This window comes from Rattus norvegicus, chromosome 11 (genome assembly GCF_036323735.1).
Source record: "Rattus norvegicus strain BN/NHsdMcwi chromosome 11, GRCr8, whole genome shotgun sequence".
NCBI lineage: Eukaryota > Metazoa > Chordata > Mammalia > Rodentia > Muridae > Rattus > Rattus norvegicus.
This window is the reverse complement of record NC_086029.1, coordinates 52,140,399-52,717,114: the sequence shown is the minus strand read 5'-3', so window position 1 is coordinate 52,717,114 and position 576,716 is coordinate 52,140,399. Positions and strand designations below refer to the sequence as shown.

Below are 576,716 nucleotides of genomic sequence, written 5' to 3'. Positions count from 1 at the left end.
AAATTATGATAAAGGCCATGTTGTAATTAGTTAGGTCTTATGGTCCTCACAAATACACTTAATGATTTGCACTTGGAAGCCAAGGACATGACCTGAGATACCTGTTCTCTATTGAATGTGATTCCATTACTGAAAGCAACCTCTTCCTGAGTGCTATCTGTAAAGAAGGGCATGATAGAATTCTACTTTTATATAAGAATCTATGTATATAATAACATTGCTTGAAAATAGTGAACACTCTTACTGACCTTGGTGGTTAGGAGAAAATAAATTTTCCTGGCATGGCACAAACTGTCACTCCTCAGTGCAAATCATTCCCTAGTCTAATGAGTGACTTCATGCCCATAATACAGGACTGAGAATTGCTTATGTTGGTGGTGTGCAGCGTGTCATTGACATTCCCTGATAAATAATAAAACATTTCTAGTGGCAATGCAATTTCATTATCCTTTCTATTATACTCTGTGTCCACATGCAAATTGAATTTCAAATTTAAAATCTACTCTGGCCTATTGCAGTTTTAAAATTAAACTTGAGTAACTTGGGTATAAACTTACATTATTTAAACAATTTATTGAGGAAATGTTAAATGCACACAGCAGAGCTTGATTATTATCAATGATTAAAATAAATGAAAAAATTATCTTCCATTCAAACAAGGAACTGAACTAATAAATTCTTTACAGGTAGGATATTCAGTGATTTCTATTCAATATCAGTAAAATTGCTTTAAATATTCTATTGAGTACTACATTGAATCCTGTTCTTTGATGCATAAAATGTCATTTTTTCATCTCATTTTGAGTAATATTTCACCCTTTATCCAATTAGATTCAAGAACTTATGTGACTCAAATAAACTAGTCGCATATATGAGTATCACTACCTCAAGGAGACTATGCCCTCGGTGATTTATCAGGAAACATTTTTAACTCAGATACATGATACATAAGTCACTATGCTTAAAAGCAAAGCTGAACATTTCATAAGAAGAGAAGTTGGCTGCTGTACCTGTAAAAGTTTTAGTAAGTATCAACAAAATTAATTCTCTAAATTATCTCTAAGTATATCACTAGACACAAAACACTTCTATTTAACGATCTCACTATCAAAACTTTGTAACTCATGAATCTCATCTTAATGGTAAAGAGCTATGTTACTCAATTATTTTTATGAATAGTATGCTTTAATAAGCACTTATTTTATCAAAGGCTTATTAATGAAAATTTCACTTGCCTAATGGATGTATTATTCACAACAAAAGAACAGGACAAGCAGGACAAGTTCTTTCTAATCCTTAAATATGTATGTAGGAGTTATGTAGAAGCTACATTGAAATATAAATGAAGGGGCTAGGGATTTAGCTCAGTGGTAGAGTGCTTACCTAGGAAGTGCAAGGCCCTGGGTTCGGTCCCCAGCTCCGAAAAAAAGAAAAAAAAAGAAAAAAAAGAAATATAAATGAATAAAATACCACACACACATACATATACATACACACACACACACACACACACACACACACACACACACACACACACACACACATATATATATGTGTGGTGTTACTTTGAGAATTTCACACAAGCATATAGTGTATTTTGATCAAGTTCTCTCCCATTCCCTCCGCTCTAAGTTTTCACAGAACTACCATTTTCTCCCAACTTCATTTTCTAGGTTTTCAAGACAACTGATTTCACCTCATGTTATCAATATGTGCATGAGTATTGGAAAATTGACTGCTCATAGACATACATCACAGAAGAAAACTAGTAAGAGAAGTTTACAACTACATACAGTTACTTAACAGAATTATTACATCACCTTCCCATGCAGTGTTGTGACCAATCCTGTCACGAGACTTTGCAGCAGTTCACAGTCCAGTCATGGGTTACATAATGTGGAGTAAATCTTAAATCTAACCAGAGTTCGATTACTCTCATAGTATTGGTATTGCTACTGTATTTGGATGTACACTATGTACCCTGTCATTATTGTAGCTTACAGAGTTTATAGCTAAATATTATTGCTTTATTGATCTTCTACCTCAACCTCAGTAGACAGCATAGTACTTCTAGTTGTATGGAAGCTAGCCTCTGGAGAGCAAGTTGCCAAATGGTACCATTTTCATTAGTTTCTGTGCGTGTAGTATTCAGCAATAGGGACTTACAATTGAGTTCTTGAGGGCCTCCATTAGCAGTGATAATAGCTTGTATCATGTGGCAGTCTGTGGGACCTGACTATACTATGACTCCAAAAAAACTATCCCTTGCCTGCACTGGGATTTCATTTAAAAGTCTATGAATAACTTAAAGGTAACTATGTAGGTCATTATGCACTGTTCAAGAGTTCATATTTGCATGCTGATATTTCTTGCTTTTTCCATTTGAAATGCAGGTATGATAAATGATAAAATCACATTTTTATTCTCCTTTTTGTTCTCAGATTAATGGATAGTGCATATATTTGATTTCTAGACAACTTTTACTATCATTATGACCTGTTTCATTTTCCCAAACATTTCAAAGTCCTGGGATTATTAACTGTAAATGTAGTATTGTTTGGAAACTAACTGTGTTTAGGCAACCTAGTTAAGATTATATCAATAGGGTAAGGCTAATCCTATATGACATTATTGTGATGTGCTATAAGAAGCTGAAGATTTAGACAAGTTAATGTATAGAAAATCACAGCGAATATAAAAGATTGTCAGAGTAACAACAACTGAATAGACACTCAAGGAAGCACCGATTTCTCAGTTTCTGGAATCTGCTCTGTCAGTTATTTAGGTGTTTTTAGCCTCTAAATGGGTGAAGGAGTACATTCTTACTTTCGTCCCAATCTGTAGTCTATTGTTAAAGCAGTCAAATCACACTGAATATTAAATACTGTGGAGTTTGCCTGAAGCCAGACGTAGGTATTATATTTCAAAAAATACTGAATTAATACAATGATACATTTAATTAAGAAAGGCAAATTCAACCAGGGACTATGCCTATCCACTGGATGTGGTTATGGATTCTTAACTCAAAAACAAACAAACCACAGAGTTAAGCTAATTTCCTCTTATAACCCTAAAATGATAATCATGTTTGAGCATCACTTGAGGTTACACTACCTCAAAATGCAAAACAAGACCTTCTCCCTACCAAGACAATGAAAAACAGACAGAAGGAAACAAAAAGAAAAATCACAGTATTTGCAAGAAAAAATACATCTATTTAAATCATGTGACTACTAAATATGTGACAGAGATTTAATATTTAATTTTCCTTTAGATTTCAAAAACTAAGTATAACTATATGATTAATGTAGATATTTAATTTGATGGCTTCTGGTAAGGTTAAATTGTGCATAATTCATTAATTATAACTTTTTACATATTTTCTTTAGTGTCACAATTTAAAGTATTTATCAATTTACCACACATACATACATATGTGAAGGTAAAATATATGCAATGTTTCATAATATTTCTAAAGAAATTGCTTTTTAAGTTAACTCAACTATGTTCCTTTTTTATAATAGCCCAGAGCTGAAAATAACCCAGACATCCTCAACAGAGGAATAGACACAGAAAAAGTGGTACATTTACACAATGGAGTACTACTCAGCCATTTAAAGCAAAGACTGCATGAAATTAGCAGGAAAATGGATGAAACTAGAAAATATCATCCTGAGTGAGGTAACTCAGTCACAGAAGAACACAGATGGCACACACACACACACACACACACACACACACACACACACACACACACACTGATAAGTAGATATTCTGCAAAAAACTTGAAATACGCATGATAAAATTCATAGACCATGTGAAAGTCAAGAAGAAGGAAGAGGGACATGTGGATGCTTAAGTCCTACTTAGAAAGGGGAACAAAATAATCATGGGAGGTAGAAACAGGGAGAGACCTGGGAAGAAGAGGGATGGGAAGGGAGAAAGTGGGCAGGATCAAATGTGAGAGAAGACAGGGGAGAAGTACAGAGGGTCAGGAAATTGAACAGAGGTGTATAGCAGTAGTGGATGGGGAACAGGGGGTAGCCACTAGAAAGTCCCAGAGGACAGCAAAGCACGAGTCTCCCAGGACACAACAGAGATGGAATTACCTGAAATACCCAAGAAGGGGGAGTGGAAACCTGTAGAAACCACATCCAGAGGTTAGGTATGCCCTGGTTAAGAGTTGGGCCACCCATGTATCTCAAAATATTAACACAGAATTGTTTTTGTCTAAAGGAAATACAGGGACAAAGAATGGAGCAGAGACTAAAGGAAAAGGCATCCAGAGACTGCCCCACCTGGGGATTCATCACATCACATCACCAAACCCAGACACTATTGGGGATACCAAGAGTCACTTACAGACAGGAGGTTGGTATGGATGTCACCTCAGAGGCTCTGCCAGATCCACAATGCATATGTGGATGCTTGTAGCCACCCATCAAACTGACATGAAAACCCCAATGGAGGAATTAGGAGAAAGACTCAAGAAGCTGAAGAGTTTTGTAAACTCATAGGAAGAACAACATTATCAACCAACCACAACACCCAGAGATCCATGGGACTAAACCACCAACAAAAGAATATACAAGATTATACAAGGGGGAAACCTTGACTCGAGTTACGTATGTTGCATTATCTGGCATCAATGAGAGGAGAGACCCTTGGTCCTGTGAAGGCTAGGTGCTGTAGTGTAGTGGAATGCTAGGGCAGAGAATTGAAAGTGGATGGGTGGGTGAGGGAGCACCCTCAGAGAAGGGGAATGAGTAGGTAGAGTGTTTTGCAGAGGGGAAAATGGGAAGGGGGATAACATTTGAAATATAAATAAATAAACAAAATAACCAATAAAAATTTAGAACAGTTTTGAAAGTAGCTAATCACTTTTATTTCTATTTTTTATCATGGGAGAAATTATTTAGAACTTGAAATAATGCTTCTTACCATGCCAAAAGGAAAGGTGAAGGAGCCTAGGCTTTTCAGATCAATAGCTCTAAATAAAAAAAAATACCTTCATGATTAGAAATTTTTAAATCAATTTGTATTGCTTATTATTGGCTAACAAACATCCCTCCCAGTAGTTTAACACCTCTTATACTCATAAGCACACACATACATGCAGACATTCACCCACACACATACATGTATACCTACACACACACAGCGTTTGCGTGGACTAATTACTCTTCAACCTGAATCCTGCCCTTGAATACAGTTGATATTTCCAGTGTCATTCCATTGAGTAAAACTGATTTCCAGAAGTAAGTTCTTAATCTCTCTAATGGCATTATTAAGCAGCTTTAAAAGTTATGAAACAAAAGTAAATAATTAAATACAGTTTTAGAGTTGTGAGCATAATTGTCTGAATCTTTCCATAAAGTGCCAATTGCACATGATTCTTGGTGAAAAATTTTTCCTCACTATTTTTGACGTAAGACTTTTCATTCTGTTGGAATGTCATTTATTTTTATTACTGTCAGCTTTTTCTATGTGAAATGCTAGGCTTACACCTAATCTGTTTAATGTCATAGAAATATATATGCCCACATATTATTTTTTTACTTTTTTCTTTTATTGGATATTTTCTTTATTTACATTTCAAATGTTATCCCTTTTCCTGGTTTTCCCTTCAGCAAATCCCTATCCCATCTACCCTCCCCCTGCTTCTATGAGGATGCTCTGCCACCCACCATCCACCCACTCCCGCCCTCCTCCCGGCCCTGGCATTCCCCTACACTGGGGCATCAATCCTTCACAGGACCAAGGGCCTCTCTTTCCATTGATGGCCAACAGGGACATCCTTTGCTACATACATGGGTGCAGTGATGGGTTGTTTGATGTGTACTATTTTGTTGGTAGTTTAATCCCTGGTAGCTCTGGGTTGTCTGGTTGGTTGATATCGTTGTTCATTTTATGGGGTTGCAAACTCTTACAGGTCTTTCATTCCATTCTCTAACTTCTCCACTGGAGAGTGCATTCTCAGTTCAATGTTTGGCTGCTAGCATGTGCCTCAGTATTTGTCAGGATCTAGCAGAACCTCTCAGGTGACATCTATATCAGGCCGCAGTCAGCATGTACTTCTTGGGATCCATAATACTGTGTACATATGGGATGGATCCCCAGATGGGGCAGTCTCTCGATGGCCTTTCTTTCAATCTCTTCTCTACATTTTGTCTCCATATTTCCTCCTGTGAGTATTTTGTTCTCACTTCTAAGAAAAACTGAAGTATCCACACTTAGAAATTCCTTCTTTGTGATCATCATGTGGTCTGTAAATTATGTCTGAGTTTGGGGCTAATATCCACTTATCAGTGAGTGCATACCACGTGTGCTCCTTTGTGCATGGGTTACCTCACTCAGGATGATATGTTCCAATTGCCTAAAATATTATGAAGTCATGTTTTTACTAGCTGAATAATCATCCATTGTGTAGATGTACCACATTTTCTGTATCCATTCCTCTGTTAAAGGACATCTGGGTTTTTCTAGCTTCTGCTTATTATAAATAAGGCTGCTGTGAACATAGCGGAGCATGTGTCCTTTTTGTATGTTGTAGCATCTTTTGGATATATGCCCAAGAATTGTATTGCTGGGTCCTCAGGTAGTACTAGGTTCAATTTCTGAGGAATTGGAAATTGCTTTCCAGAGTGGTTATACCAGCTTGCAATCCCACCAACAATGGAGGAATTTTCCTCTTTTTCCACATCATCATCAGCAACTGCTGTCACTTGAGTTTTTTATCTTAGCCATTCTGACTGGTGTGAGGTGGACTCTCAAGGTTGTTTGGATGTGGATTTCTCTGATAACTAAGGAAGCTGAACATTTCTTTAGGTTCTTCTCAACCATTCAATATTCCACAGTTGAGAATTCTGTTTATCTCTGTAGCACCCATTTTTTAAATAGAGTTGTTTGATTCTCTGGAGTCTGACTTTTTACTTCTTTGTATATATTGGATATTAGCCCTCTCTCATATGTAGTAAAGATCTTTCCCCAATCTTTTGATTTCCATTTTTTTCCTATTGAAAATGTCTTTTGCCTTACAGAAGCTTTGCAATTTTATAAGGTTCCATTTGTCTACTGTTGACCTTAGAGCATAACCCATTGGCATTCTGTTCAGGAAATTTTCTCCTGTACCCAGGTGTTCTAGGCACTTCCCCACTTTCTCTTCTATTACTTTCAGTGTATCTAGTTTTATGTGGTGGTCCTTGATCCACTTGGACTTGAGCTTTGAACAGGGCAGTAAGAATGGATCAATCTGCATTCTTCTACATGCTGACCTCCAGTTGAACCAGCACCATTTGCTGAAAATGTTATCTTTTTTTCCATTGGATGGTTTTGGCTCCATTGTCAAAGGTGAAGAGACCATAAGTGTGTGGGTTCATTTCTGGGTCTTCAATTCTATTCCTTTGATTTCCCCCGAGAAGTTCTTCTATTGTTCTATTGTTGAGAATAGTTTTAGCTCTCTAGGGTTTTTTTTTTTTTGCTATCTCAAATGAATTTGCAAACTGCTCTCTACACATAATTATCTCATTAGATGCTGAGAAAGCATTTGACAAACTTCAACACCCCTTCATGATAAAAGTCCTGGAAAGATAGGGAATTCAAGGCCCATATCTAAACATAGTAAAAATCAATATACAGCAAACCAGTAGCCAACATCAAACTAAATAGAGAGACACTTGATGTAATCCCATTAAAATCAGGGACTAGAAAAGGCTGCCCACTGGAACTCCTAACCAGAGCAGTCAGACAATGAAAGAAGGTCAAAGGGTTACAAATTGGAAAGAAAGAAGTCAAAATATCACTATTTGCAGATGATATTATAGTATACATAAGTTACCCCAAAATTCTGCCAAAGAACTCCTAAAACGGATAAAAATAAACTAATTTCATCAAAGTGACTGGATATAAAATTAACTCAAACAGTTGAGTAGCCTTCCTCTACTCAAAGGATTAACAGGATGAGAAACAGGACTCTTCACAGTTGTCCCAAATAATATAAAATACCTTAGTGTAACTTTAAGCAAGAACATAAAAGATCTGTATGAGACTGAGACTGCTTCATGATAAAAGTCCTGGAAAGAATAGGAATTCAAGGCCCATACTAAACATAGTAAAAGCCATATACAGCAAACCAGTTGCTAACATTAAACTAAATGGAGAGAAACTTGAAGCAATCCCACTAAAATCAGGGACTAGACAAGGCTGCCCACTCTCTCCCTACTTATTCAATATAGTTCTTGAAGTTCTAGCCAGAGCAATCAGACAAAAAAAGGAGATCGAAGGGATACAGATCGGAAAAGAAGAGGTCAAAATATCACTATTTGCAGATGACATGATAGTATATTTAAGTGATCCCAAAAGTTCCACCAGAGAACTACTAAAGCTGATAAACAACTTCAGCAAAGTGGCTGGGTATAAAATTAACTCAAATAAATCAGTTGCCTTCCTCTATACAAAAGAGAAACAAGCCGAGAAAGAAATTAGGGAAACGACACCCTTCATAATAGACCCAAATAATATAAAGTACCTCGGTGTGACTTTAACCAAGCAAGTAAAAGATCTGTACAATAAGAACTTCAAGACACTGAGGAAAGAAATTGAAGAAGACCTCAGAAGATGGAAAGATCTCCCATGCTCATGGATTGGCAGGATTAATATAGTAAAAATGGCCATTTTACCAAAAGCAATCTACAGATTCAATGCAATCCCCATCAAAATACCAATCCAATTCTTCAAAGAGTTAGACAGAACAATTTGCAAATTCATCTGGAATAACAAAAAACCCAGGATAGCTAAAGCTATCCTCAACAATAAAAGGACTTCAGGGGGAATCACTATCCCTGAACTCAAGCAGTATTACAGAGTAATAGTGATAAAAACTGCATGGTATTGGTACAGGGACAGACAGATAGACCAATGGAATAGAATTGAAGACCCATAAATGAACCCACACACCTATGGTCACTTGATTTTTGACAAAGGAGCCAAAACCATCCAATGGAAAAAAGATAGCATTTTCAGCAAATGGTGCTGGTTCAACTGGAGGGCAACATGTAGAAGAATGCAGATCGATCCATGCTTATCACCCTGTACAAAGCTTAAGTCCAAGTGGATCAAGGACCTCCACATCAAACCAGACACACTCAAACTAATAGAAGAAAAACTAGGGAAACATCTGGAACACATGGGCACTGGAAAAAATTTCCTGAACAAAACACCAATGGCTTATGCTCTAAGATCAAGAATCGACAAATGGGATCTCATAAAACTGCAAAGCTTCTGTAAGGCAAAGGACACTGTGGCTAGGACAAAACGGCAACCAACAGATTGGGAAAAGATCTTTACCAATCCTACAACAGATAGAGGCCTTATATCCAAAATATACAAAGAACTCAAGAAGTTAGACCGCAGGGAAACAAATAACCCTATTAAAAAATGGGGTTCAGAGCTAAACAAAGAATTCACAGCTGAGGAATGCCGAATGGCTTAGAAACACCTAAAGAAATGTTCAACATCTTTAGTCATAAGGGAAATGCAAATCAAAACAACCCTGAGATTTCACCTCACACCAGTGAGATTGGCTAAGATCAAAAACTCAGGTGACAGCAGATGCTGGCGAGGATGTGGAGAAAAAGGAACACCCCTCCATTGTTGGTGGGATTGCAGACTGGTAAAACCATTCTGGAAATCAGTCTGGAGGTTCCTCAGAAAATTGGACATTGAACTGCCTGAGGATCTAGCTATACCTCTCTTGGGCATATACCCAAAAGATGCCTCAACATATAAAAGAGACACGTGCTCCACTATGTTCATCGCAGCCTTATTTATAATAGCCAGAAAATGGAAAGAACCCAGATGCCCTTCAACAGAGGAATGGATACAGAAAATGTGGTACATCTACACAATGGAATATTACTCAGCTATCAAAAACAACGAGTTTATGAAATTCGTAGGCAAATGGTTGGAACTGGAAAATATCATCCTGAGTGAGCTAACCCAATCACAGAAAGACATACATGGTATGCACTCATTGATAAGTGGCTATTAGCCCAAATGCTTGAATTACCCTAGATCCCTAGAACAAACGAAACTCAAGACGGATGATCAAAATGTGAATGCTTCACTCCTTCTTTAAATGAGGAAAAAGAATACCCTTGGCAGGGAAGGGAGAGGCAAAGATTAAAACAGAGACTTAAGGAACACCCATTTAGAGCCTGCCCCACATGTGGCCCATACATATACAGCCACCCAATTAGACAAGATGGATGAAGCAAAGAAGTGCAGACCGACAGGAGCCGGATGTAGATCGCTCCTGAGAGACACAGCCAGAATACAGCAAATACAGAGGCGAATGCCAGCAGCAAACCACTGAACTGAGAATAGGTCCCCTATTGAAGGAATCAGAGAAAGAACTGGAAGAGCTTGAAGGGGCTCGAGACCCCAAAAGTACAACAATGCCAAGCAACCAGAGCTTCCAGGGACTAAGCCACTACCTAAAGACTATACATGGACTGACCCTGGACTCTGACCCCATAGGTAGCAATGAATATCCTAGTAAGAGCACCAGTGGAAGGGGAAGCCCTGGGTCCTGCTAAGACTCAACCCCCAGTGAACTAGTCTATGGGGGGAGGGCGGCAATGGGGGGAGGGTTGGGAGGGGAACACCCATAAGGAAGGGGAGGGGGGAGGGGGATGTTTGCCCGGAAACCGGGAAAGGGAATAACATTCGAAATGTATATAAGAAATACTCAAGTTAATAAAAAAAAAAAAGAAAAAAAAAGAAAAAAAAAGAAAAAAAAAAGATCTGTATGAAAAGTACTTCAAGTCTCTGAAGAAAGAGATTAAAGAATATCTCAGAAGATAGAAAAAAACTTCAATGCCCATGAAATGCTCACATATTTTTAATAACTTAGATACAACATATATTTTATTTGTGGCCCAAGCAATTATTCTCCAACTCAAGGGTAACCTAGGAAATTTCTTCACTTCTGACTAAAAGCTTCTCCACTATTAGCTGCTATGTTGTAATTTAACAGAATAATAACAGAATAATAGACACGTGTTTTAAATAGCCAGTAAGTTGGTTGATGTTTATTTTAATAGATATTCTAATAAATATCTTTTATAAACCAAAGGTCTTTATATATGCAACTCAATTTACTGTTGACAACAAAATTATTTTGTGCCAAAATGATATTTTGATATAGCATTTTATAATTAGTAATGCTTGCTACTCTGACAACAAGTACCAAATATAGCAAACTTCACTTTTTATCTGTTTAGTGAAGTCAAAACTGCATTTATATTAATGTAGATTATAGTAATATACAACTAAATATATTTTGAAAATAAAAAGTCTGTACTCATGGTTGTGACCATGTATTTCCCAAACTCACTAAAACGTTTCTCTCATTGCTAAAAGTATATTATTATATATTACATTAATTGATGGTAACTTTCTTATTTCCTTAAGTCAGTTACAAAAAAATCATGCATAAACAAACAGAAATAAAAGGAGCAATTTTGAGATGACAAAGTTTATAGAACTGTCGTGTAGTTTTTATCTGATAATCTTTCTTCCTAGTTGTCATTTTTCTCATGATTTGATATAATTTGACAGAATATACAAAATATTCTTTTCTAATTATCATTAAACTTCTAAGAATTAAAAATTCCCTTTTGCTTTTTGTCATTAAACCACTTATTCTTAAGTATTTTAATTAATATTCCTGACACGTGCCCTCTTCCTATGTGAAGTGCTGAAGTAATTGTGGCGAATGAACTAGATTTTTGCTTTGCTTATTTTGCCATAAGGAGCTTATTTAAACATTAGCACCCTTTACTGAGTAGTGGTGTCCTCCTTAATATTAATTATCTTCTTTGTTAGTGTTAATTCTATTTTTTATGCAAGGAGTTAAAGAAATACTTAAGACCAAAGACCAAAATATCATAATAAATTACAATTTTTATTAAAATACTGTAACCTTATGAATATGGGCTAAGTTCGATTATGGTATTCTATTTAGTTTAATTGATAATTTGACACAATCTAGGTTCAAGTTGAAAAGCTCAATTGTGGCATTGCTCAGCTTATACAGCCTATGGGATGACATAATTTACTAATTAATGTAGAAGTGTCTTGTCCTATGTGACTAGCACATTTGCCTGGACAGGTGGTAACAGAATGTCTAAGAAGCTGCCCATGCATGGATCTGTAAGCAACTCAGCAGGCAGCATTCATTGATGACTACAGCTTTCTTTCTCATATGTTCTCTTCCCTGAATTTCCTCATTGATGGAATATGACTAAGCCTCTGACTTCGCTCACCCCAAAGAGGAAAGAAATAACTTTCTTCTTTAAGATTATCATGAGGACCTGAAGATTTTTTTTTTATCTTGGGCCCAGTTATTTGCAATTTACTTACAATTCCGCCTTTGTATATCTTCAGAAACTGATGTCGTGTATCTATTTAAGCAGAATTTGTTTATGTAATGTATGTTTACATTATTCTTGAAATCCAATGCTATCTTAATTAAATTGCATTTCAGTACTACAAGGTCCTGAGGACTTGGGAAATAGAAGAGTTCTGTAAATCAAAATATTATTAATAAATATGATTTTTTATTTATTAAATGTCTCTGAATACCTTGATATAGAAAACTGTCTACATTCATCTTGGGTTCCTACTAAAGAGCTTTTCTTCCATTCATTGCCAACTTTTACTATGTTGCAAAAAAAATGCATAAACTCTGATTAACTTTTGTTATACTGTTAAGGTGATGCTCAGTACAGAGTACTATAAATAAAATAAAATATAAATAAAAATTCATCCCTATTTTAGAAAGCTTCTGATATCAATCTATGTCAAACCTTGAATAATGACTGGAAAGCTGCTTTTAGTTTTTGAATGTATTTTAAATTAAAAAATTGTGCATACTTAATTGGTTTTCAAAATGATATACAGATTTTTATTATTGTTCTATTTTCAAATAAGCATTTCATTTAAATATTTATTGGCTATCTAGTTATCTATCACTATATTCATTTATGTGCTGAAAGCTTGCATTTTACATTATGAATTTTAAGCATTAAAGTATATATATATATATACATATATATGTATGTGTGTGTGTCTGTGTTTGTTATTTTTATATTTATATACTGGTCTTAAATGAGCTACATTTATTTGGGTTTTTTTTGTTCATTTGATTAACTAAGTAAAAATAACTAAGAAAGCAAGAACTGCTGATGTTGGGAGGATATATGCGTAATTGCATGTGCTGCATGTTCAGTGATTTGTCTCTAAGGAACTAAATTTTAAATGCGTGACTTTAAATTTGACAATACCTCAATACCCACTCAGTGCTTTGGTGTAGTAATTATATTCCTTCCGTAATAAATCATTACTTGTTTAGAACAGCCATTTTAATCATGCCACGCATTGAAAAGTTAAAGCATGCATAGCATTTTAAAAAATATCAAACTTGTTTTCTAGTAAGAACTGTGGCTTGTACACAACTTACTAGATAATATAGTACAGGAGTAAATACTAGTTTATTATAGGAAGAAACAACCTGCCTGTGAGATTTAACAGCGATGAACACCTTGACAGGATTTTCAGTGTCCTAGAATAAGTCTCTGGGTATACCTGTGAGGGATCATTTAAATTGGGTTACATCCGGGAATATCTGTAAAAAGTTGTATAGACTAGGTAAATTAGAGAGGAGATAATGGCATGCATAAGTAAGAAGCATTACACTGATACTCAACTCTCCCTTTCCTTGGGTACAGATAAACTGTGACCAGCCAGATCATGACCTATTACTGTGACTTCCAAAACTAACATAACCTACACTTTTTTTTTTTTTAACTTGAGTATTTCTTATATACATTTCGAGTGTTATTCCCTTTCCCGGTTTCCGGGCAAACATCCCCTTCCCCCTCCCCTTCCTTATGGGTGTTCCCCTCCCCATCCTCCCCCCATTGCCGCCCTCCCCCCAACAGTCTAGTTCACTGGGGGTTCAGTCTTAGCAGGACCCAGGGCTTCCCCTTCCACTGGTGCTCTTACTAGGATATTCAATGCTACCTATGAGGCCAGAGTCCAGGGTCAGTCCATGTATAGTCTTTAGGTAGTGGAAGCTCTGGTTGCTTGGCATTGTTGTACATATGGGGTCTCTAGCCCCTTCAAGTTCTTCCAGTTCTTTCTCTGATTCCTTCAACGGGGGTCCTATTCTCAGTTCAGTGGTTTGCTGCTGGCATTCGCCTCTGTATTTGCTGTATTCTGGCTGTGTCTCTCAGGAGAGATCTACATCCGGTTCCTGTCGGCCTGCACTTCTTTGCTTCATCCATCTTGTCTAATTGGGTGGCTGTATATGTATGGGCCACATGTGGGGCAGGCTCTGAATGGGTGGTCCTTCAGTCGCTGTTTTAATCTTTGCCTCTCTATTTCCTGCCAAGGGTATTCTTGTCCCCCCCCCCTTTTTTTTTGGTTCTTTTTTTTTTTTTTTTCTGCGCTGGGGACCGAACCCAGGGCCTTGCGCTTCCTAGGCAAGCGCTCTACCACTGAGCTAAATTCCCAACCCCATTGTTCCCCTTTTAAAGAAGGAGTGAAGCATTCACATTTTGATTATCCATCTTGAGTTTCATTTTTCTAGGCATCTAGGGTAATTTAAGCATTTGGGCTAATAGCCACTTATCAATGAGTGCATACCATGTGTGTTTTTCTGTGATTGGGTTACCTCACTCAGGATGATATTAAAACTAGGAGTAGAAATAAAATTTCCTTTCTTTAGGTGGCGATTTTTTTTCATTGAGTTATATATTACAGCGACAAGAAAAGGAACAAATGCAATAGGATGATTAGAAAACTTTAAAAAGTTGAACTACAGATGATATATGAAGTTAAAATTACAAATGTGAGACAAAAGAATATTACAAGGAACATGAAATAAATACCATGAAAAAATGTTAAAAGACATTGTACTCTTATAAAAAAAAACATTTGTCTAGTTTGATTTATTTGATTAATGGTATGAAATTTAAAGAACATAAATTTATCTTACCTTTACTTCATATTGCAGGATAGCAGTTTGACTAAAAAGTTTGAGATGCATGAATTAATATATATTTAATAAATATTAATGTAACATGTAATTTATGATACATTATAGACCAAGGAAAAGTCAAATAAGCCCTGTATATATGTGTCAATGCCATCTGTAATAGGATGGATGATATACTGCCCAAGGAAAAAACCCTCTGTATAATTTGATTTTCCTTTCTTACAGTTTATCTTCAAATTTCAATCATGTTTATTACAACAGACTTCAAGTTATATTTCAATATAAGAAACATATGAATGTTTGATTTATTGACGATGTAAATCCCTTTAAATTGTATAACTTCTTCATATATACCGCGTATCATAAGACAATTCAGAATTTTTTTGAAGCTATCCATTATGTCATCATTAGTTCACTCTAACTTATTTCTTTTCTTTTTTTTTTCTTTTGAGGATGTGGACAACTTTTATTGGAATTAATTTTGATCATATTGTTTCATCCCCCCCAGTTCTTTAAAGATCTTCTCATCTCCCTGCCCACTGAACTTGTTTTTTTTTTTTTCTTCATCTTTATTAACTTGGGTATTTCTTATTTACATTTCAATTGTTATTCCCTTTCCTGGTTTCCTAGCCAACATCCCCCTAGCCCCTTCCCCTCCCCTTCCACATAGGTGTTCCCCTCCCCATCCTTCCCCCATTACCACCCTCCCCCTACAATCATGTTCACTGGGGGTTCAGTCTTGGCAAGACCAAGGGCTTCCCCTTCCACTGGTGCTCTTATTAGGCTATTCATTGCTATCTACTAGGTTGGAGTCCAGGGTCAGTCCATGTATAGTCTTTGGGTAGTGGCTTAGTCCCTGGAAACTCTGGTTGGTTGGCATTGTTTTTCATATGGGGTCTCGAGCCCCTTAAAGCTCTTTCAATCCTTTCTCTGATTCCTTCAACGGGGTCCCGTTCTCAGTTCAGTGGTTTGCTGCTGGCATTTGCCTACATATTTGCTGTATTCTGGCTGTGTCTCTCAGGAGAGATCTACATCTGGTTCTCTAACTTATTTCTATAAACCAATGACCTCTTACATACAACCAATTAACATACAAGTAGCTGAAACAGCAGAAGCCAGCTAGTGCATACTATCAGAATATCAGCAGTTATGCCTATATGGTATTGATCTTACTATAACCAATTGTCGCTCAGTCTCTAATCCTATAGATGGCTAAATCTTGACAAGTTGGTTTGGATTTCCTTTTGGTTTTTTTTATGTTTGTTCCTTTTAATGATTTGAATATTTTAAAAAATTCATCCATAGGCACTGTATCTATATATCTTCTGCCCCTCCCTTTCTTCATCTAATTCTTCCTCTGCTGATCATTTTCTAATTCATCATCTCTTCATCAAAAATCACTATTGCATATACAGCTGAGGGTGTGAATAAATATGACTAAGCAGTATTTTTGTAATCCTAGTGTTTAAATGGTCAGCATGGGAGGTACTAGTCACATTCTTTCTTCTATATTTATGAAATCATTTTCCATATTTGAATACATGGGAGGAGTTGCAGATATAAAAGAAAGGGGGAAAGTGATATAATTATATTTCTATTAAAACCTTTTAAAAAACAATTTTCTTTCACTCTTAATTCTTAATACTATAGAGCACAAATTAGTTATCAACATCTACAATGATCTGAGAAGAAGCAAAGACTATACTACAATAATATATTGATTGGAATCATTATTAGGCCCCACATTCTATTCATTACTTTTTATAAAAATATTAAAACAAACATTAATGCTCATCAATACATCCATGTTTTTTCTCCCATAAAAATTGCTACTAGATCATAATGAATTATTTGGCTCTACTAACACAGAATAAAAGACGTTTACTCTAAATACCATGTGTGACAAGATTACAATTAATATTGAGTAATGAGTCAAGTTAATTTTTGAGAATGTTTCAAAATACAGATATTTCCTTGACACAGGAAATATTCTCGCATTATGCTGTTTTTCCTTTTATTGTGCTTCATATACTTTGCTGTTCCACCAAACTTCACATAAACAAGATAGTTACTTCTCCGACATCAACAACTTCAAGGTTGGTACCTGCCTCCCGTAAACTACTTTAGTGAGGGGGCAGTGATATTTTAATAATTCATATTTAACAAATAGTCAAGGAATGGTCTAGAGTCTGTGGCCATTTTATCCTAAATGAGATACTCTGTGTTTACTTCAAAGGTTCTCTTTCTCTTGTTCAGGGTGGGTTTGTTATATCTCACATTTTCTATTTCTCTTCCCAAGACAATCTCTCCTCCCCTTTTTTAGTTCTTCATTTTTTAAAATGCACTTTTAATTGTAAAATGCCTATATATATATATATATATAATATTTATGACCACCCCCAAAGAAAACATCCCAACACAGAGGAGCTAATGAAACACAGACAAATAGATCTGCTGCTTCTTCAATTAAATATGAAATATCCATGCAGATGTAGCCAACATTTGAACATTGAAACATGAAATTATCATCTGGAAACTTCATGCTTGAGGACTGTGTAATCAAGTTATGAAAATATCACATGAGATTTTCCATAATGTTTTAAGTAAGTGTGCAATTTTGTATTGTGCTGAATTAATAGTTGTCTTGGGGCAAATCGATTCCTTGGTGGTTTGTTTGGACATACAAAATAGAAAAAGGGGGGCTGGGGATTTAGCTCAGTGGTAGAGCGCTTACCTAGGAAGCGCAAGGCCCTGGGTTCGATCCCCAGCTCCGAAAAAAAAAAAGAACCAAAATAGAAAAAGATTAAGATCACAAACATGTTAACTATTTCTTTCTTTCTCTCTTTCTTTCTTTCTTTCTTTCTTTCTTTCTTTCTTTCTTTCTTTCTTTCTTTCTTTCTTTCGGCAGACAAATATGTTGTAGATATTTATCAGAACAACAGAAAAACATTTTAAAAATGGGAAGTAAACGTCTACACAATCAGATGAAGCCAAGTACATTCTAACATACATGTAGTAACAAATTTCAGAACCTGTGCATATCCAGTCAGGTCAGCCAAGAAGAACCTATTTAATAGAATACAGGGTCAGCTGCATCCCATAGTTGAACTGGTTGTTGGGTTTCTCACAGTTGATGGTATTGAAGAGATAAGGGACAGCGGCCCTCATGCCACTCACCTTGAAGTAGAAACATTGCTGGTGCTAGAAGCTATTCATATCAGCACTGATCAAGTTATACTCAAACTCACCCACTTGTATGGCTTTGTGAAGATTTCCTTATTCACACTTGGAGTGGAACCTTAAGCAATTGGAAATGATGCCTTGCAGAGGCCAGGGCTTGTCTAAAATGAAGACAACTTTGTTTATAACATCACTTGGCAGAAGGAGCTTTCAGACATTCTCAAGTATCTTGATCCACTATTGACTATGTCAACTTTGCAGCTTGGATGGCTCCAGTAAGACTTTCTACATTGTATTTATTCTGTACATTTGTGTTCTTTGGACTGTCTGTTCTAGCAGGCTGTTGGTCAGTCTTCTGTCTCTGTACTCCTGATGCACGATACAGCATGGGTTGAGCAGTAAGTAGGAGGTGGACAGTGACCCCAGAGATCAGAAAACGCCACAGTTTTGATTCCCACAGCACATCTTGTTTTCATAGCATTGGCCATAAAAAGAACTACTTCTTAATGAAGATATACAGAAATTACAGAGGGTAACAATTTGTATAGGTGATTATCTAGTCACAGAAGCTAGACACTTCCTTCCCTCTGTTTCTTGGAGATGCTTTCTATGGGCATTGAGTCCTTTGGAATGTACAATGGTACATTGCCATTGGCTCAGTGAGGCAATGTATTAGCCTCTGTTTATATCAATTTTGGCATTGTTTCACAAAACTTTAATATACACACACATACTTGTACATTGCAACATAAAAACTTCAACCATTCATTTCTCATCCCATCATTTTTACATGCAAACCATGCAATAGTCTTCACATTCCTTAATTTTCCAATTTAGATTATTTTTCTATTATAAACTAATGTTTGAAATATATTATTCATTTCAAAACCAATCAAAAAACTATTGATCAATTAGCTGGCAACTATGTCTTATCTATAAAATAGGAAAATTGGGCTAGTCTGCCCTACATTGGAGAAAACCACAGTCTTATTCATATTACAAGTAAATGAACAAGCAAAATAACTGTTGCAAGATAAAGACATGTCAGAAGCACAGTGGGAATGTAATTAAATTTCAATTGGTATGTTGATCTGTGACTATTATTCTTTTTTTAAATGAGACTAAAAACGTATATACATGCCCAACACTTTAATATTGATGGTGTGCCAATATTGTGCTAGTTATTGAGAATATTAAAGTAAGTCAGTGGGATACTATCCTTCCCTTCCTTCACAAAGCTCAAGGTGTAATAGAATTATGGAGAAATAACAGAATAAAAGTGTGTAATGTTATGGTAAACAGAATGGAAAAGAGAAAGAGAGCAGAAAAGGATTGAGAAATAAATTGTAAATCACCATATTATTTACTTAATCATTTGCTTATTACTAAAAGGGGAACCCAGAACTTTGCAGTTTTCAAGTAAGAACTCATCACCAAACTCCATTTCTAATCCTAAACACCAATTATTAATATTTAGGCAGATGTCTCTAAGATGTAAGCAGGTGTTGAAATCACTATTGTAGTCTAGGAAACAATTGAACTTGTCTTAACTTCATAAATAGCTTAGATTGCAACCTTCTGCCAGAACTAAATGCTTTGTTCTTTTATTTCTAAGAGAAATATTAATTTAATATTTTGAGAACATTGTTCTTAAGTGTTTTGTGTACATTGTTCCCATACTGACCTTACCCCATAAAACTTCTCCCATAGCCCTTTCTCCAGAATTCATCATGTTCTTAAATCCTTATTGTTACACACACATATGCACACACACACACACACACACACACACACACACACACATACACATACACACACACGTGTCTATACAGCCTACCAAGCACAAAGTATTCAGTTAATCACTCTTTCTTTAAATGTCCTGGTAAGGGGAGGTTTACTGATAGATTTTTAGTAGAAAGTATTCTTCCAGAAAGAAGTTGATGTGAAGAGCAAAGAAGTCATATGCTTGGTGATAAAGATAAAGATATTTCTTTTTCCTGTTTTTTTTTCTTTATTAACTTGAGTATTTCTTATTTACATTTCAATTGTTATTCCCCTTCCTGGTTTCTGGGCCAACAACCTCCTAACCTCTCCCCTTCCCCTTCTATATGGGTGTTCCCCTCCCCATCCTCCCCCCATTACCACCCTCCCCCCAACAATCACGTTCACTGGGGGTTCAGTCTTGGCAGGACCAAGGGCTTCCCCTTCCACTGGTGCTCTTACTAGGATGTTCATTGCTACGTATGAGGTTGGAGGCCAGGGTCAGTCCATGTATAGTCTTTGGGTAGTGGCTTAGTCCCTGGAAGCTCTGGTTGGTTGGCATTGTTGTTCATATGGGGTAAGAATAGTGATAGAGAATTTGGAATAGAATCATTTTTTCTTTATTTTTATTTTATACACATGTATTTGCCTACATAAACTTCTATGCACCACAAACTTGCCTTGTGCTCTCATAGGTCAGGTATGGATGTAGAATATCTGGTAATGATAAATGATTGTGAGCTAGCATTGGGTGCTCAGAATCAAACCAAGGTTTCCTGGGAAAGCATTCAGTGCTATTACCTATCGAGCCATCTCTCCAATCCCTGGCATAAAATGTTAAAGGAACAGATTAAAAGAAAACTGGCAGAAGTGAGAAGCGCTCTCTAAGAATCTACACTCTGTAGAATGTGAAGCTGCAGCTCATCCAGGGAACAACAAAGAAGCAGCAGCCCATACGGCAAGCAAGGAAGCCGCTGCAGCACTGGGGCACATTTGTCTGTAGAACAATAAGAATTTATTAAATTATATGATTCATACTGCCTTCCTTTGGAGCCTAATTTCAATAATTAAGAAAAGTATTGATTTTTCATTTTCTAATTTAAAGTTGAACAACATTAGGAAAAGGGACCTTATATTTTGTGTGAGTTGTGATACATTTTAATATTTAGTAATTTAAGGAAATTAAAATAATATTTTTATATGTGGAAACCAATGCCTATAGTTTATATCTTCATTAACACAAAAAAGTGATTTACTCCATGATTACTAATTTTTTTCTTTCTTCTTTTTTCTTTCCTCATATTTTCTCCCCCATTTCTTTCCTTTACACTCACCAATGTGTTTGTCTCCATTGATAGTTATTTTTATGTAGTTATATCTAAAAGTTGTAATGTTCAGTGTTGGAATTAAAACCAAATATGGGAATAGTTGTGATCAACTTTAGGAGCTCTTTTATGACTTGAACTTAAAAACCCATTTCGAGATGACTTTGTATTCCCATTGTTGAGACCTTAGATTAGGGTATAATATTTTTGTAGTTCAAAAAAAAAATACATGTGTACTCTTTTAAAATAACTGGTAGAATAAAATATGAGTGAGTCATAAGAATCCCTTATGTTAGACAACAAGGAGGGAATGTTATAATTAAACATGATTTTCACAACCTTTCACAGAGTCAGTTCAGCTTAGGTTATGCAATTATTTTCTGAGCAGAAACATTTTTAAAAATCGTTGGCATAAGGATTTTATTCTTACTTTATTTTAGAAGGCTTCAAGTAGCTAAAGGTTTGAGAATGGAAGAATTGAGAGGTCCAAATCATAATACAGTTAATCTTTTCAGGTTTATATGTTTAGCTGACTTCATCAGTGTTTAAAGTCAAGACCTTTAGTATTACCTAAATATAAATTTACTAGCAACATCTTATTTTCTGTTTGCTGAATTACATTTTATTCATTTGATTTGAAATATCCACTAGTTATTTTAAATCAATTGTAGGGTTGATTTAAGTTTTAGAACTCATATATGATTGATGCAAGCCATGGATGCAAATCAAATACAAATTCGTAAATTAAATGCACTCTAAATTTGTGCTTTACCATCTTCTCCACATAAGAGTTGTTCCATGTTCTTTTAACCTTTACTATTAAGGGTCAATATAGCCCAATGAACCATTTCACAAACTAATCTACAATTGTGCCTTAGCCCTCGAATCTCAGGGTCTTATTGACCAATGAAGGAAAAAAATAAACCTCCTTCAGATTGAAGGGCAAGGATTCCTAGCTTACAGTTGTTTCTGGCCTCAGAAAGCAGTTATTGCTCTCAGGATCTCGGTAAAACTGTTTCCAGAATATCTGCAGTCCATCTAATAATGTGTTTGATGTTTAATGACCAAAAAGACAACAATAGATTATGCTAATGAGATGCTCTGCTAGAGTCTAACAAATGCAAATGCGGATGCTTGCAGCCAAACATTGGACTGAGCATTAGAACCCTAATGGAAGAGTTAGGGAAAAGACTGAAGGAGCTGAAGGGGTTTGGAATCCCATAAGAAGAACAACAATATCAACCAACCAGACCTCCCGCCAGAGGTCCAGAGGGACAGAATTACTAACCAAAGAGTACACATGGACAGACCCATGGCTCCAACTGCATATGTAGCAGAGGATGGCGACTTCTGATATCGGTGTGAAGGGAGGTCCTTGGTTCTGTGAAGGCTTGATGCCCGAGTGTATGGGAATACCTGGGCAGTGAGGTGGGAATGGGTAGATGGGTTGGGGAGCACCTTCATAGATGCAGGGGTAGGGGGATGGGATGGAGGGTTTTCGGAGGGGAAACCAGGAAAAGGGATAACATTTGAAATGTAAATAAATAAAATATACCGTAAAATTAGGCTAATTTAAAATGAGCAGAATTAAACTCTATTCAATATTTTTACATGTTTTGACCACAGCTTAATTCATAATTGTTTACCTCTATTTCTTCTCTTAGCTAGATTAGCATACGTCTTCAAACTCTTGCCCTTATGAAGCACAAACACAGATTTCAAGAATCTCATACCATGCTTTTCATATTTATTTATTTATTTATTTTTGCATTTTTCCATTTTCATTAAATTGGGTATTTCTTATTTACATTTCAAATGTTATTCCATTTCACAGTCTCCTGTCCATCAGCCCCCTAACACCTCCCCCTCCCCTTCTAGATGGATGTTTCCCCCATCCATCCCCCATTACCTCCCCCCAACAATCCCCTATACTGGGGGTACAACCTTGGCAGGACCAAGGATTTCCCCTTCCACTGGTGCACCAACAAGACTATTCACAGCTACATATGCAGTTGAAGCCCAGGGTCAGGCCATATATAGTCTTTGGGTAGTGGATTGGTTCCTGGAAGCTCTGGTTGGTTGGCATTGTTATCCTTATGGGGTCTCAAGCTCCTTCAACTCTTTCAGTCCTTTCTCTAATTCCTCCAACGAGGGTCCTATTCTCAGCTCAGTGGTTTGCTGCTGGCATTCACCTCGGTACTTGACATGTTCTGACTGTGTCTCTCAGGAGAGATCTATATCCGGTTTCTGTAAGTATGCACTTCTTAGCTTCATCCATCTTATCTAGTTTCGGTGGCTGTATGTATATGGGCCACATGTGGGACAGGCCCTGAATGGCCATTCCTTCAGTCTCTGCTCTAAACATTGCCACCCTATCACATCCTATGGATATTTTTGTTCCACTTTTAAGGAAGGAGTAAAGCTTCTGCATTTTGGTCATCTTTCTTGAGGTTCAGATGGTAGTTGCATTGCATCTTGGGTAACTCGAGCATTTGGGCTAATATCCACTTCTCAATGAGTGCATATCAAGTGTGATTGGATTACCTCACTCAGGATGATATTTTCTATTTCCATCCGTTTGTCTATGAGTTTCAAGAAGTCATTCCTTTTAATAGCTAGTAGTACTCCATTATGTAGATGTACCACATTTTCTGTCTCTATTCCTCTTGAAGGGAATCGAGTTCTTTCTAGCTTCTGGCTATTATATATAAGGCTGCTATTAACATAGTGGAACATGTGTCTTTGATGCATGTTGGAGCATCTTTTGGGTATATGCCCTTGAGTTATAACTTGGTCCTCGGGCAGTGCAATGTCCAGTTTTCTGAGGAATCGCCACACTAATTTCCAGAGAGGTTGTACCAGTGTGCAATCCCACCAACAATGGAGGAGTGTTCCTCTTTCCCCACATCCTCGCCAGCATCTGCTGTCATCTGAGTTTTTGATCTTAGCCATTCTGACTGGTGTGAGGTGGAATCTCAGGGTTGTTTTGATTTGCATTTCTCTGATAACTAAGGAGTTTGAACATTTGTTTAGGTGCTTCTCAGCCATTCCATATTCCTCAGTGGTGAATTCTTTGTTTAGCTCTGTATACCATTTTTAAATAAGTTTATTTGGCTCTCTGGAGTCTAACTTCATGAATTCTCTGCATATTTTATATATTAGCCCTCTATTGGATATAGATTTGTAAAGATATTCCCCAAATCTGTTCGGTGCCATTTTGTCGTAATGACAGTGTCCTTTGCCTTACAGAAGATTTGCAGCTTTATGAGATCCCATTTGATGATTCTTGATCTTAGTGCAAAAGCCATTGGTGTTGTGTTCAGGAAATTTTCCCCACTGCCCATGTGTTCAAGACTTTTCCCCACTATTTCTCTATTAGTTTGAGTGTATTTGGTTTGAAGTGGAGGTCCTTGTATTTTTAATGGATTTTTTTATTTACATTTCAAATGTTATAGACTTTCAAGATTTCCCATCCATAAATCCCCTATCCCATTCCCCATCCCCATCCCCTATTGCCCTGCTTTTATGAGGGTGATCCCCCACTTACCCACCCAACTCTTCCCAACTCCCTGCCATGACATTTGCCTACACTGGGGCATTGAGCCTTGGCAGATCCAAGAGCTTCTCCTCCCACTGGTGCCCAACAAGGCCATCATCTGCTACATATACTACACACACACACACACACACACACACACACACACACACACACACACACACACACACACATATATATATATATATATATATATATATATATATATATATGCTGTATCCCTACAGAGAACAGGCTTTGAATGGTCATTTCTTCAGTCTTTGCACTAAACTTTGTCTCCCTTTTCCTTACTATGAATATTTTTGAACCCCCTTTTAAGAAGGAGTAAACAATGCACTCCATTGTGTAGATGTACCACATTTTCAACCAAAAATTATCAAAAAAGAAAAGGAAGGGCAATTCATATTCTTCAAAGGAAAAATCCAAAAAATTAACACTCAATCATAAATATCTATGCTCTAAATGCAAGAGCAGGTATATTCATAAAAGAAACTTTACTGAAGCTCAAAGCACACATTGCACCTCACACAATAATAGGAAATTTCAAAACCCTGCTCTCATGAATAGACAGATCTTGGAAATAGAAATTAAACAGAAACATACAGAAGTTAACAGAAGTTTGAATCAAATGGTTTTAACAGATATTTATAAAACATTTCATCCTAAAACAAAATACCTTCTCCTCAGCTCCTCATGGTACCGTCTCCAAAATTCAACATATAATCTGTCATAAAACAGTCCTCAACAGATACAAGAAGATTGAAATAATCCTATGCATCATATCAGATCATCACAGACTAAGGCTGGTCTTCAGTAACAACAAAAATGACTGAATTTTTCATTTAGAATTTAATGAAAGTGAAGGCACAACATTCCCAAACTTATAGGACACAATGATAGTGGTGCTAAGAGGAAAAATCATAGCTCTGAGTGCTTCCAAAAAGAAACAGGAGAGAGAGAGCATACATTAGCATCTTGACAGCACATCTAAAAAGCTCTAGAACAAAAAAGAAACAAATGCACACAAGAGGAGTAGACTTCAAGAAATAATCAAAGTCAGGGCTGAAATCAACCAAGCAGAATCAAAAATGACTATACAATGAATCAACAAAACCTGGATCTGGTTCTTTGAGAAAATCAACAAGATAGATAAACCCTTAGCTAGACCACCACAGGGCACAGAGACAGTATCCAGCTTAAGAAAATCAGAAATGAAAGGGAGACACAACAACAGAATCTGAGAAAATTCAAAAAATAATCAGATCCTACTACAAAAGTATATTCAAGAAAACTGGAAAATCGACAATTGCCTAGGGGAATTGGACAATTTTCGACTCAAATACCAGGTACCAAAGTTAATTCATGATCAGATAAACCATCTAAACAACCCCATAACTCCTAATGAATTAGAAGCAGTTATTAAAAGTCTGCCAACCAAAAAGAGCCCAGGTCCAGTTGGGCTAAGTGTCGAATTCTATCAGATCTTCATAGAAGATCTAATTCCAATATTGTCCAAACTATTCCACAAAATTGAAACAGATGGAGCACAGCCCCAATTCCTTCTATGAAGCCACAATTACTCTTATACATAACCCACACAAAAACCAAAAAAGAAAGAGAACTTCAGACTGATTTCCCTTATGAATATTGATGTAAAATGCTCAATATGGTCAGCATGTAGAAGAATGCAAATTGACCATTCTTATCATCCTGTACATACTAAAGTCCAAGTGGTCAAGGACCTCCACATAAAACCAGATAGACTCAAATTAACAGAAGAAAAAGTGGAGAAGAGTCTCAATAACATGGGTAGCAGGGAACACCAATGCCTTATGCTTTAAGATCAAGAAGCAACAAATGGGACCTCATTAGACTGCAAAGCTCCTGTAAGGTAAATAACACGATCATTAGGATAAAACAGCAACCAAGAAATTGAGAAAATATCTTTAGCAATCTTACCTCTGATAAAGGGCTAATATCCAAAATATAAAGAACTCAAGAAGTTAGACTACAGAGAATCAAATATACCTATTAAAAATGCGGTACAGAGCTAAACAAAACATTCTCAGCTGAGGAATATTGAATGGCTGAGATGTAAATAAAGTAATGTTCAACATCCTTATTCATCAGGGAAATGTAAATCAAAACAACCCTAAGATTCCACCTCACACCAGTCAGAATGGCTAAGATCAAAAACTCAGGTGACAACAGTTGCTGGAAAGAATGTAGACAAAAAGGAACACTCCTCCATTGTTGGTGGGTTGCAAACTGGTACAACCATTCAGGAAATCAGTCTGGAGGTTCCTCAGATAATTGGATATTCTACTGCCTGAGGACCCAGCTATACCTCTCTTGGGCATATACCCAAAAGAAGCCTCAACATATAAAAGAGACACGTGCTCCACTATGTTCATCGCAGCCTTATTTATAATAGCCAGAAGCTGGAAAGAACCCAGATGCCCTTCAACAGAGGAATGGATACAGAGAATGTGGTACATCTACACAATGGAATATTACTCAGCTGTCAAAAACAATGACTTTATGAAATTCATAGGCAAATGGATGGAACTGGAAACTATCATCCTGAGTGAGGTAACCCAATCACAGAAAAACACACATGGTATGCACTCATTTATAAGTGGATATTCAAATTTGGGGATATTCAAATGCTTGAATTACCCCAAATGCACAGAACACACGAAACTCAAGAAGGATGACCAAAATGTGAATGCTTTACTCCTTCTGTAAAAGGGGAACAAGAATACTTTGGGAGGTAATAGGGAGGCAGAGTTTAGAACAGTTTTTATGCCAGAACTATGCAGTTTTATTTGCTATGACTCTAGTACAGCTCGAGATCAGAGATGGTGGCACCTCTAGAAGTCATTTTATTGTACAGGATTGTCTTACTTATCCATGGGTTTTTGTTGTTGTTGTTGTTGTTGTTTTTTGGCTTTTTTTGATATTTACTTGACTATTGTTTTTTGAAGGTATGTAGAGAATTGTGCTGGAATTTTCTATGGGAATCAAATAGAATCTGTAGATTGCTTTGGGTAAGATGGTCGATTTTACTATGTTAATCCTAATGATTCATGAGCATGGGAGATCTTTTCATCTTCTGACATGTTCTTTAATTTCTTTCTTCAAGGACTTGAATTTCTTGTCATACAGGTCTTTCACCTTCTTTGTTAGAGTTACAACAAGATATTTTATATTATTCAAGGCTATTCTGATGGGTCTTCTCCCCATGATTTCTTTCCTAGCCCACTGTACATCATTAATGTACAGAGGAATATTGAGATGTATGAGTTAATTTTGTATCCAGCCATTTTGCTAAAGGTATTTATCAGAAGTTGACTTATTCCTTTCCAATTTATATCTCCCTGATCTCCTTTAGTTGTCTTATTGCTCTGCTAAAATTTTAAGTTCTATATTTTATATATGTGAAGAAAGTGAGTATATTGTCTTGTACCTGATTTAAGTGGAATTACGTTGTCTTTCTCCATTTAGTTTCATGTTAGATATTGCTTTGCTGCATATTGCCTTTATTGATATTAGTGTGCCGTGTACTCCTGATAACTGAGAATTTTAACTTGAAGGGTTGTTAAATTTTGTCAAGGGCTCTTACAGCATCAGATGCTATGCCAATGTTTGGAGGGTTTTCTGTTTGTTTGTTTATCTTTCTGTTAAGGTAGATTTATACCGATGAATTTTCCTATGTTGAACCATCACTACCTTTCTTGTCAGAAGACTACATTTTCATGGTGATTGTGTAAATATTTTTGAGTATTTTTATATGAATGTGAATAGGAGAAACTGGTCAGGAATTCTCTGTTGAGTCTTTGTATGGTTTATTTTTCAGGCTGACTGTGCCCTCACAAAATAAATTTGGCAGTATTCCTTCCATTTCTATTTTGTATAGTAATTTGAGAAGTATTGATATTCTTTAAAGATCTGGTAGATTCCTGACTAAAATTATCTGGTTCTGGGCTTTTATATTTGATGGGAACTGCTTCTACTTCTTTAGGTGTTATAGTTCTATTCAGATTGATTATTTCATTTTCCTTTAACTTTGATAAACAGTATCTATAGAGAAAAATATCCATTTCATTTATATTTTTCAATTTTAAGGAGTACAGGTTTTTGAAGTAGGGCCTAATAATCTTTAGATTTCCTCATTGTCTCTTTTTATATCCCATTTTCACTTTTGTCTCTCTCTGCCTTTCTGTTAGTTTGGGTAAAGATTTGCCTATCTTGTTGATTTTCTCAAAGAAGCAACTCATCTATTGTTCCTTTGCATTGTTCTTTTGTTTCTATTTTGTTGATTTCAGACATGAGTTTGATTATGTCCTGAGGCGTAATCCTCTCAGTTGCATTTGCTTCTTTTATTCTAGAACTTTCAGATGTCCTATTAAGTCACTGATAAGAGACTGTCCTGAATTCTTTAGGAAGTATTAATGCTACGGAGATTTTTCTTAGAATTGCTTTCATTGTTCCCAATGACTTTTGGTATTTTATGCCTTCATTTTCACTGAATTCTATAAAGTCTTTAATTTCTTTTCTTATTTCTACTTTGACTTAGTGGTTATTGAGTAGAGCTGTTTAGTTTCCATGAATGTGTAGGCATACTATTGTTTATGTAGATTTAATTATGTCATTTTTAGTCATAGGATCTGTTAGTTCCATTATTTCTCTATTTAGTTCATTTTTTTTTATTAATTTGAGTATTTCTTATATACATTTCGAGTGTTATTCCCTTTACCGGTTTCCGGGCAAACATCCCCCGCCCCCCTCCCCTTCCTTATGGGCGTTCCTCTCGCCATCCTCCCCCCATTGCCGCCCTCCCCCCAACATTCTAATTCACTGGGGGTTCAGTCTTAGTAGGACCCAGGGCTTCCCCTTCCACTGGTGCTCTTACTAGGATATTCATTGCTACCTATCAGGTCAGAGTCCAGGGTCAGTCCATGTATATAGTCTTTAGGTAGTGGCTTAGTCCCTGGAAGCTCTGGTTGCTTGGCATTGTTGTACATATGGGGTCTCCAGCCCCTTCAAGCTCTTCCAGTTCTTTCTCTGATTCCTTCAACGGGGGTCCTATTCTCAGATCAGTGGTTTGCTGGTGGCATTTGCCTCTGTATTTGCTGTATTCAGGCTGTGTCTCTCAGGAGCGATCTACATCCGGCTCCTGTCGGTCTGCACTTCTTTGCTTCATCCATCTTGTCTAATTGGCTGGCTGTATATATACGGGCCACATGTGGGGCAGGCTATGAATGGGTGTTCCTTCAGTCTCTGTTTTAATCTTTGCCTCTCTATTCCCTGCCATGGGTATTCTTGTTCCCCTTTTAAAGAAGGAGTGAAACATTCACATTTTGATCATCCGTCTTGAGTTTCGTTTGTTCTAGGCATCTAGGGTAATTCAAGCATTTGGGCTAATAGCCACTTATCAATGAGTGCATACCATGTATGTCTTTCTGGGATTGGGATAGCTGACTCAGGGTGATATTTTCCAGTTCCAACCATTTGCCTACGAATTTCATAAAGTCATTGTTTTGATAGCTGAGTAATATTCCATTGGGTAGATGTACCACATTTTCTATATCCATTCCTCTGTTGAAGGGCATCTGGGTTCTTTCCAGGTTCTGGCTATTATAAATAAGGCTGCGATGAACATAGTGGAGCACGTGTCTTTTTTATATGTTGGGGTATCTTTTGGGTATATGCCCAAGAGAGGTATAGCTGGATCCTCAGGCAGTTCAATGTCCAATTTTCTGAGGAAACTCAAGACTGATTTCCAGAATGGTTGTACCAGTCTGCAACCCCACTAACAATGGAGGAGTGTTCCTCTTTCTCCGCATCCTCACCAGCATTTGCTGTCACCTGAGTTTTTGATCTTAGCCATTCTCACTGGTGTGAGGTGAAATCTCAGGGTTGTTTTGATTTGCATTTCCCTTATGACTAAAGATGTTGAACATTTCTTTAGGTGTTTTTCAGCCATTCGGCATTCCTCAGCTGTGAATTCTTTGTTTAGCTCTGAACCCCATTTTTTAATAGGGTTATTTGTCTCCCTGCGGTCTAACTTCTTGAGTTCTTTGTATATTTTGGATATAAGGCCTCTATCTGTTGTAGGATTGGTAAAGATCTTTTCCCAATTTGTTGGTTGCATTTTGTCCTAACCACAGTGTCCTTTGCCTTACAGAAGCTTTGCAGTTATATGAGATCCCATTTGTTGATTCTTGATCTTAGAGCATAAGCCATTGGTGTTTTGTTCAGGAAATTTTTTCCAGTGCCAATGTGTTCCAGATGCTTCCCTAGTTTTTCTTCTATTAGTTTGAGTGTGTCTGGTTTGATGTGGAGGTCCTTGATCCACTTGGACTTAAGTTTGTACAGGGAGATAAGCATGGATCGATCTGCATTCTTCTACATGTTGACCTCCAGTTGAACCAGCACCATTTGCTGAAAATGCTATCTTTATCAAGTGACCATAGGTGTGTGGGTTCATTTCTGGGTCTTCAATTCTATTCCATTGGTCTATCTGTCTGTCTCTGTACCAATACCATGCAGTTTTTATCACAATTACTCTGTAATACTGCTTGAGTTCAGGGATAGTGCTTTCCCCTGAAGTCCTTTTATTGTTGAGGATAGTTTTAGCTATCCTGGGTTTTTTGTTATTCCAGATGAATTTTAAAATTGTTCTGTCTACCTCTTTGAAGAATTGGATTGGTATTTTGATGGGGATTGCATTGAATCTGTAGATCGCTGTTGTAAAATGGCCATTTTTACTATATTAATCCTGCCAATCCATGAACATGGGAGATCTTTCCATCTTCTGAGGTCTTCTTCAATTTCTTTCTTCAGTCTCTTGAAGTTCTTATTGTACAAATCTTTACTTGCTTGGTTAAAGTCACACCGAGGTACTTTATATTATTTGGGTCTATTATGAAGGGTGTCGTTTCCCTAATTTCTTTCTCCGTTTGTTTCTCTTTTGTGTAGAGGAAGGCTACTGATTTATTTGAGTTAATTTTATACCCAGCCACTTTGCTGAAGTTGTTTATCAGCTTTAGTAGTTCTCTGGTGGGACTTTTGGGATCACTTAAATATACTATCATATCATCTGCAAATAGTGATATTTTGACTTCTTTTCTGATCTGTATCCCCTTGACCTCCTTTTGTTGTCTGATTCCTCTGGCTAGAACTTCAAGAACTATATTGAATAAGTAGGGAGAGAGTGGGCAGCCTTGTCTAGTCCCTGATTTTAGTGGGATTGTTTCAAGTTTCTCTCCATTTAGTTTAATATTAACAACTGGTTTGCTGTATATGGCTTTTACTATGTTTAGGTATGGGCCTTGAATTCCTATTCTTTCCAGGACTTTTATCATGAAGGGGTGTTGAATTTTGTCAAATGCTTTCTCAGCATCTAATGAAATGATCATGTGGTTTTGTTCTTTCATTTGTTTATATAATGGATCACGTTGATGGTTTTCCGTATATTAAACCATCCCTAGATGCCTCGGATGAAGCCTACTTGATCATGGTGGATGATTGTTATGATGTGCTCTTGGATTCGGTTTGCCAGAATTTTATTGAGTATTTTTGCGTTGATATCCATAAGGGAAATTGGTCTGAAGTTCTCTTTCTTTGTTGGGTCTTTGTGTGGTTTAGGTATAGGAGTAATTGTGGCTTCATAGAAGGAATTCGGTAGTGCTCCATCTGTTTCAATTTTGTGGAATAGTTTGGATAATATTGGTATGAGGTCTTCTATGAAGGTTTGATAGAATTCTGCACTAAACCCGTCTGGACCCGGGCTCTTTTTGGTTGGGAGACCTTTAGTGTCTGCTTCTATTTCCTTAGGAGTTATGGGGTTGTTTAGCTGGTTTATCTCTTCCTGATTTAACTTCCGTACCTGGTATCTGTCTAGGAAATTGCCCATTTCCTGCAGATTTTCAAGTTTTGTTGAATATAGGCTTTTATAGTAAGATCTGATGATTTTTTGAATTTCCTCTGAATCTGTAGTTATGTCTCCCTTTTCATTTCTGATTTTTTAGTTTGGACACACTCTCTGTGTCCTCTCACTAGTCTGGCTAAGGGTTTATCTATCTTGTTGATTTTCTCAAAGAACCAACTTTTCGTTCTGTTGATTCTTTCTATGGTCCTTTTTGTTTCTACTTGGTTGATTTCAGCTCTGAGTTTGATTATTTCCTGCCTTCTACTCCTCATGGGTGTATTTGCTTCTTTTTGTTCTAGAGCTTTTAGGTGTGCTGTCAAGCTGCTGACATATGCTCTTTCCTGTTTCTTTCTGCAGGCACTCAGCGCTATAAGTTTTCCTCTTAGCACAACTTTCATTGTGTCCCATAAGTTTGGGTATTTGTACCTTCATTTTCATCAAGTTCTAAAAAGCTTTTAATTTCTTTCTTTATTTCTTCCTTGACCAGGTTATCATTGAGAAGAGCATTGTTCAATTTCCACATATATGTGGGCATTCTTCCCTTATTGTTATTGAAGACCAGTTTTAGGCCGTGGTGGTCCAATAGCACGCATGGGATTATTTCTATCTTTCTGTACCTCTTGAGGCCCGTTTTTTGACCAATTATATAGTCAATTTTGGAGAAAGTACCATGAGGAGCTGAGAAGAAGGTATATCCTTTTGCTTTAGGATAGAATGTTCTATAAATATCTGTTAAGTCCATTTGGCTCATGACTTCTCTTAGTCTGTCTATGTCTCTGTTTAATTTCTGTTTCCATGATCTGTCCATTGATGAGAGTGGGGTGTTGAAGTCTCCTACTATTATTGTGTGAGGTGCAATGTGTGTTTTGAGCTTTAGTAAGGTTTCTTTTACGTATGTAGGTGCCCTTGTATTTGGGGCATAGATATTTAGGATTGAGAGTTCATCTTGGTGGATTTTTCCTTTGATGAAAATGAAGTGTCCTTCCTTATCTTTTTTGATGACTTTTGGTTGAAAATTGATTTTATTTGATATTAGAATGGCTACTCCAGCTTGCTTCTTCCGACCATTTGCTTGGAAAGTTGTTTTCCAGCCTTTCACTCTGAGGTAGTGTCTGTCTTTGTCTCTGAGGTGTGTTTCCTGTAGGCAGCAGAATGCAGGGTCCTCGTTGCATATCCAGTTTGTTAATCTATGTCTTTTTATTGGGGAGTTGAGGCCATTGATGTTGACAGATATTAAGGAATAGTGATTATTGCTTCCTATTATATTCATATTTGGATGTGAGGTTATGTTTGTGTGCTCTTCTTCTCTTTGTTTTGTTGCTAAGACGATTAGTTTCTTGCTTCTTCTAGGGTATAGCTTGCCTCCTTATGTTGGGCTTTACCATTTATTATCCTTTGTAGTGCTGGATTTGTAGGAAGATATTGTGTAAATTTGCTTTTGTCATGGAATATCTTGGTTTCTCCATCTATGTTAATTGAGAGTTTTGCAGGATACAGTAACCTGGGCTGGCATTGTGTTCTCTTAGGGTCTGTATGACATCAGTCCAGGATCTTCTGGCCTTCATAGTTTCTGGTGAAAAGTCTGGTGTGATTCTGATAGGTCTGCTTTTATATGTTACTTGACCTTTTTCCCTTACTGCATTTAATATTCTTTCTTTAGTTGTGCGTTTGGTGTTTTGACTATTATGTGATGGGAGGTGTTTCTTTTCTGGTCCAATCTATTTGGAGTTCTGTAGGCTTCTTTTATGCCTATGGGTATCTCTTTTTTTAGGTTAGGGAAGTTTTCTTCTATGATTTTGTTGAAGATATTTACTGGTCCTTTGAGCTGGGAGTCTTCACTTTCTTCTATACCTATTATCCTTAGGTTTGATCTTCTCATTGAGTCCTGGATTTCCTGTATGTTTTGGACCAGTAGCTTTTTCCGCTTTATATTATCTTTGACAGTTGAGTCAATGATTTCTATGGAATCTTCTGCTCCTGAGATTCTCTCTTCCATCTCTTGTATTCTGTTGGTGAAGCTTGTATCTACAGCTCCTTGTCTCTTCTTTTGATTTTCTATATCCAGGGTTGTTTCCATGTGTTCTTTCTTGATTGCTTCTATTTCCATTTTTAATTCCTTCAACTGTTTGATTGTGTTTTCCTGGAATTCTTTCAGGATTTTTGTGACTCCTCACTATGGGCTTCTACTTGTTTATTTATGATTTCCTGGAATTGTTTCAGGCATTTTTGGGATTCCTCTCTGTAGGCTTCTACTTGTTCTGTAAGGGAGTTCTTCACGTCTTTCTTGAAGTCCTCCAGCATCATGATCAAATATGATTTTGAAACTAGATCTTGCTTTTCTGGTGTGTTTGGATATTCCATGTTTGTTTTGATGGGAGAATTGGGCTCCGATGGTGCCATTTAGTCTTGGTTTCTGTTGCTTGGGTTCCTGCGCTTGCCTGTCGCCATCAGATTATCTCTAGTGTTACATTGTTCTGCTATTTCTGACAGTGGCTAGACTGTCTTATAAGCCTGTGTGTCAGGAGTGCTGTAGATCTGTTTTCCTGTTTTCTTTCAGCCTGTTATGGGGACAGAGTGTTCTGCTTCCGGGTGTGTAGTTTTTCCTCTCTACAGGTCTTCAGCAGTTCCTGTGGGCCTGTGTCTTGAGTTCACCAGGCAGGTCACTTGCAGCAGAAAAGTTGGTCTTACCTGTGGTCCCAAGGCTCAAGTTTGCTCGCGGGGTGCTGCCTATGAGCTCTCTGCAGCAGCAGCAACCAGGAAGATCTGCCTAGTTCATGTTTTAATGACCAATCCATTGGTAAGATTGGGGTTTTCTTCTTGCCCATGATTAATATGTGGGGTACAATGTGTCATTTAAGCTTTAAAAATGTTTCTTTTACAAACTTAGATGCTCTTGCATTTGGAGCATATGTATTCAGAAATAAAACATACTCGGAATTTTTTAATATTTGATAAATGTGAACAGTCCTTCTTCATCTCTTTTGATTACTTTTAGTTTGAATTCTCTATTATTTAATGTTCAAATGTCTACACTAGCTTGCTCCTTGACTCTGTTTCTTTGGAAAATCTTTGTCTTTCCTTTCTCTTATATAATGTCTCTTTGATGTTTAGATGTGTTTTTCATATGCTTCAGAATGATAGAAAATGTTTTCAAATCCATTCTGTTAGACTATCTCTTTTTATTGGGGATTTGAGTCTTAATACAGCTATTGAGAAATATTAATGAACAATGACTATTAATTTCCGTTATGTTGATGGTGGTGATGGTGGTAGTGTGTGAGTGTGTGTGTGTGTGTGTGTGTGTGTGTGTGTGTGTGTGTGTGTGCACTATCTGTCTTTTGGTTTTGCTGGTGCAAACTTATTTTTTTTCTGAGTTTTCTTTTATGTACTTAACCTTCTTGGGTTAGAATATTTCTTTTATTATATTCTGTAGAGCTGAATTTGTGGATAAGTATTGTTGACATTCAGTTTTATCTTGGAATATCTTGTTTTCTACATCTGCAGTAATTGAAACTTTGGCTGACATCTGTGATCTGTTAGAGACTACAAGATAACAGTGCATGTCCTTCTGGATTTGAGATTTTTTTTATTGAGAATTCGGTGTAATTTTGATAGTTCTGCTTTTATATGTCATTTGGATTTTTCCCTTGTAGCTTTTAATATTCTTTCTTTGCTCTGAATAATTATTGTTTTGAGTATTATGTTGCAGGAGAATTTTCCTTTTGCTCCAATCTATTTAGTGTTCTTTAAGCTTCTTGAAAGTAAGCATCTCATATGAAACTCAAGACAGATGATCAAAATGAAAATGCTTCACTCCTTCTTTATAAGGGGAACAAGAATACCCTTGGCAGGGAATAGGGAGGCAAAGATTAAAACAAACACAGAAGGAACACCCATTCAGAGCCTGCCCCACATGTGGCCCATACAATAACAGCCACCTAATTAGACAAAATGGATGAAGCAAAGAAGTGCAGGCCAACAGGAGCCGGATGTAGATCTCTCCTGAGAGACACAGCCAGAATACAGCAAATACATAGGCAAATGCCAGCAGCAAACCACTGAACTGAGAACAGGACCCCCGTTGAAGGAATCAGAGAAAGGATTGAAAGAGCTTGAAGGGGCTCGAGACCCCTTATGAACAACAATGCCAAGCAACCAGAGCTTCCAGGGACTAAGCCACTACCTAAAGACTATACATGGACTGACCCTGGACTCTGACCTCATAGGTAGCAAAGAATATCCTAGTAAGATCACCAGTGGAGGGGGAAGCCCTTGGTCCTGCTAAGACTGAACCCCCAGTGAATGTGATTTTTTTGGGGGAGGGCGGTAATGGGGGGAGGATGGGGAGGGGAACACCCATATAGAAGGGGAGGGAGGAGGGATTAGGGGGATGTTTGCCCGGAAACCAGGAAAGGAAATAACAATCAAAATGTAAATAAGAAATACTCAAGTTAATAAAGAAAAAAAGAAAAAAAAGTAAGCATCTCATTTTTTGGATAGAGCAATTTTCTTCTATGATTTAATTGAAAAATATTATCTTGGTCTTTGCACTGGGAATATTCTTCAATTCCTATTCTTCTAAGGTTTGGTTTTTTTCATAGTGTCCTTCCAGCAGTTGTTTTAGAAAAAAATTATTTTGACTTAATTTTTACTTGTTAATTTTGCCTTTGGGAATTAGAGGAAGAATTGAAAGAGCTAAAGGGGCTTGCAACCCCATAATTATAACAATACTAACCAACTAGAGCTTTCAGAGACTAAACCACTACCCAAAGACTATACATGGACTGACCCAGGACTCCAACTTCATATATAGCAGTGAATATCCTTGTTGGGGCAGCAGCGGAAAGGGAAGCCCTTGATCCTGCCAAGGTTGGACCCCCAGTGCAGGGAATGTCTGGGGTGCAGTAAGGGGGGATAGACGGGAGAACACCCTTTTGGGGGAGGGGGAGGGGATAAGGGGCTAATGGACAGGAAACCAGGAAAGGGAAAAAGGGAGTAACATTTGAAATGTAAATTAAGAAATATATTCAATAAAAATATGTAAACCCCACACACCGAAAAAAGATTACAAATTTGTAAAGAAACACTCTTCTATTTTTTTTCTACAAACTGTTTTCTCTTCACCAAAAGTTTTCTTTCACTATTTCAATTTCTATAATGATACAAAGGTCTGAAATTCATGTTTTTGTTTGTTTTACTAATTTCGAGCATTTCTCACTTTTTTCCTTTGTGGTTCCATCAAACTTCCTTTATGTTTAATAATGCTCAAATTTCATCTTCTCTTTCACTAGAAACATTGGAAAATATTTAAAAATAATTAATGTTTAATGTGCTAGAAAATACATCTAGTACAATGTTAATAATATTGAATATGAAATCATATTCATTATGTTGCTATTGTGTTAAGAATAGTTCTATTTCAATATTTATTAAAATATTTTATATTAGTTCATTTAGAGGCCTATACTTAAGACTAAAATAGAAACTATATTTAATATTTGTATTTGAAACAAAGTATAATATAAAGAAAATATGTAATAAGTATTTAATAGACCAATTATTTTCTATCACATAAGGAAACTTTTACTTCATAGCCAAATAATCACCTAGATATGGTTACCTCAAGTGTTCGCTATTTTATTTAGAGCATAGTGGTTATACCTACTAGAATGCTGACAAATATTAACGTATTGAGTAAAAACAAATATACACTAAGAATTAAGATATTATAAATATCTACTTGTAGGTAAGTTATAATTTTTATAGTTGTGTAAAATAACATTATTTAATATCATACAGATTTTTTATGAAATATCCAAGCACAAGAAAAATAAAAGATGAACCAAAAAGGAGAAAAATTATTGAATGGGAAACCACCAGTCATGTTTTCTATAAAATGATATGTTGCATTACATAAGATAGTTTTCTTACGTTTTGCACAGATGAATAAAAATTTAGGAACAGAAAATGTGTCATCTTCTTACATCAACTCCTTTTTCCAATTCTGCTTTCACAAATGGCTTTCATTTATTCTCTGCCATGTACCTTTGGCTTGTGGTGATATTTATAATGAGTCAATCAGCAAAGGTGACTGACTGAATTGATTTACACTCAGTGGACCTCTCCCCTTCACATAAAATGGCATGAACTCCATAAATCTAAGTTCTAAAGGTGCAAGCCAGCTTTAATGAGAGCAGAGGCAAACTCAAGAGAGTAGTGAGGAATGCCTTTCCCCTTTGTCATTTTCCCAGCGAGGAGCAGAAGGACTTCTAAAATCTCACTAGTGAAACGTTCCTTTCTGGGTAGTCAATGGTTTTATTTTGAAAGTTTTGAATTTTTATTTATTCCTAGGAATATTAATATGAGACTTTAAGGAATCAATAAAAATAGGTAAGAGTAAAGAGACTTAACATGATTGGGTATTCACTTTATACCTGGCATTTGGGTGATTAGTGTATGATCACATTTTTTCTCCATAGGATACTTGAATGACAAGTACTAAATTGGCCCATGTCATTTAAAATTTAAAAAGTGCCTTAAACAGTGAACAATACAGCAACTTGTTTCCAGGGTAAAATTTTGAGCAATAATTTATATCCCTATGTCTAACTTCTAGCTCATACTTAAAGAGTATAGTAAGCACCATTTATTTCTACTATTATAGCACTGTAGAGTACGTAGATTCTTAAAATATTAAAATTGAAATTAGAAATATGCATACAGACTTTAATGTACGTTGTAATAGAACCTATTTATGTGTTAAATGCTTAATTGTTCAAAATTACAAAAATAAATATGGATGACTGTAGATATCAAAAATATTTAGAAGAATATAGAAATGACCAAGCGAGTGATGAAAGGATAATCTATAAAACAGCAGAGTTACACACAGAAGTTAGCTGAAATATCGTGCTTCATTAAAATATGTAATTACTTTGAATGTATGTCTTGTTAGACTTATTTTTCATTCAAAAACATAAAATGAGAGCAAATAATCAAAAGAAAGTTCATGTGATTATTCCTAGTTATGATGTCAAATTAGTCAAAGAATCGAAAACAGAAATAAACCTGACTCATGGGCTCAGTGATTATAACTGACAACTCGATATAAAATGTTCATTCTTATAAGTGTATCAAGTTATCACTTTGTTTTCTAGAATTACTTTTTATTAGTTTATTATAGCAACTAAATTACTCTTAATTTTCATAGTTGTTATCTATAAATGTATATGGTTTTATATATATATAAATATATGTATTTATATACAAATATAAATAAATATATGTATATATCTAAATATATGTTTTTATATATAAATTTAAATACACACACATATATATGTATATATATATATATATATATATATATCATCAGAGAACTACTTAACCTGATAAACAACTTCAGCAAATTATTGGGGTATAAAATTAACTCAAACAAATCAGTAACCTTCCTCTACTAAAGGATAAACAGGCTGAGAAAGAAATTAAGGAAATGACACCCTTCACAATAGTCCCAAATAATATAAAATACCTCGATGTGACTTTAACCAAGTAAGTGAAAGATCTGTATGACAAGAACTTCAAGTCTCTGAAGAAAGAAATTGAGGAAGATCTCAGAAAATGGAAAGATCATCCACATTCATGGATTGGCAGAATTAATATAGTAAAGATGGCCATTTTGCAAAAAGCAATCTACTGATTCAATGCAATCCCCATCATAATTCCTACTCTATTCATTATAGAGAAAGAAAGAGTAATTTGCAAATTCATTTGGAATAACAAAAAAGCTAGGATAGAAAAACTATACTAAACCATAAAAGAACTCCTGGCGGAATCACCATCCCCGAATTCAAGCAGTTTTACACAGCAATAGTCATAAAAACCTGTATGGTATTGGTACAGAGACAGGCAGGTAGATCAGTGGAACAGAATTGAAGACCCAGAAATGAACCCACACACCTATAGCCACTTGATCTTTGACAAAGGAGCTTAAACCATCCAGTGGAAGAAAGATAGCATTTTCAACAAATGGTGCTGGTTCAACTGGAGATCAGAATGTAAAAGAATGCAAATGGACCCATTCTTATCACCATGTACAACATTTAAGTCCAAGTGGATCAAGGACCTTCACATCAAACCAGATACACTCAAACTAATAGAAGAAAAAGTGGGGAAGAGTCTTAAACACATGGGCACTGGAGAAAATTTCTTGAACAAAACACCAATGACTTATGCTCTAAGATCAAGAATCATCAAATGGGACCTCATAAAACTGCAAAGCTTTTGTAAAGCAAAAGACACTGTCATTAGGACAAAACAGCAACCAACAGATTTTGAAAAGATCTTTAGGAATCCTACATCTGATAGAGGCTAATATCGAAAATATACAAAGAACTCAAGAAGTTAGACTCCAGAGAGCCAAATCACCCTATTAAAAATGGGGTACAGAGCTAAACAAAACATTCTCAGCTGAGGATTATCGAACGTCCAAAAATCACCCAAAGAAATGTTCAACATCCTTAGTCATCAGGGAAATAAATATCAAAACAACCCTTAGATTCTACCACACACCAGTCAGAATGGCTAAGATAAAAAACTCAGGTGACAGCAGATGCTGGCGAGGATGTGGAGAAAGAGGAACAGTCCTCCACTGATGGTGGGATTGCAAACTGGTACAACCACTCTGGAAATCAGTGTGGAGGTTCCTCAGAAAATTGGACATATTACTACCTGAGGATCCAGCTATACCTCTCTTGGGCATATACCCAAAAGATGCTCCAACATACAACAAAGACAAATGCTCCACTATGTTCATAGCAGCCATATTTATAATAACCAGAAGCCAGAAAGAACCCAGATGCTCTTCAACAGAGGAATGGATTCAAAAAATGTCATATATCTACACAATGGTGTACTACTCAAATATGAAAAACAATGACTGCGTGAAATTCATATGCTAATGGAATGAACTAGAAAGTATCACCCTGAGTGAGGTTACACAATCACAGAAAAACACACTTGGTTTGCACTCATTGATAAGTAGATATTAGCCAAAAAGCTCAAATTACCCACGATGCAATCAGCAGAAAACAGGAAGCTCAAGAAGGATGACAAAAATGCAGATGCTCCGACTCCTTTTTAAAAGGGGGGAAAATATTCATAGGAGGGGATATGGAAGAAAAGTTTATAACAGTGACTTAAGGATTGGCAATTCAGAGCCCGACACACATGTGGCCCATATATATACAGCCACCAAACTAGGTAAGATTGATGAAGTTAAAAAAATGCATATACCCAAAAGATGCCCCAACATATAAAAAAGACACATGCTTCACTATGTTCATCGCAGCCTTATTTATAATAGCCAGAAGCTGGAAAGAACCCAGATGCCCTTCAACAGAGGAATGGATACAGAAAATGTGGTACATCTACACAATGGAATATTACTCAGCTATCAAAAACAATGACTTTATGAAATTCAAAGGCAAATGGTCAGAACTGGAAAATATCATCCTGAGTGAGGTTACCCAATCACAGAAAAACACACATGGTATGCACTCATTGATAAGTGGCTATTAGCCCAAATGCTTGAATTACCCTAGATGCCTAGAACAAATGAAACTCAAGACAGATGATCAAAATGTGAATGCTTCACGCCTTCTTTAAAAGGGGAACAAGAATACCCTTGGCAGGGAATAGAGAGGCAAAGATTAAAACAGACACAGAAGGAACACCCATTCAGAGCCTGCCCCACATGTGGCCCATGCATATACAGCCATCCAATTAGACAAGATGGATGAAGCAAAGAAGTGCAGGCCGACAGGAGCCGGATGTAGATCGCTCCTGAGAGACACAGCCAGAATACAGCAAACACAGAGGCGTATGCCAGCAGCAAACCACTGATTTGAGAATAGTACCCCCATTGAAGGAATCAGAGAAAGAACTGGAAGAGCTTGAAGGGGCTCGAGACCCCATATGTACAACAATGCCAAACAACCAGAGCTTCCAGGGACTAAGCCACTACCTAAAGACTATACATGGACTGACCCTGGACTCTGACCTCATAGGTAGCAATGAATATCCTAGTAAGAGCACCAGTGGAAGGGGAAGCCCTGGGTCCTGCTAAGACTGAACCCCCAGTGAACTACATTGTTGGGGAGAGGGCAGCAAGAGGGGGAGGATGGGGAGGGGAACACCCATAGAAAAGGGGAGGGGGGAGGGGGATGTTTGCCCGGAAACCGGGAAAGGGAATAACACTCGAAATGTATATAAGAAATACTCAAGTTAATAAAAAAATGCGTGTGGAAATGGACTGGATATAGATCTCTCCTGATACACACATCCAGAGCATGTCCAATACATAGGTCAATGCTAGCAGCAAACCACCGAACTGAGACTAGGACCCCCTTGGGGGGAATTAGAGGAAGTATTGAAAGAGTTGAAGGAGCTTGCAACCCCAGAAAAACAATGCCAACCAACCAGAGCTTCTAGGGACAAACCACTTCCAAAAGACTATACATGGACTCACCCAGGTCTCCAACTGCATATGTAGCAGAGAATAGTCTTATTGGGGTACCAGTGGAAAGGAAAGCCCTTGGTCTTGCCAAGGTTGGGCCCCCAGTGCAGGGGATGTGGGGGAGGGTAATAAGGGGAATGTATAGGGGGAATACCCAAATGGGGGAGGGTGATGGGAAGGGATGGGGACTTATGGACAGGAAACCACGAAGGGGAATAACCTTTGAAATGTAAGTAAATAAATATATAATAAAAAATTTTAAAAAAAGACACAGCCAAAAAAAGACACTATGCTTTATATATACTGTTTTCTTTCTGCCTTTTCTGAGTGTTGTCTGGTATTTGAAACCAATTTCTGTGCCTTCTGCACCCATTCTAGTACCATTATTGTTTTTCTTGTTCCAGGTTCCATAGGAACTTTTGGAATTGTTTTCCCTTTTATATAGCAATTTTCTTTGAGATTTCATGAGAATTTGCATTGAAGCTTTATTTCACTGCTTTTCAATAATTTGATCATTTTAATAACATTGATTTTTCCAGTCTACCAGCTTAGGCTATTTCCCATTAATTTTTGCATTGTCAGTTTCTACTATAAATGCTATGTAGTAGTGTGTAGATATTTTTACATTGCTCAATGTATTCCTAAATGCCTATATAGTATTACAAGTGGTATTATTTACTTGATTTCTCATTTTTTTTACTTTGATGTATAGCTCAACTTGTGGAAATACAAAAGTCTAGTCAGATAGCTTAAGCAATACCGGGTCACATCTCATAAGGCTACAGACCGTGAAATGGAAGACAGAAATTCCCTGGGAAATCTTCACTAACAGCTATATTTTTCTACATCATCTCCTGTGGGAGGAAAAGTGTCTTGATTTATTTTTTCCTATTAAAAATTATTTAGTCATATGTGATATCTTAAAAGACTAATTTGTCAGAGAAAAGGTGATTCTATTTTTATCGTCTGAGATCAGTGTTAGCTTGACTGCCCAAATACACTTCTGCTCATATGGATAAAGGGCAAATATAAAGCAGGCGTTTCATCTTTTTCACTCCTGGAACCCCAGTGTCATCTGACCATTGCTATAGTTCTCCACCTGCTTGACTACTTTGATTTCGGCTCTCACTCTGAGATCTGTGATGGTTCTCTAAATGCCAAGCTACTTTGGGATTGAGAGACACCACTTAGCCCCTGCCACTTTGGAATCCAATTACTTCCATTTCATATAGATTTTCCAGTTGAGAGAATGTAGTTCTTAAGATAAGGCCCAGCATAAAGTAACAGACAAACATAAAGCCTGTTCAGGGTTTTTTCTCACCTCCCTCACAAATTTATTTTGTCAAGTATCATTGACTGTTACATCTTTTAGGTACATCAACAGTTCTAAAAATGCCTTAAAAGCAAAGCCACTCTGATATTACAGCCACCCTCAAACTTTGATTCCTTTTTTCAATGCTTAAAACCATTTCACATATAAGGGCCACCTATTGGTCTGTGTTTCAGTCAATCTAGCTGACAACACGACTAATAACCTGCGCTAAAATATTAAACACAAATCTATTCATTAAAACAGCACGATATTCTCTCATTACTCAAATTATGATCTTAACTCTGAATCTCTTTCTTAAATACCCTTATGCACTCAGAAAGATAACATTATACTAGGTATCATGGCTCACAAACCAGCAAAATGATTTTAACTAGTTTTTGTAATAAGTTAACTGCATATATCTTCTTTACCATCTGCATACTTCCTCCAGCCTCATTTTGCCCATCATCAAAAATGAAAATAAGAAAGCTAATTATTATACTTGGGAGCTCTGTGTGGTCCAGTGAGTTGATATCAATATTCATATGGGCATACTATACACTTTAGCTCCTTTAGCCTTCCCCTAGTTCTTCTATTAGGGTCATCAATTTCAGTCCAGTGGTTTCCTGTTAAGTATCTGCATCTGCAGTAGTCAGGTGCTAGCAGAACCTCTCAGGGAACAGCTATACCAGGCTCTTGTAAACGGGTGCTTCTTGGCATCAGCAATAGTTTTTGGGTTTAGTGTATGCAGATGGGATGGATCCCTAGGTGGGGCAGTCTCTGGATCACCTTTCTGTCAGGCTCTGTTTCATTTTTTTGTCCCTGTCTACCAAAGAGTATTAATGAAGGGATCCATGGCTCCAGATGCATATGTAGCAGAGAATGGCCTTCTCTGGCATCAACAGGAGAAGAGGCCTTTGGTTCTGTGGAGTCTTGATGTGCCTGCGTAGGAGAATGCTAAAGCAGTGAGACAGGAGCGGCTGAGTGGATGGTTGAACACCCTTATTGAGGGAAAGAGGAGGAGGAAGAGGAGGGATGGAACAAGGAGGTGTGTGGAGCAGAAACAAGGAAGAGGGATAACATGTGAAATATAAATGAATAAAATGATTACTAAAAAGCAAAGATAAAAGCTAATTATGAAATTAATATTAGTTTTTGATAGAAACTTATCCTGGAAAAAAAGAAAAGAAAGAAAAACACTGCTTTCTTGGAACATTTCCCAAAGCTTTTAAAATAGTACCAATATATAAAGAGAAACTTATTTATTCTATGAGAATGTAGTATAATATAGTTACATTATTTATTACATTTTTGCATCCTTTTTCACCCTCCAAACTCTTACATATATTTCTTCTTGCTTTTATTTCAAACTCAAGATTTCTTTTTGTCAATAATTTTCTCACACCCATACACATATGCACACATACATATGTCATATATTTAGTATGTGCATGTATATTTATACATACATTAATACACATATTTATAAATACATACATATATAAATACTCATACAAAATTCTACAATATTTTTGGTTTAACGTTAATTGTATCTGTGTATGATAGGCTGACAATTTGGTATTGCATAACCAATATTTTTTCTTGTCTCTCTTCCCTGTTAAACAATATTTCTTTCACTCTCAGCATTACCTGGTATCTATAGTTCTTTGTGTAGGGTTGAAGGCTCTTGAGCTTTCTCCAGTAAAAATTATCACATCTATCATTCTTATCTTTTCTCAGCTCACATTTAGAGAGTGACATTGGTGAGACTTTATGAGTGAAACTTGTGACATTGCTAGGAGACACAATCTCACACAGAAGTTCCTAGCCTTCTTGCTATGAAAAATATTTCCACCACTATCAGCAATGGTACTTCAGCTTTAGGTCTGAAGTTATATTGTAGATATTGATCCTGGATTCTGCAAAACTATATTTGAAAATTGATTGTGGGTTTCCATATTGATCTCTGTCAGTTACAAAGAGAAATTCTGATGGGTATTTGCAATTTCTATCACCCAAGTACGTTCTAGGACGGTAAGAAATAAGTCAATGTGGTGTTTTGATTAAGAATGACCCCCACAGGTTCATAGATTTGAATGCTTGATCAATATGGAGGGATACTACTTGAGGGAGAATAGTAGATGTGGCCTTGTTGGCGGTAGTATGCCTCTAGGGGTGGCCTTGGGGCTTTCAAAATGCTAAGCCAGGAACAGAGTCTCTTTCTTCCTACTGCCTGCAGATTCGAATATAGAACTCTCAAATGACTTCCCAGCACTCTGTTGCCTGCTATGTTCCCCACAATGATGAAAAATGACTAAACCTCTGAATCTTTAAGCAAACCACAATTAAATGTTTTTTATTTTAAGAGTTATTGTGATCACGTTGGCTCTTCACAGCAGTAGGAAACTGACTAGAACTACATACCCCCCAAAAAAATCAAGAATAAACCCAACTTTACATGGCTAAATATGTGTTACAGGCATTTTTAGGGAGTAGACATTCGTGTTGATAAATATTTAGTGTATTATATACTTAATTCCACATATATGTATTCATTTATATTAAATTAGTTAAGATAATTTAAAGAATTTCCAAAGTTAACCTTTTGAAATAACAAAATTAACCCCTTCAAAAAATCATGTAGATTTGAGTTATCCAGAATAATAGTTGCTTAAAGATAACCTGATATTTAATTTCTTTTTATAAAGTTTATACTCAAAATATATGTCCTGTTTAATTTATGTTAGCAAACTATCATTTTATTATATTTCTCAAAAATCATGAATAATGTGCATAATATCTCTTGTAAGAACATGCAAAACACAAAATAATTAAAATATAGATTGCAAAACAAATTATTTAAATATACATAATACTGTGAAAATATTATCTTTTTGAAATCCTAGTAATTAAGACATTAAGCTGACATAAATAAATGGGTTATTTATCTCAAGTGTCCAAGTGAAGTATATGGAAAATCAGTTTTAGTGAAACAAAGAACAGATGGTAAAGGACACGATTGCCTTGAACTGACTGTGACAGTAGTCACCATGTAAAAATAAGCACAGGCCTCCTTCTAAACCTGAATGTTGAAGAATACAGAAGAGACTTATCACACAGGAATGAGAACAAGACACATATAATTTCTTTTTATTACCGGCATAGCAACCAGCATCCGCCTTTTCATAAGCAGATGAGTAAAGCCGAGCTTCACAATATGTTATAATAGAGGCAGATCGTTAAAGAAAACATTAACGTCATTTCCTTGGAAAACCCGGAATGAAAATGAAAACAAAGGAGGTCTAATAAATATTTTAAATGAATAGCTTATTTAGTTACCTGAACACAAAAGATCTATTATTCAATGACGTAAATGACACTGTGCATAGTTTTCAGTGCCAGTGCATTGCTGCTAGCATTCTTCTGCACTGTTTATATTGTATTCCTTATTGGCTTGTGAGCTGATCCGGGCTCACAAATGTCTCATAACTCAAAGCAGAAAAAAATTTCTCAGTGGAGTAAAATGAGTAAAATCCAAACTACTGTCACAATATTTGGAATAATACGTTTCCTTGTATTCTCATGGTTGCTTAGGGACTTATTTGGCCCAAAAATCTAATGAAAATTTAGAATTTGCTTGGTAGTCAAGACTTTAACGATTTCCTTTTTCTGTCTTTCTGTACAATTTGTAACATGCCATATAACTCTGAAAGCATAGCACCTGTGGATAAAGCCAACATTTTCTCTTACATTTTCATCTTTTTTATTTCTAGTAGCAAAGAAAAAGAGAGAGCAGGGAAGAAGCAGGAGGAAGAAGAGATAAGCAGAGAAGACAGATATTAAAAGTAGCTAAGCATCTCAAAGTTTCTGAAATTTGAAATACGCTGATCAGTAAGACTCACATGAGGAAAACTATTTACACACTATTGCATTTTATTCAGATATGGAAAACACCTATCAGCAAAAGGAAGTCTTCATGGGTTCTTATAATGTGCACTACTTGCAGTTACAAAGCTCCGACTGCCAATGAGCTGCAAATTCACGTGATCACTGCATGGCTTTGCAAAGAGAGCAGGATGAAAAGATACTGTCTCAGCACCATCAAGTCCTTCCCAATAGAAGTTCTCTTTCCCTGTTACACTCTTATGCATTCTTTTCCCCATCACCGCTTTCCTTCAGCCAGCCATAGTCTGGAAATCAATTTGTTAAAACATCTGCTGGGGTCTTTTTTCATAGTGGACGCTGTTTATTACTGGATTCAAATAATCGTGATATTATCAAGAATTTTTTCTTGAAGAAAATAATATAAAGAAGAGATTTGCTGGATTTCTGTACCAGCACTAGCATTCACATTACTGACTCTGCCCATTGAAGAGAGCCTCTGTACTGAGACAGATGCTTCAGCAGGGTACAGGGACCATGTCTTAGAGAAAGACATGTTTCTCTATAGTTGGCTTTAACTTATGTGTCATTTCCCATCATTGGGTCTGGAACCCTTTATATATGTGTTTCAGATAATTAAAAAAATCTTTGAAAGGAGATCTATTGCATTCTACAGACATGATTTTTTATTTGGTATTTAGCCAAATAACTTTGCAGATGCAGTTAACATCTATAGAGTCAGCAGGAGAGGTCTCACCCTGCGCATTTACAATTGTTAAGAGTAACACCAAAACCAAGAAAACAAACAAAAATCTCCCAGACTATGAGGAAGAAACACAAAACCTGTGGAGTCTGTGTTCAACTAACTCTATACATGTGTCCTGTTCTGGGGTGTTTGAAATACGCAGTGTCTCTGCGTTGGAGAAAAGTGATTTTTAGTGTGAAGTTGGTAGGGAGGAGGAAAGGTTGTATAAAGTCCCGAAAGATATTAAGAACATGCCCAAAATCTATTTAAACTTAAAACTAGTTTTATTTAATCTTTTTTACAGTACAATTTTATCCCCTTCCTTGTCCACCCTCTGACTGTTCCATATCCCATACCTCCTTCCCCCATCTCTACAAGAGCCCCCCAAACCCATCATCCTCTACCCCAGCAAACCTTCTCACTAATGAGAACTGCAGTCCCTTGAGGGTTAGGTACATCTTTTCTGACTGAGTCCAGGCCCAGCAGTCCTCTGCTGTATATGTGTTGGTGGCCTCATTTCAGCTGGTGTGCGCTGCCTGGTTGGTGGTCCAGTGTCTGAGAGATCGCGGTGTCCAGGTTAGTGGAGACTGCTGATCCTCCTACAGGGTCGCCCTCTTCCTCAGTTTCCTCCAGCTTTTCCCTAATTCAATCAGAGGGGTCAGCAACTTCTGTTCATTGGTTGGGTACATTTATCTACATCTGATTGTTTCAGCTGCTTGTTGGGTATTTTGGAGGGCAGCCATGCTAGGCCCCTTTTTGGGAGCATACCATGACCTTAGTAATAGTATCAGACCTTGGGGCCTCCCCTTGACCTGGATCCCATTTGGGCCTGTTGCTGGATCTCCTTTTCCTCAGGCTCTTCTCCATTGTTGTCTCCACAGTTCTTTCAGAGAGGAATAATTATGGGTCAGACTTTTTGACTGTGGGATGGCAACCCCCATGCCTTCCTTGATGCCCTGTCTGTCTGCTGGAGGTGGGCTCTGCAAGTTCCGTCTCCCCACTGTAGGGCATTTTATCTAAGGTCCCTCCATTTGAGTACTGAGAGTCTCTCACCTTCCAGGTCTCTGGTACATTATGGAGTGTCATCCCCACCTCCTACCTCATGAGGTTGCCTGATTCCATTCTTTCTTCCTGCCCTCAGGGCTTCAGGGTTCCTGACCGCCATTAAATTTCTGATCATGCTCCCCTCTTCCCCTCCCTGTCCCCTATCCCACCCAGAGCCCTCTCTCCCTCCCACCTCATATTGTTGCTTTCTTCTACCTCCCAAGTGAGATTGAGGTGTCCTCACTTCAACTCCTCGGTTTGTTTACCTTTTTGAGTTCCGTGGATTGTATGCTGGGTATTCTTTTGGCTAATATATACTTATTGGTGAGTACATACCATGCATGTCCTTTTGGGTCCGAGTTACTTCACACAGGATGATATTTTCTAGTTCCATCCATTTGCGTGCAAAACTCCTGATATCCTCTTTCTTAATAGCTGAGTAGAATTCCAAATGGGCCACATTTTCTGTGTGCAGTCTTCGGTCATGGGGCATCTGGGTTGTTTCCAGCTCCTGGCTATCACAATCAAGCCTGCTATGAATATAATGGAACTTGTGCTCCTGTGGCATTGTGGGGTATCTTTTGGGAATATGCCCAAGAGTTATATAACTGGATAAAGCTGGTTTTAAATAATAAAAATTATAGCAAAGAACAAGAAAAAATGTGTAATTCTTCGCAGATGGAAGAACGAGCTAGAACATCTAATCAACACTAAATAGATATTCTTCAATGATTTATCTAAGGGTTTTTGCTTGTTTGTTTGTTTTATTTTGTGGCAAAATTTCTGTAGTTGACATATTCAAATTCCTGGGATTTTCATTGAAATTTAGGAGTTTACCTAGTAGCTTCTAAATTTCTCCTTATCTTGAATCTTCTCTGACGTGCGTACCTGCTTTTAATGACTGTCTATATTCTATAATACTGTTAATTTTATAAATTGCACAAAAGCATCCAGTTCAATAAACATGTAGGCTGATAGAACATCTAATTGATGATGTTTGGGGAGCTAGGCCGTATTCCCACTATGCTAGCTTACAACAGGAAACAGAACAAAATGGAAATATTACCTTTCTAAACTCTCAAAACATACCACAGTGATGTACCTCTTCCTGCATGGTCATACCTTCTAAGCATCCCAAAGAAAGCCACAACTTGGGCCAAAACATTCAAATACCAAAGGCTACAGGTGTATTTCTTATTCAAACTACTGCAGCATAGTACCCAGGACAGAGCAAATTAAAGCTATTAGTTGAGAAATTCAAAGAATTAACGGATATGTTATTCTTTTGCCAATTTTGCATATATCACTGTGGGACTCTGAAAATCATGATAACACACAGAAATAAAGGATAAATAGTTAAGAAGCCAAAGGGTATATATCAGACACAAAAACACACACATATATGTTAGATATAATATCAATAAGTATGTGATATAACAGACAATAAACCACAAGACAAAAACAATATATTATGGAACGATTCTATGCAACTACAGCCAGATGTCTACTGTTGCCATTTGATTTGTTGAAATTAAGAAATGAATTTGGGGTTTCCCAAAGTTCCCAAGTTCATTAGATATTAATATGATTTTGACAAAAACAAATTAGGACTAATTATTTCTGGATGTTCCAGATGAGAGAGTTATTACTAGACAACCTAGTACCTCCCACGACCAATTCTCTTTCACATAGGTACACTTTACTATGTGTCTGATTCATGTGGCCCTTACCACAGCAAAGATGACACCATCCGTATACACTTGATTCCTGGAATGCTGAGCTAAATGAGCTTTTTTTTCCTTTTAATATTGGATTTTTTTTACATGAGTTATGTGGCTGTGAATATATGTATAACTAATAATAAGTGTTTGGGCTTAAGCACATGAACATTTGTATGCAGAGTCAAGTTGTTGACGACAGTAGTCCCTCCCAGTTACCTCCCAACTTGAATAATGAGCGGGATTCTCTTCTTCGAGCATAGAGTTAACCAACTGAACTTTAGTTAACTAGCTAGCACTGAGGACCCCCCATTTATTCTCTTAAGTGCTGGGATTATACATGGGTACGCTGACTCCTTGGAGATATGTAGGTTTTTGAGATTGAATTGTAAAGATGATTTATTCTGTCCCTATTTACTTTGTTGAAGACAGAAAATAACCTAAAGTTGATCTGGAGGGTAACATGGAGGATTGTGATTGCTCACTAAAGATATCCTTTCCATCTTCCATCACTTCCTCTCCCTCCCTACCTCTCACTATGTAATTTATAATTTATATAGATATAAATTCACTTATATGCATAAAGTCTTATGGTATACATATATATATATGTATATATATAATTAGTTATAATACAATTGTATGTTTAACATATAACAATACTAAATTTTAAGCACATAAATAAGGGAAGAAAAAATTAACTATTTAAAATCATTTCACATTTTCATGAACTATATTAGATTTAGAAGAGCTAGAGTGTCAGGAATTGTCCTGCATAATGAAGATGTTTTATGCTTGTTATAGTCACACGTATTAAGAGATATTCATGTAATAAGAACATGGGTAAAATGATAACTTGTGCTTGACAAGAAGCCCAGGTAACAGTGAATGCAAAGTAATATGCAAATGAATTTTTATAATCATTCTCCTGCTGTAGCTCTCCCTTTATAACCCAAAGCTAATGAATTCTCTGGAAAACATTCATAATCCACAAAGAAGTAATAAATTGCTGAAAGAAAGTGAGATGAGACGTCCCTCTTTATATGACTTGCTTCTAACTTTCTGCAAGTATCACTTAATGTTATCAGATGAGACAAAAGAATAAAATGTATCCATTTTTATCTATTTTAATCATAGTCTCGGGGGGATATTCTAAAATCCATGCAATATGAAAATTGTGATCAATATTGTGTCCGTATAAAATTCGTTCTGAGAACGTGAAGGAATCCAGGCTCCATGAGCTTTTCATAGCTTCATGAGCTGCACAAATCCCATCACACCTGCTGGATAAATCAGCATGCATAATTTTTGACAAATCTTAAAACTGTGAGCATTAACTTTTCATTTTTGAGAAGATTATTTGAGCCTAGAAGATTTTTATGAAGCTTTTCAGTTCATAATTCCTACGGATGTATCCATGTACTGAGTATAGAAACAGCTGTCTTTTTGGAAGTCCTTTTGGTCTAAATTGAGGTATTTTGCAAAGCAGAACTTAGGGAACTATACTACTTCTCTCAATCTGAGGAGAACTCGGGTATGTTACCTGAGAAAACAATTGCTCTCCTGTACATATGTGTGTTACTCAGGTCATTTAGGTCTAAAGATGTTATGGAAAATTTGGATAAAAAAACATAACAAACTGAAATTGAAATTGTTGAGACATCGTCACTCTAATTACAGCTAGGTGACCCTTAACACTTCTTTGTAATCACCAGAAATCACAGACTATGACACTAACAATTATTAAATCTATAACAGTTCACTTCTATGACTATCCCCAGGAGAAGTTAAATTACCTAAAGTTTTATTGGAATGTTTTAAGGTACTGGCAACTTTATTTTCTTCTTCATTTGTAAGTCTAGTTTTCTATTTTCTTAGCGATAATAAAGTATTTTAAAAATAATTAATTATGAATTGAAAACTACATTCTAGTTAACTTTACTCACTGTGTTAATACAGAAGAGACAACAAATATTGATAAGCGGTCTTGGAGTTCAAATAGTGGTGAATAAGATGAATGTTTAGTTGTAACTTGTCAGTGTTTATTCTCTTAATACTAAAGATATAAACATTTCAAAGAAATCAAGACATATAATTTTGTTTTCTTAAAATTATAGCTTCTAGACTTACACTTTGAAATATTCCCAAATTTAATTCTTATTTTACATTTCAAATATAGCATTATCTACTTGAGGAAAATTTAAAGTTTCAAACAAGTCTCTTTTCAAAAATATTGAAATCATTAGATGGTATTCCAAAAGCATTATCTAAACTATAAAAGGCACTTTGAATAATGTCAAAAACAATTCGTTGTTTTGGACTGCATACTATGTAGTAGTGAAATAAAACTATACTTTTCTTGATTAAAACAGCCTTTTTCACTACTAAAATGGGATATATTTTATTCAAGAGGAAGTAGCTTACATCCTGGCGTCTTTTGGTGCCCATTATAATCAGACTCACTGGTGCCGCCATTTATAAAATATTTATAAATCTAAAAGGCACTCTCTGATGACATGTAAAGAAATTGTCATTAAAATCTAAATGTGTTGTTAACTTTGCAAATATGGTTTAAAACAAAATAATTGTCATTTAAAATACAATTTTCCAAACCACTTTCATTAATAATTGTTCTTGTTGAGCTTAATTTAATAGTAAATGGACTTCAAGTGGCATTTTCATTAAATGTCTCACTCATAAAAAAATATGTGATGAAAATATTTAACCAAAACTTTAGCTTGAATGATTTGTGAGTTCACGATACTATATATAGTTATAGAAATAATTATTATGACTTAATGCATTTCATTGTCAATATTATAAAAACAAAGATTCAAACACATTGAAACAATTTTTATTTAGTTTATTAAAATTGATTACATTGACATTTAAAATTATTTGCAAAATAATAGTATAATTATAAAATATATAGCTATGTATTAAAATAAGGCAAATACATAATAATTTACTAATTTATATATTTAAAATAAGTTAACTGAAGTTAATGAGAGTCAGAAAATATATTGATTGAACTCGTGGCAAAGGCCTGTATTCCCAGATACTGGGAGGGACAATGGGAGGTTTAGACATTTTTATTATGTCTACGTCTTTGTGTACATGGTACTTGCCAAAGCCAAAATTTTCAGATCTCCTAAAGCTGTAATTATAGAAAGTTGTAGGTGACCACACAGAGACCAAGTTGTATCCTCTGTGAGAGCATCACACTCTTAAACTAGCCACTGAGGAACCTCCCTAATCCCAAGCATTTGCAAGTTAGAGAGAACAGCCTCAAAATAAGTTAAAAGCAGGGCTAGCTACGTACTCAGTTCAGTGACAGAGTGTTGCTTTAGCTTGAGCCGAGGTTCAAATCCTTTTCCAAGAAACAAAAGCCAGAAAAGCACATGGAAGTAAAGAAAGGAAGAAGAAGGGAGGAAGGGAAATAGGGAAGAAGGGAGGAATGGAAGGAGGAAGAAATACAAAAACAAGAAACATGGAATTACAAAATTAGCGGCACCAGAACTTTCAAACAGGAAATAAGTGACTAAAAGACATAGCGAACCAACAAATTTATTCTATTTAATTATTATTCTATATAATTGGGTATCAGTTTTGAACTATTGAATCTTTTTTTTAAAAAAAAAAAACATGGGTGATTTTTTTTTTACCAAGTCTCACTCTAGGAAATTGAAAGTGCTTTACCTGGCGAGACACACCAGGATAATTTGTCATCACTGCACCAATGCCCTTTGCTGACATAAGCAGTGATATTTATCACTTTCCGATCTCCAAAAGCTGTAGTAATAGAACGATAGAGGAATCTTCAGTCTGCTCAACTCTTCGATGAGCTTGACCTCTGACTTTTGGAACTTCCAGTTGGGGGCCTTCTCATGCACCCCTCTATCTCAGCGTAGTCCTTCTCAACTTGCTTCTTTCTACTCTCCTGCTCCTGGCTCCAGGACCAAGAACTGTATAGGATCTTCCTGCTTGACACCTGCTATGTAGTTAGAATCTTCTTGATTTCCTCCACATTGACCAGAACCAATCTAAAATAGACAAAAATGAAATAATTGTGCAGTAGTTTACCGTGACGAGATAGGGAAGGATCGACATTACCTCTACTTTACCTTCTTCTTTATATCACAGTTTTTGTTTTCCAGGTTATATTGAAATTTATGATGGATGATGGTTCATCTCTCCTCGGCTCTACTGAGCTTCGAACAACCAGTCTAAAAAAAGAATAAAAGAGCACCCTATTCAAAAAGGCTTAGAAATTATTTTTAAATTATTTTACACAAAGATAAGGAGAATGAAGATGAAAACAGATCTTGTTATAATACTGTGTTTACATAGTGCTGAACTTCAATGATTTGAATTGTAAGGACCTGGTGCTTGAAGACTGCAAGAATAGCACATATAGGGCATGGACTCAGGATGATAACATGTTGATGGTTCTTTTCAAGTCTTCATGATTGTAGAGAAAAATATATAGGGCCAATTAATCTGGAATGGTCAATACATTTAAATACAGACTGTGTCTTTGAAAATTCAAAATAGATAGCTCAAATATACTTAATAGCAACAAGTGTATTTATCCTGAGAATATTCTGACTAAACACATATGTATAAACAATGCTTCTTTTGTACCTTAATTAAGAAATGTTATAATTAATTTGTGCTCTGTTGCTCTATTTACAAATTGATCACCTTATATCTCTCACATTTCAAGCCCAAACAAGAATATAAGTAAATATATCTATCATCTATCATTAATCTACCTATCCTCTATCATCTATCTATCATCTATGTACATATATAGAATCTAAATATTATTTGATCCTGCCGTCCTTTTCTAAGTCATATATATATATATGAACTTTTTCATGGGAATGACTACTAGGTAGCGTTTTAATTTTTTAACTCATCTTTCTGATTTCCCTTCCTACTACTTTTACACAATTTTAATGATTTAGAGGCATTTGTGATCTTTTCTTTTTGAGCTGTGACTTCACTAAACATGTCCAGGAATGTGTCCGTTGCCAATTCCCTTCCCCACATTAATGTAAGCATTTCCCATAAATTTCTCACCTTGCTTTTTTTGAGAGTATGTCCTTTTTGCACACTGTGCCTTACTCTGTGTTCTCCTGCAAACAACACAATCCTACCATGATTAAAAAAGGCTTTCTGTGGGTTATATGTGCTTGCATAATTCCCAGAACTCTGAATCACATAAAGAATGCCCTGATTATACTGTATTATGACACAGTTCACTTCAGCATAGGTGATCAGTCTTCAGGGTCTTAAGTTAATCACAGGTTCCCTTTAGAAGCACAGTTTTCTCAAGGCATTTATGTGAGAAAGTCAGACAGACCCACTGCAACTGGCCTGGAATAAAGAAAACATGACTTACTGTAGGAGAAGGGCAGACACTAGGAGTTAAGATGCCATCTGACAATCCCCAGAGTTTTGGACTCGAGAACTAAGACAATAGATTAATTAATTGAAGCCAACAGCTAGCATATTTGAAAGAGGAACAGGATCCCAGGTGAGAACATTAGTCCTGGCCTAACTCTTGATATTGATGTAGTGAGTCTATAATCAGTAACCACAGGCTCATACTTCCTAGAAAACAACTTGCAGCTGTTGACTCAAGCAGCCAGTTTGTTTCACTATAATATTTGTATACAACTTTAGGTAGCTTAGAAAATGAAGGAAAAATGTGACAGAAGTTTATAAAACTGTTATAATAGAAACAAAGACTGTGTCTCAGGGGAACGGAATACAAAACAGAGAAGAGATGCTTGGGTCCTAGTAATGGCTGTGAATGTCAAACTCTTAATTTTACAGAGCAACGTGGGCTACAGGGTAAAGGTGGGTAAAGGCAGCTCCCCCATGTCTGAATTCAAACCCAAGCAATCACAAAGAAGCTACAGGGAACCGAATCCTCAAGTTATCTTCCACCTTACCAGCACTGTATATGCATGAGGACATATGCACATAGTACAAACAAAACTAACGACCTAAGGACACATTTTTTCGTTTTGTTTTTCCACTCTTCCACATTTGTTTTCTCCTTTTGCTGAGCTATTGGCCGTGGATAGCTGCCAGGAGAGGCAGAATGGCTTTATTTTTAAGTTATTACTACATACCAGTCATTTTCATACACGGTAGATAATTCCACACCCGTTTTAATAAAGGCAGGATCCATTGGACATCATAGGCTAAGACAAATAAGTGTATAAATAAATTTCACAAAAGAAGACATGCAGGTAGAAGGAAGATATAACTTCCTTGAGGAAGATAGAGAGGGACTGAGGTATTTCATGATCAACATATATTGTATTTATGTGTAATATTTATAAGGACCATATAAGGAGAAAAATGTGTCTAAATCTGTATCTTCTTTGTTTATCATTTCTTCACAGTGGATATATTTGTTTTTAAAAGACAATATTTACCACATTTGAAAATAGACTTACTTAAAAAAATCATTAAATCAAATTCCATAGTGTTTCTTTGAAGTGTCAACTTTCTACCTAATAAAGCTATTTCATAATCTATAATCTTTTTGAAAAAATGGAAATCAATTTACATATTTATGTCTGGAATGCATATAAAATATATCTTTCTAACATTCCCTTTATACTCTTACAGCTGTCTTTCAATAAAACATTAAATTATGAATCAAATTAAATATAAAATCTTTCAGAATAACATGTATTTTATTTTTAGTAAAAGACATGGGAATAAATGAATGCTAGTATAAGAAATGTAAATGAAATATGTAACGAAGGCTAGTGTGCTGATCCACTTCTCTCTGCATCAAAGGTGGAGAATGAGAAGAAGCATTACCATGTGGAGGCTAACGGGTTACATAGTAAGTAAAAGGCCAGTGTGGGTTAGAAGGACTGCTCCTAAATATACAACACACACACACACACACACACACACACACACACACACACACACACACACAATTACCCAACTACTACCACGAAAACAACCAAAGGGGCAGGGGGTAGGGGAGGTCAGCCTTGATTATTTTATAATATGAACTATCCTAGATGTTACAGTTTGGCTAGTATTAGCGTAATTAAATTTATCCAATTTATATATAAGGCTAGTGGAATATTTCAGAGAATGTATGTATTTTTAGCTCTTATTGACAAACATCATGCCTTTATTATTGTCTCAATCATAAACGACAGCAGACATACTTCATAAACAAGCTTCGTGAACTGCTAGTCTGTCTTGTTTGATAAGGTTTGAAGGCAGACCCATATCAACATACCATGGTTCTGGTGTACACCACATACTTAGGTACATGCTTTTAAGTTGAAAAGAAACATTAAAATGTGTAACATAGTTTGTCAGTTATTTTATTTTTCACTTGTTATTTATCATCAATGCAAAGTATTCTAGTGACTAATAAGACTAATAAACATTGAGATAAGTTGCTAAGCTAAGTAAAAATGAATTATAGCCAAAGGAAAACTCAGAATTCTAGTTAATTCACTCCTTGAAAGACAGACAAAGTGGCTGGAGTGTCTGTTTACTGAACTTTAAAGTTAGTTGATAATTAAGAGGTTATTCTATATAATTTGTTTTGTCTTTGTATTTCACCTGAACCAGATTATGCATCAAGTAGGCTGTTATACTTCTACCATATCTTAGCTATAATTCAAGTTATAATAATTCATGGACCTATTTCCTATTTAATATCCACAGATCCCAACAGTAGTCTTTCACACATAGAAGGTAAATAGAAAACTCATCACTAGATGTGACTTTTTTTTATCAAGTACAAAGAACATGAGGTTAACATTGTAAATGGCTTTAATCCAATTTAAGCTGCCCTACATGATATTCGACTTATTAAGGACCCTGATAGAGAAACTTTGTGATGAATATGTGTCTGTCTTTTTAAGTTTAAACTCATTCTTCAGTAAATGTACATGTGTTTGTATTAAGAACATTCATATTAAAGTTTGCCTATATCACTTCTACTTAATATTGTTACTGTTGTGATTATAAATTAATAAATCTGATTAATATAGCTACTTCAGTGTCTTTCAATGTTTTTCTAGTATAGATGCCATCAATAAGTTTTGCAGCTATATTTGTAGAGCTAATATGTATTATCAAAGTATTGTTGTTTTTGCCTTGGATTTTTCTTGATAAGCATTGTCATTTACAGTCAATAAATAAACAGAGTGAACGTAATAGCTAATGATAGTGTAGTAGAGTTCTTGTTGTGAAAACTCATGACTCCTGTATAGCTCCTAAGTGTCTGTCTTTTTTTTCTGAATGTTAACACCTCTCTGTCTTTTAATATGATTTCTAGAAAGTTCTTGAACTCAGAATAATTTAGGTATTTCAGTATAATTGTATTAATAAGTAATTGGTCTCCAACCAGTTACTACCTATTAACAATGGTTAATAGGTAAACAGTTTCTTTTTGAGAAATTTTCGTGACAATGGTTTTATAGAATTTTAGTTCCTTACTTTATGTTTTATATTCTTAAAATAACAAAAGTATTTTTAGTCTATACATACTATATACGGATGTACAATTATTCATAGTTGGCTTAAGACATTCAAAAATCAATCGACCAGTAGTACATAGTGATTGATATTTTGTTTTCCTGAGGTGAACAATTTTTACATAACTGATGTTTGCAAAAAAATTCTTAGATAAGATTCACATTTCAAAAATCATGGTAAAATAACCACTTACAATCTCTTCAAAACAGTGATTGTAAGATTTTGTTTCAATGAATTTGTTATACTGTGAGCTATTTAAATATAATAGCTTTGATTTTGGAAAAGGAGATATGTCAAAAGAATTTCTAATTATTAAATTTGTAGTGTTTTAGATTGTTGAACGAGTTTCAATTGAAATCACTGTTAATTTATGTCACTTTCTTCAAAATAAAATATATGTATTCAAAGTAATTTCTGCTTAATATGTTCTGTATAAAATTTATATAATCTGGTTCATACATAATTAAATTTAAAGATTACCTTCAAAATATAAATTATGAAATAACTTTTATTCAGGATTGTGGCAGGTATTATGTTCTACTATGGGGCATGTTAAAGCTCTCAACATTTGCAAAAATGCAAAATTTTATACTAATAATGTAAGCATAAGTTAACTTTCCAAGGTATAATCAGCTTAGGCATTTGCTATATTTCATTTTATATTTTACACTGTTATTTCCTTCTAAAATTACAAATCTTAGGCATAAATTCTTGGAGTATTTTATTTGCATGATCAATTATTTAGTAATGCTATATATAATTTGAATTTTAGTTATTATGAAATTAATCATTCCTTAGGCATTACTCTGAATATACATCATTTCAAATAGCTTTATATTTAGATTCAATAAACATAATATTGTTAAATTCTATAGGACATGTGTGTGCAAATGGTGAATGTGTGTGTGTGTGTGTGTGTGTGTGTGTGTGAGAGAGAGAGAGAGAGAGAGAGAGAGAGAGAGAGAGAGAGAGAGAGAGAGTTGGAGAGACAGAAAGAGACAGAGAGAGACTGACCAAAGAAGATGCAGATGCACAGTCAAACATCAGACTGATCTCTGAAACCCCAATGGAGGAGTTAGGACTAAAGGAGCTGAAGCGGTGTGTAACTCCACAGGAAGGACAACAATATCAACCAGCCAGACCCCGCCCCCAACCCCTGGAGCTCCCAGAGACTAAACTACCAACCAAAGACTACACATGGTGGCACCAATGACTCAAGCTGCATACATAGCAGAGGATTCTCTTATCTGGCATCAATGAGACAGGGGCCCCTTGGTCTTGTGGAGGCTTGAAAACTCAGGGTAAGGGAATGCTATGCTGTTGAGGTGAGAGGGTGTGGGTGGATAGGGGAGTATCCTCATAGATGCAGAGGTGATGGTGAGGGGATAAGGGAAATTTTTTTATATTTTTATTTTTTCACCAGCTAGGTTGAGTTTTACACTAGGTTTACAGACTCTCTAGTTCTCAGTTCTTAGAGCAGTGCTGGATACGGCTTTTTTCTCCTGGAGTAGGTCTGAAGTCAAGTCAGCCATTGTTGGCTACTCCCACTAGTTACGAGTCACCACTGTCATAGCATATTTTGTTGGCAGGATAGATTGTAGGGCAAAGATTTTGTGGCTGGATTGGTGTCCTTGTTTCTTTTTATGTAATCTGCATGGTGCCTTCCAGCACCAAAGAATCCAGAACCTAGGGTTGAAGGCTTACAAGCTTACAAGTAGGCACCAATTTTAGTTCTCCTTGTTCAACAGCAATGGGGACACACTCTCAGTTTGCCCAGAACAACTGTTTTAGTATCAGCCTGGGTTGTTTCGGGATTTGTATGGAACCCCATTGGCCAACAACTCAAATGAATGTATCCCATATACTTGCCTAGTTACGAACTATAACCAACAGATTAGACTTTTTCCCATTCTGTTCAATCATGTCAGTGTATCCAGTTTTATGATGAAGTTTTTGATGCACTTAGACTTGAATTTTGTGAAAAGAGATAAATATGGATAGATTTGCATTCTTTTACTTGTAGACACCCAGCATGACCAGCACTATTTGTTTAAATGCTGCCTTTGTTTCCAATGTATATTTCTGACTACTTGAATGACTACTGGAATGCATGCAGTCTTCCAATTGATTCCATTGATCAATTTGTTGTTTTTATGCCCAAATATAATTTTATATTATTATAGTTCTGTATTAAAACTTGAAATCAGAGATAGTGATATATCCAGCAATTTATTTTTTACTAAGGGTTGTTTTAGCTATCCTGGTTTTTTTGTTTGTTTGTTTTCTAAATAAAGTTTAATTTGTATTTACAAAGACTATAAAGAATTGTTCTTTAATTTTTGATGGGGTTGGTATTGAATCTGTAGAGTGCTTTTGATAGGAAGGCCTTTTTTTACTATGTTAATTCATGGATACATGAGAACTGAAGGTATATTTATTTATCTTCTGATATCTTCAATTTCTTTCTACAATGTCTTGAAGTTTTATCATACAAGTTTTTCACTTTCTTGGTTTGAGTTACACTAAGATTTTTATTATTATTTAATGCAATTATGAAAGGTGTTATTTCTCTGATTTCTTTGTCGTACTGATTGTCATTTGTATATAGGAGGACTACTGTTTTGTTCTGTTTATGTTATTGAGTTAATCTTGTATCCAGCTAATTCATATTAACAGCAGTAGATTTCCCTGGTGGAAATTTCCCAATCACATATATAATAGTTTCTTATCATCTGCTATTAACAATACTTTGACTTCTTTCTTTCCAATATGTAGCACCTGTTCTCCTTCATTTGTCTTATTGATCTAGCTAAAACTTCATCACAATATTGAATACATATGAAGAAAGTGGACGATATTGTCTTTTTCCTGATTTTGGCGGAATTTCTTTTAATTTCTATCCAATTAATTCGATGCTTAATTTAAAGTTGATGTCAATTCACTTTAATATGCTAAGTATGACACGTGCGTGGAGGGTGGTAAGAAAGGGACAGTCTCTGTAGATCTGTGCAGGGAAGGGAGGCTGCAGGTGCTAATCTGTTACCACACTAAGGACCAGACATGCACTGGGTCTGGAGGCTGGTGATCCTCATAATGCAAATGCCACTTTTTCATCTGAGTATGTGTTCTCATATCTGTCTTTGTTGCAGTTAGCATAGTTTGAAACAATGTAAAATTGTTGATGACAAATCCTAGAAACCTGAGTAGCACCATTCAGTATGACAGGAGAGCTGCCAGCAGGTAGAAAGTTTCCTGGTTCATACCACTGTGATCCCTCCATGTTCTATGATCAAATTTTGTGGTGGCTTCATCGAGATTCCTGCTCTGGAGTACATAAAGAGCAACAACGATAGACCGTATTGTTTGTGAGTATCCTGGACACCTTTAATCACTCACTTAAGAGCAAATAATCTTTGTTGTAACTGAGCTTTTCATCTGCATGTATATATGTATGTATCTATACACAGGACGGTGTATTATTATGCCTTTCTTTTTCTCACCCTACTAAACCTTTTTCCATTAAATCTCCCTATCACTATTCCTCTTTTCCATATTTGTGCTTCTTTAAACATGTTCAAAAACAGTGGAAAGAATTCAAAATTAGGGTTTTGGAGAAACCCTGACACAGAGACTAACAACCAGATCTCCCTACTCACTCAAGTAAATATTTTTTATTTGATAGACAAATCATTATAGAAAATATTATTAACACTTCATACATTTCTTTCTGAGTGTACTCTATGCATATACATGTGTATACATGAAAGTCAGAAAGCAACATATAAGACTATTCTCTCCTTCCACCGTGTAGATTAAATGGATCTAATTCAGGTTGTCAGAATTTACAAGTTATTAAGGGATTTTATGATCTTACTTATAAATGCCACATATTTCCTAGAATTAAATTAATACTTTTTCAACAGTAATAATATTTAATATTATAATTATTACTCATATATGACTTTATTAACACTATATTTATAACAGTATTAAATCATTCATGAACGGATTGATTTTCAGATTTCCAAGGACCTATTTACTTCTTATAAATGAAAATCTGTCTATACTAATCTGAAATGAATGATGAACTCAAAGTCTTTATTTTATTTGTCATTTAGTTTAGTTTGCTAGATATACAAATGTTCTTTGTCTCTGTAAAAGAAAACTTTACATAAAAGAAATGTTAACAAAGTACCCTCAAGAAAGCCCAACTGTAAAGATTGGGTTGAGCCCAGATTGATGAATAAATGCTAAAGATGTTCCTCGTTATGCATTAAAGTGAAGGAAATTGATTTGAACAAGATCTTTAGTTCTTGGTATATTAAAGAACATTTTTATCATGGCCCAGGATATTAATATGGCTCCTGGAGGAAGCACAGGCCATGGACCACATGGCCTTCCATAGTAACTTGGGTCACATAGGCCACTTACTTCTGAGGACCATGGACACAGTCCTGGCTCCTGGAGCCAGCACAACCCACTGAAAGTCTTAAGAATGTCTGTGGTCTGTGGTCTGTGGTCTGTGGCTCCACTTGAGACCATGTGGATACCCATGCCACCTGGATATTTGTTGGTTTTTGAGGCCCATACTGCCAATGGAGACTATTCTGAGGTCTGTGGCACATGCTGATGCTGGAGGCCCGGTCTAAATCTGTTCCCTGAGCTGTCAAAGCTACTTAGTGGAAGTCCATGATTGTAAATGACAATGGAGCTTCTTCTGCAAAGGTATCAATGACTGCAGATTCACAGTTAAGAAAGAGAGACATAGAAGGCTTCTGTGACAACCACTGTGATAAAAAAAAAGTAGCAACTGTATAGGAAACAATTGAAAAGAGTCTTAAAAATTATGATATCATAATATAATATGAGGCAATATGAATGACAATAACCATCATTAGCAATGACTACTTCATTTTCTATAAAAATGTCTTTTTTTTTGATTGAACATAGTTATTACCCACAATTCCCATTAAGAGAATAAGCATTTATGATGTGAAATAAAGTAAAGAATTTTCAACCTAAAAATTGAATGAAGGAAAATGACTTTTAAATCACTCCAAACCACTGAAATTACTTTTCAGTGTCCACTCACACAGTACATTGTAAGCTCATTATCACTGAGACATGTGCTCTACTAATTGCAATATTAACATCTAGGAAATAGCCTTTTAAAATTGATGGTAGAATCTATTTGAAGACTTACTGAGAAAATTTTATTAAGAGATAATGTAAATGTAATGGTTTTAGGGGAATGCAATTTCTAAGCAGTAATTTAGACAATATTTAACTTAAAGTTATAAAAGTTTAAGAATAAAATGTTTCTGATAAAATCCTACTTTACACTTTTTTTTAGATGACTAGGTATTTTATTTTATCATCACTGGAAAAAAATTCGCATTTAAAAACTAATTTACATTTTGTTTAAATTAAATAACGATTAATAGTATTTCTTACCCATTAGATATATATATCATATATATTTTAATAAAATATATTTCTAAAGCGCCAGACAGATGGACAAGCATCTAAGAGCAGTGACTGCTCTTCCAGAGGTCCTGAGTTCAATTGCCTGAAACCACATGGTGACTCGCAACCATCTGTAATGGGATCTGGAGCCCTCTTCTGGTGAGTCTGAAGAGCGTGAAAGTATACTCACATACATAAAGTAAATAAATACATCTCTTTTTTTTTTAATTAACTTGAGTATTTCTTATATACATTTCGAGTGTTATTCCCTTTCCCGGTTTCCGGGCAAACATCCTCCTCCCCCCTCCCCTTTTTTATGGGTGTTCCCCTCCCCACCCTCCCCCCTTGTTGCCCTCCCCCCAACAATCTAGTTTACTGGGGGTTCAGTCTTAGCAGGACCCAGGGCTTCCCCTTCCACTGGTGCTCTTACTAGGATATTCATTGCTACCTATGAGGTCAGAGTCCAGGGTCAGTCCATGTTTAGTCTTTAGGTAGTGGCTTAGTCCCTGGAAGCTCTGGTTGCTTGGCATTGTTGTACATATGGGGTCTCGAGCCCCTTCAAGCTCTTCCAGTTCTTTCTCTGATTCCTTCAACGGGGGTCCTATTCTCAATTCAGTGGTTTGCTGCTGGCATACGCCTCTGTGTTTGCTGTATTCTGGCTGTGTCTCTCGGGAGAGATCTACATCCGGCTCCTGTCGGCCTGCACTTCTTTGCTTCATCCATCTTGTCTAATTGGATGGCTGTATATGCATGGGCCACATGTGGGGCAGGCTCTGAATGGGTGTTCCTTCTGTGTCTGTTTTAATCTTTGCCTCTCTATTCCCTGCCAAGGGTATTCTTGTTCCCCTTTTAAAGAAGGAGTGAAACATTCACATTTTGATCATCCGTCTTGAATTTCATGTGTTCTAGGCATCTAGGGTAATTCAAGCATTTGGGCTAATAGCCACTTATCAATGAGTGCATACCATGTGTGTTTTCTGTGATTGGGTTACCTCACTCAGGATGATATTTTCCAGTTCCGACCATTTGCCTACGAATTTCATAAAGTCATTGTTTTTGATAGCTGAGTAATATTCCATTGTATAGATGTGCCACATTTTCTGTATCCATTCCTCTGTTGAAGGGCATCTGGGTTCTTTCCAGCTTCTGGCTATATAAATAAGGCTGCGATGAACATAGTGGAGCACGTGACTTTTTAAAAATATTTTTTTCAGAGGCTCTGCCTCTGAAAAGATGAGGATACTTGTAGCTAACCATCAGACTGAGCACAGACTGCGTTAGAGAAAGAACTGAAGGAGCTGACAGGGTTTGCATCCCCATAGGAAGAACAATATCAACCAACCAGACACCAGCCCTACCCCCCTGAGCTCCCAGGAACTAAACCACGAACCAAAGCGTACACATGGAGGGACCCATTACTCCAGCCGCATATGTAGCATAGGATTGCATTGTCTGGCGTCAATAGGAGGAGAAGCCCTTGGTCCTGTGAAGATTCATTTCCCCAGTGTAGGGGAATATCAGGTTGGTAAACTTGGAGTGGGTGGGAAGGAGAGAGAGCATTCTCATAGACGCATGGGGAAGGGGCATGGAGAAGGCAGGGGAACTGGGAAAGAAGATAATATTTGAAATGTAAACACATAAAATAAACAATAAAAATGCAAAACAAATTTACACGAAAAATATTTTTTTCCTAAGAATACCGTAACACTACAATTCATCACATAAAAATCCCTAAGGGTCAACATTTACATTGTTAAACGAATTATTAAATACTATTATATAAGGCTAACCATGTCACATCCTGTTAAAATAACAGTAAATTATCAAAATTCCTTATCATTTCACTATTGTCCAGATGATTTGTAGCAATGATCTTACCAACTTGTTTCCCCGTTATGCTATTTGGGAAAACTCCAAGTTTATTTACACATTGCTAGACTGGTTTTCATAGTATACATATGTGTTTACAATGCTAATCAACACAATAATATCCTAGTATTATCCAATGTACTTCAAAGTTGGATAGTGACACAAGTTTAATTTTCAACTTATAAAATAATTACTTAAATTAATATTTTACTTTTTAATGAAGAATGTCATGAATGAAAGTTATAAATTTTTGAATGAATCTAGGCCGATTTTTATTTAGAATTATTAGCAAAGAAGTCAAAAATACTTTCTACAAATACTTTCTAGAATATTTAAGCAAATACTAATAATCAGCAAGAACAAACAAAGGAATCACATTATAATAAAATAAACCTCTATCTTACAATTAGAAATTCTTATAAGTTTATGATCCAAAATTACTGTCATATGGTGACAGTTTTACTGTCATTATGTCTTACTATGAGAACACAAGAATTTGACATTACTGAGAAAAGAATGAGTGGCTTTGAATAAATTAAAGATATCAAAATGACAAAATGTTTAATCATTGAGGACACTCTGGATTCCAATAATATGATTTAGACAAACTAAAAATTATTCATATTCCCAGTGAAGAGAGATGCTATAGAAATAGTGTAAATGTATGGAGCAACCTGCTGAGGAATGCTTCATGTCTACCTTAAAGCACACTTGAAGGCGGAGACGGGGAGGAAATGTGCTTTCTTAGGAAGTTTGCAGGAAGCATGAAACTGTAGAACCCTGGAGGTTATGTTTTGAGCCTCCAAAACCAAAAAGGAAAATAGTTTTTGTTGCTGAAAACAACCCAGTTGATGGAAGTTTGTAGAAAAAGCCATAGATAAAATAACTGTCAATTAGAGCTTCCAGGGACTAAGCCACTACCTAAAGACTATACATGGACTGACCCTGGACTCTGACCCCATAGGTAGCAATGAATATCCTAGTAAGAGCACCAGTGGAAGGGGAAGCCCTGGGTCCTGCCAAGACTGAACCCCCAGTGAACTAGACTGTGGGGGGGAGGGTGGCAATGGGGGGAGGGTTGGGAGGGGAACACCCATAAGGAAGGGGAGGGGGAGGGGGATGTTTGCCCGGAAACCAGGAAAGGGAATAACACTCGAAATGTATATAAGAAATACTCAAGTTAATTAAAAAAAAGGAAAAAAAAGAAAATTAGAAAAGATAATGACTTATTAATTCACACATAAACAAGCTAAAATTTCAACAGCTGTCAGTGAAAAGACAAAGAAAGTCTCCTGGATAACAAACTAGCTGTGAAGAACACCAATATAAATGTTTAGAGAATGACATATGTGTTTAGAAGTTAGTGAATCTGACATCCAATTTCTAGCTTCATAATTTTCAACTTTTACATAAAACTCAATGTGGCCATTTAAAATGCAAATTGTACCTCACTGTGGTAGTAAAGAACACACAGAATTGAAAACAAAGTTCATGTTCATTTTTAAGGAAAAAGAATTTAAAACAAGATATTATGATACCTAGAGGATATAGATAACAAAAAATACCCTTTTTTCACTAATAACCAAACAACGTATGGGTATATTATTATTGTACATAAATAAATACATACTTCATTAGACAAATCAATGAACATATGTAAAATGTATGAGGTATATTAAAATTGTATATAGGTTAGATAAATTTTATAGAATGTGGGCTTCATAAGAAATGAATGACTGTATACTACAGAAAGAAATTCTGAATATATCAATGAAACCAATACTTAAAGTATTACTGAAGATGATTATATTCTTTAAGAGACCATATGTGGAACTGGAAACCTAGGTAACTGCTAAGTGCTCTGTGAACTTGTGACTATTGGAGGAGTATCGCCAACCTCTGAAACTGCATAATCCCTAGTAATATTCTATAAGCATTTGTCCTTATATACAAAAATAAGTGCAGTCTTCACCCCTTATCAAGGAAGCTTCTTTTAACAAAAGGCAGAGTTCACTACTGACAACCAAAATTCATCTAAAGGCAGAACAAAACAGTACCAAAGAGAATCAAAGAAAACAAAACAAACAAACAAACAAAAAAAATAAGGACAAGTTAGAAATAGGTGAGTTCTAAGCACGGGAGTGTTTGGGACTGAGATCACAAAGAAAAGCTGGATTTTGCCAGTTGCTAGTGGTAAACACTGAGGCACATCCTTTTAAAAAAACAAGGTAAAAGAAGGGCCTATCCTAATGAAACCGTAGGGTCACCATTGTTGGCTTGAATGTCCCACTAATTGAAAGGGCGAATTAGTTGTAATCATTAAAAGAAGATAGAATGACATTATTAATCTTTGGAGGTAAGGCTATGGGTTTAAATTTCCCACTGGGCAAAATACCAACTTTTAAAGATTTAAAAAAATGAACATCTAATAAATCAAATATTTATATCTTACACAAGGTTAATGGAATCCCCAAGACTCCTATGTCTACTACCTATAGGGTAATACTAAAATAACATAAAGATGAAAAAAACCAGTCCTTCTAATTTAATTCAGCATAGAAAACTAATAGAGCCCAAAGGTTAAGAAAGTCTAAATTGATACATGAGACATCATGAATCGGGAGAGCTTCTATGAAGCAAAGGACACAGCCAATAGGACAAATTGGCAACCTACAGATTGGGAAAACACTTCAGTAACCCCATGACTGAAAGAGGGCTAATATCAAAAATATATGAAGAACTCAAGAAGCTATAATGATCACATAACCAAACAATTCAATCAAAAAATTGGGTATAGAACTAAACCCAGAATTCACAACAGAGGAATCTCGAATGACCAAGAAGCACTTAAAGAAATGTTAAAAGTCCTTAGTCATTAGGGTAATGAAAATCAAACGGACCCTGGGATTCCACCTTATACCAATCAGAATAGCAAAGATCAAAAATTAAGGTGACAACACATGTTGGTGAGGATGTGGAAAAGAGGAACACTCCTCCATTTGTGGTGTAATTGCAAGCTGGTAAAACCACTTTGGAAATCAATCTAGAGGTTCCTCAGAAAATTGGAAATAGATATACCTGAAGATCCATCTATTCCACTCTTGGGCACATATATAGAAAATGTCCCAGCATGCCACAGAGGCACATGTTCCAATATTTTTATAGCAGCCTTATTTGTGATAGCCAGGAGCTGAAAACAACCAGATGTTCCACAACAGAAGAATGGATACCAAAAATGTTCTTCATTTACACAATGGAATACTACTCACCTATTAAAAACAAGGACATCATCCTTTTCTGTCCAGTTTTTTCTGCTGGGACCGACTGCTAGCTAGTCTGCTCCCCTAAGACTATATCCTGAGGCATACCTGAAAATTCACTGAACTCAGAGCATTTGATAAGAACTCTTCCAAAGTCTCACAGCTGCTACTGGGAGCCTAGTGAACTTGGGGACCCACCATCCCCTTAATCTCCTGTTCACTGAATTCCACCCCCGCTGAGCCCAGACTTTTCTCCTGGGGCAGACTGCTATCTAATCTAGTTACCCCAAAGACCCTATATCTTGAGGAATACCAGAAGATCCACTAAAGTCAAAGCATTTGGTATCATACCCGGAGGCATCCCAGGAGATCTGCTACACTCAAAGCATCTGACACCACAGCCAGAGACATCCCAGGAGATCCACTGCACTTGGAGCACCATGGTTTGAAGTCATCCCATAAATTCTTCTGTACATAGGTCAATTGGAAAACTGACATAACAGTCTGAAAACATACGAGGGCTCTGTGGCATGCAGGGCAACTGTCCCAAAAGACTGAAAGTCTACCAGGAATTCTGCTGCACACAGAAACCACAGTGCATAGATGTCCCCTCCCCTCCCTCAGAGAATAGCTTCACACAGCACAACAGTTTGACTGTTCCTCTGAATAACCAAAAATCCGAAGAACTTCCAGGAGATGTACTGCAGCTAGGGCAACATTTCAGCAGTTTCTCTACCCCACTAAAGATCCTCCATTTGGATGGCTCCAAAGGAGATTTGCTATAGCCAGGGCCACAAGCCTACCAGGGACAAAAGAAGCAGACTCCAGACAAAGTCATCCAGAACACAAAACACCAGGGATAACTAGATAGCAAGAGGCAAGCACAAGAGCAGAACCCACAGAAGTCAATATACATGGGCATCATCAGAACCTAGTTCTCCCACCACAGCAAAATCTGAATACACATACACACCTGAAAATCAGAAAGCTGACCTAAAAATCCTAGCTGATGAAGATAATAGAGCCCTTTAATAAGGATATAAATAACTCACTGAAAGAAATATTGGAAAACACAGGTAAACAGGTAGAAGCCCTTAAAGAGGAAACAAATAAACCCTTTAAGGCAAAATTAAACAGCCCAAGAAATTGCATAATACAGCCAAAGACCTAAAAGTTGCAGTAGAAACAGAGAGAGAGAGAGAGAGAGAGAGAGAGAGAGAGAGAGAGAGAGAGAGAGGCAAATCTGGAAATGGAAAATCTAAAATCTATGAAAGAGGTCAGGAATTACATATATATATATATATATATATATATATATATATATATATATATATATATATCTCACCAACAAAATACAAGAGATAGAAAAGAGAATCTCAGGTGCAGAAGATGCCATAGTAGAGATTGACACAACTTTCAAAGAAAATTCAAAACATAAAAATCGCTAACCCAAAACATCCAGAAAATTCAGGACACAATGAAATAATAATTCATTATTATTGGAATAATTGGAATAGAAGAAAGTGAAGATTCCCAGTTCAAATGGCCTGAAAATATCTTCAACAAAATCAGAGAAGAAAACTTCTATAACCTAAAGAAAGGGATGATCATAAAAGTACAAGAAGCCTATAGAACCAAAACAAATAGGACCAGAAAAGAAAATGCTCTTATCATAAAATAATTAAAACACTAAATGCACAGAACAAAGAAAGAATATTAAAAGCTGCAAGGGAAAAGACCAAGAAACACTTAAAGACAGACCTATCAGAATTAGACAAGATTTCTCACCAGAGACTATGAAAGCCAGAAGAGCCTGGTTAGAGGTCATGCAGACTCTAAGAGAACACAAATGCTAGCCAAGTCTACTATACCCAGCAAAATCTCAATCAACATAGATGGAGAAAACAAAATAATCCAGAACAAAACCTAATTCAAACAGCATGTACCTATCAATCCAGACAAACAGAGGAACCTGAAAGGAAAACTCCAACACAAGGAAGGTACATACACCAAAAAACAAAAACAAAAACAAAAACAAAAAAAAAAACAAAACAAAGCCAAAAGAGAACCACAAGTACATAAAGCTACATACACAAACAAATATAACATGAACCAACAGTCATTTCTCTTTAATATCTAATATTAATGAACGCATCTCACCTATAAAAAGACATAAACTAACAGACTGAATACACAAACAAGATCCTGCATTTGGTGTATGCAAGAAATATACTTCAATAACAAAGACAGACACTATCTCAGAGTAAAAGGATGGAAAAACTCTTCTAAGCAAATGGTCCTAAGAAATAATCTGGAGTTGCCATCCTAATATCCAATATAATAAACTTTCAATAAAAATTTATCAAGCATTATGAGTAAGGACACTCGATATTCATCAAAGAAAAAGTCCACTAAGAGAAAGTCTCAATTCTGAACATCAATGCCCCAAATGCAAGGGCACCCACATTCATACACAAACTTTACTAAAGCTCAAAACACACATTGACCCCACACAATAACAGTGGGAGACTTCAACATTGCCCTCTCACCAATGGACAGGTCACTGAAACAGAAACTAAACAGAGACACAGTGAAACTGATAGAGGTTATGAACCAAATGGTTTTAACAGCTATCTACAGAACATTTCTCTCTAAAACAAAAGAATACAATTCCTCTCAGTCCCTCGTGGGACTTTCTCCAAAATCGACTATAAAATTGTTCACCAAACAACCCTCAACCAAGAGAAGAAGATTGAAATAATCCAATGCATCCTATCAAACTAAAGTGGCCTAAGGCTAGTAGTATTCAATAAAATAAAAAAAAAAAACAGAAACCCCACATACACATGGAAAATGAACAATGCTCTACGGAATCATAGCTTTGTCAGGGAAGAAATAAAGAAAGAAATTATAGACTTTTAAAAATTAATGAAAATATTGAGACATCATACTCAAACTTACGGGACACAGTGAAAGCAGTGCTAAGAGGAAAATCCATAGAACTAAGTCCCCTAGTAAAGAAACTGGAGAGATCTTACATTAGCAACCTAAAACCACACCTGAGAGATCTAGAACAAAAGGAAGCCAACCAAGAGTAGTAGAACGCAGGTAATGGTCAAACTCAGGGGTGAAATAAACCAAATAGAAACAAGGAGACCAATACAGAGAATCAGCAAAACCAAAACCTAGTTATTTGAGAGAATCAACAAGATAGATAAAACCTTAGCCAGACTAACTAAAGGGCTCAGAGGCATTATCCAAATTAACAAAATCAGAAATTATAAGGGAGACATAACAACAGAAATGGAAAAAAATAAAAATAAAACAAAATCATAATCTACTAAAAAACCCTATACTCAAGAAAACTGGAAAATCTTGATGAAATGGATCATTTTCAAGACACATACCACATACCAATTTTAAATCAAGAGCCGGTATGCTATCTAAACAGGCCTATATCTCATAATGCAATAGAAGTGATTAAAAACTTCCCAACCAAAAAAAAAAAAAGCCAAAGGTCAGATGGATTTAGTGCATAATTCTAGCAGACCTTCAAAGAATAACTGATACCAATATTCTGGTCCAATCTATTTGGAGTTCTGTGGGCTTTTCGTATGTTTCTGGGCGTCTCTTTCTTTAGGTTAGGGAAGTTTTCTTCTATAATTTTGTTGAAGGTATTTACTGACCCTTTAAGGTGGAAGTCTTCACTCTCTTCTATACCTATTATCCTTAGGTTGGATCTTCTCATTGTATCCTGGATTTCCTGGTTGTTTTGGGCTAGGGGCTTTTTGTGTTTTACATTTTCTTTGATGGTTGTGTCAATGTTTTCTATGGTATCTTCTGCCCCTGAGATTCTCTCTTCTATCTCTTGTATTCTGTTGGTGATGACTTCAATATATGACTCCTGATCCCTTTCCTAGGTTTCTTTCTCTAGGGTTGTCTCTGTTTATGGTTTCTTTATTGTTTCTATTTCCATTCTTAAATCATGGATGGTTTTGTTCAATTCCTTCACCTACTTGGCTGTGTTTTCCTGTATTCCTTTAAGGGATTTTTGTATTTCCTGTTTAAGGGCTTATACTTGTTTACCTGTGTTGTCCTGTATTTCTTTAAGGGAGCAATTTATGTCCTTTTTAAAGTCCTCTATTATCATCATGAGATGGGATTTTAAATCCAAATCTCACTTTTGTGGTGTTTGCTTTGCTGGGAAATTTGGGCTCTGGTAAAGCCATGTAGTCTTGGTTTCTGTTGCATAAGGTCCTGCACTTGCCTCTTGCCATCAGGTTGTCTCTGGCGTTAGCTTGTCTTGCTGTCTCTGACAGTGGTTTACCCTCCTATAAGCCTGTGTGTCAGCATTCATGTAGACATGTTTTCTTTCTGGGTACAGAAAGCTGGGGGACCGGATCAGCTCTGGGTGCAGGCAGAAATCAGAAGGGTCTTGTTTCACACTGCTCCTGGGTTTGTCCTGAGGCCTCCACGTGGGACATTCGGAGCCTAAGAGGTGGTGTTACCTCTGCTCTCAGGTGTGTCAGCACTCCTGGAAACTGGCTTTCAGTTCTGAGTCCAGGTAGAAGTGGGAAGTGTCTACCTTTGACTGCTCTTAGGCTCCAGTGCCCAGAGGGTACAGGGGGCGCTAGTTGGGTTCCTCTTAGGCCAGGAATGTGAGCAGAAGTAGTTGTCTCCTCTGAGTTTTCAGGATTGGCCGCACTTCTGAGAGTCCAGCTCTGTCCCCCACGGGATTTGGGTACAGAGAACTGTGGGAATGGTTCAACCCTGGGCGCAGGCAGAAACCCAAGGCTTCTTCCTCTGACTGGTTCCTATATCAGAGGGCACTAGGCAGGTTCCACTTCCACCAGAAATGTGAGCAGAAGTGGTGGTTTTCCCTGAGCTCTCAGGATTGTCCACACTTCTGAGGCTCTAGATCTCTCACCTGGGATTTAGGTACCAAAAGTAAAGTTTTATAGAAACAAACTGTGAATATAATTTATGTAAGTGGTCAAAACTCCCATATCTGACCTCAAAATTATCATCAGTTAATAACTACTTAGAAAGAAAAACAGAATTGTCCAACAGAGTCTTACTAGGCATTTAAACCACTGCTAAGGACAGACCCCATGCAATACTATGTTTTGTCAATACTATGTTTTTTGTATTTTTTTTCTTCTAATGATACTTTCTCTGACAATTGTGCTTTTTTTTAAGCTATAGTTTTTCATTTGTTTGTTTTGCATATATGATGTAGTTTCTGATCTTGTGTTTTTATGGGATTTCTCTGTGTGAGAATATATATGTTTGTGAATAATTATGTGGTTTTTGTAGTTTTTCTTTGGCTTGTTTTAAGTTTGATTGCTTATTTTGTCATATTCTGTTTTTTATAATACTAATAAGATAATGGTTATTATAGTTAGTATTAATTATACATAATTAACATTATAATTATATTATTGCTATAAATATTTATATTTCATTTGTGTTCTAATGAAAGCAAAGAAGAGTAAGTATTTAGGTGACTTTGAAAATAGGAAGGATTTGAGATTACTTGGGGAAGTCAAACCATAATCAGAAAAGATTATGAAATTGAAAACAAAGAAAACAATCTATTTTCAGTTTTAAAAGACTTATTTAACAAATGGTATGATAGTAAAAGTTTTACTGCGATGAACAGATACTATGACCAAGACAATTCTTATAAGGACAACATTTAATTGGGGCTGGCTTATAGGTTCTGATGTTCAGTCCATTATCATCAAGAAAGGAACATGACAATATCTAGGCAGGCCTGGTGCATGAGAAATTCAGAAGTCTACATCTTCATTTGAAAGCTGCTAAGAATACTGACTTCCAGGCAGCTAGGATGAAGGTCTTAAAGCCTATACACCAACTCCAAGAAGGCTACACCTACTCCAACAGGACCACACCTTCTAAAAGTGCCGAGCATATATAAATTATCACAAATTGTATCCTTGATTCTAGATTTTTCCAAAGGATTCCAGTTTCATTTTTCCCTTTGTAACATGTAAAGTATAAATTTAATGAAAACTAATCAGTATTGTAAATTCATGTAATTAAAAACACTGAATATGTAACAATAAAATAACAGTTTTATAAATATATTCTCATTACAAGTGTATATGCTTATTACACACTGGTCTCAAACTTGTAATTCTCTTGTATCAGCATTCTAAATGTTGGAATTGTAGGTTAGAAGCAGTGCCTGCCTGAATATCTATCATCAGTTTAATAAAAATAAAAATCTTAAATTATCAGAAATATTTGTTTTATACCAATAACTTCTGCTAGATAAATAATACTTGACTAGTTTTGTCTCATAAAATGCTAAGGCTCCTATTCTCAGCATATAAGAGAAAAACATGGAGGCATTTGTGGTTGTCATGTTTTATTATATTTTGTTTTTATTCATTTTTTTAATTTGATGATATTTTATTATTTAAAACAAATTTTAGCTTTATGTACATTTTGATTATACTTTCCCTTCTCCCTAATTCTTTTCAGCTCGTTTTCCCTTCATTATAAGAGAATGTTACATTTCTTTCTCAATAGTCAAACAAAGCTCCAATATAGTAACAAAACTCCCCAAAACAACCAAACAAATAATTCACCCCAAAAAAGCCCTCACTATGCTATAACCAACTGGTATCACACACAAAAAATGAAAATGTTGAATCCAATTGTATGTTAGTTAACTATTCTTGAATTGATCATGAGCTCTGCCACAGCGTAGTCAATATACTCAGTTCATTGACATTTTTTAATGGCCTTTAGACCGAATCCAGCCCTTGAAGAATGTGTGAAAAAAATGGGCATTTTTTCTACATTTTCACCCTTTTATAGGTGAATAGATTCTTTTCTCACATAATATGCCTGTTTTCTTCCCTCTGCTCTTCCCAGTTTCTCCCCATCTCTCCTCCTTTATCTACACCTTTCAGGCTTTCATTATTAAAACAAACAGGAAGATATCTAAAGGGTAATAATACAATATAGCAAAATAAAATATACTATAATAAGATAAACAAGTGCGACAGAGATGCAAACCACATAGAAAAGGAGAAGAACCTCCCGAAAAAGCATAAGCATCAGAGATCCAGTTGTTTGCACATTCAGGAATCCCATTAAAACATTAAACTGAAAGCCACTGTGTGTGTGTGTATGTGTGTGTGTTTGTGTGTGTATGTATACATATATGCAGAAGACTGGTGAAGACATGTGCAGGTGTGCAGTCTCTGCATGATGTTCCTGTCTCTTTGAGTTATTATGAGCACTTATGCTCTAAATTTAGATGACAGTCTAGTGTTTGTGGTGTCCTCTACACTATCATGCTTCTACACAGTTTTTTTGATGGAGACGTTGCATTTAAGGCCAACTGTCTGGTTGTGGGTCTCTGCATTTGTCCCTATTTGCTGCATGAGGAAAGTTCTTGGACAATGGCTGATAATAGGAGTATATGAGAATGCCAAGTCATTTTGTCCATAAAACTTTTTAGACTAATAGTCTTGGTTTTACCCTATGTCCCTGAGCTATCTTGTCTCTGGTTCTGGATGACTCAAGCAATGTCAAGTTTGTTTCACCTTGTGCAGTGGACCTTAAGTCAGATAAAATATTACTTGGTTATTCTTACATGCCTTAGCAAGCATAGCAAGTATAACACTGATCAAAGACTTGTGATTGGCTTCATGTTTCCATTTCTCCATTGGTAGCATGCAGAGAACCTTCCTGTACCAAAGAAACTAGAACACAGGGATTAAGGCTCTACTCAGGCATCAGCTTGACGTCTCCATGTTCAATGATGTGTAGGTATGATCTTCAGCAGTGGGACCTCGCAATAGATTTGTGTCACACAATCTATGTTCTTGGCAACAGACTTGGTTTCTTGGAGCTTTGAAAAGGACCCCATTTGGTCAACAACTTCAATATATATATGTGTGTGTGTGTGTGTGTGTGTGTGTGTGTGTGTGTGTGTGTGTGTGTGTTTCTACTGTATTAAATTGCCATACCACTCTTCAAATATACCTTAATTTTAAATGTCTTTTCCTGCATTCTCTTCTTTATCATCCTCAAAACTTGATACCCTGTTCTATCCCATGCATCCATAGCTATCTGATTTATCTTTTGTAATGATATATAACTGTACTCAATAGCACTTTATTCTATACCCAACCATTGTAGTTCTAGAGCTTTTGGGTTGATATTATTATTATTATTATTATTATTATTATTATTATTATTTGTTGTTGTTGTTATTGGTGTTGTTGTTGTTATTATTATTATTATTACATTTATATTTTTACAGTTGAGTCCAGTTGTTCCCTGTCTTCCCATTCACCCACAGTTCCCCATCCCATTCCTCCTCCCCATCTCCACGAAGATGTCCTCACCCCACTCAACAGCTCTACCAACCCACCCAACCCACCCAACCCCTCTAGACCTCAACAGCTTCTGAAGTCTCAAGTTTCTCCAGCATCAAATTTGTATTCTACCACTGATACTAGGCCAGGCATTTCTCTTGTGTGTGTGTGTATATATATATATATATATATATATATATATATATATATATATATATATATATATATATATATATGCATGCTGGGGGATTCGGACCAGCTCATGTATGCTGCCTGATTGGTGGAAAGATCTGGAAGATCTCAGGGATCTGGTTTCATTGAAACTGGTGATCTTCCTATGGGTCACTACTCCTCAGCATGTCCCAGTCTTTCCCTAATTTAACCACAAGGATTCCTGACTTCAGTCTAATGGTTGGGTGTAAGTGTCTGTCTACAGTGAAAGCTTTAACAATTTTGTGAAAATATTAAAGAGTATGTTAAAAAAGAGTGCTAAATATAAGGACATTAAAAATCTAAGCTTGCATTAGTAAACTGAGAGAAGCCAGTTATATCAAAAAGAACAAATACTAATGCTAATCATTTAAAATGTGAATGTATCTCCTTGTACAAAGTTCAAGTCCAAATGGGTCAAGGACCTTCACATAAAACCAGATACACTGAGTCTAACAGAAGAGAAAGTGACAAAGAGCCTCTAATATATCAGCACAAGGGAAATTTTCTTGAACAAAACACCAATGTCTGTGACTCTAATATCAACTACTGACAAATGGGACCTCATAAAATTGAAAAGTGTTATAGGGCAAAGGGCACTGACAATAGGATAAAAAGGAAACCTACAGATTGGGAAAAGATCTTTACCAACCCTGTATGATATAGAAAGCTAATATTCAAAATATACAAAGAACTCAAGAAGTTAGACTCCAGAGAACCAAATAACCCTATTTTAAAAAATGAGGTAAGAGATAAGCAGAGAATTTTCAATTGGGGAATTTTAAATGTCTGAGAAATACCTAAAGAAATGTTCACCATCTTTAGTTGTCAGGGAAATGTAAATCAAAACGACTCTAAGATTCCAAACATATCAATCAGGATGGCTAAGATCAAAAATGCAAGTAACATCAAATACTGGTGAGAATGTGGAGAAAGAGAAACACTCCTTCATTGCTGGTGGGAACGCAAGCTGGTAATAACGCTTTGAAAATCAACCTGGAGGTTCCTCAGGAAATGGAAATAGTTCTACCTGAAGACCCAGGTATACCACTACTCAGCATATACCCAAAAGATGCTCCAACATGCAACAAGGACACATGCTCCCCTATGTTCATGGCATCCCTATTCATAATAGCCAGAAGCTGGAAACAACCCAGATGTCCCTCAACAAAAGAATGGATACAGAAAATATGTTACATAAACATAATGGAGTACTACTCAGCTATTAATGACTTCCTGAAATTCATAGGCAAATGGATAGAACTAAAAAATATCATCCTAAGTGAGGAAACCCAGACACAAAATAACACACATGGTATGCACTTACTGATAAGTGCTTATTTAACCAAAAGCTCAGAATATCCATGATACGACCCACAAACCATATGGCTCTTAAGAAGAAGGAAGAACAAATTGAGGATACTTCAATCCTACACAGAAGGTGAACAAAATAATCACAGGAGGTATCAGGGAAAGAGGGATCTGAGAGGGAGCAAGGAAGGAAAGCAAAAAGGGGGCAGGATCAGGTATTTGAAGGGGCAGGAAAGAGTACAAAAGGTCAGGAAATCAAATAAATACATGGAGCAGTGGGGGATGAGGAACTGGGGTTAGACACTAGAAAGTCCTAGATTCCACAGAAGCGACAGAAAGAAATGTGTATGGACTTGGAGTTGGCTGTGATAGCACATGGGGAAATAATCTAGGTAGAGTTAAGGAGAAAAATTATGAACGGAATATATTGTATGAAAAATCAATAAACACTCACAATACAACCTTAAAAGTAACATATGGCCATGTAATTTGGAATGCTGCCTTTAAAAGTTATATTTTATATATATGCATATATATGTGTGTGTTAATACATATTAGTGTTAATATATATTAGTTGTATATTAAAATTGACAATAGTATATTTCTTCATTTTTACACACAGTTCTTCCTTCTTGTTTCTGCTGCAAGTTTCCAGGAAAGCTGTGGATCTTCAAGAATGCATTGGAAACTTAAAGAAGTGCACTCTAAAGAAAAGGAAGGAATACTTCAACAACAGAATAGATGAACTCACCAATGAGTTCTGATAGGAGCAAAAATTCTGATAGAAGAACATATTTCATGTCCAGGATTTCTAAACACTTTTTTTTGGTTCTTTTTTTTTTTTTTTTTCGGAGCTGGGGACCGAACCCAGGGCCTTGCGCTTCCTAGGCAAGCGCTCTACTACTGAGCTAAATCCCCAACCCCCTTGAGTATTTCTTATATACATTTCGAGTGTTATTCCCTTTCCCGGTTTCCAGGCAAACATCCCCCTCCCCCCTCCCCTTCCTTATGGGTGTTCCCCTCCCCATCTAAACACTTTTAAAATTCTGCTTTGGTGGTCTAAAAAAAACCTTAAATTGACCAGATTAATTCCTAGTCATTCTCTGTTTTATAGTCTTAGTATGTTTATTTTTCCACTATGTTCAGTCTTTCCACCATGTTATAGATAAATTAAAGATTTGGATCACTTCTCTCTTCCTAGATGAAGCATTTTTATATCCCATGTCCTTGCTGAAATATAGTGAAATATGTTATTTGTGCCCTTTTGATTAACTGAAGACATCAGTTCACAGAGAATAATTTTATGCAAATGTTATGTGGCAAATTAATATATGGTACGTTTCAACACTTTGTCCTTTTTCATTGTATTTAGGTAATTAAGTAATAAGACAGAGCAGACTGTGAATCATTTTCGTGGTGTAGGTTATTATAGTTCTGAGGCAGGATGAAAAAAACGAAAGCTAGAAGTGAGTGAAGTGTGAAGAAGCCAGCGCACGCCTCAGTTGGCATGTCTAAATGCATTGTAAAATGTGAATCAGAACATCACATTAACACATGTAGAAATAGTTTAAAATAAGAAGCCAGTTTATGTCAGCAAATGATAACTCTGAGTCTTGTGATTTGAGCAGTGTTAATTAAAATTTAAGAATTCTTGATGAAAATACAGTTGGTTTTATTAATTTTTTCTATCACTTGTTCCTTTTGGCTCCGAGACTCGATTTGTTAGCATTGATGTTGACACAGTGCATCAAATTACCAAATAAATCTTACAAGTAGATTTCACACTATGGCCATCTTTATGTCACTCAGATGCTTAAAGGATTTTTTTTTAAATCTTCATTTATTCTCTTAGAATCTCACACATGCTAAACTATATCTCAAATATATTCATAAAAATATTCCTCTCTAGTTCCTTGGGCACTCATTTTATACACTCTAAAATTTATGTCTTTTCTCTTTTAAAAAATAATGTATGTGGTAAGTGTATTTTTTATTTTCTCTCTCTTTCTCCGTATATGTGTATGTGTGTGCATATGTGTGTCTTCTTTGGTTTTGTTTGCTTTTTTTAAAAGTTGAATTGTTTATTTTTATTTGATTGCCACATTTTTATATATTTGGGCTTTTTTTACAGAGAACTGGAACATTCTGGAAGGATTTGCTATGAGGTGACGAATATGATCAAAATATATTGAATTATATTTTATTGTATTGTATATTTACATATGTGTTATTTTGCCTATGAAGTCCTTTGAAATTTTTTTACCAATATTCATTCTATTTTTATTATTTCATCATGTACCAAGTGTTTTCAGAATTGTAGTTCTTAGGAGAATGGACCATCTGTACTGTCATGTTTATAATTCACATATTATTTAGATGCAGGCAGGGGGTGGGGCACAGCCCCTGCTGCTCTTTCTTGGTTCTCTCTTGAAGGTAAGCCGATGGGGAAAAGCATCAGCAGAGATGAGCTATTTAAAGTTGCTTTTTAATAATAAAACTTAAGTCTAAAGTCTAAGCTGACTTGCCTGTCTGAGTTCCTCTAATGCCAGAAAACTGCCATCTCTAGTGAAGCACCTCTTCCTAAAACAGTTGAGAATAAGTAGAGTAACCTTCTTTCTATCTCCACAGAATGAGCATGGTTTTAACTACTAGTCAACTAGATGAAGTCTCAGAATCAGGGGTACTTTGAAAAGTGAGTTAAGCCTTTATTTCTATGCTCTTCCACTCGCCACCAAGTTCTCTCAAAATTCTCACTGCTCTATTTTCTCCTAATCTTGCGCTTTCCTCCTCCTCTGATGTAACAAGATCCTTGTTCTGAATTCCTTACTCTCGATGCCTTCTCTCCCAATGCCTTTACTTCTAAGTTCTTCTTTTTTATATTTATTTTTATTTGATTTTTTATGTATTTACATTTTAAATGTTATTCCCTCCCCCCCTTCTCCTGTACTCCCTCCCAATTTCCCCTGCTGCTAGGAAGATGCTCACTCCCACCTACCCACATCCACCTCAGCACTCTGCCATTCCCCTACATTGGGGAAATGAGCCTTCACAGGACCAAGGGTTTCTCCTCCTATTAATGCTAATGCCATCCTCTGCTACATACGCAGCTGGAGCCATGGGTCCCTCCATGTGTACTCTTTGGTTAGGCTCTGGGAGCTCTGGCTAGTCTGGTTGGTTGATGTTGTTCTTCCTATCCGGTTCCTTTAGCTCTTTAAGTCCATTCTCTAACTCCTGCATTGCCATCCTCTTGCTCAGTCTAATAGTTAGCTGCAAGCATCCTTATCTGCCAGTAAGATTCTGGCAGAGACTCTAGGGTACATCCTGATCAGGCTGTCAGCAAGCAATTCTTGGCATCAACAATAGTGACTAGGTTTGGTTGCTGCATATGGGATGGATCCCCAGGTGGGACAGACTTCAGTTCCAGCTCCACTCCTTGGGCCTGTATTTCCTCCCGTGAGTACTTTGTTGTCCCTTCTAAGAAGGACTGAAGCATGAAATCACATTTTGTTCTTCCTTCTTCTTGAGCTTTATATTTTCTATGAATTATTTCTTGTGTATTCTGTGTTTTTGAGCTAAAATCCATTTATCAGTGAATGCATAACATATGTGTTTTGTTTTGGCTTTTGTTTTTGTTTGTTTGTGTGTGTGTGTGTGTGTGTGTGTGTGTAAGGCTGTTATGAACATATTGACTCGTGCCCATGTTATAATTTGGAGCATGTTTTGATTATAAGCACAGGAGGCAGAACTAAACTCAAGAAGAACTTAAAGTATGGGACTGTTTAAATGGTTTATATGTTCCTGATTTAACTTTGGTTCCTGATATCCATTTAGAAAATTGTCCATTTCATCCAGATTTTCAAGTTTTCTTGAGTTTAGGCTTTTGTAGTGGGATATGATAATTTTTTTAATTTCCTAAGATTCTATTGTTATATCTCCCTTTTCATTTCTGACTGTCTTTCACGGATACTGTCTCCATGCCCTCTGGTTAGTCTGGCTAAGGGTTTATCTATCTTATTGATTTTCTCAGCGAACCAATCCTGATTTTTCTACATTGTCATCAGCACTTTTGCACCTTTCAGAATACATGATCACATGATAAAAAGTTCACCACAAGTTTCATCTAAATTTAAATCACAAATCAAAAGGAATTTTACAATAGAGAGTATTTACATGTGTACTCATCAAGAGTAATTGTCTGGTTAAACTTTTATTGTCTGTCACAACCTCAATGGAAGTTAAAAACCATACCTTTTTTGACTAAGTTTCATATCCACAAACCCAGACAATATTTTATTTTCTGACTTTGCTCACATAATAAATCCTTAATTCCCTTTTATGACCTAAGGTTAATGGTTTTACAACCTCTTGAAATGTGCTTCAAGTGGCAGGTACCTGCTTGTCATCTCAAAATCAATTATCTGTTGATATTTAAAGACTGGCAGAGTTCTCATTGCACTTTTGACATCAGAAAGAACTTGATAGCAATCCTATTATAAAAGAGCTCAATAATTACTGATATAATTTTAACAGTACATCTTCATTGTTCTGTGGAGATCCGCTCAAAGGATGGGCTAATATCTAGCATTACCTAGGTACAGCATAATACCTAGTATTATACATATTTAATAATAACATGAGGAGCATATTAATAGCAGGAATCTTTCCTAAAATAAAATTTTCTCAGCTTTGCCTAAAGAAGCAATCCCATCACTAACTTTAACAGTCCATGACAAAAACATCTCAGCAAGATCATTTGCTAGATTTTAGCCTCTCCTTGATGCCCCCTGGTGATTACTTAAGTATGTAATGTTGTGTTTAGCTTAATATGCCAAATTTTCTATTTTTCACCCAGCTTTCCTTTATATTAACATATTGTAGTCATAAAGAAATCAGCAAACTTAATATTTTCATAGTAGAACATTTTGAGTAACATTCAGATTATTTATTTTAATTTTTCATTATATATCTAGGGTCATAGTTCATTTTTTCTGTCTTTTAATTTCCTCCTGTGATTTTCTTCTATCTTCTGAGGACACTTTGAAATTCTGAAATTTTACTTTATATTAGTTTTGAACAATGTCCAAACTTTGTGATTGTCTGACTTATTTTGATGTTACTTTTAAATTAACATCATTGGACAAAAAATAATAGAGATGTTATGTTCTCCATTTGTATCTATAAGTGCCTCTCTACTATCAAGTTATACATTATTTTATATGAATTGTATTCTAATGGATTATATGACTTTTCTCAATATTTTTTTCTATTATAAGCTTGGATTTTCTTGTATAATTACAAAGTGGCTACTCAGAAGACATATTGAAATGATGTGCATATTTCATGTGTGTTCTTGAACCTACAGGCATAATCTTTATATGCTTTATATTTATTAAGTAAAATTCTCATATAATGAGAGAGAGAGAGAGAAAGAAAGAGAGGGAAAGAGAGAGAGGAAACAGAGACGTATCTAGATGCTTAGGATATATTTGGTTTGTTTTGCTTTTTCTCACAATGCTTTATGCATATTTCTTTGCTAGTTAAAATTTAATCTATCATTAATGCTATTTAGAGATATTGTATCCATACCTCTATGGAGTTTGAATGTATATGTACCTTTGTACCAGTCATATGCCTTGTCTTGAGCAGAGAATATGGGAAACAATCATCTGGACCTGGAATTACAGAAGGTTTTGAGATGTCATATGGGTCCAGGGTATTAAACCACAGTGTTCTGGAAGGACAGGCAGACATCGTTCTTTAAAACTGAATAACCTCTACAGCCACAACTCTGCTGTATATTTCCAAATTATAGTGGGGAATTCATACTCAATTATTAAGATTAAGCCAGAAAATTTACATATTTTATGACCAATTTATTGATGTCATCAAACGACAATATAATGAATTGAATTAGTTGACACTTAAAAAGTTGTATAAATCAATGTAGCAATAATTCATATTTTAATATTGCTAACAAACATTTTTTAGGTAGAATAAGTATAAAATGGTATACCATTGTTTTATGCAAAATGAAAATTTGAAGAAATTGACTTATTAACTATACTTTTCTAACAATGTTCTTTGTAAACTTGAAACTTAAAAATAATATTACATGAAAAACTAGTAATGCCACATTGTTTTAAATTGTTATGACAGCCTTTAAAAACAAAGAATTATGTTAGACATACATAGCAGTTTAAATAATGAATGAGAGAACAAAAACACATGGATAATAAAGAATTGAAAACCTGCATATTTTATGAATTACTTTCTGAATATTATTGAAAAATTATGCCTCCAGGGTAAATGTGAACACTGGCACATATGCTGTACAAAAAAAATGATTGCAATATATTTTGATTTCTGAATGTATTGCTTAAAGTGTGAGGCCATTTCCTTGTAGCATTAAACACATATTTAATAAGCACACAGAACACAGAACAACATGAAGTTGAATCTACAGTAAGATCAGGACTTTTACTGTTGATTTTCCATTAATAAAACCTGTGTTCCTTACTAGTGATGTACCCTGTAGAAAATATTGTCCCTTCCCCTGTAACCACTAACTGCAAACAGTTACCAATAATTGTGTGTGGGTCCATAACCGCAGGGCCCACGTCTCAAGTTAACTAACATGGTCTATTTTATGAAGGTGTTTTGCTGATAATTATAGATTCTGTGAGATCCTGAGTGTCATGACAATGCTTATAACCAAGAAAGAATTCCATTCTACTTGTCTGTATTCCTTCCCTCAACTCTTTCATTCAAACCACCTGTCCTAGATACTACTTACGGATCCCTGGAAGGGACAACACAGGTATCCCATTTTTGACAGAGTATTCAACAATCCCTTGTGTTTGAACTTTACACATTGCATAGTAGTGAGTCTCTGTAGGTCCTGCTGCCCACTGCTCATGGAAGTTCTCTGATTAAACCTGATGGTAGCATTTATCATTGGGTACAAAGAATTAGATGGGAATTGGATGGGCACATCATGTCCGTTTAGTAATAACAATGGCAGTAGCTTTCCTTCTTGGACCTCTGACTAAGAAAGCTAATTTAATTCTATGACAGGCTTCAGTCAGGCAGTTCAGGGTTCTAGGACTAAGAACCGGGCAAATCAAGCAAGTCATTTACAAGGAAAAAACGTCCCAGGCTTCAGGCATCTAGTGAGAAACTGCCCTGCCATAAGGAGCTGCCCTGCCACCTGGCCTAATTCAAGGATAATGGGTCAGCAGCAGTTTCCAGACTTCCTCAACAAGTTTCCAGCCCCCAGGCCCCAGTAATGTTTGTGGAATGTGTTAGAGATGAGCAAGGTAAAGGTCACTAACTCCAGAATTCCCCTAATGTGCTTTATGTCTGGCCTGCGAGCTCACTTGGTTGTATCCATCTTGGGATGGGAGACCACAGAATGCTGTACTTCTATAGAATAAATCACCCTATGCATTTACAGACTGTTTGAGTAACAGTTATCATTCTTCTGTGAACTATGGACTCTTGCATTCGGAGGGTCATCCAGTATTTACTGGAGAATCCCTGACCCAAATAGTGCAGTGTTTTGCCAATAGGTGACTGGTTGTCTTTGTCTTGTCCATCTCTTTCTTTCTGTTTCTGCTTTTGTTTAATCTCCCTTTCTGTTTTGGGTTCAATTTGGAGGCTGAGAGGGACAAATCAGACATATATTTTGTCACCTGGCCAGGAGCAATAGAGGACACTCCAGACTCCCTACTAGAAGCAGGGAACTTGCTAGTTCTCATCTGAATTCTGAATGGGTGGTGGGTCTATGGGTCCCCCATGCAAAGAGAGGAAGACCTTCTGAGACAGCCTTTTCGTTTTGTTTTTGTTTTCTCAGGAAGTCCTTCTATGACTCTGTGTATTCTGTTGGTGTCTTTTGTCCTCTTGTACAACTGCTTCTTTGGTTCCTAGGATGGGACAGGCACAGACTACCTGACTGGACTTAGTGCTGAAGCATATTAAGGACATTCGCCAAGTTGCAGAAGACTAGGGGGTGGTTGTTCATCCCCACAAACTAACCATGATTGGTAGGAACGAATGGACCACCTATAAAGTAGGGGACTGACCATCTCCCCATCATTTGCAGGGTAAAGGTTTAATTTATGAGAACTGGGGTCACCCAGACCCAGGCGCCATATATCACCACATGTCAATACCTGATTGATATGTCCTCTGTTTGGAGGAGACCTTTTGTTAATGGGCTTCATCTCTTCTCATCCTTCTTTTTCTAAAGTAGGGTCAGCTTTGGCCCCCTTGCCTTGTTCCACCAATGCACGAGGACTTGGGTATCAGCGAGCCTGACCCCAAGCAATTATACTACAATGTAGAGATGATTGAGGGCCCCTGACTTAGAGACATGCCAGGAAGCCCCATGAGACCTGCTACAGAAGCTGAGTCAACTTGGCTGCCAACTGTCTGCTACCAAGACCAGCTTTGTCAACTTGAGGTCACCTATCTGGGGTACATATTCAAGAGGGACCAGCCAACATATGCTGTTGTATGCCAGTAAGCAGTCCACACTTTGCTTCCCAGTTCCATCAATCTGAAGGCAAGTACAGGAATTTCTGAGATCCGCAAGCTTTTGTAAACTTTGGAAGCCAGGGTACAGTGACACAAGCCAAACCATTATATGAGGCCAGAAGGGGCCAAGAATGGACCCTGACATGGATGTGGCTTTTAAGACTCTAAAAGGAGCCTTATTGGAGGTGCCAGCTTTGGTCCTCCTGAACATTTACACACCCTTCCAATTGTATGTGGATGAGAGAAAGGAGTTGCTCACCCAAATTTTGGGACGACAGAAAAGACCTGTGGCTTATTTATCTAAAAAGGTGGATGGACCTAGTCATCCAAGGATGACCAGTCTGTCTCCAGATCATAACTGCCACAGGCCTGCTAGAATGATGCTGACAAAATAACCATGGAGAAGGAACTTGTTATCGCCAATCCCATGCTATTGAGAGGATCCTCAGGAGTCCATCAAGCTCGTGGCTGTTCTACATCAGACTGGTGCACTTTCAGGTTCTACTTTGAGTCACCCTTGTATAAGATATAACCCATCATCTGTTGTTAACCAAGGTACCCTGCTATCTGACTCTAATGTGAAGAATAATTGGTCTATAAGTCTGGGACACATCCAGAACATCAGGCCGGACTTGACTTACATACCCTAGCCAGACAGGGTATCATTCTGTTTAGAATCATGGAACCTTACATAACCTTCCCTACTATGGAATTTGATTAGGCTTACAGATATAGTCATGAACTTATGCCTGTGAAGCAGACCTCAAATCCAGTCAGAGTATTAGGGGTTGATTACACCCAGGACAGTTCATCCCCCATGGATATGCAAAAGTAATTTTCCACGTGCTTTATTTCTCCTTAAATTTGCTGGGCATAATTCGAATCTCATAGTTTAGAAATTAATGTAATAACATTATTCTTTTTCTCTCCCTCAATAAAATAAGAATACATTAAAATGTCATTTCTTAAAAATGTATATTTATTTAGGGAATAAGAGAAGGCAAATCTATTTGTAGATACTTTTCTTTAAACTTTACCTGTTATCAAAAAGTGGGAAACTATAAATGTTCAGAAAACATATACATTAGAGATAATTTTGGGGAGGCCTGGGATTTATTTAGACCTGTGTTTTCTTTGTTGGTTATTTTGAATATAAATATAGGATAGGCACGTTAGCGCATATCACAAAGCACATAAAAATATTAAAATAAACCAATGAAATGGTTATTCATTGATAGTGTTTTATTTTTCTAAGAAGCTACATTTTTTCATTTCTTTGCTGCTGGGAAATTTCCTAGAGATTAAAAGCTTAATGTCCAGTGTGAGATGGTGACACATTCTGCTCTACAAGATCATCTGTCTAATAAGATAGCAAACTGCAAAGAATTGAGAAATTGATTTGCCAAGTTTTAACTTAATGAAAACAGCCTGGTTTCAATCACAGCGGAAGGTGAAAGATAGCGTTGCTTATTAAGACCCAGAGACTCTGGGAGGCAAGCAACTTTCTGTCTGTGGAGATAAGATGTAACTGAAGAGAGTGGCCCTCAACAAAACAAAAGCACAACAAAGCTTGTCAACAGGAAAGACATTGCCATGTCTAATGTGATTTGAAAACTGTCAATATGTCAGCTGAAGAAAATCACCTCTGAATCCTCTTACTGTGTTTACTTTTAGCTCAGCAAAACAGAAGACAATGGATTTATTTGCATTGTTCTTTGACAAGCATGGAGAGGTTTATTGATCTCTAAATCTGTTTAGTTTCACCTTTCCTTCCTACTTCCTTTCTTTGTCTCTCTTCCCTTCCATTCTGTCCATTCTCAATCTCTCCTCCTCCCTCTGATCAAATCCTCATCCAAAGCAAATGAAAAATATGCCTTGGTGATTTATTTCTTGTTTTCTTTTTTGTTTTTAACCCACACACACATTTTTCCTAAAAATAGCAAAAATTTCAATTTGTTAAAATCTATTTTTAAGAAGAAATATGAATTTCATGATTCATTTGGTAAAACTTGATGGATTTGTGCTAATCTTGGATCTTAATCATAAACTCCAATATAATAAGTTAGGACTTTGCTTGCAAAATTTCTTTAATCTGACAATAGCCCATAATTAAGAACAAAGCTAAAATTTAGCATCGTTTGATCTACAATTTATGCAGAAGTGTGTAACTCTGTTCTATTTTAGAAACGTTAAACGATCCCAGAAAAGCAGATTAATAGTTCTGAAATATCCTTTGATGACCGCGGAGGGTTCGTGCTGATAATAAGAGTATGTTACTTAAAAATAACGGTATTTCAGTACTGTATACATTCAGATTTCATTGTTTTTGGCTAATCATTTATTTACTGAGTTTGAAACAGTGTCTCACTAGGTAATCTATGCTGACTAAAAACTCTTCTGGGATCTCCCGCACGCAACTTCCCGCCGGCAGGAAACACGCGGGTACACAGAAATCCTTACTGTGACCAACTTTATTAATCTTAGAAGAGGAAGCAGGCCGCCATGGCGCGCTTATAAACACCCTAGTGTGGCGCATCCACACCTGATTGGTTGTTTACCCATGAGTTCATAAGGCACGCCCCGGAGTGGGCAAAGACCTGGCACGAAGGCACTCTTGCACATGCGCACAGTTAAGTTCCTGAAAGGGAGCCGGCTGGCGCGGCGAAGGCTGGCGCCATCTTGTAATGGTGGAGGCTATCCTGGCCTTCCACGTAGGGCGCAGTGGAAGCCAGCGCCATCTCGTGGCGGCGAATGTTATTGCAGCCCTCTACATGGGAGATTTTATATGTTATCTTCCAAAGTGTTGTGTGCACAAGCCGGTGCTACAATTCTCAAGTGTTATTTTTATCTAAACTTTGAATTTATTCTACACATGGCTACTTTGCATTTCACTTACTAATTTTTAACAGTGTTGCCTCCTTGTATGTTTGTGCATCAAGTGTGTGTATGGGGCCCGTAGAGTTTACAGGAAGGCATCACTTCCCCTGGGATAGAGTCACAGAGAGCTAAGATATGCATGTGCGTTCTGGGACTCAAACAGAAGTCTTCTGTAGAGAGCAGTCAGTGTTTTGAACTTCTGAGCTACCTCTCCTAGATTATGGCTATTGTTAAATGTCCTTAGACATTAAACCAGAGTTCACAGTCACAGCTACTTTGCACAAGACAGTGTAATATAACCATGGATATCATATACATGTGGAGTATAATATGGAGCAAAATGTACATGTAATACAGTCCAGGGACTTGTTCATCCATTTTTTCATTACTGTTTTAAACATTCTCTCTATTTAAAAACTTTTTAATATTTTACAAAATGGAAAAATATATTAAATTATCTCTTTCTTTCTTTCCTTCTTTCTTTCTTTCTTTCGATGATATCAAATCCTCTCCCAGGTATCTATGTACACAGGACATTAAACTTCCTACTTATTCTAATGAAGCAGTTGTTTGCCTAAATGACCAAAATATCGCTTACTTTCCCTAACTTTTTTAGGTAGAGCTCTCCAAATATATAATATATTCTTACCATTTTAAATCTACAGAATGGAATGAAGAATCATTTTAGAGCATATATATATATATATATATATATATATATATATATATATATATATTGTTTCTAAGTAAATGTGCAATACACATAGAAATTCTGAGCTTTTTTTCCAGTCGACTCAGTCTTTCAAACTGAGGAAGTCATTGTTTAGAACTTCAATTAGCAAACTAAACATTCACCTGTCAAATCGTTCAATAAAAAAGTAAAAGTGAGGACATCCATAACATATACACATACATATATACACACATAATACATACATGTCTGCATATAAGAATAAACATTAATGTTTGCTATGTGTTTTTAGACTGTGTTCAGTTCAAATAAAAGTTTTTCATTAGTCATTAACTTGGTATTTTACATAAATATAGCACTGATATCTAAGACTGTCTCTGAGCAGTAATTTTTTAATTTTGTCAAATCCACTTTCTTTAAATAATAGAAATGATTATACCCTATATATGGCGACCTTCTTAATTACATATTAGCTATGGTAGGTATGGAGGCTCTTGAGAGAAAATTTTTAAAAATATGAACTGAATTTTGTTTCTATATGCAATTTAGTGCACTTTCAAATAGGTTTTCTAAGTCTTTGTAAATGATAGTTTTTGAATTGTACAATTGTTTACAACTGTAGTCAAATCAGAGAAGGCCAAAACTAACTACCCTTAAATTGCTGGCTTGAAAAACATTTTAGATTGGTTTATGATCAATATAAAATAATATCATTAATAAGAATTGCACGCTGGTACAACTTGATGGTTGTTCTGATGGTTGTTCAGAAAATTGGGCATAGTACTACCTGAGGACCCAGCTATACCCTACTGGGCATATACCCAAAAGATGCTCCAACATATAACAAAGACACATGTTCCACTATGTTCATAGCAGCCTTTTTTATAATAGCCAAAGCTGGGAAGAACCCAGATATCCCTCAACAGAAAAATGGATACAGAAAATGTGGTACATTTACACAATGGAATACTACTCAGCCATTAAAAATAATGAATTCATAAAATTCTCAGGCAAATGGATGGAACCAGAAAATATCATCCTAAGTGAGATAACCCAGGAACAAAGGAACACACATAGTATGTACTCACTGATAAGTGGATTTTAGTAAAAAAAAAAATCTCAGAATAACTATGATTCAATTTATAGTCCATATGAAAGTCAAGAGAAAAAAAGACCCAAATGTAGATGCTTAAGTCTTTCTTAGAAGGGTAAGAAAATACTCACATGAAGCTGAGGGTTGGTGGAACTTGGGAGGAAGTGATGAGGGGAGGGGGAAAACGGGTGGGGGATCAAGTATGGGAGGAGTCAGGATGATTTAAAGAAGGTCAGGAATTTGAACAGAGGTGTGTAGCAATAGAGGATGGGAAACTGGGGGTAGCCATCAGCAAATCTCAGATGCCAAGAAAGCAAGAGAATCCCAGTACCCAACAGGAATGAGATTAGCTGAAATGTCCAACAAAGAGAATGGAGAATCTGTGGAGACCATATGGAGAGGTAGACAAGGCCCCTAGTTGGAAGATGGGGTCACTCACCCTTCTCAAAATTTTAACCCAGAATTGCTCCTCTTTAAAGGTAATACTGGTACAAAGAGTGGAGCAGAGTCTGAAGGAAAGGTCATTCAAGACTGCCCCACCTGGGGGTCCATCTTATCTGCAACCACCAAACTCAGACACCTGCTGATCCTGGGAAGTGCTTGCTGACTGGAACCTGATTTGGATTTCTCCTGAGAGGCTCTGTCAGAGCCCTACAGATGCAGATGTGGATACTTGCAGTCAAACATCAGGCTGAGCACTGGAGCTCCTAAGGAAGAGTTAGAGAAGGACTGAAGGAGCTGAAAGGATTTGCAACCCTGAGGACAGAACAACAATATCAAACAACCAGACTCCCCCAGAACTCCCAGAGAAGAAACCCCCAACAGAAGAATACACATGGAGGGACCCATGGCTCCAGCTGTATATGTGGTGGAGGGTGGCCTGGTCTCGCATCTATGGATGGTATGCTCTGGGTACTATGAAGGCTTGATGCCCTAGTGTAGGGGAGTGATAGGGCGGTGGGGAAGGAGTGGGAGTGGGTGGGTGGGAGAGCACCCTTGTGGAGATAGGTGCATGGGGATGGAGTGGGATGTTTCCAGGGGCGAGGGACCAGGAGGTGCAGGGGGATGGAGTGGGATGTTTCCAGGGGTGAGGGACCAGGAGACAGTAACAAAAAAACAAAAAAACAAAAACAAAAACAAAAACAAAAAGAAAAAAGAAATAGAAAAAAGAAATCAGCATAACTTTTTGGTTATTTATTTATTTTTAACTTTGTAGCTTTTGTTGCTAATGTGCTGTATAAGTTTTAATTTCACGGTTTGGATTTAAATGGTAATAAGTATATATAATGATAAAATGGACAATACCAAACATTACATTGGAGTGACTAACGTTAACAGGCTTTTGTATCAATTGTCAGGTAAATTGCACCTTATTGTTTAATATATAGTTAGCTTGGTAATCTGTATGAGAGCTCAATTCAATTTAAAAACATTACAAGCTTGTGTAGTTTATTAAGAAATTACTCCAGGAGGGGTTGGGGATTTAGCTCAGTGGTAGAGCGCTTGCCTCGGAAGCACAAGGCCCTGGGTTCTGTCCCCAGCTCCGAAAAAAAGAACCAAAAAAAGAAATTACTCCAGGAAAAATCCAATGATAATAAACAGTGTCCCTACACAAATTAATCAAATTTAGATATGTATAACATTGTAACATGACATATAAAAGCAAATAGTATTCGTTTTATAACAAACTGAAGTTGAATAAATTTATGATTGATTTGTTTGGAGCAAGGGAGCCTGAATACCTGGTTAGTTAGTATCTGGTTGTGGAAATTGACCATAAAACCTTTATCTTCATTCTTCCTCCTCCCCAGAGTTAAGGTTACAGGTATATAGCATTACAACTTGCTATTTTTTCTCTTCTAATATAACATTTACATTAAAAAATATCACTAGTCATCACTTCGCCTTTTGGCTAAGATCAAGTGTAAAAATATCACTAGTCAATCAAAGTTTACCATTTCAATTTACTTTCTTTATATACACACCTTGATTAATGTCTAGTCTCTCCTCCCCTCCTCCCTCTTAAGTTTGTATCAAAATGTTATAAAGAAAATTTTCATATTTTATTTTACTGCTTCATATCAGTCTCATAAAGAAATACTGGGCTAATTAGTAATTCTCCACGAGTAATTACATTTCTTTCTAAAGCACTGTTTTTGAAGTACATATTGATTTGCAGTAGAATCTAGAGTATTAACATTAAAAGAAAATTAAATCTTTTCATGTTATAATCACAGGTACATAATAGATTTAATATTTATCTCTGCATACTCTTTCAGCTAGAAGCCCTTCCTAATGTAATTATCCAAGCTTTCATTTTGTTTGTTGAAGAGAATTTAAGAAAGTTTGGTGTATGGGATTTTTTTATTACAAAACTGATACAGGACTTTAGAACTTAATATATCCTGGTATGTTTGTGTGTGTGTGTGTGTGTGTGTGTGTGTGTGTGTGTGTGTGTGTTTGTGTGTGTGTTTATATGTATGTGCATGTGCCACAACATATATGTGAATGTTAGAGAAATCTGTTTGAATTTGTCCTCTCCTTCTACTTATAAATGGATTGCAAGACAGAGAACCCAAAGAACGTTAGGGGAGTACCTTAGAAGAAAGGTATCTTAGAAGAATTTGAGGAGGTGGTGTAAATGGTCAAATACATTGTGTTAAATTTGTCAAGAATTGATTTAAAAACATTACCATTACCGCCCTCTCCCCAAGAATCCCATTCAATGGTGGTCCAGCCTTGCTTGTACTATTATTAGCAGGAGACACTTTACTTACTAACTATCCAGTGGGTTTATTTTTATAATTTCAAATATTGAATTATTTAAAGTATACCCAGAGCTAATAATCATGAAGACAAAAATTGCATGGACTTTATATTTTGAAGCTGAAATTTTAAATTTTTATATGATGCTTTTAGTATATTTCATTGATTTGTTCTAATATTTGTCACTATGGAAATTTTGTCATTTCTGTTTTATTACGAATACAAAATTTGATTGTGAATATATCCCTTATCCCTGGCCTGACACTGATGTTCCTGAAGAATCCAACATTAAAGGTTCTTTAATAAAATATAGATCTCAAGAACTCAGAAAAGATACTTTCTCCTTAAAACCACAATGATTTCTTATGACTTGAAGAGCACTAATTAGTACAGAATTGACTTAACTAGTCTAAATTTATTGGTTGAACTCTACTGCAGAGGAAAATTGACCTTGGTGTCTCTAATACTTTTATTGACATTCATTTAAATAAGTGAAAATTATAATACATCATTGAATATACAAATCTTATTGATCCCCTTCTAAGATATAGGACATAATAAAATAATACTGTTTAAGTTTCAGGGGTTATATTTAACAACTAAAGCAAATTGAATTTTATTTTACTTTGCTTATTTTTTTCAAGAGTTCTTTCACTCATGAAAACATTTTCTTCATTACTGTGGGCAAGACCTTCCTCATGGTCTCTGTTTTCTTAGTCCTGTTGAAATATAGTGTTTCTGTAGTTCAATGAAATCAAGAAAAATCATTATTTTGTAAGAAACTCGATTCTTTCATATAGGATTCTTCTTTCAATCAAGGTCTTTTGAAACTGTTAATATTTTTTTTTGTTGTTGTTGTTGACTTACATCAGCAAGGACAGTCAAGCAAAGTGTAACCTTGCAGAAAAAAATAAAGAAAAAGAAGAAAAAATGCTATGAAAATGGAATTGTATTAAATGCTTACAAAGAGTAAAGGCCTATTTCAACTGTGTAAAATTTTGTTTTGCATAAAATTGTTTCTAGGTGAAAATTTTTATAAAGCCCTTTAGAAAATATGCGATAACCTTGACCGTCTGTCATATGGTTTCTGTTGCTATTTATAGCAGCACAAAAACTACAAAGCTTCTTAAACTTGATAAGAAATTTAATTAGGTCTTTGTCATCAATAATTCAGGCTCCGAATTGTAGTAAATTGGCAGCTGGTGATGTGAACTGCAAATGAAATCAGGCCAATTCCAACCAAACCAGGCATAAAATTATATTTAATAAACTTTGATTCTACTTCCTATTACCCTTTTCTTCTTATCATGCATGCCTGAGATTCAAGTGTGATTTGCGTCCACGGATGTTGAGCTTTATTGAGCTCATAATTTAGAAATATGACTGTGGGAAGAGAGACTAGTAGTGTACAACCAAAAGTCTAACAAACTTTCTTAAAGACTGTGATGGAAAAAAGATAGTCTATCCTTTCTTTTCTTTACGATGTTTTTCCATTTTGAAATGATGTGAACTGAACCTAGAGTTTCATATATTCTACTTCAGTGCTCTACATTGATCTGCATTATTGGCCTCCTTGATACCAGTTGTGTGAAGAAAACAATGACAAATGTACTGGCATTTGCACCATAGCTAATAGGAAAGTTTAAATAAGACAATCTTCAGGCCTAAAGATGTATAAGGCCTGAGACCAGAGGTTAGACCAACTTTTCCACTCCAAGTGACCTGCCTGGTGGACTCAGGACACAGGCAAACAGGAACACCTAAGACCAGTAGACAGGAACAACTACACACCTGAAATCAGAACACTCTGTTCCCATAACTGGCTGAAAGAAAACAGGAAAACAGGTCTACAGCACTCCTGACACACAGGCCTATAGGAAGGGCTAACCACTGTCAGAAATAGCTGTCAAGGTAACACCAGAGACAATCTGATGGTGAGAGGCAAGCTCAGGAACCCAAGCAACAGGAACCAAGTCTACATGGCATCATCGGAGCCCAATTCTCCCACCAAAGCAAACACTGAATATCCAAACACACCAGAAAAGGAAGATCGAGATTTAAAATCACATTTGATCATGATGATGGAGGACTTCAAGAAAGACATTAGTATTCTTTTTATTTGTTTTTAGTATATAATTACATTATTTATTCTTTTCCTTCCTCCCTTTAAATATTTCCATATTCTTCTTCATACACTCTTTCAAATTCATGGCCTATTTTATATTAATTGTCCATGCATATTTGTATTGTGAATGTGTTTATGTGTATGTATATGTGCATATATGATGTATATATTTATACATGTATAGTCCTAAATTTAACCTACACAGTCTATATCATTTTATTTTTTATATATGTTTTGATATATAGCCAATTGGTATTTAGTAACTGTTTTATTGCTTTTACCTAGAGAAGAAAATTTCTTCCAGTTTCATCATGCCTTTGTTGCTTATAGATCTTTGTATGGCGCTAAGGGTTGTCTAGTCTACTACTTTCAATTTGTCTATATTTATTTTGTTCTTGTTCATTTCATGTTTAGAAAGTCATATTGATTAGACATTATGGGTGTAGCATGTGACATTTTCAAAAGACTCAGTTTCACAGAAAATTCCATGCTCTTTTTTGTCTCTACAATCTTTCTTTCCCTTCTTCTGCAATGTTCCTTGAACCTTTGTTAGATAATGTTACAGAAAAACAAAACTAACAAAAATGCATAAATGTGGGACCGAGTTCCAGTGGAGATGTGTACAAATAATTCTTAAAGTATTCTGCTAAACACCAGCAAATCTTTTGTTAAGTTCATGCATAGGGTGGCCGTGTTGGACATCAATGGGGGAGAGGCCCTTGGTCCTATCAAGGTTTGATCCCCCAATGTAGTGGAATGTCAGGGCAGGGAGGTTGGAGAGAGTGGTTCCATGGGTGGGGGAGCACCTTCATAGAAGCATGAGGTGATAACCAGTTTCTAGAGGAGAAAGCAGGAAAGAAGATAACATTTGAAATGTAAATAAACAAAAATATCCAATAAAAGGAAAACATTTCAAAAAAAGTAAACATCATCAACAACAACAACAACAACAAACTAATAGTGTGGGGAAAAAAGATGTTAGAAGGAGAATTAGTTGCTCAAGTTGATTTTCAACATAAGTCAGGGTGAGGATTGTGACCTATGTACAATGGAAGAAGTGAAATTGAGCACAACAACATTGTATCAGTATGTGGTGGAGACTTAAAGATACTTACACATTGATCTGTGCTTTGGATATGCCTCTATGAAACAGCAAGATGCAGGTAGGACTCGACAAAGGTGTCACTATGCATACAAACTTCTGAGAAAACAATTCATAAGTAACAAATTAGCACAGTCACACAGTTCTTTCATCTTTGAAATTGATCTTGGAAATTCTCTTCAACAACCTAGGATTGTTATTTCAACTATTATTATACAGCCCTCTTCATAAGTGAAAAACACTGAAGGTAGTAAAGTAGGATGCTTCTGCAAGTTTGAGAAAAATAGAGTCATAAGCCATTAGTAAGACCTATAACATGTGAGTTATTTATAGATATTGATGTGAATGGAAACACTACATATCTATGACAATACAAAAATGCACTGAAAAATAATACTGAAATAGGTTGCTTCTGCTTTTAAATCAGAATTTTTGCATATTAAAATTATACATAATCATGAAGGATAGGCAAAAACTACAAAAAACTAAAATAAAAAAACTTGAAGAAACAAAACAAAACAAAACAAAACATACAAAAAACCATGCCAGTCCAAGTACCTCTTTTACCATAACATTTTGATGTACACTCTGGCTAAGGATATAAAAACTTTAAGTAGCTATTGAAGTCTGGAGTCCAGTTTAGTTTTTTGTATCAAACTCAGGTGGTAACTTTGAATCATCTTAATGTACTTCAAAATGAATCAATATGTAAATATACTGTGAATATTGCTGACAAAAGTATACATAATTTTTTGATGTACAGAGTAGATTGTTCTAATTTACCTTTTGGATTACTCTTGTCATTCATTTATAAATCTCATGTCAGTCAAAACCCTTGTCACTTTTATATACATGTGAAAACCTTCCTTAAGTGAACCCCTGAGGGGAAAAATCTACATTGTAAATTAGATTTGTATATGTTCATGGAACATATGTTTAAATTATTGTACATGATCCAATAGCTACTCCTTGCTATCTGCTTGTAGTTTAAGAATAGTGATGGAAATAACAGATTCAACTTAATAGCTCTCTAGTTTTCAAGCCATACATGGTAGCTTAATCTATGCAAGGAGCAATAAATCAAATCAAGCAAAATTAATTTGGGCAATATGTATCAGAGTTTCATGAAGTTAGTTAAGTACAATCAATTGACAAAATTATTTTGTGAGTTAAAGTGTTTGTGTTAATTTTTTAAATGGTGATATATCAAAAAGAGTAATAGAATAAATTAAGCTTAATGAATCCAAACATTATACTAATTAGATTCATTTAAATAAATGTCTTTATGATGGGATTTTCATAAAAATATTTATGGAGTTTAAATAACCACCAAAATGTTGTGATTGCCAATGAACTTTAAATCCAGTGTATGTGATATGCAATTTTAGAGGCATAAGAAAGTAAGGGCTGGAATAATTTGTTAGGCAATGAGACCTAATACATATGTTGTAAGGAAACCATGACAACGTCTTGGAAGAAATAGTTGGCTTATCAACATAAAAGTTACAATACAATACATATCTTCCCAGAAAGTTATTATGCCAAAGTTTGGCACACAACATAAAAAGCTCTCCTATATAACATAAAGATGTGTCTGAATCTCTAGGTTTCATAGTGAAATATTAATTTTGTTTCAGTGGTATTTGTAAGCAAAGCTTCCTTTGAAACATTATAAATACTATAGCTGTACTTAAAACTTTGTTGGAAAGATGGATATTTCCCCGACTCTCTTCATAGAATTCTTAGAAATATTATATTTTCCAAATAACTCTGGTTCTATATTCATAATAAATATTCCAGACTGGTTCAAATTTTGTCTACTGCTATTTTATAGATTTATTTCAGGATAATTATAGCACAAGACTTCTCAATATCTGTTAATTCACTTTATCCATAGTACAATGCTAGTGAATTTCATGGTCATTTTTTATTAGTTGCTTAGATATTTTTAAAAAGTAATCATTCTGGTATAATGAAATGTGGTATATATACACCATGGAATAATAATCAACTGTAAAGAAAAATGAAACTATGAAATTGACAGGTAAATAGATGGAAATAGAAAAAAATCATTGAACTAGATATGTAAGACCCATAAAGACAAACTTCACATGTTCTCTCATTTGAGGTTCATGGTTCCAAACCTTTAGATATGAGTACATATCTTAGAATAACTGTAGAATTTGGGAAATAAAAAGGGATGATTGATTGTGTAGGGGGCTGGTGAAAATAGAGAGGAATTGAACATACAAGGAATATAATTGGGCAAAGGTAAAAAAGAAAGGACATAATTTAGGGAGGGGGAGTAATATTAACATAGAAGAAAAACAGAGGCAGGCAAAATACAGTAAGGATGTCTGAAAACAGTCATAAGGAATCATACTATTGAAAATTCATCTGAAAAAAATTAATACTCATAAATCTGGGTCTAAATATTCATATACAATTTAAATGAAATTATCTCATCTGGGCAAAGGAACACCTAATGAAAATTTCAAAATCAGGTGTGAAAAGCCCTCTTTTGACTTGTTGGTTAGGGTTTCCCAAGAGACTTCCAAAATACATCAATTTTAGTTATAGTCCTTTGTTGGCCCCCTTGAGTTAGAAGGTAAATCCCTCCTACTGAAGTGCCATATATTTCATATACAAGGTGAGTGGCTCCTGAACCTGACCTGAGTGCTTCCTTTCTGAGGAGATCTCATGCTTACTAGAAGCTTATTAGGTAAGCCTATAAAAGACAGAATAAACCAGCAGTCTTACCCAGCTATGATGTATACAAACCATGGCACTATAATCCTAAGGGTTTAACAATGGCATGCATACATTAGCAGTAATTAGTACCTCTCTAATGTACTTAAGACAAAAAAGGAGAAAAGGAGAAAATTATACCTGATACTGGAAACCTATCCAACTACTGAAGGCTAGTAAAAGCATGACACTTGGGAGAAAACCAGCCTTATCCCCAACCACATTTTAAATATTTGCCTTTTACCCACATATAAGTCTAGTTCCCTCCCATGATTAAGAGAACTTGTCTTTGGAACAGATGCAGACTAGTACATAACACCACACTGCACTTAATGAAAAAGCTGAGTTGAGTCCAATCCCAGTGAATATATTCCCAAAACTATTGTCCATCAGGATATAGAAACACTGCTGACTAGGCTATAGAATGATTGTAAGAACCAGAATATAAGGGAGTTTGCTGTGAGACTGTGTCTCCTCACAATGTTAAAAGCTATACTTATATATCCTCACCACCATAACTGCTAACCATGAGCTACACAAAGACAAAAGCAACAGACATGCTGAAAGGGACGGAGGAAAATCCTTTGAGGGCTCTAACCTGACAAACATCTACTGGCAACTAGAGAATGTGAAGATAGAGATTAGCATTTCTCAGAGAAGAGCACAGATTTGATTATCCAGTACCAAGTGGTCATCCCTCATAACACATCTATGAATTACATTTGGGGACCAAGCAGGTTATATTTTAGAATATTTGTGCATGAAGTAACAATGAAATGAAGTAACGATTAATGAAATAAAGAAATCACTTATTTGAAAGAGAATGAGAAATGGTAGACTGAAATTTTTGAAGGAAGGAAATAAAGAAATAAATGGCATGATTATATTATAACCTTAAAGAATAATAGTTCTGTTTTTTCCCTCTCCAACATATACTTTTACCAACTTTTAAGAAGGTAGCAACATGTATTCTTCTCAAGGATTGCTAAGGTTAGCTTTCTTTCCCATTCCTTGTGTCTATTTTCAGTAATAACTACATTTCTTTTCCATGGATGTGAAGTTGTATTGGCTTTTAGGATTCTGTTTCTATTTACTAGGAAACTTCAAAGAAGAAAATTTAAGAATGTATAAAGCATTCCCTGATGTGACAGTGGGTCGTCCTGTACACTTCCTGCTTTTGATTCCAGTCAATTATAATTAGCATCTTTTATGAGAAAAATAACTTAGCTAATGGATGATTCGTATAACTTTTTAACAAAACTCTTCACAGGCTATATAATTATACATATTTTAATTATATATATAAAATGTCTTGTAATTTTTAGTAAAACACATCTCTTTTTTGCATGATCCCCACCTAGTCAAGATGGAATCCCTATTATTTTTTCCATGACTGTTGACTCAGCAAACCCAAGACAATGGGAAAAGTAGCCATGAGTATAAGTTAAGTGGTGCTCTCTTGGGTGGTTGTAACACTTACATAGGCAAGTCTCATCTCTTTTTCTCCATCTTTACTAAATTGGGTATTTCTTATTTACATTTCAATTGTTATTCCCTTTCCGATTTCCGGGCCACCATCCTCCTAGCCCCTCCCCCTCCCTTTCTATATGACTGTTCCCCTCCCCATCCTCCCCCCATTACCGCCCTCCCCACAAGAATCACGTTCACTGGGGGTTCAGTCTTGGCAGGACCAAGGGCTTCCCCTTCCACTGGTGCTCTTACTAGGCTATTCCTTGCTACCTATGAGGTCAGAGCCCAGGGTCAGTCCATGTATAGTCTTTAGGTAGTGGCTTAGTCCCTGGAAGCTCTGGTTGCTTGGCATTGTTGTTCATATGGGGTCTCAAGCCCCTTCAGCTCTTCCAGTCCTTTCTCTGATTCCCTCAACGGGGGTCCTGTTCTCAGTTCAGTGAATTGCTGCTGGCATTTGCCTATGTATTTGCTGTATTCTGGGTGTGTCTCTCAGGAGAGACCTACATCCGGTTCCTGTCCCCTGCACTTCTTTGCTTCATCCATCTTATCTAATTGGGTGGCTGTATATGTATGGGCCACATGTTCGGCAGGCTCTGAATGGGAGTTCCTTCAGCCTCTGTTCTAAACTTTGCCTCCCTATCCCCTTCTGAGGGTGGTGTTGTTCCCCTTTTAAAGAATAATTGAAGCATCTGCATTTTGGTCATCCTTCTTGAATTTTATCTCATCAATTTATATGATTTATTTACTATGCAGAGAGATTTCTTAGCATCTATGCTATCTTTTATCTATGAAATAGTTTGTTAAATTTTTATGGATGCTGAAGAGTTGTGATGAGATTTAGATATTCCCGTAACAGAGATAAAACAAACTTTCTTTAATTCACTTTTCATGGAAATATATATATATATACACATACATACATATACATATATATACATACATATACATATATATATATATTAACACATCAATTATATATGTATATTTACACTCATATTAGTGAAAAATTTATCTATATATTGTTATAATACTTCATAAACAGCAAGTACATAAATTAGACTGCAGCATTTTAAATAACCAAATATTTTGTACTATGAATTAGTGGTATTATGTTGAAATACTATACAAATACAATATAAGGTAAATTTTATAGTCATATAAAGGGTGAATCTAATTCTTTATTATAAATTGATTTTTAGTAGTTTTGGCTGTTATAAGTAATGTAAAATTTGGTCTAAAATTAATTTTATCACAGTCAGTCTTTGTTTATATATCAAACAATGCCCACTATTAAAATAATGTATTAAAGCACTGTTTAGATAGAAAAGGGATTATATTTGTTCTCTACAGATTTTTGACAATTCTTTCAACACATACAGTCCAAAGATAATAAAAAACACTCTTTAGATATGTTTCAGAGGGGGAATACCAGTATGGGGGAGGGGGAGGGAGACGGGAGGGGATGGGGGCTTATGGACAGGAAACCAGGAAAGAGAATAACCTTTGAAATATAAGTAAAGAAATATATAATAAAAAATTTAGAAAAAGAAAGTTTTAAGAACAAAAATGACTTGGATAAAGTTAATTCTAAGGATAATCTGGCAGTTTATCCAAATTAATATGGTTCATGAGCATCTCATTATTCAAATTTTCAATATTAACTGGGAACATTTTAACTTTATACATGTTTATTGATCAACATGAAATGTTCTGTTGTTGTGGTGATCTCATGTTATACAGTGATCTCATGTTATACATCTATACAAAATGTATGAGTAATTTCTGTTGATCTGTACAAGGTTTAGAAACTACTGATATTTCTAGAGATTGCAAATTAAATAATAAACAGCAAGAATTAACCTGTATGTAGATAGATTTATTGTGTTAAATTAACTGTAAATTAACTCTAAGTTATTTGTCTGAAAAAATACATCATGATCTTTTTCTTTTTCTTTAGAAGATTTTTCAATATTTTATTTAATATAATTCCACAACTTATACCTTCCATTTCCTCCTTTCCAAACACTGCCATGTTATTACTCAACTCTTCTCAAATTTATAGTCTCTTTTAAAATTATATACATATAACAAATATACATATATACCATATACACAAGTATAGATATATGACATATATACATGTATACAGAAAAAACACACAAATTAATAAATACAACCTGCTAAGTTCATTAAGTGTTCCTTGTTGGATAAGATGTCAAAACTGACCTCTTTGCATAGCATAAACAGATAAGATGCTAATTCCTGATAAAGACTAATTCTCCTTTCCTTAGCAGTGCTTAACTGTGAGTCTCTGGGTGAGCCTTAGAAAGCCATAGTGTTGAGATACCATGGGTGGAGCTTAACTGCCATTTCTAGCATGTTTTAATTTTTTTCGTTAGTGATATTTACAGATAACATGCCAGTGCTTTCTATTTTATTTCTATCTAATCTGTATCCTAAAATAACCTTTTTAAAACCTATGTAAATTTTCAAAAATAGCATTTTAAAAAGTCAACAATTGTAGTTGTATTAACATTTGTAGATCCACAAAATTTTTCAAGAAAAACTACAGTTCTCATAAGTACTTAGATGATCTAATTGAGTCTATTCTTCAGTAATTCAATTTATGCCTAATTTTCATATTGAATATTATTGATGACATTTAGTATTCAAGTTTATGATAAATGATTCCTGAATAATATATGATGAATTTCTATCTGTGTTGCTATAAATCACTGTAATTTGAAGGTTCAATACATATATTATTGCAATTACTATTCAGCTTAATAGTAAAGATATGTAAAATTCATATTTGTAATTCAGATAGTCTTGATCTGTATCCCACTTGTTCATAAACCTAATGTTAAATAAGTCTATAAAAAGCTACTTTAAAAGAGTTAGCACCTTAGAACAAGTTTGAATACTTTGAAATATTAAAACTTTTACAGCTTTAAAAAATTATTTTTTCCAGAAAGTTCCTGAAGATTTAGATTATAACACTGCTCTATAATTATAGTTCAGATGGTGCTGTTATTCTTAGCTCATATTTTCATTTGTACATAACTTCATGACAAGCACCTTTTCAGGCTAGCATTTCTCACATATTTGAAGCAAAAAATAGATTTTTTTAAACTGTAGATTGTTTGAGTAAGAAACAGTTCACCAACTGCTAGAATAAAATGCCTGCTTTTTGAAGTTCTGTAAAAAAAGTTTCTTTTTCTTGCTTTTATAACAATAACAGTAGTTTGTGATTGATATCGGCTTCACACTTCATTTTTGTAAATTAAACCTTCATACCTTGTCATAAAAAGATTCCTCAAGTTGTAAAAGTAGTGTAGGAGAGAGTATTGCAATTAAAAATATTAATGAGGTTTTTCCATGCAGTACTTCAGTGCTGAAGGAGTAATTTGGCGCAGGTTACCTCAATTTTGGATATATCTGAGATTTACTCTTTTGAATTTTATGTCTATTTTATGTCAGGTAGATGGTCACTGTCGAGTCAATCAATTTGTGGCAAGATTTTTAAATTAGGATCATTAAAGTATTAACAAAGCCCAGCTAGAGCATCATGCTTAAAGTAAATATTTTGAGATCATACCATGTAATCACCAAATTGGGAAAAGAAAATTGTATTTGAGAGACTGTAGAGACACATGGAAAGACACTAGGACCCAGATCTTCCTGGCATGCAGTAGGCACTCCACAAACAATGTAATGAAAGGCTCAAATATGTCTACAGATGGTAGAACAACCAGGCTAACCAATCCTGTACAGTCTGCTAACACCATACTTCCCCAGTCTACATTGCTTGGTATCTGTGACAGAACCTTCCGGCCAAGCTCATGCAAAATCATCTCCATGTCATGGAGGTTCTTTACAGATTCTGCTTGTATTTACCGGTCGACATATTTACCTGTAACTAAGCACTTACCGAAACATTTATAATATACTTCCTTTCTTATGTGCTTCATCATTATTTCCTGATGCTGCGTACTCTACATCACACAAGCATATACTCAGACTGGGAATAGTGATGAGTTCCTACTGAAAACTTCATCAGGTCCTGGACATCTTGTCAGTTCTTCACTTGTTAGTGTTAATTCATCCTGCAATGTAACCGCAGTCATAAAAATACAAACTAGTAATATGTACCTTCTATGGACTGGATCTACACAGAATGTACACATTTATGCACATGAATTATCCTCTATAAATTATTAAGAAACCTAGAGTTCTCATAGTCTTAATGTAGTATTGGTAGATCATCTTTGGAATGCTGAGTTTTTTAGAATTATAATCAAATGATTTATCATATTATTATTTTATTATTATTAATCAAGTTTGTGAAAATTTGTTGCAATGGCTATAGGAAAAGACTACATTTTATCTATGCTATATCCCTTATTATGCACAGTAGAGAAATGATCAAAATATAGACAAAAACAAATTTTTTAAACAGATATCTGATGGACTATGTAAAATATTATAGATTCTTACCTACCTATACTGAATTTTGTGCCTTAAATATGGATCTAAAGAAACTAATAATAGTTTTAGAACAAGACAATGTGGTTACTGTTATCAAATTGACAGGATCTAGAAACAAATCTCTGGGCATATCTGTGATGGATTATCTACACATTATATTATTTTAGGTGGGATGACCAACCCTATTTGTAAATTCAGTCCTCCCACGGGGCAGAGTCCTGGGCTGAATAAGATGAAGAAAGGGAGTTGAGCACTAGCATTTCACTTTTTAATTCCTGGATGATTTGTGATCAGTCATGCAGTTCTCTAACTAACTATAGTGTCTTGTCACCATGTCATTCTTACCACCATGCCATCCCCACCATCATGGAAATCAAACCCCTACAAATAAGAATTAAACAAGTCCTTATTTCCTAAAGTTTCTGTCAGGTATTTTGTAATAGCATGAAGTTAATTCAGTCACACAAAAACCCAGATACAAAATGAGATCCAAGAGAAGTTAAGGAACAAATGTACTTAAAATTATGAGTAAATGAGAAAACAGAAGTTACTAACATGGGTTTTATTTCTATTTGTTCAATTTCCTGGTAGAAAAAGAACACTTTATTAATTGATTAATTTGTTTGTCTTATTAATTTAGCCAGCATTTTGCTATGCTGCTCTAACTGTCATGACATTGTCCTCAAACTCTCAGTGTTTCTCCTGCTCAGTCTCCTAACATTGAGTGTGCTGGTGTTCCTGACAATGACTCGCTGGAAATTTTGGAGACTGACACATACAGAGTGAGGATTATAAAGAAAGAAAAAGGCAATTAGTAATATATAGGCCCAACAGAGAAAGCTGGGTATCACTGTGATACCCAGAAAGAGCCAACAGCCAACACAGACTTTCACAACTAACATCGAGAGTTATGGGAAGTACTTAATTTTGAGCTCATAGTCCTTGAAACTTTATTAGAATATCCCTAGTAGTATAATATTTCTGTATAACATATCAAGTGGAACATATTCAAATATCAGTGTTTTCTTCGCATTAACAATTATCTTTTCAGTGGTTTTGTTTGAAAGTTAAGCAGAATCACATGTTTAATATAACAAGCATCTGACTAAGCAAATGATGTAATCTACAAAAATTTAAATGTTGAAAGTCATTAAAATAATATTGTTTAACTTGTAAGTAAAAAGAAAAACTACAAATCAGCAACCTATTTTTTTTAGTGAAATCTCCTAAGGTTGATTATGCTATGGGAAAGTATTGTCTCCATAATGTTATAGAAACTATTTGGAAGAAAAGAGAGCAGTTTTCTGGGAACATAAGGACAGGCAAGCACAGGATACCAGCCGGAAACAAGGAGGCAAAGTGTGGAATTGATTGAAAAATGAGAATCACCTCAGGAAAACATGTGTGGCAGAAACGCGGTGCCTCACAGTGACAGACTCTAAGTGTGCATTTCTCTCATAATGTATTCTAGATAGCCCTGAGTGAAATGGACCACTGCCCAGCAAAGGAGGAAGTTGTTGCACATTCACACTGCCACATATGGCCTGGTTTCTATGCCTTATGAAATAGTAAAAGCAAACATCTATTCATTTGTTTCTCTTTTTCTTCTGCTTATCTTTATATGGTCCATTTGTTTCAGTATTAGACGCCTACATCTTTTACTTTCTAGGATGCTTCTTTTTATCAAGTTCAGTAAACCTTTCTAGGTTTAGTCATGAAGTTTATCATCGTTAGTGGTTGACCTTTGCCATCTTGCCAAAATGAGATTTGTGACTTAAGATCAAAGATTCTCTTTCCTGGATATATTTTAAGTGTAGTTTCTTAGGGACTTCAAAACACAAAGTGTAATGATAACACTTATTAATTGATGACAGTTTATGAAACTCCAAGTATAGTTAAAATAAAAACATAAAATCATACATAATAAAAAAGAAAAAATACCTGTTTTTCATTTTACATTAAAATTTTATGATTTTTTGGACATTCATTGTGTGTGTGTGTGTGTGTGTGTGTGTCTTAACCCACTTCTGATTTTTAAACATTTAATTGACAATTTAACATTATATATATATACATATATATATATATATTTGCCATCCATGTGATGATTTGAATTATTATAGAATAACTAAGTCAATTCAATTATTATAATCCTTGGTGTTTATACTTGTATGAATGATAGAAGTAACTCAATATTAACTATGTTCTGGTAATTACAAATCTACAGTAATCATGGTGAATATTCCATTTTTTTAATTCCATTCTACTTATATCTTGTATTCTTTGATGACCTTTTCCTCGGCTACATGCTTCTAATGTTGACTTTGACTTCGGCTTTTTAATATTCTTTTGTTTTCTCACTTTTGTTTTTTACTGAATATGTAGATTCTTTTCTCATAAAATATATACTGATTATTTTTCCCTCCCTTTATTTCTACTTCTTTTTCCCTACTTTCCTTCCCCTACAGATCCACTCTCTATCTTTCATTAGAAAAGAAAAATCTTCTAAGAGATAAAAATCAAACATGACAAAATAAAATATAAAATGAAACAAAACCTATCATATCAAAATTAAACATGACAACTCAATTATAGAAGAGTCCCAAGAGCAGCCACCAAACTCTTAGGCCCACTTATTCTCATGATCAGGAGTACCATGACATCACTACGGATGATAGCTGTAATATACATTTAGAGAATCTAGTGCAGACCCTACTAAGCCTTGTGCTTGCCTCTTCCATCTCTGTGAGCTCATATTCCCTGTGTTTAGTTGACTCAGAATTCCTGGTTCACCTGCTGTCCTCCATCCTCTCTGATTACCACACTCTTTCTGACCCCTCTTCTGTATGATTTCCTCAGCTGTTAGGGAGGGATCTAATGGAGATCTCCCATTTAGAATCTCTCTGCATAATATCTGCCTGTGGATCTCTGCCTATGATCCCATTTGCTGTCAGAAAAAGCCTCTGATGATGACTAGATAAATCTTTGATCTATGAATGTAGTAAAATATTAGGAGTCATTTCTTTGTATCTTTGGACCAGTGGTGTTTGGTGTTGCTCTGTGTCTCTTGACTGTCTAGTCTCTGACTCTTGGTTACCAATGTAATGTAGTGCCCGGGTTACCACTCTTAGAGTGGGTTCTAAGACAAATCAGATATTAGTTTTCTATTCTTCCACATTTGCTGTGCCACTGTTTCCTAACACATGTTGCATGCTGAACTGGTTGTAGGTAAAAAAGTTCTTTTGTCTGGATTTGTGTCCATGTTTCTTTTCTGTAGCCTGAAGAATATCTAGATGTCCTTCAACAGAAAAATAAGTGGAAAATATTACATAATATAATATTCTTATTCAGCTGTTTAAAAAAAACATCATAAAATTTGTAAGCAAATGGATGGAATTAGAAAATATTCTGAGTGAGTTAACTTAGACCCAGGAAGATAAGCATGGTATGTACCCTGATATAAGTGGATATTAGCCATTAAGTAAATGATAACAATCAGTAGATCCAGAGAGATTAAGACGTGGAGCAAAGTGGAGAAAATATGGATCTGCCTGGAAGGGGAAAGAAAGTAGAATTTGTGAATGGACTAGGAGCAGGATGGGAGAGTGGGGTCATCAAATGGAAGGAGATGAGGTTGAGAAAGAGATTGAGGGAAAAGGTGGCTGGAATTAGGGAACATTGGAGGTATTGTGGAAAGCTAGTGCAATGGAAACTTCCTAAAATGTATAAAGTGACCCTACTGAGGACTCCTAGTGATGAGGGATATGGAGTTTTCAATGGTCATCTAGTGTCTCCATGTGGCTTCCAGTGGTGAGACTGGTTTGCATTCAATTAAGTTGTTGGCCAAGTAGTTGCATGAATATCCTCAAATAACCAAGGCTGTTGCTAAGTAAAATATACTCTAGAAACTAATGCAGGGGCTCATTATATAGAACAAGAGCTACGTAAATTATTGAACATTGACTGAGAAATTGAGCTGATGTCTACTTGTAGACTTCACCCATCCCTTCACAATTTCTTTGCTTTTTTTTTCAAATTGTATACATTTTCAGATCATAGGATATTTGGCTTAATCCATGTAACATTAAAGTTCTCCATGTTTGTCTATGCCATTATTTATTATGACTATAATACCCCACATATCTATATAACACATGGTTTTCAATGGACAATTATGTTGAACTACTTAAAGTTCAATTATTTTGAACTCCTTACAGTATACTGGAAAATTATGGTACTAAATATGTAGACATAGATGTATTTTTCACATATGATTTAAGTTCTTTGTATTGGTATCCAGTAGTGATGTTATAGTTATTAATTTATGTTTATTGATTATCAATTGATAGGTGTGTGTATATTTCTGTGTGTCCTTGCAAGTGTGTAATAAGCATGTATGAGGAGGTCAGAGGACAACTTATGGAAGTTGGTAGGCTTAGATTTTCAAAACCTCTTTCAACCTCCCTTCTAGCCCACTGAACAAAGGTAGGGGAGAAGAAAGGTAAATGGAAATGGGGGATGTGGACCTGTTTAGAAGTAGTTTTGGGAGGCAATTTTAAACATAAATTAGTAGTGTCTTTATCTGGACAAAACTGAGGAGCTCCACCAAATTGTCACAAGACCCAGGGAACAGTGAGAAACAGCTGGAATACAACAGGAAGTTTGTTGTTGCTTTTCTTTCTAAAAAGTCACAATAAGGGAAGATGTCTGAAAACCAGTAAATCCTTTCAAGGCAGACCAATGCAAGAGGATCTCCCACTGTTTGTGGGGTTATAGCTATATTTTCTCCAATATCATATGACCTCTTCATAGTTCAATTCAGCAAAACATCACATGCCTTTTCACAAGACAGCTTCCAAAAAGGCACCAAATTTCTGTTCCCACAAAACATCCTTTCATGTGTCTGTTTCAGCAAACTATCTTCTCATAGGGCATTTTCTAGAAAAGTATCACATGACACAACTGAGTCTCCAAAGAAACCAGAAATCTCCACTCCATGTCCCCCTTTCTATTTAAAAACATATCTTTTTCCCTAACATTAACAGTCTATACACAATAGAAACAATTGCAAAAAGCATAACACTGGAACTTTACATCACATTTTTTTTTCTTTTTTTCGAAGCTGGGGACCGAACCCAGGGCCTTGCGCTTGCTAGGCAAGCGCTCTACCACTGAGCTAAATCCCCAACCCCCATCACATTTTAAATAAGCAGCTCGTGGGCACTATAGTCAAAGAACATTCTAAAGAACCTTAAATTTCAATCAATATACAATAATTAAACAAAACAACCTTAATTTTATATCAACATACAACTTTACTTTCTTTTCTCCCTGATCACAACCAGTAACAAACCTACTACCCTAGATGATAACATTCATAACATCAGATGACCAAAACCATCTATTCCCAATGTAAGAAAACAGGAAAAATGTCTTTATATTTCCTTCCTGATGAATTGGAGCAATGAATTTCTGTTTGGAACCCCAGAAGGAAAAAAAAAGAGAAGATCAATCTGAAAAAAGCTAACTTTAACACTTGTTGTCCAGTCTGCCTTGGTCAAGTCTCTGTGATATCTGCCCAGTCTATGTGCTGTGTTATCTTTGTTCGACTGATCAAATGAGTTAGCACTTTTGAAGTTGATTTGCATGGATACATATTTTGGAGAAACCAGTAAATATGACAGTCTGTGGAAGTAAATCACCTGTGTTATTTGGTTTGTGAAGACATTCATGTCTCAGCTGATAAGGAGCTTTTCTCCGGTCAAATCTAATCTTTACAAGTTTTATGCCTATAGACAACCCCATCTTAAAAAAATTGCAGGTTTTCATTCTAATGTCAATACATCCTTATAGTATATTGGCCTAGTTCCTTACTTTTTATCAATAACCCAGTGTATCCAGCTGCTGTTACTTTTTCACCAATATTAAGAAAATTTAGAGTTAACAAAGCATTATTTAGTCTTTCCTGGGGACAGGGTTATTCTCCCTTTTCATTTAACAAGTATTTCTTTCAAGTTACAGTTGGCCCTTTCTATAACTGCTTGTCCTGTGATACTGGTGTACTGTGGTGTACCAGTAACCTGCTTTAATGATATATAAAGAATCATTAAAGCATATTGGATACTTATACAGGGACATTATCAGTTTTAACTTGTGCAGGTATCCAATAATGTCCATTATTTCCAATAAATATGTAATTAGATAATCAGCCTTTTAGAACTTAAGGCAGTCACCCATTAAAATCTGAGTACGTGCCAGTGTTATGATGTATACACCTTTTTCAAATTCTGCAAATTGAAAAACATCCATCTGGCAGATATCATTTCTTTTGGTACCCAGAGGGATACTACCAGAAGGTAACAGAGTTTCCTCGCATAAACAACACATAGGACAGTTTTTATTATTATTTCTTTGGTTTGTTGCCAAGTGACAGGAAAAATGTTTTGTTAAACCTTTCCCATTAATATGATGTTTCTCATAAATGTTGATGCTTCCAATATATTTTCTTTTTTTTTCTTTTTTTTCTGGAGCTGAACCCAGGGCCTTGTGCTTGCTAGGCAAGTGCTCTACCACTGAGCTAAATCCTCAACCCCCCAACATATTTTCTAATAGTAATTGGCCAATTTCCTCATCTCTTTAAGCTATTGGACCTAACAAACCTTTGTGAGACTGAATATGAGTAATATATAATGGATGGTTTCTACTTCTGATGGCCTGTTGCAATTGAGTAAATAATACAGTTAATTCTGAGTAATCAGGGACAAGTTCAGCAGTCTCTGTATGCATAACTCTTTTTGCATATAAAAATCAGTAATTATATCAAGAGATTAGTAATAATCTAAACATAATATAAAGTTCTAAGTTTTGAAATGAGGTATATGGAGTTTTGATCATATTGTTTATTTCATCTGACTTATAACTTGACATCTCCATCTTGTTTGCATCAATATAGAATGTCAGTGCCTCTGGAATTGGCATTCTTTTTACAATACGTGGAAGAATCCATTTAGTTCTTCCTACAGTCTTTATATGTTTGTTTTGGATATTTGCTATTAATTTTGTCCAAGTACTTACTGCAAGTTCTTTGCCATTTTTTAATCACCTCTAATGACATAATTTTAGCATTTGTAAATTTGTATATTTACAAAACAAATTTTAGCATTTACATATATAAAATTTTACTTCTTTTATGTCCATTCCATAATACTCTCTTTCCTTTGCATAATGAGCAGAGAATAAATTGAAAGCAAAATTACCAAAATACAGTCAAGTTTACTGTCAATTTGATCCACATACGGACCTTGAATTCTTTGTACTACAAGAGTTAACTCTGTTCTGTTAAACATCATGAACTATTTAAATTTTAATCTCCTTGTGATGTTTGAAACAAATTACTTAATTCTTATGTACCTAATCCATATGTAGCCTTCAGAGAATTAATATCTCCCATTAAAATTTTTAAATTGGATATTATTGATTTACATTTCAAATGTTATCCCCTTTTCTGATTTTACCTCTGGAAACTCCCTATTCCATCCCCTTCACCCTGCTTCTTTGAGGGTGCTCCCCCACCCATCCACTCCCAACTCCCCAACCTGGCATCAAACCTTCACAGGACCAAGGCCCTCTTCTCTCACTGATGCTGGACAAGGCCATCCTCTGCTACATGGGTGGCTGGAGCCATAAGTAACTCCATGTGTACTCTTCTGTTGGTGGTTTAATCCCTGGGAGCTCTAGAGTGTCTGGTTGGTTGATATTATTCTTCCTATGGGCTTGCAAACCTCTTCGGCTCCTTCAGTTCTTTCTCTAACTCCTCCATTGGACTCCTTGTGTTCAGTCTAATAGTTGACTGCAAGTATCTGCCTCTGTATTTGTGAAGCTTTTGCAGAGCCTCTCAGGAGACAGCTACAGCATGATCCTGTCAGTAAGCACTTCTTAGCATTTGTAATAGTATCCAGGTTTGGTATCCCCAGGTGGATGGCCTTTCCTTCAGTCTCTGCTCCACACTTTGTATTTTCTTTAGACAGGAATGATTTGGGGTTAGAAATTTAGAGATAAGTAGGTAGCTCCATCCTCCAAACATGGGCATTGCCTAACCTCTGTATATGGTCTCTAAAGGTTCTCCCTCCCCTTTGTTGGGCATTTCAGCTAATCTCATTATTGTTGGCTACCAGGAGCCTCTTGCTTTCCTGGCATCTGGAACTCACTGGTGGCTGCCCCCTGTTCCCCATCTCCCATTGTTACACACCTCTGTTCAAATTTCTGACCTGTATATCATCCTGTCTCCTCCAAAAGTGTATTTTGTTCCTCTTTCTAAGAAGCATCCACACTTTGATCTTCCTTCTTCTTGAGCTTCATTAGGTCTAACAATTATATCAAAATAAAAACAGAAAATTTACTTTCTTACTTTTCTATTTCAGTACCTTTTATATGTTTTATCCCTCAGATGTGCTTCATGAATCAGCATCCATCAAAAGGCATTGGTTGCACTGTGAGTAATATGAAGTTTTTCTTTTGCTGCAAAAGAAAGTAATATATTAGAACTCACACTCAAGGCCTCAGTTTGCCATGAGCTAAGGGCTTTTGTCATGAACTTCAGTGAGGCCTACATCTAAAGTCTGAGAGTAAATTTTATTTACTAGATGTGTCCTCTCAGAAGCTTACTGATGGATAAGATCCAGCTTTCTAGCTACTTCTGAACTCTATTTGGCTAATTCAACTTAGCTGTTTGGGCCCAAAACTCCTCTTGAAACTGATTGATTCAAATTGGCTTCTCTCAACTTCTTACTGAATTGCTCTGCTTGGAAAAAGTGCCTGTTAACTTCAGGAACTGACCTGCACTGACAGCACTGACTGTACCAAATGAAAAGAATTGAAAGGAACTGCACAAATTCAACTGAATTGGACTTAACTGAACTCAGCTGAATTCAACTGAACTCCATTGTACTGACTCACTGAACTGCCCATTTCTTCTGCCTCACTCAGTGTTACTTTCTTAGGTAGCCTCTCTTTCCTTTCTATTCTCTTCAGAGTTGGTCATATCTTATCTCTTACTCATTCTGTCAAATTTCTCTCTGTGTCCCTTAATTATATATCACTTTTAAACACGGGTGCTTCCTTTTATAAAATAATTTTACCTTAGAACTGAATAGTAAGTGTGTGCCTGTATTCTAGCCTGAGGAATTAATGGTGTGTGGCATGCCTGCATTTCAGCCAGATCACGCAGACCACAGTCTTTGGATGTGATCATGAATCAGAGCAACCGCCATGTTAGATTAACATTTCTCTACATCTCTTCAGACTTTTGTGATAAGAATTAAACAGTTTACAACATTTAGCTTAAACAGAAAGGGGAAAGATGTAGAGAAATTTAAATGCAGCAAAATGACTGTGTGCAGACAAACACTTAGTGCAGACCTTTAATCCCAAACATTAATCTACAAACATTAGTCTGTAGAAGGAAGGTGCTATGTTTCAAAACGACATCTAATCTAGTAGCACACATAGTGATAATCAGAGAAATATTTGACAGAATGGGTCACAGATATTGAAAGACCAGACAAACTCCATCTTGGGTTCTGTCTCCTTCTTAGTGAACCTGACCTAAGGTTGAAATCAAGTTAACGAAAGTCTGTACCTAGCACTATTCTGTAGGCCACTCCCTAACATCCACCAATCAGGAGGAAAACAGAAATTATGATTGTATCTATAGGTATTTACTTATGAAAGTTTATGGTTTGGCTCTCAGCACCAGCCAATCATCTTAAAGGGCAGAAATTTTTGGTAACCATTAGGAGAAAGAAAGAAACAAATTTCTGTAGGCCTGAATGGCCCGGCTTCAATACCATCTTGTCTCCACAGAGGTTCCTGGTCCTTAGACATGCCAAGGCCTTAAGAAGATCATTTTCAGACCTGAGTACAGAACCTACCACCCTATTTGGACTCTCTTGTAGAATGTGAAATACTTCCTGGTGGCAGCAGAAACCAAACAATAATACTTCTAGGGGACCCAGGACCTCTTGGAGAAGACACCTAAGACTCCCTCCAAGTATGGGAATTCTTGGGTTCTGCTGTATTCAGCAGAATATGGACACCAGGCTTTGCAAATACAGCTAAGACACTGTATTAGGCCACCAAAGAACCCCCAGAGAGCTCTGTCTGGAAAGAGAGATATCAGAAAGCCTTTGATGCCTTAAAGAAAGCCTAAATTTCTGTATGTGTTTTGTTTGCCAGAAGTGACTAAGCTCATGCATCTCTACATGGGCAAGAGATCTGGGAGATTCAGACTCTAAAGCCTTGGCTTGGGCCAGTGGCCTACCTGTCATCTTGGAGCCATCTTAACAGCTGAAGGCACCAGGCCAAAGCCTGACCATCACCATGCCTCATGCTATCAAAAGGTTCTCAAAAAGCCCCTCTCAATCAATGTCTCAACAACATCAGAATAACTTAATACTAGTCCCTCCCTAAATCTTCCCTAGGGTAATTTTCCAGATCCCAACTCCTCTAAGCCTCACCACCCTGCTGCCTTACCCAGAAATGGAAGGACCACTGTTTGACTGCTCAGATATTTTGGCTCATGTCTTCAGGACCAGACAAGGTATTCAAAATTTCTCCATTGATGGATGCTAAGGTGACATGATTCACCAATGGCAAGAGCTTCATCCAAGAAGAAAACAGGTATAAAGGGGCAGTGATGGTGTCAGAGACTGAAACTATATGAGATGCATCCCTGCCATGGGAGACATAAGCCCAGAAGGGTGAATTTATTAGCCTTAACAAAGGGTTTAGAACTAGAAAGGAACAAGAGACTGAAAATATATATGGACAGATGATATGCATTTGTCACAGCCTATGTCCATGGGTCCACCTACAGAGAAAGGAGCCTCTCAACAGCTGAAGGAAAGACTTTCAGAAACAAATAGATTCTTGGCCTACTACAAGTACTAAAATGGTGCAAAATGTTGGCCATCATCTATTTCTCCAGACATCAGAAAGTATATAACTTGGGCCTGGAATCTACCAATGTTCCAATGCCTCTGGATGGTGGAAAATGGTGGATGGAAAATGACAGCTAAGTACTCTTATGTTAAAAAAGATTCATCTTCCCACATGGGTGTCCGAAGGATGGGAGACCTGATCAGGTATGCACAAACCAGGATAAGAGAAGCCAACTCCAAAAACACCAAGATGGTTAAAGACTGCAAGGCCCGCGGTGAAGTGGCCAATGAAAAGAACTCCAGCAGCAGGCTACATGGAAGAAAACATGGAGCCTACTGGGAAATAAACTTCACTGAAGTAAAACGAGGAAAATTTGGTTCTATTTACTTGTGTTTGTAGGTACCTTTTCAGGCTTTCCCCACCAAATATGAAACTGTGTCCACTGTGGCCAAAGCTTTTAAAGGACATTTTACTAAGGTATAGATTTCCCAAGATCAAAGGGTTAGATAATGGATCACCTTTTCGTGTCCCAGGTAAATCAGGAATTGGCCAATATACTGGGGATTGACTGGAAATTTCATTGTGCTAATAGACCCCAGAGTTTAGAAGAGGTAGAGAGAAGGAATAGAACCTTAAAAGAGACTTTAACTATATTGACCTTCAGACTGTCAGTAAATGGGTAACTCTCCTTCCCTTTGCTCTCCACAGAGTATGAAACTCCCCTGACGGGATGGGACTCACTCCTTTTGAAATCATGTTGAGGATGCCAAATCATCTGTATTATTCCAAACATACAGGTAGAGCTCATCACTGAGTTGAAGGATTGCCAATTGCTGGTCTACCTCAAAGGTGCCCAATAAGCTCATGAAAATGTGTGACCTAAACATCATCTTCTCTATGAAACAGGTTCCCCCCTGGAGCCTCAGGAGTTTATTAGAAGCATGGGTCTTAATAAAGAGACACTGCCAGAGGCTACTAGAGCCTCTTGGAAGGGTCTCAATATTATCATCTTGACCACACACAATGCCCGGACGTTCTACAGGGCTACTACATGGATCCACCACACAAGATCCCTAATCACAGATCATTTTGCAGCTGGAGACAATCCAGACCAGTGGGAGAAAAAAGAAAAAGATGGAAGCTGTCTTTAGTCAGGGTTTCTATTCCTGCACAAACATCATGACCAAGAAGCAAGTTGGGGAGGAAAGGGTTTACTCAGCTTACTTCTGCATTGCTGTTTATAAGCAAAGGAAGTCAGGACTGGAACTCAAGCAGGTCAGAAAGCAGGAGCTGATGGGTCCTAATAAAGAGACACAGGCTGTAGAGGGATGTTTCTTACTGGCTTGCTTCCCCTGGCTTGCTCAGCTTGCTTTCTTATAGAACCCAAGACTACAGCCTAGGGACTGCAATACCCACAATGAGATGGTCCTCCCACCTTGATCACTTGTTGAGAAAATGACTTACAGCTGGGTCTCCTGAAGACATTTCCACAACTGAGGCTCCTTTTTCTGTTATAACTCCAGCTTGTGTCAAGTTGACACACAAAACTAACCAGTACAGATGCCTACCAAATGCCCCTTCAACCCACTTAAGCTCAAATTGCAGTGATTCTGCTGGGCCTGCTAACCATGTGTATTGTGGAGTCCAACCCTCATTAGCCTTTTAATCTCACCTAGGTTATTATCAACACAACAATGGGTAAGATTGGGTAAGTTCCTAGCACCAGTTTAGGTTATCTGAACTCTTAGACAGAATTCAGACCAATGGGTTCATAAAGACCTATTTTTACGTCTGTCTAGTACATTCAGACCAGAATAAGGCTTGGAGAAATTTGTATAGAGCGGGACATTCTTTCATCTGCTCAACCTGGACATGTGTTAGTACAGAATATATATAGTGATACCCTCCTTACAAAGCAGAATGTATTTGTCTCATAAGCTCCCGCCACTCTTTCAGGACCCAAAGGAATTAGATCCCTTTGCCAGAAAGACACCGATTTCATGTTATGTAATCCCAGAAAGATAATATTTACTGATTGTGGAAAGAAACAGAAAGGCTGGAAACAAGGAAAAACCTGGTGGCTGCAGATCCATGAGAAACTAGGCCGGGAAGAGACCCTGGAGGATTGTTTAGGATCCAATTATATATTGAGGTGCTCCATATGTCCCTGAGCCCTAAACCTATAATAGCACAACTTCCCTGTACCCCACTGCTAACCCAGGCTCAGGGTTCCCTCCATTCTCCTACTGATAGGGCCCCCACCCAAGCTCCAAGGACAGGATCAACACTGGATAATTGTAATCCTGAGCACTTCTGAAATATAATGGTTTGTCATTTCAGGTCATCAGTGTATACAGGCCTGAATTAACTGAATCATGCTGGTTATCCTATGAGATAAAACTGCCCTATTTTGAAGGTATTGTCCTAATGGGAAACTTCACTGAGTCTGAGTTCCCAATGAGTTCAAGTGGTAAAAGAGAGTAGGCTTACTTTACAATCAATATAAGGCCATGACATTTGTGTTGGAATGGCGTCTGAGGTCTATGTCCACCTTTGTAAACAAACTTATAAGATTAACTCAGATAATAATAAATATTTATTGCCACCTACCAATGCCTGGTGTGCATGCAATGCAGGGCTCACTCCATGTGCCCATGGGACCACATTACATCAAGATTAAGAATTCTTTCTACTTGTTCAGCTATTACCTAGGATTATCTACCACACAGTTGACCAAGTCTTAGACTTTCTGGATGGAACATCAAACTTGGCCCCAAGTAGGGTCAAGTGAAAAATAATCTCAGCCTTGACCATAGCTGTTGTTATGGGATTATGTATAGCTGGCACTGACACAGGATAGCCTCCCTAGTGTTGCAAACAAACATTAGGATGAGCTGAGGCAAGCAATAGATACTGATATGTAAAGACTAGAGAAAGACTTCTCCCCTACCCTCGAAGAGTCTCTAGGCATCCTTGCAAAGATAGCAATATAAAACATGGGCCTAGATCTGCTGCTCATACATACAGCAAGTAGAACTATGCGCAGTCCTCAAGCAAGAATTCTATTCCTATATTGATCATTCATGGGTAGTCAGAGAATCAATGGTCAAAGTTAGGATGGGTCTTGATAAATGTGAGAGAGAAAAAGAAGAGTCCCAAAGATGGTTTGAATCTTGGTTTAATAGCTCTCCTTGGGTAACTATTCTAATTTCTATCTAACTGCAGCCTCTCCTTATCCTGCTCCTATTTACTTTCAGCCCTACCATAAGCAGATCGGTTCAATTCATGAACGATATACTTCGGGCTATTCAGCTTATGGTTACAAAGAGTTACTATCAGTCCCTCCAAAACCTAGACAATGAAGTCCACGAGTGGACCTTTTAGTTAACAGAGATGTATAAGAGAGTTATATAAGATAGAACCTGTCCTAAGGGTGAACTGGACCAGCAGGCCTGCACAGGAAGAAAACAAATTACACTTGTATCTAAAGACATTTATTTATAAAAGTTTATGGTTTGGCTCCCAGCCTCAGTCCGTCACCTTAAAGGGAAAGAAATTCCATAATAGCTTCCCAATCAGATGTATGCCAAGCTAGATATGGGCGTGCATGTTTGTTTGCCTCTAAATGCTTACTTGAAACTAATCTATGGACTTAACCCTCCCAAACTTTTGTGTCAATGATGATGGGGTGGCCCAAGTTCCAGGTTGAATAAAGACACTTGTATGATTGTATCAAAATCAGCACATTGGTGGCCTATTCAGGCTTTTGATGAGGGCACAAAGATAGGATATGCCCAAATCATGAGAAGTGACACAAATAAGAGGTTACTTTAGAGTAACACAGGAGAGAAGTGATGTGTGTGTGTGTATGACAGTTTAACAGAGACAGATTTAAGAGAGAACAAGCTAGAAACAGGTGAGGACAGGATGAGTCAGAGAATGACAGGGAACCAGAAAATCAGAACAATTAGAATGTATTGCCAAAGTTAGTAAGAGGCTATGGAGAGCAATTCAGTCAGAAGCCAACGGAAGGCAGATTGAATCTGTCACCTTTGAAGAATAGATTGTATGGACAATAGAAACATACAGGTCTAGACCTAGAGATTATTAGAACAGAGAAGAAAACACTCAGGGCTTTCCCCAAACCATGTATTCTTACAGCTTGCTTATGACTCTCATCCCATCATCTAAGAAAATAGAAGCAAGATTCACATCTGGCAGTCAATGTAGTTGGAAGAAAAACCCAACATGATTGGAGAAGGAGACAGCCCACCAATGTGTCAAAATCAGAGGACACCTCACAGAAATAGAACAGGAGACATCTGGCATAAAGCTGTAGAGGTGATATTCTCCTGGAATCATCTCCAGAGGAAGCATTTGTTCTCAAGTTTTGCAGCTTGCCCGAAGATACTCAAAAGAACCCAGAGTCACAGGATCCTCTGTGACAACAAATCACAGTAAAACACCCCAAAAGACAATTTCAATTATATAGAATACTCTTCTTGCATTAAAAAAATGGGAAACTGTATTTTACACTTTTACACTAAAAAGCAGTGACAATGGTGATTTTTGTGAGAAAGTGTAAGTAAATGCTATAAAGAGTTCTCATCATCTATTCTCTTTACAAAACAACTGTCTTGTTTTATTCACAGTGGCCATATTAAAGGACAGTTTATTTATTAGGTTTCCAAATGATGGCCATAACTTAATAGCAATTAGCTAGATGTTTAGTTGATTTGAACATTATACAAAGATACAACAGATGTCAAAAATTTATAAAATCTTAAAATAACCTTATTATCTTGAGCAATCAGAAGATACTTTACTTTTATATCATCATTATTGAAAGGGTAATTTATAGTTACAGTTAAAATAAAACTTTAGTTTATGTCTCTGGGTTAGAAGAACATTAAAAATAGTTTTTGAACGCACTTGTTTTTGTTTCCAAGAGATGTATTCTTTGAAATTTTTTATTATAAAATTCCTGGAATACACTGAAGGTCACCTTATTTAGTCTCCCTCAAATGTCTTGAGATAAATTTCTTCCTTCAGGTGTTTATCAATTGGCTAGCATTTCTTCAGTGGATGACTGTTAAGTGGTAACTGTTTATAAGAAATCAATATTGACTTTAGGGGGAAAGCAATAAAATTCTGTGCAACCTTTTTGAATTATTTGTCAGTTTTATTGTTATCTTTACATTGTTGAAAAGAATCGTTGCAATACTTTACAGCATTTGATTTTCTTTTTTTATAATTATTTATTTTATGTATGCGAGCACACTGTCTCTTGTCCTCAGACACACTAGAAGAGGGTAACGGATCCCATTACAGATGGTTGTGAGCCACCATGTGGTTGCTGGGATTTGAACTCAGGACCTCTGGAAGAGCAGTCAGTGCTCTTAACCACTGAGCCATCGCTCCAGCCCAGCATTTGATTTTCTTATATATACCAAAAGGATTTGGTATTTTTTAGTTTTTGAGTTTATATTACCTTTTATGGGCAAGATATCTACCATGAATAAAAGTAGTTTTTTTTCCTACTTGAAAACTTTTTTAAACACAAGAAAATGATAATTAAATTTTGTCATTTATTAACATTTATAATTCATAAAGTGATAATGCTAAATATATTGCTTGTATTATATTTCAAGTTTATGAGAAATTTGCAAAACCTTATTTGATTCACATGAAAATTACTTATGAAATAAAGCTAAACTTTCAGTCCTTTCAATATTAAATATGCAATTATATTATATAAAATCAGTAAGAGATTAAAATAACATTAAGTATATAACACCAGAAATCAATTACAGCATTATTTACTGTACAAGTAATTATGGTCTTGATCTCCATTTATTTTACTGTAACACTATATTATCAGGATACATAATTAAATATATTAATAATTCATTACATAAAGAGAAGACTCAGGGAACAGCTAAATTAAGTAAACCACAGATCACAGCAGTGATAATTTTTAATGGCGTAATAACTTTCAATGTCAAGAACATGGTCTCTCTCTTTCTATGCAGATAATTTATGGCTTTGATTGTAGATTATGTTTTAATTTATGATTTTCCAACCCAATTACTACATTTATTTAAAAATTGTAAAACATGTATATAGACATCATTTCATGGAATTCTAGAATCCATCAAATTTTGATAAATTTGATAAAGTCTGAAATGACTTCTGGATGGCCTATCTTGGATCATCTTCATCAAGGCATGCGAAACAGAGGTATTCGTTATATCAATGGGAAACTTAAATCTACCCTGAACTATTTTGGGAACACACTCCCTTCCTGAGCACTGATGAAATTACATAGCATGCTTAGACAGACCATTGTCCACAGAGGGACATTTTTAATACAGCAGAATAAAATGAATTGCAATATGTATCATTCATTTGATTGCTATTGTGAATATATAAATTTAGAGATCAAAAGACACAGGGGTTTATATATAGTAACTACAGTTTGTTTTGTAAACAGGCATGGGTATATATACAGAAATAAACACAAAAAGGAGGTGAAGTTTAATAAACTTGAAGTGAAAATGTATTATGAAATTTAATTGATAGTAATAATTGGTAAATGTATCCAAGATGTAAATATTTCCTAAAGTTACAAACAGTTGTGAAAAAATATAAGAAATTACTCAAATATAAGAAATTACTGGGGGTTGGAGATTTAGCTCAGTGGTAGAGTGCTTGCCTAGCAAGCGCAAGGCCCTTTCAGTCCTCATCTCGGAAATTACTGCTAGCTTAAATATATCACAGCTAACAAGATTTTAGGGAATTTAAATGGCAAAATAATAAACAAACAAATGTGCACCATATTCACCCTAAGCTCACTTATCCACCATTGACCTTATTAATTCTTCAAAGAAAATATTTATGTTCTTCAATTCCTTACATACTTTGCTGGTGCCATATTTTACACCTCCTTATGGAGCTGATCACTTTGCTATTTACATCTAAAACTGCATATACTTACAGTCAATATATTCAACACCAAATCTCAGTCAGTAAAACCTCTCAACTGCTTTGCTCCATCCCATATCATACTGCCAAAGGCCTCTCTCTGAGCCTGGCAGCAAGCTCTCTACCTATCTAGTTCCCAAGGCAGGTTTCCATGCCAGAAACACACATCCCAACTCCGTGGCGGCCCAGACCAGCCACTACACACTCTCTTAAACTTAAATCACCACATGCAAGAACGCACAACACTATAACCTTTGAACTCATTGTTAAGATAAAATTGTCCACCTAAACATACAAAGCCCTATACACATCCATCCCTTAAGAACATGTGTAACAACCTGTAAAGGTACAGTGTAGAATCTCAATGTCAGCTTTCATGTTGTGTCCCAGGCTACTCTCTCTTCTCCTCCTCTTCCGTTCCCATCTACTCCTCTTCCTTCAAACTTTTCTCCCGCCCATCCTTCCTTCTCATCCAATGACAGGCCTCATTCTATCTTGTGCCTGACTCACCTGTGACATCATCCCACACTCCTACAGGGTTGCCCTCCTCCTCAGCTTCCTCCAACTTTCCTTAATTGAACAAGAAAGTTCAGCAGCTTCTGTTCATAGGTTGGGTGCACATATCTGCATCTGACTCTTTCAGCTGCATGTTGGGTCTTTTGGAGAGTAGTCATAGTAGGTCCCTTTTTGTGAATGCCCCATAGCTTCAGTAATGGTGTCAGGTCTTGGGGCCTTCCCTTGAGCTGGAATCCATTTTGGGCCTGTTGCTGGACTTTCTTTTCCTCAGGCTCTTCTCCATTCCCATCCCTACAGTTCTTTCAGACAGCAAGAATTATGGAACAGAGCTTTGACTGTGGGATGGCAACCACATCCTTCACTTAATGCCCTATCTTTCTGCTGCAGGTGTGTTCAATAAGTTCCTCTCCTCACTGTAGGGTATTTCATTTAGGGTCTCCTGCCCTATCTTTGAGTCCTGAGTATCTCTCACTTCCCAGGTCTCTAGTACAATTTAGCACATCCTCCCAACCTCCTTCCTCTCTCGGCCACCTGTTTCCATTCTTTCTGCTGGCCCTGAGGGGTTCAGTCATTTTCAGCCACACAATACCATGTTCTCCTCTCCCCTCACCCCCATCCCTTTTTCTTCCTCTGTCCCTCCCTCCCTTCACCCTTGTGGTTGCTTTCTTCTCCGTTCCAAGTGGAACAGAGGTGACAAATGGTTGTTGACCTTTTGTGTTCTGTGAACTATATCTTGGGTATTCTATACATTTTTTTGTGTTTGTGTGGGGCAAATAGCCACTTATTCATAATAACATACTGTGCATGTCCTTTTGTGCCTGAGTTATCTCACTCAGGTTGGTACTTTCTAGTTCCATCCATTTTCCTGCAAAACTCAAGATGTCTTTGTTCTTAATAGCAGAATAGTATTTCATTGTGTAAATGAACCACTTTTTCTGTATCCATTCTGTTGTTTGACATTTTGGTTGTTTCTAGCTTCTGGCTATCACAAATAAGGCCACTATGAACATATTTAGAATCTGTGACCCTGTGGCATAGTGGGGCATCTTTTGGGTATATTCTCAAGAGTGGTGTTGCTGGAAATTTAGGTAGGTTTATTGACAATTTTCTGAGGAACCGCCAAATTGATTTCCAGAGTTGTAGCAGTTTTCAATCCCACAAGCAATGGAGCAGTGCTCCTCTTTCTCCACATCCTTGCCAACATATGTTATCACCTGCAGTTTTGATCTAAGCCATCTAACTGGTCTAAGATGGCATCTCAGTGTCCTTTTGATTTGCATTTCTTTGATCACTAAAGATTTTGAACATTTTTAGGTGCTTCTCAACCATTCAAAATTCCTCTGTTGTGAATTCTTGGTTTAGTTTTACACCCATTTTTGACTGGATTGTATGGTTTTCTGGGGGGTTAGCTTTTTGAGCTCCCTATATATTTTGTATATTAGCCCTCTATCAGATGTGGGGTTAGTGAATACATTTTTTTCCAATCTACAGGATGTCAATTTATCTTATTGGCTATGTCCTTTGCCTTACAGAATCCTTCCAGTTTCATGAGGTCCCATTTATCAATTATTGATCTTAGAGCATGGGCCGATGGAGTTCTATTTAGAAAATGTCCCCTGTGCCAATGAGTTCAAGTTTCATTCCCACCTTCTCTTCTATTTGGTCTTAAATTGAGGTTCTTGTTCCATTTGGGCTTAAGTTTTGGGCATGATGACAAATATGGGTCTATTTTAATTTTTCTACACACAGACTGCCAGTTAGACCAGCACCAGTTATTGAAGATGTTTTCTTTTTTCCATTGTGTATTTTTGGCTCCTTTGTCAAAGATAAAGTCTGCATAAGTGGGTGGTTTTATTTCTGGGTTTTCAATTCTATTCCATTGATCAACCTGTCTATCTCTGTACCAATAATATGCAGTCTTTCATCCCAATTAATTTGTAGTAGTGGTTGGGGTCAGGGATGGTGATTCCCACATCCGTTCTTTTATTGTTTAGTATTGTTTTCGTTATTCTGGGGTTTTTTTGTTTGTTTGTTTTTGGTATTTTTTGTTTTTGTTTTTTGTTGTTTGTTGTTTGTTTTTGAAATTGAGAATTGCTCTTTCCATGTTTTTGAAGAATTGTGTTGGGATTTTAATGGGGGATTGCATTGAATCTGTAGATTGTCTTTGGTAGGAAGGCCATTTTACTATGTTAATCTTCCCAATCTATGAGCATGGGAGATCTCTCCATTTTCTGAGATCTTCTTCAATTTCTTTCTTGGGAGGCTTGAAGTACTTATCACAAAGGTTTTTCACCTGTTTGGTTAAAGTTACCCCAAAATACTTTATAATATCTGTGGCTACAGTGAAGGGAGTTGTTTCCCTAATTTTTTTCTCAGCCTGTTTATCATTTGTAAAAAGGAAGGCTACTAATTTATTTGAGATATTTTTATATACGGCCACTTTGCTGTTGTTGTTTATCAGCTAAAAGTGTTCTCTTGTAGAATTTTGGGGGTCACTTATGGATATTATCACATCATTTGCAAATAGTAATAATTTATTTTCTTCTTTGCCAACTTGTATCCACTTGATTTTTTTTGTTGTCTTATTGTTCTAGCTAGCACATCAAGTACTATATTGAATATATATGGGAACAATGGACATCCTTGTCTTGTCCACGATTTTAGTGGGATTGCTTTAAATATCTCTCCATTTAATTTGATAGTGGCTGTTGTTTTGCAGTAAATTGCTTTTATTTTGTTTAGATATGGGCCTTAAATTCCTGATCTCTCTATTACTTTTAGCATGAAGGGGTGTTGTATTTTTGTCAAATGAGATTTTTCTCCATCTAAGGAGATTATCATATGATATTTTTCTTTGAATTGGTTTATATGGTGAATTATGTTAAAGTATTTTCATAAATTGAAACAACCTTATATTCCTTGGATGAAGTCTACTTAGTTTTGGAGAAATATGTTTTTGATGAGTTCTTGAATTGGTTTGGAAGAATTTTATTGAGTATTTTTGCATTGATATTCATAGTGAGGTTGGTCTGAAGTTCTCTTATTTGGTAGCGTCCTTGTGTGGTTTAGGTATCAGAGTACTTTTGGCTTCATAAAATGAATTAAGTAGTGTTCCTCCTTTTTGTATTTTATGGAATAGTTTGAGCAATATAGGTATCAGGTCTTTTTTTGAAAGTCTTATTAGCATTCTGAAGCAAATCCTTCTGGGTCTGGGCTTTTTTTTTTTTTTTGAATGACTTCTTCTATTTCCTTATGGCATATGGACCTGTTTATAAAGTTTCCCTGCTCTTAATTTAACTCTGATGTGTGGTATCTGTTCAGAAAAGCAACCATTTTTCTGAGACTTTCCAGTTTTGTTGAGCATGGCTTTTGTTGTTGGGTCTGATTTTTTTTTAATTTGCTCCATTCCTGTTGTTATGCCTGCCCTATCACTTCTGATTGTGTTAATTTGGATACTGCCACTTGGACCTTTTGTTAGTTTCACTAGGGGTTTATCTATCCTGTTGATTCTTTCAGAGAACCAGCTTTTGCTTTTGCTGAATCTTTGTATTTTTCTCTTTGTTTATAGTTGGTTGATTTCAGCCTGAGTTTGAGTATTTTCTGTCATTTACTCCTCTTGGTGAGTTTTCTTCTTTTTGTTCTAGAGTTCTCAGTTGTGCTGTTAAGTTGCTAGTATAAGATCTCTCTAGTTTCTTTACCAATGCACTTCGTGCAATGAATTTTTCTCTTAATGAAAGACCCCGGGTTGGGAAGACCGTCACTCAAGTCTTGGGGTGATGCGACCACCCCCAAGAACTCAAGAGAGACAGATCTTGATGCAATCAACAGGAGGTGTATTGATAGGGACGACAGAAACCAGTGCACTGGGGTCGAGACTCGAATTCCACGTAGGGGTAGAGGAGTTAGACCTCAAATGGTTGGAAGAAGGGGTATTTAGGAAAAACCATACCAAATCACAAGGAAGAACCTCCTGTTTCTCATGATTTTTCTTTAAGATTTTAATCTAACTTTATGGTTAACCAGTTCCTGCTACTATGGTCAGCTGCTGTTATGGTTAGCTAGTTTCTGGAACAAAGTGGCTGAACCAGCTGGTGCAATTACTCTTTCTGCGATCAGCTAGTTTCTGGAACAGGCAGATCCAGGACCCGCTTTTGGCTTCAACTTCTGTGTAGGGGGCAATTTTAAACTTTTTCCTTTCATTAGCACTGCTTTCATTGTGCCCCAGTGGTTTGGGTACGATGTGTCAACATTCTCATTAAATTCCAGGAAGTCTTTAACTTCTTCCTTTATTACATCTCTGGCCAAATTCTCATTGAGTAGAGAGTTTTTCAGTTTCCACATATATGTGGGTTTCTATTGCTTTTGCTGTTATTGAAGACCAGCTTTAGGATATGGTGCTCTGATAGGTTGCACATGATTATTTCAATCTCCTTGTGTTGGTTGAGAGTTTGTGTGTGTGTGTGTGTGTGTGTGTGTGTGTGTGTGTGACCAATTATATGGACGATTTTGGAAAAGGTACCATGAGATGCTGAAAAGAAGGGGTATTGTTTTGTTTTAGGGTGAAATGTTCTGTACATAGCTATTAAAAGTATTTGGTTCTTAACCTCTATTAGTTTCACTGTGTCTCTGTTTAGTTTCTGTTTCAGTGATCTGTCCATTGGTGAGTGTGGGATGTTGAAGTCTCCCACTATTACTGTGTGGGATTCAGTGTGCAATTTGAGCTTTACTAAAATTTCTTTTATGAATGTTGGTGTCCTTGTATTTGTGGCATAGATGTTCAGAATTGTGACCTCCTCTTGATGGATTTTCTCTTTGATGAATATGAAGTGTCCATCATCATCACACTTGATAACTTTTGGTTGAAAGTTTATTTTATTGAATACTAGGATGGTAACTCAAGCTTGTTTCTTAGGACCATTAGCTTGGAACACATTTTCCATCCTTTTCCACCCCCCCTGAGATAGTGTCTGTCTTTGCTATTGAGGTGTGTTTCTTTTTGCAGCAAAATGCTGGACCTTGTTTGAGATTCCAGTCTGTTACCTTATGTGTTTTTATAGGTGAGGTAAGTTCATTAATATTGAGAGATATTAAAGACAGGTGACTGTTGGTTCCTGTTATATTGGTATTTGTAGATAGCTTTATGTGCTTGTGGTTTTCTCCTTTTGTCTTTGGTGTGAGATGCTTAATATCTTGTCTTTTTGTGGTATACATACATTTTTGTAGACATGATGAAAGCAGTTCACAGAAAAGTGAGCAAATGTTCGATACTGATTCTAGATCCTACCTGATCACAGTCCTAGTTTTGGATTTGATAGACGCAAGTAGTTTGCTATTCATATATGTTAAAATTTACTAAATATAAAAAAAATGTTAGCCACTAAAGAAAATAATGACATGAGCTAGAATCTGGTCAAATAGTCTAAGGAGAATAAAAGCACTAGTTTAGAGAATGTCTATGCAATCCATAAATGTTTATACTACTCTCTTAGACCCTAAATGTGTGTGTGTGTGTGTGTGTGTGTGTGTGTACATACTTTTATGTGTCTCACAGCTGCACATAAGTTCATGACTGAAAGAAAGAGGAGGCACCTGAACATCTGGTTGGACCCAGAAATTGAATACGTCAGCAACCTTCCCATACCTCAACAGATTACACCTCTAAAAGGACCACTGAATGGCAGCTAAATTGTTCCATGTTTCCTGGGACTCCTTCTGATGTATAAGCTCACTCACTATTTCTTTAGTCTTTGTCTCTTAAGCTTCCACCTTTTAATAGACAATAAACTTCTCTCTCTTTGAAATCTGTGAATTTTATTCTTTGAATTAATAAAATAAGAACAGCTTGCTTTGGGTAATAGTTTGTTAGAAGTCTAGTTTCTAGGGTCTTATGTCCCCTCCAAAGACTTCATTATTTCATTATCCTTGTACCTAAAAGGATATATTAAATGGCTATTAAACAAAGTCAAAGGTAATATTGGGTTCCCCTGTGCTATACTTGAATTCCAAAATCAGAAAGTTCTAATCAATCATGTTATAAGGATATATAACATAAATGTGACTTTTTTAAGAGTTTTGAAATTTAGTTCACAGGTTTAATTTATTATTAATTAAATTTGGATTGTTGGTTGTGAAACTGAATACAATGGGTTTGCTCTTAGGTTAATTCCAATTTAGTAACTACAACAAGGAGATAAAACAGCAACCAAAGATTTATTACTTGTAAAATAAGAACAATGAGAACAATCTCAAAGCATTGCCTTAGCTAATAAAGGAAGCACAGGGTTTTGCCAGGAACATAATACATATTCAAAATGAATGGAGCTATCATCACAGGTATTGCTGGGCACATTCCCGATGCATGTATCACAATCATGGATCTTCATACATTACACGTTCAGAAATGCTGGCTGTGAAAGCCTCTGGAACAGGGCATTTAGCATAATAATGGTTCTGTAATTATCAAAATTACTCTTAGTCACCTATAAAACCCAGAATCATTTTGCCTTTGCCTAATTTCTTGTGACTTTTGTTTGGGACTTCTTTTTTTTTTTTTTGAAAGAAGACTAACTTGGAGAAATGTTGACACACATTTTTAGGGTTACCAGAAGGACGATTCCTTTCATAGTCCTAACTACATAACTTTACTGTACCTGTTTTCTTACACACACACACACACACACACACACACACACACACACACACACACACACACCACATCCACATCGTTTCACAATTCTCAATTTGACATTCATATGATATTATTCACTTTCTAAAAACACACACAAAAACGTAATTACCAAGCTGTCTGATAGGTTCTCACTAATTAAAAAGTCAATTACGTTTTAACAGTCAGCAGAGATTTCTTTAAAACAGAAACTTAATAGAATTGAATTATCTTGCTTCTCAATTTAGATCCAATAATATAACAAACAGCTCACCGTGTGACCAGAACATATGAGATGACAGATTTGGGTCTTAGCTCTTAAGAATATTCACTGCAGATTGATAAATCTTGCCCATGGAAATAAGGGTTTATAGAAGGGCAGAGAGGAGGGTTTCCCTTTTGAAGAATAGTAGTAGATTGTGCTTTGAACCTGTCCTCTGGGAATTTTGTTTGAAATGTTAATTAGAATAACTGGTTTAGCAAGGATTAGGAGAGGAGCTAAACAGCACTGGCAGCTAGTTATCCTCTGCTGGGAATCTGTTCTGTTTCATGGCTGCTAAGCTGTGAAAGCCAATGAAATCACTGCACCCAAGCCAGGAAAAAAAAATCTTTCAAAACATAAATAACACTGTTGACATAAGCATTAAATTTCATTCTAGAAAAAATATTTAAAATTTAAAATATTTCTTCTTCAGAAAGTTCAAAAGTTTAAAAACAAGATGATATTAAGATATGCTTATTTTATAATTACTCTTTTCTTTTAAACTTTCAAAGAAAAATTTTTAGATTTGAATGTACAGAGCAATGTTTGATCTACATATGTTCTGAGAAGTGATTAGCAAAACTAAGCTAATTAACATTCATCATCATCGGAGAACACATAAGGTCTGCTTTATACAAATCCCTGATGCATGTGATAACAGTTCCTTTTCATGACTAGTATCATTACTTATATTGCACAGAATTCTGTAACTACATCTAAAGAAATGACACCATTGCTGACCATAAAACTCAAAAGGTAATTCTCTCTATTGAATTACCCATTAATTCTCTAAGAATTATTGAAAAGTTAATATGAACTGGGTGTTAACATTAGCAATCATGAGCCTTATCAGTTTCTTTCCACAGAAACATTACTTTGCAGTGATAGAAGGAGAATGGTAATATAAATATAGGTTCCGTTTTAGCCTTTCTCCCATCTTTACCTTGGCAAAAGTGTGTGAGTATATAAACTGCTTATTTTTATTAGTTAAAACATTCCATAGTAATGGCATAGAAATATATCATTATTTGAAAATATTTTCATTTTAATTCCCTCACAAGTACTTAGAAAGAACTAAGAAGGTATTAAAAAACCTGAAGTGGGTAACATGGTGAGGAAAATATGGAGTCAGAATAAGAATGAATAATGTGAAGAAAGAAACGACCTTTAAAATGGAGTGTAGTTTGTAAGTCTTAAACCATTCCTGGGTACTGACCCACATGTATCAACCTTACCATACACATGAAACAAATATAGGTCTATGTTCATCCTTGGGTTTTTCATAGAAATCAAGTTATAACACAGTTTAGATGTTCATATTGATAAATGTGTAAAGAATGTAATGGAATATTATTCAAATGTAAAGATGAATATAGTAATATCATTTGCAGAATTTTGGTTTTTCAAGTGTAATTTTTAGAGTACTATATGTATTATTTTATATGTTTAATTAAATTTTGACAAATATAACAGTCAGAACCAATTAAACAGGGTGGTTATAATGGTGCACACCATTAATTCTGTCTCTTGAAGCTAGAGACAGGCAGATGTCTGTAGGTTCAAAGTCATCTTTGTCTATACAATGACTTTTGGAGAACCAGGGCAATGTAAAGAGACACCAAATTAATTAATTAGCTAATTAAGTCAAGTCAAGTGTAAAACATTTCATCTTCTCCAGAAATACACTCTGTTATTTTGGTGCCTTTTGCTTTCACCTGAGAGCAGACATAATGAACTATTTAAAAGTAAGTTACAAAATATTATTAATTAATTGAGAAATTTATACAACAAATCTTGATCACATTCACTCCCAACCCTTCTGGTTATTACAGTATTTCTGTACCCTATTCTGCAGTCTTCCTTGGTCCTACTGTTATGTTTTTTTCATAAATATATTAATAGCAGACAAGTTCTCTACATTCAGTTGATGTCTATACTTTGACCAGATGTATGTTTTTTGTTTGTGTGTTTTGTAATCTTTTTTATGCTACATACGGAGCTTCTCCAATGAAAGGTGAGGACTACACTTATTTGTAGCTAAAGTATAAGCATCTAGAGTGCAGTTAAAAATTGAACTTGTTTTTGAAATGACAATATTAGGTTTTCTTCTAAGTTCCCTGGTTGTATAAGCCATAGGTAGATGGTTAAATATACAGTGACACAATGCATTCCTGTCTATCGAGAAGGCTTTAAGTCCAATTAAGTGGCTATTGGTTGCTATAGATATAAGTGCCTGTTCTGCACCTTTAGGAATATCTTTACTGGCAGCTGTCATTGTGCTTCATAGAAACTACAGGTGAATAGGATTACTCATTGCCTCCCCAAACACACCCTTCAGAATGTCCTTTGCTCTGACCAATATTATGAGTGCTACTCATCAAGGCAGTCACCTCTCTGTCAGATCCAACCTGAGACCCCCTACAAGTCTTGATTCCTTATTGTGTATGGGCTTTCCCTAGCACATCTTACTTTTTCTCCTCTAAGTTATCAAAGGAAATGACAAAGCCTAGTTTGTCTTGGGAGCCTATTGCAATCCCTTGACCACAAACTCCAAAGATGCTTTCCCATCTGCAGCACTGGGTTTCCTTAGAATGTCTCTGATAGCTTTACTTATTTACAGTGTATCAATGAAATTATACAAAATATAGGTTCCTTTTTAGCCTTTCTCCCATCTTTACCTGGGCAAAAGTGTGTTAGTATATAAACTGCTTGTTTTTATTAGTTAATACATTCCATAGTAATGGCATAGAAATATATCATTATCTGAAAATATTTTCTTTTTAATTCCCTTACTTCTAAGCAAATAGTCATATAACAGTACATCTATTGATAATAGCAGGAAGGATTAAATTTTACTTTCAATGGCGACACATCTCCTTATGAATAATATCATAATATACTGGAATCTCTGGAGATAAGAATTCCAAACAATGCTAATATTTAACATTTTCTTTAAAATTGATACTTCTTTTCCACTTTCTCTCTGATATTTTATCTTATTTGGTAGATGAATCTTAAATTGGATGGATGTGTGAAAGGTTTTTTCAAAAGAAGAGTTTGGCCTGCATAATAAATGATAAGTATAATATCTCTGGGCAACTATAGTTAGAAGTAATTTCTATTCTCCCCTCTAGAATTTTTCCTTACTTGGAGGAAGAAAATCCACACTGTGGTTAGAAACAATGTTGTACTTCATGTAATTATGTTACCCTGCATTAGCAGCTCTCAAGTCCTAGCAAGGATCTAGTGTTAACATAAGGATTTAAATGAGTGCGTAGGAGGGAGAAAAAGTTCACTATAGTGAGTTGGATGACATGAACTTCAGACTTTACTATTGAATAAAGAAAGACACATCATTGCAGCTAATAAGATTAATACTTAGAGCTAAAAGGTGAAGTTATATGTAGCCACTGAATATTAACTAAAAATACACATTAAAGATTAATTTATACACTTGAAGCTTAAAAACACCTGGCAATGGATTCAAAGTTTTTACACATTCCAAGATATAATAAATGGTTGGAAGTCAGATTGTAAAGATATATCAACACATATATTTAAAGATTCAATACAGTTCTATATGAACAATGATAACTATTAAAAGAGCAAGGAAAGGTGAACAGAATTGAACACTGAGGTTTATATTATACGTGAAATAAAGCTACAGGGTTAATAAAAGTAGATCATGAATGAAAAACAATATAAAAATCTAATAGGTTGCAACTAGCTTTGCAGGTTAATAGGCAAGCTTTGATTATTGGCTAAGGGTTTCACATTAAGGACTACTGGAAACTCTTCCACAGACAATATTTCTGGAATGATCTAGTAAATTCAAAGACTGATTCCAAGCAAGCAGGTTGATAGAGTTGTGGAAAGATGTATTTCACTGTTCTATTTCAAGACTCTCTGTAGACAAAAACAACTTTACATTCATATATATTGTTGATCCTTGTAAACTCCCATTCATTTTTCAAACTGGAGGAAATAAATAGTACAGTCTTTTAAAATATGTTTAAATAAAAAAGTTTATGTATCAATGGGTGTGTGTTGAAGGGTGAAATAGTCATTAAATTCTTAACTTCTTCAAAGTACATGATTATATCCCCAAGATTACAGTTCTTATAAAAGACAGTATCTATCAGGTAGCTTAGGGTAATAGTCAATCCAAGTGCTATTATGTCTCTGGAAAATGGACAAAGTTATTATTGGAGGGGGCAAAAAGGAGCCAATTCAGGCTATGTCTCAAAAGCAGACAGATAACTAATACTGCACAATGTATCTTATCTCATAGAAATTAAGTTCCAGATATGGGCTACTAAGTCATAGATTGTTATCCACATACTTACAGGAATATAACGTTCTTCTCACACAATCAGGAAGCACCTTCAAAAAGGATGTTTACTAAAACCATATCAATTTTACTGAATGTATCATACATAAAAAATCCCAACAGTTTATCTAAGACAGACATGTAGGACTTTTATTGTAGCATTTTTATTATCATTCCTATGTGAACATCTATAGCATGTATTATACACACACACACACGCACACACACACACACACACACACACACACACACACACACATGGAGAGGGGGGGGGCTACAGATATTTGGGAGAGAGCACCTGTGAGTCTTCACTTTCTACCTTATTTTCCTTTTATTGTTTTCTACAGTGTAAGCCAGGAATGATGGCTCTTTGGCTATAGGAGATTCTTGTGACTCTGCCTTCAATTTTCTCTTAAGTATGCTAGGATTGCAGACATGATATAATGTGTTCTACTTTCCTATGGGCTTTAGGGTTTTACTGTCAGGTAATTACACTGGCAGATCTTTAAAAAATGAAAAATCAAAAAAAAATTACATTTATTTCAGATACATTTGTCATATGATTTCAGTGTGAAAATGTACTTAGTTTTCTCTTTCTTTCTTGGTACTGACTTTCATGCCTATACTTATTGAAAAATTATTGCAATATGTTCATTAATCACTTTGTACTTTTTCCTTGCATGAACAATGATCAGGAATTGAGTGCCCTGTTTTTCTGGCTCCTGTGAGTTAGATTCTGAGACTATTCCTTACAGGAATCCAAGGACTTTTTACATTTCATCATCACTATATAAAGCAATGACTGCGACTGGGTATCAATTAGATTTTTCAATAAAATCCCAGGTGATTGAACCTACATTTTATATCCTCATTTTCATTCATGTGCATCGCTTGAATAAATCTGACATAAGCAAGTCTTCTATCCTATCTGTATTTGCCTGACACCTTCAAATCCATGTTGACCTCCATAACTTTGACAAAGAAGAAACTTTAGACTGCCCATAGAGACTATTTTGCTGGCAACCAACAGATGTTTTAATGTTCGCAGTGTGCAAGGTTCTCATCTTCAAAAAAAACTTATTTTCTAAGGGATTTTATTGAACCCAAATTCTAGTTATGAACACGGAGTTAACTGAAGGTATTTTAAGTTATACTTAAGACAACAAACAAATATGCAATTAATTCAGAAGAAAACTCAAGACCTCAAGGAAAGAAACTTAAAAAACATTTAGGCAGGAAGTGCAAGGCCCTGGGTACGGTCCCCAGCTCTGAAAAAAAAAAGAACAAAAAAAAAAAAACATTTAGGCAATGGAATGTATTTCCTCAAAATGTTAAAAAAATGATTATATTAGTCAGGGCTCTCTAAATGTAGAAAACAGACTGAACATGTGCGTGTATGTATGCGATCGTGCACACACACACACACACACACACACACACACACACACACGGATTTATTAGGTTGAATATAAATGGATTAGTCAAACAAAGCCTGTCTTAACACTGGAAACACTGATACTCCAATAGCTGGGAAGTTCAAAAAATAAACTATATGCACAAGCAATGTCAATTTTATACTGAGGCCCTTAAGGATTGCTGGAGAATTTATAATTTTTTTTTGTGTCCCTGGAAAACCCAAAGAAGCTGATTGTTTTATCAGAGACAGAAGGCTATATCAACATAATAAACATGCGAGTAAGCATGAAGACTAACGGCCAGAAATCGAAGGTTTCTTTCCCTGTGTTCTTTTACTTGGGCTTACAATAGTGCCAGACACACATCGGATGAGTGTTTCTGGTACAAATAATGCAGAAAAAAATCCTTCACAGGAGACTTCATCTGCTTGTACTTTTGTTGATTCCAGATTCAGTTATGTTAACAACTAAGGCTATGCAACACAACAACACATGAATTTCCTCTTGATGGTTCTTGGATGGGCAATTTTTATTTGGTTTCTGACCTTAGGTTTAGATGGACTGTATAATTCTGCCAGAATAGGTGCAATTATCCTTAATGTACACAATGCAAATAGAAACCTGTAAAGGAAAGCTTATTGTTGAATATGTAAGTGCTGAATGTATTTTCGTTTGAAAAAATCCATAACCAGCTCATTAAGTCAGTCACAAATGAAGGGACACATGTACAAACAGATTTTATTTGGAGATAAAGAATCAGATTGCAATGTGTGGAATATTTGCACAGAACAGGGTGACCTTCAATGTACATGGCTATAATACTCTAAACTCCTGGACATTTATACCACAAGAGTTTTGAGATCACAGTACGTCCACCACCATCATTGTATACACAAATATTCAAAGCAAAATGAATTACATTTCAACTCATGCTTTTGACATAATGTTTGCATTAGAAGATAGAAAACACACACACACATATATATATAATATGTATACCTTATAAATAACTATATTGATAAATATTATACATTATAACTATATATTGTATAAATAAATATATATTAATATATGTTATACATTATAAGTACATATATATTTTTGTATATATACAAATATATAGAGAGAAAAATGATCTTCTAAACATATATAAATGGATAAGGTAAAGCCTGCTTACTAAAGAAAAACACAGTGTAGAAAAATGTAAAAATTTATTTTTATTTTTCAATTTGAAAAGGAAGTAATATAAAATAATATTTACTGTATGAAATATTGAAAAGCTATCTATGTTATATACAGCATTAAGCTTGTCTTTTTCTCTCCACAGCAATGGATAAATACTTAACAGTGATGTTCTTATATCAGTCAGGGCAGAGAGCTGGCAACCCTTTGTTCACCCTAACTTGATGCCTAGCTTGGTGGTCAAAGCTATTTCATGCTTAGGACACATAAAAATCAAATCAAAACAAAACAAATAAAGTTCAGGAAGCATAGTAATTGGAAGAACAAGGAGAGATCTGTGCTTCATCATGAACACAGTGTATTGGAGGAATTTGCCCACAGACCCTGTACAGGTGGGCTGTAGCTATACATAAACTGGACTACCACCACATTGAAGGAGAAAGCAGACAAAGACGGCCGAGCTACCCACAGATGTGCATAACCAAGAGAGAGTCGACCTTGTCACTTGTATCCTAGGAGACGGCATAGATACTGGGCAACAGGGTGGAGCTGGCTCTGGAGAAATGGGTGTGGGTAAGCAGGCCCAGAAGGCTGTCAAGAGCTGCTTACTGCTTCTCTAAGGCAAAGAATATGAAGGAGAGAAATAGTCTCTCTGCCAGGCAGAGTCAAGGCAGGTCAGGGCCTCTTGGTAGTTTTTCCATCCAGCAGAGACATGGAATGATAAGAGGAGGTGCACTTGAGGCTCAAAGCTAGAGGTTCAAGATAGCAATTACCTTGGTGGAAGGAACAGGGAAATTTTGGGTTGAGAACAAATGTCTTGTGAATATTTCAACAAATTGTTTCTGTTAGTTTATGGCTTTGATTCCCATAGTACTGTAGCATAATAAGGCTATAAAAAATGCAGTTGCTGTTGCTGTGATATAGACTTGCAGCCCTCCCATATCTGTCTTTTGCTTATTCTTTCTATATTTCCTATAATCACCCTCACTCTCCCCTCAGAGGACTGTTCAACTTCATACTGGCTGGATTGGTACAGAAAGCATGAGAACAGGAGAGCTGTCCCTGTCTATTCCAGATCGAGCAATTGGATAGCCTAGCTAGAGAGATGGTAGAAAACTCAAGCTGGCAGTGCAGATAAGGTAGAGCCAGCACCCTGACCAGCTCAGCTACAGCATAACTATGCAGTGGAGAAATGGAGCACTCTCTGCTCTTCCACAAGCCTTGAGTTCAATGTCTAAAACCAATATTGTGGTACACAACTCTTTCCAAGTCCAGTTCCAGGTTGTCTGATGTGCTTTTCTGACTTTGATAAATGTCAGTTGCAAATATAGTGTATATTTATATCTATATCTATATCTATATCTATATCTATATATATATATATATATATATATATATATATATATATATATAATTTTAATCCAGCAACATGGCTGTTCTGGCAAGGGATCACATCCAAAGACCTAGGTCTGTATGATCTGGCTAGAAGGCAGACATATCAAACATAAGATATGTCTAGCTGAAATACAGATATGTCCTTAATACATAACTTTAAGGTAAAACTAGTTTTTAGAAGGAAGCAGCTATGTTTGAAAGTGACAGGTAATTGAGGGGGAAACAATGTGATGAATTAGAGAAAACTTTGACAGTAGAGTCAGAAATAGGATACTTCCAACATTCACTAGAACAGCACAGAAAAGAGAAGCTATTTAAGAGCAGCACCAGGAGAGACTCAGTCAGTTGGGAGTCAGTGCTATCTAGTTCGTTCATGACGCTGTCCAGTGAACTGAAACTTATCAGAGGCTGTTGAAGCCAGCGAATTAGAAGGAGCCAGAAAAATAAACCAGATAGTCAAATATAGTTTGCTGCCTAGCAGAATAATTCACCGAGAAGCTGAGAAAAGCCAGTTTGAATCAGAGAGCTTGGAGAGGCATTTGAGCCAGAACAGCTCAGTTGAATCAGCCATGTAGTGTTCACAGGAGCTAGAAAAGGTGAGTTTAATCAGCTGTAGTCCTCAGAGATGACCATTACATCTGGCTAATAAAAGTTACAGTTACAACTGGTACCCAAAAAGATTGGAGAAGAAGAAAGCCAAACAAGATTGGAGAAAGCATAAAACATCTCCCATAAACATCACAGAGGAGAGGGGACATCTGACAGAAAGCCTCAGAGGAGAAATGTAGGTATTCTTTGCAGAAGAAGAATCAGTTATTCAGGTTTGTCTGAATATACGAAGAGACTTTGGAGATTCTAGATCTATTGGATCCTGGAGCCCAGAGCAAGAAATGATGCAGGAGCCAATGAGACATCAATCAAATAGATAACAAGTCCACCAAATAAAAATAAATATCTCTTTATAAAATAATAACTCTCATGTGACAACAGATGCTGGCAAGGATGTGGAGAAAGAGAAACACTCCTCCATTGTTGGTGGGATTGCAAACTGGACAGAGTACTGGTACTCTGGAAATCAATCTGGAGGTTCCTCAGAAAATTGGACATTACATTACCTGAGGACCAAGTTATACCTTTCCTGGACATATACGCAAAAGATGCCCCAACATATAACAAAGACACATGCTCCACTATGTTTATACCAGCCTTATTTATAATAGCCAGAAGCTAGAAAAACCCAGATGCCCTTCAACAGAGGAATGGATTCAAAAATTGTGGTACATCTACTCAATGGAGTACTACTCAGCTATCAAAAACAATGACTTAATGAAATTCATAGGCAAATGGAATGAACTAGAAAATATCATCCTGAGTGAGGTAACTCAATCACAGAAAAACACATTTGGTATGCACTCATTGATAAGTGGATGTTAGCCCAAAAGCTGGAACTACCCAAGATGCAATTCGCAAACCACAGGAAGCTCAAGAAGAAGGATGATCAAAATGCTGATGCTCCCACTCCTTCTTAAAAGGGAAAAAAATATACATAGGAGGGGATATGGAAGCAAAGTTTAGAGGAGTGACTGAAGGAACGGCTATTCAAAACCATGCCCCAGATGGGGCCCATATATTTATAGCCACCAATTCTAGATAACATTGAAGAAGCCAAAAACTGGATGCTGAAAGGGACTGGATATAGATCTCTCCTGAGAGACATATCCAGAGCATGTCCAATACATAGGTCAATGCTAGCAGTAAACCACTGAACTGAGAACAGGACCCTTTTAGGGGTAATTAGAGGAAGGATTGAAAGAGTTGAAGGAACTTGCAACCCCATAAGAACAAAAAAGTCACCCCGAGGATCCCTGCCTGCAGCAGCTCCCTGCTCCCAAACCCCATGGGAGAGAGACCTCACCTCCTGGACAGGTGGGCACTCCTGAGACTGCAAAGCAGAAGAGACAACCAACACTGCCCACCCCTGCCCACATCCCTGGCCCAAGAGGAAACTGTATACAGCCTCTGGGTTCCCTAGGATAAGGGCACAGCAGCAGCAGATCCCCTGCATCTGAGACACTGACAGAACCTGGAGGGACCAACCAGATAAACAGTTCTCTGCACCCAAATCCCGTGGGAGGGAGAGATAAACCTTCAGAGAGGCAGACACGCCTGGTAAACCAGAAGAGAATACACTCTGCCCACATTACTGATTCCAGAGGAAAACACCAAATTCCATCTGGAACCCTGATGCACGGAAGCTCCCAGAAAGGACGACGCAGATCTTCCTGGTGGCTGCCCCCACAGAGAGCTCATAAGCAACACCCCACGAGCAAACTCGGGCAACAGGACCATAGGTAAGACAAATCTTCCTACTCCAAGAGACCTGCATAGTGAACTCAGGACACAGGCCCACAGGAAGACCTGTAGATAGGAAAAACTACACGCCAGAAAGCAGAACACTCTGTTCCCATAACTGGCTGAAAGAAAACAGGAAAACAGATCTACAGCACCCATGACACACAGGCTTCTAGGACAGTCTAGCCACTGTCAGAAATAGCAGAACAAAGTAACACTAGAGATAATCTGATGGCGAGAGGCAAACGCAGGAATCCAAGTAACAGAAACCAAGACTACGTGGCTTCATGGGAGCCCAAATCTCCCACCAAAGAAAACACGGAATATCCAAACACAACAGAAAAGCAATATCTAGTTTCAAAATCATATTTGATCATGATGCTGGAGGACTTCAAGAAAGACATGAAGAACTCCCTTAGAGAAACACAGGAAAACATAAATAAACAAGTAGAAGCCTACAGAGAGGAATCACAAAAATCCCTGAAAGAATTCCAGGAAAACACAATCAAACAGTTGAAGGAATTAAAAATGGAAATAGAAGCAATCAAGAAAGAACACATGGAAAAACCCTGCATATAGAAAACCAAAAGAAGAGACAAGGAGCTGTAGATACAAGCTTCACCCACAGAATACAAGAGATAGAAGAGAGAATCTCAGGAGCAGAAGATTCCATAGAAATCATCGACTCAACTGACAAAGATAATGTAAAGCAGAAAAAGCTACTGGTCCAAAACATACAAGAAATCCAGGACTAAATGAGAAGATCAAACCAAAGGATAGTAGGTATAGAAGATAGTGAAGACTCCCAGCTCAAAGGACCAGTAAATATCTTCAACAAAATCATAGAAGAAAACTTCCCTAACCTAAAGAAAGAGATACCCATAAGCATACAAGAAGCCTACAGAACTCCAAATAGATTGGACCAGAAAAGTAACTCCTCCCGTCACATAATAGTCAAAACACCAAATGCACAAAATAAAGAAAGAATATTAAAAGCAGTAAGGGAAAAAGGTCAAGTAACATATAAAGGCAGACCTCTCAGAATCTCACTAGACTTTTCGCCAGAGACTATGAAAGCCAGAAGATCCTGGACAGATGTCATACAGACCCTAAGAGAACACAAATGCCAGCCCTGGTTACTGTATCCTGCAAAACTCTCAATTAACATAGATGGAGAAACCAAGATATTCCATGACAAAACCAAATTTACACAATATCTTTCTATACATCCAGCACTACAAAGGATAATAAATGGTAAAGCCCAACATAAGGAGGCAAGCTATACACTAGAAGAAGCAAGAAACTAATCGTCTTGGCAACAAAACAAAGAGAAGCACACAAACATAACCTCATATCCAAATATGAATATAACAGGAAGCAATAATCACTATTCCTTAATATCTCTCAACATCAGTGGCCTCAACTCCCCAATAAAAAGACATAGATTAACAAACTGGATACGCAATAAGGACCCTGCATTCTGCTGCCTACAGGAAACACACCTCAGAGACAAAGACAGCACTACCTCAGAGTGAAAGGCTGGAAATCAACTTTCCAAGCAAATGGTCAGAAGAAGCAAGCTGGAGTAGCCATTCTAATATCGAATAAAATCAATTTCCAACTACAAGTCATCCAAAAAGATAAGGAAGGACACTTCGTATTCATCAAAGAGAAAATCCACCAAGATGAACTCTCAATCCTAAATATCTATGCCCCAAATACAAGGGCACCTACATACGTAAAAGAAACCTTACTAAAGCTCAAAACACACATTGCACCTCACACAATATTAGTGGGAGATTTCAACACCCCACTCTCATCAATGGACAGATCATGGAAACAGAAATTAAACAGAGACGTAGACAGACTAAGAGAATTCATGAGCCAAATGGACTTAAAAGATATTTATAGAACATTCTATCCTAAAGCAAAAGGATATACCCTCTTCTCAGCTCCTCATGGTACTTTCTCCAAAATTGCCCATATAATTGGTGAAAAAAAACGGGCCTCAACAGGTACAGAAAGATAGAAATAATCCCATGCGTGCTATCGGATCACCACGGCTGAAAGCTGGTCTTCAATAACAATAAGGGAAGAACACTCACATATACGTGGAAGTTAAACAATGCTCTACTGAACTATAACCTGGTCAAGGAAGAAATAAAGAAAGAAATTAAAGACGTTTTAGAATTTGATGAAAATGTAGGTACAACATACCCAAACTTATGGGACACAATGAAAGATGGGCTAAGAGGAAAACTCATAGCTCTGAGTGCCTGCAGAAAGAACAGGAAAGAGCATATGTCACCAGCTTGACAGCACACCTAAAAGCTCGAGAACAAAAAGAAGCAAATACACCCAGGGGGCGTAGAAGGCAGGAAATAATCAAACTCAGAGCTGAAATCAACCAAGAAGAAACAAAAAGGAACATAGAAAGAATCAACAGAACCAAAAGTTGGTTCTTTGAGAAAATCAACAAGATAGATAAATCCTTAGCCAGACTTATGAGAGGACACAGAGAGTGTGTCCAAATTAACAAAATCAGAAATGAAAAGGGAGACATAACTACAGATTCAGAGGAAATTCAAAAAGTCATCAGATCTTACTGTAAAAGCCTATTTCAACAAAACTTGAAAATCTGCAGGAAATGGACAATTTCCTAGACAGATACCAGGTACCGAAGTTAAATCAGGAACAGATAAACCAGTTAAACAACCCCATATCTCCTAAGGAAATAGAAGCAGTCATTAAAGGTCTCCCAACCAAAAAGATCCCAGGTCCAGACTGGTTTAGTGCAGAATTCGATCAGACCTTCATAGAAGACCTCTTACCAATATTATCCAAACTATTCCACAAAATTGAAACAGATGGAGCACTACCGAATTCCTTCTATGAAGTCACAATTACTCTTATACCTAAACCACACAAAGACCCAACAAAGAAAGAGAACTTGAGACCAATTTCCCTTATGAATATCGATGCAAAAATACTCAATAAAATTCTGGCAAACCAAATCCAAAGGCACATCAAAACAATCATCCACCATGATCAAGTAGGCTTCATCCCAGGCATGCAGGGATGGTTTAATATATGGAAAACCATCAACGTGATCCATTATATAAACAAACTGTAAGAACAATACCACATGATCATTTCATTAGATGCTGAGAAAGCATTTGACAAAATTCAACACTCCTTCATGACAAAAGTCCTGGAAAGAATAGGAATTCAAGGCCCATACCTAAACATAGTAAAAGGCATATACAGCAAACCAGTTGCTAACATTAAACTAAATGGAGAGAAACTTGAAGCAATCCCACTAAAATCAGAGAGTAGACAAGGCTGCCCACTCTCTCTCTACTTATTCAATATAGTTCTTGAAGTTCTAGCCAGAGCAATCAGACAACAAAAGGAGGTCAAGGGGATACAGATCGGAAAATTAGAAGTCAAAATATCACTATTTGCAGATGATATGATAGTATATTTAAGTGATCCCAAAAGTTCCACCAGAGAACTACTAAAGCTGATAAACAACTTCAGCAAAGTGGCTGGGTATAAAATTAACTCAAATGAATCAGTAGCTTTCCTCTACACAGAAGAGAAACAAGCTGAGAAAGAAATTAGGGAAAGGACACCCTTCATAATAGACCCAAATAATATAAAGTACCTCGGTGTGACTTTAACCAAGCAAGTAAAAGACCTGTACAATAAGAACTTCAAGACTCTGAAGAAAGAAATTGAAGAAGACCTCAGAAGATGGAAAGATCTCTCATGCTCATGGATTGGCAGGATTAATATAGTAAAAATGGCCATTTTACCAAAAGCGATCTACAGATTCAATGCAATCCCCATCAAAATACCAATCCAATTCTTCAAAGAGTTAGACAGAACAATTTGCAAATTCTTCTGGAATAACAAAAAACCCAGGATAGCTAAAACTATCCTCAACAATAAAAGGACTTCAGGGGGAATCACTATCCCTGAACTCAAGCAGTATTACAGATCAATAGTGATAAAAACTGCATGGTATTGGTACAGAGACAGACAGATAGACCAATGGAAGAGAATTGAAGACCCAGAAATGAACCCACACACCTATGGGCACTTGATTTTTGACAATGGAGCCAAAACCATCAAATGGAAAAAAGATAGCATTTTCAGCAAATGGTGCTGGTTCAACTGGAGGGCAACATGTAGAAGAATGCAGATCTATCCATGCTTATAACCCTGTACAAAGCTTAAATCCAAGTGGATCAAGGACATCCACATCAAACCAGATACACTCAAACTAATAGAAGAAAAACTAGCGCAGCATCTTGAACACATGGGCACTGGAAAAAAATTCCTGAACCAAACACCAATGTCTTATGCTCTAAGATCAAGAATCAACAAATGGGATCTCATGAAACTGCAAAGCTTCTGTAAGGCAAAGGACACTGTGGTTAGGACAAAACGGCAACCAACAGATTGGGAAAAGATCTTTACCAATCCTACATCTGATAGAGGGCTTGTATCCAAAATATACAAAGAACTCAAGAAGTTAGACCGCAGGGAGACAAATAACCCTATTAAAAATGGGGTTCAGAGCTAAACAAAGAATTCACAGCTGAGGAATGCCGAATGGCTGAGAAACATCTAAAGAAATGTTCAACATCTTTAGTCATAAGGGAAATGCAAATCAAAACAGCCCTGAGATTTTACTTCACACCAGTGAGAATGGCTAAGATCAAAAACTCAGGTGACAACAAATGCTGGTGAGGATGTAGAGAAAGAGGAACACTCCTCCATTGTTGGTGGGATTGCAGACTGGTACAACCATTCTGGAAATCAGTCTGGAGTTTCCTCAGAAAATTGGACATTGAACTGCCTGAGGATGCAACTATACCTTTCTTGGGCATATACCCAAAAGATGCCCCAACATATAAAAAGACACATGCTCCACTATGTTCATAGCAGCCTTATTTATAATAGCCAGAAGCTGGAAAGAACCCAGATGCCCTTCAACAGAGGAATGGATACAGAAAATGTGGTACATCTACACAATGGAATATTACTCAGCTATCAAAAACAATGACTTTATGAAATTCGTTGGCAAATGGTTGGAACTGGAAAATATCATCCTGAGAGAGGTAATCCAATCACAGAAAAACACACATGGTATGCACTCATTGATAAGTGGCTATTAGCCCAAATGCTTGAATTACCCTAGATGCCTAGAACACATGAAACTCAAGACGGATGATCAAAATGTGAATGCTTCACTCCTTCTTTAAAAGATGAACAAGAATACCCTTGGCTGGGAAGGGAGAGGCAAAGATTAAAACAGACACAGAAGGAACACCCATTCAGAGCCTGCCCCACATGTGGCCCATACACATACAGCCACCCAATTAGACAAGGTGGATGAAGCAAAGAAGTGCAGGCAGACAGGATTCGGATGTAGATCTCTCCTGAGAGACACAGCTAGAATACAGCAAATACAGAGGCGAATGCCAGCAGCAAAGCACTGAACTGAGAACCGGACCCCCGTTGAAGGAATCAGAGAAAGAACTGGAAGAGCTTGAAGGGGCTTGAGACCCCATATGAATAACAACGCCAAGCAACCAGAGCTTCCAGGGACTAAGCCATTACCTAAAGACTATACATGGACTGACCCTGGACGCTGACCTCATAGGTAGCATTGAATATCCTAGTAAGATCACCCGTGTAAGGCGAAGCCCTAGGTCCTGCTAAGACTGAACCCCCAGTGAACGTGATTGTTGGGGGGAGGGCGGCAATGGGGGGAGGATAGGGAGGGGAACACCCATAAAGAAGGGGAGGGGGAGAGGTTAGGGGATGTTGGCCTGTAAACCGGGAAATAGAATAACACTCGAAATGTAAATAAGAAATAGACTGTACATGGACTGCCCCAAGGCTCCGACTGTATATGTAGCAGAGAATAGCCTTGTTGGGGCACCAGTTAAGGGGAAGCCCTTGGTCCTGCCAAGGTTGGACCCCCAGTGCAGGGGAATATGGGGGGTGGCAGGAAAGGGGATGGATGGGGGAATATCTGTATGGGGGAGGGAGAGGGGATGAGGGGGCTTATGGACAGGAAACTGGGAAAGGGAATAATATTTGAAATGTAAGTAAAGAAATATAGCTAATAAAAAAGAAAAAAGAAAAATTAAATGTAAAAAAAATCCAATTAGAGGGAAAATGACAATTTTTATTTAATTATCTACCTAAAAATAATAACTCGCTTCTATTTATATCTGATCAAATGTGTCAAACAATAATTTATAGGTATAATGATAATTCCTGAATAGTGACAATTGTATATGAATACTTTTTCACCATATTTTGTCTTTTGTACATGATATCTTTTTATTGTATTTTAATAAATATATGTATATGCATTTATACATATCACACCACACATATCTCTGATAAATCCATCTGTGTGTGTGTGTGTGTGCGCGTGTGTGTGTGTTCTGTGTTCATACATATATACACATATCTCTGATCCATATGTATATATGTCAGAGAAAGATTTGACAGCATGAGTTAGAGGTGAGATACACCCAACACTCTCTCTCTCTATATATATATATATATATATACATATATATATATATACATATATATATACATATATATATGTATATAAAATTATTTATCTATACCTATCTACTCGAACAATGTGATGATTTTAAGAATGAAATCTGTGACTTCACAGTCTATGATAACTAACGAAATAGCTCTTAAGTGTTATCAAGAATTATGTAAAACCCATTTTTTTTAACAGATCATACTTGAAGTTCCTTTTCATGCATTTCTTATTCTGTATTCATTGAGTGAAACACGATGTAGTCGACTGCTCAGTCTTTCACAGGTGTCTCCTTCAGAACAATCATCTTTAATCTTTTTTCAAGTAAACTTAAGGAATCTCAGTTGGAGGATCGTTTCTCATTCTCTTACTGACATGCTCCGGAGCCTCCGCCATGCTGTATTTTGAACATAAGTATGGTTCTGAGTTTACTTCTTCCTTTTTATTTTAATGTTTTGTCTTGTTTTGTGTTTGGGTATTGAGCAGAAGACACAGTCCATGTTGGGATGCTGGCTTTACTTGTGTGAGCAAGCAAGGTGTCAGATCTATTAAGACCAGGGAACTGGGGGAGATAATATTCAGAAAATAGTGTATTGAAAAAAGAACATATCAGGCACAGATCACTGATGTAGCAATGACTGGGAAATTTGCACTTAATGAATCCATTTGATAATTTGTGTGAACTATTGCTAGATGTCATGTTTGATCAGGGTTATTTGAAGTATGAAGAGTGTACTGTGAAAAGAATGTGTGTAAACAAGTAGGTTCGTGTAAAGTTGTGTTGCTACTGTTAGTTACAGCAGAGGAACTGTTATGAGGAAAACATGCTAAATGAAGAGTTAATAAATTTATATTGATTTTGTTATCTTCCTTCTGAAAATATTAATAACCTATCAGTTGTTATGTTTTTGTGAAAAGAAAATAGTTTTTAAAGAATACAAATTACAATTAATCCCATGTTTTCCACATTTGAAGTTAATATAAATAGGAAAGGAAATGTTCTAAATTTTCAGTGTCATAAATATGAATAATTTATGTTTTAAGTGTTAATAATTATATCTTTTAAAATTCTATACAAGCTATTAATAACTTTTTCTAAATACTTTAAAATTTGCTATTTTAGAAAAATAAATATTGTTAGTAAGTGTTCAGGAGGGTTATATTAGTTTATTCATTTAATTTTGCTGGTAAAATATAGGCATCTGTAAAATAACATCTATAAAATGAGCCAAGATGTATATAATCATCATTTTTACAGTCCGTTTTCAAATTGAACAAGTTGGCATGAGACACAAGTCTGACAAGACTAACATACTAGGTTTCATGGCTCAGAATTGATACTTCAATGCTATGATTCATATTCGTGCCATCCGTCCTGCACTATTGGCCTATTACCGACTGCTTTCCTTTGTAGAATGTCAACACTCCTTTATAAGGCCAGACAAATGATTGTATTATTCCCCATTTAGAATGATTTTTAACTATTTTTCAGACAAATATTATGGTTGCACTATAAATGCTTGATATTCTATATAGCGTTTTATATACACTCATTTTATATCCGATCATTATACGTAGGGTTTTAATACACTCATTCTATTTTTATAAAATAACACATCCATCTAACCACCTGTAAGATCATACAAATTATGAGAGTTCTGAGGACACTTGTTTTGCCCCTTGTCACTCTTTTTCCCTTCCATGATCAAAGCCAGTGTTCTTAGCATTATGGACATTTGTTCCTAGACAATATTTTGAGAATATTTAATTATACAATTTTGCATTATACCAATGTAAAATGAGAATTTTAATTATACTGGAAGAAAATTCTACTTATTCTAATTATTCTTATTTAATATTTTTTTGTCATTGAAAAGACAATGCTGTCCATCTTCATCAGTGACAGTATTAGGTTTTCTATTATGTTGCATTCATTGGGTTCTTTATTTCTTGAGGGCTGTGATCATTGTGTAAGGGTTGCTCGCTTTCTGAACTAAAAAAATGACTCTACATGCAATATAGATGAAACAGGTAGCATTTACTGAAATATCAAATATGTATGCAGCACAAATATGCACACATATTTATTTTTGGTAATTGTATTTGTAAAAAGTGATTTAATGTGCAAATTTTGAGTTGGAAGATCCTGAGATTTCTCAGACTCCAGAGTCATTTGGCCAAGAGCATATCATATTAGTGCCATCAGTACAATGTTATAACTTTAAAATATTTATTTTAATTTTAATCAACTACTTCATTAGTTGTGCGTATATGCACATGTCATAGTATGTTTCTGCAGGTCAGAGGACAAATTAAAGAAATTGGTTCTCTCTTTCATCCATATGCATTTCTGAGATAGAGCCTGTTAATAAGGCAGAAACCATTTTGCCCACCACTGAGCCAACATGCCAGACCATGATCTGCATTTTTTACTGGATGTGTTGGTATTGTGTTTGCAAGGTTTGCTTCCTCAAGACATATAACACTGTGTATAATGAAACAAATTGACAGCACAGTTATCAAAATTAGAATATGAAATTTTATCTTATATTTTCCTATATATTTTTTTAATGTTAAAATAGAAAAAAATTCCTATTTTGAGCCTCCGTGAAAGACTTTTCTAACAATAAGGCAATAAGAAGAACCAAGAAGACAAATATAGCATGGAGCTTTTTATAAGGGAATCTCAAGAAGTGGCACACAAAACAATACAGGCCATTGGTACTGCTTCTGGTTACTTAATATATTTAAAGGATAAGACCATATAATAAAGATAGCATATACCTTGGATTCAAGACACAGAAAGAACTGTCAGTAGCTTCCTAGGAATCCTGCTTTTTATAAGTTAGCTTTCATAATAGTGCTAGACTATGTTATGTGGTCTGCTGAAGAAGAAAAGACATTGTAATCTCACAGGGTAGATGAATAATTTTGCTCCAATAACTGGGCAAAGAGGGACCCAGGAGGAGAAGACAGGGCTCAGGAACCATGAAGCAACTGGGGACAGCAAACTTCTGGCTTCCTTTTGTAACCCAGAGTTAACCCTGTGGCAAAGCTCTCCAGAACCAAATCTGGCCCAGAAATATCTGGTCTCCCAGTAGCACTGTCAGTCCTAAGTTCACGGATTCACAGGCTCACAGGAGGGACAGGCTCCAGTCAGAGTCAGCAAGACTAAATAACACCAGAGATAGCAAGAGGCAAGAGGCAAGCTCAAGAACCTAAGCAACAGAAACCAAGGCCACTTAGCATCATCGGAACCCAGTTCTCCCACTACAACAAGTCCTGGATAACTCAACACACTAGAGAGGCAAGATTCAGATTTAAAATCACATCTCATGATGATGATAGAGGACTTTAAGAAGGACATAAATAACTCCCTTAAAGAAATACAGGAGAACACAGGTAAACAGATAGACGTTCTTAAAGAGGAGACACAAAAATCCCTTAAAGGATTACAGGAAAACACAACCAAATAAGTGAAGGAATTGAAGAAACCCATACAGGATCTAAAAATGGATATAGAAACAATAACGAAATCGCAAAGAGAAACAACCTTGGAGATAGAAAGTCTAGGAAAGGAAGGAGTCATAGATGCAAGTATCACCAACAGAATACAAGAGGTAGAAGAGAAAATCTCAGGGGCAGAAGATACCATTGAAATCATTGACCCAACAGTCAAAGATGATGCAAAATGCAAAAAGTCCTAACCAAAAATATATAGAAAATCTAGGACACAATGTGAAGGCCAAATATAAGAATAATATGTATGGAAGAGACAAAAGATTCCCAACTTAAAGGGCCAGTAAACTTCACTAATCTAAAGAAAGAGACAACCATGAACATAAAAGAAGCCTACAAAACTCCGAGTAGACTGGACCAGAAAAGAAATTCTTCACATCACATTATAGTCAAAACAGCAAATGCACAAAACAAAGAGAATATTAAAAGCAGTAAGGGAAAAAGGTCAAGTAACATATAAAGGCAGACCTTGCAACAGGGACTATGAAAGCTAGACAATGCTGGGCATTTGTCATACAGAACCTATGAGAAAGTAATGCCAGCCTAGGCCACTATACCCAGAAAAATTCTGAGTTAACATAGATGGAGGAACCAAGATATTCCATGACAAAACCAAATTTATACAACATTTTTTCCACAAATTCAGCCCTTCAAAGGATAATAAATGGAAAACCAATACAAGGAGGGAAACTATACCCTAGAAAAAGCAAGAAAGTAATACTCTTTCAACAAACCCAAAAGAAGATAGCCACACAAAAATAATTTCACCTCTAACAACAAAAATAACAGGATGCACCAATCATTTTTCCTTAATATCTCTTTACTTTGATTGACTCAATTCGCCAATAAAAAGACATAGACTAACCAACTTGATACATAGGGAGGAGTTAGCATATTGCTACACCCAGGAAACACACCTTAGTGCCAGACCTAAGATAAAATCCGCAGACCATATGAAGCTCAAGAAGAAGGATGAACAAAGTGCAGATGCTTCCGTCCTACTTAAATAGGGGAACAAAAATATTCATGGAAAGACATATGGAGATAAAGTTTAGAGCAGAAACTGAAGGAATGGCCATTCAGATACTGCCCCAACTGAGGATCCAGCCCATATGCAGACAGCTCCCAAACTCAGACAATATTGCTGATGCCAATAAGTACATGCTGACAGGAGCCTGATATAGCTGTCTCCTTAGATGCTCTGCCAGAGCATGACAAATACAGAGGTGAATGCTCAGAGCTAACCATTGAACTGAAAAGTTAGAGAAAAAATTAAAGAGCTAAAGGAGTTTGCAACCCCATAAGAACAACAGTGTCAACCAACCAGAGCTCCCAGGGAGTAAACCACCCTTCAAAGAGTACATATGGACAGACCCATGGCTCCATATGCTTATGTAGCAGAAGATGGCCTTGTTGGGACCTCCCATTGGTCCTGCCACGGCTGGACCCCTTCACGACCCCCCACACAGTGTAGCAGCATGTCAGGGCAGGGAGGCGGAAGGGCTGGATGGATGGTTCATGGAACATCCTCATAGACAAAAGGGGAGGGGGTACGGGATAGAGGTTTTATGGAATGGAAACCAAGAAAGGGGATGACATTTGAAAAGTAAGTAAATAAAAAAACAATAAAAATAATTTTTCAATGGGAAAAATGAATTGAATTATATCACACTGAAGCCAGAGTCACAGATATCTTCATTCCTATATAAACTTTTCATTTTTGATACTGACATGGCTAAATCTTAATTCAAAAAAACCTGCTAAAATGATTGGTTTTTCTTTATTTTGTTTGTCTTTCTGTAATTAATGTAGGCAAAGTCCAGATAAAGCAATGGTTAATTCTCCTTGACATTTTGTAAAAGGATTTATTAAAAGTGACATGATCACTGGATAGCAATCTCTATCTCTCACTGTCTCTGTCTCTGTCTCTCTCTCTCTCTGTCTCTCTCTCTCAACAATCCTCATAACACAGTAACAATTTTAAATGGAAACATACTAATATATGATGATATTATACATTTTATTTTATTTATTTTGAACCAACTGGTATGAACAAATTAAATACCTTAGAAACAGATATTTAAGAAACATAGGGTTCCAGGAATCATAATATTAGAGTTTAGGAAAATCACTAAGCTTTTGCCAATAATTTAATATTTGAAAAAAATGACCTGTAATTGTTTAAGAGTGAGCCGACGCTCTAAATAAGAAAATGAAAAAAGTGAGTTTAGGAGGCTAACAATATTATTTCAGTATTATAGCCAAGAATGTAAGGGATTAGGAGAAGAAAAATAGGTTTAGAAATTAAATTGCCTGTCAGGAAGAAATGAAGAAAAACAAACAGGTTACTCATGCATAATTTGTAACATTCAACATTATAAAGAATCCTTATTGCTTAATAGTAATAGTAAAAAACAAAATTTAGCAGTTTGTATATAAAAAAGAATTTAAATCACTCTATTTTACATTACCAACTGAAATGTATAGCAGTATTGTTATATGTATCAGGATGACATGGAAAATATTTCAGGGGCTCACTAGATAGCTCAGCGATAAAGGCACTTTCTGCTAAGTCTTCATGAGAAACATTTTGTTCAGTACAGAACAGAAGTTAAATATGACTCTCACAAGTTGTACTCTGACTTCCAACAGGGATATGTGGAAAATATATTCCCCAACATAAGTAAATAGGTAATTAAGTAAATAAATAAAAAAATGTTTCTGTTGCACAGAATTCACACAGGAAAGACTCTGCTAGGCTGAAGAAGTCTAAAATCAGAGTATACATTAGGCTATATTTAGAGTTATAGCATGAAGGAGGTACATCTAAATAAAAATCAATGTTAGTTGCAACTGTTACTACCTATGGGTGACCTCACTGGAAAGAATTTCCAAATTAATTCTTGAATTGTATCACAATTCCATAATGAAATAATCATTCAAATTGTGTGAGAATTCAAGAATTCAGTAGCAGTAGAACATAGGCTTTGACTATAAAACAATATGAAAAATCCTTCTCTTTCTGTATGATAACAGCAAAGTTTATGACAAAACAGCCATCATCCAGGGGGAAGGCAAAAATTTAGGAGCCACAGGATTGCTGGGCTCCCAGAAAGCTCCAGTGCCTTACCATAAAGGAACAGTTTGAATCCTCAGTGTAGAGAAGAAATGAAACAGTAACAAAGAGCTGGAAGTGGTTTCCGTGTCTGTATGGGTCATTTTCTGGCAGGAACCCTTACTTCTTTTCGAAATGAAGACCAAATTCTAGCGATTGGTTGCCTTTTCTACCCCTGTAAATTCTATCGTTTGAATGAAGAGTTCAGGGGCACCATCCTTATGTGGAAAGCTGTGTTATTAGCATGTTAAAAACATTGTCTATATTTGTAAATAATGTGTGGAGTTTCTTACCAAAAGTGTTTTAACGAAGACTGTCAAATCGATCATTTTTGGGATTGTGTCATCTGATAAACTGTCTTCCACGTGACTAAGGAAGTAGGAGTAGCCACAGAATGTGACACGTCCACATCTGAAGTGACTTCGATCCTCAAATGCTCTGTCTTGCATCTTTTTGCATCTTTTCTTTCATCGGAATAAAGTAACCAAAACCACATCAACCCCTTGACATGGGTAATCCAAGCAAAATGTGAAAGAGAAAAACAGTCTGACACACAACTGACATGAAAGACTGTGGGGAAAGATTCTGTTTCTCAGAGTCATTAAATCACATTTGAGTGTTGCAGGAACCACCTTAGAAAATCATGGGACACAAGAAGTTAAGTCTTCTGCCTAAAATATGACAGTTGCAACTTGGTAAAAAGCCTTTTGCCAAATTTTTCTTTTTTACAAGTCACTTTCTTAGTAGTATTGCGATTTGTCAATATAGGATATTTTCACGTTTGTTGTGTTATTTTGTTTAAAGTACTACAAGTGTTTGTGGACTAGGGAAAAAACACCAAGAATGGCAAAGCCCAGAGTGTTAATACATCTGCTGAATATTAATCGTCTTTCTTATAAATCTTCCACCTGCATTATCTTAACACTGGCGGGTTTCGTTTTTTCTTTAAAAACAAACTCAAACTGCAAATAGCATGTAATATTCAAGGGAATTATAGCCAAACTAAATATATTGCTGTTTACCACCTGAATAAAAGTGAAGAAACCCCCAAAAGAAAAAAAAACTATGAATTGGAGGCTATTTTTAGTACAAAACAGACACACTAAGCCAGGGAGTCTTTTGATGTTTTATTCATATGCTGAAAAATATGTTTGATCTCAGTATGCTCTCAATAAGATTTTAATTTCTGTTAGACCTGGAAATTACAAATAAAAAATTAAATCACGTTATTGGTAATTGCTTTTCTTTTTAGGGAGATTTTTCTTTTGAAAGTTGCCTTACAGTTTCATTCAAAGAATAATCAGATGAATCATTCCTAATTTATTAACAATAAGATCTGAAAGTGAGTGATAGATATATTTAGCTTTTTAATTAAGATAATACTGTCTGCTTTGCTGCTCTTTGAGAATATGACTCATTGACATTGAACAATGGCATAGGTTCCTCTTGAAACTGAATCCTCTTAAGAACATGTTTTTTAAAGAGATAGGTGTATAAAGTATCGATTTAAAATATGTGAAAGTAATTTCACCAGCTTGCAGTCCCACCAACAATGGAGGAGTGTTCCTCTTTCTCCACATATTTTCCAGCATCTTCTATCACCTAGTTTTTGATCTTAGCCATTCTGACTGGTGTGAGGTGGAATCTCAAGGTCATTTTGATTTGCATTTCCCTGATGACTAAGGATGTTGAACATTCAGGTGCTTCTTGGCCATTCAGTATTCCTCAATTAAGAATACTTTGTTTAGCTCTGTACCCCATTTTTTAAATAGTGCTATTTGAGTCTAACTACTTAAGCTATTTGTGTACATTGGATATTAGCCCTCTATCAGATGTAGGGCTGGTAAAGTTTTTTTCCCAATCTGTAGGTTGCTGTTATACCCTATTGACAGTGTTTCACCTTACAGAAGCTTTTCAATTTTATGAAATCCTATTTGTCAATTGCTGATCTTAGAACCCGAGCTTCTGATGTTCTGTTTAGGAACATTTCCCTTCTGCCTAAGAGTTTGAGGCTCTTCCCCACTTTTTCTTCCATTAGTTTGAGTGTATCTGGTTTTATGTGGAGGTCCTTGATCCACTTGGACTTGAGTTTTGTACAATAAGATAAAAATGAAGCTGAAGGAGATTGCCATCCCATAGGAAGAACAACAATATCAAGTAACCGGACTTCACAGATCTCCCAGGGACTAAACCACCAACCAAAGAGAATAATTAGAGGGATCTATGGCTCCAGCTACATATGTAGCAAAGGATTGCCTTATCTGGCATCAGTGAGCGGAGAGGCCCTTGGTCCTGAGGAGGCTCGATGCCTCAGGATAAGGGAATGCTAGGGTGGTGAGTTGTGTAAGACACTATTAAGACATGACTGGCAGAGAAAGATTTAATTTTCATATTACTGCTTATTACTAGTCAATACTGTACAATATCCAATTTGAAGGACCAATTGTGTCTATCAAGTATTTTGTCCTTAATTATGTTTCTATTGCTGTGATAATACCATGAACAAAAGCAACTTGGGGGATAAAGGATTTATTTGGCTTATAGGTTATTGCCCATCATAGAAGAAAACCAAGGCAAAATACAGGAAAAGAATCTGGGTTCAGGAACGGAAGAAGGGATGTTGGTGGAATTCTGCTTTACTCTATTACTTCCCTGGGTTTACTTGGTTACTCTTTTTATACAGACCTGGGTTACACGCTGAAGGATAGCACTACCAACAGTGGGTAGGGCCCTCTAACAGCTTTCATCAGTCAAGAAAATGTACAACAAATATAGACACAGGTCAATCTGTCAGAAGCAATTCTTCAACTGATGTTCATTCTCCTTGTATGAGTCAAGTTGACAAGATTAGTCACCACAAGCTTTCTCCTGTCAACTTGACAAACCTATCACTTTACGAAAACCTAATCTTTAGAAACAAACCTATTGCTGGTTTCTAAGATCTTATACCCCTGCCATAAAAAAATGGTACAACTTAAAGGCTCCATAATCTTTAAAAATATCTAATGTAAATCTAAGTTCTCTTTAAAATTCAAAATTATGCTAACTCTGGGATCACATAAAATTAAAATTAAACAAGGCAAATTATTTCTTATTCCAGGAAAGTTGAACCAGGGCACAGTGATAATCAGATCAAAGCCAAACTGAAATCCAACAGTGCAAGCTCAATGCTGAGCAGATCGAAGACACTCATAATTTTCTTGGAACCAAAGGGTTTGGGAAGACCCCCTTCTACATCTTTGCAATCTACAACACATAAAGACTTTTAGGTCTGCTCCATACTTGATGCTGCCCTTGGTTCTGCCATTCTTCGCTCCTGATATCTTTAATTCCCTGCTACTGATGCTGAACCTTCATCAATAGCTTGCTATTCTCTTCTTTGTGGACTCCAGCCAAGCTACATGATGCCAAGCCTCAGCTTCTAACCATTACCCCTTTAATCCTGTGATTTCTATTGCAGCTGTGCCTGCACCTCCAACACTTGCCCCTTCTGAAAGCTCTTCGGAATATTCAATCTCTGTCACATAGTGCTAAGCATCAGTGAATCTCTAGAACCTTTTCATGTCTTGAAAACTAGGACTGTGTATGAAACCATAAACCTTATTTTCTTCTAGTTTGATATAAAGCTTTGCCTCCTCTGCCAGTGAACCAAAATTCTGCTTTAACCCTGTGTCCATATTTTCCCCAAATATTTTTGCCTTAATTGTAGCTCTTTTCTTTTCACATACCCTTACTAGTATTCATTGGCCTAATAGAACAACAAAAAGTTTATACCTCCAGTGACTATTAATTGGAAATATAACAATGACAGAAAAAAATCCTGAAGATTCTTTGTCTCTCTTCCTGACAATCTATAAACCATTCTTCATTGAGTTTCACTCAGCATTGTTATGTTACTTCCAAACTCACACAGAATACCTCATTAATCTCCGAATAGTCACTGGGTTTTCCAGTCTAAGGTACCAAATTCTTGCATCATCTTACAGAACAAAATCAATAAGACAAACAAACCAAAAAGAAAAAAAAAACTTATAAAATTGATGTAAGTTCATCCCAGCCATACTACACATTCCTCATAATTATCCATGTTCTAGTTCAATATATGTAGTAATATATACTATCACCAAAAGACACTTGGAAAAAAGAAAGGAGTCTACTTGGCTAGCAGATAACATTTCTCCATAGAGAGAAGGCAGAGCAAGAGCTAAACACAGGAAACTAGACGTAGGAACTAAGGCAAAACCTGTGAGGGAATGTTGCTTATTCGGTTCCTCTTGGCACTTCACTGAACTACCTCTCTTTTATGGCTGAGACACAGTGTGGCACGTCTCACACTGAACCTCAATATTGTAGGTCCATCTTTAGAAATTAATAAAATGCCTAACTGAAATGGGAACAGGGTGATGTAAGGTATGCAATGCATCATTTTACGGTTCCCCTTCCCAGGTGCATCACATTGATAACTAAGATTGGCTATGGCAACTTTCTTCCTAGATATGAACCATAATTAGACTTCGGGGTAGAGTACCCTGGAATGACCTCTCTATTCTAAGTTGTTAGACATGTGTCAGTGAATTTACCAGTTCAATAACTCCATGTTTCTCTGTAGACATCCCCCATGTAGGAAAAATGAAGATAGACATGATTTCATAGATAAAATAAAACAGTGCAATGAAATGAGTCTTTAAGATAATTTTAAAATTCTCTGGCTTTTACAATCTTTCTGTCCCCTTTCCAAGATGTTCTCTTGTTCTTGCAGGGGGTAATATAGTTGTATTTCTCCAGACTGAGCACACAATAGGAAATTTTTCTCAGCATTTTGAACATTTATGAGTCACTATAATAACCACTGTCAACTGCAGAAAGAAGTTTCTGTGACCAAGCGAGAAAGCATCCTAGTCTAAGTGTATAAATATAAGTGTTTTAAAAAGAAATTTGATTGGATATTTATTTAGCTTAATAAAGAAGTAAGGACCTCCAGAGTCTGTGCTTTTCCCATTAATAATATCCTATCCTCAAAATAACAGATTCACCTTCTTCCAGGGAAGAGAGCCTCAAATTATCATCTGAAAATACTTGGTTGCCTCCCAGAAAAGTATGCCACTATTGAACTGCTAAGTATTTCTTAAGTGTCAGATTAGCATTCTAACACGAAGAAACCAGAGCTGGGTAATAGCACTAATGCCAGTCTCCCCAACCAACTTATCTAGAACCTCTGGTGCTACAAAAGCTATTCATTCAAGTGGAGACTCCAAAAAGCAACTGTTTTGTTATCTAGGTGTTGTATCCCACATTTATGACCACTTCAGCAATAGGGATTACCATCTAGTTTTGATTAGTGACCAAGAAAAATACCCATAGTATAAATTTTTCATAGGGAGGGGATGGGGCTGTGTCAGCTCGTACACTAACAACTCATTGGGAACAATTACACACCTGGTATTTTGGATTTTGATAAAGAAAAATGGTGCCCTTGAGAGACTTTATCCAATTATGCAGGGTTCCTTTGTTTATACAAATTTAAAAACTGATTAACTAAAGAAGGCTAGAGAGCTTCCTCAGTAGTGATAAGCATTCACCTAGAACTAGAATTTGGATAGGAGCACCACATGGCACTTCAGAACTGTCTATAACTCTAGGTTTAGAAGAAATGATACCTTCTTATAATATTTATAGAAACCAGGCACACAAGTGACATGCATGCAAATGTGCAAGAAAACACTCTTACGTATGTAATTAAAAACAAAGTTTAATATCTACTTACTTTATAGCTTACAGGCTTCTATATATTTTGCTTATGAGCTAAGTCTTGTTTATGTTATCCCTCTAGACTCAGTTTCCCCAATCCAGGCCTCAATTGTTGTTTAAACCTTTCCAGATTAATATATTCATTTCATTTTTTCTCTAAAGTCTGGAAATCTAGATTTAGATTACCACTCATAAGCATGCAGCCAAAAGACATTACACAGACAAATGTTATTCCACATTTTGTGCTATTCTAGTCACAATAACCAAAAATTAGAAACAAAATAGATGTTCATCAACAAGAGAGCTGATAAAGTGTTATACATTTAAGTTATGGAATATTATAAAGCCAATAATAAACAAACAAATAAAATCATGAAATTTGTGAGCAAATGGGTGGAGCTATGAGAAAAGATCATTCTCAGATAACCTTGAGTCTAAAACACAAAAACAGATCTATTTTTTGTATGATACAAGCATTTAGGCCTTTGATAGTCAAGTCATAATCTGTATAATGACAGTGGTTAGGTTTGCACAAGAGACTAGGTGAGGGTGGAGAATCTCTCAAAACAGGGGTTATAGAAAAAGAAAGCTATTGTAGGACATTTCCAAAACTGGATCTTGGTACTGTTCAAACACTTTGTATTTGGGGAAGTGGGGAGTGTTGTTTGGTTGGTTGTTTGGTTTGGTTTGGTTTATAAACAGGCAATATATATATATATATGTATATATATATATATGAATAATCAGAGATGATGAAGAAACAGGAAGAAACAGAAAGAAAATAGTTCTTGTTTTCAGAGAGTTTTCCTGATATTTAAATATTCTTATTTTTGTCAAGTAAATATTAAAAAGTAAGAACTCTCAAAGTTTAACAAGCTGAAGGGCCCATGTGGGGATGGCTCAATCCTACTTGGGAGGAAGAAAGCAATCATAAGGACAGGAGGATGGAGGGACCTGGGTAGGAAAGGGGGCGGGTTGGGAGAAAGAGGGAAACATGATCTGGTATTGGGTCAGGGGGAGAAATGAAGGCTAGTGGGCCAGCAGAAATAATGGAAACAGGCAACCTTTGGGAGGCAGGAGGTTTGGAGGACCCTCCAGAAGGTACCAGAGACCTGGGAAGTGAGAGGTTCTCAGGACTCAAAGGAAAGAACCCTAGATGAAATGCCCTACAGTATAACTTGTAAAAAAAAAACTTGTAGAGCCAATCTCCATCAGAAAGACAAGGTATCAAGTGAGAGATGGGTTGCTATCCCACAGTCAAAGCTCTGACCCATAATTCTTCCTGTCTGAAAGACCTTCAGGAATGGAAATGGAGAAAAGCCTGAGGAACAGAAGGTCCAGCAACATGCTCAAAGTTGAATCCAGCTCAAGGGGAGGCCCAAAGACCTGACACTATTACTGAGGCTATGGAGCAATCACAGAAAGGGACTTTTCATGCCTGCCCTCTGAAAGACCCAACAAGCAGCTGAAAGAGTCAGATGCAGATATTTACACTCAACCCATGGACAGAAACTGCTGACCCCTGTAGTTAAATTAGGGAAAAGATGGAAGGAACTGGGAAGGAGGGAGACTTTGTAGGAGGACCAGCAGTCTCAATTAAACTGGACCCCCAAGAGCTCTCAAATGCTGTACCACCAACCAGGCAGCATACACCAGCTGAGATGAAACCCCAACACATATGCAGCAGAGGACTGCCAGGTCTGGGTTCAGTCAGAGGAGATGCACCTAACCCTCAATAATTGGGAGGTTCTAGGGAGTTGCGAGGTCTGGGGAGCTGGAGGGTGGGTTGGGTGGGGATATTATCATAGAGATGGGGTGAGGAGGAAGTGTGTGGTGGGGAACAGTCAGAGGGTGGACTGGGAGAGGAATAAAATCTGGAATGAAAAAATAGAAAAAGATTAAACAATATTTAAAAAAGAAATACATAATTATTTCACAGCTACTTCAGCTATGAAATTCGTGTTCTAAAAATTCAAAAATCAATACTGATGAAATGAAACCTCATGAAAAACATACAAAAGTTTTATCAGTTTAAGGGGAACCATATTCTGATACTGTAATCACAAATTAGGATGGCAATTATTTGAAATCATGAAAAGAGTTGTTTTGGATGTATATGCTTCAATGAAAATACTGGCAGTCTTGGGTAATACATATATTTATTCATATATTGATCACATATATATATATAAATAATAAAAATGAAGAATACAAGTTCCTATATATGTTTTTTCAATGCTAAACATATTACATTTTGAAGATAGAGAAGGTTTACATACAAACGATATTTAAAAATACCTTTGGTCACATTTTAAAGAATGGCTAATATATGTGAAATTACAGTAATCTACAAAACTTTATTAAATAAAAATCTAAGGTGGAATCAAATAATCTTTTCAATAAGACTCAGGTATAATACTGGTGAAGCTATAAAGACACAATTTGGGCTTAGCTCAAAAATATTGTCTGTAGATTTGTGCTTTACCAATCTTGGATTTGAAGAATGCAGTCACTTTAGAGAGAAAGACATTCCAGAAAGACATGAAAATTAAGAAAGTTATTAAAATGGTAAGTTTGAGTGCAAAAAAATCTTTATAGCAAGCATGTGGATATACATATAATATGACAAGTGAGAGAAAAGTATGTTTGATTCACAAAATTGTAAATTGAACAAGGATAATCCACAACACTGCAACATTACAAGGTTTCAAACTGTGACAAGATGTCAAAAAAAAAAGAGTCAATTACTTGAGGATATAAAACTTCTGAAACCTAAATAGTTTTACTATAGGCTATGATGTAATGCATTTAAAATATGCCAACTGCTGGGTTGGGGATTTAGCTCAGTGGTAGAGCGCTTGCCTAGGAAGCGCAAGGCCCTGGGTTTGGTCCCCAGCTCCGAAAAAAAGAACCAAAAAAAATAAATAAAATATGCCAACTGCTAAATTACATAATTTTAGAAATTAGCATTTCTCTGTATCAGTAAAAAACATGTAAAAATAACCTTCGAATTTTCTCTGAGATTGTAAATAAATTCACTAGTACAATTAACTTATTTTCCTCAAAGGATAACCTCACATCTGTTTCTAAAAATATTAAATGTGTATTAGGCTTTAAATTATCATTTGTATACTTAATTTTGTTTGATTAAGATGTTGATATTTTCCCTGTAAAGTGGATTTTAAACATAAGATGCCTACTTGCCTTTCAGTTTTTAATGTTTTCCAGTTCTTACCAGGTTAGATCAATTAAATGCCTCACTGAATTAATAAATTTACATTCATCAGGACTCCTATTTAATGTTAATACAAAATGTTACTTGGTCCTTAGGTAACTGTTCAGTAAATTCTCTTAATCAGTATTGCCAAAAGACTCGAAATAGGAGGCTATTCCCTCAGTGTGAACTTCTGCCTTCAAATGGGAAATCAGCAGTAAGAGGTTCTAACTTTAGTGAGGTAACCTAAGAGAACACCTTATACTGTTGCAGAATAATTGATCTAAGTCTTTAAACTCCAAGTTGACGCCACATCTTTTAGAAAACCCAGGCAAACATATAGTTTCTCTTTACAGTTTCCCAGAGGCTTTTGCCCGACACCTCTGCCGTCACTGGAAGCAGCAAACGTTTCTCAATTAGAAGGCTATTAATTTTTCTATAATCACCGTGACATGTTCTCTAATTGCTGTTATTCAACTACTCTTGTATTTCCCTCTATTGTTCTGTGATCTTGTATTGACCGTGCCAGCATTTAACCACTCATCTTTAGAATAAAAAAAAAAGTGATGTGGAATGGGAAATTTTTAACATATTTTATCTGATCTGGCATCGCAGCATGTCATTGATGGGAATAGAAGAAATGAGATTCTGTGGAGTTTAAAATGAGGAGAAGATGCAGTTGGAACCACATGGTGTATTCATAGCTCTGACGCTGACACTACTCATGGCATCAGGATTACAGAACGGTTACCACACTCTGCAGTTTTGGTAATACTGGTTGAACATGTTGAAGACTGAATACTAGAATTTCATCACTGGTTTGCTCTCTCAATCTCTTTATTCCTATTTCTCAAATGGCCACAGTATTTGATTCATAAAATCTAAACCTTCATGCAAATGAACAAATATTATGAAAACCAAGCATTATCCTATATTCTTCACAGCTTTTTGTGTATATTGCCAAATACTTAATATTTTTAAAAATGCCCTGTAAATATCTAATGTATATATTTTCTAACCAGCTTTGATAAATGAGATTAAAAATATCCCAATTATTATAAAGTGTCTATGAGATGATAAACATAATTTCAAATTCTACATGCATGTTTTATGAACAACTTTGGAAAAATTAGACATTTATTTCTAAACTTTGAACATAGCTTAAATTGGCTAGGATTATGACAGCAAGCTATTTAGCTCTGAGAAATTGATTTATGCCAATGATACCAGTATGCTGATCTGTCTACTTATTGCTTATGAATGTTAATGAAGCTTAAAATACTATTTTTATGTGAAAAGAACATTGTTTTTCCTAGAGTTTTATAATTTACTGATACTAAAAGGTTTTGATGTCCTGTGTAAATAGAAGACCAGTGACCAGCAAACTATGACCAGGTCTAATGGGGAGCAATGAAGCGTTATTTGAAATTTAATTGTTTTAACTAAATGTGCATATAAATACATCCTTCTGAATTGAGAGACATCTCCTAAGTATGATATTAATGATATTAAATATATTACTTTGAAATGCTAGCTTTGCATATAATTTGATCCCAACAAAACACATACTGTGCCTTGAAAAATAGTGATTTCTGAAATGTTGGGGCTTTGGGAGAGATTATAGCTTTGTTCATAGGAATGAGGTTTCCCTTGCATAGACATGGATTTGCTATATTGTTAGAAAGGAAATCCTGTTGGTCTTCTCACTGCTTTCTGCATATATCTGAGCAGTGCTCACAGCACTTCTCTCTGTAAGATCTCAACTACCTAGCTGTGACACTTCAAAGGACTCTGGCCAGAAAATATGCTCTTTAAACATTCCAGGCACTGAAATCTTGAGATAATGAAACCAGTTTTCGTTATTCACAACCTAGTATCAGATACATGCATTTAGAAAAAGAAAAGAGTCTCAAACGATTGCTTATTCTGTCTTCATTTACTCACAGTATCAGTATCTGAATTAATTTAAGTAGTACCTTTGCCAATACAACAAAACAAAGAAATGCAAATATAATCTCGTACAACTGTAGTTTCTGGGGAAAAAAACTGTTAGGAAATATTTTGTATAAAAACAGTAAAATAAATGTCAAGCAACTAATTATTACGCAAAACCATAAGAGGCACTTAGAGCTAATTATGCATTTAGAGTAAGAGAAGACTTTTATCTGAGGTAATTTGTATCATTCATTAAGAAAAGTACAAGTGGCTATTGATTGTTAAAGAATTTTAGTTTGGAATAACAACACATATAAACACCTTTTTGTTGTTAATAAGAATGACATGGAGTTAAAAAACTAACTACAAGGTTTTTTGTTATCCTTTTTATTTCTATTGAGACTGTATTTTTATTTTACTGTGTGTACCAGGTTGGCCTCAAAGTTAATAATATCCTACTGCCTCAACCTCACAAGTGATTGAATTACAGGCAGGTTCATTTCATTAATTATAAATTAAGTAATTATTTATCATTCTTCTTTTATTGGTTAAAATATGTGGATTACACATAGATCTTTTCAGCTTTACAATAAGTTGATTTTGAGCTGCATGTATTTTTATCTTATAAGTAAAACAGTAAAGTAAAGCACAAATCATCTAAAAATGTGATTTTATTGCCGTGGAAATGTTAAATCTCATTTTAGTTTGAAAAAAAATCCTCATACTCATACATATTCAACTATTTTTACTATACATAAATAACCACAGCAAAATAATACCTCTTTATCTGTTTTGTATGATAGAGAGACAGCATAATTTCCCCGTATGAATTTTCTTCAGTTCTGGGAACTCCTTAAATTTACTTTACATTACTTCAGAATTTTCAAGGTTTTAATATTTACCATTATTGTATTCTTGCTATTTCAGCTATTTTTCCATTTAAACTAATAAACATAATTATATTTAACTAAGAAAAAGAAAATTTTATAGACTGACTAAAGACTTTGTCTCTTTAATATGTTTTGGAAGTTATTAGTATTCTAAAGCAATGTATCATTTTAACTTTTATATCATCACTACCTAAAAAATATTTAGACTTTTTGTTATACACACACACACATACACACACACACACACACACACACACACACACACACACACATTTCACACATTTCAGATGGGATGTCTTTTGTTTTTGTACTCTTTTGTGTATATTAAAATTGATATTTAACATCTAACGGGAAGCTGGTAGTTAACTGTGCAGACAATGCACGAGAATCGATGTCTGTCTAATACAAACATGAAGCTGCATTGCTTACATTCAATACATGAGCTCTTGTCCACGGCATTCAAGTATTCCAGTTTATCAACGTCAGTAATCTTCCCTGGGTGCTTGAGAAGAATGTGTGGTGTGTAGCACTTGAAAGGGAAGTTCTATATATGTCTGTTTGGTTCATTTGATCTAGAGTGTAGGTTAAGTTTGATTCTTTCCTATTGATTTTCTATCTGGATGATCTATCTACTAATAAAATAGTGAGGTAGTGAGTCACTTGCTGCAATTGGACTACAGTCTATTCCTCTTTTAAGATATAATTGATAGTTACTTTATTTATTTGTGTGTTCTGACACTGGTTCCAGATTTACTTTATAATTGGTATGTACTCTTCATGAAGTAAAGCTTTTAATACTGTAAAGATTTTTGTCTCCTTCTAGCATATTTTAATTGAAGCTGGTTTGATCTCAAATAAACCTAACTCTGCCTTCTTTCATGTTCCGTTAGTGTGAACTATCCCTTTCCATTTCATAAGTCTCAGTGTTTTGAATTACAGATGTAAGGTATATTTTCTAAACTAGTCTCTGCTGTTATTTTAATTTGCCAAAAAACTCTGACCTTAAGTTGTATAATTTAACTTATTTATACTCAAGGTAATTATTCATAATCAAATACGGCTATTGAAAATTGTTTCATTTTAGTTTTAAAAATTCTGTTCTATTTAATTACACATATAATGGTGTTAGGGATCAAATGCATTTTAAACAAATTCCCCTGTATAACACCATTGTGCACTCTATTTTACTCTTTGGGTAATGGTTATTGCTATTGGTATATTTTGGTTCCTGGCTTTTTGGTTGTTGTAGATTTGCTGTATGTAGGCCTTTGCTTTGTAGTTATGCTAAAAACTTACATGTCATTTAGCTTTAAAAGACCTTTTGAAATAAATCCTGGTCCCTTCACCCCAAAATAGCGATGCATTCAGCAGCAAATAGATAGCATAAATTACACAAATGAATCTTAATTTTTTTAAAAACACAAACTTGGGTGGGTAGGGAAAGGGAATGGATGGAGGAAGTTGAAGAGGAAGATTAATTTTATCAAATAAAATAATACAAAATCTTCAAGAAACTAATATTATAAACCAAGAACTAGAGAAGATCATGCTAGCACATGTCAAGGTCATACAGATGGTGAATTTTATTGTCATGTACCTTTTGTTAGGTAAAGTATGTTCAAGACAAAATAGTAGTCTTACTCTTGTTTTTCTCTATGTTTTTCAGCCTCTGGCATCAGCTCCTAATTCTTAGTCTAAGATTAAGAAATCACAAGGAATGCTGGAGCCTTTTTTCCTTGTAAACTATAGTTGTTAAAATATAACAACTATATTGCTCTGTGGCAAAGGGGCTCACAGAGACAGAACCCACATCAGGGAGCCTGCATGCTTCCAACTTTGGTTCTCTGCATTTATGTTAATGTTGTCCCCTCACAGAGGGAGCAGGGATTCTCTCTGACTCTTTTGCCTGATTTTGGGACACTTTTCTTCCTACTGGCTTTTCTCATCCAGCTTTAATATGAAGGGGCGTGCCTTGTTTTATTACAAGTTGATATGCTACATTTGGTTGGAATCCTTGCATACCTGCCCTTTTCTATAGAAAAATGGAGGAAGAGTAGATCTAGAAGAGAAGGTGGTGGGATAAAGATGGAGAAGAGGAGGGAGGAGAAAGCGGTCAGAATGTAATATATGCAATAATAATAAAATAAGCATGATGGAGTATCATTAATAGTGTTAGGCATTGGTTCTTGCTATGGGGTGAGTCTGAATTTGGGACAGTCGCTTGTTGGCTCTTCACTCAGACTTTGCTCTTTGTTTTTGCACGTATTGTAGACAGGACACGTTTTGGTTGAAGGCTTTGTGGGTGGGTTGCTGTTCCTTCCACAGGGATTCCTGCTTGTCTACAGGAAGTAACCACTTCAGGATCCATATCCCCTACTCCTAGGAATCATGGCTAGATTTGCCCTCTCAGCTCCTCTGGAACTTTTCCTCCTTCCAAGTCTCTGACACATCATAGAAGTTGCCCCTCGCCCCAGCTGATCTCTCTTCTCTCTCCTCTGTTTTCCCTGTATATGATTCTCCTGACCATCTTCTCTTCCAACCAGTTCCTCCTTCCATCAACCTCCTATATCTATTTAGTTTCTCCTTCTGAGAAAGATTCAACCATCCTCCCTTGTTATTTGGTGTACACAAGGGGTGTTGGGTACCCGGAAGAGAATGGGGGACAAGAGACACAAAGAAGGATGCCAAGACAAGAGTCTGATCAAGGCAACAATTTTATTTTTCCCCAAGGCTGAATTTATACCATAACAGGGGTAACAGAGGGAGGGGGGAAGTAAGAAACATTTACGCAAGCCAAGGACACAATATTCGTGTGGTCAGGGAATTGGCTGATGTTGACAGGATGTCAGTAGGGTCATAGATTTGTCATATCTATTAGAAGGATGTTGGTTTTTCAGAAAGGTTACAGGTCATCACATCGGGTATCTTGACATATATGATTATTCATTTTGACCACCAGATATGTATTAGTCTTCTGCAGCTGGCTGGGGATTTTCCATGAGCCCAGTCATACTTAATTCTAACCATAATAATAATGTCAATAATGGAGGGCTTCAAGGGCATTGCTCCCAATAATTTGGTTTCTTTGGGTTTGCTGATAATAGCATGGTTATCCTGTTATAGTGCATATCCACTTACAAGTGGGTTCATACAATGCATACTCTATTTGCAGACAGGAGTCTAACATAAATGTCCTCTGAGAGGCTCCACTCAAACAGCCAATGAAAGGAGATGTAAAAACTTAGACCCAGGGGTTGGGGATTTAGCTCAGTGGTAGAGCACTTGCCTAGAAACACAAGGCCCTGGGTTCAGTCCCTAGCTCCGAAAAAAAAGAAAAAAAAAGAAAAAAGAAAAAAGAAAAAAACTTACACCCAAATAGTAGATGGAGCATGGAAAGAGTTAGGAGAAAGATTGAGGGACTGGAAAAGAACAGGGACTCCTGAGAATGGCCAACAGAGTCAACTAACATGGACTCTTGGGAGCTCCCATAGACTGAATCACCAACCAAAGAGCAAGTAAAGGCTGGACATCAATCGCCTACACCTATGTTGTAGATGAGCAGCTTGCAGGTCCCCCAAACAACTGTAACAGGGGCTGTCTCAGAGCTTGTTGTCTACCTGTGTTCTTGTGGGTCCCTCACCTCTAAATGGACAGCATTTTCTGGCCTCAGTGAGAGAGAATGTGCCTAATCCAGCAACAACTTGATGTTCTGGTTGGGTGAGGGATGGGAGAATTGGGAATGGTGGTTAGGGAACTTCTCCTTCTAAGGGAATTAGGGGAAGGTTTTACATTAAAGGGCACTAGAAGGAAAGAAAGGGCTCCTATTGGGTTGTAAAGTAAAAAATAAATAAAAATCTTTTAAAAGAATAAAAATAACCTTCATGTCTCTATCTGTACTTGGAGCTACACCTGTTTTACAGATGTCCAGACCAAAAACCTTCCCTCAGAGAGCTGGTCTTCCAGGCATGCTCTTACTCCTAAAATCACATGGTCACAGATCCATAGGAGGGACAAGCTCCAGTCAGAAACAACAAGACCAAGAAACACTAGAGATAACCAGATGGTCAGAGGCAAGCACAGGAACTTAAGCAACAGAAAACAAGACTATTTGGCATCATCAGAAGTCATCTCTCCCACCATAGCAAGTAATAGATAACTAACACACTGAAAATGTAGGATTTGATTTAAAATCCCACATCATGATGATGATATCGGACTTTAAGAAGGACATAAATAACTCCCTTAAAGAAATACAGGACAACACAGGTACACATGTAGAAGTCCTTAAAGAGGAAACACAAAGATCCCTCAGAGGAGTACAGGAAAACAAAACCAAAAAGGTGAAGGAATTGAATAAAGCCATCCATAATTTAAAAAAAAATGGACATAGAAGCAATAAGGAAATCACAAAGAGAGACAATCCTGGAGATAGAAAACCTAGGAAAGAGATCAGGAGTCAAAGACACAAACATCACCATCAAAATACAAGAGATAGAAGAGAGAATCTCGGGGCAGAAGATACAATAGAAAATATGAACAGGACCTTCATAGAAAATGCCAATATCAGAAAGTTACTAACATAAAACATCTAGGAAATTCAGGACACAATGAGAAGACCAGACCTAAGAATAAGAAATAGAGAAAAGATAGAAGTTTCCCAACTTAAAGGACCAGTAAATATCTTCAACAAAATTATAGAAGAAAACTATAACCTAACCTAAAGAAGGAGATGCCCATGAATATACAAGCAGCCTACACAACTATAAATAGATTGGACCAAAAAGAAATTCCTCCTGTCACATAATGATCACAACACCAAACACACAAAACAAAGAAAATATTAACCAGCAAAAAGGTCAAGTAACATATAAAGGCAGACCTATCAGAATTATACCAGATATCTCAACAGAGGCTATGGAAGCTAGAAGATCCTGGACATATGTCATACAGACCCTAAGAGATCACAGACACCAGCCCAGGCTATTATATCCAGCAAAACTCTCAATTAACATAGATGGAGAAAACAAGGTATTTCGTGGTAAAACCAAATTTATGAAATATCTTTCCACAAATCCAGCCCTACAAAGGATAATAGATGTAAAACTCCAACACAAGTAGGTAGGAAAACTGCACCCTAGAAAAAGCAAGAAAGTAATCTCCTTGCAACAAACCCAGAAGAAGATAGCCACACAAACATAATTCCAACTCTAACACCAAAATTCACAGGAAATAACAATCACTGTTCCTTCATATCTCTCAATATCGATGAACTAAATTCCCCAATAAAAAGACATAGAAAAACAGATATGTAAACCAAGCAGAATATCTTGCTGCACACAGGAAATGTATCTCAGTGAAAAAGACAGACAGCAAATGGTCACAAGAAACAGCTTGAGTAGCCATTCGAATAACAACTAAAATCGACTTTTAACCAATAGTTATCAAAAAGATAAGGAAGGATACTTCATACTCATTAAAAGAAAAATCTACCAAGATGAACTCTTTTTTTTTTTTTGCCTTAAGTTGACAATTATAGAAATTAGCAGTTTTTTTTTAAATTGGAAATTTTTTTATTTACATTTCAAATAATACTCCCTTTCCAGGTTTCCCAGACATACCCCCTATCTCATCCCCTTCCCCTTTTTTAAGAGTTTTTCCCTCCCTATCCACCCCCCTTCCTGCCCTTTTACATTCCCCTATACTGGGGGTTCAACCTTGGCAGGACCAAGGGCTTCTCCTTCCATGAACTCTTAATTCTAAACATTTATGCTCCAAATGCAAGGGCACCCACATTCACAAAAGAAACTTTACTAAAGCTCAAAGCATACATTTCACCACACACAATAATAGTAGATTTCAGTACCACACTCTTAGCAATTGACAGGAAACAGAAACAAAGCAGAGACACAGTGAAACTGCAGAAGTTATGAACCAAATGGATTTAAGATATCTATAGAACATTTCATCCTAAAACCAAAGAATATGCCTTCTTCTAAGCACCTCATGGTACTGTCTCCAAAGTTGACCATATAATCAGTCACAAAGCAGGCCTCAACAGATACAAATAGATTGACATAATCCCAGGCATCCTGACAGATCACCATGCACTAAGGCTGATTTTCAATAACAACAACAACAAAAAAAAAAAAAAAACAAAAAAACAAAAAAAAAAAAAACAAAACAGATGCCCACATACACAGAGGAGCTGAATAACACTCTACTAAAGGATAGCTTTGTCATGGATGAAATAAATAAAGAAATTAAAGATGTTTTAAAATTTAATGAAAATTCAGGCATACCATACCTCAGACCAGTCAGAGTGGATAAGATCAAAATCACCGGTGATAGTAGATGCTGGAGAGGATGTGGACAAAGAGGCACACTCTTCCATTCTCTGGAGGGATTGCAGGATGGCACATCCACTCTTAAAAATCAGTCTAGTGGTTCCTCAGAAAATTGGACATAGTACTACATGAGGACCCAGTTATACCAGTCCTGGGCATATACCCAAATGATGCTCCAACGTATAACAAGGACACATGCTCCATTATGTTCAAAGCATCATTGTTTATCATAGCCAGATGCTGGAGAGTAACCAGATGTCCTTGAACAGAGGAATGAATACAGAAAATGTGGTACAATTACACAATGGAGTACTACTCACCTATAAAAAAACAACAACAACAATGAATTGGTAGGTGGGTGGGGGAGACCCCTCATGGAGGGAGGGGGCGGATGGGAGGTTTCCAGTGGGGAAAGTGAAAAAACATTTAAAATATAAAGAAAATATCCAATAAAAATAATTTAAGACAGTGTTCCCTTTACGATTTTACTATATATTTTTATTTTCTAACAATATTATGTCAATATTAAGAAGCAAAAATAAATAAGACAATGAGAAAGAAAAGACGACCACCTGAAATTCTTAGGCAAATGGATGGAATGAAAAAATATCATCCTGAGTGAGGTAACCCAATCACAAAAGAACACACATGATATGCACTCATTTCACTGATAAGTGGATATTAGCCTAAAATCTTGGAATACCCAGGAAGCAATTCACAGACCATATGAAGCTCAAGAAGAAGGAAGACCAAAAATATGGATGTTTCAGTCCTTCTTAGAAGGGAGAACAAAATACTCACGGGAGGAAATACAGGGACAAAGAGTGGAGCAGGTACTAAAGAAAAGGTCATCCAGAGACTGCCGCACCAGCGGATCCATCCCATATGCAGACACCAAACCCAGTCACTATTGCTGATGCCAAGAAGTGCTTGCTGACAGGAGCCTGTTATGGATGTCTCCTGAGAGGTCCTTCGAGAACCTTACTGATACAGGTTAAGATGCTTGCAGCCAACCATCTGAGTGAGCAGGCTACCCAATGGTGGATTTAGACAAAGGACTGAAGGAACTGAAGGGATTTGCAACCTCAATAGAAAAAACAACAATATCAACCAGCTAAATATTCCTACCCCAGATCTTCCAGGGATTAAACCACCAACCAATGAATAAGCATGGAGGGACCCACGGCAAATATAGCAGAGGATGGCAATCCCTGCCATCAATAGGAGGAGAAGCCATTGGTCCTGTGAAGGCCTATTTCCCCAATATAGGGGAATGCCAGGGCGTTAAGGTGGGAGTGGAAGCATTATCATAGAAGTATGGGAAGGGGATGTGGCGGGGGAGGAAGATAACATTTGAAATGTAAACACATAAAACATCCAATAAAAACAGAAAAAAGGAAATAATGTTTTAAGTTTAAAATATAATAAATGTAAAAACCTAACTTCTGGTGATTATTCTACAAGACAGATTGATTGGACCTTCCATGCTCACAGAAAGTTGGAATTTTACATGCCGTGAGACATGCCATCTTGCGACATGTTAGCCTTCTTCAGAGTTCTCTACAGCCCATCTCTGGATTGGTTGTACTAACTGAAATGTATTAACTGGTGCCTACCTTGCATGAAAGACTGAGAATGTTATCAGATTATAAGTGAAGCCTGAAGAGGGGATTCCCACCTTTTTGCTCTTACCCGACTTACTGATTCTTGCACCAAAGCTTTTGGAGAAGAAGATGACTTATTTTACGCCACTGTTTTGTTCTGGAACTACAAAATCTCCACAAACTACTAGCATGTCGGAGCATGATGTTTGGGGAAATTCAAATCCATGTCCCTGGGCCATAATCATCCACAGTGGCTTCAACTTAACCTCTCTAATTTACTTTGATACGGGAGCTACCGTGTTCGTGTCATCATTCTCAGTGGGCTACTTTTTAATATAAATGAAATTATTATGTTTCCATGATGTCTGAGCTAGACAGAAAGACCAAATGTTTAAAAGGTATTTATGCTATAATAAATTTTGTGCCTATTTTAATTAATATGAGATTCCTTTTTAAGAAGCACTGTGTGTAATTTTCAAAGATTGGAAAAGCTGGATTTTATTTTGCTCTTTCTAACCACAAGGTATTCAATGTTGAGTAGCGTCTTATTTCATAAAGTTTAATGTCCTTTGCAAAACAGAAAAATCTCGAGTATTTTTAATTTTTTTTTCCCGGAGCTGGGGACCGAACCCAGGGCCTTGAGCTTGCTAGGCAAGCGCTCTACCACTGAGCTAAATCCTCAACTTTTTAATTTTTTTTCTCTCTAGTATTTTTAAAGGACTTTATTTTTAATTCTGTGTCTACTTGTGAGTCTGTGAGTAGATAAATGTATATGGAGTACAGGTATCCTGTGAAGCCAGAAAAGATCTCTGACCTATGGTTACAGACAATTGTGAGTCACATGATTCTGGGGACCAAACTTAGGTTCTCTCTAAAAGCAATATGTGCCCTTAACCATTGAATAATTTCTCCAGCTCAAGAATGAGAAAATTTGAAATACTTATTTGCAAAATGACCTAAAATTTTAAATAAATTCATAGGCATTAAATACTATAAAAATTCTAAATATTAGACTAATGTAAACTATTAGGATGGACAAAACTTCTCTGGTACAGTAAGATTAACTTCTACATCATTATATAAATTCTGTTACATGTAAACACTATATAAAGTTACCATATGTTAAAAATGAAAAAACAATTAGTTACCTTGAGCTATTGAGGTATTACTCATATTTCAACCACTTTATATACTCTATTTACTAGCTACCCTTTCATTCAAAATATAAAATCTAAAATAATTTTCTCTCAGTTTAGTGGCTATTCCTCATGTAAAAGTTTACAAGAAAAAAATTCTGGCCCAACTCAATTAAAGATTCACATGATAGTTCACTAGAGTTTTTTCCAGCAGAAACTGAAGAGTGGTTTTCTACTCACTCAAATGTAAAGTAAAATTAGAAGTCTGTTATCACTACAGTAATATATCTCAAATTTATTTATATCAATATGGAAATGTTTAGATGCTTAATGTTTAATTTTTAATTTATGTATCACTCCATGGCATTCGTGAAAATATGCCATGTTAGCGGCATAGGGCACGACCTGTGCACGAGATGATTAAGTTGCTGCCACTAAAAAGAGTAATTGATGGCCAAGGTTTTCATACATAGAGAAGCATATGCAATGCTATGTATTTATTTTGACTTTAAATTGAAAGTTTGTTCTGACTGGGTTATGGAGGACATAAACTAACTTGTGGAAACATGTGTTGTGAACAGACAAAATGCTCTGCTAAGACAGGGTGTTTCCTTTTGCTTTTGCAGCTACTTCTAAAATCAAAAAGAGAATAATTTGGCCATATTCCTTTACAGAAATATTTACATGCTTACCAAAAAGAAGGAAGAATATAAAGCATTCACTTCCATGTAAGTGTGTTTTCTTATTACCTGATATTCAATAAAGTATTAATTTTATTACTTTGCTTGGCACATGATCAATTACAGACCATTTTTTTCTGAAGTACTCCAGCTCTTAGAAAAGTGGTCCAAATATCCTTCACAGTTGGACAATAAATAAATCATCACCCTGACAAAAGTATGCTGTTTCTCCCTGGGACTCTTTGATGTTCCTTTCTTTCTGAACCAGTCTAGCAATACTGTCAATCCTGTACATCTCAGTTTCAATGAGCTTTGCTCCTGGGATTGTGTTAATTGAGTTTTGCGAAAAGTGTAAAGTGTTGGATATAAAGAGTCTTTTCAAACTAAGGAAGGCATTTGTCATCTAAAAGTCTTCATTTTATTTTACATGCAGTTCTGGAGAAATATCTTCCTGTGTTATCTTTTTGACTGTAAAGTTGATTGGAAATATTCAGAACTGTCTCTGAAGTACCTGTGACTTCTGTTTTTTTCTAAAATTTGAAATACCTGTAAATGTATAAATCATGAATGCATATTCTAAGAAAATAACCCAAATAACAAATAAAGTATTATTATGTATAAACAGTAATTTTACATGTCAATTTGGCTGTAGCTCTCTTTATAATTATTGATTAGATCTCAATCTAGATGGAAATTCTGACCATAATATGTATATCAATAACTTAGTAAAATGTATTATCTTACATAGTGGTATTAATTAGCCACTTCTGAAATGAACGTTGCCAAATAAAGAAACGAGAAATCTCTGATGTCTAGAGAAGCACTAGATGTACAGGAAAAGCACAAGAATTACAAGCCTGAGCGCTGAGGACGACCTCTCCATGCAGGAGCGGTAGACACACACTGTCAGCTTCACACACATGAGTGATCTGACCAGAAGCATTTGTCCTGTATTCCCTCATGTATCCTTTTCCATGCCTCTCTCCATGTGTAGCAGTCCAACAAGCAATGGCCTTATCCATCCCACTCAACATCCTTAGCTTTATTTGAATGTTGTCTTTCTACATGTTATGTACCATAAGTTGGTATATATCTAAAATATGTTGCAGTATAATAAGGCTTACCTTGAACTTCTTGGTCAATTTTAGTCAAGGTGTATTCTCATATTGAGCTGTCAGGTTTTTATACCCCGTTCAGTAATCACTTTTTGTTTCTTTTTTAAATATTAAGTGGTTTACATGAAAACAACTTGAAATGATTTGAATGAAACTGGCTTCCTTAAGCCCATAGTGAGTAGCACCGTTAGGAGGTGTGGCCTTATTTAAAGTAGCAATGGCCTTGTTGGAGGGAGTATATGTCACTGGTGGTGGGCTTTGAGGTTTCAGGTAGTCAAACCACGCCCAGTGACGTTCTCTCTTCCTGCTGCCTTCCATTGCAGATGTAGAACCCTGAGCTACCTCTCTAGCACCATGTCCTTCTGGTGGCCACTGTGCTTCTCACCATGAAGATAATGGAAATCTCTGAACTTTAATCTAGCCCCAATTAAATGTTTTCCCTTACAAGAGTTGCAGTGGCCATTGTATCTATTCAGAGAAGTAGAAGCCCTAAGTAAGACACTAATTTTTTTTTACATTTTTTATTGAAATTAGTCTTCTCTCATAAAGGATATGCCAACCTTTCCCAACTCTTTTTAAAATTGCAGCATAAGAGTCTTCTTCATTTTGCTTTGTTTGATTCCTACTCATATAATGAATACATTTGTTAATAGTTTGGAGTCATTTTGACAGTTTCTCCATAACATTGGAAGTAGACTCGGTATATTTGTGTTTATTTTGTACTCATAGCTATAATGAATTCACTTATAAGTTTTCAGAAAATTTTGAGAGCAAAGTTTTTTAATATTTTCTTTACAGACAATAATGTATCTAAAAACTGGGGCCCTGTATTTCTTTTTGGATCTGTATGCCTTTTATTCTTTACAGTGTTTATTGGGAAATGATACAACTAAACATGGTATAGCAGCTATGAAACTAGGTATCACGTTTTGTCTCATATTAAGGGAAAATGTTCTTTCTTTCACTATTACCTTTTATGTTTTGAGTCTTACAAAAGTAACCTCTATGAAGGTTTTCTAGGAGTTTATTTAACTCCTATGAATTACTGGAATTTTTCACAATCATTTTTGTGTCCAAATTACTTTTGTGTTTATTCTGTTGATAGTATGGTTGATGTCACTTGAGAATAGCAAACTGGTTGGCTTAAACATCTAGAATAAATGATGGTTTGTCACATAATAACAATAATAATAATAATAATAATCAGACAAAACAATTAATTATTTAATGGAAAAATGTGTTTATGTCTAATATGACTAAATTAAAATAAATCTTTGATGGTGAAATGTTTACTTTCCACAATCTAAATATTTTTGGGAAAAAATGCATTAAATTAGGATGAATAATTGCCTAAAAGTAAGACATATGTTAAAATTATTCATTTAAAGAAATAAGGTCAATGTTTAAATTAGCACGGTATTTTGTAAACATGAATAGTATGATTAAATTTCCCATTTATAGTGTAAATTTCTTAGTCAATAGCAACAACAACAACAACAAAGTGATTTATTACAAATTTCCTTCAGGATGATTCTGACATCTGAGATCAATTGAAAATTTAGGTATAAGAAGATGATTAGGAAAAATAGTGATACAATAAAAAGACAAATTAGCAGGTGAGTAATAAAACTAGGGGGAAAGGAAGTATAATACCTCATAAGGATTTATCTAAGAATGATGCCAAGTACTTGATAGAATTATGAAGATATAAAATTTAAGAAAATAGATGCTGTAATAAACGTATTTGTACACTGAGGAAAATTGAAAATTCACACAGAGTAATGAGAGAGGCCATTTTTTAATAAGACAACAAGTAAATATCAAGTTATTAATATGTTAATCAGGCTGGGAATTTAGTATTTATTGAATTTTGATTACACATTTAAAATTTTATGTTGTTAATAAAATGACCAGTGATGCCAATATAAATGGGCCCAAGGAACTCAGGTCATCAGTTTAATGGCAATCACAATTACTTTCTGAGCCAACATTTCCATCCCTAATGACCTTATACATACTAGATGTTCTGTACTCTTAAGATACTTAAGTAATATGGTACATAGTGTTCAATAAGTGTGGTTGTTTGTTCCCAAGAAATTTACCTTCACCTAGGTTTAAATTACTCTAAAAATCTTTTCAAAAAGTTATGTAAGCAAAATCATAAGAAAAATTCAAAGGGCATTATATGATGTTAATTGTTCATATTTAAAGTTTACTTAACATAAATATTTTGAAATATCGGGATTTCACATTATAGCATTAAGCTGTGCTTATTTGAATGTTAGAGGAAACTTGAATTTTAATGATTAATTACAATGTGTTCTATAAAGAACAAATATAAAATATATACAATCAAACAGGTTTTCTAAATATATATAAATATGGAATAATTTAGGTTATGTCAAATTATTATATTACCCTTAGATTATCACTCTCTTTATAGTATAACTAAGTTTTATAACATTTGTTCTAAGGAAATTAAGTATTCTTTCAATGAAAGGATATACTTCACAAAACAGAAATAAATGCCTCATCCAGTTACAGAGGTTCAAAACAATTTCAGCCATATTTGCTTAACTCTCTGATTGCCGACAGAATTCATTATCATATATCCACTTTTGCTATTTGCTAATACCTAGAATATTATTAAGTGAAATTGCTTTAAACAAGTTTTTTCAGCTAAATGCATAATAGGATGTGACATGTATTTATTTTTAGATTTTGACAATGGAGCTATTTTCACCACGTATGAAGTGAATAGAGATGAATACATTATTTTCAAGTTTTAGTTTATATAAGTGAGTTTTGATTCCTCTTCAGATTTTCAAAAGCAGCTCAGATTCTGGGAAAACTGCACCTTGAGAAACTGCCAGCCCAAGAGTTTGCATCATTACCCATTTGCATTCAACATCTCATTACAAAATTTCTAAGATTACAAAATAGTGCTGATTTAAATGGCAAAGACTTAAGCCCCTGTAATCCAACAATTCAGAATAAGATTTTTTTCAATTTAATTTCTACATTGCTTGAAAGAAAATTCTTTCCCAATGTACCAAAGCCTAGAATAAAACCATGCTGTTAACCCCTCTGCATGTAATTTTTGTCACTGTGATAATAGTAGAAGCTATTATGTTCATTTCCTTCTGTCAGTTTCTTTCTCTCCATTGAAATAGCTTAAGGATTAAGACATTTACGAACAAACTACTACAATGTCAAATTCTATTTCCCTCTAAATAGCACCTGTCTAGATACCATGTCAGCACATTCGTCACTTTGGCGTTTGAAGGAACATCAGTTTTAGATGACTCATAAGTAACTGGAATGTTTGGCTCTATAATATCTACCTGTGGTGACGAGTTCTGGAAATTGGGATGTATCAAAGAAGTATTCAGTAATAAAATAGAATCAATACCAGCTAAATAGATGTTTGAGTTGTAACTTTTCAAATTACTATTAGAACACATTTGTTAAATAAGTTTCTCAAAGATAATACTATCAGTTGAAGGCATGGCAGGCATGATATGTGCAGGAAGTCTCTGTCTTTCTAGACAAGACGAAAAGTGATAAAATATGAAAACAGCAACTTACAAAGATGACTTACACACATCAAGTTTTGATCTCTAGGGAAAACTGTGTCTTTGGTGAAGAGTCTGGATAGAAGACATGATCAGCATAGGACACTGACTATTTGAGAGATGCCAGTTGGCTCGCACTGGTATCTGACAGAGGTGACTGTAAGAACTGGAAAGCCTGATAATAGATTTGACTCCAAGTACACAAAGGATCTCTCTAGAGCATCTACGTGACCTTCAGAAGAATCAGGAGTAATTGGGAATCATCTGAAAATACATATAAGACACAGTGGAAAGCAGAGAAATTCTTTTCGGGTGCCTTCCTTTCCCACTATCCAAAGGATCAAGATCTTAAAGCAAAACCCAGAAAAGATGGATATTCAAAAACATTAAAGAAAGAGATGCCAAGAATATGAAAGAGGACAGGAATGGTTGGTTGGGGGAATTATAGAGAAAAAGGAAAATGATGTATTTATAGCATAATCAAACCGTAAAACAACCTATAATTTACCTATTTTTCTTTTATCTTTCACGTGTAATTATTATACTCAAAGACATGTTTAATATATTACGTTATGATAATGAAGAAGATGATGAAGATGGTGGTGGTGGTGGTGATGGTGGTGGTGGTGGTGGTAGTGGTGTTAATATGAAGAATACCTGGACTCTAATGAAATATCCCAACACTGGGTTCAAGAAAGTTCTTTACAAGTTATTAGAAAAGAGAGTCCAAGAGACTCACAAAACAATGGATGCTATACTGCTGTCCGTGTTTGCTCGTGAGAAGATGAGGTAAGTATAAGTTCTTCCTTTATTTATTTATTTATTTATTTATTTATTTATTTACATTTATTTTTACACTCAAGATATATTCCCCTCCTGTTTGATCCCTCTTACTGTTCCACATCTCATGCTGCCTCCTCCTCCCATGTCTCCAAAAGGATGTCCCCACCCCACCCAACCAGACCTCTAAACATCCTGGGCCCTCCAGTCTCTTGAGGGTTAGGTGCATCTTCTCTGATTGAACCTAGACATAGGAGTCCTCTGCTGTATATGTGTTGAAGGCCTCAAAACAGCTGGTGTATGCTGCCTGGTTGGTGATCCAATGTCTGAGAGACCTTGGGGGTCAAGGTTAATTGAGATAGCTAGTCCTCCTACAGGATTACTTTCTTTCTCAGCTTCCTCCCACTTTTCCCTCACTCAACTAGAGGGGTCAGAAGCTTCTGTTCATTGGTTGGGTGCACATATCTGCATCTGACTCTTTCAGCTGATTGTTGGGTCTCTTGGGGGATAGTCATGATAGGTCCCATTTTGTGAATGCCTCATAGCCTTAGTAGTGGAATTAGGTCATGGGGTCTCCCCTTGAGCTGGATTCCACTTTGGACCTGTCACCAGACCTTGTTTTCTTCAGGCTCTTCTCTGTTTCCATCCCTGCATTTCTTTCATATAGGAACTAATATGGGTCAGAGTACTGACTGTTGGATGGCAACCCCCTCCCTTACTTGATGCCCTGTCTTTCTGCTGGAGGTGGGCTCTACAAATTCCCTCTTCCCACTGTAGGGGGCTAAATTCCCCACTTTGAGTCCTAAGAATCTCTAACTTCCCAGTTCTCTAGTACATTCTGGAGGATCCTCCTGAGGTTTCCTGTTTCCATTCTTTCTGGTAGCCCTTAGGGCTTCAGTCCTTTTCCCTTCACCCATTACCTGATCTGCCCCTCCTCCTCTCCCCCTTGTGGTTGCTTGTGGTTGCTTTCTTCTCCCTTTCATGTGGGACTGAGCTGTCCTCAGCTTGTTGACCTTTTTGAGTTCTGTGGACTGTATCTTGGGTATTCTGTACATTTTTTGGGGGGTGGGGGGGAATAATATCAATTTATTAGTGAGAACATACTGTGCATGTCCTTTTGGGTCTGAATTACCTTACTCAGGATGATATTTTCTGGTTCTATCCATTTGCCTGCAAAACTCAGGATGTCCTCCTTCTCAATAGTTGAGTAGTATCCCATTATGTAAATGAACCACATTTTCTGTATCTATTTTTCTGTCATGGCAGATTTGGGTCATTTCAAACTTCTGGCTGTTACTAATAAGGCTACTGTGAACATCATGGGACATATGTCCCTGGGGCATGGTGGGGCATCTTTTGGGTATATTCCCAAGAGTGGTATTTCTGGGTCTTTAGGTAGGTCTATTTCCAATTTTCTGAGGAACCTCCAAATTGTTTTCCAGAGTGGTTGTAGCAGTTTGCAATCCTGCCAGAAATGGAGCAGTGTTCCTTTTTCTCCACACCCTCACCAACATGTGTCACCTGACGTTTTGACCTTAGCCATTCTGACTGATGTAATATGGAATCTCTGGGTCGTTTTGATTTCTCTCATCACTAAGGACTTCAAACATTTCTTTAGGTGTCTCTCAGCCATTTGAGATTCCTCTGTTGGGAATTCTTGGTTTAGTTCTATGCCCCATTTTTATTCTAAATGTACAATAGTGGCACTCATACCTTGGTGATAAACAAGTATTTTTTTTATTGGTCATGAAACCTTCTCAATGGGAAAGATATCATGACTAGAAACTGTGATTCCAGTACTTGTGTCAATTGAGGTTCTATGTTTTAGAATAGAAGCTAGTACTACCATTCTATTTGACTAGCACAATTTCTCAGTTAACATTGCACTTACATATCTCATTGCTTCTACAGTAAATGTCTCTTTATGTTAAATAGAAATCACGAAAGAGAACCACAACAGGCCAAATACACAGGATAACAGAGTATTGACTGCTCAGCCCTAACAGAGACATCAACAACAAAATTCTTATATTTTGGCTGACGGAATATTATGGAAAAGGCAGAAAAATTGTAAGAACCGAGGGCAAGAAAGTATGCTGTGAGATTGTGTCTTCTCAAAATGACAAGGGAATTATCACCATAATACTGTATTGATATGACTGCCTAAACAAGAGCTAAATAATTGTAACATCAATACATATGCTCACTTGGAAGGTGAAAATATCCTATAGCTCCACCCCTCGATAAGGAACTATAGATAACTAATGACTGATGAGACACTGGAGAATTAACCTTCCACAGAAATTTAACATAACAGTTTGGTATCCAATTCCAAGTAATAAGGCCTGAAATCATGTACACAGCAATAAATAAACTCAGCATGTTGCATTGAGAGAACATTATAGGTGGAGGTCTTTGGTGAGATGAGAATGAGAAGAAAGAGGACCCTTTGGATAGGGCGTCAATGACAATGTAGGTAATATGATTATATTTTAATTAAGATAAAAGGGAATTATGTACATCATCATACAGAATATAGAGCCTCAAGATGATTTGTGTCTTGTAAGCTCTTTAGCTTCAAACAACAGTTAATATTCTAGTGGAATGATATAGAGTGGTAAATTACAGGAGAGAAGCATATTATAATCTTCTAATTAAGTCTAGTAAATCACAGATCTCATAACCATGTGTTCCTTTGAGTTGTGGCATTCATAAATGTATCTCAATAGAATATTTTCTTCTCCTTGGCCTGCTGCCTTCCCTGGGTGACACATTTTTTTATTTATATCTTTTCAGTTGAGACTGGCTGTCTCCTACTTTTTGGTCCTCACTGGTACACTTAAGTGAGGAATTGAAGTGATTGGAGTAAGGAGGAAGATGGTAATGTTCTAATCATTTTAATTTTTATAGGCACAAGCCATTTTCTTACCTACTAGACTATGTGTGTTTTACACTTGTTTCTTTTCTTCTCTCCCAGTCCTAACCAGTAGAAGATCTACCTTAGTTATTCATTAATATAACTTGGTTATTTTGCCAAAAGGAAAGCAAATGGAGTCTGAGCTTTCCTGTGAATAAGGATATGAATTTCTCACTAAAAGAATAGCCACATAGCCTCCTGTAATTCATTAGTAGTACCATTTGTTTCTCTTATGGTATATATTTAAAGAGGCTTTTTCTTGTGTATGTTTAAGTTTTGTATGTGTATATATTCTTCTGCCCTTTCAGAATTGTGAAAGCGTGGTTCTAATGTATCCCCATTTTTCCCTATCATTTCCCAGGAGTCCGACTTCCTTGGAATAACAGGAAAAACAAGTTGTGAGCTCATCACATTTAGGAACAGATAGAATTATCTCACATTAATAAAGTACAGATTAAATCTTCAACTACAGGAAGGCAACTTTAGCAGGTAAATAAATTGGAGATACAAGATAGGAGTTTCTTCAAATAATCTGGTACAACTTAACCTCCTTTACAGTTTTCACTGTACTTGGAAATTTACAGTGTACAATGACTAATTTCTTATATACAGTTGAACTGGTTGGGTTCTTTGTTGTTGTGGTGAAACAGTAACCAGAGTGCCTTGGAGGAGTAACTGAATGATTTAGCACACAAGTTTCAGTCTGTAACCTAAGGAAACCAAGGCTGAGGCTCCAGGTGAGACTTTAAAGTAAGAACTGGAAAAAAAGTTTATAGGCTTATTCTCCATAGCTCATTTAGCTTACATTTTTAGGCAATGCAGGTCTATCTACCCAATGAAGGAACAGCACACAGTAGACTACAGCACACAGTTGCAGTCCTTTCATATTAATGATTAATCAAGACAGTGTCTCACATTCTTTCTTACAGGCCAGTCTAGTGGAAATAATTTCTCAAAGGATTCTCCCTCCTTAGTGATGATCCTACTTTATGTCAAGTTGATAAATCTTAAATATTATGTGAGTATTCATTAAAAAACTTCACATAAATTTTCTGAATTATATTTAGTATTTATCATCAAAAGTATGTATTTTAAAGATACCTTTAAAACTTAAATTACTGCGTAGTTTTTGACATGCACTGAAGACCATCAGAAGGTTGAGCATACCACATTGACAAAGAACTAATTTTTTTCTTTATATAACCTTTAATGTTGAATGTGAAATATTTCCAGTTCTAATTAAATTATGCTTAAAATACAATCAAATAAAACATTGGGGGAAGTTGTATGACTGACAACACTAACCTCAAATCTTATAGACTTATTTCCAAAAATAAATTAAAAATAAATACTCAAATATATATTTACAAACTTTTAAGCATCAACTAACTTAATTATAATAGTAAATATTACTCAATAAGTATACAATATTGTTCATAAATATAATTTTCTAAAAACAAAATTATTTCTTATATGAAATTTTTTCCTATGTATGAAAAATATTTTTTCCTCCCACAATTTATCCTGAGTTTATCCATTTCCCCTCTACTCCTCAGTTCTCCCTTTCTTCCTCCTATTCAGATCTACCATTTTTATCTCTGATTAAAAAAAAGCTTCCAACAGATAATAATAAAATAAAGTATATTAAGACAAAACAAAAACTAAAACATATTTAGAGGAAAACAAAAAGAACAAATATAGCCCAAGAAAAGGCACAAGAAAAAGATATAGACTCAGCAACCTATTTGAATGCCCACTCAGAAATCCCATGAGAACATATTTTGTAAAAATAAGTTTATTTGCCTGAAGTAATTGTCATCTTGGAGGCTTACTGCTGGATAAGCTCATTATTTCTAGTTGTTTTGCAATTCTTGATTGGCTGGTTCAACTCAGCTGTCCTGGCCCAATCTCCTTTCCAAGCTCACTGATTCAATCTGACTTCTCTCAGCTTCTCACTGAATTGCTATTCTTGGCTTGAAACTAATTCAGGCAATTTTTTTTTCTAATCTTCTGGTTTCCTCTTATTCTCTGGCTTCAACTGTCTCTGCTGCATGAACTGAATGGAACTGAATTTAATTCCACTGCCTTGCCTCCTGAGGTGACTGACTAAACTCAATTCAACTGACTGCCCTCCAATTAGATGTCCCTTTCAAACATGGCTTCTCCTTCTGCAAACTAACCTTCCCTACATTGTTTGTGATTAAATTTAAGTACTAAGAGCATGTCTGTATTCCAGCTATAGCACCCACATTGGGTTAAAATTTCTCTTCCAAACTGGAAGCCATAAGGCTGAAGAGATGGTTCAAGGGTTAAGAACACTGATTGCAGTCCTTCAGTCTCTGCTCTACTCTTTGTCCCTGTATTTCCTTCAGAAAGGAGCAATTTTGGGTTAAAATTTTGGAGATGGGTGGATGGCCCCATCTCTTAACCAGGCACCATGCCTAACCTCTAGATATATTCTCAACAGGTTCTCAATCCCATTTGTGGGGTATTTCAGCTAATGTCATTCCTGTGGGGTCCTGAGACTTTCTTGCTTTCCTGGCATTTGGGACTTTTTGGTTGCTACCCCTAGTTCCCCATCCCCCATTGGTACACAATTTCTTGACCCTCTGTACATCTCCTCCATCTCCTCCCATACCAGATTCTGTCCCTCTTTCTCCCCTCCCCACTTTCTTCCTACCCAGTCCCTACCACCCTCTACTTTCCCTGATTATTTTGTTTCCCCTTCTAAGTAGGACTGAAGCATCCACCTTTTGGTTTTCCTCCCTCTTGAGCTTCATGTGGTCTGTGAGTTGTATTGTGGGTATTCCAAGCTTTTTGCCTAATATCCATTTATAAATGAGTACATACCATGTGTGTTCTTTTGTGACTGAGTTATCTCATTCAGAATAATATTTTCTAGATCCATCCATTTGCCTGCAAATTTCATGACGTCATTGCTTTTAGTAGCTGAGTGGAATTCAATTGTGTTAATGTACCACATTTTCTGTATCCATTCCTCTGTTCAGGGGAATCTCAGTTGTTTTCAGTGTCTGGCTATTATAATCATCCCACTTCTAGAGACCAAACCCAGACACTACTGCTGATGCCAAGAAGTGCTTTCTGACAGGAGACTGATACAGCTGTCTCCTGAGAGGCTCTGCCAGATCCTGAGCAATACAGATGCAGATGCTCAAAGCCAACCATAGGACTGATCATAGGGACCCCAATGGAGGAGTTAGGGGAAAGATTGAAGGAGTTAAAGGGCCTTATCTGCCATTCATATGAAAGGAGGCCCTTGGTTCTGTGAAGGCTTAATGCCCCAGTGTAGAGGAATGGTATTGTAGTAAGGTGGGAGTTGGTGGGTGAGTGGAAGGGCACCGTCATAGAAGCAGAGTAAAGCGGTGGGATAGGAGGTTTGCAGAGGAGAAACTGGGAAAGGGGATAACATTTGAAATGTAAATAAATAAAATATATAATAAAAAACAACACTGATTGATTTTCCATAAGGCCTGAGTTTAAGTCCCAGCAACCTTATGGTGGCTCACAACCATCTCTAATGGAACTCAATGCCTACTTCTGGTGTGTCCGAAGAGAGCTAGTGTGCTCTCATTCATAAAGCAAACAAACGAACAAAACTCTGGGAGCCATAATATATACCTAAAGAACCTCAAGGGTTAAAACAAGAAAATATACAAATCAAATAAAAAAACGTGAAAATACTTGATTAGGCAACAAATCGCCACAGGTAATTCTTTTCTGTTGGCCACTGACCGCTGGACATGCAGCCTACACCTAAGAGAAGTCATTTTCCAGGTGAGATACCTGTGGTGAAATCTACATTTTAATTTGGAAGTCATTATCAACTGTAGATTGTTTTGGATTAGTGATGCATTGTCTTTGGAACTGTCTACTGGTTTTATCTCTAGGATATCATGAGGTAGAGTCCACTCAGTCCCTGTACCTTCTGTTCCAGTCTCTGTGAATTTATATGTGCAATGATCACATAGATTTACAAGATCATATTTCCTTGGTGTCCTCCCTTTCCTCTGGCTCTGCACTTTTTCTGCCACCTCTTCCACAGAATACCCTGATCCCCAATAGGAGCAACTTGATGGAGACAACTGTTTAGGGCTGAGGGTTCAAGTCAAGTTTTCTCATTCTCTGTCTTGTTCTTTGCCTGTGGGTCTCTATATTTCCTTCCATCTGCCATAGAAAGAATAGAAATTCATTTGCTAAGCTTCCAGACCTTTAAGTACCTCATTATAATGGAGATATGTCTTCAGCATACATGACCTGTGGTCATTTCCTCTACTTGTGAAGGGCCTTGGGTATTGCCCTTATGTGACTAATGGTCACAAATTTATAAAGAGCTGTGGGCTAGTGATGGGCTTGGTTTCCTGGGAGTCAGGAGAAATGCCTATTATCCCTTCAGGGTCTCTGGGGTTTAAGCATCCTCAACAGGGAAAAAGGGTGCCTTTCACTGCCCCACACATAATACCTTTGGAGATAATGAGAGCTAGTGTACAATTAACTTTTATTCACCAGATGTGTTGTCTCAGAGACTTACTGATGAATAAGCTCACCCTTTCTAGTTCTTTCTGAACTCTGACTGAGTGGTTCAAATCACCTGATCTAGCTCCATCTCCTCTACAAGCTGACTGCTTCAATCTGAGTTCTCTGAGCTTCTCACTGAATTGCTGTACTTAGCCTCACAATGATTTAGGCAGTATGCTTTAATCTTCTGGCTTCCTCTCATTCTCTGGCTTGTACTGTCTTCATCTATGTCTAGATTGTTCTCTCTGCAAGCTGTCTCTGTAAAACTGTCCCAGCCAAATTGCCATACATGCACATATAACCCACTCTCCCATTACTGCTCTTAAATTGTCTCTCCTTGTACTGTTCTCATGAGAGTTGGACTTATCTGATCTCTGACTCATTTGCCAAGTCGTTCATTCTATGATTCTACGATTCTTTGTCTGCCCCTCAACTAGTTGTCACTTTTAAAGATAGTTGCTTGATTCTACAAACTTACACTATCTTCACGGTTAAGGATTACAAGAGTTTTCTTCGGCTTGTCAGTCTTCCAGCCCGATCATAATGTAATCCCAGGCTTGTCTTCATATTTTTGGATGCTATTCAGAGCAGCCATGTTGCTGGATTAAAATTCCTCTACAGTCTATTCCTTAATAAGAAAGAATTTTAGGATAAATTCTACCTCCATCCCTCAAATTTCTGTGTCTGAAATGTGTGGTGTGTTCTCACTAGATTCGTTTTGTTGCTGCTATTGTTATATTCCCAAAGATCCACCCCTTTCCCCACCAATCCAACTTTGTGTCCTTTTATTTTTCAACCCATTGACTCTAATTTCTGCTGCCTATAATTTCATGGTTATGTGGCCTTCTACTGGAGCTTAGTAAATGTGCCAATAACAACTCTTAAAAGGAAATGGACTCTTTTTCTACCAGACTAAGATTTCCAATATAAATTGCAAATAGCTCTTGGTTGCCATATTCCCAGAGTTTTATAGGGAGATAACATAGAGGTCTCATTTGGGGATGAGTATAAAATAGTTATTTATTCTGATTATTTGGCCAGTTCTAAGCCTTATATTTGATCATACACACTTCCAAGAAGCTTCTCTAAGGCTAGAAGCTACACTATTTATGGATTAAACAAAAGTGATTAGTAAACAGTTTAACTACATGTTTGATCCTTGGAAAATCAATACTATGCTCTCCATAGGGCCTATGACCTTATTAGCCATAGTCATTTAACCAAGTCATTAAACAGTAACAGGCATGTATGCTCTCCTACATAAAGAAATGAAATCTAACTTGGAAGTGGTTGGTTGCTCTGAAAACTTCTATACCAATTCACTAGTGGGGATATCTTTCTAGTATACTCAGTATTATAGCTCCCAGTATGTGCAGTTGAGTACAGTTGAGTGTGATCAGTTGCACCCCATTGACAATCTTCAGAGCCCCTCTGGCACTATAAACTCTAGCCACCAGGGAGAAAGCTCCCACTTTAGTTTCAGCTTGTTTACCTGTGTTCTGCATCCAGAGTGTGTGAAACATTCAGCTATGAGATACTCTGATATTGAACATTTGCTAGCTATGGCAATAACTATCATTTGGTGGGAGTACATCTGCAGCCTCACTGCCTAATACCTGGAGAGAGATCATTTACTGAGTAGAGCAATTTTATTAGATAACATATCCTTTCTAAAATCAATGCAGACTACATGTTCAAAAGCCTCCATTCAAGAACCCCTTATTTTGATAGAATATTATTTATTAGTTTGCTTATAAAATAATATGCTTTTTTTAACCTTTCCTTGTTACCAGTTTCTATAACATTTTCTAAAGCCTTTCAGCCCTAACATCACCTTCTTTTCTTTCATATTACATAGGTGGTACTAAATTCTTCCCCTTGGGCAATTTTAATCTCCTGATACTTCTCGTGACTTCTTTTGAATTTCTTAAATAAAATTTACTAATACTTCAAAATTTGATATTTTCTATTTATGAAGTCTATAGAGTTATCCTTATCATATTTTGGTACAAATTATTAGTAGATATTAAAGAACTACAAGCGCTGAAGATATGGCTCATAACTACCATTTATTATTAATGAACTCTAAAGATATTTCTTAGCAATGAAAACCAGAAATAAGTACACCTAAAATGCAAATGATAAAATGAATGGCATAAAACTACCTGTCTTTATGTTTGTTCAACTGAATTTCTAGTTTTGGGGGAGGGAGCAATAGAGATTCCTCTGTGGAGAACTCTCTGTTTAGCTCTGTATCCCATTTTTTAATTGGTTTATTTGGGTTGGTAGTGTTTAATTTCTTGAGTAAATTACAAATTTTGGACTTGAGTCCTCTGTCAGATCTATATCTGGGTGGGTAAAGAATGTTTACCAATTTGTAGGCTGCTGCTTTGTCCTGTTTATAGTGTTCTTTAAGCTTAAAGAATCTTTACAGTTTCCTGAGATCCCATCTACAAATTGTTCATCATGGAGCCTGAGCCATTTGTGTTTAGCAAAATGTCTTCTGCACAATTTGGATAACCTGTACCTTGTGTTCAAGGTTATTCTACACTTTCTCTTCTATGAAATTTAGTGTGTTTTGTTATATGTTAAGGTTCTTGATCCACTTGGACTTGAGCTTTGTTCAGGGTGATATATATACTTCTATTTGTAGACATCCAGTTAGGCCATCACTATTTGTTGAATATGTTTTTTCCCCCATTGTGTGGTTGTGGCTTTTTTTTTTATCAAAAATCAAGTGTCCATAGGAGTCTGGGTTTATTTCTGGGTCGTCTACTCAATTATGTTGAATAACATGTCTGTTTCTGGACCAATACCATGCACTTTTTAGCTTATTGATCTGTATGTAGTACAGCTTGAGCTCAGGGAATGGTGATTTCTCCCAACTTTATTTTATTGTTCTGGATTGTTTTGGCTATTCTGGGTCTTTTGTTTTTCCATATGAAATTGAGAATTTCTCTTTTAAGGTCTATAAAAATTATGTTGAAATTTTGATTGGAATTGCATTGAATCTATAGATTGCTTTTGATAAGATGGCCATTTTCACTATATTAATCCTAGGAACATGGGAAATCCTGCCAATCCACAAGCATGGGAGCTCTTTCCATCTTCTGATATCTTCTTCAATTTCTTTCTTCAGGGTCTAGAAGTTTTTTTTTTCATATACATCTTTCACTGGTTTGGAATTTCTATTTCCTTAATGTTTGAGGCCATCATACTATGCAAATTCAGATTCCCATTAAATTGTTAAAAATTTTATTTTTAATGAACATTTCACAAAATTTTAAAACAGAAGCTTAAAATTGAAAGGAAGAAGAATATGTTAAGAATATAAACAAAATTGTCCCTATAGAATTTCAATCTACTCTAATGTAGAACTACAATATATCACAATTATCAGCCTACTTATCATTTTAAACCACACCAATATGCTAAAAGTTTCGCAATTTTAATGTTTAATTTGAAATAATTTATGTTTCTTGCTTATTTTTCCAATTATTATAAAAATAATACATAGTCATTCATGACTTGATGATACTAATAGTATTACATTTTTCTGGAAAGCTGTTTTTCCCTTTTTCATAATTATGTGTATGTATTGAACGTGCATGCATTTTTATGTTTTTATGTCTATGGGTTCACTGTGCAGGTTTGCACGTGTAGAGACCCAATAAACATCAGAGTCATCTTTGATTGTCCATTACCTTATCACTAAGGAAATATCACTGAGATGAACACAAAGCTTTGTGACTTTAATAGCCTAGCTAGTCAGATTCCCCCAAAGATTTCCTGACATTGCTTTTCAGAGATGGATTTGTACACAAGGTTCCATGCCTTCTTATCACATATATACAGTCTGGATACCTGAATTCTGATAGTTACTTTGTTGTTTTGTGGCAATCACTTCTAGCCTATATCTCTAGTCAGGTATCACCTGCTGTCTTATCACAGAATTGTGATGTAAACCTGAGTTGTGTAAAAAAGAAGGATTATGCCATATCAGAGTGTTTGGAATTTAAAACTACTTAGTGTTCAGTATGTAAATGACATTGAAATTTTCATTAAACATAATATTAGAAATTTCATTAATGACAATTTATAACATGGGTATTATTTTATAAGCATTACACTGTGAAACTTTGTATGTTATTTAGAGAACTACTTTTGCATGATAAGTTATACTACTCCTTCAACTTCCCATATATTTTAAGAAATATCCTTAGAAATTTTATATTGGTATATAGAGATATAAATATTTATTGGTATTTTAAAAATCAATATAATTTTGTGCTTACTGCTTTATTTATAGATAAAGGCTTCTATAGTCAAAGTTGGCCATCATATCTCTTCCTCATTGCTATGCTTAGAAGAATAGATTTTAAAATGGAAATGTAGATATTTTCAAATGTTTTTTCAATGGTAGAGTAAGGGTTAATACATTTTTCTATGATATGTTATAGGTTTACAATAAAATATTATATATAAAAACTAATTCTGAACAGATGTTTATTTATATTTTTGATATAAGTATTTTGTCATTAAGTGACTTTGTGATTTTATATGATATACAGATTTATAGCACTGAAGATGTAAAATATTAGAAGATCATGGCTTAGAAAATCCCTAAATACAACCATTTCATATAAAATTCCGTTCTTGTAGAACATCCATTCTCTATTTCTCTCCCTAACTCTGTCTTTTTTTTTCACTAAACTGAGAAAATGGTAAGCCTGTGGGAAGTATTAAATAATATTTCTCCTTCTCTAAGGTCATGACTCAGCACTGGTACCAGGTCATTCCTCCCGAAAACGATTTTGACTAGGCAGTTCCCTAGCAACAAAGGTCTTGATAGCTCCAAAGAAGGCATCAGGGATGTGCCTCAGGAAACTTTGATATTACAGCTCTGCACTGCCTATGGGAGTAACGCTTGCGACAATGTCTCTGACCTTATTTTCATCTTTTGCTGTTTCTTTCCAGTCATTACATCCACTTTTCTACCAAGTATTCACCTAAGCCAGTAGAGGCTGAGATGATACTTTTCTGTGAGATAAAAAATATAGGAATCATACTTTTCTGTGAGATTAAAAAAATATAGGAATCACATTCAGCAGTAAGGATGATATGGCCTACATGCTCAGTACTATAAAAAAATAACAAAAAAAACCCCTTATACTATCATTCGTAACTTTATTAGATTTAAATCAAGATAATTGGCTAGATCATATTTTCAAATATATTTTAGGTAATGTTAGGTTTGGATAGCATATAATGGGAAAATAAAAGCATTACTATAAGAACACTAAAAAATTAATCTTTAAGTATTTATATGGAAATTTAAACATATGTTTAATTTCTCAAATAACTATTTGCTTTGAATTATAAATATGTCAAGCTTCAATTCTGCAATAAATAAATCTGAAATTTTCTTTATCTAATTTGGAAGATAATTTGAGTATAATCAAATGTAGTTCTTTTTTATTTTAGTTTTGATGAACATACTTGGTTACTCTATAAGCTGTGTTTCAGTTGTATGCATTTGTAGCATAAATTCCATAGTGAAAATTGACAGATGACTAATTGGACTTCACTTATTTTAAAATCTAAGTGATTCTCTTAGAGTCTGCATAACCTCTGACCAGGCTGTTCTGGATTTCATAGTCTCTGTTGAGAAGTCTTGTGTAATTCTGATAGGTCTGTCTTTGTATGTTACTTGGTCATTTTCCCTTGCAGCTTTTAATATTCTTTCTTTGTTCTGTGCATTTAGTGTTTAGATTATTATTTGATGAAAGGATTTTCTTTTCTGGTCCCATTTGTTTGGTTCTCTGTAGGCTTCTTGTCCCTTTATGGCCATCTCCTTCTTTAGGTTGGGGAAGTTTTGATTGAAGAAAGTTTCATGTACTTCGAGCTAGGAATCTAAGTTCTCCTCTATAACAATTATTTTAAGATTTGATCCTTTCACTGTGTTCTGAATTTCCTGGATGCTTTGGGTTAGGAGCAGACTATTATAACCAAAACAACTCTCAATCAACATAAATGGAGAAATGAAAATATTCCAGGACTAAACCAAATTCAAACAGTATCTATCCTCCAACTTAGCCCTACAGGTAATACTGGAAGTAAAACTCAAATACAAGAAGGATACCTGCATGAAAACCACACAAAATATTAAGGATTCCACAACAGAGCCAAAGGGAGAGCACACACAGCACATAAAGCTACCTACCAAAACAAATATAACAGGAACCTACAGTCACCTAACTTTAATATCTCTCAATATTAACAGACTCAACTCACCTATAAAAAGACATAAGCTAACAGATTGAATATGCAAATAAGATCCAGCAATTTGCTGCATACAAGCAGCACATACAAATAAAGACAGCACAATCTCAGAGTAAAAGCATAGAAAAAGGACTTCTAAGCAAACGGTTCCAATAAACAAGCTGCAGTTGACATCCTAATATCCAATAAAATAGACTTTCAACCAAAAGTTATCAAGTGTGATGAGGAAGGACACTTCATATTCATTGAAGGAAAAATCCACCAAGAGAATGTCTCAGTTTTGATCATCTGTGCCCCCAATACAAGGACACCCACAGTCATTAAAGAAACTTTACTCAATCTTAAAACACACATTGAACCACACACAGTAATAGTGGGAGACTTCTACATCCCACTCTCACCAATGGACCTGTCGTTGAAACAGAAACTAAGCAGAGACACAGTGAAACTAATAAATATGAACCAAATGGATTTAACAGATATCTCTAGAATATTTCTCACTAAAACAAAAGAATACATCCACTTTTCAGCACCTCATGGTATCTTCTCCAAAATCGATCATGTAATTGGTCACAAAACAACCCTCAACAGATACAAGAAGATTGGGATAATCTCATGCATCCTATCAGACCACCATGTCTTATATCTGGTCTTCAATAACAGCAAAAACAACAGAAAACCCACATAAATGTGGAACCTGAACAACTTTATACTCAATGATAATTGAGTCTGAGATGAAATAAAGAAAAAAATAAAGGACTTCCTGAAACTTAATAAAAATATTGTCACATCATACCCAAACTTATGGGACACAAAGTAGTGCTAAGACGAAAACTCATAGCAATAACTACACCAGTAAAAAACTGGAGAGATCTTACACTAGCAACGTGACAGCACACATGAGAGTTCTATAACAAAACGAAACAAACTAACCCAAGAGGAGTAGATGGCAGAAAATAGTCAAACTCAGGGCTAAAGTCAAACAAATAGAACCAAAGAGAGCAATACAAACAATTGGCAGAACCAAAATCAGGTTCTTTGAAAGTATCAACAAGATAGATAAACTCCTAGCAAAATTAACTAAGAGCACAGAATCAGTGTCCAAATTAACAAAATCAGAAATGAAAAGAGAAAGATAACAATAGAAATGGAGGAAATTTAAAAAACCATCAGATCCTTCTACAAAAGCCTATACTCAACAAAACTGGAAAATCTAGATGACATGGATGGTTTTCTAGACAGATACCACATACCAAAGTTAAATAAAGAGCAGGAAATTTTTCTAAACAGGCCCATATCCTACAAGGAAATAGAAGAAGTCATTTAAAAATGCCCAACCAAAAAAGGCCCAGGACCAGATGGATTTAGTTCAGAATTCTAGCAGACCTTCAAAGAAGACCTGATACCAATGTTCCTCAACCTATTCCATGAAATAGAAATAGAAGGAACACTATCTAATTCATTCTATGAAGCCAGAAGTACTCTGATACCTAAACCACTCAAGGACACTATCAAAAAAGAGAACTTCAGACCAAATTTGCTTGTGCATATTGATGCAAAAAATATTCAATAAAATTTTTGACAATTGAATCCACGCACAAGTCAAATCTCTCAACCACCATGATCAAGTAGGCTTCACACCAAGAAGGCAAGTTTGGTTCAATATATGAAAATACATTAACGTAATCCACCACATTAAAAAAAATCAAAGAAAACGTATCACATGGTCATTTCCTTAGGTGTAGAAAAAGCAGTTGACAAAATACAGCACCCCTTCATGATAAAAGTATTGGAGAGATCAGGAATTCAAGGCCCATACCTAAACATAATAAGAGCAATTTACTGGAAAACAACAGCTAATATTAAGTTAAATGGAGAGATACTTGAAGCAATCCCACTAAAATGAGGGACAAGACAAAGATGCCCACTCTGACCATATCTATTCAATAATACTCAAGCTACCTAGAACAATAAGAAAAAAAAGAGATCAAGGGGATGCAAATTGGCTAAGAAGAGTTAAAGATATCACTATTATATGAAAATCTATGTAAGCAACCCCAAAAATTCTACCAGAGAACTTCTTCAGCTGAAAAACAACTTTCAGCAAAATGACAGATATAAAATTAACTCAAATAAATCAGTAGCCTTCCTTTATACAAATCATAAACCGGCTGAGAAAGAAATTCAGGAAACCACTTCTTTCATTAATAGCAATAGATAATATAAAATATCTTGGAGTAACTCTAACCAAACAAGTAAAAGATCTTTATGATAAGAACTTCAAGTCTCTGAAGAAAGAAATTGAGCAAGATTTCAGAAAATGGAGAGATCTCACATGGTCATGAATTTGGAGAATTAACACATTAAAAATAGCCACCATACTGAAGGCAATGCCCATCAAAATCCCATCCCAATTCTTCAAAGATGTGAAAAGAACAATTTTTAAATTCATCTGGAATGGCAAAAAAAATCATAATAGTGAAACCAATTCTTGACAATACAAGTATGGCTGTTGGAATCATCATCACTGACCTCAAGTTCTACTACAGAGCAGTAGTGATAAAAACTGTGTGGTATTGGTACAGAGACATACAGGTTGAACAATGGAATAGAATTAAAGACCCAGAAGTAACAACACACACTTGTGCACACTTGATATTTGACAAAGAAGCCAAAAATATACAAAAAAAGCATCTTCAATAACTGCTGCTGGTCTAACTGGCAGTCTCTATGTAGAAAAATGAAAATAGACCAATATTTGTCACCTTTCACAAAGCTCAAGACCAAGTGGATCAAGGACCTCGATATAAGAGGAAATACACTGAAGCTAATAGAAAAGAAAGTAGGAAAGAGCCTTGAACTGATTGGCACAGGGGACAAATCATTGGAGATCTAAATAGAACTCCAATGGTCCATGCTCTAAGATCAAGTATTAATAAATGGGGCCTCATGAAACTGGAAGGATTCTGTAAGGCAAAGGACATAGTCAATAAGAAAAATAGACATCATACAGATTGGAAAAAAATTTCACTAACCCCATATCCAATGGAAGGCTAGTATCCAAAATATATAAAGAACACAAGAAGCTAACCTTCCCTCAAAACCAAACAACCCAATCAAAAAATGGGGTATAGAACGAAACTGGGAATTCCCAACAAAGGAATCTTGAATGGTTCAGAAGTACGTAAAATGAAGGAATCAGAGAAAGAACTGGAAGAGCTTGAAGGGGCTAGAGAACCCATATGAACAACAATGTCAAGCAACCAGAGCTTCCAGGGACTGAGCCACTACCCAAAGATGATACATGGACTGACCCTGGGCTCCAACCTCATAGGTAGCAATGAATAGCCCAGTAAGAGCACCAGTGGAAGGGGAAGCCCTTGGTCCTGCCAAGACTGAACCCCCAGTGAATGTGATTGTTGGGGGGAGGGTGGTAGTGGGGGGAGGGTGGGAAGGGGAAGCCTATATAGAAGGGGAGGGGGAGGGGTTAGGGGGATGTTGGCCCGGAAACCGGGAAGGGGAATAACAATCGAAATGTAAATAAGAAATACTCAAGCTAATAAAGATTAAAAAAACAAAGAAGTACGTAAAGAAATGTTCAAAGCTTTTAGTGATCAGAGAAATGCAAATCCAAAGGACCCTGAGATTCTACTTTTTACCAGTCAGAACGGTTAAGACCAAAACCTCAGGTTAAAACACATGTTGGCAAGGATGTGGAGAAAGAGGAACACTTCTTCATTGCTGGTGGGATTGCAATCTGGTACAACCACTCTGGAAATCAAATTAGAGGTTCCTCAGAAAATTGGAAATGGACCTACCTAAGGACCCAGCAATGATACTCTTGAGAATCTACCCAAAAGATGCCCCACCATGCCACAGGGGCACAGGTTCCACTATGTTCAGTGGCCTTATTTGTGAGAGCCAGAAGACAGAATCAACCCAGATGTCCAATGATAGAAGAATGGATACACAAAATGTGGTACATTTACACAGTGGAATACTACTCAGTTATTAAGAATGGGGACATCCTGAGTTTTGCAGGCAAATGGATGGAACTAGAAACTATCATCCTGAGAGGTAACTCAAATCCCAAAAGACAAGCACAATATGTTCTCACTAGTATGTGGCTATTAACCAAAAACTGTACAGAATTCCCAAGGTATAGTCCACAAAACTCAAAAAAGTCAATAAGCTAAAGAGCCCAAGTGAAGATTCCTCAGTCCCTCTTGGGAGGGAGAAGAAAGCAACCCCAAGGGTGGAGGGAGGGGAGAGAAAGGGGATGAGCATATTGTCAGAGGGGAACATGATTAGGAATTGGGTCGGAGAAAAGGAGTGAAGCACTGAGGACCAGCAGAAAGAATGGAAACAGGCAACCTCCAGAGCAAGGAGGTTAGGAGGACCCTCCTGAATGTCCTAGAGACCTGGGAAGTAAGAGACTCTCAGGACCCAAAGGGGGCACTCTGTATGAAATGCCCTAGAGTGGGGAGAGGGAACTTATTGAACCCACTTCCAGCAGAAAGGCAGGGCGTCAAGTCAATGATATGGTTGCCATCCCACAGTCAATACTCTGACCCATATTTCTTCATGGAAGAAATGCAGGGCTGGAAATAGAGAAGAGCCTGAGGAAAACAATGTCCAGCGACAGGCCCAAGGTGGGATCCAAGTAGGCCCCATGACTTCACACCATTACTGAGGCTATAGGGCGCTCACAAAACAGGACCTTTCATGACTGCCTCCCAAAGACCCAACAAGCAGCTGAAAGAGTCAGATGGAGATATGAACCAATGAACAAAAGCTGCTGACCCCTCTGTTTAATTAGGAAAAATCTAGATGAAGCTGAGGAGGAAGGCGAACCTTTGGAGGACCACCAGTCTCAATTAACCTTGAGCCCCAAGATCTCTGACACTGAATCATCAACAAGGTCGCATATACCAGTTGATATGAGGCCCCCAGCACATATACAGCAGAGGACTCCCAGGTCTGGGTTCAGTCAGAGAAGATTGACCGAACCATCAAGAGACTGGAGACCCCAGGAGGTTTAGAGGTCTGGTAGGTGGGAGGTGGGGACATCCTCACAGTGACAGGGTTGGGTAGTGGGAGTGGAGGGTTGTGGGGAGGACGTTCGGGATGTGGGTTGCAGGATGGACCAGGAGGGGGATAACATTTGGAGTGTAAAAGTAAATAAAAAATTTAAAATAATCTAAGTGATTGCTCATTGGCCCATTTTTGTTTAAAATTGATAGCAATTACTATATTAGAAGAATTGGAGACATTTTCCTGACCAATACTTTGCTTCATACATGGTTGTTACAGGCAAAGGACCATCTCTAGTGATGTATTGATGTTTTACATTATTGCTTTTGCTTCTGCATGAGGCTTGTTCTATGGGCAGCAAAAACCTTCCACATATGAAACAAGAGGCTTCTATAGTAATGGTAATATTGTTGAGTCATGACGGTAACCTCAGAGCTGATTTCTTCTGAAACCCTTTCAAGGGAAACATATTCAAGTATTGTTAAGTTTTTCATCTGTTCTTCCAATTCCTGAAAGTAGTTCTGGGATATTGAGTTAATAAAACAATTTATCTTATAATTAATGATATTCTTAATATTTTATGTCCATCTACTTATTTTATTTGAATAGATGGCCATTACTCAAATTTTCAATTTCTTTTGTCACCCAAAAATCTACATAGGAGAACAGAGACAGCTATTAGTGTAACTAGTAGATTAAAATGTTTCCTTGTAGTTATCCTCCAATTCACAGTGACTGTGATTAAGGGCTCATCAAATTATTTTTGGGTATGTTTGTTGGGGACTCTCCTAAATATGTTGGAGCATTTAGGAGTATTCTTGGTGTCTACCTATGTGATGATAGCAGTAACCACCTTTCAGAGTTTAACAACTGCAGTACCATTTGCTATTTTTCATTTTTTCTGTTGAATGTTTTTATTGGATATTTTTATTTACATTTCAAATGGTATTCTTTCTTAGTTTCCCATCCATAATCCCCTATCACATTACCCCCTCGCTTTCTTCTATGAGGGTGTTTCCCCCTCCCCAATTCCTCTCCTTCCCACCTCCCTGCCCTGACATTCCCCAACACTGGGGGGGTCTAGCTTTGGCAAGACCAAGGGCTTCTCTTCCCATTGGTGCGCAACAAGACCATCTGCTACATATGCAGCTGGAGTCATGGGTCTGTCCATGTTTAATCTTTGGGTAGTGGTTTAGTCCCTGGGAGCTGTGGTTTGCTGATATTGTTGTTCTTATGGGGTTGTCAGCTCCTTTAGTCCTTTCTCTAATTCCTCGAACTGGGACCCCGATCTCAGTTCAATGGTTTGCTGCTAGCATTTGTCTCTGTATTTGTAACCCTCTGGCTCAGCCTCTCAGGAGACAGCTATGTCAGGTTGCTGTGAGCATGTACTTCTTGGCTTCATCAATATTGTCTAGTTTTGTGGACATATATATCCAACAAATATATATATATGTATATAGATAGATATATAGATATATAGATATATAGATATATAGATATATAGATATATAGATATATAGATATATAGATATATAGATATATAGATATATAGATATATAGATATATAGATATATAGATATATAGATATATAGATATATAGATATATAGATATATAGATATATAGATATATAGATATATAGATATATAGATATATAGATATAGATATAGATCCCCAAGTGGGACAGGCTCTGAATGGCCATGGAACATTATTCTAAGCATAGAAAAGCATAAGACAAATTTAATGTGTGCAATAAGAAGATCAAAATAGGAGATTAAAGATAATGCAGACATAGCTATAACCTATGAGGAAGAGATATTCTACAACAACCAGAAAATAGATACATATTTGATATTGTATATTGACATCTCATATAATATGGCTATATTTTTTCTGTGTTTAAATGGTTGAGAAGTCCAGCTTGATGGCATAGAGTCAGGAATGTAATATGAGTGTTTCAGTGTCCTATATATACATGCATTCATAAATATCTAATTGTATCTGATAAACAGAAAGGGGGGACCAGGTTTGCTGAAAAATAATAAATTGTAGAAAAACTGCTGAATTAGACTGACCTTTATACGTTAAGAAAGTTTTAATATCAGAATGGAAATGAAGACATATGCTGATTTTGTCTACAATTTCACAGATGATGAAAATCTATGAATTTCATTAAATTGATAAAGATATGATCTGAGTAAGAGAAACTTCCACATGAATGGCATGGCTCAAGAAAGGAAGCCACACATAATGACAGGAACTCAGAAAGATGCAGAAACTGATCCCCCATGCATGAGGAAAGCTCAGCAAACCACTGTGTACAATTTAAACTGCATACAATTTTTAACTTAAACAGAAAGGAAGAAGATATATTGGAATTTCAATCCATCAATATGGCTGCTCTGTCAAGGGATCAAATCCAAAGGCTTTCAAGGTCTGTGTGATCTGCCACTGACACACCTTTAATCCCAAGCAATGGCATCTAATTGAGGGGCCGGAAATGAGATGAATCAGAGAAAGATTTGACAGAATGTGTAAGAGATAGGATGTCCCCAACTCTCAAGAGCACAACCAGGAAAGAGAAGCTACTTAAGAGCATTACAGGGAGAGAGAATTCTGTTCAGGATTTAGTTCATTTGAGAAGAGTTCAGTTCAGTACACTTGCAAGTCAGTGCAATGAATGTAGTGGAATGGAGTTGAGTTTGTTCATGAGTTAGTACAGTTCAGTTCGTGAAATTCAGAGGCAGTTTTCCAAATAGAACAATTACTGAGAATATGAGAGAAGCCAGTTTGAATCAGTTAGCTTCTAGAGTTATTTGAATGAAAACAGCTGAGTTGAACCAGACAGCCAGAATTCAAAGACCTAGAAATGATGAGCCTATCGTCAGCAAGCCTAGTAGATAACAGTTATGTCTGTCAAATAAGTTGCATTTATAGGATATGCAGCCAGGTAACCATTACTAAGGAATTTGATTTAAGTAGGAATATCGTATTTTTTTATATACAAGAGAATACAAATGATCATTTCAGTTAGATTCCATTATTCTATGTAGATATCACCATTTATACATATTTATTTATACATATTTATATTTACTTACAGGATGTTCTTATATTCAAGAAATAAATTACCAATAATAATCAATAATAGTAAATATTTAATATACAATCAATATAAGGAATATACTAAATGTCTTCAGTGTAAAAACATTTGAACACTTGTAAAAAGGAAAACATCTCTCTTGGTAGAATGATGAGAATTTCAGGGGAAAAATCGAATCTAGCTTTTATCTCATATTTGTTGAAACACATAAACAGAAGTATGATATATAAATATAAAAAATATATAAAGGACAAATTTCCTTTTCTGTGTAATGAACTGACAGTATATTTTCAGAATAAACTTAAATGTAAATTCATATGTTTTCATGATTCATTAAACAAAAATTGTGCAATGGACAATTTAAAGAAAAAAAAGAGGCAACAACAAAAGTTACAAAAAAAGTCAAAGTGGAGCCTTGTATGGCAACAAGGTACATATGGAAGCATCTCAATTTTTAACTGTAAAAGCACTAGAATGACTTTTATCTTGACAGGCAAAAGTTCTGTTAGCATGAGCAAGTTCCATGGGAAGAAAGAGCATTTTTGTTTCCAGAATAAAAAGGACTATGGATCACTGGTGCTTTGCAGTCACTGAGCACATAGTAGCTGAATGTCAAAGGTACAGAGCACTCTCTAGTGAAATTTCATTGGATTGACTAATTTACTTGTCCTCCAACAACGATAATTAACATCTGAGATAAAGAGAGGTGGCTGAACAAAACCATGTCTGAATCAGTACCTTGGGAAATGCTTGTATGATAATAAGCGAATCCTGTAATTATGACCAACTTAATTATGTGATATAAAGACAGTAAATTCTAGAACAAGGTGTTTCTGTGTACCAAATTATTTGAAACATGAGACAGAACTATTTCAGGAATCTGAGAGGCATATTGGGCACATTTTATCAAATCTGCCACAATATCCTCACATTCCTCCAATATATGCACCAAAGTAAAGAACTTTGAATCAAACCTAGTAAAATCCTTTATTGGCATTTATTTTTCTGAACCACTTGGGATGCCTTTTTTGTACATCTCTTGTCAGATATTCTTAAATGTGTTAAGCAATGACAGCTATTTCTTTATCTTGAACTTTGGTGTCTTCAACTTGAAAGTGTTAATGTTAAGATCTGTGAAAGCATTTTTTTCTCTCTTTAATATTGTGATGAATACTGAGAGTGAAACTTTTAATGCAGAGATTTCAGAGATTAGATATTATTTATAATAAGAAAAACACTTCCAAATTAAAGTATCAATTAGTGTTATTGAATGTTGGTTTAAATATGCATGCTTGTTACTACTAGATTTTTTTAATATTCTCTGATATAATCTGAATGGATACTTCCTACCAAAGCTATAGACAGTTTTTCAATGTGCTTTAAGATACTTTAGGACTGCAAAAGGTTTTTTTTTTGTTGTTGTTGTTTTTTCTTATCTACAGTGCTTCTGTTGCAGCTTGATATTCTTCTGGTATTTTATTATATTTAATGATACATATCAATCAGTAAGAATGTTTATTGTATAATAAAGTAATTTTTTTGCAATCAGGAATAAAATAGACAGAGGACTACTTTTATCTTCTTGTACAAATTTCCTCCCAGATTAAAATCTTCCATATTAAAGAGAAGTTCTTTAAGACACAGGGTGTCAAAAGGGAATTGAAGCAATAAGATACTCTAGGAGGATATTAAACAATTCAGCTCCCAGCATACATAGTCAGTAAGAACGGCTGAGAATCACTCAGATAGCCTGGAAGAATATCAGACCAGTGGAGCTGCCTGGAAAATGCAGAAGCAAACTTTTCTGCCTAAAAAAAGACACCATTCAACTAACTTACATTTGTGTGGTACAATACAGGTTTCGAGACTTGTTGAAACATCACCCATGCTGGGGCGCGTGATTGAAGAAAATGATTTTTGAATAATTTCTGTACCTGTAAAAAACACCTCTCTCATACATCTGTAAATTACACCAATATAACCCATTGGTCACTTCAACCTCAGCCAGCAGTATGCTCCCCAATCTCCACTGTAGCTGCACTTCAGCTTAGCCTTCTAGAATTTTCCTACACCTAACCTCAAACCCTAGGCCAACCTGTATTTTCCAGTATACTCACTGATATTTGTACCAGTTACATGAAGTAAATGAGGGATCTGATGTTCCTCCGTTACTCACTTGAACAATACAGACATAGATGCTTACTTATATTTTACTTAAGGATGAATTACACACTTTGAGGGTATGATCTAGTTTCTGAACCTCATATCATTGATGTTGTTTTGTAAACATGCAGAAGATTAGTTTTTCTAGTGCCATCCACATCCTGGAGGCTATAAAGAACAAAGCTGGATATCATAAGAAATCTACTATTATAACAACCAGAAACATAAACCAACTTGTAACTGTGAATCTCTAGAGGATCTTAGTCTTGGCATTGTATAAATATCCATTGATGAACTTTTTAAAAATTTACTGGACATAAAGAATCACCTGGAAACATATTGATACAAATTTTTCTTTGAGCATCAAACCATGTAGTAGTATCATGAAATCTAATAAAGAAAATTGTGTTTGAAATAATTTTAAAAACAGTTTATTGGGTCACCAAGTTGAATTTTAGTGCTATCCTTACTTCAGCCAGCAGTCAGTTACCTATTTGGCATGAGAAAATACTTCTTCATGTCTGCTCAAGAATAATTTTACAAAACAAGAGTGTTTTTCAATTTCGGTGCAATATTTTAAAATTATTTGTTTTATAATGTTGGGTTATTGTGGGATATCTTATTTCGGCCCAAAATGTGACAATTTGTCAGAATGGGGTTATTATATGAATCTTAAAAAGTAACATTTTCTACAGGTAGAAAAATTAATGTTATACCCTAGAATCCATGATAAGTTACTAACATTAAAACAATCATAAGAGGAATTAAATCTCCTGGAAGAGTAATGCAACCTTCCAATTTCAGTTCTAAGTCAGACTTCTAGGTCAAAGTTTGTGTTAGCATTTGGGAACTGAAATGAATAACTCCAATGTAGCATCACTTAGCAGAATTATGGGTGGATAATGTCCAGAACACTAGACTAAAAGATGGAGTTTCTGCATACTCTTCATTTTTAATGGTGTAGCTGAGTGACAGAATTGCACATTATCAAGTAACTCAAATGCTGCCCTACACTCATTGACCTCAATCCAAATGTGCCATAAAGATCCTTATTTTCAGAAAATATGTTGATTATTCCATTAGGTGTACTCAGCACCTATTAGCTTAGACAGCATTGGTGCCTCAGTTTTGTTGCTTGGCTTTCTGACATTACACATTTTCTTACTAGTCAGGAACATTTATTAGTGTGAGTGTTCATTCACCCGTTTTCTCTTAATTAGAAAAAAATCAATATTATGGAGGCTACAATGCTGCATATTTCAATTACCATTTAAGTGAATGAAAAAGAGAGAGAACAGAGAGATTGAAATAGAGTTATATTGAGAATAAATACATAAATTGAGATCTTATAATAAATATTGTGTGCTTTGAAGCAAGATTTAATATAACATGAATATAAAGATCAATGGAAAACTACATATTTGATTGGTTTGATTATCTTTCAGTTTAATTTTTTGTACTCACACAGTTTTAAGGACTATAGAGGTAATATGTGCACATGTTACATATTACATGACAAGGTTATTATATTATATTTTATATTATATTATGAATTACAAATACTGAAAGTTATACATAATCAATGGTTAGCTTAAACATTTAAATTAATACAAACTAACATCAACTGGGAAGATTGTCAGTCAGCTTGTCTGGGGAGGACTGTCTTAATTTAGTTGCTTTGGGAAGACCCAGCTTTCTCTGGGCAGCTTTTTTTTCCTAGGCTATGATTCCTGAACTGTCTTGAGGTGAAAGACTTGAACAAAGAAACATGAAAGTATGTGTGCATTTCTTTCTTTTTTCTGTGCCCTGTAGGTATTATGTGACTCGCTGCTTGCATTTCTGGCCCCCTTTTTCCTTAAAACTGTAGACTGTTAACTGGAACTGTGAGTTAAAATAAACCTCTTTTTGTCTAAGGTGCTTCTTATCAGGATATTTTAACAGGAACAGAAATAAAGCTACAACAACAGAAAATTCATTTTGTAACATCTTCAATATCATTGAAACGAGTCTTAGATAAGTTATAATATCTAAGCACATCAACCAAAATTTATTATCAGGACACTAAGAAGGTTTAGAAGAGAAGAATCTGAAATTTAAAATCATCAAAGAATATAAAACAGAAAATGAAAAGATAACAAAAGAAACACATCAGATTTACTGTGTTTAGCTCTATTGATATTAGAGTGTATACACACACAATATTATAAAGATATCCTATACATCGCCATTTCATAAATTAAATTACTGTTAGATGTTTTTATTTTTCATCATGTTAATTTTTATCACTGGGCTAAAGTGATACCAATATGTACTTCACATTGACGATACAATTTTCCTTATAATTGATTTATTAAAAGGGCCTCAGCTTATTTACTAGGCCAAAGTCACATCACATGTCTTTGAGGAAAGAATCCAGGCTTGGGTTTGAGAAGCAACAGCAAGACTGAGGCTGTAACAATTTTACTGAGAGCAATCAGACTTTTTACACCTTTATCAGAAATCAAGTATAATGGCAATCACCAGAATCAATACAGTTGTAGTTATCAGGATACAATGACATTTGCATGTTATACAGAGGCACAAGATTAATGTGTAAAACCAATTGTCCTGTCAAGCTTCCATGCTTCCTTGGCTACTAAAGGAACATATAAAGGAACACAGATTAGCCTGAGATTTCACTGCCAGAGGGAGTGCAGACATTTATCAGTAATTACAAGACCTATTGTGCCCCAAATGCTATGGAAACTACCCTGAAAAACCTATGACTCATGTCTTTCATGGCAGCTAGTTCAAACCAACCTCATGATTTCCTGCAATTTATGAAAGATGTTTACAACCAAACATCGAACCATGGGTGTGGATACATTCAAAACATTAAATCAAGATTTTCAAATGTATTCACACAAAGCCTTCCAAAGTAATCTTTTTTACTCTTTATAAGTGATCATTTGTAAAGGAATTAAAGTATAAATACAACTATTTTTGTATGCTGGGAATAGAGCTATATGTCATGAATGTAGGCAGAACTGGTTAAAATTGAAGTGTTTCTTTTATTAAAGTTATGCTGAGATGAAGAAGACTATTATGAAATATATTAAAAAATTCTACCACAAATTAGTATAGTTTAATATGACCAAAATATTACTAAAATTGCTAATACATTTTTTTTATTTTTAAAAATTGCCATCTTAAACCATACATGAATATTAAATTGATGAGCACTACTAAAAGTTTATATACAAAAAACTCAAACATTTTAATACAAATGTTATAAGAAATAAAAAAAAATTATTCTGGCTTTTGAATATACCCAAACTGTTACTAATATATCGTTGATTCATTAAGTGAGGTCGTATATTAAAAATGTTCAATTTATGGAGGAAATAATTATTTTATCAAAGATGTATGGACATAGGTATGCAACCGCCCACTGAAAGAATATCCCATCACAAAAAGAACTGAAAAAAGAGAGCATTTTATTTCAGTGAAACATTTTAAACATGTTAATAATGCTGTAGCAATTTATCTAAAAGCAAAGAGAACTGTCTGCTTTGATAAACACATGCACACTGTTTTTTCATTTCAAAAAAACGTGATTGTTTTAAAAAAAACATTCAAGTAACAGAAAAGCTAATCAATTCTTCCCATTGTCTTTTGTGCTCAAAAAATACATTATTCATCAGCTGTCCCTGATCAGCTGGCTTTACCATTAATAACAATGCGCTTTAACATTGACCCTGTGACACAACATCATTAATTTTTAATTTATAATTCCTAGAGACATTTATTTCTCATTGTGAAAACCAATTGAAATAGCACAAGCTCAAATCCACACTTTTGTTCTTCACCTACTGGTGTATTAATCCCATTTCTACCACTTACTAAAAGATTTGAGAAAGTGTTAACCAATCTATTTACAATTTTAGGATCTGTTGAAGAAGTATGTTGACGTGTATTTCTTCTCTGGTTTAAATTGAAAATATTTTTCAAACACCTACCTTGGAATTGTTGAAATTCCCTTTGTCTTTTGCCCCTTATCCCCTCTGTAGAGCACTCCAATTCATCTTTCAATGCTAATATCTACCTCTCTATTTAAGTACTTCAAATCAAAAGTTGAGCCTTCTGCACTTCTTATGGGCCAGGAAGTTTGTGAGAAAAATTGTCAACTGTAAGTATCCCTCCTGTGACTTAAAGCAAGTAACTCTTAAAGCATCTAGCATTCTGAGGAATATGTGAATTTTGTACTTCCTACAATATAAATCCAGTTGAAATAGTTTGCATTTCACCGTGAAAGGTGGCTCACTAAACAGTCACATTTCCATTATCTTCTCTCTCATGCCCCAAATTAACTAAACACATGATTTTTTCCCCTAATATTAACACCTGCAGGATGACTTCGTTCTCAAGAAGTGTTTGTGGATCAACAGGTCTCCTGTATAAGATGCTGAACCTTAAACCAGAAAATCATTGTGGTTGATAGATTGAGAGCTGACCGTTCTTGACATTTTTCACAGATAGCATTGGGATGACAGGAAAAGAAACAGCAGAGACCGTTCTTTCTTACATATCAACTCCAGAAAAACACACAGAACTTTAACAGACAAATGAATATAAAAAGATGTCATGGGACCCTGTTTGTTTCATGAGCTAAGAGCTCAATCATCCACAATTATAAGCCAAGTCTAGGGTTTCACTCTTTCCACAGGCTCTCACCACATAGCTTCTTACATATACAGCTGTCTTTAATAGTCCTGACCTGAAAATGTAAAATGTAGTGATAACATGTAATGATAACATGTCATGGTAATTCATCTATTATTTTAAAAACAGATCACTTTGTCAATCTGTTCAGTAACACCTATGCTGAGTAGGTCAATTGATCAAGTAATGCTGTAGAAGCCCTAGAACTGTAGTCCTCGTTCTGAGGGACTGATCATGAATGATCATGAATGATGTGGCATTTCTAATGGAAAACAGAGAACAATAATTGCTCCCATAACTTAAGTGCTATTGAAATGGTTTACTCAATTTTGCTTTTACATAATTTATTACTTATATCCTCACAAATCACATGGCGAGTGTCAACCAAGTTGGCTCAGTTAGTAATGTACTGGCTTGGAAAGTCCAAGGACATGAACTAGATCCTAGAATCAAGTGAAAAACAGGAGACTGGGAGGGAGATAATGTCTGTACTGTAGAAAAAGAGAAAAGCAAATTTAAAAAAAAGAGATTGCTGAGGATGGCTGAACAGTTGACCTATTCAAGGTAGAGAGCTCCAGGTTTATAAAGAGATTATGTCATAAAACTATAAGCTGGAGAGTGATGACAAAAGATACCCAAAATCATCACCTACCCCTACACATGTACCTTACCAAATGTGCTTGTTCACATGCACACAAAACCACACACATATACACACATATATAAACACACACACACATACACACAGGGACACACATATACACGTGCACATGCACGCATACAGAGAAGTGAAAGAGAGAGGAGAGAAGAAGGAGGAAGAAGGAAGGGAGAAATGAAGAGAGTATTTAAGACTACAATGAGGTAAAACTTTGTGTCTATAAAAATGCTGTTATATAAAAATAATAACAAAATTTATAGTCAAATTTTGGACAAGATTTGCCAAGTTCAAATGTATGTACATGATATTTACAATGCAAAATAGAGCATAAACTTACTTATTTGTTGTGACATTCAGAATAAATGGTCCTTAAATTATGAAATATAAAATTTACACATTTAGCTATTCCTTTTCTTTGCATTCATTCAAAGCAATTGAAATTGAGATCTTTCATTTAATGCTGAGCAGACCCTTTCCATTAATTATTTTTTATTAATTTTAATATCGTTTTGACAATTTCATGCATGTGTTCCAGTGTATCTTGATTGTATCCACTCTGTCTCCCACTCATAGTTTTCAGAACCCCCCTAGTCAATATTCCTCCATTCTTTTCCATTTTAAACTTTATTTATTTATCTTTTGGCACACTCAATCCTCTTCCTTTGATCCATATGCAAATGGGTCACCATATTTTTCACATCCTATGGAAGATCTTGACTGACTCTCTTTTGTAGCCATCAACTGACAATAATTCATCAGATAGTGGTAGTGTCTTAGACACTTTCCAAAATCAATTACATTTTCTCTCCCCAAGGTAGGGTTTTCTGTGCAATCCTGTATGTCCTATAATTCTCCGTTTAGACCAGACTGGTCTGGAACTGAGACTTCTTCCTGTCTCCACCTCCCGAGTGCTGGAATTAAATGCATGTGCCACTACCACTCAGCTAAAGCCTACAACGCCTGATGTTTCCAGGTGTTTCTCATCCAAGTACTAACTAGACCCAATCCTGATTAGCTTCTGAGAGCAAATGAAATCTGGTATAATAAGAGTGGTATGGCCAGAACCCCATGGTGGAATTTTTAACTGGCTTAATCTTGTGGAGATGTTATACATGTATCCTTAGCTGCTATGAGTTCATGTGTGCAAGAGGAAAGTTATATCCAAGGAAAACATTTCAAAGCTCTCCTCCAATTCTGTGTCTATTATATTTTTTCTCCTTCCAGACTCCTCTCTTTCCCCTTTCTGTTCTGTCTCTGTTTCTCTCTGTCTTCCTCTGCCTCTCTGACTCTGACTCTGACTCTGACTCTCTCTCTCTCTCTCTCTCTCTCTCTCTCTTTCTCTCTCTCTCCCCCTCTCTCTCTGCCTTTCTCTGTCTCTACTACTCCCCTCCTAGTACTGTCTCTTTCCTCAGCTCCCCTCACCATGCCCTAAATAAACTCTATTCCACACTATATCCATCCTATGGCTGGTACCTCAGCGGGAAAGGATGCCTCAGGATGGGCTCACATAGGCAACCCACCCCCCGATCCTCCCACTCACCATACTGCACCTCTATCAAGCATATCCCTGGCTTCCCTTTCCTTTTTATAAAACACAACAAACTCTACTACATCCTTCTCTGTTTTCATGTTACCTACATTTTACTATAGCTCTCCTTTAAATGCAACTCCCATGCCAATGTCATGTTTTTAGTTTCCTATGCTCCATGATAATCACACAATAGATTTGAAGAAAAGAACCCCATTTGTAAGGGGATTTGAATGTTTTTCATTTTTGCAAGGCAATACCATTCACTATAGTTTTTTTTTTCAGTTCAACCCATTTACCAGCAAATTTTATGATTTCCATTATCTTTACAAATGTTCCATTGTCTGAATGTACCTCATTTTCACGATCTATTCATAAGTGATGAACATGTACACTGATCCCATTGCCTATTGTGAATAGAGTCTTACCACTTAGTCCAACCACTAAATCTCCCCGCTTTCATCTGTCATTTCTATAAACCTTTCAGAATTCTGATTCATTAACAAGCCTGGAGTTTTTCTTATACTCTCATGAAAAATCATGTAATATCCAATTTTAACTTCATCATTCAGGTGATAACTATGTGCCTGTAACTGTCTGAAAACTACCCCCATCAGAACCACACACTTATGGCAGCAGCCTTTATAAATATACTCTATCATAACGTTGTATCTCTATTTCAATTAGCTTTAAAGAAATTGAAAAGAAAATGATTCTGAAAGGATGTCTTCCCAGTACATGGAAACTGCACAAATAATTTCATGTTCTCAAATGTGATGGCATACAGGACAGCAATGATGTTCTGTGAATTTTTATTTTTGAGAAATTATCTTTTTATGCTGTCAAATAATCACAGACACATTTTTATGCTACTGAGATCTTATAATTTGCTAGTTTTTTTTTAACAACTCATACTTGTTACTTAAGGGACTTGTATAAATGACTTAAAATGAAGTAGGGAAAAGATCTCTTTTGCTTTAACTTTAACTGCATTCATAATGTCTCTACTTTTATCCCCTAAACTCTTTCCTAAGTAAAAATACTTACTATATAACACATGTACCTCAATAGACTTCCTTGATCATTCCTATCCAACAAGAGAATAAAAAAAACACACTTCATTATTCTCAATATTAGATACTTAGAGGCTACAGAGATAGTATGTCAGTTAAGAGCACATGGTTGCTTTTCTAGATATCTGCAGTTATTTTACAGCCCTGACAGCTAATAACCACCTGTAACCTCAGTTTCAGAGGATATCTCACCCTCTTCTGCCCTCCATAGGCACTACATGCACATGGTACACTTAAATGCATTACAAAAACACAAGTAAAATATCCATAAATATAAAATAAAAACCAATGCTTTTTAAATAAAAAATAGAAATTTACTATAGGAAGAACATGTTGTCTTGGGTTTTAACTTGCCTTTCATTTAAAGACCTAAATTTTATGCAGCTAAGAGTGTCACCTGTAGTTACTAGCTAGTTGTTAGATTGGAGAATCAAAGAAAGAAACAGTTTACATCTGGTTAACATTGTTAGAAATATTTGTGAAGAAAGTAGGCTAAGAGGGATAAGGGATAATCAACCAATAGTTCATGACTAAAGTTAGAGGGTAACTATGGATCTGAGAGTGGGAGGACAAATGCATAACTGATTAGCAGAGAAAAATAGAGCATAAAGTTACAGAAATATGCCACAGTATTTATTATCTCTACAAATTATGAGAAGAGTAGAAGGAATAAATGATATTAAAATATAACAAAACTATGTGGGCTATTGAGTATGGGGATGCAATCAATATTTGTCTTTGCCAAAAGGTGCTACATTGATTTTCAGATCAGGGATTCACTGAGTTTCTTTTATTTAATATTTCACTCATCAAGAATGGATTTCAGTGTCTTTGTGAACAAGGGTAGGAAGTATGGTGATATAAAGAAAAAAAAACAGGTTAAATGTAGTGAGAGAGATCCAGAAATACCCAAAGAAGAAATGCATTGATGAGGAACTAATAAAAATTTTTGTTCAAGGAATGCACTTTCTCTACTGCATGTTATAATATCTGGACTAAAACAAGGAAACATAGCAGAAGATAGGCTTTACCAACAATTGCTGAGCTACAGAGAGTATTACAATTAGTAATGAATATATCCAGGCACATAGTGCCAAACTGTTTTGGTGCCCCAAGCTTAGTCCAGAATTTGAAATTTATTAATGGAAGAAGATAATAACAGACCCTACTGTCTTTCTGTGAAAAGTTATTAAGCACTTAATGAATCATCCTGTTGAACCTTCACAGGAATCATGAAGATAAATATCTTCATTTAAGGACCATTTTAAGAAGCATATAAAAAATTCTTTGTAAATATCAAATCACTGGAACTTTCTTTTGTTGGAACCAAACATAGTTTCTTATTAGAAAGCACCATGTCACTAAACTACATCATCAGCAAGAAACAATATATTAATACATTTCTTTGTCTAAAACTCTTCTTCTTATTTCCAAATTAAGCACTTTAAAGTGGTGCATACATAAGCACGTAAGTACATAAGTACTTACATAAGCATTTATGTTACTTTATAGACTAGTTCCAACATCTTAATGGAAGAAAGGACTGGAGGTTTTCCAGCTGGATGTGTTGTAACATTCTATAGAAGGGTGGACAAAATGTAGGGTAAAGAGAAAACCAGTATCTTAAAATGCATACTATGTATGAGAATTGCAGAAACATTTATAAATATCAACAGAAAAATAGACAAAACTAAAACAAACCAAAACACCACAGATGATGAAAAAGAGAGGGTGTGTTTGAATACAAACAGAAATAGATATTTGTCAATCTGGTAAGTGCAGAGCATTCTACTCAGAAAGCATATTCAGGTTTTTCCCAAGAGTATGAAAATATTATAAATTAATACTCTGTGTGATTTCTGATTGCATACATCAATAAGTATTTTGAAATAAAAACGTACAAAAATTATTTCTAAAGGCCAACAAGAGGAAAAATGGAATTTATTTGAGTTTCATAGCTGTTGGAAGATAGTAGTTGAAATAAATTTTTTGTTTAGTACTCTTTTAAATCCATTAATTAAGATATATCTGAAAGCTTATTCTAAGATAAATGGTCAATATTGGTTTTTGGTTTAGAGTATTGATTATGAAAAGCACCATCAAAAAAAACTGTAAAGGTTCAAAAGAGACAAGACAAAACAAAGTTTCTATGAGAGGCTTAGGAGACTGTTGTATCTCTTTGGTGAGATATATGATCTAAGATACCTTATATAAGCTGAAAGATAAAAACAGATACAGAATATCTCTAAACATCATTTTCAGTGACTTAAATATTAACAAAATAGTATATGGAAAAAATAGAGAAAATTAGTAGATTTAGCGTGCTTAAATAATGTAGAATTTTAAACTTCAGAAGGAAGGGATATATTTATGTTTGGAATGCTAATGAATCATGAAGTAATTGCTAATTATTGTCTTTGGCATCCTATTATACTTTATGTATCAGCTGCAAATGAAGTAAAATATTAATATCAGGACTATGAAATAGGATTTTTATAAAGAAAGATATTTTTTGTTCATTATTTAAACACTTTTTGAACTTTTAAAAGAATCTTTATTTTCTTTTTAAAAGGGTTATATTTTCTCTTTTTCTTTTCTTTTCTTTTCTTTTCTTTTCTTTTCTTTTCTTTTCTTTTCTTTTCTTTTCTTCCTTTTCTTTTCTTTTCTTCCCAAGACAGGGTTTCTCTGAGTAACCCTAACTGTCCTGGAACTCCCATTGTAGACCAGGCTGGCCTCCAACTCAGAGGTCTGCCTGCCTCTGCCTCCCAACTGCTGGTATATCTGGTTTTATGTGGAGGTTCTTGATTCACTTGGACTTGAGCTTTGTACAATGTGATAAGAAGGACTGATTTATTCTTCTACAGGCTGACCACCAGTTGAACCAGCACCGTTTATTGAAATTGCTGTCATTTTTCCACTGGTTGGTTTTATCACTTTTTTGTCAAAGATCAAATGCCCATAGGTGTGCGGATTTAATTTCTGGGTCTTCACCTCTATTCCAGTGATCTGCCTGCCTGTTGCTGTACCAATACCATGCAGTTTTTATCACCATTGCTCTGTAATACAGCTTGAGGTCAGGGATGGTGATCCCCCCAGCTGTTCCTTTATCGTTGAAAATAGTTTTCACTATCAGGAGATTTTTGTTATTCCAAATGAACTTGCAAATTGCTGTGTCCAACTCTATGAAGAATTGAGTTGGAATTTTGATGGAGATTGCATTGAATCTGTAGATTGCTTTTGGCAAAATGGTCATTTTTACTATATTAATACTGCTAATCCATGAGCATGGGAGGTCTTTCATTCTTCGAAGATCTTCTTAGTGTTAGGTCAGTTTGAGAAAATTTTGTCATGTGGCATAGATTGCAATGTGTAGCTTATCCTATTTCTCACCTTCTAAAGACTTAATCAGTATAGCTTCTTGTCCCATTTTACACAGCCTTTTAAGTCAGGATATAAGAATTTACTAATTTTCTGTTAAAGTCATTTCCAACTCAAACAATTAAAAGCCATAAAATCCTTGGATTGTCATAGTTTCCTGTACTTGACTCCCAGAAACATATTTTACCATGAAATTTATCTCAATATGTATTCAAGTTCAGACTAGAGGAATACTTTCTATAACTTCTACTTCACCTTCTCCCTTCATACTCCCAAATTCTTGCAAAGGTTTTCAAGCTTTGGGATCAATGGAAGCAATATTAGCATATATCTATTTTCCCTTTATTCCTCCTATATTGTAACACTAGAAACAGCATTTCTATGAACATAAAAGAAGAAAAAAGAAAAACTGAAAATAAATTGTATGTTCCTATCAGATAGGACATCAGATATATGCAGAACAGTAAAATAGTTCTACCTGTGTCTAGCATGGTAGCAGCCCTATTTTTAAGTACTGTTACTTTCAAGAGCATGGGTAATGTACAAGTGACTGCGTTGTTGAATACAATTTTCTCAACATAGGCAACAATGAACAGCCTATGAATCCTTTAGGAATGGATGGAAGTCTTTGGCACCTTCACAATAAAATGAATTAATTTTGGGAGTTTGTGGATAGGAAATGTAAAAGAATAAAATGATTAATAAAAGAAGCCATAAGTATGTTGTGCACTGTGGAGAGTGTTCCATGATATTTACATAGGATGAGAGCTTGAAGAAAAGCCTCACCTAAAAGGAGTTTATTTAAAAAATTTATAGCAAGTAGTGGGCATGAGTAACTAAGACAAATAGAATAGGAAAGTGAAAAAAGGGAATTAGGAAAATCCTATAAAGTTTATAATAGTTTTTACTTCTCTTTGGGATAATGGGTTATTATCCCTATTGGCAACATCTAGTTAACCTTATAAAATACATTTCTGAGTTGCCTTCCTGATAGAAAACCACAGAAAAAAATAGGCCATTGATCTGGATTCCTAAGAATTACAGACTATCATGGGGTGGGTAAGAGCAAAGCAGAGAACGGAGGCCTGGCCCATGAAGTTTCAAAGAAATTAAAGACACCAGCAGGGTTGTTTGAGTGATAGGTTGAAAGCTCTAAGTTAAAGTAGGATCTGAGAGATGGCATATGAATTACTGTAGTATGAGATAAATCCTTTCCTTCCAATATTGCATTTGATTATGTTGTTGATAACAGCAGAAAACTTAATTGTGGGGTGTCTATTCCAAGCATATAAAAGATTTGCCTAGATAATTAACTAAGCCATACTCTTTTTTTTTTTTATTAACTTGAGTATTTCTTATATACATTTCGAGTGTTATTCCCTTTCCCGGTTTCCGGGCAAACATCCCCCTCCCCCCTCCCCTTCCTTATGGGTGTTCCCCTCCCAACCCTCCCCCCATTGCCGCCCTCCCCCCATAGACTAGTTCACTGGGGGTTCAGTCTTAGCAGGACCCAGGGCTTCCCCTCCACTGGTGCTCTTACTAGGATATTCATTCTAAGCCATACTCTTAAGTGCATTTTTGATTGCTATGACTTTTTAAATTGGCACAATTTTATTTTTATTCACTATAATGCATTTGTAATTAGAGATAATATAAGGATATTTTTGGGTTTGGCCTAGATGCATGGCTACTTTAGATTATTAATATAATTATTCCTCAAATTATTTATATATTAATTATGGTATAGTTGCTACATGACTTATCACTGACATGTTATTCATTAAATAGTACTCATACTTATATTAATAAAATATAATTTCCAAATTTTCTCTTTCCTTTCTTCCTTCATATCCATCCCATGTCTTTAAAACAACTCACTTTTATCTTCATATTCCCTGTCTTAAATTATGGTATCTTTTTCATTGTTGAACATTTTCACAGACAGATACACACATGCAGATATACACATGCATGCATATGTAAATAGAGCCTGCTGATTCTATTGAGTGTTGGTTGTATTCATATAACTTCGAGACTCACCATTTGTTATTGGATAACCTATTGGGGGTTTCATCCCTAGGATAACTTTATTCTCCATCTGTCAGCAATCTTTATAGTATAACATAGTAAGTTACATGGAGTTCTTTTTAACCAATGGGACCCAATGAAAATACCTCTTTACACACACACACACACACACACACACACACACACACACACACATATATATGTATATATATATACATATATATATATGTATTGTATGTATTGCCTCTCTTTAGGTCTTGTTTAGACAGCTCTACTGTTGCAGTACAAGTTATATAAATAAGTCAGCTACACATAGGAGTGTATTGGAGTACTAGATATTGCGATATATCATAAAGTGGATGTCATAGGAAAACTTACACCAGCCAGATGGTTTATGCACTTATCAAATCATAACTAAGGAATAGTGAGTCGGAACAGCTTGTGTAGATGCATATTGGCAAAAACATATGAGCCAGACTCTCTAGCTGAGAAAATTTTTCAGAGAGCACCATCGAATATCCCCACTGACAACCAGATAAAAAGCAAGTTAATGATTCAGTGTCCAAAAAGCAGTGCATTATGTGAACGGGCTCATTAAAAACCAGAAGGAACGTTTTTCAGTAGCCAGTTCTTCAACAAAGCTTTGGGAAGCATGTGGCAGTTTGAAGCAGCAGTCTCAAAAGCCCAAAGGCAATTTATCTAGGAATCTATGCTCTAGGTTCCATAAACTATTTTGGTGCCCACTGTCAAGGTTCATACCTACCTACAATGTAACACAACCTAACTAAATAGCTAGGCATTCAAGCAGTGTACATATGTACATTATGGTAGAGTATATAAGCTCCATTTCAATGATGTATTCATTGCCATTTATTAAACTACCATACCAAGTGGCAAATATACTTATTCAAATATTTAACTACAATTGTAGCCAATTTGTTAAATATCTCACTATTTTCATAATAGAATGCCTAATCTTTTTGAAGCACTCATTTCAATTTCAGGGAAGTATTTTATTTAATTTGTGCAACAAATAAAAGTGTTATATGATATTTTTCCAAGTTTAAAAGTGAAAGAAAAATTAAACTTGGCCCTGTGAAGGAACCTATCCAAATTTAAACAGCTAGAAAATGTTTGAGTAAAATGTAAACACAGTAAATGTGACTTAGAGCTATGGGCACATTTGCTGTTCACGGATGCTTATTTATTGCGAAATCAATCATAAAAATGTTATTTTTACTGCAATCTTACATCATAATATGGTGAAATATATTTTCATACAGATGAAGATATAGATTTTTATTCTCTCACATTTCCAGCTCACCAGTTATATAATAATATAAAGCATTGTGATATTACGTGCCAGGAATATTGAATACAACTCTACTTTCTAAATCCTGCTGAGTTGGTTTTGAATTTTAACAATAAGATTTTCAAAACTCAGAAAAATAAATAACCTAGACTTAAAGAATATTAGATGGAAGATAAAATACTTTGAATACAACATTCTTATTTCCTTGCCAATAGAAGAACCATCATTAGGTATAGCTGCTTCATGCAGGACAGTTTCCCTCCATGCTTCTTTTAGTACACTAACTATATAGGCTAGGTATTAGGCAATAATTCATCTGGGGTATCATGAAGGTCCAGGACCTAAAACATCTTAAAAGTCAATTGATAGGGAGGAGTACATGTGATACAGCCATTGAACTCATGAAATCACAGAGGTTTATATACTAGCATATCCTCTGTCATATATCGATCCTCTCAATATCCCAGCATGGGAGAAGGAGGTCTATGAGCCTCCATCCCATGTTATTTAACTATTCAATTTTAAAGGCTGTTCTGGGAAGGAATCCACTTTTCTTAACCAATATAAACACTGATAGATTGCCCATAATTCAGTCAAAAACCATATACCCATGAATATGTAAACAACCCTATCTAAACTTTGTACATTATATAATTATTTTTTAAAAAAAATCATTAAAATAAATCGATCATATATTTGGAAGAAGATGTATTCTAGAAGAGCTGGTAGGGATAACATGATAAAAATGGACAGTGGACATATGAAATTATCAAAGAATACATTAGTTAAGAAACAAATAGAAAAGTAATATGTAAGCACAAAAGAAGATCTAGGTGTTTAATCCTTTATTCAAGCCATACTGGAGGACCAATGCGTTCAAAAATTTCAACAACTCTCTATACTATCATAATGCAACAATCCTTTCATTTTTCCTTGTAGCTTCTCAGCATTTTTCTACATCCTGAGCTAAATGTACAATATAGTATATGATCAAACCTTAGTGTATTAGTTATTGCTATATAAAGACACAGGCAAGTGAAAGTATAGAAAACAGGGTTTGGGCTATAGTTTCAGAAGCATAGGCATGCATGTCCATCACAGCAGAGAGCACAGCAGCAGGAAGGCAGGGGTGGTATAGAGAGGTAGAGAACAGCTCAAATCCAGAATCACAAAAGAAAAATGAAGCACACACTGAGGACAGTTGGAGGCTTTCGAATTCTCAAGGCCCAAACCTGAACACACTTCCTCTAATAAGACCACTCTTCCTCATCCTTCCAAACAGTTCCACCAGAAAAAGAGTAAATATTCAAACAGATGGGATGGCGCGGATACTCCCATTCGAACAATAAGAAAAACATTGGGACTGACTATGAATATCAACTATATTAGAGTATTTTTCCTGGCCTTATGGTTGAAAATTAAGTTCCATATTGTACTCTTTATACAAAGTTTTTTCAGCTTTTTCTCATGAAGGAAGAAATGGATAATCTGATGAGAATAGTACTGTTCACTACGTGGTTGCTTTTGGAAGTTGAAAGAAATCTCAGTTCCTCAATTATCTATGAACAAACCTGTGATTGCTTTTTATTGTTCAATACAGAAAAAAACAATTTGGTTTCAATAGCACTAAACAGCAAATTTAATGGAATTTTTCCATTTGATTAGACATTTGTTATTCCATTATAAAATAATTTGCTCATGAGACAAAGCATATCTGGAACTTTAGAGGAAGCTGGCAGAGTGAGTTACGTAGGGCTCAGCAAACTTACTATAAAGGGCTCGTGAGCTTATATTTTGGTTTTGAACACCTTACAGTCTGTTTCACAGCAACTACAATCATATACAATATGAAAATAATTGCTCCTGAACCTGCATCAATAATTCTTTATTCCAAACAAATATTATAGACTTGAAAATTTGCATTAACTATATTTTATTTGGAACACTATGATTTTCTTTTGAATTTTTAACTATTGCAACTGTAAAAGCCAGAAGTAGGGAACTAGCTCTGGTTAAGAGCACTGGATGTTACATCATAGGACCCAGTTGCAAATTTTTAGCATCTACATATCAACTATAAGCTGCCAAGGGAGAGAAGAAATTAAACATTCATACCCAATTGCAAAACCTATGAACCAGGACAATAAAAGGCACGACAAGATATCTGTAAAAATACCATAATTGGTCTTCACATGTCTCTAAAAATCAGAAAATGTCTCTTTGGATTTCAGGTACACTTGACATGAATAATAAGCATAGCTGACACTAAAGCTTAGCTATATTCTCAGGACAAGTGAGGTTGTGGCCACTTTTCGAGACCACCTTCATTCTTTTATAATACCATCCTACTAATTACAAAGGTGTATGAAGAGCTGATGAAGAAAAATTTTTAAATCTTCCATTTTCTTAAAATACCATGAGGAATTTGGAAGTAAAATTTATGTGGATCTGTTCTACATTAATGTCTTGATGAATGATGACCAGATGCCTTTTTTATTCTTTTCTTTCTGGATAAGCACACTATCGTTCATTAAAAATCAATTAAACTCCGATGATTTATCTAAAATCACATCAAGAATATAAATGTTCCAGGTAGATGATAAATGGCAGTCTTTACTCTCAGAGAAGAGGCTCATTCAGAAGTTCTTTGGAATGAAGTATATTGATAAATTAGGTAAAGCCAAATCAATGAGCAAAAGCTAATATTATTTTTGTTGTTCCTTTTAATGCTAGTAAGATAATTTTACTTAAGATAGAATGTTATAACATTTCCCCCCTCTATTTAACCAACTAGCCCCTCTCAAGTAGCTCTCCTACCTCTGACTTGTACTCCTACTGTAAGACTGATAGGCTCCTTTTTTTGACAATTATTCTATCATTCATATTTTGTAGATTTTTTAAAACTATATATACAGTTCCATCCTACTATTGTAAAAGCCAGTGAGGTTCACTTTTACTCATATTTGAAAAAAATTCACTAACATATGAAGCTTCCAATTAAACAGAGATATATGGCCTGTCTACAAAGAAATTTTAATATAAACCAATAAAAGTCATCCTTGATGATCAAACTGCATAAAGCTCCTTCCCACACTTCCTAAGGTTGGGGCCAGTGCGATGAAGTTGTGATATTCATATCTTTAACATGAAGTAACTCAATTATCATTAGATTCCTACTCTTAAATATCACTTTGACCTTGAATATATTTCATCAAAGAACAGGCATTCTCGATTTCTATAGGTACAACTATCTGATGTTAAAATCATTTTAATTCTAAATAATTATGGTCATATAAGCAATTTGTCTCTTAATTTTGAGATAAGTTGTATATTCCCAATGTATTAATCTATACTAATCACAGTTTAAGGATAAGTAAAAATAGAGGCTGAAGACAAAGCTAACTTATTATTACTATTTACATTTGAATAACGTTCAATGTGCAAAAGTACTGAATTTTCTTTTTCTATTCATCTGTTGAGGGATATCTGGGTTGTTTCCAATCAATGAACACATTTAAGAAAAAGTTTCGTGGTAGGACAAAGCATTCTTGATTATATGCCCAAGAATGACATAGCAGGATCTTGATGTAGATTGCTCCCCGTCTCCTTGAGGAACAGGCACACTGAGTTCCCTAGCCGTCTGTACTAGTTTGTACTCCTAACATCAATGGATGCGGTTGCCCCTTATATCCTGCTACATTGGGTACATTATCTTACATCTTGCCCACCATGAGCTGTTACTTGTTGTATTGATCTTAGACATTGTGAAAATTATAAGATGAAATCACAAACTAGATTTGATTTTCATTACCCTCATGGCAAAGAATGCTGAACATTGGTTTAATTGTTTCTCAGCTATTTGAGATTCCCCTATTAAGCATTCTCTGTTGAGATCTGCTTCTTATACATTTTCTTAGTCTCTTTTCTTTCTGTTTCTCTTATTCTATTTCAATGTGTTAGTTTTTATGTCATTCTGATTATATTTTATTATATCATATTGTATATTATTATAATCCCTTAGATACCTATTTGTTTTCTATTGAGGAAAAGAAAGGAAGTAGATCTGGATAGAAGAAGGCATGGGGAGAAAGTGGGAAAAAAAAGTTAAGGAAAAGTATAAACGGGGTACATTATGTGAGAAAAGAAATTTATTTTCAGTAAAAAGGAATAAAATATAGATTATTTGCTTTTTGGGCAGAGGATTTCACTTAGCTACCCGAAAGAGCTTGATGACCTCTTTTGGGCTCAGCAAGAACTACATACAGGAAATACATACACATATGCAAACACACACACACACACACACACACACACACACACACACACGCACAAGAAACAAAGGTATACCCCAAAAGACTCACCAATATGATTGGGTATAGAAAACCTGTATAAAGGTAATATCAATAGAAATGTTATCCTGGAGAGAGAAAACTGATGGGGTCTCAACCCAATACACAGTACTACGAATAATTAAGGAATACCGAGAGTGGAAATAGTCTTCCCAGAAATGAATCCTTATACTGGTTATCCACTACTAAATGATCAGCCTTGTATTCAGAGAAGTAACATTACACAGACTAAGCACATTGTATTTATGACGTTTAGTAATATACAGTATGTACACTATGTATTCATGGCTGCTTTAAATTTTATTTTAGATATATACATATATATGTATATATAATACACACATATATAAAGACACATATATAATATACATATACACACATTATATATATGTAATATATATGTATATCATATATGTATATATATATATGAAATAAAAATTAAAGAAGCCATGAATTTGAAAGGGAGCAAAACAAGACCTTTGTTGGAGGCCTTGCAAGGAGGAGTCAAGTGAATGAAAACAAAAATCAGACATGCATGAAATTTTAAAAAATGCCATTAAAAATAATGTTTCAAAACATAGTTAAATATTTAAGCAATTTTAAAATTATTAAAAATTCAATGAAAAGTTAAGATGTGACATGAATTTAGGTATATGCTGTAATAAGAAGTATAGAAGAAATTGGAACTGGACTGAATATGATAAAACCAAAAAAAGAAAAAACAAATAAACAAAAAGATAACCAAAGCACAGAAGCAAAAGGCTAGTCAGAAAAAAAATCCCCAAAATGTCACATAAATACCGGTTGAGTTCTATTGGATTCTATTGCTGAGTGTGAGCCCTATCTATAAATATAGTTAATGTACCCAGAGTGATTCCATTGCAGTAATCTAATTGTCCTTTGCAGGCAGATGTCAATTGAAAATAGTTTCTTGATTACGGCTGATAGCTCCTGTCACCTTTCTTTCTCTGTACTGGGACTTTTCTATCTTGAACTTCCGTGGACCCCAGGAATATTTTCTCTGTGGGTACATATGTGCTTCAGTCAGTTATGTCAGAAAGACACAGTTTCCTTAGGATCACCCATTCCCTGTGGCTCTTACAATCCTTCATCTCCCTCTTCCACATAGTTCTCTAAGCGGTGAAAAGCAGGTTTAATGATATTTTTATGTTTATTTTTTAAATTACTAATTAGCATTCTAAATGCTACCCCCTGTACACCTCCAAAGAGTCCCTCCCATCTCCCCTTCACCTTTATGTGTGTGCACTGCCCCCCCCCCCAGATATCAGCCCACCCTGGTACATCAAGTCTTTGTAGTATTAGGCACATACTCTCCAACTGAGGCAGAACTGGGTAGCCCTCTGCTACATATGTAACCAGGTCCTTCGTCCAACTTTTGTATGACCTTTGGTTGGTGGTTCAGTCTCTCAGAGCTCTCAGGGATCCAGGTTAGCTGATACTTGATTTTCCTGTATGGTTCATATCCTCTTCAGCGACTTCAATACTTCCCCAAACTCTTCTATAAGGATGCAGAGTTCTGTCCTGTTTGGCTGCGGGTATCTGCATCTGTTTCAGTAAGCTGCTGAGTAGAGACTCTCAGAGGACAACTATGCTAGGCTCCGATACGGAAGCAAAAGTGAGTATCACTAATAGGATTAGGAACTGGTGCTTGCCCATGAGTTGGGTCTCAGGTTCTGTCAGTTATTGGTTGGCCATTCCTTCAGTCTCTGCTCCACCTTTGTTCATTTTACTTGAGAGAATATTCATTATAGTTGATGCAAAAGCAAACACATAAGACACTTTGAGTCAATTTTATATCCAGTCACTCTGCTGAAGTTGTTTATCAGCTTTAGGAGTTCTCTGGTGAAATTTTGGGGTTTGCTTATGAATACTATCATCCCATTTGCAAATAGTGATACTTTTGACTTCTTCCTTTCCAACTTATATCACTTTGATCTCCTTTTGTTTTCTAATTGCTCTGGCTAGAACTTTGAGTACTATATTGAATAGATAGGGACAGAGTAGGAAACCTTGTCTTGTCTTGGATTTTAGTGGGATTGCTGCTAGTTTCTCTCCAGTTAATTTTATGCTGGTGTTGGTTGGTTATATATTGCTTTTATTATGTTTAGGTATGTGCCTGCTTTGAATCCCTGATCTCTTCAGGACTTAACATGAAGAGATGTTGAATTTTGTGGGAGGACTTTTCAGAATCTAATAAGAGGATCATGTTTTTCTTTTTTTTTTCCCTTGAGTTTGTTTATATAATGTATTGTGTTGTTGGACTTTCGTTTATTGAAACGATCCCTGCATCACTAAAGTGTAACAAGCAGAAATGCCCTAGTGAGAAGGTTTCAACTCCACTTAGAAGGGAGAAGGAAATAATCATGGGAGGGAGAGGGAGGGAGGAACCTGCGCAGGAGAAGGGAGGGGTAGGGGAAAAGAAGAATAGGATCAGATATAGGGTGAGGGACAAGAGAGAAGGCCAAAGGGCCAAGAGAATAAATGGAGAAGTGGGAAGACCCTCTAGAGATTTCAGAGACCTGGAAGTTGAGAGACTCTCAGAACTCATTTAGGGGTGACTTTAGCCAAAATGCCCAAAATTGGAGAAAAGGAATTTGAAGAACCCACCTTCAGTAGATAGACAGGTCCTCAAGTGGAGGGACAGGATTATCAATCCACAGTCAAAACTGCTGACCCAGAACTGTAAGGGAAAAAAAAAACAGACAAGAGACTGAAGGATCCATCTCATTAGAGGGCACCAATGCCTGACACTATTACTGATGCTACAATGTGCTTTGAGATGGGAGACTGACAAGTCTGTCCTTTGAGAGGTACTAATAGCATCTGACTGAGACAGAAGCTGATACTTACACCCAATGATTGGGCTGAAGTCGGGACCTCTATGGTTGAATTAGGAAAAGGATTGAAGAAGCTGAAAGGGAGAGTGACCACCATAGGAAAACCAGCAGTCTGGACTAACCCAGATACGAAGGAGCTCCCACAGACTGATCCACTAACCAGGATTATAACACAGGCTGTTCTGAGGACCCTGACACGTATGCAGCGGATGTCTACCTGGTCTAGCATTAGTGAGAAATATGTTTGATCCTCAAGGGCCTTGAGGAAACAGGAGGCCTGGTGGGAGGAGGGGCACAGCACCCTCTCAGAGGCAAAGGGGAATAGGAATGGGATGAGGAACTGTGGAAGTGGGGGGTGGGGGTGGCATCTACTGGAATGTAAATAAATAAAATAAATTTTTAAAAAAGTACTTTCAATCTCATTTTAGAAAATTTATAGTGTCTGGAAAATTCAATTACTACCTTTCAGTCTATAGAATATTTAATAAGAATGATACATAGAGCATTTTAAATACACATAATATAGTGTTATTTTCAGTCTGTATTTTCTTTATTGTCTTTCTCATTAAATATATTGAAATTCATTTCTACACAGTGGTATAATTTTATTACACAATGTATATTTATGAAATGTTGCTTAAAAATCATGACTGTCTAACAAATTAAAAAGCAAAAGAAATGCTATGGAATAACATTTCATTTATTTCTTATATATTATTTATAGTGTGTGATTCGGCAATTTTTATAATCAGTTTGCTAAATTGACTTCTCTTAGTTCTCATCTGGCTTCTTGAATATTTATAGAGATAGATAAGGTAGAGATGGTATCTCTTTTGATGTATCTCTAAAATTTTTATACAATGTATTTTGATTATGATTTTTATCTTCCCAAACTCCTTTCAGAACCTCCCTATTCATCACATCTCTTCAGATGTGTTTTACAAAACATTTCAATAATTTTCAACACCCTCAGTCACTAATATATTCTTATTTTTATAAGATGCCTAGATATTATTAATTGGAGATGCTACTTTTTATGTGTTTCTTTGAGTTATAAGAATACCATGTTTTATTGGTTAAAAAAACTTTCATGTACCTATTCACTTCAATGGTTTCTTTTGTATTTTGAAACATTGTGGTTACATAAGTAGGATGTATTATGTCTGATATATATATATATATATACATATATATATATATGTACATAGAGAGAATATTTTATTGATTTTAAATTTATAAGCATAAAATGTCTTAATTCCTTTCTTTAATCATGTTATTCAAACAGCAATGTTTTCTGTTTTATTAAATAAATTTAGATATAACTATTTAACATACTTTGTTTTTAATAAAATATATATTATGGAACAATTTATTCCTCATTTTTAACATTTATGGTTTGTAAATAAATATCTAAGTTTTACCTAGCATTGATATATGTGTGCATCTGCAAAGAAGTGTGTGCCCTGTATGTCTGCATTGTTTCCTGCCACCCTAAGGTCACTCTGTTTTTGCTTATGGAAAGATTGATAACCCTTAATCTTGTTAAGCTTCTTTATTGAAGACCATCAAGATTTAATGTTTGAATCTTACCACTTGGTAGATAAATGGATTATGAGACTCTTTTTTAACTTTTCTAATTAATCTGAATGTCACTTGGGAGGATAGGGAATAGAAGAATTGTGGAGGGGAATCTTGCAAGCTACCTCTTACAAATATGTTTTTTTATCAGTGTCAACTTGCAGATAATGCCATCTGTGCTAATCCCCATTTCTCTCCACTATAGTTCTTGAAGTTGTCTTTTTGTTCGATTTATCAGACTGCTGACCCTGGCCTAACCCTGTCAGCACAGTTCAGAGAAGCTCTCACCAAAGATATGCCTCTGATCTGACAAATTGATTGATTGAAAGAGGTTTAACAGGAAAGATCTCACGAGCAAGCGATAAAGCATTCATTCTCCCAGCTTACAGCTTCAGGTATGAGCATGGAAATTCCAAAATGCACGAAAGGAAAGAGGAATGGGAGGAATAATTTAGAAAGTGAAATAATAAGAAGCCGTGAGCACCCTATTTGATGGAGGCCTGACAGTATCAGAAGCTATATTTTATTCAAAAGCTTTTACGTGAGACTAATTGAAAGAGATCACCTTCATTAACTACCAAATATGAAACTTGTCTTAGAATTTTCTGTGAATTTTATGAAGTAGCATAACAAGTAGATGCGTAGAAAATAAATCGCAACTTACAAAAAGCTGTAAATAAATTTGAGGAACATTTTCACATAGTACCTTTTCTCAGATAAGATGGTGAATAATATCAATTATTGGTACTTTTCCCATTGTCACATAAATATGTCATTGCATACTAATACTTTTGTAAATATTATGGAAAAATGAAGTGGTCTTCAATTCCTGCCTGTTCATCAGTCTGATGAATTTTGAAAAATTCAGAAAAAAAAACAAATGAGGTCAAGCAAAATACACTAGACTTCTATTTCAAACTATTTAACCACCTTAATGACATGACATTTTACAAACCATGCAATATGGCAACATGAAAGTTGTTCCCATATGATTTTCTTAGCATTTCCTTCTTGCTTTCTATTTCATTCACATTGCCCTGTCCCCATCTAATATATTTTAAAAATTTCTGGATTCCTCATCCCTCATGAATCTTTTCTTGAAAATGCATGTAATGGAGCACTTTCTCATGAAGCATTAAAAACAAAACAAAATAAATTGTTGAAAATTGATTTCAGGTTTGCATGAAAAATTGTACCAAGGTGGTTGAATATGTATATATAAGGCTTCTTCACATTTTTTTTGCTTAGAATAGAGTATTAGGTCTTCTAGAAGAAGCTTCCCTGATTTCTAGCAAGTGCCATTATTCAGATAATTCACAATTACAAGATTAAGTGTACAGCAGCCCACGGAACAGGATCATGGAATCAGTACTAAGTATATTCGTAGTAAAAATATGCTTTATTTCTAACACTAAACATAGGGGCTATATAACTATGGTCTTCTCCAGAGCTTGCTCCACTGACTTCTATTTTATTTAAAGTGAATCCTCTAGTCTTACTGCCAATCATCCTGGTCAGAATAGCTTCTTGTTTCCATAAATTCTGAAGCACTATCTACTTTAAGTTTTCATTGCTTATAGTTGTCTATGCCAATGTTTTTAGATAAGAGGAGAGATGGATCTACATTGGCATGCATTGTTAATGTCTCCTTTCATTTTGTAACCATATATCACATACTTACTAGGTTATAATTTTAAGGAATAATTTGATTCACAGTTTTAAAGTTTGGAAAACTCAATTTTCTGTGAATGAATCTTTTAGTCCAAAGATACAGAGAATCACATGGAAAGCAACTGATGGTTTCTTGCCCTTAAATATCTACTTCCATAAACATAGAGTAAAGAATACTTGTTATATAGATTTAATCACCTCCAAAAAGCCTTTGCATCAAAAACATCATAATTTTTGCCGCTTAAGGGAGAAATCCTCCTAGTTTTTCAGGGACAATCAATCAGAACTAACGAAAAGCTCATTTTAGTAGTAGTGCAGTGTGTAATTTTATGTCAGCTTGACACAAGGTAAGGTCATTTGGGAACAGGAACTTTCTATTTAGAAAAGGCCTACATAAGATATGCCTATAGAGCAGTCTTTCATACCTTGTAATGACTGATATGAGAGGAAGACCCTACTGTGGGTAGTGCCATAGGTTATGCCATCCTTGGTTGAATAAAAAAGCAGGCTGAGTGAACCCTGAGGAGCAATGTAACTAAGGCGCCTTCTTCCCTGGCTTCTGCTTAAGTTTATAACTTAAGTTCCTGCTCTTACTTTCTTCAGTGATGGATAGAGTAAAATAAGATGAAACAACTCATTTCTTCCCCAACTTAATTTTCACCATGACATTTCATCAGAGATTTCTTAATAGAAATCATAACTAAGGCAAAAAATCCAGTAACAGGTACATGAGGTATTCATGTGATAGAATTGTCTACAAACCCCTCTTGTTCTTTCTCAAGGCACAGCTTTGATAGGAATTTGGGAGAGGTATGTGGATCAACCCTGGAACTCTGAAGTAGAAAAACATTTTTCATTCAAAACATGAGCTATGATGGGAACTTAAGTGATAAGGCCAAGATAGGTGAAAACTGTGGAGGCTTCATTTATGAAGTTCACAGGAAAATTTGAGAGTGGTTTAAAGGCTCAACTGCATATATACATACATATTTTGAATTAAACATAATGTTGTTTTGCCATTGAGTTTAAGAGTTCATCAGATTCCCATCTAATATGTTAGCATATCTATTAATGTTGCCATTGTTACATTCCTTTTTAGGCAACCACGTTGGTGATATTTGATAGGTATAGCTTTTCCCTGAAATCATAAACACACAAGTAATATTATATGGACAAAAGTTTGTATTATACATTTAGGCACACACACACACACACACACACACACACACACACACACACACACACACTTGAAAAAAACAGCAATAAAAGCTGTGTCTTGAGAAAGAACAAGAGGGGTGTGTAGAAAGGGTTTGTGAGAGAAAAGGAAAGCGAAGAAATCTATCTGCAGCCATAGCAGCTGGGGGAAGTTCTAGCTAATGAAGAACAGAACCAATACAGGGAAATCTTTGATTTTTTGAGACAATCAATAATAATGGTCAACTAGGGTCAAGAAAGAAGTGGTGATTGTGGTGTAATTGTCTGGAATATACTTGCTCAGGGTTAGCACACATAAGCCACGGTCCAGAGATGGCAATGACTTAACCTAAGGCTGGCAGATAAGCCAGGAAATGTGTAAGAATCCATCAACCAGTAGTAGCTATGAAATATGACAGGGTCAAGGAGAGAAGATGAGAAATGGCTATTAGTAAATCTGAAGCTACACTTCTAGAATTGCACAAGAATTGAAGAGATAGAAGGAAGTTTTTTTTTTCTTCCTTTTTTTACTTATGCATTTTATTGGATATTTTAGGTATTTACATTTCAAATGTTATCACCTTCCTAGTGTCCACTCCAACAAACCCCCCTTTCTTTCTCCTCTCTCTATGAGGGTGCTTCCCCAACTGCCAACCATCTCCTGCCGCAGCTCCCAGCATTCCCCTATGCTGCGACATGGAGCTGCCACAAGACCAAGGGGCTCACCTCCCATTCATGCCAGAGAAGGCAATTCTCTACTACACAGACAGCTGGAGCCATGGGTCTCTCCATATGTACTGGTTGGTTGGTAGTTTAATACCTGAGAACTTTGGTGGGTCTGGTTGGCTGTTATTGTTCAGCTTTCTATGGTATTGCAAACCCCATTCAGCTCCTTCAATCCTTGCCCTAACTCCTCCGTTCGGGTCCCGTTCTCAGTGCAGTGGTTGATTGCAAGCCTCCGCATCCGCATTGGTCAGGCTCTAGCAGAGCCTTTTAGGCAGCTTTTAGAAACAGGGCACCAGGCTCCTGTCAGCAAGTGCTTCTTGGCATCAGAAATAGTGTCTGGTTTTTGGTGTCTGCATGTGGGATGGATCCCTGGATGGGACAGTTTCTGAATGGTCTTTCATTCAGTCTCTGCTCCACTCTTTGTCCCTGCATTTCATTTTGACAGGAGCAATTCTGAATTAACATTTTTAGATGGATGGGTGGTCCATCCCTCAACCAGGCCCGTGCCTATCCACTGGATACGGTCTCTACAGGTTCTCTCCCCCCTTTGTTGGGTATTTCAGCTAATGTCATCCCTGTTGGGTTCTGGGAATTTCTTAGATCTCTGGCATCTTTGTCTTTTTACTTGCTACACCCAGATCCCTATCCCTCACTCCTACTCATACCCCTATTCAAATTCCTGACCCTCCGTACTTCTCTCCTCTGGCTTCTCCCACATCTGAACCTGCCCCCCTTTTCCCTCGCCTTTCTCTTTCTGATCCAGATCCCTCCCTCCCTCTACTATCCACACATTTGCCTTCCTTCTTACTGGGTTTCCTATGATCTGCAACTTGTATCGTGGATATTGCAAGCATTTTTGGTTAATAGCCACTTATCACAGAGTATATAAGAAAGCCAAAGAAAGAGTATGGGCAAAAGATACAGCATATTTGCCTCAGGGACCCAGAATTTCACAAAGGCCAGTGCTATGAAATGACTAGCAAGACAACAAATATATGTGGAGTAGAACTGACCTGAGACAACTGATTAGAAGACAAGTTATGTGTACTGTGCGTTTCTGAGCCAGAGAAATGGAATGACCCTGGCACTTTGTACCCAACATATCATGAGTCCCAGAAGTATTGCACTGAGTTTGATAGTATTAGACATTAGTTTTGATTTGAATTGATTATGTATATACACTAAGTATTCCTACTTGCAGCAAAAAAAATGTATATAACTTTGTTTTGATTTCATGGAAGACTATCGTAGTGTGGCTTCAGACCTGTTAGTGTGACTGGAATTTTTAGAAAAGTTTTGAATTTGAAATGGGATTTGCTTTTAGACATTTTAAGAGGGTGATATTTTATAAGAGTGAAATTTTTCTTGAGTTCTTTACATATTTTGGATATTAGCCCTCTATGAGATGTACAGTTACTGAAGATTTTTTCCCAAGCTGTAGATTGCAGATTTCTCTTATTGACTATGTCCTTTGCTTTACAGAAGCTTTTCAGTTTGATGAGGTCCTATTGGTCAATTGTTGGTCTTAGATTCTGAGCACTTGGAGTTCTGTTTAGGAAATTTTCCCCTATGCCATTGAGTTACAGAATATTTCCCACTTTTTCTTCTGTTAGATTCAGTGTGTTTAGTTTTATGTTGATCACTTGGACTTGAGCTTTGTGTAAGGTGACAAACATGTATCTATTTTCATTTTATTACATATCTATAGCCAATTAGACCAACCCATTTATTAAAGATGCTTTCTTTTTCCATTTTATATTTTTGGCTTCTTTGTCAAAGAGCAACTTTCCCTAAGTGTGTGGTTTTATTTTCGGGTCTCTAATTCTATTCCATTGATCAACCCATCTGTCTCTGTTCAAATACCATGCAGTTTTTATCACTATTGCTCTGTAAAAAAAGCTTGATGTCAGGGAAGGTGACTCCCTCAAAAGTTTTTTTATTGTTAAGAATTGTGTTTTTTGTTTTTCCATAAAAAATTGAGAATTACTCTTTACATGTCTTTGAAGAATTGTTCTCAAATGTGATGGGGACTGCATTGAATCTGAAAATTTCTTTTGGTAAGATAACCTGTTTTACTATGTTAATTCATAATACAATCATAGATTAGTAAGTCCATGAAAATGGGAGATCTCTCCATTTTCTGAGTTCTTTGATTTCTTTCTTGGAAGATTTGAAGTTCTTGTCATACAGATCTTATTCACTTGTTTGGTTAGCGTTACCCCAAGATATTTTATATTATTTGGGACTATTGTGAAGATGAGGTTTCCCTATTTTCTTCCTTAGCTCATTTATAATTTCTACAAAGGAAGGCTACTGATTCGTTTGAGTTAATTTTATAGCCAGCCATTTTATTGAAGTTGTTTATCAGCTGTACCAGTTCTCTGGTTCAATTTTTGGGGTCAATTATGCATACTATCAAAAAAAAAACCACCCAATCAAAAAATGGGGTATAAAACAGAAAAGAAAATTCACAACAAAGGAATCTTGAATATCCAAGAACCACTTAAAGAAATGTTTAAATTCCTTAGTCATCAGAAAAAATGCAAATGAAACCAACCTTGAGATTCTACCTTACAGCAATCAGAATGGTTAGGATAAAAAACTCAGGTGACAGCATATGTTGCCAAGAATATAGAGAAAAAGGAACACTCCTCCATTGCTTGAGGGCTTGCAAACTGGCAGAACCCTTCTGGAAATCAATCTGAAGTTTCCTCAGAAAACTGGAAAAAGATCTACCAAAGAGCCAGCTATACCACTCTTGGGCATATACCCAAAAGATGCCCCACCATGACTTAGGGGCATACATTATACTATGTTCATAGTGGCCTTATGTGATATCCAGCAGCTAGAAACAAGCAAGATGTCCCACAAGGGGAAAATGAATACAGAAAAGGTGGATCATTTACACAATGGAATCCTAAGAACAATGACATAATGAGTTTTGCAGGCAAATGGGTGGAATTAGAAAATATACTGAGTGAGGTAACTTAGACCCCTCCCAAAAAATGTATGTTATGTACTCTCTAATAAGCGAATATTAGCAAAAAAAAGAAAGAAAGAAAGAAAGAAAGAAAGAAAGAAAGAAAGGAAGGAAGAAAGAAAGAAAGAAAGAAAGAAAGAAAGAAAGAAAGAAAGAAAAAAGACAGAATACCCAGGGTACAATCCACAGAACTCAAGAAGGTTAAAAGTCGAAGGGCCCAAGTGAGGCAAATGAGGATGCATTAATCCCATTTGGGAGGGAGAAGACAGTAATCACAGGAGCAGTGGGAAGGAAAGACATGTGTAGGAGAGGGAAGAGGGAGGGGAAGAGGGGAACATGATTAGGTATTGCAGAGGAGAGAACAGAAATGAAGCCTTGAGGGCTAGCAGAATGAATGGAAACAGGAAACTTCAGAGAGTAGCAGGTTGGAGGACCTTGTAGAATATACCAGAGACCTGGGAGATGAGGGAATCTCAGGACTCAAAGGGGGGACCTTAGATGAAATGCCCAACAGTGGTGAGGGAATTGTAGAATCCACTTACAGTAGAAAGGCAGGACAGCAAGTGGAGGGATGGGGTTGTCATCCCACAGCCAAAATGTCTGACCCAGAATTGTTCCTGTCTAAAAGAACTGCAGGGACAAAAATTAAAAGTTAAAAAAGGAGAAGAAACTGAGGGAAAGGAGTTTCAGTGACCAACCCAAATTGGGATCCAGATCAAGGGGAGGCTCCAAGGTCTGACAATATTACTGATGCTGTGGTGTCCTTACAGACAGGAGCCCAGCCTGGCTGCCCTCTGAGAGGCCCAACAAGCAGCCAGAAGACTCAGATGCAGACACATACATCCAACCAGTGGACAGAAGCCAGGGCAACTGTAGTTGAATTAGGGAAAGCCTGGAAGAAGCTGAGGAGGGTGACCTCATAAGAAGACTAGTAATGTCAACTAACCTAGACCCTCAAGATCTTTCAGACACTGAGCCACCAACCAGGCAGCATACACCAGCTGATATGATGCCACTGACACATATACAGCAGAGGACTACCTTGTCTGGCCTCAGTGAAAGAAGCTTCACTTAACAGGTGATAGATTTGATGGCCTAGGGAGTCAGGAGGCCCTGCTTCATTGGCAGGGATAGGGGAGAGGCAGCGGCATGGGGGACATCGTCTTGGAAACTGGGGGAGGAATGGGATGAGAAACTGTCAAAGGCTGGATCTGGAGAAGGATATTGACTGGACTGTAAAAAGAAAGATTAAAGATCATTTCCTAAACACAGAGCTTAAATTTTCAGTGACTTTGGAATCTTAAAAATCAGAAAGTTTTATATTGTAATTGTGATATTCATAAGAGATTTTGGGAAAAACAAGAACCTCAACCTACCTTTGCTTTTGTCATGGTGTTTTATCACAATAATAGAAACCAAGTCTAAGACAGTTAGTTAACTGAGATGATTATAGCAGCCTTTCTCAATGAATGACTAGAGACCTATATTTATAAAGAAAATTATTCTTGCAGTAACTATCATAATCACTTCAAGCAAAAAATAACAATTGATCATTTCATTGATAATTTAATAATTTGTATACATTCATAAACGATAATTGAAATTTCAGTATTTTTTATTGGTTTTTGAATGTACTATTTAGTCTTTCTCAACACAAAATGGTGTTGCATGGGAAGCAGAAAAGGCATCTGAGAAACTCCTCTATCAGGCCCTATCCTATGGGCCTGTTTATGGGGCAATTTCTATATTGATGATTAATGTAGGAGGCTCCTGTTATTTGAAGGAAATACCAACCTTCTCAGATGGAACTCTATTGCATAAGAATTATTTTCTTCTAAGAATGTCTTGAAAAGTATGCCAATAAACTATTCCTCCATTGCTCCTGCTTCAGTCTCTGCTCTACATTTTGTCTTAAATGTATGCTTTGGCTTTCTTAAACTATGAACTGTAATGTAGATGAATAAAAAAAGAAAAAAAAACCAAACCAAAACAAAACAAAACAAAAAAAAAACCATTTCTTCCAAGTTGGTTGAACAGAATTTCTCACAAATAAAGAGCTAACTAAGACATGAATATTAGTGAAAATAGTCAATATAAATATTTATAAGAGAATAGATTATTATTTTATTCTTTGCTAATGTCATTTAAGAAGTCAATGAATTTAGAGCATATACACACATCCTTATATTTTCCCTCTCCAGTTCTTCCTAGACCAACATCTGTCTCCAACCTTCTCCTATTTTCTTCTTTAGCTTCTTAATTTAAAATAACCACCACGTCCAATTAATGATGTTCATATGCACATTGGTAGAAAGCTGTCCACTGGCCCATCAGCAACCCACCATAGAACTGAAGAAAACTGCCTCTCCATCCCTCTTCAACCTGCCAATGACCTTAGATGGAGATGAGGCCCCACGAACCACTTCCTTATTTATGATATTTACTAGTTTAATGCTGTGCTTTAGTTCATGCTTTAGCAACCACAGTATGGGAGCAACTGCCCTGTCATCCCCATAAAACACAATTCCGCAACTGTTTTCCATGAACTCTGACTCATCCAATCTTTTTTCAATTTTAAAGAAGCTTTATTATTATTATTATTATTATTATTATTATTATTATATAATTTTTTATAATCTTGTCATTATCCCTCTTCAGGTTTATCTTGCTACTGTTCCTCATCTCATACTTCCTTCCCTTCTACAAGAGGATGTCCCTACCCCCAACCAGACCTCCTTACTCCCTGGGATCTCAAGTCTCTCACTGAGGCCAGACAAGGCAGTCCTCTGCTGTACATGTGTCAGGAGCATCAAATAAGCTGTTACATGATTCCTGGTTGATGGCTCAGTGTTTGAGAAATCTTGGGGGTCTAGGTTAGTTGAGACTGCTTCATATGAGCTTACCCTCCTCCTCATTTTCTTCAAGACAGTCCCTAATTCAACTACAGGTGTCCCTGGCTCTGTCCACTGCTTGGGTGTAAGTATCTGTATCTGAATCTTTCAATTGCTTGTTGGGCCTCTTGGAGGGCAGTCATGTATGACTCCTGTCTGTAAGGACACCACAGCATAAGTAATAGTGTCAGACCTTGGAGCACCCCATGAGCTGGATCCCAATTTGGACTGATCACTGGACCTCCTTTCTTCCAGTTTCTTCCATTTTTGTGCCCTGCAGTTCTTTTAGACAGAAACAAATCTGGGTCAGAGTTTTTGACTGTGGGATAATGTCAGGAGCCATAATGGGACAAGCTAATAACTAGCAGGTGATCTTCCTGACAAGGCCTGCTTCCAATTATTATTATATAATCTGCAACAGGTTTGCTCTATATTGGCAAGGCCATAGGGGAATTCAGTATAGGAAAAATTCCTGCTATTAATATGCTTTCCCTGTTATTGTTGAACATATATAACAATCATTGCTAGCCCACCCCTTTGTATCAGATATCTGAAAATTTATAAAGATCTTGTAGTGACACAATATCACCCAATAGATGACTTCTTAATTCTAAATGATGATTATATAAGAATTCTGAAAATTATAGCAGTAATTTTTAAGCGTTTTTATAGTGGTACTGCTATTAGGTACTTTTCTGATAGTCAAAACTGCAGTGAGATCTCTGCCAGTCTCCGAAATGTCACTAGCTCATTGCTCTTAGATGGTAACCAGACTTTCTCCTTCTCAGACCACATTCTAAGAGGTTGTAAAAACAAACCAAAGAACATAAAAAGGGAACTAACAATTTATTATAGGTGCTAGGAAAGAAGATAAAATATTGAGTGGGTTCATATATACAAGACTTCACTAATAACTTAGTTATGGTTTTAAACCTTCAGTGAACCTGTGGAGCTGAGACAGGTGATGAATGTTTAGCCAGATAATTACTCCTAATGGATATGCATATAAACATTCTCTGTTGTAAACTTCTATTTCACTTCATGATTTAAATTTTTGTGTGAACTTGTGATGAACTTTTTAACACGTGATCATGTATTCTGAAAGATGTATAAGCTCAGAGGACAAAGAGATGAGAGGATGAGAGGAGATAGAAGGAACATTTTTTCCTCAGAAGTTTTTGCCTTTCCCCGCTTAGAGCAAAAATTTTTTTTCCATTTCCCCATTTAGGATCTTTCCACTTTCCCCCTTAGGTAGTTTTAATAGGAAACATTTTACACCTTAGTAATAAACACTATAATCACTTTTCAAAGTTTCCATTTTCTTCCTGTGACTTTCTACTAGCAGGCTGAAAGTTAGAGCACAGAAGTTCCTTCTGAGATAATACCAAGTACTTAATCCTTTGCTGTTTTACTAAGAGATGCTAAGTGCAGTTTCTGGCCTCAGAGGAACACAGAATGCAGGTCAGCTACAGTAATATAATAACTTAGTACTTAGATAAATAAACGTTTTATTATAAAGCAACCATAAATATCTCATAAGACAAAGTCTTAACCAAAATTTTATAAGATGACGTTTTACCCTCCGCAAATGCTCTTCCTCCTCTGCTGCCTAAAGAACCTACAGGAAAGAAGACTCCCCGCCAGGGCTGCCTCACTTCAGGATGAAAACCTCATCCTTCCTTTTGATTCTTTGTCTTTCTATTGTAGGTGGATTCTATAGGTAGGTAAATTCCCTGTTGGGCATTTCATCTAAGGTCCCTCCTTTGAGTGCTGAGAATCTCTCACCTCACAGGTCTCTGGTACATTCTAGAAGGTTGCTGAACTCCAACACCGCGATGTTGCCTGTTTCCATTAATTTTGCTTACCCTCAAGGCTTCACTCTGTCCCTCCAAAATATGATCATGTGCCCTGTTTCCCTCCTACTGCCCTCTCCCACACATGTCCCTTCTTTCCTCTGCCCTGTGATTGCTATTTCTCCTGCTCAATTGGGATTGAAGCATCCTCATTTGGGTCCTTTGGCTTGCTAACCTTCTTGAGTTCTCTGGATTTTATCCTGGGCATTGTGTAATTTCGGCTTATATCCACTTATTAGTGAGCACATTCCATGCATATTTTTGGGTATCTGAGTTACCTCTCTCAGGATATTTTCTAGTCCCATCCATTTGGCTGCAAAATTTATTATGCCCTCATTCTTAATAGTTAAGTAGTAATCCATTATGAAAATGAACATTTCCTGTACCCATTCTTCCATTTTGGGACATCTTGGTTGTTTCCAGATTCTGTCTATCACAAATAAGGCTGCTATGAACATAGTGCAGTACATGCCCCTGAAGCATGGTGGGGCATCTTTTGTGTATATGCCTAAGAGTAATATAGCTGGGTCATCAGGTAGATGTATTTCTAATTTTCGAAGAAACCTCCAAATTGATTTCCAGAGGGATTGTACCAGTTTGCAATCCCTCAAGCAATAGAAGAGTGTTCCTCTTTTTCTTCATTCTTGACACCATGTGCTGTCAAATCATTTTTTTTCTTAGTCACTCTGAGGAGTGTAAGATAGAAAGAATCTCAGGGTTGTTTTGATTTGAATTTCTCTGATGACTAAGGAGTTTGAACATTACTTTACTTGCTGCTGGGCCATTCAAGATTCCTGTTATGAATTCTCTGATGAAGAAACCAAACCATTCCAAGAGAAAACCAAATTCAAACACTATCTACCTATCAATCCAGCACAGGAGAGGATTCTAGATGAAAAATTTCAACAGAAGAAGGTTAACTACACCAAAGAAAAAACAAGATATTTAATCATCTCACAACAAAGCCATAAAGAGAGAATCATATGCACATAATGCCACCTACAACAAACATAACAGGAGCTAGCAATCATCTGTCTTTAATTTCACTCAATATCAACAGATTCCATTCCTCAATAAAAAGACATAAGATAACAGACTGGATATGCAAATAGGATCATCACTTTGCTGCATACAAGAAACATACCTCAATAACAAAGACAGACACTACCTCAGACTAAAAGGCTAGGAAAAAGGCTCCTAAGAAAAATGGTCCCAAGAAACAACCTGGAGTTGCCATCCTAATATCCAATAAAACAAACTTTCAACCAAAAGTTATCAAGTGTGACAGTGCATATTCCTCAAAGGGAAAATCTACCAAAAGAATGTCTCAATTCTGAACAGGATAGATTCATAAAACGAACTTTACTGAAGCTCAAAACACACATTGAACCCCACATAATAATTTTTTGAAGATTGCAACACACCACTTTCCCTGATGGACAGGTCATTGAAGCATGAACTAAATAAAGACATAGTGAAACTAATAGATGTTATGAACTAAATGAAATGTATATATATATATATATATATATATATATAGTTTCACCCCTAAAATGAAAGAATATACCTTCTTCTCAACACCTCCTGGTACCTTCTTCAAAACTGACCTTATAGTCAGTCACAAAACAAGTCCCAACAAACACAGAATTGAAATAATCCAACACATCCTATCAGATCACCATGGGCTAAGGCTAGACTTCAGTAACAACAAAAATACAGAAAAAGTACATACCCATGGAAAGTGAACAACTTTCTTCCAACCATAGCTTGGTCACAAATAAAAAAAAAGAAATTAAAGACTTCTGGAATTATATGAAAATGATGACACAGAATCCCCAAACTTATGAGACACAACAAAAGCAGTGCTAAGAGGAGAATTCATTACACTACGTGCCCTGGTAAAGAAATTGGAGAGATCCAAAGCTTGCAACTTAACAGGACACCTGAGAGCTCTTGAACAAAAGGAAGGATACACAACCAGGAGGAGAAACGCAGGAAATAGTCAAACTCATGGTGGAAATTAACCAAATAGAAACAAAGAGAACAATATAAAGAATCAACAAAACCAAAAGTCAGTTCTTTGATAAAAATCAACAGAATAGATGAACCCCTGGTCATCCAATCTTTAAGACTCTTTTAACAGATGTTCCCTGTACCTTTATGGAGAAGATGGGATACTGCCATCGCTGTAGGGTTGAACATCCACAGTTATTTATTGTCAATAAATTGACCAACTGTGAGTCTCTGTATAAGTGGACATCGACAGAACATAGAGGCTGGTCTGATGAGGACAAGACTTGCACTGCTGTGAATATAAGAAATATACAAAGTAGATCAATACTTGGTCTTTTTTTCCAAAAACAAAAAAGCATGTTTTCTACTAGTGCCTATGACCTCCATATATGTACTGTATATCTGGATTTTGTTTTCTTAACTGATAATTCTATGAAATTCTATGAAAATTTGCATATAATTAATCTTCATCTTTTTGAAATATTGGAAAAAACCGAAGTAAAATTTCTGCTTCAAGTCAATTATAAAGAAGATTTAACCCACTTATATAGTACTGTATGAGTATAGGTTCAGAAAAGCTCTCAGAGATAGTTTTAACCCATATTTCAATTAATTTCTCGTTTCATAATAGTCACTTAATTATTCTGCTTTAAAGCCTTTTTTCATTACAGTACAATTTATTAATTTCCTCGATGATTTAACAAGTATTTTTCAGTTTTTCATATAGTATCAAATGCCTATAAGTGTTCGCAATTTTTAATACATATTTTTCATCTACTTGGCCCTAAAATTATTTTCTTACACTTTAAAGTAGAGAATGTTTTGTGTTCATAATTTATAATGGCAATACTTTTGTATCTTTATGTGAGTGAGTGCTAGACTCTATCATGCTGGATCATTCATTAGCGCTGTTTTGATCCCTGTGATTTTTCAAGAGAGTTATTTTCAACACAGCAGGACATAATTTTCTGTCTAATTCAAACTGTTTCTTTCGGATGTCACTCTGTATATGACAGTGTTAGTGAAATGAGTGCCAGATGAGTAATGACACAAAATAGAAATGATAAAGTACAAATTATGTTATGCTTTCGAGTTGAATCTTTTCCACCTTAGAAATTCCTAAGTAATTTAAATTATGGCTATGTCCAAAACTTCATTCCAATTTAATACTTTTGATACCCTGTACAAATAATGATATTCAAAAGAATAGTTATTCTTAAAATTTTGTGTTTATGCTCCAGAAACTCAAAAGTATGTATCCTGCTTGCTAGGATTCTTTTAGTAGTGCCAGTAAATGTACATATTCTTTCATCCTAAAACCATTTTAGAGCTTGTTTAATATCATTATTTCAATATTTTCCTGTAAAAGAAAAAAACACAAATATTGCTGCTGTCTAGAGTCTTTCAGCCCATGAAATGTTTTCTAACAAGCATCACCATGTCAAATATAAGTGGATTGGCTTCAGAAGATTAGTCAATGTGCCTTTCTATTTACCTGTGAAAATTGAGGTCTTGAGTTCACATAGCTAAATGAATTTCCTTTCAAAGTATTTTTTTTCTGAGTTGCAATATCATAATGAAATTGGCTTTTGCAGAAACAAAACAGTACTTTCTGGGCTTATTTTTTGCATTTCTTTACATTCTAATAACTTAGACAGTGATCCCTTATAAGAAAAGCACATAGAAGTTACAATGTTCCTTATATATTATTCAATGACCATAGACAATAAATTCATGTTGTACTTGTGTTTTTTTTAAACAAGGCAAAACAGATACTAAAAATAATTTCAAACCTACCAATATACTTTTCTTAGCATATAACTCATAATTTAAAATCTCTGATCAGCATATTAACACTATAAAAATTAATATTTTAATATTTTAGTTATATTTTGAATTTATGTTTGGATAATTTTTAATTTTCTGCCATAAATGCCTTTATATAAACAGAATTTTATATTACATATTTTTATCTATTTTAATAGCTCTACACTTTAATAAGATACCACTTATTAATGTCTTAATAAATGATTATTATATAAGTATTTCATAAAATATAAGCTAAATCCCCTGCCTCTAAATAAAATTGAAATACTGTAGACAAAATTGATCTTTTGAAGTCAATTCCTGAGATACTTCCTAAGGAAAAAAAAGTCAATATGAATTTCTTGTAATCTTAAATCTTCCAAGAAATGGGATTCCTCTTCTCTTTACAGTAGTCCAAACATGAAATGCTCCTGGCAGGCTATGTTACTGTTTCCTGGGACAGTAGTCCCTATTTCAAGAGATTCTAGATAGTTCAGGAAATGACCTCAGATAAATAGTTCAGTAGGGATCATCTCTTGTGAGTATTTTTCTCTAGCTATTTTCCATATTCTGCTATCATGTTCTGCTTACCCTGCTGTGATTTGGACCAACCCCAACATCCCCCACCCCAACAACAAATACTAAAGCTTCTTAGACTAGGAATCAACACAGCATTTCCTCCTTTAAGTTGCTTTTCTTAGGAATTTGTTCACTGAGAAACAGAAGCTTAATTAATATTCCATATCTCTAAATAAAAATACGTTGATTCATTTCTTATTTACATAGACAGGACTACTAAAACTCAGCAAAATTTTTAAAAGGTCACGTAAGTTGTTTGTGACTAAGCCAAAGAGTTTAGCAGCCTTGCTTTCTGTTATCACATGTGTAGAAATGACAAAACACTCGCTAAGAAAAGCATGTGCTCCATGGGTTCATCCTAAGAAATGTTTACCCCTGGGCAATGCAATGCTCAGATAAATATGCAACACAATTGGGTGACACATATAAAAGATAGCATCAAAAGTACGGTAGTTGAAAGACAGAAATAGTGCTGAGAAGTCAAACACCTAATTTTTAATTGCTTTTTTATTTATTTACATTTCAAATGCTGTCCCCCTTCCCACACAGTTATCCATGTACATGTCTCTTTCTGCCAAGTAAGATGTCATTTCCCAGGGAAGCTTATTGTGAGAACAGAGCAGTTCCCAGAAAATGACAGCATGGAAATAACAAAACCTGCAATCAACTTGGGTATAAGAAAGATTTGTATGATCTCTGAAGAAAGAAATTGAAGATCTCAGAAGATGGAAAAATGCCCCATGCTCATGGATTGGCAGGATTAATATCGTAAAAATGGCCATCTTGCAATAATCAGTCTACAGACTCAGTGTAATCCCCAACAAATTTCCAACTCAATTCTTCATAGAGATAGAAAGAGCAATTTGCAAATTCATTTGGAATAACAAAAAACTCAAGATAGCAAAAACTATCCTCAACAAAAAAAGAACTTCTGGGGGATTCATCATTCCTGACCACAAGCTGTATTACAGAGCAATAGTGATAAAAACTGTATGGTATTGGTACAGAGACAGGTAGGTAGATCAATAGAATAGAATTGAATACCCAGAAATGAACCGATAGCATTTTCAACAAATGGTGCTGGTCCAACTGGAGGTCAGCATGTAGAAGAATGAAAATCAGTCCATTGGTATCACCTTGTACAAAGCTCAAGTCTAAGTGGATCTTGGACCTCCACATCAAACCAGATAGACTGAAAACAATAGAAGAAAAAGTGGGGAAGAGTCTCAAACACCGGGGCACTGGGGAAAATTTCCTGAACAGAATACCAATAGCTTATGCTCTATGATCAACAATCTACAAATGTGAATCTCATAAAATTACAAAGCTTCTGTAAGGCAAATGACACTGTCATTCGGACAAAACAGCAACCAACAGATTGGGAAAAGATCTTTACCAATCCTACATCTGATAAAGGGCTAATATCCAAAATACACAAAGAAATCAATAAATAAGACTCCAGATAGCCAAATAACCCTATTAAAAATGGGGTACAAAGCTAAACAAGGAATTCACAGCTGAGGAATGTCGAATGGCTGAGAAGCACCTAAAGAAATGCTCAACATTCTTAGTCATCAGGGAAATGCAAATCAAAACAACCTTGAGATTCCACCTCACACTAGTCAGAATGGTAAGATCAAAAACTCAGGGGACAACAGATGCTGGCAAGGATGTGGAAGAAGAGAACAATCCTCCATTGTTGGTGGGATTGCAAGCTGCTACAACCACTCTGAAAATCAGTCTCGAGGTTCCTCAGAAAATTGGACATAGTACTTACTACCTGAATACCCAGTTATACCTCTTTTGGGCATATACCCAAAAGATCCTCCAATATACAACAAAGACACATGCTCCACTATGCTTATAGCAGCCTTATTTATAATAGCCAGAAGCTGGAAAGAACCCAGATGCTTTTCAACAGAGGAATGGACACCGAAAATGTGGTACATCTACACAATGGATTACTACTCAGCTATTGAAAACAATGACTTCATGAAATTCATAGCAAATGGATGGAACTAGAAAATATCATCCTGAGTGAGGTAACCCAATCATAAAAAAATACACTTGGTATATACTCTCTGATAAGTGGATATTAGCCTAAAACTTGAATTACCCAAGATACAATCCACAGACCACATGCAGCTCAAGGAGAAGGATGACCATAGTGTGGATGCTTAAATCCTTCTTAGAAGGGGGAACAAAAATATTCAGAAGAGGAGATATGGAAACAAAGTTTGGAACTGAAACTGAACCAATGACCATTCAGAGTCTGCCCCATCTGCGGATCCAGCCCATACACAGCCACCAAACCCAGGCAATATTGCTGATGCCAAGAAGTACAAGCTGACAGGAGCCTGATATAACTGTCTCCTGACAGGCTCTGCCAGAGCAGGACAAATACATAGGTGGAAACTGGCAGACAATCATTAAACTGAGAAAGGGATGAGGAGTTAGAGAAAGGATTGAAGGAGCTGAAAGGATTTGAAACCCCATAAGAACAACAATATCAACCAACCAGAGGTCCCAGGATCACCATCCAAAAAGTATACATGGATAGACCTATGACTCCAGTTGTATATGTAGCAGAGGATGGCCTTGTTATGCACCAAAGAGAGGCGAAGCCCTTTTTTCTGCCAAGGCTGAACCCCCCAGTGTAGGAAATGTCAGGGCAGGGAAGCAGGAAGGGTTGGGTGGTTGGGTGGGAGAAAGGGGATAACATTTAAAATTTTAATAAAAAAAAATCCAATTAAAAAGAAAGTATCCTAGTAACAACACGTGTTTCCTTGTAACAGTAATAACAGCAAAAAGCGGCTGGATAGACAGGTAACAGTTACCAGGGCCTTAACATCAACCAGACTTGAAGTTTCGAAAATAAACTCTTTAATTAATTTCTAGAATAAAATATACAAACTTAGTTTTTGTCAAAAATTAACTTTTTTTCAAGTAAAAATACCTGCAAAGACCAAATATGCTTGCTGATGCAATGGTGACAGAGCTGTTACAAAGCAACCATGTGCTCTCTGACTCTTTTTAAAGCCTGCTTCAGAATACAGAATCCACACTTGGTACTGTCAACCTGGTTAATATTTTAAGGTTGATGAAATCTTAGGTCCACTGTGCATACTTACTGTTGTTAGTTAAATGTACATAGCATCAAGCTATCTTATAAGTAGCTATGTTTATTCCCAGAGCAAAACACTGCTCTGAATTCTTATTAGAAACTTTTCGCAATGAAGGGTGGCAAATGCTTGTAAAAGTGGACATACAAGATATACAAACTACATTATAATAAGGTACTCATCCCAAACCAGATATTTGTGCAATCTCCTGCAAGAGAGGAAGCGACAGCATATGAGAGAAGTAGTAAGACTATCTGGGGTGTTCTGCCTTGATTACAGAACTGTTCTTTTGCAGTAGGCATCAGAAAATAGAGACATACAACCAGCCAAAGGGACAAGAATGGGTGACTGTGTTCAGTCCTAATGTGACATGTATACCCACCCTCTCCTAATGTGACATGTATACCCACCCTCTTGTTTATTTTTTAAATGTGCATAACAATTCTAGAATCCCTATGACTTCTATTTGTCTTCAACCAAAGCACTTTTGGTAGAGCACTTTGAATTTCCTGTTATTTTTTAACAATGACTCTAAAATTATTTATAATTTTTATGTTAATTTTCTGAGGACATGAAAAATGTATGATATTTGTATGAGTAGAGCCTTAACATTTAAAATTTCCAACATTTAAATTTACATGAATGACAAAAATCATAGAATTTACTGTATTTTATTAATAATTCTTAAATGCTTAATATTTAAAATCTAAAATAATCTATAAATTTGATAATGTACATTAGGATATTTTTATGAATTTTTGGAATGTAGATTGCTTCTGGACTCTGTGGGGTTATATATTTGAATGTCTAGACCTTAGGTGGTAGATTGATTAGGAAGAAATTTGTAGGTAAGTTCTTGTTGTGGTAGGTGTAGCTTTGTTAGAAAAAGTATGTGTCTGGGAATGTGCTTGGAGATTTAAAAAGTCCATCACAGGCTCTGTGTCTCACTCTGTGTTGCCTGTCAATCAGTTCTCAGCCACTGCTCCTGTGCTATGCCTGTAGGCTTCTCTCCAAGATGTTCAAGGACTAACTTTCTGAATCTGTGATCAAGGCCTGAGTTAAATGGTTTCTTTTGCAAAAATTGCCTTGATCTTGATGTCTCTTAACAGCAATAGAACAGTAGCTAAGGTTTCCTTATGATTTGAGTAATCATGTTTATCCTTCTACTGTTATGTGCTTTTCATTCAGAAGAGAAATTTAGATTAGTATGAATAAGGATTCTGAATCTTCTGTATACAAGATCTATAATTTTAAATGTGCTCTCTGACTTCTTTGTAAAATAAATGTTTTGTATTACTTATGTTGATATTAAGAACATTAAATGAAGATTATATATCTAGAGACTATGATTTTTTAGAAAGTTCTTAATAATGTATGTAATATATTTCATATTTTTAGATAGTTTCTTCTGTAAAGCAGAATTTACAATTGGATAGGACTACATTTGAATTGTTCATCTCATAAATAGGCTTACAAATTGAGATCTAACAATAAAACGTTTATATTGTTTCAAAAATGGATTTTTTTCTATACTTATTCCATTAGGATATTCTTTGAATTAGTATACCATTAATAACTTATTCTGACTCCAGGGAGCTCAGTGCAGTAGAAATATTAATCTTTTCCTGAATTTTCTTGTCATTTTCAGGCATTTATTGATCCATGTAAGATTTAAAATTATTTCAACCCACACATTCAACTCAGGATAAATCAGATGTTGGCATTCTAGTCACAATTACATTATACCATATTTTTATACTCTTTAAAAGACACAGAACATTCTACAAGGAAAGCAGTTAATAGATGCTTACCATATAGATACTTTTAACAATGCACTCAACTTTCTAAACTATTTTAAAATAGCAGATTTATTTTCTAGTAAATATTATTTGCATTTTCCAACTTGAAAATTTAACAGAAGCTTCTGATTCAAGACACAAATACAAGAATTAAACAAAAATGTTTCATTCATTTCCCTTTCTTAAAACTTTAACTTAAACATATTCATTAACACTTTTTATCTAATTCAATATATTGTTGGAAATATGAGTTTTATTAATATTATATATGAATATTAATCTGCCTTGATTCATTTTTCTCTTTTTTATTATAAATATTTACTTACATTTCAAATATTATTCCCTTTCCTGGGTTCTCTGTAAAATTAAGTATTACTACTAACATTTTGTCTTCTGTTTAATTTATTCAGATATCTTTGAGAAAATCATTATTTCCAGCTTCACTTTATTAAATTTATTCAACTCCATTGCATTTTTTGAGGAGGGTTCTGTTCTATCTCTCACCTATAATTCTGTTTTTGAGCTACAATGATTACTTCTCCATGAGGATGGCTTTGTATATTAATTTTATGTCAGTTATTGTATTGTGTCCATTAGTGCTACTTTTGTAAATTGTTGCAAAATTGGATATTTCTGGGCAGGCTGCCTTTCTATGTAATGTTTTGAAATCTTTTTCATTTTGATGAGGGATGCCATTTTTTTTCTTTTGACTCTGCTCTTATTATAGAATCTGAGACTGTATTTAGTAATAATTTATGGGCTTTTTGGGAACTATAAAATATATTTCCAAGATATTTACCACCTTCCTCAACTCCTCCCTGATATTCCCCACTCCCCTTTACGCCTAATTTCAAATTCAATTTTTCTTTTCTTTTTTTTTCCCTTGTCAACTAAGTGATATCTGTGCTCTCTGCATATTCTACCATATGAGGCCAGTCCTGCAGCCTGGTCACCCTACCTGGGCTCACACTCTCATCTTATATTTTTACTTTTGTTCTTCTTTCATATATTGTTTCACTGCTGCAGTTTCCTCTTCCCCCACTCTTTCCTACCCCTCCCCCACCTCGACTCTACCCCAGATTAACTCCTCATCTAACGTCTTTAAAAAGTTAAAACTTAAAAACTACAAGGCTTCAAGAGATATTCAACCAGCGTGCCAACATGGCCTAGCAAGATGCAATAAGCCTGGACACAAACCTCATCTCACAGCCGGATGTGGCAATGCAGTAAGAGTTAAAGTGTCCCAAGCACAGGCAAGGGACTCTCAAGAACTCTAAGCAGAAACCCATAAGATTTATGCAGAGGACCTAGCTTAGACCTATAAGATATGTGCAGAAGACCAAACCCAGTGTCTCTGTTTGTTGCTTCAGTTTTAGAGGCCTCACACTCTTAAAGAAAACAAATTATTCTTTTCAGTATTGCCTGATTTTAGTGGGTGTTCAATTGAATTTGTAGATGATTCTTGGAAGTAGAATAGTTTTCAAAATGCCAGTTTCAGAGCTTACAGAGTCTTTATTCTCTAAAATCTCTTATTTTTTCTTTCAGCGTCTTGTCTTAAACTTCTGTTTTCAAACCTTTTATTGACTCTATGTCTTTCCCATCATGCACCCCACTCTCCCTCAGCTCACTCTGCCTCTCTATCTGCCTCCTGCCTTTGAAGCCTCCCTGAAAAAAGAAAGCAAGAAATAAAAATGAATACATAAAAATTTAAAAATATAAAATACAAAACAATTTTAAAAAATATTGCTATGGAAACTGTAGTGAGTCACAATGTACCACAGAGTGTATCTTTCTGCCCAAATAGGTTTTTATGAAAACGTTCACCTCAATGAGTCATTGGTCTGCTCGAAGCATCTGGCTTCTGCTACACCATCAATACTAGATCCTCATTGAAACTTTGGCTATTCTGAATTTGCCTTATGTCATGAAAATTCTGCAGCTTTGATTCTACACAACCAGCCTCTTCACTCATCTATTACTTCATAGATGGAATAGATGTTCAGGTGGGCTAACTCCAAAACCTGGATCTGGGTCTGGGTTGTAACTGATTTGGTCAGCCCACCAGCTCTCCTGTGAAAGTGTTATCAAGGACAGCTCTCCCTCTCTGCCCAGGGAAGGAATAAGGCCAGCTCTCATTCCTGTGGCAGCCTGCAAAGGGCAGGTTCAGCTAACCCACACTCACACCATTGGGGGCAACTCTCTTGCACCCATGTCATCAAGGCATGCTCTCTAAGCACTAGAGAGGTGGGGTCAGCTCAACCAAGTGCCACAGCTGGCAAGGGGTCAGTTAAACGTGCTTGTCTGCCACACGTTGCAAGAGGCTGATCAATCTTTCCTTCAATCATGCTTTTGAGGCCAGCTTGCCTGTGCTCATGCCACCAGGGACAGCTCTACTGTGCTGCCCATGAAAGGTGCAGGGCCAGCTCTCTCAAGCACTGCATCTGGTAAGGGTTGGGGCCAGCTTATCCTAGAAAGGGTGGTGTCAGTTGTCCTACCCTTAGGATACCAAGACCAGGGCCAGTTTTTATTGTAGATATATTCCACTTTCTTGATACATTTATTCCCATAGATTGTGTTTTGGGAAGAGCTACTATTAATGTGATATTTTTCCTACTTTTTTCTCAGTAGTTTGTAATTCATACATAGAAAAGCCATTTATATTTGTATGTATTTTATCTTGGAATTTTAATGAGTGAGGCTTTTCTAGTTGAATCTGTAAGGTATTTTCAATTCAAAATTATATTATTTACACATAAGTATAACTTGACATCATCAGTATTTTTTACCATCTCTATCTTTGTTGTGCCTCGTTGTTTTAACTAAGACTATGAAATGGTACAAGGGGGCAAGGATCTTGAGAAAGGAGGATGGAGAAAAATAGAATATATGTACAAAGAAACAGAAAGTAGATTACAGTGGGATAGAATGATACAGAGGTTGAGTGGGAGAGAGATGAGAAGGATGAAGGGGAGAGGGATAAAAATGGGTCTTAACATGCTGTAACAACGTATATTTTTAAAAAATAAAATAAAATCACTTTAGACATATGTAGAGTACAAAGAAATTATTGTTTTCATCAACCCAATGTGCTTACAAATTTCTAAATTCATCTTCACTCAAAACATGAAGTTAACATTGAGTTTTTGTTTAGAGTTTAATAATAGAACTTTTCATTAAAAAGACATTTCTGAGACCTTTAGGATTGTGTTTTACCTAATTTTCAAGTATTGCCATATTTTTAATGAAGTAATGACTGAAATTAATATTAACTCAACAACTGAGTTTGTTTTTGAAAATCTCAACATATGGTGTGAAAGTGATGATATTTATCATCTTCTGATCAGTTAGCACTATACATATGCCTGGATACATGTGCTATACATATATACAATTATTGCAGGCAGTGTAATGTTTTAATGTTTAAATTATAACTTATTTATTATATAAAAGCATTAGTAGTAACAATAATGCTGCTTTCCGATATAGGACATGGGAGTCAGAAGATTGGAACTGTGAAACAGATATTGATCAAGAGAGTTTTAGGGGCTAGAGAGATGGCTCAGCAGTTAAAAACACCGGCTGCTCTTCCAGAGGTCCTGAGTTCAATTCCCAGCAACCACAACCATCTGTTATGGGATCCAGTGCCCTCACCTGGTGTGTGAAGACTGCAACAGTGCACTCAGATACATAAAATAAATATTTTTTTTAAAAGAGAGAGTTTAGGACAGTGAGAAAAGGCAGAGAAGAGCTTTCCCTCATATTGTTAAATGAAAATAGCTAATAAATGCAAATTAGAAACAAAAAGGTGAGGTCAAGTAAAAAAATACCATAAATACGAAGAGTAGGATTTATGCACAATGTGTAAAACATGAACGAAATTTTAGATTTAAAAACTAACCTGTACAAAGTGTGTGTGGGGCTTTGCCTTGATAATAAAAGTGGTCTGATTTCATTTATGGAATTAATGTGATACAAGGTATGCAAGTCAAAGATATCAGACAATAGTATATAAAGCAGAGTAGACTCAATGAAAGTGGAATCCAAAGTATGACAATTAGAACATGGAACCATACTGTGCAGCATTCTCCCTCTTGTGTATGTCTGTATAAAATATATGTATGGAATATTTGTGAAAAAAAGGAAAAATGTAGATATGAAAAATGTCAGCTTTAATGTAAATTGGGGCTGTTTTGTTAGTAGACCCCCATTTTCACTTTATCAAAACATGAAGTTTTGGGATGAAAATATGCAGAAAAGCCGGTTTGCAAATTACACTTGACTTTTCCCCCTAAATTTCAAGGATATGATTAATCTATTAATAATCAAGCATGCAAAACAGCAGTCAATCAACACAAAGACAGACAAATATGTTTAGTGCACCTAATTTTCGACTTTCATGCCATTTTAATGTGGTAGTTACATCTTTTCAAAGAAGCAGTTACATTTTTGTCATCTATGAAATTATATCTATTTTGCCTACACAATTTTTTCATGTAAATAACAGATAATTTTATTGAATACTCTGATCTAATTGCACAGACCAGTATTTTGATTTCAGGCCCCAGATACATTTACTTTTGATTCTTTCTACATTGTTTTTCAAATGTACATTTTTTGTTATTTTGGACTGGATCTATAGACATTTATGAGTATCCATGTGAATGCTGGGAATTGAACCTGGATCCTGCAAAAGAACAACAAGTGCTCTTGATCACTAAGCTCCTTCAAATACACATTTTTAACAGTTTTCATAAAAACAATGTATTATAATTAAAATAAGGTTCATTATACTTGGGTGCATAGAATAAGGCCAGCACAATTTATCAGTACTCTCTCACTTCTATACTTCTATCTACATCCAATCATTCCTTCCTCCTTAAATGAATTCCCCCACCATGGTCCCTTTCTTGTTTCCTGGATACCACATGTAGTACAAGTTATACACAAATGGCTACTGATTCAAAATAATTTTAATGGGTCAATCAACTTTCTTTCAAATGTATTAATATCATTTTTGTTGGCATTTTAATAAAATTCTACCATGAATGTGTAGTTATATTTTCATTACTCACCTAAGATTTCATGATTCATCTAGGATGCTTCCATTTTCTGATGATTGTGAACAGACTAGCAAAGAAAAACAAGTAAATTTCTGGAGATTGTACCAAGAAAAGGTAAAAATGTACATACTTTTCTTGCCTTTTGGTTCCCATAGTAAAATAAGTGAACATTACCACCCCATGCAACTCCAACACACACTAGATAAGTGTTCCTCTTATCCCAATTCCACATCAATCTTTTATTTAATAAAACATCAAAATAATATTTAAAAATTCTGACTGTGGTATGATATTAACAACAAATTTGTCAGGCGTAATTGATAAAATGTAAAGAAAAACTCTAACCTTTCCAGAATATGTTGGACTGTTGAGCAAATAAATCATGTTCAAGATCATTATAGGAAATGGAATTAGAACATTGTCAGAGTGAAAACTATGCTAAATGCCAAATTATCCTGCACACATCCCATATGAAAAAGTTAGCTCTTTGCTTTTTCTGAATGTGCTATTTAGTATTTCCAAGAATAATTCTCTCCTCTCTCTCTCTCTCTCTCTCTCTCTCTCTCTCTCTCTCTCTCTCTCTGTGTGTGTGTGTGTGTGTGCGCGTGTGTGTGTGTGTGTGTGTGTGTGTGTGTGTAACAGATGTGGTTGTTTGAATGATAATGGCTCCGTATACAAGAAAGGCTCATATATGTGAATATTTGATCTGTAGTTCATGAAAACCTTTGAGAAGGATTAGAAAGTGAGACCTTATTTTAATAGGCATGGCATTATTGGAAGAGGTAACTAGGAATAGTCTTTTTTATTATTGAATTTTTAATTTACATTTCAAATGTTATCTCCTTTCCCACATCCAACCACCCACAACTTCCTGCCTCCCCAAACTGAAATTTCCTTACACCGGGGGGCGGGGGTTCAGCCTTGGCAGGACCAAGAGTGTCTCCTTTCTTTGGTGCCCAACAAGGCCATCCTCTGCTACCTATGCAGCTGGAGCCATGGGTCTATCCATGTGTACTCTTTGAATGGTGATTTAGTCCCTAAGAGCTCTGGTTAGTGAGTATTATTGTCTTTGTGGGGTTGCAAACCCCTCAGCTCCTTCAATTCTTTCTTTATCTCCTCCAATGTGGACCCCATTCTTAGTTCAATGGTTGGCTGAAAGCATTCGACTCTGTATTTGTCGTGCTCTAGCAGAGTCTCTCAGGAGACAACTGTTTCAGACTTCTGTCCGTATGCACTTCTTGGCAGCAGCAACATTGTCTGGGTTTGGTTGCATACGTATATGGGCTAGATCCCCAGGTGGGGCAGGTTCTGAATGGTCATTGCTTCAGTCTCTGCTCCAAACTTTGTCTCCATATCTCCCCCTATGAATATTTTTGTTCCCTCTTCTAAGAAGGATTGAAATCTTTCATTTTCCGCACTTTCGTCATGCTTCTTGAGCTTTATGTGGTCTGTGGATTGTATCTTGGGTTATCTGAGCTTTTGGGCTAATATTTACTCATCAGTGAGTGTATACCATGTGCATTTTATTGTGACTGGGTTACCTCACTCAGGATGATATAATCTAGTTCCATCCATTTGCCTATAAACTTCATGAAGTCATTGTTTTTAATAGCTGAGTAGTACTTGATTGTGGAAATGTACCACATTTTCTGTATTCATTCTTTTGCTGAAGGACATCTGGGTTCTTTCCAGCTTCTGGCTACTAAAAATAAGGCTGCTATGAACATAGTGGAGCATGTGTCCTTGTTTTTGTTGGAGCATCATTTGGGTATATGCTCAGGAGTAGTATAGCTGGATCCTCAGGTAATACTATGTCCAAATTTCTGAGGAACCTCCAGAATGATTTCCACTGTGTTTATACCAGCTTGTAATCCCACCAACAATGAAGAATTGTTCCTCTTTCTCCACATTCTTGCCAGCATCTGCTATCACCTGAGTTTTTGATCTTAGCCATTTTGACTGGTGTGAGGTGGAATCTCGGGGTTGTTTTGATTTGCATTTCCCTGACGACTAAGGATGTTGAACATTTCCTTCAGTACTTCTCATCCATTCAATATTCGTCAGCTAAGAATTCCTTGTTTAGCTCTGTACCCCATTTTAATAGGGTTATTTAGCTATCTAGAGTCTTACTTCTTGAGTTTTTTGTATATTTTGGATATTACCCCTCTATTAGATGAAAGATTGCTAAAGATATTTTCCTAATCTGTTGGCTGCCATTTTTTCCTAATGATTGTATCCTTTGTCTTACAGAAGCTTTGCAATTTTATGAGGTCTCATTTGTCAGTTCTTAATCTTAGAGGATAAACCATTAGAGTTCTGTTCAGGACATTTCCACAGTGCCTGTGTTCAAGGTTCTTTCCCACTTTTTCTTCTCTTAGTTTGGTTTCAAAAGTCCACTCTAAGTACAGTCACGCTCTCTCTTTTTCTGCTACCCTGTGGATAGAATGCAAGTTCTTAGTTTACTGTTCCAGCACCATGCGTATTTGCCTGCTCTCTTGCCCCATGTCATAATGGTCATAGACCTACATTCTAGAAATGTAAGCAAGCCTCAGTGTAATGCTTTCTTGCCTTTGTCACAGAGTCTCTTCACAGTTATAGAAATAGCAAAAATTAATAGAAAACTAATTCAATAGGTATCACTGTATTTAGAGAAATATCTGTGTGAATAAAATATATCTAAGCAAAATATTTAAACCTTCATTAGGAATGGAATTGCTTCATCCCCCAGAAGAACTATCTGGCATTTACTATAAAATTGGGCTAATAGACCATTTCTTCTTCACTTTCATATTTGATGTTACCATTAAAAATCTGTAAAAACAAAGAAACAATTAAAGGCAAAAGAAAGTGTGCTATCAAAATTCTTCTTATTCAAATGAAGTCAGCTTCAAACAAGTTGAAAGCTCTGTATTTATGGACCCACAAAAGTGAAACAATAATGTCAGTTACTGCTAAAATTGTGGTTTTTTCCCTCTGTGATTATGTACATGCAATTTTACTGTAAATCTATGATGTTAGTTAATAATCAGCTATTATTCTTTATCCTAGCTAATTTAGTAATAATGAAAAACAGAGACAAAAGTTTATTTAACCACGCTTTATGGCAGTGCCTGGGCAATTTGTTAATCGGCTTTAATCCCCAGAACTAATTTTGTGACCTCACAGCCCAAACTCCCATAATACTTGCATTTAGAGCCTTCCAGGCTTCAGTGGATCTCTCATGATCTGTGCTCTTCTTCCTCCTAATAACTCAATCTGTCTTATGCTTCTCTGTCTCTCTTCTTCTACTCAATGAGAAAGAACCTACCCTAGTCTCTATTCTACCCAGTCATTGGGTGATCAGTATTTACTGAGAAGGCAGAGAATAAATGGAAAGCATTGTTTACACAAAATTGAGACAAACTATTCTTGACAGAAACATTACAGTGCTACATTGTCCAGATTGAAAAAAGGTATGAGGAAAGAGAAATCAGCATTTGAGTAACACAAGAAACAGTTTGTGCACAAAAACATTATGACTATAAATACTTGTACTGGCTAGTTTTGTGTGTCAACTTGACACAAGCTGGATTATCACAGACAATGAGCCTGCACTTCTTTGCTTCATCCATCTTATCTAGTTTGGTGGCTGTATATGTATGGGCCACATGTGGGGCAGGCTCTGAATGGGCGTTGCTTCAGCCTTTGTTCTAAACTTTGCCTCCCTATTCCCTCCCAAGGATATTCTTGTTCCCCCCGCCCTTTTTTCTTTTTTCTTTTTTTCTTTCTTATTGTATTTTGTTTAATCTTGAAAAAATCAGAGAAAGGACTGAAGGAGCTTGAAGGGGCTTGAAACCCCATGTGAAAAACAATGCCAACCAAACAGAGCTTCCAGGGACTAAGCCACTACCCAAAGACAATACATGGACTGACCCTGGGCTCCAAACTCATACGTAGCAATGAATAGCCTAGTGAGAGCACCAGTGGAAGGGGAAGCCCTTGGTCCTGCCAAGACTGAACCCCCAGTAAATATGATTGTTGGGGGGAGGGCAGTAATGAGCGGAGGATGGGGAGGGGAACACCTATATAGAAGGGGAGGAGAATGGGCTAGGTGGATATTGGCCTGGAACCTGGGAAAGGGAATAACAATTGAAATGTAAATAAGAAATACCAAATTTAATGAACATGGAGAAAAACATATACCAAATTATTGATTTGTATAATTCGAAACATTCTTATATTTCTAGTATATGTCCCACTTGATCTTCAATTAATTATTCATTCATTAAATATATTCAGTTTATTATTAATGCGATCTGAACAGGCAAGTTTAATCAAAGTAATTCTTCAACTTAGTTTTTCTCTTCTCTGCTGCCTCAGGACTGTGCCAAGTTGACATTAAGTATTTAAGCAGGACACCTTATTGAGGATTTTTTGTTTCTTTTGTATGTACCACTGATGTTGGTTACAGATAGTTCTTTTTTTCTGTTTTTATAATTTTCCTGTCAGAATACCATGGGTTATTGTTGTATATCCATACAACAATGTAATAATCACCAGAGTCAAGAATAAAATATTGTAGATTTTGCTAGACAAAGATCTGTGGTGGAAGAAGCATTCCATTGAACATAATAGGAAGGCACAGGCCCGTAGGCACATGTGTGCAAGTGCGCACGCGCGTACACACACACACACATACACGCACACACACATACACACACACACAAACACAAACAAAAACCACATACACAGATTATAAATATATACATATATATATATATATATATAGAGAGAGAGAGAGAGAAAGGAGAAAGTATGCTCAATATAATTTACAAATATCTTAATGTAGAAGAGGAAGAAAAAAAGTGGGGAATTAAAATGATATAACAAACTATTTAATTGCCCATTATGGAACTTAAAGATAAAATCAAGTCCCAAAACATAATTAGTAGTCACAATAATTATGAAATGAAATTGAACACATATATTTCATAGCAGTTTGCATGGTCTCTGTGTCCACCATACCTAGCACAGTGATGATTTGCTTGAGGCAAGAAGGAAATTTAATTTAACTTGACTTACTAAGCAGAATTGTATAAACTTTTACCAGATCTGACAATGGATAAAATTTTTAGACATATTTAACAACAATACAACTTTGGAGAAAAAGTTACTTGTGATCTTTATCACAATGATGCTTAAACCAGGAGTACACGGAAACTCTTGAAAGTTCATGGGTTTTTGCAAGTACCTGTGACCACTTCCATAAAAAGGGGTTCTATTTAATGAGAAACAATACTCAGAATAAAGACTGAAGGAGAAATAATATTGGATAAGCATAATAGTGTAGAAATTACACTCTATGACTGATGACCGACTCTATAGATAGCATAGATCTCCAGGAAATTAATTACATTCATTCCCAGTTTTCCGTGCAGAAACACAAACACATTTCCTCCACCAAAGAGACACACCTGTATGTTTATCATTCATGGTTTCCCAGAGTTGATCTATAAGCAAATGTATATCTTCTCTCTATCAGTGCTACCCATCTCGAATTAATACCTCCAGATATTTAAGACACTACACTGACCTTTGCTTAAATGACTAAGATCAAATAAACCTTTGGAATAGTTAGAGATGATGAATGTGGTTATTCATTAGATATTCTGCTACTCTCTCTCTCTCTCTCTGTTATTTTTTTTGAGATGTACATCTGTAATTTTTTTTATTAACTTAAGTATTTCTTATATACATTTCGAGTGTTAATTCCCTTTCCCGGTTGTTTCCGGGCAAACATCCCCCTCCCCCTCCAATTCCTTAGGGGTGTTCCCCTCCCAACCCTCCCCCCCATTGCCGCCCTCCCCCCAACAGTCTAGTTCACTGGGGGTTCAGTCTTAGCAGGACCCAGGGCTTCCCCTTCCACTGGTGCTCTTACTAGGATATTAATTGCTACCTATGAGGTCAGAGTCCAGGGTCAGTCCATGTATAGTCTTTAGGTAGTGACTTAGTCCCTGGAAGCTCTGGTTGCTTGACATTGTTGTACATATGGGGTCTCGAGTCCCTTCAAGCTCTTCCAGTTCTTTCTCTGATTCCTTCAACGGGGGTCCTATTCTCAGTTCAGTGGTTTGCTGCTGGCATTCGCCTCTGTATTTGCTGTATTCTGGCTGTGTCTCTCAGGAGCGATCTACATCCTGCTCCTGTCGGCCTGCACTTCTTTGCTTCATCCATCTTGTCTAATTGGGTGGCTGTATATGTATGAGCCACATGTGGGGCAGGCTCTGAATGGGTGTTCCTTCAGTCTCTGTTTTAATCTTTGCCACTCTCTTCCCTGCCAAGGGTATTCTTGTGCCCCTTTTAAAGAAGGAGTGAAGCATTCACATTTTGATCATCCGTCTTGAGTTTCATTTGTTCTAGGCGTCTAGGGTATTTCAAGCATTTCGGCTAATAGCCACTTATCAATGAGTGCATACCATGTATGTCATTCTGTGATTGCGTTAGCTCACTCAGGATGATATTTTCCAGTTCCAACCATTTGCCTACGAATTTCATAAAGTCATTGTTTTTGATAGCTGAGTAATATTCCATTGTGTAGACATACCACATTTTCTGTATCCATTCCTTTGTTGAAGGGCATCTGGGTTCTTTCCAGCTTCTGGCTATTATAAATAAGGCTGCGATGAACAGAGTGGAGCACGTGACTTTTTTTTTTTGTTGGGGCATCTTTTGGGTATATGCCCAAGAGAGGTATAGCTGGATCCTCAGGCAGTTCAATGTCCAATTTTCTGAGGAACCTCCAGACTGATTTTCAGAATGGTTGTACCAGTCTGCAATCCCACCAACAATGGAGGGGTGTTCCTCTTTCTCCGCATCCTCACCAGCATTTGTTGTCACCTGAGTTTTTGAACTTAGCCATTCTCACTGGTGTGAGGTGAAATCTCAGGGTTGTTTTGATTGTCATTTCCCTTATGACTAAAGATGTTGAATATTTCTTTAGGTGTTTCTCAGCCATTCGGCATTCCTCAGCTGTGAATTCTTTGTTTAGCTCTGAACCCCATTTTTTAATAGGGTTATTTGTTTCCCTGCGGTCTAACTTCTTGAGTTCTTTGTATATTTCGGATATAAGGCCTCTATCTGTTGTAGGATTGGTAAAGATCTTTGACCAGTCTGTTGGTTGCTGTTTTGTCCTAACCACAGTGTCCTTTGCCTTACAGAAGCTTTGCAGTTTTAAGAGATCCCATTTGTCGATTCTTGATCTTAGAGCATAAGACATTGGTGTTTTGTTCAGGAAATTTTTTCCAGTGCCCATATGTTCCACATGCTTCCCTAGTTTTTCTTCTAATAGTTTGAGTGTGTCTGGTTTGATGTGGAGGTCCTTGATCCACTTGGACTTAAGCTTTGTACAGGGTGATAAGCATGGATCGATCTGCATTCTTCTACATGTTGACCTCCAGTTGAACCAGCACCATTTGCTGAAAATGCTATCTTTTTTCCAGTGGATGGTTTTGGCTCCTTTGTCAAAAATCAAGTGCCCATAGGTGTGTGGGTTCAATTCTGGGTCTTCAATTCTATTCCATTGGTCTATCTGTCTGTCTCTGTACCAATACCATGCAGTTTTTATCACTATTGCTCTGTAATACTGCTTGAGTTCAGGGATAGTGATTCCCCCTGAAGTCCTTTTATTGTTGAGGATAGTTTTAGCTATCCTGGGTTTTTTGTTATTCCAGATGAATTTGCAAATTGTTCTTTCTAACTCTTTGAAGAATTGGATTGGTATTTTGATGGGGATTGGATTGAATCTGTAGATTGCTTTTGGCAAAATGGCCATTTTTACTATATTAATCCTGTCAATCTATAAGCATGGGAGATCTTTCCATCTTCTGAGGTCTTCTTCAATTTCTTTCTTCAGTGTCTTGAAGTTCTTATTGTACAAATCTTTTACTTGCTTGGTTAAAGTCACACCGAGATACTTTATATTATTTGGGTCTATTATGAAGGGTGTCGTTTCCCTAATTTCTTTTTTGTGTAGAGAAAGGCTACTGATTTATTTGAGTTAATTTTATACCCAGCCACTTTGCTGAAGTTGTTTATCAGCTTTAGTAGTTCTCTGGTGGAACTTTTGGGATCACTTAAATATACTATCATATCATCTGCAAATAGTGATATTTTGACATCTTCTTTTCCGATCTGTATCCCCTTGACCTCCTTTTGTTGTCTGATTGCTCTGGCTAGAACTTCAAGAACTATATTAAATAAGTAGGGAGTGTGTGGGCAGCCTTGTCTAGTCCCTGATTTTAGTGGGATTGCTTCAAGTTTCTCTCCATTTAGTTCAATATTAGCAACTGGTTTGCTGTATATGACTTTTACTATGTTTAGGTATGGGCCTTGAATTCCTATTCTTTCCAGCACTTTTATCATGAAGGGGTGTTGAATTTTGTCAAATGCTTTCTCAGCATCTAATGAAATGATCATGTGGTTTTGTTCTTTCAGTTTGTTTCTATAATGGATCACGTTGATGGTTTTCTGTATATTAAACCATCCCTGCATGCCTGGGATGAAGCCTACTTGATCATGGTGGATGATTGTTTTGATGTGCTCTTGGATTCGGCTTGCCAGAATTTTATTGAGTATTTTTGCGTCGATATTCATAAGGGAAATTGGTCTGAAGTTCTCTTTCTTTGTTGGGTCTTTGTGTGGTTTAGGTATAAGAGTAATTGTGGCTTCATAGAAGGAATTCGGTAGTGCTCCATCTGTTTCAATTTTGTGGAATAGTTTGGATAATATTGGTATGAGGTCTTCTATGAAGGTCTGATAGAATTCTGCACTAACCCCGTCTGGACCTGGGCTCTTTTTGGTTGGGAGACCTTTAATGACTGATTCTATTTCCTTAGGAGTTATGGGGTTTTTTAACTGGTTTATCTGTTCCTGATTTAACTTCGGTACCTGGTGTCTGTCTAGGAAATTGTCCATTTCCTGTAGATTTTCAAATTTTGTTGAATATAGGCTTTTATAGTAAGATCTGATGATTTTTTGAATTTCCTCTGAATCTATAGTTATGTCTCCCTTTCCATTTCTGATTTTGTTAATTTGGACACACTTTCTGTGTCCTCTCATTAGTCTGGCTAAGGGTTTATCTATCTTGTTGATTTTCTCAAAGAACCAAATTTAGGTTCTGTTGATTCTTTCCATGGTCCTTTTTGTTACTACTTGGTTGATTTCAGCTCTGAGTTTGATTATTTCCTGCCTTCTACTCCTCCTGGGCGTAATTGCTTCTTTTTGTTCTGGAGCTTTTAGGTGTGCTGTCAAGCTGCTGACATATGCTCTTTCCTGTTTCTTTCTGCAGGCACTCAGCGCTATGAGTTTTCCTCTTACCACACCTTTCATTGTGTCCCATAAGTTTGGGTATGTTGTACCTTCGTTTTCATTAAATTCTATAAAGTTTTTAATTTCTTTCTTTATTTCTTCCTTGACCAGGTTATCATTGAGTAGAGCATTGTTCAATTTCCACGTATATGTGGGCATTCTTACCTTATTGTTATTGAAGACCAGTTTTAGGCCGTGGTGGTCTGATAGCACGCATGGGATCATTTCTATCTTTCTGTAACTGTTGAGGCCCGTTTTTTGACCAATTATATGGTTAATTTTGGAGAAAGTACCATGAGGAGCTGAGAAGAAGGTGTATCCTTTTGCTTTAGGATAGAATGTTCTATAAATATCTGTTAAGTCCATTTGGCTCATGACTTCTCTTAGTCTGTCTACGTCTCTGTTTAATTTCTGTTTCCATGATCTGTCCATTGATGAGAGTGGGGTGTTGAAATCTCCTACTATTCTTGTGTGAGGTGCAATGTGTGTTTTGAGCTTTAGTAAGTTTTCTTTTACGTATGTAGGTGCCCTTGTATTTGGGGCATAGATATTTAGGATTGAGAGTTCATCTTGGTGGATTTTCTCTTTGATGAATATGAAGTGTCCTTCCTTATCTTTTTGGATGACTTTGAGTTGAAAATTAATTTTATTTGATATTAGAATGGCTACTCCAGCTTGCTTCTTCAGACCATTAGCTTGGAAAATTGTTTTCCAGCCTTTCACTCTCAGGTAGTGTCTGTCTTTGTCTCTGAGGTGTGTTTCCTGTAGGCAGCAGAATGCAGGGTCCTCGTTGCGTATCCAGTTTGTTAATCTATGTCTTTTTATTGGGGAGTTGAGGCCATTGATGTTGGGAGATATTAAGGAATAGTGATTATTGCTTCCTGTTATATTCATATTTGGATGTGAGGTTATGTTTGTGTGCTTTTCTTCTCTCTTTTTTTTTTTTTTGTTGCCAAGACGATTAGTTTCTTGCTTCTTCTAGGTTATAGCTTGCCTCCTTATGTTGGGCTTTACCATTTATGATCCTTTGTAGTGCTGGATTTGTAGAAAGGTATTGTGTAAATTTGGTTTTGTCATGGAATATCTTGGTTTCTCCATCTATGTTAATTGAGAGTTTTGCAGGATACAGTAACCTGGGCTGGCATTTGTGTTCTCTTAGGGTCTGTATGACATCAGTCCAGGATCTTCTGGCCTTCATAGTTTCTGGCGAAAAGTCTGGTGTGATTCTGATAGGTCTGCCTTTATATGTTACTTGACGTTTTTCCCTTACTGCTTTTAATATTCTTTCTTTATTTTGTGCTTTTGGTGTTTTGACTATTATGTGACGGGAGGTGTTTCTTTTCTGGTCCAATCTATTTGGAGTTCTGTAGGCTTCTTGTATGTCTATGGGTATCTCTTTTTTTAGGTTAGGAAAGTTTTCTTCTATGATTTTGTTGAAGATATTTACTGGTCCTTTGAGCTGGGAGTCTTCACTCTCTTCTATACCTATTATCCTTAGGTTTGATCTTCTCATTGAGTCCTGGATTTCCTGTATGTTTTGGACCAGTAGCTTTTTCCGCTTTACATTATCTTTGACAGTTATGTCAATGATTTCTATGGAATCTTCTGCTCCTGAGATTCTCTCTTCCATCTCTTGTATTCTGTTGGTGAAGCTTGTATCTACAGCTCCTTGTCTCTTCTTTTGGTTTTCTATATCCAGGGTTGTTTCCATGTGTTCTTTCTTGATTGCTTCTATTTCCATTTTTAATTCCTTCAACTGTTTGATTGTGTTTTCCGGGAATTCTTTCAGGGATTTTTGTGTCTCCTCTCTATGGGCTTCTACTTGTTTCTTTATGATTTCCTGGAATTCTTTCAGGGATTTTTGTGACTCCTCTCTATGGGCTTCTACTTGCTTATATATGATTTCCTGGAATTCTTTCAGTGTTTTTTGCGATTCCTCTCTGTAGGCTTCTACTTGTTCTCTAAGGGAGTTCTTCACGTCTTTCTTGAAGTCCTCCAGCATCATGATCAAATATGATTTTGAAACTAGATCTTGCTTTTCTGGTGTGTTTGGATATTCCAGGTTTTTTTGATGGGAGAATTGGGCTCCGATGGTTCCATGTAGTCTTGGTTTCTGTTGCTTGGGTTCCTGCGCCTGCCTCTCGCCATCAGATTATCTCTAGTGTTACTTTGTTCTGCTATTTCTGACAGTGGCTAGACTGTCCTATAAGCCTGTGTGTCAGGAGTGCTGTAGACCTCTTTTCTTGTTTTCTTTCAGCCAGTTATGGGGACAGAGTGTTCTGCTTTCGGGCGTATAGTTTTTCCTCTCTACAGGTCTTCAGCTGTTCCTGTGGGCCTGTGTCTTGAGTTCACCAGGCAGGTCACCTGCAGCAGAAACGTTGGTCCTACCCGAGGTCCCGAGGCTCAAGTTCGCCTGCAGGGCGCTGCCCCCGAGCTCTCTGTGGTGGCAGCAACCAGGAAGATCTGTGCTGCTGTTTCCTGGAGCCTCAGTGCACCAGGGTTCCAGATGGCGTCCGTTCTTCCCCTCTGGCGTCTGAGATGTGTGCAGAGTGCAGTCTCTTCTGGTTTCCCAGGCGTGTCTGCCTCTCCGAAGGTTTAGCTCTCCCTCCCACGGGATTTGGGTGCCGAGAACTGTTTATCCGGTCTGTTTCCTTCAGGTTCCGGCGGTGTCTCAGAGGCAGCTGTCCTGCCGCTCCTGGGCCCTCCCCCACGGGAACCCAGAGGCCTTATACAGTTTCCTCTTGGGCCAGGGATGTGGGCAGGGGTGGGCAGTGTTGGTGGTCTCTTCTGCTCTGCAGCCTCAGGAGTGCCCACCTGACTAGGCGGTGAGGTCTCTTTCCCACGGGGTCTGGCTCAAGCCACAGTTTGCTCACCTTGCCCAGAACCATATTAAACCAGCTCTCAGCACTCCATATGTTATTTTGTTTATTTGGTATGGTTTAGTTTTCTTTTTTTCCCTTTCGTATTCCCAGGAGCCTTTGCTGGCTACTTTATAAATAATCACCACTCTATAAATTCTTATATCTAGGGAATGAATATTTTCTAATTCATGTGATTTGAGACATCAAATTAACTGTCAAAAATTTGGGGCTAGAGTTTTAGTACAATACTAGTGTTTATTTAACATGAATATCCTGAGAATTTGAGTCTAGGAACTGCAAAGGTACAAACAAATGTCCATTCAAATGCACAAAGCAAAACACTTTTTCTCCTTTTCTAGGTAGGTTAGAAGACATAAGCTATGCCCTTTGGCGAAGTCCTGAATCTTTAAGTTTTGTGTAAACATGACCACTCAGACTGGGACAGTTGAACAATGAAACACTACCATGAATGGAGTTATTATATGTGATATCCTACCTAACTTGTTTGAATTTAAATGCACATTTACAGCTTCTAAAATTAGCTCAACTGATAACTTATCAAATTTAAAATAATTCTTTGAAACATGTCATCTGAAAGGCTAATGTTGATAGACTCTCTTTATGAATAAATATAACATCCGGACTTCAACTTCTCATTACTGAATATTGACCTTCACATGTAATTTTCATATTCTAATACTTTATCATAATCTTTTTAAAAAATCACTGAATGTAGGGTTCTCTTATGAAAGGCAATTTAATGCTACTTGTAAATTGGATATTTACTAACACTGTGTAGAAATTATTTCTCTCACAAATTCTGTCTTTAGGTGTCTAACATACTTTTGTAAATAATACTTTAAATGTTATTGTAATATTTTTCTTTCCCTTTTCTTCCTCCAGATCTTCCCAAATACTCTCCTTAATGCCCTTGCAAATTTTGAAAAGTAAAGATACATAAACTACTTTGGAATCAGCAACACATTATAAGTCATTAAACAAAAAGGATTTCCCATAAGGAACTTAGCATCTGTATATGATAGACAAGGAGCCATATTAGACTGTCCAAGTTGTAAAATTTTCAAATGATAATTATATTTTTAAAATCATTTGTGCTATAGATTAATGACTTGGAATGATTTGAATATCAGGATTATCATTATTGATAGATTATTCTTTCTTCTTTAGAAGCTTGGATATTGTGATTTATCAGTATCTCATTCAGGAATAAAAATATCTTAATGATAGCTTTCCAAATAAAATGAAGATTAATCATTTACTACAAACTTCTGCCTGAAATTTTAGTTTTATCTCCTTAGAATGATAATGCAACTTAGACTAACTATTTTATTGTGCAATAATGCAGGCATTCATCTCCAGGTCCAGTTACACTGAACCGACAGGTAGTTATTTAGGGAGACCTTCCACAGGGAGTGATTTGAGTCCCATCTGTTTAAGAACTGGCTGCCAGTGATAGCAAAAGATAGGAAAGATCCATCATTGTAAGTGAGGGATCAATGACTGAGATCACAAGTTGAGAGAGTGTTATTTTGTATTGGGGAAAAGTCAGAATGATATTGACCCTTTCTAAGTCAAAAGGAATTGGATTTAAGGGACACAGTTCTTTCTGTGAGTTCTCCATGTACCTTGTTAAAGTCATTCAAACAGCAGTTACACGAGACACTTCAAGTCAGTATGTATCATTAAAAAGAATAAAAGTATGCCCGTCAACCACTCTTCATAGAAATAAAAAAAAAAGGAAAAAAGAAGTCAGCTACATGATTCCAGTTCCTCCTTTACCCTCTGAGGTAAAAATCACAATTTTGTTGCCACAACCAGATGCGCACTGTACTTCAATAGACTATAGTAGAGTCTTGAGACCATGAACTTTTACATAAGGAATGTTCAGGAATTAGCTTCTGTGTCAACCTCCTCAAATAAATGTGATAGTGAGGTAATCTGTCGCTCCTGTAATTAATTAAGAATAAGAATTGTTGCAGCATTTAGCCTTAAATCAGAATCAAACCTTCAATATTGTGTTCAACAATATAATATCAGACGCTTATCAAGTGTTTTTATATGCAGAAAGAAAAGGCAATTATGAACCAAGTTCTATAAAATACCAATCTGAATATTTTACATCAAAGTGATTTCCAGTATTCAACATAACTCTTTCGGTACTGAATATTCTGAAGGCTTAAAATCAGTCTTTTTGGCTCTCTTGTCACTTCACATGCTACTACAGCTCAGACAACTACAGTGCAATGCAGTTATGAATTTTCTGTAAGTTGGCAAGGTGCAAAATATTGCATTCTTTCTAGCAGTATCAAAGCATTCCCTCTTATGATTTTATGTATACAATGTATAGTATGTCTACAACATGTCCAGTTTAGTTTAAACCAAACATCTATGTGAAATCTTCTTGATTATTGGATTACAACTAAAAATTGTAAGTGCTTCCCCTCAACTCTGGCTTAACTAGAAACCTCTCTAGAGTTCTCATTTAATTAAATATTCTAAATTGCATTCCTGGAAATCCAACTAAAATAAAGTCTAATCTTTTAAAATCTAATACAATTTAGTAGAATATAATTTTCCTGTCTAAATTTAATTTCTCTTATTTTGCTTATAATAGTGTGTGTTCATTGACTATAACTATCACTAATAAAAAATGGTTTGGAATATGTTAAGTTTACTGCAATTCCCAAATAAAGGATGTACAACATGAACATTTACAAATTATACTTGTAATGGAAATGGATTTAAAATTATATTTAAAACCTCTGGAATTTTGATAGTTAAAAACATTAGAAGATGCCTATTTAGATGTCAGAAGAGATCTGAATTATGACAGCAGAAATATATTTCAGGAGATGGAAATGATTCAGAAAACTTGCTGTTCTTGTAGTTACTTGAATATTTTCCTACCTGGTGGTCATAACCATCTGTAATTCCAGATCAAAGAAATATAATACCATCTTATGGCTTATTCAGGCTTTTTGTACAAAACAGATGTGCATATGTGCAAGCAAGCTTACACAAATGCACTTTCTTTGAAAATAAATTTAAAATAAAATAATGTAGACTCATATATATTTTAGGTATATTCACAATGACCTCCACTCAACAAACTGTTTAAATGTTTTTCATATTAAATTCTATAAATACTGCTTTGAGCATATTGCCTTATAGGCAGGCAGAAATACTAAAACTGTAGTCTAACTAATATGTCAATTTAAAAAAGAGAATAACTTAAAAACTAGAAAGTACATATTCTTAGAAAAGTTTTAAATAAGAAATGGCATGACAAAATGATGTTTAAAACATAATAGTAATATACAGAGAGTGTAGGGGCTGGAGTCAAGAATATTAAGGTTAATGATGCTCACAAATATATATATATATATATATGTATATATATGTATATATATCAAGATCATTTATGGGAGAATGGTGTAAAGTTTTAGGGGAGAATGTCAGAGAGATTTCTGTTAATGAGCAGTAAACTTTAGGATAAGGACATGAAGAAAAGCTTTTATATAAGACTATAATGGATATGAAACTCTTTGATATAGAGTTATATGGAGCTAAAAAAGGGCAAATGTGTGTTTTGTGATAAAGAATTAATGTTAAATGAGACATAGTCTCCTATGCAGGAATTGGGCAAGAAGAGGTAAGAAACCGTAGTAAAAAGAACCCAATGATATAACATCCTTAGATATGTGCTTTGGGGAATTCACCTAGGCTATTTTCTAGGCTGTAAGTAAAAATAGAAGTAAACTTTTAAAAATGCATTTACTTCAGAGTAGTAATTCACACCCTGGTAGAAGTAATCTCAAGCGAGAGCTAAGAGAGCTTACTCCTGCTCAATTCATAGTGTTACCAGAAGAAAGACAAGGGTGTCTTTACAGAATAAGGAGGAGTAGGGTTTAAAATAATAGAAACACGCTCTGGGCAAACTTGAGGCTAGGTTTCTTCTCTCTCTCTCTCTCTCTCTCTCTCTCTCTCTCTCTCTCTCTCTCTCTCTCTCTCTCCCTCTCTCTCTCTCTCATATGCACTGCCCTGGCAAAAGAGGGATATAACCCATCCATTGTCTTTTCTCCACAGTTAGAGAGTATCATGACTTCCAAATCTTTTCCTCAAAATAACAAGGTTTCTATTCAAAATTCTGCTCTGCAGATGAAAAAAAATACTCTTTTTTTAAAAAAAATCTCAGTATCCTTTAGCAATGCAAGAAGCATTTCTCATACATGTGTTGATTGACACACAGCATTTATCAAATCATTTTCTCTATACAACCATTGAGGATGTAGAAAATCCACAGTTAGGATTTCAAATGCAAACAGGATTCCATCAGTTAAAAGATCCAAAATGACATTCTGAAAGAAGGTGAGGCTTCTTCACGTTATTGCTGGGATAAAATTGTAACTCTTGACATTGTTCAAATCTCATCTAGTCATTTTCTTACCTTTCTTCAAGACATTTTTCATATATCATTGTATCTACTTCATTGAGTTTCTTCATGATCAAATATTTGAGGTATATGTTAAAATGTAAGATTATATACATAATAAATGTCCTATAAGAAATGTATAATTTTATTTCCGAAACAGAAATATTGACATCTATCCTAAGAGAAACAAATTTAAAAATTATCCCATTTATTATTATCATTATTGACGCTGTTCAATGTTTCTAATTGTGATAATTTAAATTCTCAAAGGATTGTTGTTGAATCCTTTGTGAATTTTGGCACTATTCATCCATCACTAAGCATTTCCACTAAATTCATCAAATAATATGTATGTGTATGATCACACACACAGAGGTGTTATAGAGAAGTCAGTATAAAGTTTCCTGTAATATAAGGTTTCTAATGAATTTAATTTCCTACATATTTTTTCACCAAATCAAAATTGGTATGAAAATATTATACTACATATTTGTGTTGCATTTCTTGTTTCTAGACCACAATGATTATAACTGCAGATACATTGAAATTGCACCAGGAGTTCTAACTCAAAGGCCAGGCATTTCTCTATGTGCTTTGGAAGCTGTTCTCCTTTAATACCCACCACCCTCACTCCTCTGATGATTAAAGGGCTTGAGTCAAAGGGTGGCCAAGGCTAATATACTTAATTCTTGATCCAAGTTTCAGGTCCACAGTGAGCACTAAAAGGGTCTCCAAGTAGTAATTATACCAGGCAATTATAGAGAAGGCTCCAATTACATGATATTCGCAGGGAACATAATTTGCATCAATTAAGGTCATTGTTATCAATATTTAGAATCAATTTATGTAAATTTGAACGGCTATATTTTGAAACTTGATTATGGGCCACCTACACCCTTAAAATAAATGCTTCCATCTGGGAAACAGAAATTGTTATTCACTTCCTGTCCCGTAATCTGAAAATGCCTGGCTTTTGTAAATTAATTTGTCATACATAATTCAGAAAACATTTTTTTGCTTCTGTCAGTTGTCTTTGCTGAAAACCTCCATCTTTCCCATTGCATTTCTTTCTAAGTATCATTTGTATGTCCAATATTTATTAAAAAAAAGAGGAGGAGACTGGAATGAAAAGGAAGGTAGATAGGAGGGAGAGAGATAAGCTGTGGCAGGTCAATGGAGGATGACCTAAAGATCTCGCTCTGTGCATTTACAGGTTGTTATCAATGTTCTTAAGGGATGGATGGTACCAGGCTTTGTATGTTTAAGTGGGCAATTATATCTTTTCAGTTGGATCTAAATATATATATATTCATATATACAATATATATTCATATATACATATATATGTATGTATTTTGTGTACTCATCACCTGCATTCTTTCCTATCATACTGGTGAACTTCCTCCTGCCTATGTCAACTCTCCTGCTTTTAGGTATCTCTCTCTCTCTCCCCTCTCTCCCTCCTTCCCTCCCTCCCTCCCCCTCTCCCTCTCCCTCTTCCCTCCCTCTCCCTTTCATAAATACACACATACACACACACCCCATGTAGATTCCACTCCACCTGAAAATGAGAAATATAGATTTTCAACAGTTTTGCAGCTACAGGTTTCACTGTGTTTCATGTGAAACTATGTGGTTGGATATGCTCTACCTTACTGAAATAACTGCATTTCAAGCAGGTAATTTTTATCAACTTATACTAACTCTGTACTTATACATATGATCTTTTCTATTATGATTATTTGTGTGGGTTTCACACTTTAGCATATTTTATTTTTATATGCTTTTTATTCTTTCAAAAATTCACTAATACACACAATGTAGATGAGAATGTTCACCTCACATTCTCCCTTCTACCTTCTCTTCCTTATATCCAGCAAGAATAATTTATCTCTCACACTCCTTTTCTTCCTCTCTTGCTCTTTCTCTCCTTCTCCCTTTCGCACATTTATCCTTATATTCTTTTAATAAAACCACCCACTCTTTTAGTGCTGCCTACATGCCATGACTGTGGTTCCATCCATTGGATTATAGAATGTTTGCTAGCGTTCTCATTCCCAGAGGAGAATGATGGTCTTTCTCTAAGTAGCTATGAGATGCCAATAGTTCTTCAGTGAGTTATGGGGCTCGGTGAGTTCCTCCTTCACCCATGGCTGAGTTCTGGATGGCTTGATCTAATTTAGATTTTGTTTAGATAGCAACTATTGGAATTTCATGAATTTATTGGCCATATCTTGACAAGAAGACAACATTTCACAGTGTGTTCCTTATCTGCTACTTATGACATTCTCTCTACTTTCTTTTGCCAATGTATTAAAAATCTTAGCAAAGTATTCTTTAATATAACTGAAAGGTTGTTATTTTTGTGGTAATTCTAAATATAATTTGCTTATTTTTAAATCAAAGCTATTAAATGTGTTTTACTTTGTTCCGTATTATAGGCAAAATTTTGAGAACATTAACTATGGCAACCTCTGATTCATTATTCAACTTAATTTTATCTTCTGCTCATGAAATGGAATTACTGATTCCAAAATTTATGTTTTAACACATTTATCCATTCACACGCTCTACTTCTATACTTTTCGTTGTATGTTTCAGTTTCTTTTTGTTATTATTTCATTATTGCTTTTTACAGACTTCCAATAAAAAAGGTAAAAACAGTTGTTGTTTTGTTTGAAATAATTTTTTCATATCTTAGCATTTTTAGATCTCTTGCTCCCAAGTACAATGATTTTAACAAGATTAGCAGGCAAACTTATCTTGATATGAAATTGAGATATTTCTACTTAGACATATGTTTCCATGGAAAGTCTACCTAAGATGGACTATACCTTGTTGACTATTACAAAGAGATCAGATTTCTTTCTGTTCTTACAATATTGCTTTTGGTTTTATGATGCAATAAAAAACAGAAACTTCACATTGTAACTCAAAAGTACACACAGTCATTATTTGTCCTTCTAAAATCAATACAATTCTAAAATATGATTATATATGAATTTTCTGCCTCTGTTACCAAATCTTTTGTATATTTATGTATTTTGGAAAGATAGATTTGAATAAGCCTTCAGCTGAGGGCCAAAGTCCTTAACTAAAATGGAAGCTGGAATATGTGTTCATAAAGTAAACAATGATGATGGCAGCTACTACAGAAAAAGGCCTTTCAAAGCATGGTTTTTAAAATTATTTTATTTCTCACTCAGAGATATATTGAACACACACTTAAAGACTGATCAACCGGGTAACAGCTCAAGCTGAACAGCCCAAAGCCATACATTGTCCATTTCTCAGGGCCAGCTTATAAAGGCTAAAACCACACAAGCCTCAATGATTTCACAAGAATATGCTAGAAGTGCTGCCCAGTGGTTGGTCTTATATAATTTGACATAGTGATGAAAATGATGCCGGTCATCTGAGCCAAAGTGTGCATTCCTGCTATAACCCAGACAACTTCTTAATGGCTCATTAAGTATCTAATTAGGCATATATCCCTCTTGGACTCATGATCACAATCCCACCCAGTAGAAATATTTTCAACATAATTATTACTCTTCATAGATATTAGAGGGATAATTGTGTTTGAGAAAAAAAGATTATAATTTAGGCATGGTGTCACTGATTTTTGTTTTGCGGAAAGTGTCTCAATATAAAGTAGTATAGAATCTGGTAATCCCACAGCTTAACTCTAGAAGGAAAGCCTGCCTGTCTGTATCCCAGGATGCCTGAATCTCTGACACAAGGGTTTGCTTGAGCCCAGCCTAGTCAGCAGAGTAAGTCCTGTCTCAAGAAAGAAATAAAAAAAAAAATAATGAGAGCTGGGATATGTAGTTGTTGATGTCGTCCCCCACCCAACATAGCATAGCTGTAGCCATTTTATTCCATGCAACCAGCTATTTCAGTGTTCCTGTGATATACCAGTCAATCACTGACAACACAAAAATAACTTGACTCAGAGCAGGGTCACATTAACTATATACTCTTATATTCTATATGTTATAAGATTTCTTTCTTTTTTTCCTTCATCTTTATTAACTTGGGTATTTCTTATTTCCATTAGATTGTTATTCCCTTTCCTGGTTTCCAGGCCAACATCACCATGACCCCCCTTCTATATGGGTGTTCCCCTCCCCGTCCTCCCCCCATTACAGACCTCCCCCAACAATCCCATTCACTGGGGGTTCAGTCTTGGCAGGACCAAGGGCTTCCCCTTCTACTGGTGCCCTTACTAGGTTATTCATTGCTACCTATGAGGTCAGAGTCCAGGGTCAGTCCATGTATAGTCTTTGGGTAGTGGCTTAGTCCCTGGAAGCTCTGGTTGCTTGGCATTGTTGTTCATATGGGGTCTCAAGCCCCTTCAAGCTCTTTCAGTCCTTTCTCTGATTCCTTCAACAGGGATCACTGAACTCAGAGTTCAGTGGTTTGCTGCTGGCATTTGCCTATGGATTTGCTGCATTCTGGCTGTGTCTCTCAGGAGAGATCTACATCCGGTTCTTGTCAGCCTGCACTTCTTTGCTTCATCCACCTTATCTAGTTTGGTGGCTGTATATGTATGGGCCACATGTGGGGCAGGCTCTGAATGGGTGTTCCTTCTGCCTCTGTTCTACACTTTGCCTCCCTATTCCGTCCCAAGTGTATTCTTGCTCCCCTTCAAAAGAAGGAGTGAAGCATCCACATTTTGGTCATCCTTCTTGAGTTTCATGTGTTCTGTGCATCTAGGGTAACTCGAACATTTGGGCTAATACCCACTTATCAATGAGTGCATACCATGTGTGTTTTTCTGTGATTGGGTTACCTCACTCAAGATGATATTTTCCAGTTCCATCCATTTGCCTATGAATTTCATAAAGGCATTGTTTTTGATAGCTGAGTAATATTCCATTGTGTGGATGTACCACATTTTCTGTCTCCATTCCTCTGTTGAAGGGCATCTGGGTTCTTTCCAGCTTCTGGCTATTATAAATAAGGCTGCTATGAACATAGTGGAGCACGTGTCTTTGTTATATGTTGGGGCATCTTTTGGTTATATGCCCAAGAGTGGTATAGCTGGGTCCTCAGGCAGTTCAATGTCCAATTTTATGAGGAACCTCCAGACTGATTTCCAGAATGGTTGTACCAGTCTACAATCCCACCAACTATGGAGGAGTTTTTCTCTTTCTCCACATCCTCACCAGCATCTGCTGTCACCTGAGTTTTTGATCTTAACCATTCTGACTGGTGTGAGGTGGAATCTCAGGGTTGTTTTGATTTGTGTTTCTCTTATGACTAAAAATGTTGAACATTTCTTTAGGTGTTTCTCAGCCATTTGGCATTCCTCAGCTGTGAATACCTTGTTTAGCTCTGAACCCCATTTTTAATAGGGTTATTTGTCTCCCTGCAGTCTAACTTCTTGAATTCTTTGTATATTTTGGATACAAGCCCTCTATCAGATGTAGGATTGGTAAAGATCTTTTCCCAATCTGTTGGTTGCCGTTTTGACCTAACAACAGTGTTTTTTGCCTTACAGAAGCTTTGCAGTTTTAACCTTAGGAAATTTTACAATTATAAGACTCATGTAGGACCTGTCGATTTGCAGGTTTTTAAATTCTTATTCAACAACAGATGTATTTTCTTTCCCTTCATTATAAATTTTAAGCTTTAGCTTAAATTTTTCATTTCCTAACAATAAATACTCGAATTTCTTCTGTACTTTCCATCTCTCTGTCCAGTTTTGTGCTGTTCTCTTTATCTTCATGACACATTAGTACAACATCTGAGGTAGTTTTTAATTTAGGTAATTTCAGGAATTGAGAGACATATCTAAAGTTGATAGTGCATACTGAAATTCCAGATTTCTTGGGTTCAGCTTTTAATAACACTCACTTTAAGAAGCATGAAACCACCTGTGTCTCCATCTACAGTGGTTTCAATGTATTTCTTGGGTATACATGGGCATCTCTTCATTGTGGCACACATGCACAGGAAATATGGTTTAACAGGAAATTTTAAAAAGATAAAAATTTTCCCATTTCCCAAATTTACTATTGGCAATTCCCAGACATTGGATATTAAATCTCTGAGATTAATCATGTTCTACACTGCAGACATTCTGTTCTTTCCATGTCTAAGGCATTTTGATATAGGCTGCTGATACAGAGTAGTGCAGGATATAATCTATTACTCAGAGCAGGTTACACTTCAATTGACAATTCCTTTTACATTGCTATCTCATTGACATCTTGTGTACTCTGTTCTCTTCTAGGATTGTGGTTGTAGGACAGAATTGGTCAGGCAATTACTGTGTAATGCCATAGATCATTATATGATATCTAATACAATAAATTTATTTATTTATAGATCATTATATGACATCTAATACACTAAATCTTTTATTTAAATGTCAGTTTGAATGTTTATCAAAAAAGGCTAAAGAGATAATTGTAACATGTGACCAATAACTTTGATTAAATAAAGGAACCAACAGAGGTGTTTTAACAAAAGGAGAGAAGGGAATTAAAATAGTGGGGCAATATTGGCTATTATCATTTGAGAAACAGAAAAATTGAAGCTGGAAAACATGGTATGATATGCATTGTGAGAAGGAAGGAGAATAAATGACACAATCTAAAAGTATAACAAAAAAGATTGAACCCCCAAATATAATCAGGCCACCTGAAAACAAACCACTCCATAAGACAAAGTGAAAAGCTTCTTGACCTAATGTCAAATGTTGTTCATGTTCATGATAATGACCCATAATCTCATGTAATCAAGTGTTCTTTCATATTTGCTGTGCTGGGTTTGTACATATTCATGTTCAATTCTGGGCTAAGTATATACCACCAGCATGCTTCTCCACTACCCTTCAAAACTAGTGATGTAAACCCGTGTTCTTTTCACCAAAATTTTTCCTTGACATAAAACTGAACATTTTTCCCTATCTACTATTTGAATTTGAGCATTGGAATACATTTTTCTTTTGAATTCAGTCCTTATTTCACTACTCTTCTGATTGTGGTATTGCTGTGTATTTTGGAAGGCAGCATTTGCCTCATAGCTCATCTGAATCAACATACTAATGGCTATGACTAGATAACCCTAAATTCTATCTCACTTTGTACAGGCTAATATTATGTTTTACAGAAATGCTAGGAAGTCTTCGGAAGATGCTTATTTTTACATAGGAAATACTAAATTTTTTAAATTGTTCATGGCAAAGTTGAGTGACTGACTTCTGAACTTACAATTATAGATGTGACAGCTGATTTGAACTTATTTTCAAAAGGAGGAATCATAGGTGATGGTCCATGATTTATCAGCTTAAACAGAGCAAGTTATGGAGTAAAAAATGATTACACAATCTTTTGAAACCATAATTTGGCCTATGAAGTAACACTTACTTTTTCAAATAAAATGCTTCTGCATATAAGTTTCTAGAGTGCTAGTAGTGATGTTACTGTATAGGTAAATAAAAATGTAACAATCTGTAGCATAGATGACTTAACACTGTGCATATATGAGTGTGTGTCTGTGTGTGGGGGGCTGTATATGCATTCACATAATAGAAAGCTTCTTTATGGATGTCCACATGACTCTAATGACAAGAGTATGACTTTGGTTATCTCCCTCTATCACTTTCTGCCCCACCTCGCTGACACATACAATATCTCTCTCTCTCTCTCTCTCTCTCTCTCTCTCTCTCTCTCTCTGTCTCTCTCTCTCTCTCTCTGAACTTAAAGTCTACTATTTTGGATAAATATTCTGTCTAACAATCTCAGGGGCCACTATTCTGCCCTATATCACAATGCTAGGTTTACCAGTTCTCATTAAAATGCAGAGGTTTGACATGTGTTCTGGAGATTCTAACACATATCCACAGTGTCATCATACTTACACAGTATGCATTTTAGCAATTAATCCTTAAAGTTAACACCAAATCAGCATTAACACAGTTTAAAGCTATATTGCAGGTCTTTGAACAGTCTACAATAAAAACTCACTGTTAGGTTTCCAGAAAGAATACTGAAGTGAAAGGAGTAACAGTCATCATAGATGATAGTGGGGAAGTATTACTTTATGTAGAAAAGAAAGAAAAAGAGAAAGAATAAAGAAATCAAACAAGAAAATTGAAGGAAGAACAGAAAAAAGACCTTAGAATCCCTTCTGGAGATTTAGGCTCAAGCAAGGAGTTTAAGCCACAAATATGCATGTACTTTCAGAGCCAGAAAACAAAACAATAGAACAGAAATGAGAATAACAAGAAACAATGGGAAATGCAACAATTATTATGTGACCAAAAAAGGGGAGAAGTATTCATTTTAATATATTAAGGTGAAAAAGAACACACAACTCTATATGTTTGCAAACATACCTTATGCTGAACTTAATGAGGTAGGAGGATAGACCTGGAAGTGAAAAAAATTTATCGGGTTAAAAAAGATACTTGGACAGGGTCATTTTTACAGTTTTTACTTATGTCTATGCTTATGAATCCTAATTGCATTCTAAAGTCAAGACAAGCATAAGGATCTCCAAAGGGAATTAAAAATATTTCCCAATAAATCCTTTGTTGTAGCCTACTTTAATACTTACTTCTTGATATTTATAGATTATATGTACTGAATCATATTTTATATACGAATGAACATATCGCACACACCTCTGGGACAGTTCTTGAGCAATGAGTAATTATATGGTATTTCATATTTTTCCACATCAATAAACCATGTATAGTTTTCTTTCAACATTCCAGTTATTTTTAATTGTGTCTGTGTTTGTGTCTGTGTGAGGGGATGTGCGTATGAGCACAGATGCATGTGGAAGATAGAGGAATGGTTAACCTTTGTCCTGGAGTTAAAGCAGATTGTGAGTTTCCCAAAGTAGGTGCTGGGAACCTAAATTAGTGTTCTGGAAGAACAGCAAGTGTTCTTCATTGCTGAACTGTCTTCATGAACCAAAATCCTGTGCTTTAATCCCTCCTCTCTAGTGTGCTTCGTTTGTTGTTTGTTCAATTATTTATACTGACTTCATTCTTCACATGCTATAACCTCCACTAATTCTACTATCTTTATTTCATAACTGTGGTCTGGGGATTATCTAGAAGAACAAGTGAGGGATTAAAGAGTTTTAGAAATAAGAAGAGGAATACTAGCTTCAGGAACAAGATTTAAGACAGCAGGTGCTACATTTGCACAATGTTAGTGATGGACCACTGTTCCCATCAACAGATCAGACATCAAAAACTTATGATTCTTTTTCAGTCAACACCACGTCTCCCTACCTCCAAGTTGAAGAAATCTCACTTCTTGACTTGGTTCATCTCTCATATATCAGGGAAGGAGTTAATCTGCAATACAACTGGCTATTTAAAGTTCTTTTTGCTCTGAAGGGCAATTCATTGAGTCGCTGCTCTAAACTTTGCTTCCATATCCCCTCCTATGGATTTTTTTCCCCTTTTAAAAAGGAGTGGGAGCATCCACATTTTGGTCATCATTCTTATTGATCTTCCTGTGGTCTGTGGATTGCATCTTGGATAATTCGAGCCTTTTGACTAATATCCACTTATCAGTGAATGCATACCAAGTATGTTTTTCTCTGATTGAGTTACCCCTCTCAGGATGGCCACCAAAACTAGATAAGATTGATGAAGCTAAAAAATGCAGGCTGAAAGGGACTGAATATATGTCTTCTGAGAGACACATCCAGAGCATGTTCAATAAAGAGGTCAATGCTAGTAGCAAACCACTGAACTGAGAATAGGACCCTCATGGGGGTAGTTAGAGGAAGTATTGCAAGAGTTGAAGGGGCTTGCAACTCCCTAAGAACAACAATGCCAACCAACCAGAGCTTCCAGGGACAAAACCACTATCAAAAGACTATACATGGACTGACCCGGGGCTCCAACTGCATATGTAGCAGAGAATAGCCTTTTTGGGGCACCAGTGGAAGGGGAAGCCCTTGGTTCTGCCAAGGTTGGACCCACAGTGCAGGGGAATATGGGGGGCAGTAAGGGGGTTGTATTGGGGGAATAACCGTATGGGGGAGAAGGAAGGGGAGGGTAGGGGAGAGGAGGGGGACTTATGGACAGGAAACTGGAAAGGGATATACCATTTGAAATGTAAGTAAAGAAATATATCTAATAATTTTTTTAAAAAGTTCTTTTTGCTATTTTATTTTCTGTCTTTTCCTGATAAAATCTGTCTCATTCATCAAAGTTAGATGAACAATGACTGTAGTGAATTGTTCCCTTCATGACCTAGAGGAATATTTAGCATCAATCTCTATGAAATATCTTCCCTCTACAATAAGCAATTACTGATTTTGATTTCTTGGAATAATTAAGAGAAAGAATTTATCAGGTCATACCATTTCATATATATTTTAATGAATATTAAAATGTATTAAAATTATAAACACTTTTTCTTTATTCTACTATATCAATAATAAATACTACAGCTTTTAATATATTTCCAACTCTATAGGCTTGGTAAAGAGTCAGTGAGTTCTTGTCAAATAATTAAGTGTATATGTAAGAAGATTTAAGTATGAAGCTACTAAAATGTATTATAGGTGTGTGTGTATGTGTGTGTGTGTGTGTATGCGTATGTATGTGTGTGAGAGACTACAGACTTAATAAAGAAATTACAATATTTTACTTGCATTTATTGATTTGCATTATACCATAATAACATTTGTTTTCCTCATAATGTCAAGGGTTAAAGCCAATATTTTTAGAAAAAACATATTAAAAAGAAATAATACAACATGTTTATTTAATCAAATTTTACATAATATGTATTTCAGGGATGAAGATACAAATCCCCAGAAATAAATGCATTTTCATATGAAAGACATAGAGGGATACAGTTTTAGAGACTGATTTCAGTTAGTATAATGCATTGTAAAGGAAAAAGGGGAACAAAGGAAGGTGGGTGGAATATCAAAATCTTTACTCCTAAAACCTTCTAATCTACTTTAGCAAAAGTACTCAGGATGTCAATGTATCATATAGGAGTGTAATGTTTTAAATGCTGATACTAAAAATATATACTTATTATAAAATGACTTTGGAATTTTTCATGACAATATATTACTTTATATAAAGTAAATCACTACAGCATTCAATCTTAATTATCCCTGGAATTAATGTCAAAATTTATCTTCATGATATGGTGAAATTTGTTAAACCTCCCTATAAAATATTACTTTCAATAAAACAACAACAATGAAAACTTTGTTGATTTTTACCATGATCAAGTTTTCCAGGATCTATGAAGCAGTGAGTATGTTATTTATGTATTCAGAGGGCAGTGGAAAAAGACAGTTCATTTTACTTCTTCAATTGTCACACATGGCCCATAAATGGCATTTACCATGACTGCCTGTACCACTTGAACCTAGGTGTACTCTATAAAAAAATGTTCAATACTTTATAGAAAAAAATTCTTCTCTGGCACTCTAATGGGTCTCTTTTTCTAAAGAAATAAAAAAGGGTTTAATGTTGACAAAAACTACTGTTTTCCCTAATTAGTTGGTTCTAAATCCAAACTGCACCTATGTCTGTCCTGTCCCTTTCTATCAATTCTGAATTTAATTCACCCAAGAATGAGGTTTATTTGATTCAGTGACCAAAACCATATTCTTTCAGAGTGTATCATGAGAGCTCATGGACATCAAACCTTCCCATACTGTAATTAGAACCACACTATCACCAATACAAGACTTAAAATATTTCTAGACTGTGCTATGAAATATCTTAGAAGTTTTTCTGAGTAGTGATGTGCTTTTAAATTGTAGCACCACTTTCCCAAGATTGAAAAAAATTTAATCAAGCAAACAAAGAAAAAAACTGTAATTCTTTTTTGGAAGTGTTTCTTGGTTTGTATAGTGATATAATGCAATGAAGATTTATTTAAAGGTCCCAATATCATAAAACTGAATGAAAATATAAAAAGTATATATATAATACATATGTGTATACATGTATTTGTATGCACATTTTGACTAATATATATATACATGTGTGTGTGTGTGTGTATAGACAGATAGACAGACAGATCAGAAAAGAGAAGGTTTGCGATATGGCATCAACACAATACTACCATGCTATTCAGCATGCCAAGCATGTTTCTCGCTGCCCTGCTGTGTAAGAGCAGCTGTAGTTTCTCTTGATGCTCAGAGTCAATAACCTGCCAGGATGATGTCTTCTTTTCTTCCCTGCTGGTCCCTTGGCAAAATGCCCAGATATTTGAGTAGAGGCCTTAGCTTAAGTTTAATTCTTCTTCTGTTGACTAGTAGAAGAGGTCTTCCGCTGGGAATCAAGACCTTTAAATCTTCTCAGTTTAGAATGCAAAGGCAGGAAATAAATTCCCCTGATATATGACAACAAGTGGGAGTAAACATAAGTTCTTGAACTGCAATCCCTCTGTTACCTGGCTTCTATATACTACCTGCTAAGCAGAAGCAGTCTCATGTAATTGCTTTACAAAATGGTGACCTCTACTTTCCTGGAACTACCACAAAACAGATTCTACAATAATGCTTGACAGTGTGCTTCTCTTGCCCTATGAGAACTACAGATTCTTGAATTTAGCCTATGCTTATGTGTAAAATCTAATAATTAATATTCAGTACATAATTTCTGAGCCTAAAACAATGGGTTTTGTTTGACAATATACACTGCTCTTGCTTAGGATATGAATTTGTTCTCTGTATCCATGTCATGCAGCTTAGAATGTCATATAACTCCAGATCTAAAGAATATAATTTCCTTTTCTGGACTCTGTAGATACTTTTACTCATGCATAAATGAGCACAATACAAACACCCACACCCACACATGCCCACGCACATGCACACAAATACATACATGTAAACACACACATACATGCACACATGCACTCACACATACTTAAAAATTAAATAATTTTTTTTGTTTTTAAAAATCTACTTTTACCTTGCATCAAATTAATATTTTCCCCATTTGCGAAGGAAAATATTTATTTAGAGGAAATAACATTTTTTTAACAATTAGGTCCAAATATAAGAGAACTCAAATTTGTAAATATATATATACATATATATACATATATATGTGTGTATATATATGTGTATATATATTTAATCATATATTAAAGGTATCACATACCATTACACATTGAGAGCGAGAGACTTTAATAGACTTTTATTTCAACAATGGACAAGTCATCCAGACAAAAGTAAACAGATAAATATTTGAGCTAGCAGGTACTATAAACCAAATTCACCGAAAAGGTATTTACAGAACGTTTCTCCCAAACAGTAAATAATATATATTCTTCTCATCACTTTATGGAGCTTTCTTTGAAAAACAAGAACAACAATACCAGTCAATCAGAGTTCCCAGGGACTAAACCACCATCCAAGGATGCATATTTAACAGGAGATAGCCTTGTTGGACACCAATGGGAGGAGCCCATTGGTCCTGCCAAGCAAGGCTGGATCCACCACTATAGGGGAATGTCAGGGTGGGAGGCAGGAAGAGGTAGGTGGTTGGTAGGGAGTTGCCCTCAAAGAAGAAGGGGGGATGGGATAGGGGGTTTATGGATGGGAAACCTGAAAATGAAATAGCATTTGAAATATAAATTAAAAAATCTAATAAAAACTAATTGGAGAGATTTCATGCTCTAGAAGAAGCAAACCAAGAGGAAGAAGGCATAGTCAAACTAAGGGCACATATCAATAAAATAGAAATAAAGAGAATAATATGAAGAATCAATATAACAGTTTTTTTTCAGAAAATCAACTAGTTATAAAAATTTTCATACAATCTAACTAAAAGATAGAAAGTTAACAAGATCAGAATAAAAGTTTGACAAGACAACAGACACAGAGGAAATCCAGAGAATCATAAGGACGTCTTTTAAAGTCCTGTATTTCATCAAAAGGGGAAAATATAAATGAAACAGGAAGGTTTACTGCAGAATTCTACCAGACTTCCAAAGAGTAGTTATTGTCTATATTTCTTGAATTATTACACAAAATAAAACAGAAGAAACATTGCCCCATACATTAATTGAGGTCACAGCCACCTTGATAACAAGACCTCATAAAGACTCAATAAAGAAAGAGAATTGCAGATTAATATTCCTTTTTAATGAAAAATTTAAATAAAGTACCTGAACACTGAATTATGGAGCACATGGAAAACCTTATCCACCATAATCAAGTAGGTTTTATCCCAAAGATGCAGAAATGCTTCAATATTCAAAATTTCTGTAAATGTAATCCAACACATAACAAGCAGAAAGAAAGCCATACATACACATGATCATTTCATTATATGCAGGAAAGACCATTAGCAAAATCCATGGCTCCTTCATGAAAAAAGCCTTGGAGTAGTCAGGGATACAAGAGACAAACCAAAACATAATAAAAGCAATTTACAGGAAGCCAATAGCCAACCTCAAGTTCAATGTAAAGAAACTCAAAAGAATTTCCTAAAGACAGGAATTTGAGGCCATTCACTCTCCATATTTATTCAATACAGTATTTCAAGTTTTGGCTAGAGCAGTAAAATGACTTGAATATGTGAAGGGATCAAAACTGGAAAGGAAGAAGTCAATATATCCATATTTGTGGCAGAGATGATAGTACATATCAGTCACCCTAAAAATTCCACCAGGGAACTCCTACAGCTGATAAACACTTTCACCAAAGTGTATACAAGATTGATTTAAAAAAAAAACAAACTAAGTAGCTCTCCTATACACAAATGACAAATGGATGAAGAAAAAAATCAGGAACCCTTTTCATAATAGTATCAAATAGTATAAAATATCATGGGGTAAATATAACCAAGCAAGTGAAGGACTTTTATGGTTAAACCTTCAAGTCCTTAAAAAAAGAAACTGAAGAAGATATCAGAAATAGAAAGATTATTCTATGCATATGAACTGGTAGGGTTAATGTAGTAAAAATAGCCATTACATCAAAATCCCAACACATTTTTTTCCAGACCTTGAAAGGATAATTCTCAACTTCATAGCTAAAAACAAAACAAAACAAGCCAATAAGCAAACAATATAACAAAAAAGAAATAAAACCAAGACAAAACAAATGGATAGCCATAAAATTCTATATAATGCAGGAAATGCCGGAACTATCACTACCCCTGGTTTCTAGTTGTACCACAGAACTCTAGTGAGAAAAACCAAATAGTAGTGACAGAGAAGTTGTTTAATAGAACTGAATTGAAGACCAAAGCATAAATTTTAACATATGTGAGCACCTGATATTTGATAAGGAAACCAGAAAAACACATTGAAAAAAGACATTATCTTCAACAGATAGACTGGACAAACTGGTTGTCTCTATGTAGAGTGATGCACACTGATCTCTACATGGATAAACCATCAACATAAAACCAAATACACTGAACCAAGTTGAAGAGAAATTGAGAAATAACCTTCAATACATTGTCACGGGAGATAACATTCTGAGTAGAACAGAGATAATACAGACACAAAGATGAACAATTAATAAATGAGACTTCATGAAGCTGAAAAACATTCTGTATGAGAAAAGACAACGTTAACTGACAACAAATAGAACAGAATAGATTTTTACCAAGTCTACATCCAATAGAGGCTTAGTATTCAAAATATATAACGAATTCATAAACTAGATTTTAAAAAGACTACAAATAATTTAAGTAAAATTAGGGTACCTGTCTACATAAATATTCCCAACTGAAAAATCTCAAATGGCAGAGAAACACATAGTTCTTAGCCAGGATTACAGTACTAGAAGAGCACACCTAAAAAAATAACAAAAAAGCAGTTGGTTATCCCCACAATGGTCATGCCACTACAGGACATCTTGCCATTCAGGTTGTTATTATACTTCACCTGGTTAACAACAGGCTACGATAATGTTGCCTTTTCATCTCCCATCTTAAATCACATTCACCATTACTCATTTTTCTTGGTAATTTATAAAAACAAAGTATGTGGTAAGAAATTATGTTTTTAGATAGGGTATATTTTTTTAAAACTCAAAATGCTACTTGTAGATACATGTAAGAACATATAGGCTAGTCTCAGCATCATTGGTTTCTTTGACATTGGGTTGTTCACCAATGTCAGCTTCTACCTCCCTCATTAAGATTTAAATAAAGTCTTATTTTATTCTTTTCTTATACATTACAACCCAACCAGTTTTGTCTTTCTTTGCTCCTCCCAGTTTCCTACTGCCATCTTCCCTCTCACCGTATTCTACTCATCCTCTATTTTCCTTCCAAAAAGAGCAAGCCTCCCAGGGATGTTGACTAAGTTTAGCACAGTATTGTTCAAATACAAATAGAAATAATAAATAAATATATGTTTCACGTCCTTATTTGTCAAAGAGGTATGAATCAAAACAAATTTAAGACCCCATTTTACACCTGCCATAATGGCTACTATCAATAACACAAGTGACAGATCATGTTGGAGAGAATATGGAGTAGTGAAACGTTCCTCATTTCTGGTGGGCATGCAAACTTGTTCATCTAGTTTGGAAATCAATTTGATAGTTCCTCAAACTTAGAACCTGTCTTCTTCAAGTCCCAACTCTACCAAACTTGACCATATACCTCCAAATACTTCATTCTTCCACAAAACACTTCCTCAACCATGTATGTTGTGGCTTTATTCTTAATGGCCAAAAACTGGTTACAACCAACTTACCCTCAATAGCAGAATGGAAAAAGAATTTAGGGTGCATTTAGACAATGGAATGTTATTCAGCTATCTAAAAGTGAGGAAGACTTCCATTGCTTGTGGGAGTGTAACCTTATTACACTCTGGTCATAAGTTGGGGGTTTCTCAGAAAATTGGGAATACATCTACCTCATGACCCAATTCAAAAGTTGTTCCATTGTACCACAGGACACTTTCTCAACTATGTTCACAGCAGCTTTATTTATAATAGGCAGAAACTGGAAGCAACCAAAGAATGAATGAAGAAAATGTGGTGAATGTACACAATGAAATATTACACAGCTATTTAAAACAAAGGTGTCATGAAATTTGCAGGCAAATGGATGGAACCAGAAAATATTCTGAGTAAAGCAACACAGACTGAAGAGGACAAGCATGGTATGTATTCACTCATAAGTGGATAGTAGTCAAAATGTACAGAATACCCATGATATAACTCACAGACAATAAGTCACAAAAAAGACAGAAGAAACAAGGTAGAATGTTTCAATTCCACATAGAAGTGAAACCAAATAATCACAGGAGGTAGAGCAAGGGAGGAATCTGGGTGGGAGACAAGAGAAGGAGGAGAAACAGAGGCAGGATTAAATATGTGTGATAATGCGAAAAAGCCCAGAGTACAAGAAGAATCAATGAAAATATGCAGCTGTCTGAGGTGGGGTTGGGGATAACTTCTAAAAAGTCCCAGAGACTTGTGATGTGAGAGACTTCTACTATTCAATGGGGATGATCTTAGCAGAAATGCTTAACAGTGGGAAGATGGAGCCTGAAGACACCAGTTCTATTTGATAGACAAGGTCTCCAGTGGAGGGATGTTGTCATCAAAACACCTTCAAAATTTTTGACCCAAAATTGTTCCTGTCTAAAAAAAACTGCAAGGACAAAAATGGAGCATAGACTGACGGAAAGGCTATCAAGTGAAACCAAACTTAGTATCTGTTCAAAGGGCGGGCAACAAACACTGACACGGTTACTGAGGCTATATGCTCTATCATCAGCTTACTGAAACAGATGCAGAAACTTAAAAGCAACTATTGGATTGAGATCAGGACCCATATGGAAGTGCTATGTGAAAGATTTAAGGAGCTGAAGGGGTTGGCAACCTGATAGAAAGACCAACAGTGCCAACCAACCAGGACCCTGGGAACGCTCAGAGTCTAAGCCACCAATCAAAGAGCACACATGATCTTGGTCTGAACCACTGCCACCCCAACACATTTCAGCAGAGGATGGCATTCTCTGGCCTCAGTGGGAGAGGATGTTCCTAATCCTGTAGAGACTTGATGCCCCAGGCAAGGAAGATGCCTGGTAGAGGGGTTAAAGTTGGGAGCACCCTCTCAAAAGCAAAAAATGGGGATGAGGACGAGGCGAAGAACTCTAGGAGGTGGGACTGGGAAGGGGAAGTGTTTGGGCTATAAATAAATAAAATAATTGTTTAATAATTAATTTTAAAATGGCATGAAATTTGCAAGCAAATAGATGAAACTAGAAAAAAGAATCATACTGAGTGAAGTAACTCATTTGGATGGTGGTATGGAAAACCAGTCTGGGGGAAACTTTTTGAAATCAATGAAGGTGACCCTAATGAGATCTCATAATAATGAAGTATAAGAAGCCTTACCTGAAATGTCTTGCAGCCAGGCAAGACTTCTAGTAGAGGGACTGGGTTGCATTAAATTTATTTGTTGGCCAAGAGGATCCAGCAATCAAATCACTCAGGTTGATTCTAAAAATAAAGGTTGCTTTCTACAAACTGATAGTCTTTCCCTAATGCCAAGAAAATGGGGCACATAACTTGGAAATAGCTAATGTCTGATTTAACTTTAAGCCCACTCCACAAGATGAATCCTATATCTTATAGTTCTTGGGAAACCAAGAATCAAAGACTACATAGCCCAGAGCCTGAAGGTAAAACTGAACAAAATTGGTCTAAAAATTAATAAAAGATTCCTAATGATATTCTGAAACAGTTGTAGTTCAGGACCTTAGGCCTTATTCAGTCATCATCATCAAGGCTTTTTCTGGCAGTATTTGAGAACAGATGCTGAGATAGGCTTTCACATATTATTCATAGAGTCTACATTCCAATTAAAAGTCCCCTATTTCATAGTTCATGGAATCCTACAGGAGAGGAAGCAGAAAATAATTGTAAAAGTAAGGAGAAGTGGAGTACAGCAGAAGAATTTGGCCTTCTCAACCAACTAAACAAGGTACATATGAACTCATAAAGACCGAAGCAGCAAGAACAAGACCTATATGGGTCTATACCAGTCCTCTACTACATATGTTATAGTATTAGTACTATAGTCTAGTACTATAGTCTAGTACTATAGTATAGTACTATAGTATAGTACTATTAGTCTAGTAATTTTATGAGACTCTTGACTATGAGAAATGATGGATCTTTTATTGTTTTGTGTGTTCTTGGTATCCTTTTCTTCCTGTTGGATTTGCATGTAAAATTTTGATACTCAAGTTTTTCCTCTGTATTATTATTTTTTATGTTTGTTTGTAGTCTCTTAGAAACCTCTTCTTTTCTTCTGAGATACCAAAATTGATAGAATATGGAGTCCACACTCCATAGGAGGAAGACTGGAGGAATTGAGAGAACTATAATCAGGGTGTAATGTATGAGAAAAGAGTCTACTTACAATAAAAATAATAAAAATTTACTCACTTTAAAATGCATGGCTGCTTCTTCCAAAGACTCAAGGGGAGCTGACCATTTGTGTTTGTTACTCTTCATTTTTACATTAGTAGCAGCAGCAGTATTTATTACTTGATTCATAATATGCTGTGAAATATATCCTGGGAGGTCAGTAACAGATGGCATTATCAATGAGCTGAATCACCCTGTCTACTGGGATATTTTATGCAGTTCTTTCAATAAATACTCATAGATTGAAGAAGATATGTGATTAAATGACTTTCATGTTTGTAGAAAAAATAAATGTTAAACAAGAAAGTCTCATGTCATAGAACAATTACTCCAAAGTCTAGCTAGAATTTCTTATATGTGTTTAGGGATTTGGTAATGTTAGAAACTTAGAAAGTAATCAGAAGCTTCGGGAAACCTTATGACTTGATATGTAGTGTCTCATATAGGCTCATAAGTTGAATTCTTAGTACTTGGTGTTTGTATAATTTTGATGATTCTATAAACATGATGAAGTAAGTTTGAGATAGAAAGTGTAGGTCACCAGGGCATTTTTTGGAAGGCCATGGTCTGCCCTTCTTTGCTTTATACATTCTGTTCATAAACATATGAAGAACTCTATCCCATTCACTGCAATAATGTTATGCACAAGTTCATTAGATCAAATTACCATTGATTTATCTAAAACTATAAACTAGCTAGGCACTTTCTCACTTGGGCTATTATTGGCAAATATTTGGCCAGAAATATGATAGTTTTTAAACTATACAATATATTATAAGTTATATTTACTTTTTAATGATGAAAAACTAATGTTTTTGTAAATTTTAAAGAATTTTGTAGCACAAAACTAGCTTTATGAAATTAAATACATATAAATATGAATTTGTAAATATATATAATATAATTTAAAAGATATATGGAAAGTAGAATTATATAAAAACATTGTGGGATGTGTATTTAATATAAATGAGTGTATTCAGATATAGTAGAGCAAGAAAAGGCATCATTCTAAAGTCTCAACTGATACCTACACCAATCTACATGGAAACCAAATGGAGCTATCAACTCTCACTTGTTCCTTAGTTATAAGTAGCAGGTTATATATTTCTCTCCCATTCGTGGTAGAAAGTTGACTTGTTTGATCTTGTGTAGACCTTGTGTAGGCACGACAGCCTCTATGAGTTATGAGTGTAATATCCTGGTTTGTTCAAAAAACATTGCTTTATCTCTGGCTTTCTTGGCTTTTATGTTTCTTCTCCTATTTCTTCTATGATGCTCTCTCACCTCTGCAAAAGTGATGTGATATAAATGTTACATCTATTGCTGAGAACCCCGCAGGGACTTATTCTCCTTAGTTTAACCAGATCTAAGTCTCTTTGATAACCAATATCCAATGCACATTAAGAGGCCTGTGATTTGCACTAATGTATATGTATAGAGATGCTTATTTAGAGGTCAATTTTATTTTATGTCTATTTAGCAAAATAATGGTAGTAGGTTCATTCTGGGGTCTCTACAATCCCAGTCATGGATTTTACATAAAAATTACATTAACAGATTTGTGGCTCCTTGAATAGATTGGGTCTTTCTTAAACCCAGGTATGGACAGAAGATTTTCTTGTCTTTTTAGGTCACATGTTAATATAACTTGTGGTACACAAGTAAGAGCATTAGCAATGGCCTGTGATGTTTCAGTGGTCTCTGGGAACTGCCTGTTGAACAACACAAAGGAAGATATTAAATATCTGACATTGGTAATTTTCTGTAATAACCAATGGGTTCTAAGTGAGTCTTTGATCCTCCTTTTGGGTGAAACTACTTAAAAATTTTATACATATACTTATTGAGCTATTAAAGGTAATTGTTTTCATATGGCTTCTTCAAATATTTTTAATGTTATCTATACTCTCCCTATTTCCTCATGCATAAAACTCAGAACAAAAGCCTTGAACAAATACTTTCTGATAAATAATAGAGTCTTAAATTGAAAGGAGATAGAATTAATCTTAAAATATCAAGATTCATATCAAGTATCGAAAACTAAATAATAAAATTTTCTTTAAGAAAATAACGAGGAAAAACCTTGAAATCTACTAATTTTGAAACTAATCTGTGTTGTAATTTTCTGAGAAAAGATTTCAAAATATGAAGAGCTTTTGAGAAATGAACAACAATCTATCTCTATTGTATGTCATTGGCATTTATGAGAAAGTGGCTCATAAATAAATAAAATGCAATGGCTGAATGTGCATTAGAGAGAGAGAGCATGCGCGCACGAGAGACAGAGAGAGAGAGAGAGACAGAGACAGAGAGAGACAGAGACAGAGACAGAGAGAGACAGAGAGTAGATAGATAGATCAAAGATGAAATAACTTACTTCCTTTAATATATCAGAGATCTCATCTATACAAATATGCATATCATTCACACTTCATCAAAGCAACTACTCTTGACAACAGATGGAGAGCACTAAAGAAAATTACGACCGAGTTGTAGAGTTCTCAAGCACAGTCTGAGTGGATATATCAACAAAGCAATCTGGCATATATATTGCAGAAACAGAAGATGGAAAACTGTACAGAGCAGAGGATTGGCACTCTGCTTGGAAATTGTGTCTTAGAGGAATGTCAGAAGCTACTGTCATGAAGTCTCACCCACATGGCTGCCCAAACATGACCTGATTCAGAACCACACAAATTGACATGTCTAAATCGATAGAGAAAAGCAAAGAGACATCACCTCTACACAAAGAACATGACTCAATTAAAGAATGTTATAATTGAGAGAAAGAAATTTCCTCAAGAAGAGTGCAACAATTGGTTATTTAATACCAAATTATCGGCCCTGAAAACAAGCAAAAAAGTAATCTTATATTGACTGAGCTAGACACACTTAGAAATATTATATATTATCATATGTATTATAAATTATAAAATATCATATAATACACAGTTTCTTATAATATAATGGTAAGTATTTAAATATGTATAAATAAATATATTTTATATTTAGATTATCAACTTATTAAAAATAAATGAATATCATATATTATATACATATATTTATTGTGTGTGTATGTGTGCATTTAAGGATAAGTAATGTAAATAGTAATGTATTTGAAAGACACCAGGAAGGCATATACAGAGGAGAATGGAGGGAGGAAAAAGGAATGTAAATAATATAACTATCATAATATCAAGAATAAAAGATCAATATGAAGATTTGAGAGGTAACAATTTGATATATTTATCTCAGCCAATCCTTTACAGTGTGCTATATATAGTTTATCACTTCTCAACCTTTAAAAAGATTCATATATCATGCACCATCAGGAGCTTGTTAGATTTAACTTTAACTGTCATAGGAAGATAATTCTGAAATAAAATATAACAATAGGCAAGGAGCCACCTATAATTCACAATAAATGAAGCACATTAGTAATAGGATGAATGTACTCTTTTTGACCTTAAATGTTTCCTAATAACTTGACGTTTAATATATGTGAAAGAATTAGAGAAAAGTTTCCCTAATATGACCATATATTATATTTCTGGTCAAAAAAGATTTTTGATATATTGTAAAATACAATAATATATTGTAATATACATCAGTAATCACATTTACTAATTTCTATTTAGTTTACATTAAAAGCACTAAAATTGCTCTGCTAATTGTTTGAATCATAGTAGGGAAATTAAATGTTTTTTTACTATATAATATGATAATATTTATTGAATATCAAAAAACAATGCATGTTTAAATACACTTGCTATCAGGTCTCCCAGGAAAACATTGCACACCTTTAAAATAGTGATCTAATCTACTATTTGCATGCACTTACTTTCTGATACTCAGCAAAGCCATCAAAAAAATGAGATCTCAGCAACAGTGTATGCCTGTGAAGGACACAGCAGCAAGAAGACTTAAAATAGCTAGTTTGAGGTGTGTTTTACAGGCTTGACCTACATGGCCCCTTACTGCTATGAATGCTGGCACTTAGGACTTTCACTTTCATCACTTGATAAAAGCAACCTGCAAAGTAAATCCCTAATTCAACTCTCCCTGAACAACATAATGGCACATATTGTCTCATAACTAAACCAAAGTGAGTTGAATGGATAGAGGTAACTGTTTGGTCCTTATGCATCAAAGTATTTGCCACATGTGACACAGCCAGTCTAAGAATTGATTACTCTATTAATAACCCTTCATATCCTATAGCTTACAGATATATAGCATAGATCCTTCCTCCATCAATCTCTACTGCTTCTTTTGTGAATATTGTCTCATTGTTCTAGGAATCTTCACTTGCAAATGACTTTCTTTTGTTTATGGATGCAATGGAATATGAGTATCTAATCGTCCTCTTACAAAAAAAAAGCCACTATACTATGTATTACTCTAATATGTCTCCATGGTATTTAAGTACAAGATACCCTGAGACATATTTAGCACAAATGTTTGATATGCATTGTAATTAGGATCCAGACATTGTTTTGTGCCAAGGATTATCTGATGGGAATAAGATACTTGCAATGCCATTCTTTTCTCATGCTACCTACAATTTCCCTGTGCTCTCGCCTGTTCGTAGATGAATGGAGAAAGATTTTCTTGATATTTGAGTATATGATAAAACCCAATGAAAGATTCAGAAAGCAGTTTGTCAAAGATGGTATTTTCTCATGTATATTCTCTGCTCTTCTGTATTTAAACTATCATCACATTCATCTGTGTCTTTGTCTCCTCCATATCAAACCTGATCGATGTCTAAGATGATTTCAGGTAATTTTTATAAAAAAATCATGTGTTTTCTATAGTAGTCACTTTTCTACATGTAATATGAAAGTGAAAAACAGAGGAAATTCTAGGAAAAAATAAATGTAAGAAATTAGAATTAAGCAACATGAAGTTAACAAAGGAATAAAACGTGTGAGAGTCAATTATCCTTTATATAGAGGAGCAAAAGACCCATAGAAATTGGGAAATATTAAAGCACAAGCTCCTCATAGCTTATAGTATATACTATAAACTTCATAAAACAGGAAAATATTTAATTTTTAATATATTTTGTGGGAAAATTAACGGTGTCATTTGATTGAAAAAAGCCAATAATATTTTATAATAGTGCTGCTACATTAAGATGCTATGAATTTAAAGTTACATTTCATAACTTTTACTGTTCTTAATCTTCCACGTTGCTGGTTTCAGCACATCTATTTCTTTCTTTCCTTTTTTTATCATAATGATTTTTTTCCTTTTATTAGACTTTTTATTTACATTTCAAATGTGCTTCCCTTTCCCAGTTTCTTTGACATAAGCCCACTATCCCATCCACCCCTATCCCATCCTCCTCTCCTTCTATATAAGTGTACCCCTCCTCATCAACTCCCCTTTCCCAACCTCCCTTGACATTTCCTCTACACTAGGAGTCCAACATTGGCAGCACCAAGGGTTCTTCTTCCTTCGGTGCCCAGCAAGGCCATCCTCTGCTGCATATGCAGTTGGAGCCCAGGGTCAGTCCATGTATAGCCTTTGGGTAGTGGTTTAGTCCCTTGAAACTCTAGATGGTAGGCATTGTTTTCTTATGGGGATGCAAGCCCCTTCACCTCTTTCAATCCTTTCTCTAATTGCTCCAACAGGAGTCCTGTTCTCAGTTCAGTGGTTTGCTGTTAGCATTTGCCTTTGTATTTGAAATACTCTGGCTGTGTCTCTCAGGAGACATTAAAATCCATTCCTGTCAACATGCACTTCTTAGCTTCATCCAACTTATCTAGTTTTAGTGGCTGTACATATATATATACACGCCACCTGTGGGGCAGGCTCTGAATGGTAGCTACTCCTTCAGATTCTACTCCAAACTTTGCCTCCAAATCCCATCCTATGAATATATTGTTTCCCTTTTTAAGAGGAACTGAAGCATGCACACTTTGGTCATCCATCTTCTTGAGCTTCATGTGGTCTGTGGATTGTATCTTGGGTAATTCAAGCTTTTGGAATAACATCCATTTATCAGCGAGTGCATACCATGACTGTTTTTCTGTGATTGAGTTACCTCACTCAGGATGATATCTTCTAGTTCAATCCATTTGCCTATAAATCTCATGAAGTCATTGTTTTTGACAGCTGAGTAGTATTCCATTGTGCAGATGTACAACATTTTCTGTATGCATTCCTCTGTTGAAAGATACCTGGGTTCTTTCAAGCTCTGTCTATTATAAATAAGGCTGCTATGAACATAGTGGAGCATGTGTCTTTGTTGTATGTTGGAGCATATTTTGGGTATATTTCCAGGAGATTTATAGCTGTGTCGTTAGGTTCAATTTTCTGAGGAACCTCCAGAATTATTTCCAGAGTGGTTGTACCAGTTTGCAATCCTACCAACAATGGAGGAGTGTTCCTCTTCCTCCACTTCTTTGCAAACATCTGTTCTCACCTGAGTTTTTGACATCAGCCATTCTGACTTGTGTGAGGTGGAATCTCAGGGATGTTTTGATGTGTATTTCCATGATGACTAAGGATATTGAGCATTTCTTTAGGTGCTTCTCAGACATTTGATATTCCTCAGCTGAGAATTCTTTGTTTAGCTCTGTGCCCTATTTTTAATAGGGTTAATTTGCTCTCTGGACTCTAACTTCTTGAGTTCTTTGTTTATTTTGATATTAACCCTTCATCAGATGTAGGATTGGTAATAATGTTTTCCCAATCTGTTGTGTCCTAATGACAGAGTCCTTTGCATTACATAATCTTTGTAGTTTTATGAGGTCCCATTTGTACACTCTTTTTTTAAAAGATATATTTCTTTACTTACATTTCAAATGGTATTTCCTTTCCCGATTTCTGTTCATAAAGCCACATCTCCTCCTCCTCCCCAATATGAGTATTCCCCCCATCCAATCCCTTCACTGCACCACCACTATTCCCCTGCACTGGGGGTTCAACTTGACAGGACCAAGAGCATCCCTTTTCACTGGTGCCCCAACAAGGCTATTCTCTACTACATATGCAGTGGTTTAGCCTCTGGAAGCTGTGGTTGGTTGGCATTGTTGTACTTATGGGGTCGCAAGCTCCTTCAGCTCTTTCAATCCTTCCTCTAATTCCCGCAAAGGGGATCGTGTTCTAAGTTCAGTGGTTTTCTGATAGCATTGTCCTATGTATTAGACATGCTCTGTATGTGTCTCTCAGGAGAGATCTATATCCTGTCCCTTTCACTGTGCACTTTTAAGCTTCATCAATCTTATCCAGTTTCAGTGGCTCCATATATATATATATATATATATATATGGATATGGATATGTGGATATGTGGATATGTGGATATGTGGATATGTGGATATGTGGATATGTATATAATGTATATATATATATATATATATATATATATATATATATATATATATATATGGACCACATGTGGGGCAGGCTCTGAATGGGCATTCCTTCAGTTGTTGCTCTAAACTTTGCTTCCATATCCCCTCCTAAGGTTATTTGTTTCCCCTGTTAAAAAGGAGTGGGAGCATCTGTATTTTGGTCGTCCTTCTTCTTCTTGAACTTCCTGTGGTCTGTGGATTGCATCATGGTTAATTCGAGGTTTTGGACTAATATCCCCTTATCAATGAATGCATACCAAGTGTGTTTTTCTCTGATTGTGTTACTTCGCTCAGGATGGTATTTTCTAGTTCATTCGATTTGCCTATGAGTTTCATGAAGTCATTGTTTTTGATAGCTGAGTAGTACTCCGTTGTGTAGATGTATCACATTTTTTAATCCATTACTATGTTGAAGGGCATCAGGATTCTTTCCAGCTTCTGACTATTATAAATAAAGCTGCTGTGAGCATAGTGGAGCATGTTTCTTTGTTCTACGTAGGAGCATCTTTTGGGTATATGCCAAAGAGAGGTATAGCTGGGTCCTCAGGTAGTGGAATGTCCAATTTTCTGAGAGACCTCCAGACTGATTTCCAGAGTGGTTGTACCAGTTTGCAATCCCACCAAAAATGGAGGAGTGTTTCTCTTACCGCACATCCTCACTAGCATCTGCTGTCACCTGAGTTTTTAGCCATTCTGACATTGTGAAGTGGAATCTCAGAGTTGTTTTGATTTGCATTTCTCTGATGACTAAGGATGTTGAACATTTCTTTAGGCGCTTTTTGACCATTTGATATTCCTCAGCTGAGAATGCTTTATTTAGCTCTGTACCCCATTTTTAATAGCGTTATTTGGCTGTCTGGAGTCTAACTTCATGAGATCTTTGTATATTTTGGATGTTAGTCCTGTATCAGATATAGGGTTGGTAAAGATCTGTTGGTTGCTATTTTGTCCTAACGACAATGTCTTTTGCCTTACATAAGCTTTGCAGTTTTATCAGGTCCCATTTGTCGATTCTTGATCTTAGAGCATAAGCCAATTGTGTTTTGTTCAGGAAATTTTCCCCAGTGCCCATGTGTCAGAGACTCTTCCCCACTTTTTCTTCTACTAGTTTGAGTGTATCTGTTTGATGTGGAGCTCATTGATCCACTTAGACTTAAGCTTTGTACAGGGTGATAAGAATGAATCGATTTGCATTGTTCTAAATGCTGACATCCAGTTGAACCAGCACCATTTGTTGAAAATGCTCTCTCTTCCATTGGATGGCTTTAGCTCCTTTGCCAAAGATCAAGTGACCATACGTGTGTGGGTTCATTTCTGAAACTTCAATTCTGTTCCACTGATCTATCTGCCTGTTTCTGTACAAATGCCATACAGTTTGTATGACTATTGCTCTGTAATAGTGATTGAAGTTGGGGATGGTGATTCTTTCAGAAGTTCTTTTATTGTTTTATTGTTGAGAATAGTTTTCGCTATTCTGGGTTTTTTGTTATTCTAAATGAATTTGCAAATTGCTCTTTCTATTTCTATAAAGAATTGAGTAGGAATTTGATGGGGATTGCATTGAATCTGTAGATTGCTTTTGGCAAAATGGCCATCTTTACTATATTAATCCTGCCAATCCATGAGCTTGGGAGAGCTTTCCATCTTCTGAGATCTTCCTCAATTTCTTTCTTCAGAGACTTGAAGTTCTTGTCATACAGATCTTTTACTTGCTTGGTTAAAGTCAAACTAAGATATTTTATATTATTTGGGACTATTTTGAAGAGTTTAATTTCCCTAATTTCATTCTTAGTCTGTTTATCCTTTTGGTAGAGGAAGGCTACTGATTTTTTTGAGTTAATTTTATACCACAACACTTTGGTGAAATTGTTTATCAGGTTAAGAAGTTCTCTGGTGGAATTTTTGGGGTCGCTGTCATATCATCTGCAAATAGTGAAAATTTGATTTCTTCCCTTTCAATTTGTATCCCTTTGACCTCCTTTCATTGTCTGATTGCTCAGCTATGACTTTGAGTATTATATTGATTAAGTAGGAAGAGAGTGGTCAGCCTTGGCTAGTCTCTGATTTTAGTGGGATTTCTTCAAGTTTCTATATATTTAGTTGAATATTAACTACTGCTTGCATTATGTTGCTTTTATAATGTTTAGGTATGGGCTTTGAATCCTATTCTTTCTAGGACTTTTTTCATGAAGGAGTGTTGAATTTTATCATATGCTTTCTCAGCATTTAATGAAATGATCATGTGTCTTTTATCTTTGAATTTGTTTATATAGTCGATTATGTTGATGACTTTCCATATATTGAACCATCCCTGCATTCCTGAAATGAAGCCTACTTGATCATGATGGATGATTGTTTTGATTTGTTCTTGGATTTGGTTTCTGAGACTTTTATTGAGTTTTTTTTTGTCGATATTCATAAAAGAAATTTGTCTGAAATTCTCTTTGTTTGTTGGGTCTTTGTGTGGTTTAGGTAAAAGTATAAATGTGGCTTCATAGAAAAAAATCTGTTTCTATTTTGTAGAATAGTTTGGACAGTATTGGTATAAGGTCTTCTATGAAGGACTGATAGATTTCTGTACTAAACCCAGCTGGTCCTAGGCTCTTTTTTATTTGGAGACTTTTAATAACTGCTTCTATTTCTATAGGAGTTATGGGGTTGTTTAGATGGTTTTTTTGTTCCTGATTTAACTTTTGTACTTGGTATATGTCTAGAAAATTGCCCATTTCCTCCAGATTTTCGAGTTTTGATGAATATAGGCTTTTGTAGTAGCATCTGATGATTTTTTTTTAATTTTCTCAGATTCTCTTGTTATGACTCCCTTTTCATTTCTGATTTTGTTAACTTGGATACACTCTCTGTGACTTCTGGTTAGCCTAGCTAGGGGTTTATCTATGTTGGTCATTTTCTCAAAGAAACAGCTCCTGGTTTTGTTGATTCTCTGTATAGTCCATTTTGTTTCTACTTGGTTGATTTCAGCCATGAGTTTGATTATTTCCTGCCTTCCACTCCTCTTTGCTTCTTTTTGTTCTAGAGCTTTTAGGTGTGCTGTCAAACTGATAATGTATTCTCTCTCCTGTTTCTTTTTGGAGATGTTCAGAGCTATGAGTTTTCCTCTTTGCACACCTTTCATTGTGTCCCATAAATTTGGGTATGTTGTGCCTTCATTTTCATTAAATTCCAAAATGTCTTCAATTTGTTTCTTTATTTCTTCCTTGACAAAGTTATCATTGAGTAGAGTGTTGTTCAACTTCCATGTATATGTTGGCTTTTGTCATTTTTGTTCTTGTTGAAGACCAGCCTTAGTCCATGGTGACCTGAAAAGATGCATGGGATTATTTCTTTCTTCTATATCTTGATGCCTGTTTTATAATCGATTATATGGTCAGTTTTGAAGAAGGTACCATGAGGTGCTGAGAAGAAGGCAAATTCTTTTGTTTTAGGATGAAATGATCTATAGAGATCTGTTACGTCCATTTGGTTCATAACTTCCATTAATTTCACTGTGTCTCTGGTTTCTGTTTCTGTTTCTATGATCTATCCATTTATGAGGGAGGGGTGTTGAAGTGTCCCAATATTATTGTGAGAGGTACAATGTGTGCTTTGAACTCTAGTATGGCTTTTTTAATGAATACAAGTACCCTTGCATTTGGAGCTAGATAGATATTCAGGATTGAGAGTTCATCTTGGTGAAGTTTTCCTTTGATGGATATGAAGTGTCCTTATCTTTTTGGGTAACTTTTGGTGGAAAGTTGACTTTATTTGATATTAGTATCTTTACTCCAGCTTTTTTCTTGGGAACATTTGCTTAGAAAATTGTTTTCCAGCCTTTTACTCTGAGCTAGTGTCTTTCTTTGTCTCTGAATTGTGTTTCCTGTATGAAGCAAAATGCCGGATCCTCTTTATGTACCCAGGGTGTTAGTCTAGTCTATGTCTTTTTATTGGGGTATTAAGACCATTGATGTTATGAGATATTAGGAACAGTTATGGCTGTTTCCTGTTATTTTTGTTGTTAGAAATGGAATTATATTTGTGTGGTTCCCTTCCATTGGGTTTGTTTCAAGAAGATTACTTTCTTGCTTTTTCTCCTTGTTTTGGTGTTTTCCATCTATTTTCCTTTGCAGAGCTGGATTTGTGGAAAGTCGTTGTGTATATTTGGGATTGTCATGGAATATTGATTTTTCCATCTATGTTAATTGAGAGTTTTGCTAGTATAGTAGCCGGGGCTGGCATTTATGATCTCTTAGAGTCTGTATGACATTTGCCCAAGATCTTCTGGCTTTAATAATCTCTGGTGAGAAGACTTGTATAATTCTGACAGGTCTGCCTTTATATGTTTCTTGGCCTTTTGCCCTTACCACTTTTAATATTTTTTCTTTGTTTTGTGCATTTGGTGTTTTGACTATTATATGATAAGAGGGATGTCTTTTCTGGTCCAATCTATTTGGACTTCAGTAGATGTCTTGTATGTTTATGGGCTTCCCTTTCTTTAAATTAGGGAAGATTTTGTCTATAATTTTGTTGAAGATATTTACTAGCCCTTTAAGTTGGGATTCTTTCCTCTCTTCTGTACCTATTATCCCTAGGTTTGTTCTTCACATTGTGTACTGGATTTCCTGTATGTTTTGGGTTAGGAGCTTTTTGCGTTTTACATTTTCTTTGACAGTTGTGTCATTTTTTTTTTTTTGGCAAAAGATACCATAACATGTTTTGCCCCTCAGATTCTCTCTTCTATCTCTTGTATTCTATTGGTTATGCTTGCATTTATGATTCCTGATTTCTTTCCTAGGTTTTCTTTTCCAGGGTTGTCTACCTTTGTGATTTCTTTATTGTTTGTATTTCCATTTTTATCCTGGATGTTATTGTTCAATTCCTTCACCTGTTTGGTTGTGTTTTCATGTAATTCTAGAAGGGATTTTTGTGTGTCCTCTTTAAACATTTCTAATTGTTTACCTTTCTTGTCCTGTATTTCTTTAAGTAGGTTCTTTATGTCCTTCTTAATGTCCTCTACTGTCATCATGAGATGTGATTTTTAAATCCAAATCTTTCTATTCTGGTTTCTTTGGATATCTAGTATTTGCTTTAGTGGGAGAACTAGGATCGGATGATGCCAAGTAGCCTTGATTTCTCTGTTGCTTAGAATCCTGCACTTGCCTCTCACCATCAGGCTATCTCTGGTGTTAGTTGGTCTTGCTGTCTCTGACAGTGGCTTGAACCCCTGTAAGCCTCTGTATCAAAACTCCTGGAAACTGTCTTTCTTTCATGGGGATTTGGGTTCACAGAGCTGTGTCACTGGGTCAGTTTTGTGCACAGGCAAAAAAATGAAAGAATCCTGTCCCAGACTGCTTCTGGTTTCCTGTGTCCTGAGGGCTCCAAACAGATCTGTTGAAGCAGAAATAGTGGTTTTACCTTTGCTTTGAAGAGTTCCTGGAGACTGTCCTTCAAGTCTGGGTGTAGTCAGAGACTGGAAGGATCCTCTCCCTGACTGCTCCTAGGTTTCTGTGTCCAGAGGGCTCAAGTGGGTCCCTCTTGGGCCAGAAATGTGAGCAGAAATGGTATTTTCCCCTGAGTATCAGGATTGTCTACACATCTCAATAAATATTTTAAAACAGATTGTAAAAAAAACATATGACTTTTTCACAATCACAATGTTTGTGATAGGACCAACATTTTTCTCTTCTTTTCTGTGATATTGTTCTTTATGAATTTCAGTCATGAATTAAAGTAATTTGATCATATCTACCTTTCTCCTCCTATTTTACAAAACTTGGTAGGTTCCTTCCCACCCCTCCTTCATCTCAACTTCCTGTCTATTTTTTCTTAATATAGAACTACATAATACAATCAGTGCTGAGTTTTTGTATCAGAGAAAAAGATATGATTACCACCTAAAAGAAGATGGAATTAACTTAGAATGTTGTCTAGTTTCTTTCCTGGATTACTACAGAAGAGAACCTTCATTTCTGGTTATCATATATAACACAACCTCATGCATGAAAGGCCAGGTAGAATAAGAATTGTTTATTTGTGGTGTTTTTCAGGTGTAGCTGTACTGTCTAGGAAAAAATGATGTTCTATAGGCTAATGAGGTAAAACAGAACACAAGCTAAAGAGACTCAGCTGAGACAGTCTGAATGCAAATTGTACCAGTTATCAGGGTTTATCTATCTTCCCACCTGCTCTTACTATTTTCACTGTGCAATCTCCTTGCTTCTCTACAGAGCCCTTTAATACTTTCACATTCCAGGCCACAGCAATATTGATTACTTATTGTGAGTGCTGTGGAACTCATAAACTGCCTATTGCTTGGTCCTTAGCAAATGTTAACTTTGCTTGTTACGTCCTAATGTCCACATAAGATACCAACAAACACCAAAATAATCAATACCAATTTTAACTATCAGTTAGACATAGCATAAAATTTCTCAGGCACAAAGTTGTCATTTTAATAAAGTTATATAATAAGTAGTGTGTGCACTGAAACTTTTAAAGATGAAGAGATATTGTGTTTTCATTTATAAGTGAGCAGCTTTGGAAGTGAGCTGAGTGAGAGGGGCAGAATGATTTAGAGTGGCTAATTGTAATTAGAAGATTTGGCTTCACAAGCCAAAGTGGAATAATCATATCTAACCTCTGAATTGGTAATATTTAATATCCTTGTCACTGTCAAACAAGACAATCCAAGGTTTTCACAGGCACCATAAATTTTTACCATAGAGCCTACAACAGGGATATATACCCTGATTCTCTGACAGGAAAGACAAACAGAGACACAGACACAGATATAGACACAGACACAGATACACACACACACACACACACACACACACACACACAGAAGCCACACACCACACTAGCAAAAGTGGTAGGATCTCACAGTGTCCCTCTACAGCTTGATGGAAATACACTTCAATTACTATTCCTACCCTGATGAAAAAGGAAACTCAAACTCTTTCCTGATGTAGAAATTCCTACTTCTTTCTGAAGATTGAGAAGCAATGTTTTATTTCTCAAATAACACACAGAAATATATGTGAGTGGGTCTTTTGTACAGAACAGTGAAACAGGCTTTACTTGGGGAAAGACAAAAAATTGTTTGTAGGGAAAAAACAAGGCAGGCTATGGTAAAGTACATTATATGTTTATCTGAAAATGTTCTTATGTAACCTATAATCATTGGCAATGGTTCCAAACTTAATAAAGCACACAGAGAAAATGGATGGGTGCTCATTTGGAAGCTTCATTCTTGCTAGCTACTTTTCATAGTTCTATGCCTGCTTTCCAGGAAGAAACATAATTTATATTATGACCCAACTGTGAACACCATAAGCTATAATAAAGAACAAATGATCTATCATGATATCACCACTAGAGGATCATGAATGCTATGGGCCCAACCAGCCACTTTCTATTTGAATTTAGCATTGGTTTCACCAGACAAAATCATGTCAGTTGCTCTTTATTGTGTCCAAACCTTTGAGTGTATGGGTATAGTCTCTAGTTGAGAACCCAATATTATTATTCTGCTAAATGGTCAAATTTTTAAACTGCTCCCCAAGTTCTTGTCTTTATACCCACAGATTAGTACTGCTATCAGTTGGAAAGCATAACTTGATGTGAATGGCTAATAATAAAAACCCACAAAAGTCAACATGTGGAGAAAAATAGACTATGAATTGCTCAGCTCTAAATTGAACTACATTCTTTCCCAACATATCAAAGATTATCATGGGAATGAGGCAGAATGACTCTATGATCCAAAGTAACTGAATACCTGCAATGACACAGTATTTAATTGACTTGATATATCCATAAGGAAATGAAGAAATAGCTGCTGAGACTTCATGTACAAGGTCTACACAAGATCAAGGCAACCACCATTCCAGAATACACAGGAAAGTGGTTCATGTGGTCACACCTCCACTTAGGATTTATTGGAAATTGATTGTTTCTGAAAAATGGATACTCAGTTTTTCTCAGGGAAGTGGTCCATGAGAGGCTGTTCATTTCTGAACCTGTGAACATGTGTGTCTAACCCTACATATTATAGGAAACACTAAAAAGATTCTATTAGGTATTTTTGTTTTTTAAAAAAATAGTGCACATGAAGTCAGAAAGAGGATATGGAAGTAGGAAAAGACATACATGAATTATTCTTAATATAAATGTAAACAGTGAATGATTCTGATGGCTATATTTATTTACCATACATTAATACACAATAACTGCACACAAACCAAGATTTATTTAAAACTGCACCTAATCTGGCTACCTCCCAGGCCCATTCCATGATACTTATATATTATAATTGATCTGCCTCTTTGAACCCCTTATTCATGGCTCCAGTTTCCCTGTTATCTATGATCATCTGCCTCTTCTGTCCTCCTCTCTTTTTCTAGTGTGCTTCTTACACTATTCACTATTCTGCCTAGCCATTGGGTAATCAGAATTTATTCACAAAGTAGAGGATAAATGATACAAAGTATTTACAAACTTGAGACACCAGATTCTTGATATAAGTATCACAATAACTGCAGTATAAATTTTACCCAGCATGCAAAACTTTATGCCTAAAGAAGGGAATGGAAGGGAATGAATGGAAGAAATTTTATAAGGACACATTTTCAAACACTAAATATTAAAATGAGAATGAATAAGTAAAATGGATACATTTGACTTACAAAAATAAAACCAGTCAGTTCATAACATGTGGTTTATATGCAGTTTCACTTCCTATTTTTACTTCTACTAATTAATTTTCTTTCTTAGATTTTTATTTCCCTTTATTAACAGCTTTACTATGAGTGAAGTACATGTATTTGCTATTTACAATGTGATGAATTTAGACAGGCATATTTGCCATGCCCTTATTTTCTTCTGTTGCTTTCTCTGGTTTTTTCAGGGTAATGCCAAGATAATAAGAATTGTTTTTGTCTTATGACAGGTGACGGTGAAAAAAAGAAGTCAGCGTTGCAATTTCTATAATACGTCTACTTCATCATGTGTCCATGTTCACTTCGTTTATGTAAAAAATAATATTTTTCATCATTACTTTCATGACACTGAGTGTAAAGATCCATGATTCACAGAATGATACACCAAACTCAAGTAGTATGCAGCAGTAGAGAGCGTTTCTTTAGCAGAAGTACCCACATACGGGGTCTTCCCATTTGGGAATGGAAACACCTATGGCTTCTCAGTCCCAGCTTCCATTATCAGTTAGGGGTATAGAGGCAGTTTTGATGCTAAGGTCCTGTTCACCAGTTGGTTTTTGATCTGTCCATAAAGAAAGCCACTGGCCAATTATTGGGCAGAAGGTACAGGCAGGACTTCCGGATACAGTTAGGTGTGTAGGGAGATGCAAGGAAGGAGAAAGGAGTTTGCCATGCTTTGAAGAGAGAAGAATCAGGCAACCATATGAGGTCTCTGGAGGAGTTGAGAGGCTTGTGGCCACTACTACAGATGGATGGTCAGGGATGTGTGGTAGGGCCTAGATGGGATTAGCCACTTTTGTTTAGGGCAGGTGGGAGAAATGAAGATAGGAAAATGATAAGGGCTTGATTTTCCAAGTTGGAGAGAGTAGCACCCAGCAATTGTGCCAAAAAGGCAAGTTGTAAAGAAAAAACTGTAAAAACTGTTTGTGTGTGTGTGTGTGTGTGTGTGTGTGTGTGTGTGTGTGTGTGTGTGTGTGTGTGTGTGTGTGTGTATTGGATTCAAGCTGAGAGGGAGCTGGTAGTAAAGTCACTTCCTGAAGCCAAAGGCAGGGAAAGTAAAACTACATGGTACATAGGGAATGCTAAGGAGGATATGAACCATTTTATCTTGATTGGCTGGGTCTATTCTCAGGGTTGCACTGATACTATAAGTGGTTAGGAATCTGGAGATTTTCCAGGATGGTGGCTTACTTATTCTAGCTACCTATTTTTGCTTCAGGGAAGATGACAAACTATCCACAGATTGGCTGCCTGCTGCTGTGTTTCACTGATGATGGGTTCCTGATTCTGGGTTCCCAATTCTGGGAAACAGAGACTTAGGCCTAGTTTCCTAAACTGTCAATTTGCAGCCTTTCTGGTTTAACTAGTACTCATGAGTATTTTGATTGATTAGATGTTGATACGCTATGTCCAGCATGGCAATGTAAGAGACAATATGACATGGTTATCTGTCCCTGCAACAGAGTCAGCAGGGCGTTGGCATCCACTAGTGTTGATGGCTGCTGTGGATGGAAGACTACTTTGTATAATAATGTACAAATTTTCATAGTCATCCAAGAAATGTCTTCGCTGTTAATGTTAATGACTCCATAGTAACCAAAGAAAGAAAGACAGAGACCATGAGGCAAAAATGTGGCTAGTGTCTCAGCAAAAGGTAGCCACTGGGACATTCAGGCTGGACCTTAAGGATGTGGTCAGAATGGTAATTCCGGGTAAGTTCCATCCAGCTACCTTACTGTATGTGCTTGTTGTCTCTTCCTAAGAGTCAAGAGGCTAATGTCATAGAATGCTGATTGAGGAACAGTTAGGAGAAAACCTGGAATAAATAACTGTACTGATACGTAAATAGGAAACTGAGCTTTTGGTTTACATGAGATGAGCTAGCAGAAAGTGGTAGCACTTCTTCCTTCTTTAGAATTATTTTCCTAGTGAGAAATGTACTGTCTGGGGATCTCTTGAGAGTGAACACAGCTCTTCACTAAATTTTTCTAATAAGATTTCGGGTTTTGGTCAGAAATCCATGGAGAATGAACACAGCTCTTTTACAATTTTTCACAGATCTTTTAGAATTTTTTCTAACAGGATTTCTGGTGTTGGTCAGAATGGTCAGAAATCCCAAGAATTGCTTAGAGATTGAACACAGTTCTTTTAGAATGTTTTCCTGGCTTTCTGCTTTTCAACAGAAAACCCAATAATTACTTTTAGAATTCTTCTAATGGGGTTTCTGATCTGGTGAGAAAATCCAAGATTTTTTTTTATGGCAGCCTTTCTGACTTTCGTCAGAAAAACCATGAGCTATCGAGAGAGGTTTTACAATTTTTACTAGCAGAGAGAGGTGTCTAGTCAGCTGTTTCAACCAGAGTCTGTTTTTAGAATAGCAAGAAAAAGCTTTGTGGTTCAGAACACAGAGAGACAGAGCAATCTGAAAACTTATCTTGAGCAGAACACAAAAAGAACATTCTGGAAAGCTGTCTAATGCAAAACGTAGGCCACCAGGTTGTAATCCATGGTTTGACATCAAGTCATTTCCTTTATCACTCCCAGGCACTCATTCTTTCAGAACTCTTCTGCAAGCCAAGGATGATCCTTGACATTGACACAGTGGTATTTCAGCTAACAAATACACATACGCACACACACACACACACACACACACACACACACACACACTCTGGATTTTGTCTAACAATATTTGTTGAAAATATATATGTGTATCTTTAAAAAGAACATTTGTATATGATGTTATTATATTTATTTTTGTTTATCATTGGTTTCACATTTTGTTACAGTAAGGGAGAGTGTATGCTGTTTCATATTTGAAAGGTTCTTGCTCATCTTCTCAGACAGGTACAGTAATTGTTCTCAGGTCTCATGAGAATGTTTACTGCATGATTAAGAATTCCAGTAAAATCCTATCTATAGGATTCATCTTCTTATCAGTCTATACTGTCCTTTCCTATATGCCTATATCTATCTATATCTATATATCTATATCTATATCTATAACAAAAGTTGTGGATTTCTGCTATTGCTTTAAAGGATAGAACAATTACTTTCAATATTAACTTCAGAAAGTGTTCGCTTTATATTGTATTTGATCAATGTTCCTAACATGTGGCCCATACATTACCTTCTTCTACTCAAAGAATAAATAGGCTGAGAAAGAAAACAAGGAAATGACAACATTCACAATAGTCCTAAATAACATAAAATATTTTGGTGTGACTTTAACCAAGCAAGCGAAAGATCTGTATGACAAGAACTTCAAATCTCCAAAGAAAGAAATTGAGGAAGATCTCAGAAGATGGAAAGATCTATCATGCTCATGGATTGGCAGGATTAATATAGTAAAGAAGACAATATGGCCAAAAGGAATTTACAGATTCAATGCAATGCCCATCAAAATTCCTACTCAATTTTTTATAGGGATAGAAAGAGCAATTTGTAAATTCATCTGGAATAACAAAAAATGCAGGATATCGAAAACTATACTCAACAATAAAAGAACTTCTGGGGAGAATCACCATCCCTGACTTCAAGCAGTATTACAGAGCAATAGATATAAAAACTGTATGGTATTGATACAGAGACCGGCAGATAGATCAGTGGAACAGAATTGAAGACCGAGAAATGAACCCATGTACCTATAGCCCCTTCATCTTTGACAAAGGAGCCAAAACCATCCAATAGAAGAAAAATAGCATTTTCAGCAAATGGTGCTGGTTCAACTGGAGGTCAGCATGTAGAAGAATGCAAATCAATTCATTCTTATCACCATGTACAAAGCTTAAGTCCAAGTGGATCAAGGACCTCCACATCAAACCAGATACACTCAAACTAATAGAAGAAAAAGTGGGGAAGAGTCTCAAACACATGGGCACTGGGGAAAATTTCCTGAATAAAACACCAATTGCTTATGCTCTAAGATCAAGAATAGACAAATGGGACCTCATAAAACTGAAAAGCTTTTGTAAAGCAGAAGACCCTGTCATTAGGACAAAATGGCAACCAACAGATTGGGAAAAGATCTTTACAAATTTTACATCTGATAGCGGGCTAATATCCAAAATATACAAAGAACTCAAGAAGTTAGACTCCAGAAAGCCAAATCACCCTATTAAAAATGGGGTACAGAGCTAAACAAAACATTATCACCTGAGGATTATCAAATGGCCAAAAGGCACCTAAAGAAATGTTCAACATCCTTAATCACCAGGGAAATGCAAATCAAAACAATCCTGAGATTCCACTTCACACCAGTCACAATGGCTAAGATCAAAAATACGGGTGACCACAGATGCTGGCGAGGATGAGGAGAAAGAGGAACACTCCATTGTTGGTGGGATTGCAGACTGGTAAAACCACTCTGGAAATCAGTCTGAGGTTCCTCAGAAAACTGGACATTGCACTACCTGAGGAACCAGCTATACCTCCCTTGGGCATATACCCAAAAGATGCTCCAACATACACCAAAGACACATGTTCCACTATGTTCAGAGCAGTCTTATTTATAATAGCCAGAAGGTGGAAAGAACCCAGATGTTCTTCAACAGATGAATGGATTTAAAAAATGTAGTACATCTACACAATGGAGTAGTACTCAGCTATCAAAAACAATGACTTCATGAAATTCATCGGCAAATGGAATGAACTAGAAATATCATCCTGAGTGAGATTACTCAATCACAGAAAAACACACTTGGTATGCACTCATTGATAAGTGGATATTAGTCAAATGCTCGAATTACCCAAGATGCAGTCTACAGACCACAGGAAACTCAAGAAGAATGATGACCAAAATGCAGATGCTCCCACTCCTTCTTAAAAGGGGGAAAATATTCATAGGAGGGGATATGGAAGCAAAGTTTAGAGCAGCAACTCAAGGAATAGCCATTCAAAGCCTGATACAAATGTGGTTCATATATATACAGCCACCAAAACTAGATAAGATTGATGAAGCTAAAAAGTGCATCCGGAAAGGGACTGGATATAGATCTCTCTTGAGAGACACATTCAAAGCATGTCCAATACAGAGGTCAGTGCTAGCAGCAAACCACCAAACTGAGAATAGGACCCCCTTGGAGGGAATTAGAGGAAGTATTGAAAGAGTTGAAGGAGCTTGCACCCCATAAAAACAACAATGACAACCAACCAGAGCTTCCAGGGTCTAAACCACTACTGAAAGACTATACATGGACTGACCCAGGGCTCCACCTGCATATGTAGCAGAGAATAGCCTTGTTGGGGCACCAGTGGAAGAGAAGAGAAAGCCCTTGGTCTTTCCAAGGTTGGACCCCCAGTGCAGGGGAATATGGGGGAAGGCAACAAGGGGGATAAATAGGGGCAATACCCATATGGGATAGAGGCAGGGAAGGGAATGGGGGCTTATGGACAGGAAACCGGGAACGGGAATAACCTTTGAAATGTAAGTAAAGAAATATATAATGAAAAATTTAAAAAAAGAAATAATTATTGGAACATGTAAATTCTAATGAAAGGAAATTCTTTTTGGGGTGGTGTGTTTGTGATGGGCTAGTAATACAAAAAAAGTTCTTCTTATCCAGATTAATATTTCATTATTTTCCCCCCTGAACCTTTCCTCCTGTGCTTTTCATCACTAACTTTGAATCCTGCATAAGGAAATTGCCTAAATTTATACAGTGGATTATCAAAATAAATATGAATTTGGGCAAGGAAGTTTGAGTACAATATGGTCTGTGCTAGAGTAGTAAAATGAGGAGTGGGTATCATATTGTGCAGTATACTATATGGTATTCTCAAAAGTAAATAAAATACTATAAAGTGTTGAAAAGTGAAAGGAAATACATTTATTTTCTCCTCACTGTTCACCTACAAATTATTGCTTCAAATAAATCCCATTTTTCTATAATAGGAAAGATGAAGGGTAGATGATTGTATCATGTTTAAGAATGTCAATATATGCTATAGAACTATCATCAAATACAAGGGTAGAATTTGATCTACCATTGAAGATGTGTAATTCAGATAGTGAAATAAATTTCTCTATCATGATTTTGAATGCTTGCTTCTATTGACTAAATCTCCTAAGTGTGATAAATTGCAAAGTGAATTTATTAGTATATATCTCAATGAAACTCAAATATTTTTAAATGTATAAGACTATTCTATTGAAAGAATTACCTGTCTAATACTTAGATGACTAAACTTTGAAAGTTACCAAAAAGTAGGTATATTTTAAAATACATTTTTGTTGATATATATATATATATATATATATATATATATATCTCACATTGAAGCATATATAAAGATTTCGTGGTGTTGTGGGGTGTGTGGAGGTGGTGGTTCCTTGAAGATTTTCCAAAGATCTGGGATAGTCATTCCTCCCAAGAATCGATTAGGGTAACCTTATCTGAGACTCACAGCAATGATGATATGATACTGTATTTGGCTTTGTGCGTGCATGTGTGTGTGTGTGTGTATGTTTCCAGTTCGTACTCAAGTCATAAGAATTGAGAGGAAAGTAATTTTATTTTTCTTGTGGATCCATCTCCTTCAACATCTCAATATTTTACTTATTATCAAATAGTCTTATAAAATGTTCTCCCTATTAAGTGAATACTATACTGTGTGTACTATCAAATATTATACCAAATAGCCACATAGCCATCTAATGAATTTTAGTAGAGATTTCAGCAATGCTTGATGATATATCAGTGTAACTCTGAAATAAAGTTTTAGTAAGGACAATGTCTTATAGTAATGTACCATAAAGAACAGGGTAATTGAGCAATAAGATTAGTATATAATAAAATATTCCAAGTTTTGGCATGCTTCATGAAGTACAGCCAATGTAGTGAATTGTTAATGTAAATCTAACTTCTTTGTGGACTTCCATAAATGATTGCTTCTCAGATTCATAGATAATATAGAAGGCTTTACATAATATGCTACAATTTCCTTTTCTTCAGAAAAAGAAATCTCAAGCAAAGTTAAATTTCTCATAGTTGGTGTTTTTGGGTAACAAGGGACATAAGAGGATGGCAGCTGTATAACAAGAAAATAAAAAATAATAAAATTTCAGGTGATGAGTTTTTATTCTTATATATTTATATTTATTTACAAGATAAAATTGCCATAGGGACACAGTTTGAATTTGCAAGAAGAATTAACCTAGAATGTGTTGTATTAGGTGAGTGTTTATCCTATGATGGCTAGATTAAAAGTCCCTGCAACAAAGCTTTATAAAATAATCTAAGGCTATGTACTTCATCTACAATATCTACTTTCCATAAAATAATGTCATATGACTCAACTGAAATTACATTAGCTATATTACAAACATTCTTTAATTTAAGTAGTTTTCAAGCACTCTGGAGAAGAGGAAGTGGAAAGAGTGTGAGAGGCAGAGGGGATAGAAAATATCAGGGAAAAAAGGCCTCTGAATGAAATGGGCAAATTGAACTCACAAAGACTGAAGCAACAAGAATAAAACATACATTAGTCAGTGTCACATCATCTGCATACATATTATAGCTCTCAGATCACTACTTTTATGGTAATCCTGAGTGTATGAATGTTTGGTCTCCTATTCTTGTGCTTCTTTTGTTTCCTTTTGTTTGGCAGCCTTTATTTAGCCTCAAAGCAATGGTTTTTGTTTTATCTTATGTTTTGTTGTTATGTCCCAGAAGCCTATCTTTTTTCTACTGAGAGACAGAGAAAGAGTAGATCAAGAGGGTAGGTGAGATTGTCAATGTCTAGAAAGAGTAGAGTTAGGGGAAACTGTATTCAAGATATATGAGAAAAGAATCTATTTTCAATAAACTAAAAATATTAAAAAGTAATCAAATAGCAAACCTTAAAACTTGTTTCACAAAAAAAGCAGTATTGAAAAGATGGGTCAATCAACAACTAGTCCAGCTTAAGAATCATGCCTCCCTGGGAGAGGGAACCCACCCCTGATACTGCCTGAGGGAGAACATGCTGATGCATGGATGGCTCAGAGACCAAGGATAGAAACAAACATGACTGGCAAACAAAAAAATAATGTCATTGAAATGATGTCTGTGCTCACAGACTGGTACCTAACCCTAACTGCTGTCAGAGAGGCTTCATCCAGCAACTAAAAGAAACAGACAAAAAAGAACCACAGTCAAACATTAGAGGGGTTTCTGAGAATCATGCTACACAGGGAGAGAAATATTGTAGGAACCGAAGGAATGTAGGACACCACAAGAAAACTACAGAACCAACATATCTGGATTGATCATGTACAATAGAGAGAGAACTGAAAACCACAGAGCCGTCTTGATCTGACTTAGGCCCTGTGTATATATGTTATACTTTTCTATCTTGGTGTTTTGTGAGACTCCTGGGTGGCGGGGTAGAGGAGGCCTGTTTCTAACACCTTTACCTGCTTTGGGGACCTTGTCCTCCTACTGCATTGCTTTGCCTAGTCTTAATATGAGGAGCAGATCATAATCTTATTTCAACTTTTATGCCATGTTTGGTAGCTATCCCTGGGAAGCCTATTCTTTTCTAAGTCAAAATTGAAGAGGAGTGGACAGAAAGGCAAGAAATTTTGGGGCATGGTTGACATGGGGGTTGGAAGAAGGGCGGGGAAACTGATGTAGAATATAATATATGAGAAAATAAATGAATAAAAAATATTATCTGTCATGTATTATTTAAATTAATATTTGTTGTGAGTATTCCTATCTCAAGATATATTATATAGATACTAAATTATATATGATCTCATATAGAATTCTAAGTTTGAATAACTATATACAATTAAGACTGTAAAAGTACTTCATAATCTTAAAATCAGAATCCATACCCTGCTAAGAGTCTTTCAATCATTATTATAGATATATTAATAGCATTTGCATGTTTTGGTCAATTTATGTAATACATGAAAATACATGAAAAAATTTTGTCACCATGGCACAGCGCTATTAGAATAGGCCCTTATGTATTGCTCTGTTAAAGATTTTCTTTACAAAAAGAAAAAAAGAAAACACATGAGCTTCGAGCTGGTGTTGCCATCTTCTTTCTGGTGCTGTCTTTCATTATTGAGTCATGATGGTTTGTTAATTCACTAAGTGACCTTTGTAACCCCATCAGTGGCTCTCATGTCTCTGCTCTTTTGTGACTGTATTCATGTTTAACTGTTGTACTTTAAAGCCGAGATCAGTAACTATGCTTACTGTAACCAAGGCATTGAGCTTACAGAGTTGTTTGTTGTATAAAACAATTTAACTGTTGTTGCAAGCTTACAAGTAACGCCATTTTAAAAATTTCTTTCCTCCCTACCCCCATTATTCTACCCACAATTGTAATCAGAAAGACTAAACAAGGGTAAAGTTTTAACAGTACAAAGTCTGCCGTCATTTCATTGCCTTGAGTCTGTGTCCTAAGATGTAAAAGAGGTAAATGCCTTTTAATTGTTCACAAATAGGATGTGATTGTAAATGCACACTTTGTTTGCGTTTGAAATATGAAATCTTCAGATAATAAACTATGACTTTTTGGCTACTCCATCAGTATTGTCTCTTTCTTTGTGAATTTATTTGTAGGCTCTTTTATAATGAAAGTTACAAAGGTGCTACATGTGAGAGTTCTTACAAAGCAGCCGATTAAAGATCTAAACAAACATTTGAAGGTTTTACCTGAACTTCTCCCCAATTCCTGAGGTAATTTGAGAACAGTGGAAACTGTAGCTTGCTCCCTACTCTCCTGAGCATCTTTGGGAGCTTGTTGCTCAAAGCTCTTCTCTGCCTTCAACATCCCCACCATCTGTGCCCAATCAAGCCTCAGTGGGACCTTTCAGAACAAGAAGCTTACTGACTTGACAGCATCCTAGTGTTGGCCTCTCATACCTCACACACTGGGGATGCCACCACCTGGACTGGCCTCTCTTCCCTGTTCCCTTCTCCCCTCCGCATTGCAGGAGCTCTGGGCACAGAACCGGTATGACTTCAAATCATGCTCCATTTGCCAGGTGTAAGCTAATGATAGACACCATAACCTAAAAAAATGTTTAATGCATTCGGTGTGTGTTGATGTCTATAGTGGTTTTGCCAAAAACCAAAGGTAGGTTCGAAAAACCATGCTTGAGTGACCTTTAGGGATTTTGAATAGTATATAACTGACTTCATTGCTATGTTAATTGTATTGTTAAAAGTGTTTGGAAGTAATTTGCCCTTGTTATGTAGAAATAAAGTATTTTATTTAAAAAAAGAAATTAAGATACTCTCTTGTATTGCTCTCTAGAAGCATTATAATTTGTCATTTACACTGTATAATTCATTTTGGTTTGAATTTCATGGTAATTCTTTCGATAATCTATGTGCACCATCACAACCAGGTTCATTTTCTTATCTATGATACTTTTTGTTATTTATTTTGCTGTGTAAATTTTTAAATAATTTGTATTTTGATGTTGTTTGGATAAACTGTGCTATGCACATATTAAAATTTTATTGTTTTATTTCAAATTTATACACATATGAATATTCTCTTATCCACTTCTAATATAAATTTTTAAATTTCCTTTTTAATTAAAATTAAGTCTATTATTTTAAAACAATCAGAATTGCCTTCATTAAAATGTAATTTTGTTTTATTTATCTAATTAAAAGTAATTATCAACTAAATGAGTGCCACTGATCATGGAAGACAATTGACAACTGTCTCAAGTGCTTTTGTTTTGTCTTGTTTTATTAGAAATGAAAGGTTAATGGCATAACGGGTCTGAAAGGGTACATATGTGATTTTGTATAGGTGGTCTTAGCTTGTTATACAGTTATTTGCTTAATTTCACAATTTTTTAATTATTTGCTTGGAAGTTAATTTTCTTGGCGGTTGTCAAACTTATTTTTTTACGCAAAGTGTGTGTGTGTGTGTGTGTGTGTGTGTGTGTGTGTGAATGTGCTTGTGTGTGTGTATGTGTATCAGTTGTCCAATTAAAATTGTTTAGGAAAACTGCTGTACCAAAACCATTTTTACTGAGTCTATTGTTTATTAGATTATTACCATTACAAATTCAACTCTAGAAAAGAGAATGATCTGAAATCTTAAATCCTAAAGAAGACACATTTAATCATTCTTGCTGTTTTCTCAGAGTTTACACAGAAATGTCAAGCAAATGACATTTATATAAATTAGAATAAAGACTGTTAAATAAATGTATTAAGTCAATATTGAAAGAAAATATCCAGTATTCCAGAAGTTCATATAGAAGAGAACTCAAAATTATATATTTTAAACTAACAAGATATGAACAGTAACAAAGTGTATTCATCACTATGGTAATGAAAATTCATAAATAATTAAGCCTAAAGTTAAATACAGATTTTTGTTGCTAAACATGAAATGAAAAATTGAAGATTTTGAACCATATTTATGTTTAACAAAAATATTATAAATATGGTATTTTTATATGCATAAACTTTTTGCTTTCTTGACCTTTTTCTTAGTAGATTTAAAATTACTAATCTTTGCAGAGGAACGTCCTGGGCACACAGTTATTAAGTTATCTCCTTTTTTGGAAAGTCAGTGACTCATAGGATGCTTTGCTCAGAAGAGATCATGTATATTGTTTGGTGCTGTTAAACATTGTACTTAAATGAATTTGAATGTTTCCATCATATCACATATGTGTAAATTTAATCAACTGTTTGAAATGGGTAAAAGATGCCATTCTGGGATAAAGGCTTCTTTATAACTGAAAGAATTTGTGAGGAGAAATGGTAAAAAGCACAAGGTTCCTATCAAAACAAGACCCATCAGGGGCAAGTGGAGGAAGTAGGGGCCACCATCAGTTTTGCAGACTCTTTGCCTCTCCCACACAGGAAGGTTCAAACCATTACCTTCTCTTTTTCTGTCTCTTGGTCTTCTATCTTTCCAGGAAATTCAATCCTTTGTTCACACCACACCAGAGGAGTAGCTCAATGTCCCTCTATACAATTTTCAACACCTTTTAACTATTTGTTTATTTTATTTCTCTTGATTCCTGAAACAGTATGGACATCAAGGATTCAGTGCCAAAACAACACCTCAGCAGACCTGATGTAAAGAAAATTCAAATATACATGTTGATGACAACATGTTAAGCTTAAACAACACTAAGAGTTCAATAGCTAAGTACATTATTTTTATTTTTTCCTTAATGTCACACTTGATGCTTTATTCTTTTTTTTTCTTTTTTTTTTATTAACTTGAGTATTTCGTATATACATTTCGAGTGTTATTCCCTTTCCCGGTTTCCGGGCAAACATCCCCCTCCCCCCTCCCTTTCCTTATGGGTGTTCCCCTCCCAACCCTCCCCCCATTGCTGCCCTCCCCACATAGTCTAGTTCACTGGGGGTTCAGTCTTAGCAGGACCCAGGGCTTCCCCTTCCACTGGTGCTCTTACTAGGATATTCATTGCTACCTATGGGGTCAGAGTCCAGGGTCAGTCCATGTATAGTCTTTAGGTAGTGGCTTAGTCCCTGGAAGCTCTGGTTGCTTGACATTGTTGTACTTTTGGGGTCTCGAGCCCCTTCAAGCTCTTCCAGTTCTTTCTCTGATTCCTTCAACGGGGGCCTATTCTCAGTTCAGTGGTTTGCTGCTGGCATTCGCCTCTGTATTTGCTGTATTCTGGCTGTGTCTCTCAGGAGCGATCTACATCCGGTTCCTGTAGGCCTGCACTTCTTTGCTTCGTCCATCTTCTCTAATTGGGTGGCTGTATATGTATGGGCCACATGTGGGGCAGGCTCTGAATGGGTGTTCCTTCAGTCTCTGTTTTAATCTTTGCCTCTCCCTTCCCTGCCAAGGGTATGCTTTTTCCTCATTTAAAGAAGAAGTGAAGCATTCACATTTTGATCATCCGTCTTGAGTTTCGTTTGTTCTAGGGATCTAGGGTAATTCAAGCATTTGGGCTAATAGCCACTTATCAATGAGTGCATACCATGTATGTCTTTCTGTGAATGGGTTAGCTCACTCAGGATGATATTTTCCAGTTCCAACCATTTGCCTACGAATTTCATAGACTCGTTGTTTTTGATAGCTGAGTAATATTCCACTGTGTAGATGTACCAAATTTTCTGAATCCATTCCTCTGTTGAAGGGCATCTGGGTTCTTTCCAGTTTCTGGCTATTATAAATAAGGCTGCGATGAACATAGTGGAGCACGTGTCTCTTTTGTATGTTGAGGAATCTTTTGGGTATATGCCCAAGAGAGGTATAGCTGGATCTTCAGGCAGTTCAATGTCCAATTTTCTGAGGAACCTCCAGACTGATTTCCAGAATGCTTTTACCAGTCTGCAATCCCACCAAAAATGGAGGAGTGTTCCTCTTTCTCCATATCCTCGCCAGCATCTGCTGTCACCTGAGTTTTTGATCTTAGCCATTCTCACTGGTGTGAGGTGAAATCTCAGGGTTGTTTTGATTTGCATTTCCCTTATGACTAAAGATGTTGAACATTTCTTTAGGTGTTTCTCAGCCATTCGGAATTCCTCAGCTGTGAATTCTTTGTTTAGCTCTGAACCCCATTTTTTAATAGGGTTATTTGTTTCCCAGCGGTCTAACTTCTTGAGTTCTTTGTATATTTTGGATATAAGGCCTCTATCTGTTGTAGGATTGGTAAAGATCTTTTCCCAATCTGTTGGTTGCCATTTTGTCCTAACCACAGTGTCCTTTGCCTTACAGAAGCTTTGCAGTTTTATGAGATCCCATTTGTCGACTCTTGATCTTAGAGCATAAGCCATTGGTGTTTTGTTCAGGAAATTTTTTCCAGTGCCCATGTGTTCCAGATGCTTCCCTAGTTTTTCTTCTATTAGTTTGAGTGTGTCTGGTTTGATGTGGAGGTCCTTGATCCACTTGGACTTAAGCTTTGTACAGGGTGATAAGCATGGATCGATCTGCATTCTTCTACATGTTGCCCTCCAGCTGAACCAGCACCATTTGCTGAAAATGCTATCTTTTTCCATTGAATGGTTTTGGCTCCTTTGTCAAATATCAAGTGACCATAGGTGTGTGGGTTCATTTCTGGGTCTTCAATTCTATTCCATTGATCTATTTGTCTGTCTCTGTACCAGTACCATGCAGTTTTTATCACTATTGCTCTGTAATACTGCTTGAGTTCAGGGAAAGTGATTCCCCCTGAAGTCCTTTTATTGTTGACGATAGTTTTAGCTATCCTGGGTTTTTTGTTATTCCAGATGAATTTGCAAATTGTTCTGTCTAACTCTTTGAAGAATTGGATTGGTATTTTGATGGGGATTGCATTGAATCTGTAGATCGCTTTCAGTAAAATGGCCATTTTTACTATATTAATCCTGCCAATCCATGAGCATGGGAAATCTTTCCATCTTCTGAAGTCTTCTTCATAGCCTTTCTTCAGTGTCTTGAAGTTCTTATTGTACAAATCTTTTACTTGCTTGGTTAAAGTCACACCGAGGTACTTTATATTATTTGGGTCTATTATGAAGGGTGTCGTTTCCCTAATTTCTTTCTCGGCTTGTTTCTCTTTTGTGTAGAGGAAGTCTACTGATTTATTTGAGTTAATTTTATACCCAGCCACTTTGCTGAAGTTGTTTTTCAGCTTTAGTAGTTCTCTGGTGGAACTTTTGGAATCACTTAAATATACTATCATATCATCTGCAAAAAGTGATATTTTTGACTTCTTCTTTTCCGATCTGTATCCCCTTGACCTCCTTTTGTTGTCTGATTGCTCTGGCTAGAACTTCAAGAACTATATTGAATAAGTAGGGAGACAGTGGGCAGCCTTGTCTAGTCCCTGATTTTAGTGGGATTGCTTCAAGTTTCTCTCCATTTAGTTTAATGTTAGCAACTGGTTTGCTGTATATGACTTTTACTATGTTTAGGTATGTGCCTTGAATTCCAATTCTTTCCAGGACTTTTATCATGAAGGGGTGTTGAATTTTGTCAAATGCTTTCTCAGCATCTAATGAAATGATCATGTGGTTCTGTTCTTTCAGTTTGTTTATATAATGGATCACATTGATGGTTTTCCGTATATTAAACCATCCCTGCATGCCTGGGATGAAGCCTACTTGATCATGGTGGATGATTGTTTTGATGTGCTCTTGAATTCGGTTTGCCAGAATTTTATTGAGTATTTTTGCGTCGATATTCATAAGGGAAATTGGTCTGAAGTTCTCTTTCTTTGTTGGGTCTTTGTGTGGTTTAGGTATAAGAGTAATTGTGGCTTGGTAGAAGGAATTCGGTAGTGCTCCATCTGTTTCAATTTTGTGGAATAGTTTGGATAATATTGGTATGAGGTCTTCTATGAAGGTTTGATAGAATTCTGCACTAAACCCATCTGGACCTGGGCTCTTTTTGGTTGGGAGACCTTTAATGACTGCTTCTATTTCCTTAGGAGTTATGGGGTTGTTAAACTGGTTTATCTGTTCCTGATTTAACTTCGATACCTGGTATCTGTCTAGGAAATTGTCCATTTCCTGCAGATTTTCAAGTTTTGTTGAATATAGGTTTTTATAGTAAGATCTGATGATTTTTTGATTTTCCTCTGAATCTGTAGTTATGTCTCCCTTTTCATTTCTGATTTTGTTAATTTGGACGCACTCTCTGTGTCCTCTCATTAGTCTGGCTAAGGGTTTATCTATCTTGTTGATTTTCTCAAAGAACCAACTTTTGGTTCTGTTGATTCTTTCTATGGTCCTTTTTGTTTCTACTTGGTTGATTTCAGCTCTGAGTTTGATTATTTCCTGCCTTCTGCTCCTCCTGGGTGTATTTGCTTCTTTTTGTTCTAGAGCTTTTAGGTGTGCTGTCAAGCTGCTGACATATGCTCTTTCCTGTTTCTTTCTGCAGGCACTCAGCGCTATGAGTTTTCCTCTTACCACACCTTTCATTGTGTCTCATAAGTTTGAGTATGTTGTATCTTCATTTTCATTAAATTCTAAAAAGTTTTTAATTTCTTTCTTTATTTCTTCCTTGACCAGGTTATCATTGAGTAGAGCATTGTTCAATTTCCACGTATATGTGGGCATTCTTCCCTTATTGTTATTGAAGAACAGTTTTAGGCCTTGGTGGTCTGATAGCACGCATGGGATTATTTCTATCTTTCTGTACCTGTTGAGGCCCGTTTTTTGACCAATTATATGGTCAATTTTGGAGAAAGTACCATGAGGAGCTGAGAAGAAGGTATATCCTTTTGCTTTAGGATAGAATGTTCTATAATTATCTGTTAAGTCCATTTGGCTCATGACTTCTCTTAGTCTGTCGACATCACTGTTTAATTTCTGTTTCCATGATCTGTCCATTGATGAGAGTGGGGTGTTGAAATCTCCCACTATTATTGTGTGAGGTGCAATGTGTGTTTTGAGCTTTAGTAAGGTTTCTTTTACGTATGTAGGTGCCCTTGTATTTGGGGCATAGATATTTAGGATTGAGAGTTCATCTTGGTGGATTTTTCCGTTGATGAATATGAAGTGTCCTTCCTTATCTTTTTGGATGACTTTTAGTTGGAAATTGATTTTATTTGATATTAGAATGGCTACTCCAGCTTGCTTCTTCTGACCATTTGCTTGGAAAGTTGTTTTCCAGCCTTTCACTCTGAGGTAGTGTCTGTCTTTGTCTCTGAGGTGTGTTTCCTGTAGGCAGCAGAATGCAGGGTACTCGTTGCGTATCCAGTTTGTTAATCTATGTCTTTTTATTGGGGAGTTGAGGCCATTGATATTGAGAGATATTAAGGAATAGTGATTATTGCTTCCCGTTATATTCATATTTGGATGTAAGTTTATGTTTGTGTGCTTTCATTCTCTTTGTTTTGTTGCCAAGACGATTAGTTTCTTGCTTCTTCTAGGGTATAGCTTGCCTCCTTATGTTGGGCTTTACCATTTATTATCCTTTGTAGTGCTGGATTTGTAGAAAGATATTGTGTAAATTTGGTTTTGTCATGGAATATCTTGGTTTCTCCATCTATGTTAATTGAGAGTTTTGCAGGATACAGTAACCTGGGCTGGCATTTGTGTTCTCTTAGGGTCTGTATGACATCAGTCCAGGATCTTCTGGCCTTCATAGTTTCTGGCGAGAACTCTGGTGTGATTCTGATAGGTCTGCCTTTATATGTTACTTGACCTTTTTCCCTTACTGCTTTTAATATTCTTTCTTTATTTTGTGCGTTTGGTGTTTTGACAATTATGTGACGGGAGGTGTTTCTTTTCTGGTCCAATCTATTTGGAGTTCTATAGGCTTCTTGTATGTCTATGGGTATCTCTTTTTTTAGGTTAGGGAAGTTTTCTTCTATGATTTTGTTGAAGATATTTACTGGTCCTTTGAGCTGGGAGTCTTCACTCTCTTCTATACCTATTATCCTTAGGTTTGATCTTCTCATTGAGTCCTGGATTTCCTGTATGTTTTGGACCAGTAGCTTTTTCCGCTTTACATTATCCTTGACAGTTGAGTCAATGATCTCTATGGAATCTTCTGCTCCTGAGATACTCTCTTCCATCTCTTGTATTCTGTTGGTGAAGCTTGTATCTACAGCTCCTTGTCTCTTCTTTTGGTTTTCTATATCCAGGGCTGTTTCCCTGTGTTCTTTCTTGATTGCTTCTATTTCCATCCTCAATTCCTTCAACTTTTTGATTGTGTTTTCCTGGAATTCTTTCAGAGATTTTTGTGTCTACTCTCTATGGGCTTCTGCTTGTTTATTTATGTTTTCCTGGAATTCTTTCAGGCATTTTTGCGATTCCTCTCTGTAGGCTTCTACTTGTTCTCTAAGAGAGTTCTTCACGTCTTTCTTGAAGTCCTCCAGCATCATGATCAAAAATGATTTTGAAACTAGATCTTGCTTTTCTGGTGTGTTTGGATATTCCATGTTTGTTTTGATGGGAGAATTGGGCTCTGATGGTGCCATGTAGTCTTGGTTTCTGTTGCTTGGGTTCCTGCGCTTGCCTCTCGCCATCAGATTATCTCTAGTGTTACTTTGTTCTGCTATTTCTGACAGTGGCTAGACTGTCCTATAAGCCTGTGTGTCAGGAGTGCTGTAGACCTGTTTTCCTCTCTTTCAGTCAGTTATGGGGACAGAGTGTTCTGCTTTCGGGCGTGTAGTTTTTCCTCTCTACAGGTCTTCAGCTGTTCCTGTGGGCCTGTGTCTTGAGTTCACCAGGCAGCTTTCTTGCAGCAGAAAATTTGGTCTTACCTGTGGTCCCGAGGCTCAAGTTCACTCGTGGGGTGCTGCCCACGGGCTCTCTGCAGCGGCAGCAACCAGGAAGACCTGTGCCGCCCCTTCCGGGAGCTTCAGTGCACCAGGGTTCCAGATGGTCTTTGGCTTTTTCCTCTGGCATCCGAGATGTGTTTGCAGGGAGCAGTCTCTTCTGGTTTCCCAGGCTTGTCTGCCTCTCTGAAGGTTTAGCTCTCCCTCCCAAGGGATTTGGGTGCAGAGAACTGTTTATCCGGTCTGTTTCTTTCAGGTTCTGGAGGTGTCTCAGGCAGGGGTCCTGCCGCTCCTGGTCCCTCCCCCACGGTAGCCCAGAGTCCTTATACAGTTTCCTCTTGGGCCAGGGATGTGGGCAGGGGTAGCAGTGTTGGTGGTCTCTTCTGCTCTGCAGCCTCAGGAGTGCCCACCTGACCAGGCGGTTTGGTCTCTCTCTCACCGGGTCTGGGAGCAGAGAGCTGCTGTGGGCCGGGATCCGCGGGTGTGGGACTTCCGGTAAACACAGAAAGTGCCCGGTCCTAGAGGAATTCTGCTTCCGTGTGTCCCAAGCTCACCAGGCAGCTTTCTTGCAGCAGAAAAGTTGGTCTTACCTGTGGTCCCGAGGCTCAGGTTCGCTCGTGGGGTGCTGCCCAGGGGCTCTCTGCAGCGGCAGCAACCAGGAAGACCTGTGCCGCCCCTTCCGGGAGCTTCAGTGCACCAGGGTTCCAGATGGTCTTTGGCTTTTTCCTCTGGCGTCCGAGATGTGTGTGCAGGGAGCAGTCTCTTCTGGTTTTCCAGGCTTGTCTGCCTCTCTGAAGGTTTAGCTCTCCCTCCCACGGGCTTTGGGTGCAGAGAACTGTTTATCCGGTCTGTTTCTTTCAGGTTCCGGCGGTGTCCTTGATGCTTTTTTCTTGCAAGTATATTTAGTTTTTCATAGCAAAATTATTGTGCAAATGTTATTAGATTTTTGTAATAAAATGCTAATATAAGTTCTAATAGGAAAATCTAATGAAAGTTAATGATTTCTAAAATAAAAAATAAAGATTTATCCTAAGTAATTAGTGACATGATAATAAGTTAAAATAAGGATGAGAGACTCACAAAGTGGGATTATAACAGCAAGGACATGAAAGGGAGATATAGTTTTAATTAACAATAAAAATTTGAACTATAAAACAATAAAAGTGAAAAGCCTCTTTTTTAATTTATTTATTTTATTGAATATTTTAAGTATTTACATTTCAAATGTTATCCCCTCTCCACCGCTTTCCCAAACCCCTTCCATCCTACCCCTGATTCTATGAAGATGATCCCATTTCCACACACCCACTCCAACCTCAACATACCAACATTCCCCTAAATTGAGGAAACAAGCCTTTATAGGACCAAGGACTTCACCTCGTATTGATGCTAGACAATGCCATCCTCTGCTACCCATGCAGCTGGAGCCATGGTGCCTTCCATGTACACTTCTTCTTTGGTAGTTTTGGCCCTGGGAGCTCTGGGGCATCTGGTTGGTTGATATTGTTATTCTTTCTATGGGGTTGCAAACCCCTTCAGCTCCTTCACTAACTAACCCATTGGGGTTCCTGTGCTCAATCTGATGGAACGTTGGAAGCATCCTCACCTGTATCAGTAAGGTTCTGGCAGAGCCTCTCAAGAGACATTTATATCAGGCTCTTGTCATCAAACACTTCTTGGCAACAGCAATAGTGACTGGGTTTGGTGGCTGATAAGAGATGGATCTCCTGGTGGGGCAGGCTCTGGATGATCTTCCTTCAGTCCCTGCTCCACTCTTTGTTAATGTCTTTCCTCCAGTGAGTATTCTGTTGCCCCTTCTAAAAAAGAGTGAAGCATTCACATTTTGTTCATCCTTTGTCTTGAGCTTCATATGGTCCATTAATTGTTTCTTGGGTATTCTGAGGTTTTGAGCTAATATCCACTAATCGATGAGTGCAAACCATGTATGTTCTTTTGTGACTGGGTTACCTAATTCAGGATATTTTCTAGTTCTATCCATTTGTCTAACAATTTCATGTAGTCATTGTTTTTGATAGCTGTGTAGTACGCCATTGTGTAAATGTACCACATTTTCTGTATCTATTCCTCTGTTGAAGGGCATCTCAGTTCTTTCCAGCTTCTGGCTATTGTAAATATATATGCTATGAACACAGTGGAACATGTGTCCTTGTTGTATATTGGAGTATCATTTGAGTATATGCCCAGCAGTGGTATAGCTGAGTCCTCAGGTAGTACTATGTCCAATTTTCTGAGGAACCACCAGAATGCTTTTAGAGTGGTTGTACCAGCTTACAAACACACCAACAATGGAGGAGTATTTCTCTTGCTCCACATACTCGCCAACCTCTGTTGTCACCTCAGTTTTTGTTCTTTGCTATACTGAGTTGTGTGAGGTAAAATCTCTGGATTGTTTTGATTTGCATTTCCCTGATGACTAAGGATGTTAAACATTTCTTTAGGTACTTCTTAGCCATTCATCAGTTGAGAATTCTTTGTTTAGCTCTGTACCCCATTTTTAATAGGGTTTTTGACTCTCTCAGGTATAAGTTCTTAAGTTCTTTGTATATATTGGATATTAGTCCTCTATCAGATATAGGATTATTAAAGATCTCATCCCAATCTGTTGGTTGCCATTTTGTCCTAATGACAGTGTCCTTTGCCTTACAGAAGCTTTGCAGTTGTATGAGGTCCCATTAGTTGATTCTTGATCTTAGAGCATAAGCCATTGGTGTTTTGTTCAGAAAAATTTCCCAAGTACCAATGTGTTTGAGGCTCTTCCCCACTTTTTCTTCTATTAGCATGAGCGTATCTGCTTTTATGTAGAGGTGCTTGATCCACTTGTACTTGAGCTTTGTACAGAGTGACAAGAATGGAGCATTCTTATACATGCTGACCTCCAGTTGAAACAGCACCATTTGTTGAAAATACTACCTTTTGCTACAGGATGGTTTTAGCTCCTTTGTCAAAGATCAAATGACCATAGGTGTGTGAGTTCATTTCTGGGTCTTCAATTCTATTCCATTGATCTATCTGCTTATCTCCGTATCAATAACATGCAGTTTTTATCACTATTGTTCTGTGATACAGCTTGAAGTCAGGGATAGTGATTCCCCCAGAAGTTCTTTGTTTCTTGACCGTTTGATATTCCTCAGTAGAGAATTCCTTTTTTATCTCTGTACCCCAATTTTTGTAGGGCTATTTAATTCTCTGGAGTCTTTTTGAGTTCTTTGTATACATTAGATACTAGCCCACTATCAGATGTAGGATTGGTTAAGATCTTTTCCTAATCTGTTCATTGCCATTTTATCATAATGACAGTTTCCTTTCCCCTACAGAAGCTTTGCAATTTAATGAGGTCCCATTTGTTGATTATTAATCTTAGAGCATAAGCCATTTGTGCTCTGTTCAGGAAATTTCCCCTAGCACCAATGTGTTTGAGGCTCTTCCCCCTTTGTCTTCTATTTGTTTCAATGTATCTGGTTTTATGTAGAGGTCTTTGATCCACTTGGACTTGAGTTTAATGCATGAAGATAAGAATGGATCGATTTGCATTGTGCTATATGCTGAACTCCAGTTGACCAGCAACATTTATTAAAATGCTATCTTTTTTCCACTAGATGGGTTTAGTGCCTTTGTCAAAGATTAATGACCACAGATGTATGGGCCCAATTCTGGCTATTCAATTCTATTCCATTTATCAACCTGCCTTTCTCTGTACCAATATCATGAAAATTTTATCACTATTGCTCGTTACTACTGCTTGAGGTAAGAGATGTTATTTCCCCAGAAGTTCTTTTATTGTTGAGAATAGTTTTTGCTATCATGGGCTTTTGGTTATTCCAAAAAAAAACTTTTGCAGATTGCTCTAACTCTATGAAGAGTTGAGTTGGAATTATGATTGGGATTGTGTTGAATCTGTACATTGCTTTCAGCATGATGGCCATTTTTACTATATTCACCCTGCCAAACCATAAGCATGGGAGATTTTCTGTCTTCTGTGTTGTTCTTCAAATTCTGTCTAAAGAGACTTGAAGTTCTTGTCATACAGATCTTTCACTTGCTTAGTTACAGTCACACCAAGGTATTTTATATTGTTTGTGATTATTTTGAAGGGCGTTGTTTCCATAATTTCTGTCTCAGCCTGTTTATCCTTTGAGTAGAAGAAGACTACTAATTTGAGTTAATTTTATGTCCAGTCATTTTGCTGAAGTTGTTTATCAGGTGTTGGAGTTCTCTAGTGAAATTTTTAGGGTACCTTAAGTATACTATCTAATCATCTGCAAATAGTGATATTTTGACTTATTTCATTTCTATCTCTATCCCTTTGACATATGTTTGTTCTCTAATTGCTCTGGCTAGAACTTCAAGTACTGTATTTAATAGGTAGTGAGAGATTGAGCAGCCTTGTCTAGTTACTTATTTTAGTGGGACTGCTTCAAGTTTCTCTCCATTTAGTTTGGTGCTGGCTGCTAGTGTGCTCTATATTGCTTTTACTATGTTTAAGTATGGGCCTACAGAACTCTAATGTAAATATAAATTTATATTTTCTGTGATCTATGACAGAAGAAAAATTTCTTCCCATTATGTTTGGTTTTGAAGGTTTGTTAACAATTATGTTTTTTTCCATCCCTCACATTTTAGGAAAAATGTTTAATAAGTCAAAATAAACTTTGTCATTTAGGGACGTAATTGACATTTCATCATGCCTGGCATGTGATACAGTATCACTGGCCCAAACCCATCTAGCAGTAAGCATTCAACAGAGCTCCACTGAAAGTGGAGCAGAAAAACATGGAGATATATCCTTTTTAATATTTCATGCAGAAAACTAAAAAAAATGATGTAATATCAAGGAAAAATACTAAAGTACCATGGCTCCAGAAAAAAGCCCAATACGATTTTAAAGAACAATACTAGTTAAGTACAAACAAAATATTACTTTCGAATCACTTGCAATGAAAACAACTGAGGTGCTTTTCATAATTTCTGTCTCAGCCTGAGATATAGCTGAGGTGCTATATCATTTTTTTCCTTTTTAATTAGATATATTTCTGTACTTACATTTCAAACATTATTCTCCTTCCCAGTTTCCTGTCCATAAGCCCATATTCCCTCCCCTCCCCTTCCCCATAGGTATTCCCCCTATATTTCCCCTTTATTGCCTCCCACATATTCCCCTACACTGGTTGTCCAACTTTGGCAGGACCAAGGGCTTCCCCTTACCCTGGTGCCCCAACATGGCTATTCTCTGCTACATGTGCAGTTTGAGCCCTGGGTCAGTCCACGCATAATCTTTTGGTAGTGGTATAGTCCCTGAAAGCTCTGGTTGGTTGGCATTGTTGCTTTTAGGGTTGCAAGCTCCTTCAACTCTTTCAATACTCCCACTCCTTCTTAAAAGGGGGGAAAACATCCATAGGAGGGGATACGGAAGCAAAGTTTAGAGCAGCGACTCAAGGAATGGCCATTCAGAGCCTGATCCACATGTGGCCCATATATTTACAACCACCAAAACTAGATAAGATTGATGAAGCTAGAAAATACATGCTGAAAGGGACCGGATATAGATCTCTCCTGAGAAACACATACAGAGTATGTCCAATACAAAGGTCAATGCTAGCAGCAAGCCACGAAACTGAGCTTTATATCATTCTATATCATGAACAAAATAGTAAATATGTAAAGGATGTCTCACAGCTTTACGGACTAAAATCCTGCCCAGAGAGAGCTGCTCTCCTAGGAGTGCTCTCACTCCTAAGATCAAAGGCTCACAGACCCACAGGAGGAACAAACTCCAGTCAAAGACAGCAAGAACAACTAACATTAGGGATAACAGGAGGGCAAGAGGCAAGTGCAAGAGCCTATTGAACAGAAACTACTGTATCAATTACTGGATAATGCAATATACTGTAAAAGTAAGATTTGGATTTAAAAATCACATCTCATGATGATGACAGAGGATTTTAAGAAAGACTTCTTTTCATTTTTTAAATCCTCAATCTCCTTTTGTTGTCTAACTTCGGACTAGAATTTCAAGTACTATATTGAATAGATAGGAAAAGATTGGGCAGCCTTTTCTGGTCCCTTATATTCATGAGATTGCTTCAACTTTCTCTCCATTTAGTTTGATGTTGGCTATTGGTTTACTGTATATTGCTTTCATTATGTTTATGTATGTGCATTCAATTCCTCATCTTTCCAAGACATGAAGGGGTGTTATATTTTGTCAAATGCTTTTTCAGCATTGAATGAGATTGATTTTCTCTTTGAATTTGTTTACATAGTGGACTACATTGATGGATTTCCTTACATTGAACCATTTCTGCATCCTTGGGATGAAGCATACTTGTTCTTGGTGAATGATCATGTAGACTCCATTTGCAAGAATTTTATTGAGTATGTTTTGCATTGATATTCATAAGGGAAATGGATCTGAAGTTTTCTTTGTTCTTTATGTGGTTTGTGTATTAGTGTAACTGTGGATTCATAGAATGAATTAGGTAGTATTCCTTCTGTTTCTACTTTGTGGACAAGTTTAAAGAGTATTGGTATTAGGTCTCCTTTGAAGGTCTCATATAATTCTGAACTAAACCCATCTGGTCCTGGGCTTTTTCTGGTTGGTATTTCAAAATTATTAAGAAATATTATTTTACTAACTTTGAAAAACCTTGACAGCACGTGAGCTTCATAGAATTTTTTTGAAGAAAATATATCCTACATTAAGAAAGTCTATATTCTTAGGTTAACAATTGTACTGGCTGGTTTTGTGTGTGAACTTGAAAGAAGCTGGAGTTATCACAGAGAAATTAACCTCCCTTGAGGATATGCCTCCATGAAATCCAGCTGTAAATCATTTTCCCAATTAGTGATAATGTTTGGGAGGTCCCATTGTGGGTGGTTCCATCCATGGCCTGGCAGTCCTTGGTTCTATAAAAAAGAAAACTGAGCAAGCCAAGGGAAGCAAGCCAGTAAGTAACATGCCTCCATGACATCTGTATCAGCTCCTGCTTCCTGACCTGCTTGAGTTCCAATCCTAACTTTCTTTGGTGATGAACAGCAATCTGGAAGTTAAACTGAATAAATTCTTTCCTCCCCAACTTGCTTCTTGGTCATGGTGTTTTGTTCAGGAATAGAAACCCTGACTAAGACAATAATGAAGCAAAGTAAGTTACTTCTTTTTTTTTTTAAAAGATTTATTTAATGTATATGAGTACACTGTAGCTGTTTCAGACACACCAGAAGAGGGCATCAGATCCCACTACAGATGGTTGTGAGCCACCATGTGGTTGCTGGGAATTGAACTCAGGACCTCTGGAAGAGCAGGTACTGCTCTTAACCTCTGAGTCACCTCTCCAGCCCAAGTTACTTCTTTTATTTTATTTTTTTTCATCTTTATTAACTTGGATATTTCTTATTTACATTTCGATAGTTATTCCCTTTCCCGGTTTCTGGGCCAATATCCCCCTAACCCCTCACTCTCCCCTTCTATATGGGTGTTCCCTTCACCGTCCTCCCCCCATTACTGCCCTCCCCCAACAATCACATTCACTGGGGTTTCAGTCTTGGCAGGACCAAGGGCTTCCCATTCCATTGGTGCTCTTACTAGGCTATTCATTGCTTCCTATGAGGTTGGAGGCCAGGGTCAGTCCATGTATAGTCTTTGGGTAGTGGCTTAGTCCCTGGAAGCTCTGGTTGGTTGGCATTGTCGTTCATATAGGGTCTCAAGCTCTTTCACTCCTTTCTCTGATTCATTCAACAGGGGTCCTGTTCTCAATTCAGTGGTTTAATGATGCCATTCGCCTATGTATTTGCTGTAAGTTACTTCTGATGTAATACCTAGGTAGAAGATACTAGCAGTAATTTTAGATTGTTTTGTACCATAAAATTAAACTATCCATATAGAAAGTAATGGTTCAAAGAACCTTAAAGAAATATTTTAATCTTATGTGGTATCTCCTGCATATTCTTGATTCAAGTGGCACTTTAATTCCCAAGAATAGGTGCCAGAGGTCATATTTATGTTCAGGGTATAAAAGTAAGATAACCTAATGTCAAGAAAAGCCAGTCAAAATGAGTATAGTCTTAACCAAAAAGGGTTTATCTAAAGCAGGGTAATATTTAATTGCTTGTTTTGCTAATGAATTGTTCCTCATACCAATCTGATCCTATTTTTTTAGAATTTTAAATTAATATTTTCTTCTTTGCTTATAAAAATTAGCACTCATAAAAAAATTAAATTTTGTATAGTTTTCCTGAGAATAAATTTTCATCCTTTTCTGTCTCCATATCATATATGATTACTCTTGTGGGCATTTTGTCCAGAATCTATGTCATGATTTAGCATGGTCACAAATTTCACCACTGTACAACCCAGGCATTTTACTCACATATCCAAGCAGCCTTGAAGGACACAGTGCCTGTCAAGTCCCCAACTATCTGAGCTATTTCTTGGCCACCTCAATTTTGCCAATCTGTTTTTAGTTAGAGGGAAAGAGTGATTTCACTGAAAAACAGGTGTGACTGCAATATGCTGCTGTCAGAAACAAACTATTTCTGTGAGTTCAGTCAGTTGTCCTCAGGGAAACAAGGGATATAACTACATAAAAAAGAACCTGAAATACAAAGACTAGATACAGAATTGTTTTTGGCACAGACATCAATCAGTCACTTAAGAGCCTGCTAAACTCTCCATCTAGCTGGAAATCTGTCTCTCTAAGTTTACTCAAAAATCAACCTGTGAAACTCATAGTTTCTGTTTAACATTCTGCTGTGAGTGTTAAGTGTTCTGTAATGGCCCATCTTGACTGTTAACTTGACTACATCTGGAATCGACTGAAACAGAAGTGGCTGGATACTCCTACGGTGGATTTTCTTAATCAGATTATTTAAAGAAAGGAAGATACACCCTAAATCTGAATCATTCTCTCTGGAGGCTGCATATTGTCGTTACTTCCACTGATAATTCAATCTGTCCTGTTGCAATAGGTAGTACTAAACAACTTCTTAAAAATCCCAGAGCAGAAGGAAGAGCAATAGCAAACCAGATATCCCAAGGATTCTAGCTCCAAAGTTAGATACAGAGATCTGTGGACTGACAATAGGTCTTCTGTCCTGAGAGAGCCATTGCTGGATACAACCTCTGTGTCAGTCTAATGAGCACATTATTAACATAAATGTCTATAGTTCTGCCAATTCTTTTTGCCTATTGATTCTTTTTCAAATTTCCATTATTTCTGCAGGGAAGATGTACTACAAAACTACATATACGAAGTGTTTATTGACAAAATACAACATCCTATCCCATATTCTTCTGACATATAGAAAAGCAGTCATTGAAAAAGTTGCTTTTCATACAAAATGGATGAATTTGAATTGATAATCAAACAAAATAACAATAACAACAGCCACAACAAATAATCCATTTACATAGGACAATTTTAAATTCAGTGGTTTATGACCCACTTTTGGGCATATACCCAAAAGATGTCCCACCACACCACACAGACATTTACTCTACTGTATCCATAGCAACTTTTCTGCTTTACTCTTAAAAGCAAGGAGCTGAAAGCAATCTATTTGTCCCTCAACGAAGAATGGATACAAGAAATGTGGTGCCTTTAAACAACAAAATACTATCCAGCTATTAAAAACAAAGACATCATGAAATATACAGGAAAAATGGGTGGAGCTAGAAATGATCATCATGAGTGAGGTAACACAGACCTACAAATACATGGTATATATTAACTTACAAAGATAACTATTCTACAATCCACAGACACAAGGAAACTAAGAAACAAGAAGGGCCCAAGGGAGATCCCTTGAATTGCACTCAGAAGAGGAAATCAAATAGACATCAGAAGTGGATGGAAGGAGGGAACTGAATGGTGAGAATGAGATGATGTGATGGGAAAGGCCTATGTGAGAGAACTTAAATCATGGAGGGAAATCTATAATAACAGCAGGAGATCTGGGACAGGGGAAGCTCTCAGGAGTCTGTGTCTGTCCATAGCTAAGATTTCCAGTATCTGGGAATAAGGAAACTGAAGTGGCCACATCCTGTAGCCAGGCAGGACTTCCAGTGGAGGGAAAAGGGACACAACCCACCCACAAAACCTGTGATCCAAAATTTGTCATGCCTGAAAGATGCACAGGGATAAAGATGGAGCAGAGATTGAAGAAATGGCCAACCAATGACTGCCCCAACTTGAGATTCATCCCATGAAAGAATGAAAAACCCCTGAGACTCTAAGTGATTCTCTGCTATGCTTACAAACAAGAGCCTAGCATAACTGTCTTTTGACAGGTTTTTCAGTGTCTGATGGAAACAGATACAGAGACCCACAGTAAAATATTAGTTAGAGCTTGGGAGTCTTGTGGAAGAGAGGGGGATAGAATGAATGAGTCAGAGAGATCAAGCTCATCTCCAGTAGACCTACAGAATCAACTAACCTGGGCCTTTGGGGTCTCATAGAGACTGAGACACCAACCAAAGATTATGAAAGGGTTGGACCTAGGCTCCTTAAATGTTTGTATTTGTACAGTTTGGTCTTTATGTGGTTCCTATAATATTTGGAGATGGGACTGTCTCTGCCTCTCTTGTCCACCTTTGGAATCCCTTCTGCTAGCTTGTACTGCCTTACTGGGCTTCACTGGAAGAGGATGCTCTTATTCCTGATTACTCTTGCTTGATGTCCCTGGATGGGTTGGTACCCATGGGGAAACTTCCCAATCTCTGAGGAAAAAAGAAAGAAGAAATGGGGGAGGAGTTCGTGAGGATAAGACTGGGAGGACAGAAGGAAGGGTGGGCAGCAATGGGGATATAAAGTGAATAAATTAATTCCTAAAGAAAAATCTGCTGAGAACATAAACAGAATGTCCTGTTTACTCTTGACTGTTGAGTCAGTATCACAAATAACTTTAATGTATGCTTACCACTTCTAGACCTTTGCTCATGACTGGATATGCATTTTATCACTTACCACCCTGTTTTGCTGTTTCATATTTCTGTATCTTCAATATATTTTAACCTCTGTGAAAACTGTTAGAGTCCATTGATGAATAATCTTTGCTCCTGAAGGAACCAACTGAGCCTGTCATAAAAATTATATATAGAACTAAATTGTACTGTATTGTAGAAAGAAATCAGATTATGTTGTCTTCATGGTTTCTATGGAAGATGAATCTGAAGGGAAAGATTTGTTATTGTTGATGTTGTTATTGAACTTTGGGTGCAAGAAATCAGGAGACAGTCTGAGGAGACTGAAATCTCAACATGGTCTCTACACTGAAAAACTGTACAGAAACTATAACCTATTGGGAGAAAGCCTTAAGTTTACAAGTTCCTCATAGTTGACAGTTTAATTTCCTACAGTGGTAAGGACAAAGAAAACAGAACAAATCAAAAATCAAGAAGCCTTCCTCTAATTTTCAAAGAAACCAAAATAACATAGAATAAAATGCATATACTTCACATGGGTACAGTGGAATAGTGAATGTGGCTTCCAAGAAGCCACTAAGAGCCACATATGTTCATATCTGTTTTCCTTATTCAACTTATTAATAAGTTTACTTTGGTGAAATTCATACAATGTTGACGGAATAAGTCATGCTCTGCCCTAACACATTGAAATCTACTGCTTTTACTTAAAAAATAATTTTGTTACTTTCCTAAAATATTCAAGAAGAAATGTTCTCTATGTTCTAGACATAACCTACAAGTTATAAAGTTTATTTGGTGCTGTATTTGTAGGCTTTAGGATAAGAATTGAAAATACTTGTAATGATAATTATAAGGTTCAGACTTCTTTATAGCAAATTATATCTACAGTCCCAAGAGCAATATGTAATTATACCTCATAAGACTACTTTCTTGCACTGAGATAATAATGTTAATTTTGATAAGATCAAATAACCCAGTAATTGTCATGTACAGCTATCTCCATTTGTGCACTTCCATGGAGGATTTAATCAAGGAACAAATGCAATTAGATTTTAGAGATTCATGTCAATTTCTTAAACAAAAATGCTTTTCTTTCACCATTAATTGCTATATTTAAATCAAAGGGAAAATAACAATGAAGTTGTGTATCTTTATCAGTACCATTAGGGAAATCTTGTTTTCAGTTCAATTCTGAACGTTCCCTAGGGTTCACATACTGAATAGTTGTTCAGAGACTATGGCAGGAGTAATTGCCAGTGAACCCTGTAGGAGACAGGGTCTCATAGAAAATGTTAAATTGTTTAGTATTCCCTCAGAGATTAGTTTAACCTTAGAACCTTCTTCATTTTTGTTTTGCATCCACAACCAGATCCTCACCAGAATAATGTTGTGTTTTATCACAGGAACAGAGTCAACAAGAATATGTGGATGTGGACTGGCCTCCCGAAAACCATAAACCAAACTACGAATTCTTTCAGTTTTAATTGTAAACCTCAGATATATTCTTTTATTTATTGAATGGTAACGCAAAGCCAGACTCACCAATTGAAAAACCTTTTGGGAGAGGGGGAGATGTTCTACCAGAGAGATGAATAAATATTTCTGTGTTAAGGCTATCAAATTACGTATGCAAATAGAGACAAATATAATCAACAAAAAATTAAGCAATAAAATAATGTCAGTCAGATGTAGAAATATAATGAAGTATACTCTGCCATTTTCTTCAGCTTCATTTACATAGAAGCTGAAATGTAAGTACCATCAATAACCATACTTCATTTTAAAAATAAAATTTCCTGAGAGAGACAGCCAGAATACAGCAAATATAGAGGCGAATGCCAGCAGCAAACCACTGAACTGAGAATAGGACCCCCGTTGAAGGAATCAGAGAAAGAACTGGAAGAGCTTGAAGGGGCTCGAGACCCCATATGAACAACAATGCCAAGCAACCAGAGCTTCCAGGGACTAAGCCACTACCTAAAGACTATACATGGACTGAGCCTGGACTCTGACCTCATAGGTAGCAATGAATATCCTAGTAAGAGCACCAGTGGAAGGGGAAGCCCTGGGTCCTGCTAAGACTGAACCCCCAGTGAACTATACTGGTGGGGGGAGGGCGGCAATGGGGGGAGGGTCGGGAGGGGAACACCCATAAAGAAGGGGAGGGGAGGGAATAGGGGGATGTTGGCCTGTAAACCAGGAAAGGGAATAACACTCGAAATGTAAATAAGAAATACTCAAGTTAATAAAAAAATATTATGATGAAACACAATAACAGGAACAACAAAACAAGCAGCCAAAGGAAAAAAAAATAAAATTAGTGATTGCTAGTGAGAAGGCTAGACTGTTTACATGATAGACTTCAAATTGGCTTGTTAAGGAGACTAGGTCTAAAAACAGGGCAAGTCCAGGGAAGCCCAGGTAGGTCAATTACTAATAGAAAAATAACCCGGGCTCCAGACTTCACACCCAAGCAATGAAATGTCCTAGCCACCTGGCCTGAGGCAAGGACAATGGTTCAGCAGGAGTGTCCAGACCTCCTCAGCTACTTCCTCAGTAACAGTTCTCAGACCTCCCCAGCAAGTTTCCAGCCCCCACACCTGGTAAAGGAATGTCCTTAGACATAAATCCATCAGGTTAACATAGAGGTCACCTATCCCAGAGTTCCCTAATGTGCTTTAAATCAGGCCTGCAAGTTCACTTAGGTGTCTTTATCTTGGTAATGGGAGACCCCCAGGCTGCTGGACTTCTGCAGAATAAAATACTTCTTTTCTTTTACATACTATTTGAGTCTGGGGTATTATGGGCCCTTACACTAGCATTTGGAAATATTCCAAATTATCTGTAAGAAAGCATACAGAGTTCATATTTTTCCTCATATTACACAAATACTATAATTCTTATTAGGATACCAAATGCAGTACAGTATGAGATCATTACCTGTGAGATGGTGTCATTACACAGGTAAAGGCAAGTACAATATAGAACGAGGCCTGTCATTGAATGAGAAAGGTGGATGGACAGGAGAAAAGTTTGCAGGAGACAGGAGGAAACTGGAGAGAAGGAGCCGCAGAGAGAACATGGAGGCAGATGTTACGATTCCACTCTGTACCTTTACAGGTTGTTATGAATGTTCTTAAGGGATGGATGTGTATAGGGCTTTGTATGTTTATGTGGGCAATTATATCTTATCAATTGGATCAAAGGTATTGTGTTATGTTTTCTTTCTTGTGGCGAATTAAGTTTAAGAGAATATGTGGCAGCTGGGACACAAAGTCACCACGGAACTGAGATATATATTTCTGCCATGGTGACAGCCTGCCTTGGGGAGTAGATGGGTAGAGAGATTGTTGCCAGGCTCAGAGAGAGGCTATGGACAGTGTTATATGGGATGGAGCAGAGCAGGTGAGAGACTTTGCTGACTGAGATTAAGATGTCTATCAGATATCTTGGGGCATTGTGGTGCTGCACCTAATGGAGGATAAAAGACATCATTTTATTTTTTATAATATTGAAGAAACAATTACCAAATTACACATGCAAATTCTATAAACACAAAGTAACTTAGAAGCAGTAATTAGTGGCACATTATATAAAACAAATCCATGGGATATGGAGCTCAAAATTTGTCTTCTTGATATTTTCTACCTAAAAAGTATTAAGGGAAATCTTATATGAGAGGATATAGAAAAAAACAATAAGATAAAATTATTGTTAGGCATGAATAACACATGGGAAAATTACTTTCCCACAATGAACACATTTGAATCATATTTCTGTGATCACGATATATTTCTATTATTGACTCTTACACTTCCTAATTAAATATAGGCAGGACACATGTGAAATATAGCTTATACAACTGAGGAACTAAAATAAATTTACAATCTTCTTTACCTTTAATTTCTTTTAATTAAAATCCACGTAGGCAGGTGTAGTGGTACACATCTTTAGTCACAACATTCAAAGGGCAGGAGAAGCTGGATGGATAGCTGAGTTCTGGGCCAGCCTCCTCTATGGAGTGAGTTTTAGGACAGCCAAGGCTACACAGAGAAACACTGCTGTGAATGCCCCCATCCCTAAAAATAAGCTTCTTTTGTTTAAACCTGTATGTACCAATATCCTTCAACCAGTTTTTCGGAGTCATACAACTCAAAATAGGTGTTCATAGATTTCCACGATGTTTCTTTTGACCTAGTGCCTTAAGGCTCTGCTTGTTTCATATACTTTAGCTTTGTCCTCATATCAACCATTGTAAGGATCGCACTATTGTTGAGCAGAGGGTGGTTGCACAATTAAATCTATGTAAAATTTATTAAACAGTAGTCAACACAATTAAATTTTAAAATCAATTGTACAAAGGAAAGTTGTTTTCTTTAGTTTTTTTTTTTAAATATACAATCTTTGGGCAGTTGTGGCCTGTGACTTTAATCCCAGGACTCAGGAGACAAAGGCAGGCAGATCTCTCTGAGTTCCAGGGCAGCCTGGACTACAGAGCAGGTTCCAAAACTGCCTGTGTGGTATTCACTTAAATCCACCATAAATCCACCATAACTCAAACACCATATTAATTCGGATTATAAAAATGTATTGTTATGAAGCCACTTAAGATTGACCAGGGCCACAGGACAAACTTGGGAACTAAACTATGACCTTGAAAAATGCCAAGCAGCATATTTAAAGGATGAAACCATGAAACCTTGGGAAACAGGGTAGACCATAGTATTGTCCAATCATATTTTGACATAAGAAGTTGAACAAAGTTGAGCAATTGATAGCAACTATCCATCAATATAGGAGTTAGTTCTTGGGCTTAAGAATATGAACTTAGTTTGACCCTGCCAGCAAGATGGACAAATTATACTTGAGATATCTGGATTCAGACAACTATTTCCTTAAAATAGAAACTGTTCAGATATTGGGAAGTCTTCAGCTTTGCTTGGACCTAGGACCTTGAATTTAGTTTCTCCCTCTGATTAAATAGAGCAGAAAAATGAAATAGTAATATTTAGAATATGTTTATTTTACTTATTCCCAACAATTTTATGTTTGTAACATACAAATACTGCCAAGGACCAGCTTCTGCTTAGAGAGGGGTTCTGAGAGAAGGGGGTGTGTGGGAGTCGTAAAAAAACGACTAGAGGTCAAATTGTGGATCCAAGCTGACTACTGCATTCTGCTTGATACAGCTTTTCCAGCCTGCTTTTCTCTAAGTTCTGCTTTCTCTCTGGAGGTTCCTCTGTCTATGTTCTGCTTGCTTGCTATTCTAAGAGATCCCTTTGTTCACATCCTGCTTGTTTGCTAGAGTGTATCAGTTCTCCAAGCACTTCTGTCATTTTATCCTAAAAAAAAAAAAAAATTCTTTGGATAGCTCATCTCCTAAAGAACACAGGTTCAGTCTTTTATTTTACATATCAATCCAGTCATTTATTCTGGGAATGATTATCTTATGAATCAGCATCTAGTGGCTGTAGTCCTTTGAGTCTTTGGAGACAGCAAGCCTACATTTATTCTTAACACTGTGAAATAATTCAGAGATCTGTCTGCCTTTGTTAAGAAGAAATGATATGACTGTTGTCTGGGACCCTGCCCTGAAATTACCATTTCCACCATGCCTAAGCATAAACATCCTCTGTCCTAGGCTACTCCTGAACTCAGGAATCTATATCCCTTTGTAAACATAAACAACAACAAAAAAAAAAGCAAGATGGGATCTTCTGTGATAACCACTCCTTAAATCTTTTTATCTCCATCCTTAGTAAGTCTTCAACCCGTTGTCTCAGAGAACAGCTGCTTTTGTTTCTTTAGATTCATGAAGCTCCACACATAATTCATATTGCATCCTTAATTTTTGCATAGATGAGGAGTTGTATATTTTGAACTCATGTATTTAAAGCTCTTTCCCATAGCCTTAAAAGCTGTCCTGAAGGTAACAGCATTTACCATTTTGCAGAGAAGTAGTCAAACCCTGAACTCCTAAACTCCTGCTGTGTCTAATTATTGAGTCATAAAACTGACAAGGAGGGCATTCCTTGGATTGAAAGAATCTTCCACTGCAAGTGAGCCCAGAAAATATATACATTAGTAGAAAAACAAGCCTTATACCCATAGCAGTCATTGACAAGCACAGAGACTCACACAGGGGCCCTGTGCCAGAAGGAGAAATAATGTTACTTTGTCCCCAGCAGGACCATGCCAGGCTCTGCAATAGACAAGCTATGCATGATACATACATGTATGAGTGTATAATGGTGTCAGGTATTGAGGCCTTTCCTTCAGCAGAATCCCAGTTTGGGCCTATCGTTAGACCTTCTTTTCCTCAGTCTCTTCTCCATTTCCATCTACGCATATCTTTCAGACAGGAAGAATTATAAGTCAAAGTTTTGACCGTGGGTTAGCAACCCCATCCCTCACTTGATGTCCTATCTTTATGCTGGAGGTGGGTTCAACAAGTTCTCTCTCCCCACTATAGGGCATTTCACATATGGTCCCCCCACACTGAGTCCCGAGACTCTCTCACTTCCCAGGTCTCTGGTATATTTTCGAGGGTCCTCCCAACCTCCTTCCTCTGGAGGTTGCCTGTCTCCCTTCTTTCTGCTGCCCTCAAGACTTCAGTCCTTTTCCCCCATCCAATACCAGATCACGTTTCCCTCTCCTGCTACATTTATCTGCTTTCCCTCCCCTGTCACTCCCTTCCTGCCCCTTGTGGTTCCTTTCTTAGCTCTCCCAAGTAGAACTGAGGCATCCTCAGCTTGGGCCCTTTAGTCACGACTGCTGTCCAAAAAACCCAATAAGCAGCTGAAAGAGTCAGATGCAGATGTGTGCGTTCAAAAAAAATGAACAGAAACTGCTGACCCCTCTGGGTGAATTAGGGAAAAGCTGAAGGAAGCTGAGGAGGAGGGAAACCCTATAGGAGGACAAGTCGTCTCAATTAACCTGGACAACCGAGATCTCTCAGACACTGGATCACCAACCAGGCAGCATACACCAACTGAGATGAGGCCTCCAACACATACACAGCAGAGGACTCCTGGGTCTGGGTTCAGTCAGAGAAGATGCACCTAACTCTCAAGAAACTGGAGGCCCCAGGAAGTTTAGAGGTCTGGTGGGGCGGATGGTATGGGGACATCCTCATGGAGATGTGAAGGGAGGAGGTATGGGGATGTGGAATAGTTACAGGGTAGTCCTGACTGGGAGGGGAATAAAATCTAGAGTGTAAAAATGAATAAATAATAAAAAATTATAACTTAAAAAATGTTAAAATATTAGGCCTAAGTAAACCTATAGAAAATATGTTTATGATATATACAGTATAAAATATGTATAAGTAGTATTATTTACAGGATAAGTAAAATTTCAATTTTAGAAAATATTGTGAAAAGTTGTGATTTCAATGAAGTCTCTGAATACATAAACATACTCAACCCCAACGCAAACTACTGAGTACCCACTACGTTTTCATTATTGATTTTTGTGTAAAGAAAATCACAGAAAAAACACAGAAATGACTTTTGTGTGACATCATTCAGAGAAATAGATGTTTTTGTGGACACACAAGAAATGATCATGTACCTTTGACCACTTGTAAATACCGGTTTCTATCTCAATTATTTAAAATAAACTAATTTATAGAACATGAAAAAATAAATATTTAACCTTTAAATATTTAAATATGCATTTATTCCATACACAATAAGATTACATATGATATACATACAGATATTATACATTAAGTTCATGACACATCTAATATATTCAATTTACTTAAAATTGTACTCCTCATACATTGGCATACATAAAAAGAAACACATATTTTGAAAGATATATGCTCTTATACATTTATGAAGGTATAAATATAATAAAAATGTCCTTAATTTTTCTACTTGTGTTACTATTTGTCTTTATAAATAAATGAAAATAGAACTTTTACAATTTGATAGAGTATCAACTATAATTTATGACCATTTTCTAGTAGACAAACTGTTACAGTAAGCACTAGATATTTATCAGATTTTATTTGATTGACATACACATTCTTATACATATTGTCAATTCTAAGAAGATTTTAGATTTTTAATTCTACCATGTAACTGTATATCAACAGTAAGCACAGAATTATAGAGACCTCACATATGTAGTAATGAAATCATGGCTCTCCATCATGGCGGAAACCTAGATCAAATTAATAAGACTATGAGGCTAATTATCATGTATTATTTAAACAACAAAGGATAGGTGTCTTAGACAGAACATCTTACCAGACAGTCATCATATAAAACAAAAGTTTTAATGCCTGCTGCAACTAATGCAAGATAATTTAGCACTCTTGAAAAAAAAACCCACAAAAAATAAAGCAAAAAGAAGTAAGTTATAGCAAGAAAAAAATATCTTGGTGGGATCGTTGGTGGGACTGCAAGCTGGAACAAGCAGTCTGGAAATCAGTCTGGAGGTTCCTCAGAAAACTGGACATAGTACTACCTGAGGACCCAGCTATACCACTCATGGGGTATACTCAGCTATACCACTCATCCAAAAGATGCTCTAACATACAACAAAGACACATGCTCCACTATGTTCATGGCAGCCTTATTTATAATAGCCGGAAGCTGGAAAGAACCCAAATGTCCTTCAACAGAGGAGTGAATACAGAAAATGTGATACATTTACACAATGGAGTACGACTCACTTATTAAAGACAATGACTTCATGAAATTCTTGGTCAAATATCATCCTGAGTGAGGTAACCCAGTCACAAAAGAATGCACATGGTAGGCACACACTGATAAGTGGATATTAGCCCAAAGGCTTGGAATACCTAGAAAAAATTTTTACAGATAATGTGAAGCCCAAGAAGAAGGAAGACCAAACTGTGGATGTTTCATTCCTTCCTAGAAGGGAGAACAAAATACTGTAGGAAATACAGGGTCAAAGATTGGATCAGGGACTGAAGAAAACTTCATCCAGATACTTCCGCACCAGGGGAGCCATCCCATATGCAGCCACCAATCCCAGACATATTGCTGATGCCAAGAAGTGATTGCTGACAGGAGCCAGATATGGGTGTCTCCTGAGAGGATCAGCCAAAGCCCTACTGATACAGATGAGAATGGTTGCAGCTCACCGTTGGACTGAACAAGGGGACTCCAATAGAGGAGTTAGAGAAAAAGACTGAAGGAGATGAAGGGGCTTGCAACCCCATAGGAAGAACAACCAGACCTCACCAGAGCTTGCAGGGACTAAACCACCAACCAATGTGTTAACGTGGAGGGACTCATGACTCTAGTCACATATGTAGCAGAAGACGGCACTGTTTAGGATCAATAGAAGAAAAAGTTCTTGATCCTGCAAAGGTTTGTTTCCCCAATGTAGGTTAATGCCAGGGCATTGAGGTTGGAGTGGATGGGTGGAATGGGAGCATCCTCAAAGAAGCATGGGGTGGCGGGAGGATATATGGGAGAAAAGAGATAAAGGGATAACATTTGAAATGTAAATACATAAAATATCCAAGAAACATAAAATTAAAAAAAAATGATAAAGAAAAACTAGCCTTAAAGTAGCATTTAAGGCTAGCTAAATAGTTCACTTAGAAAGTTCCTGACAAAATAAAGCCATTGTTTTATATCTTTGCTCCCCTCATTTTGGACCCGTGGTAATAGTGGTTTAAATAAGAAAGTCAATAGGCTCCGTGTTTGAACACCTGTTTGTTGGCTGCTGGTGCTATTTGGCAACATTCTGAGAGAGGAAGTGGGGGATGGGATAGAGAAAGAGATATGTTGGGAGGAGTGGGGAGGTGGTATTATGTGATTAAAATGTATAACAATTTTTAAGTCAAAGTTAAAGTGTTCAAATACTAAAAGTCTTATAGTGGTTCATACACAACAATGAGTAAAACAAGAAAATATTTTGCTTTTGTGAGTGTGTACACACTGATAAGCAATGATGTAGACAACAAACATAGTCATGATTTAAAAATAGCTAAGACATTATATGAGAACACATATAGAACATATGATATATAAAAATGAATAAATGCAATGTCACATAATTTTCACTTTGGCACATAACAATCTAAACAAAATATTTTATTATGACTGCAAAAATGACAGAGCTAAAATAATATACAAATTTTATGATTTTTTTTACTTTTTTATGGGCAATAGTTACTTTTTATTTTTATTTCGAAATTTTAATAATCCGAAGTTGTAAGAAAGTGTAACCACAATTTTAAATGTGATAGATCAAACATGGCTTATTTGTTTCTATAATCTTATATTCCTACCCTCAGAAAAATGGCAGGCTGAGTGATTATATTTTCTTGAATAAATACATGTTTTTGAAACTACATGAGTAATGACAACAGTATCAGTTGAATTCTATTCACAACACATATATCACATTTAGTATGAAGAATAAGAAGCTAATCATCATACCAGCTTAATTACATATACTCTACTATTCATTCATAGAATTTTTCATTAAAAATAGGTATTTTTATTAAATATACTCTGAGTATTGATTTCTTTCTCCCTAGTTCTTCCCAGATATTTTCTACCTCCCGATTCACACAAATGTACACCCTTTCATTAGAGAAACAAACAAGCATATACAAATAATTACAGTAATAAAAAATAAAAACAAACACACGTCCACATGACAAAACAAAGAAATGGACCGAAATAAAGAGCCAAGCAAAAAGCAAAAGAAACCCATATAGATGCAGAGACACATATATTGGCATGCACAGAAATTCCCTAAAAACACAAAATCAATAAAACTTAGTATATAACTAAAAGACCTATAGCTTAAGAATAAAAAGAAAACAATGTTCAGGCCAAACATTATGAGACCAACAAAATGAAACAGAGCAAAGCAGCCTCTAAAACTACCATCGAGTTTATTTCGTGTTGGCTATCTACTGCAGGGCATGAAGCCTGGACTAGAGTGCTTGGCAAACTCAGTGAGACCCTGCTGTAGAAAACGAATTTTTCATATGTGAGTGATTATCAGTTGGAGGTAGCTTCTGGGTTAGGCAGGTGGGCTTGTGTCCACTTCAAATCTGGGACACCATCAGGCTCAGGCATTTGCAGACCCTGTGCATGATGCCAAAGTCTCTTTCAGTTCCTACGTGCCTTGGTCCTGCTGTGTTTAAATGGCTTTGTTTCCTTGGTGTTCCTTATCCCCTTCGGCTCTGACAATCTTTCCAACTCCTCTTTATCAGGGTTCCCTGAGGAGCAAGCGAGTGTATTAATGACCAAAAGTGTTCCAAGTCTATTACTGTCTATTCCTTCTATAGCCTTGGGTCTCTGAATTCATTTACATCTACTAGAGGAAGAAGATTCTCTAATGATGGTTGAGCAGGATACTGTTCTTTGATTATAGCAAAATGCCATTATGAGCTATTTTGTTTCTATGCTCATTGGTAGACCAGTAGTATTTGGATTGCCATCTGCACATTGCCCATCTAGCCTCATGTTTTTGATAACTCAAGCAGGATCAAAGATGTGTTCTATATCAGGGAGTGATCTTTAAATCCAATCAGACATTCCTTGGTTAGTCCCACAAGCTTTATACCATGTTGCAGTAGCCATCTTTTTTTTCTTTTTTTTTTTTTTTTTGGAGCTGGGGACTGAACCCAGGGCCTTGCACTTGCTAGGCAAGCACTCTACCACTGAGCCAAATCCCCAACCCTTGCAGTAGCCATCTTTACGTGTAGGTTATCATTGTAGATAAAAGGATTTATAGCATGATTGGTATTAATTTTTCTCCTTTGGTAGTATTCAGAGTATCTTTCAGTAGTATGAACACTAGGCTGTAGGGTGAAGGTTCCAGGTAGGCACCAGCTCAACTTCTCTTAGTACAATGAACTGTATAGATACTATTTTAAGCAATAGGGCCTTACCATCAGTTTGTGGCATTAAACCAATCATCTTGGCATAAACCTGGATGTTTGTGAGTTCTGATGGGCCCCTTGTTCAACCATTCATTTAGATATAACCTGTTTCTAGAACTTGAGTCATTATTGGTGGTAATAACAAGTTGGGACCCTACTTCCCTCATTTTGTTTGTTTGGTTGGTTGGTTTTGCTTTTTTTCCCCTCCTGTTGCCCTTTGTTTGTCTTTTGGTGATTTCTTTTAAATTACCTTCATATATTTATTATTACAGGTTGCTCCTAATGTATTAAGCTTCTATACAGCTCTTCAATGGTGCTTAGTTTTAGTTGCCCTCCTGTATCCCTTCTGTAACTTTCATCTTCCTTGCTTGATCCTTCATTTCTCATTCCCCCTATCTACCCATGGCTATTCTATTTCCCCATCCTCAGTGATCCACTCTGCCTCCAGTGCCCTACATTATATGTAACTCCCATAGATGTGCATCTACCTTATGGAAGCTAACATCTAATAACAGCTAATATCTACATATCAGCAACTATATACCATATTTACCCATTTTAATCTGGAATACTTCACTCAGGATAATTTTTTCTAACTCAATCTACTTAGACGTAAATTTGTGGATCTTCTTTTATTTAAAAATGAGTACTTATTCTATTGTGTAAGTGTACCACATTGTTTTTATCCATTCACGTCTTGATATACATATAGGCTGTTTCCAATTTACGACTATCAGAAATCAACTATCATTGAACATGATGAATCCAAACATATGTGTATTAGGATTAAAAAATAAAATATTGGGGTTGGGGATTTAGATCAGCGGTAGAGCACTTGCCTAGCAAGCACAAGGCCCTGGGTTTGGTCCCCAGCTCCGAAAAAAAAAATAAAAAAGAAAAAAAAATATTGTATTGCCATAAAAAAACATTGCTCAACAGAATCAAGTTGAAGATTCATACTTGAATAAGCAATTACACAGACACCAGATTATTATTAAAACTGACAAAAATACACACTGGAAAACATCAGTATTGAAGAAGAATCCAAATTGGATATCCAAATTGATAAGCAGTAATGGACGAATACTATGCTCAAGATTCAACTCTAAATAGCTCAAAGACCTAGACATAAGGCCAGATAAACTAAACATGACAGAAGAAAAAGGTGGAAAATAGCTTTACACAGGAAAAGACATTTTGTACAGAACAAAATTAGCATGACAATTAAGATCACCAATTAATAAATGAGACCTCATGAAACAGACACTTCCTCTTTACAAAGGACACTGTTATTTGAACAAAGTGGAGGCCTAGGAATGGGAATAGGTTTTTACCAGCTATACATCTGATAGAGGGCAAATACCTACAAAATATGAAAATGTAAAACAAAAAAAGGATATAAAGGATACAAATCACCCAGTTTAAAAATGAGTTGTAGATCTAAACTATTCACAAAAGAAGAAACTCGAATGGCTGATAAACACTTAAAGACATGATGAACATCCTTACCCAACAGAACAGCCATTTGATTTCATCTTAGCTGAGGAGAATGGCAAAGGTCAATGTACAAATGACATCTCATGCTGGTGAGGATGTGGAGTAAGGGGAATATTTATGCTGACAGAACTGAATGCTTGTATAGCCACTGTGGAAATCAGCCAGGCAGTTCCTCTGGGAGCCAGGGTTACATCTAACCTAAGTTGCAGCTATATGCTCATAGACATTCAAAATATTCCTGGTATATCATTGCAAGAAATTCATAACAAAACATTCTAATATATCATATTGAACATCACCAAAATACCTTGGAATTTTAAAAGTAGTATTTTGATAAAAATCATTAAAAATGAACAAATACATTACTTTTGAATATATTAGAGCAATAGATTTAATTAAAATATGGTTTGAAATGAAACAATGCATTAAAAGCCAAATTAAACACATTCTACTTCTTTCATTGTGTTTTGGGTTATTTAAAATCATGGCAAGAGGAAAGTTAACAGATTAAGTATCATGGTGTTTATTTTAGTGAATATATATATATATTCCCCTCTATGAGCAAAGTTTTTTTTTATTTTGATCACAGAACACTAAGCTATTTTGATCTTATTCCTAATATATTACATAATATATTGTATAATTTTATAAAATGTTCATAACAACTACATTTTTGCCTTTGTGATTTTATCAAGATATTTTTCAAAATAATGGGATGTACTTCGTATATGATCATATTTAATAGACAAACAGGTTTAATTCATTACTTCTGAAAAACCCATGGTTAGTATTTAAAAGCAATTTTGAACAGACTATTTCGTAGAATCAGAAAATGATGCTCTAAATTCAACAATGGTATTTTCATTATATTCCTGAAACAAAGGCATTTTGTAATGAACACTCAGGTTCCTAATTAACAAAATTATTAACTGTTCCCTAATAATAATAGTAATATGAGGAAAAATGTTTTCTGGTGAATCATTCTATAAGTTTTCTAGGGCTTTCCTTGGACGGATGCCTCTTGGAAATGCTTTGAACTAGGTTAAAACATAAACTCTCTTGGAAATAGTTCTAGAAAATTAAAAACATTTTTTTTAGAGTATTCTTCAAGTTAGGCCATTTTTTCTGATCACAATCATCTGTGTTTAATGAGAGCCACCTGCATTTGGTGAGTTACGTAGATGCTTCAAATCCCCATTTATTTCTGTTGGACAGACAATTCACCGAAGAGGCCTATGAGATAAGAATACAGTTAGCAGATCTTCCTGGTTGCTGCCACCACAGAGAGCTCGTGGGCAGCACCCCACGAGCAAACTTGAGCCTCAGGACCACAGGTAAGACCAACTTTTCTGCTGCAAGAGACCTGCCTGGTGAACTAGGGACACACAGAGGCAGAATTCCTCTAGGACCAGGCACTTCCTGTGTTTACCAGGAGACCCACAACAGCATATCCCGGCCCACAGCAGCTCTCTGCTCCCAGACCCCGTGGGAGAGAGACCTCACCGCCTGGTCAGGTGGGCACTCCTGAGGCTGCAGAGCGGAAGAGACCACCAACACTGCCCACCCCTGCCCACATCCCTGGCCCAAGAGGAAACGGTATACGGCCTCTGGGTTCCCGTGGGGGAGGGCCCAGGAGCAGCAGGACCCCTGCACCTGAGACACCTCCGGAACCTGAAGGAACAGACCAGATAAACAGTTCTCTGCACCCAAATCCCATGGGAGGGAGAGCTAAACCTTCAGAGAGGCAGACACGCCAGGGACACCAGAAGAGACTGCACACTGTACACATTACTGATTCCAGAGGAAAACACCAAACACCATCGGGAACCCTGGTGCACTGAAGCTCCCGCAAACGGCAGCACAGATCTTCTTGGTTGCTGCTGCCTCAAAGAGCTCATGGCCAGCATGAGCGAACTTGAGCCTCGGGACCACAGGTAAGGCCAACTTGTCTGCTGCAAGTGACCTGCCTGGTGAACTCAAGACACAGGCCCACAGGAACAGCTGAAGACCTGTAGATAGGAAAAACTACACGCCCGAAAGCAGAACACTCTGACCCCATAACAGGCTGAAAGAAAACAGGAAAACAGGTCTACAGCACTCCTGACACACAGGCTTATAGGACAGTCTAGCCACTGTCAGAAATAGCAGAACACAGTAACACTAGAGATAATCTGATGGCGAGAGGCAAGCGCAGGAACCCAAGCAACAGAAACCAAGACTACGTGGCACCATCGGAGCCCAATTCTCCCATCAAAACAAACATGGAATATCCAAACACACCAGAAAACAAGATCTAGTTTCAAAATCATATTTGATCATGATGCTGGAGGACTTCAAGAAAGACGTGAAGAACTCCTTTAGAGAAACACAGGAAAACATTAATAAACAAGTAGAAGCCTACAGAGAGGAATCGCAAAAATGCCTGAAAGAATTCCAGGAAAACATAAATAAACAAGTAGAAGCCCATAGAGAGGAGACACAAAAATCCCTGAAAGAATTCCAGGAAAACACAAACAGTTGAAGGAATTAAAAATGGAAATAGAAGAAATCAAGAAAGAACACATGGAAACAACCCTGGATATAGAAAAACAAAAGAAGAGACAAGGAGCTGTAGATATGAGCTTCACCAACAGAATACAAGAGATAAAAGGGAGAATCTCAGGTGCAGAAGATTCCATAGAAATCATGGACTCAACTGTCAAAGATAATGTAAAGTGGAAAAAGCTACTGGTCCAAAACATACAGGAAATCCAGGACTCAGTGAGAAGATCAAACCTAAGGATAATAGGTATAGAAGAGAGTGAAGACTCCCAGCTCAAAGGATCAGTAAATATCTTCAACAAAATCATAGAAGAAAACTTCCCTAACCTAAAAAAAGAGATACTCATAGGCATACAAGAAGCCTACAGAACTCCAAATAGATTGGACCAGAAAAGAAAAACCTCCCTTAACATAATATTCAAAACACCAAACGCACGAAATAAAGAAAGAATATTAAAAGCAGTAAGGGAAAAAGGTCAAGTAACATATAAAGGGAGACCTATCAGAATCACACCAGACTTCTCGCCAGAAACTATGAAGGCCAGAAGATCCTGGAATGATGTCATACAGACCCTAAGAGAACACAAATGCCAGCCCAGGTTACTGTATCCTGCAAAACTCTCAATTAACATAGATGGAGAAACCAAGACATTCCATGTCAAAACCAAATTTACACAATATCTTTCTACAAATCCAGCACTACAAAGGATAATAAATGGTAAAGCCCAGCATAAGGAGGCAAGCTATACCCTAGAAGAAGCAAGAAACTAATCGTCTTGGCAACAAAACAAAGAAAAGAAAAGCACACAAACATAACCTCACATCCAAATATGAATATAACAGGAAGCTATAATCACTATTCCTTAATATCTCTCAACATCAGTGACCTCAACTCCCCAATAAAAAGACATAGATTAACAAACTGGATACGCAACGAGGACCCTGCATTCTGCTGCCTAGAGGAAACACACCTCAGAAACAAAGACAGACACTACCTCCGAGTGAAGGGCTGGAAAACAACTTTCCAAGCAAATGGTCTGAAGAAGCAAGCTGGAGTAGCCATTCTAATATCGAATAAAATCAATTTTCAACTAAAAGTCATCAAAAAAGATAAGGAAGGACACTTCATATTCATCAAAGGAAAAATCCACCAAGATGAACTCTCAATCCTAAATATCTATGCCCCAAATACAAGGGCACCTACATATGTAAAAGAAACCTTACTAAAGCTCAAAACACACATTGCACCTCACACAATAATAGTAGGAGATTTCAACACCCCACTCTCATCAATGGACAGATCATGGAAACAGAAATTAAACAGAGACGTAGACAGACTAAGAGAAATCATGAGCCAAATGGACTTAACAGATATTTATAGAACATTCTATCCTAAAGCAAAAGCATATACCTTCTTCTCAGCTCCTCATGGTACTTTCTCCAAAATTGACCATATAATTGGTCAAAAAACGGGCCTCAACAGGTACAGAAAGATAGAAATAATCCCGTGGGTGCTATCAGACCACCAAGGCCTAAAACTGGTCTTCAATAACAATAAGGGAAGAAGGCCCATATATACGTGGAAATTGAACAATGCTCTACTCAATGATAACCTGGTCAAGGAAGAAATAAAGAAAGATATCAAAAACTTTTTAGAATTTAATGAAAATGAAGGTACAACATACCCAAACTTATGGGACACAATGAAAGCTGTGCTAAGAGGAAAACTCATAGCGCTGAGTGCCTGCAGAAAGAAACAGGAAAGAGCATATGTCAGCAGCTTGACAGCACACCTAAAAGCTCTAGAACAAAAAGAAGCAAATACACCCAGGAGGAGTAGACGGCAGGAAATAATCAAACTCAGAGCTGAAATCAACCAAGTAGAAACAAAAAGGACCATAGAAAGAATCAACAGCACCAAAAGTTGGTTCTTTGAGAAAATCAACAAGATAGATAAACCCTTAGCCAGACTAACGAGAGGACACAGAGAGTGTGTCCAAATTAACAAAATCAGAAATGAAAAGGGAGACATAACTACAGATTCAGAGAAAATTCAAAAAATCATCAGATCTTACTATAAAAGCCTATATTCAACAAAACTTGAAAATCTGCAGGAAATGGACAATTTCCTAGACAGATACCAGGTACCGAAGTTAAATCAGGAACAGATAAACCAGTTAAACAACCCCATAACTCCAAAGGAAATAGAATCAGTCATTAAAGGTCTCCCAACCAAAAAGGGGCCAGGTCCAGACGGGTTTAGTGCAGAATTCTATCAGACCTTCATAGAAGACCTCATACCAATATTATCCAAACTATTCCACAAAATTGAAACAGATGGAGCACTATCGAATTCCTTCTATGAAGCCACAATTACTCTTATACCTAAACCACACAAAGACCCAACAAAGAAAGAGAACTTCAGACCAATTTACCTTATGAATATCGACGCAAAAATATTTAATAAAATTCTGGCAAACCGAATCCAAGAGGACATCAAAACAATCATCCACCATGATCAAGTAGGCTTCATCCCAGGCACGCAGGGATGGTTTAATATATGGAAAACCATCAACATGATCCATTATATAAACAAACTGAAAGAACAAAACCACATGATCATTTCATTAGATGCTGAGAAAGCATTTGACAAAATTCAACACCCCTTCATGATAAAAGTCCTGGAAAGAATTGGAATTCAAGGCACATACCTAAACATAGTAAAAGCCATATACAGCAAACCAGTTGCTAACATTAAACTAAATGGAGAGAAACTTGAAGCAATCCCACTAAAATCAGGGACTAGACAAGGCTGCCCACCCTGTCCCTACTTATTCAATATAGTTCTTGAAGTTCTAGCCAGAGCAATCAGACAACAAAAGGAGGTCAAGGGGATACAGATTGGAAAAGAAGAAGTCAAAAATATCACTTTTTGCAGATGATATGATAGTATATTTAAGTGATCCCAAAAGTTCCACCAGAGAACTACTAAAGCTGATAAACAACTTCAGCAAAGTGGCTGGGTATAAAATTAACTCAAATAAATCAGTAGCCTTCCTCTACACAAAAGAGAAACAAGCCGAGAAAAAAATTAGGGAAACGACACCCTTCATAATAGACCCAAATAATATAAAGTACCTCGGTGTGACTTTAACCAAGCAAGTAAAATATTTGTACAATAAGAACTTCAAGACTCTGAAGAAAGAAATTGAAGAAGTCCTCAGAATATGGAAAGATCTCCCATGCTCATGGATTGGCAGGATTAATATAGTAAAAATGGCCATTTTACCGAAAGCGATCTACAGATTCAATGCAATCCCCATCAAAATACCAATCCAATTCTTCAAAGAGTTAGACAGAACAATTTGCAAATTCATCTGGAATAACAAAAAACCCAGGATAGCTAAAACTATCCTCAGCAATAAAAGGACTTCAGGGGGAATCACTATCCCTGAACTCAAGCAGTATTACAGAGCAATAGTGATAAAAACTGCATGGTACTGGTACAGAGACAGACAAATAGACCAATGGAATAGAATTGAGGACCCAGAAATGAACCCACACGCCTATGGTCACTTGATATTTGACAAAGGAGCCAAAACCATTCAATGGAAAAAGATAGCATTTTCAGCAAATGGTGCTGGTTCAACTGGAGGTCAACATGAAGAAGAATTCAGATCGATCCATGCTTATCACCCTGTACAATGCTTAAGTCCAAGTGGATCAAGGACCTCCACATCAAACCAGACACACTCAAACTAATAGAAGAAAAACTAGGGAAGCATCTGGAACACATGGGCACTGGAAAAAATTTCCTGAACAAAACACCAATGGCTTATGCTCTAAGATCAAGAATCAACAAATGAGATCTCATAAAACTGCAAAGCTTCTGTAAGGCAAAGGACACTGTGTTTAGGACAAAAAGGCAACCAACAGATTCAGAAAGGATCTTCACCAATCCTACAACAGATAGAGGCCTTATATCCAAAATATACAAAAAACTCAAGAAGTTAGACCGCAGGGAGACAAATAACCCTATTAAAAAATGGGGTTCAGAGCTAAACAAAGAATTCACAGCTGAAGAATGCCGAATGGCTGAGAAACACCTAAAGAAATGTTCAACATCTTTAGTCATAAGGGAAATGCAAATCAAAACAACCCTGAGATTTCACCTCACAACAGTGAGAATAGCTAAGATCAAAAACTCAGGTGACAGTAAATGCTGGCGAGGATGCGGAGAAAGAGGAATACTCCTCCATTGTTGGTGGGATTGCAGACTGGTACAACCATTCTGGAAATCAGTCTGGAGGTTTCTCAGAAAATTGGACATTGAACTGCCTGAGGATCCAGCTATACCTCTCTTGGGCATATACCCAAAAGATGCCCCAACATATAAAAAAGACACGTAATCCACTATGTTCATCTCAGCCTTATTTATAATAGCCAGAACCTGGAAAGAACCCAGATGCCCTTCAACAGAGGAATGGATACAGAAAATGTGGTACATCTACACAATGGAATATTACTCAGCTATCAAAAACAACGACTTTATGAAATTCGTAGGCAAATGGTTGGAACTGGAAAATATCATCCTGAATGAGCTAACCCAATCACAGAAATACATACATGGTATGCACTCATTGATAAGTGGCTATTAGCCCAAATGCTTGAATTACCCTAGATGCCTAGAACAAATGAAACTCAAGACGGATGATCAAAATGTGAATGCTTCACTCCTTCTTTATTAGGGGAACAAGAATACCCTTGGCAGGGAAGAGAGAGGCAAAGATTAAAACAGAGACTGAAGGAACACCCATTCAGAGGCTGCCACACATGTGGCCCATACACATATAGCCATCCAATTAGACAGGATGGATGAAGCAAAGAAGTGCAGACCGACAGGAGCCAGATGTAGATCGCTCCTGAGAGACACAGCCAGAATACAGCAAACACAGAGGCGAATGCCAGCAGCAAACCACTGAACTGAGAATAGGACCCCCGTTGAAGGAATCAGAGAAAGAACTGGAAGAGCTTGAAGGGGCTCGAGACCCCATATGTACAACAATGCCAAGCAACCAGAGCTTCCAGGGACTAAGCCACTACCTAAAGACTATACATGGACTGACCCTGGACTCTGACCTCATAGGTAGCAATGAATATCCTAGTAAGAGCACCAGTGGAAGGGGAAGCCCTGGGTCCTGCTAAGCCTGAACCCCCAGTGAACATGATTGTTGGGGGGAGGGCGGCCATGGGGGGAGCATGGGGAGGGGAACACCCTTAAGGAAGGGGAGGGGGATATTTGCCCGGAAACCGGGAAAGGGAATAACACTCGAAATGTATATAAGAAATACTCAAGTTAATAAAAAAAAAATTAAAAAAATAAAAAAGAATACAGTTAGCATCTAACTAAAATCATCTTCTTTATTAGTTCCTTCAGCATTCAATTTATGTCCTTCGTTGTCACTAGGCACTCTTGAATTTCTTTCAACTCTAAACACATCCAATTTTAAGTTGTAAATCTGCCAAATTCAGTTATAGTTATTAGTTACTACTAATTAGTTATCAGTTTTTTGAATAAAGTGTATACCTTCCTGTGACTGAACTTTTGTAGAATTAGGGTTTAAGTGTCAGTCACCTAGAAACATTGAGGGTGGAGGGGAAACAGTATAAAGAGTATATGAAAAGTTATATAAAATCATAGCATCTTGTAACTGAATTTAAGCATATCCTTAAAAGTGAAGGGAGATACTTTTAAGGTTAGGTGATAGTAATGAAAACTGTGTAGTTTTAAGTTCCTTATAAAAACACAGAAATATTATAAGAATATATTTTCATTTTATTACCAGGTATGGAATATGGGGCTGTTCAGATTACCCATAGCAGCTGGTTAAGATTTGTTAGAGTAAAGTCATTTGGGTATTTCCACTCCACTTTAGATCACTTAGTTCCAAATAAGAAACACAAATCTTCATATTTACAATAAGCTTTAAAAGCACTAAAGCTAGCAGACACCCACCCTCTATGTTATTTTTTCTAATTCCCTGTCAGTCACTCAGAGATATCACTTGCCATGTACTGCCTAGGCTACTCCTACTCCGACAGGCCAGTCTTCATGGTCTTGTGCTCATGATCCATCTACCTCATATTAGCTTCTCCTTTTATCTTCCTCTGCTCTCCCTCTTGTGGTCCCTGCCTCAGAACCTAAGCCTATGAACTGAAGCCCTTCTACCTGCCGTAGGCATCTTTATTAACCAATCGTGGATAATATGGGGTGCAAGGTTTATATAACAGAAGGTGGCATATGTAGTTATCTGTTCATCTTGGGGCAGCAAGATCTTGGAGTACAGAATTTAGTATTTGAATACAAGCAGCATCAAGGCAACCCATTACAATGCTCTGTCAGTGATGTGACTTTTCAGCTGCAGTTGTTTATGGTATAGTGTGACATTTTGTGTTCTGGGGACATTTCAGAGAGTATATAAATGCTAGGACAGCAAGAGAGGTACGGGTTGTTGATTGTTTCTTGGTTGGTGGTGGTTATTGTTGGTCACTGTTGGTCATTTTTTTCTCTTTTAATAATGATATGCAAATAAGAGAAGAAGAAAAAGGAGGAGGAGGAGGAGAAATTAGATATTTTACTGGTGATCAAACTTTCCCCAGTGAAATTGATGGCCCTAATTAGCAGCTCTAATTGATCCCTCCTGTTCCTATTCACACTCAGCCCTAGTCCATCCACAAAATCTACTTCCCCTTCATAGGGATATTCAAGACTTCCTCTCCCCTATAGCTCTATTATTTTGCCATATTTCTTTTTTTTTTTTTTTGGTTCTTTTTTTCGGAGCTGGGGACCGAACCCAGGGCCTTGCGCTTCCTAGGAAAGCGCTCTACCACTGAGCTAAATCCTCAGCCCCGCCATATTTCTTTTTAAATTACAACGAAATAGAATTTATGTAGTGATTGGAATACATTTAATGAGTATCACAAATAGTACATAATAGAATATAGAAAATTAGAATAATGCCATGAGTGTCAACAATTTTAAGGGAATGACTAAATCTATATGGATCTCATGGTATTATTAAAACCAAGTACATGTAGCACGTTCTTTGATCCATTAGTACTCATAATATATGGTGAAATATAAATATTTGTATCTAGATTTTCTTTGTATTTCTTTAGTTTTATAAAACTTAATGATCACTATTATTGATGTCTGTTTATTAAATAAAATAATTATTTAAGAAGATATGAGTATATGAGAATAACTTTAATTTTATTAAGGATATTAATCTATCATTAATTAGAATACCAAGACAGTAAAGCTATCCTTTTCTCTATGTCAAGCACTTGATATAATGAAGTTGATAAAATGTATAATATACATTAAGATTAGAGATGGTATGTGTTCATTTTAAACGGTTTCAAAATGATATTTTATCATAACATGCCATGATTATAATTATGGAAGTGAAATTAATGCTCCTCATCTTAGTAATAATGCATTTACTTTTTGGAATTTGTATTATTTTTAAGATTAGGGTATGCATCTTTTTCCAAGAGAGATAAAGTTAATGATTTTTTTCTGAGACTGATGCATGACATTGTATACTTTTGTAGAAAGAAATATGTAGCCACATTAGCATATTAATTTAAATATTTATTCATGTGATTAATGTATAAAAACATTGAATAAAATAACGCAGTTTTTGATAAAGCCTACCCTTTACAGTAGTTTGTTTCCCCAGTGAGACTCCCTTGAAGAAAACCAAATTTTCAGTTGCAATTATTTATCAATTGAAGAGGACTTTTGTGGTGGGGATGGAGGCTTATGGCCACTGTCCTTTCAGCTCTAGGATGCCATCTGGTACAATCCTGCATAGACCCTGTACATGCTGTCTTAGTTTTTGAGTTCATATATGAATATATCCAATTGATTGGAGGATTCTCTTGGTATACTCTATTTCATCTATGGAAACATCCCTTGCATAAAACCATTTCTTTTCTAAATAAATTACTTTAGTAAAGTATAAACTTTTCATAATTGAGAAACTCATTTAACTTTAATCTCTTTTTAATTGAAAGGCTGTGAACTATAAAATAGTAAAGTAGAATGTACTTTCATGAAATTCTGTTTTATCTTTTTCTACATAAACGAGCACTCAAATAGCCCATTTAGTAATTGCATTAATGGCTTTAAGACTATATTAAAGTGCTGAAATTGTGTTAAAAGTTGAATGCAATGTTTTGTATCTTAAAATGTATAAATCTCGTGATCAACATTAGCTTTTGTGAGTAATTCCAGCGAAAAGGATGGATACTTGGGGCCTGTTAGACAAGTTAAGAATATATTGCATAAATAGTATGCAATATATATGCACATTACATACTGGTCTTCCATATAGCATTAGCTATCCTATTTTTACAAATAATGGAATAGTCACAAAATATTCGTGCACTAGAGTCAGAATTGAAGAAAGCATAGTTTGTTATTTTAGACATTTATACATACTAAATTTTTTTATACAACTATACAATTATTGAAATACAAACTTTAAAATCTCCCCAGTAGGGAAGAATGTTTCTGTTCTCCCTATGGAGAGGTTGCCACCCAGACTTTCAGAATCACTATTTAGAGTGGGTCTTCCCATTTGATGCCATTACTGCACCTAATACCGACAAAGTCATAAAAAAGGCTACCAAGAGCTGTATAGTGTTATACTAGAGGAAAGGATCACTCCACAATCAGTCCCAGGAGCAACAGCTGAGTATGCAGATTCCATTTCCTGGTCTATGCCAGGCATACGGCCTCTTCTTCTGGGGTAGTTTTGACAAGGAGAGCCATCAGCAAAACACTCAAATGCTGATTCCTGGAATAAAACAATGGTTTCCACCAATTGACAATGGATACTAATAGCCAAATAGGATGCAACAGGAAAGAATTTGGAAAAGACTATTATTACTGACATGCTGACGATCAAAATCATCAGCAACTAAGTTAATTCCCTGAAATCACATGCAGAATATAAATGAAATTGCATATGCTATGGGCAGATTGGCCTTTTGGGGAAAAAAACCAGTAACCTTAATAGTCTTATCTAAAAAAAATAATATTCAACCTTTTGTCAACAAGAAAAAATAATTATATATAATGTTTTAAATATCAAAAGAACTACCACTCTCTGCTTCTGTCTCTGACTCTCTTCTCTCTCTCTCTGACACCTTTTTTCCTCTCTATCCCTTCCCTTTCAAGGTTTTCTGACTAGCGTCTCCTCCTCCTCCTCCTCCTCCTCCTCCTCCTCCTCCTCCTCCTCCTTCTTCTTCTTCTTCTTCTTCTCCTCTTCCTCCTCCTCCTCCTTCTCTATCTCGTTCTGTCATCTCTCTTCCTCTGCCTTTACTTCCCTCTCAACTCCCCTTCCTGTGCCCCCAAATAAACTCTATTCTATACTAGAAAAAAGAAGTTGCAAATTAAATATTTTGGTGGATAATGTTCTATGATTCAGAAAAAGATAAAAGTTCTGTTGAAGTTTATATTTATATCCACGATCAGATCTAGTCTTTGTAGTCATGTTCTTAGAAAGGCAATGACGGGGAAGCCCTTGGTCCTGCCAACACTGAACCCCCAGTGAACGTGATTGTTGGGGGGAGGGCGGTAATGGGGGGAGGATGGGGAGGGCAACACCCATAGAGAAGGGGAGGGGGAGGGGTTAGGGGGATGTTGGCCCGGAAACTGGGAAGGGGAATAACAATTGAAATGTAAATAAGAAATACCCAATTTAATAAAGATGAGGGAAAAAAAAGAAAGTCAATGACATTACAAGAGATATGAGCAATAGCATTCATTCCAGCACCGCTGATAAAAGGAAATTCTTTGGATATGGTAATCCCAAGACATGCCCAGAGAAACGTTGAATAAATTCTATTATACTACAAAATTAGATCCAATAATAGAATAAATATTCATGTATAGAATAGATTATTAATTAACAGAGAAAACACCTAAGACTGAACTACAAAAAGAAAACAGGGAAATGTATCTCCAACATAAGACGGAATGAAAAAAGATAAAAACTAGTCTTTTTTCTTTAGTTTAAAACTTAGTAAATATTGCATGAACAAAATACCAATGAAAATGGAAAAAATATTTCTAATATACACATAAATACTTATACATCAATGTATGAAATATACACATGCAAGTGTGAAGAGGCAAGGGATGAGGACATTTTCAAGTCCCTAGCAAAATTTTATCTTTTCTTTTGCACAATGAATGCACAGTGACATTCTAAAATTTATTTTAAATCTGTTGAAAACATATATAATCCCATAATATTAAAAGCAAGCCTTAGATTAAACTGTGATGCTTGAATTTATGTTTCAGGGAAGAAGGGTGACCTATAAGTTTGGGCCTTCTTTTCTCTTCCCATCTCACAAGAGCCTGCCTGCCTTCCTTCCTTGTTAGCACAAACCCATGACATCTCCTGCTCTTGAAACTTATTCCCTTTCTTTTTGAAGACAGCTTGGATTGTTTACAAATAACAGGCAGTCCTAAATGAGAACCATTCAGAATAAAACGTCAGCCATTTATCTACATATCGAAAGAAATCTCCTAAGTACCAATGAACATGTATCACAAAAAGCATTATATAAGTATTTCACAATTAACCATACAGTATACTCATAGTCCAACAAAACATTTGTTAGATAAGAAAAAATAAGGTATTTTAAAGGCATTTAGGTTATTAGTAAAGTAAACACAATTATAATGCAGATTTTAAATAAATAAACAAGGACTACGACATAAACACTCATAATTTTTATGACAGTCAATAAAAATTAGATATCTTGCAGCAACAGATGGGAAATTTCAGAAGGATATATTTCCTCTAAGGGGAAATCAACGGGAAAGGCTGCTTATTATAACCCCATAAACAAAATGAACATGTCTTCAGTGGCTCAGAATCATTTGGTTCTAATTGACGGAGGACAAAGTCTGAGGCCTGCTGATGGGTCCACTGAGGTATATAACAGTGGAATGAAGGGAGAAGAAGGAATGGAGAAATTAAAACCAGAATATCTAAGTGCTATAAAACAATTTATAAATTAGTAAAAAAGTACAGTGGGTGACCAGAGAGCAATAAACAAAAAGAAGGAGAGAAAGGAAGGCAATGATGAAATTCCAAACCAAAGAAAACCAACTAATGATTGGGAATCTCAAAGAAGAGTAAGCACATAAATGCCAAAACTTACATACTTATTCATATTATATTTAAACTATAGAGGCCACTGCTGAAGCTCCCGTTGAAGCTAAGCTGGATGACTAGCGAGCTCCTGAGATCTGTTGGCTTTGTAGGCACACATGACCGTATTTGACATCTTTGTGGGGTTTAAAATTTGAAATCAGGATATCTTTTTCACAGTTCTCTTCTCAGAGCTAGCTCCTTAGTGGCCTAAATAAAAGTTATACAGACATATATAACTGATGTTCAAAGAGAAAAATTTGAAACATAAAATGGGCTATTAAACAACGATCAGAAAACAAAACACAGTCATAGAAAGTATTAATCCAACAGCAAATAACCATACTTTAAAACAGCATTAAATATGGATTCAATAATACCATAAATTAAAAGAGACAAACTGCAAGACTTGGGTAAAATATTATGTCAAGAAACATTCCCCCTTTTGTATAACATCATATATACCTCTCTATCTAAATATAGTAAAAAAATAAATATAATACATAGTACATTATTTTTATATAATATATTCTTTTAGATATTTTATGTTATATATTATATGTACTATATAAATATATTCAAATGTATTTTGTGCAAACACTGAACAAATTTAGGGGGTCTAGATTTGCACAAAGTTATAGTAGGTATTGAAACAAGGGAATTTCTTCTTAAGATAAATCAGGTCATAATAAAAAGGAAAACAGGTCAACTTTCCATCAAACCATAGCAATCCTTAGGGTATATTATCTAAACATGCCCGAATATGTGAGGCAAAAACTGACAGGCCTTTGAGGAGAAAAAAGCAATTCTGCTTTTACAACTGGGGACTTCAATACTTCTCCTACAAAAATTGATAGAACCATCAGGCAGGAAATCAATAAGGATATACTTGAAGTGAGAAGCACCATTAATCTATGTGATCTAATTGACATTTATAGACTACTTCATCCAGCAGCAGCTGAACACACGTTCTTTTCAGGCTAACATACAGCATTTACTAAGACTAACCACATTCCAGAGCATAAAACACCCCAAAGTCATCTAAAGAAGAGAAATCATACCAAGTACGTTATCAGAACAACACTGAAGTTAAACTAGTAGCACAAGGATTGCTGAAAAATCTTAAGTACTTAGCAGGAAAGAATCATAATTTTATTTGGGCCACTAGTCAGAGAATTGTTGAGAGGAATTACAAATATAGAAGAGTCGATGTAGGGCATAAAAAACCTATTGATTTGCTTTGGAATTACTCAGTGCATATAAAGTGGTTATGGGAGTTGGAGTCAAACTGAAAAAGGGAGGCTTGCTTAGCATGCATGAGGTCAAGAATCCAACTGGCACTGCAAACAATGAATGAAAAAATAATCTTTAAAATTGATGCAGATTAAAAAATTATGAAATGCATTAATGAGTGTGTTTTGTTTATAAAATAAAGCAAACTGGAAAAGATGAAAAAACAATCGTAAGTATGCTAATAGCAATATTAATTGCCAATGATCTAATGATATTGGTTGAAAGAGCCAAAAAGATTGAAAAAGGATAGGGTCTATTATATGCTGCCTAACGTAAATTGAAATGTAATATACCACAATAAAAGAAACAGCAAAATTGCTCAGTAAATATTGATTAAGAGAATAGCACTATAGGCAGACTCTTTGAGGAGGTAGAGGCAGGTGGATCTCAGTGAGTTCAAGATTGTTCTGACCTCTGTATTGAATTCCAGGAGAGCCAGTGGTAGGTAGAGAGACATAGTCACTAAATATAATTATAAAAATTAATATAACAATAGATCATTTAATAGTATGTTATAATAAAATAATTATCTTCCTTTAAAATGATAGGAAAATTACTTTTAATTCATAAAGAATTCATAAGAACGGTAGGATATGAAGAAGTGCTGTAAATGGTGTGTTCCCTGAAGGAAGTGATTATTACAGTCACTATTGCAATATTGATTATAAATGCAATGACTTTCAATCAACAGCTGAGTGTGAATTTTAGGTATATTTAAAATATATACAAATGTAGCTCAAATTTTGAGCTACACAATATTTAGATACATATAAAATAATTTAAATTACTTGAACATTATTCTCTTACCACAGTGAAATTGGTAAATCCAGAAATCTAAACTTTTTCCAAGTTTCTGACAATTTAACTTTCATACATAAGGATAAAAAGATTAAAAAATATGATTTATAATTAGTTGAAATGCAAATGCCACTTACGAAATAATCGGAAAACATCAGGAATTGTGCTTGCAGAAACTTTTAGCACAAAAATATTTCACTTTATTAAGGAAAATCTCTATCTGCTATCTATCACCTACCAATCTATCTATCTATATTTTTATTTTGTTATTTTGCTTTTGCAAAAAAAGGGGGGGGGTCCCTATACATAATCCTGGCGCAGAAATCACAGAAAGCCTCCTGCCTCTGCTTTCATAGTGCTACAATTTCAATTGTGCACTATCATGCCAGGCCAAAGGTCTATTATCTAGATAACTTAAAATTCCATGTACAAAACCAAAACCGGAAAAAATATGTAATATATTTAAGCAGGAAGAAAAAATGCTAAAAAAATAGAAAACAAAAATATTAAAGGAAAAACAGAACACAATTCATTGAAAATGATCCAGTCACCTTCTTCCTTGAAGATCAACTATCTTATTGATTGAGCTCTAAACATACAGATTTACAAAAAAAGAGGAGAAATTACAATTCATCAGAGGAATGACACAAGAACCATGTTTGAAATTACATTAATATCACAGAAACAAACAAAAAATCAATGAAGTTATAGAACAATAGAATGGATGTAGAATTTTACTTAAATTGCTCGAGAGGCAAAGCAGGTAAGTGAAGACATTAAAACCTAGCTTAAAGTGGAACAGACTGAAGAATCAGATTTTACAAGGCAATGAGAATAGTTTTGTTCCAGAAGAGAATGGAATGAGGAAAGAATTTAAAAAAGACAGACACACATATGTATACCTATCTCTACAAATATAGAGGAATACATACATAGATTTGCATATTTAAACAGGGAAGATTTGCAGATGAAGACAGGGCAAACAAGAATGTCAGAAAACACACAGACACAGACACACAGACACACCCACACAGACACACCCATACCCACACACACACATACACATATAAACATGCTCTCATTCACACACACACACACACACACACACACACACACACATTTTGCAACTAAATAATTACAGAATGTCTTTTGTTATATTAGTTTTTGTTGTATTCTTGTATTAGTATGGACAGATATCATTTATAGAGTTATAGATATTTTGGCATATTTGATGTGGGTTGAAAAAATTATAGATAAAAATATCTTAACACTATATGGTCATGGTATAGAGGCTATAACGCTGTCAAAGCAAAACATATTATTCAGAATCAAGAATATTGATGATTGATCACAAGTATTTTCCCTCACACATTGTCAACATGTCAAAATAATCAATACGTAATTATAATTAAACAATCCTGTGTATTTCTGAGTTTCACTTTTACATTTAGAGACAGCGCAGTAAATTTGTAGCTATATTTTTTTGACCTTTAGACATGAGAAAAAGGTTTTTGGTGGAATGTGTTCTTGGGTTCCAGTTGCTAGAATTTATTGAGTATTTCTGCTTCCATATGAACAAGGGTAATTTTTCTGAAGTTCTCTTTCTTTGTTGGGTCTTTGTGAGGTTTAGGTATAAGCGTGATTGTGGCTTCATTGAAGGAATTGAGTAGTGTTCCTCCTGTTTCTATTTCGTGAGATCATTTATACAGTTTTGGTGTGAGGTCTTCTACGAAGGTCTGATAGAATTCTGCACTAAACCCATCGGGTCCTGGACTTTTTTTGGTTGGGAGACTTTTAATAACTGCTTCTATTTCTTTAGGAGTTATGAGACTGTTTAGAAGGTTTATCTGATCCTGATTTAACTTTGGTACCTTGTATCTGTCTAGAAAATTGTCCACTTCATCCATATTTCCCATCTTGTTGAATATAGGCTTTTGTAGTAGGTTCTGATGATCTTTTGAATTTCCTCAGATTCTGTTGTTATATCTCCCTTTTGATTTCTGATATTGTTAATTTGAATACTCTCTCTGTGCCCCCTAGTTTGTCTGGCTAAGGGTTTATCTATCTTGTTGATTTTCTCAAAGAGCCAGCTCCTGGTTTGTTTTTGTTGTTATTGTTGTTGTTGTTTTGTTTGTTTTTATTAATTGTATAGTTATTTTTGTTTCCACTTGGTTGATTTTAGCCCTGAGTGTGATTATTTCCTTCCTTCTACTCCTCTTGGGTGTACTTGCTTCTTTTGTTCTAGAAGTGTTAGATCTACTGTAAAGCTGCTAGTGCATGCTTTCTCCCGTTTTATTTTGGAGGCACTCAGAGCTAGGAGTTTTCCTCTCAGCACAGCTTTCCTTGTGTCCCATAAGTTTGGGTATGTTGTGCCTTCATTTTCATTTAATTCAAAAAAGTCGTTAATTAATTTCTTTATTTCTTCCTTGACCAAGTTGATTAAAGAGTTGTTCAAATTCCTAGTGAATGTGAGCTTTCTGTCATTTTTGCTGTCATTGAAGACCAGCCTTAGTCCATGGTGATGTGATAGAATGCATGGGATTATTTCAATCTTCTGTGAGGACTGTTTTGTGTCAGAATATATGGTCAATTTTGGAGAAATTACCATGAGGTGATGAGTAGAAGGTATATTCTTTAGTTTTAGGATAAAATGTTCTACAGATAACTGTTAAATCCAGTGGGTTGATAACTTCTGTAAGTTTCTCTATGTCCCTGTTTAGTTTCTGTTTCCATGATCTGTCCATTGATGAGAGTAGGGTGTTGAAAATGTCACTATTATTTTGTGGGGTACAATGTGTGCTTTGAGCTTTAGTAAGGTTTCTTCTATGAATGTAGGTGTCCTTGCATATGGAGCATAGATATTCAGGATTGAGAGTTCATCTTCGTGGATTTGTCTTTTGATGAATATAAAGTGTATTTCCTTATCTTTTTTGACAACTTTTGGTTGAAACTAGATTTTATTCCATATTAGAATGGCTTCTTCAGCTTTTTTCTTGGAACCATTTGCTTGGAAAATTCTTTTCACCAGCATTTTACTCTGAGGTAGTGTCTGTCTGTTTCACCGAGGTGTGCTTCCTTTATGCATCAAAAATGCTGGGTTTTCTTTAATTACCCAGTATGGTAGTCTATGTCTTGTTATGGGATAATTGAATCCATTGATATTAAGAGATATTATGGAATAGTGATTGTTGTTTCCTATTATTTCTGTTGTTGGAGGTAGAATTATGGTTGTGTGTCTCCTTTTGATTTTTTTTTTTTTTGCAAGAAGATTATTCTCTTGCTTTTTTGAGGGTATAGTTTCCATCTTTGTGTTGGAGTTTTCCATATATTATCTTTTATATGGCTGGATTTGTGAAAAGATATTGTGTAAATTTGGTTTTGTCATGAAATATCTTGGTTTCTCCATCTACGTTAACTGAGAGTTCTACTGAATACAGTGGCCTGGTCTGGCCGTTGTGTTCTCTTACGTTCTGTATGGCATTTGCCCAGGATCTTCTGGCTTTCACATTCTCTGGTGAAAGTCTTGTGTAATTCTGATAGGTCTGTGTTGATATGTTACTTGACCTTCATCCCTTCCTGCTTTTAATATTCTTCCTTCATTTTGCGCATTTTTTGACTATTATGTGACTATTATGTGAAGGGACGAATTTCTTTTCTGTTAGAATCTATTTAGAGTCCTGTAGGCTTCTTGTATGTTTATGGGCATCTCTTTCTTTAGATTAAGAAAGTTTTTTCTATAATTTTGTTGAAGATATTTAGTGGCTCTTTAAGTCGGGAATCTTGCCTCCTTCCGTCTATATTTATCACCCTATGCTTCACCTTCTCATGGTGTCCTGGATTTCCTGGTGGTTTTGCGTTAGGAGCCTTTTGAGTTTTACATTTTCTTTGACGGTTCTATCGATGTTTTCTATGATATCTTCTGCCGCTGAAATTCTCTTCTAACTCTTGTATTCTGTTGGGGATGCTTGCATCTATGACTCCTGATCTCTTTCCTGGGTTTTTTATCTCCAGTGTTGTCACCTGTAGTGGTTTCTTTACTGTTTCTGTATTCATCTTTAAGTCCTGGATGGTTTTGTTCAGTTCCTTCGCCTGTTTTGTTGTGATTTTCTGTAATTCTTTAAGGGAATTTTGTATTTCCTCTTTTAGTGCTTTTACGTGTTTAACTGCTGTCCTGTATGTTCTTTAAGGGAGTTACTTATGTCCTGCTTAAAGTCTTCCATCATCATCTGGAGATGGGATTTTAAATCCAAATCTTCCTTTTATGGTGCGTTTGGATCTCTAGTATCTGATTTGATGGTAGAACTTGTTTCTGATGATGCCAAGTAATCTTGGTTTCTTTTCCTGTGCTTGCTTCTCATCATCTGCTTGTCTCTGTAGTTTAGTCTTGCTGTCTTTGACAGTGGTTTGAAGCTCCTGTAAGCCTATGGGTCAGCACTCCAGGAGAAAAGCTTTCTCCCAGCAGGCATCTGAATACAGAGAGCTGTGTGACAGTGTCAGCTCCAGGCACGGGCAGTAGTCAGGAGGATCCTGTCTGTCTCAGACTGCTCCAGGGTTCCTGTGTCCAGAGCAGTTTCCTCTTGGGCCAGGAATATGAGCAGAAATGGTGATCTCCCCTGTGCTCTCAGGCTTGTCTGCACTTCTGAGAGTCCTGCTCTCTCCCCAGGGGATCTGTGTATAGAGAGCTGTGGTACTGGTCAGCTCTTGGCACAGGCAGAAACCAGAAGAAACCTGTCCCAGACTGCTCCTGGGTTCCTGCTCCAAGCAGATCCTTTGGAAGAGAAGTGGCGGTCTTACCTTTGATTCCAAGTGTGTCAGAGCTCCTGGCCACTGGCTTTCAGCTCTGGACACAGGCAGAGACTGGAAGTAACCTCTCCCTGTCTGCTCCTAGGTTCCTGGAGAGAGAGGGCTCCAGGTGGATTCCTCTCAGACCAGGAAGGTAAGCAGAAGTGGTGGTCTCCCCTGAGATTTCAGGATTGCCCATGCTTCTGAGAATCTCTCCCCCACAGGATTTCAGTTTAAATATCTGTGGGACTGGGTCAGCTCTAGGTACAGGGGAAAACTGTGGTATATATTTAAATAGTAATTAAGCTCTTGATTAAATGTTGCTTTGTTTTGCAGAAACCTAATTTCCTTCTCTCTCTCTCTCTCTCTCTCTCTCTCTCTCTCTCTCTCTCTCTCTAGGAATTTCACACACCTAGCTGACCAACCAAGGTGCCTTTTACGACCTGGTCCTATTTCTAGTATAGTAAAATAAAACACAACCTGGTATCATTACTAAGATATTAGCTATTTTTTTATTTATTACACAATGTATTGACTTAAGCAAATTTATTAGTTAACATTTTTATTGTGATAAAATACCAAAACACAATGGGAAGAACAGGTTATTTTTACCACATAGTCTATCATCAAAGGAAATGAGGGTTGAAATTTAAACCAGGAAACTGTAGGCATGGACTAAAGCAGAAGCCTGACCTATATAGAATCTAGGATCACCAACCCCTCCCTTCGCCTTCCCCTCACATGGCACTGTCCAGATATGTCTGCTATGGACTCTCTCCAGCATGCAGAGGATATGTATGGGTCTCTAACCGTTAGGCTCCTAGAGCTGAAAGAAGTGGACACGCCTGCTTATTCTTAATCCTCAAACCATCTTCAATGGAAAAACATTTGCAAACGAAATTTTAGTTTTCCCCAAGGGAGTGTGACTGGGGAAACAAACTGTTTTTAAAGGTCCACTGCCCAGCAGGAGATGTCCAAGAGAAAGCCATCTTAATGGCAAGCAGCATTTTTGGAGGTTTCTTGTCTCATACTGTCATATCAAGTTTTCATTTTGTTTGCTTTTTATCTTCTATTTTTTATTTAGTTTTTTTTATGTTGATTTTGTTAGTATTTTTTCTGCCTTTTTCCCCCTATACATCCTTTGGCTACATATTGTGACTTCCATTTTAGTGCCTTTATGCATCCCTGGGTGTGTAATGGGTTGCTACTTTGCCTTCAGTTTGTTTAGTGCTACTCTTTTTCTTTTACCTTTATATATATATATACACATATACATTATAGTGTTTTGTTTTAGTATTATCTCTTAGAAGCTTATTTGTTTTATTATGAGAAATAGAAGGGTGGTGGATCTGAAAGATCCCTGAAGGGAGACCTTTACTCAAGAATCGGGAAGTCGCGGACCCTAGACACAGAGAGACCATTTTGGATGTAATACGCAAAGGCGAGGTTTATTACGGAGATCTATTACGGAGATCTCCAGGCCGACATGTATCCCATGCAGGAGACAGAGTTGTTGACCCCAAGTGGTTGGGAGAAGGGCTTTTTAAAGGAAGAAGTCACAAGCTCCAGGAGATGAGGGGATGTCAAAAGGAATTATCAAAAATGTCACAAGGGGAAACGCTCAAAGTCACAGGATTGTTCTTAAGACTCTAGGGTTTAAATGAGGGGAAAAGTCAAGCTCTCATTCTCCTAGAACAGATCTCGATTGTTGTCCTTTAGGGTAAATGTTTGTCAGAGTTGATGAGACATCTGCATCTGAAACACATCTGGTTAGGCTTGGCTGGCTGGTTTCCTGGAATACACTTTGCAGGACACAATGGCTGGAGGGCGCAAAGGGAGCTTGAACAAACATCACAGGGGCAGAACAGAACCCAATACTCATTTACTCACATCCTGTGATCAGTGGAGGATCAGTGAGTCTGAACCAGTTCTCCTACATTTTTAAAAATCTGTCTTCCTGAGTCAGATCCTGTTGCTGAGTTTTGAGCTAATTTAAAACCCTATCTCTCAGATCCAGAGAAGAGGGAAAATAGAAAGGAACTGGGAGTTTCAGAAGAAGAAAGGGAAGAAGAAACTATAATCAAGGTATATTATGTGGGTTCCTCCAAAGGGCTTTGTTACTTCTTCATCATCATCCCATGGTACTGGCATCTCCAATATGCTGGGGGTCTTCAATCACAACTAGGCCTCACTGATAGCCTCTTGTAGGATCTTTTCATGTTGTCAAGTTTCAATTACTTTTTTTGAGCACTTCAGTCCTGGGTTTTCAACTGTACGTAAGTGTGTACCCTTCACCAATGTCCTTCCCTGATCTCTCACAGTGCCAACCCTCAGCTGTTCTCCATGAACCCTTTATGCTTTCAATACCAGTACCACCCGGGTGATTCTGCAGCCCAAGGTACAACCTTGACTGTCTCTGGAACACAGCTTCTCTGTGCTCTCAGAAAACCTTTTCCAGATTTCACCTCAGTGATGCTGGTCTCTTCTTAATCACCACTACTTTCTTTTTTTTTTTTTTGGTTCTTTTTTTTCAGATTTGGGGACCGAACCCAGGGCCTTGCGCTTCCTAGGCAAGCGCTCAAACACTGAGCTAAATCCCCAACCCCTCACCACTACTTTCTTAGCTCCAGCTGACCAGCATCAATTGTTTCTTGAGGCTAAAGCTAGAGCCTATGGCTGAAACTGATGAATTCTGCTGCTTGCTGGGAGTGGACATGGCCCCCTCATTCTATTATATATCGCCAGCTTTCTGTTTTCAATGAATTTGTTCTCTGTATAAGTTTGGTTATTTTGGAATTTGCTCTGTAAACTGACTTTGAACTCAGAGATCTGCATGCCTGTATCCTAAGTGCTAGGATTAAAGGTGTGGTCCACCACACCCGGATTTAAGTGTCCCTCTCCTTGAACCCTTCTCTGAAGTTCCCAGACATTGGAATAGGAAGGCGTAAAGTTGCAGGTGCCTTGGAGACCCCAAGATGTTAGAGACTCCAGAGCAGTGAAATACATGACCAGAAAAGCTAACAGGAACTGGAACCAGCCCAGGAGAATCAAGTTTGTTGTTGCTGAATGCCAGATATGCCAATAGCAGTTGATAAGGATGAATGGTGTTGGAGATCTGCTTTGACACCTGACATGGAGATGTGGAGTTTGGAGTTTGCCTAGCTGTTTTTCTGTCTAGTGTTTTGTTTTGTTTTGTTTTGTTTTTTTGTTTTTTGTTTTTTGTTTTTTGTTTTTTGTTTTTTGTTTTTTTTACTTTAGGTGGGATTACAATTAAGAGACTGCTTGAATCTCAGAAGAGACTTTGAAATTTGGACTTTTAACATTGTTGAAACAGCTATAGACTATAGGGATTTTAGAAGTTGGACTAAATGTATTTTGCATTATGCTATGTTACGTGTGGTCCCCATAGACTCATGTTTGAATAAGACTATAGGGACCAGGGAGTGCAATGTGATGGTTTGTACAATTAGGAAGAATAGCCTTGTTAGAGTAAACATGTCACTGTGGGCATGGGCTTTAAGATGAGGATCTTAGCTGCCTGGGAGCCAATCTTCTCATAGCAGCCATCAGATAAAGATGTAGAACTCTCACCTGCTTCTATACCATGCCTGCCTGGATGCTGCCATGTTTCCACCTTGATAATTGACTGAACTTTGAACTTGTAAGCCAGCCCCAATTAGTATTGTCTAAGAAAAAAAGATATTATGTGAGGGAAACAAATCTATATTCAATAAATTAAAGAAAAATGGAGATGGATTAAAGAAAAATATTTTATAGATTGAGAAAGTGTGAATCCATTGTTTTATGAATAGCACAACTTTGGGTATTATTTAGAGTCAGGATGGCAGCAGGAAGTTGACTTCCTTCTCCTTAGCACAGAGAGGCAAGGAGAAAGACCAATTCAGTAAACATGTATATGCTAATACTCAATGGAATATTTCCTACCACAAGGCCCCAGCTCTTAAAGACACCCTTATTATCACAAATCCTCCATCAACAGGAAAACAACTGTTTACATACAAAGACTATGGTTTTGATTTTTCAACAAAACTGCTACAGTACTCAAAAAAATGTTTATGAGAATGAAATTGCTTTCAAGAGGTTATCAGATTAATATAGATTATATATGTATGAACAAATAATCAAATTTCAACATACATGTCCCAGAATACAGGAGGGTTTTATTCTGCTTGGCCATGCAGAACAGAAGAAAGAAGAATACAATTTAATATTTTACCCTAAAGAGTAAATATTTTTCCCTAAATGTTGTAAGAGAAAGCTCAAAGTAGAATGAAATTAGTAATTTTTTTTACTATGACTCAGCTTTTAATTGTAGAAAAGTTTATTGCTATTAACATTTGAATAATTCTTAGTTCTATTTTCCTTACATTTTATTTTTTCTTTTCTTTTTGTTTATTGGCTATTTTTTATTTACATCTCAAATGTTATTCCGTTTCCCAGTTTCCAGGACATAAGCCCCCTATCCCATCTGCCTCCCTGCTTATATAAGGGTATTACCCTCCCCAAACCTCCCTTCTCACACACCCTGGACATTCCCCTACACTAGGGGTTCCACCATGACAGGTTCCATACCTCTCAGGAGAGAGCTATATCAGGCTCCTGTCAGCAAGCATGTCTTAGCAATATTATCTAGTTCTGGTGTATATATATATATATATATATATATATATATATATATATATATATATATATATATATATATATATCCTGTATATCCATGTGGGACAGGCTCTGAATGGCCATTCCTTCATTCTACGCCCTAAAATTTGTCTCCATCTCCCCTCCTATGAATGTTTTGTTCCCTGTTTTAAGAAGATGTTAAGCATCCACACTTTGGTCATCCTTCTTCTTGAGCTTCATGTGGTCTGTGGATTGCATCTTGGTTAATTCAAGCTTTTTGGCTAATATCCACTTATCAGTGAGTGCCTACCATGTATATATTTCTGTGATAGGGTTACCTCACTCAGAATGATATTTTTTAGTTCATTCCATTTGCCTATGAATTTCATGAAATCATTGTTTTTGATAGCTGAATAGTACCCCATTGTGTAGATGTACCACATTTTCTGTATCCATTCCTCTGTTGAAGGGAATCTGGGTTCTTTCCAGCTTTTGGCTATTATAAGGAAGGCTGCTATGAAGATAGTAGGGCATGTGTCTTTGTGTATGTTGGAGTATCTTTTGGATATATGCCCAAGAGAGGTATAGCTGAGTCCTCAGTGAAATGTCCAATTATCTGAGGAAACTCCAGACTGACTTCCAGAGTTGAACATTTCTTTATAGACATCTTTGCCACCGTCTGTTTTCACCTGAATTTTTGATCTTAGCCATTCTGACTGGTGTGAGGTGGAATCTCACGGTTGTTTTGATTTGCATTACCCAGATGACTAAGAATGTTGAACATTTTCTAGGTGCTTCTCAGACATTCGTTATTCCTCAGCTGAGAATTCTTTGTTTAGCTTTGTACCCCATTTTTTAATAGGGTTATATGTCTACCTTCTTGAGTTCTTTGTATATTTTGGATATTAGTCCTGTATCAGATGTAGGATTGGTAAAGACCTTTTCCCAATCAGTTGGTTGCTGTTTTGTCCTAATGACAACGTCCTTTGCCTTACAGAAGCTTTGTAGTTTTATGATTCTTGATCTTAGAGCATAAGCCATTGGTGTTCTGTTCAGGAAATTTTCCCCAGTACCCATGTTTTTGAGACTCTTCCCCACTTTTTCTTCTATTAGTTTGAGTGTATCTGGTTTCATATGGAGGTCCTTGATCCACTTGGACATAAGTTTTGTACGGGGCAATAAGAATGGGTCAATTTGCATTCTTCTATTTTTTGGAATATTTTGAACTGTTACATGGTTATTTGTATAATCAAGAGAAAATAAGGCAACATTTTAGAGAATTAAAAATTGAACCAGAGAATGTCTTATTTCTGAGAAACAATATTCAGAATAATACTTTGGAGTTGATGAAAGAAAGCAATAAAGAATTCTTGGGTATTCCAGTATATACAGAAATCATGTTGCAGGCAAAATAGGAATCAAAAAGAGAAATTGTTTCAGAGACTTATGAGCAATTTTTACAGTTTGATTTGAAAAGTCAGTGCCATGTAGGAAATATTTACAAAGACTGCTCAAAATGAGATTAGTTTTTCATAAGAGAAGATCTTTAATACATAAGTTTTGTAGTTACCATGACATATAACATATAAATTTGAACAAAATGTTTATAATGAATATTAATTTAAAATGCCTCATTTTCTGTTAAAAAATATATCTACATGTTAGAACACAAATAAGAGTGCAAGCACAGAATGAAAGACATTCTGAGTAGTTATTTCTGTAAAGGACCAAGGGTAAAGCAAATGCATTCAGGAGTAAAAGCAAAAGCTTTGGTGGAATTATCTTTAAAAAATAAATAAGTCTAATACTGAGTTACATATGAACCTTACAATGATGGAATTTTCTTCTGATTCTAAGATATTATTATCCTAAGTATTTTACCAGGTGAAAAATATAATCTTTATACACATCTATCTAATGATGCCTATTCTTAGCCATGAGCCAAGAGCTTCATGGGTATTTGGCATTCATGGCCATTGAGGTGAGTATAGGTTTGGAGATATTCCTTTTTCACAGAGATTTCTCTCAATGTCTTGTGCACTGGGAAATGCAGAAAGACTCAAGTTCCCTCAGAGTTCACTGTACACATGTGAAGAGGGAGGATTCTTTGCAGCATCCAGTGCATAGCCACACTTGTTTTGTAACTCAAGGGCAAGTGCCTGAGTACAGTACATCAGACATTAGTAAAGACCTGAGTTCTGGGTGTGAGGCATATTTAAATTCATTAAACAGTGATGGTTTCCCTGCAATCTGAGAGTTCAATGTTTCAACATTGATGTTTTAAGAGTAATTATATTTTGAGTATATTCTTTTTTTCTTAAATATAATGATAAATTATATCCATTAGAGATATTAGCGCTAGACATTAAAAGCGAGGATTTTCTTTCATTATGAAGTAAGTCCTTAGTTCATTAAGTAAGATAAGTCTGACTACATGGTGAATATAAATGATAATAATAAAGTAATTAACACAGAATAATGAAATCATATAAGCTTAAGGTTATTTATTTTGTATAGCTTTATAGCAGAAATTCATATAATTTTTATATATTCTTATATAGCATAGAGCATTTAATTACCAGAGTCAAAAAGGTGTTGCCGTGCAATCCAAATAAAACTTACTTATACAAGATTGCATTTTTATGTGGTATTCAGGATGGTATTCAGAACCCTGTGCTTACATGACAAGCCCTTTGTCAACTAACTCATCCATCCATCTCCACGATCAAAACTGTTAAAAATTAGTATTAATGATTTGAAAAAATAATGTGGTGGGAAAGTAAAAATATTTTAGAATCATTTTAGAGTCATTCCCCATTTCTTTCTTCTCTTTTTTTCTTTTTAAATTTATTTATTTACTGACTTTACTTCTCAATCGTAGTCCCCTCTCTCTTTCCAGTGCCCCCCTCACACAGCCCCTCCCTTCCTCTTACGTTTGTCAGAAGGTAAAGGAGAGACCCAGCCTGAATACCGAACTACCTTGGACATCAAATTACTCCAGGACTAGTACAACCTCCCCCAGTGAGGCTGAACAAGGCAGCTGAGCACGGATAATAAGGTCCACAGGCAATCAGCCAAATGAGGGAGAGCCCTCCTTCTAACTGTTGGGGCAAGCACATGAGGAGAAAGCTGCATATCTGCTACATATGTGTGTGTGTGTGTGGTTTCTAGATCCAGCCCATGCATGCTCTTTGCCTGGTGGTTCAGTCTCTGGCACTGTCATACGGTCCATGTTCGTTGACCTTGTTGGTTTTTCTGTCGCGTCCCTTAATCTTTCTCACACCTCTTCCTTAAGACTCCCATAGCTTTGTCTAATGTTTTGCTTTAGGTCTCTGCATCTTTTTTGGTGAGCTGCTAGGTAGAGTGTCTCAGAGTACAGGTGAACTAGGATCCTATCTGAAAGCATAACAGAATACCCATGACTAACACCACCAAATCGACACAAAACAATAAAAAACAAGAAACAAAAACTCTGTTTCTAGACACCGTATGAGAAGATCATCAAAACAAGATAGCTCAGGAAGCCAAGATTAAAGACCTAAGTACAGTTTCCTTAGCCAACAGGATAAAATAAGAAAACAAACGCCTTGGAGTTGCTGTTTGATATGTACACATAAGCCATAGAAAACATTGTCAAACACATACACACACACACACACACACACACACACACACACACACACACACACATCAAAAAAAGAAAGATTGTCCTACATACTTTAGAAACATTAAATATTCTACAAGGGGACTTCTTAGAAACTATAAAGACTGACCGACTGATGAATTTATTCAGAGTTTATGCAGCAAATAATTAAAAAAAAACTTTAAAAAATTATCTAATGATGTAAGGTATTTTGAAGAGAAAACTATATTTTAAAATAGATATTTTGGTGAGACACTATTCCAATGCAATTGTATAAACAATAAAACTAGAAAACTTTTGATATAAAGTTAGAACATAGGTTTCTTTTCTATATGAAATCATTTTAATATCTCACGGAAACATATTTTTATTTTGCAATAATTATATATATTGGAAACATATGATGTGTGAAATTATAATGCTCAGAATCAAGGTCTCCATTATGAGAGAGATGTCAAAGTAAATTCACAAGAGAAGTCACTACTTGAAGTGCAGTCTCAGAAAGACTAGCTGAGCTGACATTACAAAAACTGGGAAAGGACTGAGGCATGATGAAAGCTAATCTCCTTGTAATTTGCAGGTTGGACTTCAGTGTTGACAGTAGGAAAAGAAAATACAAGAAATATAGGAGGGCTAGTCAGACTGTGCCATAAAACTTCTCCAGAAAAACTCAAAGAGGGAAATAGCTCACCAATGAGGTCAAGGATAGGGGCAGGTCATGTAGAGAAAGAAAAATAGGAAGGATTTACCAAGAGAACAAGTCAGGGAAAGTGAATGCTAAGCTTTCAATTGTACGTGAGAATGAAAGGCAGCACAAACTATGCATCATCAGTTTGTCATTAACATGGGAGGAAGAAGAGAGATCTTAAAACGGGTTTATTCTCAGCCTAGACTCTTGTAAAATTTACATATCTCCAAGAAAACATTTTCAATGCTGAATTAGATCATTGGAATTCTGGTTTAAATGTCAAAATTATAATAAATGATAGGATGGTTAAAATCAGACTCTAAACAAATGTGTATCATAAAGAGTAGTCTTTTAACACAAGAGAATACTAAGCTGAGGATTTTTCCACCCAGAAGGATGAGTTATAGAGATATTGCTGGTTTGCAATAAATTACTTTCATGGAGAAAAGTCTTGGCATTTAGGGGAAAGCAATTAATTCTCTACAACTGAGGATCATATATTATAGTGGGCAGCAAGCAGTGGAATGAGAAAACTAACTTCCACAACATAAATGGATTTCTCTTTTGCTTTCATTCAAACGAATTTACATACATACTAAAGAATACTCTCTACTAAAATCTAGATCATGAAACGTTATCTAAGCTGGATAGCCAAACATGAGAAAAACTTGGAGGTAGTCGATGTTCAGTATGTAGTTATGAGAAATTTAGATATTCATGTGCAGCTTCTGCATAAATTCAGTTAATTTGAAATAAGAAATTTATATGCAATATTACATGATTATAGTTCATATTTTATACACAGTCATAAAATTAACTTACAAGAAATATTTTTTATTTTTAACAATTAATATTAAATAAATACTATATAAATTGATATTTTATTTACCCACTCTTTCAAAGTGATAGACTGAAGTAATTATTCAATAATGAAAATAACTGTACATCATGCATTATTTTGAGGTTTAGACAATGTAGAATGTTTAAAGCACATTCATACAGATGAAAATTAGAAATTCTGAAATATAACTTTGGGTAGTCATGGATTAACGGGGATCATTCTCTTATAAAAGCAATTTTGGACGTAATAAGTGGATGAAATAAGTTTTATTCCAATCTCTCCAATGCATATAGGCTAATATTAAGAAATCAGAAAACATTTGAGGTAAGCATGTCCGAACATAGCCAATTGAGGTCTGTTGTTCGAGTCTTATTCACAGTGCCTGTTTCTTTGATGGCTTAAGTCTGTCTGCAAGAATTCCATATGCATTCTCATTTCATTCACTAGAGCAAGGAGTCTATGAAACTATTTTTGTCTATACAATAAAAATATTTTAATGTTTAAATGAGAACGACTAACTGTAGCCATATTCGTTGGCATTTAAAAAATCTAGTGTCTTCTAAAACTTTAAAAATTTTAGTTAACTGTCATTCCTAGAGACAATATAGTGGTTAACCCTCTAGGCACACCTATGATGGAAAGTCTATGTTAGAACAGCATTTGAACATCTCTTGAAGGACTCTCAGTATTAGGTTAAATGACATGGGGGATGCACAGTAATGAAAATTAGAACCATTCTCCTCTGCTTGGGTTTTGGAGTACATAACAGATATGAAGTAAATTTAAAAATATTGTTGTTCCTGCCTCCTGAATTGAAAGAACTGTGACCAGCTAGTTCTAGGATATGCCATTGTAATTAATCTGCCACATTGAGCTGTACCCTCAAATGGTGAGCAAAGGAAGCCTCTAATAGGCTCCTCTATTAGGTTTCTTTTATTAGCATGTTTGATCCCAGCAACAGGAACATAAAGCTGGCATGTCTGTGGTTGGACGTGTTTCAGAGGAACATTATCGTTACATCTTAGTATATATCTCTCATCACCTTTCCTTACAAGTCTATTCATAAAGCACATACTGGTAATTCTTTTATATCACAAACTAAATTAAAGTTTTAGCAAATATTTTATAGCAAGATATTTAGGTCATGCAGTAAAATAGGCTAGAACATATAGTTTCTTGTCTAGTTATATTTGTACAGGAATTATAGTCATGTGAGTTTTTGACAATATAACAATAATTATTTTGCATCTCATCAGAACGAACACAAAAGAAATGACTCAAAAAGAAACTAAAACATTCATTCTGGTTTAGTCAGACAAAACAATAAAAAGTAAAATATTTTTCTCTATTTTACAAGTCACAAATTCTTTAACAAGATGGTAAAATCAAGCACTTATTGTTGCTCTTTTTTTTTTTTTTTTTTGGAGCTGAGGACCGAACCCAGGGCCTTGCGCTTGCTAGGCAAGTGCTCTACCACTGAGCTAAATCCCCAACCCCTTATTGTTGCTCTTAAAGAAAATTAATGTTAAAATATCCATCTAGTACTAATACCTGTTTACAAACTAAGAGTATAATTAGCTCCTAAGTGACTTGGAATAGATAATTTCAAATATATGAGGATGGAAAATTCAGAATATTAGCTAGATTGATATTGGTTCTCAAAATGTTGAAAGCTTATTTCCAGGATGGTAATGCATGGTAAATGCAATAGCAAAATTATATATCAATTTATATACATTGCTGTGGATGAGATATATTATGTAAAGTTGCTTGACCTTTAAAATGTGTTGATAAGATTTCTGTTCAAAGGAAAAGAACAATATCAGTATACTGGTGAAAATGATTATAATTACTATTATTATTCTTTGCATCGTATCATATTTAGAATAAGTAAAAGGCAGAGTTGCTGTTTTTTTAAAAAAATCTGTAATATGTTAACTCTAGCAGAAAAAGCCTTTCTCAAAATGAATTCAATAGTGTAATTTGGAGGATAATAATTTGTGTGAATTACAAATAAAAATAGCTTCTGGACAGAATGAATAGTACCGATTGTACTACAGAATTTGATTTCTCTGTCTTTTTCTATAATCTCCCAGTGGAATCTCTATTTGTGTATATATTTATGGTCTAGCCCATATGGAGCCATACATAGACCTACAAACATACATAATCACATTCGTGTGTTTATTATCGCAGAGCATATTTTCATGCTAGCTATTCCATTCTTATTTGTTTGTCTTTCTCTGAGTTACTCACCTAATGTGTTTTAACCTTTACAAGTCTTCTGGAATGAAGTATGCAAATTTTGAAGGGGAAATCTTTGCCATTGGCTAATGTTCAATTGTGTTATCCCAGTAGTGCACAGTCTATGTTTAAGTCTCCAACACTCATAAATGATTTGCTCTCCTGTGTCACACATTAGAAAGGCATTGTCGCACATATTGTTTTGCAATCCTGTACCAGGATCAGAAGAAACACATGCAAAGCGCAACTTTTAATTTACTGAGCCCCTTACTCAATAGCACAGCATACATATTTCTAATAATTATCACTGTGATCTCACAGCGTTAAATATGTTTAACAAATTAAAAGTTCTCTTTATTTTATAAGGTCATATAGTTTAAGGGAATATCTCTTTGTTTACTCTTTATTTTATTCACTATTCTTTGCCCCTGTGGAAAAATAAACTTAGTGAGAACATTAGAAAACTCACTACTGTATGTTATTCATGACGATGCTGTTTGGAAAAATTTGGCACATCTTAATTAAATCAATATTATATCTATGGTTGGTGGTAGTAAATCAAGGCCGAGATGCTTATCTATCTGATTTATGATGAATGAAACACATTTCTAGGGATGTGTGACCCAAGTTGTTCTACTAGCCTGCAATCCACTTATTGTGGGAGATCCACTCTCAAGTATGATTGAATATGTGCAATTTTCTTAAGTAGAGGTAAACAAATCAAAGTGAGAAGTGTGTGTGTGTGCGTGTGTGTGTGTGTGTGTGTTTATGTTTATGTGTGTGCATGTGCACGTGCATGATTTCCAAAAGGAATTCATGAACATGAGTAAGACACTAGAATGTAGCAAGGCAGATGGCAGTTATCCCCCTTCAGTGATGTTCATATACATGCATTATGTAGTTTAGAGATATATGTTGTGATTAGAGCTTACATTGAAATTCTAATGAAAAATCTTCTAAAAGTATTATCCTATATTGTGTAAAATATTTCCACAAATGTTCATAAACTTTTTTTCAGTATATAATTTTATTTGATTTTTTTAAAGGACATGTTTCTTACACTGGTTTTAAACAGATTCTGAATTTATCTTTCTTTTGGAAAGGCAGCCACAGCAGTATATTTTCTCAGGATTTCATAAACTAAAAGCAAGTAAAAATCCTTGGCAATGCTACTAAGTTTGAGTCAAAAGTTAATTATTCATTAAAGGATGCCTAAGTTATTATGAACGAATTTAGTCACCTTGACAAGACAATTTTTAGTATATGTCCTAGGTCAGAAAGTTTCAAAGAGTTTAGGTTATTTTTAACTTTATTTTCTCTGAGGCCTTAAAAATACCTATTATGAAATTACACTTCAGGTTAGTGACCAAGCTTATTGTTGCAGATTGCTTTCACTGATTTTCTTACACAACTAAAAGTTAATCCATGCCTTATTGTAGGTTCTTTAGTTTGTATATGTCAGTATTTAAGTTTCTTTTCTCCATCTGTATTCATTCTGTTAAAAAATGCATATACACATTATTTATTGATACGCACATAATTTTTCTACTTTCAATCTGACTTTTCTTACACACACACACACACACACACACACACACACACACACATTTTTCTTTAGCTTTTAGAGCAGTTGTGTTACTTATTTTTCCTAATTATTATTGGTATAATAAAACAAACGTTACTGATTCCTTAAATCTTAGTATTTTTTAAACTAGTTTAATATTTTCTCAGTATTCAAATATTGCATTTCACATTAATGTGTTTTTTTTCTCTCAATGTTTTCATTGCAATCTGCTGGTGCTCAGATAATACTGGTGTTCAATTTTATATAAAGCATTGGACAGCATAAATTAATAATTTCTGTTTCTACATATTACATCATGATTAAACATCCTTAATAAGAGCAATTATTTAAACATGTTTGGGTTATAAAATACTTTTTGTAAACTAGTTTTAATATTTTTATATGATTCCTTATAGTCACATCTTTCTTTATTTGGTGTGTTTAGTATATTGTGAGAAATAATCTAGATTCATTTTTCTCTATGGGTTATCTAATATTCGGAGAACAACTTAATAAGGGAGTTCTTTTTTCTGATTCTGTGTTCTTGACACATATGTCAAAATAAGACAAGTGTACAATCTTGATTTATTTCTTGATCTCTGTTTTGTTCCATTGGTAAACACTTCTACTTTTAGGCAGTATCACATTAGTTTTATTAAACTGGCTTTCCAGCATAACTTGAGATCAAGTAGTGTCATGATTCCTGCCCTGTGCTTTCGGATCAAGATTGCTTTAACTATTTTAGATATTTAAATTAAATAAATTTTAAGGTTGATATTTCCAGGATATTTTTGCTCTTAAAAAAAACAAACATGCAGGACTTTACTATGCATCTTTGCTACCAAAATATTCCCTATTACGACTAGGCTGGTAGAAAGCCTATAGTGATCCTCTTCAGTGCTGAGATTGAAGGCGCCATGATACCCATCCAGGAATGCTATTTCTAAGAACTGTTCACTGATAATTTTAAGAGGACTTCGATTCTGTTGATTCTTGGAGAATTATGTTATTTCATATTAGCACTTAATCCATCAGATGACCATGGAACATATTTCAAATTATTTGTCTTAAATTTCTTTGAGCATTACTTCTTATGAAAATTATGCCAGTTCTGAAGAAGTAAGTCTGTACTACTATAGATGAACATTATTTTCAGATACTGGATATAGGAATGGATGAAAATAGTGGGGTTATATTTAGTTTTTTAGGGAATGTATCTGTTGCCATGGTGACTGCGCCTTTTATATACCTTATGGAAAGGAATTTCTTGTTCCTCTGACTTTTAACCAGAAATTAATGGCATAGGTTCCAACAATGAAAATAGAAACATGGTGTTTTTATTTTGCTATTTTTCTGACTTCTTCTGTGTTTATTTACCACTTGTGTTCTATATATCCACCTAAAGAAATGAAAACATATTTCTTTTACTTTTTTATTAATAATTTTATTCATTTACATTTCAAATGATATTCCCCTTTCCAATTACCCATCTACTAACCTCTCTCCCATCCCCCCTCTTTCCCCTTCCCTTTTCCTCTGAGGGTGCTCCTCTATCCACTCAACCCACTCACTCACTCCTGCCTCTCCACCCTTACATCCCCCTTCACTGGGGCAACAAACCTCCAGAAAACAAGGGCTTCTCCTCCCATTGATATCAGATAAGGCCATCCTCTGCTACATAAGTTTCTGGAGTAAGAGCTCCCTCGATGTATACTCTTTAATTGATAGTTTAGTCCCTGGGAGCTCTCAGTGGTCCAGTTAGTTGACATTTTTCTTCCTATGGGGTTGTAGTCCCCTTCAGTTCCTTCAGTCTTTCCCCTAGCTCTTCCATTGGGGTCCATGGGCTCAGTACAAAGGTTAACTGTGATGAGTATCTGAATCTATGTTGGTCAAGTGCTGGTAGAACCTCTCAGGAAACAGCCACATATCAGGCTCCTGTCAGCAAGTGTTTTTGGGCATCAGAATAATGTTTGGATTTGGTGTCTGAAGATGGGATAGATCCCTAAATGGTCTCTGGATGGCCTTTCCTTCAGTCTTTGTACCATATTTTGTCCCTACCCTTGCTTTGGACAGGAACATTTCTGGGTTAAAAAATTTAAGATTACTGGATGGCCCAATCTCTCAACTGGGGGCTATGCCTATCTAATGGAGGTTGTCTCTACAGAATGTATCTCATCGTTGTTAGGCATTTTGGCTAAAGTTATCACCCTGTTGGGTCTTGGGTCCTTGGAGCCTCTTGCTTCCCTGGAGTCTGTGACTTTCTAGTGGCTACTCCCACTTGCCCATCTCACTCTGTTAAAGAAATGTTCAGAATTCTTAGTCATCAGGGAAAAGCAAATAAAAATCTTAATGGCTAAGTTCAAAAATGCAGGTGACAGCAGATGCTGGCAAGGATGTGGAGAAAGAACACTCCACTCCTCACCTTTCTATTTGTTCTCCTGGTCCTCTGCCCATCCCTCCTATCTCATGTCGTACCTGATCCTTCTCCTCATCCCCCTCCCCGATTCTCCCAGCCGGTTTCTTCCCTCCCTCTGCCTAATGTGATCACTATGTTCTCCCTTCTAAGTGGGATTTAAGCATCCACACTTTGGACTTCCTTTTTGATAAGCTTCATATTGTGAGTTGTATTGTAGATATTCTGAGCTTTTTGGCTAATATCTACCTATCCATGAATACATACAATGTATATAATTTTAGATCTGTGTTATCTCACCCGGTATCATATTTTCTAGATCCATCTGTTTAATTGCAAAATTTGTGAAGTCCTTGTTTTTAATAGCTGAGTAGTATTCCATTGCGCAAATATACCACATATTCTATATCCATTCTTCTGTTGAGGGACATCTGGGTTGTTTTCGGCTTCTAGCTATTATAAAGAAAGCTGCTATAAACACAGTGGAGCATGTGCCCTTGTTATATACTGAAGCGTCTTTTGGGTATATGCCCAAGAGTGGTATATCTGAGTGTTCAAGTAGAACTATTTCCAATACTCTGAGGCACTGTAGATTGATTTACAGAGTGGTTGTACCAGCTTGAAATCCCACCAGCAATGGAGAAGTGTTCCTCTTTCTCTACAACCTCACCAGCATCTGCTGTTGCCTCAGTTTTTGATATTAGACACTGTGATTAGTGTAAGGCAGAATCACAGGATCGTTTTCCTCATGACTGAGGATGTTGAAGATTTTTTAAGTGCTTCAAGGCATTCATTATAAGCTATTCCTAAGACACAGCAGGGATAGTAGTAAGTTATGTTTCACCTGTTTATGGTATTTAAAGCATCTTTTCATTTCAGTAAGGTAATATTCTATTAGTATACCTAGTTAGAGAAAATGACAAAAGTATTTTAAAATGTTCATACTAGATATAAATGCTGACCACATGTGACTGGCCATTTTCAACAAGTAAATAGAAACCTGAAAGAAGTAGGTGTCAGTTCTAACTAAATTATCTCGTGAGCTTTCATTGAACAGAAATGCATAAACGGGGAGCTCAAACAATGGAAATATTTGGTAATTGGATACCAAATATTTTGCAGTTTAATTCATTCTTCAAAATTCATGCCATCCTAATTTCTTTTCACATATGATATATTTGTTGATTACCTAAGCCACTGATCTAAATGCCCATTCATAAAGCAATAGGCAAACAAAATGTGGATTATGTGTATGAATTTTGGTTAAAAGTAAATATGATACATTGATGTTATTTCGATATGTAAATATAAATTACTGTGATTGTATTGTATATGGAAAAACTCACACTTAAAGATTCACTGCAAATATAACTATGTACCCCATTAACAAATTAATGCATAGATACATAGTCTCCCAAGGGTTAGGTCCATCTTCTCTCACAGAGACCAGACAAGGCCGTCCTATGCTGTACATGTGTTGGGGCCTCATATCGGCTGGTGTGTGCTGCCTGGTTGGAGGCTCAGAGTCTGAGAGATCTCAGGGGTTCAGGTTAGTGGAGACTGCTGGTCGTCCTACAGGGTCACCTTCCTCCTCAGCTTCTTCCAGCTTTTCCCTAATTCAACCAGAGTGGTCAGCAGCTTCTGTCAACTGGTTGGGTGCAATATAACTCTAGAATTAAGCAAAAGCAAATATATTTGTTTATTGAGATGGTTCAGGGTTAAGATCACTTGCTCCACTTCTAGAACACCCGAGTTTGACTCTCAGCCTCCCCATCAGATGGTTATTGAGGATGCTAGTTCATCTTTATGTGAAGGCTTCACCTGAATGTCTTAGGTATTTGCATGCCCCTAACTAATATTTACACAACACATATAGACAGATAAAAATAAAGACATTTAAGGAAAAGAAAAATTAAAATATAAAACCTCAGCTATTATATCATAGAAAATATATTTGAAATGAATTCACTCTAGAGATACTTTAGGGTAGAGAATTGTTGACAGAGGAACGTCTAGGTAGAATAGTGAAGAAAATTTTCTCATTTATACTTAGAGACTTTACAACAAACTCTCTTTCCATTGTTGGAGAAAGGGGGTTGGTATAACTCCAAGGGATCGATCAAAACTGCCAGTTATTAGCTTATTGCTTAAACTCTAGCTGAAAATACCCTAGGCTGTATTTATCATTAATAGTTGAAAAGCCAGGGTTAATGTAAGAGGCAAGTCTGTACTATAATGATTTAGGTACCTTTTAATGCACTAAAACAGTAATTTATAAAAGGGTCCCCTAGAGGCCTAAAATATTAATACATTTCCCAAACGTGCTTAAATTAATCCCACACTATAGCTAATAAAGTATGAAGGACTGTTTCATTGTTTCTATAAGTTGTGCATACATTTAAATGTTCTTAATAATTTCACTGGAAAGCACAGTTGCTACATGTTTTACTTTTGTAAGTTTTAACCATGTGTTGCTAATGTGTTCATTGTATTGCTAGAGTTTTCTGAGTTTATTAGCAAATATATCCCTCAAGCTAACAATTTGTTAGTACTATTTAAATTTATGAAGGAAATTAATCATTATGAGCTTCATGCTCATGTTAAAATTTTACAGAATGAATCCCAATAGTTCCTTTAATAAAACTAGTATAAATTGCCCAATAGAATATATATTCTGACAGTACTTTTTGAGAAATTTAATAAAGATTTACTGAAAGATAGGCTGTAAATTTTTCGATTTGTGCTAGTAAAAGAGACAAATTCTAATGTTCTAGAAATGAAGCAAATTGAATATACCTTTAAAATATCATTAATGATAGACATAATTATGGAGTACTGAGATAACAACATTTAGTAAACATTTTATACACATGATATGTAGAAACTTTATTGATTATTTTGATTGTACATACTAATCTACTTGAATCAAAATATAATAAATTATAGACACTGTTACTTAGTGATGTCCTGAGGTATACATTTATAAACAATTCATTTCTTGTACCTTATTTTGGTAAGTCAGTTACTGAGGTGGATCCAATTATTTTCTATAATATACCTTATCTTCTGTGTCAGAGGTAGAGTTGATTTCCCAGCTTCTGTCTAACCTAAAGATGTTGAATTTGTGCTCCCAACTACATAAGGATTGATTCTTTAACCTTTTCTACCTCTGTCTTTCTCCTTTATATACACACAGGGCTATATACATTTTTCTCTCTAAATTATCTTAGAAATTTTCCTTTTGAATTCTATTTAATCATTTTCATACACTCCAGATTTTATCCCCCTCTTGGTCCATCTTCTGACTCTTCCCAACCCCGTATCTCTACCCCAACTCCTATCTCCAAGAGGATGTTCCCAACTCCCAGCTCCAACTCCACTTCACCAAACCTCCCTACTCCCTGGGGTCTCATGTCTCTGGAGGCTTAGGTGCACTTCTTTCACTGAGGCCAGACCAGCCAGTCCTCTGTTGTATGTGTTGGGAATTCATATCAGCTGGTGAATGCTGCCTGGATGGTGGTTCAACGTTTGAGAGATATCAGGGGTCCATGTTAATCGAGACTGCTGGTCCTCCCACAGGGTTGCCTTCTTCTTCAGCTTCTTTCAGCTTTTCCCTAATTCAACCAGAGTAGTCAGCAGATTCTGAAGGTTGGTTTGGTGCAAATATCTGCATCTGACTCTTTCAGCTGACTCTTTAGTCTTTCAGAGGGCAGTCATGATAAGACACTTTTTGTGGGCACTTCATAACCTCAGTAATTGTCAGGCCTTGAGGTCTCTCCTTGAGCTGGATCCCATTTCGGGCCTGTTGCTGAACCTCCTTTTCCTCAGACTCTTCTGCCTTTCTGTTCCTGCAGTTCTTCCAGATAGGAACAAATATGAGTCAAGAGTTTTGACTGTGGGATAGGAATCCCATCTCTCACTTAATGTCCTGTTTTTCTGCTGGAGGTGGACTTTACAATTTCCCTCTCCCCACTGTAGGGCATTTCATCTGATGTCCCTCCCTTTGAGTCCTGAGAGTCTCTCTCATCCCTGGGAACATGATCAGGTATTGGGAGGGGGAAAAGGACTGAAGCCTTGAGGGCCAGCAGAAAGAATAGAAACAGGCAACCTTGGGTGGTAGGAAGTGAGATGACCCTCCAGAATTATAATTTTCTTTATACTCAGCTCCTATGTTAGTATTAACTTATATATTTTGTATAGATATAATGTCAGGTTTCTTGGTAATCTTGTTAATTGTTTTTCTCATTCACTTTGTCCATTTTTTTATCCTTGACATATACTTGAATAATATCTTAGTGAGATGATATTATATCTATTACAAACTGTGAAGAACTCAGTGGTTGACAAAAGAGCCAGTCATTTGCTGTGTGAGGAGTAGACAGAGTATCATCTATTTTCTGTCATCTCTGTCTAGAATTGTACCACATGACACTACCCTTATGTGTCTACTGAGATCTTGAAATGTGTCTCATCAGAATTCTCATGTTACAATCATGAAAGATGAACTTTATTTCAAATTCTTTGTGTTAACAAAATTTCTTAATATTAACTTCAGGAACATAATTCTTTTCTTTTCCTATTTCAAAATGCTTTATTTTCACTTGGTCCAAGACTTAGGAGAGGTTCTAGGGTGGTTACAAATCTACCTAGTGGCTTAAACAGATCATTCAGGTTGAGGTCCTGAGAATGGCTGGGGCAGAGCAGAGGAGGGAGCCCCTTGGAAGGCACAGAGGCCTCCTAGTCATGCTTGAGAATGAGGTGCTCAAAGAGATACTGCCCCAGTGATACCTAAGGCATGTTAGTCTACGTTGGTTGTGCCTCAGTCAGCCTACTGAGGTTGGTCATGTGGTTACCCAGTTTCTCAATGAGTTTCACCTTCTTTCCAAGAAGTCAAAGATGTGGGTCTGTGTGGGCAGAACCCTGGGCATGAAGATCCAATAGGGCCTGGTTCAGGTTCTTATCCAAGGTCAAGGCAGCTTCCTTGGCCTCCTAGGTCTTACCAAATTTATTTTGAGATGGTTTCTGCACATCCTGAAAGAGTGCACAACCCCTGCAATTGTTCTGCAGCTTGAGGAGACCCTTGATGCCCTCGTGCTTTCCCTTGGCTAATTTGTGGAAGAAGTGGCCTATGGCCTCCAAACCTGTGTCATCCCAGTCAAAAAGGAAGGTCAGAGAAAGGCAGGTCTACCAGGCCGACAGGTGCAAATTGACCAGATGGTTCATGGAAGCTTCCACTTCTGTGGAATAAATCTGAGGAGTCTGAAAGGTCATGGTTCATTTGGAGTATGGTGCTAACCTCGAAGACCTTGTTGGCTCATCTTAAGAGCCAAGGGCAGCAAGGAGATGGTCCTGGAGGCTGCTACTGGAGAGACTTTAAATATGGAAACTAAGACATTTAAATTTACTTGTTTGGCTTACATGCCTTCTTTTAGCAACTTCTGCTTAGACTCTAAACTCTTCTTCCTCATCCATATTTCGTTTCCCAGATATAAACAAATTACATATTATAATCTATATACAACTTTCATATTACTTGTTCACACAATGCTTTGAATTTATTTTTGTAAATCTATTGATTTTATGTGCTTGACAAATAGTAGGTATTTTCAAAATACTAGTAAAATTCATCTTGTTAATAAAAGGTGAATGCATACTTCACTAGCAAGCAATAAAATGAAATTATAGAACTGTTATTATTCATTGTGTTTTTTAATTAAGGAAAAATTTATGGCAATTCTTCATCTATTCCTTTTGTTTAAGCCTATGTATTTTTCTTACTGTAGTGATAATACATTACTTTTTTGTGGAAATCACCTCCTACCTAGTCTATTGTAGTTCCAACATATTGTAACTATGCACTAAACACTTATGGCACGTCAGATGCTATTGACCTAGAAAAACTAAAATATCTGATAATGACATGGGTTCTTTGAAGTTAGATTTGAAATATAGGAAATGTTTTATAGCAAGTGCTCTCGTGCTTTTTATTTGTGATATAAAGGGAAAAATATATGATTCAATTCATAAATGTTGATGACACAATTAAATTATGAAAATAGGTGTAAGCTTTGGATTCTGTGATTAAGGTAAAGCTTCAGATGGGGTCAAATTTTAATGAGGAACCACATTATAGAAAGGAACGACTATATAAGGAGAAGACAAATAAAGACAGAAATGAAAGAAAGACATCTGTAAGGATCCTAAATAAAGAAGAGTAGCAGGATGTGTGTAGCAGCAAGGAAACTTACTAAAGAGGATGGAATAAACCCAGTGCATGAAGGAGAGAAGTGAACGATACCCAGAGAACTGGGCGGTCTCATTTTCTTTCAGGTATTAGGCTTGTAGTATTAGGCAAACCATGTGAATGTATTCAGTTGGCACAATGAAAAGGATTTGGAGTTTTTAACACACCTGCATGACATGATTGATGTACTCTGATGAGACTAGCTGACTCCCCTAAAGGAGAAAAAAATACACTCAAAATGAAAACCAAAAAAAAAAAAAAAAAATCAAAAGAATTAATCGGACAAAAATGTAGGTAGCTATTCTTATTCACAATATACTAGTAGTTATATCTAAATTTGAGGAATGTACCTAAATTTACAGCTCATGCCATAAAGTCACAGTTCCATGGTGTCAGCCACTTCTATGTGAGCCATGGGTGAACAATTTATATTGATGCAGCACGTGATAGAAAATGTATTTGAAGTTAAATCTTTCTTAATAAAATTACACAGGGTCCTCAATATCACCATACTCACACTGTTGACCTTGCAAAAGATGTAGCAATTATTAAATAATATGTTAAATAAAGGGGTAGGTTTAAAACTAGTTTGTGATATCTACCAATGAATGATAAAAATGCATAATTTTATCATTTTTATAATATGCAAAAAAGGTGAAACAAAACTGTTACAGATATTGATAGCATTTCAATAATAAAACAGTTTCCAAAATGTCCTATTTTATAAAAAGGGTGTATATTTCAAATAAAACCTTTTATTTTGCTCTTTTCTTATTGAAATAATATCTTTAAAAGTTTGCTGATTCAAATAAATAACAAAAATATGAAATTAATTTTAGAATAGCATCAAAAATCAAGTTATTATTATAGTAAGTTGAAGGTAAATTATTAACTTTATTGTCCAAAACCAAATATTTTCTTTAATCTTTGTCAGGAAATGTTATCAGGAATAACAAACACTTAATGAATAATTCATGGTAATTAAATGTCAGTCAATGGAATGTGTTCTAATAATTAGCATTTTCTCAATACATTTCCAGCTGAGAAAAATTTAGTTCTTGAAATGTTCTTTAAACTCATAACATTTTGGTTAGGTCTTTGAATAAGTTGACTTGTTTGCATAATAATGATGCGGTATCAGTTATACCACATTAGTATCATTTAATACAGAATTCAGTTCAACAGTTAGCCAACTGATAAAAATAATTACTGATTTACTGTGTGCTTTACTGTCACTGTGGCTCAATTGTAAAATATATACTTGTACACACATGATTATGCATACACATACAGTCTCACAGATTTGCGAAATTGTCTTCACTGTTACATTCACATTAATTTTATAAATTTCACATCATATATTTTAGATTTATATGGATAATTTTCTTCTAATACTAATTTTCAGTATTTCACTATTAAACAACCTATGACACTAACTTTCATTTATTAATCAGTATGTTAGACTTTCCTGGTTTGTATGTTTGTGTGTGTGTGTGTGTGTGTGTGTGTGTGTGTGTGTGTGTGTGTGTGTGGTATGTTTTAGTTTGCTTTACTTCATTTTGTTTCCATGAAAAATTCCTGACAAAGGAGGAAATATTTATTTTAGACTCAAAGTCTTAGAATCTCAGTCTATGGACATCAGTCTGAAAGTTTTAGGGTGCAGTGACCTGGATCATCCTGGCCGAAGGGCAGAACAGAGCAAAGTGATTTCTGAGTAGCTAGAGCTTAAAGAATATGCTTTACACATGTGCATGCATGCTCTGTGATCTCATTTGTGTCTTATCATGAGTGTAGTGGACATGTGTGAAGGGGCACAATCCTGGTTGCATGTGCATGTCAAGGCTAGAAGTTGACATTTATCCCTACTTTATTTCCTAAAACATGGTTTCTTGCAGAATGCAAACCTCAAAGATCCAGCTGAGATTCTAATGAGACATCTTGCATTAGGAATTAGGAATCCCCTAATCTCTCCTGAGTCCTACAATCTTTAGAGTTCTGCCACCCACTTCTAGCACTTCTAACATTCAAATTTTGCTGGTCTGTTTTGTTTTTTGTTTTGTTTTGTTTTGTTTTTTGCTGTCATGGCAAACAATTTTTCTACAGAGCCATCTCCCTAGCCACTTTTGTAACTTTTCATCTTTATGACTAATATAATACCCTTATAGTTACTTATTATCTTCAATAATGTCCCAGTGTCAAAACTTTCAAAGTCCCTGATCATATGTAAATTTATTAACCTAACTCTGAAGTATTCCATTGATTAGAATAGAAATTCATGACTTTATCAATCTATATTATGGAGTTATTGTCTCTATACTTCATTGTGGTAAATATTAAAATACGTGTTTCCTTACTGTTGGGCCACATGGCACTGCAGGGTACCTTTATCTCAGCAGTGGCCGGTTCCAGCATGTCACCGGTCCATGTTGGGCCCCTGGTACTCTTTCACCCAGGAAGTCACTCCCTGGTGTTAGTTCCAGCAACATAGGGTCATGTAGAACTAACAATAATTTATCTCAGAGGCTCCACACTGCCCCCAAGTACTCTCTGACCTAGGTGGTTTGTGAGTCATTCCATCATGGCACTTTGTCACACTGCTCCATAGAGCTAGTTTTGGCACCTGAGGACCATATGGAACAAACATAAATCAGAGCTCTATAAGTCCAGCAGTGGCTAGCTTATTGCGGCTCCCTGCCATGGACTCTGCTCACACTCCCAGCAACTGTCCCCCTGGTACTTAAGGTAGAAACTCCCAGCTACCTGGTGAGATCAAGGCTCAATAAGCTGTAATTTAACAATGAGTTTTATATGTTAAATTCTCAATGCACAATACATCCACACAATAAACTTACAACCAATTGATAAAAATATAAACTACCCACCTAGATAACATAAATTGACCTATAAAATCCATTACTTAAGAAATATTCATTACAAAATGTATATGTTGAGATGGTGAGGATCATTTATTTCTGCCTCCATGTTGCCCCTCTCCTTTCTTTCTGCTTCTCCCTCTTTTTCTAAAACTTTGCTCCTGCCTACCATTCCTTCTCGTCCAATGACAGGCCATGTATTATCTTGTGTCTTCCTTTACCTGCATAATGACATCAACCTATAATACTTATCCCTGAATACATTAGAGATATTCATGCCCAAACTATAATAATAAGCAAGGAAAACATACTAATTACATGTCAATATAATGTTATTCTTGATGACACATAACTAATATATTCAGTGATGATATCATGTTAAAAATGTATTTTGGTATTTTTAACAGGTTGACAAAATCTTCCTTTTAATATCATTGATTTGTGGGTACCCTACAAAGCACTGAAAACTTCAATTGCAATGATCGAGGTCATGAATTGTCCAAAATTGACTACATACTTGGGCTAAATATGAAATATTATTTAAATTTTATAATGTGATCTATAGAATACTCAATTATTAACCAATGACATATATACAATGAAGACAGGACTATGTAATAAGTTACAACTGGTAGACTAAACTAGAAAATAAGTTACCATATTTATATGAGAAAAAGTCCATGATATATGAAGATATAAAAGAAAACGAGTAAGGTTAATATAAATATGCATAAAGTTGATAAGTCAGTGATTCAAAAATACTGTTAACAAATTTCTATGTTATATAAGACCAACTTAATGGATAAAATGAATATTAACCCTATGTATTGGAATAACCAACAAAACAGAGATCAACACTCATGCAATAAGAGTGAATCATGCTATAACTACAATCTCAATAATAGATTACTCATCCATACAAAAAAATCAATAAGGAAGAGCATTTCCCCCTTGAATCCTGAGCCAAGTATATCTAATTGACATTTCTAGAGCCAGTGCCACCAATGGCTTCACAATGTACAATCTTATAATTCGCACATGAGACATTTTCCAGGATAGACCATAAAATAAGACAAGATTGATCCCCAAACCTTTTAAAAACCAAAATCCAATAAAAGAATAAAATGAAACAAAGCAAAACAACAGAAAATAACAAAATCTTTATGAAGTACCACATATAGCAGGAATGCATCAGAACTGGACATAAATATAAAAAAATTAGAAATTATGCCAATATGTTAAGCAGACCTCTGTTGAAAAAATAATGAACCAAGGACAAAACAGAAGGTAAATTAAGCATTTGTTGAAATGTACTAAGTTTAAAGAACAACTCAGAGGAATCTAAATTGCACACCCAGAGCAGTACTATATGGTTGGGTTTATAGTAAAGTTTGGAAAGTCATAGTAGTTTGAGTGAGAATGTTCATAACAGAGACTGATATTTGATCATTTGGCAAAGGTTAACAGTTGTGCTTTTTGTTTTTTTGGAGGAAGAATGTCATTAGAGGCAGGACTTTAGAAATTAAAGAATATTCTAATTTCCAGTTGTCTTCACAGCTTTATGCTTATGATTCAAGATTGAGCCCCCAGTTTCCTGTTTCTGCCACTATGATTGCTACTTGCTTTCACATTTTCGCCATGATGGATTTCTATTCTCCTGACGACTTAAGTCCAAGTAAACCTTTTCCTCTATAAGTTGCCTTGGTCATAGGGTTTTACCATGGCTTTAGAAAATTAGTATAATGGGCTACACAGAGGTGCTCTAGTATATAAAACAAAGTTGTTAAAACAATATCAACAACATATGTACATGAAAAACTGGGTATATATCAGGTCAACTATAGGGAAGAATTCTGCTTTGCACTGACTAAAACAAACTATTCTAATACAGAACTAAATTGGTCTTTCATGCTGAGTTTTTCTGACCTGGTTAAAAGACATCTGTCATGTATGAGCTGGCCAATGGATATCAGCATATGCCACTTTCAAACTTGGTATACACTGCCAGGATTGATGCTGGTTATGTTTGCCCTTGCCAGCATTATGTGAAACACATACTTGTTTCTCTTTACAGTTGCCAGTCTTCAGCCCACTTTCAGCCAGAAACTGAACAGATCACCCCTGGACTGCTACCCTGCCTGGCTTCACATCATATGCAATTCTCTTATCAATTCATAGCATCTCTGCCAGCAACACAATGAGAAATATAATGAGTAAGTTTGGATATGCTCAGCCCTCTTTTATAGTCTCACTGTGTTAAACTAACTCTTTTTAAAATTGAATAACTTACCTCAAACTTTGGCATAAAATTGAAATGACAGGAAAACCTGTTTTTCCTCTTCCTTCTGACAGATGGCTCAGAAAAAAAGTTACATCCCATTTGTTCTAAATTTTAGAAAAGTCTTTGCTGGGGGGGATTGTAAAACAAGTACAACAATTCAATGTGTAAACTAAAAAACAAAACCGAAAAACAGATCAACTCATAAGGAAATTACTGTCCATTTTTATGTACAGGAAATCATATTCCTGAGCAGTTAGCTATGCCGTTGCATATGCAAGTAGTAGTAGGCATATTGTAAGGTCCAGAAAAGGAAAGTGAAAAACTGGTCCTATGCTTGGACTCAAACAGCAGAGTCACCTATTAGTAAAGTCTCCTCTCTTTTGGGTAGAAAGCAAAATGAAATATTAATAGAACAATTTTCTAATCACTTGTTCACAAATTCATGTGACTTTTATGAACCTTATATGTATCTACAACATATTTGTTTGCTGTCATATCATTTTCCAACTTATTCTTTCATGGATGAGAAAAAACTCAAAGATTGTATAGGGTTTCTATAAATTGTTAGAATCGGGGACCCTATTTTAGAGGCCTAATTAATTTGAGATAGCTATTTCTACTCTATTGGGCCACACTTTTATGACCTAAAAGAAGATATTCTATTATAATAAATACAAATGCAGCTCACATAAATGCTTTAAGTTAATGCTGAATGCAAGTGATTGTTTCAATAATTCAGGTCAAAGTAATTTATGATACTCAAGATTCATTTTTGCATTAAGTCTACTACAGCTTAAAATCTATAGATATTTCATAATAATGAATGTCAACATCCAATCAATAAAAAACTATACAATTAAAACTTTGAGAACACCATTATCCTATATTTCCTTCAAACTCTAATTAAAAATTACAGATAAAATTGTTTTGTAGATATTTTCATAAATGTTATAAAATTAATCAGTTAAGAGATATTATAATAAATGAAATATGTAAAAAATTCTCATCTGCCTTTATATTGAATTTGATTTTATATTCAGAGAAAATCAGTTAGATTAGTTGAAAGAGAAGCAGCAGTAAAATTAAAATATGTGTGTATACACATTTTTCTAAAACCATTTTCATAAGGGGTATTCATTTATCAATGACAAGAGTAAATGTTCACATTTCATTTTTGCATTTATGGTTTTATATTTAAAACCACAATACCATAAAATTTGGCAAGGTAGAATCACAGTACATATGTTCAAAAAACTAGTCATGTTCTGACTTTCTTCTCAGTGACTAGAAGAGCTGAGTCTCAGATCCAAAGAGGAGGTTAAATATTTTCCTCACACCTGACACATCTGAGAGCAGAGGTAAGACCACCACTTCTGCTCTGAGGGACTGCCTGGAGTCCTCAGGACACACAAACCCAGTAGCAGTCTGGGACAGGATCCTTCTGGTTTCCACCTGTGCCTGGAGCTGACCTGGTCCTATAGCTCTCTGTGCCCAAATCCCATGGGGGAGAGAGTTGGGCTCTAGGAGGTGTAGACAATCCTGAGAGCTCCCGGGAGACTACCACTTCTGTTCATATTCCTGGCCCAAGAGGAACCTGCACGAGTGCTCTGGATAAAGGAACATAGGAGCAGTCAGGGAGAGTATCCTTCCAGTCTCTGCCTGTGTGCAGAGCTGAAAGACAATGGCCAGGAGCATTTTCACACCTGAAAGTATGGTAAGACCACCACTTCTGCTCCAAGGGACCCACCTGGAGTCCTCAGGACACAGGATCCCAGGAGCATTCTGCTACAGGAAACTTCCAGTTTCTGCCTGTGCCCAGAGCTGACACAGTCCCACAGCTCTATGTACCCAGATCCCACTGGAAGATAGTTGGTCTCAGGAGTGCAGACACACAGGGTTACAGGAGGGACAAGCCACAGTCAGAGACAGGAAGACTGGCTAAAACCAGGGACAGCAAGATGGCGAAAGGCAAGCACAGAAAACTAAGCAACAGAAACCAAGACTACTTGGCATTGTCAGAGACCAGTTCTCCCAGAAAAGCAAATACTAGATATGCAAACACACTGGAAAACAAGATTTGCATTTATAATCAATCTCATGATGATGATAGATGATGACATTAAGAAGGACATAAAAAAATTCCCTTAAAGAAACACAGGAAATTGGGCTGGAGAGATGCCTCAGCCTTTAAAGGCTATGCTCAAAACCAAATATATAAGAAATACAGGAAAACGCAGGTTAATAAGCAGAAGCCCTTAAAGAGGAAACACCAAAATCCATTAAAGAATTACAGGAAAACACAATGAAACAGGTGAAGGAATTGAACAAAACCAACCAGGATCTAAAAATGGAAATAAACAATAAAGAATTCATAAAGGGAGACAACTCTGGAGATAGAAAACCAGCAAAAGGATCAGGACTCATAGATGTAAACATTACCAACAGAATACAAGAGATAGAAGAGAGAATCTCAAAGGCAGAATATACCATAGAAAACATTGACACAACCATCAAAGAAAAATGTAAAACACAAAAAGCTCCTAACCTGAAACATCCAGGAAATCCAAGACACAATGGACAATAGGGTTAGATCAAACCTAAGGATAATAGGTATAGAGGAGAGCAAAGATTCCCAACCTAAAGTGCCAGCAAATATCTTCAACAAAATTATAGAAGAAAATTTCCCTAACCTAAAGAAAACAGATGCCCATTAACAATACCAGAAGCCTACAGAACTCCAAATAGATTGGTCCAGAAAAGAAATTCCTCCCATCACATAATAGTCAAAATATCAAATGCACAAAACAAAGAAAGAATATTAAAAGCAATAAGGGAAAATATATATACCTATCAGAATTACACCAGACTTCTCATCAGAGACTATTAAAGCCAGATTCTGGGCAGATATCATTCAGACCCTAAGAAAACACAAATGCCAACCCAGGCTTCTATATCCAGTGAAACTCTCAATTAACATAGATAAAGAAACCAAGATATTCCATGATAAAAACATTTTCACAAAATATTTCCAAAAATCCAGTCATACAAAGGATAATAGATAGAAAACTTCAACACAAGTAGGGAAACTATACCCTCTTTGAGGGAAGAGGGAGTAAAAATGGGATGAGGAACTGTGGGAGGAGAAACCTGGAGGGGGACTATGACTGGAATACAAATAAATAATTGAAAGAAAGAAGGAAAGAAAAGATAGAAGAAAGGAAGGAAGGAAGGAATATAGATAGATAGATAGATAGATAGATAGATAGATAGATACATACATACATACATACATACATACATACATACATACATACGTACATACATACATACATACATACATACATACATACATACATACATACATACATAGGTAGATAGATAGATTAGTGCCAGGCATGGGGCCTACACTTTAGTTTATATACTCCATAACACTCCTTTGGAGAAAACTGATTATTTTCATTGCAAACAGGTATCAGTTACAGAAAGCTTCTTGATTATGGAATAGGAACTCATTTACAGCTTCTCCTCTCAGTTCTAGTACCCATTCTGGCCTGAACCTTTGCATGCTGCCATAGTCTCTATGAGTTCATATATATGTCAGTACTGTTGAACCTGGAAGATAGAGTTTCCTTGCTTTCAGTCATTCCTTTTGATTCTCCAAGTTTTCATAGAAACAGAACACTAGACCAAGACATATGGGAAACATAATTAACTGTATCTAATAAAAGTATCTTTTGTTATGAAGTAAAAATAACAAAATAATTGAAGAGTATATATAATGAGTATGTTTAGATTCAGTGACTCAAATGGGTAACTAATATATTTCTGAATAACAGGTGTTATGCAATTGTCAGTAAACAAAACCTTTTCCCAGAGAAATATACATTTTATAGGTATTATAATTTATTTTGAAAATTTATTATTTTCAAACATTATCTGGTAAAATCTTCACTTGGATGTGGTTGTGGAATAATACAGCTGCACTCATGTTTTTAAGTGCATTATCATTTTGTTTTCCAATATTCTAAATCAGTTGCTCATTCAGCTCTATTACACTATCATAGGAAGTCACTAAAGAAATTTATATAATAGTGTAATTTTCTCCATCAAATAAATTCAGCCAGACTATGTAAAAGAACTTTCATAACCTGTCATTAATACATTCTGAGTTTCTTTGTGATTTCTTTGTGATATGTTTTACATAAGTGTATCTTATATTAAGTTTTCAAAAGTAAATACTATTAGCATGTATTCTTGTGTACAAAAATAGAGAAAGCAAAAATATATGAATGAAGAAACACAATGAAATCAAACAAATGTTTTCAGTTTTACAACCAACCATTGCTGTAGAAGGAAGAGTTAGATCACATTTCTTGCTTTGCATCTGAAAAGTTCTATGGGTTATTTTTATATGGAGTGAACCTTTTTTATTGACTTAACTTTCTATTATTTTATTTTATAATAAAAACTTCTAACATGGAAATGACTATTTTTTTTATTCTACTCTCATATGTTATATCCTGACAACAGTTTGCCTTCCTTCCACTCCCCCAAGTTCCTTTCCCACCTCCCCTCTCCTTCAGAGCCATTCCTCCTCAATTTCCTTCAGAGAAGATCAACCTCCCAGGGATATCAACTGATCACAGCATAACATGTTACGTAAGACTACACACAATCCCTCATGTCAAGACTGGGTGAGGCAAACCAGTAGAAGGTAAAAGGTAAAGCAGGCCAAAGAGTTAGGACAGTCCCAGGTCTCACTGTTAAGTGTCCACAAGAAGACCAATCTATACAACCATAACATACATGCACACAGCCTAGGTCAGACCCATGAAGGCTCCTCGTTTCTTTGTTCACTCTGTGTGGGCCCTATGACTTACGCAATGGTTTTGTAGGTATATATAAAGGTAGTCACCAAACTCTCTGAAGTACAAAAATATTTCCAAAGGATGAATCTCATTATAACAAACATTCAGGATATTTGTATCATTCAGGTTGGGTTGCTATTTTTTTTTTTGCTTTCTTAATAGGTACTCAGATTTTTATTCAGATTGAATTAATAGTAATCATGAACTCTAATAGGTAAAATCCAAAGACTAAACATTTGATTTCATGAATAACATACCTTAAAACTTAACATTACAAACTGACTATAATCTATATGAAATTCATCATCACCTATTTTAAATTTTTCTCTAAAACATTTTTGAACTATTTCTAGTTTTATAGACTTTTTAAGAAAATAAGACTTTATAGGAAATTCAATATATAGATATATAGATATATAGATATATAGATATATAGATATATAATGGAAAACAGTTGTTTTTATAGTAAAAGATGTTTATTAAATATGAGTTCTTATTTTGTTCAAATATTTTTGATTGAACAAAAATGTATAAATATATTTTTTCAAATATATTTAAGTAAGATTTTTTTTCCCCGGAGCTTAGGACTGAAGCCAGGGCCTTGCGCTTGCTAGACAAGCGCTCTACCACTGAGCTAAATCCTCAACCCCTTGTAAGAATTTTTTTTATTAACTCTAAATATCCTTGAAGATCCTATGTCATATAATCATAATGGCACAAATAAATATCATTTATTATAACTGCAATTCATTTAAATAACAAAAAAAATCTTTTAGCTAATTTAGTCTGCTTTGTTACATCTTTCTCTGTATGACAGAATAAAACAATGTTTGATAGGTGATTTGAATCACACCATTCCTCATGAAACTGCCGTACAGAACAAAGTAACCAGGCATGAGCATCTCAAGAACAGTAGTGGGGAGAATGAGGATTTATTACAGCATAATCAGAAGGCAAATCAATCCCTGCAAAGGGATTATGTGAATCGATGTTAGTAAGAATGAGGTTTAAATTTGACAAACATAGTCCTCTACTTCTACTTAGTTCTGAGAAAACTTGAACCTCAACACCTACAATAGCACGTGCAATCCTGATTACAAGTGCATGCATTTCAAAACAGATTCCAGTAGTATGTTCTAGAAAGGGAGTAGCTTAGTAGATACATTTTGCTTACCTGTATGTGTTAGAGATTTGGAAGGGGCTTTATTTTTGCACATTATGTCCTTGTAATACTGTCATGTAATTGTTACAAAAATGTTTTACACAATTAAGATTCCTCAGAAATTATAAGATTATGGTTAATACAAATGAATGGTTAATATTTTCAACCAAAATGATAGCTTATGCATTAAAAACAATTTTCTTTTCATTATTTTTTTCTAAAAACAAAGAAAATTCATATAACAATGCAATATTTCCCAAAGTCCCCGAAACCTCAATATCAGTAATGAAACATATCTATTATCTAATCCAAAGATAATATATAGTTTGTATATAGTATATAGTTAGTTATACTATATAGTATATATTTTTTCCATTTTTATTATTTTATTCATTAACATTTCAAAAGTTATTCCCCTTCTCAGTTTCCTGCCACAATCTCTCTATCCCCTCCTCTCCCTGCTTCTTCACCTACATACTCCTGCGTCAGTGTCCTAGCAGTCCCTACCCTGGGTCTTCGTACCTCCACACAACCAAAAGGCTCCCCTCCCAGTGATGCCAGATAAGCCAATCCTCTCCTATATATCCAGCTGGAGTCATGGATATCCCCATGTGTACTCTTTGGTTGGTGGTTTAATCCCTGTGAGATTTAGGGGTCTGATTGGTTGATATTGTTGTTATTCCTATGGGGATGCAAACCACTTAAGCTCCTACAGTCCTTGTCCTAACTTCTCCATTGGGGTAACTACACTCAGTCTGATATTTGGCTGCATACATCCACAGCTATATTTGTCAAGCTCTGGCAGAGCCTCTTGGGGCAGCTATACCAGGTTCACGTCATTAAGCACTTCTTGTCATCAGCAATAGTGTCTGTGTTTGGTGTCTGAAGATGGGATGGATCTGTAGATGGGGCAGTCTTTAGATGGCCTTTCCTTCAGTTTCGGCTCCACTCTTTGTCCCTGCATCTCCTTTTAGCCAGAGGAATTCTAGATTAATACTTTTGAGGGAGGTGGGTGGCCTATTTCTCAGTGGGAGACTGTGCCTATCCACTGGATATGGTCTCTACAGGTTCTCTCTCCCTTTTGTTGAGTATTTCTGCTAATGTCCTCTCTGTTGGGTCCTGGGAACTTCTTGGGTCCTTGGCATCTGGGGCTTTCCAGTAGCCACCCCCAGATCCCCATTCTACATTGCTATATATACCTTTATTCAAATCCCTGACCCTTTGTAAATCTCCCCCCTCTCCTCCCTTATCTGAACCGGCTTTCCTTTTTCCTTCCCCCTCTTGTCTCCCTTTCAGATCCCTCTCTTTATCTATTTCTGAGATTATTTTTCCCCTTTTGAGTAGGACTGTAGCATCCACACTTCGGTATGATCTTCCTTCTTGGGTTTCATATGGTTTCTGAGTTGAATCCTGGGTATTCCGAGCTTCTTTTTGGCTAATATCCACAGCCAAATAGATTTTTCATTGTCATTAATTTTTCTGAAAGTATTCTTTTTTTTTCTGTTTTGACCAGATTCAAATCTAGTACAATTCATTGGGTTTAGTTTCCATGTTCATTTATTTTCTTTAGTTAAGAGTTCCTTAGTTTTTCTTAGTGATTTAGAGGCATGGCAACTTGAAAATTACTCTAAAGCTATTTTGTAGATTTGCTGGCCAGTTACTTATGGAAGTTCTATCCAGACATTGCTATTATACAACATGATTAAAGTAAATGCATATTATTGTGTTTCATCAGAAACATGGTGTGCTCTTGTGGGAGATGATGGGTTAACATCTTTAAAAATACTTGATTAAAGATTATTTTACTTTGTCTTCATTCTTAATAGCAGAGTAGTATTCCATTTTCGGTATTAAGAATGACGACACCATATGTTTTGCAGGCAAATGTATGGAACTAGAAAATTTCATCCTGAGTGAGGTCAGACCCAAAAGGACATGCATTGCAGGAGTCTAGCATGACTGTCGTCTGAGAGGCCCAACAAGCAGCTGAAAGAGTCAAATGCAGATAATTACACCCAACCAATAGAAAGAAAACAAGGACCCTTGTGGTTGAATTTGGGAAAAACCGGAAGAAGCTGAGGAGGAGGGTAGCCCCATTGGAGGACCAGCAATATCAAATGAACTGTACTCCTGATATCTCTCAAACATTGAGCCACCAACAAGGCAGCATATACCAGCTGACATGAGCCCCCAAAACATATACAGAAGAGGACTGCCTGGTTTGGCCTCAGTGAAAGAAGATAAACCTAGCCTTCGAGAGACTTGAGGCTACAGGTTGTAGAGAGAACTGGTGAAGTTGAGATAGAGATTAGGGATAGCTGCTTGGAGAAAGGGGTGGGGTAGAGGGAGGAGGTATGAGCTTTTATTATTACAAACATATATTTAAATTTTATAATTGTAAGCATGTAGTAACTTAGTACTCATGAAATTCGCTATATCTTATCATTACCTTCTATTTGTTTCACCCACATAAGAACAATAAAATGATAGTTTTAGAAGACAGGTAAACAAATCTTTTCACATGACTACACCTAAAATTTCATTTCCTTTCATCCCTTCACCCATGTGTCTACTGGATGTGATTTGCTTTCATAGAGGTCAATTCATTAAATGAAGTTTCACATCCCTTACTTAGCAGCCAATAGTTAGGGGGAAAAAGATATATATATATATATATATATATATCCATTTTGAATCCTCAGGATAAATCTCAGATATTCAGATGTTGCAAGAAATGTGATTTTCCCTGAATTTAGTCTAAGGAATGTTATTTCCTTTGAATGTGTAAGTGGTAAAATATTCTGTCTCTTTGAGTTATTTTATCACTGGGTAGTACAGCATTTCATCGACCAATCCTACAAATCGGTAATTTGATCAACGTGGACCTGTTTCAAGAGAGTTATTCCTCTATTATCCATAACAAAATCTTGTAGCAGCCCTGAGGTAATGTAAGCTGGTTTCTGAGCTTACACCTGACAACAGTCTTTTAATTAGTTTACTTCCGTTGTGCAGACTGTGGCACTGGAATCTAAACAGAGTTCTGATATTTTGAAATGTGGACATTAATAATTAACCCAAGACTTATTTTCTGTTTGGAAAAATTATGACATCAAACCCATTCCATCTTTTAACATTTCTGATGGTAAATGAGGATCAATGAATGATAATAATTTAGTTGATTTGCCATAAAATAATTGCATCAGTATATATCCAATAGAAAATGCTCAGTCTCAGCTGGGAGAGCATATCCATGAGGTGTCATGAAATCTATTTGCTTTCTAGGAAGAGATATGAAACTCACAAATAGTACTTGGAATTCATAGTGTCATGTCATTATTATGTAAAACATCTAAATGTCATTCTTTTCCTTCTATTCTGTAGATTCATTTCATCTTTATTAAAACTCCATGTAGACTTCAAAAATCAAGCCATTGTATATATTTGTAAATGCATAAGTCATTTCCTTACCAGAAGGCATGTATCATTAACCTAGCAGCTTACTTTTACCTGATAGAAGTTGCTGAAATTGATATTTCTAGCCCTTCTGAGCTGCTCCACATATGCTTCAGGTACTGTAAGACTTGTGCTTAGTAAAACATACCTAAAATCTACCTGCCTTTCCAAATTTCCTCCCTCATTCACATGCCACCCAAAACACTAAAATGTTATATGTTTATTAGCAGACTTTAGTTGCTTGACTGACTCCTATAAGGTTCAAGGTAATTTGATGAAAGTTAGCAATTTTTGTACTATAGCAACAACATGAGACCAGGCCAAAACTAATCTCTCCTGACATGTCATTATTTTTTGAAGTTTTTCTCCTGACCTTATATTGTTTTGTTATTTTTTTCCTTATCCTATAAACATTCTCTTGATATGGCACTTGAAATAAACAAGATGCTATCAGCGACTACTTCTAGAATACTTGGCTTAAGGCATTGTCTGCTAGTACTTATTTTAGGAGTCTGTCCCTAGAGATGTGATTTCTGAATGGTAAGATCTAATCACTGATTTGAAGGGTAATGTTGACAGTTATATTACAAAGTAATTTCTAATGCTTCAGCAAGGCTGGACTTGAATGGAAGGAATTAAGAAGTGGTTTCTCTACTCATGTGCTGTCCACATGACTTGGAAAAACAGGGGAGATCATTGGTATAGCAAAAGTAGAGCTTATGCCATTGATGTGTGCTCATGATTAATGGACTTGAGAGAATGAGAAGCTCAGATCTATTAATCAACAATTGGAACAACTTATGGAAATTAAGACAGTTCTATGCCTCTTCTTTTTTCTTTTTTTTCTTTTTTTTTTATTAACTTGAGTATTTCCTATATACATTTCGAGTGTTATTCCTTTTCCTAGACAGATACCAGGCACCAAAGTTAAATCAGGAACAGATAAACCAGTTAAACAACCCATTAACTCCTAAGGAAATAGAAGCAGTCAATATAGGTCTCCCAACCAAAAAGATTCCAGGTCCAGACGTGTTTAGTGCAGAATTCTATCAGACCTTCATAGAAGACCTCATACCAATATTATCCAAACTATTCCACAAAATTGAAACAGATGGAGCACTACCGAATTCCTTCTATGAAGCCAAAATTACTCTTATACCTAAACCACACAAAGAGCCAACAAAGAAAGAGAACTTCAGACCAATTTCCCTTATGAATATCGACGCAATAATACTCAATAAAAATCTGGCAAACCGAATCCAAGAGCACATCAAAACAATCATCCACCATGATCAAGTAGGCTTCATCCCAGGCATGCAGGGATGGTTTAATATACGGAAAACCATCAATGTGATCCATTATATAAACAAACTGAAAGAACAAAACAACATGATCATTTCATTAGATGCTGAAAAAGCATTTGACAAAATTCAACACCCCTTCATGATAAAAGTCCTGGAAAGAATAGGAATTAAAAGCACATACCTAAACATAGTAAAAGCCATATACAGCAAACCAGTTGCTAACATTAAACTAAATGGAGAGAAACTTGAAGCAATCCCACTAAAATCAGGGACTAGACAAGGCTGCTCACTCTCTCCCTACCTATTCAATATAGTTCTTGAAGTTCTAGCCAGAACAATCAGACAACAAAAGGAGGTCAAGGGGATACAGATCGGAAAAGAAGAAGTCAAAATATCACTATTTGCAGATGATACGATAGTATATTTAAGTGATCCCAAAAGTTCCACCAGAGAACTACTAAAGCTGATAAACAACTTCAGCAAAGTGGCTGGGTATAAAATTAACTCAAATAAATCTGTTGCCTTCCTCTACACAAAAGAGAAACAAGCCGAGAAAGAAATTAGGGAAACGACACCCTTCATAATAGACCCAAATAATATAAAGTACCTCGGTGTGACTTTAAGCAAGCAAGTAAAAGATTTGTACAATAAGAACTTCAAGACTCTGAAGAAAGAAACTGAAGAAGTCCTCAGAAGATGGAAAGATCTCCCATGCTCATGGATTGGCAGGATTAATATAGTAAAAATGGCCATTTTACCAAAAGCTATCTACAGATTCAATGCAATCCCCATCAAAATACCAATCCAATTCTTCAAAGAGTTAGACAGAACAATTTTCAAATTCATCTGGAATAACAAAAAACCCAGGACAGCTAAAACTATCCTCAACAATAAAAGGATTTCAGGGGAAATCACTATCCCTGAACTCAAGCAGTATTACAGACCAATAGTGATAAAACTGCATGGTATTGGTACAGAGACAGACAGATAGACCAATGGAACAGAATTGAAGACCCAGAAATGAACCCACACACTTATGGGTACTTGATTTTTGACAAAGGAGCAAAAACCATCCAATGGAAAAAAGATAGCATTTTTAGCAAATGGTGCTGGTTCAACTGGAGGTCAACATGTAGAAGAATGCAGATCGATCCATGCTTATCACCCTGTACAAAGCTTAAGTCCAAATGGATCAAGGACCTCCACATCAAACCAGACACACTCAAACTAATAGAAGAAAAACTAGGGAAGCATCTGGAACACATGGGCACTGGAAAAAATTTCCTGAACAAAACAACAATGGCTTATGCTCTAAGATCAAGAATCGACAAACGGGATCTCATAAAACTGCAAAGCTTCTGTAAGGCAAAGGACACTGTGGTTAGGACAAAACGGCAACAAACAGATTGGGAAAAGATCTTTACCAATCCTACAACAGATAGAGGCCTTATTTGCAAAATATACAAAGAACTCAAGAAGTTAGACCGCAGGGAGACAAATAACCCTATTAAAAATGGGGTTCAGAGCTAAACAAACAATTCACAGCTGAGGAATGCTGAATGGCTGAGAAACACCTAAAGAAATGTTCAACATCTTTAGTCATAAGGGAAATGCAAATCAAAACAACCCTGAGATTTCACCTCACACCAGTGAGAATGGCTAAGATAAAAAACTCAGGTGACAGCAGATGCTGGCGAGGATGTGGAGAAAGAGGAACACTCCTCCATTGTTGGTGGGATTGCAGACTGGTACAACCATTCTGGAAATCAGTCTGGAGGTTCCTCAGAAAATTGGACATTGAACTACCTGAGGACCCAGCTATACCTCTCTTGGGCATATACCCAAAAGATGCCCCAACATATAAAAAAGACACATGCTCCACTATGTTCATCGCAGCCTTATTTATAATAGCCAGAAGCTGGAAAGAACACAGTTGCCCTTCAACAGAGGAATGGATACAGAAAATGTGGTACATCTACACAATGGAATATTACTCAGCTATCAAAAACAATGACTTTATGAAATTTGTAGGCAAATGGTCGGAACTGGAAAATATCATCCTGAGTGAGGTAACCCAATCACAGAAAAACACACATGGTATGCACTCATTGATAAGTGGCTATTAGCCCAAATGCTGGAATTACCCTACATGCCTAGAACACATGAAACTCAAGACGGATGATCAAAATGCAAATTCTTCACTCCTTCTTTAAAAGGGGAACAAGAATACCCTTGGCAGGGAATAGAGAGGCAAAGATTAAAACAGAGACAGGAGGAACACCCATTCAGAGCCTGCCCCACATGTGGCCCATACATATACAGCCACCCATTTACACAAGATGGATGAAGCAAAGAAGTGCAGGCCGACAGGAGCCGGATGTAGATCTCTCCTGAGAGACACAGCCGGAATACAGCAAATACAGAGGCGAATGCCAGCAGCAAACCACTGAACTGAGAATAGGACCCCCGTTGAAGGAATCAGAGAAAGAACTGGAAAGCTTGAAGGGGCTCAAGACCCCATAGTAACAACAATGCCAAGCAACCAGAGCTTCCAGGGACTAAGCCACTACCTAAAGACTATACAGGTACTGACCCTGGACTCTGACTTCATAGGCAGCATTGAATATCCTAGTAAGATCACCAGTGTAAGGGGAAGCCTTGGGTCCTGCTAAGACTGAACCCCCAGTGAACGTGATTGTTGGGGGGAGTTCGGCCATGGGGGGGAAGTTGGGGAGGGGAACTCAGTGATAAATGGATATTAGCCCAAAAGCTCAAATTACCCTAGAAATAATCCACAGACCACATGAAGCTCAAGAAGAAGGGCAACCAAAGTGTGGATGCTTCAGTCCTTCTTAAAAGGGGGAACAAAAATATTCATAGAGGGAGATATGGAGACAAAGATTGGAGCAGAGACTGAAGGAATGGCCACTCAGAACGTGTCAACCCTATGGATCCAGCCCAGATACATACAGCCACCAAACCTAGAAAATATTGCTGATGCCAAGAAGTGCATGCTGACAGAAGCCTGATATAGCTGTCTCCTGAGAGGGTGTGTCAAAACATGAGAAATACAGAGGGGAATGCTAGCAGTAAATCATTGAACTGAGAATGACGTCCCTGTTGGAGTGGTTAGAGAAAGGATTGAAGGAACTGATAGGGCTTGCAACCTCATAAGAACAACAATACCCACCAACCAGAGCTCCCAGGGACTAGATCACTACCCAAAGATTACACTTGGACAGACCTATGGCTCCAGCTGCATATGTAGCAAAGTATGGCCTTGTTGGGCACCAACAGGAGGAGGAGCCTTTGGTCCTGTCAAGGCTGAATCCCCCAGTGTAGGGGAATGTCAGGGCAGGCACCTTGGAAGGGGTGGGTGGTTGGGGAGCTGGAAAGCCTTCATAGAAGAAGGGTCAGAGTGAATGAGATAGGAGGTTAATGGACGGAAAACTGGGAAAGGGGATAATATTTGAAATGTAAATGAAATAAATATCCAATTAAAAATAATTTGGCTGGTCTTCTTTTCAGGAAATATTTCCCTGTGCCCATGTTTCAGGGTTGTTCTACACTTTCATTTCTATTATTTTCAGTTTTATGTGGAGGTTCTTGTTACACTTGTACTTGAGTTTTATAAAAGGCAATAAAAATGAATCGATTTGTATTGTTCTACATGCTGACCTCCAGTGGAACCAGCACCATTTGTTGAACATACAATCTCTTCCATTGGATGGTTTTAGTTCCTTTGTCAAAGATCAAGTGACCATAAGTATGCGTGCCCATTTCTGGGTCTTCAATTCTATTCCATTGATCTACCTGCCTGTCTCTGTACCAATACCATATAGAGAGCATATCACTAATGCTCTGTAATACTGCTTGAGGTGAGGGATGGTGATTCCCCCAGAAGTTCTTTTATTGTTAAGAATTGTTTTTGATATCCTGGGTTTCTTTTGTTATTCCAGAGAATTGCTTTTTCTATCTGTGTGAAGAATTGAGTTGGAATTTTGATAGGGATTGTATTGTATCTGTAGATGGCATTTGGCAAAGTGGTCAGTTTTAAAATATTTTTTACTAGAAATTCTTTATTGTGATTATTGAAATTTCCTAGTTTTTTTAAACTAAATATGGATGAGTGAAATGCAATTCACTCTGGTGGGACCTTGGTGATTGTGGGAATTGGCCCCCGAGAGATGATCAATTTACCCCTAGTGCTAGCAGCTGTGAGGAAGGTGGATAACAAAGCTTGTTTCCATACTGCAACATGTGGCGGAGGGCAACATCCATGCTTGCATGGAAGGCTTTGAATATAAAGCACTTAGTTACCAATAGGTTCCCTCCGGAGAAGGCTGGAGAAGCCTTTGAAACAGCCAAAAAGGGAAAGAGGGGCTGAAAGTTATAATTAAGTATGACCCCAGTTACCAGAACCCTTAAACATGAATTGATCTATGCCCTTAGCCCGGTGTCTCAGCATCTAATGGCTAAATGACTCGAAGGGGAAGCCATTAATACAGAACTTTCTTTTTGGATGATAAAAATAACAAACTCATAAGCTGAGAGCCTTAGAGGAGTTGGCATGCCTTAAAGACAGAAATAGCGAAACCTGGGGGTACCTAGTATTCAAAATGAGATGTTTATACCGAGGAAGGAGTAGCACAGATAGGTCCTGGGAATGCCCTTTTCCTAGTGCCTAATTTGGGTGAGGAGACAAGCATGCCTTTGTCCATGTTCCAATGTGGGTGCCAGAGAGTGGGGCTAACTTATGAAGAAATGACTTCATTAAAATGGAAGTCGCCCCAGAGCTATTCAGACCACGGAGTTTCTCAATTTCATCTGATTTGAGAGAAATAAGAAAAGGAACTTACCCTCTGGATCCAGGCAAGGAACTAATGGGAAGAAAAGGCAAATCCCAGTTGAGGTACGCCAGCTTACACTCCCAGATGTGAAAAATAAGGGCAGTCAGCTCTGCCCAAAGACCAGCTCTGCCTCAGCTCCTAAGAATTCTATTCTTACATTTGCAAAATGGAGGCCTACCTTCCCATGCTCATTCATCATCAGGAACAGTACCCGTTGCTAAGCAACCAGGAGACTTCCACTCAACGATCTTAAATCCAGCCTAACTTATACAAGATGGCCACAGGGCTTGAGTTTCCCACTCACAGGATTCGACTTCTCTCCCAGGCTTACTTGCTGTTGATTATCCCATTGCATTCAGTTCCGGCATCAGAAGATGCTCCCCTTTTCAGCAGGCTAAGGGTCTACATCACACCCTTTGTGATCTTAAGATAATCAAGAAGTGCACTGTAACTGTGTTGTAACTTGGGCTGCAGTCGGTAATCCACCTCTTCAGCTATGAGTAGGGGACATGTGAAAAAAAAAAGACTCTGGTGGAGAAGATCATGGCCAAAATCTGAGCTTTCTCAAACTGCTTCAGGTAATAAATTGTGTCTCTGGTGTCAAACTTAAAAACAAAAAGAAACTAACATGGGCCTCCAGAGATGCTTATTTCATTAACTACCTGCCTCACTTGTAGCAGCAACCTAGTTTGGAAACATAACATCAAAGTTTAAAAAAAAAATTACGGTGTTAGAAATTGCTAGCCAGTCAACTTTGCAAATTGAGTGGGTTTCAGGATCAGTGAAAAAGGGGGGAAAGACAAGAATAATCAAGGAAGACACTGAAGTTTACCCTAGGCTTCCAGTTTGACCAAGACTCACACCTCTCTCTCTCTCTCTCTCTCTCTCGGAGAGGGGTGGATTCCTAAATACATCTAATTCAATAATTCTTTGGATTCTCTTGACTTCTGAATGGTCTAACATATGAGAACAGACTTGATTTTAGTATTTATGCCACGCACATCACTGGGTTGTTATTTGAAAAGAATTAGTGGGAAATTCTTTGGTCAAATGGCATAGTGCTTGGTGCATTTGCATATCTAAGAACTGGAGAAAGAGAGAAATCAAAGGCAGAAGCATCTGCTACATCCTTTGCTGAGAGTCATTTTATCTCCTATGTTTTAGTTACTCAAGAGACATGATATCAACTTATATGTAATCTGGAGTTGACTTGAAGATTTATTTAAAAAACACTTGCTCAAAATTAATGCAGGACACCAAGTGTGGAAAATATATTATTGTATAGGAAATAACCCAGGTCAATTACTAGTTAAGCATGACTAGTGATTTTTGTGGTAAGGGGTTATACGGTCTAAACAAACTTAATGAAATCCTGCCAAAAATGAAGTATGTGGTTTGAATTATTCTTCTCTTACATCATTTTTCTTCATGTTCTCAAATTACCAGGTCTAATTTTATTTTCAGTAATATAAAAGTTTAGATGTAACATAATCAAGTATTTCAATAATTATTTTAAGATTATATATTATATATTACATATGTGATATTGACATATATTATATATATCACATATTTCATATACATAATATGTGATTTGTAGTATTTGGTGTTTGATATGTGATATATGAAGATATGTTATGCAATATATGATATACTCTATATAATATAAACATATTGACTATAATTTCGTGAATGTAAGTAATTACTCCTTCATTCTAGTCACACTCGCTGCATGCTACCTAATTTTATACTTAAATCATTGTAATGGTTTGCATATGCTTGGCTCAATAAGTAGCAATATTAGAAGGTGTAGCCTTGTTGGAGGAAGTGTGTCACTGTGGGGATGGCCTTGGAGACCCTAGCTGCCTGAAGATGATCAATCTGTTCTAGGCTTCCTACAGGTGAAGATGTAGAACTCAGCTCCCCTTGCACCATGCCTGCCTGGATACTTCAATGCTGCCATGCTCCTGCCTTGATGATAATGGAATGAACTTCTGGACCCATAAGCCAGTTCTAATTAAATATTGTCCTTTATAAAACCATTGGTCATGGTGTCTGTTCACAGCAATAAAACCCTAACTAAGACAATCATCAAGAATGCAATTTTTACATGCTTAGAAAAGTATTCTAAGTCACAGGGATAATTTTTGGCCTAATGTCTCTGTATTTGTTCACAATATTTTTAATATGAGCTGTAATTTTAGTAAAACCAACAGGAGAAATAACCCTCACTATTAAAAAATTGTGAGTTCCATGCTGGCTTTTATCGATGGTTTTCTCCTAGAGCTTCACATGCCCTTTAAGTTATTAAAAATTGTGCCACATAAAATGTCATGAGGATACAAATACTCAAAAAATTAAAAATCTCTATAGAAATATACTTCCTCAGACACATGACAAATAAGAATGTCCCCGTTTATATACGTATTTAATGTGTTTTATTTAGATATCATATGCAATTAAAGTACTCAGGGACACATGAAACAAGTTGTAGGTTAGTATAAAGTCACTTAAAGATTTCAAAAACAAAGAAAGTATGAAAAGCAGGTAAGAGATTTTACATCACAAGTATCACAATCCTGAAATCTATATTGTTACTGTGGTGAACTTCAACTGGATTATTTAAAAGTCTGGATTACTAAAGTAGTTCAGAAGGGAGACAAGGAATGGCAATAACAGAGACTAGTCAATGAAAAAATCCTGAAGTCCAAGAGAAATAGTCCAGAGTAAACATTGAAAAAATTTAGGGGACTGAGTAAACCAAGAAAATCTAGATGTTTAGAGACTTGGAAATAAGCTATATTTAGTGTCTTCTACTTTGTGATGCAATGGGGCTCTTAGCACTTTGGAGAACTGTGTTCCAAAGAAATGTTATACATTGTATTATTATCATATCTAAATTTATTTTTCATAATAGAATTAATGGATTCATAGTTATATAGTGGCAGCAAAATCTCTTCTTTTTTGAACATGTCAAGACAAGTGGGTATAATTGCATGTGGAACCTCAAGTACAGACTTACGGTGTTATGAAAGGGCCTTTTGTTTCCTGAAAGGCTGAATCAGTCAGTCTTCCACATTTTATGCATTAGTGCCATTCATTGCTATAATATCATCAGCTAAGTACCTGCTGAGTTAAGTAGTAAAGTATTTTGAAAACTTTCAAAAATTTTGTTCTGATAGTTAACTCAAAATATTTTTGAAGAATTTATGGCCACAGAAATTACAATATTAGCATCTCCCAAGAAGATCATGTGACTTTTGTCTTTAAATTCATTTAGGTAGTTTATTATATTTACTGGTACCTATACATTGAACCATCTCTGAATTTCTAATACCAAGACTACATGATCATAGAGAAATACAACTTTCATTTTTAAAAAAATTGGAAATAGACTTACAAACAATAAAACCTTCTTATACTTCCCCTTCTCCCAACTCTTTCCAAATTTCACCTCCACATCACACCAAATTCATATCATTTTTGTTACTCATTAGATTAAAAAAAGCATTTTAACAGAAGTAGCAGCAGCAGCAGCAGCAGCAGCAACAGTAACAGCAGTAAACCAAATAAAACAGAAAAAAAAAAGTCGAAAGAGATACCAAATAAAAAAGCCCAAAAATCACCTATAGAAACTCACATTCAGACACAGCTTTGATTTGTCTGTATTCAGTTTTCAAATATGTTATTGAACATTTTTAATTTGTCACTCAAAAACAAGCACATACAGTTTTATTTTTTGCCCATAGTGTAGACCTTTGGAAACTGTGTACAAAATAAGATAGCTACCCTTCCATAGACTGGTATCTGGATGTCCTGTTCCGCTCCACAGACTTATGCATTTACAGTTGTATAAACATATACTGTTTGTAAAATTGTGTCTGTATAGTGCAATTCAATACCACACATTGTATCATCTTCTATATACTGTTCTTTCTGTTCATGATTTATTTGGATGGCCTTGGTTTTTTGTGTGTGAACACATAAATTTGAAGATTTTTGTTGTTATTGTATTGTTGTTGGTTCTAGTTTTTGGTGCTTTTTTGTTTTTTTTTCTTTCTGTTTTGTTTTTTGTTGTTTGCTATGTCTGTAAGGAATGATTCTTGAACCCTGGAATTTTTACTGTGGTTACATTTAAAGTGAAGATCCCTTTTGGTAAAATGCCCATTTTCCCAAGATTAACTCCTCAAATCCATGCAGTTCCAAACATTTTTCCATCTTCCAGTATTTTCTTCAAATTCTCTGGTTGCCAACCTTAACTCTATGATAAGGTCCTGTTGTTAAAGTCACAACTCACTTGTTTATAGAACATAGCAAAGTAAAACTCAAGTTGAATATAACATTTTCTCCCTAATGGCTAGCTAACATCATACCAAAAAGTTCATAAAGTCTTCTGAGGAAGAAAAGACATCAAATATCTTGCCCAACAGTAAATAATGCATAGTAGAATACTTCTGGACTACAGTAGTCCACAAGTGTATTCCTGACATACTGGATATGGGTATCACCAAACACTTTCTGCTTGAGCAGAAGATCTGCTCGGCATGAGAAGTTTAATATTATGTACTGATGTACTATAAACATGGTCAAAAGCTAATGACTGTGGAAATCATAGTCCTTGATACAGTGGTAGATTTGCTAAATGCTGTTTTGTGATTTTCTAGTCATGATGGGATATAACCATTTAGTATGAGCCTAAATAACGTTTTCTCCTGAATGTCACTTTTCTAAGTTGTTTTTTTTTTGGTTTTTTGGGGGGTTTTTTGGTCAGATTAACAGGAAAAGAAAATAAGAATCTTTGTCTGTTGAGGATTAATTACACACACACACACACACACACACACACACACACACACTTGTGCTCTATTCAGTTCTAACAAAAGTAGATTCTTTGGTATTTCTAATACATTCCGATTTTTCTTTTATTTTGACTTAATTTTTTATATGGATGATTTGCCTGCATGTATACCTGGACATTATAATGTGTGTCTGTCAAGTCACAAGAGGATGTCAGTTCCTATAGAACTGGAGTTACAGATGGTTTTAAACTGTCATGTAGGTACTAGGAACTAAACCTTGGTGCTCTTAAATAAGAATGGGTGATCTTAACTTCTGAACTATTTGCCAGACCTAGTGTAGCATTTCAATTTGATATGTTTGCATAATTTTTTATATGCTCTATCTTTTTGAAAACACATAGACGAGCAAGCATTTGCACTTACGTTCAAGTCGAGAAATTTGACATTTATAGAGTAATTTTAAATCAGCAACATGGGTGCTGTAGCAAGAGATCACACATAAGGACCTTGTATGTGTATGCGATCTGGCTGGAGTACAAACATGTCTTCTCAGGAGACAGAGCCAAGCAGATCTATGAGTTCGAGGAGAGCCTAGTATAGATCAGGTTTTTTTTTTTTTTTTTTTTTTTCAGTTCTTTTTTTTTTTTATTAACTTGAGTATTTCTTATATACATTTCGAGTGTTATTCCCTTTCCCGGTTTCCGGGCAAACATCCCCCTCCCCCCTCCCCTTCCTTATGGGTGTTCCCCTCCCAACCCTCCCACCATTGCCGCCCTCCCCCCATAGACTAGTTCACTGGGGGTTCAGTCTTAGCAGGACCCAGGGCTTCCCCTTCCACTGGTGCTCTTACTAGGATATTCATTGCTACCTATGGGGTCAGAGTCCAGGGTCAGTCCATGTATAGTCTTTAGGTAGTGGCTTAGTCCCTGGAAGCTCTGGTTGCTTGGCATTGTTGTACTTTTGGGGTCTCGAGCCCCTTCAAGCTCTTCCAGTTCTTTCTCTGATTCCTTCAATAGGGGACCTATTCTCAGTTCAGTGGTTTGCTGCTGGCATTCGCCTCTGTATTTGCTGTATTCTGGCTGTGTCTCTCAGGAGCGATCTACATCCGGCTCCTGTCGGTCTGCACTTCTTTGCTTCATCCATCTTGTCTAATTGGGTGGCTGTATATGTATGGGCCAAATGTGGGACAGGCTCTGAATGGGTGTTCCTTCAGTCTCTGTTTTAATCTTTGCCTCTCCCTTCCCTGCCAAGGGTATTCTTTTTCCTCATTTAAAGAAGGAGTGAAGCATTCACATTTTGATCATCCATCTTGAGTTTCCTTTGTTCTAGGGATCTAGGGTAATTCAAGCATTTGGGCTAATAGCCACTTATCAATGAGTGCATACCATGTATGTCTTTCTGTGATTGGGTTAGTTCACTCAGGATGATATTTTCCAGTTCCAACCATTTGCCTACGAATTTCATAAACTCGTTGTTTTTGATAGCTGAGTAGTATTCCATTGTGTAGATCAGGTTTAACATAAAGAAAATCTTAGATTTGGCATAGGCAATGAAATGGAATTGAGTTTGTGGCAGTTCAGTTCATGGAATTCACAAGTAGTTTTTACTGGGACACTGTTACAGAGAGAGGCTAAAGAGAGAACAACCTGGATACAGGTGAATGCAGAAAGGTAAGAGAATGAGAAAGAGCCATAAATCAAAACACATTGCTAGAGTTAGTTTGAGTCCAAGCAGAGCAGTTCAATCAGACGATAAGAGAAGGTAGTTTGAATCTGTCAGCTTGGAGAGGAGTTTGAGACAGGAAAGCTGAGTTGAACCCAGTCACACAGAGTTCAGAAAGAGCTAGGAAGGGTGAACTTTGTCAGCAGTAAACCTCTGAGACAGCATTTATATCAGAAAAAAAGTTGCTATAACAGATATTAACTTTATTTATAGCCCTTCTAAATTTGATTCAAATCCTGTCTTTTAAAACATGACATTAATTTCATTACCCATAATGAGTTAGATTTTAATTATAATACCAATTTTATAGACAAATAATACATCGCATATATATTTGAATTGCTGCAGACCTAGCCATCATACCCCATTCTTTGAAGTATATTTCATATCCAAACTATAGTATTTATCCTCACGTTATTTATTAATATTTGAGTGGAGTTCACAAAACCTCTAGAAATAAGGGAGAGGAACATCATTGAATAAAAATGATCTTAAATAAGAACGTGTTTTGCAGAAAGAAAATTAAGTGCTTTATAGTTTTATGTGATGGTGAATAAGCTTCACAATGAAATACTGGGAAAACAGGAATCATCAGAGCTGTTAGAGCAATTTTAAAGTAAGAAAATTCTCATATTTATACTTATTAAGTGCCAGAAAATACATTTATTATAAAATATGTTCATTTTGGTTTCTTCTGATGTAACACAATTAATAGCTGTGTTATTTAAAAGTTCTTAAAAGAAATAATTTGTTTGTGACTTTAATGAATGAACATATTGGTGTACAAAATATCTAATTATCAATGTATTAAAGACTCTTGACATAGTATTGCTATACAGTATTGATGGGAGCTATAACAGTAAATGATTATTACACTTAATGTTGAAGTTGAAGAACACATTTATATAGATGTAATTTCAACTGAGTTATTTATGTAGTTCAATATTAATTTAACAACAAATGTAATGTAAAATGAAGACAATTTATAGTGTACAGCACATATAAAAACATTTTTGTTTAGGTAACATGACATCTGCAAATGTTTACTCTGATGCTAAAACGTTGTATAATCCTTGGAAAACTGTTAGCAGAAAATGGACAGGTGTCAGTAGTTTATCATAGGTAGTTGTTACCATAGGAATAGATTAGGAAGCCACCTGGTGATGTAGTGAAGCAGATGTTTGCAAACGGAAACACCATGAACCAAATTGGACTCCCTGCTGCATTATAAATAAAGTTTTATTGGTGAAAATACATATTCATCCATTTAAAACTATTCTACGTTACAAACCCTCGCTGTCTAGACATTTCCAAGTAAATGTGTCTGCCACAAGTACTCAAAGGTGGAAGCAAGAGAACTTCTATTAAAGTTAGTTAGACAGAACGTGTAATTTCGATAGCAAGTGGGGTTGAATAAGCCCAAAATATAGGCAAATATAGAAGAAAAATAAGTCTCTAAGAGTTTATGAGAAAAAAAACAGCAGAAGGAAATAATCTTTGCTTATTTTGGGAGAGAATTATGTAATTGTGTCTTGTTAATTTGGTATTGAAAAGCAAACATAGAGTTTAAACTCTAAATATTGTAGTTTATTTGATTTTACGGTGGTAGATCACCAAGATTTGTAAGCAGAATTATTGTTTGAAATGTAATTGTTCTTTAATTATTACACACTGCAAGGGTTTTCATTAAGAATTTTCTTAGAGGGACAACAGTAACAGAGTGGAATTTTGTGGGGGAAGAAAAGACTGTGCGCTACCGAACAATGACTGAGGGTTAAAGAATATTATCAATTTAGAAAATTTCTCTCTATGACAATGGATTCCAAAGAGAAACTCTTTTAATGGGTGACATGTAATTACAAATGTCATTAAGCAGAATAGTGTATATGTCCACTATAGGACAATGAAACAAAGAATATGGAAAATAAGACTATAAAAGGCAAATTTCACCCCAGAAACAGGAGAGAATTCTGCCACAGACAGGTCATTGGATAATTAAGAAAATGTATCGGCTATGTGCTGTACCTGGGTGTGTTTAGCATGTGTAAAACATACTATTACAGGTCAATATAATAATGAACCCAGAGAAAGACACTGTAAAAAATAGCCTTCTTTTCATGTATATTTAGTTACCTTGCTAACTTAGAAGTAAAAATAGTGACATTTTTGGAGAGCCATAACCATTGAGAAGGGGCACAAAACTGAATCTATTCAACTTGGCTTTAAATAAGGATTGGTATCCATATGGGCAGGTAAAAACATTTTCAATATTTTCTTAATGGATATATCGGTGGTATAAAATCAGATAATGCACTGAGAATTCCTATTAGCTGATCAACAGGACTTCATTTACAAGGAAGCTTTGGCAGGCACAGAAACCAGAATTCCTTGTGACAAACCAGAGGTTTTCTTTTCTGTAAAGTAAATATTATTCGATGTCACTGAAGCTACAAAACATCCATCTGATAGTCATGTGTGAAGAAGAAAAATCTCATTACAGCAGGGGGGTAGAAAGAAGTGAGATATATATAATTTATATTCTTTATAGATTACTTGGATTTAGAGAGTTTATACTTGCAATGAAGTATATCACTAATTTCAGGCTAAGTATTCAAGGGCAATAATTTTTAAATGCACATTACTATGTCTTAATCTTAATGTTTTCATCATAATATTTAGGTACTTAGACAAATAAATAAATGAAGTAAATGTTAGAAACAAATCACAGCCGAGTAGTTGCTATGGTTAAATGTTTGTAGAAGTAGATGATTAAATGTATTGAATAATGTCACTCTCTAGGATGTTTTCATACCTATGTGTGCAATACTGAAATACCGAAAATACAAAGAAGTTAGGTGAAGCAGAAAAGATTAGGTATTTTGTGAAGTAATTTTACCATTGCATATTTTAGTAATTGAGACCGATTTAGATAATTTCTGTGGTAGTATTAACCTCTCCTCCTTGGGTTTTGTTGTTATTGTTAGTTTTCTACAATTCCATACGAGTATATATTGTATTTTACTCGTTTTTTTTTTCCAGTCTAACAGTACCCTCTCTCATTCCCTCGCTATTCTTGCTGAATTACTTCCTGGCAGATTACTCCCGTGTTTTCATTCTTTATTTTTTTTTCTTTTCGTAGTTTGTGATCCTGTGAGTTTGATTAGGACTCCTTCACGGAATATTCATGCTGTCCCAGTTACTGAGATATAAACAGGTAGCCAATGGCTGTAGCACTGAAGGACAAGACACTTCCGGTAGCACTGGCAACAGCTACTCAAGGGTGGTGCCTCCTGAGCATCTACCCAGGAAAGAATCTGGTTCCGTGATTGATGGAACCTGTTGGGGTTCACCTTCCACAGATCTTGAGTAGAAACCATAGTTCCTGTGATTTCATTAGTACATCTGTTATGTCCTGTCCAGACGATCTTTTGGATCTTTCTTTCTTTTCTTTTTCTTTCTTTCTTTTTTACTTTTTTTCTTCTTTCCTCCTTTCCTCCTTTCTCTCTTTCTCTCTCTCTCTCTCTCTCTCTCTCTCTCTCTCTCTCTTCTTTTCTTTCATTTTTTCTTCCTTTCTTTCTTCCTTTCTTTCTTTCTTTCTTTCTTTCTTTTTTTCTTTTTCTTACCACTTTACTGCATTATCCCCTGGACTTTGGAAAAGGTCACCTTAAAGTTAGATGGAGTTGAAGGATATATAAACACAATGTTCTAGTTGATTACTTAATAATCTTGTATATTGCATACATTTATTATAATTTTATTCCTTTGTCAACATTTATTTAAAGATTGCAGCAAACCAGTTGCTAACATTAAACTAAATGGAGAGAAACTTGAAGCAATCCCACTAAAATCAGGGACTAGACAAGGCTGCCCACTCTCTCCCTACTTATTCAATATAGTTCTTGAAGTTCTAGCCAGAGCAATCAGACAACAAAAGGAGATCAAAGGGATACAGATTGGAAAAGAAGAGGTCAAAATATCACTATTTGCAGATGACATGATAGTATATTTAAGTGATCCTAAAAGTTCCACCAGAGAACTACTAAAGCTGATAAACAACTTCAGCAAAGTGGCTGGGTATAAAATTAACTCAAATAAATCAGTTGCCTTCCTCTATACAAAAGAGAAACAAGCCGAGAAAGAAATTAGGGAAACGACACCCTTCATAATAGACCCAAATAATATAAAGTACCTCGGTGTGACTTTAACCAAACAAGTAAAAGATCTGTACAATAAGAACTTCAAGACACTGAGGAAAGAAATTGAAGAAGACCTCAGAAGATGGAAAGATCTCCCATGCTCATGGATTGGCAGGATTAATATAGTAAAAATGGCCATTTTACCAAAAGCAATCTACAGATTCAATGCAATCCCCATCAAAATACCAATCCAATTCTTCAAAGAGTTAGACAGAACAATTTGCAAATTCATCTGGAATAACAAAAAACCCAGGATAGCTAAAGCTATCCTCAACAATAAAAGGACTTCAGGGGGAATCACTATCCCTGAACTCAAGCAGTATTACAGAGCAATAGTGATAAAAACTGCATGGTATTGGTACAGAGACAGACAGATAGACCAATGGAATAGAATTGAAGACCCAGAAATGAACCCACACACGTATGGTCACTTGATTTTTGACAAAGGAGCCAAAACCATCCAATGGAAAAAAGATAGCATTTTCAGCAAATGGTGCTGGTTCAACTGGAGGGCAACATGTAGAAGAATGCAGATCGATCCATGCCTATCACCCTGTACAAAGCTTAAGTCCAAGTGGATCAAGGACCTCCACATCAAACCAGACACACTCAAACTAATAGAAGAAAAACTAGGGAAGCATCTGGAACACATGGACACTGGAAAAAATTTCCTGAACAAAACACCAATGGCTTATGCTCTAAGATCAAGAATCGACAAATGGGATCTCATAAAACTGCAAAGCTTCTGTAAGGCAAAGGACACTGTGGTTAGGACAAAACGGCAACCAACAGATTGGGAAAAGATCTTTACCAATCCTACAACAGATAGAGGCCTTATATCCAAAATATACAAAGAACTCAAGAAGTTAGACCGCAGGGAAACAAATAACCCTATTAAAAAATGGGGTTCAGAGCTAAACAAAGAATTCACAGCTGAGGAATGCCGAATGGCTGAGAAACACCTAAAGAAATGTTCAACATCTTTAGTCATAAGGGAAATGCAAATCAAAACAACCCTGAGATTTCACCTCACACCAGTGCGATTGGCTGAGATCAAAAACTCAGGTGACAGCAGATGCTGGCGAGGATGTGGAGAAAGAGGAACACTCCTCCATTGTTGGTGGGATTGCAGACTGGTAAAACCATTCTGGAAATCAGTCTGGAGGTTCCTCAGAAAATTGGACATTGAACTGCCTGAGGATCCAGCTATACCTCTCTTGGGCATATACCCCAAAGATGCCTCAACATATAAAAGAGACACGTGCTCCACTTTGTTCATCGCAGCCTTATTTATAATAGCCAGAAAATGGAAAGAACCCAGATGCCCTTCAACAGAGGAATGGATACAGAAAATAAGGTACATCTACACAATGGAATATTACTCAGCTATCAAAAACAACGAGTTTATGAAATTCGTAGGCAAATGGTTGGAACTGGAAAATATCATCCTGAGTGAGCTAACCCAATCACAGAAAGACATACATGGTATGCACTCATTGATAAGTGGCTATTAGCCCAAATGCTTGAATTACCCTAGATCCCTAGAACAAACGAAACTCAAGACGGGTGAATGCTTCACTCCTTCTTTAAATGAGGAAAAAGAATACCCTTGGCTTGGAAGGGAGAGGCAAAGATTAAAACAGAGACTGAAGGAACACCCATTCAGAGCCTGCCCCACATGTGGCCCATACATATACAGCCACCCAATTAGACAAGATGGATGAAGCAAAGAAGTGCAGACCGACAGGAGCCGGATGTAGATCGCTCCTGAGAGACACAGCCAGAATACAGCAAATATAGAGGCGAATGCCAGCAGCAAACCACTGAACTGAGAATAGGTCCCCTATTGAAGGAATCAGAGAAAGAACTGGAAGAGCTTGAAGGGGCTCGAGACCCCAAAAGTACAACAATGCCAAGCAACCAGAGCTTCCAGGGACTAAGCCACTACCTAAAGACTATACATGGACTGACCCTGGACTCTGACCCCATAGGTAGCAATGAATATCCTAGTAAGAGCACCAGTGGAAGGGGAAGCCCTGGGTCCTGCTAAGACTGAACCCCCAATGAACTAGTCTATGGGGGGAGAGCGGCAATGGGGGGAGGGTTGGGAAGGGAACACCCATAAGGAAGGGGAGGGGGGGGATGTTTGCCCGGAAACCGGGAAAGGGAATAACACTCGAAATGTATATAAGAAATACTCAAGTTAATAAAAAAAAAATAGCCCGGCCCGCAGCAGCTCTCTGCTCCCAGACCCGGTGAGAGAGAGATCCAACCGCCTGGTGAGGTGGGCACTCCTGAGGCTGCAGAGCGGAAGAGACCACCAACACTGCTCACCCCTGCCCACATCCCTGGCCCAAGAGGAAACTGTATAAGGCCTCTGGGCTCCCGTGGGGGAGGGCCCAGGAGCGGCAGGACCCCTGCCACAGACACCGCCGGACCCTGAAGGAAACAGACCGGATAAACAGTTCTCTGCACCCAAATCCCGTGGGAGGGAGAGCTAAACCTTCAGAGAGGCAGACAGGCCTGGGAAACCAGAAGAGACTGCTCCCTGCACACACATCTCGGACGCCAGAGGAAAAAGCCAAAGACCATCTGGAACCCTGGTGCACTGAAGCTCCCGGAAGGGGCGGCACAGGTCTTCCTGGTTGCTGCCGCTGCAGAGAGCCCCTGGACAGCACCCCACGAGCAAACCTGAGCCTCGGGACCACAGGTAAGACCAAATTTTCTGCTGCAAGAAAGCTGCCTGGTGAACTCAAGACACAGGCCCACAGGAACAGCTGAAGACCTGTAGAGAGGAAAAACTACATGCCCGAAAGCAGAACACTCTGTCCCCATAACTGACTGAAAGAGAGGAAAACAGGTATACAGCACTCCTGACACAGGCTTATAGGACAGTCTAGCCACTGTCAGAAATAGCAGAACAAAGTAACACTAGAGATAATCTGATGGCGAGAGGCAAGCGCAGGAACCCAAGCAACAGAAACCAAGACTACATGCCATCATCGGAGCACAATTCTCCTACCAAAACAAACATGGAATATCCAAACACACCAGAAAAGCAAGATCTAGTTTCAAAATCATATTTGATCATGATGCTGGAGGACTTCAGGAAAGACCTGAACACACTTAGGGAAGCACAGGAAAACATTAATAAACAAGTAAAAGCCTACAGAGAGGAATCGCAAAAATCCCTGAAAAAATTCCAGGAAAACACAATCAAACAGTTGAAGGAATTAAAAATGGAAATAGAAGCAATCAAGAAAGAACACATGGAAACAACCCTGGATATAGAAAACCAAAAGAAGAGACAAGGAGCTGTAGATAAAAGCTTCACCAACAGAATACAAGAGATGGAAGAGAGAATCTCAGGAGCAGAAGATTCCATAGAAATCATTGACTCAACTGTCAAAGATAATGTAAAGCGGAAAAAGCTACCGGTCCAAAACATACAGGAAATCCAGGACTCAATGAGAAGATCAAACCTAAGGATAATAGGTATAGAAGAGAGTGAAGACTCCCAGCTCAAAGGACCAGTAAATATCTTCAACAAAATCATAGAAGAAAACTTCCCTAACCTAAAAAAAGAGATACCCATAGACATACAGGAAGCCTACAGAACTCCAAATAGATTGGACCAGAAAAGAAACACCTCCCGTCACATAATTGTCAAAACACCAAACGCACAAAATAAAGAATATTAAAAGCAGTAAGGGAAAAAGGTCAAGTAACATATAAAGGCAGACCTATCAGAATCACACCAGACTTCTCGCCAGAAACTATGAAGGCCAGAAGATCCTGGACTGATGTTATACAGACCCTAAGAGAACACAAATGCCAGCCCAGATTACTGTATCCAGCAAAACTCTCAATTAACATTGATGGAGAAACCAAGATATTCCATGACAAAACCAAATTTACACAATATCTTTCTACAAATCCAGCACTACAAAGGATAATAAATGGTAAAGCCCAGCATAAGGAGGCAAGCTATACCCTAGAAGAAGCAAGAAACTAATCGTCTTGGCAACAAAACAAAGAGAATGAAAGCACACAAACATAACCTCATATCAAATATGAATATAACGGGAAGCAATAATCACTATTCCTTAATATCTCTCAATATCAATGGCCTCAACTCCCCAATAAAAAGACATAGATTAACAAACTGGATACGCAACGAGGACCCTGCATTCTGCTGCCTACAGGAAACACACCTCAGAGACAAAGACAGACACTACCTCAGAGTGAAAGGCTGGAAAACAACTTTCCAAGCAAATGGTCAGAAGAAGCAAGCTGGAGTAGCCATTCTAATATCAAATAAAATCAATTTCCAACTAAAAGTCATCAAAAAAGATAAGGAAGGACACTTCATATTCATCAAAGGAAAAATGCACCAAGATGAACTCTCAATCCTAAATATCTATGCCCCAAATACAAGGGCACCTACATATGTAAAAGAAACCTTACTAAAGCTCAAAACACACATTGCACCTCACACAATAATAGTGGGAGATTTCAAACCCCACTCTCATCAATGGACAGATCATGGAAACAGAAATTAAACAGTGATGTAGATAGACTAAGAGAAGTCATGAGCCAAATGGACTTAACGGATATTTATAGAACATTCTATCCTAAAGCAAAAGGATATACCTTCTTCTCAGCTCCTCATGGTACTTTCTCCAAAATTGACCATATAATTGGTCAAAAAACGGGCCTCAACAGGTACAGAAAGATAGAAATAATCCCATGCGTGCTATCGGACCACCACGGCCTAAAACTGGTCTTCAATAACAATAAGGGAAGAATGCCCACATATACGTGGAAATTGAACAATGCTCTACTCAATGATAACCTGGTCAAGGAAGAAATAAAGAAAGAAATTAAAAACTTTTTAGAATTTAATGAAAATGAAGATACAACATACTCAAACTTATGGGACACAATGAAAGCTGTGCTAAGAGGAAAACTCATAGCGCTGAGTGCCTGCAGAAAGAAACAGGAAAGAGCATATATCAGCAGCTTGACAGCACACCTAAAAGCTCTAGAACAAAAAGAAGCAAATACACCCAGGAGGAGTAGAAGGCAGGAAATAATCAAACTCAGAGCTGAAATCAACCAAGTAGAAACAAAAAGGACCATAGAAAGAATCAACAGAACCAAAAGTTGGTTCTTTGAGAAAATCAACAAGATAGATAAACCCTTAGCCAGACTAATGAGAGGACACAGAGAGTGTGTCCAAATTAACAAAATCAGAAATGAAAAGGGAGACATAACTACAGATTCGGAGGAAATTCAAAAAATCATCAGATCTTACTATAAAAACCTATATTCAACAAAATTTGAAAATCTTCAGGAAATGGACAATTTCCTAGACAGATACCAGGTGTCGAAGTTAAATCAGGAACAGATAAACCAGTTAAACAACCCCATAACTCCTAAGGAAATAGAAGCAGTCATTAAAGGTCTCCCAACCAAAAAGAGCCCAGGTCCAGACGGGTTTAGTGCAGAATTCTATCAAACCTTCATAGAAGACCTCATACCAATATTATCCAAACTATTCCACAAAATTGAAACAGATGGAGCCCTACCGAATTCCTTCTACGAAGCCACAATTACTCTTATACCTAAACCACACAAAGACACAACAAAGAAAGAGAACTTCAGACCAATTTCCCTTATGAATATCGACGCAAAAATACTCAATAAAATTCTGGCAAACCGAATTCAAGAGCACATCAAAACAATCATCCACCATGATCAAGTAGGCTTCATCCCAGGCATGCAGGGATGGTTTAATATACGGAAAACCATCAACGTGATCCATTATATAAACAAACTGAAAGAACAGAACCACATGATCATTTCATTAGATGCTGAGAAAGCATTTGACAAAATTCAACACCCCTTCATGATAAAAGTCCTGGAAAGAATAGGAATTCAAGGCCCATACCTAAACATAGTAAAAGCCATATACAGCAAACCAGTTGCTAACATTAAACTAAATGGAGAGAAACTTGAAGCAATCCCACTAAAATCAGGGACTAGACAAGGCTGCCCACTCTCTCCCTACTTATTCAATATAGTTCTTGAAGTTCTAGCCAGAGCAATCAGACAACAAAAGGAGATCAAAGGGATACAGATCGGAAAAGAAGAGGTCAAATATCACTATTTGCAGATGACATGATAGTATATTTAAGTGATCCCAAAAGTTCCACCAGAGAACTACTAAAGCTGATAAACAACTTCAGCAAAGTGGCTGGGTATAAAATTAACTCAAATAAATCAGTTGCCTTCCTCTATACAAAAGAGAAACAAGCCGAGAAAGAAATTAGGGAAACGACACCCTTCATAATAGACCCAAATAATATAAAGTACCTCGGTGTGACTTTAACCAAGCAAGTAAAAGATCTGTACAATAAGAACTTCAAGACACTGAGGAAAGAAATTGAAGAAGACCTCAGAAGATGGAAAGATCTCCCATGCTCATGGATTGGCAGGATTAATATGGTAAAAATGGCCATTTTACCAAAAGCAATCTACAGATTCAATGCAATCCCCATCAAAATACCAATCCAATTCTTCAAAGAGTTAGACAGAACAATTTGCAAATTCATCTGGAATAACAAAAAACCCAGGATAGCTAAAGCTATCCTCAACAATAAAAGGACTTCAGGGGGAATCACTATCCCTGAACTCAAGCAGTATTACAGAGCAATAGTGATAAAAACTGCATGGTATTGGTACAGAGACAGACAGATAGACCAATGGAATAGAATTGAAGACCCAGAAATGAACCCACACACCTATGGTCACTTGATTTTTGACAAAGGAGCCAAAACCATCCAATGGAAAAAAGATAGTATTTTCAGCAAATGGTGCTGGTTCAACTGGAGGGCAACATGTAGAAGAATGCAGATCGATCCATCCTTATCACCCTGTACAAAGCTTAAGTCCAAGTGGATCAAGGACCTCCACATCAAACCAGACACACTCAAACTAATAGAAGAAAAACTAGGGAAGCATCTGGAACACATGGGCACTGGAAAAAATTTCCTGAACAAAACACCAATGGCTTATGCTCTAAGATCCAGAATCGACAAATGGGATCTCATAAAACTGCAAAGCTTCTGTAAGGCAAAGGACACTGTGGTTAGGACAAAACGGCAACCAACAGATTGGGAAAAGATCTTTACCAATCCTACAACAGATAGAGGCCTTATTTCCAAAATATACAAAGAACTCAAGAAGTTAGACCGCAGGGAAACAAATAACCCTATTAAAAAATGGGGTTCAGAGCTAAACAAAGAATTCACAGCTGAGGAATGCCGAATGGCTGAGAAACACCTAAAGAAATGTTCAACATCTTTAGTCATAAGGGAAATGCAAATCAAAACAACCCTGAGATTTCACCTCACACCAGTGCGATTGGCTAAGATCAAAAACTCAGATGACAGCACATGCTGGCGAGGATGTGGAGAAAGAGGAACACTCCTCCATTGTTGGTGGGATTGCAGACTGGTAAAACCATTCTGGAAATCAGTCTGGAGGTTCCTCAGAAAATTGGACATTGAACTGCCTGATGATCCAGCTATACCTCTCTTGGGCATATACCCAAAAGATGCCTCAACATATAAAAGAGACACGTGCTCCACTATGTTCATCGCAGCCTTATTTATAATAGCCAGAAACTGGAAAGAACCCAGATGCCCTTCAACAGAGGAATGGATACAGAAAATAAGGTACATCTACACAATGGAATATTACTCAGCTATCAAAAACAACGAGTTTATGAAATTCGTAGGCAAATGGTTGGAACTGGAAAATATCATCCTGAGTGAGCTAACCCAATCACAGAAAGACATACATGGTATGCACTCATTGATAAGTGGCTATTAGCCCAAATGCTTGAATTACCCTAGATCCCTAGAACAAACGAAACTCAAGACAGATGATCAAAATGTGAATGCTTCACTCCTTCTTTAAATGAGGAAAAAGAATACCCTTGGCAGGGAAGGGAGAGGCAAAGATTAAAACAGAGACTGAAGGAACACCCATTCAGAGCCTGCCCCACATGTGGCCCATACATATACAGCCACCCAATTAGACAAGATGGATGAAGCAAAGAAGTGCAGACCGACAGGAGCCGGATGTAGATCGCTCCTGAGAGACACAGCCAGAATACAGCAAATACAGAGGCGAATGCCAGCAGCAAACCACTGAACTGAGAATAGGACCCCCGTTGAAGGAATCAGAGAAAGGACTGGAAGAGCTTGAAGGGGCTCGAGAACCCATATGTACAACAATGCCAAGCAACCAGAGCTTCCAGGGACTAAGCCACTACCTAAAGACTATACATGGACTGACCCTGGACTCTGACCCCATAGGTAGCAATGAATATCCTAGTAAGAGCACCAGTGGAAGGGGAAGCCCTGGGTCCTGCTAAGACTGAACCCACAGTGAACTAGTCTATGGGGGGAGGGCGGCAATGGGGGGAGGGTTGGGAGGGGAACACCCATAAGGAAGGGGAGGGGGGAGGGGGATGTTTGCCCGGAAACCGGGAAAGGGAATAACACTCGAAATGTATATAAGAAATACTCAAGTTAATAAAAAAAAAGAAAAAAAAAACAAATAAAAAAAAAATAAAAAAAATAAAAAAAAAAGATTGCATTTTTCTGATTTTTTTAACATCTTATAAAATTCCTATGTAATCCTATCTTATCTCAGTAACAGTTGAAATTCTTCTGAAAAATCTAAAGACACAGAAGTGTACAGTAGGCTTTTAAACTTGTCTTATATTTAAATCCTTCTAGAGTATGGCTTTAATGTATAAATATATATGTGACATGCTTTCCTCTGCCAAGAAAATTAGTATATTTATTACTTCAAAAGATTGTTTCCCACTCTTTTATAAACTTTCTTTGCAGTTTCTTTTTGCAGATTCAATCCGTAATTGCTTTCTGTTACTAAAAATCAGTTGACAAATTTAAACAAGATACTATATCTTAGTATTTGTATTGTTATTGTTAGCCTAAAAGAAATAAATTTAAATATGTCAAGTTGTATGTATATTATATTAATAAGCAATTTTAATAATATACATATTTTAAAACATGCTACAATCATAACTGATTATTATAAAAAATTAGCAAATTGAGTGAATTCCATCAGTTTATAGTTTTATATAAACCTATTTAATTCTGTTCTTTTATGTGTTACATATACATCGTATATATACATATATATATTATTCATTTGATATAATGTGAGCTTAAAACTTACTAATAGATTGTAAAAGAATACATATTAGATGACATGTAAATGTTTATATATGTAACAAAGAATATAGTTGGAATGAAAGTAACTAAAAGTATTAAATAGGTCATCTCTGAAAACCATGGAGAAAGAAAATATTTTTAACAAAAGAACAAAGCTTTATCAGATTTTTCTACTACTTTATCAAAATCAGAATTCAATATCAAATTATAACAATGGTTCTCTGTCACAATCACATAATGGGAGGGTTTAAATAACTAAATGATATCCTGATCCTTTGTGTATTCACTAATTAGAAAATTATGAAAGGCATGTTTCTGTCTAAGATGACATCAATAGTCATTGAGATATAAACAATCATGAAATCAATATGTTTGAGAAAGATGCAAAGTAGAAATAGTGAGAAAATTTTATGAATATGGAGAGATATGCCAGCAAATGTATGTTAACAATGTATATTCTTATGTTCCACAGATGTTAAGCATGCCATCTCATATGTGTGAGATTGTTTGAAGGATCTGGATAACATTCCAAGATCATGTCCTTTCAAATATATTCCATTATGAATATTGCAGAAATTTAAAAAATGTTGTAAGATATATGTTGTTATAAGAAATATCTCATCCCAATCTAGTTAGTATGTATTACAAAATCTTTTCTACTATATATTCAATAAAATCAAAGCAAGCTAGCTCTGTTTAACTCAAGCAGCTTGAATATTTCCATTGTATATTTTAACAGTTCCAATTAAATTATTTGAATGTCCTGTACGGCATTTGATATTAAATTTTGTAATATATTTATTCGTTACAGAACTGTGAATATATAAATATCTTCTCAAAATCTAGGAAATTTTAATAAAACACTTAAATTGACCTAAATTCTAAATCATTAAACATTCAATAATTATGATGCAGAAATAATTAATTAAGTTATACACAATCTTTGAACTGAGTTGCATATAGGTATAAAAGTTATTTGATACAGTCTGTACTCTAGATATAACTTCATCTTCTGTGCTGTGTAGTCTACAAATCACTGTTTAGAATTTTTAGCTTACTATTCTTCTAAATATATAAAGGTGAGCACATTTAATCCAAAAATATCTTTCTACCTATAATTTTCTATAATTCAATAAATAGTTTATCTCTTTAGAATGGTGGAGTAATAATACAACTTGAATATACAAAGAGAGTTTTTATACATTGAGCTACTACATGCACTAACATGTTTTAAGGACTTAAGTGATGGAGAGCTGGCTCAGTGGTTAAAAACACTGACTGGAATACACAAGATACAATTCACAGACCATATGAAGCTCAAGAAGAAAGACCAAAATGTGTATGCTTCAGTCCTTCTTAGAAGGGGGAAGAAAATACTTAAGGGAGGAAATACAGGGGAAAAGAGTGTAGCACAGACTGAAGAAAAGGCCATCCAAAGTCTGCCCCACCTGGGGATCCATCGTAAATCCAGCTACCAAACCCAGTCACTTTTGCTGATACCAAGAAGGAGCCTGATATGGATGTCTCCTGAGAGGCAGAGCCTTATTGATACAGAGGAGGATGTTTGTAGTTAACCATCAGACTAAGCACAGGGCCCCCCCAGTGGAGGAGTTAGAGAAAGGACTGTAGGAGCTGAAGGGGTTTAAAACCCCATAGGAAGAACAACAATATCAGCCAACAAGACCACCCCCCCCCGAACTCCCGGGGACTAAATCAACCAAAGAGTACACATGGAGGCACCCATGGCTCTAGCCACATATGTAGCAGAGGATGGCATTGTCTGACATCAGTGGGAGGAGAAGCCCTTGGTCCTATGAAGGCTCCTTTCCTCAGTGTAGGGGAATGCCAGGGTGTTGAGGTGGGAGGGATGGGTGAGAGTGGGAGCATCTTCATAGAAGCATAGAGGGGGAATGGGAGAGTGAGAAAACGGTTAAGGAGATAACATTTGAAATGTAAATACATGAAATATCCAATAAAAAGAATTTAAAATATTAGGGAAAGTATTACTAGGCATTTCTTCAAACTGAAACTATAGAACATAGTATATTTTCTATGTGACTAAAAGGTGCTCTCACTTTTGGTAAGACTAACATCTTTGTAATATTGATCATTTATTTTCTATTATAGTTGATTCAAATTATTTCAACTGCACTCACCAACAAACTCAATACTACGTTATGCTGTATAATTCACAAAATAAAATACTTTCCATCTTTTATTATTGGAATTCTATATTCAATAAATATGACTCCCCTATGGCACCAGACTGCCATACACTAGCACTCATTTTTATTGAATTATATGCTATTGGTATTAATGTGCTAGGTTTATTTCTCCTACTATGAGTTCTTCAAGATTTATTTCTAATGATGACTACTGCAGACATTTTCTAAGGTTGAATCATTTAATTTACCTATACATTTGGAGATTGTGATTTAGATTGATACATCCTTTAGCAAATGTGAATTTGGCTGGTACAAAAGCACTAGTGTAAACTAATGCTTTCAAGTCTCTATTTCCAATATTTTCACATAGTTTACATGGGATTAAGTGCATTGCATGGCTGATGAATTAGGCTTTTTGAGAATCTGCAAGTGTCAACAGATGACACTAATATTCTCACCAAGAAGAAAATGTCACAGATTCACAACATCTTAGCCAACATGTCTCTCTTTTTTTTATTTTACTCTGTCCCATGATAATGAATAATGGTATCTTTTGTGGGCTTTTAGTGTATGGATAATTATGTATAAGAGCATTTCTTTAATCTTACTTACGATAATATTGTATTTCTTTTGTTGCATTCTAAGAGTTTTATTATTTGGGTTATGCAATAGCTAAATGATAGAGCCTTTTCTTAGCATGTGTCAAGTCCTAGTACCACAGAGAACTGAGAACAAAGATATGAATTTACCATGTTTATGTGAGAGAAGATATTTTCAATGTTGTATATCATTAATGTTATTTGAGGCACAATTTAGTTTCTTTTGGGAGCCTTTGTATATTTGGGAAAATATTCATGTTATCAGGAGTTAGCAAAGTGTTATAACTTTGCTAACATGTCTGTGTACCAAAATCAGTTTATTACCTCCTAGTCATATGATATGTTTTGGTGTATCCATATTAAGAATTTTCCCAGTAAGTATTATTACCTAATATTTTATCACTGGACTTAATTCTTTCAGGTTTTTCTTCAATTTATTTTGATGACCCGCTATTAGTTGTAGGAATATTTGAGTTTCTTACTTTGTTGCTGTTTTGAAACTCTTATCAATATACCATAAACATTTTGAGACTTCTTTTGACCTTATGACCCCACTGATATGAAAAACTGAAAATACCAGAATATTATTCTTGTCCAAATAACAACTCTTAAATATTTCTAATTATTTTAGTTTTAAAATTGTGTGTGAATGTATGTTTGAAAGCCAGTGTGTGCACTTGAAGACACTGTAGAAGCCAACACTCAGGTGCTGGAGTTCAGGCGTCTGTGAGTCACCTAACGTGCATATTAGTGACTGAAACTGGGTCATTTGCAAGAAAAGCAGGAGTTCTTACTCACTTATTCACTCAGGCACTACACAGGCTTCTTATCAGTAATACTTTACAATTTCCTAGACCTACTGAAAAAGATGTTTCTTTATTAATATGTTTTCTAAATATTCTTTTAAAGTGTGTCCTTTTGTGTTTGTATGTAAGTGATCTTGAAGGAATGTGTACACCATATGCATGGAGGTGTTCCCTGAAGCCAGAAGAAATCATCAGATCCCTGAGAACAGGAGATATTGTCAAGGGTGAGCCACCAAATGTGTGCTAGGAATTGAACCCAGTCCTCTGCAAGAGCAGTAAGCACTCTTAACTGCTGAGTCATCTTTCTAGCTCAGTGTTCTAAATCCTCTTATATATATATTTGTCATCCTTTATGGAAGAGAAAAGAGCATATATTTTTTTCATTGAAACAGAGCTCCCATGCTTCAGTAACATTTTACTTAGTAATAGTTTTGTTAGAATTACTGAAGGATGAGAAGGTATTGTGGATATGTGACAGAATATTAAGCACCAAGAGCTGTGTTCCTTATTTAGACAGTATTTGCAGAAGAGAATATCATCTTGCCTATGTATTTTCCTTCTCTATATATTACCTATAAATATATGTATAACATATAAATAATGCAATTAATTTATTATGTGTATTATTTATGTACATTATGTATATGCATGCACATGTGTAAGGTGTGTTTATCGCTGCAATTACTATTGATGCTCAAGAAGCTTTTGACCCACCATTTGTCCTATCTAATAAAAATATAGGGACAAAGACGGAGCAGAGACTGGGGAATGGCCAACCAATGGCTGGCTCAATCCCTGACACTATTAAGGAAACTCTGTATGCTTGCCGACAGAAAGAAGTCTAGCATAACTGTCCTCTGAGAGGCTCCACTCAGCAGCTGACTAAAACAAATCCAGAGACACACAGCTTCACAGCTCTTAAGCGACAGTTGAAGGAATGATTGAGAGTCCCAAAAGGGATAGGAACTCCATAGGAAGACCAACATTATCAACCAACCTGAGCCTTAGGTGCTCTCAGAGGCTGAAGCACCAGCCAATGAGCATACATGGGCTGCACCAAGGGCCCGGCATATATGTAGCCAATGAATAGCTCAGTCTTCATGTGGGTCCCCCCAACAATTAGAGTGCGGCATGTCCCTTAACCTGTTGCCTGTCTGTGGATCCGTTTCTCCTAACTGAGCTGCCTTATCTGGCCTCAGTGGGAGAGGATGCTCCTAGCCTTTCAGAGGCTCTATATGATAGGGTCAGGGGCTCCCACCCTCTTAGAGCAGAAAGAGAGAGGAGATGTAGGAGGGATTGTGTGATGGGAAGACCAGGAGCAGGGGCAGCAATCAGGATGCAAAATAAATGAATAAATGAATGAATGAATGAATGAATGAATGAATGAATGATAAATAAGTAGAAAAAATTATGCCATCAAAAGTTCACAAGTTCATTGTAGTTCTAGCTGATTTGAGTCATAACACTCATATATTTACTGTTCTAAACTCTCTACATCACAGTCACAAGTGAGAAGAAAGATGGCTAACAAACGATAGATATGGTTTAGATTTTCTGGGAATGTTCTTAAAAGTGAAACCTAGTAACTCTGGAATTATGCAAGTTCTTCATTGCTCATCCTAACTACTTACTTTATATAATCTAGAATCAATGAATCTCAGCAGGGTAGACACGAGTAAACAACCAAGTGAAAACCTAAAGAGTTTCCACCTTAATCTTTAGCACCACAGTTTTAGCAATAGGAGATGAACAACCCCAAGGAAAAAGTTTTGAGATATTCTTATAGCAAAGATATAATTATGTTGTTGGAAAAAATATATGTATAAATTTTTAGAGTATTAAGGGAGAATGCAAACAAGACAGAACTTTTAAGTTATGTTCTAGTAGGTTTTTTATGAAAGGTAATAAGAGATTGAATTCCAGGACAACTTGGCATACATATTTACATTTTAAAAATAACGTAAAAAGCAAACGTTCCAACATCTAATTAGGTATAAAATCACCAACTATAACCAATAATATTCCATGTGTGTTTATTTAAAAATAATACTTTTATCTTTAAGACTTACTATATTTATAAAATTAAATTAGGTGAATAAACCTATACTGTTGTTTATGTACAAATCTACACATAGAGTAGAAAACAAAATTTCAATGTGAATAACCTATAAATCTTCAATGTCTAGAGTGGTTTTGTATCTCAGGATAAACCAAAGTTAATCTCATATACAAGATGTGTAAATTTTTTAAAAATTTGTTCAACTTCATATAAACATATAACTATTTCAAAATGTACTGTTACTGTCTGTTAATGAAGATATGCAGTTGTTATATTTTGGTTTTCTGATTGTAATAAATTTAAAAATTTAAGGTATACATTAATGAAGACATAAAATACAATATGGTGCTTTTGTCAGATTAGTCACACGTACATGTACATGAATTGTTATGTCAGAATTTAAAGTTGTACATATTAATGTTTTCTATTTTAAAATTTAAAAATACAGTCAAATGTGGACCTTAAAATCATACACAATAATTAACAGAAACAATCTTGGTAAAAGTGATGGCACTTAACTTTTCTCTTGTCATCAGAAGAGCTGACATCAGCGTGAACAGCTCTATGTTGTAATTTGAAAATGACCTTGACTGATTATTTTCATATCACTCAGCCAACTATTCACTGAGAAATATTCTCTAGGGAAGTAATCCTCCAAATTCTGATTACCAATGAATAATGTCTTGGCAGAAAAGTCTCCAATAATGGTATTAAAGTCAGGGGGAAGTTATGATGTCAGTTAATAGGATTTAAAAAGCACAGCACTTTGACAACTGTCAAATTTGTTCCAGGCCTTGAGGGATCTGAATGTTCATTAACCAAAGGGTCATATATTAGCTCACGTCTATTCTTTCATTTCATGGCACTTGACCAGTTCAGAGTAGGGAGAAAGCACTTATGTGAGACACCGCAATGTTGAAGGTCACAGGAATGTAACTCACCTGTAGCTCTCTCAGTTCCCTCCCAAACAACTTAAAACATGGTTAAACTTCACTTGTTCTTGTGTCTTCATTATAGATCAGGCCTAAATCTTAATTCCTTTAAATAATTTACGAGGTTCACACAAATTTGCTTCTCTTGACTTTCCACATTGAAAGAAACAACCAGAAAGTAACAGGAGCTCTCCTTCTAAGTGAATCAAAGACCAATAAATTAAGTAGGCATTTTTCTAGGAAGTATGAATACAATGAAAACTGAACCATCTGTATGTCATAGGCAAACTATTTAGAAAATGACCATGCTGGAACCATGATCTAAAATTTACAGACTTAAGAACCTCAGTAGAATTCTGTACTTAGTTTTTTTGTATTATACTGTAAAATTTTTCTCGTACTATGGTAAATGTCTTAAGTGCCTGATGACTGGCAAATACTTGCTAACTATAATAATTGCAACATTTTCAAATATTGTTTAAACTGTGATCTTCTTGGAAATTTTACATAGTTAGTTTTTCAGTAATATTTATACATCTAACATTGATGGTACTTATTTCCACTTCCTGTTTCTGCCTCATTTAAAAACCTGCATTTGTACAGTATAGGCAAGCTACTGGTCTACCAATTACTTCCAAAATTTAAAGAATTCTCAGCTGAGGAATATCAAATGGCTGAGAAACACCTAAAGAAATGCTCAACATCCTTAGTCATCAGAGAAATGTAAATCAAAACAACTCTGAGATTCCACCTAACACCAGTCAGAACTGCTAAGAACTCAGGTGACAACAGATGCTGGCAAGGATGTGGAGAAAGAAGAATACTCCTTCATTGTTGGTGGGATTGCAAACTGGTACATCCTCTCTGGAAATCAGTTTGGGGGTTCCTCAGAAAATTGGACATCTCACTACCGGAGGACCCAGCTATCACTCTCCTGGATATATATATATATATATATATATATATATATATATGTATGTATGTATGTATATATATACATGTATATATATATATGTATACAGTAACTAATAACATGGACAAGTCAGCAGCTTTTATTTTATCTTTCTACATTTAATATTAAGCTAAGTTATAAAATAATTCCTAGTTGATGAAAAACTAAGCTGGACTTATTGCCATAATTGACAAGTGTAACTCCTATCACTTCAATACTCTGCAAATCAAAAGAACTCCTGAGATGTAGATACATGAGTGTGAGCAGGAAATATTTATTGACAAATCAATAATACAGGGTTTACAAACTTACATATTGAACAATGATCTAGAGAAAGTATGTGCATGGATTTCATGTGTGACATATTCTATGAAAATGTACACATATACTAATTATTGATAGTGAAGAAAATTTGAATTTCTTCTTTTCAATAATTTAATTTTTCTTGGATATTTAGTGTATTTCCATTTCACTGCTTTTATGAGAATGCTTCCATTCACACCCACCCACTCCAAACTCAACATTGCTAGTTCCATCCATTTGCCTATAAATTTCATGTAGTCATTGTTTTTAATAGCTGAGTAGTACTCCATTATGTAAATGTACCACAATTCTGTATCCATTTCTCTTTTGAAACACACGTGGGTATTTCAACTTCTGGCTATTATACTTAAGGCTGCTATGAACATAGTACAGCATGTGTACTTGTAATATGTTGGAGCACCTTTTGGGTGTATTCCCAGGAGTGGTATAGCTGGAACCTCAGGTAGTGCAATGTCCAATTTGCTGAAGAACTGCCATACTGATTTCCACAGTGGTTATACGAGTTTGCAATCCCACTAACAGTGGTAGAGTGTACCTGTTTCTCCACATCCTCACCAGCATCTCTTCTACTGTCACCTGTGTTTTTGTTTTTAGCCATTCAACTGGTAAAAGGTGATATCTCAGCATTGTTTAGATTTGCATTTCCCTGATGACTAATGATGTTGAACATTTCTTAGCTGCTTCTCAGCGATTCAGTATTCCTCTGTTGAGAATTCGTTATTAAGCTCTGTATCCCATTTTTAAGGGGATTATTTGATTCTCTGGAGCATAATTTCTTGAGTTTTACTCAGAATATATTAGATATTAACCCTTTAATGGATATAGGATTCATAAAGATATTTTCATGATCAGTTGATTGCGGTTTTCTCCTATTGACTGTGTTCTTTGCCTTATAGAGTCTCTGCAATTTTATATGGTCCTATTTTTAGATCTTACAGCATAACCCATTGGTTCCTGTTTAGTTCAAGAAAATTTCCCCTATGCCTAAGTGTTCAAGGCTCTTCCCCACCTTCTCTTCTATTAGTTTCAGTATATCTGGTTTTATGTGGACGTCTTTGATTCACTTGGACTTGAGCGTTGTACAAGAGGTCAATTTGCATTTTTGACATGCTGACCTCCAGTTGAAACAGTGTCATTCATTAAAAATGCTGTCTTTTTTCCATTTTTAGCTTCTTTGTCAAAGATTAAATGAACATAGGATGTGAGTTCATTTCTGGGTCTTCAGTTCTAGTCCATTGAGCTACCTGCCTGTTTCTGTACCAACACTATGCAGTGTTTATCACGATTCCTCTGTAACACAACCTGAGGTCAGGGATGTTGATTCTCACAGAAGTTCTTTTATTGTGAGAATAGTTTTTGCTATCCTGGATTTTTTGTTATTCCGAATGAATCTGGAAATTGCTCTTTCTAATTCTATGAGAATTAGAGTCACAATTTTGATGGGGATTGCATTGAATCTGTAGATTGCTTTCAGCAAGATTTTTACTATAATAATCCTTCCAATTCCTGAGCATGGGGCATCTTTTGAGACCTTCTTCAATTTCTTTCTTCAGACACCTGAAGTTCTTGCAATACAGATCTTTCACTTGCTTGGTTAGAGTCACACAACAGTATTTTATATTATTTTTGGCTTTTATGAAGTGTGTCATTTCCCTAATTTCTTTCTCAGCCTGTTAGTCCTTTGAGTAGAGGAAGGCTACTTATTTGTTTGAGTTAATTTTATATCCAGCCACTTAGTAGTTCTCTAGTGGAACTTTTGGGGTCACTTAAGTATACTATCATATCATCTGCAAATAGTGATATTTTGACTTCTTCCTTTCCAATTTGTATCCCTTTGACTTCCGTTTGTTGTGTGATTGCTCTTGCTAGGACTTCAAGTGCTATATTGATTAAGTAGGGAGAGAGCAGGCAGCCTTGTGTAGTCCCTGATTTTAGTGGGATTGCTCCAAGTTTCTGTCCATTTAATATGATGTTGGCTACTGGTTTGCTATATATTGTTTTTACTATGTTTATGTATGGGCCTTGAATTCCTGATCTTTCCATATCATTTAACATGAAGGGTATTGAATTTTGTCAAAGCTTTCTCAGCATCAAATGAAATGATTATTTTTCTCTTGAGTTTGTTCATATAGTGGATTACATTGATTTTTTTTTTATTGAACCATCCTTGCATCCCTGTGATGAAACCTTTTTGATCATGGTATATGATTGTTGTGATTTCTTGGATTTAGTTTCTGAGAATTTTATGAAGTGTTTTTACATTGATATTCATGAGGAAATTTGGTCTGAAGTTCTCTTTCTTTGTAAGGTCTTTGTGTGGTTTCGGTATAAGTGTAATTGTGGTTTCAAAGAATAAATTGGGCAGTGTTCCTTCTTATTCCACCTTATAATGGAATAGTTTGAAGAGTATTGGTATTATGTCTTCTTTGACAGTTTGATAGAATTCTGCACTAAACCCATTCGGTTCTGGATTTTCTTGGTTGGGAGATTTTATTAAATGCTTCTATTTCTTTAGGGGTTATGGGACTGTATAGATAGTTTATCTAACCCTGATTTAAGTTTGGTACCTGATATTTGTCTAGAAAATTTTCCATTTCATCCAGATATTCCAGTTCTGTTGAATATAGTCTTTTGTAGTAGAATCTGATGATTTTTTGATTTCCTCAGATTCTGTTTTTATGTCTCCCTTTTCATTTCTGATTTTGTTAATTTGAATTCTCTCTCTGTGCCCTCTGGTTAGTCTGGCCAAGGTTTTATCCATCTTCTTGATTTTCTCAAAGAACCAGCTCCTGGTTTTTTTGATTGTTTGTATAGTTCTCCTTTTTCTAGTTGATTGATTTCAGCTCTGCGTTTGATTATTTCATGCCTTATACTCCCCTTGGGTGAATTTGCTTCTTTTTTTTTTTTTAGCGCTTTCAGGGTGCTGTCAAGCTATTAGTGTATGCTGATTCCAAATTCTTTTTGGAGGCATTGAGTACTATGAGTGTTCCTCATATCACTGTTTTCATTGTATCCCATATGTTTCGGTATGTAGTGCCTTAATTTTCATTGAATTCTATAAAGGTTTTAATTTCTTTCTTTACTTCTTTTTGACTAAGTTGTTATTGAGTAGAGTATTGCTCAGTTTCCCTATGTATGTGGGTTTTGTGCTGTTTTTGTTGTTATTGAACGCTAGCCTTAGTCCATGGTGATCTCATAGAATGCATGGGATTACTTCATTCTCCTTGTATCTTTTGAGGACTGTTTTATGACAAATTATATGCTAATTTTTTGAGAAGGTCCTATGAGGTAATGAGAAGAAGGTATATTCTTTTGTTTTAGGATGAAATGTTCTATAGTCATCTGTTAAATGCAATTGGTTCATAATTTCTGCTAGTTTTACTGTCTTTCCATTTATTTTCTGTTTCCATGATCTGTCCATTGATGAGAACATGTTGAAGTCTCCTACTATTATTGTGTGTGGTCCATTGCATGTTTTGATCTTTAGTAGGTTTTTTTAATGAATATGGGTCCCCTTGCATTTGAAGCATAGATGTTCAAAAATGAGAGTTCTTCTTGGTATATTTTTCCTTTGATGAGTGTGCAGTGTCCTCCTTATTTATTTATTTTTTTGGTAACTTCTGGTTGAAAGTCTATTTAATGTAATGTCAGAAAAGCTACTCTAGCTTGTTTCTTTGGACCATTTGCTTGGAAATTTTTTCCCAGCTTTTTATTCTTAAGTAGTGTCTGTCTTTGTCCCTGAGGTGAACTTCCTATATGCAGCAAAATGCTGGGTCCTGTTTAAATATACAGTCTGGTAGTAAGTCTTTTTATTGGGGAATTGAGTCCATTTTTGTTAAAAGATATTAAGAAATGGTTATTATTTCCTGTTACTTTTGTTGTTAGAGGTGGAAGTATATTTGTGTTTCTATTCTTTTGGGTTTGTTACAAGAAGATTACTTTCTTGCTTTTTCTAGCATGTAGTTTCCCTCCTTGTGTTTTCCATTTATTATCCTTTGTAAGGCTTGATTTGTTGAAAGATATTATGTAAATTTGATCTTGTTATGGAATATCTTGCTTTCACAATTTCTGATAATTGAGAGTTTTGCTGGATATAGTAGTGTGGGCTGTCATTTGTTTTCACTTAGTGTCTGTATGATATTTGCCCAGTATCTTCTAGTTTTCATAGTCTGTGTTGAGAAGTCTGGTGTAATTCTAATAGATCTGCCTTTATATGTTACTTGACTTTTTTCCTTTACTGCTTTTAATATTCTACCTTCGTTTAGTGCATTTGGTGTTTTGACTATTATGTGACAGGAAGAATTTCTTTTCTGATCCAATTTATTTGGAATTCTGTTGGCTTCTTGTATGATTATGAACATGTCTTTCTTTATGCTAGACTAGTTTTCTTCTATAGTTTTGTTGAAGATATTTACTGGCCCTTTAATTTGGGAATCTTCTTTCTCTTTTATACCTATTATTCTCTAGTTTGGTCTTCTCATTGTGTCCTGGATTACCTAGATGTTTTGGATTAGGAGCTTTTTGCTTTTTGCATTGTCTTTGACTATTGTGTCAATGTTTTCTATGGAATCTTTTACTCCTGAAATTCTCTCTTCAATCTCTTTTATTCTGTTGGTGATGCTTACATTGAGGACTCCTGATCTCTTTCCTATGTTTTCTATCTCCAGAGTTGTCCCTCTTTTTGATTTTCTCATTTTTATTTCCATTTTTAGGTCCTGGATGGTTTTGTTCAATTCCTTCACCTGTTTGATTGTGTTTTCCTATAATCCTTTATGCGATTTTTTTGTTTCCTCTTTAAGGGCTTCTTTTTTATTTTGTTTTACCTGTATTCTCTTGAATTTCTTTTAGGGAGTTATTTATGTCCTTAAACTCCTTTATCATCATCATGAGATGATAATCTGGCTATTCCAGTGTGCTGGGATTTCAGTATTTGCTGTGGTAGGAGTTCTGGGTTCTGATGATGCCGTGTAGTCTTGATTTCTGCTGCTCTTGTCATCTGGTTATTTCTGATGTTAGTTCACCTTGCTGTCTCTGACTTGAGCTTGTCTCTCCTGTGGGCCTGTGATCTTTTGTGATCTTTGGAGTGAGAGTGCTCCCAGCAGCTCCCTGCAGGCAAGTTTTAGGTCTGAGAGATCTGGGACAGCTCCTGGTCTGGGCACAGATGGATATCAGAAGGCAAAAAGTTTTATTTCTAACATTGAAGAAGTATAGTTGCTAAAAATATACCCTGAAACACTGTATCAGTTTAGTACTGCTAGCTGTTTTTACTTTGACAATAGTCAAAATAATACAGTGTAATTTCTCTGCCTACCATGGGTCACGTGTTAATCCTGACAATAATTATTGCCTGAGTAGAGTCTTTAATTATGTAAAACAAATTTATGTAATTTAAAGTTTGAGAATCAATGTTTGATGGTAAATATGCTGTTTTTCAGTATTAAGCTCTTGATTGTAGCAATAAAAATGATACCCTTCGAATTTGAATTTATGATTGCCAATACCATGAGGAGTAAGTAAACAAGTAGGGTGTAATGGTGAGCTCCAGCTGTCTCCTTGACACAACCTGTGTCACCTAGGAAGAGTCTCAGGGAAGGACTGTCAACATTCTTTCCCCTGATGTAATTGTCCTCTCAGAAACTGACTACTAAATGATGTCAACCCTTCTAGTATTCTGGTTGCCTGGTTTAAATCTGCTGTTCTGGGTCAAACTGTTCTTATGATAACTAATTCAATCTGACTTTTCTCAGATACTTACTGTATTGCTCTGCTTGTCCTGAAACTAACTCTGACAATGTGTTTTAATCTTCTGGCAACTTTTCATTTTCTAGGTTCAACTGCAGGAATTGAACAGAATTGAACTCAACTAACTGAACAGAACTCAGAGATCTGCATGCCTGTCTCCTGTGTGCTGGAATTAAAGTATTCTACTGCTATGCCTGGACCCAAGTTTTCCTTTACCTGAAATTTGGTCAATACCATGCTGCTATGAACTCAAAGATATACTGAGCCAAGAGAAATTTACAGATGAGGGGTTAAAAGGAAATGATGCTTAAATGGTAAGCCTTCAGTTATCTACATGTCTCCTGATGTTAAAGGTATGTCTGTATTTCAGCTAGGTCTCACAATCCAGAAGGTCTTTGGATAGGATTCCTGGCCAGAGCAGCCATGTTGTTGGATTAAAATTCCTCTACAGCCTATGGACATTTGTGTGAGAAACTAAGGTAATAGTATGGAAAGACCCAGCCCCTTTTTGACATTACCATGCCTTAGGCAGGAGTTCTTGGGCTGTGTAAATGTAAGGAAAGTTAGCTGAGCATTGGAAAGCAAGCAAGGAAGCATTTTGAGTTTATTTCTCCCCAAATCTTGATAGTGGTTTTGATATGACTAACTGCTTTTAACCCCTGTCACTGTAACTTCCTTGAAATGATGGACTATAGCCTGGAAGTTTAACCTAAGGTGAACCTTATTGCCTAAGTCACATTTACTAATTTTATTTTATTACAGGACCAAAAATAAAACTAGAACACATAGAACATGTGCATAATAGAAAAAAGTGTTTAGGCTCAGAAAAGAATAAAATCCTGACATTTGTTAAAACATAAGTGGGAAGGGAAAATATTTTTTCATCATGTGAAGTGAAATAAGCTAGACACACAAATAGCAAAACTGTAGACCTGTGCACTCTCTCCAAGTTGAACTTGCAAAAGTTTTCAGTCAAATGGAGGTTACTTAAGGCTGAGGTGACTAGAGTTGAGGGAGAGACACAGAAGGACTGATACCCAAGGTAAAAGTTAAAATCAGGGAAAAGAAAATTTGCTGTGCTATTGCCCAGGACAGTGACTCATAATTATAATGTACTGCAAAGTCCAAAGTACGAGAAAAAAGATTCTAAATGTGGCCACTATAAAGCATGGAAAATATTCAAAAGAATAGGATCATTTCACCGGATTTAAATATTAAACATTTTAGGAATCTGAAAACACCAAACATGTCCCATTTCATGTAGGAATGGAAGTATAAATGTCATTAAAAAGAATTAAGCCAAGAGAAATTTACAGATGAGGGGGTTAAAAGGAAATGATGCTTAAATGGTAAGCCTTCAGTTATCTGCAGATTTTAATTGTTTCAGAATGAAGACACACTAGCCTTTTTTTTCCTGCATTTCATTTATGTGCTTTCCCATTTTGAAAACATGTTTTTGTTTGTTATGCCCATCTGCCTGTCCTTCTGCTTTGCTTTTTCTGACCATGAAGATCTAAATTAAACAGTCTCAGCTCTCACTTCCCAGCACTTCCTAAACAGTATTTACATACGTTCCTTAGCAGCTTGTTTTGAAATCAGCCTCCCCCGCCACCGCCCCCCCCCCCGTGTAGCTCACACCATTTTAATCTGATAAGTACTCAATAAATTCACTTTAATTAATAACATTTAACAGTTCTTACTGATGTGATTAACCAACAAAGAAAAGTCAAAATGATTTTTAAATCATTCATTTAAAGAAAGCATTCCTGAAACCGCTTGCTTTGATCTCTAAATTCTAAAATATATAGCTGAGGTAAGTCTGTAGCTTTGTTATTCCCTTTAGGGATAGAAAGTTTGTGTGACAGTGTCTGCAACTGTGAAGGCAGCTTCCAAATGAGTCAGGCAAAGGCTGTTTTCAGCCTTTACTCCTAGTCTACTTTCCAGTACAGAACACAGCCAATTGAATTACAACAAAAGACATGTCATATTAGCAAGCATCGTACTATTAGAAATCTATCCATGAAAAAGATTTACTGCTATCCTCTGACTAACTTTCTCAGTTTAATTTCTTTTTGTTTTGCTAGTATTTAATTTTTTGGTCTTCCTATGGAGTTCCTGACCTCTTCAGGTTCCTCAATCCTTTCTCCAAATCTTCCATAAGACTCGTCAAGCTCCACCTAATGTTTGAGTGTGAGTCTCTACATCTCTTTCTGTTGGCTGCTGGGTGAAGAGAGAGGACAGTTATAATAGGTTCCTGTCTGCAAGCTTGACAGAGTATTATTAATCATGTCAGGGATTAGATGGCTGCTATCGATCAGCCTTTCTGTTTCTATATTAATCCCTTGCAGATTTTTATTACTATTGCTCTGTAGTAAAACTTGATATCAGAAATGGTGATAACCCCCAGAAGTTCGGTTTTTTGTAAAGGATTATTTTAGCTATGCTAAATTTACTGAAAGGAAATTGAGAATTGTTCTTTAAGGTCTGTAAAGAATTGTGTTGAAGTTCTGATAGGAATTACATTGAACATGTACATTGCTTTTGCTAAGATGACAATTTTCACTGTATTAATCCTACTGATTCATGAGCACTGGTGATCTTTTCATGTTGTGATATCATCTTCAATTTCTTTTTTAAGGAACTTGAAGTTCTTGTCATACAGAACTTTCAGTTGTTTGCTTAGAGTTACACCAAGTTATTTTATGGTATTCCTTCCTATTGTAAGAGACATTGTTTTCCTGATTTCTTTCTCAGGCTGTTTATATAAAGGAGGGGGGTTATTATTTTTTAAACAATTTTGCATCTAACCATGTTGCTGAAGGTGTTTGTCAGTTGTATGAGTTCTTTGGTGCAATTTTTGGGGTCGCTTATGTATACTGTCATATCATCCGTAAATAGTGATATTTTGATTTCTTCATTTCTAATTTGTAGCCACTTGATCTCCTCTAGTTGTCTTATTGCTTTAGCTAGGACTTTAAGTACTCTGTTGCAGAGATGTGGAGAGAGTTCACAGTCTTGCCTTGTCCCTGATTTCAGTAGAATTGCTTTCTGTTTCTCTTCATTTAATTTGCTGATGAGTATGGGCTTGCTGTATCTGTCCATGAGTCTTAACACGAGGAGATGTTGGATATTGTCATAGGATTTTTCTGCATCTAATGAGATGATCATGTGTTTTGTTTTGTTTTGTTTTTCTTTCACTTTGTTTATATGGTGGTGCACATTAATGGACTTCAGTAAATTGTATCAATCCCAAATCCTTGGGACGAAACCTGTTGGATCATGGTTGATGATGTTTTTGATGTGTTCTTAGAATCAGTTTGTGAGTATTTTATTGAGCATTTTGCATCAATGTTCATAGGGTGATTGATCTGAAATTCATTCTCTCTCTCTCTCTCTCTCTCTCTCTCTCTCTCTCTCTCTCTCTCTCTCTCTCTCTTGTCTTTGGGTGGTTTAGATATCAAGATGATTATAGTCTCAGAGAATAAGTTTGACCATGTCCCTTCCATTTCTCTTTTAATGGAACAGATTCAAGAGTATTGGCATTAAAACTTCTTTGAAAGTCTCGTAGAACTCTGAACTATAGCTGCCTGTCTCTGAATGCTTTTTTGGTTAGGAGAGTTTTAATGGCTGTTTCTATTACTTAGGTATTACAAGACTATTTAAATAGTTTATCTTATCTTAATTTAACTTTTATGAGTGGAATCTATCTAGAAAATCATCCATTTTGTTCAGTTATTTTCCAATTTTGTAAAGTACAAGCTTTTGATTTAAGACCTAATGATTTTATTTTTATTTTCTCCACGTCTGTTGTTATGTCTCCCCTTTTATTTCTGATTTTGTTAATTGGATACTGTCTCATTACCTTTCAAGTTTGGCTAAGACTTTGTCTATTGTGTTGATTTTCTCAAAGAACCAGCTATTGCTTTTGTTGATTCTTCATATTGTTCTCTTTGTTTCTAAGTGACTGAGCTCAGCCCTGAGTTTATTTCTTGCCCTCTAATCCTATTAGGTGTGTTTGTTTATTTTTGTCTAAAGCTTTCAAGTCTACTTTAATTTGTTAGTATGAGAACTCTCCAATATCTTTATAAAGATAATCACTGATATGAGCATATAATATCGAAGATGGATGTTTCTTTCACTATTGGGACAAGACAAATCTTTAAAACAGCAAACAATTGGTTTATTTAATATATTTTAAAGTGAACTTACAAGAACAGCACAGAAGACAGACAACATTAAAAACATGTACTTGCATCTAGGACAACTCTGTTAGAAACGTATAGTGAATGGATAGAATCTACTGTATGGTAAACCGTAGTGAGGAAATTATCAAAACAAAATTTGTTTCAACAAGAATTGTTCAGAAATATCAGGTCATCTATGATAAATAGTGTCTCCTTTATGCAATTAGATTTTATACAACTTTTGTTGATTGGGAGAAAATTAGTACATGTACTCACATAGAATATATATACTTATAGGTATACTTAAATAGTAATTTTGCTTTTGATAAACATCATTATAATGTTTTTAAGAAGCCAGTGTACTTGGTTTTCTTTGGAATTCTAAACAACCTAGAATATAAAAAATGTTTATTTTTTGTGTGCCTATGCATTTTTATAGACTGTGATTGATATATATATATGTGTGTGTGTGTATATATATATATATATATATATATATATATTATGCCTTCAATGTGTGCACAAATAGCAGAGCATTACAATGACCACTGTAGTCAATCAGTCTTCATTCTATTCCTTTGGGAAAGCCCTTTTCACTGAATTGTATCTAGGCTTGTGCATATACCTTTGTCATGCTCCTGTTTCCACTCTCAACAGAACAGGGGGCCAGAGGTGCACGTCCACACCCATGTTTCTGTAAAGATGTTAAAGATCTCTGCTCAGGACCTCATACATGCTCAACTAGAAGACTCACCTTCTCCACAGCTCCTACAGGAATTTACAATTCAATTTTATTGTGACTTACTCACAGTTTAATTTCTCAAACTTCTAATGGCATCAAAGGAAATATGAATTTATTACTCACATGCTGCACAAGGTTCCCAAAATGGTTAAGTCATATAGAGTGAGTATCAATGCAGTGCAGGTCTGAGTTGCAAAATGGCTCAGCAGGTCAAGAGACTTGCTTTCAAGACTGAAGACCAGAGTTCCATTGTTGAAATCTTTAGGTGGAGGTGAAAATTGCCTCCCTCAAATCTCATCCATCTGTGAACGCACTGTGGTTAGGTTATCCTCCAGCTCCTCCCACTCCACACACAATAAAATGTTTCAATAGCAGAAGAAAATAATAAATTAAATGTAAATTTAAGAATTATAAGTTCATAAAGTATGACATCTATGTGTTCCTGAAAATAAGAAAATTAAATCATAACAGTACTTTATATAAAAAATGACTCACAATTTAATTTTAAGCACTGTATAATTAAGCATGCAGCTTTCTTTGAAAATAATTAAACATAACAAGATAAAAGCAGAACTTACATAAGCACAACTAATTATTCTGGCACTAAATTTATATTTGGAAAGGAACAATTTTTTTACACATAAATGATTATGTTTTCTAGTGACAGTCAGTGATTTCTGTGGTCATTAGTAGTTATACTGTGGATTCCTCCTATGTGGCTATATAACATTCAAAACCTAACAATAGGCATTTGACAATTAATTCATTGTGATGCGTGCCCCTGCCTACTGATCCGATGATGATACAGAAGTTTAATTTTGCAGTCAAATCAATCTGGAAGGAAAGGTGGAGAGATAAACATGTGAGTGAAGAAAGAAATGTTTCAGATTTAACAGAAGAAATAGAAATGGATATGGAAAATGCTGAGAGAAAGGGAAGCAGGTATATTAAGGTGTAAAATTACCAACTTCAAGTGCCTTTATATGAGATGATATAAATTGTCGCATTTTAATGAGACAGCACTACATAAAAATAAAGATAGAAAATACGGGCAGTCTGGGTAAGGAAGCTTCCCTTTTCCATCTGTACTTGGAGCTAAGGATGACCCAAAGCCCTCCCAACACAAAGCCTACCCAGAGAGAATTGGTAGCCCCAAAGAACTCTTACTCCTAAGCCCGTAGGTGAGACTCATGATCCACTAACTGTCCAAAGATGGACCCACCAGGAGAACACAGGGCACAGGAACTACAGAGGAGTCTGGGACATGACCCTCCCCGTCTCCGTCTGTGCCCAGAACTAAGGCTGTTCCACAGCCCTCCAGACCCAAACCTTGCTCTGAGAGCGCTGGTCTGCCAGGAGTGTTTTCATTTTTAAGATCACAGGCTCACAGGCCCACAGAAGGGACAAGCTAATATCAGAGATAACCAGATGGCAAGACAAACGCATAAGAAACTAAACATAAATCAAGTCTATTTGGCATCATCAGAACCCAGTTCTACTACCACAGTAAGTACTGGATACCCCAACACAGCCGAGCAGCAAAATTTGGATTTAAAATCACATCTCATGATGATGATAGAGAATTAAGGACATAAATACCTCCCTAAAAGAAACACGGGAGAACACAGGCAAACAAGTAGAATCCTTTAAAGAGGAAACAAAAAAAAAGTCCTTAACAAGTTACAGGAAAATCCAACCGAACAGGTGAAGGAATTGAACAAAACGATCCAGGATCTAAAAACGGATATAGAAACAATAAAGAAATCAAAAAGAGGGACAACACTAGATATAGAAAACCTAGGAAAGAGATCAGGAATTATAGACACAAACATCACCAACAGAGTACAAGAAATAGAAGAGAGATTCTCAAGGGCATGAGAAAACATTGACACAATGGTCAAAGAAAATGCAGAAAACAAAAAGCTCCTAACACAAAACATCCAGGAAATCCAGGACACAATGAGAAAACCAAATCTATGGATAATAGGTATAGAAGAGAGTGAAAACTCCCAACTTAAAGGTCCAGTAAATGTCTTAAACAAAATCATAGAAGAAAACTTCCCTAACCTATAGGAAAAAAGCCCATGAACATACAAGGAACCTACTCCAAGTAGATTTTACCAGAAAAGAAATTTCTCCCATCACATAATAGTCAAAACACCAAATGTACAAAACAAAGAAAGAATAAGAATGACTGGGGCAGTCATCATCCCTGACCTCAAGCTCTACTACAAAGCAATAGTGATAAAAACTGCATGGTATTGGTACAGAGAAAGACAGGTTGATCAATGGAATAGAATTGAAGACCCAGAAATAAAACCACACATTTACACACACTTGATCTTTGACAAAGAAGCCAGAAATATACAATGGAAAAAAGAAAGCATCTTGTATAAATGGTGCTGGTCTAACTGGATTTCTCTATGTAGAACAATGAAAATAGATCCATTTTTGTCACCGTACACAAAACTCAAGTCCATGTGGATCAAGGACCTCAACGTAAAACCAGATACCGTGAATCTCATAGAAGGAAAACAAAGCCTCATATTTTACGCAGAATAGACTAGTATGTCTCAAGGCCCTATACTCAGTCAGGTGCACAGTATAAAATGCAATTGGTTCACACATGGAAATTTCCTGTTTGTATTTTCAAAGTGCAATTTAGTAAAGATAAATGAAACCGTGCAAAGCAAACTCATGTGGAAGAGCTGTTGTAGTGAGGATATTGAATGCAATCCCCAATATATTAAAAATGTGGTCCCAGGATGGCTCTTCAGGGGAGTGTTGGACCCTGTGAGGGGTTAATTACAGCAGAAAGGCCTTTAGGATCCTGACAATGAGACTATTTCAGGATTCCATTTTATTCTTTCTTCAGCCTTGTTACATGAGATGAACACATTCCCTTCTTCATCACACTGCCTGCAATTATCATTTAATGCTATATAATCATACAAAATATTAGTTCACCAACATAGTCTTCCCACCTGTTATATGACTATATGTAATGGTTAAGAGGATTTAGGTGTGAATTTGAAAACATACAGATTGAATTTCTTCAATAGGTCAGATTGAGTTTTAGAGTTTCCTTTTTTTTTTTTTTTATTAACTTGAGTATTTCTTATATACATTTCGAGTGTTACTCCCTTTCCCAGTTTCCGGGCAAACATCCCCCTCCCCCCTCCCCTTTCTTATCGGTGTTCCCCTCCCCACCCTCCCCCCATTGTCCCCCTCCCCCCAACAGTCTAGTTCACTGGGGGTTCAGTCTTAGCAGGACCCAGGACTTCCCCTTCCACTGGTGCTCTTACTAGGATATTCATTGCTTATATAGAGTTTTCTTGAACGTTTGATCACACCAACTATGAGGACTTTGACATTATAGTTTTTCAAAGTCACCCACCTTTGTTTTACTGGTATCAATACTGATTTCCTCAATTATTACTGATTAACTTAATTGAGCTATGTGTACAGATCTCTGTATTTCAGATACGATAGTCCTCTGGCCATATTTCATTATATCCCCCTTATTCATACTGAAAGTCTCTATATCAATTAATAAACTTATATGAAAATTCCTATTGCAGGGATGAGAAATAATGACATTTTAATTTCAAATAGAATATAATAGAGAGCAAACTACTGAATTACTGTTTGCTGGTGAGTGATTCTTGAGTAGTTGGGGAGACACATTGTTATTTAATATACTCTTTTGCATTGTTGTCATGCCAATAAAGTGAATATTTTCTGCACTTCCTTAGAGAAAGTTTGGAGTACAAACCATAGTAAAATCATTACCTGTGTTTTTCTCACCAAGACTTTTTGTGCATTGAGTTCATTTCTGATTTATAATTACTCTTGACAATGCATCCTTTGTTGTACTTGATTAATGATGGTATGTTTACCGTTTTGCTGCCCACCTTGAGTTTGAAGACCATTCATTATCAGGATAAATAATTGCAAAGCTTCACTCAGATATGAAATGGAGCTAGGTCTGTGCATGCAGCTAATAAATAAGGATGCTGGAGCATATAGTCTTTCTGTTTAGAGGAGAATTAATTTCAGTCCTCAGACAGCTTTCACATATCATAATCCCACATTTGGCTCTAAAATTCACCTTCCTTAATCACTATGCAGTAAGCGATGTTGTTGCATAAGAAACATATTTTTAATAATGACATAGGAACAACAAAAACTACTTCACTTGTTTTTTATATGAAAAACATATCTGTCATAGCATCTTCAATATATATATATATATATATATGTGTGTGTGTGTGTGTGTGTGTGTGTGCTCTTATAAACTATAGAACAATCTCTACTAATCTAAAACTGCAAACAGGTAACCCTATTGCAATTTTTGTAAAAAAAAAAAAAAACAAAAAAATCATGGTAATTGGTAAATGTTAAAAATAAAGTATCTGAGATTCATTTTATGGAATATTGTAATGAGTTAGCAACATACACTCAAGAACACGTTGATCATAGATAGATAGATAGATAGATAGATAGATAGATAGATAGATAGATAGATAGATAAGCAAACATAGATAGGCAGACAGATGATAGATAGGTAGACAGAGACAGATAGATTATAGATAGAAAAATGAGAGAGAGAAAGAGAGAATTTCACAACAAAGAGAAGCTAGAAGCTGTGAATGTTAGATAGGGTATACCAAAGGTGTTGGAAGGAGAATAGGAAATAGAATAATAATATAATTGCATTTAAATTGCAAAAAATGGAAAAAGTAAATAATTGATAGCCATATTTGATGAGAAAGACATATTTCATACTTATCTAAAGAGGCCACTCAAAACCAACAGGAAGCCCCACTTTTATTAGTGGTGTAATATGTTATCTGAGACTTTTGACATGGCAGGTAATCGAGGAAAGAGAATACAGAAAGGAGAAAGCTATAGTGAAAGAAATGTACTATAATATAAATTTTCTCTAAGTAATTGCTGACGTTAGATACTCACTGTGGCTTACGGACATGAACGGAAAACAAACAATAAAGGAACAAAAGGTTCTTGGGTATAATTATTTATATAAGTCAATATGATAGATACATTATAAGAGTCATTGAGTGAAAGATAACTCAAATTGTCTGAGGCATGGGATGCTGCCTGGATTGAATTTAAATTACCATTCTCAACTGCTTTCCAGCAGTGAAAAAGAAAAGAGCAGCACGAGGCTCTGCAGTCATACTGCAAGCATCTTCTGTAGAACATTAACCTCCTAGGGTGGGAAGAAGGAAAATCCGCTGCTCAGACCAATGTGAACTGATTCCACACATGACATGGTGTCATAAAAGTCTTAGAATTGCCTTTCATTTGAAATTCATTTGTAGCAGAGCTTCATAAACTTTCCTCTGTCCATGATTCTCATTTATCTAAAAATAATGTGAAGATGATCCTGGATAAATAGGTATATAAAATAAGAATAAAAAAATTCTGACAGATAATAGCTCGAAGAAATAGATTTTAGAACAATTCATTGACATATGACTTCATCAATTATTAATGATAGAATTGTTCACATTAGTGATATGGGTACGCTATCAATTTTGCAGACATAATGGAATATTTGATACTATGGGTTATAGAACAATTTTGCAAATTTTCAAAGTTGATTGCTATTTATAAGAGCCATCAGTAATATTGCCACATTTCACAAATACTAGTAAATAGGTAGAAGTTTGTTTGAGGTTATTCCAGAACGTGTTTCATACGCCTTCCTAATTTCAACCCAAAATTTATTTAACAATGTTGTTTTAACACTCTTGTCAACAATTCTAACACTGATGATTTTGTGTTAATTCATCCTGGAAAGTCTTGTACCTGTATACAAGGTATCTTAACTATAATCACCCTTAATCTCTAAACTTCAGTTCCTCTAGAGAATTCCCAGTCACTTCTCATACCCAATCTCAAGTATTTATTTATTTATTTATTTATTTATTTATTTATTTATTTATTCCTTTGTTTTAAAATAACTGAATGTACAAATGTGCAAATATACAAATGGACTTGAGGTCATCCACTGGAAGAAAGACAAATGTCCAGTGATAACACTTATGAAGATAAGTGACTTGACACTAGAGAAATGTCTCAGAATTCAACAGCACTGGCTGGTATTCAAGTAGACCTGGGCAGGCTTCATTTCCAGATCACACACGGTAGCTCAGAACCAGCTGCAACTCCAACCTCAGCAAACCCAGATACTCTTCTCGTATCTGAGAACATGGAGCACATTTTGAACAGACGTGCATACAGGCTATTGATCCTCAACCATAAAATAAGAAAGTAATGATAATTGAAAAAGAAATGTAACTCTTCCTACAGTAGCAGCCACCAACTTCCAAAAGCATCTCATGTAATGCTAGAGCCTCTCTCCTCCACCCATCCTGAGACTTTTAAACATGTTGATCTTATGCAAGTTTTCCATACATAACCACATCTGGTATGCTTCATCTGTGCATATGTGTGCAAAAGCCACATTATGTCATGAAGACTGATTTTAACAAGATTCCTCCCTAATCTCCATCTTTTACCTTCTCTGTGCACTCCTTTATCTTGGGTGATCCTTCACCCTTTGTATGGATGTCCCATCTGTCACTAAGCAATCAGGGTTACTTACATTCAGCAATCTGAACAGTAATGAATCTATATTAAACACTGTGCATCACAGAAAGAAACTTCTCTGACCAAGTTTGGGAGCTGTGCCCATCTATAGATAACAAATGTTAGACATAAAAATCAGTGTTTAGAAGGCAGTCAAATAGTACTTCATAAAACCAAACACTCTGATATAATAAAATCGACATATGCAGTGACGTTATACTTATATACTAGGAAATGATGGAGGGAGAGGTTGAAAATTCTCTCTCTTCCACAGCTAAATCATTCGGTTTTCACAACAGCAGAACATTTTGTTTGTACAGGCCACCCCATGTGTCAGGCAGCATCCTTTTGTATTACCTGGAGGACAGAATCTACACTGTAAAATGTGTACATAACAAGTTCATAGCTAACACCGTCATGAAGCCTAAGAATACAACATGGAAAAATGATGCCATAACTACCTTAGATGCATTGTATATTTTATTTTTAATTTATTTATTATTAGTGTGTAGGCAACAAACTTTTAGTATTGTCCAATATTTTGAAATGTTCATATTTACTTACTCAGCCCTATGTGAAAAACACTGTTTGGAAATAAAATAAAGTCCCATGTGGCTCAGATACTACTCTAAGGTTAATGTACAAAAATGAGAATTTCTTAGTGTTCATTCTGTCCTCACTCTCACCAAACACAGGTTCAAAATTCTTCCTCACACAATGAATTTAAATATATATTGAAATGCAATATAAAGAATAAAATAGCATTTTTATTATTAATTTAGCATGTGGATTTTAAAAAGCCTTCAGAAATAAGTTCCAAAATGCACGGTATTAAAATATGTATAGTTTCTAGAACTCCTAACCATGTAATTTTTGAATTTCCATAAACCATGTATCAAATATTTTCTTAGAGATCCTTTTAGTAACTTTTGAATATAATAGGAAAATAAAATTAAAAATCATGATGGTTATATTTTACATGAGAAATAATGATGTGGCGTTTGCTTTCTTTAGAGAAACAATTAGTGGATGGGTTACTTGCATTTTATCTCTGTAACAAAAACCTGAACAAGTCAACTATGGAAGTGAAAGTTGATATTAGATCTGGGTTGCACAGGTTCCAGCCAATGGTAAGTTCTCTCCATTTTCTTAGGACTGTAACAAAGTAGAACTCTTCAATATCACATTAGAATATAACAAAGCTATACATTTCATGGAAACCAGGAAACAGACTGTAAAAAGAAGAGGAAGAACCTGGAATTCTCATTTTTAACAAACACTCTAAACAAGTGCAAGAGAGGTGAAGAAGATTAATTGGATTTACTAATCCATTCACTGTAAATCATTGGTGAAAGTCAAGGCAGAAATTTGAAGGCCTGCCAGGCTTTTTCTTTACTGCCTTATTCTTATCAAATAACTCACTCACAGCCAAAGAAAAAGAGCAAGAACTCTGGACGTTGTTGCATATGAGCTGACTTCCATTCCCTCTTACGTTCAGTTAGATTTTTTCTATAGTTCACAACCACCAATCTGAGGATGATACCAACCCATCGTGGACTATGGCCTGATGCATTAGTTACCAAAGAAGTTAATCACGTGTAGACATGATCATGGCCCATCTGGTGTAATCAATCCCTCAATTGACACTCTCCATTCAGATGACCCTAGAATGTGTCTAGTTGGCAATTGAACGTGGCAGAACAGCTGGTCACAGTGTTTGTCTTTAAAAGCCAGGCCCACAATGACATACTTCCAATCAGCTAGCATCTCCTCAGTTCTCATTGTCTTACAATTGTCCACACAATTGTGAGTCATCAGTTGATTATTTATCATCCACGTGATACAATCATTTCCCCTGAATATTCCCTTGGGGACAAGTCCACACATAAGAGCTTGAAGGAGTATCTTATATCAAGTTATGACATTTATTCTAATTATCAGTTATTATCAACTAATCACCTCTTATCAATATCATTATACAAACTATATTTAGTTCATTTTGGGGGGATTTTTAATGTCTCCGTTACCACAAAACACACAAAATTTGAACACAGAACAATCATTCAATGGATTCTTTATGAATCGATGTAAAATCTTTGCAGTGAGCCCTGTACAAATTAAATTCTGTGTAAATACTGAAGATATGCTAGCAAGGGTGGAATTAGACTGAATAAAGAAGTAATAGATGGCTACTAGCAGAGAGGCAATGGCCATTAGTACAGGATTAAATCCTGTATATCTTCTTAGAGAATCTCTGGCAGATGGAGTGATATAAATTCAAAGAATTTTTCTGTGCTGCCCAGTGCTTAAACTATTCTGGCTTAGCTCCCATGGCTTCCCCTTTTTGGGTGGTTTTCACTGCCAATGTCTTTCACTGGCAGACTTTTACTTTTGTTGCATTGCTCTTTTCGTTGACACCATTCTAAAGTTTCTTGTTTTAGTCAATATTCTTATAGTGACTCTCAGCTTTCTACTAGCTACCTACAGTCCCAAGCCTGCCTGTGGAATCTCCTTGTAATAGTGGTTTCACAACACTTGCAAAAGATGCAACATGTGGAAACCACAAATGCCTATTGATGGCTGGAGTCCTATCCCCTATGCAGTGGCACATGGTTCTGCATGGATTACTACAGGAAAACCATTCCAACCATTTAACATATCTTTAAACATAAAGTGTTTTTAATGAGTTAATTCCATCAAGTTATCACTTTACACCTTTGAGCCTGCAATGCTGATATTTTACCCTTTCTATCATCTAGAAATGAAATAGTGATTTTAAAAATATATAATGCCTTAAGGCAGATTTAAGTTAAGGCACAATAAGGAAAGACAGGGAGAGAGAGAAATGAAGAAGGGTCAAGGAAGGATGAAGGAACTGGGGAGAGGAGCAGGGCAAGGGGGGATTTGAAGAACTCCATTTGCCTTTAAGTGAAAAGTGTTTAAAGTTAGGAACAATGAAAGTGTAGTGGCTGAACAAACAACATTTTTAAGTGATTCTTGGCTTAGATGGGAAGGAGGGATCATCATCCATATGCATGTTAGTAACTGAATACTGAGCTCCATTAAGAGTTCGTTACAGATCAATTACTCTTTAAGTTCAGCCAAACAGAAATGTCTTACTGTATGGACAAACTATAGAAAAGGGTTTTTGTTGTTGCTGTTGTTGTGTTTCTTCTCTGTTTAACAAAGTTTAAGATAGACGACTGACGCTTACTAGATTTACTGTAGGTGGAGCCCCCTTTCCCATATGAAATATCACCAGCACACCTCACATCTGCATTCTTATTTCTGGTCCAGTATTCTTAATTCCTACAAAAAGGACCCATCAATTTCATTTACAGCATGCTAAGATTTATTAGCTGGATCCTCTACATTTTGAGTTTTCCTGAAACTTAAGAATAAATATTTTTGAACTAAATGGTTAAATATAATCTCAAAAATAAAAAAAAGACCTATCCCTGATTGCAGTATTAACTTTCTGTATTAGTTTTCTTTTCTTTGACAAATAGTTGGGAAATTCAAATAAGGGAGAAAAGATTTATTGGGCTCAAGTTTGCTAACTTTTCAATCTATCATCAGCTGTCTCCATCCATTGTTAGGCTATGGCAAAGCACAAACAGTGTAGCTCGTGATCATGAAAATGGAAAAGTGTTTGCTTGACAACAGCCAGTTAGCAGAGGGAGAGGGATTAAGAAAATGATTTTCCCCCACAATGACACATTTCATCCAGTTTGGCCCCAATTTCCAAGTTCTCCAACCTCTAAATCATCAATTCAATTATTAATCCATCAGTGGATCAACCCATTGCTAAGGCTATTTTTTACGTATTTAATCACTAACTCAAAGGACAACTTGAGTTTTAGAATAAGTACCAAGTCATCAATAAAAGAGCCATATTACATATTTTATATAAAAATCACAACACTGGTTTATAACTATGTATAGAAAAATTTTTAAAAACCTGAAACATTTTCATTGTTTTATGAACTTATGAAAATGTTTAAACTATATTGTTATTGAAATACTTATTTGCACTGTGACTTAAACTCTTAATAAAATTATAATAAGTGAAGGATATGTGAAGACATAAGTGAAGACATGTACATTAATTTATGAAAATTCCTCATTTTCAATCAATCAACAAGTTATTTCCAGAGAAAAGAGAAGTAAAGGAAACAAGTAATGTTCTTTTTATAGCTTTGTTGAGGTTGTTTCAGGAAAAAGAAGAGGAAATGGTTTCTTGTGCCTGCTATTTTGTGAATAAGTCCAAATAATCAATTCCCTGCTGTACAAAGAAAGACTTGAAGAGAAAAAAGGCTTGTCTTAAAGGAAACAGTTGAGTATAAACAAACACATACCTGGGTGGAGCGTAAATATCTTTGTTTTGAACAGAATCACCAAGGGGTGTTAATAATACTTATGTCCATTGCTACTGAAAATCTGGAAATTTTACCTGTCTCCATGAGCCAAGTTGAAAAGTTTTAGATATATAAAGCAGGGGCTAATTAGAATGACATAATAATTCCTAGTCAGAAAAGTTACATTTTTTCTGAGTGTGTCTGTGTGTGTGTGTGTGTGTGTGTGTGTGTGTGCGTGCGTGTTGTATGTATGTAAGTATGGATGTGTGAGAGGTGTGTGTATGTGTGCGTGTGTGTGCGTGTTGTATGTATGTAAGTATGGATGTGTGAGAGGTGTGTGTGTGTGTGTTTGTGTGTGTGTGCGTGTGTGTTCTATGCATGTAAGTATGGATGTGTGAGAGGTGTGTGTGTGTGTGTGTGTGTGTGTGCATGCGTGTTGTATGCATATAAGTATGGATGTGTGAGAGAAGTTTGTGTGTGTGTGTGTGTGTGATAAAGAGAAAGAGAGAGAGAGAGAGAGAGAGAGAGAGAGAGGTGTATGCTATAGTGTGTATATTTTTCTGTTTGTGTAGGGTATATGTTTATGAGTATATGAGGTGTTTATATGTGTATTTATGTGTGATATATGTGCATCTGAGATGTGTGTTTGTGTGTGTGAATTTGTGTGTGTGTGTGCACATGTATGTGTGCAAGTTTTATGTTCATTGGTGAATATTTGTGTAATATACATGCATGTGGGATTGTGATTGTTTCCCTAAAGCAAGTAGTTAGAAGAAAAATAAAATATAAAATGTGGCTTTTGCTTTCCTTTTTTGACTTGTTGTCTTGAGACAGAATCTAAAATTATAAACTTGATAGGCTAATATGGTTTGTCAGCAAGCTCCTAGGGGATTCCTGTCTCTAGTTACCATAGATAGGATTGTAGCCATGTACATATTAGTGCTAGATTTTTCAAATGAGGTTCTCTTGAGCGTGTCCTTTGCCTTGGAGAGGCCTTTCAATTTTATGAGTTCCCATTTGTCAATTGTTGATCTTAGGGCATAAGCCATTGGTGTTCTGATCACGAAATTTTCCACTGTTCCCATGTGTTTGAGGCTCTTTCCCACTTTATATTCTATTAGATGCACTGTATCTGGTTTTATGTTGAGGTCTTCAATCCAGGTGGTCTTGAGCTTTGTGCAAGTTGACAAATATAGATTAATTTTCATTTTTCAATATACAGATTGCCAATTGGTCAGCACCATTTATTGAAGATGATTTCTTTTACCCATTGCATATTTTTGGCTTCTTTGTCAAAGATCAAGTGTCCATAAGTGTGTGGTTTTATTTTGGGTCTTTAATTCTATTCCCTTGATCAACTTGTAGGTCTCTATACTAATATCATGCAGTTGTTTTTATCACTATTGCTCTGTAGTATATATAACTTGAAGTCAGGAATGGTAATTCCCTCCCCCAAGAAGTTCTTTTATTGTTAAGAATTGTTTTTGCTATTCTGTTTTGTGTTTTTCAGATGAATTTGAGAATTCCTATTTCCATGTTTTTTAAGAATTGTATTAGAATTTTGATTGGGATTGCATTGAATCTGTAGATTGCTTTTGGTAGTATGGCCATTTTCACTATGTTAATTCTGTCAATCCATGAACATGGTGCATCTTTTCATTTTATGAACTCTTTGATTTCTTTAAGTGACTTGAAGTTATTGTCGTACAGATCTTTCACTTGTTTGGTTAGAGTCACACCATTTTATATCTTTTGTGACTATTATGAAGGGTGTTGTTTAGCTAATTTCTTTCTCAGTCCATTTATCCTTTGAGTAGAGGAAGGCTACTGATTTGTTTGAGTTAATTATATATGCAGCCACTTTGTTGAAGTTGTTTATCAGCTGTAGAAACTCTCTGGTAGAACTTTTGGGGTCGCTAATGTATACTATCATATCACCTGCAAATAGTAATACCTGACTTCTTTGCCAATTTGTATTCCTTTATGTCCTTTTGTTGTTTTATTGCTCTAGCTAGCACTTTGAGTACTATATTGAATAGATAGGGGGAGAGTCTGCATCCTTGTCTTGTCCCTGATTTTAGTGGGATTGTTTCAAGTTTCTCTCCATTTAATTTGATATTGTCCGTTGGTTTGCTGTAATTTGTTTTTATTAGGTTTAGGTATGGGTCTTTAATTCCCATTCTCTCCAATAATTTTAACACCAAAGGGTGTTGTATTTTGCAAGTGCTTTTTCAGCATCTAAGGAGATGATCATGCAATTTTTTTCTTTGAGTTTGTTTATAGAGCAGATTACATTAATGGATATTCATATATTGAACCAACGTTTCATCCCTAGAATGAAGCCTGCTTGATCATAGTGAATTATTTTGTTGTGTTCTTGAATTTGGTTTGCAAGAATTTTATTGAGCATTTTTGCATCGATATTCATGAGTGAAATTGGTCTGAAGTTCTCTTATTTGTTGGGTCCCTGTGTGGTTAGGTAATAGAGATACTGTAGTTTCTTAGAATGAATTAGGTTGTGTTTCTTCTGTTTCTGTTTTATGAATGGTTTGAAAAATATTGGCATTAGCTCTTCTTTGAAGGTCTGGTTGAATTCTGCACTAAAGCCATCTAGCCCTTAGCTTTTACTGGTTGGGAGGGTTTTTAATGACTTGTACTTCATTTACCTGATCTTGATTTAACTTTGGTATGTGGTATCTATCTATAAAAGCATCCATTTTGAGATTTTCCAGTTTTGCTAAGTATAATCTTTTGTAGTAGGATCTGATTTCTTTTTCATTTCCTCAGTCTCTGTTGTTATATTTCCCTGTTCATTTCTGATTTTGATAATTTTGATACTGTCTCTTGATACTTTATTATTTTGGCTATGGGTTTATCTATCTTGTTAATTCTCTCAAAGAAACAGTTTTTGGCTGTGTTGATTATTTGTGTAGTTATCTTTGTTTCTATTTGGTTGATTTCAGCCCTATTTCCTGCCATCTCGTTCTCTTGGGTGTGTTTGCTACTTCTTGTTCTAGAGCGCTCAGGTTTGCTGTTAAGTTGCTAAAGTAGGATGTCTCGTTTACTAGGGCACTTAGTGCTATGAATTTTCCTCTTAGCACTGATTTCATTGGGTCCCATAAATTGGGGTATTCTGTGTCGTCATTTTTAATAAATTCTAGAAAATCTTTATTTTTTCTTTATTTCTTCCTTGAACAAGTTATCATTGAGTAGAGACTTGTTCAGCTTCCATGGATATGTGGGTTTTCTGTTTGCTTTGTTGTTATTAAAAACCACTCTTAGTCCCTGGTAATCTAATAGGATGCATGGGATTATTTCAGTTTTCTTGTATTGGTTGAGGATTGTTTTGTGATCAATTATATGATCAATTTTGGAGAAGGTTCATAAGGTGCTGAGAAGAAGGTATATTCTTTCGTTTTAGGGTGAAATGTTCTGTAGATATCTGTTAAATCCATTTGGTTCATAACCTCTGTAAGTTTCATTGTGTCTCTGTTTAGTTTCTGTTTCAATGATCTGTCCATTAGTGAGAGTAGGGTTTTGAAGTCTCCCACTATTAATGTGTGGAGATCAATGTGTATTTTGGGCTTTAGTAAAGTTTCTTATATAGATGTGAGTGCCATTGCATTTGGAGTGTAGATATTCAGAATTGCAACTTTTACTTTGTGGATTTTTCCTTTGATGAATATGAAGTGTCCTTCCCCATCTCACTTGATAGTTTTTGGTTGAAAATTTATTTAATTAGATTATAGGATATTGGGACAATTTGCTTGGAAGACTTTTCCAGCCTTTTACACTTAGAGAGTGTCTATCTATGTTATTGAAGTATGTTGTTTTTATGCAGCAAAATGATGGATTCTGCTTTTGTATTAAACCTGTGGGTTTGTCTTTTTAGGTGAGTCATGTCCCTTAATATTTAGAGATATTAAAGACAGATGATTGCTAGTTCTTGTTATGTTTGTGTTCTAGGTAGCATTATGTGCATTTGATTCTCTCCTTTTGGTTTTGTTGTGAAATGATTACTATCTTGTTTTTTCCAAGGTGTAGGGACCCTCCTTGTGTTGGAGTTTTCAAAGTCCTCTATAGGATTGGGTTGGTAGACAGATATTGTTTGAATTTGTTGTTTCCTAAAATATTTTGGTTTCTCCATCTATGTTGACTGAAAGTTTTGCTGAGTATAGTATCCTGAACTAGCATCTGTGTTCTCTTAGAGTCTGCATGACCTCTCTCTAGGCTTTTCTGACTTTTAGTGTCTATGATAAGAAGTCTGGTGTAATTGTGATACGTCTGCCTTTATATTTTACTTGGCCCTTTTCCCTTGCAGCTTTTAATATCCTTTCTTTGTTCTATGCATTTAGCATTTTCATTATTATGTGATGAGATAATTTTCTTTTCTTGTCAAATTTATTTGGTGTTCTATAGGCTTCTTGTACATTTATGGCCATCTCTTTCTTTAGGCTCAGGGAATTTTCTTCTATAATTTTGTTGAAGATGTTTTTGGGTCCTTTGAACTGGAATTCCTCCCTCTTCTCTATTTCTATTATTCTCAGATTTTGTCTTTTCTTTGTGTCCTGGATTTCCTGGATTTTTTTGGGTTAGGAATTTTTTATGTTTTGAACTTTCTTTAATGATTGTTTCAATATCTTCTAAGGTATTTTCTACCTCTTATATTCTATTGGTGATGCTTACATGTGTAATTCCTGACCTCTTTCCTAGGTTTTTACATTTCAACAGTTGCCTTCATTTGTGTGTTCTTCATTGTTTCTACTTCTACTTTTAAGTTTGGACCACGTTCGGTTTCTTCACCTGTTGACTGAGTTTTCCTATATTTCTTTAAGGAATTTATTTATTTCCTCTTTAAGGACTTCTACCTCTTTACCTGTGTTTTCTTGTATTTCACTCAATGAGTTTGTTATTTCCCCCTTTAAGGACTTTATTATCTTCATGAAATAGGAATGTATATCAGCTTCCTGATTTTCAGGGATGTTCTATTCAGGACTTGCTGTGGTGGAAGAACTGGGTTCTGATGATGCCACAGTATATTGGCTTCTGTTACTTTTGGTCTTATGCTTGCCTTTTGCCATCAGGTTATCCCTGGTGTTTGCTGGTCTGGATTTCTCTGTCTTGAGCCTGCCTATTGTGTCCCTGGTTTGCTTCAGGTTTCCTGGTAAGACTGTGGTCCTGGCTGTAGCAGACCTCCTGTGGGGTCTTAAGATTGTGTGGTCTTCAGAGGGACAAGTACATGGGTGACCTGTTGCTCTGGCCACAGTGGCTGTTCTGGGAGGCCTGCTGGGAGGCCTTCAGACTCTTGGATCTTCAGAGGAACAGTCAAGCTGTTCTCCTGTGGGTAGTTGTTCTCCTGGGAGGCCTTTGGACATGGGATCAGTTGCCCTGTATATAGAAGAGCCAATGGGAGGTTTTCAGACTACGGTATCAATTGCCCAGCCACCCTGCATGGAGCTGAATGTTTGTGGGATCTTCAGAGAAGCTGACAAGCTGGAATCTGCCCAGCAAGCAGGTACCAGCCAGAAGTGGAATGGAATCCATGTGTTATGGCATTTGTGAGGTGATGGGTTCTGAGTCCACTGGGCTCTTTGTGATTCCCAGCAGCTGTGAGCTGCTTACAAGTTGCCCTGCACGCAGTGGAATTCCTGACATGCCTTTAGGATGTGGTGTCTTGGGGGAACAGAAGATGCTGGCCAGAAGACTGCCCTTTACCCTTTTAAGTAGCTTCTTTACTGTACTATTCTTGTAAGTGTTGGGCATGTCCTATATCTCAGATTCATTCTGCCAAGTCTTTCTCTGATTCATCACTTCATCTGCTCCTCAATTAGGTGTCACTTTTAAACATAGTTACTTCCATCTACAAACCACCACTAACATACATTGTTTAGGATTAAAGGTGTATACTAAGAGTATGTCCATTTTTCAGCCAGATTATAATGTAATCTAGGAGGAAGTATGTGTATTCCATCCCTATCACATAAATCTAGAAGTCTTTGGTTGTGGTACCTTGCCAGAGCAGCCCTGTTGCTGGATGGAAATTTCATCATAGGGAATTACTACAATAGCTATTCCCACAAAGAACCCAACTACTTTTTGAGAGCAGTGTGACTGCTCATAAGATGTTTGTAAAATCTTCTATAGTCTTTAACAATGTAAGTATCTTCCCATAGATTGCATTGAGGTTATGGCACTGCATAACTTTGACTAGACACAAGTAATTTTCTGCAGGCAGTTATTATGTGCCCCATGTTTGCTTTAAAAATCACTGTGTAAAGGAAGCTCAAATTTTCATTCATTTGTGTCCTGATTTCTGAGATAATAGGTGTACTTGATCATACAAGTTTTGTATTCCACTATGGATCAAATCCAGGGCTTCATCATGCTCATCAATGAGACATGAATTCTGCCACCATATTTCTCTTCTTTTCTGTAGACATGCATTGGTATTTTGTATTTATGTTTTATCAGCTGCTTGGGTGTTGTTAAATGATGTCTATTAGAAGACTGAAAGTACTACACATACTCTGTCTGCAGGATGCACACTGGCTGTCTAGATTTGAGAATTATATGTATGTGCTTGGCCTATTGTGGACTGGCACTAGAGCAACGTTGTCAGAGTTCATGTATCATAGATGAGCATGATGAAGCAAGTTTCTTGTGTCTTCTTCCCACTGCAGAGCCAGGAGCTTTAGCTTCTCGGGTAGAATGTAATCTCCTTTCTTCTCAGACATGAAGGGTGAAAGGTAAAGGAGGAGCTGGGCATTCACATAAACTTCTACTGAGGCTGTACATAGTACCTGCCAATGAAGGGGGTTTGCTGCCCCCGCCAGTCAACAATCTTGTGGGTGATGCAACAGTCTGTGATGTCATATGTGGCTCTGATGCTCAAAGATTTGTCCCAGGATACATTCCCATCAATACTTCTGATGATGAAGGCTAATACTTCACAGGGCACCTCTCAGTTCAGGAAGAACTTCAGGCCTTCAGAGAGTTTCTTGTGCTCTTCTTGTGCTTTCAGCTCTTTCCTTCAACCTTCCTCCTACGCTGTCACCTCCCTGTTGGTAGAAAACTCATCAGTCTCATCCTCATCTATAACAAGTACCACCACTCGAGTCAGGGTGGCACTGAGGGCAGCCAGTTTCTTCATAGAACTCTCAGAGTCAACTGCAAATTTGTCTTTGCTGACCTTTGTCTCTGCTTGGGCTTGACCTTTAAGCTTGGGTGTGGAGTGAAGTTTGAGTGACTGGTAGAGGCAGATATTGAGAAAGCCAAAAAGTGGTGTAGAGCTCAGTAAATGTGGCCATGACCCTAGTCCACATCTGTTGGATGATTATGGGAGAAAGCATAGGGTATAATCCATATGCTGACCCAGCACCTCAGCCTGATAGTAAATGCCTTTAATGGACAGGTAGACCATGTACAGGGACCTGGCAGTGATGACTTTGTGCAGGAACTCCACAGTGAGCCGGTGGCACAGCTGAATGGTTTGTACAAGGCACTTTCCTGGCCGAGGGAAGATGGATAAGAGGAAGCACATTGACAAGGTATAATCAAGGTCCCACAAAACATCCCATTCCATCCCAACACATCCCTTATTCTATACCCCTTCACGTAGAAACTGTACTGTGGTTCAGTAATTATTAGCATCCGTTAGACATTATAATTATAAATTATTCATCATTAGTATTCAACAGGTACTAATGACTTTTATTATAAATGAAAATTATGGCATATTTTTCTGAATAATATAGTCAATGTACATGTGTTTTGAAAGCAGCTTCTGACATAATGTATTAACTCACGAGTTGGTAGCATTTAAATAATATCTTATTGATCAGCAATAAGGATGATCTCAGGTGAAGCATTTTTAGAGATATTTTAACAATTTTACAAGCAATATTTCTCCAAAGACTAAATTTCTCTGTAACCAAATATATCTACTTATTCATTCATTTATGTTTTACATTGTAACTATTAGTCTATTTATCTACTTAATTGTCTGTGCCTTTCATTTCCATTGAATAATACTATGAGTTTCCCCACCATGGTGACAATCAAATTTAGACATTTCTATTTAAGTAATACTTGAGAGTATGAACTACATACATATATGTACTTACACAGATACATGTGAGTATGATGATTAGAAGGACTGATCCTGCATAAACTGGTATTAAGAACATATGCAATACGTCAGAGCTGTGCCCTTATTAACAACTTTTTGGAGATAAGCTATGTCAATCACTTTTTATATTATGATAGAGACACTATTACCAAGTCAACTTGAGATGGAAGAAAGTGTTGATTTGGCTCCAGAATGTTACAGTCCATAACCATCATGGTGGGGAGCATGGCAGCAGAGAGGCAAGCATGGCTCTTGAGTAGTAGCTATCTGCTTATTTCTTGAGAAAATGAGGATTAAGAATCAAAGACCTGGTTAACTGGGAATGGCAATGACATGTGCTCAGAGCCTGTCCCCATTGGTATACATTCCCCAACAAGGCCACATCTCCTACACACAAATACTTCCAAAAACTGGGAACCAGGCATTCAAATATATGTGTCTATGAGGGTCACTCACATTCAAACTACTACAATCCCTTAGTTACTAATTTATCTTCATGTAATTGGCTTTCAGGTGATGAAATTTACCCCCTGATTATTCCCTTAAGCCTATGTGTAATTATATACATTCCTATGATGAAATTCAGGGGCATTCTGAGATGTTACGATCACATTATGACAAGTGGATACATAAGCTAATCTATCATTCAACATAGAGAACACTTAAGGCAGGTGTCTTAGTCATCGTCTCTCCATTCACCTGAGCCCCACAGATGGATGCAAGCAATCTGGGTCCTTGAGTATCTTTGCTCCTGTGGATCACTACCCATCTCGGCAGTGCATCTCTCAGCTCTATCATGGCTCAGCTCTCACCTTGCTTCTTTCACAAGTCTTAGTGACACTTCATTTCCTCTATTTTGGATGTCAGGAGCCTTGAAGCCTCTCACACAGATGCCGACCACCACTAATGGAGGCATTTACAAAAGTGAACTGTCATGCGATCACCACTCTCCATTTGAACACATTTTAATAAGTTATTGTTAAGGTTTGTATATTTTAATTCATATAAATTTATTGTATATGGGAAAAGTTTTAGAGATCATAGAATAATAATTAAATATTTGGATAATTTTAGAGCTTAAACAGTTGTCTGCTCTAACAACTTGAGGCCAGTAGTTTGGGAGTTAATACAGCTGGTATTTTTCTTTCTTTCTTTTTTTTTTTTTTTATTAACTTGAGTATTTCTTATATACATTTCAAGTGTTATTCCCTTTCCCGGTTTCCGGACAAGAATCCCCCTCCCTCCTCCCCTTACTTATGGGTGTTCCCCTCCCAACCCTCCCCCCATTGCCGCCCTCCCCCCATAGACTAGTTCACTGGGGGTTCAGTCTTAGCAGGACCCAGGGCTTCCCCTTCCACTGGTGCTCTTACTAGGATATTCATTGCTACCTATGGGGTCAGAGTCCAGGGTCAGTCCATGTATAGTCTTTAGGTAGTGGCTTAGTCCCTGGAAGCTCTGGTTGCTTGACGTTGTTGTACTTTTGGGGTCTCGAGCACCTTCAAGCTCTTCCAGTTCTTTCTCTGATTCCTTCAACGGGGGACCTATTCTCAGTTCAGTGGTTTGCTGCTGGCATTCGCCTCTGTATTTGCTGTATTCTGGCTGTGTCTCTCAGGAGCGATCTACATCCGGCTCCTGTCGGTCTGCACTTCTTTGCTTCATCCATCTTGTCTAATTGGGTGGCTGTATATGTATGGGCCACATGTGGGGCAGGCTCTGAATGGGTGTTCCTTCAGTCTCTGTTTTAATCTTTGCCTCTCCCTTCCCTGCCAAGGGTATTCTTTTTCCTCATTTAAAGAAGGAGTGAAGCATTCACATTTTGATCATCTGTCTTGAGTTTCGTTTGTTCTAGGGATCTAGGGTAATTCAAGCATTTGGGCTAATAGCCACTTATCAATGAGTGCATACCATGTATGTCTTTCTGTGATTGGGTTAGCTCACTCAGGATGATATTTTCCAGTTCCAACCATTTGCCTACGAATTTCATAAACTCGTTGTTTTTGATAGCTGAGTAATATTCCATTGTGTAGATGTACCACATTTTCTGTATCCATTCCTCTGTTGAAGGGCACCTGGGTTCTTTCCAGTTTCTGGCTATTATAAATAAGGCTGCGATGAACATAGTGGAGCACGTGTCTCTTTTATATGTTGAGGCATCTTTTGGGTATATGCCCAAGAGAGGTATAGCTGGATCCTCAGGCAGTTCAATGTCCAATTTTCTGAGGAACCTCCAGACTGATTTCCAGAATGGTTTTACCAGTCTGCAATCCCACCAACAATGGAGGAGTGTTCCACTTTCTCCACATCCTCGCCAGCATCTGCTGTCACCTGAGTTTTTGATCTTAGCCATTCTCACTGGTGTGAGGTGAAATCTCAGGGTTGTTTTGATTTGCATTTCCCTTATGACTAAAGATGTTGAACATTTCTTTAGGTGTTTCTCAGCCATTCGGCATTCCTCAGCTGTGAATTCTTTGTTTAGCTCTGAACCCCATTTTTTAATAGGGTTATTTGTTTCCCTGCGGTCTAACTTCTTGAGTTCTTTGTATATTTTGGATATAAGGCCTCTATCTGTTGTAGAATTGGTAAAGATCTTTTCCCAATCTGTTCATGCCGTTTTGTCCTAACCACAGTGTCCTTTGCCTTACAGAAGCTTTGCAGTTTTATGAGATCCCATTTGTCGATTCTTGATCTTAGAGCATAAGCCATTGGAGTTTTGTTCAGGAATTTTTTTCCAGTACCCATGTGTTCCAGATGCTTCCCTAGTTTTTCTTCTATTCGTTTGAGTGTGTCTGGTTTGATGAGGAGGTCCTTGATCCACTTGGTCTTAAGCTTTGTACAGGGTGATAAGCATGGATCGATCTGCAATCTTCTACATGTTGCCCTCCAGTTGAACCAGCACCATTTGCTGAAAATGCTATCTTTTTTCCATTGGATGGTTTTGGCTCCTTTGTCAAAAATCAAGTGGCAATAGGTGTGTGGGTTCATTTCTGGGTCTTCAATTCTATTCCATTGGACTATCTGTCTGTCTCTGTACCAATACCATGCAGTTTTTATCACTATTGCTCTGTAATACTGCTTGAGTTCAGGGATAGTGATTCCCCCTGAAGTCCTTTCATTGTTGAGGATAGGTTTAGCTATCCTGGGTTTTTTGTTATTCCAGATGAATTTGCAAATTGTTCTGTCTAACTCTTTGAAGAATTGGATTGGTATTTTGATGGGGATTGCATTGAATCTGTAGATCGCTTTTGGTAAAATGGCCATTTTAATATATTAATCCTGCCAATCCATGAGCATGGGAGATCTTTCCATCTTCTGAGGTCTTCTTCAATTTCTTTCCTCAGTGTCTTGAAGTTCTTATTTGAAGATCTTGAAGATCTTTTACTTGCTTGGTTAAAGTCACACCGAGGTACTTTATATTGTTTGGGTCTATTATGAAGGGTGTCGTTTCCCTAATTTCTTTCTCGGCTTGTTTCTCTTTTGTATAGAGGAAGGCAACTGATTTATTTGAGTTAATTTTATACCCAGCCACTTTGCTGAAGTTGTTTATCAGCTTTAGTAGTTCTCTGGTGGAACTTTTGGGATCACTTAAATATACTATCATGTCATATGCAAATAGTGATATTTTGACCTCTTCTTTTCCGATCTGTATCCCCTTGATCTCCTTTTGTTGTCTGATTGCTCTGGCTAGAACTTCAAGAACTTATTGAATAAGTAGGGAGAGAGTGGGCAGGCTTGTCTAGTCCCTGATTTTAGTGGGATTGCTTCAAGTTTCTCTCCATTTAGTTTAATGTTAGCAACTGGTTTGCTGTATATGGCTTTTACTATGTTTAGGTATGGGCCTTGAATTCCTATTCTTTCCAGGACTTTTATCATGAAGGGGTGTTGAATTTTGTCAAATGCTTTCTCAGCATCTAATGAAATGATCATGTGGTTCTGTTCTTTCAGTTTGTTTATATGATGTATCACGTTGATGGTTTTCCGTATATTAAACCATCCCTGCATGCCTGGGATGAAGCCTACTTGATCATGGTGGATGATTGTTTTGATATGCTCTTGAATTCGGTTTGCCAGAATTTTATTGAGTATTTTTGCATCGATATTCATAAGGGAAATTGGTCTGAAGTTCTCTTTCTTTGTTGGGTCTTTGTGTGGTTTAGGTATAAGAGTAATTGTGGCTTCGTAGAAGGAATTCGGTTGGGCTCCATCTGTTTCAATTTTGTGGAATAGTTTGGATAATATTGGTATGAGGTCTTCTATGAAGGTTTGATAGAATTCTGCACTAAACCCGTCTGGACCTGGGCTCTTTTTGGTTGGGAGACCTTTAATGACTGCTTCTGTTTCCTTAGGAGTTATGGGGTTGTTTAACTGGTTTATCTGTTCCTGATTTAACTTCGATACCTGGTATCTGTCTAGGAAATTGTCCATTTCCTGAAGATTTTCAAGTTTTGTTGAATATAGGTTTTTATAGTAAGATCTGATGATTTTTTGAATTTCCTCTGAATCTGTAGTTATGTCTCCCTTTTCATTTCTGATTTTGTTAATTTGGACGCACTCTCTGTGTCCTCTCGTTAGTCTGGCTAAGGGTTTATCTATCTTGTTGATTTTCTCAAAGAACCAACTTTTGGTTCTGTTGATTCTTTCTATGGTCCTTTTTGTTTCTACTTGGTTGATTTCAGCTCTGAGTTTGATTATTTCCTGCCTTCTACTCCTCCTGGGTGTATTTGCTTCTTTTTGTTCTCGAGCTTTTAGGTGTGCTGTCAAGCTGCTGACATATGCTCTTTCCTGTTTCTTTCTGCAGACACTCAGCGCTATGAGTTTTCTTCTTAGCACAGCTTTCATTGTGTCCCATAAGTTTGGGTATGTTGTACCTTCATTTTCATTAAATTCTAAAAAGTTTTTAATTTCTTTCTTTATTTCTTCCTTGACCAGGTTATCATTGAGTAGAGCATTGTTCAATTTCCACGTATATGTGGGCATTCTTCCCTTTTTGTTATTGAAGACCAGTTTTAGGCCTTGGTGGTCTGATAGCACCCACGGGATTATTTCTATCTTTCTGTACCTGTTAAGGCCCGTTTTTTGACCAATTATATGGTCAATTTTGGAGAAAGTACCATGAGGAGCTGAGAAGAAGGTATATCCTTTTGCTTTAGGATAGAATGTTCTATAAATATCCGTTAAGTCCATTTGGCTCATGACTTCTCTTAGTCTGTCTACATTTCTGTTTAATTTCTGTTTCCATGATCTGTCCATTGATGAGAGTGGGGTGTTGAAATCTCCCACTATTATTGTGTGAGGTGCAATGTGTGTTCTGAGCTTTAGTAAGGTTTCTTTTACATATGTAGGTGCCCTTGTATTTGGGGCATAGATATTTAGGATTGAGACTTCATCTTGGTGGATTTTTCCTTTGATGAATATGAAGTGTCCTTCCTTATCTTTTTTGATGACTTTTAGTTGAAAATTGATTTTATTTGATATTAGAATGGCTACTCCAGCTTGCTTCTTCTGACCATTTGCTTGGAAAGTTGTTTTCCAGCCTTTCACTCTGAGGTAGTGTCTGTCTTTGTCTCTGAGGTGTGTTTCCTGTAGGCAGCAGAATGCAGGGTCCTCGTTGCGTATCCAGTTTGTTAATCTATGTCTTTTTATTGGGGAGTTGAGGCCATTGATATTGAGAGATATTAAGGAATAGTGATTATTGCTTCCCATTATATTCATATTTGGAAGTGAGGTTATGTTATTGTGCTTTCATTCTCTTTGTTTTGTTGCCAAGACGATTAGTTTCTTGCTTCTTCTAGGGTATAGCTTGCCTCCTTATGTTGGGCTTTACCATTTATTATCCTTTGTAGTGCTGGATTTGTAGAAAGATATTGTATAAATTTGGTTTTGTCATGGAATATCTTGGTTTCTCCATCAATGTTAATTGAGAGTTTTGCAGGACACAGTAACCTGGGCTGGCATTTGTGTTCTCTTAGGGTCTGTATGACATCAGTCCAGGATCTTCTGGCCTTCATAGTATCTGGCGAGAAGTCTGGTTTGATTCTGATAGGTCTCCCTTTATATGTTACTTGACCTTTTTCCCTTACTGCTTTTAATATTCTTTCTTTATTTTGTGCGTTTGGTGTTTTGACAATTATGTGACGGGAGGTGTTTCTTTTCTGGTCCAATCTATTTGGAGTTCTGTAGGCTTCTTGTATGTCTATGGGTATCTCTTTTTTTAGGTTAGGGAAGTTTTCTTCTATGATTTTGTTGAAGATATTTACTGGTCCTTTGAGCTGGGAGTCTTCACTCTCTTCTATACCTATTATCCTTAGGTTTGATCTTCTCATTGAGTCCTGGATTTCCTGTATGTTTTGGACCAGTAGCTTTTTCCACTTTACATTATCTTTGACAGTTGAGTCAATGATTTCTATGGAATCTTTTGCTCCTGAGATTCTCTCTTCCATCTCTTGTATTCTGTTGGTGAAGCTTGTATCTACAGCTCCTTGTCTCTTCTTTTGGTTTTCTATATCCAGGGTTGTTTCCATGTGTTCTTTCTTGATTGCTTCTATTTCCATTTTTAATTCCTTCAACTGTTTGATTGTGTTTTCCTGGAATTCTTTCAGGGATTTTTGCGATTCCTCTCTGTAGGCTTCTACTTGTTTATTAATGTTTTCCTGTGCTTCCCTAAGTGTGTTCATGTCTTTCTTGAAGTCCTCCAGCATCATGATCAAAAATGATTTTGAAAGTAGATCTTGCTTTTCTGGTGTGTTTGGATATTCCATGTTTTTTTTGATGGGAGAATTGTGTTCCGATGGTGCCATGTAGTTTGGTTTCTGTTGCTTGGGTTTCTGCGCTTGCCTCTCGCCATCAGATTATCTCTAGTGTTACTTTGTTCTGCTATTTCTGACAGTGGCTAGACTGTCCTATAAGCCTGTGTGTCAGGAGTGCTGTAGACCTGTTTTCCTGTTTTCTTTCAGCCTGTTATGGCGACAGAGTGTTCTGCTTTCGGGTGTGTAGTTTTTCCTCTCTACAGGTCTTCAGCTGTTCCTGTGGGCCTGTGTCTTGAGTTCACCAGGCAGCTTTCTTGCAGCAGAAAATTTGGTCTTACCTGTGGTCCCGAGGCTCAAGTTCGCTCGTGGGTTGCTGCCCACGGGCTCTCTGCAGCGGCAGCAACCAGGAAGACCTGTGCCGTCCCTTCTGGGAGCTTCAGTGCACCAGGGTTCCAGATGGTCTTTGGCCTTTTCCTCTGGCGTCCGAGATGTGTGTGTAGGGAGCAGTCTCTTCTGGTTTCCCAGGCTTGTCTGCCTCTCTGAAGGTTTAGCTCTCCCTCCCACGGGATTTGGGTGCAGAGAACTGTTTATCTGGTCTGTTTCTTTCAAGTTCCGGTGGTGTCTCAGGCAGGGGTCCTGCTGCTCCTGGGCCCTCCCCCACGGGAGCCCAGAGGCCTTATACAGTTTCCTCTTGGGCCAGGGATGTGGGCAGGGGTGAGCAGTGTTGGTGGTCTCTTCCGCTCTGCAGCCTCAGGAGTGCCCACCTGACCAGGCGGTTGGGTCTCTCTCTCTCACGGGGTCTGGGAGCAGAGAGCTGCTGCGGGCCGGGCGGTATTTTTCATTTAATCATATTTTATAATTGCTCCTGAAAAAAAGTGTATCCCACAATTGACCTTTGCCAAAATCCATGGACATCTTAAATTAAAAATGATCTTAATGTTACCATTTATAGTTGCAGTCACTTTATCAGAAAAGCTGAACATTACAAGGTCACCATAGATGTGCTAACACAAACTCTTTTAGTCAGTGAGTCTATAATAGTGGTATACATGTGCAATACTAAACTCTACTAGGCAAATATGTTTCCCTTGAAAGTATTGCTTAACAATTATGAAACTTCTGAAAATTTATGTTGGAACTAAACAGTTGAGTGAAGAGTGATGGAGCTAATAATTTATAATTGAAGGTTTTTTACAAATATACATATATGTATACACATACATATATATATGAATGCTTACACTTTGGTAGTATGTAAATGTTAGAAATATCACTTTAATATTTCTATTTAGTTATTTGTAGTTATAGAATTGTGAATAAATATGCAAAGATAGTGAAAAAATAAAATATGATGTTGTTAGACATAAGGTTTATACTTAGATAATTGATAATAGATAGATAAACAATAGATAATTGATAATAGCTTGATATATTGATAGATTTTAGTTTATACACATATACTCCCTTATCTAAACTGCTAGGACCAAGGTACAATAATAAGGTTTGTATCAATAAGCTTATTAAGTTTTCCTCTCTTTATTTTATATTATTCTCCAGTAAAAATAAGTCATTCTAGCATGAAAGAGAAAACTGTATAAGTTGGATATAGAAACTAATAGAACAATAGAATGAAAGAAAATACTGCTTTTTAAAAAAGAGTTATGTGAAGTTGACACAGAAACCAATTGTGCTTCTAAAATACTTATTGTACTTCTTGTTAGAAAATAAATGTTTCACATATAAGTATGACTGGTTTTTCTTAAAGTCAGAAAGATTACTAAAATAAACAAATAGAATTATATTGAAACCTTCAGGACTGATATGGAAACACAGCATTAGCATAAAATGCTTATTGTTGGATAATTAGATGAAGAAATAATTATTCATATATGCTAGTATACATAAAATATACAGCCGAGTTATATATTTAGTATTCTACTAATCAGTGTCAAACATGTCAAACTGTCACTCATGGATAGCAAACCACAACATTGATACTTAATTTTAGACTCCTACATCATTATGGGAACAGAGGAAAAATGAAGACATTAGGAAAAACTTATTTAGGAAAATGCCTTCTGATTGATTGCTTAGTCATAGGCTGAAAATCACTCAGTATTTTTATTTACAGTTTTAAGAAACTGAATACATCTGAAATTATCAGAAAGATGTGTTTCCTAGCTCTGAAAGTAATTATCCTCGGAACAGTTCTTAGTTAATTAAAAAGAATAAAAAATAAAAGCTTCCTGCCAAGGATCGATAATCACAAAAAGAAATTAATAATATTCAATTTCTTGTTAACTACTACACAAGAAAATGAGAGGCATTAGAACTCAGCAGTAATATCAGTGTTGACTAAAGGAAGAATAGTAATAAGGGATAATTTAGAAAATAGAGTTAAGAAAAGGAAATTGTTTCAGCTGTTATGCTTTTCACTTGCTTGATATTATCTGTGACTTTTTCATTTCATTTGTTATAAATAAGAACAGCTGAAGCTGTAATTGTGTGTTTGTAGGGAAATAACTCCATTTATAAATTTTGAAATGACAGTAGAGCCATTCATGTCTCTGTAAATTGCCATGTAGAGGAATTTGAATCCAACGACATGGCTACTCTGACTGGAATGGACACAACTTTAATTTGAAGAGACAGGCAAGCAGTTCTCTGAGTTCAAGGCTATTCTAGTAGATAGTAAGTTCCAGGTAGAGAAAAGCTTAGGTATATGCTTGGTGGTACAAGCCTTTAATTCCAGCATTCAGAAATTCAACTCAGTCAGTCAGCAAAAAAAGCAGTGCAATGGACTTGAGTTCAGTTCCATTCGGTGCAGTAGAGGCAATTGAAGCCAGAGAATAAGAAGGAGCCAGAAGATTAGAACAAATTGCTAGAGACATTTTGAGGCCAAACAGAGCAATTCAGTAAGAAGGTAAGAGAAGCCTGATTGAATCAGCCATCTTGAAGAGGAGTTTGACCCAGAATGGCTTAGTTGAGCCAGCCAACCGGAGCTCAGAAAGAGTTAAAAAGGATGAGTTGATTCAACAGTAATCCTTCCATGTGATAAATACTGACTGAGTAATACTGTTTCTAGTCTACCCATTGATTGAAGCAAACCAGCCAATACAAACCTGAACACAGACATGCAGTGGCTATCTATAGGCTGACAAATAAATTATTACAAGAAAACAGAGAAGAGAGTTAAAATAAACCAAATGTCCACTAACTTTGTGATCCCTTTTTGATTCTCATTTCTTTGTTGTTTATTTCTTTGGCTTTAAAAAAATATAATCCTAAATCTTCAACTAGTGTGAAGGAGTACCTTCAGATACAGGGATAATAACAAAAAGGTCCTCTCCTACAGAGGTAGAGATTTAGAGTGACTCCTCATTTCAGTGAAGCTTACTAATGAATGAAGTGACACAGTGATAATTGTGGTGTGGGTGAGACTTCCCTCTTCCAAGATAACTTGTTTATTGTTCTTATAATTCTTCAGATCCCGTTGATGATAGCACAGTAGGTAATAAGCACAACTACAGAAAAAGAGATGCTGACTTCACAGAACTGGAGGTGGGGGGAGGGTTGGGAGGGGAACACCCATAAGGAAGGGGAGGAGGGAGGGGGATGTTTGCCCGGAAACCGGGAAAGGGAATAACACTCGAAATGTATATAAGAAATACTCAAGTTAATTAAAAAAAATGAAATAAATGTTACTTTTCAATTCAGATTTTTAGGATCCAGAAATCTCCCCATGAACCACAGGTATGCAGATCTTAATCAGACAGGGATAGTATATTATGCATTTGCCCTAGGACTAATTGATCAGGAATGAGGAATGTAACCCATACCCGGGAGCTAGATTCTGACCCTATGCCAGAATCCTACAGAGTGAGTGTTTAAGACTGAAATCCACAAACATCTGTGCCATGTAATTCCACCAATCAGGATTTAGAGATAATTAAAAAGTTATACATTTGCCCTGTTCCAATTGGTTGGGTGATTTAACTGTGGCGGTACCATTTGACTTGCCCAATATTCATGTCTTACGTTGCCAAGCAGGATGTCAGTTACCCATGAACATGTCTCTTTATGTCAAGTAGGATGTCAATTTCAAGAGAGGTCTTGAGAACTTAAAACTTTATTCAACCCCTATTAAAAATAAAGTTTCACTTAGAATGTCTTTTTTATTTATTTTTTAATATTCATTTTATTATTTATTTATTTATTTGTGTATATGTATATTTTGTATCATTTTTACATTTTATTTTTCTTGGATATTTTATGTACTTACATTTTAAATGTTATCCCCCTTTCCTCCCTCTTCTATACCCCCTTTCCCCTCCACCTGCTTCTATGACCTACCCACTCCAACCTCAACACCTTGGCATTCCCCTACATTGGGAAAATGAGTCTTCACAGGATCAAGGGCTTTTCCTCCTATTGATGCTGGACAATGCCATCCTCTGCCACATATGTGGCTAGCGCCATGGGTCCCTCCATGTGTACTTACTGTTTGGTAGTTTAGTCCCTTATATTGGTGAAGGTGTCTCTCTTCTCTTGGGGTACATTCCAGGAGTAGCTTATGAAAGAAAAAAACCCCATAAAGTATAGTGCCGAGGAAGTGTTACTGGACCCCGAAAGACCAGTGAGGAGCTGATCCGATTTAATCACATAATGGCCTTTATTTACAATCTCGATTTGGGCTCAGTCCACTGCTGACCCTGTAGGACAGTTTTGGTGAAAAAGAGCCCCGAACACTTAACAGTAGGCCAAGGTTTTATAGAAAGTTGCAAGCGAGGGGTGAGCATTTCTAGTCTTTGCTTCCCCTCTACATTGGTGATTGATAGGCCGAGGGAAGCTTGTAACCGAGGGTGCTAGACACAGGTTTTTTGGTTTTGTTGTTGTTGTTGTTGTTGTTGTTGTTGTTGTTTGGGGGGCGATTAACCTGGATATTCAGGTCTTGTTGGAGTTAGCCTAGAAACTGGAGCTAGGCTCATGGTTTTTTTGGCGGGTAACTTGGAAACTGTTGCTAGGTTCAGGTCTTGAGTCCAGTCTTCGGGCAGGTTCTCTAAGACGGAGTCTGAACCTAAAAATGAGATCTCTTAAAAGCTCATAAGTAGGTGCAGGAAGTGCTACAGTGGGGTTGGTTCAGGTCCAGGCTAATTTTGGCTAAGTTTACCAACACTTCTATCTGACATCTATTGTGATTGGTTTCCAAGAACACCAAAGCTTAGAACATAATAGAATATGACATCAACTCAGGGATAAGAAATTTTCCCAATAACAGCACGTGAGAAAGTTTCATTGCAACAGCATTAGATTGCCGGCTGCAGGCATTAAACAGAATGACTACAGTTATGCTAGACTCCACAAGAAGAACTACAAATAAATTGCTTTTCAATTTGGTCTTCTTTATTCTCTTACTCTACTCTGCACACTATCCAAAAGAGAACACAAAAATCAAGGATATTTCAAAATTAGTGAAAAAGAACCTGTGAGTGGAAGAGTGAAAAATCAATGAATGTGAGATATTAGAAACATATTAAAATGTAAGAGAGACTAAGCATTTAGAAACAAGGAGGCTCCCCACTCAATCCAAAAGAAGTGAGAGGTTTCTTTTCTTACTCCCTTTTTCAGTACCATCTTGGGAACCTTTGAGGGTTCCATGAGTTGAGACAGGAAAAGAAAGCATATATACTGATTTGCAATGGAGAAGTAGAAGTCTTGTTTTCCCTCAGAGAACATAATACACTATTAAAAATTTCAAATGCCACAAATAAAATCCCCCCAAAACTAGTAAGTAAATATATGTAATTTAAAAAAGTAATAGCACAATACAATCAGCATACATATAAGACATTTTTAGTATGAAACATCAGCCAGGTCATGGCCAGCAGTAACATCCACTCATTGACAGTGAGAATGCACAGTGAATAGGCATGAAAGGAAGAGAAAAATGTTTTCTCAAGGAATTGTCTAAGATCCTATGAGAAGATCTAGAAGATTTTTGTCCCTCTTTATTTTAATTGTTTGTTTGTTTTTCATTTGGTTTTTATTGGAAATAAAAATCTTCTGTTATACAATACATTCCAATCACATATCCACCCTCTTTACTCCTTCCAGCTTACCTCCATATTCCCTCCTTTCCAGATCCACTTTCCTCTGTTTCTTCTTTAGAGAACAGCAGACCTCCAAAAGACAATGTCTAGACAGGACAAAACAAGATACAATAAGACAAGGAGAAAACCTTCAGATTGAGACTGGAAAGGGCAATCAAATAGAAGGCAGAGTTACAAGTGTAGGCAAAAAAGTCAGAAATATAGCCTTTCCCATAGCTAGGGGTGTCAGAGAAACACCAAATTCATAGTCATAGCATATACACAGAGGGCCTGGTACTGATCAAGGCCTTCCCATCCTGGTACTTATTTTGACACTTCAGTCTCTATGAGTCCATGGGAGTCTTGCTTATTTTATTCAGTAAACCATGTTCACCTGAGGTCTTCCAACCCCTCTGAGTCATGCATTCTATTTTTCTTCTCTTCTTGGGGATTTCCAAGGACCTCCCCAAATGGAGACTTCCAATTAGCCTCTCTCTCTCTCTCTCTCTCTCTCTCTCTCTCTCTCTCTCTCTCTCTCTCTCTCTCCCTGCATAATGTCTGGCTGTGAGTTTTTATATTTGTTCTTTTTTTTTTCTTTTTTCTTCCAGGGCTGGGGACTGAACCCAGGGCCTTGCGCTCGCTAGGCAAGCGCTCTACCGCTGAGCTAAATCCCCAACCCCCTTTATATTTGTTCTTATATCTTGTCAGAAGAAGCCTATCTAAAGGTTACTGGACAAGGTTTCAATCTATAAGAATCACCACATATCATTAGAAATCATTTCACTATTTGATTTCATTAATTTTGGCAATTGTGTTTGGTTGAAGCATCCAGTTTATACCTCCTGGCCATGAAGGCAGTGTGTGGCAAGGACTTCCTTTCATGCTATGGGTTTCAAGTTAAACCAAATACTGGCGGGCCACTCTCACAAGTTTGGTACAAGCATTTCTCCAGCACATCTTGCCCAAAGGACAGAATGTTGGTCAAGGGTTTTGTGCTAAGATTGATATCAACGTGTTTCTTTCCATATCCTGCAGGGTACCTTTTTATACCAAGGAGACTAGAATGTAGGAGTGAAGGCTCCAAGTGTACATCACCTCAACCTATGTTCAATGAACTGCGTGGATGTTGTCCTTAGCAATGATGTTCTCCTGTAAGTTTTACAAGGTAATCTTTTTTCTTTTAGCTTAAGTTTGGGTTATTTTAGGAACTTCATACAATCTCTGTCATTAAAATAACTCAAGGCAATTTAAAATGAAAATAAAATACATCGATGTCTATAGGAATCAGCAAGGAATGAATAAAAGAGAAAAGAAATTTTATAACACTAAATGTATTCTTTATGACATTTTGATGGTTTATATAAATTCTATTTGTTCAAATTAATAGCAGGAAAATTCAATGTTTTATCATAATTTCAACTGTGGCCATGATAATATTTTGTGGTCATTTGTTGTACCAAGTGTGTCACTCCTTTAGGAATGATGACAATGTGAGGTGTTTTGTGGAAAGGAAAACTTGGAATACATGGGACATCTCTTGCATAGTTTTTCTTTTACATACATAGATTTACTAAAAATAAAACTATTAAATTCAAGAAAAAATATCACATACAGTATTTCTGGTATCATCCAAAGATGAAACTAGCTCTTAACAGTCACACACATAGGATAGTCTCTAATCAAACTATATATTTTTGAGATTAAGTACGGTAAGGGTCCCTAACACAAAGGCCTTATAATATGTGCAAAATAAAGCTAAAAGGTAAAAATCTGGATCATACTATTATATTTGCTTATTCTACTGAAAGGTAGAAGTAGAGGATGTTAGGATGACCAGAAACCAAGAAACGCAGAGCTCTCGCCCCCAATAAGCTGCTGAAAAGAGTTGAACTACTCCCAAATTTAACACAGAAGACTAAAGACTTTCTGGTGGGTATAGAAAGAAAAGTATTTGTTTCTTTTTGTTTGTTCCCTGAGCCATTTGAGATCAGCAGCAAATAGAACTATTTTTCTTTGTAGAAGACAGTTTCTCACCTGATCTCAAAGTCGTTTACTTTGTCTTCCTAGCAACAGTCCCCTTAAGGAAGAAGCTAAGTACACTGGAGGTGTCTAGAATAGAAGGAAGTAAATCATTCATAAATTATTTCAGTATCAGGAGTCCAAATCACTGTGCCTAGTTAATAGAAAGATTTAGATTTATATCCTGGGAAAATACTGAGGATTTGATGATATGAGGACAAGGACATATCCAGAACAGGGAAGAAATAAAAAGAAGCAGGGGTGAGTCTTAAACTTAGAAAATCTAGAAATTTGTGACATTAAGAAAAGAGGCAATAAAGGCCCTAAAGTAAGCAATCAGCATTAACTATTCTTTCCGTTGTTCACAGCAGTGGCACGGGGGCATTAGGTGAACTTAACTCAGAAAGCTAGTGTCCAAAAAACTCAGTGGAAATCAAAGCCATCAAGAGCCACTGACTTTCAGTTCCTTGTCTCATAATTTCAAATACTGAAACTCACATATCCCAGGTGAGGTTTAGAAAGAATATTTAATTATAGAAAGCTTAAGAAAGAAAAGGCAGAGATCATCTACAACAAATGCAGGGGCCAGGAGTGGGATACAACTCATCCTATTGCCTTGGACTTAATGGAGCTTTACTGAATGAAGGGAGAAAGCGTTAAAGTGGTCAATATAATTTCCATTCCAGCTGTCCAGGTGTCCAGGCACCCTGTATTTTTTTGTCATGCCTGAAGTATGTTATTCAGGAAAAGTGTATTCATTTAGTGGAAGAGGAAGAAACAGACCATCCTACTGAAATCACCATACTTCAACCTTGACAAATTCAGAGACATTTTGTCTTAAACACATTTGTTATCTCTGGCCTTCAGTTAGGGCTAGGATTTCAGGTCCAAGTATAATTCTAACTTTAGTCAAGAAAACAAACAGAGACAAACATACAAACAAATAAACAAAAAAAACAATACTAAACAGGTCATTTTTGGGGGGGATCAGGTATTGAACTCTAAAATTTCATTGGGGATTTCTCTCCCCTGTTCCCATCGGGAGACCTATTTGTCTCTTCTATGCTAATACACAGTCCTGATAGTAGGTAGTTTTAGCCCGTAAAAGTGGTGCTGTAACTCATAACTCCACTGAACGCAATCTTAGCATGCAATAAAAGCAATTTCCAAGTTAAGAAAGTAAAGAAGCAAATATGATTTAATGTTTGGTTGCATTTCCACTGGAATGCATTATGGGATTTACTACATCATCACTATAGGTCCCATTCTAGCAAATGAGACATTAGGTGATGGACCAGCTGCAAATGGAAAATTGCTAATGTAAACCCAACATTTGCTGTCAGCAGGTGGGTAAGGATTTATGTGGTGTAGCTATCCTATCTCATTTCCATTTTCTTGACTGAGTAGATAATTTGCTGGCAAATTACAAACTTCAGTAATGGTAGCATCCTTCTACTATCAGGTATGGCTTTATTATGCAGACAAAATTCTGGATTTCTTGTCAAGTAAAGTTTTACTTCTGTGTGGAATTTTACAGTAGTCAGCCCTTTCAGGAATCATGAGATATATGGATGAGAGAAATATGGTAATGACATTAAATTCTCAGAAAAAATAAATAATAAAAAATATACAATCCCCAGGGTTGTTTCTGCAGCTGAAACTAATGTGGCTGGGATGAAGACATTTTAAAGTTTCCTTAATTTATGTCTCAGATTTTTAAAACTACAGACAAAATTTTATCTAAGAATCTTATGTTAGGAGAAGCAAAACCTGGCCTATTCAGAAAGGAAAATTTTCTCTGGGAAAGAGTTATTACATAGTATTGACAACTTTACGAACCAACCGGGTAGAGATATTTGAGCCTATACAACGATAAGCTGGACTAGACTTTATGAGACATGGTTTATATATATAAAAGCTGGCTCTACCTCTTCTCCGGACCCTATAGATAAGTAGTTTTTAACTTGTAGGTTGCAATCCTTTGAGCAAGCCTCTATCTCTAAAATAATTTATATTATGATTCATAACAGTGCAAAGTGACAGGTATGATGTAGTAACAAAAATAAATTCACAGGGGTCACCACTATGTAAGAAACTTATATTAGGTTTGCAGCATTAGAAAGATTGAGAACTCCTGTTACAGGTGGGTTTTGGGAGTGGTCATTGGATCTATTTGTCCTATTTTCAATGTGAGCACTTTTATAATTTCTACTTTTCTGTTCTTGGCTATCAATTTGGACATTTTGCGTGGTTAGTGGAAAATGAAGGTGCACACTTTGATCACTGGGGCACAAGGTGCAACACCAAGTTCTTTACCACTATTGCCCCAAAAGGAAATTTAGGGATGGCTTATATTTTTGAATGGTAGGTATGGAAGCAGATGAATTCTCTGTAACTAGTGGTCTTTCTAATTGAGATCTATAAAGGAAAGGCAAGTATATCACTGCTGGATGTAAGGAAAAAAGAACCCACCTGCTGCTCAGACTACAGTGCCTTATAGCAGCCTTTCCCCTTACACAGACCCCAATATACAACCTACTGAGACATTACGAATCCTTCCTAACAGACTTCCAAGTGCCAGGCTTTCTCAGCTGGAGAAATGAGTTTATATCAAAGAAAGTATTGATGCCCAATTATCTTTCCTTCCAGCGCTTTACTACCTCTTCCTAGGAATCAGAACACTGTGCTACAGGCTTCTGCTGCGAAACTATACCTGGCCATAGAAAGCTTTAGAGAGACTTATTTACGTGCAGTATCGGTACGGATTTGCTGTCTGCAGAGCCTTCACCGTGCTGGCTCTAGTGTGGAGACAGAAGCTTTCCTAAGAGACCCTGTCATGCTGTCACCTACCTGGCTCTCTGTCCATGGTATTAAATAAATGGTAGTCTAAAGCCAAATTTTATGTTTTGCTGCCAGTACCACATCCTAGACCTAAGGACTGATTCTCCTATAAAGAAAATCTTGGTAACAAAGCTGTTTCTCTCTGAGACATGTGACAGCTCCTTCCCTGTAAAGTCATCTCTGTAGAATCTGGAGTATTGGTCTCTTTAATGTGATGGAAATCCCTTTGGAAGTAAAAGAGAGAGGAAAGGAAACAAGACAAAACCACCCCAAGTGATATCCGCACTAGTGAATTTCCTGTTGTTGCAAACAAATTGATAAGAATTAATTTATAGTTTCAAAAGTACAAAGTACCAGGGTGATGCATTGTGATCCCATCTGACTGGGAAGGCATGTGTCAAGAGCAGGAATATTGCTGCTCATCTCCCATCATCAGTGAGGAAGAAGTGAGCTGTGAGTGGAGTTGAGGTGTCAAACTTCCAGGACCACCTGCAAGTACTCACATCTGCTACCAATACTTTATCAAACAAAGATCCATCGTCGGAGCTCCTGTGTTTAGTCCCATGAACTTATAGCAGACATTTTATATTGAACGTCATCAGCCTCACCCTCTCAAATGGTAATTATACAAACTATGAATTCAACAGAGTTTATGTTTCTGGTCATTAGCATATTCATAGGTCTATATAGAAAATCAGCATTCCTAGGCACTACTCTACATTTCTCTATAGTATCTGAAAAAAAATCATATTCTTTGGGTCCTCCATGTCCAAATCAATATCATCATATTCAGTATTTGATGATTTGATTAATCTGAGACTTAGTTTTATCTATGAAACTTCTGAGGGATTTATTCTCATGGTAGCTATATAGCAGTCAAAGATAATATTCTCACTTCACACAGATTTCAAGATCTGATAGAGGGTTTTTACAGGTGTAGTTTTTCTCCTGCACTTAGAAAAGTCTAGATTATCACTTTAATGTAAACCACTTTGGGGATGTGAACTTTAGAACCAAAATAAATTGTAACTGCTGGTAGAACTGTCTAGGTTACACACTGGGTCCTTCAACATCACATTTCTGATTAAATCTTAATTCACAGTTGTTATTCAATGGTTATCATTACATGCTTGATTTGTGTCTTATGCTTAAATCATACCTTTTTTTCATTTATCTTGCAGGGGCTTAGTATAATAAGCATGTAACAAAAGTATCAGAATTAATCTATGCCATGTTTTGCCACTCTAGATAATTCTTAACCTGACAGTAGTATACTTCTGATTACAAACATGGCTAAACAACATGTTTTTCTAAGGCAATTATTTTAGCTCAAGGGCAATGGCACCTGAATATAAGTTTTCTCCAGGTATCCTGCTATCTTGTCTAGTTCTGTGAATAAGGAAGACACAGAATATGTTGTCATGCTGTTAGTTAACTGTGAATCAAAATCAGAATTCAAACAGAATCGACTTTACTCTGCAAACCAATCACAGTTTGAAGACATTCCAAACACTAGTCCAAATACTAGTTTAATTAATTTATTAAGAAGATGACGAAAACCTAAAGGAAATTGTCATTTTAAGTTTGATCTTTGGTCTGGCCTAAGAAGAAATATTAAAGTTAGCCCCAAAAGGAAAAAATTGGACATAGTTCTGGAAATGTTATAAACACAGAATTTCTAGTGATCTCCAGGTTGATGCACATAAGTTTCCAAGTATGGAATTAGGAAACTATTCAATGAATGTTGTCAACATGAATGACCATCCAAGAATTGTTTTTACAAGTTTGTGGCTCTTACTAGTTTGTGCTCACTTTCCTTTTATTTTCTGTGGGTGTCTTGTTTAGTATAAAGCAAAACTTATTACAAGAGCACCTGATTTCAGTCTCAGGTCTCTGGATCCACCAAAGGTCTACCAATACTGTGACCCAAAGCTCCCAAAATAAATTATGTCACTAATGTATCTAGTGGGACCTAGGGCACCGAGGCAAGGTCTCTGGATTAAACATGATTAGAGAATGCTTTCAAGAAGGTAAGAACAAAGGTCACGAAACCATGAGACAATATTAAACTGTTTACTACATAGATGACTATAAGAAATATGCATGAAGCTACCTCTGAAAATTTTGCATTCTCTTTTCCAGCTATTTTTAAGAATGGTGGTTTTGCTGAACACTAATGACCACAAGACAATGTGCTTTACAGACTATGTATCAGTATCTCAGGAAGGAGAAGATTTGTAGAATGGAAATTCATGCTATTTTGAATACATTATTAAAGATAATATTTTTCTCCTGCTTTCCACATATTCATTTATATAGACCTTGTTAATTTTTAAAAATGTATTGTAATAAACAACAAGAATTTAATGATCTAAAGCTGCAACAGTTGTCCTGGCTCTTGAGCTGAGTATTTATTAAACCCTTGAGAGTAAGGAGGAGACAAGAAAGAATCCATCTTTTTCCTTCATAAAATCCAGGTAAATGCTCCTTTAAAAAAATGCCACATATGTCCTCTTGGTCTAGGAACTGGCTTCTGTCATGTAAAACATACCACATTTTCTTTAAAGAAGTAGCTAAAATAAAGCAAAAAAAAATGTTCATGCAAACAGTAAATTATTCCTTGACAGCATTTGGACTAGACTTGTGTTCTTCTCAATTTCAAGAATAGCCTAGGCTTTCCTTTTACGGAGTAAAGAACATTTTGCAAGTTGGAGCATGTTGTGTCCTGTCTGAAAAATATATGAAGAATTGTTTTCTTAGTTCATTGTTAAATATTAAAGCAAAGAGACAGAGGTTGGCTTCATCATCTTGCTTTCAGCCTTGATGACACTACACTTAATATAGTTGTCTATTAAATAATGAAAAGTGTTGGTGCCAGCTCCATTTAGTCAGCCTAGTCAGAAATACTGGCATACAATTTTATCTACAATATGCAAGAAGATAATATAACATAGAAAAACACAAATATTTCACAGAGACATTTTACATATTAGTTTTGTTCAAGGTTAACAAGAATGTTCCTGTAATATGTCACTACATTTAACAACAATGCTGTAAATGATAAAAATGAAGACAGAGTCTAAACAGATTTACTATTGCTATCCTTATAAAACTATCCCTTACACAAGCCCCAGTACTTGAATCTGTGGGGCAATTTTTCTTTCTATAATTCAACACAAGGCTACCTCTGGCAATCCAAAGTGGCACCTCCAGGACAATGTAAATCAATGCAAATGTGAAGCTCTTCTTTCTCACTGTGCTGGGAGGAATAATCTTTGCTTTCAAGATGCATGACTTCTCTCGGAATAAATGAAGTTGCGCAGGCTGATGTATTTAAACAGCAAGTAGATCATTATTTCAGTTATATTTTTATGCTGACAAAGAAAAAGACTAAACTGAAAGACGTATATTGATGGGAACAGTAGACACAAATTAGCTACACCTTTTTTGGTGCTGAACCCCAGAGTGAACAGTTTTTCTTTGGAAGATACTCCTGGAGCCTTAGAGGAGGAGGAATAAATATCATGCTTAGAACTGGCATTTGATTGTCATTTATTCTCAACTTGAATGATTTTTTTGTTTCTGCACTTATTGTTTTTCATTATAACATAAGAGTCTCATGTGTTTAAGACTAGGAGAATCATTTTTCAATTGTTTAATAATAAATACATAAAATGAAGTCTAGTGTCAGGACAACTTAGCTAAATAACAATATTAAATTTGTCCCTAGGGCAGTTTTTTCTTCTAGTTTTATACTTCTAGGTATGAATTCCCTAGCCAAAAGAAAGAAAAAGACTATCAAATTTAATGGAAATAGAGATGAAAAAAGAAAAATTATAGCAGACACCAACATTTAATTTTAAACTTTTACTTATTAAATTGTGGATTAAAAAAAGAAAAACATGAATATATCTACATATATATGGCAACTGTATTTCTTTACATTATACTGTTCCCCAATAATTATACAGATACTAATACTAATATCAATTTAAAACTGCATCTTAATAGCTGAGCAGTTAAATGATCTACTTTACTTTCTCTGCTAATCTGGCTACTTCCCAGATCTATCCCATGATATTTGCATATTATCATAGATCGAGCCCTTTAGGCATCAAGTACGATTGCATGATCTCTTTCCAAATCTCTTTCTCATGGCTCCAAATTTTCCATCTTACTTAAGGATCTGAATCTCTTTCTTTCCTACCCTATTCTCTATTCTGCCCAGGCATTGAGTGATAGGCATTATTGAGAAGGCAGAGAATAAATGGTAAGAACTGTTTACAGAAACCTGATACAGGAGAGTCTTGGTGTAAGCATTGCAGTGCTGTGTCCAGAATGCAACATGGTATGAGGGCAGAGAAATCAGTATTTGAATAACACAATAGAAGACTTTGCACAGCCTACAATGCATTCTGCTTACAAAAACACACACAGACACACACACACAAATTAGAAATGTTTAAATAAATTTCTGTATGTTTGTGACATAACAAAATTAAATAAAGATTAAATAGTATAAAGAGACCTATATAAAAAAAGCTGTATGAAAACAGCAACTACAACAAAAAAATAATTTTACCTTTGAATAGTGTTCAAATCTGCAGAAGTCTACAAGAACTTTAAAGTACTAAAAATACCAAATCTAAATAAGAATACAATAGGAAAATATTTATACCCAAATATTTAAGAATGGTTCAACTATATAATTATTTATAATATATATGCTACTAATAAAAAAATCTATAGCCTAAAATGCTAAATAGATAAAAGTTCAACCTACGTTGTAAAATAAATAGCACCACTAGTACATTCTCTCTTTCAATTCAGATTAAAAACAATGAGCAGCAAACCACTGAACTGAGAACGAGACCCCCGTTGAAGGATTCAGAGAAAGGACTGAAAGAGCTTGTAGGGGCTTGAGACCCCATATGAAGAACAATGCCAACCAACCAGAGCTTCCAGGGACTAAGCCACTACCTAAAGACTATACATGGACTGACCCTGGGCACCAACCTCATAGGTAGCAATGAGTATCCTAGTAAGAGCACCAGTGGAAGGGGAAGCCCTTGGTACTGTCAAGACTGAACCCCCAGTGAACGAGATTGTTGAGGGGAGGGCGGTAATGGGGGAAGGATGGGGAGGGGAACAGCCATATAGAAGGAGAGGGGGAGGGGTTAGGGAAATGTTTGCCTGGAAACCAGGAAAGGGAACAACAATTGAAATGTAAATAAGAAATAATCAATTTAATAAAGATGGGAAAAAATGGAAAAAAAACAAATAAATAAATTTGAAAAAAGAAACATATAAAAAATTAAGACCAAAAGTTAAAAAATAAATAAAATAAATAAATGCTTATCGAAATTTTATTTGTGTCATATAATTGTAAATTTATATGATAATGATAACAAAATGCAATATTGACCTAAGACTACAAGACTTAAACTTCAGAATACATTCTGAAAAATTTATGCCTTTTAACCTTATCTTACATATTTTTAATTATATAGACATTACTACATTTATATATATATTATTATGTCATTTCCCCATTTCCTTTCCTCCTTCAAAACCTATATACACTTTCTTGTATTCCTTTAAACTCATGACCTATTATTTCGTTACTTACTGGTTTTACATATATTTAAATATGTAAAGGTAACTTACACAATCATTACTTTTATATTTTTTTCAAGATTATTTGGTATTATATAACCAATTGCCCAATTTCTTTATACTTCCTGGGAAGCATATTTCTTTAGTTCTCACAATTTTCAAGTTGCTTTGTGTAAGGTTGAAGTGTATTCATGTATATGTATGTATGTATATATATATATATGTATGTATATGAGCTGTATTCTCAGGTGGGGCAGGCTCTGAATGGTCATTCCTTCAGGCTCTACTCCACACTTTATCTCCATATACCCTCCTATGAATATGTTTGTTCCCCCTTTTAAAAAAGGATGGAGGCATCTGCACTTTGGTCATCCTTCTTGAGCTTCAAGTAGTATGTGGATTGTATCTTGGATAATTCAAGCTTTTGGGCTAATATTCACTTATCGGTGAGTGCATACCATGTGTGCTCTCTTGTGATTGGGTTACCTCACTCAGAATGATGTTTTCTAGTTCTATCCATTTGCCTATGAATTTCATGAAGTCATTTTTTTGATAGCTGTGTAGTACTCCATTGTGCAGATGTATCCAAATTAAAAAAACCAGAAATGAAAAAGGAGACATAACAACAGAATCTGAGGAAATTCAAAAAGCATCAGATCCTACTACAAAAGCCTTTATTCAAAAAAACTGAAAGGTCTGGATTAAATGGACAACTTTTTAGACAGATACCAGGTACTAATGTTAAATCAGTATCAGATAAACCATCTAATCAGTCCTATAATTCCTAAAGAAGTAGAAACAGTTATTAAAAGTCTCCCAACCAAAAAATGCCCAGGACCTGGGTTTTAGTGCAGAATTCTATCAGACTTATCAGAAGACCTCATACCAATATTGTCCAGATTATTCCACAAAATAGAACCTATTTCTTTGTAAGAGGTAGATTTTATGTAAACATTTTTAGCTGTTATGACCAGATAAAGCACTTGTTTGTATAGATAAAATAGAAGTCTGCATATAAAAAACCCATGGTTAGATATAAATAAAGCTGAGATTGTTTAAAAATAATTTGAATCATAAATCAAAACCCATTTTAGATGAATAGTTTCGAGTCAGAATCTACCAGTATTGATTGATAGATTACAAAATATATTTTCTTCTAAATAAACAGCACTGGTCATAGGGTCCTTTATATTCACTTTACCTGGCTACTTTTTCTTTTCTTTTTTTCCCTTCCATTTTTACTAAATTGGATATTTCTTATTTACATTTAAAATGTTCTTCCTTTTCCTGGTTTCCTGCTCATTAGCTCCCTAACCCCATCCCCCCTCCCCAATATTGGTATCAATCCCCGTTACTGTCTCCCCCCACATATTCTCCTGCACTGGGGGTCCAACCTTGGCAGGACCAAGGGTTCCCCCTTCCACTGGTGCTCTTACTAGGCTATTCACTGCTACATTTGCAGTTGGACCCCTGGATTAGTCCATGTATAATCTTTGGGTAGTGGTTCAGTTCCTAGAAGTTCATTGTTGTTCTTATGGGGTTGCATGCCCCTTCAGGTCTTTCAGGCCTTTCTCTAATTCATCCAACAGGGGTCCAGTTCTCAGTTCAGTGGTTTGCTGCCGGAATTCTCCTCTGTATTTGACATGTTCTGGCTGTGTCTCTCAGGAGAGATCTATATCCGGTTCCTGTCAGCATGTGTTGTTGTAAAAATATATAAAATAGACAGGAATAATTGTCTTTTACCCCGCTAGGTCCACGCCGCGGTGTCCCAAGATATCTGCTAGATTATCTTGGCAGAAACACATCCCAGCCGCACACTTTCTTATACTCAAACCCTCACATAAAAGAACACACAACACAATAATCTTAGATCCAGTTGGTAAGATATAATTGCCCACTTAAACATACAGTGCCCGGTACTATCCATCCCTTGAGAACATTAATAACAACCTGTAAATACACAGAGCAGAATCTTAACATCACCTGCCATCTTGTCCTGCCACGGCTTCTCAGCCCCTCTCCTGTGCCCTGTCTCCTCCTCTCTCCCCTAGTCTCCTCCTCTTCCTTCAAACTTCTCTCCCACCCATCCTTCCTTCTCCTCCAATGATAGGCCTCCTTCTATCCTGTACCTGCCTCACCTGTGACATCATCCTACAAGCATGCATTTCTTAGCTTCAACCATCTTACCTAGTATTGGTGGCTGTATATATATGGGCCACATGTGTGGCAGGCTCTGAATGACTGTTCCTTCAGTCTCTGCTCTAAACTTTGCCCCACTATCTCCTCTTTACCTGTCTACTTTTGATGGAAGATTCTTTGTAACTTTGGGCTTTTTGACCTTTCTTACATTATTACTTTAAAAAACTTTTAAACTTTTCTCTTTCAAGATTTAAAATTTTAAAAACTTTTTTGTTTAATTTTTACAAGGGAAGAATATGTTCCTAAGTATCTCAGAATTATGGCTTTGAAATTGGTCATTTAGGAATATGAGAATCATATATCTCACTTTTTCTAATTGGGAAGATGATATGAAGCACACGTTGGAGGACCTGAAGGTAAACATCATCTTCTGGACATGACAGGACTGTGACACTCTTGAACTCACAGCACTGGAGTTGTTATCATAAGACCTGCACGAGATCAAGCCAGTCAGCATTTTACATGGAAAAAGAAGAGACTTAATGGACTCTGTTCCTACCTTAGGAGCAAAGGATAACTGATGGTTTCTGAATTAAGGATGGTCAGTTTTCTTTTTTGTTATTGGACCTGGTAGATTAACCCCTAACCAGTGTATGATCCCATGCCTCTGGTTATAGATGTATAAAAAAATGGACTTGGTAAGTTTTTGTTGTTGTTGTTGTTGTTGTTGTTGTTGTTGTTGTTGCTGCTGCTACTGTTTTAAGACAGAAAGCTGTGAGATAGTTGAGAGGTAAGAGGGCATTCAAGGAGCTGTAAGTGGAGAACTCATGATGAAATGCATTTTGTGAAATTCAAATATAATTAAAAAAGTTTATATTTTAAAAGTTATTCATGAAGGTTTACTATTTCAGAAAAGGTGTTCATATTTATTTATAAAGAGAGCTTGTCCTAGATAATTTTTTTCAATTCATGCTTAGAGTAAAGGGTAATCTTGTTAGTAACTTTTAAGTCAGACATCATATATTTATTTCTGAAATAAATTGCTGAGGAAAACTTCTTAGCTCATTGTATGCTTCGTGTTTGTTTATACACGTTTATGAGCATGAACCTCATGACATAATTTTATTTTTTGTTTAAAGTATTTTTGTGTGGTTTTTATGCCTAATAATGTAAGCATCTACTAATTAATGAGCTGATGGCAGATGTACTTAAATTTAAGCATAAATTGAATTGTCTACATATTGAATTTTCCCTGAAGATGTGTAATTTGAGATGTTTAAATATTACAACTATTACCATCAACTCTAAGCTATTGAATGATATATGAATACTACTGTGAGATTGAATGAGTAGAAAGGAATGAGTAGAAAAAAGCATAATGAATCATATATCATTTAATTTTATGCAACTGTGACTGTTTTGTCACAATAGAACGTACACATTGGCTTTAGAATATTGGCTACTAATGTCCAATTATTATGTTTTCTATTAAGATTACTGCTGTGATAGTTTGGTTATTGAATATCCCTGTAATGTACATGTGATAAAAGCTAGTTCCCAGAGTAGCACTACTGTGTGACAGTAGAAATTTTATGATATGGAGCTCAAGAGGTTGCTGATAGGCTGTTGCAGTTGAACTCTAGAAGGAACATTCATTCGTACCCTTTTGTTTTCTCTACTTTTACAGGTGAAAAATCTTATAATGATATGCTTTTTCAAGCAGAATATAATATCTTCTCTCCAAATTGTTCAAAACAATAGTTGTATAAGTTAGGGTTCTCTGGAGAAACAGGAATTATAGCAGGAATAGGATGTTTATTAACTGGCTTAAAGTTATGGTTGGGCTAGCCCAACCATGATGTCATCTTGACAGAAAGGAACAAACCCCCCCCCCCAAAAAAAAAGAAAGGAACAAACCCGATAGTAGTTCAGTCCAAGGCTGGGTGCTTCAATGTATTCTTCAGTCCATGTTGAAATCCCAAAGAAATATGTTCTAATATCTAATATTAGACAAATAATACCTCAGCAGTAGGATAGATAGACCCACCAATGGGCATGATGCTAAGCATGAAAAAGCAAAAAAGATGACTTCTTTGAGTCCATTGTTTTGTTTGTTTAAAAGCATTATTTGTTTTTGATATTATAATTTCATCATTTCCCCCTTTCTTTCCTTCCTTCAAACCCTCCCATCTAATCTTTCTTGCTCTATTTCAAATTCATGAGCTCTTTTTGCATTACTTGTTACACACACACACACACACACACACACACACACAGAGAGAGAGAGAGAGAGAGAGAGAGAGAGAGAGAGAGACTTTAAATTCAGCCTGTTCAGATTGTATAGTGTTACGTGTGTATATATGTTTTCAGGCCTGACCATTTTGGATGACCTATTGATGTGCTCTTCCTGGGGAAGATTATTTCTACCCCGGCAACTTCCCTTTGCTGCTAGTGATTATTTATGGAAGGTTGACTACTCCTGGGCTTTCTCCTATACACATTATCTTGTTATTGTTGTACACTAGAAGGTACACCAAGATTTAGGGTGGCCCTTTGAACCTCAGTTATTCAGACTTAGAGTGGCTTTTGCAATCTTAAGTGAGCTGATCAAGAAAATTCCTCACAGGTGTGTCCTGCTGCTGGGTTTTAGTGCTTTCAGATGTAGTCAAAATAGCAATCATGATTATCCATGGCTGAGGTCCACTCATTCTTAGATATTGAGCTTCCTAGGCTTCAAGTATTGGGCCCTGATAATGCACAGCTAATATTTTCCATGTAGCAGTAGCACTGAGTGTTAACTACACAGGAAGGAATTAACCTTCATAAACTTTATATTTTTAGAAGGCATTTAGATTAGTTACATTTATTGTCCTTTATTCAGTACAACTGTAGATATGTGTGTGTGTTCGATTCATACACACACACACACACACACACACACACACACATATATATATATATATTTGAAAACTGTTATTAAACTCTAAAATATTTTTTGAACTAAGCAGTTTTATAGTAAGGCCTAATATTTTAATAGAGGCATGGACATTTAAAATAAAATAGAGGATGACACGGCTATGATTTCAAAATGACTATCCATCCCTTCTATGTGCTTAGTATGTTGTTTTCATATCAAATACCATTTGTCTACATACTCAGTAATGACATCAAGTGAGAGAATAAATAGGTAATTATTGTTCATTTAATAAAATAGTTTATTTGATATGTTTTTCAGTAGAAAAATTCTTAGGCCACAAACATTTTAGTAACAAGAAAAAACTCAAAATAATGTTGGTGAAAAGATGGTAAAAATGGTTGATTCTTTGAAAATAATGAAAAGTCAGCCATCAAAATCTCTACCATAACAATAATGCTTTTCTAATCTTCCCTGTTCTTCAAATTCGCTTTGCTCTATTGTTATATATATATATATATATATATATATATATATATATATTTTTTTTTATATTTCAATCTCCATGTTTAGTTTCTCTCTTGAACAAAAATCTCTACTAATTTAGAATATTTGAAAAGACTAGATATTTTCTGGGAAAATAATTAATTTTCTTAATAAAAATGTACCATTTTTACATGCTTAATCATCTATTAAAACTTCAAGATTATGCCATTTAAGTGACATTTATTTTTAAACAATTTTTAATTTTTATTTAATTATTTGGACTACTCTAGAGATTATAAACTTGAGATATTTACTCTAGTAAATATAATTATAATTATATATATATATATATATATATTTCTGAGATGACATAAACCTTGCCAGGATGAATAATTGTAATAGTCAATTTCACAGTGAGAAAAAGGAGCCAAATTTGATTTAAACCTCACTATTTTAAATGTGTTTCACTTGATAAAACAGTGACATCTAAAATTTAGAATGGTCCTTCCTGTGCCCAGAACTGGTGCTACACTACAGCCCTTGGAAATAAAACCTGCCTGCAGAAAGCTAGTCTGCCAGGACCACTCTCCCTCTTAATCCCACAGCCCACAGGTAGAATCCCACTTTTTCTCCATTGACTATCTAAAGAGAGACCCTGAGGGAGTACACAGGACTCAGGGGCAACAGGGCAGCCTGGGCCAGGAATCTTCTGGTCCCCAACTGTTCCCAGAGCTGGGGCTTGTCCAGAGCTCTCAGACCCAAAACTTGGCAGCAGAGAGCTGGTCTGCCAGGACAGGTCTCACTTCAAAGATCACAGGTTCAGAGGAGGGACAAGCTCCAGTCAGAGACAGCAAAACCACCTAAGATCAGAGATAATCAGATGAGAAGAGGCAAACTCAAGAACATAAGCAAGAGAAACCAAGACTCCTTGGCATCATCAGAGACCAGTTCTCCAAACACAGCAAATACTGGATATCCCAACATAGCCGAGCAACAAAATTTGGATTTAAAATCACATCTCATGATGACGATAGAGAATTAAGGGCATAAATACCTCCCTAAAAGAAACACAGGAGAACACAAGCAAACAAGTAGAATCCCTTAAAGAATAAACACAAAAATCCCCTAAAAATTATAAGAAAACACAACCAAACAGGTGAAGGAATTGAACAAAATCATCCAGTATCTAAAAATGGAAATAAAAACAATAAAGAAATCACAGGGGTTGGGGATTTAGCTCAGTGGTAGAGCACTTGTCTAGCAAGCGCAAGGCCCTGGGTTTGGTCCCCAGCTCCGAAAAAGAAAAAAAAAAAAAGAAATCACAAAAGGAGACAACCCCGAAGAAAGAAAACCTAGGAAAGAGTTCAAGAGACATCATCAACAGAATACAAGAGATCAAAGAGAGAATCTCAGGGGCAGAAGATACCATAGAAAACATCGACACAATAGTCAAAAAAGAAAAAGAAAAATGGAGAAAGCAAAAAGCTCCTTGCCCAAAACATCCAGGAAATCCAGGACACAATGAGAAGACCAAACCTAAGAAGAATAGGTATAGAAGAAAGTGAAGATTCCCAACTTAAAAATATTTGTTAAATATCTTAACAAAATTATAGAAGAAAAGTTCCTTAACCTAAAAAAGAGGTCCCTCTCATCACATAATAATAGAAGCACCAAATACAAATATCAAAGAAAGAATATTAAAGGGACTAAGAAAAAAAATTCAAGTAACATATGAAGGCAGACCTATTAGATTTACACCAGACTTCTCAACAGAGACTATGACAGACAGAAGATCCTGGGCAGGTATCATACAGACCATAAGAGATCACAAATGCCAGCCCAGGATACTATATCCAGCAAAACTCTCAATTAACATATATGGAGAAACCAAGATATTCCATGAGAAAACCAAATTACACAATACGAAAAATCTAGCCAAACAAAGAATAAAAGATGGAAAACTCCAAGACATGGGAAAGGGGGGAAACTGCACCCCAGAGAAAGAAGTAATCTTCTTGGAACAAACCCAAGATAGTCACACAAACATAATTCTACCACTAACAACACAAATAACAGGAAATAATACTATTCTTTATTATCTCTTAATATCATTGGGCTCAATTCCACAATAAAAAGACATAGACTAACAGAGTGGATATATAAAAAGACCCAGCATTTTGCTACATACAAGAAACACACATTAGTGACAAAGACACTACCTCGGAGTAAAAGGCTGGAGAGCAATTTTCCAAGCAAATGGTCCTAAGACACAAATTGGAATAGCCAGTCTAATATCAAATAAAGTCGACTTTCAACCAAAGTTATCAAAAAAAGAAAAAAGGACACTTCATACTCATCAAAGGTAAAATCTACCAAGATGAACTATCATTTTTTGAACACCTATGCTCCAAATGCAAGGTCACCCACATTAATAAAAGAAACTTTACTAAAGCTCAAAGCATACCTTGCACTACACACAATAATAGTAGGAGATTTCAACACATCACAATCATCAATGAACAAATCCTGGAATGTAAACAGAGACATACAGAAATTAACAGAAGTCATGAACCAAATGGATTTAACAGACATCTATAAAACATTTCATCCTGAAACAAAAGAATATACCATCTTCTAAGCAGTTCATGATACCTTCTCAAAAACTGGCCATAAAATTGGTCACAAAACAGGTATCAATAGATACAAGGAGATTAAAATAATCTCATGCATTCTATGAGATAGCCATGGAGTAAGGCTGGTCTTCTATAACATCAAAACAACAGAAAGCCCACATACACATGGAAAGTGAACAATGTTCTACTCAAAGGCAACTTGCTTAAGGAAGAAATTAAGAAAGAAATTGAAGACTTTTTAGAATGTACAGAAAATGAAGGCACAACATACCCAAATGTATGGGACACAATGAAAGCCATGCTAAGAGGGAAAATCTGAGTGCTTCCAAAAAAGAAGTTCTAGTAGCTTGACAGCACACATAAAAGCTCTAGAACAAAAAGAAGCAAATACACAAAAAAAGGAGTAGGCAACAGGAAATAATCAAATTCAGGGCTGAAATCAATCAAGTAGAAACAAAAAGATATATACGAAGAATCAACAAAAACAGAACCTGGTTCTTTGAGAAAATCAACAAGATAGATAAACCCTTAGCCAGACTAACCAGAGGGCACAGAGAGTGCATCCAAATTAAAAAAATCAGAAATATTAAGGGAGATGTTAAAAAACATTTAAAAAATTCAACACGCCCTCATGTTAAAAGTTTTGGAAAGATCAGGAATTCAAGGCCCATACCTAAGCAAAGCAAAGCAATATACAGCAAACCAGTAGCCAACATCAAACTTGAAGCAATCCCACTAAAATCAGGGACTAGACAAGGATAATCACTCTTTCCCTACTTTAATATCGTAATTCGTGTCCTAGCCAGAGCAATTGGACAACAAAAAGAGAACAAAGGGATACAATTTAGAAAGGAAGAAAACAAAATATCACTATTTGCAGATGGTATGATAATATTCTTAAGTAACTCCAAAAATTCAACTGGAGAATTCCTATAGCTGATAAACAATTGCAGCAAAATGACTCCATGTAGAATTAACTCAAACAACTCAGTAGCCTTCCTCTACTCAAAGGATAAACAGGCTGAGAAAGAAATTAGGAAAATGACACCTTTCACAATAGCCACAAACAATATAAAATATCTCAGTGTGACTCTAACCAAGCAAGTTAAAGATCTGTATGACAAGAACTTCAAGTCTCTTCAAACATATTGAAGATCTCATAAAATGGAAAGACCTCCCATGCTCATGGATTGGCAGAATTAATATTGTAAAAAATGTCTATCGTGCTGAAAGCAATATACAGATTCAATGCAATCCCCAACAAAAGTCCAACTCAATTCTTCAAAATTAAAAAGAGCAATTTGCAATTCATTTGGAAAAGTAAGAATCCTATGGTAGTGAAAACTATTATCAATAATAAAAGAACTTGTGGTCGAATTACCATCCCCGCCTTCAAGCTATATTACAGAGCAATCATGATAAAAAAAACTGCATGGTATTGATACAGTCATATAAGGGTAGAAAGATGTAATAGAATTGAAGACAGAAATGAATCCACACTACTATGGTCACTTAATCTTTGACAAAAGCTAAAACTATCCAATGGATTAAAAATAGCATTTCCAACAAATGCTTCAACTGGAGGTCAGCATGTAGAAGAATGCAAATTGACCCATTCTTTGCTCCTTGTTCAAAGCTTGAGTTGAAGTAGATCAGAGTCCTCCACATAAAACTAGATACACTGAAACTAATAGAAGAGAAAGTTGGAAATAACTTCAAACACATAGGCACTGGGGAAAATTTCCTGAAGAGAATACAAATGGCGTATGCTCTAAGTTTAAGAATCAACAAATGGAACCTCTAAAATTGCAAAGCCTCTGTTAGGTAAAGGACACTGTTAATAGGACAAAACAGCAACCAACAGGTTGAAAAAAAGTTTTTACCAACTCTACATCTGAGAGAGGGCTAATATCTAATATATACCAAGACTCAAGAAATTAGACTCCAGAGAATCAAATAACTCTATTAAAAAATGGGGTACAGAGCTAAACAAATAATTCTCAGAATATTCTGAAGAATTCAGAAAGTCTCAGAATATTTTGAAGAATTCAGAAATTCTGAAGAATATTGAATGGCTGAGAAGAACCTAAAGAAATGTTCAACATCTTTAGTTATAAGAGAAATGTGGGGGGGGGGATAAAAAAAGAAAAAAAAAGAGAAATGTAAATCAAAACAACCCTGAGATTCCACATCACACCAGTCAGAATGGCTAAGATCAAAAACTTAGGTGGTAAGAGATGCTGGTGAGGATGTGGAGAAAGAGGAACACTCCTCCATTATTGGTGGGATTGCAAACTGATACAACCACTCTGAAAATCAGTCTGGTGGTTCCTCAGAACATTGGACACAGTAATACCTGAGGATCCGGCTATACCACTCTTTGGAATACACCCAAAAGATGTTCCAACATATAACAAGGACACATGCTTCACTATGTTCATACAAGCCTTATTTATAAGCACCAAAATCTGGGAAAAACCCAGATGTTCTTCAACAAAGGAATGAATACAGAAAATGTGGTATATTTACACAGTGGGGTACTACTCAGTTATTTAAAACAATGACTACATGTAGTTCTTAGACAAATGGATGGAACTAGAAAATATCAACCTGAGTCAGGTAACGCAGTCACTAAAGAAAACACATGATATGCACTCACTGATAAATGGATATTAGCCCAAATGCTTGGAATACCTAAGAAAAAATTCACAGTTCATATGAAACCCAAGAAGAAGGAAGACTATAATGCTGATGCTTCATTCCTTCTTAGAAGGGAGAACAAAATACTCATGGGAGGAAATACAGGGACAAAGAGTGGAGCAAGGATGGCAGAAAAGGTCATCCAATGACTGCCCACCTGATGAACTATTCCATGTACAGCCACCAAACCCAATCGCTATTGCTGATCCCAAGAAGTGCTTACTGATAGGAGCCAGATTATGCATGTGTCAATGCCATTGAAGTGGTAGTGGGAACATCCTCATAGAAGCAGGAGGAGGTTGGATGGTGTATGGGAGAGGGGGCAAGGGGATACCATTTAAATTGTAAATATATAAATTATCCAAGAAAAATAAAATTTAAAAATAAATAAAATTTAAAAGAGTGTTCCTCTGTGTGTGCATGAGCCCTTGTGTGTGCATAAGTGCATGTGTGTGTTTGAAGGGCCTCTTTTTTCCAGTTCTGTTTGTGAATGAAATTTCTGCAATATTGTCCCAAATATAAGGGTATTAAATTTGGGGATTCCTTAAAATTTTGGCTGCTATTAACAACTAGTATTATTTTTAAAGTATTCTTTCAATGGTATGGCATAGAACTGGTAATGGTTGTGGTTGATGGTGCTCAACTCCAGCATAGTGTTCATGCAACTGTCACTGTTTCTATCTAGGTACATGCCTCTTGTCGACTGGTGTGAGTGCTTGATCTCATGTTATTTTAATATATAATATTGCACGACATGACTATAAGATAATGTAAACTTGTGTTTATAAATGAAATTTCTGAAATAAAGATCATGCTATGCAGCTCTAGACACAGAAATCTACACACAGTGCTTTGTAAGATTAGTAGTGCATCATTCTTTCCGGCACTAATTACATGACATAAAACATTGGATTCATGAAATAGAGTTCAAGTTCAAAATAAAATGTGGAAGATGATTTAAGACTTAACTCTAATGAAAATATTACCTCAGTGTAAATAAATAAGAATATGTATTTGTTATCAGTCCTACAGAATGTGAGTCATTATATATATATATATATATGTATATATATATATGTAATGTGTCAGCAATGATTTATGTCTATTAAAATGGTTCTAAAATAATTAAATATTAGTTTATATTATGAATATGATCAAATTACACTGAAAAACATGCATGAAAAAGTTATAATAAATCAGTTATTTGTAACTAATACTAGATAATAAAAGCAACAAAAATTTGCAATGAGCAAATTTGTATTTATACCTGGAAAATTCACATGTTTGATATTTTCTTAGAGTTTCTCAGAGCACACATCTTTTATAGCTATTTCAGTGAGTTACATAAATAAGTTTACATATTAGTAATACATATTTTGAATTCACTTATGTTTTTTTTCAAAAGAGTTTTTGCCCTAAATATATATCTGGTGGCTATTCTATAACTTATTAAATCTTTACTTAACAATATAAATAATAGTTCATCTCTATTTTTGTATATCATAAATGTACTATTTATTTTAAATTTTAGCACATAATTTTATTGAACAATAAAACATAATGCAGCATTAGTCTTCTTTGTCAAAAGGGAAAAAAGAGAGAAAAAAAAGAAAAGAAATAACTTCAAGTGATCTGCATTTAAACCTTCCCATTGCATTCATATGACAGTATCATTTAAAAACACTGGCACATTTCTATTAATGAATCCTGGTTAACAATTAGCAAAATAAGGCCATAAATGTACTAATGTATTATTGTGCTTTGTTATTATTCAATCATGTCCTACTAAACTATGGAGTATTGTCCTATGTTCCCAGATTGGTAGTGAAAAATATGGTATGGTCAGTGCCTTTTGAGAATAGCTTAGATATTTTCTATTACTGTTTGAGGTGAAAGTCACACCGATTTTTTATTTATGATTAAATTTAAGGTAGCATTACATTTTCTAAAGAAGCAAAGTTTGTAATGCATATTTTAATATTAGAACTACTACATGTATGATTTATAAGAGTAACAGTAGAAATTGAATCTGTGAAACATTTCAGTTAGAATTGACTTATTTTGTTACTTAGGATGTTGCAGTAGAAATTCAAATAGTATCTATCTGTCAATCCAGTCCTACAGAGGATCCGAAATGGAAAACTTCAATACAAGGAAGATACCTATATGAAAGAAAATACAAGGAGAGCTCAAAAGCAACCCACCACGAGCAAACTTGAGCTGCGGGAACACAGGTAAGACCAATTTTTCTAGTCCAAGCAACCTGCCTGGTGGTCTCAGGACACACAAAGGCAAAATTCCTCTGGGACCAGATACTTCCGGATTTTAGCTAGAGCCCCAACCTCGCTGATCCCAGCCCGCAGCAGCTCACTGTTCCCAAACCCCTTGGGAGAGAGAGCTCACCGCCCAGACCAGTGGGCACTCCTGAGACTGCAGAGTGGAAGAGACCACCAATACTGCCCACCCCTGCCAACATCCATGGCCCAAGAGGAAACAATATACTGCCTATGGGAACTGGAAGATAGGGGCACTGAAGCTGCGGGTCCCCTGTGCTCTAGACACCGCCTGGACCTGAAGGGACCTGATCAAGAGTTCTCTGCACCCAAATCCCATGGGAGGGAGAGCTAAACCTCCAGAGAGGCAGACACGCCTGGGAAGCCAGAAGAGACTACAATCTGCCCACATTTTTGACTCCAGAGGAAAACACCAAAGGCCATCTGGGACCCTGGTGCATGGAGGCCCCTGGAAAGGGCTGCACAGGTCCTCCTGGTTGCCGCCCTCATGGAGAGCTCAAAAGCAACACCCCACGAGCAAACTTGAGCCTCGGGACCAGGTAAGACCAACTTTTCTGCTCCAAGTGACCTGCCAGGTGAACTCAGGACACAGGCCCACAGGAACCGCTGAAGACCAGTAGACAAGTAAGACTTCACGCCCGAAAGCAGAACACTCTGTTCCCATAACTGGCTGAAAGAAAACAGGAAAACAGATCTACAGCACTCCTGACGCACAGGACTATGGAACAGTCTAGACACTGTCAGAAATAGCAGAACAAAGTAACACCAGAGACAATCTGATGGCAAGAGGCAAGCGCAGGAAACCAAGCAACAGAAAACAAGACTACATGGCAGCATTGGAGCCCAATTCCCCCACCAAAGAAAACACTGAATATCCAAACACACCAGAAAAGCAAGACCTAGATTTAAAATCATATTTTGATCATGATCCTGGAGGACTTCAAGAAAGACATGAAAAACTCCCATAGAGAAACATAGGAAAACAAAAATAAACAAGTAGAAGCCTATAGAGTGGAATCACAAAAATCCCTGACAGAATTCCAGGAAAACACAATCAAACAGTTGAAGGAATTAAAAATGGAAAGAGAAGCCATAAATAAAGAACACAGTGAAACAACCCTGGATATAGAAAACCAAAGGAAGAGACAAGGAGCCGTAGATACAAGCATCACCAACAGAATACAAGAGATAGAAGAGAGACTCTCAGGAGCAGAAGATTCCATAGAAATCATCCACACAACTGTCAAAGATAATGTAAAACGGAAAAAGCTACTGGTCCAAAACATACAGGAAATCCAGGACTCAGTGAGAAGATCAAACCTAAGGATAAAAGGTATAGAAGAAAGTGAAGACTCCCAGCTCAAAGGACCAGTAAGTATCTTCAACAAAAACATAGAAGAAAACTTCCCTAACCTAAAGAAAGAGATGCCCATAAGCATACAAGAAGCCTACAGAACTCCAAATAGATTGGACCAGAAAAGAAACTCCTCCCATCACATAATAGTCAAAACACCAAATAAACAAAACAAAGAAAGAATATTAAAAGCAGTAAGGGAAAAAGGTCAAGTAACATATAAAGGCAGACCTATCAGAATCATACCAGACTTCTCGCCAGAGACCATGAAAGCCAGAAGATCATGGACGGATGTCCTACAGACCATAAGAGAACACAAATGCCAGCCCAGGCTACTGTATCCTGCAAAACTCTCAATTAACATACATGGAGAAACCAAGATATTCCATGACAAAACCAAATTTACACAATATCTTTCTACAAATCCAGCACTACAAAGGATAATAAATGGTAAAGCCCAACATAAGGAGGCAAGCTACACTCTAGAAAAAGCAAGAAACTAATCATCTTGGCAATAAAACAAGGAGAAGAAAAGCACACAAACATAATCTCACATCTAAATATGAATATAACAGGAAGCAATAATCACTATTCCTTAATATCTCTCAACATCAATGGTCTCAACTCCCCAATAAAAAGACATAGATTAGCAAACTGGATACGCAATGAGGACCCTGCACACTGCTGCCTACAGGAAACACACCTCAGAGACAAAGACAGAAACTACCTCAGAGTGAAAGGCTGGAAAACAACTTTCCAAGCTAATGGTCAGAAGAAGCAAGCTGGCGTAGCCATTCTAATATCGAATAAAATTGATTTTTAATCAAAAGTCATAAAAAAGAAAAGGAAGGACACTTCATATTCATCAAAGGAAAAATCCACCAAGATGAACTGTCAATCCTAAATATGTATGCTCCAAGTACAAGGGCCCCTACATACATAAAAGAAACCTTACTAAAGCACAAAGCACACATTGCACCTCACACAATAATAGTAGGAGATTTCAACAACCCACTCTCATTAATGGACAGATCATGAAAACAGAAATTAAAGAGAGATATAAACAGACTAAGAGAAGTCATGAACCAAATGGATTTAACAGACATTTATAGAACATTCTATCCTAAAGCAAAAGGATGTACATTCTTCTTAACACCTCATGGTACTTTCTCCAAAATTGACCATATAACTGGTCATAAAAGAGACCTTAACAGATACAGAAAAATAGAAATAATCCCATGTGTCCTATCAGACCACCCAGCGCTAAAGCTGGTCTTCAATAACAATAAGGGAAGAACACCCACATATACATGGAAGTTGAACAATGCTCTACTCAATGATAACCTGGTCAAGGAAGAAATAAAGAAAGAAATTAAAGATTTCTTAGAATTTAATGAAAATGAAGGTACAACATACCCAAACTTATGGGACACAATGAAATCTGTGCGAAGAGGAAAACTCATAGCTCTGAGTGCCTGCAGAAAGAAACAGGAGAGAGCATATGTCACTAGCTTGACAGCGCACCTAAAAGCTCTTAGAACAAAAAGAAGCAAATATACCCAGGAGGAGTAGAAGGCAGGAAGTAATCACACTCAGAGCTGAAATCAACCAAGTAGAAACAAAAAGGACCGTACAAAGAATCAACAGAACCAAAAGTTGGTTCTTTGAGAAAATCAACAAGATAGGTAAACCCTTAGCCAGACTAACGAGAGGACACAGAGAGTGTGTACAAATTAACATCAGAAATGAAAAGGAAGACATAACTACAGAATCAGAGGAAATTCAAAAAATCATCAGATCCCACTACAAAAGGCTATATTCAACAAAACTTTAAAATCTGCAGGAAATGGTCAATTTCCTAGACAGATACCAGATACTGAAGTTAAATCTGTAACAGATAAACCATTTAAACAACCTCATAACTCCTAACGAAATAGAAGCAGTCATTAAAGGTCTCCCAACCAAAAAGAGCCCAGGTCCAGACGGGTTTAGTGCAGAATTCTATCAGACCTTCATAGGAGACCTCGTACCAATATTATCTAAACTATTCCACAAAATTGAAACAGATGGATCACTACCGAATTCCTTCTATGAAGCCACAATTACTCTTATACCTAAACCACACGAAGACCCAACAAAGAAAGAGAACTTCAGATCAATTTCCCTTATGAATATTGATGCAAAACTACTCAATAAAATTCTGGCAAACCGAATCCAAGAGTACATCAAAACAATCATCCACCATGATCAAGTAGGCTTCATCCCAGGCATGCAGGGATGGTTTAATATATGGAAAACCATCAACGTGACCCATTATATAAATGAGCTGAAAGAACAAAACCACATGATCATTTCATTAGATGCTGAGAAAGCATTTGACAAATTCCAACACCCCTTCATGATAAAAGTCCTGGAAAGAATAGGAATTCAAGGCCCATACCTAAATGTAGTAAAAGCCATATACAGCAATGTAGTCGCTAACATTAAACTAAATGGAGAGAGACTTGAAGCAATCCCACTAATATCAGGGACTAGGCAAGGCTGCCCACTCTCTCCCTACTTATTCAATATAGTTTTTGAAGTTCTAGCCAGAGAAATCAGACAACACAAGGAGATCAAGTGTATACAGATTGGAAAAGAAGTCAAAATATCACTATTTGCAGATGATATGATAGTATATTTAAGTGATCCCAAAAGTTCCACCAGAGAACTACTAAAGCTGATAAACAACTTCAGCAAAGTGGCTGGGTATAAAATTAACTCAAATACATGAGTAGCCTTCCTTTACACAAAAGAGAAACAAGTCGAGAAAGAAATTAGGGATATGACACCCTTCATAATTGTCCCAAATAATATAAAATACCTCGGTGTGACTTTAACCAATCAAGTAAATAATCTGTACAATAAGAACTTAAAGCCTCTGAAGAAAGAAATTGAAGAAGACCTCCGAAGATGGAAAGATCTCCCATGCTCATGGATTGGCAGGATTAATATAGTAAAAATGGCCATTTTACCAAAAGCGATCTACAGATTCAATGCAATACCTGTCAAAATACCAATCCAATTCTTCAAAGAGTTAGATAGAACAATTTGCAAATTCATCTGGAATAATAAAAATCCCAGGATAGCTAAAACTATCCTCAACAATAAAAGGACTTCAGGGGGAATCACTATCCTTGAACTCAAGCAGTATTACAGAGCAATAGTGATAAAAAACTGATGGTATTGGAACAGAGACAGACAGATAGACCAGTGGAATAGAATTGATGACCCAGAAATGAACCCAAACGCCTGTGGTCACTTGATTTTTGACAAAGGAGTCAAAACCATCCAATGGAAAAAAGATAGCATTTTCAGCAAATGGTGCTGGTTCAACTGGAGGGCAACATGTAGAAGAATGCAGATCGAGCCATGCTTATCACCCTGTACAAAGCTTAAGTCCAAGTGGATCAAGGACTTCCACATCAAACCAGATACACTCAAACTAATAGAAGAAAAAGTGGGGAAGCATCTTGAACACATGGGCACTGGAAAAAATTTCCTGAATAAAACACCAATGGCTTATGTTCTAAGATCAAGAATCGACAAATAGGATCTCATAAAACTGCAAAGCTTCTGTAAGGCAAAGGACACTGTGGTTAGGACAAAACGGCAACCAACAGATTGGGAAAAGATCTTTACCAATCCTACAACAGATAGAGGCCTTATATCCAAAATATACAAAGAACTCAAGAAGTTAGACCACAGGGAGTCAAATAACCCTATTAAAAATGGGGTTCAGAGCTAAACAAAGAATTCACAGCTGAGGAATGCCGAATGGCTGAGAAACACCTAAAGAAATGTTCAACATCTTTAGTCATAAGGGAAATGCAAATCAAAACAACCCTGAGATTTCACCTCACACCAGTGAGAATGGATAAGATCAAAAACTCAGGTGACAGCAGATGCTGGCGAGGACGTGGAAAAAGAGGAACACTCCTCCATAGTTGGTGGGATTGCAGACTGGTACAAACATTCTGGAAAGCAGTCTGGAGGTTCCTCAGAAAATTGGACATTGAACTACCTGAGGACCCAGCTATACCTCTCTTGGGCATATACCCAAAAGATGCCCCAACATATATCAAAGACACATACTTCATTATGATCATATCAGCCTCATTTATAATAGCCAGAAGCTGAAAAGAACCCAGATGCCCTTCAACAGAGGAATGGATACAGAAAATGTGGTACATCTATACAATGGAATATTACTCAGCTATCAAAATCAATGACTTTATGAAATTCATAGGCAAATGGTTGGAACTGGAAAATGTCATCCTGAGTGAGGTAACCCAGTCACAGAAAAACACACATGGTATGTATCATTGATAAGTGGCTATTAGCCCAAATGCTGAATTACCCTAAATGCACAGAATACATGAAACTCAAGACGGATGATCAAAATGCGAATGCTTCACTCCTTCTTTAAAAGGGGATCAAGAATACCCTTGGCAGGGAATAGCGAGGCAAAGATTAAATAAAGGCAGAAGGAACACCCATTTAGAGCCTGCCCCACATGTGGCCCATACATATACAGCCACCCAATTAGACAAGATGGATGAAGCAAAGAAGTGCAGGCCGACATGAGCCGGATGTAGATCGCTCCTAAGAGACACAGCCAGAATACAGCAAATACATAGACGAATGCCAGCAGCAAACCACTGAACTGAGAATGGACCCATGTTGAAGGAATCAGTGAAAGGACTGGAAGAGCTTGAAAGGGCTCGAGAGTCCATATGAACAACAATGCCAAGCAACCAGAGCTTCCAGGGACTAAGCCACTACCCAAAGACTATACATGGACTGACCCTGGGCTCCAACCTCATAGGTAGCAATGAATAGCCTAGTAAGGGCACCAGTGGAAGGGGAAGAATCCCTTGATCCTGCTAAGACTGAACCCTCAGTGAAAGTGATTGTTGGGGGGAGGGCAGTAATGGCGGGAGAATGGGGAGGGGAACACCCATATCAAAGGGGAGGGTGAGCGGTTAGGGGGATGTTGGCCTGGAAACCAGGAAAGGGAATAACAATCGAAATGTAAGTAAGAAATACTCAAGTTAATAAACAAACAAACAAACAAAAAGAATAATGAACTAAAAAAATAAATTCTTCCAGTGTCTATTGGATAATCAAAGTTTGTTAAATAGATTACCTGATAATCTTCACAGGAGTTAGTGAATATATCTGACTATATTTATTTTTAATTGTATTCAGTTAATTTCCTTCGTACCTATTGTACTAATTACAAACTTGTTTTGCAGCCATTAGGCCAGACTTGAAACAAAGTGATGGATTTTTATATCTGCCATCAATAAAGCGGCCTGAACAGATAAATCTTAAACTAAGTGTCAATCTATTTATATGTCTATAATCTGCTGAATTATGAAAGAATTTTAGAGTGACTTATTGACAAAGCAAGGAAAGGCTTTAGGTCAATTACAATATTCAAATTATTTCTGCGGAAATATAAATGTTTCTTAAGTTCAGCATTCGTGGTAAGAATGCCAGGGTGCATCTGAAATGAATGTATTACCAAGTCCTCTATCCATTGAGTGCTCTCTCTCTCTCTCTCTCTCTCTCTCTCTCTCTCTCTCTCTCTCTCCTTCACTTCAAAGCAACTATTGCATGTTCATCAAACATGAATAGGCAGCCATTATTAACACCAAAATCTAAATTGTAACACTGCATACATATTCAGAATTTCATACTACAAGGACACAATTAGAACATCCAATATCTTATTCTGTATAAAGCCTGTGGATAAGCCAAGCTGTGGTCCTTATTCACATTTCCTAAATTCCCTAGGTCCTATAGCTTGCAGCTTTTAGCCTGCACTCTATAGCCTTATCTGTTCACTACCCCTCTGCAATTCTCACGGTTTCTCTTGCTCTTGCCAATGCCTGTAGAAAACTATTTTAAAGAATGTAGCCTGTGAAGGATTTAAAGCCTGTATGCTGGGAGGTTTGAAGATAAGGGAAAAGCTCCTGGATGATTGGCATCTTTGGAAGAAGGCGCAAGGCAGTTGTGTTCAGTGTTTATGGAAAGATTAGGTTAATTTAGAAAGAAAGTCTTTTGCTTGCTTTCACATAAAAACTGCTTAATATGTATTTATTTTCTGTTTTTGTGAACAATACAAACATTTACATTTTTTCACATACTTGTCAATTTTTATACTGGTCATATCACCCCTAATACCTTTTTGTTCTAGTATTTGCTTTAGATGCTTATGAGAATAAGACTTTTGCTGAAAAAGATTGACCCATGTTAAGTGCCTGTTTCTTTTATAACTCAAGAACAGTCCTGGTAAAATGTGTCTACAAGTAGAACTGATTTATTGACATATTTTTAAATAATCTTCCTTTACATGTCCAAACAGTGAATGGGGGCAGTCTGCATATATTTTTTGTTTCTAAAAGCCTGTGCTTTACCCATTTTTAGAGTGACGTTTTAAGTCTTCCCAGGTATTGATTTACCATTATACACTAAGGAAATGGTATGTTGTCTAGGTATTTAATTGTGTGAGCTTATTAAGTTATTTGTAGCTAGAAAAGAGTTTATTCTGAGCCCAAACAAATGTGTCCAGCTCTTAACTGTATACCTTCCTAATTCTATGAATTCACATAATATAATTTAATTTTATATATTATTTATAACATAATTATATATAATATAGAATTATACTTTATGTATTATATATTTATATATAACAATTTTATCATATATTACATACATAATTTATATACATACATAAATTATTTTAATTTTTTATTTTAAAACAGTAATAATATATTGCTCATCTTTTAAAACAGCTCATAAAATAATCATTCACAACATTATAATCTTTTTTCTTATTTATCTTTTGTATTAATTTACTTTATATAGAAGTGTGTTTTTCCTGTATGTATGTGTATATACCATGTTCATAATAGCTATTCAGAGAGTCTAGAAGAAAATTTCAATCACCCGGGACTGGAGTTATAGATAGTAGTACCTGTAGATAGTAGTTACCATGTGGGTGGTTTGAACTGAACATAAGTCATCTGAAAGGGCAGCTGGTATTCCTAAGTACTGAGCCATATCTGCAACCAGAGAATGAGCCAGATATTTTATTTTCTTTCCTTTCCTGGTTTTCCAAATGAGATTCCATTTGTTTTAAATTTCTAAATATATTTCCATATAATATGCACCCATGTGCATGTATATAACAAGATGTGTATGTTTATGAACTTTTACCTAAAAAATACTTGCCACAAAAGACTATTCTTTCAAACTATGGTCATTCTGCTCCTCCAAATTCCTCCTCTTGTCCTGACCCACCCAGATTCACTCCCATTTCTCTAGAAATAAATTGACTTCTAAGAGATAACAACAAAATATAACAAAAGAAAATATAATAAGATAGAACTAAAAATCATATCGAAATTGGACAAGGTGACAAATAGAAACAAAAGAGTCCAAGAAAAGACACTAAAATCATAGAAACTCTCATCTACACACTCAGGATTCCCATAAACATTGAAAGAAGTAACGTATACACAGAGGACCGGGTGCAGTCTCATGCAGACCATTGTCTTTCTGTTTCAGTCTCTTTGTGAGGCTCAGATTCATCTGACAGACTGACAAAATTCAGTCTAGGATCTTACATGATGGTTGGTTTTATTGGTTTATTTTCCTAAGTTATATATCAATATTAAAAGTTTAATCTCTCTTATTCTCTCTGTATCTCGATCTCTGTTTCTGTCTTCCTCTGTCTCTGTCTCTGCCTCTCTGTCTCTCTGTCTCTATCTCTGTCTCTGTCTCTGTCTCTGTCTCTCTCTCTCTCTCTCTCTCTCTCTCTCTGATCTGCGCTTCACAGTGAGAGTTTCTATGGTTTCTTCTTCCTGGGCACATAAATATAGCAGATTCCTAAATAATTAAGATTACCAAAACTCAGAAAAAGGGAGAGAGGCAAAGAAGGGGAGAGAATTGAGGAAGGTGAGAGACGGGGATTGGAGAGCTGGAGGGACGGGGACAGGAACAGGGAGACAGTGAATGAACTGTTGGGATTTTTTTTAATGCATCTTGCAGTCACTTATTCTCAAGAGATCTGGTCTGCCTCTACTGTAATCCAGGTTGTCCGGCTCACAATGAAATCAAAAGTGAATGTGGTTTGGCTTCAGAATAATTTAACACTGACAACAAACTTTGAAAAGGCCTTGCAGAAGCTACTGTCAGATTTTATTTAAGCCAGGCATTTTGACTAAAAACCTTGATCCTGTGAAGGCTTGATGCCCCAGTGTAAGGGAATGCCAGGGTAGGAAGGAGGGAGGGAGTGGGTGGATGGGGGAGCACCCTCATAGAAGAAAGGCGAGAGGTGATGGGGTAGGTGGTTGCCAGAGTGGAAACCAGGAAAGGAGATCACATTTGAAATGTAAATAAAGAAAATATTAATACAAGAAAGAAGAAAAAAGAACATGGTTGCTGATGTGTGACTTCTAATCAGTCTAGTCTTTAATGAGTGACAGAGTAGCAGCCTGTGCTCCTGGAGAGTTAGGGCATCTTTTATGGAGAATCCCTCACTCTTTTGTATCCACCCTTAAATGGCTTTCATTTCCAGTCCAATGCCTCTGTCATTAGCTAACAAATTGTAAATTCCCTGCCTTATGTTTTCTAAAGTGCTGAATTTTAATGGCTAAAAGGCTGACAGGTAAATGAAAGTAGGCTTTTCAGGGTCGAAACAAATGGAGAAAAAACAGTGTAACAAAAAAGTTGTTAAAAATGATAACTAGAAGTATTCAATAGGTACAATAAGAAAGTAAAGAGACACATTTGAAAGCAGAATCTGCCAGTTATTACTATACAGATACAGAAAGAATTTGTGCATTTAACAACAGCAATACCACAGACACACACCAAACAAACAAATAAACGAACAACCTGTGTTTTGTTTTGTTTTGTTTTGTTTTTTAGGTTGTTTTCCCAAGGCTATGTTATGAAGAGTAAAGAAGTGTCAGGTTCAGTATTTTCAAGACTAAGCCTGATGCGTTATAGAAAAGTAAGCTACAGCCAAACTACTTTACTGGAATATGTGGGAGTTTCTTCTATAGATTGGCAGGTGGTAAATTGTGTGGGCAGATGCTTGGCTGTATTTAATTTTCTTTCTGGGAGTTCGCTGTTGCAGTGACCTCCGATACATGCTATTCTTGCTTTTCTGAGAAACCAATTATTACTAATCAGAAACTTCCTTAAAAACTGCCTGTATAATATTGGGTTGTCACAAACATTTGAGAAGTCATTTATGTGATATTTATACGATTTCTTAATTGTAAATATAGATGATCATTTTTCTTTCGTATTTACACAGACATCTCATTATTAGATAAACACATAAGGGGCATATTCTTCAGCAAAATGTATTAGAAAGAATTCCAAAATTAGATATAATTTTTTTTTTGGTCAGTAGTAGCTTTTAGGGAACTCGCCTCTTCATTTTTTTTTTCATTTCTATTCACAAAGACATTTCAGTGAATGAATATGACACTTAACAATAAATACTTGTCACTACTTATGGGACCTTTTCTCTCTTTTTTTTAACATTTCCATTCACAAAAATGATTCAGTGAATTGAATGTGGCACAACAATAAATACTTACTGTTACTACTTTCAACTTAGGAGAAGTAATTGATCAATAACTTGACATTTAATGTCCATTAAATAGGATAATTCTGTTTTTAGAAACAACTGCATTTGTATGTGAAATGGAAGGGTTAAATGCATAAATTCTTCTGAGATTTTGGGACATCAATGATGTAATTTAGACAATTAATTACTATGCTCTTTTTCTTCCAAATGTTCAGAGGTACCAGTCATTAGGATGCTTTTTTATGATTATTATTAGATTAATTATGGAAATGATGTCCTCACTTATTTACACAACAGCTTCATAAGCAGGTGACTGTAGGGAACAGGGAGCAAACTTTATTTAAAAAAAAAACAGTGACCCTTAGTGATTGATGTAGATGGTTTATATAAACCACATAATATTTGAGTCTGAGAACATTAGTGATGCTTTCAGCTGTACACTTGATAAGGAGGAGAGATGGAAAGAAGGTTTCCAGTATCATTCTGGACATGGCTCCTCTTAAGCTTCAGTTGAAAGGCAGAGACTTGGTATGCTGTTTTACTCTTGACATCTATGCTACTTAAGTGTGTTTCTGACAATCATTATTTTAAGGAGTGTTGGATTGTTGTGATTAAGTTTACAGCATAATCTAAAACTTTAATAAAGACCTAGTGAATTTAACCACTATTTTATCTACTATTTTAATCAAGCATTATCATAGGTCTATGGTTGTATTTGGAATTCAGTTGAAATAGAAATACATTTCGCTAATTTTTATTAAACAAATGAAGAAATATTTAATTGAACTAAACATATACATTATTTAAATACCAATGAAGAAACATATGTTACAATGTTCTGAATTTACAGATACGTGATATATGAATGTGTGACATTTTACTGAGTCAACCCAGATCTAAAATATAGTTACTCTATAATGAAAATATGTTCATGTTGATCATACATAGACCATGGCAATATGATAAATACATCTTTTACATGCTAAGAGACTGGAACTTTTATTGAACCTCACAGCCAAAGTTAATAATCTATCCTGAGGTCACTTAATTTGAAGCTGCTATCCCAACATATATTCAGTTTAACTGGCATTTAAGAAAACAACTGCCCTTACTTACTTCAAATTTCCTATGTCGTCATCATTTACAACATAAGCTGACGCATAACTCTAAATGTATATGAAAACATTGTTTACTTTTGATTTACAGACCAAATAGAAGGCATGTTTATCTATAGGTATATTGTGATAAAAAATTTTTGGAAACAGAAAATAGGCTGAAAACATCATTATTAGGTGAATATTCACCATTTTTGTTGGACAAAACATACAGATATTTATTGATATAGAATGATGTTTATAATAATGTTTGTTATGCAGGTCAATAGTCAGCTGGAGCCAGTTACTTCATCCCCTGTAAAACTGCCGCAGATTTTTGTAGAGTATCTCTCCTCACTTCTTCCTATGATGATTTCTGTGTTATTTAACAAAAGAAAAAAAAAGCCCTTAGAATGGGATGGACATACATATATGTATACATAAATATATACGTGTGTATATTTATAAATATATATGTATGTATATATAAAAATATACAGACTCAGGCACTGGACAGACTCACAAGACAATATTTAGCCAGGCACAAAATCAGATTCACACACCAGACAGACACGAATTAAATAAGACCTAGGGAGAGTGAAATAAAGAATTCAGATCTGTACTCCCTTTGACCAAATGACACCAAGGGAAAGTGCATTATTTTCTGTCTTTAATGTAGTGCCAGCACATTGTTGGTGCCTCTGAATTTATTATACTGCATCCAAATCGATGCATTTTTTGTGTCATGTTTGCTGAACTTCCCATGTGTTAAATCTATGCAGTAGACTGAATATATGGGACCTGTGGAAAAATTAAAATTATACATATAACACTCAAATATTACACATAAGCATATGAGGAACCCTAAAAATGGCAGCACTTGTATTTTGGGGGCAATCAGCATCTTTATAATTGGATTAACTTTACAGTACCAGAGTTCAAGTCAATACAGACTTGAACTCTGGTACTGTAAAGTTAGCTAACTTCTCAAGGAGGGAGAAGTCAAAGAAAGAGTCTAGAGTTAAAACATACCTCTGCCGTTTACACACACACACACAGACACACACACACACACACACTTATAAATATTCTAATATATATTTCTAATATGCAATGTCTAACTGCACTTATAAACACTTATCTTTATTGCATAAATAAATGTAGCTCTCACCACTCATCAAAGAAGCATCTCATTGTAACAAATGTCTATTGTTACAGAAATTCACAATTGGTCAAAGTGAAGAAAATACACATTAAAAGGTACATGACCCCACTTGAAACATCTAGACCTAATTCTTGAGAAAAATTGCAGAAGAGGAGAAAGAAAATTGTAAGAGACAGAAGACTAAGGGGTTGGGGATTTAGCTCAGTGGTAGAGCGCTTGCCTAGCAAGCGCAAGGCCCTGGGTTCGGTACCGAGCTCCGAAAAAAAGAAAAGAAAAGAAAAGAAAAAAAAAAGAGACAGAAGACTAGAATGCCTGCTGCTAGATAATGGCCCCAATAAGTGAAACGATATAAATTCTTCCTCATTTAGTTGCTGTTGGTCAGATAGGTGGTCATGTCAATGAGAAAATAAAATATAATACTGAGAATATCAGCTATCTGTATCATGCATATTCTTGTGGATTCTCATGCTAGGTCATGCATTTTAATCCCCCGTAATTTTTTAATAATATCCATTACAAACTATCTTCTCCTCATTTGTCATTTCTTCTTTTGCTATCACCTATAAAAATATTTAAAATGGAAACATAATAAAAAAGACAAACTTTGGAGAAGACCATATGCTAGTTATTTCTACCTTAAATGTGTTGCAGGTCAAGGTATTAGGAAGGGCACAGTATGCATAATATATATTTAATTTCAAACAAATAGTTAACAGAGTGTCCAAGTTTCAAATACTTTTCTGTAAGGACAGATATATATCTTTTCACTTACTGAAAGAAATTTTAAGAAATAGATTTGAAGGAATTCTATTTATTGTGCATGGTGCAAAATTTCATGAAATAATTTCTTTCGAGTGTATCATTAATGCTGACCATATAGAGACCTCATATCATTCTTCTTACTTTTGCACTGCTGATATTTTCTGTTCTCTTCCTCTATCTAGCCTATCTAGGCCCAGTTTATTTATCTATGCACACACAGAGAAATGCCCATACAAACATGCACACGCACGTATGCACGCGCGCACATACATGCAGGCACTCACACACTCACACTCACACACACACACGCAGGCACACACACACACACACACACACACACACACAGCTTGTCCACCTTTTCAATTCTGGTTTCTTATGTTTATTATGATAATCTCTAGATATATCCATTTTCGATAAAATGACATAACTTCCAGCTAATTTTACCAAATGAAAATTGCTTATAACTATTACTTAGTGTTAGTGGTAGGACATTTCTTTGTTTAGATCGTTTGTTGCTTTGTTTCTTTACAGTGTTATTTTCTGAAAAGATTCACATTTTAAATCAATACATATTTAATAACACACATTATACAAGCCGTGTTTGATGAATTGAGTATAATTTTTGGAGGAAAATAATGTATTGCTATTTTGGCTAGGGCGCTGTGAGGGAAGCATGTTATAATCTTTCCTTTAACACTGATTTAAACTATTAGAACAAATAAATCTCACAGTGCAGACTGGACACAGTGGTTTTCTGACATCTACATTCTAAAATATATTTATAAAAATTAAAAGTAAAAAGTATGCTTCTGTTTTCTTTATTTTCCAAGATTTATCTCTTAGCCAGTCTCTTAAATAATAGGCCTAAATAGTTTTCATGTACTCTAATATAATGAACCTCAAAACTTGCAATACAACATGATAGTATATTATATTCCTGATTTACATTGAACAGCTATTTATACATTACTGAGTTTCCTCTCTATCTTGAACAACAAAAATTTTATTGGCATTCTAGTTACTGCAAACATTAGAGGAATCACACTTTCCAAACGGACCATTTTAAGGCAATGAAAAACATTCATTTTAATTTTAGGAAACTTGAAAACAATCCAAATTATTTTAATGGGTGATCAACACAGCTAGATACTTGCTATGAAACACCACAGAATTAATAGTAAATGGAGAATGGAAGCTTGAATATAACATGTGGCCAATAATTCATTAAGAAACTATAGTTACTTGGATCATGATACACATCAGAGATGGCTATAGCAGCAAGAGCACTATCTTTTTCACCCTCTTAATAGTTTTATTAGTGCTTGAAAATATTATACAATTAGTCTGACTTCTATTGATGTTGTAAAGATCACAAAGGAAAAAAAAAACTTTTGGGGAAGAAAAGGGTTTATTTCAGTTTATAATTGAAGTCTTCCTGAAGGAAAGTCAAGGCAGCGACTCAAGACATGACACTAGGGACAGAAACAGTCTAGGCTACCGAGGAATGCTGCTTCCATGGCTTGCTCAACCCTGATGTCCTGTATACCCCAATATCATACACCACGTGAAGGTGTCCAACAGAGTGACCAGGCACTTCGACATTACTCATTAATCAAGAACATTTCCCACAGCCTTGCCTACAAGCGAATCTGACAGGACCATTTTCTCAATAAGTTTCCGGGTTTTTTGTTTTTTTTTGTTTTTTGTTTTTGTTTTTGTTGTTCTTGTTTTTCCTGATCATTATACCTTGTGTAACACTGACAGATCTATGCAACACTATATATTCATATTATTTTTTTCTTTGGTGGTCATGGCATAGCTTGAGGTACACAGGCACAGAGGGTGTCAGGAACTCCGTGTAGACACTATCAGGTTTCCTTTTCTCCAGTCATGCCGGGATCCAGATATAAAAGCAACTTTTATTCTCCAGATTTAATTGAGATCTTGGACACTCACTGTTGAGTGTGCTCATCATTTCCAGTTCATTTGGAACTCTTGCTGGCTGGTTCAACTTACTGTTTCTGGATCAAAACTCTCAAGCAGACTGATCAAAGCTGACTTCTCTCAGCTTCTCACTGAACTGATCTGCTGGGAAAAGCTGCCTCTGAATTCCACAAACTGAAATCCTCCAAACTGAGAACATCTGCATTCAATTAAACTAGAAGAAACAGACTTGCCCCTCTCTCTCACTGATCATAAGTAGTCTCTTTTTCCTATCTGTTCTCATGAAAGTTTGACATAACTATCTTTGACCCATTCTCTCAAATTTTCCTATGATTTGTAACATTGTCTGCCCCTCAATTAGTTTTCACTTTTAAACATGGATGCCTCCATCTACAAGCTAATTTTACCTTTACTGTTTGTGGTTAAAGATGAGTCTTAAGAACATACCTGTATTCTAGCCAGAGTGATCCAGCTGCATCACACAGACGTAGAATGTCTGTGAATGTAATTCCTTGCCAGAGTAGCCATGTTGCTGGATTAAAATTCCTCTACATAACACAATTGTGTGAGAGAATTTCTTAATATTAGAAAGTGTCTGCTTCTTAGTTTCTACATCCTTTGATTTTACATAACCATTGCTTCAACTGCTAGCTACAATTTAAAGTTATATGTATTGCTGGAATTCTCAAGTACTATATTCATATATTCAAGTGTAGCCTTTTTTTTTCTATATCTATTGGGGATTGGTTCTAACACTTCCATGGATGCTGAAGTATGTAGATACTCTTCTCATCCCATAGTATGCCAGCTCTGTAAACATATACTTGCAATCCTATCACTAGGACCACCACTAAAGATATTATGATATGACCAGCTTGAGGCCAGTGCAACATTTCATAGGCCAAGGATTAGCTTGGTTTCAAAACACTTTCTTGTCCAACATGGTGCATGTATTGTCTTTGATCTCTATTACTACAAAAGAAAAAGAAAGAAGCATTTGTAAATAAAATTAAAGTTATTCTCTTATAAATTTTAATATTATATATTGGTATTTAATATCCAAACTGTGAAAATACTACTGAAAGTGCATTTAAAAAATAATGGCAAGGAAAAACAGCTTCAATATTTAATACAGAGAGAACAGTATGATGTAATTTACTTATTGTGCTGATTGTGATGTAAGATTCAAACTTTAAGAACAAAGGTCACCTTAGAGAAACACCAGGAGGCTGGAACTTTAACACACTGTTCAAAGAATTTAAGATAATATCCTGTTCCAGGAAATGAGCTAACCACCCTTAGCAGTCCCCCTTCAGTGTGAATGAGCTAACCTTGAAAAGGGAGTGCCAAAGATGAACCATTGATGAATGTAAGGGTCAATGTGCATCATCAAGGACCAATTCATGCTGGTGCCAAAGGCTGTCCTCCACAAGTGTATAAAAAGTGTGTGCTTTTGTTACTGGGGTCGCCTCTGTCCCAATTACAGGGCCACCCCTGTCCCAATTACAGGGCCACCCCAATGCACTGGATCATTAAACCTCTTGCTTGTTTGCATCGCTCTCTGTCTCTATATTTTCGTGTGTGGGACCTCCCGGTTTTGGGCTGATCGGGTCCTACAGTGCCTTCTGAAATTTGAAGGTATAATGGCATACTGGTTTTCCATCTTGCAAGGACACATGATTTCAGACATTTTGTAAGAAAATCTCTACCCGGAATATACTAACATAATTTTGAGGAGAATTTAATCTAACTTGTAAAACATTTTAAATTCCTATATATCCAGGCAGATACCCATATAGTGGTATCTCCCTAGTTAGTTCATGTTATCAATGGCAGGAATAATTAACCACAGAGAACTCGAGTATACTGGGTTTTGACAAGTCTAGTGACAGACAACCTTGAGACCTGCTGTCTATCAGAGGCCTGAGGACAGAATGATCAAGCCTTTACTCTACATCTTGTATTTTCTCTCTCAATACACATCTCCTTTTTGATAAATATGGTCATCCCATTAAATTAATGCCAAATTTTATTAAAATGCATCCGTAATTTTGCCCAGTGTATTCATGCATAGAAAAATAAACAAGCAAGCATTTCATTATAGAAACATGAAATTGGGTCAGATATGATATAATAAACATGACAGAATGTAGAGAGCCTTTTGGGGCCACTTGCTTTGCTTTTAGACACTTGGTGGGAATTTGACATTATCAGGACAAAAGAAGGAAGCCCAGGGCAGAAATCTGGCTTTGGGCTTGGGCTAAGGAAATGGGCCCTGATTATGGACATTTACATTTGAGTTAATGCAAAGCTCAGAGCAGGCTCAGCAGAAGCAAGTGTGACAGTCCTTTTGTCTTGGTCATCCAGACCAGCCACTAGAAAGGTGTTTACAGGATTTTGATTATCTCCTTGCTTGTTGCTCAACTCAGAACTCTTATCCTTCTGCGTGTAAAAGCAGATTGGAAAATAAAACATCTGCTTCGGCCTCAAAACTGGCTGGAGTCATGTTAAAAGTTGTCCAGTTGTCTTTTCTCTTTTCAATCCTCACTCCTGCTCTGGCTATCCTGTTGACTGACTGAGCTGGAATGGTCAATAGAATTTCTTTCTCTTTTTTTTTTTTTTCGGAGCTGGGGACCGAACCCAGGGCCTTGTGCTTGCTAGGCAAGCGCTCTACCACTGAGCTAGATCCCCAACCCCTCTTTCTCTTAATAAGATACTGCATATGTGCATTATATCAATTTTACCTAAGTAATAACATTGCATACTATCTTATTTTTCTATAAAATTAATATTTTAATTGATTCTTACACTTTTTATTATATATTTTTATTAGTTTTGGCCAGAACTCAATAGGAATAAATTGAAATATTCTCGTTGCTTTCTCATAATTCTCACAACATGGAGACTATGCGTCTAGGATATTATATTTGTTTTTTTTTGTTGTTTATTGATCATATTTTATCAAAGAAGTTCCTAATTTTTAATTTTAGCATAGAAAGAGCCATCTAATGAATTAGAAGAATAATATTATCCCCAGAATAACTTTTGGAGAAAACTGCTCTGTAGGATAGCAATACATGCTTTCTTCCTGAGTAAGGATTATCCCCAAATCTCTAAGTCAGTCTCACTTTCATAAATACTTAGTATCCTGGGCATGACTGGCTTCTGTCAACAATGAATACTGAGAAAGGCAGCTTGAGTTAATCCTCTATTACATTTAATTCAGGCTTATACTGCAAATTTAGTCTCAAACAGCTATGGAACATTTTTCTCCCTCAAATAAACCATAAGCTTTTGAGATTTACGGTCCATTATTAAGAAAAGCTTACCTGATAGACACCTGAGAAAGCATTGACCTCTGAACATTCATGTAATTTAATGAGAGCAGCAATATACAATTACTGATCAAGGCTATTTTTAAGGCAGAGTGTTTGGGTTCTAACCTGGTTCTTAGAGTCTGCGGTATTATTTGTGGTGATGGGAGGAGCTGCTTCCTCTGTGTTTGTATAATCATCTTGCTCTTAGTTTATTTGCAAGAGACTAATTTCAAGATAGCCATATGAACACTATCAGTCATAAATGAATTAAGCAACTTGTGACCCAAATGCATGCTGCCTCTCAGAAATCCTGTTAAAATATTAAAATAAATTCATAAAAGTAAAATAATCTCAAAATAGGAATCAATTTAATGTGACTCAACAGGATGATGAAATGCTGGTAGGAATATCAGACAAAACTGATTTCAGACTGAGAACTGTTACCAGAACAAGAAAAGCATTTCAAAAAGATATCTCTGTTCTAAACTTTTGTCTTGAGAAGTATATATTGCAGAATGTACCTGCTTGAACTCTTGATCCTGAGGATCCAGTCCCAGACACACAACAGAGACTACAACAATTATTGGTGTGGTCAGCTTTCTCATCCCCTGCCTTCTTCTAGATATCCCAATGCCCATGTACAGTTTGAAGAAGCCACTGAAGAGTCATCATCCCAATTCCCTGGACTTTGGGGGGCTAAAGGTAGTTATCCTAAACTTGTTGTTATGAGAAATTTAGAAACGGTCATAATTTAACAGGGAGGAATTAGCTAGAATTGATTTGTATAGCCATAATCTCATTCTGTAACTAAGCTATACATTGGTATATTATTTACTTGTTACAAAAATTTTTAAAGTACAAAATTTGGATCTAGTCCTTCTATTAATGTCATTACAAACTTCTGAGTTGATTGAACATAGGAATTAGGGGTCAAATAACAAATTCATGGCTCCTAGTTCACCATTAGGATGATTTTGAAATATTCTCATCAGAAATAGCTGAGAATAGTTAATGAACAGCAGTCCAAATTACCTTATATAGATAGATGGTTTTCAAAAAATGTCAGAAATCCACAAATTTTGACATTTAATGTTACTTATCTTTGGTGGATTCAAAGAAGAAATTGATATCTTCACCTCTAGGTGAGGTGATGTATTGTGGTGAGACAGCCACTAGGCAAAAACTGCCCATTTCACCTACAGACTAATACTGTCCAAAAAGGGGACACATTATGCAGAATAGTCGACTGATAATCTTTGCCGAGTCAGAGTTATCAGCTCTTCTATATTTCTGCCTTTCAAAGGTCTGTCAATTGATACTAGGCCTGAAGGCTGAAGACTTGCCCTCATGTGTTGTTAACAGGAGAACATGCTAGTGGAAATTTGTCTCTACAACCTGTCTCAATTCTGGAAGCCATGTTATGTTTCCTATGTTTATAGATATTTGGTCAATCTCAGATTTCTGAAGGAGTTGAAGACTAATATGTATCATAGCCTACCCAACCTAATTAACTTTGAGAAAACATAGTCATCTAGATGATTTTCTAACGGAAATAGTTGGGCACAGCTTATGCTTGATGAAAATGAAAGGTAAAAGTTTTAAGGTTCCCCCCCTAGACAAAAGCTTAGAGCAGAAGAAAGAAACTGATCGGGCCCCAGAACTACAATTACATCAGCTGGTTCAGCAACTCTCTCCCAGGAACTAGCTGACCATAAAGTTAGATTAAGATCTTAAAGAACAATCTTGAGAAAGAGGAAGCTTCTCCCAGGAACTAGCTGACCATAAAGTTAAACAATCTTGAGAAACAGGAAGCTTCTCCTTATGATTTTTTCACTGGTATTCTCGACATTTTCCAATGACGCCATCCCTATCCCCTTGGGTTGTGGTTTCTCCCTTTAAATACCTCTTCTCTCAGCTACTCAGTCTAGGAAGGAGGGAGGAGGAGAGGAAACAGGGAGAGATCAAGATGGAACCTACTGAGGAGGAGGAGGACGATTCAGAGTTAGGTGAACTAGAATCGATTTTATCTTGTCTAGGCGGGTGGTTTATATGTTTATCAACTGACTGTGAAATTATTGTATGGGTGATTGTGAATTGAGAATTTAACATGTAAATCTAATTGATAAAATGCAAATTTCTGGAACTTTGACTTTACCAGGCTAAAGAGGACAGTGTGTGAAAGAAATGTTTGAAAGGGAGTTGAAGCTAGATCTGGTTCTGTTGCCTGTGCGGAGTGAGAACTTGCAGGCCCTGCAGAATGAGGTGTGTGTGTGTGTGTGTGTGTGTGTGTGTGTGTGTGTGTGTGTTCCAGGTTTGGTAACTACTTCCTAGGGGACCATGCTGAGAGGGTGGCTGAAAGGGAGACAGTCGGGAGTGGGCAGCTTGCAGACTGCATGGCAGAGTAGCAGCCTGAGTGAGCAGATCTGCCACACAGGACACACAGGAACTGATAGCAAACGATCCTCTTTAATTTTTACTGCAACACAGATACTTTCATATAAAAACTTCCTTTGACTGTTAAGGACTCGAATAGTTTATAAAGGATTTCTCTCCCTAATTACAGAGGAAAGCAACACGTGTTGACAGCTATGCTATTTTGAGAGAGTGACATCCTTGAGTGCTCATCCCGTTCTGACATTCAAGCTGCAATACTTAGTATCACATGTTCTTTGTATCTAAATCACAGGAGAGAAAAGAATATATATATATATATATAATATATATATATATTGTGTGTATGTATGTATGTATGTATGTATGTATGTATGTATGTATAATGTGTGTGTGTGTGTGTACTGTAAGCTTTGTGCATTCAACTGTGACATAAATCTCTACCTTCTATGACATGTGTTAGGGTTTTATTGCTATGAGCAGACACCTTGACTAAGGCAATTCTTAAAAGTCATTTAGTTGGGAGTGGTTTACAGGTTCAGAGATTCAGTCCAGTATCATCAAGTTGAGAACATAATAGCTTCCACGCAGGTATGTTACAGGCTGAGGTGAGAGTTCTACATCTTCAGTGAAGGCTGCTAGAATACTGGCTTCTGGGCAGCTAGGATGAGGGTCTAAAAGCCCACACCTGCAGTGACACACTTCTCCAACAAGGCCATATCTACTCCACCAGTGCCACCCCTTCTAATAGTGCCACTCCTTGAGCTGAGCATATACAAACCATCACATTCCATTCTCTGGCCCACATAAGCTTATTCAAGCACATGAGTCTACAGGGGCCATACATTGCATAATGCAAACACATTTAGTCCAATATCCAGAATCCCCATAGTCTATAGAAGTCCTAGCAGTGTTAAAAGTCCAAACTTCAAGGTCTCTTCTGAGATCCATCCATTCACTTATCTGTAATCCCCAAAGCAAGGCAGAAAAACAACTAGACAAGCTCCAAACTCTGCATCCCCATGGTTGATGTCAAACTAGCCTTCAGATTTCAAACATCTTTTTCATGTTTGTTGACTGTAACAAACTTCTTTCTGCTGAACTGGTTCCACTCCTTATTAGGAGCTTTCCTCAGCAGTTAGCTCAAGGATTTGACATCTCAAATATCTTGGGGTCTCCAAGGCAACTTCAATGTTACGAATTCTTGTTTCAATGTCTGAGAACCACATCATCTAGGACCCTCCAAAGGTCTGGCTTCACATCTCCAGCTCTGCCCTCTGCAGCACGCTAAGCTCAGGTTGATCCACTCCATTGCTGCTGCTGTTCTTGGTGATCATCCCATGGTACTGGCATCTCCAATACACTGGGTTCTTATGCTGCAACTAGGCCTCACCAATAGCCTCTCATAGGCTCTTTTTATTGTACCAATCCTCAAATCCTTTGCATAACCCCTTCAGTCCTGGTCTGTCAACTGCAACTGAGGCTGCACCTTCACTAATAGCCTTCTATGGCCTCTCACAATTCTAAGGCTCAGATGCTGTTCATGACCCCTTAATCCCTTCAAAATCATATCACTGGGGAGACTCTTATACCTTATCAACAACAGCTGCAGCATAAGTTACACTCTTGGCTATCTCTGGAACACAGCTCCTTAGAGCTCTGAGAAAACACTTCCCAGAAGATTTCATCTCAGAAATGCTGATCTCTTCTTAATCAGCACTAATTTCTTAGCTCACCTAACCAGCATCTAGTGTTTCAGTTGTCCCTTCTATTCTAGATTCTAAAGCCAGACACACATGGTCAAAGATGCTGAGTTCTGCTGCTTCCTGGGGCTGGAACATGACCCTCTTGTTCTATTACATTATCTGCAGCTTTCTGTTTTCCAATTCCTTCACTGCCTAAGCTTGGCTGTCCTGTATTTTTTATGCATGCCTACCTCTTGGGATTAAAGGTGTGTGCCAACATACCTGGATCTAAACTTAGCTGAATGGAATCTTGCCCAAAGTCCCACTCCCTTAATCTGCTATCTCCATAGGACTAATCCTGAACACAGGATTCAGCTCCATTCACTGGTGCCCCTTTAACACTTGAACCATATATGTTATAATTTTCTTTTCTCAGCTTGCTATGCTTGTTTAAAATACTCTTCATGAGACTTAACCAGAGAACAAAATCTACGATGTGTTCCTCTGAGACTTCCTTTGTCAATGCAATTAATCTAAGTCTTTTCACCCTAGCATTAAGCAGACTCTTCAGACAAGGGCAAAATATAGCCACATTCTTCAACAAAATACCACAAAAACAAACAAACAAACAAACAAACAAAAAAAAAAAAAACAGTCTCTAGGTCACGTTCTAAAGTTTTCTGCACAGGTTTGCACAGTACAAATCACTCACAGCATCAGTCTTTCATATTCCTATTAGGATGCCTCATTAAGCCCCACTTAAAACATTCCATGGCTTTCCAAATTCAAAGTTCCCAAATCCACATTCTTCCAAACAAAAGCACAGTCAGGCATATCAAAGCAGTACAGCAGTCCCTAAGGTGCCAACTTCTGTCTTAGGGTTTTACTGCTGTGACCAGACACCATGAAGAAGGCAACTCTTATAAAAAACATTTAGTTGGGACTGACTAACAGGTTCAAAGATTTTGTCTCATATGTATCATCAAGATAGGAACATGACAGCATTTATGCCGGCATGGTGCAGGCTGAGCTGAGAATTCTACATCTTCATGTGAAGGCTGCTAGTAGAATACTGGCTTCCAGGCAGCTAAGATCAAGGTTCTAAAGCCCACACCCAGAGTGGCACACCATTCCAACAAGGCCACACCTACTTCAACAGTGCCACCCCTTCTAATAGTGCCCCCTCTGGGCTAAGCATATATAAACCATCACAGCACATTGTTTCAAATCCAATGCCCAAAGTATTAGGAAACGTCCTGTATTTGCTGAAGCAACGACTACCTCAGTAGTTGAATTTGCTGAAAGCACAAAAGCCTGGAGTTAGAGAGTTGGGTTCCTGGCTATCTTCTGATTTGTGCTCCTCTCCATATATCTGGAACTGGGATAATTTTCTCAGATAATTTATTCTTTGTTTCAATTTTGAGATGGGATCTGAAGGTGTATTTTTTTTTCTAATGTGCTTCTGGATTTAGGAATGAATGAAATTGTTAAGCCTCCTTTTTTTCTTTTTGTTTTGCTTATTTATTTATTAAATTTATTCATTTTTTTTCTTTAATCCCTTCTCACATTCCAGATTTCATTCTCCTTGTCTGTCCTCCTACTGCTCCCCATCCCATACTTCCTCCATTGTCAGTTGTCATAATCCCTGTCCCTACCCTCCCAACCCCATCATACCAGGTCTCCCCACTCCCTGGGGTTAAGTCTTCATCTTCCCTCACTGAGGTTAGCCCAGGCAGTCCTCTGCTGTATATGTGTCAGGGATCACATTTCAGGTGGTATATGCTGCCTGGTTGGTGGCTCAGTGTCTGAGAGACCTTGGGGGTCCGGGTCAGTTGAGACTGCTTGTCTTCCCATGGCCACCCTCCCTCTTCAGCTTCTTTCAGCTTTCCCCCAACTCAACCACACAGGTCTCTGGCTTCCGTTTACTGGTTGTGTGCTAATATCTGCATCTGACTCTTTGAGTTGCTTGTTGGGCCTCTCAAAGGGCACAGCCATGATCGGCTCCCGTCTGCAAGCATACCACAGAATCAGTAACAGTGTCAGGGCCCTAGTATGAATTAAATTGGTAAGCCTTTCAAATTAATTTATTTTGGATCAAGATATCTGACTTTTCCCTAAGAGCAAGGCTCTTTGTTATATGGCACCGAATTCCCAAGAATTATTTGAATTACCATCATGAGAAGCAATTACTCATTAAGGAAAATTCATTCACAAATACTTATTAATGAACAAATGTCCCAAATTTTGTATGTATGACCACACACTCACACATACACGCCCACCCACACACACATCCATGAAAGGCCCATGTATACTTACTCCTACAAATCAACAATTTTTATGTAGCAAACGGAGTTTTATCTTATTACTAATTACTTTCTGGGCTCATGAATGAATCCAAATCTGTTGGAGATATATTTCTATGGCTTTCTCAGATTTCTAATTTGTTAACGGAGTTGTGAGAACTTGAAAAGTACTATGACTCTTTCAGGGAAAATAAAATCTGACGAAAGATTGATTTAGAACACTATCATGATACATACGAGTTAATTGCTATAAATGAAGTGAAATGTCACTTTATACTTAACATTAAATTTCAAGTTATTTTAAACAACAAAATATGCTTAACTTTTTTTTGCTTGATTCCAATGTTTAAATTGTTTACAGCATAATCATTTTTAATTTTTCTAGACATTGAACCTATAGTGTTATGTATTTTAAATTTAATCAATACTCTGGAAAAATAGATAAAATATTTAATCTGTCATAAGCAGTCAACTGAATTCCCTTACTAGCCAAGTTAAATGGGGAGGTAATGTAATATCCTTCAAATATTTCTGAATAATCACTTTATCATATTAAAAATCTGGTGATAATGTGGTATAGTGTCTTATGTAAGGTTTCCATTGTGGTGAAGAAACAGGACAACCATAGTGGTTCTTATCAAGTAAAATATTTAATTAGGTTTGGCTTATGGGTTCATAGATTTAGTTTCTTATCATAACAGGAAACACAGCAGCATGCTGCAAACATGGAGAAAGAGCCAAGACTTCTTATCTGAATCAGCAGGCATCAGAAAGATAGAGTCCCTGGGCCTGGTTTGTGCTTCTGAAAACTCAAAGCCCACTCCTAGAGACAGACTTCCTCCAAAAAAGCCACTCACACTTTCAGGTTTAGAGGTTTAGTCCATTATGGTGGGATGGATGGCAGTGTGCAGGAAGATAAAGTGCTGGAAAAGTAGCCAAGATTTCTGCATATTTATAGTCAGGCAGCAGGAAAAGAGAATGGTTCTGGCTTGAGCATTTGAAATCACACAGCCAAACCCCAGTGACATGGTTTCTCCAAGGCCACACCCACTCCGACAAGGCCATACCTAATAATGCTACATTCTATGAGCCTATGAAGGGGCATTTTCATTTAAAGTGCCACAGGTAGTTAGATGTTTATACAACAAAGTAAATCAAAGTCCATTCATCATGTTCTCATAATGATCAAATAATATTTGGCCTTAATATGTATTGTAATTTATATTTGTAGATTTTCAAATAATAAGTCAGTATATAAAATTATTTTTCTCAACTTTATTCTCTAACTCACATAACTCAAGACTTGAATTTTTTGGTTTCTTTCATTTATGCCACACATGATATGTTAGCTAGAGTTTTTTTTAATCGGCTTGGCACACCCTAAAGGCATTTGGGAATAGAGAATCTCAGTTGTAAATAAGACCCATCCCAGACCAGCTTGAAGGCAAGGCTTTAAGAACTGTCCCGATTAGTTATTGATATAGATTAGCACATTCTGTGAGGGATGATTATGAGTTCTATAACAAAGTATGAGAACCAAGCTAGTAAACAGTATGCCTTATGCCTCTGTTTTAGTTTCTGCACCCAGGATCCTATTGTTAGTTTCCTTCCTGGCTTCTTCATTGTTGGACTTTTATAAACCCTTTCCTTGGTCATCATGTCTTATCACATCATAAAGGTTCCAGGCAGCATACACAGACTGGTCCAAGGCCCTGGCACATATACAGCAGATGAGTGCCTGGTGGCCCCAAAGAAGAGTGAAACCTAAGAGGGGGAAGCACAATTTTTGAGGCAAGAGGGAGGAGAAGGAGGATGAGCAATCATGGGAGGGAACAGAAGATGGGGGCAATATCTGAAATTTAAATAAATATAATAATTTTTAAAAAAGATCCTAAGATACTTAGGTCATACCTCTTTCAACATGGTACACAGGACATGTTAATTTCTTCTGGATAGAATCATCACCACAGTTACAAAAGTACTATCATGATTAGAAAAAACATTTGCTCTTTCATTAATATGATTCACATTTGAATGGTTGACATACCCATTTACCCACACATAAAATGCTTTTCAAAATAAAACTTTAATTTAAATTTAAGATAACTGAATTGGATTGGAATGTATACTAACATTCCTGTCTTTAAATCTATGCTTTGAAAAGGTTCTTTGTCTTTTTCTTCTGTGTGTCCATGAATACCTGTTCCTGTAACCAGCCAGTATATCTTTAGTGAATCTTAGCAGAACTCAGGGAAGGCAATGGCACATATTACAGCAACAGAATAGACATGCGTAGGACAATTGTGTCACTTCAAAGGAGTGAGGCATTGCATGGCCATATCTTCCAGTATGGTGAATTCTTCAACACACTGATACACAAGCAAGCATGGCTAAAATAAAAAAAAAATAAATAAATAAAAAAAAAACAAAAAAAACAAAAAAACCCCTCTACCTTAACATTCTCAGATTTCAATAATGAAACACATATTATTTTAAAAAAAATAAATATCTATACTTGATTACTAATCATTATCAACAAGAGGAAGAATGATGGTTTGTATATGCTTGACCCTGGGAGGGGTACTATTAGGCGGTGTTGCCTTGTTAGAATAGGTGTGTCACTGTGTGGGAGGGCTTTTATATTCCAGTTCTAGCTTCCTGGAAATAAGTACTCTCTAGCTGCCTTCCGATCAAGATATAGAAGTCTCAGGTCCTTCTGCAGCATGCCTGCCTGAATGCTGTCATGTTCCTGATCTGATGAATAATGGACTGAATCTTTGAATGTGTAATTAGACTTAATTAAATGTTGTCCTTATAAGAGTTATCTTGGTCAGGGTGTCTGTTCACAGCAGTAAAACCCTAGTAAGACAGGAAGCAACTGTACCTTCTATAATGGTGAAGTGCAAAGACAGATGAAAGGGTTCCATATACAGATTATCAAAGGGGTCATGGTCTCAGCTGCTTGTCAAATTTGGATTTGTATCCATTCTCATTAATAAAAATAGTACTACACCATTTTTCTCCCTCCATTTCTGCCCAACTATTCTCCAAACCACTTTAACAGTCCCCCTCAATTTGGTAATATTTGTTTCTTTGATTATTATTGGATATAACACACACACACACACACACACACACACGTATGTCTTGCTAAGTTTACTTTTGTTGCATATCGGTTGATGTTTTAAAGGCTGACCACTTTACATTGGATATCCAGTAAGCTAATTAATGGTAATTAAAGCCTACTCAAAACTAGAAAATTTATTCCTAGTACTAGAAATCTACTCTCCTTCCTGTATTTACTGAGGTCAAGAATGTTAGAAAGAAATCTAGGGCTACTATTTTTGCTAGATTAGCATAAGTTATTATTACATTCTAAATCTTATCCTTACATCGACAGAATTATATAGCTACCACCTCCCATCAAAGAAGCCTCTTGTGGAAACTATCAAGAAAACTACAACTGGATACAGTTCAGAGACCAATGGATACTGAGGGAGTACCCCACTGGATACATTTAAATGACAGTTCAAGCATCTATTGTTCAAGGAACATCTTGAAAGAGGAGGTGAAAAGTTATGATCCAGTATACCAAATCTGAGAGCATGACAACTATGAGGTGAATTATAAACAATAAAAAAATCCCCCAAATCCAGTGCTGTTCAAATTGAACTCTTTAAAATATGGAGAATTTGTATACAAAAATAATTTCTTCTTACTGTCATTAGACATGGGACTCTGACTAGTCATAGTAAAGCATTAATTATTTATGGACTCTAGCAGAAGTTATGAAACTTGGCTTCTTTATTATGATAAAATAGTACCCAAGGAAATGAAAACTAATAACCATCAAAGGTAATGAACTTTTTTTTTCATTAGGTTTACATTAATCAAAGAAAAGTAAAATGAAATTTAAAGGCATTCTATCATTGTTTGCTAAAACAATAAAACGACCTGACCTCCTACTCATTAACAGCTTTGAAAATTTCGCTCTGAATTATTTCCATTCTGTTGGGATGTAATTACAAAAGTTTCTAACTATTAAAATATTTGAGAGAGAGAGACTTTATAAGTATTCTTAAATTGTCATCTGGTCAATATAAAGTAATGCACATTGAGATTAAGCTTCAGTGCCAGGTCACTTTTATCCTGTTATACAGAAATTACACATTGCTATCAAATAACATTACTTTATGTGTGGAACAAATAATCTTAACTTCCAATTTCATGTAGGTAGAGCAACTACGATCATTATTTGAAAGATCACAAACAAAAGGGTTGTGATTCAAAATTTAGATTTATTTTTATTTCTCTCACAACAATTTTTGTTACGTTAAAGGAGGTAGTGTTGAAGGGACAACAGGAAATACTTGTAGTCAGTGTCATGTTTGCTCACCCCTATTTACATACACTCCAAATGCCTATATTAACAACACAGACTTAATAAAAGTCAAATCATAAGTGGTTGGGATGTAATTTAAATAAATAAATTAATTTAAAAATATTTTTTTTCTTTTTCTTTTTTTTTTGGAGCTGGGGACCGAACCCAGGGCCTTGTGCTTCCTGGGCAAGCGCTCTACCACTGAGCTAAATCCCCAACCCAATTTAAAAATATATTAACACACTATTGTTGGTGGGGCTATAAGCTGGTACAATGACTCTGGAAATCAGTCTGGTGGTTCCTTAGAAAATTGGACATAGGACAAAGCTATACCACTCCTGGGTGTACACCCAAAAGATGCTCCAACATAACACATGCTCTACTATGTCTCCAACAAGGACACATGCTCTATTATGTTCATAGTAGCCTTATTTATAATAGCCAAAAGCTGAAAACAACCTAGATGTCCCTAAACAGAGGAATGGATACAGAAATGGTGATACATTTACAAAATGGAGTACTACTCAGCTAATAAAAACAATGACTTCATGAAATTCATAGGCAAATGGATGGAACTAGAAAATATTATCCTGAGTGAGGTAACCCAGTCACAAAAAAACACACATGGTATGTACTCACTGATAAATGGATATTAGCCCAAAAGCTTGGAATACTTAAGAAAAAATTAACAGATCATATGACACTCAAGAAGAAGAAAGACCAAAATGTGGATACTTCATTCCTTCTTAGAAGGGAGAACAAAATACACATAGGAAGAATTACAGGGACAAAGAGTAGAGCAGGGACTGAAGAAAAGGTCATCCAGAGACTGCCTCACCTCAGGATCCATCCCATATTTAGCCACCAAACCCAGTCACTGTTGCTGACAGGAGTCAGATATGGGTGTCTCCTGAGAGGTTCTGCCAGAGCCTTACTGATACAGATGAGGAAGGTTGCAGCTCACCATTAGACTGAACAAGGGGACCCCAACGGAGGAGTTAGAGAAAAGATTGAAGGAGCTAAAGGGGTTTGAAACCCCATAGGAAGAACAGTAATATCAACCGTCGAGGCCCCATCAAAGCTCCCAGGGACTAAACCACTAACTATTGAGTACACATGGAGGGTCCCATGACTCCAGCCACATGTGTAGCATTGTCCAGCATGAATAGGAAGAAGAGCCCTAGGTCCTGTGAAGACTTGTTTCCCCAAAGTAGGGGAATTCCAGGGTGTTGAGTTGGGAGTGGGTGGGTGGGAGTGAGAGCATCCTCAAAGAAGCAGGGGTAGGGGATAGGGGATATGTGAGAGGGGGGGAAAGGGGATAACATTTGAAATGTAAATACATAAAATATCAAACAAAAATAAAATTAAAAAATTACATTGTGTTACAAAAATATTTTAAAGGAAGACATGATCCTGGGCTAAGTAGAGAGTCTCTTTCAGAACTCGAAACTCAGAATCTTCCCATGAGTCAAATATTATTCTCCCTTCTTCAGGAAAGAGAGGGATGTATGTCTATACAAGCTGTCCACTTTAGTGTTTCTTCTGTCATCAGATACACAGCAGAGACAACTATTGCTCAGAACCATTGTAGGATGAGTATTATGATACAAGGGATATTATTATTATGCAAATGTGAATCTCATATATAACAAGCAATGTGCATTCAGATAATTGTCAATAAATTTAATTGTTACAAGCAACACATATGCTTTTATATCCCATTTTAAATGACTTCTCTAGATCAGTACTACAATACTGATTCCTGCTACTTTGTAGTGTTCATTGAAATGTAGTTTATTAGATATTGGTTTCATACTAACAAATCAAAATTTGTTACAAACACAAATACTTAAAATAAGTGATATTTCAACATAGTCTTCCAGGTAAAAAGATAATTGGACAATAATAGAAGACTACACTTAGAGGTACATAGAAACAGAAATTGGTTGTAGTAAAAGAATTATTTTATATCTGAGGGTTTCTCAAAACAAAGATCACTGGTCACTGGCCTCCTTAAAGACAGTCACAGTATTTCATAGGCAAAGCCGGTGCTCTAAGGATGGTGTAGATTTTGAGGAATAACTTGCATAGTTCATGTTATAGGCAGAGCAATTGGAGAGCTCCACAGTCCTTCCTTCCTATTGGATTTTTAGTAAGTACCTCTGTCTCATTAAGAGAATGGATTTTGGGGGGGGCAGTGACCCTAGCCTTTAGTGACTGTGCCATATCTCCAGCCATTATGGAATAACAAGTACTAAGGGCCATTTGGGGGGGTCACATGGCAACCCACTACTGGAACATGGTTCAGGAATGGAGCTTTGTGAGAATTCTAAATGCTTGTGTGAAAACCCCAAGGAAACAATACAAGACTCTTGTGACATCGGTTTCTTCAAACCACAGAATTGTTCGTGAAATATTTGTGTGTGTGTGTGTGTGTGTGTGTGTGTGTGTGTGTGTGTGTGTGTTTCTCCTGCGTATAGTGGATGGGGGTAAGTTTACTGCACATGATTCATTACAGTTGGGTATTGTTATTTGTTCAAATACATCAATGGAAAACCATGATTTAACCATATGTAGCTTGTCCATGTGACTGTGAACTTTGCTCATGAGAATGTCTTTAAAAGTCAGAGTATAAAAAAATCTGATTCTCTGAATACAGTTGATTGTTGCACGAGATTTTAGTCAGCATTTTTAGGCTCCATTCTCCTAGGTTCCATTGCCAACTAGAATGGTAAACAACTACTACTCTAATCATTTCTATAAATAAATAAATAAATAAATAAATAAATAAATAAATAAATAAATGAAAAATCTAAATGTAGTTTCCAAGTAACAAAGGAGACAAATCTTCAACCAGTCCTTTTTTTTCTCTTATGAAGTAAAGCATCCAATTCCAGGATTGGGTTATATCTAGTATAGGGGCCCATAGAAAACCCCCAACAACTCAGGCTTCCGTCAAGACTATTGGTTACTCTCCTCAAACTGCTGTTAAAGCCATGTTGCTGACAACAATATGCTTATCTCATTGAATGCAGAGAAGTTAAAGTGGTGCCTATCCATAGCCTTTGCCCATACTTAACAGTGTTCATAGTACTGGAATGAATTCTGCAAGCTACCAGAAGATAAATGTAACCACTAACCCCACTACAAATCCAATGACTGATAGGAGTGACCTGCCTACATGGTACCCTGGAACATCAGTGACATAAATGTGAGAGAAACCAAACACTCTCCCAGAAGATTTAAAGCCTACTCCACTAGATATTACCCACACTTGATACTAAGCACCTGGCCATGACTATATAGACCAGGAGCCCAAAGGAAAACCAAATATTTCTCTTTTAAAATTACTCCTAACAGTGTTCCGCTATATTAATAGAGCAGTGTTTTTCTCAGCCATCATCGGGGTAGATTTGTTTTACAGTAGATGGGAAGTAACACGGACACCAGGAACTGGACACAGTTCAGAAGTGATAGACTGAATACTCAGCGCTATTTGAATGTCTTCATCAAACCTCTCCCCTGAGCAGCCAGGGAGCTTTACGGAAGAGGAACCAGAGTTATTGAAACATGGAGAAGATGCACCAAATAAACGGACGCACGTGTGACCTCAGAGACTGCGACAGCATGGGGAGGGCCACGGACTCCCAACCACAAAGCTACTTTTAATTGGTGTACACTTGAAAAAATTAGTTTTTCCAATGGAATCTCACTAAATGCATGCATAGGTGAGGTCCTATGCCCTGTATTATATGGACAACAAAATGAAGTGAATGATTTCTCCAAAGACTTTTTATCTCATATTGCTTACTTAGACAATTTTTGTCTTACTGATGTTCTCCTTGTGTATTATGGTTTCTGATTTCATATTTTTATAAGTTTTATTGAATGAATGTGTGTACATCTATGTTTGTGTCTTTCTGTGTGTGTGTGTGTGTGTGTGTGTGTGTGTGTGTGTGTGTGTGTGTGTGTGTTTCTTGTGCTTCCTCTGCGGTTCTTTACTTTAACTCCCTTTTCCCTTTTTGTTTGCTGTTTTGCATTCTACAGAGACACAGAGAAAAAAGGTGTGATATTGGGTAGATAAGGTGGTGGGAAGGTTCTGGGAGGAGTTGAGGAAAGGGAAACCATGATCGAAATGTATTGTATGAAAAAATGTTTTCAATGAAAATATGAAATAGAAAAAGAATAGGAACACATCGAACATAGGAACACTTTAGGAATGTAACTTGAATATATGAGTTTTCCCCCCAAATGGTACCACTGAAGATTTGAGACTCCCTAAACCAAAGAGAAATTTCCTGACTCCTGATTCTTCCTGACATCTACTCCATTTATTCCTTTCCTTCTATCCATTCTTTTTTCTTTATTGTTTTCCATTTTAATTGATCTTCTCTAATGCTGTTTTTAACCTTATTTCATTGTATGAATTTTTATGCAACTTCAGTATCACTCAGTTTCAAATATTTGAATCTCCTTTATGATTTCACTAATGCATTATTTTTGTTGTTATTAAATATGTACAGCATTTCTGTAGCTCTGCTAATATTCCTCTCTAATTCAATGTCTGTGTAACCAGGGAAGTTATCTTGTATAATTTTAGCCAAGCGAATTTATTAGCAGTTCTTTTATGCTCTACCATGTGTGTTTTTATATGACTAAAATGAATTTGCATGGCATATTTTCAAATACAGTTTTATGACTGTTGATTAGAAAAACCCGATTTATACTGTTTGATTCCTCTCCGTCTTTATCAACTGCTTCTTTCTGTTGCCAAAAGTAACAATATTTTCTAAAGTGTTGTTCTCTCTCTCTCTCTCTCCCTCTCTCTCTCTCTCTCTCTCTCTCTATATATATATATATATATATATATATATATATATATATATGTGTGTGTGTGTGTGTGTGTGTGTGTGTGTGTGTGTGTCTTTTTAATTTTTTCAGGTTTCTCTTCAGTTTTTATGGAAACTACTCATTATTCACTATAATATACTCAGAGTTTCATGTTTTTGACTGGATCTACTTATCATCTTGAAATACTTTTTATCTCTGGTCAGATTATTTGAATTTGAATGCATCTTAATTGGTGGTAAAATAGCAAGCTCACGCTAACAATAAGAAATATCAATTTTTCACTTGCAGTTGCTTTTAACCTGTTATAGTATTTAAATTGTTATTTATAGGTAACAGTGCTTATTTATTTATAAATTGAGTCATTTAATATGAGTGTTTAAAACATTAGCATTTAATGTAACTGTTATCATTATTGAGTTGACTCATTTAATCTAATATTTTTCTTTTTTTTTTTTTTTCCGGAGCTGAGGACCGAACCCAGGGCCTTGTGCTTGCTAGGCAAGTGCTCTACCACTGAGCTAAATCCCCAAACCCTTTTTTCCTGTTTTAAATTTCTGTTTTTAATTATGCTCTAACATAATTTCCATTTTTCCGAGTTCATTTTAATAACTTTCCTTGAATTTTGTCTTACATCTAGGTGTTAGGGTACCTATTCCTCAATTTTTAGAACCTAATTAGAGTTTATTTTGTATAACATCAAACAAAAACTAGAAATTTGCTAACACAGAGACTCATTCTGCTCTCATTTATGTCATAAATTCAAGTATAATGTTGCATGAAACATTTTCAAAAATACATGAACTATTTTGTTTTGCTTTAAGTAATTGTGGTTAGCTTAAAATGTTTCTAATATTTTCTAGCTGTTTTTTAATGTAATATCTTTATTAATTCCTCAAATTCTAAGTTTTGTTCTCATATTTTTCTGAAGAAATTTTTTATTTATTCTTTTATGGTGATTTGTGTGCATAAACTATGCAAATTTTTGGTGGTTAATTAAATTTTAGGTAGTAAAATTTATTTTAATTATTGAATGTTGTTTTATTGAGTTTAAAATTCTAGGCTGACAGCATATTTTCCCTTTATAAAAATTTCGATGTGTTGTGTGTGTGTGTGTATGTGTGTGTATGTATGTATGTATGTATGTATGTATGTATGTATGTATGTATGTACTTCTGGTCTCTATCTTTTTCTGTTATTCTTTTGATACTGTAGCTCTCACTGAACCTGGAAGCTTTCTGGTTTCAGAAAGTCCTAACCTTGTTTCCTCCCCCTCTAGTACTGAAGTTGCATGGTCTCACAAAGATACATCTGGGTTTTATGTGTATGCTGACTGGTGGAAGTCTCATGCATGTCCAGCAAATACCCTTATCTACAATGTAATCTCTCTGACTTCAAGATTGATTTTTGTTTCATACTTATTTGCATAAAATGCATACTTGTTCTTATCCCTGTCTTTTCATAGCTAGTACATATGAAAAGCTAGTACATATTATTGCTCATTCAGTACATTTTTATTATTATTATTTAATATTATTATTATTGTTCTTATTATTAATTATTGTATGCATGTTCATTTCCAAAGTGAATATTATAAGAAATTATGTTTTAAGAACTTCATAGAGATAATTTTGGTGTATATTGCTTGTTGAATTTTATTTAATTTTTTATACCTTTTCATTTTTGGAATTTTTTTCATTCAAATATCAGTTATCTGCATATACATATACATATATATGGGTTTTTAATATAGTTCTTTATGTCTATATTTCAATCTGGATATTTTTCTTGATTTTTAGTGAGTTACTTTCTTTGAAGTGATCTTGTTCCATTATTAAAGTGATCTGTACTCCATTATTAAAATGTAGAAATAAATAAAATGTTATAATTTTCAATTATTGAATTGAAATTTAATTTTTATAGGTTTTATTTGCATTAGAAAACATTCCTTTTTTCATTCTGAACATACTAGTTGTGTTCACATAATTTTTAGTCTTATATTTCAGTATGTAGTTCTTGAAGTTATTCACAAGGACTGAAGAAAGGACTGCCATTTTATTTACGTTAAGTAACACATAAATGAGCTAAATATTCTGATATATATGTATATATATATAGTGTGTGTGCATGCGTGTGTGTGTGTGTGTGTGTGTGTGTGTGTGTGTGCGTGTGTGTGTCTTTTTTGCCCTTGATGGGAGAAGATTATACTTACTAAGCATATCTAGTTTGTTGGGCTAAATATTTATATCCCTGAGATATAGAAATAAGCTACTATGGTCATATCAACATGTCACTTATTACAGGAGAAATACTGACATAACTATTTGGTATTTATTAGTAGTTATAAGTCTCATCCTTAACTCTGAATTGCAAGCTGCAATTATGTTTAATTTAAGAGCTTATGTCTCACTTTTAAGTTACTGACAACTTAACGCATATAAAGGATTATTTCAATCCATAGAATTCTTGGCCTTTTCTTAACCATAATATTTATTTTTATTACTTAAAGGCAATGTAAAATGAACAAGAGAAGGATTGGACATATATTCTGGAGACTTTAAAATTTAAGATCTCACTTCTCTTTAAAGCACAAGCAATAAAGATGATTTCTATATTTGAAGTCATACTCTGCCCAACATGAGCTTCAAAATTCTACAGAGCTGACCCCAAATAATGATGTTGTTAACAACAGCTTCATGCTTTATGGGATTTGGAAAAAGAAGAAAAACTAGATCGATCTGATTTCATCAGATCTGATGCCCTGTAGGTTTCTTGGAATGGAATTTTTTGTCCCAGTCTAGGTAGAAAGTGGGAAAGAAGAGAAAAAGAAAGAGACCCTGCCTGTCCCTTTTAACACAGGGCCTTTGAAAGTGATTCAGTGTGGCTGGAACCTCATTGTCTCCCTTTGATTTAAGTCCTTGGAAAGGCAGTGAAAATGGTAAATTTCAAAGTTATTTTCAAAAGGCTGATTAAAATAATGACACTTCATGAAAATCAACAAATATGAAGAAGTAAACTTCAGTACTAAAGCCATTGCCATGTAATTATGTTGATGATTTTTCCAGATAAAACTACTAAAATTTCTTCAATTATGTATATTTCTAAATATGAAAAATCTAAAATTGAAGCCTAATACACAAGTTAAAGGAAAATATTTGTTTACTAAATAAAGCAGACTCCCATGTTGCTCTTATACCCAGTAATTTTATGTGCAAAGTGTTTCTGTATTGCAAATTTGTAAGCTTTTTTTTTAAGTTTGTCTATGCACCTTATGAGAGCAAATACCAGCAACATTACACATACAGAAATACAAACACACATAATTTAGTCTATCATACGATAACTCATATCATATTGATGTTAACATTATTTTATCAATATCAAAGAATAATAGGTTTTCACAATAAAAATCCATATTTTACCTATGTGAATCTACAAAGTTTTCATGTGAAAAAAAATATGGTCTGAGAATGGAGATTCCTTCCACAGTCCCCGATTCTTGACTCTTCTAGAAAGAGCACATTTAGTGTTTCTATGTGACAGTATGATTTTTAAAATATTAGGACAGGAAAATAATTTTATTCATGTTAAGAGCTGGAAAAGAAAAGGTTGATATGGTGCATTTCAGATAAAATAAATTAAGCAATGCTCTCAATGGATGTTAAGAAAATTACATCTTTCTGTGCACGGTGTATTATTAAGGTATTAGTAAAGATATGCTAAGAAGTGCACTGTGTTAATATGCATGGCACAATTAAGAAATATCAATTTTAATAAATAAATAAAAATATAATAATAAATACATTTAAAACATTTTTAACACCAAGTAGGGTTCTATGTCACAGTGCATAGGACCCCTGTTCTCTGGACATACACAGCTTAACCACAGTTCAATCATCGTTTATATTGGTAGAATTTGACACTCTATAGTCATCAAAAATGGTTTGTTATATAATGTTATCATATGATAATGTTGTATCATATAATGTTATCACCATTGGCAAAGGCAGAGCCAGTAGAAGCTGAAATATCCATATACAATTCCACATCCCTTCCCATTATTTTAGCTTTGCCAAATTATTTTGGGGTCATTTGTGAGATTCATTACCTAGAATCTGAGTAAAGAGAAATAAATCATTTTCTGGGAACAGTCTAAAATAAACTAAAGATCCAGAAAAAAAATATCTATTCAACTGCAACCACTTGCTATTACCAAAAGAACCAAAAGGGATGCTGGGAGAATAAATATAGCCTCATTAAAGATTATGATTGAAAATTGAGTATACACACATACATGTCTGAAATTGTGTCCCATGCCTCACACTAAATAAAACTCATTTTAAAATGATCAAAATTCTTAATTTACTGACAGTAGTTAATTTAATTATATCATTCTACCAGGTTAATGCATTTCTTGTTTGGATTGTTACTAAGATTTTCATTATGTGATTCTACCCAGCTATATAAATTTTATAGTGCTGGCTAATTTGCCTAATATCCATTTATGAAAGAAAGCCAATATGCTAATATTGGCAAGTAGTGATTTATCTTTCTATAAAAGTTGTGAAACTAAAAACATCCAATACGGAACTTTTCCTATTCAGCAACAATTTATGTTAAAAGAATACTTACATATTGTTTATGCAAATGCCTTTTTATAATTAACTATAATCTGCCTCACATGCAATACACACACACACACACACACACACACACACACACATACACACACAAACACTCACATTTTTATGTCCAACTCTTGCTTTGGTAAAAATTTCTCAAACATTATTGATAATAGTTTTCAGTACCGCTTTTAGTATTATGAAGAAGATTAACATCTTGTTTGTAAAAAACATATACTCTTACAACTTTTTAAAAAATAACAATACTGTATTTTTCAAATTTGAAAATTAAAACATAAAGCAAATAACAATCAGAACCAAAATCCATGAGCAGACTTTATTTTTATATATGTTCTCATGTCTTTGAGCTAAAATAAAGGAGCTAAAACCATCCAGTGGAAAAAAGATAGCATTTTCAACAAATGGAGCTGGTTCAACTGGAAGTCAACATGTAGAAGAATGCAAACTTGTCCATTCTTATTGTCCTGTACAAACTTCAAATCCAGGGGATCAATGACCTCCACATAAAATCAGATACACTCAAACTAACCGAAGAAAAAGTGGGGAAGAGACTTGAACACATGGGCACTGGGGAAAATTTCCTGAACTGAACACCTATGGCTTATGCTTTGAGATCAACAATAGACAAATGGGACCTCATAAAATTTCAAAACTTTTGTAAGGCAGAGGACACTGCCAATCGGACATAAGGGCAACCAACAGATTGGAAGATCTTTACCAAACCTATATCCAATAGAGGGTTAATATTCAGTATATACAAAGAACTCAAGAAGGTAGACTCTGAAGAATCAAATAACCCTATTTAAAATAGGGTACAGAGCTAAACAAAGAATTCTCAGCTGAGGAATATCAAATGGCTTAGAAGTACCTAAAGAAATGTTTAATATCCTTAGTCATCAGGGAAAGGTAAATCAAAACAACCCTGAGATTGCATCAATATTGTACACACATAAGTCACCATGGAAGAGATAAAAATCTCAGGTGACAACAGGTGCTGGTAAGGATGTGGATAAAGAGGAGCATTCCTTCATTGTTGGTGGGATTGCAAACTGGTACAACCATTCTGGCAATCAGTCTGGAGGTTCCTTAAAAAATTGGACATAGTACTACCTGAGGACCAAGCTATACTACTCCTGGGTATATACTCAAAAGATGTTTCAACATATAACAAGGAAACATCCTCTACTATGTTCATAGCAGACTTATTTGTAATAGCAAGAAGCTGGAAAGAACCCAGATGTCCTTCAACAGAGAAATGGATACAAAAAATGTGGTACATTTACACAATGGTGTACTACTCAGCTATCAAAAACAATGACTTTGTGAAATTCTTAGGCTAATGGGTGGAACTATAGAATATCAACCTGAGTGAGGTAACCCAATCACAAGAAACACTCATGGTATGTACACACTGATAAGTGGATATTAGCCCAAAAGCTTGGATTACCCAACACACAAATCACAGAACATATGAAGCTCAAGAACAAGGATGACCAAATTGCAGATGCTTCAGTCCTTTTTAGAAGGGGGAGCAAAAATATTCATAGTAGGAAATACAGAGACAAAGTTTTGATCAGAGACTGAAGGAATGGGCCATTCAGAGCTTGTCCCATCTGGGGATCCAGCCCATGTACATATAGACACCAAACCCAGACAATATTGCTGATGCCAAGAATTGCCTGCATATATATAGATGTCTCCTGAGAGACACTGCCAGAGCATGATGAATATAGAGGTGAATGCTGGCAGCCAACCATTGAACTGAGAGCAGGTTCCCCATTGGAGGGGTTAGAGGAAGGATTGAAGTTGCTGAAGGGGTTTGCAACCCCATAAGAACAACAATGCCAACCAAACAGAGCTCCCACAGACTAAACAACCATTCAAAGAGTACATATGGACAGATGGGCACCAATGTGAAGAGAAGACTTTCGTCCTGCCAAGGCTGCATCCCGAGTATAGGGAAATGTCAGGGCAGAGAATCAGGAAGAGGTAGGTGGTTGGGTGGGGATACCATTTGAAATGTAACTAAAAAGTCCAATAATAAGAAAAAAGGACACCTTGAGTGTTTTCTATTTCAGCACCATTTTTATATAGTTTTCCAATATTTCTACTTCTCCATTTTTCTTTTGGACTTGAAATCCATAGGATTAAGTGTTGTTAACAAAAATTGTAATAAAACATGAAAAATAAAAATAATTTTTATACTTCTGAACTATTAAGTCTGAAAATAAATTTTTGTCACTATGAAAACTTGTTAAATAGTAATATCATGTGCATAAAAACAGTCTTGTTAACTATTTTTTGAATGGCATCATATTTCAGTTGGCTTAATTTAAAACTCTGTTGGACAAACAAAAGGTTACTCATTATTGTATCAGATTCCATGAAACTTATAATTACCATGAGTTCATGAAGTTCATACACTGAACTAGCATGTATGTTAAGAGTGAGCTCCAGGTGAACTTGAGAGAAGCTGAGCCTGTGTTTATATAATAGTGGTACTGAATGCTATATGAGAGAAAATGTTTTGAATGATTTGAAAGTAACAGTAATTGGTTGGGAGATCAAAGTTCAATAAGTCTTATCAAAAACATGAAAATCTCTCCCAAGGTAGCATACTCCTGTTTGATAATTTTTGTTTTGCTTTGTTTCTTTTTATTTTGTTCCTTTAAGACTATATGTGTGCTTCTGTCTAAATAAAGATGTGATTCCATCAAGTCATTTCAAATGCACTTTCTTAGTTTAGAGTAAGATTTTAGCAAATATGATATGAAAATAGAATATGTCTCCATATTACTTTCTTTAAGGACACAGTCCTAAACTAATCCATGAATAAACCTATTATCACCTTTCTAACATCTCTATGCTACAATTTCCTTTTCTAAACATATACCTCTATATCTACAATATTTCAGTGTATATACTTCATTCACTCAGATAGCCATTTTGCTATGTGTATTTGAGATTACATTATATAATAATATACTTACATAAGGTAACAACTGAATGTGTAGTTATATTCTGAATGATTTTCTATTTTTGTTTCAAGAAATAGACCTTTAAAATGTTTAAAGTTGAAAACGTATTATAAATAATTGAGAGATATGACATTTTATACAATAACTCTTGTAAGTGATATTGCTAATGACTATAGAACACGGATACCAGATATTATTCAGACAGCTTTTGCATTTTGGAAGTCATTGAAGAATGCTAAGATGTGTAAAATTTTGAACACTTTTAATGCTAGCCACAAAACGGATACATTTGTATGGTCATAAAGCTTTTTTTTTTTATTGTAAAGGAAGGGATCTTGTAACTGCTACATCTACAGAACAGATCCCTTACTACCTGGTAACTTTGTTACAATAAAACTGAACTTTGTGTTGACTCACTGAGTTATTTAATTTCTATCTGGAAACCAGTCTTTAGTGAATGAAGTATTCTCAGCTTTCTGGTGTACACTATCATTCTGAAACTCATCCACAGGATTTATGGCAGTTTAAACTTTTAACTCAGGTGAAAATCTACATCTCAATTCATACTTTGACAACTGAGAGTTCCTGACAGAAATAACTAGTTAAATGCTCTGAGCAACTCTGCCTATACAATCAATCACCTGAGAACTGTGTTTCAGGTATCTACCTAACTGCTGTATCTTGGACACTCTATATTGCTACCATCAATTAACTTGTATGTTTATGTGTGCATAGGATAAAGGATGACATGCATTTGCCAGGACACATATGTGGTGGTCATAGTACAATTTTAGGGAGTGCATTCTGTGGAACAATTTGGGTCAGCAGGCAGGTGGCAATTGCTTTGGCCTCTGAGCCATTTCAATAGCTCAAGATGATTTTTTAAAATTAAAAATGCGATTTTCCTAAAAAGTGATGCACTCTGTGACATGGAACCCATACCTTATCCTGCTTGAGTGATCAGGGATCACAGACTAAATATCCTAGAGTCCTGGGGAAAAAACCAAACACCAGTGGTCCAAAATATTAGTGATAAAATGATTTCTAATGATATCCATCAATATTCCTATATCAGTTTCTTATTTGTCCAATATCAGAGAAGCTCCCTCCTGAAAAAGATCGAAATACATGGTACATACAACCAGACATTTTACACACACACACACACACACACACACACACACACATTCTCACACTCACATACACTTGCACAGAGAGAACAGGGATTGGAAGGGGAGGGAGGGAGGGAGAGACAGAGAGACAGAGAGAGAATTAAGCAAGGAAATGTGACATCCTTTGTGAAAGATGAAAATAGAGAAGACAAAGTCTGGTGTGAAAGGTGATGAAGTAAGGAGGGCAGGGACGTGAAAGAGATATCATAGAATCAAAGCGTTGTAGAAAATCTATCCCATTCCTATAAAATCGCCATTCTTGTGATGATAGTAGGTAACAGTAGTGGTCTTGCATGCATCTACATTCTTCACCTCACCTTCAAAGGAAGCAAAGAAGACAGGTGAGAAGGTTTTCTCTCTTTGTCAGTTGGAACTGTTCCTTTAAGGTGGCACTCTTTTAGAGAAAAGAACTTGTATCTTTTTTTATATTGAATATTTTTTATTTGGATTTTAGAAGTTATGTCCTTTCCCAGTTTCCTGGACATAAGCCCCCTATCCCATCCTCCTCCACTTCTTCTATAAGGATGTTCCCCTCCCCAACTATTCCCCCATTCCTGTCCCCCTGACATTCCCCTACACTGGGGGATTCAGCCTTGGCTGGACCAAGGTCTTCTCCTTCCATTGGTGCCCAACAAGGCCATCCTCTGCTACATATACAGTTGGAGCCATGGGACAGTCCATGTATAGTCTTTGGGTACTGGTTTAGTCCCTGGGAGCTCTGGTTGGATGGCATTGTTGTTTTATGGGATTGTAAGCTTCTTTAGCTCTTTCAGTCCTTTCTCTAACTCCTCCAACAGGGATTCAGTTCTCAGTTCAATGGTTTGCTGCTAGCTTTCCCTTCTGTATTTGTCATGCTTTCCCTGTGCCTCTCAGGAAACAACTGTATTAGCTTCATTGATCTTTGGTATATATATATATATGCATGCTTCATACCCATGCCAGTCAGGCTCTGAATGGGCCACTCCTTCAGTCTCTTCTCCAAACTTTGGCTCCGTATCTCCTCCTATGAATATTTTTGTTTCCCCTTTTAAGGAATGAAGTATCTGCACTTTGTTCGTCCTTATTCTTTTTTTTTTAAAAAGATTTAGTTTTATTTTATTTATATCCACACTAGAAGAGGCATCGAATCCTATTACAGATGGTTGTGAGCCACCATGTGGTTGCTGGGAATTGAACTCAGGATGTCTGGAAGAGTGGTCAGTGCTCTTAACCACTGAGCCATCTCTCCAGCCTGGTTGTCCTTATTCTTGCGGTTCAAGAGGTCTGTGAATTGTATCTTGGGTAATTCGAACTTTTGGGCTAATATCCTTTTATCAGTGAGTGCATACCATGTGTGTTTTTCTGTGATTGGGTTACCTCACTCAGGATGATATTTTCTAGGTCAATCCACTTGTCTATTAATTTAATGAAGTCACTGTTTTTGACAGCTGAGTAGTACCCCATTGTGTTGATGTACCTCATTTTCTGTATCCATTCCTCTGTTGAAGGGCATCTGGGTTTGTTCCAGCTTCTGGCTATTGTAAATAAGGCTATTATGAACATAGTGGAACATTTGTTTTTATTTTATGCTGGAGCATCTTTTGGAGAACTTGTATCTTAAATGCTGTTAATAGAATATCTTATTTAGGAATTACTTGTAAGCCAGCCCATATCTGTGGATCACAAATCCTGGATCCCTGACAAAGTTAGAATTTAGTTGTAAATTTATCTTGGGACACAAATCATCTTAGATTCCATAGTCTGAGAGAATCACACTTGAACAGCTCATCTATTTTTGGGATAGATAGAATATTTCTCTGATGCCATTGTCAATATCCCATATATTTTCCTGCTTTGTAGAATGTCTGTATATTTCAAGTTATCACAGAAGCTTCATATCTATACAGGTTTTTGGCCCATAATTTCATTTAATAGTTCAATTATTTGTTTTGTCTTAAGTTGGAGGTAGCTATATTAATGTAGAATGATTGATTTTTATAGGAAGAGTGATGAAATATACTTACCTTATTTCTATCATAGTATCTATAATATATGAATTTATATCTCTTACATGTACATGGTTACCAAGAAATGAGAAAGGTCTGTAATTTTACTGTCATCATTACAAAAATAAAATAAACTAGGCTAAGTTGTGGAATGTGATAGCAAAAACAAAGATAAAAACATTTATATTATTTCCCTAGTTACTAATGACAAAATAAATAATTGAATAGAGAACACCCTAACAGTGAGTTAGTTTCATAACTGACTTTAGCAGAGCATACATTACTAAGGACAATGGGGTTGTAATGAAGGGCAGAACAGTTCCTGTTGGAAGAATAGATGCTCTTACAGCTACACCTAAAACAATACTGAATTTTACTTCCTTCAGACAGAAGTGGCTATCACAGAGGATCCATCTGCATGCAAGTATCAAAGTATTCTGTATTTGGATTAAATCATGTTAGAATGTTAGATTTCCAAAGTTGCACTTTAAGGTGCTATCTTCAAATAGAATAAAAAAGTACCAAAAATACATTTTAGCTTGGGATGAAGACAGACTTTCCAATATATGAAATGGCCTTAAGCATACATCTTATATTTTTATTCTGAATTTATATGACACAGAATGATCACTATCAGCTATTATTATAACCAAACCATATATCAACCCTGAAGAACATTAAAGGATTATCTGGGTTGTACAGTATCAAATATTCTATGAAGATTAATTTATCATGTAAAAGTAGGCATCTCATCTCCTTATGTATTTGCTTATTACTTTAATAAATTTTAAAAATATACGTATAATAAAGATGTGTTCTAAAATGTATTTATTTATGATTCACTATCAGTGTTCAATCCTGTATTTGTTTTATGTGTCTATACAATCTATGTCTACAAAAATTTCTCAGGCAGGGGCTAAGTGGAAAACACTGAATATCTTTGTTCTATTTTACTGGTTGATTATCATGAGTAAAATACTGCTTACCTGGTCACACTATTTATCAGTCTGGATGGTACCAACTATTTCTTAGGGAGGCACAGAGTTGAAATGCAAACAAATTCATTTTGATGCTAGAGAGGCTTTGCACACCAGACCTCTACCTGACAATATGGTCTCCTTATTAATTGATAACTCTTTATGATTTAGTGTTACACAGGGGGAATGGATTTATCTCAATGAGGTAAATAGACTCTGAATTGCTTGCCATTAAATATAAAATGCATGGAAACATACTATTCCTGCTTGTATCTCATCCTGCACCTCAGGAAAGCCAGGTTAATTCCAGGAAAGACTGCTCAGAAAGCAAGTCCTAACAGCAGCGCAAAGAAGACTAAACACTGGAAAGTAAGTGTAAAAAAGAGATGAGAGATTGATGTAGCATGAGTCTTGAGAGTTAACATCAAGATCTTAAAAATCAATTCCCTGCTTTATTCGAACCTAGTGGGATTCACTAAATACAGAGGCAATGTGATGGAAAGCCCCTGCTCTGAGCGAGATGAGAGGCATTCAGTTCTGCTCTGACTATAGATAGATGGCGTCAAAGAAAAGTCGTGAATCAGTAAATACGACGATGGAGAAAAGCAGAGGAGAGCCGATTTTCCTGTCACTTCAAGGTTTTCCTAAAGATGAATGATAGTAAAAGTAGTCTAGAAAACCAAAGACCGTAAGACCATGCTTTTGAATGCAGAAAAAAAAAAGAAGCTTGCAGAAATTATCTAGCAGCACTTGGTTCTGGAAGGTCAACAACTGAACTCCATTTGTGAAGATTACATCAATCTTTACATTTTTTCCTACTCTTAAATATATATATATATATATATATGTATTTTTATATATATGTATTTATATATATACACACACACATACACACACACTCAAAGAGAGAGAGAGAGAGAGAGAGAGAGAGAGAGAGAGAGACTGACAGACAGACAGACAGACACAGACACACGGAGACAGATAGACGGACAGACAAACAGAAACAGAAATAGAAACAGAAACAGAGATTTATCTCTGAATGTACTGGATACTCAAAAGACTTTTTTTTTATACTTTTTTTTTCCGGGCTGGGGACCGAACCCAGGGCCTTGCGCTAGCTAGGCAAGCGCTCTACCACTGAGCTAAATCCCCAGCCCCAAAAGACTTTTAAGTTATCACACACAGCATGGGAAATTTTAGATTTCCAAATTCTTCTCAGTATAAATGTTTCTCAGAAGATAAATTTGTTTTATCTTTTATTTTCTTATTGTTGCTAGTTGTGTTGAATTAGCCAACAAATACGATTATTAAGCAAGTACCAAACTTTTACCTAAACATTGATGCAAATATGTGAATGGAAGGTATATTTAAATCACTCTTTTTGCTGAAATAAGTTGGTATTCGATATTATCTTAAGAAGTAAATTATTAAGTACATTTTAATCATCTGTGGATTTGTTTTCACTGCCATCCCATTGTCCTCCATGATTCATGCTCTGCTTAAGTCAGTTTTAAAAACAACTGTCTATTTGGGATTTACGAAAATTCTTAGGAGGAATCCCTTTGCAGTGTAATTCTTGAAATGAGATAACAGTCAACAGGAATAACATAAAATCTAAAGATTAAAATCTTATTTCTTTTCATTTGTATCCCATAGTAGCCTCAATGTGACAATACACATGGCATTTCCCTGTTTATTACATCCCTATTATTCTTTAAATTTATGTTCATAATTAAAATTATGCATTATAATTTTGGTAAATCATAGTCTCATTTAGGACATAGTTTAAAAATAAGGGTCCTTCAAGATGAAGAGAACAAACTGGAAATACATTGAGGATATTTTTAATTTTATAAGTGTTCAATCAGTAGAGTATTGTAAATTGTATTAGAACACTATCACTGGCATATTGATTCTATTTTTATCAAAGTGTGATTCCCTCTGCAGATGATCAATGGACATTAATGACTCATAGAGAATGCATCTTTTTCTTAGTATGACAATATTTAACCATGCTCTGGCATTATCATTAATTCCATTCCCTTTGTAGGGGGTCTGTAGTAATTTCTTAATGTTGATTTTACTGATACGAATGAAAACTTTTTACTTTAAATATATTTGAATAATTTAAATGTCCCTTTAGAGTTAAAGGACAACCCTTTAACACACCTGAACAAACACAATCTATAGTCTTGCTCTAAATGTAATAAAGAAGGTCTCTGACATTTGAAAATAAGAAAGGAAGCTTCTGTGTTTCAATAAAATTGGGGTTATAGAGGTGAATGGACAGAAAAATAGCTGTGCTTTGAAGTAAGTGTGTGTGTGTGTGTGTGTGTGTGAGAGAGAGAGAGAGAGAGAGAGAGAGAGAGAGAGAGAGAGAAAGAGAGAGAGAGATGTTGCTTGTTAGCTTTTTATTTTTCAAATTCAGACAGACTGCTTAGACCAAATACTGTCCCTTGTTGTCAATTTATCCTTCATACTTACAGTCATCCTAGAACATGGGATGACAGAAACTGGTGAGAATGCTTAGTCCAAGCTTTCAGCAGCCCTTTCTGTTTTTACTATTTCTTATTACAAAAGTTGATGCTTTCCAGCTATATAAAGTAAGTATAATGAAAAACATGTGTAGTCACATAATGCTGCCCCACCTTGGGATCCATTCCTGATACAGCCACCAAACCCAGACACTATTGTAGATGCCAAGAAGTGCATGCTGGCAGGAGCCTGGTATAGCTTTTCCAGACCTTGATAAATACAGAGGCAGAAGCTCACAGTTAACCACTAGACCTAATGGAATCCCTAGTGGAGGAGTTAGAGAGAGGACTGAAGGAGTGAAGGGGTTTGCAACACCATAGGAATCAATATCAACCTACCAGATATCCCAGAGCTCCCAAAGACTACCAACCAAAGAGAACAGATAGAGTGACCCCATGGCTCCAGCTGCATATGTAGCAAAGGATGGCTTCATTGGGCATCAGTGGGAGGAGAGGCCCTTGGTCCTGTGAAGGTTTGATACCCCAGAGTATGGGAATGCCAAGGCCAGGGAGGCAGGAGGGAGTTTGTGGGTGGTTGAGGGAGCACCCTCATAGAAGCAGGTGGAGAGGAAACTGGCAGAGTGGATAACATTTGAAATGTAAATAAAGAAAATATACAATAAAAGAAATGAAAAAAGAAAAAATTAAATATGTACGAGGAGCTAGAGGACAACCTCTTGTTTCTGTCGGGAGCTCTCCACCTAGGCTTTTGTAATACAGTTCTTCACTTATCTCTGATATGAGTTGATCAGGCAGGGGTGGTTGGTCCTAAGGGGTCCACCTCTTTTCATTTCCTAGTGCTGAGATTATAACTGTCTGCCGTGTTTCCTGAATTTTATGTGGGTGTTTAGCATCCTTACACTTGGATGAAGCACAATCTCAAAATCAGGAATAACTACTAAAATAATGTGTTTGAGCACTTCTAAGTTATTTTATCCTTTGGAAAACTCCTGTGAGCACCACTATAACGAAAATACGATTGTGAACAGATTCCACTGTTGCCTAAGTCTTTCCCATATTAAGTCTTTGCCTTTTGTCATTGTATTAGTGCCCCCTCATTCTCATCTCTAGACCCCTGCCAATATCACAATACTGCCCATCATCATAATTTTGTCATTTCCATTTGTGCCCAGGTGGAATAATAAAGCATGTTATTGTTTTTAAAAAAAGTTCTCTTGCCAGAACCACAAATTCATTATGTCTTTACACAATCTTAACTCAATCCCAACAATAATGGTGTAGAATAATATAATTTTTTCTTATAATTTCTGAAAATGCTCAACACTTACACATAAATTAAAGTTTATTTTGACAAAGGAAATGGAAAGGGAGGGGAAATAAAATATCAAAAACGTCTGGACTTGCAAACATGGGATAATTTTAGTGAATTCTAATGGTAAAATCAATTTTTTATCCTTTCTAACCTTTATGGTTATAAATGTCAGAATATCAATACTAAAAGTTTAATATAATGGTTATAAAGCTAGAATACACCAAATTTATATATAATTTGTGTTCTGAAAAATACTCTATTTTAGTCCTCGCTTGGTTCAATTTTGACTGTGTATCATGTACAGGCAGCCTGCTGACCAATTGTCCTCACAAAACATTGTAAAGGCACAATACTTTCTTCTCTCTTCTTCTCTTTGTGTATTCAATTTGTTTGCTATACCAAAATGCTGTAACTTTTGTGGCTTCTAAAAGTAGACTTTCCATTTCGCATACATAGAGGCTAGGAATTCTGAGCTCAAGAGATTGGCAGCACGGAGATAATTCCTTTCCTTTGTACTCTGGTGGCAAAGGCCTGGATAACACTCTGGGTTTCCCTTTGTAAATGTACTTATTCCATTCAGAAGTGCAGAGATCAAAATACATTCATTTTGCCAAAAGTCCCACTTCTTATACTATCTCTGTCAAGGTTAATATTTGTTCATGTGAACTTTGGCCGACTGTAGGATCTATTCCTTAGAATCTCTCTTATCACTCTGTATCATTCCCTCCTTTCCATTTTTTTCTTTTTCTAAAACATTTTATTTTATTTCTTTTATTTTATTAACTTGAGTATTTCTTATTTACATTTCGAGTGTTATTCCCTTTCCCGGTTTACGGGCCAAGATCCCCTAACCCCTACCCCTCCCCTTCTTTATGGGTGTTCCCCTCCCCATCCTCCCAACATTGCTGCCCTCCCCCCAACAATCACATTCACTGGGGGGTTAAGTCTTAGCAGGAACCAGGGCTTCCCCTTACACTGATGATCTTACTAGGATATTCAATGCTACCTATGAGGTCAGAGTCCAGGGTCAGTCCATGTATATTCTTTAGGTAGTTGCTTAGTCCCTGGAAGCTCTGGTCTTGGCATTGTTGTTCATATGGGGTCTCGAGCCCCTTCAAGCTCTTACAGTTCTTTCTCTGATTCCTTCAACGGGGGTCCTATTCTCAGTTCAGTGGATTGCTGCTGGCATTTGCCTCTGTATTTGCTGTATTCTGGCTGTGTCTCTCAGGAGAGATCTACATCCGGCTCCTATCTGCCTGCACTTCTTTGCTTCATCCATCTTGTCTAATTGGGTGGCTGTATATGTATGGGCCACATGTGGGGCAGGCTCTGAATGGGTGTTCCTTCAGTCTCTGTTTTACTCTTTGCCTCTCTATTCCCTGCCAAGGGAGTTCTTGTTCCCCTTTTAAAGAAGGAGTGAAGCATTCACATTTTGATCATCCGTCTTGAGTTTCATGTGTTCTAGGCATCTAGGGTAATTCAAGCATTTGGGCTCATAGCCACTTATCAATGAGTGCACACCATGTGTGTTCTTCTGTGATTGGGTTACCTCACTCAGGATGATATTTTCCAGTTCCAACCATTTGCCTATGAATTTCATAAAGTCATTGGTTTTGATAGCTGAGTAATATTCCATTGTGTAGATGTACCACATTTTCTGTATCCATTCCTCTGTTGAAGGGCATCTGGGTTCTTTCCAGCTTCTGGCTATTATAAATAAGGCTGCTATGAACATAGTGGAGCGTGTGTCTTTTTTATATCTTGGGGCATCTTTTGGGTATATGCCCACGAGAGGTATAGCTGAATCCTCAGGCAGTTCAATGTCCAATTTTCTGAGGAACCTCCAGATTGATTTCCAGAATGGTTGTACCAGTCTGCAATCCCACCAACGATGGAGGAGTGTTCCTCTTTCTCCAAATCCTCGCCAGCATTTGCTGTCACCTGAGTTTTTGATCTTAGCCATTCTCACTGGTGTGAGGTGAAACAACAAAAGGAGGTCAAGGGGATACAGATCGGAAAAGAAGAAGTCAAAACATCACTATTTGCAGATGATATGATAGTATATTTAAGTGATCCCAAAAGTTCCACCAGAGAACTACTAAAGCTGATAAACAACTTCAGCAAAGTGGCTGGGTATAAAATTACCTCAAACAAATCAGTAGCCTTCCTCTACACAAAAGAGAAACAAGCCGAGAAAGAAATTAGGGAAACGACACCCTTCATAATAGACCCAAATAATATAAAGTACCTCGGTGTGACTTTAACCAAGCAAGTAAAAGATCAGTACAATAAGAACTTCAAGACTCTGAAGAAAGAAATTGAAGAAGACTTCAGAAGATGGAAAGATCTCCCATGCTCATGGATTGGCAGGATTAATATAGTAAAAATGGCCATTTTACCAAAAGTGATCTACAGATTCAATGCAATCCCCATCAAAATACCAATCCATTTCTTCAAAGAGTTAGACAGAATGATTTGCAAATTCATCTGGAATAACAAAAAACCCAGGATAGCTAAAACTATCCTCAACAATAAAAGGACTTCAGGGGAATCACTATCCTTGAACTCAAGCAGTATTACAGAGCAATAATGATAAAAACTGCATGGTATTGGTACAGAGACAGACAGACAGACCAATGGAACAGAATTGAAGACCCAGAAATGAACCCACACACTTATGGGCACTTGATTTTTGACAAAGGTGCCAAAACCATCAAATGGAAAAAAGATAGCATTTTCTGCAAATGGTGCTGGTTCAACTGGAGGTCAACATGTAGAAGCATGCAGATCGATCCATGCTTATCACCCTGTACAAAGCTTAAGTCCAAGTGGATCAAGGACCTCCACATCAAACCAGACACACTCAAACTAATAGAAGAAAAACTAGGGCAGCATCTCGAACACATGGGTACTGGAAAAATTTCCTGAACAAAACACCAATGGCTTATGCTCTAAGATCAAGAATCGACAAATGGGATCTCATAAAACTGCAAAGCTTCTGTAAGGCAAAGGACACTGTGGTTAGGACAAAACGGCAACCAACAGATTGGGAAAAGATCTTTACCAATCCTACAACAGATAGAGGCCTTACATCCAAAATATACAAAGAACTGAAGAAGTTAGACCGCATAGAGACAAATAAGCCTATTAAAAAATGGGGTTCAGAGCTAAACAAAGAATTCACAGCTGAGGAATGCCGAATGGCTGAGAAACACCTAAAGAAATGTTCAACATCTTTAGTCATAAGGGAAATGCAAATCAAAACACCCTCCTTTCCATTTTAACTACTAATGAGCATTGTAGTGAGTATAGGGCTCTCTGCAACCTGCCTGGCCAAGGGACCAGTCATAGGAGGCAAGAATACAGTTCAACTCAGTAGTTGTTGTTGGTTCAAACTTCAGGAGTCTTACTCTGAGTGGTTTATTTTAAACAGATTTAAGTAAAGTACAATTTGGTGAAAACTGTTTTGGTGATAATTAGCTCCATCCAAGTGTACAACAGAGCATACATAAATATCCTTGAGGAGCTAAGTAAGGTAAATACAGATCTCACATGACGACATCAAAAGTATTTGTGGGTAAGCATTTGTGTTTTATAGGTGAACAGAAAAAAAATAAATTTACTATAACGGTCTAGAGAAGGTTCCCACACCAGTACAATCTGTGGCTACACAGTTAGAGCAAATGTCATCAGGCTAGGAAGGACATCCATTTCAGCCTTCTGGGCAGAATACTGTTACTGCATCCCTTCAATTGAAGGAATGATCCTATGTGCTTAACATTCCAGGCTCTCCTGTGATTTTCTGTGAGCACAAAGACCTCCATGCCTCCTACATGTGATGATCCTAAGTTGGTACAAAATCACTAGGTAAATTGGGGAAATGGATTAAAAACTAATCTTTTCCAAATCCAGAAATCTCCAAAATAGAGAAAGAAAACAATTTTATTTATGAAAAACTACAGAAATGAATAAGTGATAAACATTACAGGAAGCCCTGCAAAACAATGGAAATTTCAACCCTTGATCTAGATAAATAGATGTTACTCATAAGCCTTCCTTTGATGAGCAGTAATTGATTCTCCAATAAAAAACAAACAAACAAACAGAAAACAAAACAAAAACCAAAAAACTTTGATGGGACCATCTGTCAACTGCAGGTGATCACAGCTTTACCTAGCCATTGATTGACTACATTGGCTCTGTCTGGAGAATTCCAGACAATATATTCAAATGTCCATTTGCAACTTGGTGAAAGGTAAAAATAGACCTTAGAGCAGGAGTACTGCATCTTCTTGTGTTTCTTTTCTGAGATACAAACATATATCTCTATGTAATGGAATTGTTGAATGGCAAAATTATTATTCAAAGATTCATGAAAATCCAAAAAGCACAACACATTTACAGATTCAAAAAAAAAAAAAAAAAAAGGAAAAGAAAAAGGAGGCTAAATTCTCCAACCTTCATCTGAAAGAAGTCAAACAACTTGTAAATTTTATTTTTTTCTTAAGATGGGAGCATAGCTGACTGGTGTATTTTTGTTTTCTTGAGAATATTGATTTTATATATTACTCATTGAAATGTTTTTCTGTCATATCTGAGTGTGCTATTTCAGTTTTTGTTTTTACTGCTTTTATGTACCTTTTTCCAAACCAAAAAGTATTTACTCATATGTAGATATTTACTATTTAAATAAAGTTAACCTTCATAAACAAGTTAAAGCAAACATATAAACAAAGCAAATATTTGAACATAAAACTGTTTGTTTAAAAATGTATTTTCTTTTCTCATATTTCCATTCAGTAGATAAGTGTTTGAAAGAAAGAAGCAAATTAAAAAGTCAAGTTAAAATCTCTCTCTTGTACAGTGTTTGATAAAAGTTACATTAACCACATATCCATCTGAAATTCTGTATGTAAAACATGAGTAATAGCTTCTCTTGAGATATTAATTTTATGATAAAGGTTCTTAAATAATCTAGAACATTATACATTCATTCATTCTTTCCTTGCATGCATTTCATTTACTAAACAAAAAAGTTACATTTTCAGGATAAAAATTTCAATGACTGCTCATGTCTCAAAATTATTTTAGCCAAATGATGTCTAACTAATAATATGTCCAGAGCTAGTTTATAAAATTGCATATATATATATATATATATATCAATGAAACAGTTTTTCTGTACTGCAAAACAGAATCTTTTTTTTTTGAAGAAACGGAATGTTTTTAGACTTGCAGAAGCCTTTTCTACAGTCCTACATTTCTTTTTTTTATTGGATCATTTTTATTTACATTTCAAATGCCATTCCCTTTCCCAGTTTCCTGACCATAAGCCCCCTATCCCGTCCCATCCCCCTTCCTCTATAAGGGTGCTCCCCCTCCCCAACCAAACCTCCTTTTCCCCTCCCCTTCCTGACATTCCCTTGCACTGGGAGGTCCAGCTTTGGCAGGACCAAGGGTTTCTCCTCCCATTGGTGCACAACATGGCCATCCTCTGCTACATATACAGCTGGAGTCATGGGTCTGTCCATGTGTGCTCTTTAGGTAGTGGTTTAATCCCTGGGAGCTCTGGTTGCTTGGTGTTGTTGTTCTTATGGGATTGCAAGCCCCTTCATCTCTTTCAATCCTTTCTCTAATTCCTGTTAGAACCCTGTTCTCAGTTCAATGGTTTTCTGCTAGCATTTCTCTCTGTATTTGTTAGGTTCTTGCTGATCCTCTTAGGAGACAGCTATATCAGGCTCCTGTCAGCATCAAATTCTTTGCTTCATCGATATTGTCCAGGGTTGGTGGCTGTATAATACATTGGCTGGATCCCAAGGTGGGGCAGGCTCTGAACGGCCATTCCTTAAGTCTCTGCTCCAAACTTTGTTTCCATATCTCCTCCCATGAATAGTTTTGTTTCCCATTTTAAGAAGGACTGAAGCCTTTTGGTCCTGCCAGGGCTGGACCATGCAGTGTAGGGGAATGTCAGGGCAAGGGCTGGGATTGGGGGTTGGTTGGGGAGTGGGAACACCCTTATAGAAGATGGTGGAGGGAAGATGGCATAGGGGTTTTATAGACCAGAAACTAGGAAAGGGAATATATATTTGAAATGTAAATAAAATATATCCAATCAAAAAAAAAAGGAAAAAATATACCTCAGGTGACAACAGATAAGGATGTAGAGAAAGAGAAACATTCCTCCATTGTTGGTGTGATTGCAAACTGGTAAAACCACTCTGGAAATCAGTCTGGCAGTTCTGCAGAAAATTGGGCATAGTACTATTGAGGGCCCAGCTATACCACTCCTGGGCATATACCCAAAAAATGTGCCAACATATAAGACGCATACTTCCTCTACTATGTTTATAGCAACCTTATTTATAATAGCCAGGAGCTGGAAAGAACCCAGATAGCCCTCAAAAGAAGAATGGGTATAGAAAATATGGTACATTTACACAATGGAATACAACTACTCAGCTATTAAAAACAATGACTTCATGAATTTCTTAGGCAAATGGATGGAACTAGAAAATATCAGCCTGAGTGAGGTGACCCAATCATGAAAAAACACACATGGTATGCACTTACTGATAAGTGGATATTAGCCCAAAACCTCGAATTACCCAAGATACTATCCACAGACAACATGAAGCTCAAGAAGAAGGATGACCAAAGTGCAGATGCTTCCCTCCTTCTTAGAAGTGGAACAAAAAAATATTAGGATGAAATACAGAGACAGAGATTGGAGCAGAGACTGAAGGAAAAGCCATTCAGAGGCTGTCCCACCTGGGGATGCAGCCCACATACAGCCACCAAACAGACAATATTGCTGATCCCAAGAAGTGCATGATGATAGGAGCCTGATATAGCTGTCTCCTGAGAGGCTCAGCAGATGCCTGAAGCCAACCATTTGACAGAGAATGCGGTCCCCAATGGAGGTGTTAGAGAAAGGATTGAAGGAGCTTAAAGGGTTTGCAACCCCTGAAGAACAACAATACCAACCAACCAGAGCTCCTAAGGATGAAACCACCATCAAAAGAGAACATGTATAGAGGTATGGCTCCAGCTGCAAATGTAGCAGAGGATGGCCTTGTTGGGCACCCAGAGGAGCAGAAGTCCTTGGTTCTGCCAAGGCTGGATACCCCATTGTAGGGGAATGTTAGAGTGGGGAGGCAGGAAGGGTTGGGTAGGTAGGTGGGGAACAGAGTCATAGAAACAGGGGGACTGGGAATGGGATAGGGGTTCTGGATGGAAAACAGGGAAAGGGTTAACATTTGAAATGTAAATAAATAATATCCAGTAAAGAAAGAAGGCTGGTAAAACAGCTTTGTAAATCACTCTGGTGGCTCCTCAGAAAATTGGAAATAGTTTTACCTGAAGACCCCATTATACCACTACCAGGCATATACTCAAATGATGCCCTAACATATAACAAGGACACAGGCTCCACTATGTTCATAGCAGCCTTATTTATAATACCAAGAAGCTGGAAACAATCCACATATCCCTTAACAGAGGAATAGGTACAGAAAAACGTGGCACATTTGCCCAATGGATTATTACTCAGCAATTAAAATCATTGACTACATGAAATTCGCAGGCAAATGAATGGAACTAGAATTACTGCATTCCTGAGTGCGGTAATGCAGACACAAAAGAACATACAATGTATGTACTCGTTGATTAATGAATATTAGCCCAAAAGCTTGGAGTTCCCAAGATACCATTCACAGATAATATGAAGCTCAGAATACCCACAATACAACCCACAAACCATATGGAGCTTAAGAAGAAGAAAGACCAAAGTGTGGATGCTATAGACATATTCAAAACAATTTGAAAACTATTTATTCAAAATAAAATATGCAACTGAGCCTTAATCTCTTGGAAATTGCATTTCACTTGGTATATCAGATCTTTCTTCTAGACTGAGCTGCATTCTAGGTCAACATGTTACCACTGAGTTATCATCTCACCTCCTGAATATGTGTAATTATCAAAGATACACCCATCTTTTTTCTATGAAATTACTTCCCAGGCAAACTATTGACAGCAGTGTCTCCTTTAACACACAAAGGACTCTCTTCCAGAATCTGCTCACTGATTGTTTCACTAATACTTTTTTCACCATTTTTACTTTGGTTATAGTGATAGCATGTACTTGTATCAGGTACTAGAAAGTAGCAAGTTTGTATTTCCTGCTAAATTACATGTGTTGTGGTGCATGGCTTTATAGAATATGTATTGAGTATTTTTCAGATGCATATATCTTGTTATAAATCTAATTAATGAAACCATTTGACTTACTAGAAGCATATCAAGTTTTCTTTACATTAATTTCAGTTTCTGTCCTGGACATCTACATGTAGCATTGTGTTCACAGTTTAAAAAGAAATTAATAGCCAGAATCTCTCGGTATAAATGCCAGTAATTGCAAGTACTTTTGGAAAACATAAGTGTTTTTCATTATCATTTTTAATCTGCTGTTGCTACAAAAGGTATTTCTTCATTGTATTCTAATAGTGCATATTTGCAGAATATATGTCTCAATTTGCGTTACTACTGCTATGATGAAACACGATGACTGAAAGCAAGGGAAGGGTTTATTTGGCTTACACTTCCACATCTACAGTGCATCACTGAAGGAAATTAAGATAGGAATTCTAGCAGCAAAGCAGCTATAGGGAAGAGATAAACTGCAGAAGTCATGGCGTCACGCTTCTTCCTGGCTCGCTCCTTGAGATTTGCTCTGCCTGCTTTTTTTTAAAACCCAGGACCACTAAGACAGAGATATTACTACCTACAATTGACGGAACACCATGCTCTTTCTCTCACATATCAATAATTAAGAAAATGCCCTATACCTCGATCTTAAGAAGGCATTTTTCTCAAGTTGACATAAAACTAGCTGGGACAATATTTGACCTGATATTATATCAAAATGAATTTCCTTACAAAATCAGTCTCTAAGCTTTATCAATGGTCAAATAAGTGTTTTTCATATTGCTATAGTGTTCTTAAAATATATATTTATATGATTTACAATATGTAATATTTGCATATATAAATGCAACTAAGTAGAATGTATGCCTATGTGTGTGTCATTTCATAAGGACACTGTTATTAAGACAAAAGGGCAACCAACAGATTGGGAAAAGATCTTTACCAATACTACATCCAAAAGAGGGCTAATATCCACTGTATACAAAGAACTCAAGAAGTTAGACTCCAGAGAATCAAATAACCCTATTTATAAGTGGGGTTGAGCTAAATGAGCTAAACAAATACTTCTCAACTGAGGAATACCGAATGGCTGAGAAGCACCTGAAGAAATGTTCAACATCCTTAGTCATCAGGGAAATGCAAATCAAAACAACCCTGAGATTCCACCTTAAACCAGTCAGAATGGCTAAGATCAAAAACTTAGGTGATGCTGGCAAGGATGTGGAGAAAGAGAAACATTCCTCAATTTTTGGTGGAATTGCAAGCTGGTACAACCACTGTGGAAATCAGTCTGGCGGTTCTGAAGAAAATTGGACCCAACTATACAACTCCTTGGCATATACCCAAAAGAATCTTCAACATTTACTAAGGACACATGCTTCACTATGTTCATAGCAGCCTTATTTATAATAAGCCAGAAACTGGAAAGAACCCAAATGCCCCTTAATGGAAGAATGGATACAGAAAATGTGGTACATCTACACAAGAGTACTACTCAGTTATTAAAAGCAATGATTTCATGAAATTCTTAGGAAATAGATGGGTCTAGAAAATATACTGAGTGAGATAACTCAGTCACACAAGAATACACATGGTCTGTTCTCACTGATAAGTAATATTAGGCAAAGAGCTTGGAATACCCACGATATAACTCACAGACCACATGAAGTTCAAGAGGGAGGAAGACCAAAGAGTGGATGCTTCATTCCTACTTAGAAGGGGGAACAAAGTAATCGAGAGAAGTAGACGGTGGGAAGGACTTGGGAAGAAGTGAGGTGAAGGAGGGGGAAATAAGGGGCAGAATCAGGTATGGAAGGTGATGGAGGCTATGTATAGAGGGTCACGAAATTAAATAGAGATGTGTAGCAATGGGGGATGGGGAACTGGGGGTAGCAACCAGAAAGTGCCAGATGCCAGGAAAGCAAGAGCCTCCCAGGACCCCGGGAAGGCGACAAGAACTGAAATACCTCACAATGGGAGGGATAACCTGTTAGGCCATATCCAGAGATTAGGCACGGCCCCCGTTGAGGGATGGGGCTACCTAGACAACTCCAAATTTTTATCCCAGAATTGCTCCTGTCTAAAGGAAATACAGGGACAAAGAGTGGAGTACAAATAGAAAGAAAGGCCATCCATAGCCTGCCCCACCTGAGGACCCATTCCACATGCAGACACTAAAGACAGACACTATTGCTGATGCCAAGAAGTGCTTACTGACAGGAGCCTAATACAGCTGTCTCCTCAGAGGCTTTGCCAGATCCTGCCCAAAACAGACAAGGATGCTCAAAGTCAACCACTGGACTGATCACAAGGACCCCAAAAGGGGAAGAACTGAAGGGCTGAAGGGGCCATATCTGGCATGATTGGGAGTGGAGGCCCTTGGTCCTGTAAAGGCTTAAAACTCAGTGTAGAGTAATGCTAGGGTGGTGAGGCTGGTTTGGGTGAGTGGGGGATCATCCTCATAGAAGCAGAGAGATGGGGGATAGGATAGGGGGACTGCAGAGGGGAAACCCAGAAAGGGGATAACATTTGAAATATAAATAAAAAATATCCAATAAAAAAAAGAAAATTCAGATTACTGAATTGAAAATAAAGTAACCTTTTACTTGGTAAGATTGTTCAAGAAAATTGGTGAGAGGAATAATGCCAACAATTTTGTAGTTATGTATGACAGAGCCAGTGACATCCTTAATGTATTTTGTCATTTCTTAAGAGAGTGAATAATAAGAAATTCACCATTAATGGAAAATTTTGATCGTAAGATTAAACTGAATCACTATAAATTATAGTATTAAATGCTACCTAGGCTGACTGAACATTTAGAAATGTGAGAAGTTTTACAAGAGAAACTCAATGAAATAAGATAAATTTCCTTTAAAAGTAACTCAAATAATATTGATACATTTTTCAAATATAGATTAATATATACCTTTCATATATTGACCACAGTACTCCTGTGATCCAATATGAAGAATGCTTTATAAAAACAAATCAAAACACTATGTGGTAATGTGTATTATGAAGCATTTGTACTTTAAAGGAAGTCATAAGGACAAATGTAATTTATTTTTAAAATTAGGCTATTTGTTTAGTGACAATTTTATAGAATCATAAGGAAAAATATATACTTTCAAAATATACTTATCATGAAGAAATGCATATATTGTTTCACACTTTTTAAACAATGTTTAGAACATACAATGTTTTTCCAATTGTAATGTCAAAAAATACTTTTCCATAATTATTGCTTATACTCTCTTCACGAAGAAAATGAGATATTCTTTTATAGTGCATCTATTTAGGGGAATACAAAGAGAGATTTATAAAATTCATTTCTACTTTGAATAACAATTTTCAATGATGTAAATAATGAATATGGGCTTCATGGCTATAATATTTTTGCATAAGTAGACATAGTTTATGCATAAACAGAAAAAATTAGTTATTCTGAATGAGTTAGCACTGATTACTAGTACATTTCCTCTTATTTAGAATTCATTCATAGTTGATAGCTCTCAATATTAAAGAGATACACTTTAGTTGGTATGTAGATGACAGATTTATATAGCCACCACTAATTTCCTTTCTGCTCTTAAAAATGTCATAATTATCAGCACACAGTATTGTATAGAGTATTTACATATTTGAAAAAATGTATGCTATTTTTCACAGCGAACAAACTTGTAGCATTCCCATCAACAATGTCCAAGGTGTCTGTCCAGTCTGACCAATCTCTCTGTGTTCATCCATTCTGACTTTACATGGCCAAGGTCTACCTTCAGTTTAGCTCTTTACTTTCAAGTTTTCCTAGTGCCATTTTCTGGACAGATTATTCTCTTGCCATGTTTGCCCTTAGTAGTTTTGTAAATGCTTGAATGTATGTATATATTTATTAATCAAGCCACCATTCCAATCCTTCATTTTATGTCCTTTGTTATACTATTATAATTATTAGTTGGGAAAAAGTAAAGCCTAATAATCAAATGTATGTTTATTACAATGCAATTATATATATGTGTATATGTATATATATATAATTTTGTCTTTATTGTTTTTCAATTTTTATTAGTTGTTTTGGAAAATTTTTGCAATGTGTTTTGACTGTTCATTCATAGCCAGACTTCACATATATCTAAATGGTGGTCTACATTAATGAGCAAGCCCTGGTTTCAGTGATGTGGATGGTTCCTAAGGATGCTATCCAATTCCAACCTTGAGCATTCCCATACTTATTTATGCACATATTCCAAAAATGCTAAAGAAGGATCTTCATAAATTTAGAAAAATCAAAATTTTAAAAGTCAGGCCATCGTTTTGGGCAGCATAATAACACCTATGCTATCCACCTCTGTCTCTTCTGGGGTGTGAATCATCCTTTCTTTCACTGTACCTGTTCTTTTTATACAGCTGGTCTGTCAATTCATTAGTAGGCTTCTAATTGCTGGATTAATTATCAAATCTCACCCCTGATATATAGAATTGTGGTATATCTTTCATCTTGCACCATCATTCAAAGCTTTGAGTAATAAGTCAGGGGCATATTCAAATAATGCTCCTTAAATCATATTGTTATGTTTGTTTTACTTCACTAGTAAGTATTGCCACTTTCTTACAGCATGTAATTGATATACTAAACTTTGTAAAGTTTAATGTTTTAATACTATGAAATACATAGTTTACTACTCTAATTTAAAGAATTTCACCAAAATTACAGAAAATTTTTGCATCCAAGAACATAGGCAGTTAACAGAAGGAAAGGTTGAGGAACAGGTTGAAGTTCTGATTATTTGTTTGGCTCTTATATTATTTTTCAAGCACTGGTCTGGTATCAAATAAGAGCCACTAGGGAACATGTAAAAATGCATGTCTTGGGCAATATCAATACCAAAGTATAACATAATTTGAAGAGGATAGGACACTTAACAAGTTTGCCAGGTAATTCTTAGACACAAAATATTTGAAAAACAGAGCCAAAGGGATCCTGAGTAAACAAATCTCTCCCTTTATTTTTCTTACTTATTGAATAAACTGCATGCAAGGCATGTGGGCTTATAAGTGATCGCCTGGGCATTTCTTCTGGGGTTTGGGCTACAGTTTTCACAACCAAGTCATCACAAATTTAGAACTGGATTACATTTTGACTTTTGGGCCTCTTGTAAATTTTTCTCCCCTTTGGCTATTTTCAGTCTTACTGCAAAAAGAAAAACAGAATTACTATGCTTGTCCTTTTATTAATATCCAAGGGAAAGATAAAGTTGGTCAATTTGAACCCACAATTTATTGATACATTTTATTGCTACTGTACTTTCAACAACATTGTTTCTGAAAATAGTGAGTAGAAAAGTTATTTAAAATGAAAACTCAAATTCTAAAGATTGAAAAATTATGTTGAAAAATACTCAAATATTTATGTTTAAGAGTTGATGTGATTTTATTATTCTCAGGACATATAAAGCATATATATTTGCAATATATAGCATATTTATACATATATATTGTTTATGAATATAAGTATTTTTCTCATCTATCATCAATTTTTATTTCTTAGGCTCTAAATATGAAATTATGTTATTTGATTGACCCATTACAGATACAAATCTGGAAAATCTGTACCAAAAAAAATGATGTTTAAGAAAATGATAAAATAATGTCTGTGATCACCATCAAAAGTTGTATTTTAACATTTAAAAGGCATTGTTTCTCACACAAAAATGAAATAATGCTTTCTACATTTTTAAAAAAATCATGAAGTTACAAAATTTCTAGGAAATTAACAAAAAGTGCTATAATCAATGTAAAAATCATCTACAATATTTCCTTATTTCCTTCTATGGTTCATGTCTAGAAACTACATTTGTAATCCCTATATTGTTCTTCTTTCAAGGCCAATTACAGAATGATATTTGTTTCTCAGAGGTTTCTATTTACTCCAAAGACCTGGCCTTAATTTGGGCCAGATTAAATTTTTGTGTATCTTTTCATTTAGTATATATGTGGTTCTATAGCCAGCAAACTTTCAGGGAAACTGAATATTCCACTACTGAAGACCAAGGCATGAATCAAGAAGGAAATGGAAAAGGTCTTATAACGGAGAGAATATGAAAACAAGATATATTAAAATCTATGTGACACAATGGAGGCACTTATAAGAGCAACATCATAGCACAAAGTTTCTACATTAAAATCTGGAGTGTTGTGAGTATAAGAAGCCATGTTGCTTTTTTGTGGTTGTTGTTATTGTTAGTTTATGTGGGGTTTTAAGGTGTATATGTATTTTTGTTAAGTATAATAAAATCTTAAAGACACTGAAGAAAAAAATCAAAGAAATAGCACAAGATTGAAAGATATTCATGCTCACTGAATTTTATGAGTAATATATATACACATATATATTTACACATAGTATATATATGTGTGACTAATATATATTATATAATGTATCACATTCATGTATCAGGTATCAGGCATCACGTATCACATATTACATAATATATATACATATATAATGTAATATTTTCATTATATCTATTTTACTATAATTAAAATTATAATTATATATTTAAATTAATATAATTAATGTTTAAATACACATCATTTTAAATATAATGTATTTAATTTAATATGCTAAAATCAATGAAGTATGAAGAAAACAACAACACATTGATTTAATAAAACAAAGAGATAATTCTGTTGAAAATGTCAGTAAAACAAATAAACTTTTAGCCCAATTATATAAACATACAAACTAATACAATTAGATGAAAAGGAGACAACACTGCATATAGCAAGGAAATTAAGAGAAACATAAGGACATATTTCAAAAATCTATATGCCACTGAAACTCTAAAATATACAAATGCATTTTTTCATATTAAATAATGTCCACAGGATATTTAAACAAAAACATTACCCAGTGGAAAGAAATGTATCTCACAACCAAAAGTAGACCAGGGATAGTTGCGTTCAGCAAAGATTTCCATCAGACTTGAAAAGAGGAATTAAAACCAATACTCTTTACTTTATTTCACAAAACAAAAAGTGAAGAGATATTTCTAAATTGTTTCCATTATGCCAATATAACCCCAATATCTAAAACAATCTGGAAACCGTGGCAAAGAATCTTCTAATGCTTCTAGATCTGTGAAATCACATATGAATATAGACATACCTTTAATATCAGGTTACAGAAGCAACCAGATTTGTGAAATTAAGGTTATCCTGGAA

General features: G+C 36.2%; 2 long non-coding RNA genes and 1 pseudogene across 2 annotated transcripts; 1 reads left to right on the top strand and 2 right to left on the bottom strand.

Annotated features, from left to right (window-relative positions):
* Positions 1-108,288: 108,288 nt before the first annotated feature.
* On the bottom strand, positions 108,289-416,921 carry LOC134480983 (uncharacterized). The gene is made up of 7 exons (XR_010056095.1): positions 416,752-416,921; positions 283,424-283,457; positions 258,430-258,484; positions 246,195-246,343; positions 230,916-230,988; positions 117,372-117,465; positions 108,289-108,566 (listed from the first exon to the last, which is right to left on the bottom strand). It is a non-coding gene; the product is annotated as an uncharacterized LOC134480983 (long non-coding RNA).
* Positions 416,922-416,980: 59 nt separating this feature from the next.
* Positions 416,981-540,147, top strand: LOC134480982 (uncharacterized). Its single transcript, XR_010056094.1, has 5 exons — positions 416,981-417,320; positions 450,403-450,630; positions 488,214-488,343; positions 510,643-510,760; positions 539,897-540,147. It is a non-coding gene; the product is annotated as an uncharacterized LOC134480982 (long non-coding RNA).
* Pes1-ps3 (pescadillo ribosomal biogenesis factor 1, pseudogene 3) lies at positions 472,848-473,773 on the bottom strand (annotated as a pseudogene).
* Positions 540,148-576,716: the final 36,569 nt, after the last annotated feature.